General features: G+C 41.3%; 4 protein-coding genes, 4 long non-coding RNA genes and 3 pseudogenes across 33 annotated transcripts; 6 read left to right on the plus strand and 5 right to left on the minus strand.

The window, feature by feature from the left end:
• Nucleotides 1–19,255: 19,255 nt before the first annotated feature.
• ZNF326 (zinc finger protein 326) lies at nucleotides 19,256–53,617 on the minus strand. Of its 2 annotated transcripts, XM_036118601.2 has the most exons (13): nucleotides 53,443–53,617; nucleotides 51,039–51,083; nucleotides 42,783–42,818; nucleotides 42,576–42,687; nucleotides 40,029–40,434; nucleotides 37,437–37,635; nucleotides 35,402–35,513; nucleotides 30,767–30,914; nucleotides 28,993–29,092; nucleotides 26,897–27,027; nucleotides 25,166–25,261; nucleotides 23,614–23,721; nucleotides 19,256–20,158 (listed from the first exon to the last, which is right to left on the minus strand). In XM_036118601.2, exons 1-13 carry the CDS (start codon nucleotides 53,456–53,458, stop codon nucleotides 19,787–19,789), a joined length of 1,881 nt encoding a protein of 626 aa, XP_035974494.1. In that variant the 5' UTR covers nucleotides 53,459–53,617; the 3' UTR covers nucleotides 19,256–19,786. The 2 variants fall into 2 exon arrangements, with proteins under 2 accessions (XP_035974494.1, XP_035974496.1); XM_036118603.2 differs by lacking the exon at nucleotides 23,614–23,721 and having other exon boundaries at nucleotides 53,443–53,616.
• Nucleotides 53,457–89,120, plus strand: LOC118552282 (small ribosomal subunit protein uS5-like; annotated as a pseudogene).
• On the plus strand, nucleotides 88,308–88,535 carry LOC118552288 (small nucleolar RNA U3; annotated as a pseudogene).
• An 18,210-nt stretch (nucleotides 89,121–107,330) lies between the features above and the next one.
• Nucleotides 107,331–220,946, minus strand: LRRC8D (leucine rich repeat containing 8 VRAC subunit D). Of its 13 annotated transcripts, none has more exons than XR_013448061.1 (4): nucleotides 220,650–220,702; nucleotides 215,326–215,477; nucleotides 214,323–214,429; nucleotides 212,723–213,034 (listed from the first exon to the last, which is right to left on the minus strand). XR_013448061.1 is itself a non-coding variant. In XM_036118584.2 (3 exons), exon 3 carries the CDS (start codon nucleotides 110,268–110,270, stop codon nucleotides 107,694–107,696), a length of 2,577 nt encoding a protein of 858 aa, XP_035974477.2. In that variant the 5' UTR covers nucleotides 110,271–110,272; nucleotides 199,573–199,720; nucleotides 220,650–220,906; the 3' UTR covers nucleotides 107,331–107,693. The 13 variants fall into 13 exon arrangements, 4 of the variants coding, with proteins under 4 accessions (XP_035974477.2, XP_035974478.2, XP_077928905.1 ...); XR_013448062.1 differs by lacking the exon at nucleotides 220,650–220,702 and adding an exon at nucleotides 219,749–220,071; XM_036118584.2 differs by lacking the exons at nucleotides 212,723–213,034; nucleotides 214,323–214,429; nucleotides 215,326–215,477 and adding exons at nucleotides 107,331–110,272; nucleotides 199,573–199,720 and having other exon boundaries at nucleotides 220,650–220,906.
• A 59-nt stretch (nucleotides 220,947–221,005) lies between these two features.
• LOC144381901 (uncharacterized) lies at nucleotides 221,006–269,819 on the plus strand. The gene is made up of 4 exons (XR_013448069.1): nucleotides 221,006–221,269; nucleotides 262,746–262,941; nucleotides 267,526–267,700; nucleotides 269,653–269,819. It is a non-coding gene; the product is annotated as an uncharacterized LOC144381901 (long non-coding RNA).
• Nucleotides 265,448–292,341, minus strand: LOC118552260 (uncharacterized). 3 transcript variants are annotated; one of them, XR_004925442.2, is made up of 6 exons: nucleotides 291,190–292,341; nucleotides 286,842–287,973; nucleotides 282,130–282,369; nucleotides 278,760–278,891; nucleotides 266,758–266,817; nucleotides 265,448–266,577 (listed from the first exon to the last, which is right to left on the minus strand). It is a non-coding gene; the product is annotated as an uncharacterized LOC118552260 (long non-coding RNA). The 3 variants fall into 3 exon arrangements; XR_013448068.1 differs by lacking the exon at nucleotides 291,190–292,341 and having other exon boundaries at nucleotides 286,842–287,069; nucleotides 287,669–291,181; XR_013448067.1 differs by lacking the exon at nucleotides 291,190–292,341 and having other exon boundaries at nucleotides 286,842–291,181.
• LOC144381902 (uncharacterized) lies at nucleotides 274,126–280,699 on the plus strand. The gene is made up of 3 exons (XR_013448070.1): nucleotides 274,126–274,344; nucleotides 274,627–274,732; nucleotides 280,567–280,699. It is a non-coding gene; the product is annotated as an uncharacterized LOC144381902 (long non-coding RNA).
• A 17,332-nt stretch (nucleotides 292,342–309,673) lies between the features above and the next one.
• On the minus strand, nucleotides 309,674–390,128 carry LRRC8C (leucine rich repeat containing 8 VRAC subunit C). 4 transcript variants are annotated; one of them, XR_004925436.2, is made up of 4 exons: nucleotides 389,895–390,128; nucleotides 345,251–345,392; nucleotides 313,878–316,211; nucleotides 309,674–313,527 (listed from the first exon to the last, which is right to left on the minus strand). XR_004925436.2 is itself a non-coding variant. In XM_036118587.2 (3 exons), exons 2-3 carry the CDS (start codon nucleotides 345,386–345,388, stop codon nucleotides 313,938–313,940), a joined length of 2,412 nt encoding a protein of 803 aa, XP_035974480.1. In that variant the 5' UTR covers nucleotides 345,389–345,392; nucleotides 389,895–390,128; the 3' UTR covers nucleotides 309,674–313,937. The 4 variants fall into 4 exon arrangements, 1 of the variants encoding a protein (XP_035974480.1); XR_004925435.2 differs by having other exon boundaries at nucleotides 309,674–312,123; nucleotides 313,404–316,211; XR_004925438.2 differs by having other exon boundaries at nucleotides 309,674–310,971; nucleotides 311,973–316,211.
• Nucleotides 390,129–401,311: 11,183 nt separating this feature from the next.
• Nucleotides 401,312–497,623, minus strand: LRRC8B (leucine rich repeat containing 8 VRAC subunit B). 8 transcript variants are annotated; one of them, XM_036118598.2, is made up of 7 exons: nucleotides 497,477–497,623; nucleotides 455,896–455,950; nucleotides 446,408–446,508; nucleotides 442,959–445,126; nucleotides 417,421–417,517; nucleotides 404,283–404,336; nucleotides 401,312–403,820 (listed from the first exon to the last, which is right to left on the minus strand). In XM_036118598.2, the coding sequence occupies exons 4-6, from the start codon at nucleotides 445,098–445,100 to the stop codon at nucleotides 404,314–404,316; spliced, it is 2,262 nt and encodes a 753-aa protein (XP_035974491.1). In that variant the 5' UTR covers nucleotides 445,101–445,126; nucleotides 446,408–446,508; nucleotides 455,896–455,950; nucleotides 497,477–497,623; the 3' UTR covers nucleotides 401,312–403,820; nucleotides 404,283–404,313. The 8 variants fall into 8 exon arrangements, 7 of the variants coding, with proteins under 7 accessions (XP_035974491.1, XP_035974487.1, XP_035974486.1 ...); XR_013448071.1 differs by lacking the exon at nucleotides 401,312–403,820 and adding an exon at nucleotides 434,254–434,383 and having other exon boundaries at nucleotides 404,319–404,336; nucleotides 497,477–497,622; XM_036118593.2 differs by lacking the exons at nucleotides 401,312–403,820; nucleotides 404,283–404,336 and adding an exon at nucleotides 434,254–434,383 and having other exon boundaries at nucleotides 416,882–417,517; nucleotides 497,477–497,622.
• Nucleotides 402,478–403,864, plus strand: LOC118552259 (palmitoyltransferase ZDHHC6-like; annotated as a pseudogene).
• Nucleotides 497,624–514,237: 16,614 nt separating the features above from the next.
• Nucleotides 514,238–521,019, plus strand: LOC118552249 (uncharacterized). Its single transcript, XR_004925430.2, has 3 exons — nucleotides 514,238–515,043; nucleotides 517,737–517,916; nucleotides 520,338–521,019. It is a non-coding gene; the product is annotated as an uncharacterized LOC118552249 (long non-coding RNA).
• The last annotated feature ends 36,604 nt before the right edge of the window (nucleotides 521,020–557,623 follow it).

The following is a 557,623-nucleotide window of genomic DNA, read 5'->3' on the forward strand; positions in this document are numbered from 1 at the left end:
CACGGTGCCCGCAGGACCGGCACACCGAAGGCCCGCAGTGGGACCCACTGCTCAGGGATCAGCGGGTCCACCTGCTGGAAGACAGCCCAGCCCAGCACTAGAAACAGAAATGAGAGGCTTCTGTGCCCCTGCTTCACGGGGGAGACCGTAGGTGGAGGCTGAGAGGTACGGTGACAGGTTGGAAAGTGCTCGGCGGTACAGCAGTCCTGCGATAGGTCAGAAGCCAAAGACGGCTGAGTTACGTTTGTGAATGTGGGTTCGTTTCCCACCCTTATCCCTCTCCTGAGTGAGGAAGCCTGCCAACAGCAGCAACAAGGACTGGGGACTATACTTAGCATGACTCTAACAGTAACAGTAAATGGATCTTAAAAGAATGCTGTGGCAATGGGCCTAATTTCCTTAAATTTCCTGTTGCAAGTCCAGCACCAAGCCTTCCACTGAGATCGCATCAGACCATCACCAGTAAAGAAGTTCTTAACTCCTTTCTTTAGAAGAAGTTGATATAATCAGGAGGCCTGGGTGGCTCAGTCGTTAGGCGTCTGCCTTCGGCTCAGGTCATGATCCCAGCGTCCTGGGATCGAGCACTTCATCGGGCTCCCTGCTCCGCGGGAAGCTTCTCTCTCTCCCACTCCCCCTGCTTCTGTTTCCTCTCTCGCTGTGTCTTTCTCCGTGAAAAAAAAAAAAAAAAAAAAAAAAAGTTGATATAATCAGCTTGGAGGCACACTCCCCCGAAGCCAGGCTTTAGATCCATACGCTGCACCCAAAGACAGCAATTTTGGAATCAAATTACGTTCTCCAACTTTTTTTTTTAAAGATTTTATTTATTTATTTGAGAGAGAGAGAGAGAATGAGAGAGAGGGAGCACATGAGAGGGGGGAGGGTCAGAGGGAGCAGACTCCCTGCCGAGCAGGGAGCTCGATGAGGGACTCGATGCGGGGCTCCAGGATCACGACCTGAGCCGAAGGCAGTCGCCCAACCAACTGAGCCATCCAGGCGCCCACGTTCTCCAACTTTTAAAAAGGGGATATGGTTTCATTAACAAAAAGGGTACAAGTCGGGGACGTGAAAACTATCTTTCTTCTTATGGCCAGACTCTCCTTTGAAAAGTGGGACTCTGCTGCCCCCTGCCTTCCACTGTAAAAATTGCTTAGGATAAAATTGGAAATCACTAAATCATTGAAGGACATATCTTTGTGTCACACACACACACACACACACAAGCGCGCACGCGCACACGCACATGAACGCACACATGCACACACACCCCAAAACTTAAGGGTTCCAAAAACATCCTCTGTCATCTCAGCCCTACTATTATCTAAACACTGGTCCCCTAGACACAGTGACAAACACAGTTAGGCCCTGCATGAATCTGCCCTTCTGTGCTCGTCCTGGAATAATCTGACTCCAGCCATCACGTCCACGCTAAAGAAGAATCACCAACTCATACCACCCAAGCTTTACTCATACCTGGATATCCCACAATGCCTCTCAACTCAAAAATGACCGAAACCAAACAGCATTTTCCCTCGTAAACCAGCCAATACGAGGGTTTCCTTCAGTGAGCTTGATTTCTTTTAATGGCACTACTAATCTCCAGTCACCCAAGTCAAAAAATCTTATTCCATTGCTGATTCCCCCCTCACAGGACTCCCCACATCAAATGAACTGCAGGTACTGTCCTTCCCTATTAACACCTTTCAAACCCACATCCTCCTCTTCGTTGTCACCCTGGGTTAGGCACTCATTGGGCCGCGGCTATTTCTACCTGGAATGTTCCACTAACCTAACTGCAGGCTCCAACTCATACCAGCTTTTCTTCACTCCAATACAACTTCAAATTGCTGGCAGATTTATCTTCCTGAAGTCCAGCTCTGCTCATGTCACTCTACCATCTCCTGCTTGCCTCAGAATAAAATCCAAACCCTTTAGTCTGGCATGGTCTGTGCCATCTGCCACCAACGGCTTCTGCTGCCATGTTCACTGTGCCACGCAGACGCACAGCCCTGGAGACGGCTGTGGTTTCCTTCTGCCTTGCTCCTGATACTGCCTCCTTGACCGCTTTTCCTCCACCACCTCCACTATCCCTAGTTCTTTCCATCCAAGTCATTAGCACCTCTCAAGTCCTAGGTCAAATGCCACTTTTCCCACAAAACTTTCCCTAATTCCTTCAACTGGAGCAAATCTTTGTCTGAAGTCCAATCATCTTCCATCTGTTCCTATCTTCAGTTCATACGAGCAAACATTTATAGAGTTCCTCTTATGTACAGGAATATACTAGGTCTTGGCACATTGGGGCAAACAAAAACAGACATGACACACCCCCTGTGTATCTTACAGTCTAATATTTACCACTTTCCAACTTGTGTTCTTTCTGTGCATCTTACTTTTCCTCCTAGACTGAAAATTTTGTAAGTACAGCATCCATGTTTCCATGTTCCATTTGTTTTTTTTTTTTTAAAGATCTTATTTATTCATTTGAGTGAGAAAGAGAGCACAAAAAGGGGGTCAGAGGGAGGAGCAGATGCCCCACTGAGCAGGGAGCCCAATGTGGGACTCAGTCCCAGGACTCCAGGATCACGACCTGAGCCGAAGGCAGACGCTCAACCAACTAGCCACCCAGGTGCCCATTCCATTCACTTCTTATGCCTCTTTCACACATAGTATCTAACAGAGTGTCTGTATGTGTTTATTATTCAATAAGTATTTGAATAAGTTAATAAAAGTATTAAATGTTCCTAGATGGCTGAATTTCAGGGTCATTACTCACTTCCCAAGTTCAAGAAATGGATTAACTCAAACTGAGAGTCTAACAACTTCTATGGATTCCCTGATTTAAAAATTATTCATTTATACTGTACTCAGAACAGATTTAAGTTACAAGCTTTGGAATCAGAGAAAACTAGACATGAATTACAAGTCTGCTCTTTACCTGTTTAGCTGTGTGAACTGGGATGTGATGGGTCCAGGGGCATTACTTAACTGCTCTGGGCCTCAGCATCCTTATCTGAGGTTGGGTGAAGATTAAGTAATATAATAAAGGCAAGGCAACTAGCACAATCTCTGATATGTCAATATTGTCAATATGTCAACAAATTGAGGTTATTACTGCTATTTATCATGACTGCTTTCCTCTAAATCATAGCATATCAAAACTATTCCCCAGAGTTTGTTGGAAAACTGACTCAACAGTCTCTGCCAACATTCTTCTTCCTTGCCATCTTCCACTACAGACAACTGGGGATGGCCAAGTGACCCAGTTCTGACCAGAGAGAGATAAGCAGAAGCCTGCTAGAGAATTTCCAGGAAAATACTTTCTTTCCCAATAACAGAGACAGATATGCCTGGGGACTGCCTGCCCCTCCATCCCTCTTGCTGCCTTAAATGTGGATACATTACTTGGAGCTGCAACAGCATCTTGAGATGACAAGGGAAAGACCAAAAGAACCAAGATGCTAACTCAGATGACATTGAGCAGCTGAGCCAATATCAGCAGTTATCTGACTCCAGAATCCTTGTTATATGAGAAAAGTAAACCTATTTTTAAGCCAACATAAATTGACTTTTGTTACTTGCAGCCAAACACATCTAAAACCTAGTCAGCCTCCTAAAGCAGTTTAGGGTATATGTAAGAGAATATTATAAAAGGTAAATTAATAATAGTTATGTTCTCCAAAGAATCTTCAATGCATAAAAGTCAAATAATTTATCAAACTTTGTATAGGAGGGGTTCTACCTAGAAGTCTAAAAGGGATTCAAATTAAACTAAGCATCATCCTGAAACAATCCTGAGGGAAGAAGATACAAGAACCCATTAAGAAAATCTTGCCAAGGAAGATTTCTGTATGTTTATCACTCAGCTATGTCTCCTGCTCTAGTCTCTATTGGCTCTATCTAAATCGAGAACTGTGAGTGAAAATGGAAAGATCTGTATAATCATTTGGATTACCAGTCAGCAAATATTGAACCCCCTTCACCTCCGCCGTAGGTGGTAGATTTCCCTGCCTTTTGACTTTGGTCTTGGTCACGTGTCTTGCCTCAGTATGTTTGAGAACATAACAAAGCAGAAGTTTGAAATATGCTAGCATGATTGGGCTGGCCTTTTTGCACATCTGCTTTTCATGGTGAACATGATTCAGGCAGCCACTGATCCAGAGAGAATGAGAATTTGAAACAGACCTGATCATATCTGCAGCTTGACATCAAACCTAGCCAAGCCCAACCAAGATCAGCCCAATCCCAGCCAAACTGCAGGCACATGAGAAGAAACAAATGAATATATGTATATAGCTATATGTCACTGAGTTTCAGAGTATGCAGCATTAGGATAAAAATAACCAAAAAAAAAAAAAAATGTATCTCTAATAAAACTCTGTAAGAAACAGGTGCACAAGTCTCCCTGCTTTGGATCTCTCTAAAAAGTAGTTTTCAACTGGAAGTGATTTTGCCCTTAAGCAAACATTTGGCAACATCTAGAGACATTTTGGGTCATCTTAAATTGGGGAGGGGTGTTACTGGCATCTGGTGGGCAGAGGCCAGGGATGCTGCTAAACATTCTACAATTCACAGGACAGCCCCCACAACAATGAGTTATCCCATCTAAAATGCCAATGGTGTCAAAGTTAAGGAACCTTGTCCTAATACAATATGATACAAATAAGGATGAGATATCTTCTCCCATTTTGCCACATACCTCTGCTCAGCCATTTATGGCATGATTGATTGATTAACTAACTAGGTTAATAAGTATTTACTGAGTGCCCACCACCATTCTATGTGCCAAGGATCCAGTGCTCAATTAAAAGAAAATATTCCTGTTCTCATGGGGTTTACATTCTAATAAAGGAATGATGAACAGATAAATACAATGATTTTCAGTAGGGGTGGGTAGTCAAAGGGTAATGTATGTAAGAGAATGACTGCATGGAAAGTCATGTCTGAGAAAGCTGCAGTTTAACATAGCTGAATGATGGAAGACACCCAGTCATGCAGTGGTTTGGGAAAAGAACATTCTGGGCAGAGAAAGCAACAAACACCATGGCCATGAGACAGAAGCAAGTGTGCTGTATCAGCAAAGGCCAGTGTACCTGTGGCATCATGAGTAAGGCAGGAGATGAGGTCCAAAGACATTTGCAGGGTCACATATGGTATTGCTGGCGTGGTACCAACTGTAGATTCCAATGAAGGTTTTAGAGATGTCGTGCAGAGGGGAACCTTGGTGTCTGGCAGGGACCGTATGCAGTGTGAGCAAGTATTCATGAACATATGTGGGACACTTCTTGGTGCATGTGGAAAGTTGGAGTGGGGAGGGTGGGAACTTTACAGGGAATCAAAAAGAGCAAGTTAGCGAACAGATAGGGATGAGAGTAGGAGAATCCGAACTATTTTTGTTACTATATCCCATCAGCATCCACAGAAAGCTGATGGACCCTAATCAAACTCAGGGATACATCTGTAACTAGAGGAGAAAGCAAGCTATTCAACACTTTTTTTCCCATGCAAAATCTTGTGCTTTCTTGGAATGCTGCCTCTCTAGGTTCCTGCAGGCCCTTTGTTGTGAAGAGACCCTTAAAAGCAGCACTGCCTCCTCATTACTTCCTAATGATAATCCCACTACTGTTGACCCCAAATTTCCTCCTCTGGTGTTCTGGAGCATGGCAAAAGCTGTAAGAAAGAATTTAGGCTCTCTGAAGCAGAAGGCAGAGCCTGGACATCTACAGGCCATGATTCTACTGCGCCATGTATCTATAGGAGGTTTCTAGACCCTTCATAATTTTTATTTACTTGGAAACCAGTGATGTCAGACATGAATGCACAGATCATAACTGTCTGATCATAACTGATCCATAACTGGATCATAACTGTCTTTTAATCATCTGTAAAATTCCTAAGGACAAGGATTATGTCTGTTTTGTTTGTAACTGTGTCCTCAGCTCCCAGCATTAATGTCTGGCACGTAGTAAGCACCCAATAAATATTAGGTGAATGAATAATGATTTATGAATAAAGTCTCACAGGCTTGTAACAATTAAAGAGATAACACAAAGCAAAATAAAAGAGCTGCACACATCTATTTTTTAAAAGGTCATTTTATAGATATAAACTTCCAAGAGAAAAGTAACTGTAATATCCATTCATACATCCAGTTCAAAAGAGCCATCCACTGTGCCAGACGCCGGACATAGAAAAAAAGAGGAAGATACAGACCTTTCTGGGAAGCAGAGGCCTACCGCACAGAGTGGAGAAAGAAACATCTACAGCATGGCTTACTGGTGAAGAGAGGGGGAAAAGGTCGAGAAAGCCCAGGAATACTTCCTAGAAGAGCTGAATCTAAGGTGGCTTTTTTTTTAATCCTAATATTATCAAGTAGATCATTTAGAGTTCAATTTCACACCCAATTGCCTTTAATATATCTAGACCAGTGGTTCTCAACTGGGGGAGATTTTGCCTCCCAGGGACACTTGCTAATGTCTAGAAACATTCTGAGAGAATTAGGAAGTGCCCTGCAAATAAAAACATGAGTACAGCTGACCCATGTACAACACAGGCGTTAGGACTGCCAATCCCTCATGCAGTCAAAAATCTATGTATAACTTTTGATTCCCCCAAAAGTTAACTATGATAGCCTATGGCTGACCAGAAACCTTACTGGTAACATAGTCAATTAACACATATTTTGTATGCTATATTATATACCATATTCTTACAATAAAGTAAGGCGGAGAAAAGAAAATGTTAACAAAGTCATAGGGAACAAATACATTTACAATATTGTACTGTACTGTATTTATTTTAAAAATCTGCGTGTAGGGGCGCCTGGGTGGCTCAGTCATTAAGCGTCTGCCTTCGGCTCAGGTCGTGATCCCGGGGTCTTGGAATCGAGCCCCGCATTGGGCTCCCTGCTCAGCAGGAAGCCTGCTTCTCCCTCTCCCACTCCCCCTGCTTGTGTTCCCTCTCTCGCTGTGTCTCTGTCAAATAAATAAATCTTTAAAAAATAAATAAATAAAAATAAAAATCTGCATGTAAGTGGACCTGCCAATATTGCTAAAGGGTCAATTGTGTATCACTTATTCAAGGTTTTTCTAATGCAATTAATATGATAATAGGAATCATTTAATAGCTTGACTCAACTGTAAGTCAATATAGTACGAATAGTAAAACAGTCAATTAGGGGTGCCTGGGTGGCTCAGTCAGTTGAGTGTCCAACTCTTGATTTTGGCTCAGGTCATGATCTCAGGGTCCTGGGACTGAGCCCCGTGTCAGCTCCTCGATCAGCGTGGAGTCTCCTTGAGGATTCTCCCCTCCCCATCTCCCGTCCCCTTGCTTGCTCTAATAAAAATCTTTAATAATAAAAAAAAATTCAATTTTTTTTTTAATCGTTATATTTTTTTTTAAAAGATTTTATTTATTTATTTGAGAGAGAGAGAATGAGAGAGAGCACATGAGAGGGGGGAGGGTCAGAGGGAGAAGCAGACTCCCTGCCGAGCAGGGAGCCCGATGCGGGACTCGATCCAGGGACTCCAGGATCATAACCTGAGCCGAAGGCAGTCGCTTAACCAACTGAGCCACCCAGGCGCCCAAAAAAAATTCAATTTTTGTGATGACCATCAATAAAACACTTAAGTCTCATGTACAATTCAAATATTTATATTAATCAGTCATATTCTTAGCATTACACATCAAATGCAGGGTCTCAGGAACACACTGCCTCATTAGAATTCCAAATTGAAGAATGTCATACTTACAAAGAAATTTGGATTTTTTTATAGGTTTTAGCTCTAGGATGGAAAAGGCTTAGCCCATTCCTTTTGAGTTTAAAATTACAGTCATATGATCGGCATCCTTTAGCTGGATACGTTTGTTCCCTGTAGGAAGTTTATAACTAGTAAAAGGAGTTTTATGCAGAATACAAATTGGGAGTATTACATGACAACCTCTTGAGGACACTGAGTTGTGCAAACAACATCACTTTATCTGACGTAGTAGCTTTGGATTGGTCTGTGTTCACCCTAGGGTTATCTAGAATTATAGATCAGGGACATCACTGTCATACCACAGCTGCTGCAGAAAGCTACTGGAAGAAAAGGAGATTTATGAGTATTTTGGTTGTACTGAACCAAGGATACACGAGCTATACAACTGGGAGCCTGGTGGCTCTAAATTGTAGGCATTATGCAAAAAGAAAATGCAGAGTTGGGTGTCAAGGGAGTCCTCCAGGAGCAATAGGACATCTTTGTAAAATCTCTAAAGAATAAATTTAACAGTTATTAAAGAACACCACCCTGTTGTTGCAGGCACTGAACTTTATATTACAAGAAGAGATACAAGGGATTTTCAGGAAAACATCTGTCATTTAACAGTGATAGTGACCTCAGCACTTACAAGCAATCCAAATCCCAGTTGAGGAGAGTTATCTACCTCTTTGCAGTGGCTGAGTTTGGAGTTCTAACATTAGCAGGTTATTTAATATCCTGGTGAGGTGAGAACGTCTGATGCTGAAGGAAAAAGTTGTTTGGAATAACTATGATTAATTAGTTCTGTTATATGAGACATTCATGAATTATTTCCCTTTCATTATATTAAATTACCAGTTTGTGATTTTGTTAATTTTGACCAAAGGCCTGTGCAAACCTTATGGAGAAGAGTAAATGTAATGTAATCTTTAAAACACATCATGAAAGATCAAGACATGTTAAAATGAATGTGAAAAAAAAAAACTAAATTTCTGTATTAATTTTACCAAGGACTTACCAAGTCAGTACTCCCACTTCTCTTTTATCTCTACTTAAAAAGAAACAAATACATGTGCATTGATATATTTAGGTAACAGTAAAAAAACTAAAATTTAAGTGTTGAGAGTTAAGCACTCCAGACAGTGCTACATATTTAATTTTGGCAACAATAGCGCAAGGCAGGTAACATTACCTTCATTTTGTAGATAAGAAAATTGAGGCTTTTTCTCATTTAAATGTTTTTCCCAAGATGGACAGATGGACGGGACTAGAAAATGATACAGCGAGGGTAGGGGGTGGGGAACAGCAGGGAAGGCAGAGTTGTTGAATTCCAGGGCTAATATGTCATGTTACACTATGCTGCCACAAGAAATGACATTTTTATTTGTGTCAGACACATGAATATTAAAATCCATCACTTGAAAGGGAAAGCATTAATACTGTAAGTTGATCATGAGCTCCCCCTATGCTCCACGCCCATATATCCAACTGCATATGTGACATCACCATTTCAGTGCCCCACAGGCAGTGCCAACTTAACACGCCCCCAAAATGACTTCTCATCTTCCTCACCTACACCTGCTATTCCTGTTTCTCTTACCTCAAAGAACAGTGTCAACATCTACCCAGTTGCAAAGAAAAATGGATTAGAAAGAAATACACGAAAACTGTTAATGGTGCTATTATCTGGGTGATTGTACTCTAGGTGTTTATTTTATTCTTTATATTTCTCTGTATTTTCCAGATTCTTTTTAAACATTTACATTATAAACATGACACATGACTATGTCCTTATTATTTAAAAAAGAAAAAAACAGAAATAAGCAGTTAAGAAAAAAAACATTTTCACAATGCAACTTTCCTCCTCACAAGTAAACACTATGTATCGTTTCCAACTTCTCTTCTATGTAAATATATTACTTTTATTTTTGTGCATTTCTATACAAATACATAGTTTGGTGTTTATACATATATATCTCTTCCAAGTAAAACTCTAATACATATAACTCCTTTTTTCTTCTGAACAATATGTCTTGGAGATTTTTCCACGTCAAAATATTTAGGTTCCCAGTTTCTCATTATTACAAATAATGCTGCAAAGACCATTCTTTTATACTCTTGTTTCAGCATTTCTTAGACACACTCCCCCCCCCATTTTATTATCCATCAGGCTGGAATGCATCTTAAAATTGATGGCATCTTACCATTGCTCTCAGCCAGGTGGTATTTGTTGTGTTAAAAACCTTTTTTGACACCTTCTGGTAAAAGTAAAGAAGTATTAGCCTCAAAACATTTTAGATGAGGTGAAATAAGTAATCTTTGTATTCATGCACATTTCAGGCATTTGTGATCTCAAGCAAATGAATAACTATTTATAGGCGGGATGGCTGGATCAAATAGTCTGTACATTTAAAATTTTGCTAGTTACTTCCAAATTGCCCTCCAAATAAGGTGAAACAATTTATTCACCCATCAACCATGCAGAAGAGGGACTTTTTCACCCAAAGTGGCTATTATAAGTCTTTTTTTTTTTTTTTTTTTTTTTGAAGACTTTTATTTATTTGTCAGAGAGAGAGAGAGAGAGCACAAGCAGGGGGAGCAACAGAGGGAGAGGGAGAAGCAGGCTCCTCACTGAGCAAGGAGCCCAATGTGGGACTCGATCCCAGGACCCTGGGATCATGACCTGAGCCGAAGGCAGACGCTTAACGACTGAGCCACCCAGGCGTCCCTATTATAAGTCTTTGAATGTTTATTAACATAATGGTTGAAAAATGGAAGCTCTTTATTGACTTAGTCTTTGGTCTCTTGTACTGCAAATATTCTTCCCTTTTACTACTCTTTCAACTTTGTTTAGAATGTCTTTCACCCTGCAGTCATTTCTTTTATGTACCATATTTGTCAGTATTTTTCCCTATGTCTGCTGGATCTTACATCTTACTGAGAAAAACCCAAAATTATAAATAAGCTTCTTACATTTTAATACTTGTGTAGGGGTTTTTACCTTTATCTCTTTAGTCCACCTGAAATTCACTTTTGTGCAAAGTATGACATAGGTAGGTCTTTTCCCAGTGTGACTCCTCTGTCTCCAAACCATTTTTAGGGTACTTTATATTTTATCCATGATTCAAAATTATACCTTCATCATATACTATATATTTAAATAATATTGACTCTTTCTTTAATGTTTCACTTATCTATTTACCTACTTATATTTGATATATTGTTTTACATTTCTAGTAAATGTAAACTAAATTTTCATTGTTTTTTTTTAATTTGTTTTTATTTGCATATGAACTTCTGAATCAGTTTAAATGGCATACACTGCTATGTATATCCATTTTTCCCTTTCCTAAAATAGAACCCCTGCTTTTTAGCTGGAAAGATGTCCTATCGAATAAATACAATTCCCGCCTTCTTGGCAGGTGCATTCATGTGGCTGTTGTAAGCAATGGAAATAATGTACAAACACAGGTGCAATTTCTGGGACCTGTTCCTTCTGTGAAGGTGTGTGACTTTCTTCTCTTCTTCCTCTCCACTGACAGAAACAGAGACAGGATGACTAGAGATTAGGGTTTTGAAGATGGCAGACCAATATAGAGTGAGCCTCAGTTTACAACACCTGGAAAGGCACCACCACCCTGGCATTGCCTACCTGAACTTTCATATGAAAGACTGCAATCTTAAGCCACTATTCTTTTTAACCTTCTCTTACAGACAACACTAATTCTAAGTAACAAAATCGTATTGTAACTAATTTATGAATTCATTTGAGGATAATTAACATCTGGACAATATTAAGTTTTTACAAACAGGAACAGAATGTTTACTATTCATTCAGGCATTTTATACCCTTTATTAAAATGTGTAGTTTTGGGGGCGCCTGGGTGGCTCAGCCAGTTAAGCGTCTGCCTTTGGCTCAGGTCATGATCTCTGGGTCCTGGGATCAAGCCTTGCATCGGGCTTCCTGCTCAGCAGGGAGTCTGCTTCTCTCTCTCTCGCTCTCTGCCCCTCCGCACCTCTTGTTCTCTCTCTCTCTCAAATAAATAAAATCTTCTAAAAAAATGTGTAGTTTTCCTCATATGGATCTTGCACTTTTCCCATAAAGTTTATACCTAAATAATAGTTTAGATTTTTATTGCAAGTAAGATTTAATTTCTAATTGGCCATACTAGTCTATAGAAAGCTACAGATTTTCGTATGTTGAACTATTAAACAAAAGTACCTTTTATTATTTCTAATAGTTTTTCTTTTTTCTTGAGAAAGAGTGCACACAAGTGCGTGCATGCCCCATGGAGGGTGAGGGGGATGGCAGGCAGAGGAAGAGGGAGAGAATCTTAAGCAGGTTCCACGTGCAGTGCAGACCCCCCTGAAGCAGGGTTCCATCTCACAACCCTGAGATCATGACCTGAGCCAAAATCGAGAGTCAGGTGCTTAACCCACTGAGCCACCCAGGTGCCTCTAACTCCAATAGTTTTTCAATTAATTCTCTTAGAGTAACTATCTCCACATCACACTGCCTGAAATAACGGCTGTTCTCTCTCCTAATATTTCTATTTCTTGTCATTAAGTGATTCTATAGACAAGAGGCTTGTTTCTATCTCAAATGTGGATGTTTGCTGAAGGTTTCCGTTAGACATCCTCAGCCAAGTTAAACAGCTTTCTATTCCTAGCCTGACAAGATTTAAATCTGGATTGAGTGTTAAATTTTAGGAAATGTTTTTCCAGCATCTGTTGAGATTATCATGTGATTTTTTTTTAATTCATCTGCCTTTTTTTAATTACAGTAAAAGATTTCCTAATGTATTGAGTTACAATAAGATTATGCTCTATGCTCAGGATAAACCCCATTTTGTCATGACACATACTCTCTTGGATTTAATTTGCTAATGTTTTTTCAATAATTACATTTGTTCCTAAATGAGATGGGCCTATAGTTATCTTTGATGGGCAACATTATGGAATAAGGGTTCTGCTAGCCTCAGAGACCAAACTGAGAGGTATTTCAGATTTCTGTATAATCTGGAAGAGCTTAAATAAAATAGGAATTCTTCCTTAAATTTTCGTAAGTTGTTGTTTCATTTTAAATGTAAGCATTACAGGGACCATGTTTTCTTTTATATCTGACTAGATTTTATTAACCGATTGCTATCCACTTGTTAATTTCTAACTTATTGCATTGTGACAACAGGGAGGAGCCTGTATGTAATTTCTTTGTGGCCTGCTTTTGGTCATTTTTCATGGTATTTCAAAAGAAATACTCTATAATTCTTAAAGTTTTTGCATTACATGGTTCAAAACCAGTGTCCTCAATTGTGAACTCTTCAGCAAATAATTTCTGATAAAGAGCTGTGTTCAAATACTTAGCTCGGATTGCAAATATGCCAGTTTCTCGTCAAGTTTTTCATTATAATTTGATAACATGTTGTTGTGCAGTTTTGTGACAGTTAATTTCTGAATCCATGGTCTTGATTTTCTAAAAGGTCTCTATTGTGCCCTCTTTCCTAAAACGACAGTTTAGGGGCACCTGCGTGGCTCAGACGGTTAAGAATCTGCCTTCGGCTCAGGTCATGATCGCAGGGTCCTGGGATCGAGCCCCACATCGGGAGCCTGCTTCTCCCTCTCCTGCTCCCCATTTGTACTCCTGCTCTCGCTATCTCTCTGTCAAAAATAAAATAAAATCTTTTAAAAAAAATAAAATAAAACGACAGTTTAACTCAAGATAGAATTCTAAATTCAAAATAATTTTCCCACACTTTAAAAATAACAGTACCTTCTAGCATCCCAACGTACAGATGACAAATCTGAGACCAATGTGATTCTTTCCCCTTATAGGTAAATTGTTTTTCTTTAGAAATTTTGAGATTGTTTTCATTATCCTGGGATTACAGAAATTTTGTCAGGATATATTTTTTCTCCTTTTTCATTATTTTTACTCAGTACTTCAGACTTTTAGTATGTGGTCAGTCTTTCATCAGAAAAAAATTTTTTTCCTATTGTCTATTTCTTTTCTTCACTTTTTCTGCTCTCAACTTCTGCACCACCTATGCATACATACATATATTCACTGATTCAAAAATATTTACTGAGCATTTACAATGCACCCAGCACTGTGATAGATGTAGGACTTTCAAAGCTAAATTCTCTATACATATGGCTCCTAACCTCATGAAGTTTCATTTTAAATGGATGGTATTTACCTGGATCTTCTGTCTCAACTTTTCTCATAATTTCCATCTTCTGACCTTTCCTTACATGATTCTGGAAGTACCCCTCAGCTTAAAATTCTAGCTCAATAATTTGATTTTCAGCCATGTTTATTCAACTACTTGGCCTAAAATAATTTTTATTTTAGCAACTATTTTTTATTTCCGAGATATTTTTCTTACTACAGTTCGTGTTTTTTTAAAATTAGTGCAAAAACCTCTAAAATTCTTCGGAGATTATAATATAATGATATATAATACTATATCTAAGGATTACATATAAAAATACTTAGTATAATTACTGCTAATTATTATTACATAAAACACTGAATTTACATTAGTATTTACTAAAATATTTTAAAGTTTAAAGGTTTTTGTTTTTGTTTAACCTGCATTATATCCCCAGGATTATTTCTGCTTGTTAAGTTTACTGTTTATCTTTCATGTTGCTCTCTTCCTTAAATGTTTGTTGCTACTGCATTGACTATTATGAGTAAATAAGAACTGAACCTAGGGGGTCAGCAAACTTTTTCTGTAAAGGGCCAGTTAATAAATATTTTAGGCTTTGGAAGACACATTAGGTATCTGTCACATTTTCTTTATTTTTGTTTTCTACAACCTTTAAAAATTTTAAATCCATATGAAAACAGGCAGTAGGAGGCTTGCAGTTGGTGATTTGCAAAACTACTAGATTTTTTGGTGTTGTTACCTGGGGTTTATTTTCTCAATTTGAGTGAAATTCCCTGGCAGATTTTGATTACAAAGAACCTGGCATTTCAATTGTGTGAGGGAGGAGGGGGCTGGAATCAGTTGGAAAAATGGAAAATGGACAGTCACCAGGTTTTGCTGATTGCCTTTTTTCTAAATATGAGGAATCAAAGCCCCTTGTGGTATCCACAAAACACCTAAGGCATTACCATACTTTGATGGCTGCTATATATATGCTCTGGGAGTCTACTACATCAGAAGTTTCACTCTAATTGGCAAACAGTAAGCTGTGTTATGGCTTTAAATTGGAGGAATATCACGGACCAAGATTCCCAAGCCAGGGACTAGCATAACTATTCAGTCCTTCAATAACATGGCTTACCATACTAGAGCCACCCACTCTGACAGCTGCCTCTAAAAATGGAGGTGTGGGCATCTGGGTGGCTCAGTCGGTTAAGCATCCAAGTCTTGATTTTGGCTCAGGTCACGATCTCGGCTCAGGTCATGATCTCAGGGTTGTGAGATCCAGCCCCACGTCAGGCTCCATGCCCAAGTTCCCTCTCTCCCTTTGCCCCTCCCCACCTCTACTCTCTCTCTCTCTCTTAAATAAACAAACAAACAAACAAACAAATAAATAAGGAGGTGCTTCCTTAACTTTCATCTCTATGTGGACTGTGGCTCTCTGTTTCACCAAGATCTGATTCCTTGTTTTGTATCTTCTAGAAATGCTTCACAGCAACCATGGTATCTTTCTAGTGTAGTTATGAATTTATTTTTATTACTGTAATTATCATTGTACAGTTTCTGTAATTTTAATAGAACTTCAGAAGATAATGACTTGAACCCAGTATGCCATTTTGATCTGGATCTCTCCCCAAATTCATAATTTCTATTCATCTAATAACTAAGCTGCTTATAAGTTGTTCCCTTCTACACTCTCGGTCACCAAGAAGGCCATCTCTTATAACCAGCAACTCTGCCTCACCCTTACCTCAAACATAGTCTTTAAAAATTTTTAAACACAAACTAGGAAAATCAGAAGGGGAAGGGAAATGCGGGAAGAGACCAGCATAACTGCTTCCGAGGAGGCCCAAATTGGTGGCAACAGGGACTGAATTTCCCACACCCAACAGTCTACCCCCAGGCTTGCAGGTTCCCTGATTTTGTCTGCATAACAAATAGAGAACCAGCCATCTGGGTAGGAACTACCAAATAAAATTACACTGTTAATTTAAATATGAACTGTAACTGTCACATGGACTAAAACACTTCTGCCTGCATGACTACTCCATTTTCTGTCCATCAGCAGAACTACCACGGATTCCAAATTGTAATCAAAAGTTTGTCATTAATGCCTCTGAAATGTATGCTCAAAAATGGTGAAAGTGGTAAGTTTTATGTTATGTGTATTAAAGTTTGTATTCACAGCAAGGACAACTTGGTAGGCGAAGTAAATGTCAAATAATGTAAGTCTGATAATAAGATAATCTGATACCAACTACTTCTAAATAAGAACAATCTTGCCAATAAAAAGAGAACTCTCAAACACATTTTAACATGCATTACCAACATCTGCCCTTGTAGTTCTTTTTTTCTATATGTCCATGACTTCTGGTATACAAATTGCTAAGAATTTTCACCCCATTCTTAGGATCAATGGTTTTTTAGATGTGTTACATAATACTATACCATTATAAAATATTACATTATAAAATATAAGTATATTTTATAATATGCTATAGTATAGTTGTATAAAATATAATAGCTAGATTTTTAACACAGATCATAATTAAATCTTGGCAACTCTAGGAACCATTCTGCCTCCTGAAGCGTATCATAAATTCAAATGTTTACAGGCACCGGCAGTTAATATAAATATGTTAAAGACTGAGATACAAGGCTGGAGAAGCAGGCAAGGAACAGAACATACAGAACCACAGAGGCCATATCAAAAGAATCTGGATGTTACACTGACATGTATAAGAAGCCAATAAAGGATTTCAAGTAGGGGAATGATATGAAAGAGCTTGTTATATGGGAAAACTGTTAGTTCTATTATTAGAACTTCAACTTGTAAGAATTACATAACCTAATGGGAGTAAAAGAACAAAAACAAGAACAAGGTCCAGTTTTCTGACTCCCAGAAATTTGTAACAGGTCATTCCAATGCTTTTGTAAAACATTATGAGAATTCCCCAAACCTGTGCCTGTCGACTGAAGGGCAGAAGCCCCTGCTTTGATACCGGAGTTGTATGCACTAGAAAGTAGAGGCCACTGTAAGTGTTCTTGAAATGCAATCACTGACCACTACCATCAGAATCACCTGGGTATCTATGAAAATACATCATCTCCCAAGAATATGGTCTAGTAAATCTGGGGTACAGGGGCCCCAAATCCTTACTTTTACAAAAATTTAAGAACTACTGCTCTTATGTTTCCTTAGAAACGCCTCGTCTTAACATTTAAGGTGACCTAAAGGATAAAGAGTCCAAAAAAAGCTGACAGGTATAGATTACAGAAAGTGCAAAGGTCTGGACATAGGGAAGAGCTCCATTTAAAAACTAACAGAAGGCCACCATGGCCGGTGAGAAGAACAGCATGATATAAAGCAGGAATGTTAGGCCAGGCCTGATTACCATGAGTAAACGTACAGATACAAAAAGAAGCAGGAGACTAGTATTATCTTTATTATATTTTTAGAAGACTAGACTTCTGTGTGGAAAACTGAATCTAGCAGGGCAAAACTAGAAACAAGATTAGTTTATAAAGTATTTTAATAGTCCAGGAAAGAGATGATGGGGACTTGAACTGGGATTGGTAGCAGAAGACGTGGAAGAGGGGGAAGATAAATTTTGGAAGTAGAAAACACAGACTTTCTGATAGACTGGAGGTGGGAGGTGAGAAAAAGGGAAGAATATAGGATGGTCCCTAGGCATCTGGCTTAAACAACTGTGTAAGTTGTAAATAAATTTCTTTGGTTATTAAAACTACATGTTTAGATTTTTAATAAACAAGTAATACTTGGATAACAGAAGCTGAAAGGTTATTAAGGATATCATATAAATTCTTAGCACAAAAGTATTGAAAATATAAACTCAAAGGATCACAAAAATTAATCTGCCTGCAAATTAAACTGCCTATCTACAAATTATCTAATAGGATATACATAAATTTGAATTTCTGAAGTAAGTACAATAACAAAATACCTTTATTAATAATAATACCTTGCAAATAAGCTAGTCTGAATAAAGGTTTTTACATGTTTCCCACCAAAATTACTACTTAGATGTTATCTCTTATTCTAAAACATTTATGGGGCACCTGGCTGGCTCACTCAGTGAAGTGTCAGACTCTTGATCTTGGGGTTTTGAGTTCGAGCCCCATGCTGGGTATAGAGATTACTTAAAATCTTTTTAAAAATCAAATAAATAAATAAAATGCTTACTTAGAAGTTGTTCTACAGATTCTTGTTACAGGATTCTTTCCAAAAGTTTCAAATCTCAAATTACTAGGGACATTCTTTTTAAAAAAAAACACCCTACTTAGTACCAAAAGAACCCACTAATTATAATCCAAAGGGATCTGTTCTCCTTTTACCTTACCCCTACATAAATATTTTCAAATAAAGGAGAAACTAAATAAATAAGTGAGAATCAAGACCGCTGATCAAGTCCTATTATCCTTAAAATTTTAACTCCTGAGCACAAAGGCTTTCTGAAGCCTATTTAAGTAAATACAGACTCTTAGCTAGGATCCAAATTTCTCCCGTCTTCAACTAACCTCTTATTTGGCTCTAAATTCCTATAAGTGGATACAAAGGACTTAAAACTTAAAGATAAGCAAATTAGCCCAAAACAATGAACCCATATTGGCCCCCAAAAATGTATTTTTAAAAGCTCTGTTGTATGCAAAAAGAGAAATTACCCGTGAAATGCTACAAATGCCTATACATTCATGTACTTAATGCTTTAAAGTTACTTAATATCCCCATACGTATACTCATTCATTCAATGCCTCAAAATTTTGGGAAGCTAGTTTATTTCACTGAGAGTCCCTCTCTCAAAAGAGGCCAGAGTGAAGATTCAAAGAAATAAGAGCCCTACTTTTCAGTGACACAGATGGTCATTTGAAAATAGACTGTCAATCTCATCTTCTCTTTTTCAGTATGTAAGTCTATAAACTACAAAAAGTTAAAAAAAAAAAAAATTCAAGACAGAAATACTTTTTTAGAAAAGTGATAGTTTGTTTCTTGGTTCTTCAGCTAAAAACAGACATGACAAAAGAACTAACACAACTATAAAAAATTATTTGTATCCAAATGTATTTTCAAGAAGATTTCAAGAACTGACATAGGCATAAAGAAAAGGAAGGAACTGAAACAAGTATAAACAAGTCAGTTATAGACTGACCTCAACTTGAAATATGTTAAAAAATATTTTAGTAGTACTTTTAAAAAATGATTGAAGTAAATTTTTTCTTTAATTCAACTCTTCTCAATCATCTTGATATATCTGTGAGCTAAATTCCTACATTAAGGCAAAAACCTCATTTTAAATACTCATTTAATTAATGAATTCTGTTTCATTTAAAATTGCTAATCCAGGGAAAGAGTTTTTGTAAAAATCATTTTATTGCTACAAAGGGAAACATGGTCACAAAAAGCCTTTAAGCGTATCTTAACGCAAATTACTATTCAATGTCCAATGCCGTAAAAAAATACACAGAGCACAAAATACTTGCCCAATTTATCTCTTCCAGGGTAAGTATTCAAAACATTAACGCACACTTGAATATATACTCCCAACAGCAGCATTTAAGTTCAAATGATTAGAGTAAATATACTAACAATACACATCTGTTATCCTTAACACCAATAAAGTAATAAAAATTAAGCTTAAAAATTATACAAACAATTTATCTAATCTAAGTTTGGTAGCTATAAAAACTAAACTAAAATAGTCTTACCTTCATTTTATTAAACAAATGCCAAACATTTAGAAATTATATAAAACAAATCTGAATGTGTGGAATGCATGCAACATGGGTGTTAATTCTCATATTTTAAACTATTAAAATTCTTACCCTTTTCCATATTAGGAGAGAAATTTAAAGCTTCTTTTAAATCTGACTAATACCTTATATTTAATTTTCTTCAGGTTGGTCAACAGGGAAGTCAACAGGCTCTTCCTTTGCTTCTTCCTCTACTGCCTCTCCTTCTCCCGCTGCCTCTCCTTCCCCCGCTGCCTCTCCTTCCCCCGCTGCCTCTCCTTCCCCCACTGCCTCTATGTCCCCTGCTTCCTCTGTGTCTCCTACTCCCTCTACTCCTCCTCCTTCTCCCACTTCCTCTGCTTCCTCCACTTCTTCTACTTCCTCTACTTCCCCCACTTCCTCCTCTTCTTCCTCTTCCTCCTCCTCCTCTTCTTCAATAGGTTCATCAATCTTTTCTTCCTCTTCCTCATCTCCTTCTATTTGTTGATCTTGAGAATGATCTTGAATTTCAAAAGGATTCTCACCCTAAAAAGCATGAGGAAAAATAGCTTTTAAAATCAGTACATTCATTTTTGTTATCAGTGAAATTTTTATTTGCTGTAACATTAAAAATAAATGTAATTTGAAGCTTTTTAACTCATGACAAATTCACTAAATAATTGTTCAGTACCTATTTCATACCAATGTGGGTATATAAATTACTAAAGTCACTACTTTATATCCCATAAACTGGAATGCTTAAAGGCTGCATTTTCCTAACTGAATTTCTAAAATCATATGTATATGACAAAAGCAAATATGGGTTTTGGTAGAAATAAAGTAAATAAAGCAAAGATTTATGTTCTACTAAAGTACACCAGGATTCAATGTACTACTGTGGTAGGATCTCTTTAAAACACTCAAATGAAAATCAAGTCTTTTTTAAAATTCAAATGAATGAAAATCAGGTACCTATTAGATATGCCTTACTTTTACTTTAAAAAAGTAGATAAATCTTTAATTCACTATGGGTGCCTGGGTGACTCAGTCAGTTAAGCGTCTGCCTTTGGCTCAGGTCATAATCTTGGGGTGCTGGGATCGAGCCCTGCATCAGGCTCCCTGATCAGCAGGGAGTCTGCTTCTCCCTCTCCCGCTGCCTCTGCCCCTGCTCATGCTGTCTCTCTCTCAAATAAATAAATAAAATCTTAAAAAAAAAAAAATCTGTAATTCACTAACATTCACAGATACAACTTTATTATTTTAATTTATATAAATACTTGAATTATGTGTCTGGATTAAGTCTCATAAACTAGACCATATCAGAAGGCTGTATTAATATAGTAAGAAATGAAGAGGCAATGAAGGTTATTAAACAGCAAAGTTAAGCCTGGTGCTATACTTCAAGACCCATCAGGTAGGAATGAACAGGATGAACTGAAGTCATAAGAGAAGAAATACTAGTGAGGCGGTTACTCTACTAATCCAGGAAAGGAGTGTAAAAGATGTAGCGGCACCATTAACAGAATATGTAAATTAGGACGGCAAAAGTGGAAGAAGCAGATGTATGCTATATATAATTAGAATTTAAGACGTCTAAATGTCTAAGAGGCAGCTTTAAATTCACAACTCAGAAGAGAGTTCAAAGTAAAGACATTGAGATTTGTGAATTGTTTGCACAGAGTGAATAGTGAGGCCAAGGAAATAAGTAGAATAAAAGGGCCTGGGAAGTAAGCAGAATAAAAGGGCTGATGATAAAAACCCACTGAAAATGCCTATACATAGGGATAGAAGTTAGGAAAAAAAGAAAAAAATACTCAGTGCAGGAGGAAACCCAGGATAGTAAACTATTATCTGGCAAAACAAAGTTTCAAGAATAAGTGACATATTAACAGTATCAAATGATGCAAAGAGGTAATACTAGGAAAGAACTGAAAAAGGTCACTAGAGTTGATAATTATTAAAGTTGAGTGAGGGTACTTGGGGGATTTATTACACTCTCCCCTTAACTTTCATATGTTTAAAATAGTAAATAAAAAATGTTAAAAAAATTTATTTGAAAATTAAGTCACCAGTTATCTTAGAGCAGTTCCAAAGGTATGATGTAAGTGTAAGCTGGACAGCAATGACTGCCCAAGAATGAATCTTCATAATTTCCTCTAAGCTCTCAAAACCCACAGGCCCAAGTCCCACACTCTGAGACTTTAATTTAGTCAAGTACTAGAGCTCTTGCTAAAAACAAAAGTTCCTGAATCAATTTCAGACCTCCTGAATGAAAATTTTCCAGGGAAAAGATCTGGTAACCTGCATACTTAAGAAGCATTTCATGAGATATTAATGAGAAGTTTGGGAAACTCTAATTCAGAAGGTCTTAAAGAGGGCCTAGGCAGCTTTTTGTTTGATTTCAGCTTCACAAGGAATTCTAATTACATGTCTCCAATTGAGAACTACCAAGTTAAAGAGCTGAAGTACAGAGCACAATGCAAGGTAAACTACCTTTCTAAGTATGGTGATAAGAGAAAAGATAAGATTGGAAGGGGCAGAGTAGGAAAAGTCAAGTCATTTTTAAAAGTTTAGGGAACTTATAAGCATGTCTGTTTGTAGAAGAATAAAATAATAAACAGGGAACAAATAAGATACAAGCAAGGAGAGAGAAAACTGATGAAAACAAGAATACAGGTGAAGGGCAAAAAGGGGGTATCTTTCTTCACAGATAACAATAAAGGTGAGAGTAAGGTACATAAATCTAATGCAGGAAGGAGAAAACTTACAGTTCACATCTAATGGTCTCAATCTCCCTAAAGCAAGAGAAGTGATAAGAACATGGGAAGTAAAGAGAGTAAGGATGAAATCTAGATACGGTAAGAGTGGAAAAGCTTTGAAACAGTCACTGTAGGAAGCATATTACATTGAATGGTAACAGGCAAAATTACTGTGAACTGCAGTGAAAATCTAGCAAACACAGTATTGGTACAATTCCATGACATCTATAGCAAGATAGTTAATAAAGCTAACCAGACAGGCACCTGGGTGGCACCTTCGCCACCCTTAACTTTGTTAAGTGTCTGCCTTCGGCTCAGGTCATGATCTCCAGGTCCTGGGATCAAGCCCCAGCATCGGGCTCCCTGCTCAGTGGGGAGTCTGCTTCTCCTTCTGCCTCTCCCCCACTGCTTGTGCTCTCAATCTCTCTCTCTCTCTTGCTCTCAAATAAATAAAATCTTTAAAAAAAAAAAAAAAGCTAATCATGGCATAGTGCTGGGAACTGCTAAGTGGCAGAACAAGTAAGTGAGGAATTTTAGAATGGCAGCACTGCATTGTTATAAGGACTGACCATGAGTATCCAGGCCAGAGCGTGAAGGTAGAACAAGGTGATACAGTTGGAGAATTAGGGGAAATTGATGAATTGATTATTTTCACGGGACAAAGGTTAAAAAAGATATTTTGTCAGACTGAGAGCACTTAAAGGTTAAAGAGTTTTAAGTGATGAACAGAGCTGACCATGGGCAGAGGATGTTCTGGGGAATAACAGCAGGGAACAGAGCAGATAGGAAAGCTGAACAAAGGGACATCACTGAGTAATGTGACACCAGTGCTTCTTGAATTTTAACATGTCTCAGTGCTTCTTGAATTTTAACATGTCTATGAATCAGCTGGGATCTTGTTCAAATGAAACTGCATTTCTAATTAACTCCCAGGAGATGCCAATATTGCTGGTCCATGGATCACATTCATAGTAAAAAAATTCTAGAAGAGTTCTCCTCAGTTCAGGTACTTTCTCCACAATATGCACGTGAGAAAGACACTCCCACCAGTGATGTCTCTCATTCCATGAAGTGACTCTCAAGTGTAGCTTGAAAAGTCTACATAGAAACTCACATTTGTATTCTTCTCTCATTAACTATTACTTTCATACATCAATAGAAACCATTATTAACTTCTCAAAAGTTTGTGATATAGCAAGGATAAAAATCTAATTTTTCCTCATTTAGCAATGGTGCTCTTACCTTTTTGATGCCATATCTCCCAAAAAATTGAATTTCAATTAGGGCTGCAGTCACTATTTTTTTGTTGTTGTTGTTGGACTGCATTACTGTTACAATTTCTGCATTCACCTTTTAAAAATGGTGCCAAGAATGTAGTAAAAGTGACAAATATGACAAATCAGAAAATAGGACCCTCAGGAACAAGATGAAAGAATTGAGATTTATTCAGCTTGTAAGTCACTTGGTTGAGGTATAAGTTAATGGTCAATCAGGCTTCTTCACAAAGTACCTGTTAATCACTACAATAGCCAAAATAAACAAACTTCTCTAATCCATAAAATCAAGATTTAGTTACAAATGTAAATAATAGACTTACAAATTTTCAACATAACAGCTATCTTCAGTGTAGGATGATTTTAAATGAGGTATTATTTTACAAAGACTCAAAAGCTAACCTCTAAAATGTATTTCTGTTAATTTCCTGAATAATAGTAAATTCTTATTTGTACAATAAGTATACATAATATGTAAAGAATTTTATGTAAAGAAGGATTACCACAAGAACATATGGCTAAAAATCCTAAGAAGCAGTGTGCCAGGGGTACCTAATTATTCACATCTGCGTTTACTAACATTCAGCGCAAACCTCCTCCTGGCCTCCTGATTCCATGAGGGAGCTTTTTCTGAAGCAGCATATCTGACTTCCCACTTTCCCTCCAACTTTTATCCAAGGAAGAACAACTTAACCAATTAATATGCTTCGAAGAAGAAACTGGGCATGTAAAACTTAGTCCTTTCTTGGTCCCCTCTTTTGGGTCTTCCTAGCAACAGACAGGGTGCATTCTAGTCTATTGTAGGCCAGGCCATGTGGTAAACTAGGGGAAGCCTACTGCTGTCTAGCTGAACCAGTAACAGAGGCTGGGGAGAGGTAAGTTTATCTAACTTAGAAGTGAAATACAAAAGGTCCACAGTAACTACACACGTAAGACATATCCCCAAGCTGCCCTTTCTTTAAAAATCAATAGGGGTACCTGGGTGGCTCAGTCCGTTAAGCATCTGCCTTCCGCTCAGGTCATAACCCTGGGGTCCTGAGATGGGGGCCCGTGTTGGGCTCCCTGCTCAGCATGGAGTCTGCTTCTCCCTCTCCATCTGCCCCCTGCTCATGCTCTCTCTCTCGCTATCTCAAATAAATAAATAAAATCTTTAAAAAAATAAAATAAAATAAAATAAAATAAAATAAAATAAAAAATAAATAAAAATCAAGAATAAAGCTGACATTTTGATCTTCTTTTTTTTTTTTTTTTTTTTTTTTTGACATTTTGATCTTCTATCAGACTCCTGCATATCTCTCAAATGATCCAGAGTGAGAAAGGGATAAGAGAGGAATGGCTTATTGCTCCCTCACCCAAAAAATCCCAACAATTAGGAAAAAGGATGTTTTACCTATATGCAAGATATTAAGTAAAATTCTTCCTAATGTTGCACTGTATTTAGACATCGTAGTTACTATGTCACCATTCAATTATAAAGATACTACGATATAACCTAAAAAGGTTTTGCCGTAAAATCTTACCTTAACAAAACGTTCATATCGTGCCTTCACTATTGGATTATTTAAAATGCTTGTTGCAGTCAAGACACTTTCTCTTTTTATTTGCTCCTTATAAGCCTATGAAAAACAGAACACACTGAGATACTTGAAAACCATACCATGAAAATATTTCTATAATTAAAACAACATCGTATGCTCAAATTCTTAGATTTAAATAATTTACTTTCTGGCATATTAAGCTATAAAGCAACAACAGCTATTGTGATACAATCTAAATCATCCATGGATTAAAACAATGAAGATTCAGTAAGCCAATCAGACTTATTAAAAAACACTCAGTCACCAAATATGATACGCCTAGATCTACTAGATAGCTGCTTTCTCTCCTTCCTATTCCACATGCACATCCCCCTGCCCCAACTCTTCCAACTACTAATTTTCATGCTATCAAAAAAGAAAGAATAATTTTTCATACTGCTAGAGTAATTAGTCTTCCTCTGGACTGTAGTTAGCGTAAGACTATATTATATAAAGGAGGAAAGGTAATAATATGGAATGTCTAGTTGCCAAAAAGGTGTCAAGGGGATATCAAAAGAGAAGAGAAAGTACAAAGATTTTTAAAAGATTATATGTGCTCAAAGTGGCTAACAAAGTCTGAGTTAATTGAGGATCACATCAATACAAAATATGAATTTAAGACTCAGGTATGTTCTATTTAAAACTTAAGTCTTTGGGGGCACCTGGGTGGCTCAGTCTGTTAAGTGGCCAACTCTTGATTTCAGCTGAGGTCATGATCTTGGGGTCCTGGGATTGAGCCCAGGGTTGGGCTCCACACTCGGTGGAGAGTCTGCTTCAGGATCCTCTTCCCCCCTGGCCCTCGCCCGCCCCGCTCGCTTGTGCGCATGCACGCACATGTGCATGCATTCTCTCGCTCTCTAAATAAATCTTAAAAAAATAAATAAAACTTAAGTCTTTATTATTTGAATTTTTAAATTTGCTCCTCAAATGAGCTAGTTTCCCACAATATAAACACTTCTTATTTTAAATAAACTGGACTAAATAAAATCAACCAATACAAATGCAGAAATATGCCAATCAAAAAGAAAACAGTACATTTTTCCTAGAATTTCTGAGTAAATTCTACTCAGAAATGTAACAATAGATAATAACTGATAATACTAGTTTATTTTTCCCAGCCATCAGAAAAACTTATGTTATAATCAAATCTGTTTTGATCTAAAACACACATACACACACTCTCTCTCCTCATAAAACTATTTTGTACAAACTTAAAAAAGTGTTCATGAAAAGAACAATTCAACAGCTATGATTTCCTGAAGGCTTACACTATGTAAGCTTACACTACGTAAGGCTTATACTAGTCAGGCACCATTTTAAGTGTTGTTTATACTTTAACTAGCTTTATCTTTAAACAGTTATGCAAGAGTAGAATGAGTATCCATCTCCATTTTACAGATAAGGAAACTTAAACAAAGAAAAGTTAATTTCCTTGCTTACCACATGTTATATACTGAACCAGAATTCAAACCCAGGAATTCTTGCTCCAGAGCCCAATCTTAACCACCATGCTTAACTACTATGCTACACTGCCCCTCTAGGTAATCTTTATAGTTTTTTACACAGATTAATAGGCTGTATGGAAGCAGGTTAGGTGTGAAACAATGGCCTTTAAAGGACAATAAAGGACTGATGAATAATTCAGTGACTTAATTAAGACAGATCAAAACGTACCTGCTTCCCTTTGATATGATCAGGAGATTTTAGGTGTTGCTGCACAGAGCTATGTAAAGCAGGGATATACACACTGCACGCACTGCAGTGAACAGTCTCTACTTTCATCATGTGATCATCTGCAGTAACACCTACAAAAGAAAGCCAGTTATTAATAAGAAAAGTAATGATTTACATATTCTTATTTCTGACAAAACAAGTTTTTATTATTTTGTTTCCATGGTTATTTATAACCCCTTCTCCCCAAAAAAGGATCGAAGTATGTAGGTTATGTTAAGTTTTCTACCACATCTCATAAATCTACACATATAGATTAAAATATGGATAACAGATAAAATTAGAAAGTATAATTACATTATATTTCCTAATCATGTTATACAATCATGTTCTGAGGCCTAGAAGTCCATCCCCTAAAAATATAACATAAAAGAAGACAAATGTTGATTTTTTAGTAAGAAAAGAATTTCCATAATAAATGTGGGTGGGCAGGGATAGGAAAAAAGATGTCAAGATTGGATTGACAAGAAACAAAATACATGTTGGATCCTGAAAACTGTGATCAAGATTTATTATAGATAAAGATATAAATATATGCAAGGGAAAGGTGTGAGAGAAAATGGCACTTTATGGGAATTGCAAGTAATTCAGTATGGCTGGGGCACTAAGAATAAAGAAAGGACAAAAGAGAAAAAAGACCAGGGCCTATACCATGGAAATCTTTGCATGCCAGGCATAGGAATTTGAAATTTATCCTGTAGGGGATGGAGAACCAGCTAAAATTCTTAAAGTATTAATAAAAGTCATGCAGAATTAGAGATAAGACAGACTGGAAGTATGGAAACTAGTTAAGAAAATAATAATTGCCAAGAGAACAGATAGAGATTTGAACAAATGTAATATTTAAGGAGGTAAAGAAGCAGACCTGAAAGATATTTAAAAGACAGAAGTGATAAGATACAATGTTACAGATATAGTAAAATAAAATTACTTAGGGCTAACTTCATACTTCTAGAAGGCTTTGATCATGGGACCACCTTCCAAGGTAGATAAAAGACAGATCAACAGGGTTTTTGTTATTTTTCTGTATGGGGTGGAGGATGCTCAAAGAGTATACAAATTTTTTTGATACACGGATTTTGTGAGACTGCTAAAGAGAGAAGGCAGTGGGCAGTTGGATGTTCGAGACTAGGGTTCAGAGGAGAGATCTGTGCTAGGGATATAAATGTACAAGTAATCAACATATAGGTGTTAGTTTACTATCTCTGCAAATCGAATCATGAGGAAGAAATAAAAAAGAGAAGATGATGGAACTAAGGAAGAGCAGCAGGAAATACCAACTTGTAAAACCCTCATGGAGAAAGAAAAGCACAAATAAACAACAGCAAGGTAATAAAGATCATCAGGACAGTGATATACCACAGAAACCAGGGGAGGAAGCAGATTCACAAAGAAGAGTAAAAAATGCTGCCGAAGTAAGATAATGATTCAGAAGAACCTGCTGAAGCTGCTGTCTCCATCAGAGCAGTTTCAGGAGACCACTGGTAGCAGAAAGTGTTCTACTGTGGAAAAGTAGTAATGGGCAGTGAATAAACAGATCAGTGTGGACTATGCTTAAAGAAGCATGGTTGTTCAAGGAGAAAAGCAAGTTAATTAGTTAGGGAAACTAGTGTCTGTTTTTCTTTTCTTTTCCTTTGTTTCTTTGGAGAGTTTTTTTCTTTTTTAAAGATGAAAGCATAGGCTTCAGAAACAGAATCAAAAAAGAAAGAAAGACTAAAAAACAGAAGAGTTCACTATTTGAGCAGAAGTCCTTAAAGAGATGAGAAGGAATAAGACAGAAGAAAGATGGAAGAATTCACTTCCATCTGGAGGAAAAGCTGGTTTTTCTTGTAACTGAAGTGAGAGATATAACGGTAGATAGTGATAACTTATAAGCATGAGAAGAGAAAGTCAAAGGAGTTCATTTCTAATAACCTACTCACGGCTACCACATTTGACTATGAACTCAATCACTCTAGAAGGCATCATTTACACTGAAATAGGGTATGGTATGTAAAGAAAAAATGTAAATTTCCAAAATAATTTGTTTAAATACTTACCTTCCATAACATCTTTTTCAATTATTTTAACTACTTCTGTTTGATTATTTGTCTGTTGCTTACGAATAGATGTTTTCTTGAATTTATTCACCATACATTCCTATAAAACAAATAGGAAGAAAGCCAAAAAGTTCTCAGTGAGCACTTAGAATACGCTTAGCAGCAAACTCAGCCTATGGAAGATAACCTCTATTATAGAAGAACTAGTATCTGTTCTCAAGGAGCTTACAATTCAGTTGAAAAAGACTATCATAAAATACAAAGAAATTACTAAGACACTTATAAAAAGTATTTGCTTTCAAAATGTATTTTATATCAACAATAGCCAACCTATGGAAAGTGACCAAATGTCCACTGCCTGATGAATGGATAAAGATGTGGTGTATACACACAGTGGAATATTACTCAGCCATCAAAAAGAATGAAATTGTGCCATTTGCCATGACATGGATGGAGCTAGAGTGTATTATGCTAAGCGAAATAAGCCAGTCAGAAAAGACAAATACCATGGGATTTCTTTCACTCATATGTGGAATTAAATTAAATTTGGAAACAAAACAGATGAACATAGAAAAAGGGGGGTGGGGGGAGAGAGAGAGGGAAACAAACCAAAAGAGACTCAACAATAGAGAACAACCTGAGGGTTGATGGAAGGAGGTGGGTGGGGGATGGGCTAGATGGGGGAATGGGCATTAAGGAGGGCACTTGTCATGATGAGCACTGGGTGTTGTATATAAGTGATGAATCATTGAATTCTACTCCTGAAACCAATATTGCACTATATGTTAACTAACTAGAATTTAAATAAAAATTTAAAAAGAAAAAAATGTACTTTAGGCATAAAGAACAAGAGAAATCAAGGAGAGTTAAGAGGTCTTCTCAAGGCAGTTGAGTACTTAAGTCCTAAATGACAACTAGGAACCAGTTAAAGAATGAAATTACAGAAAGAAATGTTTGTAAAGGTACACAATTCTGCAAGGATATGGAGGAATGAATGATCATTGTATTTCTAATCCCATAACAATTGCATGCTTTTGTCCAAATTAACTGTATGTACAATTAGCAGTCTAGCTCTAGTCCCCTCCTTAAGCATCCCTGGCCCCAACTATCCTCCCCTTCTTCAAACGCCCCTGCCTACATTCTCACTCCTGGCCCTTCAACTTAACTGTGCCATCTGTGGATATACGAGAGTGTTCTCTTTCCAATTACTGTTAGTTCACAGAGGGTGGTATCTGAGTCTTTGGTCTCTGCACAGCACCTTTTGTTAAGTGTTCAAGAAAAACTGTTGAACTGGTGACCACACACTGATAATATAAAGGACACCAAACAGACACCCACTCTCTGGCTCTGAATCAGACTGCCACTTAACTGAGTCACTACACTGCTCTGAGCATGATCTTTCATGATAAAACGGAGTTGTGCTGAGACTCAAATGAAACAATGAATGAAAGTACCCAGCACAGCACAAGGTACAGAGTAGACTCTCAGTGAATGATACCTGATTCTGCATCAATAAACAGCTGTTAAAGGAATCCTTTTCCTGACACCTCTGCTAGAAAGTAATGTGAAAAACATAAAATCATCTCTCAAATTACAAATCTAAAATCTATTACAGAGGAATTCACATCTAATTCGGAGCTAATTTTTTTTAAGAACTCTTTAAGTAAACAGTAAACTAAATTTTTAGAAACTTAAAATGGGAGATGGGAAACTGAAAAAGTAAAAAATTAAGATATCAGATAAAGTGCTTCTCATTTTAAAAACAGCTACTTACATGCAAAAACTCCATAACTACTTTATCAAATTTGGTTTGTTTCTGAATATGATCTAGTGTTTCCTGGTGTGAAGAACTTTCCAGATGTAGTTCAATATCTTTTTCTTCAAATGTTCGGAATTTACAAAATGAACATGTGAATGCCATTCTATAAAGAAAAAAAAAGTTTTTCTTTAAATATTACCTTATTTACTTAGAGTTCATAAGACCACACCAATAAAACTAATTTTACCAGCATAAATGATTTCCTTTATTCCATTTTATGGTTGATCTAAATTTAGCTGAAGTCAGAAAAACCAGTATTTCTTTAAATACCTATTTGGACAAAACTGTTATTATACCACTTTGCATTTCTGGCCCACCCTGGAGCTTCTGGGTACAAACGATGGAATCGGTGGATCTACTTAATCTAGTCCTAAACTATCCACTTCAAGCCTAGACTAGTTAGAAAGCCAAAGCAAACTTCAAAAAATATCAAGTTCCAAAGTTCCACTACTTATTTTATTTTCTGTTCCACTCTTAGCTTGCAGTCCACCAAGGCAGTATCAACAAAGCCAGGTGGAACGCCAGACAACCATAATTCACTCCCCTGGAGCTCTGGGGTGAGCAAAAGCCTGCCCTCTAGGGACCACTTCAGAATGACTGACCAGCCTGGATTAGGAGCCACTCGAATATGAATTTCCCTTTTTCCCCCCATAAAGTATTCCTGCCTTATGTATTCTTGTTATTTCCTTTTCCTTGAATTATGACAACAGTTTCTTAACTGGTTTGTCTCCAGTCTCCATTTTCCAATTAATTCTTTATACCACTATTCTATTTATTTTCCTGGTTAAGATTATAGGATAGGATTTAGAGCCTACTCCTGGGTTTATATCCTAGTCCTCTTGTGTGATGTTGGGCAAATTACTTAACTTCTCTGGACCTCAGTTTTCTGATCTTTATGAGATGAAAACCCTTACAGAAGCACTGTGAGGATTAAAAAAAATTAACATATAGAAAGCCCTTAGGACAGTTCCTGGCACATAGTAATAATTCAATTAATAATTGTCATTTCCTCAAGGAGGCAACAGCACTTCATTGCTCAAAATACCAGCTTCACGGACTTAAGCCTCAAAAAACAAAGTCAAAACACTTTTAGTTGCCATTTAAGAAAGTTTTTAATCTCTCCTGTATCTTTTTGGCTTTAACCACTAAATACCTTTAACAGTATCTGGCACACGGTATGTCTTCATTATTTAAATTAGATTACACTTTTCAACCCCCACTAGATTCATTTTCAATCCACACAGCTTTCCATTTCCTGAATGTCAATGAAACATCCCTGTTTCTTTGCTTTGACCTCGAGCCATGGCCTCTACCTGGGCTGCCTAACAGCTCCTACTGCAATCCTACCCTCCCTGAGTCAGTTGAAATACCACCTTCAACCATTTCCCTGATTTTCCTGCACTCCTACTGAGAAGTCATCTCCTGTAAGACACTTTGTACTTCTCTTTTGGCACTCTTCCCCGTGTACTGCTGTTTGTCTATACCTCTCACACCCCTGTCCTCTTCCCCTCAGGTTCCCTTCTTTATTATATTGAAAGCATTCAAATATCCAAAAAGAACGTATTATAAGAATAGTTATTTACTGTCAATCTCTTATCTTCCTAACTCAAAATAAAACTGCTCTGATAAATTAAAATAAGTTTAGACTATTTTAAATGGTTCTTATCCTAAAATGACAATTTAATTGAACTGACATTCTTTGGCTTATATCCTCAGATTTATATTTAGAGTTATGGAGAAAACAGCTAAATAAAAGTTCAGTTTTTTCATTTTCTCCAAGTCACATATTTATTACATAACATGGATATATCCTAACCCCCATGCTGTTTATGGGCCAAGTGTAATACCGAGCTCACTAAAATCAAAGACAGTCTAAGCAAACAAAAAAATCTGGGAATTCAGATGCCAGTGAATTTTCTTTTACTACATTTTACATGAATAAAATCAATGTATATATTAAAACCGAGTAGTAACAAAAAATATCCTGTTTAATATGGAAGAAACCACAATTTAAAAAATATCTCCACGGAAAGGTCTGCAGATGCTTATCTTAAAAATGTTATATTCTGAACTAACAAAGTTTTAGACTTCTAGAAAATTCACTAATGTGTGATATTTCATTCCCCTCATGCTACACAAAACAAATTAACTTTTAAAGAGCAAAACTAGGGGCGCCTGGGTGGCTGTTCAGTTAAGCATCTGCCTTCGGCTCAGGTCATGATCCCAGGGTCCTGGAATCGAGTCCTGTATCAGGCTCCCTGCTCAAAGGAGAGCCTTCTTCTCCCTCTGCCCCTCCCTCCTTCTTGCACACACACACACACACACACACACACACACACTCTCTCTCTCTCTCTAACTCGATCTCTATCTCAAATAAATAAAAATCTTAAAAAAAAAAAGAGCAAAACTATATTCTGAATAGAAAACACACTTAATTTACTTTTTAAATTTTATAATCTTTATTTTCCTAGGATAAGCAGTAATTTAAGAGAAAGATGATGGAAAAAATATTAATTACTGTCCTTAAAAAAATTTTTCTTTTTGACTTTTTCATGCGTATTTTACATGTTGTATATATCACTTGTTCTACTCCGCCTGCATTTTCTCCATGTTACTACAGGCTTTATAACCTTCATTTTCAACAATGGCCTAAGAGCCCATAAAGGGAAGTATCAAAACTTACATACACTTGACCACTTGCTATCACTGGTATTTATTTCATGTTTGGAGCTATTACAAACAATGCTGTAATGGCCATCTTTTTAGATTAAACTCTTTTATACTTTTATATTATTTTCTTCGAGAGATCACCAACTATAAAAAAAATTCAAGACATTTTTAAAAACTGCTAAATTGGGGCCACCTGTGTGGCTCAGTCAGTTAAGCTTCCGACTCTTGTCTTGGCTCATGTCATGATCTCAGGGTTGTGAGATGGAACCCCGCATTGGCAGTGCTGGGCGTGGAGCCTGCTATTCTCTCTCCTTCTCCCTTTGCCCTTCCCCTCTCTCCCTCTCAAAATAAATAAATAAATAACCTGCTTAATTGCTTCCCAGTAATTATAACCATATTATATTATTTGGTTACCAACAAATTATAATAGTGTGCTTTGACTGTTTCATTGTTAGTAAATCAATGTTTCTTTTCTCCTCACTAATAAAATGCCATGCTATTATTTAAATTTCCAGTTTATCTTACAGTGAGTTTCAACATTTTCCTGAAAATTATTAACTAGCTGGTGTTCCTTCAGCCAATCATGTATTGAGCATCATGTTTTCTTCCTTTTTAAAAAACACTGGTCGGGGGTGCCTGGGTGGTTCAGTCAGTTAAGTATCCAACTCTGATTTCAGCTCAGGTCATGATATCGAGCCCCACATCGGGCTCCTTGCTGAGCATGGAATCTGCTTAAGATTCTGTCTGCCTCTGCCCCGCCCCCCAACTCTCTCTCTCTCAAAAAAAAAAAAAAATACTGGTTGGGTGATATTTATCTTAGACATTAATCATTTCTTCTGTTTATAGTATTTTCCAAGTCTGTTTGCTTTCAAGTTTTAAATTTTTATTTAAAATAATGTGGTCGGGCGCCTGGGTGGCTCAGTTGGTTAAGCGACTGCCTTCGGCTCAGGTCATGATCCTGGAGTCCCTGGATCGAGTCCCGCATCGGGCTCCCTGCTCGGCAGGGAGTCTGCTTCTCCCTCTGACCCTCCCCCTCTCATGTGCTTTCTCTCTCATTCTCTCTCTGTCAAATAAATAAATAAAATCTTAAAAAAAAAAAAAAAAAATAAAAAAAAAAAAATAAAATAAAATAATGTGGTCATTATTTCCTTTGTAATTTATTCTATAACTTTTAAGCCTGGGGGGGAAAAAAACTTCTGCAGCAATTATTTATAAATATTCTATTTTAGTTTTCTGTTATTTTCCATTTTGTAGGTTCTTTAATCCACCTGGATTTCATCTTCACTGTATAAGAGGATCTAAACTATTTCTCTTATTATTCAGTTGTCCAAGCAATCCCTTTCCCCCCTATTTTTAAGCAAGTCCCCTTTTGTTTGCAACCTCTTCTTTATATTATATTCTTACATATAACACAATTTTTTATAAGTTAATAATTCTATTATACTAATAACCTTTTTCTGGTACCACATATTTTTGACTATTATAGCTTTGTAATGTTTCAATTATCTAGAAAAGCTAGTACCTACTCATTTACTCTTCTTTTACAGAATCTTCTTTGGAATCAAGATTCACAACACCTGTTACATTTCTAAATATTTAGTTTTCCTATCCAAGAATATCACTATGTCTCCATGTACTCAAATCTCAAGAAGACTTTGTGGTTTTCTTCATGTTATGACATGTATTTCTTTTTAAGAATACTGTATTTCCAGGTATTTTTTATTTTTGGATTACCATTATGAATGTAACTCCTTTTTCTTATATTTTCTAAGTACTGACTGCACATAAATACCAAAAAATCTTTGATCAAACCTTTTCATTTGACGCTTATGAATTTTTTCACATTCCAATTAATGTATTTGCATTTTCTAGGAAACCGTTTTTAATAAGACCAATTTTCAGACTCTACTAAGCACAAACCTGTATCCATCTCCGTATTTCTCACTGTTTTTTTCTCTTCTGCGCCTTTGTTTCTCTCGCCGAGCCTCAATTCGTCGCTTTTCTTCTTCCTCATTTTTAGGGTCAGTTTTTGCTAGGATATCAGCAAAAGTCAAAACTAAAAATCATTTTTCCATTCTCCCTTTTCAGTCTCCACTTCAAAAATTATAGACATGCAAGGTTTACTTGCTGACCACAATCTAAGTTGAGCTCACCAGAAAAATCAGAGTTTGAGATTAACCAGTATTTCTGAAACTCCATTCATTTGAATACCATCATCATGAATTCAGTGCTTTTAGATAATTTTTTCATGTTCATATGACAAACTACACAGTAATTATAATTGTAGAAGTTAAACCGGTGAATCACCTAGTATAGTACTAATCAGTCATGAACATCAAAATTACCCAGATACTTTTTAAAAATGCACATGCCCTGGGGTGCCTGGGTGGCTCAGTTGGTTAAGCCTCCAATTCTTGGTTTCGGCTTGGTCAGTATCTCAGGGTTTTGACATGGAGCCTGCATCAGGCTCCATGCTAAGCGAGGAGTCTGCCTGAGATTCTCCCCTGCCCCCGCTCTACTCCTCCCCCCCGTTTGCACTCTCTCTCTCAAATAAACAAACAGATCTTTAAAAATGCATATGCCCTGGTCTACCTCTCCTTATTTAGGATGGAATCAGAACATCTATATGTTTTAAAAGGCTTCTCACATGATTCTGAGTCAGAGTTTTGTCTTGGGTGTTATATTTATTGTTGGGAGCTATTGTTGAGGATATAGTATTCTCCCAATACACAGAATCCCCTTTAGAGGACAAAGGGAAGACATTTTTCATGGTTCCTGATACCAGGAAAAGATGTATTTCTTCCTGATACCAGGAAAAGGTGTGTTTCTTCTGGAAAATTAATTTGCTTTTAATCTGTGGACATGACAACTCTTAGAGACAGTCACATTTCCAATTTTACATTGTTAAAAAAATTTTTTAAAACCCAGCTGACCATAGTTTTATGAATTTTTTTCTGGACTCTCAGTTCTGTTCTGCTGATCTATATGTCTGTCCTTGTGCCAGTACCACAAGGTCTTGATTACTGTGGCTTTGTAGCAAATTTTGAAATCATGAGTGTGAGTCTTTCTATTTTGTTTTTCTTTTTAGGATTGTTTCCACTATTTTAGATGCCTTGCAATTCCCTACAAACTTTAAAATCAACTTGTCAATTTTTGCAAAGAAGTCAGGTGGAATTCTGACAGGGATTGTACTAAATCTATAGATCAGTTTGGGAGTATAACCACCTTAACAATGTTAAGTCTTCAGATCTATGAACCACTTACTTAGTTTTTCCATTTATTTAGATCTTCTTTAACTTCTTTCAACAACGTTTTGCAGTTTTTGAGGTATAAGTTCTACACTTCTTTTGTTAAATTTATTCCTGAATATCTAGTCTTGCTGATGCCAGCATGAATGAAATGGTTTTCTTAATTTCATTTTCAGATTGGTTCTTGATTTTTTTAACAATGTAAAGCTGGAAATGTGACTATCTCTAAGAGTTGTCATGTCCACAAGATTAAAAACAAATTAATTTTTCATAAGAAACACACATTTTCCTGGTATCAGGAACCATGAAAAATGTCTTCCTTTTGTCCTCTAAAGGGGATTCTGTGTATTGGGACAATACTATACCCTCAACAATAGCTCCCAACAATAAATATAACACCCAAGACAAAACTGACTCAAAATCATGTGAGAAGCCTTTTAAAACATATAGATGTTCTGAGTCCATCCTAAATAAGGATTTAGGGAAGAGAGGTGGACCAGGGCATGTGCATTTTTAAGAAGTATCTCTGGGTAATTTTGATGTTCATGACCAATTAATAACTACACTAGGTGATTCACAAATCTAATTTCTACGATTGTAATTACTATGCAGTCTGTCATATGAACATGAAAAAATTATCTAAAAGCACTAAATTTTTAAAAAATTGGAAGTACCTTAAGCCTTAGCAATTATGTTTTCTTACTTACTAGGTGATTTGCTGAGGCTCATCTTCTCCACAGGTTTTGCTAGCTTGGGTTTCTTGATAAAGGTTCCACCAGGCTTATTAAATGGTTGCATCATTTTTCTCTTTATTCCTCTTGCAGCAGCAACTGTCACATTGGTGGGTTTGTTTTGATAGTCAACAACAATTCCAGGTCTATGAATGCTTCCAAAATCACTCATATGCTGCAAATTTGTGAAATCAAGAAATATTAGCATAGTATCCAAAGATAAAGTAGGAATTCACACAAATTCTACATGTTATCTATCTAATAATTTCACCTGAAAATTCCCCAGAATGTAACTAAATTTTACATGTCACTCTGAATAAACACATTGAAAAGCTTTGAATTATTACATGAACTCAAATCCAGTGAATTAGTATTTTTATTTCCAGTAGAACAAATATGGATATTTCCTACTTATTTTTTTATTTGTACCATTCAAAATTACTTGAGGTCATAAACAACATATGTGCCTGTCAGAATATTACCACTTGTACAACTCTCTGACAACTCCTCTTCAGAGTTCCTAATTGATGTTTTCCCATGAAAAGACCTTAAAAGACATCTTTATTTCACTAAAACCTGGCTTAAAAACTAAGATGCATAAAGAAGACCATATTTGAAGTCTGAAGTAAAAAAGATCCAGAAATCATTTAGGATTTCTCCCTGTTGAAAAAGGGAATGAGAAGGCGAGATGGAACATTAGTATGAAATAGGAGAGTTAAAGCATAACCATGCATCAACTTCCAGGACACACTTCAGATAAAGAATTACATCTGACGTTCCATTCACATTCTTACCTAGAGAAACATATTCTGACCCAGAAGCCCAAGAAGCGAAAGTTTACAGACGAAGAGTCATGCAACCAAACGACTCTTGTGTCCCTTCCTCTTCTCTTGTCATTAACAAAATCCACTACACCAAGAGGCCACATGTCCACAGAAATTTATTCTGCTAATCTTACTTTTAGAAGATAAAGATTGAGGAGTAATCTGAAGAGAAGGATCCAATGGGAATTGTACAAGTGAAGATTAAAAAAGAAAGTCCTGTTGGTTCATCTACTTCATTAACAGGAGGAAAGAAAGAAAAGTCCATTCAGACTAGAATGGTGAACACACAGTACAGGAATGCCTGTTTTTCTATTGTGAAAACAAAATTAATATTTGAAGTCTCATTAAGAAAAAAATCATTTGCCTAAAGTAATATACAGCATGGAAAATGTTAAGTGTTTTTCAAATTTTCAAACTGGAATTGATTTTCAACTTCAAAAACCAAAGCCTACTACCCCAACAATTTTCAATTAACCTATAGTCACTAATTATGGTGGAATAGCAACATATCAGTTGCTTACATTTATGTATTATGCTTAGGAATCCCTAGCTAACCTAGTAGACTTGAATAGATTAGTGTTACCAGGTAATTTGTAGAGTCACATTAGAAATATCTTCATTAATTATCCATTAAAGGTGCAATGCATTTTACATTAAGTAAAGGGTAACTGTTATAAATGCAAAATTTCTACACAAAAGTGACAAACTACACTCATGTACCAAAGGCTAATGAACAGTTAAAAACGTGTGCCCTACTACATTTTTTTTTTTATCAGAAGTACTTTCCTCTGCAAAGAGAATATTAAGAGTAACTGACTTAAAAAAAAGAAAAAAAAAAAAAAACATTTCTTACATTAAATCAAAAATACAGTATCCTTCATATGACCAAACTACAAAACTCCACAATCTACATACACTTACTAGGTAAAATTTCATGTCAGTCAAGTTACCTAAGAACATAAGTCATTATCTTTATACTATGTCCTGAAATAAAACACTTGAAGACTAGTATATTTACTCATGTAAGCAATGATTTACAAAATATTACTTCCTAGGAAGGAGCGAGAGACATGTTTGTACAGGTAGGAACTTACTTCTCAATAGTATAAACTAGTGACACAAGGGAAAACAGAACACCCAGCAATGGGACATATTGCAAGAGAGTGAGTTAGTAATTATACTGACCACAAATCATTCTTCAACCTATTAAACATATCAACTTCTTCACCATGTAAACATGGCTAAGCTACCCTCATCTATCACCAACTTTTAGTCCCTTGTGTTTAATGTGAAATATGGAGCTCTGAAGAAATTCTATGTGCTAGAGTTAGCAGCAAAGTATAAACATTTTATCATACATTGCACCTTTAACCTACTCAAAAACTCCAAAGGGTTCAGTTACCTTTTACAATAATCCAAGAACTGTCCCACCAGCAAAACTGCTAGTGTTTACAAGGAAAAATGCAACTCCTTTTAACCCCTTTTAGACCAAAACCTAATATCCTCACCTTTTTAATAAAGGGAGATTTGGCAAAACTTATGAACAATCATCTCACACTGCCACTTATTTTCTGAAGTGCTGGAAAAACTTTTATAGGCAACCTAAAAATTATGCTTATGATTGAACTTTTGCTTCAAAATACACTGGGATGAACAGTGTTTATTCTAGATGAAAACCATGGTCTTGAAAGGGTTTAAAAGAGTGACTAGTGAAAAGAATCTGAAAAGATTCTGTTGTACTTACTCCTCGGCCTCGGCCTCTGCCTGTTGATGGTCCTCCAAAAGCATCATAGTTTCTGCTTCCAAACGTACTTTCAGGATAAGCAGGCGTTCCTCTCCCCCGAGAGCCTACAGGTGCAGGCTTCATATGGGGTGAAGAAAAACTGCTGTAGGAAGAGTAATTCTCTCTTCCTCTGTCCTCCATAAACCCAGGCCTCAATTTTGAACGGGAGTAAGGTGCTTCCCAGCTAGACCCGCCCTGGTTTCTACCTCCGAAAGAGTCAAGGCTATTCCGGTAGGAGCTCTCAAATCGACCACCATAACTACCTCCGAAGCGGCTTTGTTCGGGTTCATTAAAACCATAGCCAGATCTGTACAGATCTCGCCCACCCAGAGAAGACCTGGAGTCGTAAGACTCATAAGGTCCAAACCTGGAAAAGTTGCACAGTGAGGGAAAAAACAAAAGTAAGCTTACTAATGTTAGACAATTCAAAAGACAAATTATCAGATGACATTTATCAACTAAAATTCATTTATACCATACTGGTTTGCACAGTTCTACTTTTATTCACACCTGATTAGGGCTGGGCAGTTCAACATGAGACCAGATAGAAAGCTATCTGAGTCAGTTTTTAAATATGAATTGAGTTAAGTAAACCTTAGCTTAAAAATCTGCTTTGTAGCAGCTTTTCTATTTTATTAAAAAGATTTGTCTGTTGGTATTTAAGCCCAGCCCTAGTCTTGGAAAAAGTCATTTACTAAAGTTCACAAACTACTCAAACTTTCTTTGAATCCATCCCTAGTATTGGAAAATACCAAATATTTACAATATTTTGGCTTTCAATAGGGACAAAAATTGAAGACTACACTGATATAAGCTATTTGTGACACAAAAGAGATCCTTTTGCACCCCCAATAATCTATATCACAAAACTGCTTCATTGTGTCTATAGCAGTCAAAATTTGGAGAATTATCTCTGGTTATGAAATTTGATATCCTGCCCAACTTTGGGTAAGGTCAATAATCAATCCTCAGTCACTTTCCACTTGTAGACTAGCAAATCTAACAAATCTAAAAGGATAAGCACATAAAATAGAACATAAAAGTAAAAGACCACCAACATATACCCTCTGCACATAAATTATCAAGGCAGATGAGAAAGAATACATTTTAAGTCTTCAATTATTTAAAAAATTCTTTCCTGGCAGGAAATTATCACATAAAACTACTCTAAAAAAGGGGAGCACACAGTCTCCTCAAGGTTTTAATAGAGTCAACAGAAGAAACAAATCATCTTAACTTCTCACAAATCCAAAGCATGGATTACAAAAGTTGCTTGATATCTTACAACATAGTTTTATAAAGGCCCACAATTACACATGAGATAAACAATAACATCTACATAGTTTATGCACAACACATTTACAATGCAATAGGGCAATAACGGATATATTAAAACATTTAAATGTGTTACATTATTTCAATTATTTACAGATCACTAAATAGAATGTACTATTTACTTCTGAATCCTGGTAACCATATAAAAATTATTCCTCTTTCCAACTCTTTTTAAAACATCTATCACATAAGCAAAATTGTTGTATCTGTTCATTTTTTTTATTTTCCTCTACTATAAACCATAGTGGCACACTTGAAGCAGAAAGAAGGAAAGTAAGCATCATTCAGTCCATCCTTAAGGAATCCAGATCCTTCAACTTATGAAGAAGGAGGATAGTTTCAAATGTTACCTAACTAGTTATATTTAGTAGAAATATCTGTGCCTCAAAAGGTATACCGCCTTTGCCTGAAATGTGGTCAACCCTAAAGCCTATACTAGTTCAACTAGTGTTAAGCTTTACAAGGTATCAACAGTGAAATATAAAAACAATCTAAACTCTAGTGCATTAAAATAAACGAAGGTATAGTATTCATGGCTTTGATACAATGCTCCTAGCTTAGAGCACAGTGTTTTTGGTATAAGTAGTACCTGCCAATAAATAACCTAGACATGAACTTAAAGAACGTTTTATTATTACAATATGTTCTTACAACTTACTCTAAAATTGAAATTGAAAGAATAACTATCTTAAATGTTTCTCAGAAACTGAATGTTGCTAGACTGGTTCAGTTAAACCCATTCCAGTCAAAGACTGCTTTGCTGCTTTACAGAACACCCCATATTAGAAAAGATACTTTTAAAACTCATAAAGAAAAAAACTTCACAAATAATATTTCCAATAACATTTTTATATCATTTGTTCAGAACATTCTGAATGATAAGGAGTTAAAAGTAAAAGAAGTAAAAAAAAAAAATCACTACTGAAGACAGAAAATCCTACTCTACTGTATTGAAATGAAAATAGCTACTTGAAGTTTTCCTAAAATAATGTCTGTCAGTGACCCTGAGATAATTTTTAGAACCATTAATTAACACCTTTAAACATTTAAGGTGATTATTCAATACCAAATAGTGAAGTTCAAGTATCATAACATGCGTAAGGAATACTTAAATTAAAATATCCAGAATCTTATAGTCATCTAATTATTTGGCCAAGTGATTAAGCAATTTACCTGCTACCCCCACCACCACCACTGTGATTGTCCATGCCATATGACTGGTTTAGGTAGGAGTCCATGGATCTTTGACCCCCATAGGATCCATGGCCATAGTCACGGTCCATCCCTATAAAGAGTTTAAAAAGAAAAAAATTAAATGATGCTCACCTTTACTGGCACCCAAAAGAAGAATTTTTAGATAAATATCCTTGAATGTCAGACCTCCATAAGATCCGGGGCCATAATCACGATCCATTCCTAAAATAGAGTCAATAACAAAAGGTCAGTAAGATAGACCATTCTCTTTGGGAATCTTTGCATAAAACATGAGATACTCATATCAGTTATCTGAGATAATAATTCATCAATAACATTTAAGCTAAACTCACACTAGACATGGACGGAAAAAACTCACAGCATAATCTACTGAAAAATCAGATTTGCTAAGAAAACTTAATTTTTCAAAAAAAAATTATCAACTAAAAAGTTCTATGTTAGAATTATTTTCAATTTAGCCAACATTTATTTGACTAGGGTACTCCTTTAAGGTTCTGTATTAGGAATGATACAGTATGTAATCAGTAACAAATAATTCCTACTCTCAAGAAAAGTCAGCATTTAATAATGTCAAAAAGAAAAATTTTTGTTTTAAGTATAGTTTTTGCAAATAACTGTCCTCAAAATGTCTAAAAACCCAGAAGCAGCCACATTTTCAACTAGCCTAATTTCAATTTGTTCATATATTAACTGAAATAGACATTTTTAAAAAGTAAAATCATGGAGTAGGGGGCTAATCTGTGGTACTACGCCTGTAAATAATAACAACTCAACAAACATTTAAATCCTCAAATACTCGAATGAATGTGAACTCTAGCAATTCAAAACACTAAAAAAAATTCTAATACATTAAGGGTACTGAGTATATTTTATTACACTGCAATCCCACCTATATCCCAACCTCTTACATTAAAAATACAACAAGAGGTAATAAAATGAATTTACTACGATTTTAAAAATGAAAAAATTTTAGAACCATTTAGAATGTGTCCTATAAAGTCCTTTAAAATCCTTTATTACCACCCTCCCCAAATTTTATGCACTAATAAATACAATAGTATACATAGAGCAAATACCTTAATTTGTATTTTTTTAAACACTAAATTTTAATTACAATCACTTCAATATTGCTGGTCCTAACAACAACAATAATGACAACAGCAACAACTTCACAAAAATACCACGCAGAATCTTGCAACTTTAAAGCTGGAAGCAATCTTATTTTATAGATTTAAGGATAAAATTCAATCTTATTTTATAGATTAGGGAGCTAAAATCGAAACAGATGAAATGATTTTCCCAAAGTTCAGTAAGTATCCACCCCTCCAGCTTTATGCTGTTGCTTTTACGTGAAACACTCTCCTCTAAAACCCCAAATATCTGCTTCTTGAAATCTCATCTTTTAAAGTCCATTTCAAATACTAACCCTTTTCAAGAACACTTTTAGTGATACTGTCTCAGTTGATTATCATCTCTTTCTTCTAACTATCTACAAGTCTGTAGCTCTTATATGGTGCTTATGATACTCTGCCTTACATTCTGAGACTTGTGGCCTCATCTTAAATGTACACTAGTCTTGTGGTCAGGGTCTGATTTTTATTAATTCTCTTATACCCCCGAGCCACAGTTCTCAAGGAATAGCCTGTTCACCACTGGGAGTTGCCAGGACCCTTTCAGGGATCCACAAGATCAAACAATTTTCATAAATAATACTACAACATTATGTGCCTTTTTCACAGGGTGACATTTGCACTGAAGATGCAAAAGCATGGTAGGTAAAACTGCGAGCGCCGCAGCACAAATCAAGGCAGTGGCACCGAGCCGTACTAGCAGCCAATGCAGTCCTCCACACGGCACACACGTGGTAAAAAATAATAAAAGAGCACTGCCATCTCCACTTACAAAAGTCCTTGATGAAGCAGTCAGGATTATCAGTTTTATTAAATCGTCACCTTTGAGTACACTTTCTTTCTGATATTCTCTAGTAAAACAGAAAGTACACAGAAAGAAAGCAATTTTGCTGCATACCAAAGTAGCACAGTTTTGTCCAGGAAAAGCCATTGTGCAAGTGCTTGGTTAACTGAATTAGCCTCTTTTACAAGGAAGACTATTTTTCCTAGAAAGACAGACCAACATTCAAAAACTAAGGTTGTCAGACTTGAGCATTTGGCAGACATTTTCTCAAAAATGAACAAAGTAAAACTGTCAGTTCAAGGAAAACAAGTAACAGTACGTGCTGCCAATAATAAAATTTGATCTTTCAAGTGAAATTTAGAATTTTATAAAACTTGTACGTACCAATATGCATAACAGAGCACAAAAAGTTTATCAATATGCAAAAAGTACTAATGAGCTCTTCTACTTTTTTTTTTCATACTAAGACTTTCTATGAGGTATGTAATTTACATTTACGACATATCTCAATTTCAACTGTCTACATTGCAAGTGCTCGATGCGGATAATGGACCATATTAGACAACACAGTTCTAGACTAATAGAAGAGCCAATTATTTGTCTTTAAAGTTGGTAACTTATGCTCATACCATCACAGATAGAGGGCAATTTTGAAATTAAAATAAAAATTTCAAACTTAAAAGCCTTCTTCTAAGCCTCATATTAAAAATAATCTTAAGGGGCAGCTCAGGTGGCTCAGTAGGTTAAGCATCCAACTCTTGGTTTCACCGCCGGTCATGATCTCAAGATCATGAGACTGAGCCCCACCTTGTGCTCTGCACTCAGCACAGAGTCTGCTTGGGATTCTCTCTCCCTACCCTTTGCCCCTCCCACTGTTCACGTGCTCTTTCTCTAAACAAATAAATAAATAAAATCTTTTTAAAATATAAATAATAATAATCTTAAGAGTTAGGTTCAGTTAGGTACACAAAGTAAAAAGTCTTGCATTTTGTTATTTCTGCCGATTTCAATTTTGAGCTCACAGAGGCTGTATTTGGATACTAAATCCTTTTGTTTTTTATTCTGTGTGTTTTTATTTCACTACGGAGTCATAAATTACTAATATTTCTTGAACACCCACCTTTTGCCAGGCATTGCGGAGTACACAAAAATTAAGAGAGCCACCTTTACATGGCAATGACTTTGGCTTATTATTCATAGTACCGCTATTATTCAGTTAATTAAAAAGGAAAGAAGGAAAAGTCTTTATACTGTATGTAATCAGTGTGATTATAGGGATATAGATTCTACAAGATGACTACTTATATATGAACAATATTCTTCCAGGTTACCAAATGAACTTAAAAATCACTTTAAAAATAAAACTGTAAGAATATAACATTATACCTTTACTATTAATATTAAATGAAACTAATTCACTCAAAAATAAAACTGACCTAATGTTTTAAATCAAATCTATTGTTTCAATCACTCTATCATACAAATAAGCTCAACAAATATTAAAACTAGTTACAATTAAATCACAAGGAAGGAGCTGAGGAGTATAATAGGAAAAAACAACTGACTTAGGATCAAAATAATTAATGAGTTGTGTGACACTAAGTCTTGAACAGGACCACTTTTCACCATATCCATACTTCCAGCATCCTGCTACAGGCCACCAGCATCTCTCACTTACATTACTTCAACAGCCTCCTAACTGGTTTTCCTGCTTCCACTTTTGCTCCCTTTGTTTATTCTGAAGAAAATAGCCAAAGTAATTCTGTTAAAGTTTAAGTTTAAATCATGTTCAATGCTTAGTAACTTCCAATGGCTTCCCATCTTACTCAAAGTAAAAGCCAAAGCCTTAAATAATTTGTAAGGCCCTATACAGTGGCTCTGAACCAAGGACAATTTTGCCCTCCAGGGGACATTTGACAATGTCTGAAAGCACTTTTGGTTGTCAAAACTGAAGGGCAGGTGCTACTCACATCTAGTGCAAAAGCGAAGGATGCAGCTAACCAGTCTAAAATGCACAAGACATCCCCCACAACAGAGAATTATCTAGTCCAAAATGTCAATACTGCTGAAGTTGAGAAATCCTGCCCTATATAATTCACCCCATCACTTCTTAACTTCATCATCTACTATTCCCCCTTATCACTCCAGGTATACCAGGCCCCTTGCTGTCCCTAGAATACAATAAGTATATACCCATTTTGCATCTGCTGCTGCCTCTGCCTGGAACGCTCTTCCTCTGTATCTGTACCTCTCAATCCCTCCACTCTTTCAGGTCTTTATTTCCTATTCTCTCTCTTAGATATAAATAAATTATCTTTGATTTTCAATGCCTCTGGCTACAACTCTTACCATGCTAACCTTGTCTTAAGACTGTTCGGGGGCGCCTGGGTGGCTTAGTCGTTGGGCATCTGCCTTCGGCTCAGGTCATGATCCCTGGGGTCCTGGGATGGAGCCCTGCCCGCATCAGGCTCCCTGCTCGGCGGGGGATCTGCTTCTCCCTCTCCCACTCCCCCTGCTTGTGTTCCTGCTCTCGCTATCTCTCTCGGTCAAGTAAGTAAATAAAATATTTAAAAAGAAAAAAAAAAAAAGACTGTTCAGCAAAAATCATCTGCTCTAGTCAAAACATTCTTCTTAAGTCTAGGAGAACCTGAGTGGCTCAGTTAGTTAAGCGTCCAGGTCTTGATCTCAGGATCATGAGTTCAAGCCCCGTGTTGGGCTCCATGCTGGGCATGGAGCCTATTTACAAAGAAAAAAAAAACCCAAAACAAAACAAAAAACAAAAAACCATTCTTCATGAGTCTCTCTGAACCCCAATGCACTCAACCCTATCTTTATTCCTGCTTTCCCTCTATCTGGAATGCTCTCCCTCTTTTGTCTGCTATTTATATAAGAAGTTATTATGAAGCAGGAAGGAAACATGGAAACAATGCAAATACAACTTCCTTCCAAGAAATGGTATGAAGGGAATTTGGAACTTGACAGGTTTTCCAGTACCTTTTAGTTCATCTCAGTCACTGAAAAATACAACGCTGACAATGAATTGTATTGATGGCTTCATTTGGTAACTACACATCTTTTATATTCTAAAGCCTACAGCATTCTTCCTCTAGATAGCCCCATAGCTTGCATCCTCACCTCCTCAAATCTGTGCTCAAATGTCACCTCCTTAATAAGTCCTTCCCCAACAAACACACACATACTACCAACACCACCACTACTACCACCACCACCCCTTCCCTCTGTCGTTTTTCTCCTAAGCAATTATTACCATCTAACATACAATATATGTTACTTCTTTATCTTGTTTACTTTCCATTTCATCCCACTAGATTGTACGCTCCCCCCAAGGGCAAGAATATGGGCTGCTATATTGCCAGCTCCTAGAATAGTATCTGATATACAGCATTCACTCAAGAAATATTTGTTAAATGAAGTCAAATTGTATCTCTGAAATTAAGCTCCTCATTTATAAAATGTAGATAACCTAGACCTCAAAATAATGTCAAATAATGATCTTTAACCAGCAGTGCATTCCAAAATCATTCAGAGTACTTTTTCATAACATGCACAACTAGGGACCACTTGTCTAAAATTAAGATTCAAGAGGACTAGAGTATGACCTGAACAGATATACTTTGAAAAAGCTCTCCAGGGGAATCTAACAATCACAATGTTGGAACTTACATTAAGAGAAAAAAATGAAAGTCATAACATTAGTAAAACATTAATCCAAAAAAATATATGCATCCCCACGTTCACTACAGCTTTATTTACAATAATTAAGATATGGAAACAACCTAAGTGCCCACTGAAGAATGAATAGATAAAGAAGATGGGGTATAGATATACAATGGAATAGGACTCAGCCATAAAAAGGAATGGAATCTTACCATTTGCAACAACACTGATGGACCCTGAGGGCACTATGCTAAGTGAAATAAGTTACAAAGAAAAACAAATACTGTATGGTTTCACATGTATATGGAATCTAAACAAACCAAAAAAAAAAAAAAAAACAACAACACACAGCTTATTGATACAGAGAACAGATTGGTGGTTACTAGAGGAGAGGGTAGAGGTGGGCAAAGGGAATCAAGAGGTACAAATATTCAGTTATAAAAAAATAAGTCATGGGGATATAATGTATAGCATGATGACTGTACATTAAGAAAACAAACTTCTGGCCTGGTATGATTCTGCATTTCAAAGTCCTACATTTAGACATTAAGTCCAACTCTCTGATAAACACTACTAGAAACTGAAGCCTTCTATCATTCCAAATCTCTCTCTTTGGTGAAAGTTTTAGTCCTACTCATTCCAGTTTAAAATCTTGGACCCATTTTTATTCATCCTTCTCAATTTTCTACTCACTACTAGTCAGCTTGCAAGTTCTGCTAATTTTCTCTAGAAACTTCTTAATATTTTAAAAATTATTATTGTCAGGTGCCTGGGTGGCTCAGTCGGTTAAGCATCTGCCTTTGGCTCAGGTCACTGTCCTGGGGTCCTGGGATCTAGCCCCAAGTCAGGCTCCCTGGTCAGTGGGGAGTCTACTCCTCCCTCTCCTTCTGCCCCTCTCCCCCACTCGTGGTCTCTCTCTTACTTGCTCTCTCTCTCAAGTAAATGAATAAAATCTTTAAAAAAAAATTAATTTTGTCATCTCCCAAGTTCAGGGTCTTTAAGTCCTAACACCTAAATTTATGAAATGGTTTTTTAGCTAATTTTCCAGTTTTCTTTTTTTTTTAAAGATTTTATTTTTTTTTGAAAAAAATTTTTTTACTTTTTTTATCATTATGTTAATCACCATACATACATCATTAGTTTTTAATGTAGTGTTCCATGATTCATTGTTTGTGCATAACACCCAGTGCTCCATGTAGAACGTGCCCTCTTTAATACCCATCACCAGGCTAACCCATCCTCCCACCCCCCTTCCCTCTAGAACCCTCAGTTTGTTTTTCAGAGTCCATCTTCTCTCATGGTTCGTCTCCCCCTCCGATTTCCCCCCCTTCATTCTTCCCCTCCTACTTAAAGATTTTATTTTTAAGTAATCTCTACACCAAACATGGGGCTTGAACCTACAACCCCAAGAGCAAGAGTCGCATGCTCTACCAATTGACTGAGCCAGCCAGGCACTCCTAACTTTCCAGTTTTCAATCTACCTAAGTGTGGATACAAATCAAACTTCCTTTGCTAATTTTATTATGTCACTCAGTATTCTTGGCACCTGGGTGGCTCAGTGGGTTAAGCATCTGCCTTCGACTTGGGTCCTGATCTCCAGGTCCTGGGATAGAGCCCGGCACCCACTGGGTTCCCAGCTCAGAGGGCAGTGTGCTTTTCTCTCTCCTTTTAACTCTCACCCTCAACTTGTGCTCTCTCTCTTTCTCTCAAATGAATAAATAAATTCTTAAAAAAAAAAACCAAAAACAAAAAAAAACTGCATTCTTCAGGGGGGCCTGGACAGCTCAGTTGGTAGAGCGTGCAACTCTTGATCTCAGGGTTGTAGGTTCCAGCCGCAGGGTGGGTGTAGAGATTACTTAAAAATAAAAGCTTAAAAAACAACAACAACAACAATAACAACAACAAACAACTATATTCTTCAGCATTCAATATATACTGACCACTTCCTATATCTTGAGCCTTTTTAGCCCATATGAAGTACAAAGTTTCTCTAAACTCTTAGAGATGATACAAAGAAATTAACTGGATAGTAATTATTCTCATAAAATGGCACAGCTTTACTTAGTAGTACATTTGCTTCAGTTTTATTTTATGAATGTATTATATTCTGTTCCATTTCTCGGGCAATCAGGATATTTACTTCCACTCTGGGGTCCTTTTTTTAACCACACTGAATTGTTCCACGTTCTTTTTTATGTTATCATCCTGCCTGGCAGAGTCTTAACTTTAATAACTATCAAAACAACATCCAATTGTATTCTGCATACCTCCTATGATTTTATCTAGCTCTGTAGTCACAACTCTAACGTCACACTTAAGTCAATAAATAATCAGGCTTTTTCATGTGCTCCTCTAGACAGCTCTTTATATACTAACACATTTCGACACATTAAAGCAAATGACCTCAAAAACAAGGTCAAAATGCATTACATTAGAAGGAATATAAAATCAAGCCAATAATCCACTTAATCTACATTATTCAATACCAAAGCTTCTCATTCAGCAAAAATAACTCAGCTAGTTTCTTGTAACTCATCACTCAGAATGTAGTCAAGGCCTTTTGGAATAAATTAAAGGAATCATAATTCAAATAAAACAAAGAGTCAAACTAATCTGAATAGCCCTAACTTTTCTGATCACAAATTCCCTAATTCAAATACTATACACAGTATGACAACATTAACACAGAGCAGTGATATATCAAGAGACAACACAATGACTGAAACAAGGTAGAACTGGCTTTTTACATTGTTACTTTATGTGCATGTGGAGAAAAACTGAAATGCTTTCCCTTAACATATTTAAGAACAAACGAAAGAGGATACTCACCATTAAAGCCCTGATAAGTATTTCTGCAAGCAGAGTGTGTGTAATCTATGAAGACACATTTAACAGAAAGAAATTAGTACAATATTAGCAAAAATCTGAAATTACATACTCATCTATTCAAATGAAACACAATTTTTAAAAATGCCATTAACTCACTTATCTGCAAAATTGGGGTATAAATAATTACAAATATTTCATATGGGAAAACACAGATCTCTTCCTCTTCACTATCTCCCCAAGAGGCAGGTTTATCATCCAAATTATGATAATGTAAAAATTAGCTTATAACACCTGATATATAATTGCCAAACGAGGAATCCAGTACTGATTTATACAGGGTAACAAAGGGAAAGCAGACAGATTAAATTATGTATCAAATATTGCAAAAAGGGCCATCTGAGAATTGATTCTATGTAACATATAATTTTTTCAAAGTTAATATAGTTCTTTTACCTATTTGCTCTCTAAGGTTTTCAAGATTTTATTGGAGAATGCATATGCACATATGCATGTGTATGCCTGTGCTATATCTATCCAGGAAATGGCATCACCAAAAACCATACTGGCAATTTCCGTCAAAACTGACTTGGCAATCGTTAGATCCTTTAATTAATTTTACTAATAAATAGTAAAAGAAAGGAAGTTAATATAGTGGTCACTCGGATACAAGAGAATCCAGCTACACTACATAGGATTAGATTCAGACATATTGTCAGTCAAATTCCACTCCCAAATACAGCAGTATAGGCTAAGAGGAAGCAAGAGAGGGGGGGAGTATTTTCTCACTGACACTGTTTATAATTTTATTACTGACACTGTTTGGAATTGTAGGCACATGGTGACAATAAAAGCAAACATACTAGGTTTTATTATTGTTTCTCAAGTCTCTACAGAAAATGGATTCTCCTGCGGGGGCGGGGGGCGGGGGCAGAGACACCACTCCCATTGTTCCCTCCCCCCACCCAGGGAGCTCCCGCTGTACCATGGGTGTTGATACTGTCATCAAACTTGGGCATGAAAATACAATATATTTTTTTTAAGTTTCATTCCTAGCTTTGGCACTTCAAATATTCATAGTTTAAAAGGTATCTATATCAAAATGAGTCAAAGTCCAACCAAAACAAACAAAAACATCAGTGTGCTAGTCTTAAGAGCTGAACTCCCTATTTCAAAATAATTTAAAAGGATCCACAAAAGGGTTATTCTAGTACCCTTTCACATACTTAGATTTGGCAGCTTTAATTCTTTGTGGCATGAAATCAAATCAAAGATCAAAAGATCATCCAGTCAGACTCACACGCTGGGCTCACACTACATGCAATGTTAAAGAAAACCAGGTTTTGGTTGGGTTTCGGACTTACAACTAGTTAGTGAATCTGTTTTATTAGAAACGTCTGGCTACTCAGGATTAAGTCCAGTTTAATCACTCAAACCCTTCTTCACCTCTCCCTAATGCTGTCATTACCGACGCATTTTATCTTGACACCAATTCCTATAAAAGTTAGGCAAGATTTGAAGACAAGGTGAAGATGAAATTAATTTTATTTTGTGAGCCCGTGAAAATGGTTTAAAGAACTAGTGTGAGAGTCGACTGAAAGGTATTGCTGAAATAGTTTATTTAAACGGTAAGTCCAACTCAAGCGGCTGTGCACAGACCTGAATTTGAAGGGCATGTGATGCTGTGCCAGAATTCTGACTAACTTAAGTCCCATCCATACACAATCCAGAGGAAAAATGCTTTGGTTCACAGAAGTATTTCAAATTAGGGATTAACGACCAGGTCATTTTGGTGGATAAACATCCCAGTTTGCTAGCCGGTAATATCTTAGTTTCCATTCTGTACAGATATCTACCTATACTTGTCACTTACAGACGCCCTTTAAACTCAGCTTAAACTAAGACAAGAAACATCCACTGTGAACGAGCCTCTGAAAATTGGTCTGGTAAGAAGCAACCTGGTGGAGGATTTACTAAACGGACGAGCTGGGTCGCCGCCCTGTGGGGCGAATGCGAGACGAGGCAGGGGAGGCCCCACTCGCCCCTCTGCCCGACCCCGGGGAGTTGGAGGCGTCGGGGCAATTTCCACGCACGGCGGCCGGGGCGAGTCTGGAGCGCGAGTCCGGGGCCCGAGTCCGGAGGCCGTGGTGCTCTGGGCGCGCCCTTCCCCGCACCGAGGCCGGCACGGAACTCCCAGGTCCCCGGCGGCAGCGGGCGCCGGACGGGCGCGACAGGGCGCCGCGGGTCCCCACACAGGCCGATTCCGGGCACTGGGCCCGCGGCGGGCGGGCGGCCTCCGGGCCCGCAGAACAAAGCCCACACGGCCATCTTGAGACCGTAAACAGACCCCCGGGGCGGCCACCCTGCCTCCCGCCCGCCGCGGCGACCAGCCAAAGGCTCTGCTTACCGTCCTCGAAGTCCATGGCGGAGGTTCGGGGCTCACAGGCTCGGCGGCGCTGGGATGAGCTGTGGCCGGCGGCGAACACCCGGGACCCGCGGTTCCACACCACCAGTCCGCGCGACCGAAAGCGGCGCTACCGGCCCGGCAGCCGCAGGCCACAGTGAGGCTGAGGGGCGGGGCCGGCCGGCGCTGCCAGCCGGCGCAGCGCGGCCTGCGATTGGTTGACGCCGGCTGGTGGGCGGGCCCTCGGGTGGGGGCGGGAAGCAGGTCCGCTGTCACGCTCCGGGGTGCTGACCCTCTTGGAGCCGCAGAGGAGGAAGGAAGGTGGAAAAAGGAGCGCCAAAGACTGACTAGGGTCACGGGAAAGCGAACTGGGTGTTCGGGAAATTCTGGCTGAGGCCCGCCATGTTTGATCCTGGCAAAAGCGAAAGGATCGGGTTGGAATACCTTCCTCCTGCCCAAACTAATAAACCACGTGCCGACCTTTTGCTTTTTATTGGCTGGTGACGACTGTACAGAAAATGTTAAAAGTACTTGTGGACTGTTTTGCTGTGGAGACGCAGAAGTCCCGGACGATTTTTACAACTGTGTGAGCCGCGGAGAACAGATTGCTGAATAGGAAATAATTATGGGAATGATCCAAGACAAGCTATTACCAATTTCTGAATTTTAAGGTGCAAAATAAAGGGGCTGTAAAAGTTCAAAGACGGAGAAGATTTGTGGCAGAAGTCGTCCAGAACTTGAAGAACGACCATACGCAAACCCCCACACATATTGGTATTGTCGTCTTGCCACTTGGGAAGTAGTGTTGGGGAAGTGGGCAAAATTATTCACCCCACAAGGCAATATGGAAAAAGACAATTGTTCGTTCTGACCCTGCAGCAGCTTAACTCCAGGTTATTATTATTATTATTATTTTAGTAGAGCAAATAGTGTCAACAATGAGTTCATCACAGGATAGGAAACCATGAATCAAAACCATTTTCTCTTCTCTGGGGTCTGCTCAGTTGCTGGAACCAAGTTCCAAGACGGCAGCCTGTGGAGATAGGACTAGAGGAAAAATTCACGGATACACCATATGTATTATTGTAGCCCCAAACCTTGACAGGGCATTGTTTCTTCCTCATCGCTTTCCTTCTCCACCCCTATTGATTCACCCAGTTCTCCACTCTTGTTTTCTTCTTTTTTTCCCCCCCTCCTATACATGTTTTCTATTCACCTGAGCTGAACATGTTGAAAACTGAACTCATAATTTCCTTCCTCAAACCTGCTCATCCTTATTCTTTCATCTCTTTTAGTGGTGTCATGAGCAACCACCCACTAATCCTAGCCGGAAGCCTGCACGATTCATCTAGTCAAGACACAGGCTTCTCCTCCCTCCCCCGTCCACACTGAAGTCTTTCATCGGCTTATTACCTCTTAAAACGTCTTAAACTTGTTCCCTTTTCTCCATTCCCACTGCATTACTCTCATTCTCTTTCTCCCACACTATTGCTGTAGCTTCCTAAATAATTTCTCTGCCCTTTGACCTTGACCTTCTCAGGCTTCTCAGGGCTGCAGTGTTCTAAACACGAATCTGAACATGTCATCATGGGTCTCTATTATGGATTAGGTCAGGGCAAAGCTCCGTAACCTAGAGCATGTGCAGCAGGATCTGGCCACTGCCTAACCTGCCATCTTCCTCCGTTTCTCCCTCCTCTCCCGTGCTCTCTCCCTTTTGGTGAGCAATTTTAAGTCCCCAAACATCCCTACGCTTCTTCATGCCACTAAACTTTTACTTACGCTGTTCTGTCTGCTTCTTAAACCACCCGGTGAATCCTACTCATTCTCAAAACATAGCTCAGGATTTAATTCCTTAAGAAACACTCCCACATGCCATCCCCGCAGCCTAGGCCAGTACTTCTCAAATATTAATGTGCATATGATTCACCTAGCAATCTCATTAAAGCCCAGATTCACATTCAGTCAGTCTGGGTTGGAGGCAGAGAGTCTGCGTTTCTCACAGGTTTTCCGGGAGAAGCTGCGGCAGCTGGTCAAAGCATACTTGCAGCAGCAAGGCCCTGAGCTAACCTCTGTTAGAGCACTGTCTCCCTTGCATTAAATACTCTGTTTGGCTTTATGTCTACCCATATTGAAAGCCCTTTGAGATTAGAACCAAGTCTTCTTTGTATCCTAAGTGCTGAGCACATTAAGTTTACCAAATCAAACTGAGCTCTCTTGACGTTTTTAACTTTTTTCTTGGCATCTTGGCAAAGGAATGGTTTGTAGCCTGTGGTAGTCAGGTCTTGTCATGAGTGTAAGGAAATAAATAATTGGGTCACTATTTGTATTTCTGTATTATGTGCATGTGTGCGCACATGCATGCGTACACACACACACACTTCTTTCTCTCCTGAAAGAGAAAACTACCAGTCAAGGAACTCCTAACTCCAGAAGAAATCTGGCCTCAGCACAAATGCATGGAGAGCCAGAATACACAGATATCTTCTCCCCTTCCTTCCTCTTTCCCAAATATGAAGTTTCTGACGGAGGGGGCAATACCTGAGTTACCCCACAAGACCTGAGACACCTTGCAATACCTGACAGTCCATCAAGTCATCCCTTAATTCCTGTATCAAACGAATATTGATTGAGCACAGCTATGTGCCAAACATCATTTTCTTCCTTCATTGTCATCTCTTTCCTATTCCCCAGAAACTAGCCATGCTCCTGGGCCTGTTCCCACTTGCTTAGGCTTAGATTTTTATCCCGAGGGGCCAGTGTTTTGTACAAAGTCTTAGGCCATTCCATCCTCCATTCATTTCGCAATAGGCAGCAGGTTAGTCAACACCACACCAGCAAAGCCTATTGGAAAAGAGAGAAGAATATGGCTTTCTAAGTGCAGAGGTTAAAGGGATATATGGGCTGAGGCCAAGAGAAGCCTGCAGGGAGAAGGAGGAAATGGGGGGGCTACACCTAAGACCCGATCCTGAGGGAGCTGTCAGAGAAGCCCCATCATCCCCTTCCCCAGAACCTGAGAAGAGCTGGGTGAGTGGACCCCCTGAAGAACCAGGGGCCCCTGTTCCTCGTCTCCTAAGCCCCCACCTACATACCTCCTACTCCAACAACATGGGACCATCTGCTGCTCCCCAGACAAGCCATGCGTTTTTACAAGCCCCTGCTCACCTTGTTCTCTCTGCTTCTATTGCATTCCTTCTCCTTCTTGCCATTCTTCAAGGTTCAATAATCTTGTGGCCTCTTTTTAAACCTCTCCCTAAGCTCTTAGTTAGAAGACCCTTCCCTCTATGTCACCTTAATAGCGGTTAGCACAGTTGGATTCTTGGTTGTAGTGAGTTAGTTAGTTATAGCCTTGTCTACCTCTTTGTTCAGACTCTTTGGAGACCCTTCTTTGTACCCTATTTATGTGGCCTGTAGGTAGCACATCACCACTGAAGAAAAGACCTAATGAGACTGAAACTAAATGTCCAGAGCATCATCTGCAAAAAACCACAGCAGCCTATGATTATTTTGGAGAGTAAGTGACAGGAGGTTTACAAAGGGGAGTCCTAATTTCACAATGCTTTCCTAATTTGCTCCAAATAACTCTTTCTTCCTCCCCATGTTCTTTAGGGAATTCATAAATACTTAGGGAGGTCAAGAACTAAAAAGGACTGTCATAAAGCAAAGCAGCCAAACTTAACATAAACAAAGTAATTCTTACTGTGGGCTCTGAGGACTTACCAAAGGAGAGCTGGTTACAGAACCATAACAATAGAAAGCTGCTGAAAACAGTTGGTGTTGATAGCACCGAATGGATGTGTTTTATGCATAGGAGAAGATGTCTGTCTCTGACTTTAATATGCAACTTCAAAAAGATGCAGGTGTCTCTCAAAGCTAAAAGGAATAGCAATTAAAATAATAATTAACTTTTAGGGGCACCTGGGTGGCTCAGTCGTTAAGCGTCTACCTTCGGCCTGGGTCATGGTCCCAGGGTCCTGGGATCGAGCCCCGCATCCGGGGTCCCTGCTCCGCAGGAAGCCTGCTTCTCCCTCTCCCACTCCCTCTGCTTGTGTTCCCTCTCTCGCTGTGTCTCTTTCTGTCAAATAAATAAATAAAATCTTTAAAATAAAATAAAATAATAATTAAATTCTAGTAAGCCCTATATATTAATAAATGGTCCAAAGCCCTTTATATGTATTAACTCATTTTATCTGCCTAAGATGACTATGATATTAGGTAGTACTGTTGCCCCCACTTTACCGATAAGTAAACTGAGGCCCAGAAAGGCAAAGTTACTTGCCCAAGGTCACACCACTGAAAAAGAGAGTAGAGCCAAGATTCAAACCCAAGCAGCCTGGCTCCAGAGCCCACAATGCATCTCAATCACACTCTGCTGAGCAGCTATTGTGTGCCAAGTATTTTGATGGATGTTTTTACATGCCTTAGTTCTCCTCCTTACAATGAGCTAGGTTATATCCTTTCCAAATGAGGGAAATTAAAGAGAAAAATTAAGTTACTTGTCTAAGACTGCACAACGAACAATTGCTGGTTCCATATTCGTGACAAATATTATATAGTCATGCTTAGGTCTAGTGCCATATGGAGCCAACCTTGTAGACCCAATGTCATCATCAAGGTGCTCAGGTTAAAAAAAGAGAGATTTTGCCAATCTACAGATCATCTTGCATAATTGTACATAATGTAAAGAGAGTATGTAGTAAGGAAGTGATCATGAATGCTTTAGAGATTCCCCCACTTTGTCCTGTGCTTTAGGCCTTCCTCAGATTAGAAGAACTCAGTTTCACATGCATTTCCTTCCCCCAAAAAGCAAAGTAAAATTCCAAATGCAAAAGTGCTTTCAAAATGTATGGGGTGACTGGGTGGCTCAGTCAGTTAAGTGACCCACTCTTGATTTTGGCTCAGGTCATGATCTCAGGGTCATGAGATCCAGCCCCATGTTGGGCTCCACTCTGGGTGTGGAGCCTGCTTAAGATTCTCTCTCTCCCTCTTCCTCTGCTCCTTCCCCCACCTCTCTCTTTCCCTCCCTCTATTTAAAAAAACCCTGCAAAATGTAAGAGTTACCTTCCTTCCTTAGGTATGTATTATATAAAGTATACATTCTAGAAAATGATGTTTATTCCCTTCTAGGAGCTCAATTAAACCTCTGAATTATTGTCACTCATTTTATCTTCTTAATGTGTTTAGTCCACCATAAATTTTAATTTTCTAAATAAATTGAGAACAAGCTATGACATCTGTCAACCCCACTGATTGCCAGAATTGATTTGGTAGATCTGCCCTGCTAGGAAGGTGTCCCCTTTCTTCCTGGCTCTGCTACACGTGTCTCTGCATGGTTAATTGAAGAGGATGATTTTCCTAGAGAGAGGAGAACAAGCGTCTACATGGAATCAAGTTCTCCCGTTGTACTGTCCAGGACTTAGTGAGTAGGTTATCCCACCTGGCTGTGACACTCCCACTAGCTAATGAGCCACTTGAAGGTGAAGATCTCATCTTTGTGTCCCCAGCCTGGTAGCACCGTACCTGGCACATGGTAGACTCTAAAATGTTGCTGGATGAATAAGAAAGAAACAGACCCACAGTCAGCTCCTGTATTTAAATAGCTTCAATTCTATATTAGGGAAACAGATGTAAATAAAAATACAAACAACAAATACAAACAAAATTCAGACATGTACACATGCGATCTAACCCCCTTCTTTGGGGTCCTTGCCAACACATATAGTTTACAAACAGAAAGAGGGCACAGTCCTAGGACACCCAGTAGAGGGCACCACACACCAAATATAGTCAAGGTTTGACTACAGAAATGGAGCATGTGTCTTTCAATCTAGTTCCTGCTGGTCTGAAGTGTTCTAAATGCACATGGGGTAGAGAATATTCCTGGGGACCTCTTCTCTGAAAGTACCTGAATTTCTATTTTGGGTCAATTGTGGATATAAATTTCCCTGTTTGCCTCATTTCAGTAGATTTGTTTTTAGAGATGATCTTTTAAAACACAGAACAGTGGGAAATGTTTACTATAATGGTAAACTTGAAAAACAAGATACAAAATTGTTTATGGAATCTGATAACAGCAATGCCAGTAATTTTTTAAAAGACAAAGCATAGAGATAAAATGGAAAGAAAAATTGTGAAACATGAACAGTGATTCTTTTTGTGATAACTGTTTACATACTCAGAGGCATACATACTTACTCTTCTATATTCTCCAAATTTCTTTAGCACTTTTTTTTTAAAGATTTGTTTATTTATTTGGGTGAGGAGGGGCAGAGGGAGAGGGAGAAAGAGAGACTTCTAAGCAGACTGCACTGAGCACAGAGCCCAATGCAGGGCTTGATCTCACGACCCTGAGATCACAACCTGAGCCAAAACCAAGAGTTGGACACTTACCAACTGAGTCACCCGGGCACCCCTTTAGCATTTTTATAATGTAAAATATATATCTGATACAAAACAAGATGTAACATCTATTAACCATAGTTCTCCTTAGCCAAATGTTGTATTTCATTTTCTTTGTAGATATAATTATTGTTGGGGATAAGGGAAGGCGCTTTGATTGGCCATTTAAGTCAGTGGTTCTCAAGCCTGGCTCTACTCTAGAATCATCCAGGGCACTATTAATAAGTGCCAGTATTTAGGCTTCACTTTGGAGATTCTTATTTAAAGATAGACTTAAAACCACTACCACTGTTGATTTTCAAGACACTTACAAGAGATGCTATTGGGATAAGTTCACTTCTGGTTCAGTAACTTGTACTTATTGAGAAGATGTCAAGTTTAGAAAAGGAACTTTAGAGATTGAGTAACCACACATTAACCAATTGATCCATGTGTGGGAAATGGTGTAACAACTACATCTGAAATGGGGCTGGTAGAGACACTTGTACATCTTACAGCTCTAAAACCTGGCTTGGTTCCAGTATTCCCTGTAACTACCCTGCAGCCCTTGGGAGGTAATTAACTAATGACAGTAAAGGGCTTTTAAACTGAAACATGTTGTATAAATGCTAAACACAGGAAACACACAGAGGATTTCCTCTGATTGCCAATACTTTTCAACAAGAAAGAGTTGATGCATCTTTCAGGCAATTTCCCTTTTGCAACTGAAATCTTCCTAATCCTTATTTCAAGGGAAACAAAAGGAGGGTTTTTGTTTTTTGTTTTTTTTTTTGTAATGCCTTTCCTACAAATCAAAGACCTAAGATTACCCTTTTACTTTCTCAGAAGTAACGTTCCTGCCTCAACAAAACACCACGTGGTAGCGTGGTTTGTGTGAATGGCTGGTTGGTTTGGATCACCGAAGGTGGGTTAGCAAAAGGGGTCATATTAGGTGGTCTAGTACGAGTCCTGGCACCACCCTACACATCATCTCTGGTTTTAAAGCAAACAATTTGTGCACATGGTAGCAAATGCAATAGTATAAAAGAACTTCCAGTGCAAAGCAACAGCCTTTCCTCTTCTCCTTGCTTAGCTCCGGTCCCCTCTACAGGTGAAAACTCTGGTTTCATCCAGGGTGAGATCATTTGGCGTTTCCTTCCACTGCACTCTATTATCTCTCTTCTTAGATTACCAACTTTAGTGAATATCAATTGATTCCACAGTTTGAAAATAAGCATGTATCTCATACTATCCTTGTCTTCCAAATTTCAATAGCAATGGTAGCTTTTTATTTCTTCTATTAGAACTAAACTTTTATGTTTTCAAATAAGGACTCTAATTTCTATTTCTTTTAATAAAGTATCTGTGCGTTTCCTCTTCTATAAAATGAAGGTATTGCCCCCCTCTTCCCATTGCTCCACTTTTCCTCTGCCTTTCATTGTTGTCAGCACCACTTTACCACCAACAAAGTTATCAATATTTACATTCTGTACTGCAACCACAAAATATTCTTTTCTACTTTGTCTGCAGGTTGACTTTAGAAGTTAAAAGCCTGGGGGCGCCTGGGTGGCTCAGTCGGTTAAGCGTCTGACTTCAGCTCAGGTCATGATCCCAGAGTCCTGGGATCAAGCCCCACGTCGGGCTCCCTGCTCAGCGGGGAGCCTGCTTCTCCCTCTGCCTGCCATTCCCCCTGCTTGTGCTCTCTCTCTCTCTCTGACAAATAAATAAATAAAATCTTTAAAAAAAAGAAAAAGAAGTTAAAAGCCTATCTACTTTCTTCCAAAGAGTACAGTGTGATGGGGGAGCGGGTAACTTTACATTGGAGATACCTGGCAAACACTACCTCAACCAGGTTATCAAGGTCAGTAAGAGTGATAAGTCGATAAGTCATGTTGATAGTATGTACCCTTGGTTTGATGTGACAAAAATGGCCGATCTTTGTGGTGTTCCCTGCAAAACCCATAACCCTAATCTAATCATAAGGAAAACATTAGACAAATCCCCAATGAGGGACATTCTACAAAATACGTGACCAGTACTCCTCAAGCCTATCAAGGTCATCAGAAACAAGGAGAGCCTGAAAAACTATTATAGTCAAGTGGAGCCTAGGGAGACAGGATGACTAAATGTAATTGGAATAGAAGACTTTAGGAAAAAAGTAAGGAAATCTGATAAAACATGAACTTTAGTTAATGATAATGTATCAACATTCATTCATTATAACAAATGGATAATACTTACATAAGATGCTAATAATAGGGGAACTCTCTATTATCTTTACATTTTTCTGTGAGTCTAAAACTGTTTAAAAATACATTTATTAAAATATAAAATAATGGAAACAAGCCAATATGCTGCATGTATTTTATGATCGATATGAACATTGTTTAATATTAATATGCTAGGATGACATTTTCCATGAACCCAGTGTTATAACCCCTGGGTCTCTCAAATTAGGCTATTTCTAGCATCAAGGTCAAATGGATTGCCTTTTCTTCCACTCTGTTAACTGCTTGTATTCATGCCTGGATGTAGTTTGCTTCATGTGTGGCCTATGACTTCATTGTTCAGAATTTGCTTTTTCTCAAGTTTCTAATTGCCATTTTATCTTGTATATTCTAGCCTGTGGTACTTTCTGCCTAATCCAACCATAATCTTCCCCTTTTACCTTTCTATCTTTCAGACATTTTTTTTTTTAATCTCCACTCCATTGGCTTCTACCCTTTCCCCTCACACACTTTTTTTCCTACTTGTTTATTTTTAATCCAGGGGAATCTTAGCAGGGAGGCAAGTGCACATAGCCTCACTCTCCTGTCTTGAAAGAGAAGCTTACTTCACCTTTAGTATAGTTTCATCCGCAGTCCTGATGAAGAGTGAACTAGCTGGGATCAGGCTTAAAGAAAGGAAAGTAGCTTCTTCTCCGAGAAAACACCAAATGTATGACACTGGTGCTGGGGGAGGGCCCTGGAGGGACTTGGGAACCTGGAATGGGTGGCAGCAGCATCCCGGCTGAGGTCTCCACCATAGTGGGGGCCCCTGGCAGGGCCGAGGCCAGGACTGCAGAGCTGGCGGAGGCAAGACTGAGGACAAGGAGTGGATCCCTGTCACCTAGCGGGGCCACCTGCTCAAGGACATGAAGATCAAGTGCCTGGAGGAGATCCGTCTCCTCTTCTTCCCCATCAAGGAATCTGAGGTCACTGACTTTTTTCCTGGGGGCATCCCTTGAGGATGAGGTTTTGAAGAGGATGCCTGTGCAAAAGCAGCCCTGTGCTGGTCAGTAGACCGGGTTCAAGACATTTGTTGCCACTGGAGATCACAATGGATACCTCAGGGTGTTAGTGCTCCAGGCAGGTGGCCACTGCCATCCGTGGGGTCATCCTCCTGGCCAAGCTTTCCATCATCCCTGTGCAGCGAGGCTACTGGGGGAATACGGTTGGCAAGCACCACACTGTCCCACCCAAAGTGACCCGCTGCTGTGGCTCTGTGCTGGTGCGCCTCATCCCTGCCCCTGGGGGGTTGTCTCAGGCCCTGTGACCAAGGGGCTTCTGATGATGGCCAGTAGTGACCAGTGCTACACCTCGGCCAGGGGCTGAACTGCCACCCTGGGCAACTTTGCCAAGGCCACTTTTGATGCCATTTCCAAGACCTACAGCTATCTCATCCCGACCTCTGGAAAGAGACAGTTCACTAAGTCTCCCTATCAGGAATTCACTGCCCATCTTGGGCAGAGGACCCTGGCTCCAGCTGTGGCCGCCACCGTTTTATACAAGAGAAATAAGTCGGGCGCCTGGGTGGCTCAGTCAGTTAAGCATCTGCCTTTGGCTCAGGTCACGATCCCAGGACCCCGGGATGGAGTCCTGCACCAGGCTCCCAGCTCAGCGGGGAATCTGTTTCTCCCTCTACCCCTCCCCCATGCTTGTGATCTCTCACTCTCTCTCTCTCTCAAATAAATAAAATCTTAAAAAAAAAGAAAGAAAAAGAATGTGTATTAAAGCCTGTTAAAAAAAAAAAAACAAAGGAGGCAAGGAAAGAAGGAAAGCATATGGAGTCATACTCTGGCCAATATGTAGTCCTTAAGGAGAAAGAAGTAGTGCATTTGATCAATCGGTGGCCTTCCTGCCACCAGATATTTCTAGAAGCACATTATTCTGACCAACCAGTCCTCATACCTGTTTTTAAAGAACGCTATGAGTGTAGGAATGGGAGTTGTTTTAAAAGGAAGGTGCCTGGATATTTTTCAACAGACCCCTACAAAAAGCACACACTGCTTTGCATTGTCTTGGATGAAGCAAGTGCAAGCTGTACCAAAGAATTACAAAAGAGAGTCCCAGTTGTCGGGTCTTAAAAGGCATTCAAAGATCATCTAGCTCTAATCCCAACCTTTGACTTTTCAGATGAGGACAAGGGGGGTACTTCTCCAAGGTCACTTAACTAACAAGTGGAAGCAATAAGACTAGAAAATGGGTAAGGTTAACCCAAGGAGCTTTCTGACCCACACCTCATGCTGAGTGTTGAATCGCTGTTTTCCACTCACTTCTCTACAATTTCCTCCCCTCCAACCACATCCTTTCGGGAACTCTAAAAAGAGGTATGGAGACAAGGGCAGGATGGAGTAGGAGGATAAGAGGACTATAGCTGGGAAGAGGTCTGTACCATTTTTTTCCAGGGATTAACTTGCCCTGGCTGGGATCAGTGGGCAAAATTACTGACTCTGGAGGCACCCCCCCCTTCTTCCTCCACTCCCTCTCCTACTCCAAACCTGCCTGGGAGAGGTAGGTTAGGCTCTAGTTATTTTGACAAAATATGTGCCCTGGCCCTAGGAATGAATGATGCGCTTACAGAAGGTAGTAGATGTCCTGTTTACATAGTACACCATTCTCCCCAAAGTTGTTTTACGACCTAAGTATTCCCACCGATACAAATTATTAAGGGAAGAAAGGTCATAATTTTGTGATTTCAGTTCAGTAATTAATGTAAAACAAAGGAATTTTTTTTTCCAAACCGCTTAATTTCTTTGTTGTTTTTTGCTTCAGGAAACTGAAGAGGAGAAAGAAAGATGTTTACTTGACTTTATTTAATTTTTAAAGCACAAAGTAACAAAGAAGAGGTCCTACTGCATGTCCTTTAATTGTCTTCTGCAACTCTACTCAGACGTTTTCCTGCAGGACAACCATTAGAATACCTGTGGAGGATGTAACTGCAGAGCCTAAGAACAAAGCCATATTCAGTCGTCAGTGCTCATGGTGCTAATGTGCCATAACACCCCTCCGAACCCCATGTTGAAAATGCACCACCCCTTCCTAGAAGTCAGCTCTGTGAGGTACAGAGATCTCGCGTCCGCATGGCTCCACTAATTCTCATTCTTTTTTCTGAAAATGCAGAAGGACAGCTGTGACTCAGCAAAATTTCTTATTTATGAGGGACAGCCTTTGTCTCCCTTAGCAACTTCTCTCCAGCCTTCCAGATTCTTGTCCTTTGAGCTCTACCTTGCCAGAGAGTTAGAAGGTTCAATACCAGAATCTTCTAGTTTTTTACTTAAGAATTTTGGCAAGTGTGAGTTTAAAAATGAAGTCTCTACATTAGAAAAATTCATTTTGAGGTTGAAATGAAATAGTCAAAGCTCTCAAAAAGTTCACCCTCCAAACCAACAAATGCCTAAATAAGGTTGATGAGACAGCACTATAAAAGCTATTTAAAAATTAAAATATGTGGTTGCCATGTAATAGCTGGTTATTATAGGCCTACTAATAGCATCAAACGTGCTATTAATAGGGATTAAATATTGGTGTTAAAATATATTGGGGGACATGTTGGGAAATCAGAATACAGATTGGGTAGTAAATAATCTTAGAGTACAACAATTTAGTTACATTGCTACGTTATGACTGACACATAATACATCTCTTTTAATGCCCCAAAGAAAACTCGCAGAATGAGTAAAGGGTGGGTGGTAGTTAAAGCAATAGGCACGGGGCACCTGGGTGGTGCAGTCCATTAAGCATTTGACTCTTGGTTTCAGCTCAGCTCCTGATCTCAGGGTTGTGGGATCGAGCCCCGAGTCAGGCTCCATGCTCAGTGTGGAGTCTGCTTAAGACTCTCTCTCCCACTGCCCTTCTTGCCATCTCTAAAATAAATAAATAAGTCTTTAAAAAAAAATAAAGCATATAGGCACATATATAGCTAGAGTTTAGATCCTAGCTCTCCATTCAGTTCAGTGAACTTGAAAAGTTTCTTTATCCATAAAGTGGAAACAACAATGGTGACCAATTCATAGGGTCATTGTTGTAAGAACTAAATGAAAGAATCCATTTAGCACATGGTGCCTGATAGTAGTAAGCACTCCATATATGCTTTCATTATAACTCTTGACAGACTTTTATAGATTACTCATTTAGGGAAAAGGTTTTCTGGTATAAATGGTCAGCAGAAATCTGATGTATTCTTTTTTCTCTACATTTCTCAATTAAGTTTCTTTAAAAGGGGAAAAGGGTTTAAGATGACTTTCAGAGTCACTGCATGAGGACACATAAATATAGCAAATTCTGTTATCCAAGGCAATAAGAAAAAGGGGTGCTTTGTTTAATCCAATACTCTAATTAACACACAGTTGACAATTTCCAAGGAATTGAAATATTGTATGCACTCGGTATAAAAACTGCACTAATCACTGTTTAATCTCATTCTTTTTTGTGGTTTTTTTTTTTTTTTTGACATTTCAAAAAATAATTCATGGACTTTATTAAAATTTAAATATTTTGCTCTGTGGAAAATACCATTAAGAAAAGAGAAAGGCAAGCCACAGATTGGGAGAAAATATTTGCAATGCACACATCTGACAAAGGAGTTGTATCTAGAATATCAAGAACTCTTACAATGCAGTAATAAGAAGACAACCTGATTTTTAAAAAAGGGGGAACATATTTCAACAGGTGCCTCCTAAAATAAGATATACAAATAGCCAAAAGCTTATGAAAAGATGTTCCACACCATGTATCACCAGGAAAATAGAAATTAAAATGATAATGATGTACTATTGTGCATCCAATACAATGGCTCTACTTAGAAAGACCAATGCGTCAAATATTGAGAAAATTGTAGAGTAGCTGGAACTTGGCCACACTGCTGGTACGAATGGAAAATGGTACAAACAACTTTGGAAAACAGTTTGGTGGTTGCTTATAAAGTTCATACCAAACAGAAATAAAAATATATGTCTACGTGTAGACTTCTACTCAAATGTTCATGGCAACTCTATTCATAATAGCCCCCAATTGGCAAAAATCCACATTTTCATCAGCAGTGGAATAGCTAAACAAATTGCGGTATACCTTACAATGGAATAGGGCTCAGCAACACGCAGAAGGGAACTACTGATGCAGGCAACTCTGTGGATGAATTTCAAAAACATTATGTGACATGGAAGAAGCCAGACTCAAAAAAGTACGTACTACCTAATTCCACTTGCATGGAATTATAGAGAATGTAAACTACTCTACAGTAGCAGAGAGCAGAACAACAGTTGCCCGGGCCAGTAGGTTGGTGAACTGTAAAGTGACATGAGGAAACTGTGGAGGTGATGGAAACACTGTGTACCTTAGCAGTGGTATCAGTTACAGGGGGGGATACTTTTGTCAAAACTCACGGAACTGTACGCTTTCAATGAGTTCAGGTTTTTGTATTAAACCATATTTCAATTAAGTTAATTTTAAACAGAAGTACTAATATAGTTTATCTTTAAAAAATAGTCAGGGGGCACCGGGGTGGTGCAGTTGGCTAAGCCTCTGACTCCTGGTTTCAGCTCAGGTCGTGATCTCAGAGCCGTGAAATCGGGCCGGCATCAGGCTCTATGCTCAGCATGGAGTCTGCTTGAGATTCTCTCTCCCTCTCCCTCTGCCCATCCTGCTTGTTCTCTCTCTCTCTCTCTCTAAAATAAACAAATAAATCTTAAAAAAAATAATCAGAGCACTGCTAAAATGTCATTGCAGAATTAGTTATAATAGCAAAGAATAGGAAGCAACCTAAGTATTCATTAACAGATATATAGTAAAATCAATTATGATGATGGGGCGCCTGGGTGGCTCAGTTGGGTAAGCATCTACCTTGGGCTCAGGTCATGATCCTGGGGTCCTGGGATCGAGCCCCACATTGGGCTCCCTGCTCAGTGGGGGTCTGTTTCTCTCTCTTCCTCTGTGCACTCTCTTTCTCTCTCTCTCAAGTAAATAAATAAAATCTTTTTAAAAATCAATTATGATGAATCTGTACTACTTAATGCTGTGCAGCCATTAAAAAGATTGAACAGGTGCCTGGGTGGCTCAGTCAGTTTAGCATCCGACTCTTGATTTCAGTTAAGGGTTGTGAGATCAAGCCCCACATCAGGCCCCACACTGGGCACGGAGACTGCTTGATTCCCCTTCCTCCCCCCTCTAAAAAAAATTGAAGTAGTTCTATATGTTTAATATAGTTGTTTATGACATATAAACTAAGAAGGTAGGTTACTCAACAGTATGCATAATATGATCTTACTTGCATAAATATATTCTATATACATGTATATATTTATATGCATGAAAATTTCCAAGGGACCTATACTAGTCTATTGAGTGTTTACCTGGGGGATTAACCATGGGGTGAGACATTTACAAAGGGGATTTCCACTTTCCATTTTTCAATGTTGAATCTTTACAATAAGCCAGTTTTACATGCATAATCAGCAGAAATAGTAATGATATTTCCATCCGGAAAAATAAAAGACAGCTGGAGATGGCCAGGAACCTTCCAGGCATCATTAGAAGACCAATCATTTTGTCCTATCCAAGTGAGGAAACGCTGAGTAATGGGGATTTCTAACTAGATACCAATAAGCATGGATTTACTGTATGTTGGGAAGGAAAACATTCCGTTGCATTCTTCCACCAACCAGCTGAAGAAAGTGTGCCATTGAATTTGTGGAAGGGAAAATATGATTATCGAATGTGGCAAGGTAGGAAGTTTCCATCCTAATTACTTGACCTATCTTTCCAAGAGAATCAGTCAACATCTGCTAGTCTGGGCAACAAACTGAGAGCGTCTGCCTCGCGACCCCTTATGACGATACTCTCTGAGGGTAAAACTGATAAAGATTAGAGCACTACAGCACAGCTTTCTTTGCAGATCCTTGGAATCTTCTTGAGGAAATGAAAATTTTGACAACCCTAAATGCTCAGACGAAACATCCAAGATTCCCTTTACATAACAGGCAACGTCAGGGCAATCCCAAGAAATACGTCTCAGTGCAGCTTTGTTCTCAGAAGCGACTTTCAAAATACTGTCGTCTACATATGTCTTCTCAACTCTGCAATTAAATATTCACTTACTGCTTCCCATAGTTCCCCAAGTCTAGACACTGTAATTATCATGACAATTTCTCCAATGTCCTAATTAACAGAGAACAGAAAGCCCTGGGAGAAGAAAACAAGGACCCCAGGACTTCGATTCAGCAGTCAGATCTGCCAATGCCAATGAGGGAATTAGCCAAATATAGAGGAGAATGATTCATCTCTTTCCTCACTTCCCTATCTCCCTTGTTTGCCCTTCCTGTATGCTTCTCAAAGGAACATCTCCAAACTTTGCTTCTACTTTTCCTGCTCCCCTATTTAATCGTAATAGGGCCCATCTCGGCGGGCAGAATTAAGTAGATAGCCTGCCGTACCAAGACATTCCAGCTTGCAGTGTGTTTTGGAAAGCTTTGTTTTTATAAATAAATTTGAATTTTTCCTGTATACTTCAGTACGTTTTTATGTGACAACCTGAAAGTGAGCAACCTGAGCCCACTCGAACAGGGCCTAAATTTCCAATCCAGGACAGGAGGTCTGCTAAAGAAGGATCTTGGCAGGCGGTTCTCCCTACCTTCCCTCCTGTGCTTTAAGGAGGGATCCAGTGAGCTCAGCAAGTAAAGCCACTGGATTTGGCAGGACCATGCCCTCGTTCAGCTACCTCTGCAGTGAGTCAGGGAGTTCCAGGGGTGCCCAGATGCAGCTCTGGCCAAGGTTAGGGCCACTTTTCATACAAAGGGCTTGATACTTACTGGCATCTACAGGATGTTTGCTTATGAGCCAAAATTTCCCAGTTCTGTGGGCTGAACCTCCCAGCCCTTCTGGGGAACTCACACCCTATATCATATGACTTCTGTCTATTCACTGTCACCTCTCTCTTTTCAGCTTTGATATTTTAATTTCCTGTTTACTTTATTCCTGGTATTTAAAGAAATTTGGAGAGGTTAGTGGCAAAAAAGGGACCATCAGGGGGTGCCTGGCCAGCTCAATCGGTGGAATGTGCGACTCTTGTGGGTTGGAACCCCACGTTGGGTGTAGAAATGACTTAAAAATAAAATATTTCTTAAAAAGGGAGGGGGACCTTCAGCAAAGGGGAAGAGAGGCTCTGAAGAGATAGAAGAGGGTTCTTTAGGGGTACATGAGTGGCTCAGTTGGTTAAGTGTCTGCTTTCAGCTCAGGTCATGATCCAGGAGTCCTGGGATCGAGCCCCACATTGGGCTCCGTGCTCAGTGGGGAGCCCACTTCTCCCTCTCCCCCTGCTCCCCCTGCTTGTGCTCTCTTTTCTCAAGCAAATAAATTTTTAAAAAATCTTTAAAAAAAGAGGGTTCTCTATTCTCTGTCAATCGTTTTACACACACACACACACACACACACACACAGTGTGTGCGTGTGTGCTTACAAACACACATATACCAAGCATCCAGAGCCTTGTGAGACCCTGAGGACCAGGACTGTGGCTAGCTAGCCCTGGACACCCCTTAACTAAGGGTAGCGGGGCATTCCTGCCCACTCCCACCCCGCACTCCCCACTCCTTACACGCTTCCTGTCACTGTTCTCTTTATAGATGAACTGTTAGCCTTTCTGAGAAGCCAAAATGGGTCATAACGGCTTGAGGTTGTCTCTTTCTGATAATAATGCCATGAGTATAATATTTAACAATTTACCCAGCCATTTCACCTATATGCTATATGCTATCTCACTCAAGCTTCACCACAATCCTGTGAAATAGGTTTCATTTTTATCCCCTATTTACAGAAAAGGAAATCTGAGTGCAAATCTGGTCCAGCAAAGTGGGCATGATACGGCACTGGGACTTGGTCTAAATGCAAGTCCCAGAGACTGTGTTATCTGACACTTGCTTCTAGCATATACTGCCCTGCCCACAGCCCCCTGGATCAGGGAAGTCAGATTAGGCTGATGTCTGTGCATCAGTGATCACTGAGGGGAATAGAGGTGGGCACCTGACCTGGGGCAGCCTGTCCATCAGCTGGCTAATGGCTCATGAAGATGCCTTGGGCCAAGAGCGCTACCCAAAGGGACAATGTGATTAAGCAAAGTCATTTGGACTAGCTCTTTCTGGCATTTGGACTGAAGAATTGGCCCATTAATACATAAAGAAAAAGAGAGCAGACATATCTTAGAAGAAAGGCAGAGAGATCACAAGAGGGAGAAAACCCATAGCATGGGAGCGACAAACGGAACAACCAGTCCCTCACACTGCCTGGACCCCCTCATCAGCTTTCCGGTTCCAGTTTTCTATCTGTGATAAATTCTCTTTCCTAGATAGGCTCAGTATTTCTCTGCTCCTTAAAACCAAGGGAGACTTTTCACTTTCCACCTTGTAGTGTTCCTTGCCTACTCTCCCAAAGCAGTGGCCCCTGTTAGGTCCCCAAAAGGAGGAGGAGGGGTGGGACAAATGGGTCTCTCAAATCCCGCTGTGAGAGGTGGATGGTCTTATTTCCAGATCCTCTGCTGCTCTCCTTTCCCTCTGCCCACAAGGCAATGATCTGGCCAAGTCAATAAACACAGTTCACTGCAATCTCTCCAGTTCAACTGGTGAGGCAGACAACACACAGAACACACCACTGAATCCAGGTGGCTAGTCTGGTTCTTTGAAGATCAACTTCACAAAGATCAAAACTTCTGAATCAGAGAAAGTAATCTATGATAAGGTAAACATGTAGTTTTGATTTACGACTCTGAGGCTGTGTTCCAAGGGGAAAGATTCTTATAAACAAAAGGGCAAATTTTTTTCAGTAAGAAAATACTTTTGAAATTACACTGCAGAGCAATGGGATTGCCTTAGAAAATCTGTCTTGTAAATACCTCCCTGTAACTAAAAGATGTAATATTTGGAGAAGGGAGATGTCTGGAGGAATTTTCTACCTCAAGGAAAGACTTCCCTCAGGAGAATATATTTCCACTCATCTAGATCTTACAAAAGGGAAGATAATCTGATACACTACTCGAAACTAGTCTTTGTACTCTTGCTTTTTTTCTCTCTCTTCAATTTTTCCTTCAGCGAAAACTTTTTTTAAAGTTAATGGGCATCATTTCTATTGTGTTTAGACTTTAGGGAGGAGCCACTCCCTGACTACTTTGTACCTGTTTTAACACGAAGCGCTAGAATATAAGCACCCCAGGGGTTTAAATCAGGGCACTTCAAAAGGCAGCTGGCTCTGCAGTCCGGAGTACAATTGTCTAAACAAATACGATTCAGCTTGCATTTGTGGTAAGACCTAGAACTTCCCAACCAGGTATATCCTGACATGAACCAGATAGTAGAAAACATCTACAATCTTCCGAAACTAAGGTAGAAATGTTCAAGCCCCTATTTTTGGTTACCAGAGATAGGGCAATGGATAAATCAGGGATGTGTTTAGTAGCAAATAAGAACAATGGCGGGGGGTGGGGGTGCACCTAAAACACTGAAGAATGAAAGATTCAGTAGCCTCTCAAACAGTTAAGTCAGGGCATAAGCAAGGCCGACATAAGCCATGAGAGAACCAGGCCCTTTCTTTACATTCAACATCCTTAGCAAGTGGCCTTCCTCTCTGTGATCACAAGATGGCTACTGCACTTCCAGTTCACACGTTTAGATTCAAGGCAAGAAGAAGAAAACAGGCATGAATGAGGACAAAGGAAAAAACAAGTGCCAGGTGAATCTGTCCTTTTAAAAAAGTTCTTCCCCTAGGGCGCCTGGGTGGCTCAGTCGGTGAAGCATCTGACTCTTGATCTTAGCTTAGGTTTTGATCTCAGGATCGGGAGTTCAAGTCCCACATTGGGCTCCACACTGGGTGAGGAGCCAACTTAGAAAAAAAAAAAATTCTTCCCTTGGGGTGCCTGGCTGGTTCAGCCAGTGGAGCGTGCATGCGACTCTTGATCTTCGGGTTGTGAGTTCAAGGCCCATGTTGGGGAGATTACTTAAAAATAAAATCTTTTAAAAAAGAAAAAATAATTAAAAATAATTAAAAAGTTCTTCCCGAAACTTACCCAGTAATTTCTGTTTATTGGCCAGAACTGGGCCACATGACCGAACATTCCAGCAAGAGAATCTGGGTAAATAAATATGTTGTTTTCTGGCTTGTATAGCAGAGGGCACTAGGAAAAAGGCTTTCTGTAAGCCAGGCCCCAGTGTCTGCCACAGAAGGAATAGTAGAGGAAAGGAAGGGCCCTAAAGTCACCCACTGAGATGGGAATTTCCTAGGCTTACCCCCTAAGGTCAATGTCCCTTTCAAGACAAGACTTTGAAAATAGTTCTCCGGTTAGTGCCCAGTGTTCTATCTGAACAACTTGTGTATGACCAGGCAGAGAAAAGATGCCTACTCAGAAAGTCTATGGGGAGAAAGGTACTATCTGAGCTGGAGATCGTCTGACTGAAGAAAGTTTTGCACACCTCTGCTTGGCTAACTGCTACCTGATTCTTCAATTTCCAGTAAGTTTAGCAATTCCTCCGGAAGGCCTACCTTGATTTCTTAGACCAAATGATACACTTTGCTAAATGACCCCAGATAACCTTGAAGTCATCTTTCCTAACACCTCTCTCTCTCCTTTGTAAGCCTCGTTTGATGTCTTCTTTCCCCACTAGCTATGGAAATTCTAAGAGGATAGAATCCATATCTGTCATGTTCATTGATACTTCCCAAGCACTTAGCACATCTAGCATATAATAGATACTCGGTAAATTTTTACTGCATGGAATTAAACTGATCTGGCTCTCCTACTAATATGTTGTGCTCCTCTGTAAGTTATCACATTTATAATGATATAGTTATTTGTGTGATTATTTAAGTAAACTCTACCCCTAACATGGGACTCGAACTCACAACCCTGAGATCAAGAGTCACATTCTCTACCAACTGAGCCAGGCAGCTACCCCATGTGATTATTTGTTTAAAATCTGTTTGCCCACTAATCTATTAGCCCTACGAGAACAAGGAGTAAGTCAGTTTGATTCACTGATGTATCTCCAGCATCTTTCATATTGCCTGGCATACGGGTACAGGTATATTTGTTCCATAAATACTTGTTGAATGAATGAATGAATGATTACTTTAGTTAAGATATGCAACCTCCCTGATCCTCAGTTTCCTAATCTGTAATAATAACTACTCATAAGTTACCATGATGATTAAGTATCTGGCATGTATTATTAATTCCTTTCCTCCCCGTTGTGAACCCATAGCCTGAATCTCCAGCGTTTGCTATAAGGATGAAAAAAGAACAGGGAATTCAAGGAACTTATCTGGGATTTGGCCCCAGGAACTTTAATCTGCAAAAGGTCTGTGACAGGAGGAAGAGAGTGTGAAAGTCTGCTAGGGCTGCCTACCACAGATTGTGTGTCTTAAAGAGAGAAATTTGTTTCCTTATAGTTCTATAGGCTAGAAGTCCCAGATCAAGGTGTCAGCAGCACTGCTTTCTTCTAAGGTCTCTCTCCTTGGCTTGTAGCTGGCTGTCTTCTCTCTGTGTCTTCACGTGGTCTTCCTCTGTGCATGTCTGTGTCTTAACCTCTTCTTCTTATAAGGACACCTGTCCCATTGGATTAAGGTCCATCCCAACAACGTCATCCTACCTTAATTACCACTTCAAGGACCCTCTCTACAAATACAGTCACCTTCTGAGGTGCTGGGGGTTAAGGCTTCAACATATGAACTCAGGGAGGACACAATTCAGCCCACGACAGGGAGCAATGGAAAATCTGCTACTACTCTTCTCTCAGTTCTAAAAATATCTCATACACAATCCTCCGGTGGAGGTAAGTAAGTTTTAAAATGCAGGAAATCTTAACCTTAACATAGATTGCTTCACGAAGCAGAATGCTTTCTGTGTTCCATCAGTGACACAGATGGGAGGCGAGGTGCAAGAATGAGAAATAAGTAATTTCGCTCACAAGTCGCTACTGGGAAGGGCAGAGGTACATAGGTCAAAGGATAAGGATAAATACAATTTATGAGACATGTACTATGTGTCATGCTAAGAATGAGTGACATTAGTCCATTTCTTCTATTTATTCCTAACATTAACTCAATGCAGCAGATATATTATCATTATCCTCATTTTACAGTGAAGGAAGTGTAAACACAGAATCATTAGGTCAGAGCAGGGGTCCGAATCAAAGTTGGTCACACTGCTACCATCTGGGGACAGTTTTCAACATGAGGACATAGAGAGCACAAGAATAGGCATGTCAAAAAGAAGTAGGAGGGCAGCAAAAACAAACTTGTCCTGCTCTATGATTTTGCAAGAATAAAAATTATAATTGTGTGCATTCATCTGGACATGTGGGCTGGAGCCTGCCATACTAGGAATATAGGTGTCAAATGTCCTAGGATTTACCCTCCCACCCCCAACACACCAGCCCAGTTTTGGAGGTGCGACTCTTATCTATGCAGGAAGGGCTGGACTCAGCCCTGGGTGTTCCCCATTCTGGACAGCCTGTGGAAACAGATCCTGTACTTAAACTCCTCCATGACTCAGGGCTTTCTCTAGGGCATGGTTCTCCACCCCACCAGACCTAATACTCCTTTCTTACAACAAATCTTTTGTAACCCTTCCTTTGCCGTCACAGAAATTCTTAGATAATATAACCTACCCACACATAATTTCAGGAAAAAAATAATAATAACACTATCTAGGGTGACCAACAGTTCTGGTTTACTTGGGACTGGAGAACTTTCTGGGACACTGGATTTTTGGCACTAACTCTTGATTATAATATAGAAGAGATATAAAGTAATTAAAAATAAATTAACATGCATTAGAAGCCTTTGCTTGGGGCATGTTTGGTGGGCCGTTAGAATACCCATGGAATAGTCAGTTGCTTACACTTACTTACAATGAATGAGTTAAGAAATAAGAGAATGCTTTTTATGCATCTCTGCTAACAGAGAAGTTGGATTTTCATTCTTAGAAAGGTTTAATTTTAATTTAATTGCAAAGTATCAGATCTCCTATGTTACCTATTTGCACGTGACAGTTACAAATGCAGCCTGATACAGTTGTGTCATTCTGTCATTCTGTGTCATTCTGACTCAAATCCCATGAGTAGCATTGCAGTGGGTATTGCGATTTTGTGAAATGGTGAGCATTTCTTGGTAAAGCTCAAAATAAATTAAGTAGGATCTTCCCTTCGTTTAGTTGGTGATTGAATTCCCAAATGCTTCTCCCACACCAACCAATTCTTCAACACCACCTGGTTATCCTGCACTTCCATTCCATTCCGACACTAACTGAAGTTAGCACAGACCTCAGAGGTGAAGGGCTCAGTCCCACAACATCCCTCCCCTCCTGGAGATGCTAATCACAGGTAGTAGGTCCCCAGGTTATCCATTCTTCTGTCTGAGTTGGCTCCAAATCAGAGGTTCACCAGGAACCCCTCCTTGGATTAGATAATTTTCCAGAACAGCTCACAGAACTCAGAGAAACACTTCCTTATGTTTACTAGTTTATTACATAATTAAGGGCATGATAAAGGGTATTGATGAACAGCCAGATGAAGAAATGGGAAGGGGTGTGGAGCTTCCATGTGCTCTCAGGACACACCACTCTACACAGCACCTCCATGTGTTCACCAGCCTGGAAGCTCTCTGAACCCTGTACTTGGGGGGATATTTACGTACCCTTCAGCACGTAAGCATGATCAATCATTAACTCGTTCTCTAGGCCCTCTCCCCTTCCCAGAAGACAGAGAATGTAGCTGAAAGTCCCAAGCTTCTAATCACGTGTGATCAGCCCCCATCCTAAAGCTATCCAGGAACCCACCGAGAGTCATCTCATTAGAACACAAGGCACTCTTGTCACCTAAGAAATCCCAAGGATTTTGGGAGTTCTGTGTGAGAAACCAAGGTCAAAGACCAAATATTAGAACAAAAGATGTTCCTAGGGCTTTCACCACTTAGGAAATTACAAGGGTTTTACGAGCTGTGTGCAAGGAATAGGGGACTGAGACATATATATATTATATATATATATATATATATTTCTATTATTTTACATTTCATTTGTGTGTGTAAAATGGAATTAGAACCTAGGTTTGAAGTTTATAAACAGGTTTTTCACATACGTCAACCTTGATCTGGTGTTACATTTGAGAATCCTGTGTGATGAGGGACAATTCTTTGTTGCGTGGGACATCCTACTTATTGAAACATGTCTCTCCTCCCTGGTCCCCACCTACTAAATTCTAGTAGAGCTCATTCATAAAGTTCCAAATCACCACAATTGAGACTCACTTCTCTAGGATGCCATCATAGAGATGAGGGAACCCCAAGTGCTAACAGAACGAATGATCTACCTGGAGATCATAGCTACCTTGTGGGGATTGTAATTAATTAAAATGAGATACTATATGGAAGTGCATAGCACAACGCCTGGTCCATAGTAACCACTCAGTGAGTGGTAATTATCCCAACTTTATCTTACTTCTTTTTCTTTTTCTTTTTTTTGTGCATTAGTTTTCTTGTTTTTGTTTTTGTTTTTTTTAAGATTTTATTTATTTGACAGAGAGAGACACAGCGAGAGAGGGAACACAAGCAGGGGGAGTGGGAGAGGGAGAAGCAGGCTCCCCACTGAGCAGGGAGCCCGATGCAGGGCTCGATCCCAGGACCCTGGGATCATGACCTGAGCTGAAGGCAGATGCTCAACGACTGAGCCACCCAGGCACCCCAACTTTATCTTATTTCTTAAACAACCCAAACCTACTCCAGTCTGAGAGCCTTAGAATTTCTACTCCCTCTGCCTGGAATGTTCTTTCCCAGTCTGACTCCTAATCATTTACATCTTAACTCAGAAGGTCCCTTATCAGAGAACCTTTCATAGCTACCTACCTAAAGTAATAAACTTCATCCCTTCTCATAGCCTATCACATGACCTTGTTTATTTCACTCACAGCAATGGTCATGGTCTGGAATTACCAGGTTCACTTGTCCACTTGTTTATTGACTCTTTCTTCCCAGAGGCCTTGTCTGTCTCACTCACTGGTCTGTCACCAGCCTCTAGAGGAGGGCCAGGCACAGAGTAAGGCCCCCAGTAAACACTGACGGAGTGACTAGTTTGATTCTTAAACCAACATAGATGTGGCTTCAACTTAAAACTGGTCTAGTTGACTAGATCTGAGAACTAGAAGGCCGCTTGTGAGCTCTTCCAGTCTAGCCTCTGGCATTTCCCCTCGCTACAGGGAAGGCAGGGGAAGGAGAGCCCTTCACAGCATGGACAGGCTAAGACCTGACCACAACAAATCAATCACCAGGCAGCTGAGGATAAGAGGTGGGGTAAATTAACTGCTCACATACTTAGCCTCAAATACCCAGGAACATTATGTCTTTTGATTCCCCAGAGGTATCTGAGCCACTAATTTACAAAGAAGTGAAATAGGAGTAGAGCTGGAGCCAAGGGATAAGAAGGTGGTTACCTTCTTAGTCCATGGCGGTGCAAAGAAGTGTTAAAAAGACTGCCAGGAAAATGCAGAGGCCAAAAATGCCCATCTGGAGGACCAGTCAAGTACACAAGCCTGCCTTAAAGCCAGAAACTATGGAGACCTTGTTTGTCTACCATAGACTTTGAGAAGCCCCTAAAGAACTCAAATTTATGAACAAATACATACGGGGCACTTTCTATATGCAAATCAAAGGATGGAAATTAAATGACCATTTCCAGCTGATCTTGTTCCTGGATTTTTCTCTGAGGAGATTGGAGGGACCTGTTTTTTCATGATGATTGGATCCCTGGATCTTTGCAGACTCTGGGTTACCAAAGGGCTACTGCTTGAGAGAAAAGTCCAATCAAACAGGCTTCGGAGTGTCCTAATCCTCTCCAACTTTGTTTTCTAGCCCCCATAAGGATTTAGATGAAGAGAATATTGTGGGAATAGGCACTGGAAAGAGCAAGAAGTTTGGTGTCAGGTGGACACAGGTTTGAAATCCACCCACCAATGATTATTAACAAAGACCTTAGGGGCACCTGGATGGCTCAGTCCATTAAGCGTCTGCCTTCGGCTCAGGTCATGATCCCAGGGTCCTGGGATCGAGCCCTACCTTGGGCTCTCTGCTCAGCGGGGACCCAGCTTCCCCCTCTGCCTGCTGCTCCCCCTGCTTGTGCTCTCTCTCTCTCTATGTCAAATAAATAAATAAAATCTTAAAAAAAAAACGCACACAACAAAACAAAGACCTTAGGTAATTTACATAACCTGCCTGCACTTCAGTTCCCCCCCTTTTAAAATGAAGTTAATAATACTTCTGTTACAGGGCTCATATATGGACTAAGTAAAATTGCAATGTATATAAAATATTTAGCACACCTTTCAGGGGCTGTATGCCAAGTATTTATTTCCTCACCCTTAAGAGGGAGGGTGACAATTACTTCAAAGTGGGGGAACATTATGTGGGTTCATGTAGAAAATAGCAAAGCAGAGACAGGAAGGAGGATACAAAAGTGACTAACGTAGGAAGAGGTCACAGCTGAGTTACCAAGCAGGCTAAAGTTACCTTGGTTCATAATCGGTAATGGGGGGCCCTGGTACAGCTCAGTGACTCGGCTTGGGTTTTATATTCAGAAAACGTGGCTTGTCCCAGCTCTGATGCTTGCCAGTGAGCTGGGGCAAGGCACTTCACTTCTCAGCCTCCTTACAGGTAAAATGGCGTTAATAGTATCTGGCTTATTGTGAAAATATACTGAGATATAGGATGGAAGACACCTGGCTCCCAGCAAGACTCTTATACTCTTAGTAGCTCCCCTTAACCAGCGGAGAGCTGCTGAGCCAGTGTCTGAACAGGCAGGAACAATGAACATGAACTTCACTTATTTATTAGCATTTCAGCCAGGATAGGCTAGATTATGCTGTTAGAAGTAATCCTAAAATTTCAGTGACTTAAATATGAAGATTTCTTTCTTTCTTAAGTAGGCTCCACACTCAACATGGGGCTCAAACTCACGACTAAGATCAAGAGTCACACGCTCGGGTGCCTGGGTGGCTCAGTTGGTTAAGCGACTGCCTTTGGCTCAGGTCATGATCCTGGAGTCCCGGGATCGAGTTCCGCATCAGGCTCCCTGCTCCGCGGGGAGTCTGCTTCTCCCTCTGACCCTCTCCCCTCTCATGTGCTCTCTCTCTCTCTCTCTCTCTCAAATAAATAAATAAAATCTTAAAAAAAAAAAAAGTCACACGCTCTACAGACTAAGCCAGCCAGGCACCCTGAAGATTGATTTCTTTTTTCTTTTTTTTAAAAATTTTATTTATTTATTAGTCAGAGAGAGAGCAAGAGCTAGAGAGAACACAAGCTGGGGGACTGGCAGGCAGAGGGAGAAGCAGGCTCCCTGCTGAGCAAGGAGCCCGATGTAAGACTCCATACCAGGACCCTGGGATCATGAGCTGAGCTGAAGGCAGAGGCTCAATCGACTGAGCCATCCAGGTGCCCCTGAAGATTTATTTCTTATTCACCCTACTTTCTAGTGTGGTCAGGTGGGGGTCCTATTCCACACCATTGTCATCTTCACTCCAGGCCCCAGGCTGACAAAGCAGTCACTAGTAGAAACATTGCTGGTTGCCATGACAAGAAAAAGATAAGACGGGGAAGCATCCTGACTTTCAAAGTTTCCACTCACATTTCACTGGCCAAAGCAAGGCACACAGTGATACCTTCGAGTGGGTGGGAAAGTACAACCCACCATATGTCAGGAAGGAAGGAGAACAAGAATATTTGTGAACAGCCTTAATGACTCTGTAGTTAGGGAGCAAAGACTTCAGAACGATTTAATTATCTCTTTCCCCAGAGAAAGACTTACCATGAATTAGCTTGTTGAGAACTGGCACATTACCAAGGATATGTTTTTCTTTTCTTGAGGAAAATAAATTATTAGCAAATAATCTTGCTGAGTTGTACTTTTTGCAGTATTTTTGGTTGCTATGCCCACTGCTGGGGTTAACTACACTAAGTTAATTTCTGGAGCCTTCTTTACTGTAATCAAGAAGATGGCCTTTTCGTCACCCATGGATCTCTTCCTCTCTCCCATGTAATAAAGGTGTAGCTCCTTTATATTCTTCCTAACCATATTTTGAAACCCCAAATTTCTGACAGCATCAAAAACATTGAACACTCTGTCAGAAACCATGAATTTGAAATGGCCTGTGTGTATGTGTATTTCCCGCTAAGAGTTGGTTCTCTTGCAACCCAGAAGCATGGGAAAATAATGCTTCCTTCCCAATTTATAATACGCAGGTGTTTCTCAGATCCTCCTTCTCTAAGAAGTCTTCCTAAAACACAGGAGGTGTCTTGGTTCTCTACTGCTGCATAATAAGTGACCCTGATACTTAGTGGTGTAAAAGAACAATAAACATTCATATTTCCCACAGTTTTTGTGAGTCATAAATTCTGAAGCAGCAGAGCTGGAAGTTTTGAATTGAGGTCTGCTGGGAAGTTGGAGTTAAGATGTCAGCCAGGGCTACGGTCATCTGAAGACTTGTCAGAGGCTAGAGGTCTGCTTCTAAGACACATCCAAAGATCCACTTCCAAGTGATTTCCAAGACTCACTCAGATGGCTGGAAAGTTGGTGTTGCCTATCGACAGGAGGTCTCAATTCTTCCCTGTACATGGCCTCTCCACAAAGCTGTTTGGGGTCCTTTCCCCTGAGTGAGCCAAGAAAGGCAAAGATCAAAGCTGCAATATTTTTTATGACTGAAACTCAAACTCACACACTGTCACTTCCACAGTGTTCTGGCCCACATACAGGGTAACATGGGAGGGCATTATACATGAATATGTGAATACCAGGAGGCAAGGATTATCAGAGGCTGTCTTCTTGGAGGCTGGCCGTTACAGGAAGTAATGCAAGAATTCTTTCAATTCCCTTGAAGTCTACTCCAAATATAAAAATAAAAATTACAAGATAAGTTATATGAAGGCAAAGACTTTTTTTTCCTGTTTGTTGTGCTTACCTCTTTGGACATGACTTAACACAACAGATTCTCAATAAATGTTGGTGTAATGCATAGAGAAGATGAAAAATCAGGAAAACTTTTTTTAAAAGTCTCTCAGTAAAACATTGTAAGTACTATATGCTTTTTAGTTTCAAGTAAGGCATACAAATGCCTGGGATATGTGATACACAATGCCTTATCACAATGTAGATACCAAATAAACACTGAGAAAATAAGATCCACCAAGTCCACTCCAAGTTGGTCCAAACTCATCAACTTTTAGAAGCATGAGTTCATCAGGAAGGCAATGTAGCACGTGTAATAGACTTGGAATTAAAATCAGAGAAGTCAGATGAGAACCAGTCCTTTTACCTCCCTGGGCCTCAGTCTCCCTACTTACAACAGCAGAGGTTTGGACTAAATGATATCAAAGGCACTTCTAGCATGAACATTCTGACATTACTTGACCTCAATTTAAATTTCACTATACATTTAAAGTGAGGCCTGTAAGGAATTATTTCTGATCAACTTTATTGATTAGATAGTTCTTCCATATGTGCTTGGTTTGAGGCTAAAATGTGTACATAGGTCTGGATTTGTTTAAGGTTTGCTTAAGGTTTATTATTAAATCTATTTGTATAAAAATTCCAGAAGCTTCCTGGGAAAGAATTTACTCTAATGGAAGTGAGAGTTTGGTTCAAAAAACAATTTCTTAAAAACTGGAGGAAAGGTGATTTTAGAAGCAGCCCCCTGTCTACCTAGCAAATTATCTAATTTTGTAGCGTGTTTCATTCCGTCCATGTACCCGACAGGCTGAAGTTAAAACAGATGCATTAAAATCTGCAGCAGATTTTTCATGTATCACCTAAAGCTGAACACAGTACTCTAAGAGTGGTTGGACCACAAAGGAAGAGAATGCAAACATTCCCTTACCTGGGGCTTTAGAAAGCTAGAATTTTATTTGGGAGGTGTACATTTTGTCACCTCTTGATTCACAGTGAGTCAACAATAATCAAAACTTCACATATTGTTGTAGTCACCACATCTTCACCTGGACTTTGTATTAAACATCTTCTTGTTAGAATCATCCCATCGTTCTTAGTCCAGGTGTCCTTGCATCCTGCTTTCTGCCTCTTAGGCATGGTGGGGTTTCAGTTAACGTCCCTAAATTCCTTCTCCTCCCTCCTGTTTGATCTCTTGCTGGATTGACCATAAGGCACAGGAGCCCACTGGCATAGTTCGCACAAGTCAGCCTCCACAGAGAGCAGGGTGGATGGTGGAGAATGGATCTGGAGGAACAAGGGCAAGATATTCAGCACAAGTGGTCTTTTCTGGGTCATTAATAGAAATGTGGGAACATCCAGGACCATGAATGGAAATCTTTTGCACAGCCACTAGAAATGTTTCATTTGATATTGATCTATTAATCTGAAACACACAGTCCATATGGTGTAATATCACAAGGAATATTCTTTTTTTTTGGTGTGTTTTTTTATTTTAATTTTTATTTTAAGTAGGCTCCACACCCAACATGGGGCTTGAACTCATGAGCCCAAGATCAAGAGTCGCATCCTCCACCCATTGAGCCAGCCGGGAATCCCTAACAAGGAATATTCTTAACATACTAATACCTCCTTCTCCTAGTACTGTTTTTTTTAAGTTTTATTAAGATATAATTCACCAATTCAGTGTATAAATCAATGGATTTTGGTCTATTCACAGTGATGCAACCATCACAACAATCAATTTTAGAACATTTTCATCTCCCCAAAAGAAACTGCATATTCATTACCATTCACCCTTCATTCCTCCTCAAACACCCCCAGCCCTGGCAACCACTAATCTCCTTTCTGTCTCTACAGATTTGCCTATTCTGGATATTTCACATAAATAGAATTATACAAAATGTGGTCTTTTTATGTTTGGCTTCTTTCACTAAGCATACTGTTTTCAAGGCTCATCCATGTTGCAGCATATATCAGGGATTCATTTCTTTTTATTGCCAAATGATAGCTATGAATGTCCATGTGCCAGTTTTTGTGTGGTCATACATTTTCATTCCTTTGGGTATATGCCTAGAAGTAGAATTGCTCTACTCATATGGGTCATGTGGTAACTCTGTGTTTAACCTTTTCAGGAACTGCCAGACTGCTTTCAAAAATGGCCGCCCCATTTTACATTTCTACAAGCAGTGTATAGTGTTTCCATTTCTCCATATCCTTGCCAACACCTATTATTTGTCATTTTCATGATAGCCATCCTAACGTATGTGTAGTCTCTCCTTGTAGTTTGCATCTCTCTGATTGCTAAAGATGTCAAGCATCTTCATGTGCTTACTTTTGTTGGCATATCTTCTTTAAAGAAATGTCCATTTGGGGCACATGGCTGGCTCAGTTGGAGGAGCATGAGACTCTTGATTTTGGGGTCATGAGTTCAAGCCCCATGTTGGTGTAGAGATTGCTTAAATAAATAAAGCTTAAAAAAAAAAAAAAAGAAATGTCCATTGAGGTCTGCTGTCCATTTTTTAAAATTAGGTTATGTGATTTTTATTATTGAATTGTAAGGGTTCTTTACATATTTTAGATATATGTCTCTTATTATATATATGGTCTGCAAAACGTTTCTCCCACAGTGTAGGTTCTCATTTCACTTTGTTGATGGTGTCCTTTGAAGCACAAAGTTTTTAATTTTGATGACGTCCAATCTATCTATTTTTTTTTCTTTTTTGCGTGTGCTTTTGGAGTTATATTCTAGTGCTGTTTTGAAAGCTACTTTTTCTTAGCTTCCTGTTCAGGTTTAGAAAAATAGTTCTGATTTCCCTTTCCTGCTCTGAGTTACTTAGAATAGTAGAAGCTAATATTTACTAAGCACTTACCATGTGCCAGGTTTTTGCTAAGAGTTTAGACAGCTTGGGTAACCAGCCAATCTGATTCTGGAGCTTATAATTCACTGTCCTACAGAACGTATCTTCCTCATCTTGACATTTGTTTCATTTTTGCAGGAGGAAAACAGTGTATCTGCTGTTGGTGTTGGAGAGATTACTCTGTCCATGTTCTTTGTTCCCTTCCCTTTCCTGAGGTGAGTCCTCTGCCCCACCTTCCGAGGACTGCCAGAATCTACAAAGTCTCCAACACACACACATACTTGTCCAAAAAGGCAAAACAACACCCTCGTTCATGACACAGAATAGCAAGGCCCTGATGCCACAGCGTAGCTGCCCCTACCCTTTCCTTTGGTTGTGATAGTGTCTAGGGCCTGACATCCAGGAGCAACTCTGACACTCCTGGAAAGTGAATTCCACTCGGGGTTGCCTTGCAACTCACACTGAAAGCCCCCAAGTTTAAAACAGGTCAACTTTCAATGCAATCACATTTCATCACGTGGGGCAATAAATGACAGAAGCAAGTCAGAGGATCCTCTCAGTTCTTCCTTTCACTTAGACAATATTGATGTTTTGACTTCCACTTTAGGTTTTCTAAATAAATGAGGTCAGAAGTATGTAACAGGAGGCCACAGGCTTCTTCCCCCACACCTGCCCCCTGTCCCACTGTATCCAATTGCCTATGGAAGCCATTTGAAACTTCAGAATGTCTCTCAGACTCAGCCTCACTCTCCTACTTCAGCCTTCTTGCCACTGCACCTGTTCAGGCCATTCCGGTCTCTTAGGTGAACTAACTGGAATTCTTTCAAAGTCCCTTCTTCAATCTAATTGAGTTGAAATAAATGATCTCTTCATGGTTGTCTTCCTCAGTAGATTATGAGATCTTTAAGGTCAGAGACCAAAAGAATTAATTTCCTCAGAAATAAGCTTAGGGTCTACCATCTAAAGGTATTTATTTAGGGGCGCCTGGGTGGCTCAGTTGGTTAAGAGTCTGCCTTCGGCTCAGATCATGATCCCAGGGTCCTGGGATCAAGTCCCACGTAGGGCTCCCTGCTCAGCGGGAAGCCTGCTTCTCCCTCTCCCTCTGCTTCTACCCTGCTTGTGCTGTGTGTGTGTGTTTGAAATAAATAAATACATACATACATAAAATCTTTTTTAAAAAGTCATTTAATTAGCATTTATAGAAGGAATACTCAGTGCCATAATGTGCCCAGCACCTATAGTCACGATTAAATGTCACGTGAACCAGGTGTTTCAGGAACCCCTTCCTGCCCTGCTATGAAGTACATGGGCTTTGCTCACATTTGAGAGGGGGAGACCAAGCCAAAGTAGGCATCTTGTCTCAGATAATTTGGGGGGTGTCATCTACTGGCTTGTGAACTCCCCTTTATCTTAGTTATGGGGAGAGTCTGGACTGTGTCCCTGTTAGACCCATCTCTACCCAGGCCCACCAAGTGCTCAGGAAGTTTGTTGTTTCCTAAACACACCACACCCAATTTCCTGAGCCTAAACACCCTTGAACACCGACGAAGGAGTAACCAAAAAAGTTAGGTAAGCACTTCAAAATCATTCCTAGTAGGAGAACCAATAGTGATATCCTGTCTTAGTAACCTGCTTGCCATGACCTTGTGGGGACAGGTGGAGATGAGCAGATAAGACAAGGGCTCACACTGAGCCTTTAGGACCTATACCACATGGATGCTGCGTCTCTCCAAGCCTCTGTCATCCTCCTCACATCCTCTAAGTTGCCTAGGTAACACTCCCATCCCTTTGCCACAGAACACTGCCCCATTCCTTACAAGAGGAAGAGGTCCCAAGTTGCTGCTATCTCTTCTTAAGTGTAAAATTAATGCCTTGGGCTTCAGCTGGATGTTTAACGAAAGACTTCCTCTACCCAGCCTACTGCTAGCTCTTAAGTAGGACGAACGTGGGCTGGTCTTGTAGTGAAACACACTGGGGGGACCTTTGATGCCTCTCACTCTTAGGCAGCAAAGGCTGCAGGCAGAGGCAAGTTTCATCTTGAATTACCTAAGGACAGATATCTCTCCATGGTCAGTATTACTCATCTTCCAAAGATAATTCAGGCCAGTAACACTGGAGAAAAATATTTTCAGCCACTAACATGTTTTTCACCTGGCCCTATGATGAAAACTTTGGCATTATTGTGGTAAAGTAGGCTTTGTTTCCTTCTTGGATTTATTTCATCACAAAGGTCCCTTGTTAATTGAGGATGTTTGTTTACTTCCTATGATAGAATTTGTTGATCCCCAAATCTCTCCCCAGATGGAACGGGGGCGGGGAGGATCACTCCTTATTCTGCCACAGCAATAAATAAAAACTTAAAAGTTTGCCTGTAGAAGTAGCAAGATAATTGCAAAGGGAATGTTTATGGATTCAGGGCCTTGAACTATAAAGCATCCTTAAGAAACTGACATCTTCAATTTCAAAGGAAATTGTGAGATTCCTAACCAACATGTGTCTTTTTGCCTAGGGGCTAGACTCTCAACTTGTCCCCCTCCATTTCCAGCTCACTATCTGCAAGATGAAAGGAACCAATCTAAGATTTCTAGAAGATTCTTGGAATTCCAAGTAATTCAATTAACATTAACGTCTACTGAGTATCTGCTATGTGCAGTATTGGGTGGTAAAAATTCAATTTTGTACATTCAGGTAGAAATTCCCATGGTTTCAATAACCTGCTTTGAGAAATTGTGCTAGAACAAAGGTTGACATAAACAGTATTATTTCTTTTGCCTTGTCAACCTAGCAGCAAAGGAAGAAAACATTTTCCCAAAATGATTTATCCTAAAAACCCTGAGCCCTACAGGGGATTGTCATGGGATAGGTCACTGGGGTTTATGGAAGAGCATTCCAAAGTCCTTCTATGCTTTCCTTCAATAGTGACTTCACTTAACCTTGACAGTGACAAAGAAACTTCTTCAAGGAAAAATAACTTTAAAAGGAAAAAAAAAAAAAAGGATTTGAACAATAATTCAATCTTAACATTCTTCCAGCAGGAAATATGAGTATATTAATGGTACCAGAAAAAATGTGTTAAAAGAGGCTCAACTGGAAAAAGAAAACATAACTTTTTCTTAAACTCTTTCAAATGACAGAAATTATTCACGGGAATCCAAAAGGGAGCAATCTCTGAGGGTAAAACACTGCTATTTTACTGGTGGGTCTTTAGAAATACCCTAACTTTCCATCCATCCCTGTTCTAAGAAATCAACTTCCATTGGAAAATTCCAGGCTTAGGCAAAAGAGTCTATTTAACTTACATTATAATGCAAAACATTGCTTGCCAGAGAACCTCCATCACCTATCAGGGTAGCTGCTGCTTCTCTCTCTTTAAAATGATACATTACCAAATGATTCTAAATTCTCAGATGCAAGACTGTACTTCCAGGCATCATTTCTATAGTTTGTTACTAGAGAAGTTTCTCTGAACATGGAGAGCACTGGAAACCATGGGGAAGAGAGGCAGTGTTCTCTCCTGAGGGTGAAATTGGCTCTTAGTGTTGCCTCTGCCACTGCCATGTGTCACTGATGATCTTTCTTCTCTTCCTTTGTGATAGGGAGGAGGAGAGTGGCTTTGTGAGAGAGAGCCCTCTGAGTGGCTAAGAAAGAAAGGAAGAAAGAAGAAAGAAAGAAAGAAAAAAGAAAGAAAGAAAGAAAGAAAGAAAAAGAAAGAAAAGGAAGGAAGGAAGGAAGAGGGAGAGAGAGAGAAGGAAAGAACGAAGGGAGGGAGGGAGAGAGGGCGGGAGGGAAGGAATTCTCAGTTGCATCTGCCCTTCCACCTTGATTCTAATGTCAGATTCTAAATGAAATTTGTACCAGTACACATACAAACAGAGACTTTAGAAGTAAGAATCATTCTAGATGATTTTCCCTTTTCCACTTACCGAAAATACAAGTTTTGATTTTTTTTTTGTTATTGCTTTGGTTTTACATCTCAGGACATGGTGTCACCTGCTTGATTGATCAGAACATAAATCCAGTTGACATCCTTAATTCCCTTTCCCATCTCCCCATATCCAATTCATGCACTTGTCCTGTAGGCTCCGCCGCTATATCACCATCATCACCATCTGCTGCTCCCGATGTCCACTGCTGCTGTCCCGGTCCAAGCCACCAATATCTCACACAAAGGAGTACCACTCTGGTTTCCTGAAACCTCTTCTCCTTCCACTCTTGCTCCCCTAAAATTCATTATTCCCGTAGTCATCAGGTTAATCTTCAAGAGCTTAAATCTGATCACGTTACTTGATGTGGGAAACGAAGGCAGAAGAAAAATGATTAAGCTTCCTTACTACGTACAGCCCACTGACAAGTCCTTGAGACAGGCAGAGGGACCTTCCTCTAGGGACTCAGCTGCCTCGATGTGGATAGTTTGCTAAGGGCAAAAGGCAATCTTAGTCCAGCCCCCAGGATCCTGTAAGTCTATTTTAACATACAAAAATTCCTTCAGAAACTTCCTTTATCTCTACCCCCCCACCACACACGCCAAGATACGTGTTGGCAATCATCCCCCAAGCATATGACCCACCAATATACACCTGAAGGGTCTCATGACTCAGGTTTTATTAGACAGGAATAAATGACCTTTTCCCATCAATAGTTAGCCCCCTCAAGGTCCTGGAAACCTTACTTCCAAAATTGCTTAGAGACTTATGCTCTCCCCAACCCCCCTCCCAAACTGAAAGTATGGAATGGGCCACTCCTCATGACCCTGGTGCAGCTCTTTCTGCCCACGGGTCCTGTCCCCAAGCTTTCATGAAACCAAAAGACGTCTTGCACCAAAGACATCTCAACAATTCTTTCTTGGCCATCGGCTTCGGCTTCGAACCTTAACGTCTTTCCTACACCATTACTTTTCACCCCCTTGACATCTTCTTGTCTTCCATCACACTAAAATAAAATGAAACTTTCTGGCCCAGAAGGCCCTGCATGATTTGGCCCACTTCTTTGACCTTCTTGCATATTCCTCATCCCTTACTCACTGTTCCTAGCCTCTATCAAACAGTATTTCTCTAACCCAAACATCAAATTTTTTCTCACCTCAGCACCTACCCCACAAGTGCTTCATGGACTAGCACCATAGGGATCACTTGGGACCTTATAAGAAATGCAGAATCCCAGGCACAACCCCTCACCTACTAAATTATAATCTGCACTTATACCAGATCACCACTTGATTCATATGCAAATTATAGTTTGAAAAGTTCTAGTTTAGGTCTCAATGCAATTATTACCTCCTCTGAAAGGCTTAGCGGACCCTCAACCCAAATTAGCTTCCCAAATCACTCTCTATTACGCCATTTGGTTTTTTCTGATGGCAGTTAACTTTATTTTTTTAAAGATTTATTTATTTATTTTGGAGGGGGAAGGGGCGGAGGGAGAGAAAGAGAGAATCCCAAGCAGACTCCTGGCTGAGCACAGAGCACAATGTGGGGCTCGATCCCATGACCCTGAGACCATGACCTGAGCTGAAACCAAGAGTCAGATGCTTAGCTGACTGAGTCACCCAGGCACTCCAGCAGTTACCTTTAGAAGAAAATATTTATTAACTAATATCTTTACTGGTTTTTCCCCACCAGAGTGTAAGCTCTGGGAAAGCAGGGGCCATGTTTATGTTGTCCCCTACTGTCTTCCCACCTAGCCTATCTCATCAATACATATTTGATAGATAAATGAATATTCAAATACAACTTTAATCTTAATGATCAAAGAGATGGTGAACTAGAACAAGTTTTTGATTTGCGTTTAGCTGGCTTTTTCTGACATAATTACCAGCTAGAAAAAATTTTGAACTGAATCAATTGTTTTGGCACAAATCACTTGCAGTACCCTAATGGAATTTAGGGAAGGAAGGAGGGAGAGAAGGAGGGAAGGAGAGAAAGATGATTGGCCTTGGAAGATGACAGGGTAATAAATGAAATGGATTGCAAAGGACTGCAGAGGATAGGACCACAGAGGTAACTAAGAGAAGATCACGGTCGGCTCCCCAGTGTGGTGCAAATTATGCTATTATTATTATTTCTCACCTTCTAGAGTTTGTAGAACAGTGAAGACGGAAGCTTTATATTTCCTATTGTACTGCCAGGAATATATCACCAATTAGGAGTCATTAAGAAGGCAAAAGTATGTTAACAACATGTGTGTAGTGAAAAACCTCAGTCCCGTGTTTCTCCCTTATTCTTGCACGACTACAATGCTCATGACACGTCTGATACCAGATGTCTGCGTTGTTTTTTTTCCGCATCAAGCAATTCTGTGACACCAGCTGGGTGTCCCACAAATTAACTCAATTCTGACATCTACCTGGAGATGGCATCAGGTCAGGTGAAGGGCTCAGTCCCATGAGACTGCCCCCCATTTCAAATGCCAATTTTAAGTAGTAGGTCCCCAGGTTACCCACAACTTCTGTTTGACATGGCTAAAATCAGAGGTCCCCATGACCTCCACCCCTTGGATTGGATTATTTGCTAGAACAGCTTACAGAACTCAAGGAAATACATACATTTACGAGATTATTAGAAGATGTGATAAAGGATACACATGGACAGCCAGATGAAGATACACATAGGATAAGGTCGGGGAGGGTTCCAAGTGCTTCATCCTCCCAATAGGTGAAGGTGTTCACCAGCATGGAAGCTTCCCAAAGCCCATACTTTATGGAGACTTCCTCATGATCAGTTGTTAACTTCATTTCTACTGAGAGTCAAATTGGGTAATTAAACATCAGAAGTTTGTGCCTTGCAAAGAGTAGGCAATCAATACCTATGTACTGAATGAATTAAGAAAAGAATGGTTTCCTTTCCTCATCTCTTTCAGGATGGGTAACTCTATAAGCAAATCTTAACACTCTTCTGGCCAAAGATGGAGACTGTGTGGTGAGAACAATGGGGAGCACAGCTGGAAGGGAGTGTGTTACAGCTCCTCAAGCAAACCATCCTTTCCCTTGGTGTGCAGAGCAAGGAGCAAGGAAGGCCTGCTTTAAGAGTGCAAGAGCTGGGGCTGCCTTGTTGGTTCAGTCAGTAGAGCATGTGCCTCTTCATCTTGGGGTTCTAAGTTCGGGCCCCATGTTGAGTGTAGAGGTTACTTAAAACCAAAGTCTTTAAAAAAGTGGGGGGGCTGCCTAGGTGGCTCAGTCGTTAAGTGTCTGCCTTTGGCTCAGGTCCTGATCCCAGGATCCTGGGATCAAGCCGCGCATCGGGCTCCCTGCTCGGCGGGAAGCCTGCTTCTCCCTCTCCCACTGCCCCTGCTTGTATTCCCTCTCTTGCTGTCTCTCTCTCTCTCTCTGTCAAAATAAACAAATAAAGTCTTAAAAAAAAAAAAAAGGAATGCAAGAGCTATATAGTCACACCATGCCTGTTTTAATGCTCTGCTATTGCCTTCTGAGGTTTTTAATGATTTTATCTTTGAGCTTGGATTTTACACATTGATGGGACCAGGAGCATGTGTGTGAGCAGAGGAGATAGGTATAGATATGGGTGTCTACTCTTCCTTGCTGATCCATTTGCATGTCACATTCTTGATGTCCCATGAGCACAGAATGGTGCCTGGGAGTTCAGTTCTCCTCAAAGCAAGGACAAGGTGAGTGAGTTCAGTCTATAAGAGACGGGGGTGGGCATTCAGAGTCCTGAGAGCACTTGCTCTCCAGTTGAACCAGAACTTGATTTGAATGCAGAAAGAAAGTAATAGTGCTCTTAATGTAAATAATGTTAGTTATTTAACAAACGACTAAAGAACCCTATCATATCCTTCCTTATTCGTGTTACTTCCCTGAATTAGCCAACCACATAGGCAAAATTATGATAACATCGAAAGAAAGGGAAAGATGAAAACACAAAGTTCCCCCTCTTTTCAAATCTTTTCTTACTCATCAGTAACCAAAGGCAGTGTTGATAGAATGTGTGTGTGTCATCTGGTGAAATCAAAAGTTGAGTTAGTTTTGTCTGGTACTTCCACTCTTCTGGTAAGAACCAAATCTGCATGTGTGTCTGAGCCACGACATACAAATTGTGTAATTTCACTATTCGGCCTAGAAGTTTAATAATATTCTTATATCGGTGTTTAAAGTGTACATTGAAGGGGGTGGGCACAGTGGGTGAAGGGAAGTGGGAGATACAGGCTTCCAGTTGGGGAATGAAGAGGTCACAGGGATGAAAGGGACAGCATAGGGAAGAGAGTCAGTGGTATCGTAATAGTGTTGTCTGGGGACAGACGGGAGCTACCCTTGCGGTGAGCACAGCATAAAGTACAGACTTGTCGCATCACTATGTTGGACACCCGAAACTAATGTAATATGTGTGTCAACTGTACTTCAATTGAAAAAGAAAGAGGGGCGCCTGGGTGGCTCAGTCGTTAAGCATCTGCCTTCGGCTCAGGTCATGATCCCAGGGTCCTGGGATCGAGCTCCGCATCGGGCTCCCTGCTCCGCGGGAAGCCTGCTTCTCTCTCTCCCTCTCCCCCTGCTTGTGTTCCCTCTTGCTCTGTGTCTCTCTCTGTCAAATAAATAAATAAAATCTTTAAAAAAAAAGTTACATGCTTAAAAAAAAGAAAAAAAGGACACTGCATAATATAAAGATGAACGGTACACTGTATGATAATAATCCAAAATTTTAATTTTCATTAGAATGACATTAAGTAGCAAATAAAAAACACCATCACAGGTCAAGAGAAAGAATGAGGCAAAAAGGAGAAAACTTCCTATTTCAAAAATGACTGCTTTTACTCTAACCTCTAACTTGCTTCTAGGTATGGTCGCAAGTTCTCTCTCAAGGGGCTTTTCTTAAAGGCATGAGCCTTCCTCTCTACCCCCTAAAGCACCACCAACTATTTTGAATATACAGAGTTGAGTACTTTCTCCATCTGCTGTGATTTCCCTTTGATGTGAAGATGTACTCATTAACCAAACCTTCTCTAAATGGAACAGCAGCTCACAGCTTGGAAGGTGATTGTTTTCTCTTCCCTACAGGCTAAACCAAGGCTTGTCCAGACCAGAACCACCCGGCAACCACTGGTTAGACACGCAGATTTAAAGTTTAACTTTACACAAACAGTGCAGTGCCGTCCGGGCAAGGTCCACAGAGACAGATCCTGACATCCTTAACTTTTAGTGTCTCGATGGCTCTGGGTCATTGAGACCTTTCGGTTTTGGCCTCCATAGGGAGATTTCAAAGAGATAATGCTTCTTCTCTCTGGTAGACCTCATGGTCTGTAGCCAGTTGGGTAACCAAAACTATTCACCCTACGGGGCTCCTCAAGCACAAAGCCCGGGGGAGGGAAATATGCGAGGCAGAGGGTGCCGTTTCTCAGCTGCACCTGAAAGGTTGCATGATGGCTGCTGGGAAGCCTGGAACGGGAAGTTGGGAAGTCGGAAGCTCTCTTACCAGCCATGTGACCTGGGCCAAGCCACCTGCGTTTGTCTAGGCCTCTCTCCCCTCATCTAGAAAGTGGGAGCAATGATATTTACACTGCCTGTTTCATGAGGTTATTGTGAAAAGTAAAATGGGATACTTTTATTGGAAGGTGCTTCCTTTTTTTTTTTTTCATGGTAGAAGCATGTCCACAGTCCCAAAGCTGTTAAAGATGAAGGGCATGGAAAACATTTTCAAATGAATGTTTTCAGTGACTTAACTAATTATCAGTCCCCCACCATTGGTCAGGTTCCACTCTAGGTGATAGAGATACAATGGTGATCAAAAACAGGCAAATATCTCTCTTTGTGTCACATTTGTCATTTGTTCAGCAGGGAGAATAACTGTGAAAAAAACAGTTAAGAGTGGAGTGGCAACTTATCATAGGAGCGTGAGGCAGACTGTTCCGGTCATGAACCTGACCAATCCTACTGTTACGCGTCCCCATCCTCCTGCCATGGGCCGTGCTGTTCATCAGGAACCCAGGCCTGGAGAGGCCTCGAAGCTTCCATTCTGGACCTTAGTCCAACATTCGTGCTGGACCAGATGGTAAAAGAACGAGATTTCCCTGAAGGGAGAGGCCCTGTACCAGCAGGACTGGGGCCCGGGCAGGAGGGGAAGGCAACGGCGCACGCCTTGGGCTCAGCTAGATGATGGCAGCTCTTCGATGACCCCAGCGAACCCAGCCGACCCACAGAATTGTGAGAAATAATACAGGGGGCCAGAGGAGGCCTCTCTGAGAAGGTGATGCATAAACAAGAGTAGAAGCAGGAGGTTGTCACAGATGGCAGTTTGTGTCTTCCCCAGACTCCTGTGGTGAAGCCCTATCCTCCACTGTGGCTGTGTTTGCAGAGGGTGCCTCTAAGGAAGTCACTGAGGCTCACTGGTGTGGTGAGCACGTACCAAGGGAAGGCCATGCGAGGACACGGCAAGAAGGCGGCTGTCTGCAGGCCAGGAAGAGAGTTCTCACTGGAAACCAATTGGCTAGAACTTTGATCTTGCACTGAGATCCTCCGGAGCTGTGAGAAAATGCATTTCTGCTGTTTAAGTCACCCAGGCTATGGTATTTTGTATGGCAGCCCAAGCTGACTAAGACAGAAGGCACGCAGATATCTGGGGGAGAACATTCCAAACAGGCAACAGCTAGCATAAAGGTGCTGAAATGCAGGCAAGCTGAATGCTGTCACGCTGGAGCATAGGAAATAGGGCCCGAACTGGAGACCCGCTGGGGCCAGAGAGGGAAGGTTGTGCAAATCAGTAGGCCCTTGACAGGCTTTGTCTTTTACTTGAAGTTAAGAGGAAAGTCTGCAGAGTTTGGAGGGATGGAGTGATATATTTTCAAAGGACATGCATTTCTGTAATATTTGACTTTTATGTAACAATGAACATGTGTTACTTTTGTAATCAGAAAAAAAAAAAGACACCAGACCATTTAGAAGGCTCCATGAGAACGAGCAACAAGTACAAGCTGTGTCCTTTAATGCCAACATGTGAGTACAGAGGAAAGCAAGGAGAGGCAGAGTGGAATAGAAGGGTGGTGGTGGGGTGGGGTAGATTGCAGCTGATGTCTCGTCAGGCCACTGGCTTTGGATTCTTTGAGGACTTGTCCTCTTCTCTGACTATTCTCCCACTGGGAACTGCACCTCTCTGGAATGGTGCAGGGTAAAAGATGGGGGGCAGGGAGCAGAGGGTGGGGCAAGAACAGAGACTAAAGCATGGACTGAATTCTTTCTTGATAGGAATCAAGTTCATCTGATTTACCCCAGCACTTAGCACATTGCCCCACTTCTATAGGGTAAGAGCTAGATGATTTCTTGAAGAAATGAATGAACTGACCTGAGCAGTTATTCTGCACCCCACTCTCCCATTCTTACCCCCTCTTCTTTGTTAGTACAACTGAATTCTAAAGGGGATCTTTAAATCAGAGTGGGCATAGTGGAGGGTGGATCATTGACATAATAAAATGAAGGCATAAGCCCTGTGTCTAGTTTGAAAAATCTAACAAATTGAGCTGAACCTTCGAGTAAGGTTGAGATCTCACAGGTTCTCAGAAAACACTTTACATCGCACCATCGTTTGTATCTAAGTGTGGACTGGGACTGGCAGAGTTAAAAGTGCAATGGAAAGACTGTATGAGTTGTGTTATCTTGCAAGACCTCCATTCACTTTTTTTTTCTTCTTTGGCTGGCAGAGAGTAGATGAATAGATAAAGATGCTTAATGCAAGCCTGGACAGAGAGTACTTTTTAAATGAGCATTCTGTTTAAAGTGCAAATGTGCTTTGCTATAAGCAACAGATGCATTTCCTAAACATTACAAATAACCCACTTCTTTTTCTGAGTTCCAGAGGAGCTAACTCTGCTGAACAGAAGGAAAGATTCTTTGTGTTTTGTGAATGATCACTCCCTTAGTCATCTGTTCTGTAAATTTGGCATTTCATGGATCAGGTATTTTATAAAAATTCTTTGAAGGAAGCAATGACCAATTATTTCTGATCATAGAGATAATTTTTTATCTTCTTGAATAGATTAGAAAAATTTGAACATGTTCAGCCCCAATGACCAGTCTTACTGCAAGTTTCAAGTTAATGAAAAAGAAATACAAAATACTGATCAGACCAGCGAAGGGTGGGGACCAGAATATGCCATCCCAAAATATGCCACTTTGGCATAAGGATTATTTTGAGCTGAAGGCAATTGAGAAGAAGCAGATTAAAAAAAAGCTTTCTGCCCATGCCTATTTGCCTAAAAGTAGGATGTAAATTTGGAAAGGTACCCTGTCTCTTCTCTCTACCAGGAAGGGTAGAAGTTAATCACTGGAGACAACTCTAGACTCTTATCAGCTCAGAGATAGCATCAGAGAAATCTACAAAACAATCTTCGCTAAAACTACCCCTTATCTACCATTAATTTCCCCATATATTTGCCTTTCCACAATTTGCCACCCTGAGAAGGTCAAAGTCCTTTTGTTTCTTTGACACTTCACTAAAAATGTATTGTTCTGTTGTTAAAATGCTATACAATAAGCAAAACAAAAAGACAGCATACTGTATGGGAGAGGACATTTGCAAATGACATATCTGATAAAAGGGTTAATACCCAAAATATATAAAGAACTTATATAACTCACACCAAAGAAACCCAAATAATATAATTAAAAAATGGGCAGAAGACACGAGCAGACATCTCTCCAAAGACACACAGATGGCCAATAGACACATGAAAAGACGCTCTATATCACTCATCAGCAGGGAAATGCAAATCAAAACCACTATGAGATAACACCTCACACCTGTCAGAATGGCTAAAATCAAACACTCAAGAAATGATAAGTATTGGAGAGGATATGGGAGAAAAAGGAACGCTTGTGCACTGTTGGTGGGAATGCAAACTGGTGCAGCCACTATGAAAAACAGTATGGAGGTTTCTCAAAGAATTAAAAATAGAGTTACCATATGATCAGTAATTCCACTACTGGGTATTTACCCAAAGAATATGAGAACACTAATTTGAAAAGATATATGCACCCCTATTTTTATGGCAGCATTATTTACAACAGCCAAATTATGGAAGCAACTCAAGTGTCCATCAATAGATGAATTGATAAAGAAGATATGGTATACATATACAATGGAATATTACTCAGCCATAAAAAAGAGTGAAATCTTGCCATTTGCAACAACATGGATGGACCTAGAGGGTATAATGCTAAGTGAAATAAGTCAGTCAGAGAAAGATAAATACCATGTGATTTTAGCCATATGTGGAATTTAGGAAACAAAACAAATGAACAAAAGAGAAACAAGGGGGTGGCTGGCTGGCTCAGTCTATAGAGCATGCGACTCTTGATCTTGGGATCATGAGTTCAAGCCCCACACTTGGTGTATAGCTTACTTTAAAAAAAAGAGAGCGAGATGGGGCGCCTGGGTGGCTCAGTCGGTTGAGCATCTGACTCCTGGTTTCGGCTCAGGTCATGATCTCGAGGTCATGGGATTGAGCCCTGAGTTGGGCTCCCTGCTCAGCAGGGAGTGTGCTTGAGATTCTCTCCTTCTCCCTCTGTCCCCCACCCCGCTCACATGCTCTCTCTCTCTCAAATAAACAAATAAATCTTTAAAAAAAGAGAGAGACAAATCAACAACAACAACAACAAAACCAGACTAAAATATAGAGAACAAACTGGTGGTTACCAGACGGGAGGTAGGGTGTATGGTTGAAATACATGAAGGGGATTAAAAGTACACATATCATGATGAGTACTGAGTAATGTATGGAATTGTTGAATCACTATGGTATACCTGAAACTAATCTGACACTGTATGTTAATTACACAGGAATTTTTAAACAATGCAATACCAACCCAATTCTATCTACCCAATTCCCTTTGAGTTACTCATCTCTGGGTGCTCCTGTGTATATGCATGATGCACTTGTTAATAAACATCTGTTTGACTTCCTCTTGTTAATAATGACTTTTATCAGTCTAACTTTCAGGGCCAGCTCAATGAACCTAAGATGGGTAGACAGAAAACAATTTTTTGTCCTCCCCTATATCAGCAACCAATTCCTTATCCTTTACGCAATTAAAATAGTCAACATTCCTTATTGAGGACCCAATAAATTAGCCCAAGACACAGTTCCTTGCAGCTATTCTTCAGAAATCTGTCTTCAGGCCTTTGGCCAGATGGGTCATTGGGTCTGACCCAAGTTTAGAGAACTACTTGGAAACATTCATAACCAACCAAAGAGGGTTCCTAATAATACATAGTCTGGTTACTCTGATTTGCTGAGCAAAATAAACAAGTTAATGAATGTGTGAAAGGCTGCTTGTGAGACATTAAGTCCCCAATGACTTGCCTTTGCTGACTTTTGAAAGGAGAGAAAAGCACAATCCGTTCCTACTTGGGCAGTGTCCATTTCCTTAGCTCTAGCATAATACTACATTTGAATAGCTTTATTTTCCAGATTTTTTTTTTTTTTTTTTTGCTTATGGACATATCCTCCAAATATTTTAGAAACTTCATTAATGAAAACCATTAAAATGTATTAAGCACTCAACATGCGAGATACCGTCCTAAGTCCGTCGTAAGTGCTTCATATGTGTTAACTCACTGAATCCACACAATGCCATGAGACGAACACTATCATTTACCCCATTTCACAGATGAGGAAGCAAAAGCACACCCATGTGAAGTAACTTGCCTCCAAGGCAGTTCCAGTAGCTGGAGCTCTCACCACCACACTCTGCAGCTTCTTAGTCTTCAGTGTCAAAGAGCAAGTGGTTGAACTATTGGCAGAAGCCTCTATTTATAAACAGGGAATTAAGCCCGAGGCCAAAAATTAATTTAATTTCATACAGTTAGGAAAGTAAGTTCTAGCACCTAAGGACTCAGTATGAGTAGTTAACAGACTACCTCTTGCAATCTTCCCCAAAGCAAATGCACGGGGCCTGATTCACTGTCACTGAGCACACGTGTTATTTCCCATGTCTTTAGCTCTGGCTGCTGGAGGAACTGAGGCCATACTTAGAATGTGTCATCGGGCTAATTTTATTCTGTAAATAATAGAATAACTGTTTACAATATTTTAAAACATCCCCACCTTTTTCCAGGCCTCCTCTGAGCTCCTTCTGATTGCTCCATCTGCATACTTTCTTGGTCACCGCTGACTCTAATTTTAGTCCTGGTGAACGAGAAGATTCTTCTTGCTTATATTGTCTGCATATTAGCTGTTTCATCCTGTAAGAGCTCTACTCACTTTTACAAGGCGTCAAAGATACAGAACACACATGTGTTTTTCAAATGACAATTCATGTTTTGGTTAAAATGTACTCCTGGCAAACTGAGCTCACGTTAGGTAAGATATTATAATAAATTACAATGGATTAGGGACAATTACAAAGGATAAGAAAGGCCAAGGGAAAACAACAGTCTGGAGGCTTTGAAATGTAAATCTAAGGGGAGGGGGACGGGTTACAGGGGTACCAGCAGGGGTGGGAATGTTAGTTTCCTCAACTTGATACATTCTTTCTTTCTTCTAAGCCATTTCTTCCAGTAAAACTGGTTCTTTCTCCCCAGGGACCACAAATATCTGATTCTTGTCCTAGCCCAGATGGTGGAGTACAGTGACCATCAACAGAAGAAGAAAGAGATCCAGTAAAAAATAAAGGTCAGGAGATGCAGGCGGCAAGTGCCGCCTGGGTTGGTAACAGCTTGAGAATCTGTCTGAAATGCCATGCTGGAAAGAAAAGTCACATCTGCCCGGAGGGCCCAGCAAATGTTACAGTGTTTTCCTGCACCCACCTTTCTGGACCTGTTGAATGTCACTCTTCACCACATTTACTCTGCATCAAATAGTTAGGACAGTTTTCTCATTTCTGAGTAAATGACCATGAGTAAAGACGGTCATGCCTTGAACATTTAGTGAGGGGAAATAGTTACATTACCTTGGGTGGATTGCCCTTTCATGACTGTCAGACGGCCCAATAGAGGAAACAAGTCGTAACGCTAAGCACAGATGCTGAGACACATCAAAAACCTCTATTACTAAAGAATGAAGGAAAACCTTAGCTTGGGGCAGATTTACATAACCAGATGTCAACGGAGCTTTCACAACCTGTTTCTGAGTTGCTGACAGAGCACCAGACATGTGCTCTGGTGGGAGAGCATAGCTCTGGTTGTGGGCACGCCTGAGTTTGAGGCTGGTGTCTGCTGCTTACAATGTGGAACCAGAGACGGGTTAGACTGTCCGAGTCTGTTTGTTCGTCTCTTCAATGGGGATAATGCCTTTCTCTTAGTCGTCTGGTGAGGATCGAATGAGATAAAGGTATGCACATTACCTGATTTAACAGTACCCGGGTCTCCGGCTGGCTAAGTGACCCGGGGCAGGTTGTCTAAGCTCACAGTTTCCTCATCTGTCAAATGGGGATAATCCACACCTCCCAGGTTTGCTGTGACAAGTAAGTCAAAGTCAAGTGCCCATCTAGTATACAGTCCGAGCTATTATTGCTACTTATATTGTCCAATCCACGTCCAAAGGTCTTCTTCCACCTTCAGAAATAGAAACCTGAGACACATAATCCCCTAAATAACAACGGTTACTTAGAACTGCTAAGTGGAAGGTGTAATCTTGAATATGCATCGGCTACTTCTCAGGCAGGAATGAAAATGCTGACTTGGGCTGAATTTTCTGCCTAGCGTGATGATAAATTAATAGCAAACTGTGTTTGCTCACCGTTTATCTCCAGGGAGCTCTGGGCACCGTGCTGACATAATCCTCACAACATCCTGGCGAAGAGGAGATGATGAGTGATTTAATCACCATCTTCAAGATGATGAAGGATGCAGGATTGTCGTCTGGCTGGTGACCAGCTGTTTCCACCACAACCCAAGTCAGATAAAGAGCCGGCAGGCCTAAGTCGTAGGAAAGATTTGGGTTAAACCCCTGGAGATACATCTTGAAGAGGTTTCCATCCAGGCAGTACTTCGTTTCAAAGTACTGAATTATGTGGCTACTACTGAATTAGAGTTTCCCAGTGGCAAATTGAAAACATAGATTTCTTTACAGTATATACACAGCTTGGCTTAACACCTGGGTGAGTCCTTTGGGCGGGTCTTCCCCTGAAACGACTCCAGCCAATTTCCATGCCAGGCTATTTGGCAGTTTCCCAGGGACATTCTGGAAAGGCTCAAATGAGCAGGTTATCCCATGGTTGAGTGAGCTTTAAGCAGCTAACCCAGACCCAGCCTGAAGGTGAAACAACGCAATGGGGTAGTTTAGCTACCTGGGCTTATGGAAGGATGTCTATGGCCTGAGCACAGGTACATATGTCATTAGAACAGTTATAGGACCTCCAGAAACTTCCGACTCCTGAGAGAATGATATATATTCCCACCACCTCTTCAAGCAGTCAACAAAAGCAGTATGACTATCAGGCCGCCTTCCTACGGTTGCCATGGTGATCTGAATGCTATAGTTGCCGCAGGAGCAAAAGGGAGGCACGGAAGTTGGTATAAGCCACAAGCACCAGCAAAACCCCAGCTCCTCCCCATGGAGAGCCCAGTGGGAGAGGCAGAACCCAGTGGTGGTAGAAACACCAGTCACCAACACCATCCTCCTCCCGCTCCTGATGGTGACCAGCTGACTGGTTCTTGCTAGGTGTGCTATTTAGGACAATGCTTCTCAGGTTTTACCATGCCTATAAATCACCTGGGTATCATTTTGTTAAAATAGAGACTTTGATTCCATCGGTCTGGGTAAGGATCTGAGATTCTGCGTTTCTGGGAAGCTCCCTGCACTGCAGTTTGAGCAGCGAAGTCTTTAGGACTTGCATGTGTGAGAACCCCCTAATGAATAGGGGCTTCAACAAGACAAGAGTTTACTCCTCCTTTATGTAACCCTGCTCTTCGAAATTGCCAGGGGCCCAGTCTTCTGTCCTAGTGCTGGGCCATCCCTGCTTTGTTGCCCTGTGTCTGCAGTCTACACTGGACTCACTTCTAAAACCTGCAATTTAACCAGCAGCAATGGAGAAGGGGATGGCATGCTCTTCCCTTTAAGGGTCCAACCCAGAAATTGCACATTCCCCTTCCATTCCCATTCCTTTGGCTAGAATTTAGTCACATGGCCAAATCTAGCCCCAAGTAAGGTTGGGACATATTTTATTTTATGCATATTTTATGCTGTGTTCCCAGGTGTGCATTGAAAAGTCCCTACCAAGGAAGGCGAGAAGGCACAGTAGGGGACGCTAGCAGTCTCTGTCACAGTTGGGGATAAAAATAATCGCGACACTGGAATGTTATTGAGTCCTTACTCTCTGGCAGGCAACAGCGCCTTAGATGAATCACCTCATTCAATCTTCACAAAAAAACACCATTGGTAGGTACTATTATTGTACCCATTCACAGATAAAGAAACAGGCTTAGGGAGGTTACGTGGCTTGCTAAGGTCAGGATTCAAATCCAGACACTGTCACTCCAGAGCCTGGAATCTTAGGAGTAGGGAAAGGACTGATGATAGAAACAGCAGGTGGGGCCAGGTGGTTTCAACCCTCAGAGGGCCCCCAGCAGTGGGAGGGCGGTGGGTCGTGAGTCTATAAGGTGAAACCCCGCGGGATTGACTACACCAAAAATCTTGCGCATTCCACTGAGAAAGAGAAAGACGATGCTTACCTGGGGCAATTTTTACATCGTGTATTTCCAAGGGCAGAAGGACGGAGACGTTCTCCTTTGGAGTTTTTAAGATTTGTGAACCAAGGAGCTTATTATGCCCCAGGTGTTGGCGGCACGGTTGTCTCCTCAGGCTATCCCAGGCTTGAGAGGCGGGGTCTGTGGCCGGCTGTGGTCGCCCCGCCTCCGCAGCAGACACTACCCTGAATCCCTGGTGCGTTTGTCCCAGGAGAGCCACCGCCAGCCAGGACCAGATGGGACCACTTCTGGTGTCAGTCACAAGTTAGAAGACATTAGAAAACTGTTTTCCAAAGTTCTCCCCACTCCTCCTTCTATTCATGAAAAGGGCTTTTTGTTAGTACAGCCTTTGGGGATTCAGTGGATAAAGGGACCATTTTATTGGAATGAATTACTGACGCAAGTGCTGCCAGAAATCCTAGCGAGAGGCCAGCACTCTGGCTTTTATTCAGCAAGGTGAATGGAAACAGCTACGGGGCGTCGCTATCAAGGGCACTTTGGAGTTCACTGCCATCAGCAACTTTGAGTTTATGGTTGACTTTGAGTTTAGCAATAAAATAGAAGAATTTCTCCTTTATATATAAAACATGACAAATGGGCAGGAACTGTTGGCCAGGGCTTATATACAATGAACTCTTTCTACCTATTATGAAATTGCTAAATCTCCACTACAAAGACTGGGGTCCCTGTAACAATTCCAGTTTATTCTTCTGAATCCCTGGAAAAGTCACTTTTCTCTGTTGAGCCAAATGAAAGCTGGGGGAAAGAGTCAAACAGCCAAAAGTAAACCTCAGACTTTGTGGGACTCACACAGACCTGGAACATTTAAAGGTTCTTTAAATTAATTCTCTTCAGATGGTGCTCAGAGGAATTTGGAAGAAGGTATGAAAATACTAGTGAGCCAAAACGCGTACATTCTAACTTGTTTCTCCCCCATGTCTGGTGCATGCGGTGCCAACCGTAAATTTAAAGACACATGGACTAACAGTATATTTCTCCATATTCTCATCTGCTGTTTTGTTGAGACTCCAAGACCCAGTATATTTAAGTCTGCTAGATGAGTCAGCATTTCTTGGGCAACCTCTTTTAAAATATTGCTATTTGCAAACAGTGGCAAGGAATGAGGCACTTAAATCAATTGACCGTGAACTCTTCAGAGTTCAAGGAAATCATTAAGGGCTGATAAAGTCAGTAGAAGTCTGGGTAAGAGAAAAGGTTCCCCTTGATGTTGTCTGAAGGCATGTAACACCAATCAGTTCTAAGTGATTGAACCCCAAGTATTGATTAGGAAACAGGTGCCCACGGGCAGCTGTCAAGCTTGGGAGTGTCACACAGATTGACTCCTACAGACCTCTCTGAAAAGCAAGATGAGCAGTGGGGGTCCTGCCATTTATGCCCTTCCAAAACGACATGCACTTGTTTTAAGAAAGGAGGACAAGTTTCCTAGTCTGTAGAGCAAGGATCATAAGATCTGGCCTGTTTATCTCACAAGCAAGATAATGAAGCCTCCTTCTAAAAATGCTGTACCCATGTCTGATGGTGGCATTACTATGCAGGAAGAAGAGTGCCCTATGTGGCTGGTGGGAAGGAAAAGTCCAGGAGTGTTTATAGGCAGAGTTTATAGGTGCAAAACTTCCCTGAAGCTCCTCTTTAAGTGTGCCCCCTCCCAGCCATAGTTCATTCACCCAAGTTCTCTACGCCTTCTAGATTGCAGTTATAACCATTTGTATAACTTGCATTACTAATATTCTCTCCTCCACTTTGCCAACAGTTCCTGCCCATTTGACATTTTTTATATATAAAGGAAAAAGTCTTACGTTTTATTGCTAGCACTTCCTCTGCCTGCCTCCCCTAAACTCAAAGTCAACCAGCAACTAAGCTCGAAATTGCTGATGGCAGTGAACTCTGATGGCAGTAAAGCTCCAGGAAGTAGCCAAGGATTTTGACTCATTCCAACAGTGAATTCCCAGTTCTCTGGAGTGGCTAGGCACACAGTAGGTGCATAATAAATTCTACTGAATACATCAGTGAATGCTGAAGAGAAATGGAAGGTACGTACATAATAATCAATTTGCTTCTATATCCCGAATTTGCCCTTGCCCTCATTTTCTGAACTCGAGATTTTATAAACTAGTCTTCTAGGAGGAGAGAGAGTGGCTGGGATGCTGGAGCTGGGGTCAGTTTCTATTTCAGCCAGAGAGGCCAAGGCTTTCTCTATTAGTGATACCACTTCTCAGAGTATTCTCAGAGTATTTATAAACTCCACAGCCAGCAAAGATGCACCACCACTTACAACAGGCCAGTACCCCGAGACCAGTTTTGGGAGGAAAAGCAAGGATGTGAATCCATCTTTTCACATTCTCTGCAAAATCCTTCAAGTCATGCTGAGGTGTGACAAGAGAATGTCCAGTGTCTTTTATTTTTTTGAAGTTTATTTATTTTTAGTAATCTCTATTCAACCCAATGTGGGGCTCAAGCTCCGAACTCAAGATCAAGAGTCATATGCTCTTCTGAGTCAGCCAGGCACCCCTCCGGTGTCTTATTAGAGGAGTCCAGTCTCGTGTAGAGACGACATTACTTTGTCATCTGGAGCCAGTCTTCTTCTCTTGAAAAAAACACATCTATAGAAAGGCTGAGAAACACTTGCTGACCAATACCTAAACAGGTGGCAGGGAATTTTTTTGCTTTCTGAGATGGGTTTGGACACTTTGTAGGGTAAAAAAGGAAAATCATCATCTAAAAAGTAAATGCTGCCAACACTTCCCTGGGCATGAGCCCTCCTAGCCACAGGCAAGCATAAGAAATACAGCCTGTCGCTAAATAAATACACAAAGTCAGGTTTCCAACTCAGTGAGCTACAAGTCCTATTTTTTCCCCAGCACTGAAAAGGGCAAGAAATTAATAATTGCTTTGATTTTGTGTTATCTTCCAAATGTTGATATATGGGAAAGCATTAATCACTAAGCCATTAAAATTTTTGTCTTAGGGGGCGCCTGGGTGGCTCAGTCGTTAAGCGTCTGCCTTCGGCTCAGGTCATGGTCCCAGGGTCCTGGGATCGATCCCCGCATCGGGCTCTCTGCTCCGCGGGAGGCCTGCTTCTCTCTCCCACTCCCCCTGCTTGTGTTCCCTCTCTCGCTGTGTCTCTCTCTCAAATAAATGAATAAAATCTTTAAAAAAAAAATTTCGTCTTGGGGGGGCGCATGGATGGCACAGTCAGTTAAGCATCTAACTCTTGGTTTCAGCTCAGGTCATGATCTTTGAGTTTAGGGGAGGCAGTCAGAGAAAGTGCTAGCAATTAAATATAAGACTTTTTCCTTTATAAGTATCAGGCTCCCCACTCAATGGGGAGTCTGCTTGACATTCTCTCTCTCCCTCTGCCCCTCCCTACTGTGCTTGTGTGTGCTCTCACTCTCAAGTAAATAATTTTAAAAAATTTGTCCTGATTATAATTAATTTTTAAAAAACATCTTCTATTTATTGGCAACCTTATAGTATTGATAGAAAAATGTGTCTCATAATAACTCCAGACTACGGAAAAACAGCTATTAGTAAGGGGGGTGTCATTTTTTTATTTTTTTCTTGTTATTTAAAAAAAAAAATCAACTTCCCCTCTCCTCCCCCCACAATCTACACACCTTTACTGTGTTTCAGGCCTTCAAGAGTGTAAAATCTCTAAAATGGGATTCTCAGAAGTAGAAGCCCTAGCCCAAATCCAGATTTCCAAGCTGGGACCTGACGTGTCTTTAAGTGGTCTGAATTAAAGCAATACTGCACTGATGAGGCAAAGTAAATCAAGACACCTCCAAAAAGGTGGTATAGTAAGAAAAATGTCAATTTAATCATTTACTTTAGCAGGCAAGCAATTTGTAAACATTCAGTAGCGGCAGCATCCAAGTTACAAACGATTTAAAAAGAAACCAAGATTAGTGATTATAATTGTTCCTTCCCTTTCCCCAAAAGAAAAAAAGAAAAAAAGATTTGGAAATGAATGACTGAAAACACTACAAACAGGGAACATTCAGTTACGTCTTCTATCAGCCTTCTATGCATCCTCTCTGTGTTTTATTTTTAAAGATGTATCTACTCCTAAAATGCATTATCTTGCAATAACTTGTACGTGAGTGTTTGCAATCTAGGAAGTTGTTCCTGCACACGGATGTGCACGGATCATCTCAGTTTAAATCCCATTCGCAAAGGGAATATTTATGTCTTGATTCAATGCTTCTTTGACTTCGAGTGGCAGGGTGTCAAAAAGGTGATCTTCCACGACAAGCCCGCTTTTCTTGAGCAGGCGACACTGGCCCAGCTGGGCTGGCAGGCGGTCCAAGCAGTTCCCCTTCAGCTCCAGCTGAGTGAGCTGGGAGAGCTGACCAATCTTCTCGGGGAGGAAGGTGATGCAGTTTTGCCCCAGATTCAAAGTCCTCAACTTCACGCATTTGAACAACTGTTTTGGCAGAATGTCCACTTTGTTCCCAGTGATATGCAAATGCTGCAGGTTCTGAAGCAATCCTATTTCTATCGGAATCACTGAAATGTTGTTGTAGCTTACATCTAAGCATCTGAGTTTCTGTAAACTGAACACTGCCACGGGTAAGGATTCGAGCTTGTTGTTAGAGAAATAAAGTGACTCCAAGTTTTTGACATGGGTGATGGAGGGAGGAATGGTAGCGATTTTATTATGCCATAATTTTAAGCACGTCAGTCGTTTTAAATGCTGGAAACTGATGATCTCCTCAATTGTGCGGATGTTATTTGATTTTAAGTCCAGTTCCTGCAGATTTGAGAGGCTGAAAATAGCATGGGGGATTCTCTCCAGCTCACAGTTCTGAAGTTCGAGCTCGGCGACATTCATCATTTTCTTAAGGCTGTTCAGTACCAAGAGTTTAGTGCCGTCATTATGAATGACTAACTTTGTAAGATGTGGAGCCACATCTGTAATGTTGGAGGGAACTTTGGTCAAATTACTCTTCACGTGGAGAATCTTAAGGTGCCGCAACTCTCGGAGAGATTCGAGTCCAATCATCTTATTGTTCTCAGAGTTCAAATTGCCTATCAAGTACAACTCTCGAAGGTTTTTGAGCAGGTACACCCAGGCAGGGATTTCAGCCACGTCGGTGAACTTCACGTGAAGGCATCTCAAGTGATCTCGGAGGAAGCTAAAAGCAGTCTGTTCCACTTTTGCAGGGCAGTGGCAGAGGTGAAGCTCTTGGAGGTTAGTCATCTGAGAAATCTTAGCGGGAATTTTAGCTTCCGGAATCAGTTCAAGTTTTAGCACATCCAGGTCTGTGAGGTCAAAGACGGCGTCGGGCACACCGGACAGCATGAACAGATGGAGTTCCTGCTTGTCCTGGGCGTTGCGGGACACGTGCTGCCGAAGTTTTTCAAATGTCCACTCGTGGTTCAAACTAATTTCCCTAAGTTTATTTTCACTGACTTCTGATAGGAACACACCAAAGCGCTTTGAATACAGCTGGTCATACTGGTCTACCATGTGCAGGAGGAACGCAAAATCGTTTTTGACATCTGGAATGTCACTGAAACTGCTCTCTTCTCTGACTTTTTCGAAAGAATATTCCTTCAAAGGTATCCTGAACAACCAGAAGAGAGTGTAGAGGCAGATAAAACCATAAACACAAATAATGGATATATAACTGATGAGAAGCTTTTTCAGCATGTAAGCCATGTTGTGGGTGCACTCGAATACCTCATAACCAGTCAGGTGCTCCACTTTGGGCTTGCAGACGTGTTCAAAGCTGATGGCGTTGACGAAGTTTGCAGTATAGCAGAGGATGAAAATGAATTTGGCTGTTTTGATAAATGTTTGGACCACGTAGAGCTTGTAGATCAAGTCACTGTCTTCCACATGAGCACGGAACTTCCTTACTTTCTCAAACAGGGCTTTGGCCTGTTCCCCATCTTTTTTATCCAGGATGGTCATGCTGGGGACTTCAATCACAGGCTTCTCGGCTGAGAATTTGAAGCCTGTTTTGTTGATCATCGGGGTACTGGCACTAGGGCTCCCTTCATCACTGCTGGTAGACACATGCTTTGGTAGAGTCTGGGCACCTGTTATTCTCTGCTTGTTTTCCTCCGAGTCTTCACACGCTGTCTCAGACAACGCTTTAGTAGTCCAAGGAGATTCAAAGCACTTTCCTAATATTGAAACAAAATGTTCTACTTTTGAGCATGTTTTGGGATATTTGAACCAAAAGTTGCTACTGACCATGAGAATAATAGTATGTATGAGAGCAAGGTAGGGAAAGTACTTAGAATACCACGGAAGGGCCAGATGGTAACACATCTGATTAATAAATACATATTGCTGAAAATCCAGGTTTGTCTTTCGGCCTGTTGGATCTTTCTTCTCTTTCTTTGTCTCCTGATTTGGAACTGTCGAATCGGTGTGAGGATATGTGGCTCTGAGAGGTATGTCAGGTGTCACAGCAGATGCGCCAAAGGAAATGTCACTTGCCGCCCGCCCGTCTTGGTCTTGGTCAGTGGCTGCTTCCATCTTGGGGATATTGGTGGTGACAGCGCCATTTCCTGGGGGCGTGTGTGCCTTTGAATTTACAGGAGATGGCAATACTGGCAAGCAGACCACCTGATCTTTGGTAAGTTGCATGGTTCCTGCAAAGATGGCTACCATCAACATAACGACAGCCAGGTAATCCATAAACACGTCCCACCATGGTTTCAGGATTCGGTAAGTTGGTTGAATGTCATTAAGTGAAGCAACTTCTGCAAGGGTAAACATTCCTGGAAAACAAGAAAACAAAAGACATCATTACAAAGATGCAAGCGAAAACATTAAATGAAAAAAAAACTCTTTACTTGCTCCAAATTAAAGTGTTCTCCTCCACGTCCTAGCTTTTTATGCAAGATAGGTGTAGTAGAAAATAAACTAAAAGGAACACCTATGAGAAAAGTGGTGGTTTGTCGTAGGAGCTTTTCTCTCCAAACCCAAGAGAAGAGAAGAGGAAAAAAAAAAAAAAAATGGGTGGGGAATAAAGAATGCCTTCTAGGTGAGAAATAAAGGCAGCCTGCCAAAGAGTTGGAGTAGAAAGGGGGGGGAATAGTTTGAGAGCCAGAACGGAAAGACTTGTAACTTCCTGGACCTTGAAGAAGGATATGAGAACAAGACAGTATTTGCTGTGGACTGGACTGATTCAAGGTTAAGACTGGAGTTTTAGGGAGAGAGGTGAGATGACTTCTTTTTTGTACAAGCCAAAATGGAAGGCTCCGTGTATATTATTAAACTCTACATAAGCCTTGTGTACCAGACTCAGGCTTACCACTTACTAATGGTGTGATTCTCTAAGCCTTGTGTTTCCCGTCTGTATGATGGGGACGATTACTTCTGAGGGGTATTGGAAAGCTTAAATTAAGTCCTGATTATAAAGCTCTTAGCACACCCTCTGGCCACAAGTATTTGTTTGCTCGTTACGTTAGCTCTTATCACTCTGGTGGAAATGTACCATGGACAGCTGAAATTAGGGTCTAGAGTTTAAGAGGAGTCTTAGTATATACATACTTGGGATTTATCAGTATAAAAATAGCATCGCCTTGGATATAGCCCCTGTGGAAGCATGTGGCATGAGAAGAAGGTCAAAATCACAGGGAAATGATCAGTGACAAGACATCATAGAGGTCAGGGCCAGTAAGACCTTGGATCTCTACCAAAGCAGGTGACCCCAGCCGCAATGAAGGGAACTCCAGTACCAGGACACCTGAAAATGTGGCCACCAGTTACTGATGGCTGGCAGCATTACAGTCCTGAAACTGTTCCTACAAGAATAAAAGTACCTGGACAATCACCCTGGGAGAAACCAAGAAAAACACAATGTTTATAGGGCAAGTGATGGGAATGGGCTTCTGTAATCATGTATGTGAAATAAATGCTTATCTTCTTGAATTTGGAAGTTTCAACTTCTTGAAAAGTAACACCATCTCATTCTACTTTCTTGGGATGCTCCCAGGTTCCAATATTCATATATAAAATGACTTATTTCTTTGAAAAGCTAGTAAAAACACCAGAAAGATGAAAGGCCAGGCAAATACCTAAAGTTCTTGGAATACATTATTTCTTTCTTTTTTTTTTTTAAGATTTTATTCATTTATTTGACAGAGAGAGACACAGTGAGAGAGGGAACACAAGCAAGGGGAGTGGGAGAGGGAGAAGCAGGCCTCCCGCGGAGCAGGGAGCCGGATGCAGGGCTCGATCCCAGGACCCTGGGATCATGACCTGAGCCGAAGGCAGATGCTTAATGACTGAGCCACCCAGGAGCCCCAGAATACATTATTTCTTAAAATAAAGGAAAGAAGATAGATGTTTATCTAATTATGCAAAAGTTGCCTGGACTGCTGTGTTGAGAAGGATTCTGAGGCTGATTCTGGTTTCAGCAGGAAAGTGTTACATGACTGGTTACTAGTGTCTCCCTTGGATGACAAAACAGAGAGTGATGGTATCAGTACTTTGACCCTGCTTGCTCTGTTTTAGAGTAAGTCTCTGAAGGTCGGGACCATGTCTTATTTCTTCTGAAACTCTCTACATACACCTAGTACTGTACAAGGCAGGAACATAATATTTCCTAATAAAATACAATGAATATCTATTCAATTATAATAGCAATTCTCATATCTGTAGTTTTTTTTTTTTTTTAACTGAAACGTCTTTTATGTAACTAGGTAAACGTAAGCCCAAGAACTCCAAATACATCTAAACTATTCCGTTGTACTTATACTTTGTGAAAATTGCTAGAAATCACATTTCTAGACTTCAGGGCTGAAGTATGAAATGCCTGGCACCCAGTGTTTATTTAAAAATGACCAAGGAAGTGGGAAACAACATCCCCACCAGAATCCCTTTATTCTGAGCTCTTATATCTTGTGCGTGTGTGTTTGGTTTTGTGAGTGGTTGGGAATTTAAGCAGGAAGCCAGGCTACTGGAATGCGCGGTGGGCCAAGCTACATGAGAAACAGTTCAACCACATGTCATGTGAGCTCTTTGGTCCCTATATAGAATGCACAAACTGCAGCCCGAGCCACAGGTTACAGAGGGACTCTTACTTCAGTGTATAGAGACTGCAGAACACACCTCACAGATTTCTTCCTGGCAAAGAACTTCATACGGTCACACCCGGGGGACCATGGTTTTAAAGGGCCATCCGTATAAATAATAGAAAAAAACAGGTTTTCTTTTTCTTTTTCTTTTTTTTCTTTTGCACATAATACCTCTTTCTAATAAGATTTTTCTTTACTCTTCAAATAGTTGCATTGGGCTCTCAAGAAGTCAGGATGTTTGGGTTGCAGAACTGAGAGGAGAAAGGAATTTTGAAAGTCATCCTGCTGAGAATATTAGTTACTTCTCTGTTAAGCCCTATTAGAACTGGTTTCTTTGCTTCATCTTTCTTTTTATTTATTTAATTATGGTTATTAAAGTACAGTTGACGTGAAATGCTCTATTAGCTTTGGGTGTGTAAGACAGCAATTCAACAATTACGTACATTACGAAATGCTCACCGTGGTAACTGTGTTCACCATCTGTCACCAAAGGGGTTACAATGTTATTGACTGTATTTCCTATGTTGTACATTTCACCCTTCTTTATTTTATAACTGGATGTCTCTACTCCCCAATCCCCTTCGCCTATTTCATTCATCCCTGCGCTGCCACCTTCCTCTGGCAACCACTGGTTTGTTCTCTGCATTTGTGAGTCAGTTTCTGTTTTTGTTTGTTTGCTTTGTCTTTTATGGTTTCCCCATATAAATGAAATCATATGATGTTTGTCTTCTGCTGTCTGTCTGCCTCCATTCTTGACCTCCTTCAATCCATCTCCCACCTGCTGTGGGTCCTCTGGTTAAAACTCCTCTTCTCCCAAGATTCTCTATGCCCTAGGTTGATAACGTCTTCTAGCTTCTCCAACCAGCCATTCATTCCCCCCTGTATTCTGGTCCTCCTATGCATTGTTTCCTCTACTTCCTTCTCAATCACCTTCATTAGGCTATCAGGTTTCCTCTACTTCCTTCTCAATCACCTTCATCAGGCTATCATCTTTCCCAGGAAGCCCTCCCTGACCCCTAGTCTGGGTGGGGTTCTTCTCCAATGTGCTCTCACAGGACTCTGTACCTCTACCCCTGAGAGCCCTTGTCACACTGTGGTGGAACCAATTGATTATTCGTCTGATCCCGTACTTGATTTTAAATTCAGTGGGGCCAGGAGCCAGGAACCATGTCCATCCTCCTCATTCCCATATAGCCAATTGCCTGATGCATAGCAGGAGCTTAATCAAGGAAAGACTGTATGGCTCTTGATCGTCATCTTCAGCATGCTGCACCTCCTCAAAAGTCCTCAAGAACAACTATCAACTATATATGGCATTGGGCAGAAGAGCATTTTATTAAACTTAACTGCCACCACAGTGCAACTTAGGCCCTTACGAGAATAAAAACTCTAAGCCAGGCCTCCACATAAAAATAAATAGCTAAAGGATCACAGAGCAAAGAAACTGTGGGATTCTTGTAACCAGTATTTTGTAGCTGTTAAAGCTTCATCTATGGTTTTAAAGCACCTTGGACTCGGGACGGGCTTTGATTCCAGGAGAGAGAAGAGGAGGTTGATCACTTTCCCAGAGGAGGGAGAAAGAGCTAAAAGGGGGGGCAGAGAACAGAGCATTAGGGTACTGTAACTTCACAATGACCCTGAATGATCGCTAGCTCAGCCCCCACATCCCAGCAAGGGTGACAACATCTGAACAACAGGGACCAGCATGCAAGGGTTGGCTCTTCTCCTCCACCATGCTGTCTACTCTGCCACTGCCCACCAAGGGTTCTGTGCCCCTGCCATTTCCTCCAGCCCATTTCCCTTTTTCCTTTCTGTTCAACTCCTACTTATTCGTCAAGCACCAGCTCAAGTATTACCTCTTTTCCCAAACTCCTATTGTCTGGTCTAATAATATCTGTTTCTAGTATTTGTCTCTTCATGTAGATCTTGAGCTCCTTATGGGCAGAGACTATGCCTTATTATTCACCTTTGATCCACTGTGACCTACTCTCTCCCCTCTAAAGAACAGACAAGGCATTTAGTGATGATGATAATGATGATGGCAGCTATTATGTGTCGCCTTCCTTACACATGCCAAGCACTGTAACAGGAGCTTTACATCTGGTATAATCTCCTGCTTTTGTACAGGATGCATTCCTGAAAATGAATGTAAAAAGTTTAGAGTTTCAGGTTTTAGGGGCTGAGGGAACAGTTCTACTTCCAAAATGCTACACAGTATCATAAAAGCCACCAGAATTCCTAAAATGAAAAAGACAGGGGCACCTGAGTGGCTCAGTTGTTAAGCGTCCACCTTCGGCTCAGGTCATGGTCCCAGGGTCCTGGGATCGAGCCCCGCATCAGGTTCCCTGCTCCGCGGGAAGCCTGCTTCTCCCTCTCCCACTCCCCCTGCTTGTGTTCCCTCTCTCACTGTCTCTATCAGATAAATAAATAAAAAATCTTTAAAAAAAATAAAATGAAATGAAAAAGACAGATAAAAACAAGTTCTGGTGAGGATGTGGAGCAATGAGAACCCTTAAACATTGCTGGTAGGAATAAATTGGTAAAACCATATTGGGAAACTTTTGGGTTAGTATCTACTAAAACTGAACATGTGCCCACTCCATGACCCAGCAATATACCCATAAGAAATACATATCCTTATCAAAAGCCACGTACAAAGACATTCACAGTGGCACTATTTGCAATCGCCCTACGCTGGCAGCTAGCTAAATGTCCATCACTAGCAGAATGAAAAAATGAAATGTGGTATATTCACAAAGTGGAATATCCGGCATCCATGGGAATGAACGGCCTAGTTATATGGGTCTGCTCGGTTTATAAAATGTGATCTGTATGCTTAGGCTATGTGCCTTTTTGGGTAGTCATTATGTTTTAACCTTCAATAAAAAGTTTCAAAAAGAAATGATAAAAGCACAGACACCTGCCCTACGAATGTGCAGTGTCAGCAGACTGAGGCTTTGCCTTCCCCCATCCCAAGGCTCGCACAGGCTGGCTGGGATCAGAGGCCAGGGACCTACTCTCCCTGGAGTACAAAGGACCAAATCTGCCACAGAAAAGCAGGTGCAGAGGTGTGAATCTACCAGCTCTGGCTGGGACCGGCTGAATGCGCACAGATAGAACACCAATGGATCCCTGCCTGAATTCCATCTAACCCTCACCATGTTACTCTCATCTGCCACTTTCCCATGACAGAAACAGGCTTGCAGGAGTTACGGTGCGGAAGTCAAATAATTAGTGGTGGGATCTGGATTGAAAAATCTCAGCTAAGGCCAAACCACATGTTCCTTCTAGCGGGCTACACTGCCTCTCTTCTTTACTTCTCGTGTTTGCAGTTTGCAAACTACTTTTCTATGAAAGTAGTTTCATAGTTTTCATAGCTGGTTTTCACAGCAACCCAGGGAATGAGGCCCTGCTACTGTCCACCAGGAATGCAGAAACCCAAAGCACAAGAAGTTTAAATGACCTCCCTGGGCTAATTAAGTGACACAGCTAACAGACTCTTTCATCACTGTAGCTCCTTCTCTATCACGTGGTCTTCCAATGCCTGTTCTGTTGGCTAAGGTTGGCTGCTGAAGGAGGAACTTCTGACCATTGCCCTTGGCTTTGAGGAGACAGAGGAATGAAATTATGTAATCATCACCTTCCTTCCCTAAGGTGACCTTTTACGACATCCGCTCAGAATTCAAGAAAACCATGAGCCAGGTGCCATGGAGGGGAATGTGGAAATGATGTAACTTAGTCCTTGCCCTCCAGGAGTTCCCGGTCTAATGGGCATCCCCATTAGCAGTAAGTGTGCTATTACAACACAGTAAGAAAACTGCCCTGACCAGGTTAATACAAAATACAAGAGGTGCAGGACAGGACAAACCCATGTCTGCATCTGATAACGGGGGGGAGGGGGGGGGGGGCGCAAGTGGTTCCACAGAGAGGTGGTTTCTAAGCCGAGATCAGGAGGGGGACAGTCATGGGGTGCCTGGGAGGGTAGGAAATACGATTTTGACAGAAGAAGTAGCAAGCACAAAGGCACAGAGATATGGGAGAAATTAGGTATTACAGAAACTACAAATAATTCTGCTGTTAACCCATTCACAGTCTAGTATCACCCTGCATAGACAGCACACTTTACAGGTAAGTCACGAGGTAGAAACAAACTGAGGCATGGATGGTGTAAATGTAGTCTTAAGGAAGTGCCTGGGCCGTAAGGCAGGAAACCAGTATTTTCCAGCAACGTCAGCCACTGACTAGCTCTTATCTCAAACACAGGACTTCAGTAAATGTGCCTGTTATCCTATTTTACCCATCAAAAACTGAGTAAAAACTTCCCACCTCCCAGAGAGTGTTTCAACCATTAACTGCCTGAAAATGCAGTAGCGCTTTGAAAACAAAAGTTGCTTTTCATACATGCAAGTGCATACCAAGTATTATTAAACACATATTCATATAATATAGTATGTTAAGTACATGATGATCCTCAAGTGACTTTCTAATGTGAAAGTCAAGTCAAGGAGAGAGATCAGTACCTAACTTCCTATCTTAAGGTTTGATCTCTTTAGCGAACTGGGACTCAGAATGGATATACACGGTTATCAGTGGATTTTTTTTTTTTTTTTACACAAGAAAGGCACATTTAGTCAGTATTAATTGCATACATTCTTTGGGTTCTCCTTTATAGTATGTCTGTTGCAAAGGACTTAAAATAATTACATTACAAGCATGATGATTTCACATTCCAAGGCTTCTCTGTTTATGGTACATATGAAAACCAGCTTAACATTCCTGTAAGCACACATTTCTCATGGAAATTGAGAAAGTTTTTTGTACTAGAACTGAAAGAGGGAAATTAATGGACTTTGGTGGAACAATGATGGATCAGAAAAGATTGAATCTAAAGAATCTAAATTCTTTTACAATATATGATTCTATTTTCTTATCTGAAAGTATGACCAGTAATAATGGACTAAACCAATAACCGATAGCCAGGTTCAAAAATTAGAAGCTATGATGGTTGGACAACCCTGTGAATATACTAAAAAATGCTGAAAAGTACACTTAACTGGGTGAATTGTATGGTATATGAATTGTACCTCAATAAAGTCATGAAAATTTAGAAGCCAGACTTCAATCTTTATTTTACTGCCTAAACCATCTTTCAACAGAAACAGGATAGTGAAAGTAGGTAGTCAAATTGTAGATAGTCATGCTACACTGTATTCTAGGTTCAAATATGCTCTAAAATGATTGCTATGTTATTATGATTACATTGAACTGGTTCTGGAGAAAAATCTTTAGCACTTATCCTCTCTGAGCATCCATGCCTCATCTATTAAATCTTGGTAACAAAATTGGCATGTATTGGAAACAATTCAGTTTAGGGTCTGACACCAAGTAAGCCCCAAAGATGTTTGCTGAATCTGAATGCAGAAAAAGAATCACTGAGGAGTAAAGCAAGCAACTGAAGAGGGTTAGGCCGATTTCTTATGTACACAGAAGTAATCCTGAAATAAATGACAGTAAAACATCGGTTTCAATTTCATTTCTTTCAAAAACATTTCAATTAAAATTACTAATTTTTTTAAGATTTTATTTTTAAGTAATTTCTACACCCAACATGGGGCTCAAAGGTACAACCCCGAGATTAAGAGTCACACGCTCTGCCAACAGAGCCAGCCAGGTGCCCCACAATGAAAATTACTTATATGAGGAGGTGGCAAAGTTTGATGCCAAAGAGACCTGGATTCAAATCTTGTTTTTTGCCCATGTTCTTTAGCAGTGTAAACGTGGGGAACTTAGTGTCCGTTGGAAAACTTACATTAATGAGATTATTATTAGCATACAGCAAAATCCCAGCATCAAAACAGAAAAATATGGCCTCCTAATTTAAACTTTAAAAATTAATCCCATCTGCACAAGGAGGCCTTCAATACCCCTATTAAAAGGAAGACAAATGGCTCTGAAGTATTATTTAATGAAAAGAATTTAGAGTACGAAATAGCAAACAGCTTGATTAATCAATCTAATACGTATATTTTTCACATAGGTATGAGTTCCCTACCCAATCAAATACCAATTCTCACTTTCTTTCTACTGTGTTCTGTGAAAAACCAGTCAGTTTTCCTGGCCAAACTGGGCAAATGGGAGAACACCTGAGACTAGTGAGGATCAAATTCCCAAATCCTTCAGTGAAATAAATCAAAGCAGAACAAGTTAAAGTTCATGAAGAGGTAATAAGCTATATCATCACTACCAGTAACCCTTCCTCAACATTCAATGTACATGTAAACATATGTATACATGTGTGCAGGAACGGACACGCATGCCACACCCAATTTAGACATGAAAAACTCCTAATAGAATATACTAAAATATATATTTGTGTAAAGTTGTTTTTGTAGCTCACAAGTTCTGAGTTTTTTCAATAATTATTTTATTTACTATTTTTTTAAAGATTTTATTTATTTATTTGACAGTGAGAGAGGGAACACAAGCAGGCGGAGTGGGAGAGGGAGAAGCAGGCTCCCCGCGGAGCAGGGAGCCTGATGTGGGGCTCGATCCCAGGACCCTGGGATCATGACCTGAGCCTAAGGCAGACATTTAACGACTGAGCCACCCAGGTGCCCCTTTTTCATTAATTATTAATTGGGACGCCTGGGTGGCTCAGTCGGTTAAGCATCTGCCTTTGGCTCAGGTCATGATCCCAGGGTCCTGGGATCGAGTCCTGCATCAGGATCCCTGCTCAGCGGGAAGCCTGCTTCTCCCTCTGCCACTCTCCCTGCTTGTGCTCTCTCTCTCTGACAAATAAATAAATAAGATCTTTAAAAAAAATAATTATTAATAAATAAGTATTATGGATATTATAATTATGCAAGATACTCTAGCTGATGTAATTCTATATATAAATATAACAACTCACTTAGTGTTACTCCTTAAAAGATTATAAGAAATTTTATTTATTTTTTTAAGAAGAGGGGAGGGGCAGAGGGAGAGAGAGAATCTTAAGCAGGCTCCACGCCCAGTGCAGAGCCCAAAGTGGGGCTCAATCTCATGACCCTGAGATCACGACCTGAGCCAAAATCAGGAGTTGGATACTCAACCAACTGAGCCGCCCAGATGCCCTAAAATTTTCTTTTTAAACTCGTTTTTCTATTTTTAGTAAATAGAATTTTATTTCTATTTTCTTAGTTGGTAGAGCGTGGGACTCTTGATCTTGGGGTTGTAAGTTCGAGCCCCACGTTGGGTGTAAATATTAAAAAGAAAATCTTAAAAAAAATAAAAATAAAAAATAATTTTCTTCTAACACTACTCTGGTCTAGATACCTCAAAAATAACTGAAAAAATGTTTAGGGACTCATCCCTTGATTTTACAAACCACTCAGCTATCTAAAACCTACTAAAACCAGATTTCACATCGGGCAAAATCCACCCATTTTTCTAACTCCAAAAGCTTTTTTTTAGAGGGGAATGGGCAGAGAGAATCTTAAGCAGGCTCCACACCCAACACAGGGCTTGATTTCATGACCCTGCCAAAATCAAGAGCCAGACTTTTAACTGACTGAGCCATCCAGGTACCCCTCCAAAAGCTTTTTATAAATCCATTTAACACCTGAAAGAAGAGGACTTGAGAAAATTCAGAACTTGTGAGCTACAAAAACATCTTTACACAAAGTATATTTTAGTGCCTATTTGGAGTTTCTCTCTAGAGTATTGCTATTCACAGAGAAAATCCATTTCAAAGCTAAGGAAGAGAACTCTCAATACATTTTAGAAGACCTAAGGCAAAATAACTCAGGAATTAACAAAAAATGTTGTAATACACCATTGTGTATTTTCTTGCCTTTTCTTCTAGCTGTTAATTCTAAAAGTCAAGCCCCATGTTTGAAAGCTAGAAAATGAGATCTTATTCATGGAACAAAAGAGCCTCTAAATCAATGGCTTCCACATTTCATTTCATGCAAACATCAGCGTTTCTTTTACAAATGATCACCAGCATCGCCTTGACCAGGAACTCAGGCCAACAGAATTTCACAAATCCTTCAGGACCTACAGGCATTGCTTAGTGCACCTTCTACTAGAAACTACATTTCATGCAACAAATATTTACAGAGTATCTATGTACTAGATACAGGTGCTGGGGATAAAAATGGAAATAATAATAAGAAAAATTAGTAGCTGTCCTCACTGAAAAAGCAGCCTAGAGGAAACATAGAGAAAGAGGTATGGCGACAGTCTGATCAGCCCTGAAAAAGAGAGCTGACAGTTAATGGGCTTTAATAAAGGCTCCAGAGAAAGCCATCCCACGCTCAGAGAGGTGTTTGGTCAAACCCTTCTAATCCTAACTGCATCCAGTTTGTGAGGAAGCCAGTGGGATTGCTAAAGGGAGTTCTGTTTGCATTTCTAAATTCTTCCTGCCTGGAAGATAGATATCTTAGACCAAAACTGACCATTTTCTTTTTAAGTTTACTCACCTTTAATATTGCTTCTCCAGAGTATGACTGGACATGCCTGAGACTGGACTAAGGAAAGTGAACCAGAATGGAGCTCCCCGACCCCCTTAGGACCTTTCCATGGTCCCGGGAAGTCTTGCCACATTCTGTTCCAGTTGCCTTTGGGACAGATAGCCCTTCTCATCACAAACCCATGGGTATCTGCTCTGGATATAGAGAGCTGGGAGGCTACCAGTCCTTGTTCCTGATTTAGTCCAGACTGCTAGAAAGCACCTGAGTACCCTGCCTGGTGCTATTCTTACTAACCCAAGAAAACTTCTCAGAGTTAGTAAAAGATACTCAGATATGGATATACCACACCTTGGACATGTAGTTCATGTTAAAAGGGCTACTTGGTGGTTCATTAGGACAGCCCAGCCATCAGGACTAGAAATGAACGCAGAGTTGGACAATGGTTGCTCATGACCCTTGCTGAACCGGGAGTTCCATCTGTCTGTCTCCTCCTCTCCCTCCACCTGGGTTTGAATTCCTAACCCAAAGGAGGAGTTTCTTTTATCGGCCTGTACCCAGAGCAGGACACAGGAAAAAAAAAAAAACTTAATAAAGGTCTCAACCAGACCAGAACGAATCCCGGTGACCTATAACATCATTCTAGGAGTGGGTGTAGAAGGCACTGAACCCGTGAGCCAAATTCTGTTGCTGTTCATTACAGGGACATATGAGGTCACTATTAATTGTGCCAAAGTTAAAATGATCGGCTTTGACAGGAATTCTTCAATGTCCAGACGGACAGTACCATACAGCTCTTCTTAACAGGTTATTCTGAAGGTGACTCATATTGATAGACCATCTGCATGCAGTTTGGCTTATAAGTAAACATTCCACAGAAAAACAAAAAGACAAAGGTAAGCTTGGGCACACCCTCACCAGGAGATAAGACCGAGGTCTGATCCTTGACGGCGGGCAGGTGATAAGCCAGTGTGAACTCTGGGACAGAGGCAAAAGAGCACCATTTTAGCACACAGCCGGGTGATATAAAAAGACCAAGCAGGAAGGAACTCCAGAGAGGCAGACTCCCGGAGACAAGGAAGCTGCCAGAACCTCAGACTTTCCTTCTCCTTGTCCTCATGGCGTTTTCTGCCCTTGCGCACACGTACTGGATGCAGATGTTCTGACCGCATCTAACTGTGTGTGCACGGTTTGCTGGAGTCAATAAACACTTAAATCAGAATACCGTATCAAAGTGTCGAGTAAGTACCCAAAGCACATGGTAAGTGCTCAGTGAAAGCTGCTGTCATTATTCCCTGTGTTGTACAAGGCATTTTATATAAAGAACTCTATAAAAATTCTTTGCTACTACATACGAAGAGAAGAGCTTGCCTTTCATGATGTGCTGATATAAGAGCAATGGAATCTGGGTGTTCACCACTTAGCTGTAGCTTCCAAGAAAGTCAGCTGAATTTTATAATGGCATTATAAGCATTAACCCTTAGCCTAAATCTTTGTTTACTTATTCACTCCCTCATCCCTCCATCCATGAAATATACCTATGTACTCAAGTGTTAACATGATGCAAATTCCTGGAGAAACTCTGGTGAGCAAATTCAGACATATTTCCTTTCTCACAGAGTGCATGCACAGTCTAGGAGAGAGAACTTTCATGACTGAAGATATAAAATGGTCAACTGAGAAGAGCTACCAAGAAGAGGGCCACTCAGAGGCAGATTTACTTTGCAGGGAGAGAAATGTAAGCTTCAGCACCCCTCGCTGTCACGGACCCCTTTCAAGACCCTGCACCTACTTTTTATATCTCGAACTTTCTGTTCTTTTTCTAAAAGAGATCTCCCCTGTGTCAGGATTCCTTGACCTTCCCCTGCTTGCACGCATCATGAAGGCAGATAACAGGGACTTTTCCTCCAGGCGGCAAGATCAGGAAAGAAGTCACGACTGGGGCAGGGTGTGGAGAAAGAGTGCAGAGGGGCTGGGCCAGAAGGTCCAAAGGCCCCACGCCGTAGAGAGATGAGGAAAGAGCATCTGAGGAACGGAAGGGTCTGCAGCCTGGAGCTCAGGGAGGGTGTGCGGTGTGAGGGATGCAGTCCCGTGAGCCATGTGGAAGTTTCTGATGTCATCGAACTAAGGGCAGCAGGGAGCCACCGATGTGTTTGGAGCTTGAGATGGGAGGCAGGTGACAATCGGGGTGGTGTCTCTTCCAAGATCGATGTGGACTGGGTGGACAGGCTAGTGAGGGAAGATGGGAGATTAGGAGAAAGAGCTACTGGTTACTCTGGGCAAGGGATGAAGGTGAAGACTGGGTTCTGATTGGAGAAGGGAGGGAGCGGGTAACACGGAGGATTTAGGAGCTAACAGGCCCAAGAACTAACAACCAGACTTAATGGACTGATGAGGAAGGTGAAGGGGAGAAGGTATGACCCCCAGATTTCCTTTAATTTTGTCATCGTTCCATACCCTTGTTCTTTTACATCCATTTACAGGATTTTACTGTAACTGAATCTTTTTTCCTAAGCCCTTCAAGTCCTTTCCTTTCCCCCACACACATCTTCCAGAATCCTTTATTCTTTTTTTTTTCCCAGATACTTTTAAAAAGTAAGCAGATTATATATAATAAGTGAAAAAAAATATAAGTCCTCACATGTTAGGACATGAAATCTATAAGCTTAAGATAGTCTGAAAAACATTACTTTAGTGTTATCAACATATAGATGATGGATAACTATCTTTTTACAGTACTTCTGGGGTGAAGCACAATTTTAAAATGAAAAACAGCTCTGCTTTCATCTATATTTAGAGAACGCATACATATAATGCATCGTACTGTACAACATTATATGCAATATAATCAAAAGAAAGCCAGCATTTAACACTGTAAGAATCCTACATATAGTCAAAGCTTGTAATTTTTTGTGCTAATAAAACCTGGTTTCTGGAATAAACTAAAATGGAAACTAGTAAAAAACCAAACACACTCCTTCTTTAGATCTTTCAGTGGAGACAGGGAAAGGCAGCCTAGTTTTGTTCTTTCCCATGTTTTCTTTAGGTCAATATTAAAATGAGCCCATATTTTATAAGTATACAATAGCCAAGCAGTGGGGTGGCAGTGAAGATGGGGCAAAGATATAAGGGGCAACAGTATGAGAACGCAACGAAATACTTTAAACTTATACAAAAATAATTTAAAAATGGCATAATCTATGCACAAATAATCGAGAGTCTCCTTTTACTGAACTGATAATTTAAAACAGAATTTCAATTCTTACACATTGGTAGCATAATGGATAAGAATGTGGCTTAAGGAGTTAGCCTGCCTGAGTTTTCATCCCATCTCCACCTCTGACCACTTCATCTGTAAAATGGACACACAATTAATGTCTCCCATCACCAGCTGTGTAAACTCGGGCCTTAATTTTCCTCATCCATGAAGCTGGGATAAAATATCGCTGTGACAAGATACACAAGATATCCAGTATAATGCTGAACACACAGTAGGCATGCTCACTGAATGTTCCCACACCAACCACTCTCCAAAATTGGCTCTAGATGTCCAGAAAAAATTAAGGAAGGTGGGAGCCCCTAAAGAAAACCCTGAAGAATGTGGTGGCAATAGAGAGAAAAAAGGACCATCAAGGATTTGAGAGGGGAAAAAAAAAAAAACAAAGAAGAAGAAAGAGAACAGGAAAAAGACCCAAAACAACAAGATAAGAAGGAGGGGACTTCAAGATAATAAAGGTATAAATCAAATACCACGAAGATGAAAAACAATCAAAACTCTTAAAAATCACTAATGACATTTGCCAAAATAATCTCTATTAGAGTGGAATTCATTATTGACATTACAAACCATCTGAGGTTTAACAAAAAATTCTGCTGAAGGGTCAGCCTTCTAAAGTAATACGAAGACTCATTTTAGAATTAGTGTTAAAATGGTAAACTTGGCTGAATACCACTTTTGTCCTATTTCAAAGGATTTGATAAAAGAAAGGAATGTTTTATTCACAATTTACTTTATCTTGTTTCTCAGTGCTTAACATCTATTTGTGTAGCCCTTGTGAAAACTCCGTATCATCTCTAGAAAAGCGGGTCTGATAGGATATTTAACTGGAAGCCCTTCACTAACTAACGTGTGCATGGAGTTAATGGTATTTTCCCTCTTCCCAAATTAGGATGAATTAGCAGAGTTTTAATAGAGAGCCACAATCATCACGAGATAATTTATAACATTTCCCTTAGTTATAACGTAATAGTGGAGATGTAAAACTAAGGCACAATTGAATAGCCCATGGTTTGTAAAAACTCCTGAGCCTTTTTGTATTGGGAAGGTACGATGACCTTACCTATATGCACATGGTTACCTTACACATAAATTAGCGTAACTGCTAATTCAGTATGCTGCTACTGATTTTAGATGAGTTGCTTCTTTGAAGATTACATGAAGATCCTTGACTTTAAAAGATTGGGGGGATTCACTTTCTTTTTTTAAAAAAAGATTTTATTTATTTATTTGAGAGAGAGAGAGAGTGAGAGAGAGCATGAGAGGGGAGAGGGGCAGAGGGAGAAGCAGACTCCCCACTGAGCGGGGAGCCCGATGGGGGACTCGATCCTGGGACTCCAGGATCATGAGCTGAGCTGAAGGCAGTCGCTTAACCAACTGAGCCACCCAGGCACCCGGGGGTATTCACTTTCTGACAAAGCATGACATCCATTCAACTCTGAAAAAATGACTCAAGATAACATTTTTGGAAAAAAAAAAAAAAGGTGCTACATATGCAAGTGCCAACGTATTTATTTAAGCATCTGCTATTTTAACTGTAGAGATCATTAACAGTGTTCCTCAGCCCATTTCATGTCACAGTCCACAGAAAAAAGGGCATTTTTACAAGCCCTTGCGTAAACTGAAGAGGGTGAACACAATCAGGCCCTGGGCTTTAGGTTCCACCCAAATGAACTGATATTTCAGCCATCTGGTATCCATTCCTGGCACAGACTGGGAATTCCAAACTAAAGTATAAGATATTGGATGTAAATAAAGATCTAAAATCTTCTAAGTGATACAATTTATCCATCTGAGATGTGATAATTTTTGGAGTGATGAGATGTTATTTTCCTTTCTTCCTCATGAGCCAAAACCCCAGAAAAAACAGATCCTTATAACCAAGAATCAGTTTGCTCATTTGTGTCATTTTACACGCAACACATTAGAACTATAATAATAATGATATGTACCGTTTTGATGGACTGATATCATTAGGTAGATGCTGCTAAGGCTAAAATGGAGGGTGGCTGTTCAATCACCCATTGATTCCTTGTCAAGCACTGCATTCTGTGTTAAGGTATTAAGGATTTGTAGTTGAAGATAACTTATCTGGCCCATCATAGACTTTAGGAAACCTTTATTGTCATGAAGCCATCAGGCTCATATCATTACACATTATCAACATATATTTGGCTTAGGTAGCGATAGGTGCTGAGAATATGTATATAATAGAGCAAGATAGATATATAGTCCTTACCCTCCCACAGCTTAAAGATCTGCCCACGCTTACTTTATGTACTCTGGAAAAGATGAAATATGAACCATTACCACCATTCTGCCCAGAATTACTTAGAGTAAACAGTCCTAACACATCCTAATCTAAAATGACAACAAAGTAAGTATATGACTGTTAGGAAATCTGTGAGAGCTGAGACCAGTGATATGCAATAAAAGTGAAAATATAGTTCACCTTCTGAACTGGAAAACTTTTGAGAGTGACAAATGCAAAACAAAAGGGGAAGCCAGGATAAGGTATAACTGGGACTCTCCCATGAAAACCAGGAGCTGTTGTCACCCTTATAGGCCACATGAGCTAGAAATATTTGAGGCCATTATGTAAGGCTGATGTATAAACACAAGTCTAGATTTTTTTAAGGCAAATAATCTGTAGACACAGTCTTTTTTTTTTTTTTAAGATTTTATTTTATTTATTTGCCAGAGAGAGACACAGCGAGAGAGGGAACACAAGCAGGGAGAATAGGAGAGGGAGAAGCAGGCTTCCCGCTGAGCAAGGAGCCCGAATTGGGACTCAATCCCAGGACTCTGGGACCATGACCTGAGCCAAAGGCAGACGCTTAACTGACTGAGCCACCCTGGCGTCCCTAGACACATCCTATCTTAAATATTTGACTCTTTAGCTGTTGATTCAAAGTAGTTGATGTCTCAAGATAGTCTTTACTACTTTATGAATGGGGACTGACCTTTTATCATGGTAGTATGATACATACTACAATTATTTTCTAGTAAGAAATCTAAAATTTTTAAAAAGATGAAATAGACATAAACCATCTAACCAGCATTTCCTACCCACCAAGATATGTGCAGAAAATGATAATATTTGTACTGTACAAAGTAGAAGACCACTGACGCTGCTCATAACTGGAGTGCCCTGCAATGTGGGCTGAGAGCATCTGTATTTTGGCAAACATGTATGTAATTCTGTTATTAGTGTGCCATACCACACCTCCTGAGAAACTGACCCAAATGATGTAACACACTGACGGATGTTGTCTGTTTACACAACTGAGAGTGAAGAATACAAGAGGGCAGGATGAATGATAATTTCCCTTAGAAAGAGAATATGTCAACATTACCTTTCAGAAAATGCTCTGAAGATGGAGATGAAATGTTACCAACAGTTGTACTAAATGTAACAAACGTTAAGTACTGACAACAAAAGTCTGGAGGGAGATTCCATGCTATACATGCTCATGCGTCTAGTGTCACCAACTTTTACCACAAAGCATTAGCTGAGAATGAGAGCTACAAACTGCCCTTTCCATGTATATACCCTTAACCCTGGATGACACACTTTTTTGGAAGGGGAAAGAAATAAGAGGTGCTGAATCCTATTACCAACATATGGTAACTGCTAAATCTTCCAGGGTAGGTCCAGATGGGTTAAAAAAAAAAAATCACTAATTTTCTCCCAGTTTGAGTTTTTTTTTAAAGGTTTTATTTATTTATTTGAGAGAGAGAGAAAGAGAGAGCACAAGCAAGGGGAATAGCAGGGAGAGGGAGAAGCAGGCTCCCTGCTGAGCAAGGAGCCCGATGTGGGGCTCGATCCCAGGACCCTGGGACCACGATCTGAACAGAAGGCAAGATGCTTAACCGACTGAGCCACCCAGACGCCCCTCCCCGGTTTCACTTTTAATCAACATAGTTTTTTGCTGCTATGATAAAGGCAAGTTAAGTATCCTCCAGAAACCATTCTCCCTTTCTCCTTTTGGTTATAGACACCTGCTACCTTCACTGTTTAGTTGAGCTGGGTGGAGACTGTTGCCCAGCTAGAAGCAACATTTCCTAGCCTTATTTGCAACCAGGTATGGCCCTGTAACTGAGCCGGGCAAATAGGATGTGAGAAGTGATTGCTCACTTCCTGGTAAGCTCTGTAAAGATAAGCCCACCTGCTTTGGCCTTCCTTTTTCCTTTCTCCTGCGGGCTAGAAAATGGGGAAGCAGGCGCAAGCTCAGAAGCCACGTGCAAGGCACAGCAGAGCCGTCCGGCCAGCCGAGGCTGCTCGCATCTGGACTGCTGCATGAGAAGGAAACGCCTTGTAAGCCATTCTATTTTGGAGTCTGTTACAGCAGTTTATCTGGTACCAAAATTAAGAAAATTTTGAACACCTCAAAAATGCCTCTTAAATACAAGGATCCAGAAATAGCAAGATTTGGATAGACTCATTTGTGAGTACTTCTTTGTGGTTTCCCGGAACACAAAAGAGTGGAGGCTTTTCCAAGAGGAGGGCTCAGGGACGGCACGACATCGTCAGATCCAAGTTAGGAAAAAGGGCAATAAGGAACCCCTGAAGGGTTTGAACAGGGAGGCGGGCAATGAGATCAGCGCTCCGCTTTAGAAAGAATCTTATCCAGAGTATGGAAGTGGGACTGGAGGTAGGAAAGGCTGGAGGAGGGGAAGTGAGTGTGAAAGTTATACTAGTCAAGGTGACTTCCAGGTAAATTCAGTTTTTCAGCGTGAATAGCCAGGACCTGTGTGTAATATATTTAAGTAGAGATTACTAGGAGTCACTTGACCTACATCTCAGGGGAAGGATCCAAGATGGAATTACTCATCTGTGACTAATCAGTATATGGAAGATGAGAGTACCCAAGGGGAGTACATACGGAGAAAAAGGTCAAGGAATCCTGGGGCTCTCTACCATTTAGGGAACAAGTGGGAGAAAAGGATTCAGTGAAGGAGTGTGGGGGGCTGGTTAAGAGAAAGAAACCAAAGGTGACAAGTCAAGGAGGTTAAGGAGTAAAGAGTGACTGCTGGGTCTGCCAGTTGAGGGTCACTCAAGACCTCAGCCTAAGCACTGTCCACGAAGAAGTCTGGCTTACTGAGGGTGAGGAGTAAGTGGGAAAGGGAATGTCTGCTTCTTGAACAATGGCTGGGGAGAAAAACAAAAGGCTGGAACAACAGCAAGAAGGGGAAGCAGGTTAAGATGGAGGGGTTTACTTTTTAGGATGGGAAAGGACCAGGGAGTTAGAAGTTAAAAAGAACAGGGTGAGAGGTACAGAGATGTTTTTTATATGGCTGTCTGTTATTTGGAACATCAAGTTAAAACAGATGCACTAAACACATTTCTACAAGGAGCTCTAGCTCAAGTATGTAGCATGCTGTTATGACCAAATAAAGGTATCAAGATTAAGGAATTCATAATTCCACAGAATTTTCTTTTTTTAAAAGATTTTATTTATTTATTTGACAGAGAAGGAGAGGGCACAAGTAGGCAGAGCGGCAGGCAGAGGGAGAGGGAGAGGCAGGCTCTCTGCTGAGCAGGGAGCCAGACGTGGGGCTCGATCCCAGGACCCCAGGATCATGACCTGAGCCGAAGGCAGCCGCTTAACCAACTGAGCCACCCAGGCGCCCCCCACAGAAATTCTTAAACAGAGTTTGGACATATATTGTTTGCTTTTTTCCTCCAGTTAAGTCATTAAACATTAGGCTTGCTATCCACCATATTACTTACCCAGTTGTAAAACTTTAAAGATTCCTTTCTGGGGAAAGTCGAAAGAGAGAGAAAAAAAAAGGTGACTTGCAAAAAATAAAAAAAATTAAAAATAAATAAAAGAATTCCACGACTCCTATAACTTTGGAAAGAAAACACAGCACACGGACATATGAGTGAGTAGCTCTGTGTATGTTCAAGTTGTCTAAACAGTATCAGGCACTCTCACCCGCTGAAACTCCCTGCTAAGGTCAAGCGATTAAAAGAACTCAAGTCAGATTACACTGAAAGGAAGAAGGTGGTTAAAGAAATATTTATTATTCCTAAGGAGAGTGTTAGTGACCTAAATCAGCTCGATTTACTTCCCATTTCCTTGGCCGCAGTATGGAGGGAAAGATGGGGTGAGAAGGTGGTGGTGTGTGCTGCTGGCATCTGTGAGCGACCGGCTTGGCTGGGAGACACCATCACAGAACACGGAGACCGCCGCGCACACACGGGAGACAGAAGAAAACTGCCCCTGATAAGGAAGCAACACACACTCGAGTTCATGAAATTGTCACACCCCCCCCCCCCAACGCCAAGCAGTGGCATTCCTATTCTAATTTTATGGAGAAAAAAACCTGAGGTTTAGCAAGTTTGCAATGACCAAGGTCACGCAGCTAAAATCCAGTAGACCTGGATTCAAACCCAGATCTGACTGACCCCTACCAAGCCCATACCTGCCCCTCCCCCAGCTTGTTTTAAATTAGAGATTAGCTCTAAGTCAATTAAAAATCTCCCCCCAGGGGCACCTGGGTGGCTCAGTCGGTTAAGTGTCCACCTTTGGCTCAGGTCATGATCCCAGGGTCCTGGGATTAAGCCCCACATCGGGCTCCCTGCTCCGCGGGAAGCCTGCTTCTCCCTCTCCCACTCCCCCTGCTTGTGTTCCCTCTGTCGCTGTGTCTCTCTCTGTCAAATAAATAAATAAAATCTTTAAAAAAAATTTCCCCCCAAACTTATGAATTATTAGAAGGAATGCTTAAGTAAAGGAGACACAGCCCTGGTGTTCAAAGGCTGCTTCAGGACACAAGGAGCAAAGTCTGAAAAGTGAAATGACAATTTACAACCCGACTGCCATTTAATAATAGGATTACCTCACGTCTTTATCATCATCTCAGCTTTTAAAACCACTGGCATGGATTCCGACTAATCTGATCCTTACAAACTGCTAGGAGACAAAGAAATAGTGTCAGCTTCATTTTTTAGCCAACGAACGGCTGCAATAAGGCAGTGGCCAAGTGAAATTTTAAGTGGAGAGCTCTGGAAGCCTCAAGTGGCGTACCCCTACTTACTAGAACAGGCTCCGGCACGCGTGATGGTCTCACAGTTTTACATATCTTCAGAAGGAGTGGTTAACGACGTCAGACCAAATAGTCTCTGTAAACCCTTCTTGAAAGGTAGCTTATGAAGCTTTCCTTTTTATTCTGAATTCATTTACTATAAACTGCAACTGTACTTCATAAAGAGTTAGGTAACTCACTTGGGCCAGCCCGTTCTTGGTGCAAAATACGTACCGATGACCCAATGTGAACCCGAGCCCTGCTCTAGCTGTGACTACAGGAATACCACGGGAGGGTAAGGGACTCCAATCAGAGCTCACATTCTTCCTCGGTAGGGGGAACTGCCTGCATTCACTGTATTCTTACAATTCTACTCCGCCAAATAAAAATTTCCTTTAGCGCTCCTGGAAAGATGCACCATTGGCGCCCTTATGACGTTCTCAGTCTCTTAGACTGGGCAATGAAAAAAACTGGTATTAGAGAAAATATTTCTACCTATTACTTTTAATTCAATGATAACACAATCAAACCCAGCAAGTGACATCCTAATAATCCATACCTAGTGGCTACTTTCCATAAACCACGGCTCGTGAGCACGTAGTGTGTTTCTTAAATAACTTGGGTCTTTATTCACTATTAACATAATCACAAGGAGAAGAATAACCAGACCTGAACTGCACAAGCATAACTGAGAGATGGTCATACCACTGATAGAAATTACAGGCCTCCTCTGAATCAGACACTGTCCTCAATCTCACAGAGGGCTTCCTGCCCAGTAAAATCTGCCTTAATTGGTTTTCTTTCTGTTGTTGCTGTTGAAAAACAGAGAGAATGAGCCAGCCCAGGCAGCATCATGGGAATTTCAGACACACACACACACACACACACATACAAACACACACACCAGGCAGCATCATGGGAATTTCAAACACACACACACACACACACACACACCCACCCACCCTTTAAAGCCCAAGTGAGTACATCTAGTTTTTAAGGAAATACTAATAACAAGGAACAGGTTGAGGGTATTTTCCACTGGTTTAAAAATAAAGCATTCTATCCTTAAAAAAAAAAAAAAGAAATCTTAGAATTATAGAAACAGGAAGCAGCAGCTGGATTTATCGTCCTTCATTTCCTCTGAGAGTCGTAGTAAGGAACTCCCCATCGAGACAAAAGCCATGGAGGGGCAACCTCCTCCCGCCTGGACCCACAGCCACATGCTGCTGATGCCTGTCACAACTCTGGCTGGACACTTCAAAATCAAACTGCTCACTTGATCTTTGAAAGCCTTCCATGCCCAGGCCCTACAATTTGACAAAACGAAAAATCTGACCGGAATTGAAACACACATACGTAATGTCCCCGGTGCTAGCAGAGCCCAGCTCCCCCCACCCGCCCCGCAGGTCTCTCTCAGGGCCCACTCCCCTAAGGACTCCGCAGCCTAGTTCTGGTGGCTGGTGTTGGAAAGAGCAGGAGAGCCGGGCTCAGCTTCCCTCAGCCACTTGCGACTATGGCTGATATTCTTTATTTCTCTCAGGTTCAGTTCTCCCATCTGTGAAATGGCAACAAGGCTGCCCAATTTCACATGGTTGTAATGGGCGGTCGAAGGGATGACGAATGCCAAAATACCTTGCAAATCACACGTAAATCGCAACACCCAGAGTAACGGGGATATATATCCTCGGAGAAGGGGTTTTATCACAAATGTTATCTTTTCGTTTGATCCTCAAGACGATGCAGTGGCTTAGCTGGTGGTGGTGGCATTAACACCAACACCGTTATTAGCACCGTTTTATAAATGAGCTAGTCTAGAAGAGCACACTAGGAGAACCGCGTCTTAACTCCTTAGCAGCATCCAAATCATTGGAAAACATTTCTGGCAGTACATGAGACGTAAGTACTAGGCTGGGAGTTACGAAAGCTGTTCACATTTCAGGTCTGCTGCTCTGGGCGAGTCCCTTAACCTCTCCAGGCAACATGATTCATCCATCTGTCACCAGGCTGGTGGGAGACAAAAATAAAATGAGACCTGACTCCAGCTCTTGAAGAACTCACTTGGAGGCAAGGGTGGCGGAGGGAAAGAAGTGACATATAAACAGATTAATTATAAAATGGTATTTACTTAAAATACGGAGTTGAACAAAGTGCCCTGGGATCGAAAAGCAGGAAATGACTAACTTTGGGGGACTCATGGAAGAATTCCTCTCATTTGTAAACTGGGAAAAGAAGGAAATCAGACTATGCATTTATCAATGTCTCTTTTGGGGCTAACGCTCTCAGAAAACTAGGCTGAGAGCGAGCATTGGCAGTAAAAATACGCAGCACGGGGCCTCTTAGACACCTGTGCATAGGCGACCCATCATTTAAAAAATAACGTAGGTATCTTAAGTGCAAGGGAAGTGTACTTCAGAAATCTCTGAGCAATAAGATTTTTCAGAATATTACTCAAATACAAATAAATCATACTTGGAAGTCTGTGTAAGTGTATGGGAGCTGGGTCTATAGTTAGCCCTATTTGCACTACTGATGGGACTTAGATCTTAGAGCCAGATTATCTAGGTTAAACTCTTGACTTTACTAGTTAGTAGCTGTGTAACCAGCTAAGTTACTGGATCTATTTGTGCTTCAGATTCCTCGTATATGAAATGGCGGTGGCGGGGGTCGGCGTAGAGGTGGGGGTCATAGTAACACCACCACCTACCTCATAGGGTTGTTAGGAGGATTAAAAGTACTATATACGTGTACTTAGAGCAGTTCTTGGCACATGATAAAGGCTGAGTTAGCTACTGTTGTGATTTGCAAAAGTATAATAATTGGCATTTTTGGACTATTCTTCTACATTACGCCTAGAAGTTTCCAATTTAGTCTCAATCCACCATTTTCATTTTTCAGAAATTTATGGAAAGTTCCATTAATCAATAAAGAAATGTTGTTTAGCTGCTTCAGAAATACATTCCCCCCAATTCTGCTTAAGTGAAACATACTAAGTATGATTTAAAAACCCACTTCCGGTGGCGGATATGAAACTAACACAGGCAATACAGGTTTACGGTGATAGAGATGTTTGCACTTCAGAAAACCGTTTGCCTTTAAAGTGACTACACAGGAGTTTTGGATGACATTTTGGAATTAGAGAAAATGAAAGAGGAAGGATGCCTATATTCCCACAGTTTTTTTTTTTTTCTATTTAGTTTTATATTTAAAACATCACTTGTAGTACTTTAAAATTATAAACATCCAGGGCGCCTAGGTGGCTCAGTCGGTTAAGCATCTGCCTTCGGCTCAGGTCATGATCCCAGGGTCCTGGGATCGAGCCCTGCATCAGGCTCCCTGCTCAGTGGGGAGTCTGCTTCTTCCTCTCCCTCTGCCTGCTACATCCCTTGCTTGTGTTCTCTCTCACTCATTCTCTCTCAAATAAATAAATAAAATCTTTAAAAAATAATTATAAACATTCAAAGTCATATTAAAAAATGCTAATTTAACCACCCACTGAAAAATATAAGCATTTAAATAACAAAGTTTTTTTCACTTTTCTCACTGAATTCACACAAAATTTCAGGAAATTACTTGGGCTGGTAACAGTATTTTATCATTATTATATGATAACCATCAGCTGAAATGGATTGTATGCAGATAAAATTAAACTTCTATAAATCAAACTGCCATGTTTTAATTGGCAGCATTAGCAACACTCACCAAACCAGAAGATTCTGCATTTAATATTTAATATATTAAACATCATTATTTCATTGGCTCTCAACCAACATCAATACTTACTGACTGACTCTTGGGGCCTGTGATTTTCATCTTAGTCAATAATGCTTAGGCTCAGGCCTCAAAATTAATCATTAAAACTTGCTGCTACAAAAAGTGTTCACTAGAACCCCAAAAGAATAAAGAGAGAGGCATGGTATTTATCATACTCTTATGTTCTATAAAGAATGGGTTACTTTTTCTCAATACAAAACATTGTATTTTGTAATGTTTTGTGACTCTACTTAATGCTTTATAATATATCCATAGGAAATGAAGCAAAATACTTCAAGCTATAATTTACTCTGGTTCAAATATATGTTAGGCACATTTGGGGAAGGGTTTTATGAAGAGTAAGGTACAACTTCTTAAGGCAAACTGAGGAAAATTATTTCCCTAATTTTATAGGTGGAAAAAAAAAAAGCTTAGAAATGTTAGGTAACATCCTCATAAAGTCACAGAGCTAAAAACTGATGGACCGCGGATGGCTCAGCTGGTTGAGCATCTGACTCTTGATTTCAGCTCAGGTCATGATCTCAGGGTCATGAGATGGAGCCTCGCACTGGGCTCAGAGCTCAGCATGGAGTCTGCTTGAGATTCTCTCTCTCCCTTCTTCTGCCCCTCCCCCGACTCACTTGCTCTCAGTCTCAAATAAACAAACAAACAAATAAAATCTTAACCTCCCCACCAAAAACCCACAAAAACCCCAAAACCAAATTGATAGACCAGGAAGCAAAACTAAAACACACAAACACACACACTTTTTCGTAGGTTGTCCAGGTAATCATTTTAGAAACATATAAGGAAGGCATTCAAATGTTTCTTACTGAGGGTACTAGATGAATCTACTTAATTCTACTAAACAATGACATAAAATCAACTTAACAGTGCTTTGTGGACATATGGTCAAAAAGTTAGGAATAATTTAGGTCCCCTGTGAGGTTAAAAGGCCACTTTCTCAACTAACCAATCCTTATAATCAGAATTAACTAAAAACTAAAAACAAAAACTACAGTGATATTTTAATAATTTTATAGAAAAGGTTTAAGATAGTGTTCAACAGGGGCGCCTGGGTGGCTCAGTCTGACTGTTAGGCATCTCCTTTGGCTCCGGTCATGATCCCAAGGTCCTGGGATTAAGCCCTGAGTTGGGCTCCCTGCTCAGTGGGGAGTCTGCTTCTCCCTCTCCCTCTGCCCCTCCCCCCTGCTTGTGCTCTCTCTTGCAAACAAATAAATAAAAATCTTTAAGAAAAAAGATAGCATTCAACATTCAAATAATTCAGTGCCATTTATTAAGTTTCACTTAGAAGATTCTTTCATCCTTTCTTTTATCTGCCTAATTATACCGTGTGACGTTCTAGTATATTTGGTGCAATGATTTAGAACTCCTAGATTACCTGAGGGCCACAAACTATTCCAATTAGCAAGTTTCCAGACCGCCCTGCCTTTTCCTGTTTTGTAATAAAAAAATAATGCAACTAGTTTATGTACCAGGACAGCTATTACTGTAGGCTCATACAAAAGAGAATTTAACAGTTAATCCTTCTAAGACAGCTTTATGATAAAGGTGACTCTAAAAATATCAGGTTGTTCTAGGAGAAACTATATTGAGTGTTGATCCCATTTTCCCAAAACAGTGAATTCTTTGGGTACCCCAAGTTCTATTTCTAGAAGCGACAGGAAAGTTCTGGTAGGACTCCAGTTCTGGCACTGACTAGCTATTGGATCCTACAAATCTCTAGGTCTTAGGTTCTCCATCTGTAAAACAGTAATAAGACTGTATTAGATTGTCCCTTCCTGACATAAAAATTTAAGATTCAGTCCACACTTAAAATCCAAACTCAAATATATCCTTCCACAGAAGCCATCTGCCTCCCATTCTCACCCCGAGGCATAGTCAGCTGCTCAGGGTAGCTGAGTCCCCACACTACTTTATTCACTGTTCATTAGGGTAATCATTAGTATAGAATTATTTGTTTGGCCAAGAGAGTGTAAGTTATTCCAGAGAAGAAACTATGTCTTATTGATCTTTGTATATCTGTCATGTAACAGGTTCTAACTGCTTGGTATACAAAAGATATGCAACAAATATTTTAAAAATAAATTCTTTGAACCACACTATCAAGCAAGCATTCATGTGGTACCTCCTTTGTTTGGGCTCTAGATCACATTCTGGAGATGGACTAAAGTTCCCAACCACAAAGTATTTGCAATTTAGAAATAGGACAATCATGGGTGATGATGATTAATAACACAAGTTTAGTGCATTTTAAGTCATAAGTTTAAGTGAGTTCTGTAGAAAAAAACACACTCTCAGAATTTAAGATATCTAAGACCCTTTGATGCTTTAACATTTTATGACCCACCTTGCAGAGCCTTACCATTTTTCCCTCCTCCATTCCTCTTCTATATGATGGGCATGAATCTATGTCATGCTCATTTTTTAAAAAAAGATTTTATTTATTTATAAATAAAATAAATTTTATTTTATTTTATTTTATTTTATTTTATTGGGAGAGAGAGAGTGTGAGAGAGAGAAAGAGAGAGAGCAGTTGCGGGGGGGGGGGGATTAGAGGGAGAAGCAGACTCCCCGCTGAGCAGGGAGCCCGACGTGGGACTCGATCCCAGGACCCTGGGATCATGACCTGAGCCAAAGGCAGATGCTTAACCGACTGAGCCACCCAGGCGCCCTGTTGTGCTCATTTTTAATGATTCAATTGTTCAGAAGAAAAAATGATCTCAAAAGAGTAGCGACTGATTCAGGGCTGGAAAAGACTTAGACACCTGAAGATAAGCAGAAGAAAAAAAAGTTTAGGAAAGATTAATAAACATTTTTAATGGGGTGCTGTAAGTTAAAGCGTGAGGTTACCGCAGGCAAGGGCACAGAAAAAAAAAAAGGAAGCAAAAATATATGTTTTTTGGCCTGGAAGGGTTTAGCTTTCAAGTTCCCAAACAAAATTTCATGTAGTACTTGTCGGTTCTCTGGTATTTATTTTTCTTGTTCATGCACATCCCTGGCGGTTAGCAACAAAAGGGAGTGAAGGTTGCTGGTACTGGTGCATAAAGGCTCGGGAGAAGACAGGAAGCCAGCACCTGAAGGATGGCCAAGAAGCCCTTCGGGACCCTTTGCTGGCAGCTCACAATAGCCTCTCTGCAGGAACAAATGCTGACAGGTTTGCATGGAGGAGACTGAGTGACCCACTCTTTCGCGTGTTTTTCTAAAGTAACACCCAAATCAAGATGAGCTGGGGTACGTATTACGAACCCAGATTCCTGGGCTCTGCCAAGACCTATCCCTTTCTACATGAGCATCCCCTCCCCCGCCCCCATCTGTGAAAGAGCCTCTGAGAGGCTGAAATACAATGAGGAGTAAAGCAAACTCAATGCAGCTTGGGACTCTTACCAACAAGGCTGAGCTGAGATGACTCAGCAGGTTAGAGCGTGACCCTTTACTTCTGGACTCATTATTCTGGTTCTCATCCAGTGGCTACTACAAATGCACAGGCACGGATCAGTCTTACTCCAGAGCCCATCTGAGAACAACACGGAACGGCTAACACAGCTCCGCACGACACATGGGCAGCTCTTCCTGAAGAAAGCCAGCCCCGGGTCCTGGTGGACAACCAGCTCCCAAAAGTCTGGCTGAGAACACTAACAAAAAGGTCATGGTCCACCTTAAGTTCTGCAAAATTCTATACTTTAGAATGGCACAGAAGTTGGGGAAAGTAGAAAAGAGAAGTTGGGTGGGAGGCGGGATTGTGGGGTTCTGTCAGCGATGTACTACAAATCAATGCCCAAAGCTATGAAATTAATCATGGTAACAATAATAATAATAATAAAAATAGTAAAACTCCTTCCAATGATTATTTTTTTCTATTCTTCAGCAGCTGCAATGCACTTGCTTCTGTTAGAGCTGAGCGCTGCGACACAAGGTACTTTGTCTCCTGCTTGCTCACCTCTGGGCTAAGTTATATACACCACCAGATGTATGTAAGGCAATATGGTTTGGAGGAATTAGTCCTCTCACTATTGTTTTTGTCAAATGAGAATTATTTTTTTAAAGCCTGAAAGTGGTGCTTGAAAGAAGCTTCAGGTGTAGGAAGGGATCAGAAGTAAAAAGGGATGGGGGCCACATAAAATGTGCCCCGACTCCACATTTAAAGCTCTAGCTGAAGGGTGAAGAAGCGCAAAGAAGGGCAATCTCAGGTTCAATCACACTGACAGATGCCTTATCTCCCTTCCTCACCAAGTGTCCCTGGGGAGCAGGGACAGGTCTAATCTACCCTTGGAGACACCAAGGCAGGTGTCGCAAGAGGACTTTTATTTACTCTTCTCAAAATTCCCCACAATAACAAATCAGGCCTCTCCACCTTCTCCTTCCCCCCCTCTTCCCTTTGGGATCTGCCTGCCTGCAGAGACGATGCATTCTGGACTCCTCTCCTGCTGGCTTCCACTGTCCTGTTCTGCCCAGGAAAGAGTCGGTGGTCTAACTCAAGGATGAAATTTCAAAAGGCCCACTTGGCTGCAGACCCAAAGCTACATTCTCCAAAAAGTATTTTCATTAATAAAGCTGGCATCTTGCTGTCCATCAGCCTGACTCCTTTATCTTTCTCAGTGGTTTTTTAATTTGGGCAATGGAGGAGGGGTTATTTCTGGGTCCCCTCAAACCTCAAGAGTGGGTAGGTCACCTTGCTTTGTCTATGGTATAGTTTTTAGCAACTATTTATTGAAGATGTATGTACAAAATCGCAGTGAGAAGGAAATGAAAATAATCTATCTGGTCTTATTTGTTCGTGGGTGGTTCTATGGCCATATCCCATCCCACCAGTTTCTTGGGAAAGTAGTCCAAAACATGGTATCCAAATTTGTGTGAAATCTTGGAGGGAAGCCATTCACCTAAAATATATTCAAAAGAGAAACAGCTCAAACATATTATTGATGACTTAGCACATGGGAATAGGTTTCTGACCTATGAGGAGCAGTTGAACCACCTGGAAACTTTCTTCCAAGTATTTTACAAGCCAAATGACAAAGGTGAAAACTTAACCCTTAGTATGATTTCTAGAACCATGACAAGCAAAGATACCAGACAGCTAACAAAGTGATTTTATTTTACATTTTTAAAAAAGATTTTATTTATTTGTCAGAGAGAGAGAGAGACTGAGAGCACAAGCAGGAGAAATGGCAGGCAGAGGGAGAAGCAGACTCCCTGCTGAGCAAGGAGCCTGATGTGGGACTCGATCCCAGGACCCTGAGATCGTGACCTGAGCCGAAGGCAGACGCTTAACCGACTGAGCCACCCAGGTGTCCCAACAAAGTGATTTTTAACATGTGTCATGATTGCAATGCATCTCTACAACCACCCTGTGAAATAAGTATTATTCTCAACCTCAAGTTGGGGGAGAAAACTATGTTCACAAGTGGTTCACCTCGATGCCCACGATTACTCAGCTAATTAATGTTGGCAGCACTGAGACCCAAACCCAGGTCTTCTGATGGTAAAACCTAAATGCTTTCTACAACGTCATGATGCTGGAACCGGGATGCTAGGGTGTCTACACCCTCCCGTGCAGTTTTCCGGAGACCTGGGCAGCAAAAACCAAAAGTAACCTGGAGCAGACAGAAGAACAAGCTAGCTCACTGAGGTTAGATTCCCCTGACCTTCTGTATTCCTTCTTAGTCCTTTTAAGGAAGAAAAGTAAGTGAACTCATTTCATTTTATTTCCTTCCTTCCCTTCCCTAGGCCTGACCCATAGAGACACAGCCCAGGAACCAGACCAGTGGGAAGCTGATATCTCTAAAAACAGTTTCACATCTGTTAAATTATAGGATGCTCCATTAATTCCAAAGAGAAGCCGAGGGTCCAACTTTCTCAAATTCCCCAGTGGTCAGATGGTCATTACCATCTGTGATGAAAACCGCAGCTGAGCCTGGGGACTCTTGAAAGAGCCAAGCTAAGGGTGAAATGCTCTTGGCTTTGAAGGAAGCATGGGGGGAGGAGGATAAGAGAGCTCCTCCAGAGTGCACCAAAAGACATCTCTCTCTGTTTACATCCTGTCCCCTCACTTGAATTCTCGAGACCCCACCTTCTTTAGTTTGTCCTTAGAAAAACAGTAACAAGCTTGAGTCCTGAGAAGGGGGAAGTTGGGTGGTCTCAGGCTAAACTGGGAATTCCAGGATGATAATTACTCTTAGGGACAAAAACAATGAGTAACTGGAGCCTCCCAAGCCACTAAATAAATAAATGACTAGTGGATGTCAGATACCAGAGTTATTAGGATGATCTTAAAAGTATACTTATGTTTGGAAGAAATCAATTAAGAGGCAACTATAAAATTTCTGGGCTCAATCCGAGGCATCAAATTAGTCTTCAGGGGCGCCTGGGTGGCTCAGTCGGTTGAGCGTCTGCCTTTGGCTCAGGTCATGATCTCAGGGTCCTGGGATTGAGCGTCAGGCTCCCTGCTTAGCAGGGAGCCTGCTTCTCCCTCTCCCTCTGCCCCTCACCCCTGCTCGTTCTCTCTCAAATAAATACATAAACTCTTTAAAAAAAATTAGTCCTCAGAACTCCATTCAAGGGAAGTAGCAGATTGAAATGTTCATAAAGTAAGAAACTCCTTTTTAGGAGTCATGGTTATCACCACTATTACAAATGTCAGCAAACACCCCCAAAAGTCAGTAGTGGTAAAGAAGCAGAGGAAACAATATTTAGCTTTTGGAAGGAAACCCTCTTTTTTAAAACAAATCAATAAACAACACCAGAATGCTGAAAAGACACATTTCAATGTGTGTAATTGTGCTTGCGTGGAGAGTGAGAGGTAAGATACCTAATACCAGCCTTTCTGGCTAATCCTGCCATTTCCCTCAGTGGTGAGAACAATGTCACCTGAGTGGAAATTACACTTGGCAATGTGAGACTGTGTACGTCATTGAAAAGGCATCCCTATCAGACTTTTGTTTTGATCAGATATAGGGTAAAAAAAACAAAAACAAAACAAAACAAAAGAAAAAACAAAACCACGAAGAGGGGAATGAAAAAAACATGGCATTACAGAGAAAAGATACTATCTAATATATTTAAGAGGAAGCTCTTTCTTGTCAACAGTTCAAACCACCTTCATCTTGACGGAAAGAAACTCAGTATCAGTTCTTCTTCTCCTCAAACACAAAGCACTACCACTTTCCCCATGCTGTTCCCAGCCCACCAGACCTCCCCAGCTCCTCTTCCTTTGAATACATAGTACAGTGTCATGGTTAAGAGCAGGGCTCAGAAAAATCCCACCGCGAGAGTAAAAATTCTGGCTCTGCCATTTATTAGCTGTGTGACCTTCAGGTTGGTTACTTAACATCTCTGTCCCTCCCTTTCCCTCATCAGTAAGATGGAAAAAACAGCACTCATCTGAGGCTGTGGTGAGGAGTTAATGAATCCGGACCGGTACACTGCAGCACGGTGCCTGGCACATTGTAAGCACTCTATACATCTAGTGATGGCAACAATGACAATAAGGACATATGCTTAACCAGACTGTGGAGAAAACAAGGACCTGGGGCACCCCACAGGTCCCCCAGGCAACCACATGGAGAGTCCACTAGAAAAAAAGCCCTCTTATTCTGTGGTCCCAGGGGACTCAACTTGACTCTTCTTCTCAGTGGTTCCAGTGGCTTATCAGAAGGAGCAGGCTCAAAGGACCAAAGCCAGGGCAGGAGAGATATGGAGGAACAGAGACAGAGTGCTTGAGTCTGGAAGAAACTAGTTTGGGGCAGCTCTGAGAAGACGTAGCAGCCAACAGTTGACAATCATGGGATTTAGAACTTAGAAAGAAAGTAACAGGCCAGTCAGATAGGCACATTTTGTTAATATGGCAAAACTCTCCACCACCTTTCCTTCAAGGTCCCTTCGGTGGGGAGCATCTTCCAGAAACTGCTCTGTCTCTAAGTTCCTATAGCACTCCTTCACATTTTTATGGCTACTTTTTCCATGTAATCGTTCTGGAGCATAACTCATGTCTCAATTTGACTGTAATTTCTGGAAGGAGGTATGTGTGTGGCTTATACTCTTGCATCTCTCTTCCTGGCCTATGTCTGTCCCAAGGCCGAACTCCCACCGTGGACATTTTCACCTGGAAAGTACACAGTGCAGTGGAAGGCTCTGAGTGAGCAGGTGCTATGGAGATACCTGTTGTAATACTAAAATAAGCGCACACGTGGCTAGTCCCGAGAAAAGGGCAAGGAGCAAAGCAGCGTGCTTTTGCCTTTACCTCTCTGAGGCTTTCGTGCAAAGGCTGAGTCCCAGAAGTTTAGTGGTAGATTAAGCCTTCAGTGATCCTAAATACTGAAAAGATTACAGTTCCCCCAAGTAGAATTTAAATTAAAATGACAAACCATAAAATACTAAGGAAGTCCAGCAAAAGTCTGCTTTTCCTCCATGATGGTCACTTTGATACATACATTTTTTTAAAGCAGTGAATATCAAATTCTTTTGAAAACATTTCCTAGTGCTGTCTTTGCTTTGCAGGTGCCCTAAACACATGTTTCACCTGCCTACCTGGTAATCTAGCCCCACCTGGGCACCAAAGGATTCCCTCCAGACACTGAGAGGCAGGCCTGAAAGAAGGGAGTCGGGCAAGGGCAGGTGGGTAGAGAAGGAAGAGTGAAGAAGACAGTGGGAACCGAAGAGATGGCAGCTGGAAATGGGGCAACGACGCAGCTCGAGGGAGGTTTGCCACTTCGATTCCTGCCAGCTTCGATCTAGAGAGAACTGCAGCGAACCTTCTCCTTTTGTGGGAGAGAAGTTACAACCCACTGGTGACAACCTACTCAAGGCCAAAGCTGCCAGTGTGGGGGCAGATCAGGAACCGGAATGCGGGTCTCCCGCTGCCTCCCGGGAGCCCTTCCCACTTAGTAGAGCCCCTCCTCTGGACGCTCACAGGCGCGGGGGATCGGGGCTCAGACAGGCAGCTCAGAACTCAAGCCGCCATGAAAAAGCGCTGCGGTCTCCCCCCCGCCGCCTCAACGCCATGTGTTGTTGACAGTCAACGGAAGAGGCAAGAGAGAGTAGGCCCCCGGTTATCACATTCTTCTGATGAAGCCATTTGCCCTTCTGACAGGATTCCCTGGACTAGAAATGCATGGGCACAATCTGTTCCCCGGCCAGGAGGAAATCTGGCTGGATGGGGCCCAGGCTTGACAACGGAGGGCATGAGAGCACACAGCACAAGAACTGGGCACTATTTACATTCCTGGTGCCCCTACTGCCTCCATTGGCCATCGCCGAAGAAATGAAATCACCGCTGGATGCACGGCTTTGTGGGTTTCCCGATTTCCGAGGGAGTACAACTGTGAAGGACGCAGGGTGAGGATAGGACATGTAAACCAGATGAGGGGGCTGCTTTAAGAACAGTCTTGAAAGGGATAGTGTTGTGGTTTTGCTGGCTATAAAATTGGGGCAGACACAGAAAATTACTGTGAGGCTCAAAAGATGCTCTTGCTAAGTGCTCTGCATGGCTTGTAGACCATCTCTCAGTTTAATTACATTTCAGACCTCCTGAGCTATAAAAGCTTTCTTTATGAAAACCAGCCTGCTTCCTCTGAGAGAGACTTTCTGTAAGTACCACTACGCTGCAATACCCACCTCAAGTGTTAAACATATACGTGGTACCTGACCTGGACAAAGCGTTCTTTTTAATCTTGGGGTTTTGCTGATGTGCATAAATCACTCAGCCTTGTTCCTGTTCCATATCCCAGACACCTACACAAAATCAGGCAAATGAGGAAGAAAACAGATGACTACATCTCTTGCCTTCTTTCTTCCTTTGAACCCTCTCAAAGCACTCTATGTAATAAAAAGGTCATTTCTCCCTAGGGAAAGCAAACGAGAACTGAATAAAACACATATAAGCATTAGCATCACGACATCCCCCTCCTCAGTCCCCATCTACACACCTCTGCCACTCTGTTCCCTCTGCCGGGAATATCGAGCTTTCTCGGACTCACCTTGACTTCCCCTTTGTCGCCCATCAGCACCTGTGGGAAGCCTTCCCAAAATCTCTATGCCAGTAACCTACTCCTTCTAATCCTTCTTTGAGGCTCTCAGAGCATCCTGTGCATTTTGGAGCCTGCGCACCCTTTTACAATTACCTGGCTTTGAATCTATCTTCTTGACGGAGCTGTAAGATTCTCCAGGGCAGGGATCGTTACTTATTCCTGCCTGTTTCCCCAAGGACGAGTAACAGCACCTGGTACACAGCAAGAGTGCAATACATGACGCTGTTGTGAGGCATTGTCACACAGTCTTTAACTGGATTCTTAAAGTGACACTTAGGCAGGAATTGCTAGTCTCATTTTACAAAGAAGCTGAGGTGCAGAAGGGTTTTATAGGCTCCGCAAGGCCACCAGTTCTGGTACCTTCTGGCTCCTGGCTAGATTTGCGCTGGACCACACTATAATCAGTTAACGATACAAGCTCTATATAGAAGATAAAAGAGAAAGCACTGATCCTCTGATGTAGGCATACATGTAGTGACCTGTACACTTGAAGAAGAGATACAGAACGTTCAAATATGGATAAAATCATTGTTCTGAAAGCAGGAACACTGATCAGATCCGGAGATGGAACTCACACTTACTCTTTTCTCGAGGACCTTTCTATCCTCCAGCTCTGCAGAAATGTCTGGTGGATGTGAATTAGAGACAGACGAAAGTGCATCTGATTAAAAGGTCATGAGACAAACCGTCGCTGGTTAAACTGCCAAGGGGGCCTCCGACATCTTGAAAGAGCTGGACGTAGGTCGGCAGCAGCAGACAGAAGGCAGCTGGATGTGGCTGAGTCACCATTAGGGCTCAGAGGAGCAACTATAGGTAGAACTGTGGCTGCTGGTGGGACGGGGCTGGTTTGGGTCTTTGACCCTTCATAAATAACCCTTTTAAGTGCACTTGAAACCCTCCTCAGCTGAGGAAAGCAGTTTCAGCACAGCTGTACCCTAGAAAAATGTGAGGGAGCCTCTAAAGTGTGCTCAAGGCCGGGCCCCAAGCACAGAAGTGCTGACTTGTCAGGCTGGCCCCGGCGGGTGGGCCTCATATCTGCATCAGAAGTGTTGAAAAGCTCCTCTGCAGGGGCGCCTGGGTGGCTCAGTCGGTTAAGCATCTGACTCTCGGTTTTGGCTCAGGTCCTGATCTCAGGGTCGTGAGATGTGATCTCAGGGTTGTGAGATTGAGCCCCGTGCTGGGCTCTGCGCTTGGTGCAGAGTCGGCCTAAAACTCTCTCTTCCTCTCCTTCTGCCCCTCCCTGCCACACTCTCTCTTTCTTAAAAATAAATAAATACATCTTAAAAAAACAAAACAAAACAAAAAACTCCTCTGCAATTCTAGTGCACAAAGTGAAGATGACAAGCTCAACTAAAACGTCTTCTGGGCCCTTCCTTTTTCATGCATCCATCAAAGTTTAAAACACTGAAGTGAACAGCTAGCTGTTCAGCACTCTGGGGATACTGAAACCATTTGTGCATTACTTAAAATCAACAGAACATTCCTCTACTATATCCCTGACTGAAAAATTTTCCAGCCTCTTCTACTCAAACATTTTCAATGACAGGAAACTTGCTACCTTAAAAGGCACTTTGGAATTACATGCTTAGAACAGGTGAATGTTACAGTACGTAAAGTACAGATCTTCCTCAATTTAGGATGGGGTTGTAGCCCAATAAGCCCATTGTGAGTTGAAAATATTATAAGTCGAAAATGCATTTAACAGGGGCGCCTGGGTGGCTCAGTTGGTTAAGTGTCTGATTCTTGATTTCAGCTCAAGTCATGATGTCAGGGTCATGAGACTGAGCCCCACATCGGGCTCAGTGCTGGGTGTGGTGCCTGCTTGGGATTCTCTCTCTCCCTCTGCCCCTCCCCACCTCTAAAAAATAAATAAGTGAATGAAATGTTTTAAAAAGTGCATTTAATATACCTAACCTAGTAAACACCACAGCTTAGCCCAGTCTACCTTAATCGTGCTCACATTAGCCTATGTCTGGGCAAAATCAACGAACACCGAGCCTATCTTATTATAATAAAGTGCTGAAGATCTCATGTAATTTATTCAATACTGCACTGAAAGTGCACGGCTGTATGGGTACAGCATGGTTGTCAGTATATTGTGTACCCCCGTGATCCTGTGGCTGCCTGGGAGCTCAGCCCACTGCCCAGCGTCATAAGACAGTATTGTACCAAGTATTGCTAGCCTGGGAAAGATCTAAATTCACAATCTGAAGCACGTTTTCTACTGAACATGTATCACTTTTGCACCACTGTAAAGTCAAAAAAATCGTTAAGTTGAACCATAATAAGTCGGGGGTCGTCTATGTATCTCAGTGAAACTGTTGTGTGTGTGTTAAGTGGCCCACAGCAAATGATCTCTAAACTTCAATTGCCTGGGGCCTGGGTGGCTCAGATGGTTAAGCCTCTGCCTTCAGCTCAGGTCATGATCCCAGGGTCCTGGGATCGAGTCCCGCATCAGGCTTCTTGCTCAGCGGGGAGCCTGCTTCTCCCTCTGCCTGCCGCCCCCCTTGCTTGTGCGCATGCTCTCTCTGACAGATAAATAAATAAAATCTTTAAAAAAATAAAATAAAATAAACTTCAATTTCCTGATCCAAAGCAAGTGAGAGTATTTCCTTTGTAGGATTTGTGAGGATTGGAAAGCACCTAATATCTGGAACACTGTAAGATGCTCAATGACTAATGCTTCCCTTTCTCTCCCTGTAAAAGTGGAGTGGAAGTCTTCACCCAAAGCCCTTTTTTGGGCTAAACTTCGATGATGTTTAGAATCCACGGATACTTATGACTCCCCATCAGGCTGTAGTTTTTCCATTCCTCACCATCTCAGTTCTCCTGCTCTGAAATCCTTAGATTTGGTTTTGATTTTCATTTTTTTAAGCAAGCTCTACGCCCGAGGTGGGGTTTGAACTCATGACCCTGAGATCAATAGCTGAAGGCTCTACTGACTGAGCCAGCCAGGCGCCCCTGAAATCCTAAGAGCTGACAAACGTCTGTGGTGGCATCACTTCCAGAGCATCAGTGGATTCTGGTACCCAGGCATCAGCTGCTTACTCGTGTTAAATATTCTACAAGTTTTAGGAGCCCAAGAATCCCCCCCCACACACACACATACCCGGTATCAGTTGCCTACGGGCACGACACCATATATGCAGGCTCCGCAACATTTTGGAGAGATAACGAGTCATCTTTATTTAGCTCCTCAGGAATAAGTACAGGGATGAGGTGGGAATTCCTTCTGTTAACTGCTGCACCAGGTGAGGTGGCCTCCGATTATACCCCATGTTGTTCCCTCACTGTAAGCCTCCAGGACCAGACACACACCATGCTGCACCTTACCCCATGTCCCCATCTCTGACACTGTCACATCTGCCCAGTCCCTTCTGATCTATGATTCTGGCGTGGCAGCATAACACTGCGGAAATAAAAAAGATGTGGTGAAGACAGGTTCAAATCATGGCACTCTCTCTCACAGCAAGCCATGTGACTTTGGGCAAGCCGTGTAACTCTGAATATCAGCACCCTCCTCTGAAAATGGAAACAAAGCACCTTTCTACCGGGGTTACTATGAAAATTAAAGGATATGTTACAACAGAACATACAGCCCAATGCCTAGTACTTAATAGGTATCCAACAAGTAGAAGAGTAATTATTATCATCAGCGCTGTGCTATGGCAATTTCTCATTGTTACACTGGACTCTGTCCTGAATGCTAATCTATTTGGCTAGGGCCCTGACCTCTCTGCTTAGTTCTTGCCATCTCTGTCCTCCAGGGGAGGTAAAACCTGGTCCCTACACAGAAGCTTTCCCCACCCTCTACCCTTCTTCACAGCCCCTCTCCCCACAAAGCCCCAGAGTGTGGACTTGTGGATTTTTCAGCTCCTATCAGCACCTGCTGGTGTATAAATTGAGCTGGGAATCAGGAGACCTGGACCCTAGGTCCTTCTCAGCCACTAGCTATGTGACCTTGGGCCAGCAACACAGATTTCTTGGATCTCTGTTTCCCCTACTGTAAGATGATGACATTAGACAATGTGATCTCCAAAGCCTCTTCCTGATCCCCCCCCACTCCTCCCTCTGGGCCTCTCCCCAGCTATCCTTTATCACTCCCAATTCACCCCTTTGCCTTCCCACCTACCAAAGGGGAGTCCTTGAGTAATGACCCTCTCCCCACACTCTGACTTCTGCCCAAGCACTGGAAACATACTATTAGTGGCAAAGAATTGATAACAAGCCATTTAAGGCACAGATTTCTGGAGGCTAATCAGGAAACTAAAACTCATGTTATCACATTATGTTTATTAGAGAACGTATTCGTAAACTACACTGAGATTGCCTGTTAAAAGAAAATGTAATATATATACTATATAAAATGTTTCATAAACATTTTCTGGAACACTTTTCTTTTCCTGGTATTTCCCATGGAAACACTGCCACCCCCTTCCCCGCCGGGCTGGAGATGATACTCTGCACTGTCAAACTCAGAGACATTCTAGCCTGGTCTCACAAATTACACACAGATGTCAACTGTTTTAAGAAACCATGATAAAGAGATCACTAAGATCACAGAAAAATTTAGAAGTGATTATTCCTTTCTTTTTAAAGAACTCTTTTAGGGGTGTTTGGGTGGCTCAGTCAGCCAAGCATCTGACTTTTTAAAAATTTTATTTTATGATTTTATTTATTTATCTGAAAGAGAGAGAGAGAGAGAGCATGAGCGGGGGGGGGGGGGAGGGTAGGCAGAGGGAGAAGCAGACTCCCTGCTGAGCAGAAACCTGACACAGAGCTCAATCCCAGGACCCCGGGATCACTACCAGAGCCAAGTCAGATGCTTAACCGACTGAGCCATCCAGGTGCCCCAAATGTCTGACTCTTGGTTTCAGCTCAGGTCATGATCTCAGGGTCTTGAGATAGAGCCCCAAGACAGGCTCCGAGCTCAGGATTTGCTTAAGACACTCTCTCCCTCTGCTCCTCTTCCCGTGCACTCTCTCTCTCTCGCAAATAAATGAATGAATGAATGAAGGAATGAATGAATAAATGTTTACCAAAAAAAATAAAAAATTAAAAAATAAAGAGCTCTTTTAGGACATCTAAAAATAATTTCACTTTTAAAAGTTCAAGGCCTCAACAACTTTTCAGAAGCTCAATCGCTCTATAAAATGGAATTGATCATATATGAATAGAAACTTGTAGATACAAAGATGTTTTAAATAATTTTTAAAGTTACATAAGTCAAACCTGTTCACATATAAAATTAGAAACTAAAGATACACCAGGAAAATGAACAGCTACATCTTTATATATATAAGTTTTTCAAACCAACATGTTACCTAGAAGATACATGTACTACATAGAAAAATTTCACTACACACATATTTATATACAGTTTCTTTTTTTTTTTTTAAAGATTTTATCTATTTATTTATTAGAGAGCGAGCGAGAAACAGCATGAGAGGGGAGAGGGTCAGAGGGAGAAGCAGGCTCCCCGCTGAGCCGGGAGCTCGATGTGGGATTCGATCCCAGGACTCCGGGATCATGACCTGAGCCGAAGGCAGTCGCTCAACCAACTGAGCCACCCGGGCGCCCTATATACAGTTTCTGAGCTTGCTAAGGGCTAACTCAAGTTGCCTTTGAGATTTAAGCAGACGGTTGGGATAAAATCACCTACCTGTGAATTTTTCTAAGCTGTTTGTTTGCTTACAACAATAGCTTGAAAAAATATCCCATGTCTGCCAAGTTTGTAAATACACAGAGATTTAAAACTTTTGTCAAATAAGAGAAACAAAGAAATTTAAATGCCATCTAACCAGATGTTTACAATGTATTCTATGAATATAGAAGGCTTATCTTTTTGGGGGAAAGTAATGTAAAAGTCCTCATATGCTCCTAGTATGCTGAGTTATCTATTTAGGAATATGTAATAATTTTGCTTCTCAAAAATTTTCACTGTGTTAGCATACACGTTGTTACTAATGTCTCAGCATACCTATCCGTCCTCAGACGAGCAAGTACAGGAGTTAGTCAACACTGCTCCCTGTAACCACTGAAACACCAGCCTGTCTGCTGAGTGATGGGTGGGCGCGCTGGAGGACATACCTGGCTGCTAGGGATAACAATGAAAGAACATGAGCATGTTGCAGGGAATACAGCTTTTTCCTCTTTTAAATGCATGGTTCTTTCTGAACTTAACAGAACTTCCCATAACCTGTAAGCCAAGAGCTTCCTCACTATACGGGATAGCTTGTATCCTGAGGGAAGGAAGGAGACAACTCTTTAAATGGTTATCTATCTTGCCTTTAGGAAAATATACTTATGTCATTCACATCCAAATAAGGATAAGTATCAATTATTTTTCTACACCTCAGCTTACTTAATATTGTGCTGCTACTGCCCCCGAACTTTATTAGCATTATAAACAAAACAAGAATAAACAGATGGTGAACAAGAGCCTGAGAGGTTCTTCCATGCCAACCGATGAGAAAGCCTTAAATGCTAGTGCACAGGGCTCTCTGTCCTGTTCCTCTCCAGGCCCACATTTAAATCAGTGTTCTGCTGCAGAAAAAGTCATAACTGCACAAAGCTTAAGAAGAGAGCAAAAGAGAATTAGCAATAAAAACACCTCAACAGGCTGAAAGAGGGGCCAAAACAAAACAGGTTTTATTTAGTAGGAATCAAGTCAAATAATTTAATTCAAAAAAATTTCAAGAGCACAGATCAGAGTAAAAGAACTGTCTTAACAGTTACCACATTTATGAGAAAAAGACTTTGATGTTCTCATAGATTGCGAGCTTAACAGGAGACAAAGATGAGACTGGCCACCAATCAAACATTACCAGACAGACAATGACTGGGACAGGGGAGGAGGTAGTCCCACTAATCTTTGCACTTGTCAGATCGTGCCTGCCATTCTGTGCTTAGTTTAGTTCTGGGCATCAAAGTCCAAATGTGACACAGCTATTAGGTGAACCAGAGCTGTGAAGGGTCTAGAAAGATTAACTCGAAAGCATTTAGTGAGTACTACAATTTGTACAAGGTATTATAAAGTGTGCTAGTACCCAGGGGTGATAATGAATGAAAATGATAACAACGAAGAAAATAGCTAGCTTATCTTACCCCAAGCGTTGCTCAAAGCACTTTCTAGGTGTTAATTCATTTAACCAGACAACTGACTTGCTTCTTGGTGATCTTCCAGATAGCTGAGGTTTCCCCATTTCTGCCCAAGTGAACAACCCCTATATTCAACACATTGTATTTAATCACTTATTCTTCCATATTTTATACCATGTTCCCCCCATTTTCTTTTGTTAAAAATAACATTTAAATAAGCACCAAACTGATACACACCCATCACCACCTGATTTTTTAAAAGTGACGTTTTGATTATAGTTAGTAACACTGAGCAAAGAAAAGTCGGAGAACAAAGACACAGAGAGAGAAGTAAAAGAAAAACAAATCAGATGATTTTCCGACCTTTGTTACCACTTGTGGAGTTCCCCTCCACTTTCTGCTGTGAATACACTTGTGGTTTTCATTTTACATTGAAGTTATCATACTGCATATGCATATTTGTATTTGACCTGGTTAACCTGACAAGCATTCTTCCCTTTTACTAAACAGGCTGTTATTGTCAATTTATGGGCTGTGAATATGCCATATGTTTGGAGATAAAAACTAAGAAAAATGTTTCCTCATTCGTGCCACTTTAAATTGCTCATTACTAAGAGCTTTAAGGTTTCTGAAAAAATGTCCTTGTCCTTGGAAATGAATGCTAATAGAAAAAAAGAAGTAGTCTCTTAATTGCCTACATTTAATGAGCACTTACTGGATAAGGAGAAATTTTACTGAGTGAGCTAGACTACAAGAGTTACTAGATCCTTTTTCCACTACTTAAACCTCTAAGAAAAATCCTGGGTAAAAAAGAAAATCCTAAATGTAACTGCTATCTCTTAGGCAGTGACAAATCACAACCCCTCTTGAGGCTCTTGAGAAGAGAGCCTCCCAGTCCTAAGGCAGTCTCTCCTCCTCTTAAATGAATTGGCAAAAACAGAAACCTTAGGCTACTGAAGTTCCTACTACCTGCCACAGATGAGGTGCTATATACCTTAGAAAATGGGAGAGAGAAATTCATCATGGATGAGGTATGACAGGGAACAGATTGTCTCCCACTCTGCTTTCCAATACCTCTTCTTATGGAGATAAAGGGACAGTAGGAAAAATGCAAGTCAGTCTATATGTCCAAAAAAATACCTGGTTACACCTGAAGAAAAATAATGGAAAGGAGTCTGGGGAGTGAACTTAAATGGCTTTTTTTTTTTTTTTTTTTTAAAGATTTTATTTATTTATTTGAGAGAGAGAGAATGAGAGACAGAGAGCATGAGAGGGAGGAGGGTCAGAGGGAGAAGCAGACTCCCTGCCGAGCAGGGAGCCCGATGCGGGACTCGATCCCGGGACTCCAGGATCATGACCTGAGCCGAAGGCAGTCGCTTAACCAACTGAGCCACCCAGGCGCCCTTAAATGGCTTTTTGACTATTCTGCTTCCACAGCTTGAGAGCTGAAGCCACAGTTCGCGGTGCTGAGGTTCCTGGCACTCTTCCCATGAAGGGCTCCGCACACAAAGTCTTCGCTAATGCCTGAGCATGATCTGCTTACTCCATCTAAGTAAAAGGTTAAGGAATGGCAGTAAACCTAGCAATAGTAAAATAAGGATTCTCTGAGAGGTTTAGGAAAACGTTTCTTAGTGCTATAAACAGGAAACTTATTATTGCCTTCTTGCTCTTTCCAAATCCCCTAATTCAAAAACATCTTCCTCAGGGCAGTTGAATACTCTGGTACTAACCTTACTAGGATGTACTGATGCCACTATGAAGGTAATATATCCCAACCCTGTCAGAAAATTAATTATCAAGGCAGAAATGAAATGGAGAGCAGAGGGCTATGTGTCGAGGTATTAAGCTCCTCACCATTTTTTATAAGAAAGATGTATTTCTGGGTCCTCACGTTTCTTTTATGACCGATGATGCATGCATATTTTGAAATATAAACAATGCTGTGTGTGCATTTTAGGCCGAAGGAACAGCATAAGCAAAGGCACAGAGGCAGGACCGAGTTCATCATATGCCTAAGGTTAAGATGCCTGTGTGACTGGAGCACAAAACTGTACTGAGTCATACGAAATGAAGTCAAAGCGTTAAGGTTTAGCTAGATTTCAGAGGACACTGAAATCCAAGAGAGTTTGGTTTTATTTAGTACGGCAACAGAGAGACCGTGCAAACTCATAATAACATGGAACAGAGCTTTGGAAAGCAGAGTCACACCATGATACATGATACAAGGTAGCGGCGACGCAGGGGATGTTAGAGATGCTGGAGCCTGGCTGTTGGGTTGTTGTCAGTGTGCAGTTGTAGATGAGGTCAAATCTGGTATCAGTGGGACTGAGAAAGAAAGAGCAGGGGCACCTGGGTGGCTCCGTCGGTTAAGCGTCTGCCTTCGGCTCAGGTCATGATCCCGGGGCCCTGGGATCGAGCCCCGCGTTGGGCTCCCTGCTCAGCAGGGAGCCTGCTTCTCCCTCTCCTCCCTGCTCGTGCTCTATGTTTCTCTCTCTCTCAAATAAAATCTCTCAAATAAAATATAAATAAAATCTTAAAAAAAAAAAAAAAGAGCGAGCAGATGTGCTGTCTCAACAGAAGAAACACAGGTGGGACATGCGACAGTGTGGAGGAACAGAGGTGAGGACAGCTCAGTGATGCCAGGATCTGCCAGCACACCACCAAGTCAGCCGCCGTGCCCTTCTCTGCTTCAGGCCGTGCCTGACAAGTGGTGCGAACCCCATTTCTTTCTACTGTCACACCAACTCTGAGGGGAATCATCACTCCACTTTACAAAGAGGAGGCCTGGACTTAAAGACACTGAGTGCCCGCTGAAGGCCACCAGCTGGAAGAGCTGGGATTTGAACCCGTCTGCCTACTCTGTGGCTCTTATTCACTCCATTGCTTCCCTGCCCCCGTCAAAGCTTCGAGAAACAGAAGCCGCCCGCCCTTCACCACAAACCCTTACCTAACTGAGCACAGCCTCCTATACACTCAATAGCTATAATTGTTTTCCTTTCGCTAGTTTACAGTATAACATCACATATACGATTTCTGATACTTGGTTGTGAATATATATGGCACTTGGGAGCTCTAAAGTGCCGAACAGATGTTAGGTATTATTTTTATTATTATGTGGGCGTCTTCCTTCAGTGACTAATGTCAGGAAATAGAAAGGGCTCCATTACACACACAGTCTATCTGGTCTACAGCCCACCCTAAAGATGAACTTATTAAGGCATACTGTGAGGTCATTTTCCTTTATACCAAGATATACAGAACAAATGAAGAATCTGTGTTCACGTGCTCGGGATTCTTACAGAAAGACCCACCTGCAATTTTAGGTGCAGGCTGCAGCACGAGCAGATGCCGTTCAAACAACATGCCCTACTTTTTTCGGCGATGACAAAGAGAAAAAAGGTTAACATGAAACACTCGGAACTAACTGGTTTGTTTTCCTATAAACTTTACCTACAAAGTATTAGTAACGAGTAAGCAAAAAAATGCATCGAAGTAGCCACACTGTGCCAGGCTTAGATGTCCCCCTCCCCCAGCTGGGTGCTGGCACAGGGTGGCTGGCTGGGCTTTCAGAAAGCGCCCCGCTTTTCTCCGGTCCCTCACAGGCTGCTAGTGCTGAGCAGGATCTGAAGAGTCCTGACAAAGAAGGTCATTAAGGCCCCGAGAGATGAATGTACAACATTCTGCATTTTATGCCCAATTGTCAATATTCCAATTACACCACCTGAACAACGTGTTAGAGGCCACAGAACATAGAAGGGGTGTAGAATCAGCCTCTTCTGGTTTCCTTTCTTGTCCCCCTGCCCAGCTGAAACCCCATGGTTAGCCATCTTATGTGTGGCCTCAGAGGCTCAGAATCTGCAGCCTAGGCCAGCTCCTCTAAGAGCATCTCTCTCGGGGGGTGGGAGGGGTTGGGGGGTCGGGGGGGCTTTGCTGAGGGTATCGGGCACCTGAGCTGACAGGGCCTCCAAAGGCATGCTGCTCATCTCACCCTCCCTTAGCATCTCACAGTGACCCTGTACCTTAGAAAACCCTCCTTCTCCCACTAGGCCCTTCTCAGCCTCCAGTCATGCCTGCTCCCCACACCCCCTAAAAAATGCAACCCTATTTTGATCCTGCAGCCCCTCCAATTAACCCATCAAACTGCCACCAATGGTAGTTTCTGAGAGTTCCCTCTGGAGCAACGCTTTAAAAACTTCTGTGGCCTACTAAATAAAGTCTAAACTCACTTGACTGGCTGTCCATGTCCCATCGTGACCTGCCCCAGACCTTTCTCATCTCTCCACATTTCCCCATATGCCCTGTGCTCATCACCAGACAGAACCCCTGTTGTTTCCTGGGCTTAATGAGTGGCTCCTGCCATTTCTGATGTTTGGAATATGCCTTGGGGCCCCTCCTTTCTTCTCATGTGGGAACTGCCACCTATTTTCCCAGCCCTGGCTCAAAAGTCACTCCTTCTGAGAGAATGGCTCTCTATTATAGCAACAAGTTAATTTCTGTCTTGCAAAGCATACTTACTGATTCATTAATTCAACCAACACTTATTAAGCACTTGGGCACCAGGTACATTGCTGGGAATATAAAGACACTTAGAATCAGAAATACAAGTTATCAAATAGCCGTATGTGCTTCTGGGGGGGGGGTAGTGGGGGGGACTGTGGCTTCCCTTCTTCACACTAGTCCATACACTCCCTGATGATGGGGAATGATCCCTCTCCTTCAGTATCTCCCATAGCACTTAATACCATCTGTGGACTCACAAAACTCTCAAGCTCTCTCAATTACAGAATGTAAATGTACTGTAACTTACCTGCCTATCCCTGAGCAGACTGACAGTAATTTTTATACATTCCCAACAGCCACTCCAATGTATGCCATGTAGTAGTCTCTCAGTAATTCTGAGGAATGAATGAAGAGAGGGAAGGAGGCAAGAAGCAAGCCACCATGACAAGAGGGATGTCTGCCTTGTCATGTTTGTGTCCCTGGGGCCCAGTACAGGGCCTGGCACATGTGGGAAATAACAAACATTTAGCAAATAACCATAGCCACTGTCCATGAAGAACTTCACCAACTGTCAGGTCTCTAGTCTCCTCTCCCAGCACTCAGCCAGAGGAAGCTCTTAGGCAAGTTTCTAACAAGAGACAGAAGTCCTCGGTCTAATTCCCATGGGAGTGAGGTCTTAGCTTCATGATACCTTCCCTGGAAGCTGCTCTGTTGGGCCGGGCTTTAGCCCCTGACCCTTCCGAGACATCACCTAGGCAGAGGTGTGGATGAACTGTCTCCAGACGGAGGCCCATGAGCAGCTTGCAGAAAGGCGTAAAGTGACCAGGGCCAACTCCATCTCTTAGATCATGGCCAGGGAGTACCCCCTCAGCATGGCCTTGCCACTCTGGGCCAATGCTTCCTCATTTGGTTATCAATCTGGAAATGAAAAGCAGAAGCTAAAAATAAAGTTCAGTGAAACTGTTCAAGGTTAATGGGATGGAAACCACAAAGAATTCATGCCTGAGGGCAAGGCCCGTGGTTCTGGGAGATAGCACATAATCAGCACCACCAAGAGCTTTGTAACCTCTCCCGGGCCCCTTCTCAGAATTGCTCTCGATGTGTGGCCTGGACCACACAACTCAGCACCCGGTTCTTGCCTCTACCTCATGTGGCTTCAAATTCTTTCTTAAGATGAACTACAGATGCAGCTTCATGTATATAGATCTTATTTACTGGACAGAATGTCCTTAAGGGAAAAAATGGTCTGGGGTCTAAATACAACTCACCACTGTTTGGCTAAGGGAAAAAAAAAAAAAAAAAAAAAAAAAGGTAGTCAGCATTTATAAATTGAGAGATCGTACATTAAAAACCTGACTCTATTTTTAAAACTGGAGGATCCAGCAGCCTGGGATCCACACACTCCACGGTAACAACAGCGATAGCCGAGCTATCCTCTTTCGGATGGACCACGTGTCTGCCAGTTTACAACAGCCCCTAACCGCTCCTTGTTTTCTGACATGCTTAGCTGCCAGGCCTGGTGAATACCTGAGCTTGGAAACCATATTTACCCAGTCAACTCAAGAGAAAGCCTGAATACCATCCCTGACTTCACTCTTTTCCTCACCCTTATATTTAATCAATAGAAAGTTCTACTGATCCTTTAAACGATTCTGAAACTCTTAATTTTCCAATTCACTCCCTCTGGTAGTCACTCTAATAATCTGTTAATCCCAGTGGGACTAAATTCCATGGATCCTCTACTTTCTCAATGTCACTCAGCTCTTTCCACAGGATTATAAACCCTGCCTTCCACCTCAGTTCCCCCGCCTCTCTTTCCTTCTTCATTCTAGAGATCTGACAAACCACAGTTCTTGTTCCAAATACAAGTCTCTGCTTGCTTGGCACCTGCACCCAGGTTGCTGAACGTGGCTGGAGAGAAACAGGTAATCCTGCTGACTGACGAGATCTATTTTAAATTCATGACCACTGGATCTCTGGAGGGTTCTTAGTGTAGTCTCAGCAACCCGACCGTCTTTCCCTATTCCATGACTCTTCCTCTCCCCTAGGTGACTATTTCACACATTCTCCTCTCTTTAGACTAATCTCCTTACCCACAGCTGCAATACCCTGTGCTCTGTGTCTCACTGAGAAAACAGAAGCAATGGAAGGAGAACTTCCACACACTCCCATTTCCACCTTTACCAACCTTCCTGCATTTGGACCCACACTCCATCTTCTTCCTTTCTGTTTCCATGGGTAAATGGTCTGCCCTATCTAAAGCAACTCCTGCCCTTGTATTCTAGACCCCAACTTCTCCGACTTCCACACCACCATTCCTCCAGCAACTGTCTCTCTCTCAGGTCACCGATCTTCTACTCACCACTGGGTCAGACCCATCAGCAAAGTGCACGTTGCAATTTTCCCCATTTTAAAAACTGCCCCTTTCACCTCACCTCCTCCTCCAGGTTCTCTTTTACTCCTCTGCTCCCCTTTAAAAGGAAATTCCTCCAGAGATGTCTACATTCATTCCCATCCTCTTTATTTTTTGTTATTCTTTTAAGATTTTATTTTCAAGTAATCTTTATACCCAGCATGGGTTTTGAACTTACAACCCTGAGATCAAGAGTCACATGCTCCACCGACTGAGCCGGCGAGGTGCCCCTTTTCCCATTCTCTTGAAAAGCCATGGAACCAGGCTTTCATCCCTTCCACTCCACCAGAACACTCCACACCAGCTACCCAAGCTCCTCGCTGATCCTTGCATGCGCCAAGCGTTCTTCTGTCTTGGAGCCTTTGCCCAGGCTGGCCCTTCTGCTTGACACACTCTCCCCTGAGCTATCTCCAGATGGCTCCTGCCATCACCTCCTCCAGGCTTCCCTGATCACCACCTTCTCACACATACAGCTTGACAGTGCCTAGCCTCCACCCTGTGTTTTATTTTTCTCCATTGCCCTTATTGACGTGCGACCTATTGTAAATTTATTATTTATTCTTCTCCATCTCTCCCCCTCTCATTGGCTTTCTCATTACTAAGTTTTGAATATGATAATGTGTGTGGGTTTTTTGTTCTATATGACTATGGATGTTCTAAGATCACAGAATACTCCTTGGATTATCATTTGAAGTATATAATTTGCACTCTCTAAGCAGTTTCCTTTCTGTGGGGAGACATGTCTGCAACTCTCGATGGGTGGCTGGGAAGGCTGCTAGGAAGCACTTCAGGTGTGTCATTCGGATAAGGTCAACACTCGTGACTCAGTGCAAGTCTTCAGGCATCCCGATGTGATGGATTACACATAAATTTGCCACTTACTAAGTCACATGAAAGTATGTACTGAGCATAAAACTCTATTCAATCAGATGCTTGTCAACAATATCTTTAACTTCATTTCTTTTTATCCCCCCAAGGTTATTTCTTAATCATTCAAATGCTAAAGTCATTTGGTGGACATAGACATCAAATTTCTTTTTAGCAAGTCACTCAAAGCTGTGGTCAATGTAATATATTCAAACCACTGTTTGGTCAAAATAGTGCCAACATTTCTTCATCTATCATGCAGGGAGGTGGTAAGTAAAACAAGTCTTGTGTTTTGAAAAAAATGATTCCATCTGATGGTTCCGCTGTTATTTTTAATATTAGAAAGAGGAGAATAGCCACTTTGGAAACGTCACCTAAGGAAATATGTCAAAACCCAGGAAAAACTATAAGCACGTGCTGATCAGCATTACAGGTTATAGCATTTTGCATGACAGTGAAGCACTTGATCTTCCCACCATAGTAACACAACGGTATGCCACTAAATGGAAGATTATCTAGTCATATAACAATGATGGTTAAATATTAATAGGAAAAAATGTAGTATCTCAAATGTTCTGCATACAACAACTTTCCATTTTTAGAGACACTGAATGGAAAGAGGTCAAGATGTTTATTATAATAACTATGTGTAGGTACTTTTTTTCTTTTCTCTATTTGCCAAAATTTATGATATTGCTTTTATAATTTATTTTTTTTTTTGCTTTTATAATTTAAATGTGTAACTAGATTTTAAAATTAAGGAAACAGACAACTTTGACACATACGTATTAACATGAAAAGGCTCAACTGCACATGTTATTTTGTGAAGCCGGGTCTTGAGACTTGAGTCCACATCCCGTTCCAAGTCTCCACTCATTCCTAACTTCCTCTTTCAATAGTTTCAGACAATCGTCTCTACATGGTACGTGGTTTTAATTCCCAACTAGTTTAGATTTCTATAAAAACTTTAAAATATAAACAGAAAAAAATATATACCAAAGGTACACACACCTTAAAATGTTCCCTCTTTCAAGAGACTGAATTATATACAAATACCTATCAATATCACTTTGTGTGTGAAGAGTCCAAAGAAGAGCTATTTCTTTTACAGCCCATGTTTTTATTTATTTTTTTAAAGATGTTATTTATTTACTTGACAGAGAGAAAGTGAGAGAGCACAAGCAGGGGGAGGGGCAGAGGCAGAGGGAGAAGCAGGCTCCCTGCCGAGCAGAGAGCCCGATGCGGGACTGGATCCTGGGACTCCAGATTCATGACCTGAGCCGAAGGCAGTCGCTTAACCGACTGGGCCACCCAGGTGCCCCCCAGCCCATGTTTTTAATCATAAAGGATTGATGTACTCATTTTGTAGGTGCAAAGACTGAGAGACAGAGTAAGTGTTCATTGTCTCACTAAAATTCCCACAGTGTATCCAGAATTTTAGACAAGAAATTGGAATAATTTGGAATTTGGAATAAACTAACTTAAATTCAACCATTTATTCAACAAAATTCACGTGTTGCTAATGTAAGATGCCTAGAGCTATACAGAAATGTATAAATACATAGCTTTAATCCTAGGGAGCTTGTGGTCTGGAAGCAGTGGCAAGATATGTTCACCTGCGAATATCACCAGGTGACTCAAATGGTGATGTGACTCATATTATTCACCTGTGTGTCTTCACCACCGGGCAGAGTTTGTGACACGTATCAGATACTCAATAAATGTTGAACAGATAATTGAATTAAAAATGTTACAAGATATAAAAAGCAATAAAGAAAGGAGAAATTAGTTTGGACTAGGGGGATGAGAAATAGAAATGGAGCTAGAAATGAGAAGAAGCCAAAGACAAGCAGGAGGGAGAGATTCATGTTGGAATAGTTGGAACCAGTAGGTAAGAACCTGTTCTTCATTCTGCAGAAGATGAAATGCCACTGCAGATCTCTGAACCAGGCAATGAAGTGACATATGTTATACTTGAAAAAATTACTCTGACACTCTACATTTAGGAGAGCAAGTATAGATATTGGTTCAGAGACTCTTGTAATAGTCCACGTAAGAAGAAATAGGTGTAAGCCCAAGAGGTTGAAAGGGGATAGAAAGGAAATATATTTAGGGGTCTGACTGGCTGGTCAAGAGCTGCTGCTTTAAATCCCATTTTCTGATTTAGATTCTACTGATATTTTATTGAGTCCTTCATAGATATGTATATATGACACCAAGCCTGGACCTGCCACATACTTGTGGAACAGTATTATTGCCCCTCACATTATGGATGGAGAGACAAATTCTCTGCAGCACACTCAGCAAGAAAGAGGTGGGGGACAAAGAAAAACCAACAAGCCCAGGTCTTCTGGGTATTCCTTCTGGTCATGACAAACGTTCAACCTAATGAGATCTCTCTGTATTACAGTCTAGAACTGAAATCTAAAGCTCATCATTTCAACGCCAATATATTTTGCAGGAAACACTTTGCTTGTGACAGTCCTAGAAGTGACTCTAGAAAGTCAACTTTTTCATTTGGATTAGATAATCTGCCTCCAGTATACCTTTCCCCTGTCTTATCCAGTTCTCTGTCTCCACAAACCCTGTATTCAGCCACATCAGACTCCCAACATTCCTTTCCTCACATATCCTGACCACATTCTCTTTTACACAACCAATTTTCTGATCTGTACAATGAAGATGACAGAGCCAAACCTCACAGAGACACACAAAGCACACATAAAAAGGTCCCACACATAGCAGATACCAAAATGTATGTGAATTATTATACCTGCCCCTCCAACCTTGTCTTTTAAAGTTCAGTCCCCATCGACTCCTTGCGTTGAAATTTTCTCCTTGGAAGAATTATATGGCTCCCTCTTTGCTCTTTTTGCAATTTGATTTTAATATTTTTTATAGTCTCCTTTATGTTCTGGCTAAAAAGCACATGTCTATTTCTCCAATTAGAACACTAAGGCACTATCTTATTTATAATTTTATCCTCCATGAGGCTGGCATAGTGTGAAGGGTACAGTAGGTCCCAAATAAATAATTGCTGAATTTATCCATGTATACACTAATTAGTAAGTTGCTAATTAATCTTAAAATGAATTTGTAGGGAAGATGATTATACAACACACATCATTAGAACAAATGTATCTACTAGAGCGTCACATTTAGTAAGTCAGTCTCACAATTTAGCAAGAAATAATTCCTTTTATACAACACTTTAAGGTAACATCACAGATTTAATTGGAAAATATTTACTTGTATTATAGTATCTTTGGCGGGTACAATATCACAGCAAACAACATCATCTCGTCCAGCTTGCTGTCCATTCCCACATCCCTCACAGAATGGTCTGATTGAGCACATCCAAGGGCTGTTAACAGCAGTTTGCTGGCCAGTTCCCGTGCTTAACAAATGTTTCCTTATACTGAGCTTAAGTCAGCCTGCTCAGAACTTCTACTTATTAATTCTAGCTCTGCAATTTACATTAATAAGGTTTCTACCCCAAGGAAATTTATAACTGAAGGCACAGTCCTCCAAACTGCAAATTGCCTCCCCTCTCTACAGTTCAAATAAAAAGAGAGGAAAAATATTGAATTTATAGCAGGAGAAAAGTTTTTATTGCTTACTCTCTTTCAACCTGAACTGATACAAATGGGTGTCAAAGGGCTATAGAGAAATGTGCTAGAAGAGCTGTAGGTAAAGTTCAGCAGGCAAAAGGGGTGGGGTGATATGGGGCAGGGAGGGGCACAGAAGTGCCCGCAAAAACAGAGCCTGCAAGTCAACCAGCCCTGCTTACTGGGCAGCCTCATCCCTCAGGGGCCACATCACATCAGAGACCTCAATACTTCCATATCCTCCCTCCCTAAGATGGCTAAAGTGTCAGGCTGCCCATGATTTTGAGCTGGAGGATACAAATAGTTGACTATTTTTTCACTCTTTCTGCTCTGTGCAAAATGAGCCCATGAAAACTTTCAGCAGGTTCAATGTATCTCTGATACACTCAAGCACAATCTAGAATTTGAAAGCAGAAAACCAACAGGACACCACGACCTAAAGGATGGGATCACTACTTGCACAATGAAACAGTGCCTGCCATCTGGGCAAGGGTTTCTCCTTATATTATTTGCTTATCGAGGAGTGTTGCAACATGGTCTTACAGATCAAAAAGGCAGCCTTGGAGAGCAACTGCTGAGCACATAATATCTGCTGAACACTGTTGTTCCAGCCTTGGAGAACAGATCTAAGGACTGAAAAGTACTGTTATATCATTGCTATCTCAGAAAGCTTAAAAGTAGATTTCCAAGAGGCCGCCTTCACTGGCTTCTGGGAAGTCTTTAAAAGTGGTATTGTTTAGCCATGGCAAGTATATACACTGGATTATTAGTAGGTAATACTGAAGATGAGAAAGTTATGAAACTGTCAATTTAAAAAACCCCACAGTGATTTTATTCTGAAATTTTTTTCACTTTTCTACTACTATTATCATTTACACAAACAATTGCCAACTACCCCCCTCCCCATGATGTTCCTGCCGGGCCCGCTCACACTTCTGTAACAGGGAAGACATTAAACTTACTCATGTTAGGAGATTCTGACATGTTTCCAGATAAAATAGAAACATACTTCCTTATTTCTTCAGCTTAGGAATAAGCACTGACACTAAGAAATATTCTGCTTCTAATTAAATATACCTAATTTATTTGTGAAGAGTCTCTGCAAAATAATCTGGCCACCTATCAATGTTTACAGTGACCCATCAGTAAAACTCAGACAATAACCTTGCCACAAATGTCACCTGCTGGACCCACCCGGGTTAACCTTAATGAACCTACATGGAAGGATATGAAGCATAGCTGGTCTCCAAATTAGAAACAGATTACATTAGCCAGATTAGTGTACAAATTACCCTGAAATTCAGAATCCACTTTCCTTAAAAAAAAAAAAAAAAAAAAAAGGAGGGGGAAATAATAAGGATTACTTTCCTAAACTAGGCCACAAAAAACTTATGAAATAACGATAAAGGGCAACAAATACTTATAAAGTGTTTACCATGTGCAAGACACCGCTTACGCAGTCAAAGTTCATAGCAATCTTACAAGGTAGGTACTATTAGTATCTCTTTTACAGATGAAAAAATTGATGCAGAGAGAAGCTAAGTAACTTGACCAAGGCCAGAAAGCTGGTAAGAGACAGAGGGGGATCCAGACACAAGTAGCTCTATGCATTTATTTGTTTTATTTAAAGATTCTATTTATTTGAGAAAAAAAGAGAGCATGAGAGGGAGCATGAGCGGGGCTGGAGGCGGGGGGGCGGGGGGAGTGTGAGGGAGAAGCAGGCTTCCCGCTGGGCAAGGAGCCCGATGTGGGGCTCGATCCCAGGACCCTGGGAGCACGACCTGAGCCGAAGGCAGACGCTTAACCGAATGAGCTACCCAGGCACTTCTAAATTTAAATTAATTTTTAAAATTGAATTGAAACTAGATAAAATAAAAATTTCAGTTACTCAGGCACATTCCTCACTCTTCAAGTGTTCAATACCCAAACTGCAAGTGTCACTGGCTAGCAGACTAAGGAGAGCAGACAGAAATATTTCCACCCTTACAGAAAGTTCTACTGGATAGCTCAACTGCCCGACAAAGTTTTTCTGGAAAGGGCCAAATAGTAAATATTTTAGGCTTTGTGGGCTGCACGGTCTTTGAGGCAATTACTCACCTCTGCCACTGTAGTGTAGAGCAGACAGAAACAAGACAGAAAGGATGAATGTGGCTATGTTCCAAAAACACAGGCCACAGCTTCCTATCCCTTATTCTAGAGGACTGTTGAGCTTTCCCGTAGATTTGCCCTTAAGGTTTGGTCTCCCACCATCCTGCAACTTCTCTTAACAGAGAGAAAAATTACAGTTGGATTACAGGATCCCCTGCACTCTGTGGAGAGGAACCTGGGTCATAGAACTCTTTATTTCATCTCTTTTCCCTCACAAGGGCAAGGACACATCTTCTGACCTGGTAGCTTTTTTTTTTTTTTTTTTTAAGATTTTATTTATTTATGAGAGACAGAGAGCATGAACGGGGTAGGGGGGCAGACAGAGAGACAAGCAGACTCTCTGCTGAGCAGAGAGCCCGATGCGGGGCTCGATCCCAGGACCCCGGGATCATGACCTGTGCCGAAGGCAGACGCTTAACCAACTGAGCCACCCAGTTGCCCCTGACCCAGTAGCTCTTAAGCAGCCTAAAATACAGATCTGGGGGCCCCATGTGCCCAGACGGACTTAGTGGGTCTGAGGTGGAGCTGAGGAAGCTGTATGTTAAATGAGCCGCACGGTGGTGTTACTCCTGGTGCTCTGTCCACCACAGCATGAAAACCGCTGCCAGCCTTTTAAACACTGGGTGGGAGAAGAGATGGAGAGTTAGGTGGTAAGTTCCCCTCTAGAACTAGGTGTAATCCCCAAACCGGGGAGAGAAGCTAGGAGGACTTATCCCCGGCAGGCCCAGGAAAGTCCAAGTGTCAACTGAGGAGAGGAGGCAACAAACCAGGCTCCCAGTGGGCCAGCAGGCAAGAGCTCTGGGTGGAAGGAAGCCTGGGCAGAGTGGAGTTGGCCTGGCAGGGGTGGCAGGGGACAAAGACTCTTTCCCGTAGGACCTCAGGAGTGGACATGCGTCCTAGCATGCGGACTCCCACCCTGTCTGCTGTTCCTGGAGCCCAGGAGCAGCCCAAAGAATCTCCGAGAAGTCCTTCTGTCTTTATCTTTTTTCTTTATAAATGGATTCGTTCATTATTAGCTGTGACCTGTGCAAGTCCCTCAATATCTTGGTGCCTCAGTTTCCTCCTAAAATGAAACAAAGTATATAGAGGGTTTGTGAAAATCACAATCAATGAGTAGGTGCAATGGGCTTAGAAAAGTGGCTCAGGGTAAGTGCTCCAGAGACGTCTGTTAAATAAAAAATGCCACTTACCATTTAATAATCACCTCCTACCAGTCAGGTACAGTGTTAGATGCAAAGATACAGAAATAAAGAGAGCCTCGGGGGGGGGGGGGACAGAAATTGAAACACTGTTGGAAATGCTAGGTGTATAAATAAGGGAGTGCGGTGAGAACACAAAGGATACAATTCTAGAGAAGTGTTGCCCTGCAATGTGCATATGTACACCGAAAAATGGTTAAAATGGTAAGTTTTATGTTATGTGCTTTTTACCACAATAAAAAAAAATCACAAATGAAAACAAGAGGGAGGGCGTGAGGAGAAAGGGGAAGAAAAGCTGATCGGGGTAATTTGGGACTGGACAGAAGACAGAAGCAGGAGGTTTGCACAGGGATGTAAGGGAAGACCCAGTTCCTAAACAGCAGACTAGATTCCCACATAGGCTGTGGACGGAGCTCAGAGGTGCCACGTGGGAAGGACAGGAGTTAGGCTAGTTGTCTGAGACAGTGGTTAGTCTGTTCATTATTAAATCTCCAGTAATTACAAAAAAACAAAATATAAAAACCCCCAATAAACCCTGAATATCATTTACTGGGACTCAATATTATCAATCAGAAAACAGGGGCTTGGGCGCCTGGGTGGCTCAGTTGGTTGAGCGACTGCCTTCGGCTCAGGTCATGATCCTGGAGTCCCTGGATCGAGTCCCACATCGGGTTCCCTGCTCAGCAGGGAGTCTGCTTCTCCCTCTGACCCTCCCCCCTCTCATGTGCTCTCTCTCTCATTCTCTCTCTCTCAAATAAATAAATAAAATCTTTAAAAAAAAAAAAAAAAAGAAAACAGGGGCTTTTTATTTTTTTTAAAGGAAATTCACTATTTGACTCTCATGTTATAAACTAGTCTTCTTGATTCCATGATATGATGTTCCAGGAAGACTCTTTAGTAATGACTTCCATTGTGGATTTATGTGGTTGGTGTTTTGTGATATGTGGTATTATCTTCCTAGATAAGGATTTGTCATCTTATTGAAAACTAAAAATTGTATCGCTATTCTAAAAAACAAGTACACAAGGGGCACTTGGGTGGCTCAGTCGGTTAAGCATCTGCCTTTGGCTCAGGTCGGGGTCCTGGGATCGAGCCCCACATTGGTCTCCCTGCTAGATGGGCAGCCTGCTTCTTCTTCTCCCTCTGACCCCCCCAACTCGTGCTCACGCTCTCTCTCTAATAAGTAAAAAAACCTTTAAAAAAAAAAGAATCAAAAAACAAATACACAAAAAACAACAAAAACCCAAATGGAGAGTGTTTTTGTAGCCCAGAAGCCCCTGGGTGAGGGATCCGCTCACCACCCTGCATCCTCCTCCTGTCTCCTCTGCTCCACCCGCACTGCTCACCCTCAGCCACACAGCTGCCAGAAGGCTATTGTACTTATGTTTTCTCTGCCTGGAATGTCTGTCCTCCTGATACCCTATCTGGCAAGGTACCTTCACTTCCTTCAGGTCTCTGCTCCTGTCTACTAACACCTCCTTCTCCCACTGCTCTCTCTCCTATCCTGCTTGATTTTTTTATTAACACTTACTACAGGACAGATAATGCTTATCAGCCCCACCCACTTCATGGTCTCCTTGAAGATAAGGACTCTGTTAAGTTCACTACTGCATCTCTAGCTTCTCAAACAGTGCCTGGTGTATTGTAAATGATCAAAACCTATTTCTGACATGAAATAAAGTGTAGATGAAGAACATTTCACAAATCCTTATTATATTATGGGGTTTTGTAAAGGCTTGGTAGTCAAATATTTTGGAGCCCCTCACTTTTAATCACATGCATATTTTAAAACTTATAATCTAGTAAACCCTCCCATGTTAAAAAACAAAACAAAACAAAACCCAAACAGCAAGAACTGACCATAAAAAGGACATTTGTATTTTGAGCAAGTCTGAAGATTGTACTTGGTCATTTAACATATAAAACAACATTAGTTATAGCTTCACTCAGATCTCTTATTTATCCCTATAATGTTCTTAAGGGGTAAGGATGGGATAGGTTATTTCCCCCACTTAATAATGAGAAAATAGGCCAGAGAGGTTTCCTTGTCCACACACACCCAGATCAGCAACAAAGCTGGAAACATGGACACACTTCCTCTCTCACAAGTTTACTGAATCATTAGGGCCACATGATTCCAATTCCACTTACAAGATAGTCCTATTATAGAAACTGCTGAAATGACAGTCATGACAGTCTTAGAACTGAGAATTAAATGGCTATATGAATAAACATTCTCCTCACCAATTCAGCCAGCTTCCTCCTCTACAAGTCAAATTAAGCATACTTTGCATACTTGGCCATTGCTAGATTCTCCTGGCATTCCCATGTCAATACACACTGAGTAGAGAGGAAGGCAGGACCCACCGACAAATGGCAACATGTGACCCCAATCCTTAGTGAATTTTTTTTAGGTGATAAAGTCATTGCAGTATAACAACGATCCTCATTACTCCTGAAATAATGAGAAACATCCAAGTATAATATCTCTCATTAAAAAAACAGCTTCACAGCTGAAGGAACAATGAAGGAAAACAGATTCATCACTTAGGGGTCATAGAATCCAACTCTATCTTGTTACAGCTGAGAAAATGGCGACCCAAATAAGCTAAAAGATTTGTGGAAAGCCACACAACTAGTTTTTGCAAGAGCCAGAGCTAAAACCCTGGCCTCCTGCCTCCTAATTCAGAGTTTTACACTTACAAACTTGATAATCCACATGAACTGGGATCTTTTCCTCCTACTTTTTCCCCTTTGTTTTTGGTTTTGTATAGAGGAAAATTAGTCATTAAACAAAGTACCCACAGACCTTTTGATCGTTAAATGCTCCATAAATATTTGAATGAACTGAACCGAATCTGGACATGACTTATCCCCATAAGCAGAATGCTTAATACTTAAGACTATCCCATTTGTGATTTTTGGTTTCCATAGTGATACATAACATTTACTGCTACATGTGGTCTGGCTCACATCTATGAACAAGCACTTCCTGATGAATGGCAACTCCCACAAGATATAATTTCCCAAATATTTTAGACAGCTGATGAAGAAAAAGCATTCTCCATAGAAAACATTAATAACCTATTAGGTCATTCAGCATTGAAGGGCACTCTAAGTTTGCCATGATAGAGCTGATATTCTGCCCCTATAAATCTGTTTGAGGCACATAAGGGTAGACATTGGGGCTGCATTAACCAACTTAACGGAGAGGATTATAAAATTTAGGATTGTAAGAACCATGCCACATATAAATTTGATTCAATAGTCTAAATCAAGATCATTTCCAATCCTACACAATGACAAGGATGTATTTCGCATTTTAATTCTTCAATGATTAGTGTTAGCTTTATAGAGGGTCCTATTTTATAGGATAGTGAGTGCCCTCCTCTACTGTATCCAGCAAATCTGCAACATAACGATGCTGTCACTTCATTCTGGCCATAAACATGGAGCACTGTACAAAGGAGAAGCCGCGGAAAAGAGCCATGAGCTTCAATAGCTGCCTGGTCCTTCGCTGCCTCCAGCTGCTTGCTGGGAGTGGGGGAGTGGGGAGGGTCATTCAGTGTTTCTGTAAGAAAGAAACTTATCAAAAATGTTCAAGGTTAGGTCACTGAAAATACAAGAGGAACCTAAGGAGGGTATATACGAAATGATATATTTATTTATTTTTAAGATTTTATTTACTTGACAGAGAGAGAGAGAACACAAGTAGGCAAAGCAGCAGGCAGAGGGAGAGGGAGAAGCAGGCTCCCCGTGGAGCAGGGAGCCCGACGTGGGGCTCGATCCCAGGACCCTGGGATCATGACCCGAGCCAAAGGCAGATACTTCACCGACTGAGCCACCCAGTCGCCCCTGAAATGATATATTTAGAAATACATACTATTTTTTCTCCTAGCATCCTCTTCCCAGAAAGCTGTCACACAGAAACTGGTTTTGATCTCTTTCCTATTTTGCAACTTTGTGTTGACAGCGTTGAAGGGTTGTTCAGTGAGAGGGAAGGGGTCAAATATTTTTCAAAAAGGACAGGTTGAGTTAGTATCTTGATGTTCCCTGGATCTCTATCTCTCCCCTGTATGATTACAGAAGCCTGTACACATTGTTTCTAAGAACATTTCAACAAAATTGCCTTTAGTGAGAACAAGACAACTGTTCACAGTCTGGACAGAATAAGTAAGTCGTTTGTACTAGAAGCCTGGCTGTAATATGGCTTTAAAACTCCATCTTAAGATGGAGTCATAAACTTTTCCCACCTAAAATTTCCAAGATTCTATCCCAATTTTGACTCCAAGTAATCCTCTCCCAAACTTGTGGAAATTAAACAAAATATTGTTAATTAAGAGTTAAATCTCTTAAAAACAGTCATTCATGCAAGCTTTGAACAAACATCACAACCACTTATCATATACCGGGCACCGCACGGAGGGCAAGTGGGCAGGCCATAGGGGTAGCACTTGCACCTCAGAGGGGTGGGGTGAAGCTGGGGAACGGAACAAACACACCCCAACGTTGACTTCAGGGAAATGCAGTTGTATTAAGTCAGCAGACAGAACCCACAGCAAAGTGGCAATGGTGAAATACAGATACTGCTTGGTTTCTCCAAAGGACAGCATAGAGGCTGCCCTTCAACATCAACAGGCTAGATTTTTCACAACTGCTATCCTTATGGTAATTCTCTTGGAGATGTGGAATGAAGAAAACAGAAGTTGGGGGAAGCAGAACAGACTGCTAATATCTTCGTACAGAGTATGATTGGGCTGGTTCTTGTCTGGCTTGCTCCGTAACAAACAGCCAAACCAAGTCCTGATCACTATAGTGGAAGAACCCCCATAGAGAGTAAGGAAAGCATGGCTGCCTCCGCTCCCCGCACCCACCCCTCAACGGGGCGGTTTCAGACTTCGGGTCTCAGCAGTGAGTGGTGTGGCATCTCTGGAAGCTGCTAGGAGAACACTGTCTACGTTCCACTTCCAGATAATAAGGCTGTCTATCACACACCCGTAGGCAGCTCATTTAGATGAGCACTTACCCTGAAAGCACCATGTAGTTAGCTCCACGCTAGTTTCTGTCAGTGGATAATTACATGTAAACTATAGTACTTGCCTCAATAAACAAACAAACTATAGTACTTGTCCCAAAAGAACTTGCATTTAAGTTGGAGACAGAATATATTCTCAGGAAAGCCATATTCCAAATTCTAAATTTGAAAGTCTGCAAGATACTGCTAGCTAGTGAGGAAGAAATCATTAAGGGACTGAGCTCCATATACCAGGTTAAGAGAAATAGGCCACATGGTGGTAAAAGCCATAGGTGCCCAAAGGAAAAATCGGAGAAATATAAGGTAGCGCTTGAAAGCAAACCATCAAAAATAAAGACAACAAAATAAAAGTACACACATACGAAACCACCTCACAATATTTTCAATGGAGTTTTACTGCGGAAAAGAGTCACTGAAGGTACTGAAATAAATCGGTCTACCATCTGTACCAAACCAAACTAGATACTATAGGTCACCAACATTTTCCAACTGCAAATCACCAGGACGTTTTATAATGAAGTTGACTGACATAAATCATTAACTCCTGAGATGATACTTAAGGCATCTTTGTTAGTATTCCTGTAAGCAACAGAAACAAGCGTTAATGAAAAAAGCAGAACTCTGCGGCTATCGGAGACCTAAGAGTAATTATGCCCTATGTATATTAATGTAAATGCAAACAGTCTAAGAAAGAACTCTTAAGCTTTCGATTCTGTTCAAATATATTTTAAGTCTATGAGTAAACATACTTCTTAGGAGGGGTAAGAGGATATCTCTTGAATATTTGAACCCTGAGACCGTTATGTACAGGTACTCAGAAAAAAAAGCACTTCTGTACGTTTTTAATTAATCATTAATGAGGCTCCAAATACCAATTCAACCTCAGGCAATCATCTACTCACTTTCTTTAACAAAGTACAAACCAGAAACTATGTTACACTGTATTACCCATGAGACTAGGACATTTAACCCTAGATATGCATAAGATAACTTGATCCTGTAAACATAAGACAGCAGCAAGAAAAGGCCAAAGATATTCATCATGCTGCCAGGGGTCTGTACCTTCTAGCAGTGGCAAATGAACTTATCTTCACTAGCATTTTATCTGTAAACAACTTACATAACTTTGCAACCGTGAGGCCTGAATGAAACAACAGAGGAAGTAACTTCATCATCCACCACTCAATGCTGTATTACTAAGTATCTCCTCTCGGAAACAGATCTGAAGTAGAATTAGTAAAAGCTCAACTGTGTGCCCAAATGGAAGGTATGGAGGGTCCTACAGACATGATCTAAATGTAATACACTTCCCAGAAGAACAAAATGTTGACACCACTACTCGCTTACTTCGAAATTACCAAACTGGACCCGTTGTCACCGAGCTGAATCGGGCGGGGGGCGCAGTCCCACGTGGGCACCGCGGCCTGCAGTGTCTGCCGCCCAACTAGAGCTCAGTCGTGAGGAATCTTACAGGCAAGGATGGGTCGGCTGCTGGAAGCTGGAACCGTGAAAGCACCTGCACCACAGACTGGATTCCCTTGGGGAGCGGCAGAATGAAAAATGTCTCTCATCTCCTGACAAAATGAGTTTCCTCTCTAAATGCTCCCCCTTAAAAGAAAATTTTGAAAAATCGTAGGAAAACTGTGGTCAAAGTACTAAGAGTTTAAACCCTTTTCTTGCCTTATACAACCACCTGAGGCCAAGAGAAACTTTAGTGTTCCATCAATTTTCTAGAAAAACCAAAAAGGCAAGGAAACACAATTTAACTTCTTTTATCTTCTAATTAAGTTGACCAAAGCACCCAAGCTCAAGAGAGCCACTAAGGTTCTCAGTCCATCAGAGCAGAGCCTTGAACCTAGGTCCACCACTGGCTTTGGTAGCCCTCACCCCACCTCTTCCCCAATCCTACAACTCTGCAGCCATATAGCACCTTCCCCACGTCCCCCAGCTAGAATTGTTGAAGCCATCTTCAAGTCAACTCTCTGTCAACTCTTGTATCTAGAAGGTTGCTAAGCCCTAATGGTTTCAGCTTAGAAATCGTTCACCCTGTGAACCCCTCCCCACTGCCTAAATCTAGGCTTTAACCCCAGGTGGACTCCCTGCCACCCATCTCTACCTACAGCAGCTTATTTTCCTTAGAAAAGAAAAAGGAAATCTAACTGTAACTTTCCCCTGCTGGTTCTGGGATCAAGTCCAACCTTTGCAGGTGTGCACAAGCTGCAATGACCACTTCAGGTGCCCCATGGACACACACCCTGTGAGGTTCCTGCCGCACTCACCTGTACCTGCAGTGAGCAGACCAAGAGAGCAATGACAGAATCGCCATCAAAATAATACTCTGGTGATATTTATAGAAAGTTCCTGCCCTACACCTTTCCCCAATTTCTGTTGCAAAGACTCAGAGAGGTAAGGAAGACTTTTTTGTACTGAGTACAGTGGCTGAGAGTGTGGGCTGGAAGCCTGAAATCCTCCTGGCCTGCCTCTTTAGAGCTGGTGTGATCCTGGGCAAGTTACTTAATCTTGCTGAGCCTAACTCTCCTTTTCTGTAATATGGGACTAAGAGGAGGACTGACCTCACCTCAAGCGCTGCGGCAATGAAATGACACAGGCAGTGTATGCTGCTGAGCACAGTGCCTGGTACACAGCTGCAGCTCCGCACCTAGCCCCACAACCACGGGGGTTGCTCTGCTTTCTATGGGGAGGAATGAAGTGAGGTATACTTACCTAAATAAACCTCACCGGCATCACCGAATTCACAAATACCCTTCAAGCGCATGCAGTGGTGTGTGCAGTAGTCGTGGGCGAGATGAGGCAAATATTTTTGAAGAAATCTGTGTGATCTGAGGGGGCCTGTCAGCTTTTAAGAACTTAATCTAGGGATGTTTTATTTTGCAACCCCAACCCCATTTTATTTATTTTTTTTAAAGATTTTATTTACTTGACAGAGAGAGACACAGCAAGAGAGGGAACACAAGCAGGGAGAGTGGGAGAGGGAGAAGCAGGCTTCCCGCAGAGCAGGGAGCCTGATGCGGGGCTTGATCCCAGGACCCTGGGATCATGACCTGAGCCGAAGGCAGATGCTTGACAACTGAGCCACCCAGGCCTCCCCCACCCCAACCCCTTTTTAAATGATGTAAAGTTCCCTGCAGGGGATCAACAGTTTCTAATTCTTACATTTTTATGATTCTACACTCTTTTGATTTGTCTGCTCCATTATGTCTTCTTCAAAACCAAGAATAAATACTTTGTGCCAGACACCAAAGAAGGTACTGGGAAATATAAAGATGGCTTTTGTATTTTCCCACCATTTGAAGGCCATTCTGTGGCTTGGTTGGGCTGGTAATTTAGCACCCTGAAAAGAAAACTCTTAGATCTGGGCCCATCTTCCACCTTCTCCGGCTTCCTTTGCTTATCACAGGCAAGCTTTTCATTTGATAGGTTCCTGAAGATGACAGACTGTTCAACTGCTTCCAGTTAAATTCTAACCTGCCAATTGTCAGTCCTTACAGTGAGGACAGTTATTTTCTCTCAATGTTCCAATCCCTGAAAATCACAGGGTCATAATTTGGGTCATAATTTGTTTCTTCTGAGAATTCCCAAAGGGTATATTTCTTATGTGTATTAGAATTCCTGAGAGCCTAGGAAATCTTCATTTTTTTAAAACAAGATTTTATTTATTATTTGACAGAGAGAGAGCACAAGCAGGAGGAGCGGGAGAGGGAGAAGCAGGCTCCCTGCTAATGCGGGGCTTGATCCCCAGGATTTGGGATCATGACCTGAGCCAAAGGCAGACACTTAACGTACTGAGCCACCCTGGTGCCCCGGAAATCTTCATTTTAAGGGAAAAAAATTTTAATTAAATATCTTTACGTGAAAAGATGCTCTACATCATTAGTCACTAGAGAAATGTAAATCACAATGATCCACCATTTCAGCCCTACTAAGATGGCTACAATCAGAAAGACAGATAATGACAAGTGTTGGCCAGAATGTGGTGAAACTAAAACCTTCATACATTGCTGGTGGGAATGCAAAATGATACAGCCGCTTCTTAAAGTCTGGCAGTTCCCTCATATGTTAAAATACAGAATTACTGTATAATCTATCAATATACCACTCGTAGGTATATACCAAGAAAAATTAAAATATAACACCCCCACAAAAATGTGTACATAAATGTTCACAGCAACATTATACACAACAGCCCAGAAGTGGGAAACAACCCAAATGTCTGTCAACCAATAAGAATGGATAAATGGATAAATAAATGGATAAATAAAACTCGGTATATCTAGTTTCAGTTTTGCAAGATGCGAAAGTTCTGAAAATCTGTTTTACCACAATGTGAACCTAATAAGACTGAATGGACTCTTAGCAATTTTTTTTTTTTTGGCATACCTATACAATGGAATATTATTTGACAATTAAAAAATGAAATACTGACACTACAACACGGATGAACCTTGAAAACATTATACTCAGGGAAAGAAGCTAGTCACAAAGGTCACGTATTTTATGATTCTCTTTATAGTAAATGTTCAGAACTGGCAAATCTACAGAAAGTAGATTAGTGGTTGCCAGGGGGTAGGGGGCCTGGGGACAATGGAGAAGGGCTTGTAATGGGTACAGAGTTGGGTTTTTTTTTTAAATGTTTTATCTTTTTAAGTAATCTCTATACCTAACGTGGGCCTTGAACTCACGACCCTTAAATCAAGAGTCACATGCTTAGCCAACCAGGAACCCCAGAGTTTCTTTTTAGGTGATGAAATATAAAATTGATTGTGGGGATTATTGCACCAATTCTGTGAAAGTACTAAGCTCCAGTGAATTGTACACTTTAAATGGGCCAATTGTATGGTATGTGAACTTTATCTCAATAAATCTGTCAAAAATATATAAGCAAAATAAAAAAATAAGTGACTTGCTAGGTCCTTAGGCCAAAGCCATGACATTTTGTTTAGCTTAAAAGGCCTTCACCTTTGACGTCTGTAACGGTAACATTTGTACCAATTTTTCCTTTTAATGTTAAGTATACAGATCTGATACACTTGAAGTTCTTCTGGCCTTCCCTAGCTGCTCTGCTGTGTTCTTACTATACTCCCCCCTTGACAGGTGCTCCTGAGTGACAGGGCTACAGGGTTACTTGGGGAAATCTTGTTATTTTATTTCATGTTACCCGGGGACACCAAGAGACAACAACAGAGAGCTTATAGCCCTTAGCAAGAAAGAAAACAAGGCTTTGTAAGATGCAGACATGGTTTAGGAGGCTGGCGAGGTGGAGGACCAAGGGGATGACCCACATGAGCCAGAACACCTTTGGAGACACAATGATATGGCACAATGGTATGCTTGTGTGTGGTCTGCAGTCGGCTATGAATGCTATAATCAAGTGTTCTCAAATGGGGCTCTAAGGAGCTCTAGAGGACCAGAGACACATTTAAGAGTTTGTGACCTCTCTAAAATAATCTTTCAGTTTTGTTTTCACTTCACTGTTAATCTAAAAGAAACTGACATAAATACACACTGGACCATCTGAATGATCCCCTTACCAATACAGTGCCAGGTTTGCATTTATGATTGCAGTGGCTTCTAGTGACCCTCATCACTAACAGCACTTATAACATGCTGGCAAGCACACGTGGCAATGATAAAGGTCAATGTAAGACACTTCCTGAATAAGACTTTGATTTCACGACACCATGAAATAACAAACAGGAGAGTATTGTACTATATTGCTATAGGCTAATAAGGAAAGGACAGAGGTAGACTTGATACATAACTGATGCAGTCACACTAAGTGAAGGCCAAATGATATTAATGCATTCATAATAATACCTTCATAATGGCATGCAAGTATTATAGAACAAAGGTTTTGTTTTAGTGGTTCAAAAATTACAAAGAAGAGGCAATTATCAGAAAAAGTCATGTTCAAGTTGTTTTCAAAATAGTGTGAATGAGTCATTTCTATTATCTATTGACTTCCTTCAGCAGTCTGACGCTTGGCCACATGCTAAAACTTCAAAAATTTTCCACATCTATGAGAACTAAAATTGACAAACATATCCCTGTTCCTGGTTTTAGTTATAGCTAAATTAGGTAAATGTTTGATGTTGATTTCAGTAATTCTAGAATGCTAACCTTATCTTTAAATGTACAAGAAATTTATAGCACTAGGAAGAAAATGAGAAATCATTAAAATCATCAACATTGTAATTCAAGGACTGCTCGCTGACAGATGTGGCCTGATGACATCTCATAGTTCTGAGATAGTCAGCAAGGCCTTCGAGTCCGTAATGTGCTTCTGAATAACATATTTACTACAAACAAGTATTCTCTGCATTACTATTATCAAAATCAAAAGACTTATATGCATTAAGTAAATATTAGGACCCAAGGCAACAACTTTGTTATTTTAAAAAAAACATCAATATGGGGTGCCTGGGTGGCTCAATCAGTTAAGCATCTGACTCTTGTTTTCGACTCAGGTCACTGATCTCAGGGTTGTGAGACTGAGCCCCACACTGGGCTGCACACTCAGCTCAGAGTGTGCTTAAGATTCTCTCCCTCTGCCCCACTTCTCCCTCCCTCTCCCCCACTCACACACTCTCTCTCTTTCTAAAAAAAATTAAAAATAAAAAAAAACAATATAGGTGATTTAGTTTCAGCAGAAGAGCACTCATCATACAAATATTTTTCACTTAAAGTTTAATGGTTTCAAAATATTGTTTGCATTTTTTTTGTGATTTTTCAAATGTTTCCATAGTTGCCCAGGAGCTATTAGCATAAGGAGTACATATTTTATTTCATGTTTGTAAATATTTAGCGTAAGTAAGCAAAGCTAATTTAAGTCAATAAAAGGAGTTTACTAAAAACTCCTTTAAAGAAAAGAAATTCATGCATGGGCTGTTGGATAAGCAATATTAAGTAGTAACATGGGAGTGATTTGGAACATGTTCATTTCATTCAAAGAACATTTGAGATCCTACTGTATGCAAGGCACTAGGATACAGAGGGAAACAAGATAGACATATCTATGCCCACATGGAGCTTGGAATCAATTAGAAAAGATAAGTAAATGTATAAGTGAAATGTTGGGAAGATACGAGTTACTACAGAAACAAACATCAGGGGGACCTAATTTAGTTTAGGGGTTAAAGAAGACTTCTTGAAGGATATGACATTTAAGGTAAGACAAAAGGAAGAAACAGGAGTTAGCTAGACAAAAGTGAAGCAGCGGAGGGGGAAAGAGCGTTCCAGGCATCAGACACTCCCTGAAGGCTCGTTTTCAATGAAAGCGTAGCAGATCTGAAGAACAGATAGAAGTTCTCTGAGGCTGTAAATGGAGTGTGCCTGGAGTACAGTCGGGGATGAGGCAAGGCAATAGCTGTAGACTGCAGACTACCTCATGCAAGGTTTTAAAGTCTTCTTAAGGAGTCTGGTTTTTAACTTCTTATGAAGGAGTTCTGAAGGCACAGAGAAATCACTGGAAGGTTTTATGCAAGTCACTGACATACTATGTTTGGTTCTGTAAAAGCCTCTAAGACTTCAAGGAGAAGAGAGCACTGGAGGTCAGAGGCAGGGAGGAGGAGTTGGAGGTAGCTTCACTAGTCCTGGCAAGACTTGACGGTGGGCACACTGGAGCTGTGGACTGGAGCAGTATACTGGAGTCTCAAGGGATATCAGATAAACTTTAAGTATTTAAGTTTAAGAAAGAATTGAGACTTCTTGGCAACTCATTGCAAGTGGAAGTTAAATGAGAAGGGTATACTAAGAAAAATGGCCCAATGGAAACCAGTGGACAGTGGTGTCTTTCCCAAGATGGAGGAAGAATTGCCAAGTCCTTACGAGGTGAGGACCACCTGCATTCAAAGACTGCTTTGTACATGCTGTTTGAAAAAAGTATTTTGTTTTTCTTGCAATTTCATACCTCTAAATCTATTATGAATAGTTTTTCTTTTTTTAAACAAAAATACTACTGACTTGCATAATCACTCACACCCAGGGGCGGCAATATTCAAAACAACTCTGTGTTCTTTTTGGAAAGTCTTGGTTCAAAGACAAAAATCAGAGAACACACAAATCTTTTGATCCTTACTACTGACATGGTGCTTCAATGCAAACCCAAGCACTACTAAAAACCTTTCTTTGATGGGACAAAGGGCAACAGCTCAACATAGGCACTCAGGTTTAAGAGGCTCACTCTACACTGACAGAAAGAAGGATTTAAGTATCAAAAGAACTGGGAACTCAAGTTCAAGTGTCCAATGCACCTGGCAGAATTTAACCCAGCATTAAGCTTCTCCATGCAAATTCACAATTTTCTAGGAACAAACAACTCTGGGAAAATCTTCCCATGACCCACCTCCTCATGAACACTTTTAATATTTCAAAAATGCTTAAAAACTGGAACAAAGCAAGTTTGAAATCTCAAAGGGTCAGAGCAACTGGAATTAGTTTAAGAATGCATTATACATGAAAGACACCAAGGCTCTATAAACAGGGCATCTTCTTCACACCAAAGCACAAGAAAACAAAAGAAGAACTAAACTAACACAGACGCAGAAAATAATCACATGAAAGGAAACCATGTCTGGCCTAGCCTGCAACAGAAAAATCTCAAATAAACAGGCTTGGTTTTTGTGGGCTTCCTAAAAGCAATGCGTAGAGAAAGGAGAATCACAACCATTTTGAACATCTTGAAAGTGAGAGACAGAATTTTAGTAATATTCCAAGTTATTAGGATTACTAAGGAGACAAACAGAAGCAGAGGATCCAGGGCCACCCACCCTGTCTGGTTGTGCACAGCTTAGCCCATTACCCACTCACTGCACTGCACGATCTACCTTCTGGGTCTGTCTCCATCTCTTCCTCCAGCAGCCAGAGCTGGGAAGACTACAGCTGACCCTTGAACAACACGGGTTTGAACTTTGCAGAGTCCCCTTGTACCCACACTGTTCTCAATAAACGCAGTAGAGTATTAGAAATGTACTTTCTCTTCCTTATGATATTAATAACATTTTCTTTTCTCTTGCTTCCTTTATTCTAAGAACCCAGTACATAATACATATAACACACAGAATATGTATTAATCGACTTTATGTTATTGGTAAGGCTTCCGGTTAAGAGTAGGTTATCAGTAATTAAGTTATAGGGGAGTCAACAGTGCCCCTAACCTCCATGTTATTCAAAGGTCAACAGTATTTACATGGGTGATTATTTATTTATTATTTTATTATGCTTTTTTTAAGAAGTAGGCTCCACACCCAGTGTGGATCCCAATGCGTGGCTTGAACTCACAACCCTGAGATCAAGACCTGAGCTGAAATCAAGAGCCAGACGTTTCACCAACTTAACCCCCCAGGGGGATCGCCCCCATGGGAGATCATTTATTTTATTTAATCAACACTTGTGTTGTACTTACTATGTGCCAGACACTGTCCTAAATGCTTCACAAATAAGAGCCCCTAATTAATCCTCCTAACAACTGTATGAGAGAGGCACTATGATTATTCCTGTTTTACATGCAGAGAACCGAGGCATGCAAAGACGATAAAGTTTGCCAAGAGTCAAACTGCTAGTGAGTGATACCTCTGAGATTTGAACCCACTCTTAATCATCTGACTGTGAGGCGCCTGGGTGGCCCGGTTGGTTAAGCGTCTGCCTTAGGCTCAGGTCATGATCCCAGGGTCCTGGGATTGAGCCCCACATCGGGCTCCCTGCTCAGCGGGGAACTTGCTTCTCCCTCTCCCTCTGCCTGCCACTCCCCCTGCCTGTGCTCTCTCTCTCTCTCTCTGACAAATAAATAAATAAAATCTTTAAATAAATAAATAATCTGCGGAGCTACAAAGGTTAATTTTCTCCTATATTTTTATATTTTCTTTAAATGAGGATTTATTACTTTCACAATAAGGAAAAGCTAAAAGATCATTTCTACTTTGAAACAGAAAACCAAAGAAAAGAAATAAAAACAAGACCTCAAATACCTCTTCTATGAAATCATAGGAACAAACACCTTATCTGTTGGAAGCCAAGGCCAGATGATATTCTTTGGGTTACTTGCCGTAGATCTTTAATTCCGTGCCCTGTTCCCCCCATTACACAAGCAACAAGGGGAGCAGAAAATCTGCAGAAGAGTAGCAATGAAGAATGTGTTGTCTGGAAAGGTGACCTGGGCTCTAGCTCCAGCTTATAAGCTGTATAAACCTAGAACAAGCAGCTTAAGCCCTGTAAGCCCCGGTTTTCTGATCTGCCAAATGGCCACAGCTACACCTGTCTGCTAGAATTCACTCACATAAACCACGTAAGAATACAAAAGCACCTAGTAGAGAGTAAGAGGTCAAAACACTATTAAGCATAGGAGAACCAAACTGTCCAAATATTTGTCTATTTAGATGATTCCCAGGCCAGAGCAATCGAACCCTCCAAAGATCTCATAAAATAACCAAACATGGACAAAAGAAAGAAGCTGAGTAAGAACACAGAAAGGTTTTCATCCATGCCTTAGTTAGCAATTAGCAACAGGGCTAACAGCCTGGAGATCATCTCTGAGCCACAGGGAAATGACTCCTAGGTCTAAAGGCTAGCGTCATGGTGCTGCATTGGAGTCTAAGAAAATAACTACGTTAGGAGCCACGTCTCCCTGATTTGCCTTTTTTTAATGTGAAGAGCTATATTTCAAGGAACGAGTTACTTTACCTGATTCTCCATTTCATTATTTATACAAGAAAATCATTGAATTGAGTAGTCCCAAAGATTCCTTCTAGCTCTAACAATCTGTATTTCTCTAATGGTATAAACCTGCTCTCTTTTAGTCATCTCATCAGAGGCTGATGAGATTCTATCACGTTTCTAAGTGATACCACTCTGTCAAGCAAGTAGGTCTTCAAATAGCTTGTAATGAATCAATTTTTTATGTTGCCCATTTAGTATCTACAGAGAGTCCCCCAAAAGTTATGTCGAATGTTCTCTCTTAAAATAACGCTTCTGGCCCTTCTGGACCCGATATTCTTCTTCTCTCTCAAATACAACATCTGCAATCAGGAGCCTGGCTCCAAAAAAGAAACTTAAATAGAGGAAAAATTAAATGTTACCAATACAGAGTTCTACATCCATAAGCCTTAGTATAGTAAGATTGTTCTCTATCCATATCCAACTGCCCTTTAGTGCTTTCGTGACCATTAACGATGAAGCAGAAAGTGCTACAGTAAAAGCTCATAGGAAAGCTAAAGCAGCAATGGATCTTGGCTTTATCAAGGGTTTTAGGGCTATCCCTTGTGCCACATCCAAAGGACACGGAGGATGGGTCACTGTTCACTGACTTGCCCAGGTATCAGACACTGACAGGGATGCTACCCCAGGAGCTCAGGGCATCCCTGGACACCACTGGTAGACCCTAAGGCGTAGGTATAGAAAGGAGGATGAGAAAAGAAGAGAAAATCATTAAAAGCTCTAAAAGAATAAATGGGAGGACAGAAAAGGAAGAACAGAGAGAAATGAAAAGGGGCACAAAATAAAAAGCTACAGAATTGTGTTCAGTTGGAAGGAGTAACTATACCAAGTGCTTTACATACATTAAATTCACATGATAAGCCTCACGTCATTTTATCCTCATTTTAAAGAGGAGCAAACTGAGGCTCAGAGAAATTAACTTAAGATTGAATGGTATGTGTGCACTTTGTGACCTCAGAGAGCTTACTCTGTGACCAGGGGAGGTGTTGGGCTCTCTGCACCCCTGACTGAGGACAGCCTCTCCGAGGCGCCCTCAGCGCTGGGACCCTGGACAGCACAGGGCAGTTCGGTCCAGCTCTGCAGAGCTTTGAAGGAGATTTCTTCCTCATAGGAAGCCTAAGTCTGTCTATCTGCAACTTCCACTTGTCTTTATCTCAAGATATCAACACACTTGCAGCAACAAGGTTTCCTGTCAAATCCTCCACTAATAACTAAAAGGGGGGAATGGAAAATGTAAGAAAATTTTCAAGGAAAATCTCAAAAAATCCTATAATTTTTTTTAAAAAAAGACTTGGAAGATAAGAGTTAAGAGCCTTGGGATTTGTAAACTAACTACAGAGAAGATTGCAATTAGGTCTGTCTTTGATTAGGTATTTCATAGAGGATGATGTACATCTATTTCTATTAAGAAAGGAATCAGAGTTGCCTTAAGTTTGAGCATAAAAGATTTAGTTTAAAATATTACTGACTTAAGATCAGAGAGTGCAGAGATTTTTATTTCTTCCAGAAAAGCTTAAATTGTACATTTCCTTTATCCTGGAATGGTTCAGATAAAAGCCTGCCTTAAGCAAGAGATTTGGAAGCTTTCTTTCCCAGTACTGATGAAAGCTTACTTAAAAATGAAAAGCTCATCTAATGTGTGACCTTCAACCTAAACTACTTGGCTTTTAAGTTCCTCCATAAAGTGGGAATACTACTTGGTAAATCGTATTTTAAGCTTGCTTTAAAAATGTTGCCTTTTGGTCTTACTGCCCTCCAAAATATATGAATTACTCGTCTAGAATGAAACACTAAAAAAAAAAAGCAAGGAAACTTACTTTAACAAATATATAAAATACTTCATATATTTGATGTGTTTATACAACATATATTAAATTTGGCAATTATATAAATATTATTTTAATGTTCAGTATTTTTACAGGGTACTGCCAAAGTCATTTTTTCAATTTTTGAATTTTCCCTTCACTGTTTGTAACCACCTCCTGAAGGCACACAATGGGAGTTAGCCTCTTTGTTGAAGCACTGCTCTAATATCTAGATCTCGAACTGGGCATCTGTGCCAGTGCTGATCACAAGCTCACACTTCTTTCAAAGAGCAAATGATGAGGAAACACATGGAGGAATCATCACGGAATAAATGGGTGATAAGGCAGACCAAAATTAGGGCCTACTGATTTTTTCCTAAGAGTACTTATTAAAGCGTTATGGTTTACATTTAGAAAAGCAAAGATAACCTATTATACTATTAGTTCTTTTAGGGTGAAAGCTAAGGGTTGCAGATAATCCTCTCCACCCCTGCCCCCATATTTAAAATAATGAGAGGATTATTTCTTTCTTTCATTCACAGTTCTTACCCCCAAACCATTTCTCACTTAAGTAATTTTCACAGCTGTACCTGAGGAACAAAAAGGCAGACAAAATGTTACAACGTAGATGTTGACAAGTTAGAAACTGAAGGGACCAATGACAGCACAGGTCAAAGGCTCCAAAGCCAACACAGGTAATGCTTGGATAAAGGGGTAACATAGTAACAACCCCTAGAATTCTCCTCATTGTTTCTCCACTAACATTTCCATGTATCAAGTCCCATTCAGAAGTGAGTTTAAAAAAGAATCAAATTACTTACCCTTACTTCCAGACTTACTGAAGAGTTTACTAATATGGTTTATACTGCAAATATAAAAATTCAATTCATTTCAAGCTTGTCTTAATAAGCATCAGAAATCAGAAACTTGATTTCTGACCTCTCTACTTATAAAATATATCAAAATAATATAAAGAAAATGTATTAAATTCTACCCATAATCATTAAATAGCAATATTTATATTTCTGTATTCCTTTCAAAACTTGTATATATCTCAACATAGTTGCAATAACCAATGAATTCTTTTTTTATGAATTCTTTTTATGCTTATTTCATAATTTGAATAAATTCTTTTTTATGCTTATTTCATAATTTATCCAATTGTTTTGTATATACCAAAATGTGTAATTCTATTAGCTTTAAACAGAATATGAAGACTAATTTATTTCTTACCTTAAATGAAATTTCCTAGCTCTAATAATAAGGTATATTAAAATGGAGACCTATAATTTTCACCTGGAAATAGAGACATAACTGGTTTGCTTTTTAAAGATTCTCTTCTGATCAGAAGACACAAAAAGCTTTGCTGGTCTTTTGCTTACTTGAATGCAGCAAAAGATAATGATCCCAATTTTACAGGCTAACAAACTATGGTATTTATAAAATTTATGATTTTTTTGAAAACACCTGGCAGGTTAGTTGGTACTAAAACCATTTTTTAAAAGAAAAATCTACATTTCACCTCTTTGCCCTGAGCTATGAAACTTTTCTAAACCTTAACCTGGGTTTGGTTTACATACAAACCCAAATAAAGTCAGAGGATATAATCAACATCGCAAGAACAATAACGGTAATCTTCTCTAAAACTGCATGAAGGGGAGTTTTCTGAAATAGACAGCAATGACCTCACATTACTTACAAGCTCTTCACCTACTACCCCAGGTACCAGCTCTAACACCATTGCCCCGCCCTGCCCAAGACGACAGCAGGTTTTATACCAGCAAACCAAAGAACTATTACAAGTTTTACAAGGAAAGCTATACTTTAAAACTACTTTTCAAGTGTTCTTACTCCTCTGCTCATTATTTTTTTAAAGACAGTGAAGACCCATAAGGACGTTGCATGCACAGGAAAACTTAATTATACAGAAAGAGAGGGTTCTGGTTAACTCTGTATTAGGTGAAAACCGTTTTTATGTCAAACCACATAGTGGATGGGTCCTAAGTCCTTTGGAGGGTTCATTCTCACTGTGTAGGCAGAGAGGGTACAGAAAAGGAGCTGACAACCTTCCCAGGGCAAGGTGAGAAGCGGCCAATCCCTTTTCCTTTGTCCTCCCAGTGCAGTGATGGGGGTTGTAGGGGAAGTGTGGTTATCTCAAGCTGGAAGACAAGAGATGGTGTAAATTGTAGAACCATAGGAGATTTTCAGCTTGTTTTGCTGTGATTTGCCCTCTCCTTTCCCTTCAAAATGAAAAGAGCCTTATTGTTTCTGATTATAAAAGCAATACCTGCTTGCCATTAAAAGAATCAGATAATACAGAAAACTAGAGAAATGAAAGTAAAGATTATCTATAATCTTTCCACCCAGAGATTAACTACTCATAATGTCTTAGTACATATCCTTCCAAATTTTTTCCTCTACGTATGCACATAAACATGTTTTTGCCTTTTTTTTTTCTTTTTTTAAGAAAGTAAAATCAATTGTAAACTCTAGGGTAACCACTAAAAAATTTTTTTAAAAAGTAGAACTGATTCTACTTAAAGAGAAGATAAAATAGAATCATATAAAATGTTCACTTAAAAACAACAGTAGGAGGGGCGCCTGGGTGGCTCAGTCAGGCTAACTCTTGATTTCAGTTCAGGTCATGATCTCAGGGTCCTGAGATTGAGCCCTGCATCAGGCTCCGTGCTCAGCAGGGAGTCTGAGGATTCTCTCCCTCTCCCTCTCTCTCTGCCCCTCCCCGCCCTGAGTGTACAAGCACACATGCACTCTCTCTCTCCCAAAAACAAATAAATATATCTTTAAAACACACACAGACACACACCACAGAAGGAAGAAAGGGAAAAAAGAAACAAATAGCAAGTGCAACAAATAAAAAACAGTTACAAACATGTTGGATATTAAACCGACTATATCAATAATCACTTTAAATGTGACTCATGTAAATACACCAATTAAAAGACACAGCTTATCAGATTAGAGTTTTTTTAAAAATAGACCCAAATATACATGGTCTATGAGAGACCCAATGTAAACATAAACTTAGGTTAAAAATAAAGTAAGAAAGAAACTGAGATTAAAGCTGTAAAGTGCTCTGAGCTCTGTTCTTCTACCTTTTCTTGAAAGGTAAGTACAGAAAAAAAAAACTTATCTTAGAAATTCTATACCATTCTCAATATATATATATAATTTCACCAATACATATAAACAATGTCCAATATTTTAAAATATTGACTTATTTATACTATTTGAGAAATAAATAACTGCACATTATTTGAACTCTCAAATTAATGATAGCTGAATACTTAATGCACATATTTCTCCCTAATCTTGCTTATAGCTCACAAACAAAAATCTGCTGACCATAACACAATTGATTTCCTTTCTTTAAGATGAGCTCTCACTCCTTGTTTCTGGAAGTCGAGAAATATTAATAAATGTTCTTACTCGTACCTGAGAACATGTGTGTGTGTATTTTATACATATATATATATATAATTACTGTAGCAGATTCCTTTTTCCATGTAGTTCAATGACCAATATGAGCTGTTAAACATTTCTTACTAGCAAAGCTATGAAATAATTCACTGATCTAGCATGCTTAAGTTTAGATGCTATAAGTTTACAGAAACTCAGTTGGCCTTTCTCTAATCGTCCTGAATTGAATACCCAAAAAAGACATTTTCATCGCTGCATGTCTAGCATGCCCACATTGATCAAATACATCTTGGAAGAGGACTCTCCTAGACGGATTAGCCAGTGGTTAGGCTATGACAATTTCACATATGCCAAAGGTATGTTTTTGAATTTCACATACATATCCTTGCTCCTCATGTTAAAAGTGAAAAAAGGAGCATTTGATTTGATTTTCTGAGGTTGGAAAAAAATGACTGAGACTTTCCCATTGTGTGATGATGCTGGAATCTTTGATCTCTACTACTCTAAGTTCACAGTCAGGCTACTTAGTTTATTTTGAGAAAGCAAATCCTTCCTGTTGTTTCTCAGGAAATGGAAGAACACATTTATAGACTATGTTTTAACTTCACATTTAAATGGCTTTAATTTTTTTAACTATGTTTCACTTTGAAGAATATTTAATTATATGGAGAAATTTAGACTTTCAGAAAGAAACTAGAGCCTTGGGGTAAAGAGAATAGTATTCTCAGACTTAAGCTAAAAGGGTGAATTTTTTAAAAAATGGTCTCACGCAAACTGTTACACCCTGTTTCTTCCTGTGAAGAATTTTCCAAGCATTAAGTTGTATAATAGCTTAATGAGGAAAAAAGGAAATGCCCAAGTTTCTCTCAAATATTTAACAGCACAGAGAAAGATTAGAGACTTAATTTTTGAAGAGTGTCCTATTACCTGTTTAGGCTTGTTAAATTATTATAATCGTCTCTGGAGCCACTCAACTGATCTGGATTCATTTTTTAATGCCAGCCACACCTCTGGGGTTTTAAGATGTCATCCCTTTTCTTAACAGGAGGCAAAGACAGTTTAAATGGCTTTGAAAAGTAAACCTTCCAGGGGAAGAACATACCCAACTGAGCCAACAACCCAAGTGATGAAATGCTTCAAACTGTTTCTGGTTTTTCTACCAGCAAAGAAATCAAAGTGTATGGAAGGAGATGGAAAGGAGAAAAGAAGGCCTTTTGAGGTAAGATGCTAGAAATAATGCTTAACCTTCTTCAACTGTTGACTTCTCTTCTCTTCTACAATGCTACATTTTTAATGAGGAGGGAGAAATAAACCCAGCTAAAATTAAATGCAATCATACAAGGGAAAGAACCAGCACAGATGATGAACACAAAGAGCACCACCACCTTGATGAAATAACGTGTGATGTCTGGGGAGCCAGCACACACACCCAGCAAACCCACCCTGCCAACCCCTCGCCCGACTCCAGTCACAGCCCCGTTGCCTCCCTTTCCTGACGGGCTACCCGGTGTGGCCTGGCAGCGGGCACTGGGCATGCTCACCTGACAGCTGGTCTGGCCTCGAGTCGTCGACTCCCCAGCAGCACTGGGGAGAGCTGCTATCAGAGGAACTCATGAATGATAAATGACAGGAATCTAGCGACTCTCACTTTCTGTCCACTCATTTTTGTCTACTAATGGACAAGTCTCACAGACGTTCTGGGACTTATAGGAGACTCAGGGGGACACTAATTATAACTTCCTCCCCCGAAAGAGGAGGACAGCGAGGCTCAGTGAGACGAGCTGACTTCCCCAAGGCCGCCCCCTGTGAATGGAGAACTCAGACCAGAACTCACATTCCCTAACATTCAATCTCTTCACTCCTTCTGTGCTCCTTTCCTCCCTTCCCCTGCACCTTAAGTGCCCTTAAATCACCATCAAAACCTAACATTGCAGGCAAGACCTTTGCGTTTTATTTTAAAAGACCAGTCATGATATTCATCATACTCTATCAACCAGAAAAAAAACCCACCATCACCATCTAATGCCGGCTAACAAAGCCCCAACTGGGCCCTCAACGATTACACATCCTACCTCCATCAGTGAGCTCCTTTCTCCAAGTTTACTATTAATAACTTTAAACTGTCTTCTCAAGGCCCCTTCACTCCCAGAAGATTTTATCGGCTCCTACTTTACTGAGAAAACCCAAACCTTCAGAAACAAACTTTCTCAACTTCCTTCTCCACCTGCACACTCATTTTCAGGCACACATAACTTCTCTTCCTCTCCTGCCCCAAAGGAACGAATGTCCCTGTTCCTTCTCAGACGCCTTTTTTTTTTTTTAAGATTTTATTTATTTATTTGAACAGAGAGAGACACAGCGAGAGAGGGAACACAAGCAGGGGGAGGGGGAGTGGGAGAGGGAGAAGCAGGCTTCCCGCTGATCAGGGAGCCCAATTCGGGGCTTGATCCCAGGACCCCAGGATCATGACCTGAGCCACCCGGCGCCCCTCAAAACACTTCCTTTGACCATACTTGCAGTCCGGATCTTGGCTAGGCCTGTTTTTTCTGGAGCCTTCCTCCATCAGTCATTCTCTCTTCTACCTTTAGTCACTCCCTCGCCATACTTCTCAAACAAAATGCAAGCTCTAGACACGACTGCACACACAAAAATATTCCTTCATGGACAAATGTGTACACACACACACTCCCAACTGGTGCTTCCCCTCTCTAGGCCTACTCTTTCCTCACCCGTGACAATGCCGACTTAGACTTTAGAACTCTTCTGACTACTTAACACCAACTGAATATCTCATTGCCAAACCCAGGCTCCCACTTTCAATCTTCGCTCTACCTGACCTTCCTGTGGCCTCTGACAGACCTGAGAGCTTTTCCCTTTTTACCACACCTGGATGCTTTGGCAAGGTGCTTATCTGAGCTTCGGAGAGCTTATCTGTAAAAGCCAACAACAACAATTATTTCAGGAGATACTACTGAAAGGACTGTATGACAATGTATATAAACAAAACAAAAACCCTGGTGCATGATATTTCCATCCAGTTTTGTTTCTGTCTTTTCCTGATCTTCTTTCTTTCTCCTCTTCTGTCTGCTTGGCCTTTTGGTCGTCGGGCCATCCATGAATGGTCTCAGCTACTACATTCATGGCAATAATCATCAGTTCCCATCACTCCCCAAAACACATCTCCGGCCCTGACTTCTCTCTGGGGATGAGGCCTCTCAAGAACAACTCAGTGTCCCAGGGGTACCTCAACTTAAGTTCAAACTGAACGCATTGCTCTCTCTCCAAAATTGCTCCTCTCATATTTTCCATTCTGACTAATGACACCTTCAGACAGTGAATCTTCCCAGCCAGAAACATCAAGTCACCTTTCTTCTTTCTTCTTCCTCCCCTCCCACCTTCCATTCAGTCAGTAACCAATTCTCTCTCCTAAATGAGTCTCAAATCCATCCTTGTCCTTTCCTTTCCCACCATTGTCACCATACTTCCAGTCCTCACTTTCTACCTGGATTGTTTTAATAGCCACTGGACTTCCCCCTGCTTCCTTTGCATATACCTTAAGACCATGATTTAAGCATTTGTTTCATCTCTGGTGATTCCACAATGCTGTTGGGAAAAAGCCCACACTTCTAGAAATAGCAGGTGTGGCTCTAGACATGGCTGGATCAAGAATCTAGACCAAGATGCACCCCTAACCCTCTCTCCCCTCTGCACCAAGACCTCTCTGCGCCAGTCACTCACACTCTGTTCCTCACACACTGAGCTCTTCCTGGCTCCGAACCTGGGCTATTTCTTCTGGGTTTTTTTTTTGTTTTTTGTTTTTTTTTCCCCCTCCTGCTCAGCCTGGTAAATAATCCTATCCCTCTAATAATAAGCACCAAAATCACCTCCTTCATGAATTCTTTCCTCACGAACAAGAAAGAACAAATCACCGCCTTCTTTGTGCCCCACTCTCTATTATTATTTATCACAACGTGTTGCTGTAAAGCACCTCACATTCTAAGTTCCAGTTAATGATTTATGGGTCTATCTTCTGAGGTCAGGCACTGTGTCATATTCACATTGTTATCTTCAGAACTTAGCACAATGACTGGTACACAGCAGGTAGGAGGAAGAGAGATAAGGGAACTAAGATTCAGTAGTTTAGAGCTCAGCAAATGTCTGTTGAATGGATGAAGTAGCTTTGCTGTCAATTATATTAGAATAATTGACTAAGAGAGGAGGCTGGTAAGACAGGTGGATCTGACAGCTGGTGAGGTGAGCCTAAAGGAACCTGAACGAGAAATGGAAAATGTCAGCACTGATGAAGACCTCTCCTGAGTATGTAAGTTCAATCAGGTCAGTAGCTAGGGTTGTTATAATCAAACTTAGATGAATACCTAATAAATCCTGTTTAAAGCACACTGGGAGAACAACTCCAACAGCCCAAGAACATGGTCTTACCTGTCTAAGCAGGTTTTAAACTCTAGAACATTCTACATTATAATTTTACTGGACTTTGTGCAAGCTTACTAAATTTCAGTAGTTAGACTGCAACCCTCTCCTATATCCATAAAGCACCTTAAGAACTCCAGATGAAAGAAAAATAAAATATAGCCTGTCACCCATATAGTGGTAGAACTGATGGCCAAGGGGAACATCTTTGGTCCAGACAACCATGTCCTGCAATATCTATTTTGAGACCACAATTTGTCCCCCACAGTAATTGCAAATTAATTTACAATAATAAGCCATGTTATGTACAACATGGTTCCATGCCATTTCATCAACTAAGCAAAAAGGACACTCTATTCTGCATAGGCATGCAAATGACCGTTTACCAAATCAAGTGATCCAGCATTCAGGGTGACATATATTAGAGCCTGGAAGAGAAATGAGACCAAGTGAACTGAGAAGGGAGTGGTGAAAAGTAAACTTGGAGAAAACCAAGCCAAAACTGGCAATGTTTTCCCAATAATAAAGACACATCTATAATTAACAGGCTTTCAAGAGTATTCAGCCATGTATTACTGCATCACACCTCATAAAACATTCATTCAAAAGCCATACCAGGGAAGCACATCCTCGCTCTATAAGCACATGCAGAGCACTGAAGAAGAGAAGCCTTTGAAGTGAGACATCCCCTGCCCTACATAGGTGACCAAGTATGGAAGGGAGCCATATTGCTAACAATGAATAAATAAATAAAACTGAGAAGGAAATGGAATGTGAGGGATGTTAAAATTAAAATATGTTATTAAATAAATACAGAATGTTCCCAGTGAAGTAAACAAATTTCTAGAAAATGTATGCAGATGTAAAGAGTTAACAAACATGCAGATAATGGCAAGAAATCTACCTAAAATCATCTATTTTTGAACTTTTAAATTTATTTCAACCTTGGTAATAAGATCAAGTTATAAAAATGTACATGTAACAAGATAAAACATATTTCAAAGCCACAGTATTTTTTTAAAGATTTTATTTATTTACTTGAGAGAGAGAGAGAGAGAGAGTGCACATGAGCAGGGGGGAGGGGCAGAGGGAGAGGGAGAAGCAGACTCCTCACTGAGCAGGAGGCCCAAAGCGGGGCTTGATCCCAGGACCCTGAGATCATGACCTGAGCCGAAGAAGGCAGACGCTTAACCGACTGAGCCACTCAGGTGCCCCTAAAGCCATAGTAATTTAAAAAGTATATCAATGACCCAGAAGCACACAAATAAGCCACCTAAACAAATGAGGGTTCTCAGAAAGAGATCTGTATAAATGTACACTTATATGCCAGAGGTAGAGAAAGAGTGGATTATTTCATAAATAGTGCTGGTGAAACTGGCTCACAATATGACCAGTTTTTTAAAAGTAGAAATGGGTTTCTACCTCGTATCTTCAATTCCAAATAGTTTAAAAACTCAAGAGCAAACCTGTAAAGTTAATAAAGGGAGGAGAGACTAAACTGTAAGCCCAGAATAGGGAAACATTCCTGAAATGACTCAATGCAGAGACCACAATAATATTAAAAACTGGTGGGTTCATCTACATTAAAATTAAAGATTTTTGTTGCTGTTAATGAGAGTCACCAACGACAGTTATCAGGCAAGTGACGTACCGGGAGAAAGTGTTCACAATACCTAAAGCTAAGAAGGAATTTGTTTCTAGAATATACAGGAACTCCACAAGAATGCTTTCAAGGAACTTCTTGCCAGAAAAGGGCAAGAGACCCGATTCACAGAAAAGGGAAATTAAATTAAGTAAATGAAGAGATGCTCAACCTCACTTATAATCGTAAAAAGGCAAAATTAAACTATGAAGTACAAATAACATCCATCAGATTGGCAAAAATCAGGAAATTTGTTAAGAAAAAAAGAAATCATTGTGCAGTATTGGTGGGGACACAAACCTAATAACAAGTTGCAGATTTCCTAGTAAAATCAGTACGCTTACATCCTACGATCCAGGCAATGCTGCTTGTGGACAATATTGCCTCAAGAAACTATCACCAACAGATTCAATATATCTAGGCTCCTTAGGGGGAAAAATGAATACATACTGCATGAAAGCCAAAAATATTTATAAAATTTTTTTTAATAAAATTTATAAAAATTTTGACTCTTCCATGTCCCTATTTCCAAACACATATTCTCTATGGTTGTAACTTAACCCTTGCTGAAACGATAAAACGAAAGGTAAGACTAAACAAAGTGTGATCATTTCTTTTCACTGGTGAGGTTAAGGACAGACAAAGCAGCAGATGTAAAGAAGGGACTGTTTTAGCATGGGGAATCAGAAATCTGAATCCCAGTCCAGGCTTTAGCATGTTTCTGTGAATTGGATAACTTACCATCTCTGCCTGCCTCAGTTTCTTCATCTATAACACAGGGATATTACCTATCTTGCACAACACCAGGAGGATTAGAGATAATCCATGTAAAGTGTCTGACACACATGAAGTGTTCAATAAATTGGAAGTGACTTTTTTTCTTTTAAAACCAGAAAAAAAGAGTATCATGCACTAACCCTAAAAGGTTTGGGTGCTCAGCCTAACCTGTCTTAAACAGAATACCAAAGTCACAGCAAGAGGCATGGAAACCAAAGAGACTGATTCAATGGGAACTCATATGTCTGTTTTTTCCACTAAAGAATAGGGATAAATAATATCTCTTTCCACATTCTTATCAAAAACTGTAAAGGTTAAGGTTGGGAGGAAGCTTCTTTTAGCTTCTGGGAAATGAATATAAGGCTGCCGCTGGTGGTACTTAAGACAGTGGTGATTATGCAACTGGTGTCAGAGTCCTGACTCAACAAATGTAAGGAAGGGGTATTCACAGACGTAATGTAGGGAAAATGCTCTTGGGAGAATTCCAGTTATCCGTGACTGAGTAATCCTAAGACCTCAAAGCAGACCATGAAAAACAACCTCAAAACAAAATTAGATCCAAAGTCAGGACTTTACACATCATCTATTTAATGGACACCAAAGAGGAAAATCTACACCTGGGAATCTTGATAATCTGGCGGCTAACGTACTGTACATTTAAATTACCATCTCAGCATTTCCAGCCTGGAGCAGTTGTTTTACTTTGGCCCTGATTTCCCACCCTATGGACTTCGAGGTGCTGGCAGAGGTCAGTACACTGAACCGGTCTCACATATAGATGTAATACTACTTCATAAAAACAGGAAGATGCTGTGGTCATTATTTACAATATATACTCAGTTGAGTGATATTACTAGTACCTGTGTCACTAAATATAAGCAACCAGAAACAAGTAAAACTCTAAGCAAGTCAAAATCTTTGAAATCTTTAAGTATTAATAAAAGCTTCCTGATTTTTGTACGGGTTGAGAACCACTGCTTTAAAGGTTACAAATTCCAAAGAAGACAATTTTTATTTTATAATAGACATGAAAAAATGAGAGGGTTTTGAGAAGATGAAAATCCTAACACATTTATCTCCACCCCTAGTCCTCTCTTGGTCATAAACTTTTCCTTGGCATTTAACATCAAAGCTTGTTATGCTTTCATTCCTATTCATAAGCCATTGCAACTGTCCCACACAGAAATGGCAGAGCCCTATGTATTAAAAAAATATATATATTTCATTCCTCACTTATAAAACAAAAATCACTCACTTTATCTCTTTCCTCCCCCAATTTCTCCCCTTCTCCTGATACTTTGACATAATTCTAAGGAGGAAAAGTTATAGATCACTGTAGATATTCCAATTGTTGAAGAGAAAATAAATCTTTTATCCAGCATTTCCCAGTGAAAATGTACTCCCCATTTTAATTTATATTCTTCTCAATGCGACATAAAATATTAGCTAAAGAGAGCCTTAACTTTAAGCATTGCAAAGATAAGAAAAATAAACTTATTTCCATCTGAGGAGTACTACAAAAATACTTAATATATAATTTAAAGTATATACGGGTTTACCAGCGTCTTTCCATAACATGACCTTTCCTTTCTTTCCTTCTTTCTTTCAAGTAATCTCTATGTCCAACATGGGGCTCGAACTCACAACCCCGAGACCATGCTCTACCCACTGAGCCAGCCAGATGCCCCTGTCATATGACCTTGTTAGTGGGTATCCTCAACTGGGGGAGTGGGGAAGTTGGAAGGGCTATGTATGGTGGTAGTATGGTAAGTATGGCAGTGGGCTATAGAGAGTCACACACATCATTTTTTAATTTATTATTTCTTTTCTGGGACATAAAGTGTTCTAGGGGTAAACCAGAAGTACTGCTTTTTTATTCTAAAAAGATATAATATGTTAATCTGACCCTTTAAAAAGATACTGGCTACTAAGACCTGATATACGATTTCTATAAATTAAAATATACTGTTAGAATTTTGGCAGCAGAAAACAAATCACATTGATGCAAACACAGCTAAATCTAGTTACTAAAACAGAGGAAGTGTAAATTTCAAATCAGGAGGGGGGGGGGAGGAAACACCACAAAGAAACCCCCGAGCTCTGGAGGGAGAGAGTGGAAAAAGATCTGAAGATGTAGGTAAGGCTAGTCTCAAGTCGGTTTTACCAGCTCCCTTGGAATGGCGAAAGACCCCTGAATCAGCATTGCCATCTCTTCCTTAGGCAGCAACTTTCCAGATTACAGAAGGGCCAGGACTACAAATCGAAAGACTTGTTGAAGTCCCAGCATCTCCATTTACTAATATGACCATGGACAAGTCACATTTTATCAGCCTCAGTTTCCTCTTTCCATAAAATGTCCTATTTCACCAGACTATTAAAGGGGATAACAAATTATAAATGAGATCTAGAAAATGTGCTCTGTAAACAGAAAATAAGGATCTTAAGATCTTATCATTATTCCTAGGTTATTATTTAATTATTAGTAAATTCTGCTAGGGTAGGAGTAAATCCTGTTTCTAAATAGGGTACAAGTTCAGAAAGTCACAAAGGCTGTTCTATTTTATCTTGAAGTACAGCTACCGATGTTCAACAAAGTCCTCAAATAAATTAATGAACCGGAGGGCCAGGAGCATACTCAGGTATAAAAGTACTATGGTTGTACAGGCCATTCAAGAGTCTCTCTCACTGACCTGTTTTCACTTTTAGTCTTGCCATGTATTTGGCAAGAGAAGACACGTAGGGCACCTGGGTGGCTCAGTCGGTTAAGCAACTGCCTTCGGCTCAGGTCATGATCCCAGGGTCCTGGGATCGAGTCCCACATCGGGCTCCCTGCTCAGCAGGGAGCCTGCTTCTCCCTCTCCCACTCCCCCTGCTTGTGTTCCCTCTCTCACTGTGTCTCTCTGTCAAATAAATAATAAAAATAAAATCTTTAAAAAAAAAAAAGAAGAGGCGTAAACACAGACATATCACAATGAAATTCACATTTAAGAAGCCCACGTCCATCTATCTAGAGAAAAGATAAAATTAATTGCTCAGCTCTTATAATGTATCTTGACTATTTACTGCTAACACAATCATGCCAATTATTGATATTATCGCAATGCTTAGAGCAGCTGCATTTTAAAAGTGATTAAAGTTCTGAAGGACTACTGGAATAATGGGATCACAGAATTCAAATCACTGCTGGGGGCGGGGGAAGGGAAGGAGAGGACAGTACAAATTTACTAGGCTACCTGACTACAAAAGATTTTCCTTTCTAAGCAAAATGAATTACACAGGAAACATATTTTATTAGAAAAAGTACAAATTAGAACGGCACAGCCAGCATGTGACATCATGAATTTAAATCTACAACTAACCCTGTTTCCTGCGGAGGCCTGGCTGCCCAATAAGGTGAAGGAGCTAAATGCATGTAGTAGTGGTATTATGCATATTCCCCCGGTGCTGCAGAAAAAGACCCTTCCTTGCAGAATCTCACTTTCCTCCCCTCGAGTCATTTGTTCACATCCCTTCCTCCAAAACAGAAGAGTAAGAGGATACTACTGGCTTTCACATTGTTCAAACATTGCATTTGAGGCCAATCTGCCCATCAAACTGATTCTTCTCAACCATCCAACCTCCCTTAGTGACCCTCCACCAGACTGGAGTTTCACCAGGTGGATAAATATAGGCAGAGAAACAAGGCCAGGCTTTCATTAGGGGAAAAGTCAATCTGACTTAGTCTGCAGAGACAGGAGCTGCCAGGGAAACGAAGAAGCAAAGTCTGTGCCTAACACCAACCTCTTCTCTAGCGGTTTGCTCTCCACCTATGAACATCTGAGAACGAGCAAGATATGGATGGATGTGAAACTATCATCTACTTGGTGAATTTGAGGAAAGTCATTCTCAGTTTTATCTGATGGAAAATGGAATATAATGAATAAAGATATCTGGCTCATACCTTTAATAGGACCTTCTGTCTGAGCGAGGGAGCCTGGCTAAGAAACCACAACTGCAGTTAATAAGCCAGACACCAGACTAAACACCTCAGAACTAGCTGTCCCTCATTCCTGGTCGCTACCTTTCCAGCGTGTCTGCATCACTAATTCCTCAGTTCCTGAAAGCCTGGCTCCCTCCTCACTGCTCCCCCCAAACCAACCCCCCCCAAACAAAACAAAACAAAAAATAACAACAAAGTGGGGCTCTGCTGAAGAGGTGGGATTTCGGAGCCTGGGCACCAAGACTCTCGTTCTCCTTTCCACCTCACACTTCGCCCGCCACTCACCCTCTCCCCCGCCCCAGGTCCCCACTTCTCCCACACTACTCTTCTAACACCCAAGCCTCCCAGGGCCTTCCAGCAGAAAACCCCCGTCAGCAAAGGAGCAACAAAGCGCCCCGCTTCGGGCAGCGGCAGGAGGAGGCGGAGAGGGCGGAGAGAGCAGCTGGGGACTCCGGGAAGCCTCCTGGGCACAGGCAGCCCAGGCTGGAAAGCGCCCGCCAAGGCTAAGAGAGTGAGCTCGGGCAGGTCCCGCAGGCGGCCGCCCAAAGCCGTCCCGCCCTCCCGTGTGGGTCCCACACACCCGGGGGCGGCACGGCCACCGCCAACAGAGACCCCTGGGGGCGAAGGCGGGGAGGGGGGGCGCGACCGGGCACACGCACACAAGTGCGGCTGCGGCGCGGAGCTGGAGAGCTGCCTCGGCGGCACCCAGGGGCGGCGGCCAGTGACAGCCCAGCGCCCGGCCCGCGGGCTCCCGACCTGACCACACGCACCTGGACCAGGCAGCCACCCTGCTCCCTCAGGGCGCTCTCCGGGGACTCGGCTTCAGGGCGGGGCTCCGCAGGCTGGAACCGGCGGCGACGGAGACTTCACTCCTCCATCCTGGGACCCGGCGGCACGTTACAGACAGCCGTGCACTTCCTGTTTGAAAACACGGGAGGGAAAGAGCGAGAGATCCGAGTGTTGGCAGAGTGGAGGGAGGGGCGCAGACCGGCTGGAGGGAGCACCGGGGGGCTGCGGGTTGCATAACTACCGCCGTCCCCGCCCGCCTCGCCATGGTCGCTCCAGGAGCTGTCCCCCGCGCCGGGCAGGCAGCGACCCGCCACACCGGCTCCCAGCGTGGTGGCTCCCCGCGGGCCCGGGCCTCCCCCTGCCGGAGGCCTCGCAGGCAGCGCGCAACCGGCACGCTTGTAGTCCTTCCGTTTCCAGCCCCTGCCCGGGTTCTCCCCTCCCCATTTGTACCGAGTCAATGGACTGCACGCTTCCTCCCGAGCGCAGAGCGCAGTGCCGCGTGTAGTCGGCCTCCGTTTTCCTCCTTTCCTCTCCTCCCCGCCCCCGCCCCTGCAACAAAATCGCCGTGGGGAAGGTGTAAAGACAGGACCGAGCCTTTCCAGGGGAGTGGAGGCTGGATTTATGCAAAAATTTTAAGCGAATAGCCACATCCCAGTACATCCACTCCAACTCAGCAACTGAAAGAGCCTCAGGATGGGAAATGACTTGTCTTGCGCCTGGCTGACTCAAAAGAAAGCGTGCACACAGCTGCCACAAACTGGGGGTGGTGGTGGAGGGGAGTTCCAGGGTCCTAGGGTCTCTACGCGGACAACCTCATCCTCACAGTCCCCTAACATTCCATGTACCAATTCCACTCAGAAGATAATGGTATAGTGTATTGTTTCAGAAAACAAGTTAAGTATTTCTTTGTGCTTTTGAAATCACAGAGCAGTTCCAAAATTCTGAGTTTGGGTTCACTGCTTTACCCTCTGACTTAGGTGAACCTCAGGATAGTGTTTAAAAAACAGTAAACAGATGGTTTAAGAATCTGCCATATGCAGAGCGTGCCAGCTCTAGGAGTTCATATGTGTGCTCAGTGCCGGGTTTCTGGGCTTCCAGGTGTGGACGGCTTCATCTGTACCCTGCCTGCCCTTCCACACAAATCTCTGGGGTCACAAGGCATTTACAGGACTGTCTCGGATAAATAGCTCCTTTTATCATCAAGCTGATGGCTTAAATAAAAGTTATTCATCTTTCAAAACTCAGCATGGAGAGTAGGATAATTATTCTACATAAAGAGCCAAATTTTGACTAAAGCAGAAATTGGTGGTAAGCTCCTACTCTGTGCTAGACAGCATCTCATTCTAATCTGCTCTTAGTTTTAACATTTCCCAACAGATCTACAAATGTCCTATTCTCATATTCCCAACTGAGGAAACACGGTCAGAGAAGTTAAGTAACTGTCCTGATGTCTCAGCTAGAAAATGGTCAAATGGAGAGTTGAATAACAGGTCTTTCCTAAGTATAAAATCTGGGCCATTTCCTCTACACTCTGCTAATTCTCAAAACAATAGTGAATCCCGGGAGAAAAATCAAGCCCAGCGACCATCTGTAATCCATTTCTTCATCTCCAAATGATCCTGCAGTTTACAAGCTGTAACCCCGTTGAACTAGCCAGGGTCCTTACCCACCTCAGTAATATATACCTTGATTACCCAAGCAGAGGACACTGTGCTCTTTCCTACTACCTACTACTGGCTCTTTCAGCCTTTTCAGAATTACTCAGTGGCAAAAGTTCAAAAGGTTCTAGGATAGCCTCTCTTATGCCAAGGTACAAAGTCTGAGCAAGTTCAGAACCTAATCGGCTGACTAATATTTGTTCCCTGAATTATTTTTCTCTAACTGTGATTTTTTAAGAGGGCAAACAACACAACACACAGATGGCCTCAACTTTTTGTGAAACTGTTGAAATTCTGTTTTCTATTTCCTTCTGCTTCAGCACTTAGCTCACACTCACCTGTCAGTAGCATGCTATCAGCCTCCAGACAAGCCAAGAAACAGAGCACATGTAAAAAGGTGATTAAGAACCTTGGCAATGGCGAGACCCCGGACACTTGCGGAGACTGAGGGAGGAGGTGAGTGCTTTTATCCTATGTCCAGATGAACTGCATCTCACTTGCCCTTGCCCACTCCCTCACTAAGGAGCACATTCTGGAGTTGTAGACTGTGCAGGTGATCTGCCAAGGGCAGTCCAAGTGTAGCAGCAGGGTGGTGGCGGCGGGGAGGGGGCAAGGGTGGGGGGAGGGGCAGAGATACAGTCTAATGAGGCCTTATTACTGAGGGGGCTTATTCCTGAGGGGTCTCAGCATCCTTTTAGGGTCCAGCTCTGCTTTGGCTGCCACCTTTTACTTTCTCACAGTCCATTGCTTCCCTGGACTTATCAACTCTTCACCTCTTTTCCCAGACTTAATGCTTTTTCCCAAAGCACTACCATTTTTACCCCACAAAGTACATGGTGGGAGGGAAGCACGTAGCTCAAAACTTCTCTCACTTCTCTCTCATCTAAAAAAACCCTGTCAATAATTACCATGTTTTTGAGGATACAATTCTATTTTAAAATACATTTTGGTATCCCTGCCTCCATTTTTGTTACTCATTATGACTCCAAGAGCCTAGAAGGAAAACCTCTGAAGAGAAAGGAAATTCTTCAGAAAAATCAAAGGAAACATGCTGAAATTAACTTGCATGGATCCCACAGTGTACAGTTTGGGTAATACAACACTCCTACGACTGCATCAGTCCCAGACCTGTTTCCTAACAGCCACAAGGTCTAAGTATCTTTCTTTCCCATTGTTCAGTTATTCTCCCGCACCTTCTGTGTTTCATAGAGAAGTGCTTCTACCTTACACCTGTTGAGTAGAAAAAAAAATTAAATCACAACCTCATAGGAAGAGAAAAAATATGCTCCCCAGTAGGTACAAATCATGCCACAAGAGATAAAACTGATTTTGGAAGAATACTGGAAGTTCATTTTGAAAGTCTCCACTCCCTAAGTACAACAGCCCATGGATTAAGACGGCAACATTGTGAAAGCCATTTTGGAGGTTCCAAATTAAGTGACAAGCGAAAGCTTCTCTGAGGACTAACAAGTGTAGAGGAGGAGATGATAAACTCGTATCTTAAATGATACTGCTTATCCTTCTTCATCTTAAAAAGAAAGACAAAGACCTTACCTTGGTGGTTAAAAATGTTTGCCACAGATTTCATTGTATGAGGATTCCTGGTCATTATTACAGATGGATTTTGCAAACAAGAAAAAGAAAATTGACAAGAGTGCCTCTCCGTCCTAGCAGCCTTCACATCAGTGTCCCTGTCTGTCTGCACTTCCAGGGTGGCAATGCAACAGGCTTTTCTGAGAAGGAGGTCTCTGGCACTCACACTCACCTCCCAGCCTCTGCAAACCTGGGCCATGGCTTTCAAGGAAGATGTCCTCAGAGCCAACTGGCTGGCTTGATTGGCATTTACCCACAGAGGGTTATTAGCCATTTTTGAGGAGCCAGAGTGTCATTTCCCATGGCAAAAATGCAGTAGATGGGTGCAAGTCATTTTTTTAAAACTCTGCCTGCAAGACAGTTTACGGTCCCTTCTGGGCACAGAGTTTCCTGGCTCTGAACAAGCTGAGAAGGAAAGCACTGCTTAGAGCACCCCACAGCATGACTTAGAAGACCCCGCTACAAAGCAGAAAGATAGGGCCAGGGTGATTACAGGCCTCGGCTGCTATATCTTGCGACTCAGTGCCTCAGTTTCCCCAGCTTCCAATCACACGTACAAATTCACCCATGCTGCACGGAATTAGTAACTTTACCTGGGACCCTCACATGCCCTGCCCCCCTGAATTTGCAGATCTGCTTTTTCAGGGAAGAGTCATTAACACTGTGAGAAGCAGCAGTGGAGTTCACAGATGTTAAGTCATTTTCTCAAAGCAGCAGGTAATGGAGCTAAAACTCACCCTGGGTCTGTTCTTCCTCCTTTTAACTGAAGAGAAACGAGTGGGTGCATCTTGGCTGTGGATTTATTATTCTGTGCTATACAACTTTTACTCAGAAGACTCTTACTTTTCAAACACAACTTGTAATGTTCTCTCAGCTGCATCATGTTACTTCATCACCTTGCCAAATTTCTGTAAAGTGTAAAGTATAAACATGTATTTTCCAACAGGCCCACTGATTTTTAAACCCTAGCAATGGAAGTCCATACAAATGAGGTTAAATATGCTCTGGGGCTGCAGCTGAACATTATTTTATAAAATAATAAATAAGATCCACTAGTCAAACTGTGATGATGAAAAATCTCAATGTATTTTTTCCAAGTTTCCCCTCTCATTCTTCAGTTAGTATGCAAATATATAAGTAAAAGTGGGCCACAGTGGCTGATGTGCAGCGATTTAAAGAGCATAAATATGAAAGAATAGCAAGAAACCACAAAAGTTTGACTAAATGCAAATACCTGTACACAAGTTAAGAGTATTCAAAATGTTCCTGGCACAAACTGTTAGCAATGGACAGCCTTGGATTATTTACTGACTGTTGATCGTGCTGTGTATTGTGTAGACTAAACACTGTCCTGTAAGATATTTTTCTTTGGAAAGCATGTTTTGTCTATTTATCTTCTGTAGTGGGTATTTCTGCTTCCTTATTAAAAAAAAAATACTTCGGGGCGCCTGGCTGGCTAGTCAGAAGAGCATGCGACTCTTGATCTTGGGGTTGTAAGTTTGAACCCCATGTTGGGTATAGAGATTACTTAAAAATAAAATCTTCAAAAAAATTTAATTCTCTTTGGGCACCCGTTTAAAAAATAATCTATTAAAAATCCAACAAGTTAAAAGGGTTGGCCCCAACAAGTCAAATAAATATAATGTTCACTACCAAGAAAATAATGTTCTTAAAAAGGATTTTAAAAATATATACACATCTGATGGTAGAAAAATATATGCGTTGATAGGGAATACGTCACACACGTCACTGTCTATCGAATATATCAATTCTCAGTGATCTATTATAATGGAATCTTGAAGAAAAAAAGCAATTTGTGAAAAATTTAAGGTGACAAAATCGGATAGTTGATTTTCATTTCCTTTCCTTTGCCTGTAACAGAATGGCTAAGGCAAACAGCATAAAAGAGTAACAAAATGCCTAGAAAATCCAGAAACATTATTATAAACTTTTGCAAGATTATTCATCAATGTTTAAACTAAACCAAATTCTAACCACTTGACATGTCTTGACTCAATTATTCCTGACAACAACCTTCTGAGGTAGAAATTAGCACTACCTCTGTATCACAGATCAGGAAACAGACGCAGAGATACTAACTTGTCCAAAGTAACAGTTAGCAAATACCAGAACTTGGGCAGTCTGGCTGGCCATGGAGTCTACTTTTAACCAACACATTTTACTACCAATAAGGCACAACTGGATTGGGCTTGCTTCTTCCAGCATGAAAGGTCATGGTGGAATAGTCCCATGGGGATGGCACAATGGATATGGCAGATGAAAGGCTTAGAGTTTTTCCTTTTTGCAGCAAAAATGGTTGTAAGTGGTAAGGGATATACAGCCTGCTACATGTTGCTGAAAAAAAAAAAAGGAATATGGGAAAGAAAGGAAAAGATATTTGTGGAATGGAAAAGCCAGGAAGAAGAGCTGCTTCCTCGCCTTGAGTGGAATCCTGGATTGCAAGGCTCCAGGATCGCCTGGCTCCAGCACAACGGAGTTAGCAAGGGAAGGGAATGCAATGAACTCCGTGTACTTTGATCTTCCTGAAGCACTTGATACAGTGTCCCATGAAATCAGGATCACTAAATCAACTGAAACTTATGTGGCAACAAGAACCACACAGGAGTTAAGCAGGCTAGAAAGAAAAACACTGGATATATCTACTAATATGATGAAGAAAAGAACCACAAGAAACAGTGTTCAAAAGTAACTTGGAAATTACTCACACTGTTATAATCAAATGTACATATAGCATCAATTTGGGCGGTGTAAAAGGGCAAATGAGGGCAAGCCAATTGAATCCGTTAAATTAACAGAGAGGTGAAGAAAAGCAAATTCACTTTCATTTTTGTGCTTCTGTTAATTTTCAGGGAGGGGCTAGGATGTCCAATGGGTACTAACCACCTCTAGACCTGAAATGCCGAGGTTGAGGTAAGTAAAGTAAGCAACGGCAAACTGGATAGGTTTAAAATTTTTGGACCTTAGGTTTGAACTTCAAAAAGCATGATCCTATTATTCCACAAACCATGTAAAGTTCCATGAGAAATAATATTCCTTTCAACAAGAAGACTCTGTTAGCAAAATTCAAAGAAACAAAGGGGCTCAAAGGCTGAATTTGGAGGTCAGATGAAAAAGTCAGTGGTGTATGTATAATCTGGCCCCACTACAAATATGCCACACAAGCAGAAGGTCATGAGAATGGTTTGCAAACACACGGCAGGATAAAGAACAGCGGAGAAGGAAGAGAGAAGAGAGCTAAAACTTGAACTAACATTATTTTTTTAAGCATAAATTATAATTTCTAATTTCTTTAATGTTGAGAAATTGCTTCTCCCTTGGTAGAGCTGCTTGCCTTCCCAGCAGAAATTATACTTTAAACGTCAATAGTTGATTTAGAACTCAAGAAATGGGAGTAAGAGAGGTCTGTAACATTTGGGGGAAAAAATGGCTTAAGTTCAGGCTGGCCCCCAGGAAATGTATAAGTGAGCAGCACTTCATTCAACTCCTAAGAGACTGGACTGAACTGGGAGCCCTGTAGCCTCCAGAACTCACACTCTGAGAGACTGTTGATGAACAGTCACCAAGGAAATCCTACATATTCCCTTTCCTTCCAAACAAAGGAAAAAAGGCAAATTTAACACAAAGCCATAAAGATTAGAGCCGTACTACATTCTAGATATGAATGGGAAAATGACCAAGTTCTGAAATTATCTTCCCCAAGCATTGATTAGTGGCCCCCTCCCATGGTTTAAAAAATTATCCACACAATGACAAACCCATTAGGCTCAGCCCAGACACCCGCCCCTCCACTCAGAAGCACCTCCAGGACCCTTTAAACACAATCATCCAGGCCAGGCCCCACCCCGAATCTACACCATCAGAATCACTGCTGGGGGTTAGTGTGTGAATCTGTCCATTTAAGGAACTCCCAGGGGACTCTAAGGTGCAGCCTGGTTGGGGAACCTCTGCTGCAGACATTCTACTCCTTTCTTCACTCAACCACCAGAACTGCTGAAGTCAGAGACTGGAGCAAATAATGTCTCTTCCCATGAACCTTTAGTGGAATAACCTTCCAACGCAATGGAATGAAGTCCAAATTCCTTAGCAGGACACTCCAGGGCCTCTGTAATCTGTCCTAAACTGCTTTTCTGCTATCCTTTCTTCCCACATCCCTCCATCACAGCACCATCTCCAAACACATTACATGCTTCTTTCACGTCTCCAAACCTCGCCACCCCTCAGTCTTCCACCCTTTCTCTACCATCCTTTAAGGCCCTGCTCAAGTTAATTTTCTGAAATGGTTTTTTGTGTGTAAAATCTTCTCTGATATTTCCTTTTTTTTTTTTTTAAAGATTTTATTTATTTGAAAGAGAGAGCAAGAGAGAGAGCACGAGCCGGTGAGGGTCAGAGGGAGAAGCAGACCCACCGCCAAGCAGGGAGCCCAATGTGGGGGGGTGGGGGGTGCTTGATCCCAGGACTCCGGGATCATGACTTGAGCCAAAGGCAGATGCTTAACTGACTGAGCCACCCGGGCGCCCCTTCTCTGATCTTTCCAGTCAAAAATCAGTTCTCTCCTTCCTCTAAGCAAATGTCCAAAAAACAGGAGCTACATACACTGCACACTGTGCTGAATTACACTAAACTGTTCCCATGCTGAGAGCAGGGGCATACGTAACTCATGTTTTATATATACTGTGGATGAGGGACAGATCCAGGTTCAAAGTGTAGTTCCTCCAGGTACTTACTAGCACTGCAATCCTTGGTAGGTTATTTAAACACATTGTGCCTCAATTTTGTTATCTTTGAAATGGGACAATGACAAATGATACCTTCATGACTGAAGTGAAGATGAAGCATAAAAAAATGTTTGGCTCAATATGGACCACCTAAAAATTCACCAAGAGGACAGCTTTTCCTTATTGTTTATTATTAATTTGTGTTTCCTATGCTACAGGAATGTACTCCAAGACCCAGTGCTCAAAAAGCATTTGCTGTCCAAGTAATAAGCAATGATTTCTCAATGCCCTTTCTCCTTACCCAATTTTGTTCTGTCATGAAGGGTATTTCATAGTATTTCTAATGACAAGTCATCCCTTCCTCCCCCTTTGTTTCCTTCAAAAATAACTGTACAAAATTCTAACGAACAAGCCCTGTCAGTGTCCCTCCTACTCCAGCCTGACTTTGTGCTCTGAACTAGTCACTGCCTACAGCCACAGTGTCGCTGCCCAGAGAATCGCCTGCTTCACCCTTACAACAAACGGCACTTTGTAGGCAAACTGGAGGCGCGCCCAAAGTAGGAGGGGGAAAAGCCAAGGAAAAGGAAAGTTTGGGCCAGAAACTGAGTTGACACCCGCACGATCGTCCACACTGTAACACAGGTAAGGAGAGAACAGGAAAGGAAAGACGTTCAAATCAACACAAACCTTCCCGAGTACTCCCAAAGCATCCCCCCCGCCGATCACCGATGGACAATGACTTCCAGGGCTCACGAAGGCCACGCTGGTCCCCTCACTGCCTAACACACATGGCTACTGTTGTTGACAAACAACTGTCCTGTATAATTGGACCTGCTCTTTCTCAAAGCAGGCATACTGCCGTTACTATCCCCTCCATCGTTCCTGTGGAGATGAAACCCAATGAAACCCAACGTGAAATAAACCCAAGGCCCCACAGGCAGCAGAAGCCGGGGCCACCACCAGATCTCAAGTCCTCAAGCCCCAGATCCATGGTCCTCCCTCCCACTACCTTACATTAAGTGTGAAAAGCAATTTTCAAAATGTTCTCAGAAACACTCCAAATCCACTAGTTGCAAAGGTAAAGGTAAAACCGTTTTGTGCTCTTAAAAACAATTCTGGTGAGGGCTGTCAGCAGCAGCGAGGCCCCAGCAGCAGCCCTGAGGAGGGTCTGTGCGGTATGCCAGCATGCCGTTCCAGGAAGATCTGCAGCTTTCTCTTCCTGGATGGAAACTGTCTCCTGACAACTCTGTTCATTCGGTTTGGGGAGGAGCGACTGGGGAAGGAGCAAAATTGTCATTCTTTTTTCGAATCCAATCTCAATCTTGAGTTTAAAGCCGAGGTGATGTGGGAAGCAAATCTGTGATCCTTGCTGTGCAAGAGCGTGAGAGGCAATAATGCAGTCCTCAAAAGCACGGATCCTGAAGCCACTGAGGGCCCGGGTTCCCATCACTGCTCTGCCACTGCCAGTACATGGCCCTGAGTCCCTTAGCTGCTCAAGGTCATGGGGAAGTGCAGCCAGACTGCAGAACTGGGCCTCAGTGTCCCAGGCTACACAGCACGGAGGTGGAGCAAATGAGCTACTCCATGCGAAGTGCTCCAAACGGTGCCCAGCACGTGGGATACTACATAAATGTTTCCTATTTCCAGAATGGAACTGGTCTCTAAGATCGTGTTTGTCAAGTGTATTTTATAAGAAGGTTCAAGAAGCCTTCTCGTATAAATTTGTTTATCCATAATGCCCCAAACCAGGACAAAGATTATTTACAAGTTTCACTTCCTGGTAGGATCTTCCAGGATTTCCATCTGTGGACTAGAGTCCCTGGAAGAACAAACAGTGGAATGTGAAGAATTCTTCTTCTTCCCGGCAATAGAGCAAGGAAATCTGCACCCATTCTCTCAATACTGCAAACCGGCTTCCATAATGAAAAAAAAAAAACAAAAACCAAAGACCTTCATTGCATTAAACTAACTAATGCGGCGGGGCGGGGGTGGGGGGGGGCACATTTTTAAAAATGCAGTTTTTATTCTGAAAGCAACCAAAGCATTAAAAATTTTAAAGTTACACCAGCTGAGAGGGACATGGTTCAGCTCACACAGGGATGACAGTCTCAGGGACTGGAATAAAACCTGCTGATGAATCAAAAGATTTCTTTCCCAGAAAATGCTGAAATTCCAGGAACAATGTGCTATACTTGGGATGATTAAGAGAACAATGCTCTTAAAAATCCCCTCTCAGGCTAGGAGTCTAGCCTCAGCTCCTAACAGAGATCTGCTCAAGGATCACCTCTCCTCCTCTCAGAGGGGGCATCTGTACGACACATTCTTCGGAAGCGATGGCAGGCTCTTCCCCAGAAGAGCAGATACAACTGACGACAGCAGCACTAGTCGGGTCACAGCACAGGTCTGAGGTCGTGCCCTGCACAGGGGCGCCCCGCCAGGGAGCAGGGGCAGAAACCCAGCCCCCGCTGTTCCCCGACTGGGCAGCTGCCGGCGTGCTGCCGCTGACTTCACACTAAGGGACTGTGGGGGCTGCTCCAAGTCGTGCTGAGCACACAAGCCCTCCACGAGCGAAACAAGCTGGAGTCCAGAGCCCTGTGGGAGCTGGGGGCTGCCGGGCGTACCCCCTAGGACGCCGCTGTGGTTTGTCCTCCAACAATAGCCAACTTTCTGCAGGGCGGACATTGGCCAGCTCCCCTGGTTTCCTTTTGGTTATCAGCTGCTCTGTGGTCTCTTCTTTTCCTGCCTCTGTATTCTCCTTTCTGACGGGAACTCTTTCCCTTCCTTTCCACTCCAATTCTCCTTTTGCAGAAGCCACAACACAAATTAATGCGCACCCACGAGGAATGGCAAAATAATGGCACTCTGCCCACCCACATAGATTCTACACTACTTCCAAATATTTATCAGGTCACAATTTTCCCTTTCTCATGTAAGGACTCTTCTGGTCTCTCCTCTCTATTACCCCCCAAATCAATTTTGAGATGTAAATAAATGCTCCTCTTCCCTTATCTTCAAAGGGTAGATGATCTTTCTTCACCTCCAAGTGGTGCTTACCCCTCATTCTCTACTCCTGGGCCCACCTGCCCCCTTTGCCCCATACCCACATCATCTTGGCCTCACTGCTTCATTCCCAAACTACATGTTTCTCCCTGAATCTCTTACTCCTCAAGCAAGACAACCCTTCAAATGCATTCACTCCAGATATAACAAATTTAAAGGGCAGAAATTGTTACAAGTATGGGGCTTTTGTTGTTGTTGTTTTTCTGCTTTGTGTGTGTATGGGGGGGGGGCATGGTGCACGGAACAATGAAATCAAGTTTTGATCTGTTTCCATTTAAACTGATTGTCAAAGTGTATTGTGCTTTTATTCACATCCCATGCTTCTGTTTACCTGGCCACTAGGGCTATCTATCTCTAAGGGCCTAAGCTTGCAGGCTGTATCCAGCCCACAAAGCCATTTTGTTTGGTCTGCAGGAAGTTCTTATTTAAAATGTTGAGCTAGCCAATCTTTTAAAATCAGGAGATTTTAAAGTAATAATCCAGATTTCTGGCTTACAGTGAAAAATCAGAAGATCTGGCAAGACTTGCCCACATTCCCATATGGCAACAATTGGCTGCTGAACAGATCAGCTAAACAGAGCCCCTTTAGACAGACCTGCACTTTCTAGTTCAGCCCAGGTCCACCCCACTCCCTCCTGATCACCCTACCCTGAGGCTGAGGACAAGCTGCCACAAATCATCTTCGGAGAGGCGTACTTCAGGCAGGGCCTGGTATGTGCTTGAGATCCCAGGGCAAGGCTGGCCTCCAACTCTAAGGCTCCCTCTGGTTAGTGCAGAAACTACAGATACAATTACAAAGTTTGGGCTTCGTACAGAATTTGCCACATACAAATAATGTGTAAGGAAAAGAACTAAGAGGGAAGGAAAACGTACCATAATAGAAAGACATCTGAAAAGAACTAGGTTAAAGAAAGAGAAAAGCATCCCTCCCTCTCTGGGGGGGTGTGTGCATGGGATGGGAGTGCGTTCGTGCAAGCTGTGTTAACACTGCAGACCATCTCCTGATCTGTACTTTATTATTGGCTGAATGTTAGTGTGAAAAATAAAACCGCTGAAGTAGAAATTCTAACAGAATGAATTCAATCCCCTGAAATGATTATACTTGAGTAGAATACATCTGCAAATGGAGTATATATATGTGATACAGATATATGGATATTGATTTGACTCGTTGTTTAGTGGACATAGATAGGATTATTTATTGTTTCACTGCAGATGTTTGCTATGGCATTAATTTAGCAAGCACTTGGACGTAACACCTTACAAACAGGAGCTACGTCTGTATCTATTTATGGACAGCAACCACTGTAAGGTCACATCTGAGGAGGAGTTTACTCCTACCACTACCTGTGGCACTCCATCACCAACACTGAGGACAAGAGACCAGGGCTAGAGAAGTCACCACAACAAGTGATTTTAAAATACCCTCTCAGTTCTAGGATAAACTTACCCTCAAGTGGTTTTACTCTGATTGGTACTTTTGAAAATGCTGTGCGCTGGCGAGAACACAGGCCTGGAAGCCAGGAGACCCAGGTACCACTACAATCCCCTCTTCACAGCTTGTGTTCACAGGTTCAGATCTGATCCCTGAATGAGGAACACGAGCCAGACAGGTTGTAAGGTCCCTCTACACCTCAAAATCCCATTCTCTTATTTGTTTTTTTTGGCAAGAATATGAATAGGGATCATAAAATGAATACAAAGAAATACGAGAGAAATGAGAACAGTAGGTAAGAGAACAGGCTTTGAAATGACAAGTGTAGTTTCAAATTCTACCTCCACCACCTCTGGTATTTTTGCAAACCACATAACCTCTCAAGCCTCAGTTACCTCATCTGTAAGATGGGAGTAGTCCACTTTCCACTCAGGATTGCTTTGAGGATTGAATGAAAATGCATGTAAATTCCAGGGCATAGGCTTGGACAATCAGGAAATGCCTAATAAATAGTTATTAGCATTAATTTGGGGTATTCCACAAATCGTCCAATTGCTTCTTGAGCAGTTAAGTTAAAAAAAAAATTAGCTATATCTGATAATAAATTGATTTTTAAAGCTTATTCGGTAGGGTAGCATCATGGAGACCATTTTCCAAAGAATTTTAATTTTCAAATACTTCTTAGAACTAAGCTTGGAACAATCAGTGACGAGAATTTTGACTGACGGTACTTCATACCCGATGTGATGGGCATGAATCTGTCCTGTCTCCATTGCATGAGATCTGGAGAGGCAGCTCTTGGGTGATCAACATCCTTCAGAGGGAATGGCTGTCTTGCACTTCCTTTCTTCTCCTGCTATGTAGAATTCATTGCAGTGTTGGTGATCTGTTGACGCGGAGATTTAGCAAAGGAATTTATGGGTTGCTGGGGAAGTGAAGCCTTCTCTGGCAATGTTCCTAACTGTTACCAGCAAGCAGAAGAGGAAAGTAAAAAGGGTTTTAAGAAATGTTCATAATGGAATCTAACGTTGACATGCATGAGCCCTGCCCAGCAGCAGGTGTCCACAAGAGGATATGGACATCTTGAAAACCTCAGAGCAGTGGTCATTCCAGACTTGATTTCAGACTAGTAAAATCTGAAAGGAAGACTGTCATAAAATTGCCAGGGCTTAGGTGACCAAGAAATGACCTGAAAAACTAAACCATCACCATCCTTCACAAGAGGAAAAACAGTAATACCTCAAAGTAGGAAGAACCCAAGATTTTTTTTAAAAAGACCTTTTAAACAGAATAAACTCACCATTAAAATCAAAACTGAAAAGCTTGCCACATTGTCTCCCTTCTTTTCTTTCGCCCTAGGCTGGGGAACTGTCACCACGGACCCCCTCTGGAATGGCCTTCCAGTTGGCCCCATTATGCCACCCGGTTGGGGATGCCGCACCTCATGGAAGCACGAAGGGCCACACTGTGAACCATCCAGTGTCTTGGTCATCACCTTCCAAGGATACAGATGTATCCTTAGAGCTCCATGTTTGTCTTAGTAACTAATTGTGAGCCTGTCAGCCACAAATGTTTCGAAACCTTTTTGAGAGTGTCTTCAGTCAGTACCCAGCCTTTGTGTAGGCTCTGTAAGACAGTGGTTCTCAGTCTCAGCTCTACATATGGAATCACTTGGGGGCAGAGAGAGCTCTTTTCTTTTTCCTTTTTTTTTTTTTTTTAAGATTTTATTTATTTATTTGACAGAGAGAGAGACAGCGAGAGAGGGAACACAAGCAGAGGAAGTGGGAGAGGGAGAAGCAGGCTTCCCGCTGAGCAGGGAGCCTGATGCGGGGCTCGATCCCAGGACCCTGGGATCATGACCTGAGCCGAAGGCAGGCGCTCAACAACTGAGCCACCCAGGCGCCCCCAGAGACAGCTCTTTTCAAAATGAAACTCCACTCCCAGAGATTTTGATTCAATACCTAGGGCTCAAGTAACTTTAAAATATTCCCCAGGCTGACTTGGATGAGAGCCAGGCAGGGCTGAGGAAAACTGGTGCCGTATTTTTTTTGCCTTCACCCTGAATTTAGGTATTACAAAGCTGTCAGGTACACCTCTTTGGGCATTCCTTCAGGGGACAAACATGAACGGGGGGCCTGCCATGTGCCAGGAACTAGGAAATCAGTGGAGAACAAGACAGATACACCCCTGCCCTCACCAGGCGGACAGGGTACCGGAGCAACAGACAAGGAGGCGGGCAACCGAAATACCACTTTCAGGCTTCCTGGGATGAGGTGAACATTCCAGGTTCCTCCATCCTTATCCTCGTGGTTTCATGGGTTTCAATAACATCTCCCGACGATCTTCTTTCCAGATACTAAAAATCCCAATATTTTTATCAGAAAAGCAGACGGGCAAGGCCCTGTCCTTGTGGAGCCTCCATTCTAGCAGGAATGCCTACATTTTCTAGGTACCATTACATTGGTTGCCCCAACTCCAGGGTCTTTCCTAAAGTCAGGTGCCCCAGCTTTGAACAAAGCACAGTGGAAACTCAAATAAGATTGTTTTCTGTTTGGTTTCCACAATCTTTTTTTTTTTTTTCCCAAAATCTTTTTGATGGAGCTTAGCGTTTCCTGTCTTTTTTAATCTGCAAGAGCAAGTTGGGACAACACTGTGAAAGTGTTTTTGAAGTCGTTTCCTGGGTCTTGCCACCAAAACACCACCCTCTGACAGTTCCATAATTTCTCTCTTAGTACCTGACCTCCTATTGCCCAGAGAAACTCACCTGCAAATCTTCTGATGACTCACATAACCTAATACGGTTGCCCTGGAGTAAATCCCCATTGGTTAGTTATTTCCTAATTCAGAAGAGCTTGCTGTCATCTGTAAACCTAGAAATTCCACTGTGTGCTCCTTCTTTTGGATCAATTATGTAAATAAGGCCTGAGGGACCAACTGTTTACACATCTCCAAGCAGAGGAGAAATCTTTATCCTTAGCCTTTATTTGTGGTCTTTAAGGCCGATGAATTCTAATGCCTGCTCTGTCACTTCATGTGTAAGCTACAGCTAGTCACATCACCTCCCTGGGCCTCGATTTTCTCATCTACGAAATTCGAGTGTTGATACCTTCTATAAAATTCTACCTTTCTGTTCAAATAGTACATCACATCCTTAATTCAAAGGTGACTTCAAGTTTGATACAGCCCTTAAAAGTGTAAAAGGACAATACCTGGGGGTTTTCCAATATTTTCCCCCCTCAAGAAATCTCATACCTTCACAAAACATCCCTTCTCTCAGGAAAATCCCTCATCTCCAGAGGACATGGACAGGTGTCCCATGTGGACGAGAACGGAAGGGAGAGCAAACAGACTGACCATCTGGACAGACAACACACCAGCAGGGTATTAGGGCACAATGGACATTCCTAACAAAGAAGGTGCACACGTTAGCTGTGAGATCTGTAATTTTGTTCTAGTGCTCTCAACGATGTTAGATGGCTACCACCCCAAACAAATAATTTATTTAAATCTAGTTTGTTGAATAGATCTAGAACATTTAGGGAACTTGACACTAAGTTCTTTCTGAACTGCCTGCTTCAAAAAACATCTAAGCATGGTGATTTCCTAATGTCATTTCAGAGATGACATGTGAAATCTGGTAAGTATGAAATTATACCAATGACAAGCTAAACCCCAATTCTGGGGAAAAAGGCTTGTTTCTAAGCCCCAATTCTCTCTCCTTCCCCAAATGTAAAGCTGTCACTAATGAAGTATTTTGGGCATACTAACAAAAAGAAAACGAAAAAAAAGCTTGGGCCAAGTGGGAATCAAGTTCGTACGTGTTTTTTTCAGTACCACTTATCCTATTTACCTCTTCACAAATTTCAAAAGCAACTCTGATCTGGCAAGTTTCAGATTTACACAGAACATTAGAAATTCTCTTCCAGATGTCTAAACAGTATTACAAAGACCCCAGAGGATGGAGTACTAATTTCAGAAGCTTGCAACAGACTCAAATAATTTCAAAAGGGCATCACAGGTGCAAACATTTGCAAAAGCTAAATGCAATGTAGTTTGACCACAAACACAGATTTCTCAGAAGCCCCTAAACTAAAGGCCAGTCAACCCTTGGAATTCACCTCCATCACTCAGCACCCCAGGTCCGGAATGGGACTAACAGTGCCAAACTACTGGATTGCGTGCACTATTAATACAGGCGGCTACAAAAATGACTTTTGGCTAAGTCATCCTCTACTCCTCTCTCATAGGATTAGAAGGCAGAAGCAAGATTTTAAGATCTCAAAAGACCTTAAGACTGGACCAAAATAAATAGGATAGCACTGAACATGGACAAAAACAAACCAAAAAACTTCCATTCGATTTCACACACATACAAAAATCTGCCCAATGAATACACGGATGTAGCAGCTCGTACAAGAAATATCTGGATGTTCTGACTGTTTGGACAGAACCTATACATGGATCTGTGCTAGCTACATGCTACTTTTTTTTTAAAGGCAGTTTTTTAAGTTTAAATTGCAGTAAATAGATGCTTATGCCTTGGTTTCAGGAAACAGCTGCCCTACTGTACTCTTTGTTGACCAGAACACATTTCAATTACCGTATTCAACTCCAGACACTGTTACTCTCCATGTGAGATGCTGACAAAGAAGTTATCTACAAACCATGTCCCACACAGGATTAGGAAAAGAAGTGGACTATTTTGCACTGAGAATAGGGGAAGGATACATCACACTTTCTTTGTGAAAGATGTCAAAGGGCTGTCCTATTGATGTGGGAAGTTCCCAGGAGGCAGTCTTCAGCGCAAATAATAATCATACATAGTTCAAAGATACAGCGACATGTCTTCATAAGTACAGAGTTCCCTGTTCCTGGGGGTGTCTAAATAGAGGCTGCCTAGCCAAGTGCAAGAATTTACTAAAGAAGTTAGACCAGGACCTCTCTACAATTCCAATTCTGATTCCATGATTTCCCACCTGCCCAATATTATACTGCTCTGCTGGCTCATCTGCCACAATCTCTTGAAAACGCCCTTTTCTTCTGATTAGGTTTTGCCCAGATCCTAATCACTTCAGGCCTGAGCACAGCAGAAGTCTCCTAGATTGGCTTCCCAACCTTGACGTCCCTCCTCATGTGTCAAGAACCACCTCCTTCAAGGCCTATTCTGAGATGTAACTTCACTTCACAGTGACCTTTCTGGTTACTGTCTAGAGCAGGATTTCTCAACCCTGGCACTACCGACATTTTTGCCAGGATAATTCTTTGTTGTGGGGGCTGTCCCAGGCATGGCAGGAGGAATGCTGAGCAGGATCCCTGGCTTCTATCCACTAGATGTCAGTAGCACCTGCCTCCCAGCTATGGCCAAAAAAATGTCTCCAGACATTGCCAAATGTTTGCTGGGAGGCAAAATCACCCCTTGTTGAGAACCACTCTTCTTGAGGCAAATGATTAACACCACTGACCTGTGGTTCAAGTTCTCCACTAACTAGATTCCCCCTACCTTCATCAGTCATGGTCTCTACTCCAGCCAGGCAAACCTATTTACTATCTCTGACTTGTGACAAAGCTCACTGCTTCCCCTAACACATGCTCCTTCCCTTTTTCCCAAAGCCCACAACACTTTCATCTGGCTCCAAAAACACTTTCCATTTCAGTATTCCTTGACCTTTGAGAAAAATGTAATCCTTTGCAGCTTGTGGTGTCCTCACCCATACCTGTCTTACCGGCCCTCTATCTGTACACGAATCCTCTCCTTCCTCGTTAAGGAACCACAGCATCCACTCTGGTTCTCTGCTTGCTGCTAGCACTCAGTAAATCCTGATTGGTATTTCTTAGAATGTCAAACATCAGCTCCAATTACATGTGGAAAATATGTGAAATCCCTTACCAACTACCATTTCAAGAATGTATGAGATCATGAGTACACAGTTTGAACAAAAGTTTGACTTCTTCATACGTAGTGCCAATCCACCTACATGACTGGGATTGAACCAAGTCTAACTTCCATCATATAGCTACCAAAACAATTTAGCTACTGGGACAAGACAAACACATCAAAATTTTGTAAAATTAATCAAAAAAGCTCAGCACAATGTAAAAGTTAAGGGGGAAAGGCCAAGTTCTGACCAAGTTTTTTTTTTTTTTTAAAGATTTTATTTATTTGACAGAGAGAGACACAGCCAGAGAGGGAACACAGCAGGGGGAGTGGGAGAAGCAGGCTCCCCACAGAGCAGGGAAGCCCGACATAACCTGAGCTGAAGGCAGACGCTTAATGACTGAGCCACCCAGGCGCCCCTCTGACCAAGTTTTTAAAAATTCTGTAAACCTTGGCAAGGAGGAAAAGATGTGACTATGGCTCCATACTCCCCCCCCCCCCCCCCCCCGGTTCATTGCATCACCAACTACTCAACATGGTAACGGGAGACTGGGGGACTGGGTCATCTAAGGACAGTCTCCTCTTCCACCTGCTAATGTGTTAAGTTTTAATCAACAAAGTACATACACACCCTCAATAAAAATGGGACAAATCTAAGATAAAATGTTCAAATATATAAATAAACCATGCCAATTCAATATTTGGAATTTTTTTTTTCCAGCTCCATGTTTCAACTAATCGTTTTATGGGAGGCTCCCTACCTAACCTATAGAGATCAAACACTCCAAATCAACTTTGCTGGATCCTTACTTTAACTCATCTCAGGATCTTTCCTCTCTCTTGCTTTGGCATCTTAACAGGGTTTTAGTCAACTGATGTGGAAGGCAGGAGAAGCGACAACTCTACTCCTCTCCTAGCTGATGGTAGGTGTTTGGTTAGTATTTTGTGGACAGTAAAAAGAAACGTTGTCTAAAGACCTCATTTACTGGTTATGGTGCAGGATTCTTCCCATAGGTCAGTAAAAAGCAGAGGTCCCAGAAACTTTGGTGGGGAAGGTCTGAATCACTGTCATCCTTGGCACTCGGAAGTGCCCTTTGGTTGTTCATGAGGTAAACAGCCCTCACCATTACTGCAGACAAGAATTCCTTGCCTGTGCAGACTCTTTCAAAGTCCAGCACAGAACACAAAATACGTGCTCAATAAACGCTGCCTGGCTGGAATTTTATCATCAAAGCTAAGGAGGGACGCCTGGGTGGCTCAATCCGTTAAGCCTCTGCCTCAGGTCGTGATCCCAGGGTCCTGGGATAGAGTCCTGCATCCGGCTCCCTACTCGGTGGGGAGTCTGCTTCTCCCTCTGCCTGCAACTCCCCCTGCTTGTGCTCTCTCTCTGACAAATAAATAAATAAATAAAATTTAAAAAAAAAAAAAAAAAAGCTAAGGAAAGCTTCCAGAAGTTAGCTCTCTTTACTCCTGTATCTCCTTCAAAATAGGTCCTCATAGCTTTCTCTGCTCAACAAGAAATATTTTTCAAATTCAAGGAAGAGGAACGGAGGAAATCTGCAAAGCAGAGGGAACCATGTAGGAGTCCAAGTAGCTCAAGTTGGGCTCCACGGTTGGCTAGGGCCCCCCAGTACCTATTCTCCATCTTTCTGCCTACCTCTTCAGTACTTGCTCCCACTCACCTTTGCGTTTCTTTCTTTTCCTGAAGCCCTACCTCCCCACCTTCTGCCACACAACCCCCCAAGTGCGTGCCCGTTGGGACCGCAAATCCCCACCTCTTCCGCTACAGCAGGGACCTACCTCTCCTCCCTCGAACCTGCAGCAGCTCTTCTTCACTGCGGCTGGCTTTTTAAAAAACACAAAACACAAAACAAAAGCCCGCCTAAAGCCAAAACCCTAATTTCTTTATCCCTAAAGGATACCCCAAATTAGGGGGGACATTAAGAGGAAGGCCTCTATCAACCCTCCAGGAAGCAACTTCCCCCAATCCTCCTTCCCAAGCCCCTGGCCAGGATAGGAGCAGAAGTCCCTTTCCCAAGTGCCCACGCCTTCAAACAAGCTAGAAGCGGATTATACCGGTACCCAACCCGGAGATGGCCCGCGGCGGGCAGGGTGCACCTGCGGGCCCCCAGCTCCCTCCCTCCCGCTCGGGGGGCGGGGCGCGGCCCTCATTCCCCGCCCAACCCACCCGGCGCGGGAAGCGGGCGAGGGGGAGGCGTTTCTGGAGAAGTTAAAGGTCTCACCTTCTGGGCTCCCGGCCAGCAAGGCCAGACACCAAACACCCACCTCCGAGAGGAATCAGCGGAGCCGAAACCGGGTCTCCCCGCCCTCCCGACTGCGTGGACGGGGGCGAGAGGAGGGAGCGCGCGCGAGGGGGAGCCGGAGGGAGGCAGTCCGCACTCTCCCCTCCCAGGGCCCACCGCCGCCGGCGCAGGCGTCCGCGGCGCCCGCCGCTCCAGCTGCTCCGAGCGGCACAATCTTCCGGGCCCGGGCGGTCGCAGACGGGAGACCAGCGCAGCCCCGCGCGTCGCCCGCATCACCCCCGGCCCCCGCCCCTCGCGGCGAGTTCCCGGCCGCAGCCTCCGCTCCCAGCGCGGGGCCGGACGCCTGCGCCGGGAAAGGGGCGCGCTTCGCCTCCGGGGCGGCTCCCACCTGCGCGGCCCCGGCCCACTGCCCCGGCCCCGGAGAGGCGCGCACCAACCTTGGGGGGCAGCCCGGGCAGCTTGGCCGCCGAGCCACGGCTTATGCTGAGGCGGGAGGTGGCGGCATCACCTGCGGCGGGCGGCGGCTGCACCGGGACGCGCCGGGGCGGCGAAGGCGCGTGGCGCCCTGGACCCTGCTCCCGAGGCCCCGCCCGCGGCTGCCACCTCGAAGCGCGGCGGAGGAGCCGGGGCACCACGGGCGGCGGCAGCGGCGGCGACGGGAGCAGCAGCACATGACTCTGTAACGGGGGGAATTAGACAAAGCGTAACATGGACTCCGGGCCCGTGCAGGCGCTGCAGCTCCGGGACCAACCGCAGCCAGCGAACGCCGCGACTGGCTCGGCCGCAGCCAATGGGGCGGGCCCGGGCCTCCATGTGACGGCGAGCACTTTCCCCCGGCCGCACGGCCGCGCCCGCAGCGGGCCGGGCTCACCGGAGGCGGCTGCCTGCCCAGTTAGGTGGCCGAGGGTCGGGGACTGGCGGCGAGAGGCTGCCAGAGGCCGGGCAGGTGCATGGGGCGGGGAAGATCGCCGGCCACCGAAAGACTTACCTGTCAAACGTCTACCTGAACAGGGCGCCGTGCCAGGCAGCCGCTGTCGCCTGGCGGGAGCGGGGCAAGGTCAGCAACCTTCGCCCTTCTGGGTCTTTCCTTTTGACTAAAACTCTGATATTAAGACGTAGGGAGAAATGCCATGAAGTAGTAGGGGGACATTTGCGTAAAAGTCATTTAAGCAGTTTCCAACCCAAGGAGAAAGTCCTTGCCTCGGATTTGGGGCACTCACAACTTTATCTTGGCACGAATAGCTACCCAGCCTCATGTGGTCCGTCTCTGCTATGAAAGATCTATTGGAGAGTCAGTTCTTGTTTTAATCCGAGTCTACTCTTTTTTCCCCATTCTTTTTTGCCAAAATTGTCTTGTGTCTGAAGCAGGCAGATGAAAGGTTGTCCTCTCCTGAGAGGTGTTTTCCAACCTCATAGTTTTTCTTCTTGCTTTTGTTGTACGATGGAAATGTATTTCCCGTCTTTCTCGTGGGTGGGGAGAAGCAGGGATAAAGAAATAAGGCCAGGAGGGATGTTCGGAATTGTTGGTTTATAACAAGACAAATGGTTCCAGCCCAATACTTCAGTATCTCCTTTTATCGGAATCCACCCTTTTCTGTGAACAATGGGAAGTCTCATCTCTATCAGGATCTCTCCTTGTCAGTGAATGTTCAATCAACATTTACTCAGTGTCAATGTTCTTTGTAAACATGCGGCACAAAATGGGAGGGGCGCTCAGGAAGGTGTGTGTTCAGATACAGCAAGGCCTTACAAAGAGTGGTTTTCTAAGGTTTCAGGAAGGGCTTCGGAGAGAAGAGGGGGATAGAATGGACCCTGGCGTAGTGAGCCCTTGTGGATCAGGCACTGAAAGTGAAGAAGGGCAGCCCTGGCAGGGAGGAGTACGAACAGAGGTCCAGAGCATGCTCAAGGGACTGTTCTAGACTAGTTACAACATGACACTAGATTTTGAGTCCTTCTGACCTCTTGCATTCTCACTTTCCTTGCCCTGTCCCTCACGAGCCAGCAGTCTCTCCTATTCCACACACCCAGCCAAGAAGGAGGTGTGTGGGCAGGGGCTGTGTGGTAAGTGATCTAATCACAGTACCAGATTTGCTCATCTGGGAGGTTAGAGCAGTTTTAGAACTGTTAACATCTAGTGGTGTAATATTTTGATTGAAAACACCCCACTATTATAACTAATTTGGAACGGTTTGCTGTTCGTAAAAACACTTTGTCCCACGTTTTGATCTTCCCTGGGCTTTAAACTATGATTCTAGATCTGAGAGAAATATGATTTCAAGATTGGTATAAATTGAGAGAAAAAAAGTAATAATCAGAAAACAGTCAAATGTGGAGAAACAGATATTCACACATACTATACGCTTGAGTACAAATTGGGCAAATCCCTTTGGAGGACAGTTTGGCAATTTTGGAAAAAATAAGTGTGTGTTCTCTTTGACCAGGTCATTCCACATCTAGGAATTTATACTTCAGGCTTATATATGCAAAAATGATGTATTTCAGAAATATTTACACATGTGTATAAAAACATATGTACAGGCATGTTTGTAATAGCAAAAACATGTAATAGTGTACAAGTCTAATAACCGAATCCCAGTAGGAAACTATTTAAGCAAGCTCTGCTAGATCTGTAAAAGGAAACTGTACGTAGCCACTCATAAAAATAAGATAAATCTACTTGTACATGGAAGAGTGTCCAAAATCTATAAGTGAAAAAAGCAAACCGCAGAACAATATAGATAGCATGATCCCATTTGTATTTGCATTTTTTTGTCTCAAAACATACATGTTATCAGACACACACTTAGAAGAAATCTGGAAGTACATGTAAGAAGCAGTTAACAGTGGTTATCTCTGAATGTGATATCACTATGGCCATCCACTTTCTGTTACAAAGTTCTGTGTGTTTGTATTGCTTTCATGTTGAGCACATATTACTTTGATGACAAGAAAAATAATAAAAACATTTTTTTTAAAGATTTTATTTATTTGACAGAGAGAGACACAGCGAGAGAGGGAACACAAGCAGGGGGAGTGGGAGAAGGAGAAGCAGGCTTCCCACGGAGCAGGGAGCCTGATGCGGGACGCGATCCCAGGACCCTGGGACCATGACCTGAGCCGAAGGCAGACGCTTAATGACTGAGCCACCCAGGCGCCCCAATAAAAACATTTTTTTTAAAGATTTTATTTATTTATTTGACAGAGAGAGACACAGCGAGAGAGGGAACACAAGCAGGGGGAGTGGGAGAGGGAGAAGCAGGCTTCCCGCGGAGTGGGGAGCCCGATATGGGGCTCAATCCCAGGACCCTGGGATCATGACCTGAGCCGAAGGCAGATGCTTAACGACTGAGCCACCCAGGCGCCCCGCAATAAAAACATTTTTAAAGGTAAAATTGGTAAGAGCTCTACCAACGACAAGTAATGAAAGATCACTCTGATGGTCCAGGATGTAAAAAGTTGTCTGCTTTCCTTATACCCCAAGGAAAACAAATAGGAAGAGGACAGCAGAGGACAATAACAGATATGACATTGGATTCAAAATTAAGGAATGTGACAGAAAAGGAATCTGAGGCTACTCCAGATACGTCTACAGGGTTGGGGGGACACAGTAAGGTTTCAAGGAAGTTGTGTCTAACAGAAACTTACAGAGGGCACTTACCATCCTTTGCTGAGTTGTGATGGTCAGGAATCAGCAACCGTTCTAGCACCTGGTAATCACACTAATAATAACAACCAGTGCCAGGCACCGCTCTAAGTACTTTACATATGTTCCCTTTTAGTCCTCACAGCAACCCTAGGAGATAGATACTATTCCTATCCTTGTTTTTTAGGACTGGAGCCAAAGGCTTGAAGAGGTTATGTAATTAGCTCAAGTTCACACAGCCTATAAGTGGCTCTAGAGGTAAGCATTTAAAATACTGTCTAAAAGGACCATTTGAGATAAAGGCCATTATATGTGCATCTCTTTCTAGTAAGTATTGTAATTCTAGGTTGATTTGTGCTTACCTAAACCATAGCACTTGGCATGCCCTGAGGCACTCAGTAATACTGAATGAATGAATGAATGAATAATCGACTTTCCTATAGAGAAGAATCTGAGCTCCTTGGAGGAGCGATTTTGCATTGTTCCTTTTTTTATCACCTGGTGGAGTGCCCAACAGGTGGTAAGCAATAGGAATTTCAATAATCTGTAAACATGTTTTTGAAATATTGTGCAGAAATCAAGCTTTATAAATTGATCCCAAATACACTGGGGTAGCTTATGAATAATATCATGATGAATTCCTTGTAGAATGAAGAATAGCCCTGGGGCACAGGGCTAAATCTGGATACACCTGCATAACCATACATAAATAAATACAGACTATATTTGCTTGGAAAGTGGCGGTCATGCTGAAGAGCTGAAGGGATACAAAATTTCAAGTTACTTGAGCCTCTTTTTCTCTCACCTCCTGGTTTCTGAAATGGGGAGAACGATACACATCTTAAGTTATTGTGAGGCCAAGGACTAACTGACATATGGAAAGGGCTTAGCTAAGTGCCTAGAACATAGGCATTGCTCAGTAAATGTTACCTATTATAAGTGTGTCCATATAGTATAAATGTGACCCAATTTCCTTTTCTTTTAAGATTTATTTATTTTAGACAGAATGAGAGCAGGGGAAGGGGCAGAGGGAGAGGAAGAAGCAGACTCAGCGCTGAGTGTGGAGCCAGACGAGGGCCGATCCCAGGACCCTGAGCTGAAATCAAGAGTTGGACACTTAACCGAATGAGCCACCCAATTTCTTAAACTATTGTGACACTCTAAACTTTACAGCCACCATAACAGGCAACATCTGGAGCTCACATCCATATCATGATTTGAAATTGTAGAGTAGGGGCTCAGTCAAAGCAAATGGAAACCCAGTGGTCTCCTCTCTCCTCTCCTGTCTGACCTTCCCACTTTCCTCTTCTTTCTATTACTTTAGATGGGCTAAAACCATTTCACTTCTTAGACTTATTTAAACTCTCAACCTTGGAGGTAGAAAGCAAATTGTCGTTTTTCTTCACAGCGGAGGAAATTGAAATGCTGGAGACTAGATCAGAAAGGAGCAAGCAGGTGGAGGGAGGAGAACAGTGTGGGGGAAATGGAACTGGGCGGGCTAACTCTCCGTGACTGTTGATGTAACATGAGGTCCAAAGAGGAAGGGAAATTGCCAGACTGTTATAATTAGAAATGGTGTGGTGAAATTGAAACTAGAAAAACTAAGGGTACATGTCTTAACCACAAAGAGGAGAAGTGGACCTCTCCCTTCTAAAATGGATTCATAGAGTGAAAAAATTAAGGTTGTGTATCTAGGCAAGCCAGGGTTCCTTACTTGGTAGCCCTGGACTGTGTTTTCTTCACTGGGGAGAAGTAAAAAAAAAAAGTATTAAAAAACACCAAATTTAACCACGTGAGGATCTGTACCTATATCCTCTGCCTTCCTGCCTGCCACCACTAGGAGTGGACTATCCATGTTCTTATTGAAAACCAGTTTCTTCACTTTTGCACCCAATTTCATCCAGTCTCAAATGATCATGGCAGCAAGTGTCCCTTGTCTCCTATGTCACTAATTTCCCCCTCTCTGCTGGATGGCTGCCATCAACCTTTTTAAGAATGTGATTTTTTCCTCCATCTTAAGGAATAAAATGTCTCCTGACCCTGCCTTCCCCATTCCATTTCTGTTCTCTCCTTTGCATCTAAACATCTCACAAGAATTGTTTATACTCCTTGTTTCCAATTCCTTTCTTCCCATTTTCTCTTCAACTCAATCTAATAGGGGTTTCACTCCCAATGCATCACTGAAACTGATCTTGGAAAGGTAACTGACAACTTCCACTTGGCTAAATACAGCACTGAATCCTTAACTGACCTCTCAGCAGTATGACACCATCCACTGCTCCCTCCTCTTTGGTAAACTACCTTGTTTCGTCTTCTGAGACACCACGCTCACTCCCTTCACGGAGCTCATCCACTCTTACGGCTTTGAATTCCCTTTCTATACCAACAATCCCATATTTATATTCTCAGCATATTTCCCTCTCCTGAGCTCCGATTTGCATTTCTAACTACTTTTTTGGTTTTCCCACCTAGACTTCTAACAGATATCTCAAAAAGTTCCAAACCAAACTCCTGATTTCCCCCCAAAACCTATGCAACCCACATAGCTTTTGCCCTCTCAGTAAATGGCAACTCTGTCCCTCCAGTTGCTTGGGCTAAAAGCCTTTGGAGTCAGGGCGCCTGGGTGGCTCAGTTGGTTGAGCATCTGACTCTTGGTTTCAGCTCAGGTCCTGATCTAAGGTTGTGGGATGGAGCCCCGCATCAGGCTCCACACTCAGCATGGAGTCTGCTTGCCCCTTCCCCGACTCATGCTCATTTGCTCTCTCTCTCTAAAAGAAATAGATAAAATCTTTTTTTTAAAACAAAAAAAAACCCTGGAGTCAGTCATCCTTGACTCTTCTGTCTTTCTCTCATAACTTATGTTGAAACCATCAGGAAATGCTGTCAGGCTTACCTTCTAAACATACACCTCATTATCACACCTTGGTTCCATTCACCATCATCTCCCTCCTGGATTAACTCCTTAGCCACTTAACTAGTCTATGTGCTTCCACTCGTGCCCCATCCCTCCCCACGGGCTATTCTCAACAGCAGTGAAAGTGAGCTTTTTAACATGTAAGACAAATCAGCTCATGCCTTTGCCCAAAACCTGTGATAGCTCCCTTTTTTACTCAGAGTAAAGGCAATGTCCTTACAGTGACTTGCAAGGTTCTTGCATGATCTGCATCCCTCCCTCCCAATGTCATATCCTGACAACCTTAACTAAAACGGCAACTCCATGCCTACCCATTCCTCTTACCTTGCTTTATGATTTTCCTCTCAGCACTTATTATTTACTTATTATATATACTTTTTGTTTAGTATCTATCTCCCTTTCCTAGAATATAAGCCCTTTAAAGACAGGACGTTTTATCTGTCTTGATTACTGATGTATTACATGCATTTAGAATAGTGTCTGGCACATAGTAGGCAGTCAATAATGATGTTTTAATGAATGAATGCATTTAGTCCAGATTTCTAATCAATATAAAGTCAGGAAAATTTTTCCTAGGGGGAGATTTTTTTCACGCTGTTCTCTAAGTATTTGTTAATGAGAAAAGGCATTCATATTCAGTGTCCAAATCTAGACCTTTTACTAAAATAATACCCAGCACCTAGGAGTTTCTGTAGCAAAAGAAGAAACTTGGTGGAACATATTACCTTTGTTCTAGTTCCCCAGCAAAAAGAAAAAGGAAAACAATCTAACCTGAGTTGACAAACAGAATTGCAAAATAATAATTCCAAAGTTTTAAATTGTACTCTTATTAAGGAAAATAAGCAACATAACGTAACAGTGAAAAGAATTAAGTTAGAGCAGATTAAACGTTCATTGTAACATATCACTTACTTTAAAAATGTCTTACTGTGTAGTAAAGTTGCTATGTACTCTAACCTGGCTCAGAGAAAAAGTTCAAATGGAACGGAAGAACATAGATGGGACATAAAATAGCAAGTGGGACTCTTAATTACAGCTTTGCCAATTGAAAGTTGAAATGACACAAAATGAGAAAAAGCACCATAAAAAGGAATTGGGCAATACTTTAAAACAAAACAAAATAAAACCAGCTCCCAAAGCAAACTGATTTGTGTAGCCATTTGAAAGGAGGAAGGAAGAGTAATTGCTGTTTCCAAATGGTGAGTTGAATGTTTAAAAATCCACACGGAACTCACTCTGTCAGGATGTCTCCTGAAAGCTCTCTTCTGTGGGAAGAGAAGATGAGCACAGCCAGAAACCCTAAACGTCAAGCTGAGATTGAGCAGGGCTTGAGCTGGAGAGAGGAATGCAGAGGACAGGGAGACAAGCCAGACTGTGGGGTTTTCTTACTCACGGGTGAAATCCTAGCATTCTGGGATTCAAAGAGTAATATTGTCTGGGCACTGTCTGAAACTTCATCTTTCAGATGAAGCTCTTCAAAACAGTGTGGCCCACAGATGACTTGAAAATAAAGTTTAGACTGAGCGGCTGTCATCATGGAACTAAAAGTCAGCATTGCCCTAATGCGAGCTGCTCCACGGGCCATGTAGACGTAAGGAGGAGACAGCAGACCTGTCTCCTGTTCCCGATCATCTCGAAGTCAGGGGCCTTTGCCCGGCCCGGACATGGTGCCTGAGCCAAAGGGGAGCTCAGGCCATGAGTCTAGATTTAGATCTAAATCTAAATGCATGAGACGAGGTGACCTTCCATGTCTCAGATTCTGTGATATCCCCTGGAAATTTATCTCTGGCACACTAATTCCTCTTGCCACTTTCCTCACTAATGTTTGCCTCATCTCCCCAAACCTCTACTCTTTTCTCACCTTCTAAATGAGTTTTGTGAGTTAACTGTGTGAGTCTCTCTTCCCTTTCTGTGTGATACACTCAAAGCCTACAGATGTGTTGTTACTGCATAGGGTTTTCTTAAAAAATTTTTTTTAATTCATTGCCAATATTTAATAACCAGGAAATGTCACAAAAACACCCAGATTCCCAGCATTTTGAACCGGAACAGCAGTCAAACCTGGAGTAATTCCCGTGGACCAAATCCTGCCAGGGCTGAGAAGCTGCAGAGGCCTTTCAGCTGGCTGTCATTCTGCAGGGCCCGAGAGCCTCAGCGGCTCCAAGGGGTCCCTGGTCTGGAGGCAGAGAGGGGCGATCGCCCTTTGTCATTTTGTGTACACTATTCTTTTTTCTATAACAGACAGATGCTTTTTTTCTACCATGTCTTAATGCTTCCTACAAATGTGCTTCACATTTCCCATACCCGGCCAGTATTTTATCTACCTATTTGGTGACTCCAGGCATTTGGGATTGTGATCCATGGTTTCTATTATCAGGCAGTCCTCTCTGGTTTTCAAGCCAAAAACCATCTAAATAGAGTTCAAAATGAAGTGGTAGAATGCCTTAAGCCCTGAAGAACCCAAGACTTTATATAATTAATATAATTATTGGATGGTTAGGACTGAGGACGTACTTCTAACCAGGACTTTGATAGTCATACTCTATAAATCATTATAAATAATTTTCATAGAAATGTAGTCCTCAAGCAATACTTCTAGGTAGGCAGCATTACCTCCATTTGTACAAGTGCAAGAACTGAGGCACAGAGGAGTGAAAGAATTTGCCCATGGCCACCCAGCTAATAAATGCCTGACCCAGGAACCGAGCCCAAATTTTTGAGGCCGAGTTCAGTGCTCTTGATGGCACATCCTAGCTGTTGCATATCATCCTTGAAAGTCAATGTGCTGTGATCCTGAGAAATCTTTAGAATGTTCTCTGCCATCAACTCAATAACATGTTTCAATGCCTTATAGCCCAGCTAGTTAGGAGAAATCTTGGAATCATCTTTGACTCATACCCCTGCAGCCCCCACCTCTAACTGGGTGAATGGTCCTGTCTTTTTTTCCTTTAAAACAACTATTCTGCCCAAATGTTTGTCTCCGTTCCCCATAAACAATCTTCATCCCAAATCCGTTGACTCACTCTTGGATTAGTGTCATGGGCTCCAGTTGAGGCCCTTACACAGCACTCTCTGTCCACTCCAATCTGTATTTACAGGTGAAGTAAATGGCCTTGTAATAGAGCTCCCTGATGCCATTGCTTGTCTCAGAAACTTGCAGTGGTTTCCTAAGTAATTAGCTATAAACTACCTACCGGGTCTCATGTTCAAGGTCCATCCTTCTCTTAGCTACAATATTGTTCCCAGTATCTGCTGTCCTTCTCTGTAGGAGAATTATACTTTCCCACCCAGTCAGGCCTGGCCATAAGACTTGTTTTGACTAATGAAATGTGAGTGAAAGTGACATGTGTCACTTCTGAGAAAGAATTTGAAGAGTCACTGTGGGTTCTCATCATTTCTCTTTCCCCTCTTCCTTGAAAATGGCAAGGTGCCAGTTGGAGCTGTTCTTTCAGCTTGAATGTTGGGATGAAGAAAGCATGGAACGGAGTTACAGCCAGCATGGGGGCTGATCCTAGGGCAATGTGAACTTAGAGGAGGAAACAGTCAAATCTCCTGTTCATATGAAGTGACATACAACATGAGCAAGAAATCAACCTTTACTGAGAGTTTGATGCTATTTGTCCTGGGGTAACCCAGAGAAAGCTGACTGGTGCAGCCTCCACAAGCAGTCTGTTTCTTTGACCCAACACACTAGGCTCCTTTTTCAGGGCTCTGTACTGGGGTGTATGCTGTCCACAGCTTTTCTAGGCCTTCTGAATTAGAGCCACTTAACTTGGACCCATCATTTTGCTTGGTATCAACTTAATCCCCAAAGATGGGTTCAGTCAGAGATCACTGGCTCTGCCTATGTTCTCTAGGGTACGGCAACAGGAAACCTAGAACCTTGTAGATTGTCTATTTGTTCACACAATAGAATGATCATACAACCTGGCCCTTAATACCAAGTGGTTGGTGCACTAATCAAACAGCAGTTCCCTTGAACATCCAGCCATTCAGGATTACATGTGGGGTTGCAAGCTTCAATATCTACAACTTCTTTCTTAGAGAGGTATAAATAAAGTAAGCAATGATTTGCCCAAAGTTAGGTGATTTCTGTGACTTAAACTCTAGCTGCTGTGCTGGTGGCTTTCAGCACTGTGGTGTCCTTCATTTAGATGGCAGCTCTGGCAGTGGCCCTGGTTCGGCCCCAGGATGAGACCATCAGAAGACTGATCCAAAGGTCCCCATCTCATGAAGATCCTGTTTTCTTCAGTCCCATTTCTTGCTATTCTCATCACCTGCCAATGTTCCCTATTCACCTTTCTGCATCCGACCCAGTCTTTAAGACCTGCCTTTCTCATGAAGCCTCCCACTTTTCAGGATATCAGGAGGGATGGTGGGAAACTGCCCAACAGAGGTGGAATGTAGCAAATGCAGGGGCCCGGCTAAACCCCAAGGCAGCTGTCTCATGAGTTCCTTGGTCTAGTCTGCACCAGGGAGGAAAGGGGATGCTCAGAAGTTTCCAGAGGCAAATTAGGATCAGAAGCCAGGGGAGATGGAATTGGACACCAAGAAGACAACGTTGCATGAAGCTGTAGACAGCAAGTAGAATCATTGGCCAGAAAAGGAGACAAGAATGGTGAGAGCCAGTGTGCATGGGTGAGGTTTAGCAGTTGGGACACCAAGTCTGCAAACACTGGGCTTGGAGCAGAACATTTCTTTATGTGGAGCCTAGAGGGGGTGGTGGGGTGAAGCAGCTCTTCCTCCAGGATCTTTCATAACTGTTTTGGTCCTCAGAGACCTTTCCTCTAGTCCCAAGTTCCTTTGGATCTCAGAGACATTTCCTCTAGTGCCAAGCAAAGGGGGAACACCAGGCCACTGGGCCAAACCCTCCAGGTCTGCCCTGGCTCAGGAGCAAGGGTTCTGAGGTCACATCAGGGAAGGTGCCTGCTGGGTGTCAGTCTGAGCAAGGGCAACCAAGGAGGAGGAGGGGAGTCACAGTCTAGGAGTCGGCTGGCCACAGGCTCTGGGGTGGAGGAACAGAGAATTCAAGGGCAAAGCAGGAAGGTGTGTGAGGGATTGGGGGAGATGAGAAAGGGGCTGTGCTGTTCAGAGAATAGGCACAGCAGAACAAGGTGCAAAGTGGGGTCAGGAACACCCCAGAAAAGAGATCTGATAGCTACTTGATTTTTAAACATTGGTTTGGGGGTAATTTTTTGTGCATGTGTTGGTGGGGGTGGTAAGAACTCATAGGGCCAAGCTCTGGTACCCACCTCCTTCTACTCTGAACCACTAACTGTATCACACACTGTTTTATGTTCTCCTGCTATTTTATGTGTGTTCTTTCAACTCTCCTGACCAGGACCTAAACTCTGTCCTATGTTTCTTCCCTCTCTCCCACTGCCTTGCACAGTGATGAGCTGATTGATGGTTATGAATTTATATATTAATACCTATCATCAACCCTTTTTATTATTTGTTCTGCCTGCCATTGCCATGCATGCATTCAACAAGAATTTATTTCTATACATTACACGTAATAACAACACGCACTGAGTACTTATGAACTGTGAGCCGAGCACTGTACTGGGTGCTGAAGCACACGTTTCAGTAAAGCCTAATCCCAGTCCTTGAAGAGCTCACAGTCTGGTGGGGAGGGACAGAGATGCACATACAAAGATGATCCTCTGCCAGATGTATCAGGGGAGGCTTCATGGAAGAGGTGATCATTTTGCTGGGTCCCAAAGGATGAATAAGGGTTCACCTAGTAGGGCAGGGAAAGTCCCACAGAAAGAGGGAAGAGTACGAGCACAGACACAGAGCTTGATTCTCCATCTCCATCCTATCCTTGTCATCCTATCCTATCATAGAAGAAGGGACAAGGCCTCTTCTACCCGAAATTCAATGAGGGCTTGAGTGAGGATAAATACACAATTTCTGTTTATACTGTCTATAAAGCAAAAGCGTTGGCTTTCTTCTTTTGCCTTGCTAGCAAACATGCAAGTAAAGACCTCACAGCCAATTGCTTTTTAGATGGGGCTTTGCTGAGCTTTAAATTTCTCATCGAGAGTCTAAACATGAGAATCTTTGCCTTCTTCATTATGAGCACTAGACTTGAGTGTCAATTCAAAAGACCTCCTCTTCTCATCTTGTCTGCTTTTGATTAATTAATTGAAGTTGTATACATCATCAATACATACTTCACATTCATCTTGACTGCAAATAACTTTTTTTTTACAATAATAAACTTTAAAAAGATTCTTGGTATTTACAAATTTACCCTTTACTTCCCAGCATCCCCCAGATCTTTTCATTTAGCCAAGATGGTCCAACAGCCCTCTCTCCGGCTCTGAGGGAGCATTTTTATCTCCTGAGTTACCATGGAATGCTTGAAATAACATGGATTCTAAAGAATGGTGCATTATAACACTAACACAGCTCAGAGAGTGGGCTATTTACCCAGGAGGAAGTTCTTCCCCTGATGAAGTCTACGTCTCTCCCTCTCCCATCCGTAGACCTTAGACACACCAGCAGCAGTTACAGAGACTGTATTTATGTGCCTCCAACTGTATACAGAAACATCTGGCCACAGAGAGCATTTGTGCTGTGTCCCTGAAGCAAAGGCATGGCCACACCCGAATGAAGAATGCACGTGCTGTGCCCGGGAAGGTCAGCAGCAGACTTTGGACCAACCCAACGGCTGGGTGTGGGCATCAAAGGGATTGAGGCTGGACTTTCCCCCCTGGAAAGGCCTCCGGGTTGCTTTACCTTAAAAGTCCAGAAGGCCAATGGCCGCGTCCTGCCCGCTTTGACCCTGCTGGGGGCAGTCCTGTCATTTGTGACTTGGACTTCTTACCATGCAGAATAGCTGAGAACATTTCCCTGGAATCAACTTTGACCTGGGAGGACTCGGGTTTGGGTGGATGGACGGCAGGGATGTGTATGGCCAGAATTTTTTATGCCCTGCAAGAATACTTGAGCTCTTTTCTGTTGGTCTTGTTGTTGTTGTTAAGGGCGGGGGCCCTAGCCGCGGGTGTGTGTGTGTGTGTGTGTGTGTGTGTGTTAGTTTTACATGACTGTGAACCCAAATGTGAAATGTCACTCTTTCTCCCACTTGCTTCACATCCGTGACACTGCCGGGTAGATGCAGGGAAGGGTGTAGGTGAGAGGTGCAGAGAGCAGCTAGAGTGAGCCTCCTGGACTTCCCAGCGCAAGGACCTCTCCCCTCCTTCCACCACTCCGCCCTCAGCAACCCTGAGGTCTTCTGAACCTCTCACCTAAATCTCTACCTTCTGCTAAGTTCACGATGAACCCCTGGTTTGGCAAGTTTGTGATGCGGTGCGGAGGCCGCTGTCCAAAAATAAGCTATTGTAACGAGAAGGGAAAGGCTGATTTTCAGAGGCGTCCTGGGCAGCCAAGGCGTTCAGCGGCACTTACTGGTTAATGTCTGCAAAGTTTCCTTCTCTACAAAAAGCTAAATGGGGCTCATTAAGCTCCTCTGGTGTAATTTCTTTCTTTCTCTTTTTTTTTTTAAAAAAAGAAAGGACAAGTTAAAAATAGCCTAAGCACAAGTCTTGGAGACAATGAAAGCTTTAGTTGTTAGGAAGAGCTGGGGATGAGGTCCAGGGAGGGTTTTTGCAACTGAAATTTAAAGCCCTTGCAGGAGGGGAGAGCTGGGGGTCTCCGGGAGCAAGGTGGTGTGGGGCAGAGCCCCTGCTCCAGAATGGACTCGTACTCAGAGTCAACGCGATTGTGCTTTTTTTTTTTCTTTTTCCTGATTTTGCTTTTATCAAGCACCTATTAACATATAACCTATAAGCTACCAAATGGTCATAACATACATTTCTTACTCAGTCTGCTTGGGATGTCAGGGTCCTGGCACAATTTCACGAGACAGCTGGGACTGAAGAACCCGAAGGACAGCTCGCTCCCCTTGGAGGCAGCGGCTCTTTGAAGAAGACAACTGTCCTGACTCCTCCGGGGATGATAAGGCTTTGCCTGCGGTGTGCCGAGAGGAAAGACAAGACAAGACAAACAGGTCCGCCCGTGTGAGTCCTGCAGGTAGTGGGGTTTTATCCACCGGTCCCTCACTAACCAGCCCTTGTGCTGAGAGCTAAACCAGGAGGGTTCTGGAGGCAGCAAATTATGCTCTGACACCTCCCTCCCCAGGTTCTCAAGTTGGCGAAAGGAAAAGCGAGGGGAGCCTTGGAGATGGAAATTAGTCATCAATGAGCAGTCTGTAGCCCGGGAGCTTTCACGAGGGCCTGTGCCAGCTGGGGAGGTGTTGTTTCTGGACTCGGTGTACGCAGGTCTGCGTGTCCCGGGCCTTCTGGACTCCAGAGCGCTGAGCCAGCTCTGCTCCGGCAACGCCTCCCAGCTCCCAGCTGTGGCGCCGACCACACCAGTTCCCCAGGACTTAGGGCCTTGCTGCCCATACCAATGTTCATTTGGATTCATAAACATGGGAACCTTTCTTGCTCTCCCTGCCTCCTGGAGGGAGGAGTGAAGTGGGAGTGGGAAAGAATGACTCATTCTGTAGAAGAGTGGGAAGATCTCCAGCCTCTCCCAAGGTCACGTCCCTGCTAATCCCCACTCCAGGAGGACCACACGCATAACACATGGGGTCGACTTAGGAGATCTTGAAAGTGTGGTCCAGCGGTGACTTCTGGGGCTTGGGCTCAATCCTCAGCCCTCCCTGCAGGAGAGTAATGAAGAGGTGGCATGTGGATGGTGGGTAGAGTTGAGACAGATTCAAGCAGAGGCCACTTGGCATGTGGTCCGGGGACACGTGCATCGGATTGGGACCCCAACTGGGTGGCCTGCGAGGCCTTTGTAACCTTGAGGTGTTCTAGTTCCCCAGGTATGGGGTCTGGGAAGCACAGTGCCAGAGGAATTGCAGAAGCACTCATAGCTGAGTGGACTCTTCTCCTGCCTCTGGCTTGAGTCACAAACCCAGGAACCCAGCCCTCCTCCCTATCCACTGACTAGCGACTCACCTCAACAGCAATAATTCTGTGGGCCCCACTTCTCGAGTACAATAAGAATATGAGAAACCATTCACTGAAAGCTTATTATCTGCCAGGCACCATGCATTATCTCATGTATTCATCAGCCAGGCCCAGGTTCAAATCCTGACTGTGCCATTTGGTATCAGGTGTGACACTGGGCAAATTACCCAACCTCTCTGAGCCAGTTTCCTCAAGTAGTAAAATGTGAATAATAAAAACACTTACACTGGATAGCTGAGAGGATCAAATAAATTAATCCATGGAAATGGCTAAGCAGAGTGCCTGGCACAGTGCTCCGTCATGTTAACCGTTGCTATCACGGGCCAGGAGTGGTCATGTTATCATCAGAACTATTTCACACATGTCGCTGAGGCTCCCTGCAACTCTGTCTTCATGTCCTCATAGGACTTTGAAGCCTGGCTTTTCCCCATTATGCTGCATTGCTCTTTCAGACTTCCCTTATATTATGTGCAATTATAAGACTCAGTCATTTGAACTCTCCTGAGAGTGGAATAATGTCATCTCTTGTTTCCTATTAATAGTTAAACACACTGGCATAGAGATCACAAAATGGTTTCACTCTAAATATCACATCCACAAGTTCAGGGGCTGTGGTGTACACATTTTTCTTCCCCAGTGTCTAGCAGAGTGCCTGTCGCATCAAAGGCACCATTACGTACGCATTGAGTTGAACCGACTGTATCCACAGGGAAAATGAAGCTGGCCAAGTAACTAGGGCTTCATGGCTCCCCTTGGCCATCTCCTAGGTGCCCCACTTGGCCCCAAACGTCATTGTCTCCATACATCCCAGCCCATTGTGAGTTAGGATGCTTTTTAAAATTTCTTCTCTCTTCTTAGTCATTCTTCTCAGTTTGTTCATTCATGTATCCTACAAATGATTATAAATGCTTATTCTATAAATAAGCATTAGCTTACTAGGCATCAGGCTCTGTGCTAGATGCTGAAATACGATAATGAACCAGAAAACCAAAGTTCCTGCTCTCACAAGGGGATACAGCAAGTATTCAGTAGGTAAGGCCAGACTAAAGTCACTAAGGAAATACGAAATGACCCGCACGTGAGACAGAAAGGTGTGTGTACCCCGTGCCCTGCTCTGGTGGGAGAAGCGCGGGGTGCCATGGGAACACAAAGCAGGAGCACCTCTGGGACTCGGGCAACAAGATCACTTAGAGCAGCCTAAACTGAGGCCTGAAGGGGGAGTACGAACTACACAGGTAAGGGATACAGGGAGGGAGTTATGCTTTAGGCAGAGAGAAGTGCTGGGAAACTGCTAACCCAATAGGAATCTAATGGGTCTGAAGCGGGGGAATGGAGCTTCTGCTCTTAAAAAACAAAATGTACAGAAATGAGGTAACTTGAGAAAATGTCTAAAGGAACAGCAACAAATGGCAAATCGCATCAGATGTGATATATGAGTGTGAATACCTCCAGAGGAATGCACTGAGTAGTTTGTCAAAATGAAGTTCACGAACTACCCACATCAGAGTCAGCCAGGACGCTTGTTAAATATGCAAGGACACTATCTCAAAGTTTTAGCTGAAAAAATTCTAAGAAGGTCTGCAAAAGAAAGGCATTTATTTAGACAATAGGACATTACATGGTCTTCAGCAGAAAAAGCCCCAGCGCAGTGGAAATACCATAGGAAGAATGGTTAATAATAATAAGATACTTTGGTATTGCAGATCTTCCATTGCACTGTCCGTGACTGCATCACTCAATTTCACTGAACCTTAATTTCTTCATCAATAAAGTGGAGCTAATAATATCTACCTTTCAGGGTTGTAAGGATTAAATGGTATATATGTGAATAATCAATTTTTTTCAGGACCATGTCTATATTAAAATAATAACAAAAGCTAAAACAAACACGCAGACACAGACACAAAGACACACACAACTTTTCATAACCCGTCATGTGGCTTGTGATGTCTGGCCCCATGATAGCTGCTCAACCTGTTTACTGCTTATTTCCCTTCCTTTTCCTCTCTGCCTGTCTGGAGCTGCCCAGGTGGCTTCCTGGGAGTCTGTGCAGCCAGCCTTCTCATAGGGCGCCCTCTAGTGCTGGATGCTATAATGACTCCTTCAGTCTTCGAACTGAGGATAAAGTTTCCGGATCTTAAAAGAAACTGTCCTTAAAAGCTAATAGAGCCTACATAAAAATAACATTTTTAGTAGGAAGTTACCCATTGTCACCAAGGGAAAATTACTTTGTAATTTATAGCCATCATATCAATGACCAATTAGTGATTTTCTTCTCTAAACAAAATCTTTTAGGAAATACTTTGGGGTTGAGGATAGAACCAAAGACACAAAGGTTCGCCATCCTGAGGCTTCCCCTTCTGTGCTTCCAAAGCAACTTAAGAAATATTTCCTTCAAATGTTTTTTTTATTGATTGCTTCAACCTACAAGTTTCTTTTGAAAGCGTAGAAATATCATTAAATTGGGAATATCAGCGGTCTGATTCTTGGTGCCAGTTCTGTTGATGGCTAACTGGATGACCTTGGCTAAGTAACACTCCCTCCCTGGATCTTAGTTTCTGCAAATGTAAAATGAGAGCCAGAGTTTCTATGGTCACTCAGGTCTCTTCTAGCATGGGCTCTTTGCCTAATTAGAGGGGCTGTGAAAGGGGGTCAGAAGACCTACATCCTCTTTCCTGTTCCAGTATTTACCACTTCTGGGACCTTGGCCAAGCATTTAACCTGTCTGGACCTCAGTTTCCTCACCTGAAAAAAATGGGAGAAAGACCTGCTCTGTCTTATTTACAGTTCTTATAAGACCCCCCAGAAAAGAGCTGTTCACAAAATACATTGAATACTATAAAATGCAAAAGAAAACACAAGGTTCTAAAATAAGAACCCCTTTCTAGTCATCTCCTTGTAAACAACATATGGCAGCTAAGGACTTTAAGGACAAACACATCTGAGTTTTAAACCCACCAGTTAGTAGCTCCAGTAACTTTAGGTAAATCTCAGCCTCATATTTATAAACTACAAAGGAAGAGAGATCAATATTGTTGTGGTAATTAAATAAGAAATATAAGAAATATAGGAAAGGGCTGAGTCTTTGCTCTGCTCTGCTTCCCCTCACCTCTGAAGAGAACAGCACCACACTCAGGGCAGGCATTTTGCACTCAATAGTTCAGAGGCCCCTAGGCCGACTGCAAACTGTGACAAACCGCGTGGAGCCTCTCATTTGTACAGGCTGGATTCGTCACACATTTACCAAGTCAAGAATTCCAGATAAAGTGTTTCAGCCTTTACCTGCAGATCATGAAAAATATGGTGGGGATCCACAGCTGCATATAATTACCAGAATAAAAAGTACAAAAAGGGGGCACCTGGGTGGCTCAGTCGGTTAAGCATCTGCTTTTGGCTCAGGTCATTCTCAGGGTCCTGGGATCGAGCACCGTGTCACTGTCTGCGGGGGCCTGCTTCTCCCTCTGCTTCCCCCTCCCTCTCTCTCTGTCTCTCATGAATAAATAAAATCTTTTTTAAAAAGTACAAAAAGATGTCCATATTGGGAAAAAGATATCGTAAAGATGCTTGGATGAGAAAGAGCACATATTCCTCAAGTTCTCAAGAACATCCCTTCAGTGAATGCAGAATGGCAAGTGGTTAAACACTTGGTAACCAGAATCAGGCTCCCAAAGTTGCCACAAGGACTTCCAGCAGAGGAAGGAGCCTCAGGAGCCCTGGGGACTCAGGAGTCCTGTGGCACCGAAACCCCGTCCATTAGGAAGGAGTGAAGTCCGAAGGCCAGAGCATGTTCATATTAAAAAATGTAAGTCATTTTTATTTAAAAGTAGTAAGAAAGTGTTCTCATTAAAATGGACTTTAAATCCTAGTCATCTTTTAAAAAAGATTTTATTTATTTATTTGACAGAGAGAGAGAGTGTGCAAGAGCAGAGGGGAGGAGCAGAGGGAGAGGGAGAAGCAGGCTTCCCGTTGAGCAGGGAGCCTGATGTGGGGCTCGATCCCAGGACCCTGGGATCCTGACCTGAGCTGAAGGCAGACGCTTAATGACTGAGCCACCCAGGTGCCCCAAATCCTAGTCATTTTTACTGAAAAAAAGAAAAGAAAAAATACAGGAAAGGGCTGAGTGTAGTGCCTGGCACAAAACATGAGTTCACTAAGTGTGTGCTCTTCTTTTTCTCTGATCAATTTCATCATAGCATTTAAAGGGTAAAGAAGCTAAGAAAGAAAAGTTAAATGAGTTTTCGTAAGTAATCAAAGACTTTATTCTCAGACCCTTGAAGGGAATTCTTTTTGACCCGCTACGAAGTGTACATCTTTAATTCTAGGAACCCGTTAATAGGAAAATCATCAGAAGGCCTCGAATTGTGTTGGAATGACAGGATGAGGTCCATGCCCGGGTTAGAAACAATTCTGGCGATCTCCTTGAATGACCGACTCAGAAATTCAGTACCCCGATTGATCTTAGGAGGCCAGGGATACAGAAACAGGATGATTAAACAAAATGCCCTCAATCTCTGGATTCTCTGGACTTTAAATTCTCTACCCTGCTGGACCCTGCGGCTCCCTGAGCCGGCACCAGCTCACCCAGAATAGGCTTCCACATCCTGCTTCCTTACAGGCAAAACATCAGGACTAGTGGCAGGACAGACATTCCTTATCACTGGGTCCTTGACCCAGATTCTGGTCACCATACTGTATTCTTCAAAAAAAGAAAACAAAGACAAACCTGGAGGCCCAATTAAAGACCACAAGCCCACGGTCAGAGCAAAAAGCGGTGGGCTCTGGCAGGCACTTCTGGGGCCCGGTTATGATGCTGTAAGTAGGCTTGCCGTCTTTGATTTCCCCAACCATCCCTCCCATCATGGGTAAAGAATGTCTGCCTCACCAACAGAGGAAAATCCCCATGAGAGCTCACTGGCCTCATTTGCTGACAGTACTTGGTGGACTGAAGGGAGCGGTAGCTACTATATCAATGAGGCAACTTCCTGCCAGCATTATTTCCCCTGGATATTCAAAAACAATTTCTGTTTTCAGGCCATGGGACTGAAAGGGGGGAGCCCAGGCTGCACGACGAAACTGATGAAAGAGGCTCTGTGCCTCCCTGAGGACAGGGGCGTCCCATGGGGGGGGCAGGGTGGGGCACGTGGGCAGACAGGTGCGAGCGTCTGGGAGCGGTGCAGTGAGCTGGCTCATCCCTCCCACATTTCTCTTGTTTTGAACATTAAGACTGCTGCCAGGGATATATTTAGCATGATGTGCATTCATCTTCGAATCAGAAGGCCCAGATGGTGGTGTGTTTACAGCCACCCAGCTATACAGTCGACATCTGGGGGCTGAGTAAGCGGCAAAGCAATGGCTAAGTTTTCCTGAGGGCTCTCCCTCTGCAAAGGAAATCAGGGCTTCTTTGCACGTTGCCCCAGATAGGTCCATCGAAGCGGGTGTGTCTGCTTTCTTGCTTTGTTTACGGTATCCCATGAGAGATGTTGGCGAGGATGGGGAAAGGAGATTGTCCAGGACAAGGCCCTCCTTCTGCATTTCAAACTCCCTTGTGCATATAATTAGGAAATCAAACACTTTACAGCAATTCGAGGCCCATTGAACTCTTACATCTATGAAATAAGAAAGATGCCCCTTCATGAAACAGCCCATCTTTTCTGCGGAGGCCGACTGAAGTCAGAAAATCTAGATGAAAATCCCAACTCATGCACTTATTAGCTCTGTGATTAGGGGCAAATCCTCAAGGCCTGTGAATAGCGAAAGTATATCCTACATTCCTTATTGACCTGAAAGGGGGGGTTATGAGAATAAAAATGAAAACATGATAAGGTTTATGCAAAGGCTCTGGAAACGAGAAGGGATATTTAGGAGTGCCTGCCTGGCCCCTGGTTCGTAGCCAGCAAATATTTGTGGAATTGGCTGCTGGAGGGAGATATGTGGGATGTCAGGCATGAAGCAAGCAAAACTGATGAAGAGATATTTTGGGCTTTATCTTTGCTTGCTCTCTTCAATTATTTACTCTGTCCAGACATGAAACTGACTTCAAGTCCCTTCAGCCACACTATCCGCACCAAACAGGCAGCCACAAAGGGCACACAGAGCAGACAGATTCTCCAATACCGTCATGGCGGTCTGGGCCCATCCACCTGTGAGGGACCATGTGCCCCAAAGCCCACTTCTAATGCCTCCTGACATTTATTTTTCACACACTAAGAGGCCAATGTAATGGCCCTGTGCAAACCTAAAAGAAAAAGAATATCCAGATAACATGTAATAACCTCATGGTCCCCGTTCTAAGCCATAGTTGGATTAAGTTTGTCATGATCTAGAATGGAACTTTAACATGCACAGAAGCACCGAGGGAGCTTGTCAAATGTGCATCGGATGCAGCTCTCAGGTGGGGCTGCTGCTGGTGCGGGTTCTTGGAGCACATTTGGCATGGCGAGGTGCTCTGAACCGCATCACCGCGGCCTCACTTCCCTATTGTCGCCCCATGATTTCACTCCCAACAAAATCGGTGCTCCCTCTCCTGCAGCTGTTTCCCACTCACTCCCTCTTCCCCAAGCTCTTCTGTAGATCCATCTGGACCATCCATCTTCTCAACTCTGCTCACATCCATGGAACCCTGTTTCTCTGAGGCTCCAGCAGATTCCTATCCTTTCTTCCTCACTCACTGACAACCACCTCTCTCGGTCTCAAGTCCGGCCATCATCCTGGGTGGTGTTCACAACTCCTGGATGGCCCTAGCCCCCAGCTTCCTTGGTTCTCCAGCTCTAATTTACCTTCCTCTTCGCTTAGTCCAGATACCGCTTCCTATGACCAGGTTCCTGACCTGGAAGTCACCCCAAACTATTCTATCTCTCATAAGAGTACTTCAGAAAGGCCACATTGATCTCAATTCCTATGCTACCTCCCCCTTGTTCGCTCTTCACCTCTCCTTTCGCTGAGGCTGTGAACTTTCCAGAGTCCCAATAGCCTGAGCCCTTTCTCTGCTCTCCCTCACTTCCTCCCTTTTTTTTTTTTTTTTTAAGATTTTATGTATTTATTTCAGAGAGAGGGAGAGCACAAACAGGGGTGGGGGGCAGAGGGAGGAGCAGACTCCCCACTGAGTGGGAGCCCGACATGGGGCTCGATCCCAGGACCCTGGGATCATGACCTGAGCTGAAGGCAGACACCCAACTGACTGAGCCAACCAGGCCCCCAGGTCCCCCACCTCCTCTCTTCTTAGGTCTGACCTCTTCTGAATGCACCCCTGCACCACATCTCTCTCTTTCAGAATGTAATTGAAAGGGTAGGAATTAAAGAGTCAATTGTAAAGCACACTTATTTTCTTCCCCTGATTGCCCTTACAAATCACTCTGAGGGGAGAGTTTCCCTCAGATGAGACCCCCCCGGCGGGCCCCACAGCTTCGTGCTCCCTCGAAGATCATGAAAAGTACCTGGTTACCTTAGATCTCAGGACAGTCTCAGTTTAGTAACTAATCATGCCCAGTCCCGAGGAATAATAAAACTGAATCATTCAAAGTTGGTTCATTTTGGGCAGGAATGAACCTGTAGCAGAGGGGAACATGGGCAGTTTCTTCTCTCTTTATGATGCCAGGGCCCCCCTCCCTCCACCAGGTGCAATCTCTGACCCCTCCAGGATTGGAGGAGAAGTAGAGAGAAGGGGGCCAGAAGGGTTCTACTGACTAGTTGATGAGGAGCAGTGGTCGGTGCCCTCTGGGATGGGCAAGTGTTCAAAGTGGGTTCTTTGTCACAGGGGCTGCTCTGAGACTCCCCGGAGATCCAGTACCTGGGGATCTTTCAGCTGGACTTCTCTAATTCCATGGATCTACTCACTCACTGGCCACTTGAGACTCCCCCTATAGCCTCTGTCCTTGGGGTTGAACTCTGTCTGTGGGAGCACCTTCAGGAATGGCTCTTGGGGGCAAAGTCCCTTTACCGAGGTGCCAGGTCAATTCCCAGCAAACCCTCCAGTGTCTGCGCTTCTGTTTCACGGTAAACACGTTCCTTTGACCCACTGTCAGTGGAGTGAACTTACCTCCTGAATTGCACCGTCTACGCTGTCGCCACGGGCAGCTTTAGTCAGACTCTTGCCCTTTAGGTTTCTTAGGCAAGAGGTGGACATTGGTCCAAGCCCCACCTCCAGGCACACATGTCGATTGCTCCAGAAAGTCTCCCTGAAGGCTTGCCACCTCTGTGCATCGTGGGCTCTTGGGGTGAACCACACATCCTCCACCCACCAAATCCTCTTCTTGCAGGTCCCCGGCCTCGAGCTCAGACTCACCAGCCTCTTTCACAGACTGGGGCTGGGAAGTCAGCTATGATCTCAAAACTGGTTCTTAGCCTCCTCCTTTGCACGTCCTGCACGGCTGAGCTCGCAAGCCCTTCTGGAATCTGGGAGCCCTTGCCACCTATTGTCTTGTCAGTAGCACGTACGTAATACACTGTGTCAAAAAAACCTTGTGTTAATACACTGTGACAACAGCTCTTCTCGTGGTAGCAATGCCACATTTATCCTGTAATTCGTATTTCCTGCCCTTCTCAAAGGTAATCTCCACAAAGTCTGAGTCCATGTCTGTGGCATACAATACCTCCCCCCTCCTAACCCCCCACAGCATCCAGAGGTTCTGGGAGTGGAGTATATAAAAGGACTTTGCTGCAACCCCATCTTCCTGAGCCTCAGCCTGCCTACCTCTCCACAACCAAAGGTCTGCCTGTGTTCACTCTCAGTAGCGCCTTTCCTAACCTTTTGCCAAGAAGGAAGTACTAAGCATGGGCTTCCCCAGGAGCGCAGGGAGGGCATGCTTGGCAGCTAAGCAGAGGCTCATCGTGGCTCAGTCTACACCTGCCAGAGCCCGGGTCCTGCCTCAGCTGCCTGCTCCCAAGACTCATGACCACTGCTCCCTCCTCTTTGTGCCAGTTCTTGGGTCTTGGATCAGCTTTACACAATCGAGGCAAGCTTCTTACAAGAAGGACCTCACCCCAGCCTGACACACCCACTGACTCCTGGGCCTCAGGCAAGGGGGCCCATCTCCTAGGACAACAAAGTCTCACAAACTGGGGGGGCAGGACTCAATCTCTCAGTTCTGGAATCTAGAAGGCAAACACCAAAGTGTCAGCAGGCACATGCTCCCCCTGAAGGTCCAGGAAAGAATCCCTCCTTGTCTCCTCCTAGCCTTTGGTGGCTGCTGGTGGCCTTGGGCATTCCTTGGCTTCACTCCAATCTCTGCCTCAGCCACCATATGACCTTCTTCTCTGTATACACCCCTGTGTCTTCACATGGCCTTCTTTTCAGGATACTAGTCATTGGATTTAGAGCTCTGGTAGGGCATCATCATAACTAATGAAATCCACAAAGACTCTATTTCCAAAGAAGGTCATATTCTCCGGTCCTGGTAGACATGGATTTTGTGGGATGCTATTCCAAGCACAGGGGTTATTGGAAGAGTAGGGACAAACTGATGAGGTAGGGAATGTTACCCTCAGATGAAACAATGGGAAAAAGTCTTTCCCCCCTCAACAGTCTCGCCTCTTTCCCAAGATGGATCTAAGTAATATTTATCTTCATTTTGGTTTTTGCGTTATCTTAGCAGACAAATACTCTATGAGGAAAAGAGGGTGTATTTGTAACCAGTAGGAGACCCAGGGTCTTCCTCTGCATTGAAGACTACATTGTCATCTGAGCAGGTCCCAGCCACACACCGCATGGCACACAGGCCTCCAAAGGCCAGCCTGGGCCTCTCCGTAACTGTGGCCTTACATACTGCTGCAGTCAGCGAAGGAGTGTTTGGACAGCAAAACATTGTTCTTGAAAATGTAGCTCCTGCTCTCTTAGCTCCTTTGGTGTTTGAAAAAAATATTCGCCTAGTTCAAGTTCTTTTGCTATGTGACATAGTAGAGGGTGACAGCCCTGTCATCCAGCTTCCCAACGAGCCTACCATTCTGACCTCCTCCTGCCCACACTGTCCATAAAGGCCCCACTCTAGGAAATGAAGGAAAAGCACAGGCTGGGTCCCTGCCTCCACTTTCCAGCTTGGGGTGGGGGTGAGGGAGAAGCTGAGGGAGCCCTGGGGGTCATGGGCAGTAGCCCTGAAAGTTAGACTTTAAGAGCCTCGAGGGCAGGGACTGGGCCTGTCCTCTGCATGCGGTCTAGTGCCCTGTCTGGCATGTAGTGGACACTCCTGGCATATCTGGGGCACGAATGGTCAGTCACTGGGATGCTGGTGTGCATTTCAGCCTGTCTCTCTGTAATGATGGTCCTCCCTCGGTGCTGGATTTTGTGAAACAGTTCTTAATTTAAATATGTCGTGATTTGGGATTTGGAAATTATGGCGACCATTTCAGGAAGGAGCACGAAAAGCTCAGATGCTCTTTGAGCCCCTGTAAGGAGGTACCACCCTCCCCCAAGAAAGCCATGTGGTAGCACCTCCCCCTGAGACCTCGCCAGGAAAGCCTAAGCCTTAGCCAGCAGGAGGGACTCTGGGGACATTCCGAATTAGTCACACAGTGACCGGCTTGGTGTGGAATAAGGGAGTGGGAGGAATCCAGGATTATTATAGTTATTGCCACAAATTGTCCCAGGTATTAGCCCCAATGCATTGGGTAGCTGTTTACAGGATTAATGAAAGAATTGGCTTCTACATTTATAAATTCAATTTATGAAAACATCAGGAAGAATCTAAACGTAAATCAATTGTATAACTTGACACCAACTTGCCCCTTTTATCTGGGGTCTAAGGTAGTATGTGGTGAGATTACCTATCCCCACCCTCACCCCCAGGAATCACATTTTCAAAATTCATTAAGAAGAGATGTGTTTATAGCTATTGTCACCTCTAATCCTATAGAAAACTAGGGAGGATTAGCTAAACCTTCCATGTAATTAGCCTATTCACCAGGGGAGGCAGGCCAACATTTTTAGCATGCGATAGCGCCTCCCAAACCCCGAAGAAGGTAACGTAGCAAACATATCCAATGAGCATAGTTATTCTCTCACAGTTTCCATAGGTAAGCAATTGCAAGGGACGTAACTAGCTGGTTCTTTTGCAGACTCCCTTATAAGGCAAACATGATGTCTTCTGGGGCTGCCATTATCTGGAGATCTATCTGAGGCTGGAGGATCTACTTCTGTGCTCACCTCAGTGGCTCGTTCGTTGACCACTGACTGAAAGCCTCAGTTTCTCACCACATGGGCCTCTCTACAGGGCTGCCTGAGTCTCCTGATGATATGGCACCTGGCTTCCCCCAGAGCTGGTGATGAGAGAGAGAGAGAGAGAGAGAGAGAGGAAGAAAACAAGGCCTCGGGGCTCCTGGGTGGTTCAATGAGTTAAGCTTCCAACTCTTGGTTTTGGCTCAGGTCTTGGTCTCAGGGTTGTGAGATCGAGCCCCGAGTCAGGCTCCACACTAGGCAGAGTCTGCTTGAGTTTCTCTCTCCCTGTGCCCCTCCGATGCCACCCACTGAGCCCCTCGAGCTCTCTCTCAAATAAATTAATAAATCTTAAAAAAAAAAAAATAGACCTACCCTCAGACGTCACCCACCATTGCTTTTATTGGGTTCTGTTGGGAGGGAACTACACATAGGTGTAAACACTAGGGAGCTAGCCACCCCAGAGATTAGATTTCTGTCATGATCTGTTGGTGTCATTATTTAGAAATACAAATGAAATACCATTCTCTCTTATTTTCAAGAGCATAATTTTTATTTCCCATACCCTCCCACCCTGCAGCCTTTTATCTGTGTACAGTATTTTATTTTTGTTAGGTTTCGACAAAATTTCTGCAACAAAAGACCTCAAATTGTAGTAGCTTAGACAAGAGAGAACTCTCCACCCAGAAGGGAGCAGGGCAATGCAGGGTATTGCTCTTGCTCTTCCCGGGAATCCAGGGACTCAGGGCTCCTTCTATTTATGCATTTGTCCTTAGGGTGCTGACTTTATCTGCAGGGTTAAAGCTGGCTCACAAGTACAAATGAGGGTGGGGATTGGGTGTGGAGAGGTGAAAGAATCCCATACAAGAATGTGACCCGGACTGCATACGTCAATTCTTATCCCAGTGCTTACGTCCAGTTGGCCAAAGTCACATGGCCATGCCTACCTGCAAGAGAGGCTGCGAGATGTCGTCTTCATGCGGCTGCCCATGTGCTCAGCTCAAACTGTTAGGACAGAAGAAGGAGAGAATGAATCATGGGAGATAGTGTTCTCTGTCACTTACGTTATAAACAGTGAATAAGCAGAAGCTGCATGATGTAGCTCTACCACTAACTAGGTGAGACCAGATAGAAGGTCCTTATAACTTCTCTCAACCTCAGTTTTTATTGTCTATAACATGAGCGCATGGGACTAAATCAGTGATTTCCACTTACAGGCTTTATACTGAGAGGGAGCTGTGGTGTGATTCCAAGGAATCGTAGAAAATGTTTGTGAATCAAGCACTTTCTGTCAATGGGAGAAAAATAATACGACTCATCTTTACGTATACTACTAATTTTCAAATGTAGGTGCTGTGGTAATAATGATTAAAATGTAATATTTAAAATTTAACCCTGTTTGAAGTTAATGTTACCTCATTAGGTCCTTTTCTTCCTTAAATATCTGGAATCACAATCACTATCATTGGGAAGAAGGGGACCTTTTTTTTTCTTTTAATTTTTATTTATTTGACAGAGAGAGACAGAGAGAGAAGGAACACAAGCAGGGGGAATGGGAGAGGGAGAAGCAGGCTTCCCACAGAGCAGAGAGCCCGATGCGGGGCTCGATCCCAGGACCCTGGGATCATGACCCGAGCTGAAGGCAGACGCTTAACGACTGAGCCACCCAGGCACCCCAAGGGGGGACCTTTTTTAAAATTAAAAAAGAATTTTTGTATTTGAGTTCCTGGTACATAATAGATGTCCAGGAAATATTTGTTGACTGGATTACATAGAGTACAGGGCACCACTGAATGAGATGAGCCCTTTCGTCTCTGCCGACTCTAGAATCTTAAGAATTCTTTTCTTTAACTCTGGGGCAATTATCCAGTTTGAGTTTTACTGTAACCAATCACTTCTACATAATTAAAACCAGCTCTGGTCCACTGCATCAGCTCCCAAATACTGGGAGACTTTTCCATTTCACATCCACATAATAGCACTGCTTACTTAGTATTCACATCTTCAAAATCCCTTCCTGGAAATATCCTGCCCCTGTTGGAGAAATGAAGTAGGTGGAATTTACACGCCACCCTTTGAAGGTTTTGCATTACAAATTCATTCAGAAAAGTGGATCGTGTTGGCTTGTAAGGGCGACAGTAGGAGACACACGTGGTGCCATCCCAGGAGGTGGGGGGGAGTCCCAAGGTTCTCCACAAAACCCCCAACATTTATTATTTTGTGCTCTCTAACGTTATTAAATTCTAAAACTTTTACATCAAGAATATAAAATGTTGGCTCGTAGGCTAAGGAAGCTCTCTGGGTTCCCTCAGCTACCTCGAGGTCCATCCCAGGAGTGATGTTTGTATGGCTTTGTCCTGTGCCAGTCCAACATGTGGGGAGATATTCCCGGGCCATGCTTTCTCCAGTGTGGGCACTGCAGGTGGAGCTTAAGTAAGACTTCTGTCTTCGGGGATGGTTTTCTTCTGGAGGGAGAAGGGAGAGTCCTGGCTACTTCATTCTCTCCTTTTTTCTCATCTGTCTGGGTGAGTCAGAAGGGCAGAGCTGGGTTCAGCTGAGGGCTGGGGCTGATCGTCCGCAGTGGCTCTTCCCTGGGCGGCAGTGCGCACACGGGCTCGTGTGTTCTCCACTTCTTGACCCTCATTCCTCATTTTCATTGGATTGGCCTTGCCTTACCATCAAGTGCAGGAATGGGGGGCTGTGTTCAAAGGGTGCCGAGATAGGAGGGTCAAGTAGGCTGTATGACTGATGGTGTGACCTGGCTCAGGCTTGTCTGCTGGGGGACTGCAGTGGCATTTGAGGCCAAAGCCCAGGTTTCAAAGTTTTCCTTGGCTCAACACAGCCTTCCATATTTATGGGGCTTTGGAAGGGTTAGGGGTAAGCAGAGGGTTAGGGTTAGGGAAGATGACCTGATGTTCTCTGCAGGTTACCTATCTTTCTGCTTGCAACCACACATCATAAATTAAGAGAAGGATTTTCTGTAGAGAATATGGAAATGCACATTAACTCACACTGTCCTGTGTTCCATTTTATAATACAAGAAATTGTTTTGAAATGTAACAAACTACGAATTTAAAATTAGAAGCCTGGGGGGCGCCTGGCTGGCTCAGTTGGTGGAACTTGCAACTCTTGACCTTGGGGTTGTGGGTCTGAGCCCCATGTTGGGCATAGAGATTACTTAATAAATAAGTTAGAAGGCTGGGGTTTAAATCCCACTATGTGATATTGGTTAAGACATGTAGCCTCTGGTTTCTTGGAAGTGTGTGTGTTATAGCATACATTGTAACAAGGAGTTAGGAGTAAACGAGCTACGGTATATACCTTATACAAATAGTAGGTGCTTGGGGAAAACTTACTGAATTTCTATGATAGTTCAAACACGTTTTACTGAATTTAAGCTTTTGAGATGATTTCTTTTGAGAATTTTCAAAGACTTACTTGCTAAATTCATAGCATTCTTTTATTTTCAAAGTGAGGGAATTAAAAACTTATGTTCCTCAATATGCAGTCTATTTTAGGAACCAACAATTACTTCTTATATATTCAAAGACTTGTATGGTTATGACATACAACTACTTTAAACTGTAGCTTTTGTCATTTAATTAGTCTCATTTAGTTTATTAGAATATGTTGATGCTAATTATGTGTATTTTATCTAAAAGGATAAAATACCTCACAAAAAGTATCTTACATATTTTGTTCTTTCATTCTACAAATGTATATTAGTTATTTTGACCCAGGTTTTCTCTATTATTCTAATCGAGGGAGATTTTGTTACACAGGATCAGCTTAGTATGTACTCAATTTTTTTTCAACAATTTGGAATTTTATTTTGTTCTTGCAATAATGCAATGACAATATTATAGGCAAAATTAGCCATTTTATCATGGCTCTTGGATGGTAAATGTGAGCTTTTAAAAAGTGTTATATATGCACAAAGAAAGGTCTAGTAATCATGAACTGTGATGTCACAAGCTTCTGGTGTCCTGCTTTGTTTTTAGTAGCAGTCAACTTACTCCCTGCTTCAAACTGAGAAACAGAGAAGGACAGGCATGCACGCTTGAGCTTGGAGAAGGGTGATGGTGGCCATTTGCATCGCCCTACCTTCCTCAAACAAGGCTGCACCAGATTCGAGACCCACGAGTTCTTCTTGGTGCAGGGCTGCCTCAATAAGCCTATATTTGTGTTAGGTAGGGACGTCCAGAGTCAAGCAAATGTCTGCTGAATGCTGGTTCTAAGAACAAATAAAGTAGGTATTTCTTGGGAGATGTTCATTTGCTGCATTTTTTTTAAAGGGTCCATTGTCAGGACTCAAAGAAGAGGACACTGGCCCCCGACTGTGCCTCCTAGTGCCACAGGGAGACCACAGGACTTTGCAGCTTGGACACCTTTTCCTAGGGGATTTCGAATGTGAGGATCAACATTCATGGCAAAGCCTCATTCTATACTCCTGCACCCCCTTCAGCCAGGGTGAAATGGTCCGGTTTGCCTCTTGACCATTGCTCCTGATTCTTAATAAAACTAATAGTTATTCAGACAAACCATGAGCCGTGCTAAACACCCTATACAACTGATCTCATTTAATCATCAAAACACACCCAAGGGGTAGGCTCTGCTTTTTTTTTTTTTAACCCCAATTCTACGTATAAGAAAATGGAGGCTTAGGCTGATCTGGTGATTTGCCCAGGGGGACACAGTTAATAAGTGGGAAAAAGCAAGTCACCAAATCTGGGCAGCTGACCTTAGAGCCTGAACTCTGACCAGCATGCCACCTGGTCTCAGACATGGTGATCACCATGCATCCAAACTGTCTTCAGTAGTCCTGCCTTCAGCTATTCAGTGCCTTCGGTCCACAAAGATGCTCTAACTTGTCCAACTGTGTATCCCATTTTCTGTGCTTACTAGTCTCCATGCTCTAGTAAAACTGATTTAATCCTTGTCACAACTGTATAAAGTATGTATGACTATATTGTCTCCATGGTCTACAATGGGAAGTTGAAGAACAGAGAGGTTAAGTAACTTGACTGAGGTTGCAGAGCTAAGTCAATGGTAAATGGCAGAGTTGGGATTCAAACCCAGGCCACCTTGCTAGTAACCATTATGCCACATCGTGATATTAGTGATATCACATTCTACATTCGTGATATTAGTCCTTGGAACATTTACCACATGCTCAGTACTCAGTTGAGGGGGATAGAGACATGGACTCCGTCCTTCAGTTGCACACAAATTGCAATAATAAATCGCTGCTCAGAGAAGGGTTAAGTTCAAACAGCCTGGAGTAGGCTCTGAAGCTATGGCAGGCACTGCTGATTGTCCATCTCACCTTTAGTTTCTTCCTCTTGCTTTCTAACAGAATGCTAGTTTTGTTTAGGACAGGAGCATGCCCATTAAGAGGTGGCCATGCAATCAAGTTCTGGCCAATGGGATGGCAGAGGAAGTCTGCTGGGTGGGGTTCCCTGGAAAGCTATTATTTTTCTGAAACAAAGGCACAGATGCAGTTGATATGCACCTTTGACCCTTTGCCCTTGCCCTTTCTTTCTTCCTGGGACCCCAACACAACACCTAGGGTGGAGCAGCCATCTTACAACCATGAGGACTATAGCCAGATGCTAAGGATGGCAGGCAAGGAAGTTAGAAGCAACCTGGTCCTTGATGGTTTCTTTATGCAGCCATAGCAGTCCTGGACTGCCTACCTCTAGACTTCCTGGTGTGTTAGAAAAATAAAGCCCTATTGGGTTAAAGCAACGTAGTCAAGTTTCTGTCACAGGCAATTGAACAAAATCCTAACTTGTGCAGAAGCCTTCATGGAGAAGAGTCACCCCCTCAGCTTTGAAAGTCAGGAATATTCAGCTACATTGAGGGAAAAGAGAAATGTCCCAGTTATGGAGTGTGTCCTATCCAATGAGAGGGAAGAAAAACCAGCATGGTGGCTTCTGAGGAAGGTGGGAAAGCAGTGGGTCTGGGTAGAGCATGGTTAACACATGTCTATAGTGCCTAAAAAAGAGCAAGAAAAAGGGGTGCCTGGGTGGCTCAGTTGGTTGAGGGACTGACTTGATTTTGGCTCAGGTCATGATCTCGGGATCATGGGATTAGGCCCTGCGTTGGGCTAGGCGGAGAGTCTGCCTGAGATTCTCTCTCTCCCTCTGCCCCTCCCCCTTCTGGTTTTTTCTCTCTCTCTCTCTCTCTCTCTCTTAAATAAATCTTAAAAAAAAAAAGAAAGAAAGAAAAGTAAGAGTTGATGTATGAAAGAGCACGGAAGGGGCCGGGATGAGCCTTGAGCCACAGCATGGATTCTGAACTAAGATTTGGACTTTATGAATGTCGAGGCGGAATGCACTGAAGAGTTTTGGGCAAGAACATAACATTAAACAGCCACTACATCCAGGCATTCTGTATCTGCAGCTGGACCTCCACATAGTCCACACACAGTTTTGAACATTCTAGTATGTACCAGTCACTGTTCTAAACTGGGTGAGAAGTCAAGGTTCTAGAAGTTCAGTTTCTGGGCCCCTTAACAAATATTTCAGAGAAGGGATCCCATTGTCTTTTTTTTTTTTTAAGGTTTTATTTATTTATTTATTTGAGAGAGAGAGATCGAGGAGCAGAGGGAGAGTGACAAGCAGACTCCATGCTGCATGTGGAATCCGACGTGGGGCTTGATCCCATGACCCTGAGATCATGACCTGAGCCAAAACCAAGAGTCAGATACTTAACCAACCGAGCTACCCAGGCGCCCCCCATTATCTTTTTTCGCGTGATAAAAACAGTGTTTTGAGTGGGACTAGTGGGATTCAAATTCTGGCTTTGTCATTTGACATTTCTGTGCTGCTGTTTCCTCAGCTGCATTATGTAGCTAATAAAAGTACTTGCCACATAATTTAATCATGTGGATTAAATGAGATAGCACTGACTCAGTGTTCCCTGTCTAATTAATAGTGGTCTTAGCTTTCCCTTGTTCAGTCTCCAAATTATGGACTATTCTTGACTCCTCTCAGTAGCAAATCCTGCTGGATCTAATTTCAAAATATATCCAGGATCTAATTGCTTTGTATCACGTTCACTGCTATCATTTGGTTTTGGCGACTTTGTCTCTACAGTGGTTTCCTTGGTGCCCATTCCTCCCAGATGTCCTCTTTGAGACCAGTGTGCTCCTCCCCAACCTGCTGGGACTATTGGTTGTTGAAGGTAACCCTCATGGGGTATGTCCCTCAGGGAGGCTGCCTTGGTTGAAGAGAACTACCTCATTCAAAATGTCCATGCTTTCCCAAGGGGCAGCCTCACCAAAGACTGGCTGATGCAAGGATACAAAGACCTGGACACCTTGTCCGAATGGTCTCCATGTTTACCCTTAACTCTCTGCAGTCCTTCTCAACAAAGCAGACACAACAACTCTGTTAAAACATAAATTAGGGGCGCCTGGGTGGCTCAGTTGGTTAAGCGTCTGCCTTTGGCTCAGGTCATGATCCCAAGGTCCTGGGATCGAACCCCGAGTCAGGCTCCCTGCTCAGTGGAGAGTCGGCTTCTCCCTCTGCCTCTGCCCCTCCCCTCCCGCACTCTCTCTCTCTCAAATAAATAAAATCTTAAAAGAAAGAACCCATAAATTAGATCAAGCTTTTTTAGATCCATAACTTCTTTTTCCCCCCACTGAATAAAGGTCAACTTCCCAAGAGTGACTGAAAGTCCCCTTCGTCATCTGCTTAACCACCTTGTCCATACCTCCTCTGCCTCATCTTCTAGGTCTCTACCCCTTGTTCACTCTACTCCTACCACACTGGCATCCTTGCTGTTCTTGAACATGCCAGACAAACTCCTGCCCCAGGACTTTTGAATTGACTCTTTCCTCTGCCCATAGGCCACCTTTTTGGTGGGGTCCCTGCTCACTTTATTTAAAATAGCAATTGCCACTCATCCTACTCCGGTACTTCTTATCCCTCTTACTTGAATTATTTTCTCTCTGGGTCTGTAACTTTCTAATATACCATATAATTTAATTATTTATTTTGTGATTGTTTTTCTCTTCCTATTAGACTATACCATCTAAAAAGGGAAGTGTTTGGTTTGCCAGGACTGTGCCTGGTAGGAGTGGTCACTCAATAAATACTTGCTGAATGAGTAAGTGAATAAATGTCTTTATAAATAAATGTATTTAGAATAGTGTCTGGCACATCATAAATGCTAAGTGTTAGCTATTGTTTTTGCCAGTAGAGAATGGGTCATGAGATTCCCGGAGTTTCAGAAGCTAGTTACACAGCGTTTGATCGTGTGATCCTGCAGGAAGAGGAAGATAAATACAATCACACACTGATTAGGACCTTAGTTCCCTGGCTTTTATAGGTGTGCACTAACCCCTGGGATGAGTTGGACTCCCTTTAGGATAAACTTAACAGCCAAAGTCTGAATTTCTCACCCGGATCCAGGAAGTGATTAAGGACAGGAGAGGAGGGTGTGGGCTGGACCTCTGTTTGGAACCATAATTCGGATGCAAGGAACAGAGGTCAGAAGTCTGATATGGCTCCAGGTGAGGCCTGATCCATCCCAGGGCCTCTCAGGGAAATGGTGAAAGTCCAGCGGTTATACTGAGACCTGGTGGTGGCGGTGGTTTATAATGATTTTACACTTTCCATTTATTGGAAGGACTGCCCAGTTTAGGTGGGATCCCTATTAAGAGAGAGCCCAGAGCTCTACCTCATATCCGCATTCATGAGCCTTATCCTTTTCTGAACTGAGTGTGCTGTCGGCCCTGAGTCCTAGCCAAAGGGGAGATTCTTTCAGTAGGTTTTGGGTAAAGAGGCTCAGAAATGCACTTCGAAATGAGAAAGAGAAGTGTATATGCATGTGAATGTGTAAGATATTCTGATTCCTGGGGAAATACACAGTCATCTTAAAAAACTATCTAGTTTACTCAGTATCAATATAGATTGGTATTTGACCACAGAAGAATAGCCAATTCTGTCATCTGTTGGTTGGGTGAGCACTTGAAGAAACAACTCTTGTGGGTGTGAGGTCCTTGAAATCATGCGTTCCTTGACTCCAAAAAATATATAATGCCTAAGCCATCAGGAACAGGAGGGAGCCGGTCTTATTTTAAAGATCTTTTGAGATAGGTGCTGTCACATTTACTGCTGTGCAATCCAAAAGCAGACAATACACTGGAATGTCGTAGTAGCATTTAAGCTCAGTTCTGTTTTGATCCCTATTAATGACGTCAGCACCTAATCAGATCTCTTTATTATAACCCTAGAAATTACATACTTGAAGATCATGAAGTAACTCCTATGATTTTCCCCCCAAATAAGGTTAATCTCTAATTATTTAACAGTTCTTTTTAAGGAGATGGTTTAGAGGAACTTTTCTGAAATTGGTGTAGTACCTAAATCATATCAAAGTACCCCAGGACTGCCATGCTTATCGCCATAGTACTTGCTTAATACAAGTTGAATTCCTAGTTACTTTATAATTTAACCCATAAGAAAAAAAAAAAAAACTATTCCAAATAATCAGCGAACAAAATATGGTATGGCCAATAATCTGCACATGGAGGATCCCTTTTAGCACTTGAGTACCATACATCTTTGTCAGACTTCTGTTAATGCATTCTAGTATCTTGAAAACTTTTGAAATAACATGCATTGATAAAGCATTTTTTTCAGTATTGTCTCAGAACCCAAGATGGATTGAATCAAATATACAACCTCATATCCCTATCCTTACTGTATGACTTTCATCTTGGTTTTGGTGTGCCATTTTATAAATCTAATTTTGAATAATAGCCTCATTTTCTCAGGATAATCCTGCCCAGCATTACCTGCTCATCCCACCTGCCCTACAAACTTTACATTCAAGGACTCAACATATTTCTGTTCCATTGACGTGGATTGATGACTGATATTTCTCTCTTCCCAGGCCCCCATATAAAGGATTTTGAAATTTTAATTTCTTCAAACATCAGGTATTATAGGGTTTCCACATCTCCACATACTTTGCTGAGAGAAAAAGGCAATGAACAAATTGCAGCCATGTGCTATCACTTCATGCTTTCTCAATTTCACATCTGCGTCTGTGTTAACAGGACATGCTTGAACTTACACTTGGGTTTAAAACAAAATCTGCTTTATTGCTCATTACCCTTTTGAATCGTGTTTCTTGGTATCTAAAGTATCTTAGCAACATCTTTGAGCAGCAACCAAGGGCATAGTTTCCAAATATTCCAGCATTCAAAGCGTCCTACTTGGTTGCTGGCTGACTTTTTTCCAGGGAACCTATTTTTATATTTTAGGAATAGAACAGGAATCTAGGAATAATGACTTACTGCCCTTCTATCAAGTCGTCAGGGAAAGTCTTCCTGCCACAAGCACATTTCCAAGACTCCAAGACAGTCATAAGGAACTTCTATTCGCCGCTGCTCTATCAACTGTTCTTTTTAAGCTTTCCAAAGAAGGCAGAGCATTTTGGAGAGACAGTTCAGACCATGTCCGGACAGGAAACACCACCGAGATCACTTATGAACATGAACACTGGGATTCTCACTATTAGCCAGAGATTTAATTTTTTTTTAATCAAGGGATAACATTTAACAGTGAGGTGCACAAATCTTGCATAAATTTGATGGATTATACATACATATGCACCCATGGAGGGACTGCCTAGATCAAGATATAAATTATTTCCGATATCTCAGAAGATTTTCTTGTCTCCTTTGGACCTCTTCCCAGTTAATACTTTACTCCAGGTAACCATGAAACTGACTTCTATTATCATAGATTGGTTTTTTGTTTGTCTTTTTTTTTTTTTTAAGGTTTTATTTATTTATTTGAGAGAGAGAGAGAGAGCATGAATGGGAGGAGGGGAGAAAGCAAAGGGAGAGGGAGAGGGAGAAGCAGACTCTCCAATGAGCAGAGCCCAACATGGGGCTTGATCCCAGGACCCTGAGATCCTAACCTGAGCCGAAGGCAGACACTTAACTGAGCCAGCCCGGTGCCCCTTTTGTTTGTTTTCTCAGTAAAGACTTTGCTTTTAAGTAATCTCCATACCCAACATGGGGCTTGAACCTACAACCCTGAGATCAAGAGTTGCATGCTTTACCGACTGAGCCGGCCAGATGTCCCATCATAGATTGGTTCTGTCTGTTCTCTAACTTCATGATAAATGGAACCACTCAGCATGTGCACTTTTGTGTCTGACGTCTTTCTCTTTACTGTGTCATTGAGATCCATCCATGTTTGTATCTGTAGTAAGACTGTATTCTTTTTTATCTCTATGTCTTCTTCCACTGATCAATATTCCACACTATATTTATTCATTCTACTACTGATGGAAATTTGGGTTACTTACAATTTTAAACTATTGTGAGTGAAGCTACTTAGAGATTTTCACATGTAAAAGAACACCTTGCTACACACAAATTCTGCTATTTGGACAATCCTTTATATGATGACAGACACAGAATGGAAAACCAAATCAAGAAGCCTATGATGCTTTTTGTGAGACATTCCAATAGAATCTGTGTGTCATCCAGGTTGAGATAAAGGGTAAGAGCGTAGGCAACAACAACAACAAAATAGATAATTTGAACTTTACCAACTTTAATGAACATTAGTGGATCAAAGGGTACTATCAAGAAGGCAAAAATACAACATAGTGAATGGGGCAAAATATTTGCAAATTATTTATCTGATAAGGGATTAATAACCAGAATATATAAGAACACCTAAAACTCAACAACAAAAACTTGAGGGCAAAAATAAATAGTTCAAAAAATAAGTAAAGAACGTTTAATATATATTTCTCCACAGAAGATATGCAAAAGTCCAGAAGCCCATTAAAAGATGTGCAACATTGTTAGTAATTAGGGAGATGAAAATCAAAACCACACTAAGACACCACTTCACAACTACCAGGATGGCTATAATTTTGTTTTTAAAAAAAAGTGTTGATGAGGATATGGAGAAACGAGCCCTCAGGCAGTGCTGGTGGGAATATAAAAAGGTGCAGCTGCTGTGGCAGACATTTTGGCAGTTTTTCAAAGGGTTGAGCACAGAACTATCAATATGATCCAGCAATTTCAGTCCTGGATATATACCAAAGAACTGAAAGCAGGGAAGACTTGCACAGATATTTGTACACCAATGTTCATAGTGGCATTATTGACAATAGCCAAAGATGGAAACAAACCAAGTGTCCATCAACGGATGAATGGCTAAAAAAATGTGGTATATGCATGCAATGGAATATTATTCAGCCATAAAAAGGAATCAGATTTTGGCATATACTATCAAATGGATGAACCTTGAAAACATTATGCTTAGTGAAAGAAGCCAGACATAGGACATCTAGTGTGTGTGACCCTACTTATGAATTACAGAGAATAGACAAATTCATAGAGGCAGAAAGTATAATAGAGGTTACCAGGGACTGGGAGCGGGGGGTGGGGGGGTGCAGAAAGGGGAAGTTATTGTTTAATGAGTAGAGAATTTTTGGGGGGAGAGGATTAAAAACTTTTGGGTATAGATAGTGCTGATGGTTCTACAACACTGTGAATAACTTTAGTAACACCAAACTGTATGTTTACAAATGGTAAAAATAATATATTATGTACATTTTATCACAATAAAAAAATCAACCATAGGTATAAAACAGTAGGTCTTTGGTATTTACGCATTCAACACATGCAGAAAGCAAGGGCACTTACAGAAAAAAAGATGAATCAAACATTGTATTGGTATTTTATTGCTGTGGTAACAAATTACCACAAACTCAGTGGCTTAAAGCAACACAAATGTATTACCTTATAGTTCTGCAGATCAGAAGTTCAAAAAAGAAGGAAAGGCTGCATTCCTTTTTTTTCAGCTTTTGGGGGCTGCCCACATTCCTTGGCTTGTGGCTATATTCCATCTTGAAAGACAAGCTGTTAGAACCCTCCAGACTTGTTCCCCTTGTAACATTTCCTCCTCCAACTCTGACCGCCCCACCTCTTTCTTTCACTTATAAGGACCCATGTGATTACATTTGGCTCACCTGCACGACCCAGGATCATCTTCTTATCTCCTCAGCTGATTGGCAACCTTAGTTCCATCTGCAGCTTTAGCGCCCCTGGTCTGTGTGGCCTAATCACATTCACACATTCCAGGGATTAGGGCATTTTCATCTTTGGGGAGTCATTGTTCTACTTACCATACATATCTTCCTAACTTCAAAGATAGGCACGGGAGAAACAACAAAAAAATAAATCATGGATGGTACCGCTCAAGTATTCTGAGCTCAGGGTAAGATTATTCCAGCTGAGAGAACCAAGAAGCTCAGAGACTAAAGAAACCAGTCAAAAAACATATACAAGGTACCCTCTCCATCGAGAACTTGGGGATTCTTAATGCTTCATAGTATAAGTGAGTTAGTTATATTCCACATCTGATGGTCAGGCAGGATCACAAAAAAAGCCGCTGATCAGTCAATGGTGGAGAGGGATCCCCCGGCGCTGCCCGGTGACATGATTCTGGTGGGTCAGCTGGGGACAGGACAGCTATGTTGTTGCCGTTTGACAAGCAAGGCTGCCCGTACTAGTAAGTCCCTGTGGGATGTGCAGGTGAACCTGGTACACGGTATCTGCTAGCGAACGGGAAACCCAGAGAAAGGTGAATTCTGGCATTAGCATCAAAAGCGAATGTGAAAGACTGAGAAATGGCAGCCTGGCCCTGAAATTCTCTTACACACAGTGTGGCTACAATTTGGGCTGCTTATCAGTGTTTGCATTTGCACTGCATTATCCAAGAAGTGACCTCTCCAGCATTTTTATATAAATGGTGGCTAATAAAAAGCAGCAAGACCCACTATATCTTCTGGCGTAATCATTTTTGAGTGACATCTCTGTACCCTTAGTAGCATCAAAAAGCACTTTAACCCCACAGGGCATGGGCTGGGAAACACTGCTCTCCAGGTGTGGGAGTGATGTGTTCTGTGCATCCCACACAGCACAGCATGGAACACTCAATACTAAGTATCCAGGATATCCAGCAGTGGCCACTGCCCTATCTCTTCCAGAAAGTGCGATTTGGTTTTTCACCAAGTTTATCACTGAATAATGAATCCACTGGAGACATAATATGTGTTCAATAAATGTTTAATAAATGCAGGAAATAGGAATAAACAAATGACTTCAGGCACCTAAAATTCTTTTTTTTATAAATTTTTTTAAAGATTTTTTTTATTTTTAAGTAATCGCTACACCCAACATGGGGCTTGAACTCAGAACCCCAGAGACCAAGAGTCACATGCTCCACCAATTGAGCCGACCAGGTGCCCCAGGTACCTAAAATTCTTAACTCGGGACTAGGTTGTGGTTCTAAGGGATCATACCTTGCTGATCACATGCCTTTCCCAGCAATGAACTCTTTGTCTACACATATCCTTGCTTAGCCAATTTAACAGGCTTGCTTTCAGTCTATGTGAACTCTAACTAGAAAAATATATTTAGGGATATTAGAAAAAATGTATTTAAGATAATCTAATAAAACAAGAAATATTTTTTCTTTTTTAAGAAGATTTTATTTATTTATTTATTTGAGAGCAAGCACGCGAGCATACGTGTGCATGAGTGGGTGAGGGTGTGGGGGTTGGGCAGCAGAGTGAGAGGGAGAGAATCTCTCAAGCAGGCTCTACGCCGAGCTTGGAGCTCAACGCAGGGGTTGATCTCACGACCCTGAGATCGTGACCCGAGCTGAAATCAAGAGTCTGTTGCTCAACTGATTGAGCTACCCAGGCACCCCAAGAAATAGAATTTTTGCCTTGGTCAAAGGAAAACAAACAAGGCAAACCTTGCTTGTGTTCTGTCTCCAAGGACACATCCAAACCATCAGACACAATTGCCCGCCGAGACCCCAGGATTTTGTGCTCCTGTCTCTCTACTTGGTGACATCAAGAAATAATAACCTCTTTTAGCTGTGTGGCTCAAGGTCTGCAAGGCCCAAAGTATTTCACGTTTACCCTGAGAGAATGTCCGGGAGAGCTGATTGTGAGTCTTCAGACTAGTGGAAGATGCCACCCCACACCCATAATCCCCTTATAAATGGAGCGTATTCAAGGATATGTGAAGTCCTTAAGACACCAGGTGACCTTATCTTTAAGCCTTGCATAAGCTTTTCTGACTCTCTTTTTTTTTCTTCTATCTCCTTCCCTTCCTTCTTCCTCCCTTTTCTCCCTCCCTTCTTATTCCTTATTTCTTCTTCCCCCCATACCTTCCCTCCTTCCTTCTTCCCCTCTCCTTCCTTCCTCCTCCCTTCTTCCTTCCACGTATTTATTAATTCAACAAATATTGAGCACCTACAACGTGCAAGGGGCTGATTAGGCACTGAGGATTCAGCTGGGACTAAGACCAAGCAGTCCTTGCTTTCATGGAATTTCCATACTAATGAGAGGGTGAGGTAATGAACAAAGGAACAAATTGATTAATGAAATATCTTTAGATTATAAGTCTCATGAAAGCGGTAAATAGGGTTCTGTGAAAGAGAGTATCATGGGGGAAAGTATGTTATTTCGTAAGCGCTGAAATCTGTGTGACAGGCAGCTGTCTGCAGGTGTATGGACTAGTCTTTGGGGGGCAGCTCCTAGAGGAGGAAGCCTGGATGGGTCTTTCTGCTAAAGGATGGAAGAGAAAACCTAACATGCCGGGGTAACTTGTCTGGCGAGGAGCTCAGGGAGTGAGGGACATCCATCTCGTTTATCATAGCACGGCCGACGCACAGTGCTGGCATGCCGAAAATTCTCCTGGAGTAATATTGACAGAAAGGTCAACTGACCCTGCAAAGCATACATTTATCGAACCAGTTCTTTTTTTTTTTTTCTTTGTCCTAGGTAGAAGAAAATCCAGCAGTCTTGAGCGATATACAGATACTTTTCCATGCATGACCGACCGATGGCTCAGGGCAGGACCTGCCAGGAAGGCACTTAGTAAGGCATAGCCATGGGTTCAGCGATGCAGGAAAACTGTCTTCATGGCCTAATAAGGAAGATCAAACCGCAGGAGGACACTCCTTGGAAGGATCAAGACGTGGGTGCTGACCGGGTGTTTGGGAGAGGATTATCTCTTGGGGCCAGATTGCTGTTTACGAGAAGAAAATGAGCACTCTTGGCCCACCATGGAAAGGGTTCATTAGGAAAACACAATAAGGGGCGCCTGGGTGGCTCAGTCGTTAAGCGTCTGCCTTCAGCTCAGGTCATGATCCCAGGATCCTGGGATCGAGTCCCGCATCGGGCTCCCTGCTCGGTAGGAAGCCTGCTTCTCCCTCTTCCACTCCCCCTGCTTGTGTTCCTGCTCTCGCTGTGTCTCTCTCTGTCAAATAAATAAAATCTTTAAAAAAAAAAAAAGGAAAACACAATAATACCCCATTATAGCATTTACCCTCTAGTAATTTATTTAACTGTGTACACATCCATTTCTGACTCCAATAGACCATAAGCTTCTCTTGTGGCAGCTTTACAAATCTGATGGGAAGAGGGGGCTAAATCTTGTCTTGAAGCTGCATTTTCATTTGCTTATGTTTTGAGAATACAGGCTTAGATCCATGAGGATGGCATTTGTACTCTTTTCATAAGATTTCACACTTTTCATTTACCATCATCATCATCATCATCCTGATATTAACTGTGTGGTTTTGGGGTGGCTGCTGGAGATTATGATTAGGCCAAACCCCCCCCACTTGCTCCTCCCAAAGACCCTCCCCCCCAGCCTCTTTCTTGTTGATTTTTAAAAAAATTTTATTCATTTGAGAAAGAGAGAGTGTGCGCGCGTGCGCGCATGTATGTGGGAGGAGGGGCAGAGGGATAGGGAGCTGAGCCCGGAGCCCAGCAAAGGGCTGGATCCCATGACCCTGAGATCATGACCTGAGCCGAAATCAAGAGTCGACGCTTAACCAACTGAGCCACCCAGGTGCCCCATCTTTCTTGTTGATTTAATTGTTAATGTCCAGCACACAGTAAGTAATTGTGGTATCGAATATAAAAATACAATAAAAATGAACGAAGTAAAAGAAAAAGAAAACATATAATACAAATGTCAATCTTCTCTCTTAACACCTGTATGTGAACATGTTTTCCATCACTATTTTTAGCCTTTCCAATGGGATATAGAACAAGCCACAACAGGATAGTCATACTTGATTCAAAAAATTCATTTTAATACCTTCCCAAACAAGGTGTACTGGAGACCACAGAGGAGAGAGTGCGGAGGCTTACTGTCTTAGAGTAATTCATGTAAATGTGTGAACGGCAAAGATATTCTACAAGCCGGGTGCAGGTCAGACCTTTGTAACTGCCGCCGCATCCTCCCTCTCCCAACCAAACTGCTTTGACCTCAAAAGCCTCCAAACCTTCTGTCGGGCCAGGTGCAAGAGGCAGAGGCTAAAGAGCCCCTAGAGATAGAAGGCTGTCATGAAAGCGCCATAAGCTTTTCTTCCCCAGGATATGGCATTAGAGAGGTCATCTGAGCTAAAACGATTATCGCTGGGCTGTGGTCAACAGACAATATCCTATTCCCAGCTTAATAAAAAAAAAAAAGAAAAGAAAATGTAAGTTGAATCCAAATGAAATATAATTCTATTTCCTTTTTATCCAAGTGATTTCAGTGGACAAAGGATAGGAGCTCTGATGAAAGCAAATTAAATGAGTCCTCTGATGCATCTGGCTTTTAGGGCAGTGAGGCCAGTGGGCTGGAGAGGGAGGTAAAGATGCCCCCCACTTCCCCAAAGGCATGTCTCAGAATGAAAAGAGAGGGAGGTGAGGGTGATTTAAGCTCCACCCTACTGATATCCCCTCTCCCCACCCGAGGAGTGTTCATCCCCTGGACAATCATGGCTGTAAGCAGTGGGGAGTCAAAGAAGGTTCTTGAGTAGGGGAGTGGCACGACAGAAAGTAGCATTTAGGAAGCTGAACTTGTCAAGTCTCATTAAATATTTGTTGAATGAGTGATTCAGATTAAAAACAAGGCAGAGACATGGATTTGGCCACTTCTGTATATGGATTTCAATAGAGTTCTCTGAAGAAAGGATTAGAAAATGGTCAGTCAATGCCGTAACTACAGCTTTAGGTTACTTTTAGCTCTCTATTTCCTTTATTCTTAAGTTAATGTAGCAAAATAGATTTGATTTGTAGAATGTGATAAAATGGCTTTACTTTTGTTCATACTGATCCTATGAAGTTTTTTTCTGTGGTAATCCTTCCCTGCCTTGGATAAATACGATTCGCCCATAGGCCATATACAGTCAGCCCTGTTGTCATTTTAAGTCACAAGCACAGTCTGAGGTACCCATCAGAATGCCCAGCTCTGGTGCGGAGCCCGTGTACCTCGGCTGGTTGAGCACCAGACTCTTGATTTCAGCTCAGGTGGTGAGGTTGAGCCCCGCATCGGCTCCCCACTCAGCGTGGAGTCTGCTTGAGATCCTCCCTCTCTCTTCCTCTGCCCCTCCCCCATGTGCACGTGCATGCTCTCTCTTTCTCTCTCACTCTCAAATAAATAAATAAAAAATAAATCTTAAAAAAAAAATAACCAGCTCCGGAAATAATTAAAACTCTGAATTTTATTTAATGTCAAATCTCCATTTGTCAGACCACACCACTGGTGGCTTGGTGGCCCACATTTTTCCTTTATTTCTCTTTTCTTGCTCCTCTTCCTTCATTGGGCTCACCCCTAGGGCTGGAACACAGAGAGAGAAAGGAAAGGACAGGAGCAGGAAACAGTCTTACTTCTGTTGTATCTGCCATTGCTTGGCTTTGTGCTGAGTTAGGCTTGTGTTTAAAGTTGATATTCTCTTAAGCACCCTTGTGGTGGTCCCCCTGCTGGGTTCTCTGGAGATGTGTTGATGCTCCCCACTTTCTCTGAGGACCCACTCACACACTCTTGGAACCCCACTGCCTCCTGCACGTGGTCTTCTAGGGAGACCCTAAAACAGCCTCGGGAGGGCAGGTCCTGGATCCTGTGCACCTTTGTGTCCTGTTACAGGAGGAGACGAGGTAATTTTCCAGATGAAGCAGTTACTTGCCTTGACTCCACCAGCCCTAACCCAGCTTTACCAGCTTTTCTCCCACCCTGCGTATTTTCTGGGGCAGCTCGTCATTCCTCAAACTCCACGCCACACATATTTGACTCTCAAAGCGGTCATACTGAAAGTTCCCCAAGGCTGGGGTCGGGGGGAGGTTCAGGCACACCCACCCTCTTATTTCCTCACGGGAGGATAGGACTTGAAGTTCTCAGCACAAATTTCCCCCAAGAAATCCTTCCCACCAGAATCTTTCCTCCTCCTTCCCACTCTCCAAAAACTTTTTATATTCTTGAAGTGCAAAAGAAGTCCTGGAATTTTTGAAGCTAAACATCAGATTTTTTTTTTTCTTTTTAAGATTCCTCTTATGGCACTCTGTCTCATATATTTGGTGAGAGCTATAATATCAGTCCCTCTGGAGAAATTGAAGAGAGAGGGTTCTATTTAACATCAGGTTACATTCACTTAACAAATTCTATGTAGGGCATTCCATAAAGTAAGTTTATTTTTCTCATTTAATATTCTTGTCCTTTCAAAGCTTGAAAAGCCCCCACACTGGTAAATGATGTTTGCAGTCCTCACTGATCGCACTTGGTACGTGGCCTGCAGCTCCAGCTCGGGGGTGTGTACATTTCACACCTCAAGAGGACACTCTTGAAGGAAATAAATGCAAAATTAGGAAAACAAAATTGGGTATAAAAACAAATATTTACTTAGAATGAGAAAAAAATTATAACAAATCACAAATTTTAAGATGCTGGCTGTACCACAAACATAAAAAATCCAGAAAAATTACATAATGTGTTTATGAATGAATGGTCTTAAACACATACCTCTATAGTTTCTTTTGAATTTTGATATGATCAACAATTCTGAATGAATATAAAAGATATCTGAAATTAAGACGTACAAAAGAGTAATTAAAATACATTTAAAAACCCCCACATTGCATTAAGCTACTTGGTTGTATATCACCTTCTTTTTTTTTTTTTTTAAAGATTTTATTTATTTATTTGACAGAGAGAGCGCACAAGCTGGGGAGTGGCAGAGGGAGAGGGAGAAGCAGGCTCCCTGCTGAGCAGGGAGCCCAATGTGGGGCTCAATCCCAGGACCGTGGGATCATGACCTGAGCCAAAGGCAGACACTTAACTGACTGAGCCACCCAGGCACCCTACTCTTTTTTTTTTTTTTTTTTAATGATTTATCTATCCATTTCAGAGATAGAGAGAGAATGCTGGGGAAGGGGCAAAGGGAGAAAGGGAGAGAGAATCTCAAGCGGACTCTGGGCTCAGCATGGAGCCCGATGCAGGCCTCGATCCTACCACCCCAAGATCATAACCTGAGCCGAAACCAAGAGTCGGATGACAACTGACTGTGCCACCCAGGTGCCCCATGTAATCACATTATTCTTAATACTATATACATTGCTTTGTTTATAAATATGTATAGTAATTTTGGGTTTTTTTTGTTGTGCTCCATTGATGGATAATTTTTTTTTATCTCATTTTGTTTAAAATGCTGTCCTATTCAGGATGTGATCCAATATATTGGGTTTTTAAAATTTTTTAATCTTTAACTTTAATTTTTATTTTTTTAAGTAGGTTCCACACCCAACATGGGGCTTGAACTCCTGACCCTGAGATCAAGAGTTGGATGTTCTACCGACTAAGCCAGCCAGGCACCCCTAATATATTGGATTTTTAAAATACGTGATTAAACAAACATAGTCACCATAGAACTGGTGTTGCTTTGTGCCCCACAAGCACAGGAATTCTGGTAAGTTCTATTTTGTGTGATTTACATAAAAGAATATTGTGGGCTTATAACTGTATACAGAGCTTATTGAGTAGATTCCTGGCAGGACAGAACTGTTGTTTTGACTGGGCATGTGTGAGAATCAAATCCTTATAATTGTACATATCTGAAGACTGGCAGAATTTTTCACAGACTAGCTTCTTGCTTTATTATTTTGGAAACTTGTTTCTTCTTCAATCCCCATATACTTTCAATGCCCAGTGCAATAGGTCATGTTCATATTGCAGTGTGACCCCTGCCATTGCCAAAGAGGGCAGCGGGAATAATGCCAGAAGCCATTCCTGCACCAGAATAGCTAGCAATAACTTAACTAGATGTGAAAGTAAACCACATAAATACAACCTTCGTAACCCAAACTCTGTGGATCTTCAACTCAACTTCCCTTTAGCTGAATCCCAAACAGCCCATGGTCTCTCTAACACCACCCTACAGCAGGGCAAGTGCAAGAGAGGGTGAGTTGGAGAGGACAGAGACAGAGGTCTTATCTGATTGTGGGTAACATACTTCCAAGTTTTACAAAGGCGTATTACCACGTGAACACATTGCTTGGGCCCCAAACAGGGCCTGGAAAGAGGTGTGGGCACACGAGGGCCATGGAATGTCATTAACTTCAAGATACATCTGCCCTGCCACACAGGAATGAGTCCTGAATGAGCCACCTATTCACGGTACATTTATATTTACAGCATTGGTGCACTGGGGTGCTTGTGGGCAAATGCAGGTTAGTATGTGTTCCCACCAGCATTTAGCAGTTGGCTACCCTCCAACAAATTCAGCAATTGAATAGAATTTTCCTGTTTTAAGTTTCATTCCTTAGCCTCAATGCCTAAGGAAAGTTACTGACCTCATTAGTGTGTTCACATGCCACTGAAAGGTGTTTGCCTTAGAAAGTGAAGGCATTTTAGTAAAGTGGCAAGGAAGAGACTCGTGGAAGGACCATGAAAGGAGTGGGCTGTGCTCTGACATTGGGCAAATTAAAGAGAGCATGGTAAGGTGTCCTAATCATTGGCATAAGCATTCTCTTTTGCACACTTGTTTTTCTATAAGGGAATAGTCCCAGGAATGATTTCAGCTGGAAGTAACAGAATACACAACTAACAATGGCTTAAATAATAGAGCTTAAATAATAAAGATAATTAATTCTTAGAACAAAAACTTTGAAGGTAGGTGATTTGCTAATTCTGATAAGTTGGGACTATTTGTCATTTTCTCTCTGATTTTCATGATCAAAAGGCAGTTGCCATAGCTCCGTACATTATCCATCCAAAAGGAGAAAACGGGGGGAGAGGGGCAGTGAGAGAATGTGTACCTTTCCTTTTAGCAAGGAGGACAAATCTTTTCTAAAGAGTTTCCCATCAGAATTCCTCTTTAGGTCTCATTGGCCCAAACTGAGCACATGGGCATCACTAGGTGTAAGGGGGGATTGGGAAAGTGGGTCTGGCAAAGGAGCATGGGAGTTCCATGGTCGGCTTAGTCATGCTTCATTGTTCTGGGCTGGGTATATGGCTTCTCTGAACAAAAATATAGATTCTACTAATAAGAAGAAAAAGGGAATGGCTATTGGGAGGCAACTAAGGGTATATATATACAACTGAAACTTTTGTGTTAGGTAACCTAAACCGATCTTTTACTTGCCAATTACTAAACTATTGCAAATGGAGAACATACATGAATACAAACTATCATTCAGTTAGCCCATACTCTGTGCCAGGATCTGGTGCTAGATGTTAGAGATACATTTCCTGCAGTTAGCCTGCAAGATGGATATTATCATTATTTTCAGAGAGATTAGATTACCTCCCCATTAGGGAAATAAGTAGCTCTATTTTGATTTTATCATTAAAGTTTTTGCCTTTCTTGAACATCAAATAAATCATATAAAATATTCTCTTTTGTCTCTTGCTCGATATTAGGCCTGGGATTCATTCATGCTGTTAAGAGTATCATCATTCATTTTTTATTGCTGTGTATTACTCTATTGCTTGAAAATATCACAACTTATTTACCCACTCTACTGTGGATATTTGGGTTGTTTCCAGTTCAGAGATATTATGAATAAAACTGCTTTTATCATTCTTAATACGTGTCTTTTGGCATTCCTTTCCGTTGGATTTACATGCAGAAGCAGCACAGGATATTTTTAGCTTTAGTAGATATTCTTTACATTTAAAGATTTTTAAATCTTTAAATTTTCAATACTTAAATATTTTGAAATCTTTTAAAAGATTTCCTAAGTGGTTGTATCAAGTCATACTCCCACCAGCAATTTATGAGAGAACCATCTGCCAATGTTTGGTTTTGTTATAGAGAAGGTGATAAGACATATGGAAAAGGAAAAGTTGGGCAAGACAAGGGGGATTGCTAGGGCTGGGGGAAAGCGGAGCAGGCTGAACTTTTAAATACAGCAATTAGGATAGGCTTTTTTTTCCTTTTTTTTTTTTTAAAGATTTCATTTATTTATATGAGAGAGAGAGCATGAGAGGGGGGAGGGCCAGAGTGAGAAGCAGCCTCCCTGCTGAGCAGGGAGCCCGATGCGGGACTCGATCCCGGGACTCCAGGACCATGACCTGAGCCGAAGGCAGTTGCCCAACCAACTGAGCCACCCAGGCGCCCCTTTTTTTTCCTTTTTGAGAGGGTGACATTGGAGCCAATCACAAAGGAGGCAAGGGAGTGAGCGGTGCAAACACGTGGCAACTGTCCGAGGCAGAGGAAAGAGCCAGTACCACGGCTGCTAACAGAGGCCGTGTCAGGGTAACAGGTCAGTGTGGAAGAAGAAGAATGGGGGCGCTTGGGTGTCTCAGTCTGCTGAGTCTCCGACTCTTGGTCTCGGTTCATGTTATCACGGAGGTGTGGGATCGAGCCCCGGGTCTGGCTCTGCCCGTTCTGCGGGGAGTCTGCTCGAGATTCTCTCTCCCTCTCCCTCTGTCCCTACCCCTGCTTGCTTTCTCTCCCTCCCTCCCTCTCTCTCTCAAATAAATAAATCTTTTCAAAAAAGAAGAAGAGCGGGGGAGGGGGGAAGCAATAGAAGATAATATAAGAGAGGCAAATGGTGTGAGAGCATGCAGGGTCTTCAAAAACACGGGGACGACTTCTCCCTTTACTCTAAGTGACACGGGGAGTCACAACAGTGTTTTGAGCAGATGAGTGACATAATCGGACTTACATTTTATTTATTTATTTTTTTTTAAAAGATTTTATTTATTTATTTGACAGAGAGAGACATAGCGAGAGAGGGAACACAAGCAGGGGGAGTAGGAGAGGGAGAAGCAGGCTTCCCCGCTGCGCAGGGAGCCCGATGTGGGGCTCGATCCCAGGACCCTGGGATCACGACCTGAGCCGAAGGCAGACGCTTAACGACTGAGCCACCCAGGCGCCCCTGGACTTACATTTTAAAGAGATCATTGTGGTGGCTGGGTTAAGTACAGGCTGCAGGATGGGGGCAGGGAGAACAGTTAGTAAGCTATCGCAGGAGGGGATGGTGGCTTTTGGATCAGGGCGGTGGCAGTGGCAGTGCTGAGACTGGTTAGATTCTGGGTATCATTTTTTAAAAAGATTGACTGATTGATTGATTTGAGAGAGAGAGCACGCATGCGCACACACAAGCAGGCGGAGGGGCAGAGGGAGAGGGAGAGGGAGGGAAGCACGCTCCCCGCTGAGCCTGGAGCCCACCGCAGGACGCGCTTCACCTCACAAGCCTGAGATCATGACCTGAGCCAAAACCAAGAGTTGAACCTTAACTGACTGAGCCACCAGGCGCCTCAGAGACATCATTTTTACTGACATCACCAGCTTTAGCATTAGCAATTCTATGGTAGTAGTAATAGTTCGCATTTCTCAACCTCTTACTGTGTCTGTACTCTGTGTTTTATTATCTTCATAAACTAAAGCTCAAAGACGTTAGGCAACCTTCCTAAGAACCCACATTTTGTAAGAGACCAGGGGTTCAATCTTAGCTGTAACCGATTTCAAAGCTAATGCTCCTAAAACTGCTTTATCGCTAGGCTCTGGTTTCCCTTTCTCCTACCCCAGTCAGTGCCTTATACATAATAGGTGATCGATATCTTTATATTGAATTCATTGACAGCATTCACTTTTTCCTGAACTTTGCTTCTGAGTTTTCTTAGAAATATGGTTTTACTGTTATATTTATGTACAGCGAACTTTACTTTTTTGGGTGTATAGTTCTATGACCTTTTAACATGTGTAGATTTGTGTAACCACTACCACAATCAGGATGTAGACAATTTTCATCCCTTCCCCCCACCTCAAATTCTCTTATGCTGCACCTGTGTAGCCAGCTCTCTCCCACCCATAATTCCTGGAAACTACTAATCCGTTCTTTATCTTTACCGACTATAAATAAGCATTAGCGTATAGGTTTCTGTGTGAGCACAAGTGTGCAATTTTCTAGGGTAAAAACGTAGGCATGTGTTTGCTGGTTCATATGGGTCATGTTTCTTTAACTCTCTAAGAAACTACCAAATTGTTTTCTAAAGCAGATATAGCATTGTGCAAGTCAACCAGCACAGTTGCTCTGCATCTTTGTCAATTTTGTCTTTTACATATATCTTCGCCATTCTAATAGGTGTGCAGTGGTGTCTCATCATGGGATACCAATTATTTTTGCAATTTACACTGAAAGCGTTTTTAGACTCCAGAATATAATTTATAGGCTACATTCCAAATGATTTGTAAATAAACATGGTACAGGCATACTTTAAAAAAATTTACCCACCCTGCCCTTTTTGACCCAGATACCTTTCCATTTGGAGATTGTGTTATTGTGATGTAACACATATAACTAACACAACTTGCTTGCAAGACTTACAATAAGAAATTCCCTGTGAAATAGGCCTAGGATTTGCTTTTCTTTCAGGGATGTTGTAGAAGTTAGATAATCAAAGCTCATAAGATAATGAATGGAAAATTGCTTTAAGGGACAAGGACGCATGTTACTACTATTATAAAAAATGCAGTCACTTCTTAATTAAATGATCACTAAGTACCTAATATAGTGAAAGTATCATGTAAGATATGTTCTATGGAGAATATAAGTATAAAACAGAGCTTTTATCCTCATGGCATTTATAATCTAGTTATGCAGAAAAGTAAGATATTAAAACAATTTGAATAACTATTCTAGTAACACATGAAAACACATTATAAGGCTTTATCTAATTTTTTAGAATGATGGCACAAACAGTTAAATATCCCACATATTTGTCTATTACACACTTGCATAAGTTTATACGGTGCACTACCACAAAGTATTTGTTCCCTCTCACAAGAGATAATGTATGAGGTCCGTAAGTCCAGGATTAGCTCAGTTCCCTAAGCAGGTGAAGAAATTTGAGCTGGGCACAGCAGAACAGGTGAGGTCTTGACATTAGAGAGGAGGGAGGGGACATTCCAGGCACATAAAGCGTCAAGAGCCGAAGTGCAGAGATGGAAAGTGCAAGGACATGTCTGACCTGTGAGCAAACCAGTCGGCTTACAGACAGAGGAGTACTAATTACAGCTGTCCTTAAGTGAGCACTGACTGTGGGGCAAGCACTGGGCTAAGTCTCATACACAGGCTACCTCATTAACATCTCAAGAACCCTGTAAAGAAACTAAGGATCTAGAACCTTCCATACCATTACAGAGCTAACAAGTTGTACACCCGGGGTTCTAAGCCAGACTGATTCTAGTCCTTAACCTCGATGTTACACTGTAACACTAAACCTAGAAAAGAAATTCAAGGCCAGGCTGTGGGGGGCTGAGATGTTTGAACTTTTGCCCCAAGGACTTGTGGTTCTCCATCTTTTCCTCAGCCCTCTACATTTGAGTAATAGGGCACCGTGAGGAACGACACCTCGATAGAAGTGGTCCAACATGAGCATGGTGTGGGGAGAAACATCAACATCTCTAGACTGTGTGTGGAAATGCTGCTCAACCTGTCCCGAGACAGTGTGTCTCCCTTTTGAGGATCACCACTAGAGACTATGGGGGAAGTCTGGAAGTCTTAAATAGAGAACATAGAAGACCAACAGTGAGGGTCTGGGAGGTGAATTTGGCAGCGAGGTCCGTAATGGATCAGTCACAGAGGTCCAGGCAACGGTCCACTGCAGCCCTACGACGCATGGGTGATAAGGCAGAGCTAGGGTGGGCAACGGGGACAGCTGTTTGGGAGGGAAATTGATAGGACCTGATGACTAGAAGGATCTGGGGGTGATGGAGAGGGAGGATTTAGGCTGTAAAGATTTTAGGGACTGTGGTTTCAGGAAGAGTGGACTGGTTCCTGCGGCATCCCGGAGCCCTCCACGCCTATTGTCACTTCAGCCTTGGCCACTAGAGGGCTTCCCCACCTCGTCTGGAGCCCAGCCTGATTCACAGGCAGGACGGCCAGCAGGACTGTTTAAAATCCAAGTCAGGCTAGTCCCTGGAACTTCACGGGAGCTTGGGTTGACAACAGTTGACTTTCATTGAGACAGAAGGTTGGAAGGTCTCCCACTCGACTGACAATGGCTGGAAACAGGGCGTAAGATGTAGTGATGGATTACAGATGGCAAGCGTCGGTGTCCAGGCGGCCAGGGGAACAGGAGGGCGAGAGGAGGAACTCTCAGGTTTGAAGTTCTCCTAGACGCCCCAGTCATGGAAGGCAGAGACCTTGCACAGCTGACCGCAGCTGGAGCAGCTGTGTGTGCCCGTGTGCAGGAGTGCGTGTAGGCAAGTAGGGGGTGTCTGCATGGGTGAGCGCCTGTGTGCGAGTGTGTCCGGGTGAGGATGCGCGCTCGTGTAAACACGTGTGCATGCCTGGGAGAGTGCGGCACGTGTGAGCGTGCCTCCAAGTGTCTGTGTGCGCCTGCTCTGCGGGGGGAATGTTCATGTTTGTCGCTTGGCTTCAGCCCAGAATTCAAACAAATAATGAGGTGAACGGAAATGAACTGGAGTCTGCTTCAGCACCAATCAGCTCCCATCAACTGTGACCGAGAGGAGATACAACAGACACAAGTGAGCAAAGACTGGAAAACTCAGGGACCTGGGTTGTACTGGGGTCTGAAAAGCCACGCAGCAGTGTCCTTGGAGGGCAAAGGCCGTCTTAGGATCAGGCTGATGGGTCATTCCTGCCCTCAGATCCGTGCGTTCTTGGCCAGCAGCTCTGTGGGCCGGCCTTGGTCCTCCTAAAGGCCACTTCATTTTTCATGGGTTGACAGCTACCTGGCTCACCTTCCCCTGGCAGCTTTCTCGTTCCTTTTGTCAGGCTGGCCTCCGGCATGTTTCCCAGAGATGCGACTGCCCTCTTACTCCCCAGCTGCTCTGAGGAGCCTGGCTGTGACCTGGGTCTGCACTCAGTCATGTTGTCTCATCCTTAGGCTCTCCTTTGCCACCTGTGATGCGTTGGAGGCAAAACAGTGAAGGCAGAAACAGGGACTATTTGGTGGGTTGGTGAGAAGGAGCTGCTCCTTAATCTCTAGACCTGTGTATATATGTATGTGTGAGTGAGTGGGAAAGGGTGATAGAAGGTGATGTTAGAGAACCCCGAGGCGGGCCTTCACCCCTCATAGCTGGGGTCCCTGGCTGTGGGTTCCCCACAGGCCCACAGACACTGGTTCGGCTGGAGCATGATTGTCCCCCAACTTGCTAAAGTGCATGCTTTATCCTCAGAGAACAGGGTCTTTCCTGGGCTCTCACAAGCCCTTTGTGAACACCAGGCCCCTCGAGCAGCATGACTATGAGAATTTTTTTAAAATCTCTCCATATGTGGCAAGTTCTCCTTATAGTTGTATACTTGAGTTGGGGAGGGGAGGGCATTTCATCATTTCATTTACATCCTAATAAATCTAGAGAGTGGCTGCTCCTTAGAAATTATTCATAACACTTCTGGTTTGTTGTTGTTCTTTAAATAGTCCCTGTTAGTCTTTAAATAGTACCCTTCAGGGCACAAGTGGCCCCATCCCGATTTCCTCTCTAATGTGGCTCTTCCTTCACGGTTCACTAGATTGAATAGTTGTGGAAGCTCTCAAACTTTAATTATAATAATAATAATAATAAATCTCCCGAGGAGCTTGTTTAATTTTTTCATTGTTAATTTTTAATAGATTTCTTTCTTTCTTTTTTTTTAAAGTAAACTCTACCCCCAACATGGGGCTCAAACTCATGACCCTGAGATCAAGACTCACATGCTCTACCGGCTGAGCTAGCCAGACACCCTGAGTAGCTTGTTTTAAAAGCAAATTGCTAAAATAAATAAATAACAAACAAAGAAATAAAGGCAGATTTCCCATGCCCCACTCAGATCTATGGAATCAGAATTTCTGGAGACACAGGAATTTGCATTTTACCAACCCCTCCCCCACCCCCAAGATCCTAAGTCAGGTGGTCCAGTTTAGTTGGTTGACTGTCTGACTCTTGATTTCAGCTCAGGTCATGATCTCAGGGTTGTGAGATTGAGCCCTTCATTGGGGGGAGTCTGCTTGGGATTCTCTCCCTCTTCCTCTGCCCTCCCCCCGCCCCCCTCTCAAAATAAGTAAATCAATCTTTTAAAAAATTAAAAAAAAAAGAATACATGCTGTGAAATGTGGTGCTGAAAGATGCCTTGGATACATTTTTTTTTTTTTAAATGTTGAGTTTCTAGAATTTTTATATATATTCTAGACACAAGGCCTTTGTTGGTTGTGTGATTTGTAAATCTTTCCTCCTGGCCTGTTGTCTTTTCATCCTTTTACAGAGTCTTTCATAGAGCAAAAGTGTTTAGTCCAATTTATAAATTTTTCCTATTATGGATCATGCTTTTAGGGTCAAGTCCAAGAACTCTGCCTAGCCCTAGGGTCCCAAAAATATTCTCCTGTGTTCTTTTTTACAAGTTTTAGAGTTCTATGCTCACATGTGAGTCCATGATCCATTGTGAGTTAATTTTCGTATTAGGTCTTTTCTTCGTATTAATTTTCATTAGGTCTTTTAAAACCTCACACTCTGAGGGTCCAATTTTTCCAGCACCATTTATTGAAAAGGCTATTTCTCCTCCATTGGATTGCTTTTATTCCGTTATCAAAATTAGTCGGGGGCATATTTGTGTGGCTCTAGATCTGGGTTCTTTATTCAGTTCCACTGATCTATGTGCCTCTTCCCTCTACCAGTACCATGCTGTCTTAATACTGTAGTTACACACGAGGCCCTACTGTTGGGAAGAGTGGTTTCTCCCACTTCCTCTCCCACTTTGTTTTTCAACATTGTTTTGGCTATGCTAGAGCCTTTTCTTTTCCATATAAATTTTGGAATAAACTTGTCAAGGCCAGCAAAGAAACTTGTTCAGATTTCGATGGGAATTACATGAATACTGATCAGTTTTAGGAAAGGACTGTACTTTTTTTCTTGCAGCAGAATTTTTGGAGAGCAAGGTTTAACCAAAGCAGTTCTAAAATCTTACCTTGTTAAACGTTTCTTGCCTGAGATATACTTTTACTTATACTTTCTAGCTACAGAGAAGAAACTATGTGGAAAAATTGAGCAGCTACAGTTGCTGCAAGGTTCACTAATAAACTTTGTTCCAACCTAGACTCCTGGAAACTAAGTAGACTCAATGCTTTCAATTGGCTCCTTTAGGGCACACTGTAGCTTCTTGGGATTCCCCTGCTGTCTTGAGAAAACAGAACAGAGATGCCTGAAGAGAAGGAGGTTGTACTTCTTGAGTCTGTGAGAACCAAATGTTTACTTCATTCCCTCGATCCTCACCTTGACTTTGTCAGAGACAGAGAACTGAATGAACTTGAGGGAATTGTTCCAGGGCAGGGAGATGTGGTGGTGCAAAGAAGATGGTTTTGTCAAAGGTCTTTTAAAACTTCACACACCGAGGGGGGCCTGGGGGGTGCAGTCAGCTAAGCGTCCAACTCTTGATTTCAGTTCAGGTCATGATCTCAGGGTCACGAGATTGAGCCCCTCGTTGAGCCCCTCGTCAGGCTCCATGCTCAGTAGGGAGTCTGCTTCTCTCTCTCTCTCTCTCTCTCTGCTCCTCCCCCTGCTCATGCTCTCTCTCTCACACTCAAATAGATAAATAAATCTTTAAAAAACCAAAAAACCAAAACAAAAAACCCTCACACTCTGCAGTGTCTGTTCTTCATACTCCTTGTCCATTAGGGAAGCAGCTGTCAACATGAGGAACTCCTTTTCTTCAGCATCACTCTTCCTCCCAGTCACACCGCTTAGTTCTCCAATCTGTTCTTATTTTTAGTCAGTGACTCAGATATTTGGCATGTTAACGTTCATGTTAACACCAGATGAAGTGAACCCAGTTGCATTTCTGTCCTCATCTCAAAGTTGGCCCCAAACTAGTTCAAAGAATCTCTGATTTTTTCCTTGGCCAGTGTAAGCTCTGTGTGTCCCTTTAGTGATCTGCAGCATCCCGGCCTTTGTGACATCCAGAGAACGGCAAGGACACATTTGATGAAAGGGACTACATACCTGGAATCTGCCCTCAGAACAACATAATCTTGGGGCGCCTGGTGGCTCAGTCGTTAAGCGTCTGCTCTCAGCCCAGGTCATGATCTCAGGGTCCTGGGTTCGAGCCCCGCATCGGGCTCCCTGCTCCGCTGGGAGCCTGCTTCTCCCTCTCCCACTCCCCCTGCTTGTGTTCCCTCTCTCGCTGTGTCTCTCTCTGTCAAATAAATAAATAAAATCTTTAAAAAAAAACACACCTTAATTTTGACAGTGACAGTTTTCTTAAAGCACCCCCAGTGCTTTAAGATGCTCTTTAATTCTGAACTGTATAGAGGTAATCGAAAGATGTGTGGAGAATGACTAACTCCCCATGTGGAATGAGAACTGTATCCAGTTATCTAAACAGTTAATTGTATGAGGAACATCCAAATGTGGTAGCCACACAAGAAGCTTCAAGAAGTATCCAGTGTGTTGTCAGTTCAAATGTCTGATCTTAGGGAATTAGTGACACCCTTAGTCGGATCTGGCTAAAGAAATGACTTTACCAAAGCTCAATAACCTCTTTCTCAACTCCTCCCCCCAGTTTTCTTTCTGTATTACTTACCCATCCTCTTACGTCTTCTGCCATGTGACACTGGAATGGTTCCTTCTAAACGTAAACTGTAACTGATGTGGTCATCTGGTCCCATGTCCCCCAGGCATTCCTTCCTGTGAGAGCATCTCCAGGGCCTGTGGGCTGGAACCCCAAGAAAATGAGGGTGCTGAGCTAACCCAGAAGCTATATATTCTGTCTGTATTCTCCCCTTGGACAATGAGAGCATACAGCCGCCTCGCTTAGGGCTTAGAGAAGCTTGTAGGGAGGGCTCAGGGCTATGGAAACAGTAATACTCATGTGACTAAGGCATCCACTGTCTGTCCTTTGCTAAACTCACTTCCATCACTAATGCAAAAATTACAGCCATCCTCCTTCTCCCCCACCATTTCTGCCCCAATTACCTCCTCCCAGGCTGGCCCGACTCTCTCCCGAGATTTGCCAGAGGAAGAGGGGATCTTTTTTGGTATGCACAGGAGAGCCCTAGTTTCCTAGTTACACTACTCGATCCTTCCTTGTGGCAAGCTCCTTCTACTAATTGCAGAGCTCTGAGTTCACAGGGGCTCGCTTCTTTCAGTGCTTGCTGTCTGCAGAAACAGGCCCAGCTGCTCTTTGGGGGATGGTATCTCTCATTGACATCTGCGTGGACTCCGTCTCTGTAGACTGCAGGGATGTGAGTGGTTTTTATGAGAGTGGCTTTTATGGTAGGAAGTGAGAAGCTTCCAGATTGCACATAATCTAAAACAGGTTTTCCTCACTGAACAGAAGTCATTGATACTTCCTGTGTTGCAATAACAAACATCCGTCTTTCGGGCTCATTAGGGATGTGGGGCTGGGGGGATTGGAGTGGGAGGTGGGGGGCTACACTTTCACGCCGGCTCCATCTACAGAACACTTCCTACAGGTCCCTTCCTGCTTCTATAATCTTGGCGGTACAGAGCTGCCACTGCTCCTCTTTGCCGAGCCCTGTCTGTGCTCAGCACCTCCCGTGCGCTCTCTAATTTCCCTCTTCCTTACGCAATCCAGCTGCCTGTTGAGCCTTCTCTCCCTGTATTTACAGCCATCTAATCAGCTGGTAATTTACTTTCAATCAGTGCCAGATTGGGCTCCTCAGATTCAGATCTCTTCTTTCGTTTAGTGAGGAAATGCTTGCCTTTCCTTTTTACCGTTCGCTTTCCATATTAGGGGCCATGTTGTGCTGATCAATAGTCCTTTAAATAGGAAGGTATAACCCGCAGCTCAAGAGAGCATCTGTCCCAAGCTGTCCCAGTTAAGACTTATATCACAGGCAAGTTCAAATACCTGGGACTGGGGGAGGGTCTTTCATGACCAGTCTTATGTCCAGTGTCTCAAGTTCTTGAGTGGTGAGTGTCAAATCTAGATTGCTAGAAACTTCTTGTTATTTAATTCCAAGCAGGAATTCATTTCCTTGCAGGCTTCCTGTAAGGACCATCCTGAATGGCTAGGGATGGGGAAAAGGTGGTGCAGGGTTGTGGCCAAGGTGGCTATCCCTAAGATTTTAGCTACATCAGGTTGAAGAGGCTGCCTGCTAAAGTCTGAAAGAAACTGCAGCCTATAACAATAACAGATTATTTTTGTGGCTTTTGAGGCTGGTTGAGTCGCGTGGAAGAGAAATTAAATCGAGAAGATGAAGAGAGCTGACAAGAGGAGAGTCAGAGACTGAATGAGGGCTGAGGGTCAGTTCAAGTGCATCCACCCACTTTCCCCTCATGCAGGTGTTGGGATGCTTTGCTGGACAGGGGACGTGTTCTCAAATATGACTGACGTGAGTGATCCGTCGGTTTTACCTCTCTTCCAGAAAAGATCTCCTACGGGACACCATGGGGCTGGGAAACCCTTGCCTCCTGCCCACGCCTCCAGCTACTTGCTTTTACCAGAAACCATCATGCTCTCTCTGGCTCTTGAGCCTGAAGATCTCTCTCTTCCCAAACCCATTAAGAATTACTAATTATAATAAATAATATATTGAAAATATATTATATTCTTAACATTACATTAATATATGTTAATAATATGTTTTTGTACATTTATATATTAGCATTGTGTGTTATTATATAATAATATCAATATTATACATAACATAAAATTAATAATATATAGGTATATTATATAAAATTTTATTTATTTATTTGGTCTTGGTTTTATTTTTTTTTAATTTTTTTAAAAGACTTTATTTATTTATTTGACACAGAGAGAGAGAGCGCACAAGCTCTCAGCAGGCAGAGGGAGAGGGAGAAGCAGGCTCCCCAATGAGCAGAGAGCCCGACGCAGGGCTCAATCCTAGGACCCTGGGATCATGACCTGAGCCAAAGGCAGATGCTTAACTGACTGAGCCACCCAGGCATCCCTGGTCTTGGTTTTAAATGGGAACTTCTTCAAGCTGCTTTCCCTACCTCCAACCCCTCCAGACCCTGGTCAGGTGCTCCAGCTCTTTGCCCTTAGAGCCCTGTATTCATAGATAATGTGTATCCATGTACCTTTTTGTAACCCTCATTCGATTGTAAGCCTAACATGAAAACCAGAAGGGATGTGTATAGTACAAGATCTAGCACACTGAGCCATCCAAAGAGTTGCTGAGCTTGGTTATGGAGATGTAGCCAGGTTGGTACATCCAGTGTCTAGAGGGTAGGGAAGGGCCCTTCATAAGTCATGCAGCAGTTACTGAGAGTATTTCCCATGTTGGGTACATGATTCCTCCAAAATGACCAGAGCATGGTTGGAAACTGAGGGTAGGAGGTGCTCAAGAAGCAGGAGAGTGAGCAGTCAGTCATTTGGGAGATCTGTCCTCAGAGTTTAGTGGCCTAGCCACCAGTCTGGGGTTTAGGGTCAGGGCTCTTCTCAGGGGGAGGGCTAATAAGGGAATGAGGGAATAGCAGGCCCCCAGCTTAGGCCTGGTCCTGAGCCTGGGCACCTGAGGAGGAATACAAGGAGCACAGGATCCCACTGGTTGCCACTGGGACCATTGGATCCTGGCTGAGCTCAGCAGCAGAAGTGGATCCATCCGTTTTCAGATATGCTAAGGCCGTGGGGCCAGGAAGGAGACTCAACTACACAAAGTTTGTTAAGTCCTTCCTACTCTTATACCTCAGAATTGCCTCTAGGGCTTAATAAAAATTAGATTCCTAGGCTCCACCTTACAGTTACCAAAACAAAACATCTGGAGATGAGGTCTCAAGTCTGAGAATCTTTAGTGGGGTAACAATGGGCTCTGATAGGATGAACTAGAGCAGGCAGAACCAGGAAAATGAGGCAGAGTTCACGTTGGAATCAGCGGGCAAACTCTCCCATCTGTGGACTAATTCTGCCTATATTCATTTGCTAGGGCAGCTGTAACAAAGTATCACAAAATTGGGTGACTTACACAACAGAAACATGTTGTCTCACAGTTCCAGAGGCTAGAAGTCCAAGATCAAGGTGTCAGCAAGATTGCGTCCTTCTGAAGCCTGGGAGGAAGAATCTGTTCTATGCTCTCTCTAGCTTCTGGGGGTTTGCTTCCAATCTTTGCTGTTCATTGGCTCACAGAGGCTCACCCCATCTCTGCTCTCATGTTCATATGGCATTCTTCCTATGGTGTGTCTGTCTCTGTGTCCAAATTTCTCCTCTTCGTTGGAGATAAAAGTGTCATTATTATTGGATTATGATCTTCTTTTAACTTGATTACCTCTATAAACACCCCATTTCCAAAAAAGGTTACGTTCCGAGGTACCGGGGATTAGGGCTCCAACATATCTCTTTGGGGGGACATATTTCAACCCATAACACTGACCAAGTGGTAGAATTGGTTGGGGAACTGTAGAAAGGTAGTAGATTCTTATAAGAGTCCAAAATTTGAGAGCTGCTTCTGACATGCTCTCAAAACTCTTAAGTTTGAGAGGGACACCTGGGTGGCTCAGTTGGTTAGGCCTCTGACTCTTGATTTTGGCTCAGGTCATGATCATGGGGACCTGGGATCGAGCCCTGCATCTGGCTCCATGCTCAGTGGGGAATCTGCTTGAATTCTCTCTCTTCGGCTTCCTCTGCCCCTCCCCCCACCCACACACACACACGTGCACACATGTTTTCTCTCTAAAATAAATAAACAGATCTTTTTAAAAAAATATAACATTTGGAAATCTCTGGAAAAGAAAAAGAAAAATTCACAGGTATAATCGAAAGATCCACCATGAGACATATGTAACTCTCAAAAATAAAATTCTGATAACACAAGTGAAAATGATCCTGAAGGAATTATTGTGCCTGCAAAGAGTTCTTTGGTGAGTTCTTACTGTGAAGAGTCCCTGGTGATGGAAGAACTGTTGGTGGAAGGAGTACAGAAAAGCACAATAACCTGTACAAGGAAGCTAAGAGTGAAACGCATCTTATAAAAATTCTGAGGGCAATAAAATGAGCTTTGTTATACACGTGTAGAGCAAGGAGAACAAATGTGGAAGAGGTGATGGACGTTAACTAAGCTTACTGAAGTGATCATTTTGCAGTATACACATAGATGAAATTGTTGTGTTATATACCTTAAACTTATTATACAAGGTTATATGTCAAATATACCTCAATAAGGGGCACCTGGGGGGGCTCAGTCGAGCGTCTGACTCTTGGTTTCGGCTCAGGTCGTGATCTTGGGGTCATGAGATCGAGCCCCGTGTTGGGCTCAGCGCGGAGTCTGCTTGAGATTCTTTCCCCCTCCCATTGCCCCTCTCCCCGTTCGTGCACATTCTCTCTCTCTCTAAAAATAAATAAATATTTACTAGAGAGAGCACGTAAGTGGGGGAGAGGAGCAGAGGGAGAGGGACAAGTAGATTCTGCACTGAGCACAGAGCCCAATGTGTGGGTGGATCTCACAACCCTGACATCATGACCTGAGCTGAGATCAACAGTCAGACACTTAACCAACTCAGCCACCCAGGTGCCACAGTAAATAAAATCTTAAAAAAACCCACAAATAGGGGTGCCTGGGTGACTCAGTTATTGAGTGTCTGCCTTCGGCTCAGGTTATGATCCCAGGGTCCTGGGATAGAGCCCCGCATCAGGCTCCCTGCTCAGCGGGAAGCCTGCTTCTCCCTTTCCCACTCCCCCTGCTTGTGTTCCTGCCCTCACTATCTCTCTCTCTGTCAAATAAGTAAATAAAATCTTTAAAAATAAATAAATAAATAAATAAAATCTTAAAAAAAACACAAAAAAACAACGCCCCCCCACAAATACACCTCAATAAAACTGGAAAAGAAAAGAAAATGTGAATTGAATAACTAAAGAAAGAAAAATATTGATTTTTGTTTTTAATAAATGATTTTTATTATAAAAAGACAAATGTGGAAGAGACACTATATGGAGCAGAAAGTATATCAGCAGATGACAGTAGGCATCTGTCTATTTTGTTATGGATTCTTTAATAGAAAGAATAAATTTCAAATTGTAAAGGCAGATCAAAGCTAGGGAAAAAAGGAAAAGAAGCCAAATATAGATGAGATGACAGAAAAAAAATCACCTAACTGTCTTCAATGAGTTAAAATATTTTTACTAGACTAGCAGTTGGTAAATTTTTTCTGTAAAGGTGATATTTTAGACTTTGTGGGCCACATGGTTTTGGTTGCAACTACTCGACTCTGCTTTTGTAGTGTGAAAGTAGTCATTGGTGATTTAGAAACAAACAGGTGTACCTCTGTTCTAATGAAACTTTATTTATGAAACAGGCAGCCAGCCAGATTTGGGCATTTAATTTGTGTTCATAGATCTCTGCACCAAAGCAATGCCAACCCCAGAAACCTGAAAGAATCACTCTTGGTCATTCCTGAGGAGTCCTGTAGCAAATACCTCGAATCTGGAGAAGGACAGAGGATAAGAAGAGGAGATTTTAAAATTTACAATCCATTTAGTTTAGCATTGGTTTCTGGCACATTTCCAGAACAAATGATTAGATAATCCCATTCAACAAATATTATTTGAATACCTACTGAGCACTGTCTAAATTCTCAGTGGTAACAGATAGCCTTTGCCCTCAAAGAACCTTTAGTCTCAAGGAGAGAGCAGGTGATCTTATAAGAAGTGATTTCAGGGGTACTGAATGTTCTGAAAAGGGAAGTGTATGGGGCAAATGGTCTAAACAAAGAGATCTAACTTAGTTTAGCGGGGGTCAGAAGCCTCCCTGAAAAACTTGAAATTTGAAGTTTGAGGAATTAGGGTGGACAGGGGGACAGGGTAAGAAAGCATTCTAAACAGAAGAAAGGACTCATGCAAAAGCCCAGCATCAGAGGGAATGCTCAAGGCATCGAAGTAAATGGAAAAGTGTACAAATGGCTGGAAGTGAGAAGGAGAATGGAGCAGGACCAGCTGAGCGGCAGGCCAGAGCCAGGCTCAGGACTGTGGACTTGGTTATTTCTCTGCTATGCCAGCTTAGCAACACTGGCAAGAGTGGAAATGAAGTAACTGACAAAACTTTGTTCTTAGTAAGATCGTATGGGCCCCAGTCATCACATTCCCCTTCTAGACATTCAAAAGTCAACCTCTTAGCTGCCTCTCCTTCTAGTCCTAGCTCCTTCCAATCACGCCCCACTCCCATGCATCTCTAAAATTCAAATCTGAGTATATCACACCCATGCTTAAAATCCTACAATGGATTACCATGCTCCTTGGGACTTCATATATTTGAATTTTAACAAGGCATTTAATTCAGTCTTTTATGATATCTTTGGGCAATAAATTGAATTGGTAGCTGGAGGTAGAGTCTTTAATGGAATACTGTTAAAGGTCTTTAATGGATTGCCATGGGCTCATGTAAACTCCTCTGAAGTCATGGCATCCAGACCACGTGGCCTGCAAGATCTCTATATCAGGCGAATAGAAGAAGAGAAGAATCACACTGGCTCTTTAATGACTTGGCCCAGAAGTGACGTCACCTTCATTCACAATCTATTGGCCAGAGGTAGTCACATGGCTCCAGCCCAATTACAACAGAGTCTGGGAAAAGTAAGGGAGGACATGGCATATTTGGCAAGAACTGTCTTTGCTACAGTGTGCTTGTTGAGTCTATGTATGTCATAAAATGTGGGTGGTTAGTTAATATGCCTGATAGGACAATTAGCATTCAAAAATACTTCAACCAGGTAAAAGAATATATCTAAACTAACAAAGAGATATTTAGGAGGATTCAATATATAATCCTATACATAAGTTAAATTAAAAATGAACCATTCTAGTACGAGGTGAAAAGTTTCTTGCTTGACGCATTTCAAGTTAAAGAGAAATGTACAAATGGTTTTAATTAACTACATATGCAATATGAATCATCAAGGTCTGCCAAAGAAACCTAAAGTAATCATAACAGCCTTAATGGATGTATAGAGTTTACTATAAAGTAGATAACAATTGCCTTATTCTCTTGGCTGTTTGGAACACACTTGCAAGTGGGTTTGACATCAGGGGCTACATTTGAAGAAGAAATCTAAGAATCTGGAATGAATCCAGAGGAAGGTAAGTGGGATAGGAAGGGTTGTTGAAAGATGTGGGGAAAACACTGGACTGGGAATTAAGAGGTTTAAGTTTTGGATCTGCCACTTCCAGGTGACGCCGGGCAGAACACACTCCCTACCCAGCTACACTTGAACCCCCTAAATCTCATCTTCCTCCTGGGTAAAGAAGGAGATCTGGACTTGAGTTTCTGAAGTCCTTGTCAATTTGAAAGTTTGGCAGCTATGAAATTATGCTATCTGAGAAGGGTCAAAGGAATCTAGGGATGTGGAGCCTACAGCAGGAAATACTGAAAGGGGACATGAAAACTGTTTTTAATTATTTGAAGGATTGTCATGAGGAAAAGGAATTAGATTTGCTCCGTATGTCATGCAAGAACAGACCTATGGCCAGAAGGAAGAGGATACAGAGAATATTGTGAACACTGGTACTTCCTAATGATGCAATGGACTTCCATGTGAGGCAGTGACCATTTAGGGGAAGCAGGATATAAATTCCCTTCCAGCCCCTCCAAAAGTACTTGGTACAATCATACATATTGGTGTGAGAATTGTATTAAAAATTCCATCATGAGAACATGTACACACCCGTAAGAATTTCCTCAGACTTACTTACCTCCAATCCACCTACTCTATATTCCTCATCCATCAGCATCCTGGGTATCTTCTTGTATGGCTCAGTATCCTTTATTCTCCTTCTTGCTTCTGCGATTGACAAACTTATTTGGTCCTCTTTTTCCGGGTCTTAATGTTGGCCCCTCTTTAAGATGTGACTTTATCTGTCCTTTGATCCTTCAGACCACAACTTTGGGCAATAGGTACCACAGTTGGTGATCTTTCCTAGCTAACAGAACAATTTGCAATTAAATTGCTATTCATTTGGCCCCCATCTGACATAGGAGGTGTATAGAACACAAAAGACTCCTTATCAGCACTGCATAGAAGAATCTTACATTAGGTGGGAGGTTGGACTTCATGACCACTAATGTCCCCCTTTATTTTCAGATTCCTTTTTTTAAAAAAGACTCATTTACTTAGAGAGAGAGAGAGAGAGAGAGAGTGGGGCATAGAGGGAGAGGGAGAGAAGCAGACTCCCCCTGAGCTCAGAGCCTGACACAGGGCTTGATCTCATGACCCTGAGACCATGATTTGAGCCCAAATGAAGAGTTGGATGCTTAACCGACTGCACCACTCAGGTGCCCCTTATTTTCAGATTCTGCGACTTTCTTATTTATTATTGTCACTGTTCACAGGAAGGGCAATACATAGAAAGTTTTCAGTGACTCTTTGTCAGTAGTAACGCTCTTCCAAGAACACCACCATTCAGTTAAGTCACATATATGTAGAGATACTTTTGCTCCTTGATTTTGCCACTGAACCACCTTTAGCAGATCATAGGCAGCTCTTGGAGCAGTGGAGATGAGATAATTCTTCCTCATTTACCTTCTTGTCTGGTGTCCTATATGACCAACGGGAGCCTATGAAGTACAGCCAGCTAGAAAAGAAGAGGGGTAGGATTTGTCATGGAACAGTGCAATACTGATGGCCACATGATCAAACCATGGCTTTGGCCTCCTTGACCCTTTGAGCTAACCAAGAGTCAATGCTGTTTGAAGGATTGTTGGGAGGAAATTATGGCCACAGTTTTGTTGATCCTGGAATGATTCAATTCCAGTGGAAAGTAGCAGAAGGCTAGGACTCTGGCCCATACATATTCTGTATAGTGGATTCTCCTCTTCATGGTGATCCTATAAAAAAACCCCAAAGCTGATCATATCCTTCCACCAATACTCTCCAACTGCACCTATAATAATATCCAAACTCTGTATCATGACTTAAATAGTCTGATTCCTGCCCCTCTCTCCAATAGTTACTTTTTGAGGGCAAAAACCTTCTTTGTGTCCTGCTACATCTGCAGTGTTGAGAACAGCACTTGGCGTATACTTTAATAACTATTCATTGAATAAACGAATCTAGATTTGACTTCCAAAGAACTTTACTAAATTTATATAATGGAATCTCTCATCACTAAATTCTAAGAAATTCTATCCTCATATCTCCATTATGCTTTGGGGATGAAAAGCATTTGGATTAATAATGGGATAGCTGAAGAAGTGAAGAATAATGTCATGTCCAGTTCAAACTCTTTGGGAGAATTTGGTTGGGAGAATGGAATTACCCAAGTTGGACTCTGCCCAGCACACGAAGCTTAAGTTATTGGGTAAGAGTACATTAGAAAAATGAATTTGGCAGCTGACGAAATAGTCTCTTTATGTGGAAATAAGTGACCTTGGATTTAGTTTCTTTTAAAGGCTGGCTTTCTCTGGCAGGGGCAAGAGATGATACTTTGAAAGAGCCAGCATTTTGCAATGATAGCAGCAGTACCAGGAAATTTGTGGGTGGTTATAGAGCATCTATTTCTCAGCATCCATTAGGGTAGGAATGCAGTGGACCAAATCTGCTTTTTGTTTTGCCAATGTTTAGCCTCTTCACTTGGGGAATCCCCCATGATTGTGGCTGACTGTAGTCCAAGATTCTTGAGCTGCCCTGAATCAGATACGTATGGGCAAAAAGGAAGACATTTATTGCTTCCTTCCTTTTTCTCTTTTTTTTTTCTTTCCCCATTTAATTTCCCACATTGTCAGTGAATGAGTCAAAGGTTCAATATTTTTTCCCCCGAGACTGACTTTGGAAAAGCCAATGCAGTGCATCATACTGTTTCTAAACTAGTTCATCGTGACATTCTGGGATTTTGATAGGACATCTTTTCTGTGTCAAGCCGTCCTAGGGTAGCTCATATGCTTTGTTCACTTTTGACAAGATAGATGGAAGGCAGGGTGATAACACAGCAGGATGAAAGGGAGAAAGTGACCTTAGGAAGGGTGTATTCATGGCCGTTGGGTGCAGACAGTGCAGACAGAGCTGAGGGAGCGGTAAAAGGCCTCCTTGTCTCAATACCCCATATTCCAGCAAGTCCCTAAGGCTGGAGAAGAATTTAAACAGTGGAGGCCTTCTTTGAGGTATTTATATTCTCTGCTAGTAAGGTCATAAGTAATCACATTGATTGTGAATCCAAATAGAGCATATGGGGTCAGTCACGTCGCGATTTGAAGGCAAATACCCCAAAATACCTCCTCCACCAGCTGGTCTGGTGTCTACAAACTCTACTCACATCCTTTCTTTGTGTAAAAGCCCCATCTCTCAAAAACCCTGAAAAAATGCTGTTATTTCACCTGGGAGGGGATGGAGGTCAGTTGACAGGATCGGGCTTGGCTTATTTCGCTGTCAGAGAAAAATGCAAGTGTAATTTTAACTAGGAAGTTTGGAATGGGGTGGGTGAAGTAGGTCAGCACGCAATTGCTCTTGCAATGGAGTGCTCTGGGAAGGCAGGACCAGCAATAAAAGACACTTCTTTGGGGGAACCAGTGAGGTGAGTCACAGATTAGTGACAACATGTGCAACCTATGAAATGGTTATTGCTTCACTGCTCCCCTTCAAATCTCACCCAAGAACATCTCTTGTGGCCACTCTAATGGGAAACATGCAGGGAAGGGAATTCTGGGAAATGTAGTTCAGCCTCACCAAGTTAACCCTTATCAAGCCACCATTCCAGGTCAGCTGATTCCATGTCCTGTGGCCTTTCCATAACACCACATTGTCCCTTTCCAAATGAACTTTTAAGTTACTTGTTCAACCTTTAAACCCACAAAAGACATTCTTCCTAGTTCCACCTAGTTTGAGTAATGATACCATTACAGGCCTCGAGAGGAGCTGGCTAGTGGCTTGGGGGCAGCATGCATGAGAAAGAATAGGAGTTCAACATCTTCTAGAGTAGATCCAAGAACAGGCTAAACTCTGGCTGCAAAGGAAAAAGGTCTCATCTGCGGGGTGTATACAGTAGGGGTCAGGTATTTTGTTCCTCATGTATGTCTAGCCCTGCAACACCCCCTCTCACATAGCCAGTCACCAAGTACAATTAGGCAGTTTCCGTCCCACACAGAGAGGTCCAAACAAGGGGAGGGGATGGGAGTGGCTAAAATATAGCCCTGCTTCTCTCACCAGGCTCAGGGATGCTTCAGCCTTGAGGAATGAAAACTTTTCCAATCCACGGGCCTAGAGGAGGCAACTTTTTACAGTTCACACAAAGGTGCTGGATGTGTAACTGTGTCCCTTGAATCACTTGCCTATAGCTGTCTCACAAGACTTCTCTTCTTCTCCCTTGAGAAAGCCCCTGGACTTCACAGACTGCCCACAACTAGCTCAGCTCCTGGAATCCCTGTGTGGAGCTTGAGTGTACCTCCATGTGAGGAAAGTAAGAGCTGAGATGAAGAAACCAGACAAATAATTTCACACTAGTCCTTTCAAAGCATCAAGACAATGACACCTTCATCAAGACTTTGAAGAATTCCTCCTTTCTCTTTTGAGGGTCCGCAGAGCATTTCAATAAGAAAACTGAGCTTGAAATACAAGGGTGTGTGTGTGTGTGTGTGTGCTGTAGGAAGTGAGGTAATGCAAGTACCTTTTGAAAGAACCGACTTCCTATCAAGATAGAAGGCAGACTGTTGATTGATTTGGGCTATATATGGCCTGTGAGCTCATATAGCGGGAACACGCCTTGTCAGGATGCCCTGATAGCTTACTATCTACTTGGGATGACTTTTTTCCTTGCTGCCTGTAACAGCTCAGTTCTTCCTGCTGTAGCACTTCCAGCCTTTTGCTCTGATGCTCCTCGGAGCTTCCGCTTTGGTTCTTATAGCCCGGCACCCTCCTGGTGGTGCTATTGTGGGACGGCTAACCAGAGCTGGTTTGGAGCAATTCTTCATATTTCCTTTTAAGCATCAAATGAAATACTGAAAGTTTTTAATGCTTGTGATTAGAATGACTATGGAAAGTACAATTGGCCCACACCAGATTCTGCTCTAAGAATCAGAAAGAGGTGTACCAGTTGGCTAACGTGCACATACCATTGTTTGAAGGGCTCTCTGATGGAGACATGATGAACCATCCTTATATGGTGGTACTGCAAGTTATTTAGGGGGCCTGGCATGGAGTGACTAACACACCCACATCCGTAGGCCCAACCCACAGCAGCAACATGATGCCACACGCGTTGTTGTGTTTCTGGGTCCTCACTAATTCTCTCTTGTCTGCATCCCTTTCTTTCCTCTCAGGAACTTCTTCATTCTTTACTCTTAGAACCTTGCAGCATGGAATAATGCAAATAATCATAACCAACATGTATTACACACTTGGCATGTATAACCATTTTGCTGAGCACTTTACAGAAGTCATTCATCCAATAAATATTTCCTGAGGATTATAATATGTTAGAAAATGCTCCCGGTGCTGGGGATACAGAATAAAACAGACAAAAATCCCTACCCTCATGGAATTTACATTCTCGAGGGAGATAAAGAGAATTTTAAAAGTAAAATATTGGATAGGGAGAAGATGGTAAATGCTTTGTAGAAAAATCAAGGGAGGAAGGGTGCTAGGTAGTATTGGTGAGGGTCCAGGAGGGGAGTGTGGCTCTTAAATAGGGTGAGTGGTGAAGATTTCCTGAAGAGTGATCCGTAGGACATCTCTGTAGGACATGTAATATTGTTATCTTCATTTTACAGGTGAAGAAACTGAGGCTTAGCATATAAAAACTTTTTTGCAAAAATAGATCTCTTAGTTATTCATAGGTTAGAGTCTATCTCTCCCAGAAGTATTTGTTATCGCTTTCTTCCTAGCTGCAGAATGCAAAGCAATTGTACACAGTTGAGGAATTGTAACATGAGGGTTAGGGATACGCCAAAGGTGTGAGATAGAGGAAAAGTTACATTTCCTATGGTTCCTATAGTCAGAATGGCTTAGTCGGCCTGCTGACCCGGTCTCCCTCTTGAGCGAGGATCAACCTCTGCATGAAGCTAGGCAGGGTTCTGTGGCCATAGAATAGACTTAAAAAAGAAATCACAGCCAATTTTTAAAAGTGGATTTTAGGGGCACCTGGGTGGCTCAGTCGGTTAAGTGTCTGCCTTTCGCTTGGGTCATGGTCCCGGGGTCCTGGGATGGGGCCTCACATCGGGCTCCCTACTCGGCGGGGAGCCTGCTTCTCCCTCTCCTCCTGGCTCATGCTGTCTGTCTCAATCTCTCAAATAAATAAATAAAAATCTTTTTTAAAAAGTGGATTTTACTTTTTAGAGCAGTTTTAGATTCACAGCAAAACCGAGCAGAAAGTGCAGAGAGTTCCCATACACCCCCTGTCCGCCACCCCCCCCCCACACACAGCCTCCCTGACTATTCACATCCTGCTAGACTTTTTATTTACTCCTTCCCTGTCTTGCTTCTTTCTTAGGAATGAAATCTGGGCTACAGATGCAAATAATATTACTCACTAGATGCTGAGTCCCCCCATGCACACCTGGGCTGCCCTGTCTGTCGGGGGCCTGCCACTGTCCCTCGTAAATGGGGGGCCCGGTGCCTGTACAGGGGGTCAGAAGGACACACAGGGATCGCAGACAGATGGCCGGGTTCCTGAGTGCTGGCATGCCCATGAGCTGCAGCTGAGGCCATCCCCGCTTAGTAGCCCTGTCAATTCAAGCAACTTTCTCCTCCAGGCCAAGGTTATGATTTCTTTTCTAGGAATTTCCCAGCCCTGGATTTCCCCTTTTGCTTTTGAGTTTCTCATCCTAAGTTGGCTCTGCTTGCCCTCCAGACTTGCCTAAAAGCTCCTTATTTAATGTTGAACCTTGAGTAAAATTCTCATCTGCCACAGCACGCTGAGTCATGGTGATGTGACTCCTCACTGACTGGAAGCTGCCTTTCAGACGGGTGGGCTTGCCCTGTGGCTGGCAGGAAGCAGCGTCCAGCCAGACGTCCACACCTCTGGACAGAGCCACTTCTAAGAAGCCGTCGGGGTGGAAATGTGTCAGCCACCAGGAGGGTGGAAGAGAGGCATGGGGGTGGGAGTGACATCATGCCTGGTCCTGCTGGATTTGAGGGGAGGTCATGCATGCTTGAGCTTGACATTTTAGGGAAAAGGAGTTGAACTCATTGATGAGCTTTCTTTACTTGAGAGTCACGGGATGAGGTCACACTTGGGTTTACCTTATTCCGGAGAAGAAAGAATGAGATCATGCTGCGTGTCCTTTATTTGGGGTCCAGGAGTGAGGGGAGAGGGTACACCATACTAGAATGCACCTCATTTAAGAGGCTGGGGAGGTGGTGAAGCTCCTTAGCCTCCACGTGGAGGTTTGCCTTCCTCCTTGCAGAGCTTGCTTTTCCTCACTTTCAGAAAGGAATCTGGGGCCGAAGCACCCCCAGCTCCCTTGCCCTCACTTTGCCTGACTGAGATGCTCCGCCTGGGACTGGGCTCAGAGAACCTCACAGAACTGCACCTGCCTTCCCTACAGACAGAGGGCGCTGCGCAGAAGCAGGAGGCTCCATCAGGCAGCCGGCTTGCTTAACAGGACTACCTTCAGGTGAAGTGCTCTAAGGCTACATTATTCATCCAAGAGGACATACTAGTCATTTTCTCAGACAAAGGCAGAGATCAATGGCATGATTTGGAAACAATGTCATAGGTGAGCAACTATGGAAACAATAAAAGGTAGGAGTGATCACATAAATTATTCACATTCACTCATTCATCCCATTCAACAAATAATTATTGAACATCAACTGTGTGCTAAGCACTAGGCCTTGGGGATACAGTCAAGTTTGGCTTTTGTGGAGCTTAAATTAATATTATACACTGTACATTTGAATTCTCCAAGGAATCTAATTATAGCCGCAGGACAAGGGGGAGGGGGCAACAGATGAGTCCTGCTGCCCCCTTGCGGCAGGATTAGACTTACTAAGTTGAGCTCTCAAAATCGCGAAATCGCTCATTCATTTACACTGCCTCTGTCTCAGCATCTGTTTAAAATACACGTAAAAATAATATAAGTAGATCTGTTTATTTACAGGCCTCTCATACTGTCCTTCTTTTCCCTTTCATACTGAGACCTACAAAACACCCAGTCCTGCCCCACACTGGTGTGGTCACATAATAGTAACGGTCAGAATAGTCTTCTGGGACCTCTAGTTGCTGTTGCCTGTCATCGACTAACCTCCACCTCTTCTTCTAGGCCCAAACCCCATTACCCACCCAAGGTAACCTTAAAAATAAAAGATGGCTTTCTCTTCCTCTAAGGATCTGCCAGAACCAGAGGAGATGAAGAAGTCATTGCTAATTAATGAAGTTTCCAAATGTCAAAACAGAAATCAGTCCTGTCACTAAACACAACTGGAGGTGAAATGTGTGAGTAGAGTTGCCTAGACAGTTCATCTGCGAATCCCAGGAGAGCATCGAGGGAGATTCAGGAGCAGAGAAAGGCTCCTGCTGTGACAGTAAGTATGAGGCTTGACTCATAGGAGAGGAGGAATGGGAAAGACATGAAATGCCTTTTTTTTTTTTTAAGAAAAATTACCCAAATCAATTTATTTTTTAAAGAATGGCATGTCATCAGCCTTATCAGCCTTTTTTTTTTTTAGAGAGAGAGAGAGCACACGTGGCAGGGGGAGAGGGGCAGAGGGAGAAGGAAAGAGAGAATCTTAAGCAGGCTCCATGCCCAGCGCAGAGCCCAATTCAGGGCTCAATCTCACGACCCTGGGATCATGACCTGAGCTGAAATCAAGAGTCAGACGCTTAACCGACTGAGCCACCCAGGTGCCCCCCAAATCAATTTAATTAACATTGAAAAAATATAAATAAACCCTGGCATGGGAAAATATCATAAACAAGATAATTAATATATACACAGACAATAAGGAGAAGTGTGGTGCCTATGATACAGTATAAATACGCAAATAGCAAAACCCAATCCCCTTCCCAAGGACAGAACCACCAGGTCCCCCTGCCATTTCTGGACCTCCCCCACCTCCCACTTGGCCCTCAGTGATGAAGTTCATCTCTGATGCACAGCCATCACCCTTATCCATGGAGAAATCTATGAGCCTCCAAGATGAGCTAGAGGAGAAGGGAGGTGGCAGGACACTTACACCTCCAGGGAATTACCAGGCAGAGTAGGATACTAGACATTTGTCCAGACTACACAGAGATGTGCCAGGCCCTTGGAAGCCAGATCTCGGATGCTGACCTGCGAGCCTTGGATGGGGTCCAGTATTCCCAGTCTATATACGTAGTCAGCCTCCCTTTTTCCCTTCCTCCCTCCCTTCCTTTCTTCCTTCCCTCTTTCCCTTCTTTCCTTCCTTCCTTCTGTGTAGTAAGTAGAGTATAAAGAACATAATTTAATCTGTTTCAGTTGATAATAAAAATCCTTCTGGAATTTCAAATTCACCATTAGGAATTATTTTCATCAGATATAATGACAGACACTGATGTAGAAAGTCTGGAGACTAGTCTGAATTGTCAAAACCTTGAGAAATATCCTGAAAGTTGGTTGTCAGAAATTCTTAATTCACAGTCACTTTCTAGAGATTTTTCATTCTCTCCTAAATGTCAAAGGCAGAAGAATTTCTGATTAGCTGGTTTCTGGTTGTTTAGTCTCTGGTAGAAGCTTTCCTTGCCGCTGTCTTCTTCTTTTCCAGATACATCAGGGTTAAAATATTGGGAAGAACTTAACAGGGGGAAAATGTCTTCTATTTACATAAACCATCCACATATCTGGCTGCAAAATCATCTTCATATACATAATTATCTCTGGTTGAAACATTTTATCTTGATTAATTAAAGCACTTCTGCTGCTCCCAACAGCAGGGAAGAGTTTCTGGAAAGGACTCCAAAGTCATTTTGCCTCCTTAAAAGCTCTGTGGTCCACACGTCTAGACTGGTAAATGCCTACCACCGCTTTAATGATTCCATCTAGTATAACAGAAGTGTGGCAATTACATACTTTAAGTTACTTCTGTTATAATTGAACACTACCTACATAATTAACAACCTCAATTAAAAAAAAAGTTTTTCTATTTTAAAAGCCACAGAATTTCATTGTAGAAAAGTATAAAATACAGAGAAACAAAGAAGAAGATAAAAATCAACTAAGTTATAAATACCATTAATATTTTGGTGAATATCCTTCAGTACTTTTTTCTATTCATACAATTTTTTACTATTCAACTGAAAGCTTACATTCTCATAGGGATTTGATTTTTTTTTCCACTAAAAAATAGATCCCAAACATTTTGCCCATGTAGTTAAGTATTCATATGCAACAGGACATTTAATGTCTATGTGGTTCTCAGTTGTTAGTTGTAATTCATTTAATAAATCTACTGAGAACCTCAATTAGATTGTTGTCATTTTTTTCACTGTTGTATGTAACCCAGACTTGGATAGCATTGTGCATAAATCTTTTCAAGAATCCCTAATCACTTCTTTTTTTTTTTTAAAGATTTTAGTTATTTATTTGAGAGAGAAAGAGAATGAGCAAGGAGAGGGGCAGAGGGAGAGGGACAAGCAGACTCCTTGCTGAGCCGGATGTGGAACTTGATCCCAGGACCCTGGGATCATGACCTGAACCGAAGGCAAACGCTTAACCGACTGAGCCACCCAGGTGCCCCCTAATCACTTCTTTATGGCAAAGTCCCAGAAACAGAATAGCCGGCTGACAGGGATGAAACATTTTCAAGTCTTTTGCTAAAAATACTGCCAAACTGGCCTCCAGAATGTATGGATGTATATACTTTCATTCTCTTAAATGAAGGGGGGGAATCGGAGGGGTAGACGAACCATGAGAGACGATGGACTCTGAAACAAACTGAGGGTTCTAGAGGGGAGGGGGGGTGGGAGGATGGGTTAGCCTGGTGATGGGTATTAAAGAGGGCACATTCTGCATGGAGCACTGGGTGTTATGCACAAACAATGAATCATGGAACACTACATCTAAAACTAATGATGTAATGTATGGGGATTAACATAACAATAAAAAAATTTAAAAAAAAAAGAGTGACTCCCATCTTCAACAACATATGGTCTTTTACTAATTTGGTTGTTGAAAATGGGAATCTCATTTTCACTGAAAGGACTTTGAATACTAGTGAGGTGAACCCTGTTTTATGCATTTAATTGGCTATTTGTATGCGGGCTCTGGGGAATGGTCCATTCATGCCATCTACTCAATTTTCTTCTGTGAGGGTTATCTTTTACTGATTGGTTTGTAGGTAGCTAATTGGTCTTTTCCACAGTCAGACAACTTCCAAAGTTGAATTTTATGGCAATGTTTGTTTTACATGCTTCCTTTTTGTCACCTTCTCTGGGAAGTTCATGGAAATGAACCCATGCTAAAAACTGGCCAAATTAGTTTGCTTCTTAATTTACAAGTAATCTTTTTTTTTCTAAGCGAACTCATGTAATTACTCTGTTTTGAAATTTTGCAGCGACTCTTTTCCACCTTTATCTATTTATTTTTTAAATATTTTATTTCTTTATTTGAGACACACACACACACACACACACACAGCACAAGCAGGGGGAGAAACAGGCAGAGGGAGAGAGAAGCAGGCCCCCCACGGAGCAGGGAACCGGAAACGGGACTCGATCCCAGGACCCTAGGATCATGACCTGAGCTGAAAGCAGATGCTTAACAGACTGAGCCACCCAGGCGCCCTCCTTTCCACCTTTAGAATGAAAATGAAACTTACCAGAAAAAACGAGGATCTAGCAGCAGACCTCACCTGCTGCTGTGCTGTTTAATACAGTAGCCAGAGTGGCTCTTTTGTTAACTGCTTTTATCACACACACACACAGAATAATAATAAATAAAGAGGGCAGGAGCAAAGCTTTGGAGGTGATGATTTCCCAGGTGTATACTTATCTCCAAACTCATCAAGTTGAATACATCGATTCTTCACGGTTTTTTGTATGTCAATCATGATGTGGAGAACAAAGGCAAAAGGAGATATAGACAAAATTAAATTTCCTTACAACTTGCAGCCCATTGACAGATACTTGGGACAGGCAGAGTATGACGTTCCTCCAGGAACTCCCAACTGTCTTAGTGTTAATGCTTTGCTAAAGGCAAAAAGCAACCTTGGCTTGATAATAGCCAGGCCTCCAGCATCCTGTAAATCTTCTTTAACATATGGAAATCAGTTTTTGGAAACTTCTTTGTCTCTACCCCCCCCAACTTAAAAGTATAAAACCAATAGCTCCTTAAAACCCCGGTCAGTGTAGGTCTTTCTGCCCATGGGTTCTATCCCTATGCTTTAATAAAACCACGTTTTTTGCACTGAAGATGCCTCATGAATTCTTTCTTGACCATTCACTACCAGACCCCACATCAAATCACATCAAATCATACTTCAATAAAGGGGTATTAAAGAGGGCACGTATTGAATGGAGCACTGGGTGTTATATGCAAACAATGAATCATGGAACACTACATCAAAAACTAATGATGTACTGTATGGTGATTAATATAACATAATAAAATAAAATTAAAAAAAGATACAGTAGCCACTAGTCACATGTGGCTATTTAAATTTAAATTTAAAAAAAGAAATAAAATTAAAATTTCGTTCTTCACTTGCTTGATAACCACATGTAGCTTGTGGCTACCATTTTGGACAGCACAGATATAGAACTTTTCCATCACTGCAGATAGTTCTGGACAGCACTGATCAACAGATTTCATTTTCCAGTCTCTGGGTCTGCGCCCTTCTACTTCTCTTGGCTTATGCTTGGAATGCCTTTCTCCTTTTCTTTGGCTCATTTCCACACATTCTTCAACATACAGCTCAGATGCCACCTACTCTGGGAAAGCGTCTCCTGACCACGCATGTCCCTAGTCTGGATGGCAGGCTCTTCTGTGGCCCATAGAGCTCTGGCCACAGCCTGCCTGCTATGGCCAACCACGGACGTCACTTCACTTGTCTTTGCCCCCTACCAATTCAGTGAGGGAGGAGTACATGCCTTTAACTTCGGATTCCCCAGAACCCAGCATAGTTTCTGAAAGATGGACAAAGCTTGGTGTACTATATGGACTGCCCACAATTTGCCCCACCCCGTGCAAATGCAATGGCTTTTTCTTAAAAATTCTCAGGAACTAGGGGTGCCTGGGTGGCACAGGGGTTAAGCCTCCAACTCTTGGTTTTGGCTTGGGGCGTGATCTCAGGATCCTGGGATCAAGCCCCATGTTGGGCTCCCTCAGCGCGGAGTCTGCTTGAGTTTCTCTCTGCTCCTCCCCTGTGTGTGCATGCTCTCTCACTCTCAAATAAATAAATAAATCTTTAGAAAAAATTCTCAAGATCTAAAATGCATACAAAAAGAAGTATTCAAGGAACAACACATGTTTTAAAGAATAATACAACGATTATAATAAAGTAATGAAATACATGGGTGTACTTTATGAGCTGCCTCAGGGAAGATAGTTACAAGGGCAGTATCATACCTTTTCTCCTGTTAGAGATATAGACATAGTATCTTTATGCTTCAACACATGTGTATCATTGGAAAAATTACAAACCATATCCTCTTAATAATTTTCACCAAAAATAAAAGACTATGAAAACTTATCTGTTATCATTAGTCTTCTGGAGTCTCTCCGGGTCTTCATCTCATTTTCTTTCTAAAGTTACAGCATATTTTACTGGCAGAATATGCATTTTTGAGCAACAGGCTTTTTTGAGCAATTGGCCCAAGATATAGTTTTCCTTTTAAATTAAAAAAAAAATCACAATTAATACATATTTCTTAGAGGAAAAAAATTAAAAATACTGTTACATATAAAGAATAATGGATAACTCAATCTTACCACCAAATGACAATTTCTGTTTGCATTTGGCACATAACCCCCCAATTTTTTAAAATCACAGATATATATATTTTTGTTTCTTGCAAAAGTGAGATCATGCTGTACTTGGATTTTTTTTCAATTGACACATCATGAATAAGTTTTTATGTCAATAAATATGCCTATAACATAATTTTCAATGTCTATCTAGTGTTTCATTGTAAAAACGTACCATTTAAAAAAATCACTCTCTGTTTTTTGCAAGTTCAGATGATTTCTAACTTCCTCTCGCCCCCACTCTTGATAACAGTGCTATGCTGGATGGCTCTCCTTCTGACTAAATGTTTTCCAGAGATATGTAGATCTGAACTTCTCCAAGGAAGAAACAAGCAATGCCCTTCTTTTGGGGTTTTAGAGTGTGTTGGACAGAGGTGGATATAAACCTGCCCAGGCCAACCCAGGAACAAAGCAACCAAATTAATGGGTCCAGAGCATTATTCTGAGGTCAGTGGGCTGCTGGTAGTAGGTTCCCTAGAAAACAGTCTGGGGCAAAACTTACCTGCTAATGCCTCTTTGGGAGGTGTAATGGCAGGGTTATAAAAATGAGGGAAAAAAACAATTGAGGTAGAGAAGGAGGAAAGTGAATACTGGTTAATGAGTTGGTCACAGCTTCACGGTAGAATACAGCCAGTTTCTTGCTGATGTGGGACATCTCTAGCAGGGCGCACCCAACAGTTGAGTTTGGAGATGATCGGTAGGAGGCAGGAAGAGTATATTTGCCAGCTCCCTGTGGTCTCCTTTCTGTTTTTGGTTCAGGTAAATCCCACTAGGCATGACTCCCCCCACTTCCGGGTTCTGTCACCTGGTCCCTCTGGACAGCCATGGCCGAAGCAGTTTGACACTGGGGTGCTGTGCTTCCTTTGTGTCTGAAAGTGGTTGGAAGAGGGAGGGGCTCCCTGGGTCTGATCAGGGAGAACGCAGGTGACCGAGATGCTCCCACTGTGGCAGGCTCCCAGGGGTCCTGCCAGGATCTGAGGCTCACCCTGGGGGAAGCAAGGGAGTGAGAAATACACTGAGAAATGGTACCAGCAGAGGAGGGGGACTACCTCTAGCTTTTCAACTTGTACTTTTCCTTGGAGGCCCATCAAAGCCCTTGGTTTTGAGAAAAAAGGGATTCTGTGGAAGGCTATCCACATGAAACACCAAGACCCAGTCTCCCCAGGAGGTAGGACAGGAATGCAGCGTTGTAAAGGACGGGAAAAGGAAATTAAGTTCTGTGGGCAGGAAAGCTCCACCTTTCCTTTGGGGACAGAAAAAGAGCAAGAGGTCAGATGGGGACGCTTGGCTGAGCCGAGCCATGCCCTCCTCCACATCTCTTGGTCTGGACCATCCAGCCTGCAGGGCAAGCAGGCAGCCTGGGCTCACCCAGGAGCGGGCTTCAGAAGGGGTGGGCAGATACAAAGTGTGTACATCCTCGTGTGCCCTGAGATCAACAGTACCTCCAAATGATGACCCCAATACCCCAAAGGGCAGGGGCAGAAGAAGGAGGAGAGTTAGGTCCTGAGACTTACAAGTAGAGTTCAGTTTAATTGAGTGGTTTCCTTTATGACTTTCCAGACTCGAAACAGGGCAAATTTCCTGCAATTAGCTGGGATATTTAAAAAAAAAAAAAAAAAAAATGGCGGCAAAGCAAAGGAAGAAACTAGGGTATGAAAGAAGAGGAAGAAGCAGGGACAGAGGAGAATGAGTCTGCTGGGTGGTTTCCCTGAGGTGTCCTAATGCCAAGGACAAGTTCAAGCAACACTTTGTTTGTGAGTCTCATTATGTGTGGCCAAGTTTGCTCTGGGCATTGTCAGTCTGCCGACGATGCTTGGCTTCCCCTTGCAGCTTTTGGTTTTCTGCAGGACCAGATGGTAGTTTTTTTTCTTTTTACATGGATTTGAAAACAGAGAGGAAGCTCTCAGACAGACTTTGTAAGATTATCCAGGCTTTGGATGTAACTGAGGATGGGCTTAAATTCTTTCCCATTTCCCATTGCCTGAAGGATGAGCTCAAGAGCTCTCTGGTACGGGTGGCTCACACAGGACACCCGCAAGCTGATCTACCATGTCTTCCCATCTGCACCTTCCATCTCTTCAGTGGCTCATGATCCTTCTCTGACACCATGTGGTCTTGCAGGCTTCTGTACCCACCCAGAAAGCTCTTCCCCCACAGTCCTCTCATTTCTGCCCAGGGTGTCACATGCATCAAGAGTCAGCTCAGGTTTGCCTCCAGAAAGCTTTCCTATCTCCAGGTGAATCTGACCACACCCTTCCTTGCACTCGTGTAGTGTGAGCTCTTGTAACACATTCTAGCTATCAAATACTTGTCTGTCATTTTCTGTCAGATTAGGAACTGCTTGAAAACAAGGATCATATTCATTTTTGATCCTTTAGCACCTAGAACAGTGTCTGGAACCTGGAGTGAGCTTAGAAAACACAGTTGGTGGAGAAAGAGCCTGTGTTTCCAGAATACCAGGTTTACATACTTGCTACCCCACTCATCATGCTGCCCATGGGTACTGTTTCCCTGTGACTCTCCCGGCATGCCCCAGCTCCTTGAGGTCAAAGCTACAAGCTTACTACCTTTAAGAAAATGTCTAGCACATCTAGGTGTTAAATACATGTTGGCTTTAGGAAAACGTACAATACCGTAGGCTACTTCTTACATTACCCAGAGTTCAGTTCCCAGTCATTGTGATGCTAGCAAATCTCCTGAGTGCAAGCACTGAGCTAGGCACATCGCGTGCATGACACTACTAACCATCACAACAGCCCTTAAGGTGGGTATCCCCTCCCTGCTGTCCGTTTTACAAATGAGGAGACCATGATTTGAGGAGCGAAGGGCTTTGCTCCAATACACACATCCAGACAGTGACAGAGATGAGAGGTCAACTCTGGTTTGAATTCAGATGCTATGAGGTGGCCAGACTTTTGGCTTAGCCTTCACCCCTGGAATTTCCAACTACCTGTCACCATTTGAACTTCTGGAGAAAAGGGAACAAGTCATCCTTCCCTAACTCCACCCATGTCTCCTCACAGCCCCGTAACTGCCGCACGATAGAGCTAACCATCCACTTGGTGGACTATATATATGATTACATTGTCACTTCATGTTACTCTCTTGCTATCAAACCATGGGGCATACCATAGAGACCCTGAAAACAGCTATGACTTATGGCTGAGGATACAAGTAGAATTTCCAGAGCACAGATTGTCTTTACCTTGATTGGAACCAGTACTAGTGATAAACTATGAAAATAGATTTGTAATTTAACAAGGACAGAATTGGAGGTAATACCAGCATGGGGATACCTAACATTTTAGCGCTTCCTGGGAGGGGCAGAATATGGATGCCTTTAATATAAACAGAGACCAGAGAGTTTACATTAACTGTCTCAAGGTTATACATCAGGTAAATGGATAGTGAGGATTTGAATTCACTTTGGATTCCAGGGCCTGTGTTGGAAATGCGGGTCAGACCTAAATTCTGGTGGGCCTTGAAATACAGACTAAGGTCTACAGACTCTATTAAGAAGACAGCGAGAAGGTTTTGCGCAGAGGAGCTGTAAGATCAGAATTACACTTTGGAAAACCAGTCTAGCAATAGAGAAGAGGAGAAAGTGAGGCTGGAGGGATGAGCAGCTTGTGGGGAGACCATTCAGGGAGCTGCTGTCAATAGCTGTGCTTCGATGAAGTTTGCTCTCAGACACATCAAGCCTGAGATGACAGGACAGGAGGAAATGCCCAGAAGGCAGCTGGAGGTGAGAGGCGGAGGGCAGTGATAACCAGGGGTGCAGCTCTGCGAGTTGCTATGGAAAGGCAGCAGACATCACCCTGAAAGTCATGAGGTCACTAAAGGCTCCTGTGAGGACCAAAGGGGACAAAGGGCTGAGGATGAAACTTGGAGATTTGGCATATTCAGAGGGAAGAAGAAAGGCAGGGAATTCGAAGAAGACGGGAGGAACATCAGAGAGGTGCAGCCCAGAGCAAGGACTTGCAGCAAACAGGCTGACAAAATAATTTAACAGCAGAAGCCAGCATCCCCCTTAGGGAATTGTGCTGAGAGAATCTTTGATAAGCTGCCAGGGTGGAAGAGGTGAGTGAGGAGGTCCATAGCGGAAGGCCACGGAAGAATGGGGAAAGTTAGACTGCCCTGCACTGGACTGAGGAATTTGAGCTGGGGGTGGGGTGTGGAGCAGACAAGAGAGAGGGGCTGGGGAAAGGGAAAGGGGGGTGGAGGAAAGGTGGGAAAGGGGGGGGAGGTGGAGGAATAGTTCGTGATCAAACACGTGGAACCGTGAAGTGATGCCTGGAAGACATTCCATAGAAGCAGAGGGTCAGAGCCAGTGGCCTGAAACAATACACACACCGAAAATGTGTGGAGGTCTGGGGAGGGCGCGGGACCCCTGGGATGGGGGTATAGCCAATGTCCTCTAAATCTTAAGAGACATCCAGACTCCAGCTAACCTCTGCGGTATGACCTTATGAGGGAAGACGTGCCATGAAATAGTTATATTTTCCGAATGAACTCAGTATGCTGGTGGATTTTACAAAAGTGAACAGAGCGAGGGGAGCCCTCAGTGAATGGTTTGAAGATGAGTAGCCTGGAGGGAGGACACCGATCTTGAGGCGGCCTGACACAGACTCGGTTCACACAGGCCCCCATGGGGCAGGCTGCCCAGCTGCGAGTCATTAGTTTAAACTGTCTGCTGGAGAACATCTCTGGGACTTTTCTGGTCCCTTAGCTTGTGAGTAATTGTTTCCTAGAAAACTTTTCCTAACCCCAAATATTCCTTCTGAGCTGAAAGGACGAGATCTAACAGAGAAGGCTGCAGAGAAGCAGGGGGTGGGTGACTGCCGAGCCCTGCTCCTGCGGGGAGGCCAGGGAGGCCGGGGAGGCTGCCAGGGAGGCCGCCGGGGGGCCCAGGGAGGGCAGGGAGCTGGGCACCGGGCCACCTCCGGGGCCTGGATAAGAGTGGCTGACGGGCCGCTCCAGCTCTCCCCACCTTTCAGCACAGACACTGATGAGACTTTTCCTCCGATTCCTGTAAGTCATAGACCAGGGCTGTGCATGCCCTATGTACACATGCATCTCTGAGCACTGCAGGAAATTCTGGCTGTCATTGGGAGAAACATACGACAGTTGAATAAAATTTGTGAAAACACCTCTCACTGAAACCATGTCAATAGGTTGAAGATTTAAAAAAATTTTTTTTTAAGCTGTACATTTATTTTAGGAAACTCTACCCCCAAGTAGCGCTCAAACTCAGGACCCCCAGATCAAGAGTCGCATGCTCTGCCGACTGAGCCAGCCAGGTGCCCCCAAAGTTGATGATTTTTACGATGCAATTCAATACAATGAAATGATGACTCTCTTGCAGTTATTTCGTAACAAATTCTGCCAGGCTCTCCCATCTTGCCCAAAGAAATTAGAAACAAAGGAAAAGGGTGAAGGGAATATTAGCCAGCTCAATTTTCTGGTTTTCTACAGTAATCACTGGATTTGCGAAGGAGTATGTGAAATGCCTCAGCGGCATTTGGCCTCTGTGGGTCCTGTATTTACTAGCTACAGTTGCTAGTGAACGTTAGTCAGCGAGGGGTGCTGCCTCTGGTTGAAGAGACTGGTGTGGATAATGGAACATTGTCATTTTTGCAGAGGCCACGCCTGGGTGTCTTGTTCCATTTATTCTTCCAAGGTGACATTGACACTCCTCCCATTGAAAGGTGGGGTCTGTATCCCCTCTCCCTTGCCCCTAACCCGGGCAAGATTTACAACTGTTTCAACCAATAGAATATGGCGGAAGTGATGTCACAAAAGTGATGTCATACAAGGTGATACAGCATCCTTTCTGCCTTTTAATTTTTTATTGTTATGTTAATCCCCATACATTTTTAAATTTTTTAAATTTTTTAAATTGTTATGTTAATCCCCATAGATTTTTTAAAAATTAAAAAAAAATTTTTTTATTGTTATGTTAATCCTTTCTGCCTTTTAGAATAGTCTCTTGGGAGCCATAAGGTATTACAAAAGAACTCTGATTACCCCGAAGCTGACATGCTGTGTGGAAGCTCAGGCTGTATGGAGAGGCTCAGCTGAGGTTCAAGGCGACAGCCAGAATCAAATGCCAGATGTAGGAGTGAAGATGACTCCAGACGATTCTAGCTCCCAGCCATTGAGTCTTCCCAAATGAGGTCTGAGATGCTGTGGAGCAGAGAGAAGCTGTTTTTGCTATGCCCTCCAAATTCCAGATCCACAGAATCTGGGAGTGTAAGAAAGTAGTTGTTTTAACCTACTAAGTTTTGGGGTGGTTTGTTACATGACAATAGTAATTGGAACAGATATGAAACCAGGAGCCCTATCTAGTCTCCGAGTCTTCCTGAGATACTTCATTAGAGCTTCTTGGAACACTGTCTGAAAACTCTGAATTAACCAGTCTTTAAGGGCTCCAAATTCTATGTTTCTAATAAACCCGGAATGTAATAGTTTTATTAAGAAAGAGAAGATTCTTGCCTAGTGTTATGGATTGAATTGTGTCTCCCGTAGTGACAAGGACAGGCTGCCCCAAGATGGGCCACTTTGGCATGAAGATTGTTTTGAGCTGAAGGCAATTGAGATCCTGCAGGCTCAAGAGAAAATTTTGCCTCTCCCTTAATTACATAGAAGAATCTAAATTGGGGTCTTTCCCAGAATAAGGGTTATTAGCAGAGAGGAATTTTATCTGACCTATGTATATGGATGGGCAAATATCTAATTACCAAATGTCTGCTCTTCTTATTACCTTGTGAGTTGCATTCCTTCCCTTCGAAGTCCCAGACCTCTACCCCCTTCTCCTTAGTTCAGGATGACATGTAGATCTCATTTTTCCTGTTTTTAGAACTTCCAGTCTGTGTGGATTCCCCATAGGTATGCTATTAAAATTGAATTTCTCCTGTTAATCTCTCTCATATCAATTTGATTCTTAGTCCAGCTAGAGGGACCTTGAAGAGGACACGAATTTTTGCTCTCCAACACCCTCAAAATGATGAAGTTCTAACCCCCAGTACCTGTGAATGTGGTCTTATTTGAAAATAGGGTCTCTGCAGATTATCAAATTAAGATGAAATTATTAGGGTGGGCCCTAATCTAATATGACGGAGTTCTTTTAAAAAGGGGACGTTTCAGGGCACCTGGGTGGCTCGGTCGGTTAAGTGACTGCCTTTGGCTCAAGTCATGATTTCGGGGTCCTGAGCTTGAGCCCTGTGTGAGGCTCCCTGCTCAGCGGGGAGTCTGCTTGCCCATCTCCCTCTGCCCCTCCCCCCTCTCATGCTCTCTCTCTCTCAAATAAAGAAATAAATAAATAAATAAAATCTTTAAAAGCGGGGGAGAGTTTGAACACAGAGGTAGACACACAGGGAGGATGCCAAATGAAAATGAAAGCAGAGATTGAGTGATGATGCATCTGTAAGTCAAGGATTCCCAGAGATGGCCGACAAACCACCGAAAGACAGGAGAGAGGCGGGGAGCAGATCTTCTCTTATAGCCCTTGGATACCACCAACTCTACTGACACCTTGAGCTAGCACTGAGACAATAAATTTGTTTGTGGAAGCCACCCTGCATGTGGTAGTTTGTGATGGCAGCTGTAGGAAAATAATCAATCCCAGAACCAGTTTGGATAGGGATGATGGCCCTCAGAGCCCCAAGGCTATCAGTTAATAGAGTTAGGCTGTCCAAATGTTAGAGTATGATTTTAACAAAATTACTCCACAAAGACTATATGAAATCATAAAGGAATCCCCAGAACCATTGCAATTAAGACTGAAGAACTATTATAATTTTTATATTAAAATCACTGTTGGAAGTCTATTATTTTTTTCTTAGACTCTAAAGGAGATATAAAACACAAGAGTTACATGCTGCCTCTTTTGTGTCACGATTCCCAAGAGCTATATTACCTGAAACTATTACTAAGAATTGAATAAACACTTTTTTAAATGGTGATGTCTAGATGTAACTTGAGTTGAAATAAATTCCCTGAAAGATTAAAAAAATAAAGCCCATTTTCTACTTGTTTGCAAACTTTCTAACAAGATTCCCTGAATCAAGATAATCACAATGGCCAGTTTGGTTTATGTTTGGTAATAACACCTTGCCTAATGCTGTGTCTTTTATGTAAAATATTTAAACTCGGAAAACACTCATCTATGGTATGCCTGATCATAAAAATGTTTGTACCTTGCTTTGTTCAAACATGAAATCTACTGTATTCAAAGATTTACACACAAAAATAGTACAGCCTCTCACTTTTTTCCTACTTGGATACTGAGGATAACACTCAAACTTAGGCAGGCCTGGGGCCATGTGAGTACCCCCACTGAGTCTAAAATTGTCTTTAGTGACTTCCCTCTTATGTACTTCTTCTTTTTTTTTTTTTTATTTTAAAGATTTTATTTATTTATTTGACAGAGAGAGACACAGTGAGAGAGGGAACACAAGCAGGGGGAGTGGGGGAGGGAGAAGCAGGCTTCCCGCGGAGCAGGGAGCCCGATGCGGGGCTCGATCCCAGGACCCTGGGATCATGACCTGAGCCGAAGGCAGACGCTTAACGACTGAGCCACCCAGGCACCCTCCTCTTATGTACTTCTGCACCCAAACAGAGATGCTTGTATCTTGCTAGCCTGAACAATTGACTCAATTTATTCAACATCAGTGTTCATCTCAATATTGTGTATAAATGAAAGGACTGGACAATGGGACACTGGAAGGTACCAGTGGACAGTCTTCTCTGTATGGCACTTGCACTGAATCACCAGCTGTCTCCATTCTATTGCATTTCTCAGCTCATGACTCCAAAATTTCTCAAGCTGCCCCACAATCCTGTGAGTTTTTTATTATTTTTTAAAAAGATTTTATTTGTCAGAGAGAGCATAAGGAGGGGGAGCGGCAGGCAGAGGGAGAGGGAGATGCAGGCTTCCTGCTGAGCAGGGAGCCCGACGTGGGGCTCAATCCCAGGACCCTGGGATCATGACCTGAGCCAAAGGCAGCCGCTTAACCGACTGAGCCACCCAGGCGTCCCCCTGTGAGAACGCACACATTCATGGGGCCTCTTGCCACTCTCAGAACCCTTCCTTGTCTCAATAGACTTTCTCCCAAGGGCTATCAGTTGATTATCAGTAAAATGATGGAGTCACAAATGACTACAGAAAAATACGGTGACAATTTAGCTTCAAAAGTTACCAATCACAATTTTCTTATGCCTAAGTGGTATAGAAGATTTTCTGTAAAAGGGCTTCCATAAGCTCGGAGTGTGTGTGGTTAAGGAGGGGAGGCTTCCTAGCTGAGCAGAACCATTCTGATTCCTTTAAGTAACCACAGCCATTACCGTAACAGTGTTGGGTGAAAAGCTGCGCTGGACAGCAATCGCACAATCTGATCTGGCAAAGGCTCAGCCATTGCAAGCCAGACTCCATATCCAGGTGCTAATTACTCAGATGGAACTCCAGGGGCACCTGAGGTAGATGCAGCAGCACAGTGAATTAAGGAAGGAAATAATTAGTCACAATTGCAGAAACTAGCTAAACACGAAGTGAAAGAAGGCACACGGCCCATTTCCTGCGGAGCACAGAGTCTTTGCAACGGCAGATGCAAAAACCAGGAGAAATGCAAAAGATAAACATGACTTCTATAATCCAATAAGGGACGAATCTCAATTTTAAATTACAAAAAATGACTTTATTTAAGTTATTTTCTGTTCCTATGTACTACATAGCCAAATAACATGAAGACATTTCATCGGGAATTTGCACTATGACAAATCAACTTTCAAGCATTTTCTTGACAGTCTTAGAGGTTTTACCAGCATTTGACACAATCTGAACACAGTGAGAGAAAACAAGTGGCAGGAAAAACAACTGAGGGAGCACATAAGGCATTGGGTTTCAACCCCAGTAAAAATATTCATTCAAGAGGCAGAATCAGGTGGGAGAGGGACTAGTATTCAGCAGAGAGCAAATTTATAACTACATTAAAAACCATGCATAGGGACTGTTACTTAACATGGTCAACAAGTTAAGTTGTTCAAAGTACCCCTTTTCAAGGTCTTCTGATTAAAAAAAAATTCCTTGGTGGGGAGGACACTCTTCCCTCTCTCCAGAGTGAACTTCAGGATGTTACCTTTGTCAGTGCATGGCTCTGGGAAGATGCAGTAACAGGGGACACCTCGTTTGAAAGGCTGGGATGAAACTGTATTAGAAGCATGTCACTGAGGCCTAAATCTAAAAAATGAGTGGCAGGTCTGTTTGAGACTGCCTAAGTTTTCTTACAATGTGTCTGAATTGACAAGAAAAGATGAGAATCTCGTACAGACTCTTGAGGCATTCCCCTCACTCATAACTGTGCTGTTTTGTTCACTTGTTTTACTAACTTAAGGTTACTGTGGGACCCTACTGTGAGTTATTGAGATCCTACCAAAAATGTAACTGCTTGACTAGCATCACATCAGAATTAATGGGGGGACACACATTGAAATTACATGAAAATTTATCTTATCTATTCACTACTAAGTACTGCTGACCATTTTCATAGTGATGGATCACGAATGTTCACTGTTTATGTAAATACAGCATTACCATTGATCAGCTATTTGGTAGGAAATTGGAGAGTAGAATAAACTACTTAAAAATGGACTTTTTTTAAAACGATAGAATTAGAAAAATAAACAACAGCAAAACTCCTCTTGGGGGAAGTAGTAAGAAGAGATATAAAGAATCTGCCTTCTTTTTTCTTAATATCAGAAATCATAAGACAGCATACTGCAAGAACTTGGACCGTCCTCATCCCAAGTAGCCTGAGAAAGATACCAGGTTGTTTAAAACCCTCTCTAAGAAGATGGCTTGAGAGGCAGATAAAGAGGCACCTCTGGATGAACAAAATACTCCTACCAAGCATACCTTCCGAGCCTTCCTGCCGAACAGGATGCCATGTAAATTGCTGGAACTCTTTACAGCAGCTACGTGGGAAATGCGGGAAAAGGCGGGTGAACAAGAAAAATCTACAATTGTTTCACTGTATCGAGAACATTTATGTTAAAAGTGCTGTGTTAAGAACAAAACAAAACAAAACAAAAACCTAACACATAACTAGTTTTCTGAGGTGTGGTCTTCTTAGAGGAGTTCCCCTGGGATATACTTCTATGCTTTGCTTCAACCAGATCATCACCAGACAATTATCTGTTTTACGCTTAACCGTGAAAACCGACCAGCAAGCATACCCATCATGGGCTTCAAGCGGCCACAGGAGTTACGAGTACGTACGGTGCTTTTAGATTTACAGAAGCAGTTTCTCATGAATCTTACAGAGGTTGCAGAAATAGAGCTAGTTGTTCCTTTTGAGCAAGAGCACTTGTAAAATACAGAAAGGGATTAGGTAAATACCCCTTTTACACTGAGTTGATCCATTAAAGGACTTTAGAAAAGTCAGCAGTTCATTTACCTGAGTTTCCCATTTAAAGGCTAAATGTAATTAAATACTTTTTGCTTATACATGTGAACAAAAACTTAACAATATTAAAAAGGGCCAGAGAGTCAGAAAATTGAGACTCAAGATGAAGTTTGAGACTTTGGAATTTTTATAAAATCTAATAGAAACATCCATGAATTTTCCTTCGTATTTCCTTCATAGTTAAAGCATAAAGTCATAGAACAATACTGATTTACTGGATGTTATTTAGAATTTGGTTTAGGGGCCAGCCTGTGAAATCATTAAGCAAGCAAATCAGAGTCATCTGGAATTGGGAGCAAATTATTACAAGTGATAAAACTACTTACTAGTCACTTACTTCAGTTATGAACCCCATGTGAGATTATGAATTAACACCAGATAAAGACTTCAGCATAAATACGATTTTTAACCTGAATAGATCCCTTTTGAAGGGTGATATAGAAAATAACTATAAATTTTATCCAGAAAAATAGTGCACCCAGTGCTTCACCAGTAGTTATTTAAGCTTACCTTTCAACAGGGTATTTTTGTCATGCTCAGTCATGGAGAATCTTCCAAGTCTTTTGTTTGTTTGCTTAAAACAAAGAGGGCTCTGTTTCTAAATACAACACATTGTTCATAATCAGGATCCTAACTATATTCTGGAATCGAATATTCTCTCCTACAAGAAATATAGCCATGTTACTATTTTAAACATATCATTTCAATTCTAGGTGGGAAATAAGTTACACAAAATCACCATTCTAACACTTGGACATAGAGCAGAAACAATAAAGCATCCCAGACTGCATGATTTCATTATTAAACAAATGAAAAGCATCTCTTTCCCAAATCCTTCACTCCATGACATCTCATAGCATCTCAAACACGACTGAGGTACGTGTGTCTGCTGAGTAGTTCCTATAGCTGTGTTCTGTACATGACTCAAAGCAGCACTGCACAAAATCCCCAGGATCAAGGCGCAAAATTTAAAAGCAATTATTTTGAAACCCCAAATCATCTTCCTATTTTCTTTCATTGTTGAGTCACAAAACTCTCTTAGATCAGACTAGAGCTCTGAAAACAGTCAGTGTGAATTTACTACATAAAACAAAATTCCCACGATCAGCAATACTGGTCCTGGATTGAGGGCACAGTGTTTTCATTTTCCTGTCCTACACAGCTGAAGAATCAGTAACAAATTTTGCCCAAGATGCTATACTATGTTGGTTTAAATACAAAGATAAATAAAAGCTCTGCTAACCATCAAGTACAAATTATTTCTAAGTGACATCCACTTAGCAATTTATTCACCCCTTAAAAAAAAAAAAAAAGTAACAACCATTTTAGATGAGATGCTTATTTTAAGCCAAAAAGCAGAAAGAGTTCCTGTGCTCGCATCCCTTGCATCCGCAGCAAGGGCAGGATTACGGGAGCTCCACTTATGGAGATGAGGGTTATTCTGTGTACCAGGCTGAATGTGAGGAGATGCCCCCTCCCCACCCCCCGCCCGAAGCAACCAGTGCACCTGACTACAGTGCACCAGCCCTTTCATAGACTGCTTCAGCCGGGAATATTTTTTCCATCTGATGTACACACATATCAAGATATCAAAGGTTATTACATTACTTAAAAACCAGGCTTCTGATTCTGATTTTTAAATTTAATTACCTATTTTAATTAAAATAAATCTAGCTTCTCTAAGGTTGTTCAGCAGTACTACATAGCAATATTAAGATGAAGGGCAGGGGGAGGAGAGCCTCTGTATTTTGTTTTTAAATGATATTTTTGAAATGTTGGTGAGAACGCAAATCAGTTAGACGATAAATGACCAATTCAGTACAAAATCCTAGCCTAACGATCACGTTGACTGTGAGTCAGGTATATGAAATAACACAAGTTAGGGTTCTGTTGGAGATGAGGAGAAATTTTGAAAACAATGGCCTGTGGCAATGCACTTACGTGAATTTACACTCCAGAGAAGAGTTTTCTATAGGATGAAGGACTTGGCCAAAGCAGAAGGCAGCTGGTATTACAATGACTAGCACGGACTCCTTGGTACATACACAATGAAAACAAAAGGACCCTGGACAGGTGTAAACAAGCAAAAAATGACCTTGGCAAAATATCTATTTAAAAAATACCAAAAAGCATGCAACTTAAAATTCCCTCCCTTTCACAAGAATGAAATGAAAAAAAAAAACAAAAAACAAAAAACAAAAAAACCCCAGACGGAACCACCTGTTTCTGTCAGTAGAAAACAATAATAGATACATTAGGTTCCAGGACAAATAAAACTTTAAAATATTAATATTGAAAAAATACAATTAAATTTTTATTAAAAAATACATACTCCTTACTCAATCTTTGTGTACATTTTGTTTTGTGTGAAAAAGAAAAAAAATAAAAATAAAATAGGAAAGGCATTAAGACTACCTAATTATTTATACTGTATTTGGTAGAAGCACGTTTCAGTCAAGCTTTAAAGAAAATAAGTTATTCTGCTTTCATCTGTTCCCGGACATCAGAAGGCAGAGTTTCAAACAGAGCATCTTCCACAACCAACCCGGCTCGCTTCAGGGCCCGACAGTCACCCAGTTCGGGAGGGAGGATTTCAAAGTGATTGCCTTTAACGTCTAAGTAGGAAAGAAATAATAAATTTCCAATTTTCGGTGAAAGTACGGAGAGGCTGTTTTTCCCAATCTTCAGAGTTTTAAGTTTCTTGCAGAAGTAGAGTTCATCTGGAAGGCTCTCCACTTTGTTACAAGTGATGGAAAAATACTGTAAACTCTGTAGAACTCCGATTTCGGGTGGGATGAACCGAATGTCATTGTAGGACAGGTCCAAGTATCGGATCTTGTTGCATAGGAAGAGGTGGGAAGGCAGCACCTCTATTTTGTTGTGACTGAAGGCCAGGCGCTCCAGGCTGGTGAGTTTCTTGATATGCTCTGGGATGTAGGTGATGCTGTTGTGCCACAATTTCAGCACTGTCAGCTTTCTCAAGTGCTGGAAGCTAACGATTTCTTCTATAGATTTCAGATTATTCTCTTTGAGGTCCAATTCCTGGAGGCTGAGCAGACTAAACACGGCATGGGGAATGCGCTCCAGGTCGCAGTGGACCAGCTCCAGCTCTGTCAGATTGGTCATCTTCTTTAAGTTGTTGAGCATCACCAGCTTGGTGCCGTCGTTATGGATGCACATCTTCTGGAGATGGCTGGAAACGTCCACCACTGCCTGAGGGATTTTGGAAACGTTGCTTTTGATAGAGAGAATTTTAAGGCTTTTGAGATCCCGCAGAGACTCAAGGGTGACATTTTTGGAAATATCATGACTTAGAGAGCCCACCAGGTAGAGCTCTTCCAGATTCCGGAGCCCATACATCCAGGGGGGCAGCTCCCTCATATCATCAAACTTGACGCTCAAGACCTTGAGGTTTTCCTTCAGGAAAGAGAGTGCCGGACTATGGATTTTGACTGAGCACTGGTGTAGCGAGAGCTCTTGGAGATTGTCTAGCTGCGCGATGGTGGCTGGGATCATTACGTTCTTGATGATTTCAAGTTTTAGAGACTGCAACTCTGTGATCTCAAAGACTGTGTCTGGAAGGCCAGAGAGCATAATAAGCGGCAATTCCAACCGGTTATGGGCATTTGTCTGTAGCTTCTGCCTCAGTTTATCGGGAGTCCATTCGTTATTTAAGTTCAGCTGCTTTAATTTGTTCTCACTCACTTCAGATAGGAACACCGCAAATCTCTTGGAATACAGTGGGTCATACTGATCTATCATATGAAGCATAAATGCAAAGTCATTTTTCACATCTGGAATATCGTCAATTCCAGTCTCCTGCCGGACATACTCAAAAGAATATTCCCGTAGAGAACGGTAGAACAGCCAGTATAAGGTGTAAAGGCACGTCAACCCGTAGATACTTACAAAACACAGGTAGCAAAAGGACAGTTTTGAGAACAAGTGTGCCATGGTGTGATTACAAGAAAAGTTTTTATATCCAGTCATGTCCTGAATGTCAACATTACAGTCCACGGTAAACTGAACTTTGGAAACCAGGGCGCTATTATACCCAATGATGATTAGGAATTTTATAACTTTAAGCACAGTCTGGCGAACATACATAGCATAGAGTATATCACCTTCTTCGACGTGCAGCCTGAACTTCTTCACCTTCTCAAATAAGGCCTTTGCTTGCTCACCTTCCTTCTTATCCAAAGCTCCTGCAGTGGATTTGTCAACCACGAACTTCTCAGGAATGGACTTTAATGACTGAGAGTTGACCAGGCTGCCTTCTGGACCGGACTGGATGGTGTTGGACCTACTCATGTTGTTCTTCCTGTTGTCCTTTTCCTCTGAATCCTCCCCAGACACTTCCGATAAAGCCCGTGTAGTCCAAGGAGAGTCAAAACACTTCCCCAGGATCGAGATGAAATGTTCTATTTTGGAGCTGGAACCGGGGAACTTGAACCAAAAGTTGCTGCATAGCATGAAGACCAGGGTATGGATGAGGACCAGGTAAGGGAAATACTTGGCATACCAGTGGAGGGCTCGCTCGTAACACATCTGGTTTATAAAACTGTACTGCTGGAGGTCCAAATCTGTCTTTAGCCCTTTCATTTCCACGGTGGCAGGGTTGGTAGGAGACGGTTTAGGGGGAGGCAGCGGGGTGGTGCTGGCAACTGCTTGAGAGACATTGGACACGGAAGAATGATTCTGAGAAGGCTGGACCCTTTTTGGAAGGCAGATGATCTTGTCTTGCATGACCTGAAACACAGAAGTAATGTTTTCAAATTGTATTATTCAAAGAGCTCTGATAATGTCATTAGCGTGAAGCAAGCAGCAATAACATCCAATAAATGTCCATTTCCTTTGCCTGGAGAATACAATGCTCGATTCCAGCACCAGGATTTCATTCCCGGCCCACGTGCCAGGAAAATGAAATATTTGCCTTTGCTCATCATGTGTGAGTTATGACATAAAACACAGCAGTTTTCTTTCTTTCTTTCTTTCTTTTTTTTTTTTTAAGATTTCCTATTATTTATTTGAGAGAGAGAATGAGAGAGAGAGCATGAGAGGGGGGAGGGTCAGAGGGAGAGGCAGACTCCCTGCCAAGCAGGGAGCCCGATGTGGGACTCGATCCTGGGACTCCAGGATCATGACCTGAGCCGAAGGCAGTTGCTTAACCAACTGAGCCACCCAGGCGCCCAACACAGTGGTTTTCTTAGGCCACAGAAGAACTCACAACAAAATAAGTATTTAAAGAACATTCAAGTGTTTTAAAATTTTGCGTTTCTTCTCTCCCTGAAGCCCGGGAGAATCAGTCATTGGTCTGGGAAGTACATCCCTTTATCAGACTCAATCCTGAACTGGATGGCTCCCCAGATTAGATGGGCTTGTGTATGAGAATTAACAGGATTGGCAGGAGGAAATGTGGAAGAAATTCCTGTCTTTATCATTTACCCCTTCCTTTCTACCCATATCCTGGACTGCATGCCTAGATGAATGCAAATGACCTTCATAAAATGTGAATTCACTACGCTTTTAGAAAAACCATTTCATCTCTCCACAGAGAGATATGAAAGAATACAGAAGTGCTCCATAGTAAAATAATTAGGTTTCAACTTGCTGGCTTTTCACAAAAAACATTACATTGAAAACTTTTATCCCTCTACCAATACGGCAATTTGTCAGAAAAAAAAATAGTAAGACCTAAGAATGTCCAGTAGTCTCCTAACATTGCAATTTGGGTAAGAAAGAGGGCATCCTTTTTGCAGATGATGGAGTACGAGGCCAAATACTCTTTGAATCAACCTGGAGGAACTGTCCACAGGAACGATAAGCAAACAGTTCAGAGGGAGAATAACCACCAAGGAATTGACAGCGATAACATGTGGAATTAATAATGCAGGGAAAATCTATTTAAAAATGTCAAATGGCTGGAAATCCATAGCTTTCAGTGATTCTGCAACAGTAAAACATTTAGTGATTTCGGTAACAAACAGTAAAGCCCTTTATAGCAGTTATTGAAGCAGAAACTGAATCCACTGTGAAGTGGGCTGCTATGGCATGGCAATGTGACCACAGGTCGGTGACATGGGGGACACCGCCCACCAGACAGACGTACAAGGTCTGACAATGGAGTGGAGCGCCCAACACTTAGCAGAGTGCCCAATACAAAGGAGACCACCCGCATGTATCTGCTGAGAAAGTGGATGAATCCTGAACTGACATGAGTATTTCCGGTTCAGAGTTGCGTACGTCTGCGTGTGGCCCCTAGCTCTTCTAGGGAAGAAGGTAAGGATGGTGATTATAGTGCTGATGGCAGAAAACTTCTGCTGTGTTTAATATGCAACTGAGCCTATTCTAAAAATGTCACGGGTATTCATTAATTGTCACCGGAATCCAATGAGGCAGGTACTCTTATTATTCCCATTTCACAGATGAGGAGACCAAGGCACAGAAAGGTTAAGTTACTTGCTACTGTCATCCTGCTCAGGCCACCTGGACCCAGAGCCCACATTCTTACTTTATTTTACTGAATTTCTAGAATTAAACCAAAAAGATCCCAATCTGACTTTATCATAACAAATTACCTTATGCAAATTATGTTCCAGGAAAAGAGCTTACCTCTTCAATACCCTATGCAGATAACAATGAAAGAATGAGGTTAAGGGGAAGAGAAGAAGTCTCACTACAAGAGTTATAAAAGCTCTGTCCTGGAAGATAAAGCGGGGAGCAATTATTTACTGTGTCAATCAGGAGAAGCAAGGAAGAAATCACACACGTGACCGCATTTCTAGAACTCGGTGGCTACAAAGGTGTGAGAACTGAGCAGTGGCCTTCAAGCGTTTTTACCACTTACCTATGTCAGAGAAAAAATGTTGAGCGTGCCCACTCAGTATATGTATGTCTATTCACAATTACATCCATAAAGTCCTGTCGATCCATATATGAAATATTAGGAAAGCTTAATTCCTTTCCCTTGAAGCTTAAAACAAATGCAGGCATACCTTGAAGATAGCGCAGGTTCGGTTCTGGACTACCACAATAAAGCAAATATTGCAACACAGCGAGTCAAATGAATTTTTTGGTTTTCCAGCGCATAGAAAAGTTACGTTTACACTATACTATGGTCTATCAAGAGGGCAAAAGTGTCATGTCAAAAAAATGTCCACCATCATCTGAGCTTTCAGCAAGTCATAATCACTGGTCACAGATTACCAGAGCAACTATAATAATAATGAAGAAATTTGAAACATTGCAAGAATTACCAAAATGTGACACTGAGACAGGAAGCAAGTGAATGCTGTTGGAAAAATGGCGTCAATAGACCTGCTTGACCCAGGGTTGCCACAAATCTTCCATTTGTGAAAAACACAGTATCTGCAAAGTGCAATAAAATGAGGTGTGCCTGTCTAAATAAAAGTTTTCATTTTTATCTCACATCTCAATGCAGCACCCTTTGCATTTCTGGGGAGTCAAGCACTCTACCTTGAAACCCCTGGAATAGAAAATAGCAGGAGGAAGTCTAGACAAATGCCAGACTACCCTTAAGGAATACAGAAGAGAGACAAATAAGCACTTTAGTGTTTGGAGTCATGTTCTGGATGTGCTCCCACTCGTGGTCTCATTTAATGCTCCAACAGTCTGTGTAGTAAGCAGAAGGTAGAGGCGAGAGATGAGCAGGGAAAGGGAGTGCTTCCCTGAGCACCTTCCCCAAGAGTGACACCTTTGAGCTTGAGTGTTAATATGGCATTGTTAGTGTTGTGATGAAAACATGAAGACTTGGTTTGTGAAAGCAAGATCAGTTAGAAGGTAAAAAGGCAGGCACCTTCTTAAAGTGCTAACTCCCTGCCAAGCGACCAGGCAGACCCCATTCCTGGCCCCCTGCCTAGTACTTCCCCAGGCTTGTTCCTAATGGTGGAAGATGATAGACCTATGGAACTTGCTTGCATAAGGTTTCAGTATATCCATTGCACAAGGGTGCCAAGTAAATGGGGCAAACAAGGGTGGGCTGAAATCCTGCTGTGCTCTCCTTGGTGGGATGGAAGCCCCATCCTCTTGGGGCTATCTATGGTCACAAGGTGGGGATACTTTTTATATTCTGTACAAAGGTACCTAATTGGCTAGCATCTGCCATGCTAGGGAAGCAGGTCATATTCTCCCCATTCTACAGAAGAAAAAACCAACTAAGGTTCAGAGAACGTCAGTAACTTGTCCAAGTTCACACAGCAGGAACTTAAACCTGTGTCCTGTTTACAGCCTAGTGTTCTTCTACCCCTCCACATGTCTTCTCACCTCACCAAGCTTCTGCTAGGAGGGCTTCCCAGAGAACAGCCCAGCGTAGGGGAGGGAGACAGAGCTCATCTCCCCAAGTTCCTTTTAGTCTTCTGATGCCGGCTATTTCTCTTTCAATCTTCATGAAGACAGAATTTTTAAAAATGTGCCTACTTAAATCCCAGGAGGGGAAGGACGGTGAGCAACTTTCCAGCAGCTGTTAACTATTCAGAAGTGAGCACAGAGGAGAAAAAATACTGAAATTCAGTTGCTAAGGATGATAGCTGCCCCAGCGGCTGAGAGAACATTTCCTAAGAAGACTCCAGCAGAGACGCAGCTCAGAGTAGAATTCCCCCAAAACGTGATGGCTGGTTGCCTAATCCAGGACTGTGAGAAGGAACAGGACAGCTTCAGGAGTCCAGCAGCAGGAGAGTGAGCATTTAAACAGTAAAATGGCCACAGGACAGAGGAAGGAAGTTGCCCCTGCCATGTTAAAGAGACACAGTATTTCTGAACATGGCAGCACTGAGAAGAACTAGGAGAAGGACGTGCATTTTTGAAGGTATGGTTGACAAAAGTAAGGTGGCCAGGCTTTCCTAAAACAGCAGTGGCAACCATGACAACAAACGGCACAGGGTGCTTTGTGGTATCTTTGTAAAAAAACAGCAGCAGCTTGTAAGAACTTGAAATTCTTTGTTTCCTCTTTCCCGCTTTTTGGAGAAATTTGTTAATTAAACCGATATACCTCACTTCTCTTTACTTTTATTCATTTAAAGGTTAGAGCCCCAAACAAGCCTTACAGAAAGGCTGCAACACCAATTTCAAAGGAGCCTCAGGGTTGCAGGCTGCTGGAGCAGAGTGGCTGGGGGGTGAGCAGGGACAACCCGCCCCCCCCACCTTGCTCACCCCCAGCTCATACACATGCATCACAGTGCAGCGGAATTCCACCATTTTCATCCAGAGGCAACCCTCAGAATGCCTTTGGAGGAAAAGGGCTTGAGACCAGGAGCTACAACGTGTGTTTGTGAAGGGAGACTGGAGGGGGAGGGAGATGGGGTAAGGGGGGAGAAAAAAAATGGAAAAAAAGCAGGATAAACCAGAGAATCCAATCCAAAATACAGCAAGGTGAGGAAGTTACTATCCTAAAGGCAGATATGACAATAATTCTTGAATAAAAATCAACTGTGTTAAGGAAAATATCTGAACTGGTTTGGGAAGCAGGAGGGGAAGGATACAGAATAAGGTGAGTCACTGAGAGCAAAGGTCGGATGAAGCCATGGCAACAAAGATGGCCAACCCTACTCTATACTGGGATGCACAGGCTCGGGGGTGGGAGGAGGTGAGTCGGCAGAGCAGAGAGGGGCTCAAATCAAAGAAAATAGGTCAGGCAACATGGTGGGAGGCTGGAGGATACATTCATTATTTCTATTTTGAGATATCAATACCTTGTAGTCTTGCCTGAAGCTTTGGTAAAAATCTGCTATACAGACACAGACACAGGCACAGACATACTGACAGACAGACAGACACACACACACACACACAGCTTTTGTGAGTCAATTTTATAAAAATCACAACAAAAAGGAACAAACTTTCATGCTTCAATCAAATCTGTACAGACAGGGAGAATTTGCCTGAGATGGTAAAAATCTATAATCTAAACTGTTTCCATGGAAGCACGAATGAGGACCATGGGAAGCAAATCGTTCCAGGAGTCTGCAGAACTTGGAGAGGGCCATGGGGCCGTGGACTGGAATTTGATCCATCATGCTCTAGATCCTAAGGAGCAGCTGACGTCTAGGTGATCAACATGTCTAAAATGCTCCTCAAGGCCTTATAGTGAAAGGCCCGGAGGGATAAAAATATACATGTAAAATTGTTCCATCACTGTGATAATATCTAGGTAATGTTTCTGGAAAAGAAACCCAAGGGTTTCAGGGATTACAGAAATGGGCTCAGTAAAGTTTGGACTCATAAATTCTCATTTATAAATTATTTTGAGGTAACATAGCAGCTGCTTTTAGGGGGGAAAATGAGACTCATTGTGTTTTGTGTGTGTGTGTGTGTGTGTGTGAGAGAGAGAGAGAGAGAGAGAGCACCGAATCGACTCATTGTGTTTTTGAGACAAAGTGAAAATTCAAGCTGCCTTAAAAAAGGAAAGGGCACCTGGGTGGTTCAGTCGCTTAAGCATTGGTTCAGGCTCAGGTCACAATCCCAGGGTCCTGGGATTGAGTCCTTCCTGCATTGGGCTCCCTGCTCATAGGGGAACCTGCTTCTGCCTCTCCCTCAGCTCATGCTCTCTCTCTCTCAAATAAATAAATAAAATCTTAAAAAAAAAAAAAAAAAGGAAACAACCCATCTAAACCATGCCTGAAATGCTGCTCAGATCTAAGAAAAGAAATCAAATATTTAAGATTATAACTGTCAAATTTATACCAGCAAAGAGATGCATTTTTTTTTTTAAGATTTTTTTTTTATTTATCTGAGAGAGAGAATGGGAGACAGAGAGCATGAGAGGGGGAGGATCAGAGGGAGAAGCAGACTCCCCACTGAGCAGGGAGTCCGATGCGGGACTCGATCCCGGGACTCCAGGATCATGACCTGAGCCGAAGGCAGTTGCTTAACCAACTGAGCCACCCAGGCGCCCCAAAGAGATGCATTTTTAAGCGGAATATGTGCATACTTTATCACCTACTGAAATGCCTTGCACTGTCAGAGCAAAATTAGGGCCTTTGGATCATACTTGTCACTATTTTAAATCATTAGTGGTCATGCCTACATTTAGACTGTCTGATATAGCTTTGATGATAGTTATTTGAGTCTCAGCACTTTGTTAGAATTATAACATCCACTATGATAATGTAAAAATAAGATCTATTTAATTTAGACAATTTCCAGAAACCCAATGCTGTGAAAAGCAGAACCCACCTGTGGTAACAAGTTGAAACAGTATCCCATTTGCATGAATGAGACACCAAAGAGCTGAGGTTAAAACAAAACAGAATAAAACCAAACCACTTCACTTCAGAGAAGCTGCTTGAAATAACAAAGCTGGAGATAGAAATGACATTGATGGGAGGGGCAGACCAGGACTGCGGAGTGGTTCTGTGTGTGCCCTCAGGAGAAGTCAAGCATTTGGCCCATCTGCTGTATGTCAGATACTGTGTTAGGGATACCCAGAGCAAGAAGCCCTTCAAGGTCAAGCACGGGAGAAAGACAACTGATCAGTCATCAGTGTGATTAACAGCTCAAACCCCTGCTCATCTTTCACAATGAACTTTATAATCAACCTGCCTAGATCCAGAAGGGAAAAAAAAAACCACCTTGGTGGCATTTTTATTGCAATTAAATTACATTTATAAATTAGTTTAAGAAGAACTAACATCTTTATGGCATTGATTCTTCCTCTCCATGGTGTGTTTCCATTTGTTTCCATCCAATTTTATGCCTATCAAGAGTGTTTTATAGCTTTCCTCACATAGATTTTGGACACTTAACGTTATGCCTAAATACTTTTATTATTTGCTATCATAAACCTTTTTTTTTTTTTAACACAGGTGGTCGAGTCCTTCTTTCCTGCTTCCCTGCCTTTGTGCCATTCCTCAGTAAGCCTGCTAAGTCTGGTGTACACTCTTCCAGATCTTGATCTGTGCATTTGCATATATATGACATTTAAACATATGGGATCTCACTATATGGACCGTTCCTGCACCTTGAGCTTTTCCCTTTCATCGTATGTCCTGAAGACCCTAACACATTGGCACATAGGGCTCTACTTCATTTTGAGGACCAGACAATTCATAGTGTGGATATGCTATCATTAACTAAAAACATTCCAGTGATGACATGCATTTAGGTAATTTTTCCACTGAAACCAATGTCAATATCAAAAAATGACACGCCGTCTGATTTTATATGGCATTCTACAAAACAGGACAGAGAACAGATGGGCAGTCGCCAGAGGTTCACGGCAAAGGTTCACCACCAGGGAATGTCTTGGGCTATTGAGATTCTTCTGTATCCTGTTTGTGGTGGTGGTTACAAGATTTAGGCATGTTTTAAAACTCAAATATAGATCTTGTTTTGATAAAGAGTGCATTCTTGAAGATGGCAGGGCTAAATGCTGTCTAATATTGACAGTACCCCACCAGCTTTTTAAAAAAAATATTGTTCTTTCATCTACTTTGCACCCATCTGTGATTTTGTTTTATTTTTTAGGTGTCTCTTTTATGGATCTTAAAAAAGTTCAAACTAATCACCTCTTTCTTTTTACAGTGAATTTAACCCATTACATTATTTTGCTCACTCATATTTGGATATTTACTGGTATTTGGATTTATTTCTGTATTTTTTTATTTTTATATATCCCTTTCCTTCCTTCTTCCTGCCTTCTGCTGCACTGATCACATTTTCCACACCTCCTATTTCCCATCCTGCTTCACCTGGTTAGTAAGGTGTAGACTGTATTTCTCGAAAGAGGCTACCTATAATTTCTAAAAACATACACATTTATTTATTTTTTTTAAAGATTTTATTTATTTGACAGAGAGAGACACAGGGAAAGAGGGAACACAAGCAGGGGGAGTGGGAGAGGGAGAAGCAGGCTTCCTGCTGAGGAGGGAGCCCGAAGTGGGGCTGGATCCCAGGACCCTGGGATCATGACCTGAGCTGAAGGCAGCCGCTTAACCGACTGAGCCACCCAGGCGCCCCTAAAAACATACACATTTAAAGTCTTCAGTATTGCAACCCCGCTCCAAGCATGTTTGAACTACCCACTGAACTACCCCACTGTGTTGTTCTTGGGCTTAGTTTCAGTTTTCTCCTGAAACACACATTTTTTAAAAAAATTACCTATAGTTAGTTGAGCTTATTTATAGGTTTATGAAATCATACACTCACCAGTTCTCTTAGTTCCTGTATCTTCTCTAAGTAGATCCGTTAATAATTCTTTTAATAAGGGTCTGTGGACTGAAAGCTCATATACCTTGTGTATCTGAACGTGTCTCTATTGCTTTCATTCTTGAATAATAGTTTAGAAAGTTATAAAATTCTCTGTTGACAGTAATTTCCCGTCAGCACTTTAGAATACTATTCCATCATCTTCTGGCCTATATTTTCACTGCTGGGAAGCCTGCTGTCATCTCGAGTTTGTTCTCTAGTGGGCAATCTATCTTCCTCTACGGTAGCTTTTAAGATCTTGCCTTTAATCCCAGATCTTCCACAATTTCACTTTAATTTTGAATATATGTGGATTAATCCTGCTCAGTATCTGTAGCTCAGGACTCAACTTTCTTCAATTTTGGAAGACTTCAGCAAAATTTCCTTAAATATTGCTTCCACACTTTGCTCCATCATTTCTTCCATTTTTTTCCTGTCATTCCTACTAGACGTATGTTAGAGCCTCTCAGTGATCCCCCCACGGGTGTGTGCGCTTTTAAATCACTGCCTCTCTGTGCTGGGTTCTGAGAAACTCAGGACTCTTACCTAATTCATGGTCTTACTTTTCATATTTTTAAATTCAGTGACTTTTTTATTTCCAAACTTTCTAAATGTTTTATATCCATTTGCTCTTCTGTCACAACTCCCCATTTTTTAATGTTATATCTTTATCTTTTTGACCACTGCAAGTGTATTTATTTGAACTTCATTATTTGGTTCAAAATGGAGTTTGGTTTCAAGTGAATCAATGGTCCAATGGCTAATTTTGCTGAGAGCCTTCTCTGAGCATAGTTTTCTTCCTGTGCCCTCAGTGGGAGGCTGTTTCTGAGATGGAGATTGTCTCTGACCATCTCTTGTGTGCTCTTCTGTGGTTTCCTGCACCCAGCCCCCAGCCCCCCAACCCACCATCCGCTCTTATCATGGCATTCTGATGTTCCACTCCGATGTCAGGGTCTCGGATCCGGTCGGGAAACAGCAAGCAGGCTGGCTCCGCTCCTGGTTGGGAGGCTCGGTTTCCTCAGAAGCACCAGTCCACCACCCAGTTACTTGTCATTCTTCTCTGCTTCCTTTCGGGAGCGGGGGCCTTTGGCTTCAAACAGTGACCAGGCTCCAGTCTCTTATCTTGTTGCATGCATTTTTAGCTCCCCTTGCCGGGGGGAGAGGGGGGAGAGCGGAGCCCCTGGCTGCTGCCTCCTGCTGTTGGCTCACAGCCCGGCAGCTGCCTCAGCCCCACTCAGTAGTCCATTCCTGCTCCACAGAAATGCTATCTTGTTTTTGAGTCCGTGTATGAAATTTTTTAAATCTCTTTTTATACGTTATCATGGCTATCTACATTGAGCAGAGGGAGTGTTTTGAAGTGCAACGTTTGCTTTAGTATCTTTTCCAGAAGAAAAAGTGTGTGTGTATGTTTTAATATGAAAATTTAGTCTCAAGACTAACATGATGAAGAATCAGCGTTGCTTGGGTAGGACCAGACAATGCGCACCTGTCGTGCCAAATTCCTCTCCCCACCAAACAAAGGTTGAACTTCTTTACACATCTCCCAATAACAGCAAATGAGAGCACGCACTGTCCTACAACCTCAACAATTAAGTCCATTACTCTTTTTCTATATATTAGAACCCCAAAATTATTTCTCTTGTCTAGACTTTAAGTCATAGTTATGACTGTATTATCACTGAAAGTGAGAAAATGTGCTGCGTACGATAAAACAGCAGGTGTCATTCCCACATGCTAACTTGTGATCCAAGCATATTCTTTAGATTGGGGTTGACTCTTTAAAGAGGTAGTGCCTTTTTTTTTAAGATTTTATTTATTTGTCAGAGAGAGAGAGAGAGCGAGAGAGAGCGAGAGAGCGGCAGACAGAGGCAGAGGGAGAAGCAGGCCCCCCACTGAGCAGGGAGCCTGACGCGGGACCCGATCCCAGGACTCTGGGATCATGACCTGAGCCAAAGGCAGTCGCTTAACCGACTGAGCCACCCAGGCATCCCAAAGAGATAGTGCTTTAACTTGGTTATGGCTTAGTTACAAACAGGTAGATGGCAGCCACAAAGAGGCAGATGGGCCAATATAAAGGTGATTAACCGTATCCTCTTCCCACCCCATAGATTCAAATACAGCTGATTCCAAAGGGTTCTACCCTGCAGCTAATCATCCAGATTTGCCCCCAATCTGACATCAAAAAAAATCTCTCCTAACCCAAGAATGACCTAGCAAGAAACAGATCCTAAAGACCTATTTCCCAGGGCTTGTTCAGAGATACTAAGGGTAGAGTAGTTTTAGTTTTATCAACTAAAACTTCTTGAATATCCACTCTATGCTAAGCAGCATAGGAAAATCAAGGAGGCATAACCAGGGTTTGCTGTTCTAAAAGCACTTACAATTCTACTGGAGAGACATAAAGAGTCATATGAAAATCAAACAGGGGTCCAAACAAGGCAGTACATACACCAAGTAAACAGCGTGGGAAGTACAATGAACACTCAGGCTTGCAGCGAGCAGCGTGGGCTTCATGGGGTTGGAGCACCTTCATTTGGACCTTGAAGCTACTGGACTTGGATAGGTTATGGGAGGGTTAAGGTCAGAACCTCGTGGGTCCAGAGGAAGGAACATAGGGTTGCACTTGGGAAGAGCAAGAGAAAAGATGCCAAAGATCGAGGGTGGCTCTTCCTCTCTGAGGTAGACTCATTTCTCCTGGGAGAAGGCAGAGAAATACAAGGGAAGGAAGTTAATTTTCATGTCTCTAAGTTATCAGTTAACATACAAACTTACTCTCCCAGAAAGATGGTGCTAGAAAATAAAGAAAGCACCTATTCTCAAGAGACAATATTTGCCTCCATCAGTGACAAGATTTGCTCTGAAAATGCAGATTTTGTTTCAGGGCTAACTGCTGGACATATTTTAGGTACAAACAAATCTTGGTGAGAAAGAAAAGGAACTGAAACGGTAGGAAAGATGGTTCTAAAGGGGTGAACATCTAAATGCATTTATTCTCAGCAAATGTCCGATTCACACGTCTTGCTACTCTCCAAGGCCAGTGTGTGTATGTTTGGGAGCAGTGACCACGGGAGCACAAACAGACATCCCCAAGCACTGCACATGGCATCCCTCTCACCAGCACAAGCCAGCGCCTGTCTCCAGGGGAAATGGGAACGCGTATGTGCAAGGGTGTGGGGTTCCCTGTGCGCCATGGGCGCAACGTCTGCCTTCTCTTTAAGGGTGGTGTCGAAAACTTATATGATGGACAGGTAATAACACAGTGTGTATGGAGGAAGTGTACATATAGCCAGATAGTAACAAGAAAGAGAGAGAAAAAACACCAGTCTTAAGCAAACTGCCCAATTTTAAGGTGTTTATTAACAAACACAAGGGCTGAGTAAAATGTCTGTTTTTATTGGTTGCTCATTTCCCCGATGGCAATGGGGAAAGGAGAAGGAGAAACAAGTCAGACCCTGGCACCTCTGACGCACGAGTCGATGTCCTTGAAGCAAAATTCAAGGGATTGGAGGGATGAACTGATTAAAATTTGAATTTTTGAGTTTATGAATTCTCTTGGTGGTAAGGTATAGCAATAGTACACTTGGAATAGGGTTCATCTGTACGTGACTAAAACCCAGGCGTCAAGCACATCTGCTCAAGTTCAGCATTATCAGAAATTTCTGTGCTTGAGGGAATTGAATGTCATTAGTCTGGGAGCAGAATTAAACACTGAAAAAGTTAAGGCATAGTTTCCTGAGTCATTATTTACAGAATCCTTATTCCAGTTAAACAGAACTGGAACAGGGCGCCTGGGTGGCTCAGTCGGTTAATTGGTTGAGCATCTGCCTTTGGCTCAGGTCATTATCCCAGGGTCCTGGGATTGAGCTCCTTGCTCGGTGGGGAGTCTGCTTCTCCCTCTCCCTCTGTCCCTCCCACTGCTAGTGTGCTTGGGCACTCTCTCTCTCAAATAAATAAATAAAATCTTAAAAATAAAAGAACTGGAACAGTCTTTTAAGCCCTGGTTTGCCCCCTATCATAGCCCCTAAGGAAACATAGCGTAATTGCTCATCATTTTACTTCCTAGACCAGGAAGCTCTTTAAAGGGGGCTCCATCCTTACTAACATGGCCTGGCACAAATTAGGTATGCAGTAAATATGAGGTGAATAAACAAACACATTTTCCCACCAAAGGGAAACAAACCACAACAACGGCAAGCACGCACACTTATAAAATTGGATGCCAGTGAACATCTGGAAATATCTGGCTTCTAGCTACCTTTCTCTGGGATGAAACATTTCATTTCACACATCTTCCAAATTGCCAAATGATGTCTGCCTAATGATTCCTAAAGCCGGAGCTAAGTGCTTACTCATTTAAGATACACGAAGAGGGGGCCAGATTTGGGAGGCACTATCCATTTATTCCTCAGTAAAAAAGAAACCATCACATCTGCCTTAGGATCATGTCTACATTTGATACTTCCCTTAATAAAGGTGATTCTCCTACCACTGTAAAACAGACACATTGACTTTTTGAGGGTAAGAATAACTATACATACTATAAATGTTATTTTATTTTAATTAATTATTTTTAGAGAGAGCGTGAGTGTGTGCGATTTTGTGAATGCAGTGGAGGAGGGGGAGAAGGAGAGAGAGAAAATCCTAAGCAGACTCCATGCCCAGCATGGAGCCCCAATGCAGGGCTTGATCTCAAGACCCTGAGATCATGACCTGAGCCAAAATCCATAGCTGGTCACTTAACTGACTGAGCCACCCAGGCACCCCAAATGTTAATTTTTTTTAAACCTTTGTTTAGCCTGAGACTTTCCAGCCATCAAGGATGCTCTCATTTCCTGTATCTTAGTGGTATCCACATTGTGTTTTCTTCTCCTTTTGAGGTCGGCTGCTCTGGGATGCAAAAGGAATTAGGAAAAAAAAATTAAAAAAGAGGGAGTGGATCGAATTCAAAACTGTTTTTGCTTCATGGCATTTTCCCATAAGCCAAGTGGACTAGTGAATTATTTGATTCATGGCAATTTAGGATTTAAGTGGAAAGCATTTCAAAGTCAAAACCACATGAGAAAATTTAGTGGATATAAAAAACTATGGATAAACATTAGGAACCTACAGTTAATGATTCCTAATAGAGAGAGTTTGTTTCAGTTGCCTGAGGAATTTGAAATACTTATAATTATGCTCTTGAAATAATGAAGGGAAAGCTCTATTTGAAGCAATCCCCAGGAACTGAAATCCTAGTTCTGTACTCAACTGACTTATCCCTGGACACCCTGCAGTTCACTGATAAATCTGTGAACAGGAGTAAGATGAAAGAAATTGGAGGAGTCCAAAGAGAAAACATAAATGCTCTGGGCTATCTAGACAATAGTGCCGTACAACCAGCACAAATATGCATAATTCTAAACAACGGAAGCATACAAACAAAAAACTGTACTGAAAGGTTTTTTTTAAAAATGGTCATTTATTTTCGAAATTTACTCTAGTAATCAAAGAATAAATTGCTACAGTACTCAGCAAGTGAATGATGTCAAGGCTGTGGTCAATCCTCTGTGAAGGAACAGATGGTATCGTTTATGAGAGAATACCAATACCTTGTTAGGACATCACAGAAGGCTCGCAGGTAAGGCAAGAGTCATGGCAATTCTTAGTCATTTAGGTTTGTTGGATGGTAGGAAATCATCATGCTTTTTGGAAGCTAACCTCTCTGGACTCCAGAAATATCATTAATTTGGATAAGAAAGTTTCCACACATTCCAGGCAAACAGATCTTTTACCACGTAGGGTGAATTTCAGTTATGGATCTTTTTCTGACTTATCTAGATGGTTGACCTCCGGGCAGAATGCAAGACTCTTCTTTGTTCCTCCTTCCTTCTTTCTAGGAGAAATGGGGCTAGTAGAGATAGTAGCATTAAAGGAAAAGTAGTGAACCTTGGTGCTCAAAAGAGTACAAGTGGCGGGAGCTCTCAAGTTTTGTTCGTCTGGACTCTCTCTTTAGAGCTTCCCTTGGGAGTCACCACTTTGAGTCTCTCTCTTCTTCCTTGAAGCTGGTGAGATATGATAGGTCTGGAGCTGCCTCTCTCTTGGAAGTGGGCTATACCTGAGGAAGGCCTGGGGAGGATAGCTCAGACAAGCTCTCCCCTTGGCTTTAGGGTGAATCAGCAATCTCCTCCTCCCCGCTTCCCCTCTCCCAAACCCCCTTCCCCCTCCGTCTCTTCCTTGCCCGAGTGTCCCCTTTCTCCCTCTGGGCAGGCAGAGCTTAAAGTGCAGGGAAAGAGGATAAGGAAGCTTCTTGAGCTGCCTCCCAGCCCCTCTTCATCCAGATCACATAGCTTTCGGTGCTTAGGGAAAGGAAGGCCTTGTGACTTATCTGAGGTCTGGCTTAGCTCACCAGGAGATGGGTATAGTGACTTTGGGGCCAGAGTTGAACTTTCATCAAATGTTCTTTTGACTGGTCTTGTCCCCTGTCTACCAAGCTCCTGTACAGTCCTCTGGGAGAGGGAAGAATTGAGCATTTGGCTCTTTATCTTAGACCTTTCTCAATCTGTTTACCAGAGAACCCAACTAATCACACTTAGGCTATAAGGAAATGCACCAGATGTAGGCATTTGAAGTCTATAGTAAAAGAGACTAAAAATAATACATTTCTATTTTACCACCAATTTTTCACAATAAATTGTGAAATGGAAATGATGCCTATCCTGCTCATTTAATAAAACTGAGGCTCAGAAAAGCCATGTGTTTTACCTAAAAACCTGTCTATGGGGGAGTTCATGTTTTCTGTTTGCATTTTGGGGGAAAGACTTTAACTTTTCTCTTTAAATTTACTTGATGTAGCTGAAATTATAAAAATCAACCCAGGTTTTGCATTTCCAGTGAGCACATGAGGTTTCTTACAAGGTAAAATGATGATGTAATTGATGGCCTGTTTATTAGACAAAAGACTTGTGGTTGATGGTGCGGAATTTCTAAAAATATAAAATCAAGTGACTAACCAATACAGTCATACACAAAAGTGATCCAGAAGGAGATATCTCTACATTTTCTCATCATGCATTATTTCTGAGTCCAATATCTAGCACCTACATTTTATTTTCTTCTTTTTTTAAATTAAGTTTTTATTTTATTTTATTTTATTTTATTTTTTGAAGACTTATTTATTTGAGAAAGCACATGCCGAGGGAGAGAAAGAATCCCAAGCCGACTCCACGCTGAGCGTGGAGGCCAATGCAGGGCTTGATCCCATGACCCTGAGATCATGACCTGAGCTGAAACCAAGAGCCGTTGCTCACCCAACTAGCCACCCAGGTGCCCCTTAAATTAAGTTTTTATTTTAATTCCAGTTAGCATACAGTGTTGTATTAATTTCAGGTGTACAATATAGTAATTCAACAATTCCATATATCACCATAGCACCTACATTTTAAAAGTTAACATCAGCATCCCAAAACATAAGCTAACATATTTGAACTTAAAGCTACAGAGCCTTAGCTTTAGGTATTAGTGCAAAGAATCTCACCAGCTCTTAAGGACTAATATGCTTTGAGACATCAGCTCAATTTTAAAATAGCTGACCCTAATATTGCCAGTTAGCATAGTTTACTTCTTAGGAAAGCTAATGTTTAGAACTTGCTATTATATGATGAAAAGTCACTATGCATATTTAAAAGACTTTATTCCTTTATTCTTTAGGAAGAAGAAATGCTGTTACATCAAAAAAACCTGAGTCCTCATTTGCTAGAATCTTCCAAGTGAACATATATTAACTTTTACTTTGTCTCACAAATCTTATTCTTTGTAACACACCATAACACTTTCTTCTCCCAGGAATATAATTTAAATCATCCTATACAGAATACTGACAAACTTGATTTCCCCAGGTGGACTTAAAACTGTTCTTCCTCCTTTGTAGTCATTGCAAACAATGGTCACTGAAATATGACCATGAGTGTGCATGCGCGCACACACACTGCAACAATTATCTTGCATTTTAGAGGGATGTATATGAATGTTTATCTTTGCAACAGTGTAAACATCTTCAGAGCCAAGACCAAGTTTTGTGTTGTCAGAACTTAGCATGTCACATAGCATATAAAATAAAATGGTATAATGAATGAATGAATATGTTATTTTGCCTCTCCAACTATTCCTTAAGCTCCTTTGGGGCAGAGATGGAGCCTTAATAATTTTGTTTTCCCCATAATACTGAACACAGTCCTGGGCACCTAGTCACCATCCAAATACATACTGATATATTTGTAGTTTCCTGGCAAAAATTTCATTGAACAGAGTACTTCTCCCGATTACCACATATACTTAAATAAAAACTAGATATTAATCTGTTAAGGATGTTATAGAAGAGATTTCTATATTGGATGGGAACCTATAGTAAATCACCTCTAAATTCTCTGGCAATTCTGAAATTCTGCTATTTTTATTTTTACAAGAAATTTAATTAGTACAGGACTACAAACTTCAGAGAATAGAATAAACCAGTATCATGAAATTATCACCATTACTCAAGAACCCCTAAATTTTAAGTTAATTTTTAAAAATCCTTGAAAGCCTAAAGTATACTAAAGAGTCAATGAACATTAAAAAAGCCCTCAAAAGTCCATTTGAAAACTGGTTATTTAGAATGAAGGAACCATTTTCCCACAAAACAACATGGAGGTTTTTAGACTTTTAGAGAAGCTCATAAAATCCCATCCCTGCGTACAAGGTCAAGTATTAATACTGTTATAGAACTTAATCACTGCCCATAATATAGTTTACTTTGGGATGCTGGCAGTATACTTCTCTGCACATCATCTGAATAAATGGGCAACTGTCTGGATAAGAAAAAACTGGTTTTCACCATGGCAGTCAACTACAATTTTATTGTAAAACAACCATATATGGTCAAAACATAACAAATTCTCAGTTCTGTAAAATATATTTCACTGGTCTCACCGAACTGACTCTATAACTTGTTCTGCTGAGGTACCTCAATATCTGGAAATTTCTTTGCTATAAGAGCATGATATTTTTTTCTACACAAATTTTGCCTGTAGTTTTCTAGCACACGAGGGCATATAACCATATACAAGTCAGGATGAGTTGATCTCTCTCTAGCACATTATTGCAATACAGCTTCAAAGGACTTTTTTTTCCTAAATCTGTTGCTCAAACATAGGGCCTATCTCACTTCTTTGTCACTGGGCTTATGCTAATTATTCAATTATTCTAAGAATGATGCCCCCCCCCCCCCCCCCCCCGGTTTTCCCAGTTCTAGAAGGCTGCGTTTAATCTCTGATATACTAAAGGAAGATTACTTGTTACTGGCTGCTTTTTCTACTTTTGGGGGAAGATCTGATTTTTATTACCTCTTCATTAATTACCCCACACAAAGCTTTTCTCTGGCAGTTTATGATTCAGTTTTAAGCAGCATGTTCATATAATTGTTTTTATTAAGACAGTCACTGAATTCTTAGAGCTGCTGAAGCATATTAATGCATCCACTCAACACATTTCTTGAGTGTGTGTCAAGTCTAAGACATGCAGGTGGGCACAAAGATGAATCAGACATGCATCCTGCCTTTTAGTAACTTCAAGTCTTGTAGGGACAATGAGATATGCTCTTGATATTTTCCACCACACACTCTGGCTAAAGTGTCAACAAAGGGTCATGCTAATTGCTTTAGCAGTTCATAAGGTCCTAGGTCCCAAACGCTGTAGGATTAAATTCTTTGTCCTAAATCTCATGAGTCAGACTTAAATCTGAAAGCTTATATCTAAGACCTCTGATATTTGTGGGAGCACAGTGCTCCAAGGCACTAGTAAGTTTAGGTCAGTTTAGGTTAATACTGATGTCAAACCTGATAAAGAGGATGCAAACAAGAAAAGTTTCAAGGGGCCACCCTCCCTGTGCTCCTTCTGGACCTGGCACACTGGCCTCTTCTGTTTCCTTTGCTGGCATTCTCTTCCTCTAGATACCCACATCCCTCCTCTCTCAGTTCCTTTAATTCTGCTCAAATGTCACCTTGTCAGAGAGGACTTCCTTGATCACTCTATTTAGAGTAGGATACTTGTCACTCTCTCTCCTTATATGGCTTTACTTTTCACAATGCACTTATATCTGGTGTATTTTAAATTGTTTATTTTTTTTTTTACCAGGGACTTGTCATTTTTATCACTGCCTGACCTCACTGCTTAGCACTATTTATTATATATAGAGAACAAAGGAACACTGTTTGCATGACACATGGATTCTTGGGCCATTCACTTTTTGGAAGGGCATTTCCAAGAAGAGAAAACTCACTACTTCACATGACATTTTCAGAAAGTTCTTGACTTTTTGAAGGTCTGGGTTTGTACTGAGCCAAAATCTCCCCTCCTAAAACTTCTGTTATTGGTTCTATTTGCTGTTCTAGGACACATGGAATAATTTTAAGCCATTTCAATTTTCCACATGGCACCTCTTCAAGTATCTGCTCTCTATTCTCATGTTCCATCAATCTTCTCAACTTTTGGCTAAGCATACCTTCTACCAGGCCTCAGACAGAGGGTGTGGGTTTCTCTCTTGTACTGGTCACAGTCTCTTAAGTTATAGTGTGAGATACCCACAAATGGATATACTATCTCTGTGATTCAAAGGTCTCAGCCCCTTTCCACAGCTGTTAGATGCTCACTGTACTTTAGCACTTGGCAAAAACTGTCTCATCTACTCTTCCTTGCTCACTCACCCCTTCATTCCATAGAACGAATTCCAGTGAGTGCTTACACCAGCCTGCTACTATTCTTTGTCCTGGGGATAGAGGATAAACCTGACATGAGGCATGGCCTTATGGAGTTTATATCACTTAGAGGTAATTCTTCCAGCTAGATTTTTGCTTTTGAAACAAAAGGGTGATGAATCTTACAGCTAATGATTCTTCTACTTGTGGAATTTGGAGTTAAGAAATTCCCAGCTTGGAAAAAAAAAAAAAAAAAAAGGAGACATTTCCAGCTTGTGAAATACAATAGAAATATTTGCACAGAAACTTAGAAGTTTACAACTGAAAAAAAGGATGAGATTTAAATGGAGCACCTGACTCATATTCTACAAAGAATATTTAAATAAATTAGTTCATATAGTTGGGGTGGTGTGTGTGTGTGTGTGTGTGTGTGTGTGTGTGTGTTAGGGAGAGGGGAACCTCAAGGGCAGAGGGTTGAATTATCCATATTCCTCAGTGCATAGTAATTATCATTCCTGCCATGCCTCTTCCTTCCTCCCTCCCTCTCTCTCTTCCTCCTCCCCCTCTGTCTCTTTCTTTCTTTCCTTTTATTCCTTTATGCCATTCTATCCCCCATCACTGCCATAAGTGAACACTTGTCATATAAATTTTGGTATAAGTTTATCAAGTTTCTAAAAAAATCAAATTGGAATTTTATTAATATTGCTTTTAATTCATAAAATAATTTGTGGGGACTGGATCTCTTTGCAGTATCAATTCTGTGCTATCTAAGGACATATAATATCTCTCCATTAATTTGAATTGTCTTATATGTCATTTACTAGACATTTTAAAGTTTTCTGTGAAGTTCCTGTGTATTCTTGATTAGCTTAATTCCTATATATGATAGTTGTTATTTTGAATGGTATCTTATTTTTTTGTGAAATCTTCTAGTTGGTATGTATCTTCTAGTTGGGAGTGTTTTATTACATATTTTAAAAAGTGAGCACAAAACAATACTGGGTTAATTTTTTTAACTATACAAAGGCTAGATTCCAAAACAATAGAAATCATAAAATAAACATAACAAAAATGTAGGAGTTTATAAAGGAAAACAGAACTGTAGAGGAAGAAAGAACAGCATTCTTTATATTAAACAGAAGACTACAGATATAACCTAGAAACTTACTAGCCTTACAATTAAAATGTAGTCCCAGTATTAGCCGAATCTTTATCTCAGGGCCCCTGTGTGGATAAGAGGACCCATATGTTGTCAGTAACCTCAGTGAAATGGGAAGGAGGGGATTTCAAGAGGAAGCAAGTGAGCAGAGGAGGACTAGTGGGTCTGTTCGGCTTTTAGGATTAGAGGACTGGAGAGGGTCTCCAAGTGCAGGCCCTGATAAGAAGCACAAGATTATGCCCTCTGTATCAGAGCAAACCTACTCAACAGAGACCTTTAAACACAGGTCTTGGTGACTTATAACCCAGGATCAACAACAGAGACTAAATATATGGTAAATCTCATTTGCTTCTTATAGGAAAACACACACACACACACATACACCCCTAAAGTCTTTCAGTGCTGTGTTATTTGAGGGAAAAGATGCATTATTAAACAATCAATAGGTAACATGATCATAACAATCCATAACAGTGAGATAAAAAGAAATGTTCCTCATTCACTAACTGGCATTGGATGGCACTAGATGATCTAAGAAAAGCATTTAGATTTATGCCCATGTTAAACCCAAGAGAATGAGGTGAAAGGCACTCATATATTATATTCGTGGCCAGGAATTCACTGCACATTAAATTGTCAGGGTGATAGATGACAAGAGTAAAGTTCTAGGGAAGATCAAAAGTATCAGTTTGAATAAACCACCATAACAAGGAAGTCCTAACTAAGGCATATTTTAGTTACTTAGATGCAACAGGGACTTTGAAATGGTGTTTCCCTTACAGCATCCACCACCATCCTACAGAGATGGGAAAGGTTGCTCTTCAAAATTATTTTCGCCATCAAATGATTTGTTTTACATTCCTCAAAGACCCAAAGTAGAATGGTGACATGAGGTACACAGAAACTTTATAAAACAGATCTTAGATGAGGGCTTCATTTTCAGTCTACCCATTAGGGCCATCTGCTCTTTCATCAGAATTCTGAGTTTCACCTAAAACAATAGGCTAATCTAAGTAAGAATTTCTGAGTCTCCATCTCTAAATTCAAATTTGACAAAAGACAAAGATCTACTAGAAATCCAGATAGGATGGGACCGAGGGTGGGGGAAGGAGACAGAAGCCGGAATTCAGGACACGTTATCAAAATGAACTCGTCTGGAATCGTTCTGGAGTCCATCATTTTTATCACCTCTACCTTCCAGTGAACCGCCTGTGAGTCTTTTCACCTGCAGGCCCTTTGCTGTGGAGTTGACACTGAGGGCTCTAACTCAGAGAAGCAGAATTTACCTTAGTGTGCACCAAAATCAAGGTGGGGGTTGACTCTGACCAACAAGCTCAGGTGTCCCAAACTCCTCTCCAGGGTGACCCTGCTGGCCAGACTGCACCTGGGGATTGGGTTAAGTCCCCAGGGATTTTTTGGTAGGTGCTTTCAAGTCATTGAAATCATTCTCTTGGCTTTCTTTGCTTTCCTAACTCAGAAAGCAGGAAATGTCTTCTTGTGTAACAGTCACAAAGCAGTCCCCTTGGACTTCCAGGGGGCTTGTTTCTTCCAGTTCCTGTTTCTGGTTTCTAACTACTAACTCTATATTTGGTAACTGCCTGCCTGTGGGCTGTTTTGGATTTGGTCATAATAAGATAACCTGGAGGCACGGAGCAGAGATCTAAAGCAATCTTATTTTTCCAGGAAGCAATGTGTTGACCTTTCGGGATTTGTTCCCTTTTATTGAGTGTGTTGAGTTTTAAATAGTGTTGTTTATGGCACAAAGTTGGGTGTTTACACGACTGGTCCTGAAGGGTGTATGACTGTACAGGAATGGGATAAGTACAGTCTCCTGGTTTACAATGAGTTCACATTTGCTTCTAATGTGCACTGATATCATCTAAGGAATGCTTTTTATACATGCTCTTATTGCACGGCAGCCTCAAAAATAGCTGCTTGCTTGGAAATGGACAAATATTTGTCCAAAGAGTAAGACCCGAGTGTTGACTGTAAGCCTTTTACATCAGGGCAAAAAAGAATGGGCACCGATAACAATGGATTCATAGGTAACAACTTCCTCCTTTCTCCAGCATTTTCAAAATGCATAGTGTCAAACCTCTATGAACACAAGATATTTTTAAAATATTTAATTTATTTATTTATTTTGAAGAGAGAGAAAGCACACGAGCATTCGTGCACAGGGGAGAGGCGGGGAGGGAAAGGAAGAAAGAGAAACCCAAGCAGTTTCCGTGCTGAGCTCAGAGCTGAGTGGGGCTCGATCTCATGACCAACACTGAGATCAAGATCCGAGCTAGGGGCGCCTGGGTGGCTCAGTCCTTAAGCGTCTGCCTTCGGCTCAGGTCAGGATCCCAGGGTCCTGGGATCAAGTCCTACATCGGGCTCCCTGCTTGGCGGGAAGCCTGCTTCTCCCTCTCTCACTCCCCATGCTTGTGTTCCCGCTCTCGTTTTGTCTCTGTCAAATAAATAAATAAAATCTTAAAAAAAAAAAAAAAAAGATCTGAGCTAAAACCAAGAGCCGGACGCTCAACCGACTGAGCCACCCATGCGCCGCGGAACACAATATTTTAGGAATAAACAATCAACTTTTACTTGCCATTGGAAGAAGCCATTTCGAAAAGAGTTGAAAAGCTATCAGACTACTGTTTTATCACCACTGAGTGCTCTTGAAACCCTACCTTAGATTTTGCTTTGTCATGTGTTTGAACCATAGGAATAACTTGTTTTGTAAATAAGATCAGAAAGAATGATCACACTTCCATTTTACAAAGGGAAACCCAAGGCATAAAAACCTATTTTATGATATGATTTTAATGATTATTTAAGTATTTAAACTATTGCCTTGGAATTGGGAAAGGAATTTCAGTTTCACAGAGAACCTTTTGTTTATGATATTATCAGTCATTAAGCCAATTTCAGAGGATTATATGAGAACTAAAATAAGAGCTCAAATTCTTCCCCTAAGGAACATTACTTTCATTTGTAATATGGACATATAGGATGTTTTTACTTTCTTAAGTAATTTATACCATATTTTATTTTTTGTTTCTTTAATGTTTACTACAGGTTGAAAGTTACTCTTTTTTATGGCAGGTATATAGTGAATAATCTTTTAGAAAATCTAAGATGTAATTCAGGATATTCATTCTTTCTCTTTCTATTTTCCCTTTTAGTCATTTTGCACTTGTTTTTATACTTACGATCCTGTTTCACAAGCCAATATTTGGCCCTATGATCTGTGCAACTGTAATGATTCCATATTATTCCATAGCAGTGTGCACAGGGGTGAAAGGTACAGGCTGGAGAATCAACAGCAGATCTGAACATATTTTGCATCCCTTTTGGCTTTGGGACAAATTACCTAACCTTTCAGATGAAAATTCTCATCTGAAAAACGGGACTAATCTACCTCTACAGTTTTCTTCTAAAGAGCTAAAGTACACAGAGATTCTAGGACAGGTTCCCTTATCAGGGTTACTCAACGGAAATGCTATCAGCATTCTGGATAAGACAATTCTTCTGCTGTGTGGGAATGTTCCACCACACTGCAGGATGCCCCCTAAAAGGCCATTAGCACCCATCAGTGAGGGCTTTTAAAATGATCATGTCTTCTGTTTGTGCGTATTTTCCTTCCATTCCTTTAATATATATATACAAAATATACAAATATACTAAACCATATATATATACACATACTAAATCATATATATATCACACACACACATATATATAAATCATATATATATATATAAAATCATGCATTGAGACTTAGCTCAATTTTCATCTCAAGTCCCTCACTTCCAGCAGCTGAAATGACATCATATTTAATGCTCTTGAACTCTACTGCCATTGAGGGGCACTGAATGGCACCACTTAGGGATTTCTATGATCTTTAGACTATTAGCGATCGGAAGGCTGGGCTGTACTGTATTTCTCTTTCAGCGTCTAGCACCCCACACAATGCCTGACATATTGTGGGTACTTAGGGATGTTTGTTGAATCAAATGGTCTACTCCCTATGAATTCTGAGCCTGGAAGCCTTCACACTCTGATGCAATCTTCCTTTGAGGCATTTCACACTGTTTAGAGCCTTGACATCTCAGACTACACTCCATGAATCTAGTTAACTGAGGTCTGTTTTCTTTTAAAGGCTGTAAGGATGAAACCTGTGTGAAGGGCCCAGGGTAGGTCACTCTCCGACGAGCCGCGGTGGCGCTGGGCAGGGTGCTACGTGGGGAGCACCAAGGGCCACTGCACGGCAGAGAGACATGACAGGGCTGCGCTCCAGGAGGATGACTCTGACCACGGCACAGGAAGAGATGATCAAGTCATACTTGAACTGACTTGAGCTCATTCACTTGTCCCTTCTGAGCTCACTGGGCACACTTCTCAAATGTTCATTATAGACATTTTCATAGGTTCATGCTCTCGTTTTCATTTTGTTCCAAGTGAACTACTAGTTCTTTTTTTTTAAGATTTTATTTATTTATTTGAGAGAGAGCACAAGAGAGCACAAGCAGGGGGAGGGGCAGAGGGAGAAGCAGACTCCCCGCTGAGCAGGGAGCCTGACTCGGGGCTCGATCCCAGGACCTTGAGATCATGATCTGAGCTGAAGGCAGATGCTTAACCAACCGAACCACCCAGGCGCCCCAAACTACTAGTTCTTATAAGACACTCTGTGCGGTTTCTCTCTTCTGCGTTTCATCCTGCCATGGGATACACGAATGAGAGAAATGGCTCCCACACTCTGTAAGCAGGTCCTGTGGCAGGGCCGGGTGCCATGACATGGTAATAAAGTAAAACAGACAGAGTCCTCCTGTCCACGTCACCCCCTCTCTAGTTCCCAAACCAGCCATTCTAAATATTTCCCTTCTCCTTGAGGACCTTACTCCATGCCTTCCTTGTTGCCACATCCTGCCACCTCCCTGACCCTCACCAGCTCCCCACAGATGTGTCGCTTTCTACCTCACAGAAGCCATAAGGCATAAACTCTCATCTTTCTGTGCCTTCCTCCCCACCCCCGACAAAATGCATCTATAGCCATCATTCCTGATCTGGTGGAAGATGCCCCTTTCCCCCAAATCAAGGGTTATCCTGCCACCTGGGTCCTGAATCCATCACCTCCTTCTTTGTGAAGATGACCATCCTTCTTCACCTAGCCTGAACTCCTCGGTCTCATATCCAACTGCTGACTTAACAGGTCTACTTGGATATCTAGTTATGCTCAAAAACAAACTTTTCCCAGATGCTCAGGCCTAAAAACCTTACAGTCATGCTTTCTTTCTTTTTCTTCATATATCACATTCCATCTTTCAGCAAATCTTAGTGCTTATCCTTCAAAATATATCCAGAACCACAGCTTCAATCCTGGTGCAAGCCATCTGATTCATGTCTTGCCTGGATTACGGCACTGGCCTTCTAAGTAATCCCCCTGCTTCCGCCCTTGCCTCTTACGCTGTATTCTTAACAACTAGAGTGGTCCTGTTGAAACACAAATCTGATACTGACAACCTTCTGCTTGAACCTCCAAACATGTCCCATTTTGCTCAGAGCAAGGCCCAAACCTCTACAGGGGCCAGCAAGGTCCTACGTGATCCACCACTGTGGCCTCTCAGGCCTTATTCTTCTACCTGCCCCTCCCTCACTCTGCTTCAGCCCCCCTGGCCTGGAGGCTCTTCCTCCAGCATGCCATGAACACCTCTGCTTCAGGCCTGGAACATCACCAGGGGTCTTTCTAGGTTCATCTCAACATTCAGACTCTAAGATTATCCTAACACTCATCTGACCCCGAAATCACTTAGAAAGATCCAGGATTAAAGTCACAGCTTGCCAGCAAAGCAGCATCAAGATTTCTACCTTTGGAGGAACCTTCATAACTGTGTATGGTCCACACCCTGCCCAGGACCTCGTCGCTCCGTGAGCCCCTCCTCCCCAGATCATCTCAGGCACAAGGAAAAGAAATCCACTGGAGGTGGGGTCTGCCTTTACCCTGGCTTAAAATCCTTATGCTCCAAAGGGACTGATACCAGTTGTAACTCAATAGATACCCTTTCTGTGCGCCAAGGGACATGCCCAGTTAGAGGTGTCCCCACAATCACAGAAGTCCCGTGGTGCGGCTTCCTCCCAGGCATCTGTCATTCTTCCAGTGCAGATGCAGTTGACCAAACAGCAGTCATTTCTACCATCAGCAATGTTGCCTAGTAACACAGCTAACATTCTACTTTTATCAGGTCTCCCGGGAAACAGAGCTAGAAAGTTGAGAAAGTCAAATGTCAAATTCTCCTGGAGAAGGGGAAGGGATCTGTGAACACTTTGTCCATGTGTCTCTTGCTTTTGCTCTTCTCTCTGCCAGGGAGGCTCCTCCCTGGGCATCTGCCTGGCCTGCTCCTGCACTTCCTTCAGTGCCTTCATCAGAAGTCACCTTCCCAATGAAGGCTTCCCGTTGGAGAATTGCAACTCCTAACATCACCTGCTGAGGCCATCCCCGTATGCTCTCTGTTCTTTTCCATTGTCCTTATTACCTTCTAATATATATAATTCACTAACTGGTTTTTTTCTTATTTGGCTTTCCCACAGAATTTAAACTCCATAAGGCGGTGATATTTGCCTTTTACTTTTTCCTCCTGCATTGATAATTCTTAGCACCTAGGACAGTACCTGGGACACCGTAGGTTCTTCAACAACCATTTGTTTTATTTACTAATGAACGTATGTCCTTTCTCTCTTTCAAGCTCTAGTTTTTCACTGGCATCCTTTTTGAGGGGTAGAGGAAGGGCAAAATGTTTTCAGGCTATAAATAAAAAGCAGCGTGGGGTTAGAGATTAAGAGGAGAGAATTTGGGGTCAAACTGCCTGGGTCTCAGCAAGCAACCTCACCTTGGAGGTTTCCCTAAGCTCTTTGAGCCTTTGTTATCTCACTGGAAATGGGGATAATAATAGTACCTACATCTTATGGTTGCCATGAGGATGAAATGAGTTAAAATATGTGTGAAGTATTCAGAAGAGTACCTGACACTTGGGAAGCACTATGTGTTAACTATTATTGAAATCAACTTTTTTTTTTTTTAAGGGAGGGAGAGAGGGGATTGGTGGGGAGGGGCAGAGGGAGAGAGAGAATCCTAAGCAGGCTCCACGCCCAGCACAGAGCCCTATGCAGGGCTCTATCTCATGACGCTGAGATCATGACTCTCTCAAGTAAATGAATAAAAATCTTTAAAAAAAAAGAACTGGAACAGTTCAAACCCTGGTTTGCCCCCTATCACAGCACCTAAGGAAATACAGCATAATTGCTCATCATTTTACCACCTAGACCAGGAAGCTCTTTATTTTTATTTTTTAAAAGATTTTATTTATTTATTTGAGAGAGAGAGAGAACATGAGCAGGGGACAGGAGCAGAGTGAGAAGCAGGCTCCCAGCTGAGCAGGGAACCCGACGCGGGGCTCCATCCCAGGGCCCTGGGATCATGACCTGAGCCGAAGGCAGATGCTTAACCAACTGAGCCACCCAGGTGCCCCTCCAAGTTTTTTTTTTTTTAAGATTTTATTCATTTACTTGAGAGAGGGCAAGAGTGAGAGAGAGCACAGAGGGAAAAGGAGAAGCAGATTCCCCACCGAGCAGGGAGCCCCATGCGGGGCTCAATCCCAGGACTCTGGGATCATGACCTGAGCTAAAGGCAGATGCTTAACCAACTGAGCCACCAAAGCTCCCCGGTTCTCCAAGTTTTAATACAGCCATCCCCTTTTCTCTCTTCCCCAAGCCCAGTGCCCCTCCTCTGTACTCCCTTAGTGCTTTATGGATGCCTCTATCATAGTATAACACTTATTGCTGGTTTATTTAGTTTTACCTGAGAAATGAACTGCTTTTATATATATATGTATCTTCAAACTACAGTGCCTGGCACAGAACAGGTATGCAAAAAGTATCTGGATTCAATATATGAATATATAGCATCTACATAGAATAAATTTTGATTGGGTTACATTTTAATTCAGAAATAAACTTGGGGAGGGGCGCCTGGATAGCTCAGTCAATTAAGCAGCTGACTTGATTTTGGCTCAGGTCATGATCTCAGGGTCATGAGATCGAGCCCTCTGTTGGGCTCTGCGCACAGCGCGGAGTCTGCTTAAGGTTCTCTCTCTCCCTTTGCCCCTACCCCCACTCACACACTCATGCATGCGCACATTCTCTCTAAAATAAATAAATAAATACAAATCTTTAAAAAAATGGGGTAAAATAACGTTGTCACCTCAAAATGTTGGTTCTTTCAGAAAATCCTATGAGGGGTTAGTATAAGAGGTAAAGAAAAGAAAAAGGTTCTACTTTGGCCATATAAATGACACTGTGGCTGTACATGCTATATTTTACTATATTTTACTATAAACCCAACTTTGAAAGATAAGGTGTTATCAGTTATTTCCTGGACTCTTCCTTCCCCTAAACAAAACACAAGATAACTTGATGTTAGTGGCATCAAGTATTACTTGACCATAGGCAACTGCTGTTTGGGCTCAGTGAAGTCTTACAAGTACCATATTTACCTTATTAGGAAAGTTCAGTAAATATGTGTTTTGGGCTCCCTGCCATGACTACAAACACCACACACAGGTAGAGAAGGGCAACTAGTACTTACGTAGTTAAAAATCACACTGCCAGCTCTTTTTAAAGGTCTCGATAGCTTAATGTCTTGTTCTGGCTTCCGTTCTGACCTGAGTCTAGGCACCTACCTGGAGAGTACACCCGAACACACCGATCATCAGCATAGCCACCGAAAGGTAGTCGGTAAACACATCCCACCACGGTTTCAGCACACGGAAGGCAGGCTGCTGCTCAGAGAACTGCCGGAATTCTGTCACCGGAATCATGTTGCTGAGAAAGGAAAGGCTGTGAGTTAATTTATCTTCATGCACAACACACCGCATTAACAGTATTCGAAATGCTGCTCCAACCCGTGAGAAACAGTCTGGATCAGTCCAGTTGTTGTCATGGCACCTGAGTTTCTTATGAAGCCAATGAATAAAACCACCAGTAGAGTGGTTTCTGCATGGAAAACACAAGTCCTTTACTGACTATTATCCCATAAGTGGGTTCCCTTTGGCTCCATGTGGACCAGAGAGACCATGGTCAGGGCAGAGCATTATTTCCTGGACTCTTCCTTCCCCTAAACAAAACACGAAGGTGCCAGAGAGAACAGAGCCCAACCTTTGAAATGTTTCTACTATTTACCTTACCACCCTGCATGGCTGCTTTAAACTCTTTTAAATGTAATCTCAGCATTGGTTTGTGTTATTTACTGATCTCTCTTTGTAAAATAATAGTGCTTGCTACCTAGGAAGGCAGATGACTTTGCCACATGGTCCTTGTCTTATAAGAGGGAAGATCTCATCAGTGGTGGTTACCATAGGGGGAGGGGATGCTCTGGAAAGGACTTCATTTTTTCTTGCCTCCCATTTTTTTGTCCCTGTGCTTTTGACTTGATTTCTTTTCTCTATTTTCTGTATTCCTCATATTTCACTGTGGACCTCAAATTCATCCTGATTTTCTCCTCTGAGAAATCAGTTGTCCCTGGAAATGTCTATCTCTATCGAAATAACAGAAGATAAATGAAAAGGATGCACCTGAGACTCTGGGGGGAAGGGGAAAGAGGACACATCCTCTTCTAGTCTGCATTGTACTTTCTCACGGCTCAGTCCCACTGCCTTTACTGTGATCCGGGACTTGAAGTTCATCATCCCGCTACTGTGAGAAGGAATGTTCTTTTCTTATCTCATGGCAACGAATAAGGGTAGCCAATGTGAGACAAAAAGAACATTTCTCTCCCTTTTGCCACCTTTGGATCCAATAATCTAGCTCTCTGCATCCATCCTTGTTACTCCGTCCTAATTAAAGAGCAAGGGCAACGCTACATTGGCTGCTTATTCTCCCAAGCCTTGTTTGTGTTATGGATCTTTCCTTCCTGAATACTGAATTAAGGGCTGTACAATAAACAGCCCAAAGCAAAGCAAAGCAAAGCAAAGCAAAGCAAAGCAAAGCAAAGCATCTTCTTTGAGTTAACAGGTGGTTTATCTTTGGAAACTACTAGCATGTTATCCATTTTGTCTTGTTTTAGCTGACTTCCTTAAGCAGTGATTTGTCTTCTTTTTGGATTTGTTCCTTAACATGATGTTGAAAATTTCAACTGCCTGGTGCTGCCATCACCTATGACCCACCTACTTGACATCTGTGTAGCATTTGATATGACGTCTTTTTTTTTACCATTTTCTCATTTTATCAAAACACCACTTTCCTAACTCCATTCTGTTACTTCCGCTGGGCTGCAAGCTTCTTGAAGGAAGAACCTATACGCTACGCCTATGTGTCCTCAAAACATAGGTTGCCAGCAAGCCACACAACCTAAATAAAGAACTTTTGCAGATTCCCAGCGTCCTTGACATTTCAGACTAGTTCAAAGTTTGATGTCCTGACACTTCATGACCTCTTTGCTTCTCCATGAATCATTACAACCTCACTGCCCCAAATGTTTCCTAGTCCCGAAGGTCCCACTGGCAGTCACAGAGGCTCTCAGTCCTCTTCACCTCCAAATTCTGCTTCAGAAGCTACTGTCCTATTCTATTTTGCATTCCCATCACTCACCACAGTCCCCGGCAAACAGGAGGAGACCCTGAACAACTGTTGTTGAATAGGTGAATGAGAGCATTCCGATGCTTATTCACGGAGCGGTGCTCCTCCGCGTCAGATCGGGGGTGAGCCCGACCAGCTGCCGGGACAGCGTTAACCAGGGCGGCACCTGTGCTCTGGTCTACATTCTTGGATGGATTTCTTGGTTGTTTCCTTCACGGTAAGTTCCTGTACCCCTTGGGGGGAACTGGGCTTGTTCTTTAAAGTGAGGAACAATTTCAGGAATAAAATGCACCCGTGTAGAGCAGTGGTTTTCAAGTTTTTTGATCTCAGGACCCCTTCATGCTCTAGTTGTAAGAAGGACCTCAAGGCACATCTTTTTAAAAAAGATTTTATTTATTTATTTGACAGAGAGAGAGTACAAGCAGGGGGAGCGGCAGGCAGAGGGAGAAGCAGACTCCCCGCTGAGCAGGGAGCCTGATGCGGGACTGGATCCTGGGACTCCAGGATCATGACCTGAGCCGAAGGCAGATGCTTAACCAACTGAGCCACCCAGGCGCCCCTCAAGGAGCATTTTTTTTTTTAAGATTTATTTATTTATTTATTAGAGAGAGAGCATGAGACGGGGGAAGGGCAGAGGGAGAAGCAGACTCCCCGCCGAGCAAGGAGCCCGATGTGGGACTCAATCCCGGGACTCCAGGATCATGACCTGAGCTGAAGGCAGTCACTTAACCAACTGAGCCACCCAGGCGCCCAAGGAGCATTTTTTTTTATGTGGATTGCACCACTCAATATTTACCATATTAGAAAACACACGAGTATACTTTACTTCAGCCACTGTAATTAAAACCAAGAAAGTTTAAAATCTATATATTAACTAACAAAAATAAACACATTACATGTTAAATTACATTATGAAAAATAACTCCAGTCTCCAAAACAAAAAAAATTAAATAAATGAGAATAATAGCATTGTTTTACACTTTTGCAAATCTCTTTAACATCTGGCTTAATGGAAGATAGCTGGATTCTCATATCTGCTTCTGCATTCAATCTGTTGCAATATGTTATTTTGATAGAAATTTATGAATCAAATAGATATGCAGTTGGAAAACAGAGGAGTATCTTAATAGCCCTTTCATATAATTGTCGATATTAATTTTTGATAATATATCAAACTGACGTGGTTAGCTGGATTATGGAATCTGAAAACTATATCAGCAAACTTTTCAAACTTCATGATATTAAAACTCATTCATCTATCTTGTACTTCGAATGGATCTTTTACCCACACATGGTTTGTAACATCATACATTGGTCATCAGGAAAATATTGGCTCATGGAGTTATGCAGATCTTCCCAATGTTGACAAATTATATAAAAAAAATAACATTTGTTCATATCATCACTGCTTCCATGAGAAAAGTTTGAAGGAATGGGAATTTTTCCAAAATTCTAATCACCACTTGAAAGTTTGAATTTCATTTCTGGCAGCAAATAGTATCAGTAGCTTTTCTTGAAGCATTAGGCTCACTTTATTCATTTTGAGAAAATATATTCCACATACTAAAGTCTGAAAAATCAGTTGTTTTTGTCAAATAAAAGTGGCGTAATAAGATAAAGTAGCTAATTTAACTTTCAACCCATATAAGTACTTTTCCTTAAGACAACCATTGTACTGTGCAATGCAGCAGAAATGCTTTATGTATTCTCCATCATACAGTGCATTAATACAATATGTAGTCATGGGCTGTGTTATTAAAATAATTTTTATTGGGTCAATAAGGACATGAAATGAAACTGGTATTATTTTTAAAGTTGTAAGTGTATGCCAGTGAAGAATATAATCACCACAGTACAGTCTAAAGCCTCTATCTTGTTTCATGCTAAGGTGCCCACCATCACTTTTGCATCATAAATGAAAAGGACAAAAAAAAAAAAAATCTTAGCATTAAAAAATAGTTTTGACCTTGTGGACTCCCTAAAAAGGTTTAGGCCACCAGGGTTCCATGAACCACACTTTGAGAAGGACTGAGGTAGAGGCTCACTGTTCTTTTCTTTATCTGCAGCTCTTGTTAAAAAGCAAACCCTGGGCACTCAGACTAAGCAAAGTTCTCTGAGTCCTCGGCCAAGTTGCCTTCACAGGCACTAGTCTCTTAATATGGAAAATAAAGACAAACTAAGAATCTAAGAAACTTAAGTATTATGCACTGCTTCCTAATACTGGCACAGCCTGATTAAGATGGGTTCTTAGAAAGAAGTGTATACATGACCAACAGCACATAAAAAAATGCTCAACATCACTCGGCATCAGGGAAATACAAATCAAAACCACAATGAGATACCACCTCACATTAGTCAGAATGGCTAAAATTAACAAGTCAGGAAATGACAGATGTTGGCAAGGATGCAGAGAAAGGGGAACCCTCCTACACTGTTGGTGGGAATGCAAACTGGTGCAGCCACTCTGGAAAACAGTATGGAGGTTCCTCAAAAAGTTAAAAATAGTGCTACCCTATGACCCAGTAATTGCACTACCAGGTACTTACCCCAAAGATACAAATGTAGTGATCCAAAGGGGCACCTGCACCCCAATGTTTATAGTAGCAACGTCCACAATAGCCAAACTATGGAAAGAGCCCAGATGTCCAACAACAGATGAATGGATAAAGAAGATGTGGTATATATATATACAAGGGAATATTACTCAGCCATTAAAAAAATGAAATCTTGCCATTTGCAATGATGTGGATGGAACTAGAGGGTATTATGCTGAGTGAAATAAGTCCATCAGAGAAAGACAATTATCATATGATTTCACTCAGGTGTGGAATTTAAGAAGCAAAACAGAGGAGCATAGGGGAAGGGAGGGAAAAATAAAACAAGGCAAAATCAGAGAGGGAGACAAACCATAAGAGACTCTTAATCAGAGGAAACAAACTGAGGGTTGCTGGAGGGGAGGGGGATGGAGGGTTGGGGTGACTGGGTGATGGGCATTAAGGAGGGCACTGGATGGAATGAGCACTGGGTGTTATATACAACTGATGTATCATGGACCTCTACCTCTGAAACTAATAATATATTATATGTTAATCAATTGAATTTAAATAAAATTAAAAAAAAAAAAAAGATGGGTTGTTAGAGAAACAGCTGGTCAAGATGACACAGCCTTTTAGTGTTTGAGCTCCGAACACACTTCATCTCTTCTGGGTCAGTGTATGTATATGGGCATGTTTATGCACCTGCCATGTATGTGTGCACATATATACTACATACGAATGTATGGAGACAGATGTATAATACATACCCACACACAGGCTTTATTATTTTAACATATCATAAGGCTCAAAGGTGATATCCAGCACAGCAATAATCCTTGGAATTATTTTTGATGCAAAAAAGGGTAGGGATAAAGAAGTTGATTAAAAACCTCTAATAACTAAAGAGAGGACAGATGGACCTTGTGCTCGCTGATTGAAAAAAATTTTTTTTGTATTCTTCTTTCACAAATTTCAGCACCTCTGATGAAAGACATGCATAACAGGGACTATACTTGATCTGTCTTTCATTATTATTGTAGCTTCTGATTGATTTGTTACCATTTCAAGAGTTAGTGTTTCAAGCTGAAGGAGTCACTTCTGAAAATTAACTGCTTGGGTTTAAACAGTTTTTTCCCCTAAAGATCAATCAGCATAATTTTATTTCTATTTTTTTTCTATTTTAGAAATGTAAATGATTATCTCTATATTTCTTCCAACTTGAATTTCCAACTTAATATGTAAGAGTTTAGTTTACCTAATTAAATAATGTCCTTGGAAATATGGTATGTCAATTCAATCATGAGATTCTGGTATCCTAATTAAAATTATATAATTTTTACATTATGTTATATATCTGCCTCTGTGTCCTTTTGCAGAAATCCATGTGCATTTCCTTATTAAAAATACTTATTTCCAAAAGTCATTTTAATGGCTCTACAAAATTTACTTCTCCAAAAGATCATATCATATAATTCTTTGGTAAAGAATATTGGTAAAGTTAGTTGCAAACCCAGAGTTTCTTATTTCTTTCATTTATTTGGCTCTCCCTGAACAATCCGTCTTCTTCCCTCTCAGGAGAATCTTAATATCGTCTTCTCCAGAATTAATTACACAGAGCAAATTCTGCTCTATTAACCCTTACCTTTAAGAACGTGAAACTTATTCTACTTCTATTCAAACCTGATTGCTAACACAGTTCTCCAATGCCTATTGGGCAGTTATGGCCAGCATTTGCTTTGTTCTACGTTTTTCTGGAAGCTGGAAAGTGGCATCACCTTTAGACAGTACATCCATACACCATTCAAGGGAACAAGAGCCAATTCCAAATGATAACAGGTATTGTAATTGTAATGTGGTGAGTGGCCCATTATAAAAATGAATTTAAGCACATGAAATATGAATTCTACAGAAAAGAAATCCACATACATTGTTCATCTTTGTTACTAAATCAAATGGCCAATTCTCAGCCCTCACCTATTTGCTCTATCAGCATATCAGCAGCATAGGCATAATTTGACCATTCTTTATTTCACTTTCAGGATGCCACAGCCTGATTGGAAAGATCCTCTTTCCCTGGCTGTTCCTTCTTTAACTCCTTTGCTGTTTCCTCCTCTTCGACCTGACCTCTGACTTTGGAGTGCTCAGTGCTCAGTCTTTAGTCCTCTTCTCTTCCCAAAGTCTTTCTTCGTCTGGTGATTGCATCTAGGCACAGTGCTTTAAAGAGCATCCATAATAAACACAAATTCATATCTGCATCCAGAGTCATGGACCCAACTGTCTACTTGACATCTCCACGTGGATATCCACCAGACACATTAAACGCAGTATGTTCCAAACCCACTCCAGTTCTATTCTCTTATTCCTACCTCCTCCTAACTCCAACAAAGCCCCATTTCTCTTGCAACTTTCCTATCTCAGTCAATGGAACTCCATCTTTCCAGTTGCTTAGGTTAAAAAACTGGGAGTCATCCTTGACTGTTCTTTGTCTCTTACATCCCACATCCAATCTGCCAAAATATGTTGTGTTCCTTAATTTTTTGTCTGTCTCCTACAAGAATGTAAATTTCATGAAGGCAGGTACTTTTCAGTTCTATTTTGTACATTGATGTATCCCAACTATCCAGAAAATAATGCTTGACATATAGTAGGCACTCAATGTTTGCTGAATAAATTAGTTGAAAATGCATAATTTTAATGAAGGATGGGGTGGGGGGTGCAATTGCCTTTAGCTTTAGAAATAATCATTATAAAGGCAAAGTGTGTCTCTGAGTAATGTCGTGGGAGGAAGATCCCATGGTGCAGGGCCAGGACATCAGCTGGTGTCCTGAGGCTAGTGTGGAGAAGGGGTGCAAGTGAGGAAGAACACAGAAATACCATGATTTATTTAGGGGTTCTTCCCAGCTGTACCCAAAGGCCCCATAAATCCAAATAAAGTCATCAGGATATGCTCAAAACATCAATTATAAAAGTAAAACAAACTGCTTTTCTTCTGGCAGTACAATGATAGAAATAAAAAACAGGAGAAAATGCCAAATTTTCCAGTTCCTAAAATGATACCTTTCTCTCTTGGGAGAACATGACTCTACATTGTGTTTTACTCTGTAGTTGTGGTACACGTGACAAAATATCTCTAGAAAAATCCACCAAAGAAGATCAACTCCATGGTTCTACAGAAATATATTTGATTAAAAGAAAATCATAAACAAGTCATAAAATTTTAGAACCTGAATGGCACTTTAGAGATGATCTTGTCAATAACTCTCCTTTTACGAGTGATAAACTTGAGCCGAGAGCTTAGGTGACTTGGCCCAAGGAACACAGCCAATGGTAAGCCATAACCTCTAACCCAATCTTACCCCTTATAGCTCTTAGTTAATACTGTATCATGCTGATTCGAATGTAAAGAATTTTAAATATCCTAAGAAACAAATTGTTTAAGTAGAATTTCTCCTGTATTTAATTTCTCTTTTCATATTCCTATTTGATGGTATGAAATTTTAAAAAGCTATTATTAATACATTTATTTAAATGATTCTTGAGTGCTGCTGGCCTTACAGTCCCATAAAGCAAGAATTTGACTCCGACAGAATGGGAAGAGGCCAGTGAAACTTGCAACCCAATAACACTTCTGTGTTATTATCTCCGTGCATATTTCCATGATGTCATGTCAAATTAATGGCCCAATCACATTATTTGGAAAATATTCAAATTGAGCTTAACCTGTTTTTCTAAGAGTGGTAGTGGAGGTGGGAAGCAAAAATTACCCCTACCTAGCAAATCACGTTCTTAAAAAAAAGATATACCTCTTCCTCATTATACCTTTCACATACTTAAAGAAAAATCCCTTTAATCATTCTACTTCAGGTCCTACATCTCAAGGACTTTGCTTTGCATGATGGTTTCCACAGTTACCTTTATCGTAGTCAGAAGCTTTTGAATCCACTAAAAATTTGTTACATATGATGATCACCAGCTGAATTTTTTTTCTCACAAGCATGGATTACCTTTATTTACTCATGCACTTGCTATAGAATAATGGGAGTGTAAGATATGTCAGGTACTGTGCTAGGTGCTAGGGGAATGGAAGTGAACAGAACAGAAGACAAGGTACCTGTCCTCACCCCTGTATTAAAGAAATTCCTATGAAAACATCAGTTATAATTGGTCTGCTTTGTAAATGTGACTGATTAGTGTTTCCTGTGCCAATGATGCCTTTAAAGAGGTTATTTTTACTCTACTGAAGACAGGGTTTATATCTTGTTTATCTCTGTGTCTTCTAGAAAACAACACAATGCCTTAGAATGGACCTCAATTCCCATTTGTTAAATCAAACTAGGCCTCCATATACACACATACTCACACATAGATACACACACCCATTTGCGCATTTTGTAGTAAGGACCAAGCTCTTTCTTCTATTATTATCCTCTGTTAAAAGTATGACACTGCTATAAATAAAAGAGTAACTACTACCATATAGCTTCACATTGTAAATAATGATTATTCAAAGAACATGCACTACTGAAGAGTGTTTGAGAAGAAGAAAAGAGTCAGGAATAATTTATAATTTCAAAGTTAAGGATCATTGAAATTTTAATGCACAATGTTCTGTAACTGGTGCTAAAGAGGATGTGTCGATCAATAATGACTTCTTAGGTCCAGCGTGTACCCAATGGCCAAATTTTGTGACTCCCTTATCAGAACATTGCTCTATTAAGAAACAAGAGACAGAAAACAGATCCATACATATGATAATAATGGTTTGGAATACTGCACTTCTAAATCTCGGTGAGATCTTAGAAAAAGGCTTTGCTTTCTTTGGAATTTTCATCAAAGAGCTTCAGCTTCATCCATATGACACTAATAACTATTTAATGCTTATGGTGTACATTTCAAGTAAATGTGAATTCAGAAATCTTTTCTAAAATGAGGCTGCATTGTGATCTAAAAAGCGATCATAAAGGATTATCATCAAATGTTACCCACTAGCTTCCTCATCTCTGTCATTGTGAATTTACAGACAGTCTCTCCGAGAAATATGGCTTCGGCTCTCGGCATCCCACTGGTCTTCCTGGTCACTCTTTGTTTCAGGTTGTTTCTCTCTCCTTTAAAGCAGGAACAGTCTTGCAGGAGACACAGTGTACACATAAACCTCCACCCCCTCCCTAACAGGATTCTAAACCCTTGAAAAGATTGTGTGTTTCCCTTCCAACTCTTGATATCATTTAAATGTGATTGAGACAAGATTTCAGTTCATCTTATCAGTCTTGACTTCCAGAAACTAAGTCTAGGATTCAGTTGAGTAAATCTGTAATGACTGCTTTGAAGACTCTCTCTTCCTTTAATGGAAAAAAAGAAACATTTACCTCCAGTCCCATTTTACCCGCCTGAGCAAGGAAAGCACAACAGTCCTAAGCAGCAGATGCACCGTGAACATACGGAGCAGGCCAGAAAATGCAGACAAAACAGGTGCTGGCCAGGCGGTCAGTCTCCCTGGAAGGCTGCTTCCTTTCTGACCGAAGGAGAGCCAGCAGAGGATGGTGGGGAAGATAGGAAGACCCTGTCCTTCAGAACATCAACACTGAAGGCGCTTAGTTTTTTACTTTTTGGAGTTTAAAGTGGCCTTCAAGCCAGAGGTCACCTTTCCTTTCATATTGTTAGCTCCAGGGCGTAACATGCTCCATAGTTTAAGTTGAATTCCTAATGATTCTACAGGGGAAAATTGCCTCGTCTGTTCCAATAGGCAGTTTGGCATGTTTTACAAATACTTTTCACAAACATAGATAGACTGATACTTAGAAAAACAGAGTCAACCAAAAGTGTGACAGGCAGCTAAAACAACTTATTATTAAGAACTTTCCCACTAAGCTTTTTTTTTTTAATGTGGTAAAATTTAAAAATTTCTAGCTATGTTAAATATAACACCTTGGAAACAAAGTAACACTGTTCTGGAAACAAGAGATTGGTGTTTAAAGTGAGAGATTGGAAGACTAACGGATTTATAGTATAACCTTTTGATTGCCCTTTTTATTAAACTCTTTACAGGGATCTACCAATTACAATTTCTCTTTTAAGAGGTTTGAGAAAGCAAACAACAACAACAACAACAAAAAACAAAAGAAACATTAACTGCTAAGTTATCCTCTTTGGGGCTTTTCAAAAAGGTTGTTTTCAGGAAGTCAGCTCTTGGTTTGTCTTTCTTGTTGGATGTGCTCAATAAAATCCCTGATGAAGGAAGTCCAGATCCTCCAGCCCCCAGGAAGACACGACTCTATGTAAGAAAATTAACAACGACCATACTTTTATTGGCAGAATATTTAAATGGATGTGGATGCACCTAAAAATTAGAATATTAGGTTTTTGTTCATCCAACATGAATATTTAATTCAAGACTCTTTGCCTACAGGAAAAATATTTGTTGAGTTTGGCTCTAAATTTAACATATTGATTTAACGGGCCATCTTTTCCACGTTAGATACTATGTGAGTTCCCTCTTCCAACCCTTATTTTCTCACAGCAAAGCTAAATGAAATCTAACACGATGATACTCGATACCTCCTAGAGGCTTGCATTCTAGAAGCTGAGGGAGGGAATAAAAGTTTCTTTATATGAAGGTTCTAGGAGAATATGGTCAAAGGCTACTTGCCTCTCAGACCTCGAATATGCCAAAAATCTAAATGAAATAAAAGCTTGGAAGGTATGAATCAAATAATTAAAGTACAGTTGTTTCTGAAGATAATAGATTCTTTAGTTAAAAAACACAAAAAACAAATCAACTACCCCCAAAAGAAATAGTGAAAGGAGGTGACCTACATTACATGATTGCAAAGGTCAGGTGATCTGTGTGGCTCTTAAAGTCACTATGAGGGTGATTCAAGCAATAGTAGCAGGGCCTTGTGGTGTTAATCCTACAACTGAAATAAATGTTTTCAATTCCCCTTTGCTTTGCAGATTCCTATGCATCCTGCAGACCTCGGCTCTAGCGCCGCGTGTTCAGGCAAGCCACCCCTGACCCCCCGACTGCGTCAAACCCAGCACGTGGGCTCTGCAGCACCCTGGACTCCCTAGGTGGCCTCTGTCACAGACCCCATTTTCCACTCATTTGTGTGGTTCTTAGATGAATGTTGCTCTCCATTCTCTTCCTGTCACCTAGCAGTCTTTGGCATGTAACAGGTGCTCAACATATATTCACTGAATAAATGAATAATTAAAAACAAAGCTACAAGACCAGTCTAAGTGTGAGATCTCAGGCTTATTCATTTGAATACTTTGTCAGCAAAAAGAAAATAGAGGGGAAAAAAATAGAACTCATCAGCTAACGTGGAATAAGACCCAAAGCAGTGCTACCTTCATAGACTGTATAGTATTTTGAAATTGTTTACTTAAAGTTGCTATTATTAGTATGAAAGATGGCTTGGGGCCAATGGAGTCCCTTCCTGAGAAAACTGTCTCAAAGACATTGAGGGCCCTGCTGAATATATTTTTAAAAATGGTTGAAAGACCTAGAAAACAAGATACTGAAGCCCCGCAATCTGTCGACTTGCATGGTGCCATCTGGTTCTCTAAAGTTGTTTTGGTCAGCAATTTCATCAGTAGGATGAAAAGGTGGACTAGGGAAGCTTCAAAGGAGCACAACTAGTTCAGTAGTTGTTAAATTGGGATTTTTTTTAAAGATTTTATTTATTTGTGAGAGAGAGAGAGCATAAGCAGGGGGAGTGGCAGGCACAGGGAGAGAGAGAAGAGGCTTACCACGGAGCAGGGAGCCCGATGCGGAGCTGGATCCCAGAACCCTGGCATTATGACCTGAGCTTTATAAAGGCAGATGCTTAACTGACCCAGCCACCCAGGCATCCCAAATTGGGAGGTTTTATGTATTAATCACAAATACTGAAAAATGAAAAATTGTGTAGAAAGGTCACAGGAATTTATCTAAAACCTTAGATTTAGTTGGAAAAAGTAAGGAAGAAACAAGAAAAAAAACCTAACTTTTAAAGTCAAACATTTCAAAACTGAGAGACTCTGGAAGTTCTGAAATAAAATGGGATTTAGGAATGCGTGGATGATCTTTTGGGTGGCTCGGGTCCAAGGGAAAATCAAGGTTTATGGAACAACAACTGTGGGGATTTGTTTGTTTTTATTTGTTCTGTAATGTTTGATCCTATTTTCAGATGACCCATGTTAAAAGCTTAATAGACTAATGTTTTAGGGACCAAAAAAATGTCTCTATAGACATAAATTTAAATTGTTTTGGTAAAACCAAAATAAATATCCACTCAACAAAGAAATAGAAATTGGTGGAAAGATAGGGTGGTTCATTTCTACTCCATGTCCTTGGATACAAACAGAGTCCATGTTGGGATTCTTGTGGGAAAGAAGTAGGATTTGGGAAAATGAGGTGGAGAAAGCCATGCCATCGTGATTCACCCTTGGTCTTTCCCCTCTGGAAGCTGAGAGAAGGATAAATTATCCTTGGAGATACCTACTTCAGGAGCACAGTTTCTCAAGGATAGAGGCAGTGTCTTTAAGAGCTTTGTATCCCTAGCACTTACCACAGTGCCTGGCACCTTTATTCATTCGTTCTTTTTTTTTTTTTTTTTAAGAATTATTTATTCTGGGGGGGGGGCAGAGGAAGAGAGAGAAAATCTCAAGCAGACTCCCTGCTAAGCGTGGAGTCCAAAGCAGGGCTGGATCCCAGGACCCCAAGATCATGACCTGAGCCAAAATCAAGAGTTGGACACTTAACCAACTGACCCATGTAGGCACCCCTTATTCATTCTTTCTACAAATCCTAGAGTAGCTTTAAACTGCAAGGTATTGAGCTCACCAATGTGGATATACTAGTGAGTAAGCCAGACATAACCCTTGTCCGTACGAACCTTACATTATGGTGGAGAGATAGATAGTAAATAATGACAATTTAATCACAGTTGTGATAGGTATGATGAAGTGGAAGTTTAGGACACCGATATATACTGAGATACCTGAGACACTGTGGGTTTAAGAAGTGATGTCTGCATGGAAATATGAAGTATAGATAGGAATAGTTATCTAGGTAAAGTTGGAAGCCAGGACCAGGAGAACATTCCAGGCATAATGAAAGGTCTGTAATATGATGGCTCTTTGTTCCCCCTTTAAGATGTATCCGTTTAGCCCTCCCCCACTCGTCATAACTGTTTTGTTTCTGTGTACATTGAATAAGGTTAGATCTGATATTTTCTATCTCTGGAGACACAGGGTAGCCCGAGCTGGTCCAGACTGCGAGACAAAGAGGGCAACAAGTTACACATTCTTAGAATGAAATGCCAAAGGCACCAAGACTCACCAAGGGTCTAATTTTCTAAAAATTTACACAAAGCAACCTTTTTGTAGAAGCATGTAGACCTTATCAGCTTCACCTTGTACTTTGCTGCTGAAAATGCCTTCTAAAACATATGAGCCAACTTCTACTGGATTTCCTGAATCATCCTCCACACAATGCCTTCACTCTCTTGTTAATTGTCTAAAGATGCCCCAAAGTTCTGGGTGGGTAGGCCATGTTTGGTACTGAATTCACAAAATGCTCACCACAAATGGTGAACATTGTTCTCAAATCTCAGTAGACGAGTCATGACCAGTGAGGGGGCTGCTCAGTAATTTCCTGGGACTGAGCACACGTGGCAACTATGAGGGCCAAGGGCTGCTCTTCTCCCCTGCATCTGTCCAAACATGTGCCAACCCGCAGTGTAGCCACCTAGCTCAAAATTCATCTAGAATTCCTCCTTTGGAGCTGACTTCTGAGTTACACATAGGAAATTAAGTCTTTGGCCAGAGGACAGTCTCCTTTGGTTTATTTTTTTAAATTTTCTCCTTTTCCTCTTTCTCTTCTTTCTTTTCTTCTTTCTCTTAAATATAACCCCCTTCTTTCCTTTTCTTTCTTCCCCCTTCCCTCCATCTTTCCTCCTTTCCTCCCTCTTTCAACATTTGTTATCCAACTACTACGTGTCAAGAACTGGGGATAAAAGATAAATAAGCTATTGTCAAATATGTGGGTAACAGATCTGTTAAACAAGGAAACTCAAAAATGTGTCATCTTTTCTCTTTGCTCCTTAGTTTTTTGTGTGAATTCGAACTCAAAAATTTGTGAGCCAGACCAGCATTGGGAAAGATGCATGCCAACTAGCCATTTAACTCCTGCAGGAAGTTTGCCAAGAGACTTGCCAGAGAAGGACAGGGATATAAAACCAAACAGGAGATTGCCCTGGGATGAAGTAAAAATGAAAACAGAACTGAACAGGTGTCTTAACTTTCACAATCTGAACTTAGAATAGAGTGGGACAGATTTTTTGGTGAATCCTTTGCTATACAAACTCTAGCAACTTGCTATTCAAAACCCAAGACCCAAATAAATTTGGATAATAAGAAACAATATTTGTTCCATATTTTTGTCTTTTTTTTAAGATTTATTATTTTAGAGAGAGCGTGCGTGTGTGTGAGCAGGGAGAGAGGCAGAGGGAGAGGGAGACAAGCAGATTCCCTGCTGAGTGGGGAGCCTTGATGCAGGGCTCAATCCCAGGACCCTGAGATCATGACCTGAACCGAAATCAAGAGTCAGACACTCAACTGACTGAGCCACCCAGGCACTTCATCACGTCTTTTTTTAATCAAGATATAATTGACATATAACACTGTATTAGTTTTAGGTATATAATATGATTTGATATATGTGTATATATTGTGAAATGATTACCCAAATCAGTTTAGTTAATATCCACCAACCACACATAGTTACAACTTTTTTCTTGTGATGAGGACTTTTAAGATGGACTCTTGTAGCCAGTTTCAAGTATACAATACGGTATTGTTAACTATAGTTGCCACACTGTACATTACATCCCAACACTTAATTATTTTGTAACTGAAAGTTCATTCTTTTTGACCCCTTTCACCCATTTTGCCTCCGGTAACCAGCCATCTCTTCTCTGTATCTACAAATTTTGTTTTATTTTTTTTTTTTAGATTCCACATTTAAGTGAGATCACACAGTATTTGTCCTTCTCTGTCTTACTTATTTCACGTAGCATAATGCCCTCAAGGTCCATGCACTTTCACAAATGGCAGAATTTCCTTCTTTTTATGGCTGAATAATATTCCATTGTATGTCTATACACACCACATTTGCTTTATCCACTGATCCATCGATAGACGCTTAGGTTGTTTCCATGTTTTGGCTATTGCAAATAATGCTGCAATGCACATGGGGGTGTAGGTACCTTTCTGAGTTAGTGTTTTTGTTTCCTTCAGATAAATACCCAGAAGGTGGAACTGCTGGATTGTATGGTAGTTCTATTTTTAATTTTTTCAGGAACCTCATACTGTTTTCCATAGTGCCTACACCAATTTACATTTCTACCAATAGTGCACAAGTGTTCCCTTTTCTCTACCTCCTCCGAACACTTGTTATTTCTTGTTGTTTCGATAATAACTATTCTAACAAGTAAGTGGTTGATAACAAGAGCTGATATCTCATTGTGGTTTTGGTTTGCATTTCCCTGATGATTAGTGATGTTGAGCACCTTTTCATGTACTTGTTGCCCATCTGTATGTTTTCTTTGGAAAAATGTCTATTCAGATCCTCTGCCCATTTTTAAATCAGATTATTTGGACTTTTTTGGTGTTGAGTTGTATTAAGTTCCTTGTATATTTTGGATATTAACCCCTTATCATATATAAGGTTTGCAAGTATTTTCCCCTATTCCATAGGTTGCCTTTTCATTTTCCTTTCCTATATAGAAGCTTTTTAGTCTGATGTGGTCTCCACTTGTTTATTTTTGCTTTTGTTGCCTTTGCTTCTGGTGTCAAATCCAAAAAATCATTGTCAAGACTGATGTCAAGGAGCTTATCCCCTATGTTTCTTCTAGGAGTTTTATGGTTTTAGGTCTTACGTTCAAGTCTTTAATTCATTTTGAGTTTACTTTTGTGTGTGGTATAAGGTAGTGGTCCAGTTTCATTCTTTTGCAGGTAGCTGTCCAGTTTTCTCAACACCATTTATTGAAGAGACTGTCTTGTCCCCATTGTACATTCATCCATTATTTCTTAAACTGGCATTTATTTTTTCCTCTGGTGAGAAGGTCCATGGCTCTTTTCTAATCCTCAGTAGGATTTTAATTCCCCCACATACTTAACTACTATACCAACAGTACCTCAGCCATTGTGGCTACAGAAAAGCAGAAAACATCTGTGTAAAGAAAGTAGCTGTGGGAATTAAACTAGAAAAGAAGTAAGAACATGAATGAGTCAGCATGAGGGTAAAACAGCTTTAAATGCATCAACTTCAAAGAGAAAATGAAATTATTTGGGTTGCCCTAGTAACACCAAGATAAAATGTGGAAGTAAAAATGCAAGATTTAACATTAAGAAAACCTCCTTCAGCACTGAGGTCTCTCACTCGTGGAATGAGCTTTACCATGGCAACAGGCAAAAAAACATGTAAACAGATTAAAGAAAGAGAATATCCAAGGGAGTAGAACCATAGTAATAAGGACTAAGCTAATCTAATAAACATTCTGTACCTTTCTTTTCTTTAACTCCCAGAATTAAACAGGGGGAAGGCAAAGGGTCTACAGGGATCAAATGAGAATTTTTTCAGTAATGTGTGATCTTAAATGACTTTAGAAGTTCAGCTTTATGTATTATTTCCAACCCACTCATTTTCCCCCAAACGGCATGGCACCTCCACACATTCTAGAGCTCTGGTTTTATTATAGGAAAAGACAAAGAAACAAATATAAGGAATAGGTTACATTTTCCATGCCCAATCTCTACTTCTTGGGAGGTGATATGTCCCTAGTAATGAAGGCAAGAATACACAGTCATATTAATGTAGTACCAGAGTTTTAAAGTATTACTCTAGAATTACAGTGACAGGGGGCACAGCACTCAAGTCAAAGTGCCTGAGTGTGGATCTTGGTTCTGCCTCTTGTGACCTGGGTGACAAGGAGCAGGTTTTACTTAATCTGTTTCTTCTTCTTTAAAATGGAGAAAAGGATAGAATCTTCCTTCACTGGACTACTGGGAAAAGTGTGTAAGAGAGAATTGTAGCAAACAGTAATGGCAGTACTATAGCACTCAGGATATGACAGCTACTAATACTATTGATAAAGCTAACGATCAAATTTGGTAAGTGTGATGGGGGAGTTTACTATTAGGAATAAGAATTCCTTGGCGTTTGGAGCCTTTGGTTCTAACTTGGGATATCGCACTAAAACATAATTCTTTATAAAATCAGAAGAAGCAAACTTTGAATCATTTTTGTTAGAGGGAAAAGGAAAAGCATAATAATAATGAACATTTAATATTATTGTGTCTACTACTTGCCAGGCATGAAACATGTCATCTGTGGGGCTTCCACGTTAAACCCATGAGGTAGTATTATCTTTGCCCTACAGAAGAGGAAGTGTGCAAAGAGAGATTAAATAATTTCTCCAAAGTTTCAAAGGCTGTGACTAGCATAGAAAAACTTCCCACTCGGGTCTGTCACATTCCAATGCCCAAGCTCATTCCCCTTGATTAGAGAAATTATTTCAGTCTCTAACAACTTCCTTTACGGGGAATTCAGCCTTGTCATCCATGGGCAACAACACCTATTTGAGGAGTTAGCTATCTGAGGACTGAATTCAGGGCAATCATATTTGCAATTTGCTCACTCTAGTCTAAAATCTCGCACTGAGAGAGAAAGCCAGTCCGGGGTAAGATCTTCTTCAAGGTTATAAAGGGCTCAGTTACTCTCTGTAAAGGAGTAACTGGTATGAGACTTACTATTCTATCACAAATAGCTAGAAAAAACAGAATTTTACCAGAGACCCAGAGAGTCCTTAATGTGATACTTTTGGTTATTTGGTTATACCTATTTTTCATTTGACACTAAACCCTTGGTTGGAGAATGCCATACTCAAACTTTATACTGTTCCAATCTCTTTTTGCGGGAATCTCCATGTGATTTCCAGGAACTCAGAGCAGCAAAACAGCAAGAACCTTCTGTACTGAAAACTTGAATACTGGGAAATGTATACCAAATTAAAACAGAAGGACAGCGACTACTTACTTCCTTTTCATTGTTCTTTTTCAAATTAATCTGGCCAACACACTTAACTATTAACCATCTCTTGCCTCTAGAAAATTATCAGAATTTCCCTTCCCTGATGCTCTAGCAAAGTTTTTGCTTTATTACAGAGATGCCCACAAAGAGGGTTGGTTTTTCTAGAAAATGGTTCCAATGTTCACTATCTTTTTAAAATTATGACTCTGCATTTCTGGCTTCCCCATCCAGGTCCACAAAGTTTCCAGAGGCAGGGAATAGAAAATGCTTCAGGTGGGGGTGCCTGGGTGGCGCAGTGGGTTAAAAGTCCAACTCTTCGTTTGTGCTCAGGGTCGTGATCTCAGGGTCATGAGATCGAGCCCAGTGTTGGGCTCCATGCTCAGTGTGGAGTCTGCTTAAGACTCTCCCTCCCTCTCCCCTTCCCCATTCCCCCTCCCTGGCTCTCTCTCAAATAAATAAATAAATAAACTTTAAAAAAATACTTCAGGGGAACTTCATGTGAATATTCTCATGGGTACCTAAGGTTTCTTTCCAATCCCTGGAGCTACAGCCTTAGTTGTGTCAGCTAATTTTCGATGTTAAGACGTATCCAAATACAGTGGACCACTCTGAAGTTGTAGCTCTTATAGGGACTCATCTGGCTTATGATGTGGTTTCACATCAACTGAGTTCCAGAGCTCACATTCCCTTAGCTTCGATTTTCTTCATACCATCAAATAGTACCCTGCAGATACTTCTATTACTGCTCTGCTTTCTGCTTTATTCATTTGCTTTGTCCCAACTCCCCAAGTTTCCACCTTTTCCAGTTTTCCCCAATATAAGTAATCCTGATCAACCTGATGGATGAGATGTGGGGTTTCAGAGAGGGAGATGACACCAAGATTTTTGACTTGCAGAAGAGAAAGGATAGGATTGCCATTTGCTAAGGGAAGAGAGAAGCTGCAGCAAGAACTGGTTTGGGGAGGGGGCAATAAGCTTGGTTAGAGACTTGTTAAATCTGAGCCACCTATCAGGGGCTCCATTCACAGTTGTTTACACTAGGCTGGAGCTAGGAAGATCTGGGCAGGAGATACAAATGTGGGAGTCATCACCCTACAGGAAGTGGGTAAAGCCATGGGGCAGGATGAAGTCACTTAGGAAGTGCATAGCAAGAAGAAAACTACCTAAGGACTTCCTGTAGCAAGGAGCATTTTCCTACCAGATGTGGGACTGAGTCACTCTCACTTCCTTAGGTTTCTGTGCAAATGTCATATTATCAGATGCCTTCTCTGGTCACCCTATTTGTTTTTTTTAAGATTTATTTATTTGAGAGAGAGAGAGCGCAAGTGAGCGCAAGTGGGGGGACAGGCAGACAGAGAGGGAATCTCAAGCAGACTCCTGCTGAGCACAGAGCCCCATGCGAGACTTGATGCCACAACCCTGAGATCACGACCTGAGCTGAAATCAAGAGTCGGCTGCTTAACCGACTGAGCCACCCAGGCGCCCTTCTGGTCACCCTACTCAAAATATTAATACTAACTTGCTATGGCCAGTAGCACACCAGCCCAGCATTCCCTTTTTCATTCTAAGTGACTTTTCTCAACAGCATTATCTTTGTCAGATGTACTACATATGTATTCACTTGTTTACTTGTGTTTTTGTCTGTCTCTTGAGTTTTAAGCTCAGTTCCATAAGAAACAGGAACTTTGCTTGTTTACTCCTATCTCCCACTGTGCAGAACAGTGCCTGGCACATAAAAAAGTACTCAATAAATAGTTGCTGAATGAAAGACAAGGGTATACTTACTCTGAAATTCTCCCAGTGGTTAAAAATGTGTAACAGAAATGTTTCTGTGAATACCAGGATTTACAGTTAAGTGCACTTAGTTTGGGGGAAGAGAACCACCAGATGTCTTTTGCAATACTCTGCATTTTCTCATGCTTGCACTCTGCTTAGGGGCAAAAGGGATGCAAAGAAGGCAATCCAAGGCCACCTGAGAGATTTATGAGTAGGTTGAAAGGAAAATCTTTTTTTTTTTTGCCTTGTTCAAGGAGTTGGGAGAAGGAAGATGGGAATGGGAAAAGAGGTGTTCTCAGCCTGATTTATTTTGAACCTAGGGTTCCTTTATAAAAATATTAGTAGGATTATGTTCTTTCCTCTACTCCCATTGCCTGCCTAAGCCACCTTCCAGGGACCTATCACAGAATCAGGTAAAGGCCACAAGAAAGGAAGAACAGGTGTTACTAAGTAACAGCAGTGCAACAGTGGTCATTGATAGTTCGGGTCAAAATTGTCAGTGGCAACTGACCAGCAATGCACAAGTGCAGGAAAATGTGGGAAGTTACGCTGGATCAGAAGTAGAACAAATCAGCAATACTGTCGTTCTTGAAAAAAACAACAGGATACTGAATTTGGGGTATTCAAGGGCCAGAAAGTTAATCTTTTTCTACAACTAGAATGATTCGGGTCCGTTACTGGAGTTTGAGGAATGTGGGAAAAACATCACACACTTATTTAAGAGCAACAAATTCTACCTTCAAAAATATATCCAGATTCAACTGTTTCTGACTCATCTCTATTGCTATTACCCTGGTCTAAGCCATCATTATCTCTCAACTAGATTATTGCAATCAGAACCCATCTCCCTGCTTCTACCACTGACCTATACAGATTAAGTCTCAACGGAGCAGCCAAATGATCCTATTAAAATATTGGGACAGACACTCTCCTAGACATCTCTGCTCATCTCACTCAGAGAAAAAAGCCATAATCTTTACCAAAATTCTACAAGGCCCCATGAAATCTGCACCCCTCCCACCTCCAATAGCAGTATTCTAGTCCTCTCCTTCACTCTCACTTTGCTCCAGCAGCACTGGTCCTTCTTGCAGGTTCTTGAACATTCCAGGTTCACTCCTGCCTCAGGGCATTTGCATTTGTGGTACCCTCTGCCTGGAATTCTCCTCTTCATGATATCTGTCTGGCTCAATGCTTTGTTTTCTTCAGGCCTTGCTGAAACTTATCCAGATTCTAACCAATTTTCACCATCTCTGTCACCACCCCTCTGGTCCAAGCCTTCACCAGCTCTTGCTTGGATAACATAGCAAAGCTGATTTCATATCACAAACCACCCCCAGCCCTGGCACTCCGTGTCTCCTGCCCTGCCTTATTTTTCTTTATAGCATTTAGCACCTTGAACATACCACATATTTTACTTATATATTTCTCTTCTGTTTCCTCCCACTTGAATGTAAGTCCCACGAGGCCAGGAATTTTTGCCTGCTTTGGACACTATTTTGTCTGTAACATCTAGGAGAGTGTCTGGCCCATATTTGCTGAATGAAAAAGTTGTAGAAACAGAATCCATAGAGAAATGTTACATACGCTGAGATAAGCAAAGGAATATAGAAGTCTAACAGATGAGTCAAGAACCTGTAAATATATGGACAGACTAAGGTACCAAATACAAAATGCTTCAACTTTGTGTATAAAAACAGACTTCAAACCGCTACGTGAGTTTGCGGTAGACAGGAAGAACCTGTTATTAAGTGATTGAATAAAAGGCTCTAGAACAAAACCTGTCAGTTGGTCATGCCTTGGAAATGTGAAAAATAGGCAAGACTCTCTCAGGAGGCAGAATGCCAGCTGAGAAAGCCCCCTGCCGCTCCACTCAGAGCCTAAAATAAGTCTTTCCCTGGGAGCCAACGTCACTTATGAAAGAGCAGAAAGGGGTATGTGTTTCCAAAGGGAAAACACGTGGACTGATATGAAATTAGGAACTGTCAATTGGAAAACCTGTTGACAGAATCTGGGCTGAGCCGGTCTTCTGAAGCTTATTAGAACATCTTGGGGTAGGTAGAGTAGTGGCTCTCAATGTTGGCTGCACACTGGGGTCAGCTAGAAAGCTTTAAAGATACTGATGCTTGGGTCCAATTAAGTCAGTATATCTGGGGTGGGACCTGGGCATGAGGTTTCTCAGGTGATTCTAACACACAGCTGAGGTTGAGACCTATTTCCCTACAAACATCTTAATCCCTCTTCTTGTGATAAAACATAAACTCAAGCATCAGATGAAATCTGAAGGAAAAACCAGAGCCTTATCTGGGCCTATCAAAGCAGAATTCACTTACTTAAAGGGACTGTGGTACTCTATAAATTTATACTCTATAGCTATAAGGAATAGGTTAATCACATCTTTAGTTACTAGGTACCTCCGACCCTCTCTTTCCCCAGACCAGTACATCAAGACAGGCTCTCCCTGCAGCCCCCTTCCCATGGGAAATACTCGCCGCGGGATGACATCTGCAAGGGTCTTAGACCATAACTGCAGTGTCCTATTTTGGAAGCCTGTGGCTGAGTATTTTTGTACGCAGTCCAGGACCAACACTTTCCCTACCTGCTCTGTTCACTCCTTCACTCCCCTCCCTGGGTTATTTATACACCCATCTATCTCCCCTCCCATACTGTAAATCCTGCAAGGGCAGAGTGTTGCTCAGTTTGGCGCTCCTAGACTCTGCCCTAGTTGTCTGAGCAGTCATGGTTGAACATGGACACGAAGCTCCACACGGACAGCAATGATTTACCCCTCCAGAACATTCTCTGAATGTAGATGATGCTTTTAAACGTTAGAACTGCAATCCATTTTTATTTTACAGGCATTTTATTTTAGAATGACAGTGAGTATTGATCTTCCCTAGCAAAGATCTCTTTACATATAAAGGAAAACACACCTCCAGCACAACGTGAGCTAAGGTTGACTGTGCACCTAGTCAGTGTCTGGCCCTTTGCATGTAACATATTACTTCATCCGCAAACAGCCCGAGGCTCCAGGTACCATCAGCCCACTCTTACAGAAGAGACCAAGTCTGTGGAAGGTTAGATGTCCCGCCCGGCGTTACACAACATTAAGCAGAGAATCCTGAATACAAGGCAGGGAATCTGTTTTTAGAGCCAGCTATTTTAAGTCACTAAACCTAACATTCCACAGACAATAGAAACAACAGAATTGAAGACTGAATTCCTTCAAGATATAATTAAGGAAATAGTTAAAAAGAAAGGGTGTTTTCCTCTACAGAAAAATTTCTTTAAAAATGGGAGTGATGCTACTTAAAATTTCCTATTAGCTTACATTATAATACCAGAGATGCTTTCTTTCAAATTTATATTCTACTCAGGGTATAATATCTACTCTGTGTGTGTGTATTATATTAGCGTGTGTTTTCTTTTAAATTTGTTTGCTTTTCCATTGGCAGTGGCTCCCAATGCTCTGGCTTTAAATCTCTTAGCTCTTCAGTCTCTTGGTCAAACACTTAATAACTTTAAAGAATTTAAAGGGTAGAATCTACTTCATCCAATAGCTAAATGAGAGTATGAATAGTCCATTTTCCTGTTAGAAAAGTGTCCATTTTCAGCATACTGAACATCCATATCATTAATAAGCATAGTTTACAGCTTGATAATATCCAGGTTCAATTTTTATACCAACTGCTTAGTTTTAGAAAGACAATGAAGGGGAGTGGCTCAGGCAGTTAAGCATCTGACTCTTGATTTCAGCTCAGGTCATGATCTCAGAGTCATGAGATCGAGTCCTGCTTCAGGCTCCATGCTGAGTGTGGAGTCTACTTGAGATTCTCTCTCTCCCTCTGTCTCTGCCCCTCACCCCCACTCATGTTCTAAATAAATAAATAAATAAGTAAATCTTAAAAAAAAAGAAAGGCAAGGAAGATTTCTTTAATCCTTTTCATAGGTGATTCTAATATAAAACAGTGATGGTGCTTAGGTAAAATCTTTTTTGAAGTGAGGACATGGTTGTCTATTTTTAAAATATTGTGTTTCTCTACCTTCCTGACTTCCACTAAATAAATGTCTTAGTTGGAGTTCAAGATGTTGAGAGATGGAGAACGACTATTTTTTTTTAATTTTTTAAAAATATTTTATTTATTTATTTGAGATAGAGAGAGAGCACAAGCAGGGGAGAGGGTCAGAGGCAGAGGGAGAAGAAGGCTCCCCACTGAACAGGGAGCCCGATGTGGTGCTTGATCCCAGGACCCTGGGATCATGACCTGAGCTGAAGGCAGCCGCTTAACCGACTGAGCCACCCAGGCACCTAGGAATGACTATTTTAAAATGTTATGGAGGTTATAAATTTTCTCTTTTTCGATTATATTCTAAAAACAAATATATTTTATAATAGTCTTCACTCCAGGTTCCAAGCAAACACACCCAAATAGATTAATTAATCTATCAGAGCCTTAGACTGTTTTCAGATGCTATACTTACACGGCTTATGATGTCATGCAAATAATTTTGATTCAGTTTGTATGTGTCAACAGGAAGAGGCCTGGCAGAAACATAAAAATTCTAAGCAAACTAATTCTGAGACTTAAGCAATTCCATTACCAGAAATGTTAGTTAAGCCAAACAGTAGTGTGGCCAAAGCACATCAAGGAACACCACTGTTTTCAAGATTTGTGGTTTCCTCATATAAGGGACCTATTCTGCTCATATTTGGATGTGGCACAAGGGGGCTTTTGGAAAGCATGGTGTATTTCGATTACAAAAAAGTCTCTACACAGCTGAGTAAATGTAAAGATGCTCACAGTCATACACTCTTGTTCCTGAGATTCTCTATAAATATGTTTGCTGCTTAACACTGAGAACACACCTTGCCTCCCCTACGCCATTTTTCGTTTTGTGTATAAAATATTCTAATGTGGGGCGCCTGGGTGGCTCAGTCGTTAAGCGGCTGCCTTCAGCTCAGGTCATGATCCCACGGTCCTGGGATCGAGCCCGCATCAGGCTCCCTGCTCCGTGGGAAGCCTGCTTCTCCCTCTCCCACTCCCTTGCTTGTGTTCCCTCTCTCGCTGTGTCTCTCTCTGTCAAATAAATAAAATCTTTAAAAAAAAAAAAATTCTAATGTGATATGGTCCTTTGTGTGTGGCTCCGGTTTGGGTCTAACATTTTTTCTCTTCTATGGCAGAACAGATCCCCCGAAAATTTCTGCAGAGGCACACTGTCATCAGATTAAGCATCCTCCTTCTAAACCACAGCAGCCGCTGCTTACTGAGCCTACGGCCATCCTTAGGTGACTTCTAAGGAAAGGATATGCTCCTACTTAGAACACTGGCATGATTTTCAGAGCATTTTAATATAAAATTTAAAGGTAGTTTGTGCAAATTTCCTTCTCTATGAAGTGATTACAGTTGTTGTGTACATCTAGGGTGATATAAAGTCCTTAGTCCAAAACAAGTATATGTCCACAATAAAACTAATAAAAAATATTCCTGTTATTACCTTGTATATATATATTACCTCACTGAACATCGACATTCCCAGAACATGAGGTTTAGTCATAAGCAGCCACATTCATCCAAAAAATAAAAAGTCACCCCTACTTGCCAATTTTTTTTCAACCTAATGTAGTGGTTACAATGCAAATTTTACAGCTAGAAAGACCTGGGTCTAAAATCTATCTGTGCCAACCTTTTTAAATTATGCAGTTTGAAAAGTGCCTGGCAGTAAATATGACAATTATCAACCTCATTATTTAATTAAGAAAATATGAGCTAGGCTTCTCTCTTGGGAAGATTCTGGATCCTCAAAAATCCTATTTACTGTATGTTTCTCTATATTTACTGTTCATGGAAAGTGTCTAAAAAGTACCCCAAAATTGTGGTGTCCCCTTTAAATGTTTGCTAATTTTTTTCAAGAAAGGCCAGTTTCCTCAAATCAACATCTCTAATTCCATGTGTTACCTGTCCTTGTTGCATTGATATATTGAAACAAAACCCCATGAAAATGCCACCCTGCCCCAATTCTTGAACCAGATATCTACAAATCCAGAGGTCTCGGATGTGCAAATCTGCCAGATGCCCCACAGCCTATGTGGCTCCTGGAGCTTACTCAGCACCTAGCAACTCTGGAGTATGACCTGGAGTTTTAGGAAACTCCTGAGTTGAAGGAAATCTTAATGATAATGATAATGATAAAGTAATGGTAAGGTTAACTGAGCAGTTGACCTTAAGAACAAGCCCTTCCCTACCGCACACTGTCAGATGGGTAGACCTGCTAGTGTGAAGAACACACAACTTTGGAAAGGCTGTTCCTCGCTGCCATCTACAAACACAGCTGCCTTTCTGTGGTCCATGGGATGGTCAGCAACGTGCGCGCCTCTGCTTCTGTGTGCCTTCAGCTATAAGACAGCAAGGCCACGGTGTGAGAGAAGATCACTTATTGTCTCCCAACATCCAGTCTCTCCTTTTTACATAATAATAGGTAAGTACATGTTCCAGTCCCCTTGGAGGCAGGGGTGACCACGTGACTTAGTCCTAGCCAGTGAAATAGAAAGAGAAAAAAATATAGTCAACTCTGAATTGTGCCCTTCAAGGCAAGGAATTTGTCCTCAACATATCCTCTTCCCCACTTGTGAGTTGGGATGAAGGTTTAGTATTCATCACCTTCAATCAGACCAGTGAGGGATACATGAAAGCAATGGTGGAACGTCAAGACATGAGAAGGCTGAACCCTTGACATCACAGACTCACGTGATTATGTTCCTACTAGTATGAGACAGAAAGAAAGAGTGTTCTTTCTTGTTTCAGTCACCGTTAGGGATGGAGAAAGCAAAGACTCTGATAGTATTTGCACTCCTGACTTAACTCTTTAGTCGCATGGGGCAGCGCTCACCCCAGAGGAGGTAAGTGCACGCCAGATGGGGAGTATGAGAAGCCACAGGATACACATGGCATAATTTACAGGCACGCTGACTTTACTAAAAGATTTTGGATTAAAAGAAAGTGTTATATTGAAACCAACAAGGGCGTAGTTTAATGTGCTTTTTAAAGTTAAAATACAAAATATTAAATGAAATCTGGTACTTCAACAATGCTTCTAGTTCTACTCCAGATTTCTGAAATAAGCTGAAATTCTGAAAGTCTGATTTCTGAAAATCTCTTCTATCCTGCAGGAGGCTTGATGGAAAGTATGAAGAGCATTAGTTGTAGAAAGAACACTAGACTGGAAGTTCAAGGTTCTAGAGTAAACTCCATCTCTGACTACACTATATTAGACAAGTCCTACTGCCCTGGTGCTTTTACATGAATAAAACAGAGTCTCACACCTATGTGTCCAGTCAATACACACTATTATATATAGACACACACTACTGGGTTGTGTGCAGGATAAAGATGATGTAGACATGACCTTGAAAGGCAATGAGATGCTAGGTGTTGTAATCCTGGAACAATGATGTAAGTGGAAACCTTCCCCGAAAGGCTGTTTACCATCATAAACATCCTACTGGGAAGCTCTTCAGTGGATAAATTCTACAATTCACACAGTACTCCTAAACAGCTTTCTATGTTTTGTTATGAAATGTGAAAACACTATTATAGATTACCAGCCATTGGGGGAATGCCTCCAACCTGAAAGACAGATATAAACACATAATCAAGAGTGAATGAACTCACAGAAAAACCAAAAGCAGGAGAAACACACAAAACAGACTGCAACAGATCCCATTTAAATTAATAATTAATATCCTCAGAGTGCTAGAAGATACTGTATCCATAAAATAAACGTATCAGAAAAAACTTGGAAATTAAAAATAAGATAATAAAAAAGTCACTGTAAGGGTTAGATTATAATGCTGAGGAAATTCATCTTAAAGTCAAACAAAAAGGCAAAGGGGAAGAACAAATAGATATATAGATTTCAGATCTGACAGCTAAAAAAACAGAAATCTCATAGAATAAAAAGATAAAATGAATGAAGAAACTACCAGGGAAATACTGTAAAATTTTCCCGAACTGCAGAATATGAGACTCAATATTAAAAAAGGCTGACCAATGTGTCTAGCACAATGAACGAATATAAATACCTGTACCATCATGAGGTTTCAGAACTCAGGGATAAAGAAGCGATCCTAAAAGCTTCTGTGGGAGACGAAGTGAAAGGATACATACAAAGAAACAAAACTCAGACCAGCATGAGACTTTTCAGTGACAATACAGTGACATACCAGAATATAATGGTTAAAAAGAAAACCTTTAGAATTCATAGTGAAAGTAATTGTTAATATACAGTTCAATATCCAGCCAAACTAACTTTCAAGTCTGAGAGTAGAATAAATAATAGATTTTAGACACTGAAAGGCTCAGAAAACTTACTTTTATGCATTCTTTCTTTAAAAAGTACTGAGGGATGTAAAGGCAATTAAAAAATCCTTCTCCTAAATCCCAGCCTTAAATATCCAGCTGCAGACTTGACATTTATAATTGGATGTTGAACAGGCATTTCAAAATCAGTAAGTCCAAATCAGAATTCTTCATTTTACCCCCAAATCTGCTCTTTCCACAATCTTCCACATTTCAGTTCTTCTGGTTCGAAACCTGGAATTTTGACTTTATTCTCTCACATCCAGGTCTATCCCGTCCACAAAGCCTACTGGGGTCAACCCTTACAATATCTCCAGAATAGGACCACTTCTCATCACATCGACTGCTACGACCTGACCCACGAGCAGATCTCCTGTGGTTCACTGCAACAGCTTCCTAACTCGTCTCCCTGCTTCCATGCTTGCCTCCTACAGCCTAGTCCCTTCTGTGCCTCTGTTTCTCAAAGGGTGCCTTTTCGGGGGATCAGTGAGGTCAATACTACACATTATTTGCCTTTTTATTCTCATTTTCTTGTGAGTGTACGGTGTTTTCTAGAAGCTACATGACATGTGATAGTGAACAGGCTCAACAGACCCTGAGGAGACTGTAAAAATGTAAACAATGTCATTTTCTCTTTTTTGGAGACAAATATAGTTATTTTCATTAAAATATGTTATCTGTGTTAGCATGTAGTAGCTTTATTATTGTCATTTTAAAATAAATACTTAGTTTTAAATTCCTAATATGGTAAATATCTACAGATAAAAGACACACAAAGCCCTTTTGGGGTCTTCAATAATTTTTTAAGAGTGAAAGGCCCCGAGGCCAAAAAAAAAAAAAAAATTGGCTAAGGGCTTCTGTACACTGCAGCCAGAGTGATCCTTTTAAAAGTCAAGTCAGATTTTGACCTTTGTTTGTCCACAATCCTCTAACAGCTCCTCACTTCACTCAGAGTAGAAGTGGACAAAAATAAAATCTTTTAAAAAGGGTCGGCGGGGGGGGGGTGCCTGGCTGGCTCAGTCGGTAGAGCATATGACTCTTGATCTGGGTTGTGAGGTTGAGCCCCACGTTGAATGTAGAGACTACCTAAAAATAAAATCTTAAAAAAAATGGAAGCAGACAAGATACTCCATGAGTCTACAACATCCTCTCTTAATAACTGCTATTCTCCCCCTTGCTCAGTGCCCTTCCCTCACCCTGGCCTTTTTGCTGTTCCTCCATCATGCCAAGGATGTGCCTTTATATTTGCTATTCCCTCTGCCTGGATTGCTTTTTCCTCAGATAGGGATGGCTCCCTCCCTGAGTTCAGGTCTTTGCCTTCTAAGTCATATTTTTCATTGGTTCCCTTTCCAGATACTTAAAATACTTGCAAATATCTCTTTGTCCCCCTGTGGTAGTGCTACCCCTTACCTTTGCCACTTACATATTTGTTTACTTTACCCCCTCTGTCAAAGAGTAAGTCCTCAGGGACAATAGCTGGTTTTAATCTCCTCAAAGGATAGCAGACCTGATGACTTGTACCCTGTATGGTCTTAAATGAAAAATACATGATCTCAAGGGGTTATCTGGCTAAGCCTTCAGACAAGACCATATTTGACCCATGGCAGAGAGCCCCAACTCTACTCTATTTTTAAAGTGTCTTAAAGACCCAGGCTCTATGAAAATTTGTGTAAAGGCTGATGTCTTGATGTCATCCTCATGCTGCAGGTTTTTACCTTTTAGTCTTTTTTTAAGATTTATTTGTTTTAGAGAGAGAGAGAGAGCATGAGTTGGAAGGGCAGAGGGAAAGGAAGAGAGAATCTCAAGTAGACTCCATGCTGAGAGTGGAGCCCAATGTGGGGCTCAATCTCATAACCCTGAGATCATAACCTAAGCTAAAACCTAGAGTCAGATGCTTAATTGACTGTGCCACCCAGGTGCCCCAAATTTTTACCTCTTTTGAGAAGAGATGTACAATCGCTGTTCATGTTCAGTTGGAGACCTCTTTATACCCTTGGAAGTAATTGTTAAATTTCTCCTTGTCCTCCTCATCTTAGCTGAAACATCCAATTCCTTTCATTTTTTCCACATAGATTCAGTTTTTCAATGCTTTAATCCTTTTGTGATGGTCTTATGACTCCCTTCCAAATTTTTCATCTTCCTATTTATTTGTGTAGTCCTAAATTAAGCTGTAAGAGTTAGTGTGGCGTCAAAGTTCCTAGAGTCTACTTTTCTTTTACTGCATCCCAGTGTATGCTTTTAAAATATACAATACATTGCCTTGTAAAAGAAAAATTGTTCTTAATCTGTTTGTATGATATAATTTGCAACTTGTTCCCAGAAAGAAATGTGCTCGCAATACAACACTCAAGTAATGATTCTCATGAACTTTAATGACATTAAGACTCGTTCTGGGAAGTTAGTTACCACCCACACAGTTGACCAGCTGTCAACCAAGTTTAGTGCCCTTTAACAAATATTATTTTCTTTTGATGTCCAATCTAATGCTTTTCTAACCATTCTCTTTTCCCCCAAAATGTCCCTACCAAGCGAAAATCTTTAAATTAGCCTACTAGAGAGCTTTTCTCTTACAGGAAGTTTGTTATAAAACTTTGACACCTACTAACAATGAAGTTGTCATTTTTTTTTTTAAATGCAGGGATAAGTAATCTTGTTCTAAAAAGGGAGCGATAGTAAATATTTAGGATTTACAGGTCACATATAGTCTGTGTTGCATATTCTTTCAAAAAAATTTAAACAACCCTTCAAAAATGTAAAAACCAATTTCAGCAAGTGGGCCAGATAAAAAACAGGTTGCAGACCCAAACTACGTGGGCCACAGTTTGCCAATGCCTAGTGTAATAGTTCTTGAAGGTTCAAGGGAGACTCACTCATCTCAAAAGAAGCAGAGCTGTGAGTATCCTCTGGATTAAGGAACTTCATGGCATGTATATTATTGAGATCCTTTGTGTTTTTCTTCCTGAGCCTTGGAGTTTTTGCTGGGATATGGCAGTTTGAGCACTTGAATGCCCAAGTCTAATGGCTGAATGGGTTCTCATTCTACTGGGCTTAGATGACTTGCCATCCAAGTTGAGAGCTTGGAGAGCAATTTGGGCTCTAAGAAGTGGTTGAACTGGGGTTTGAAGTTAAAATAGAACTCCTCCCCAGAATGAGATTAGAGAGGTATATTGATATCTGAGAGACATAAACGACTTCCAAGGAGCCAAGTGTAGAACCCAAAGTTTCTGTCCCATGTTTTGAGGATTTCCATGGCCAGCGTTCTGTATTTGACACATTCCATGGCTAAATGTCTGTTATTTTACTAAGAAACAATCAAAGCCCTTAAAAAGAAAATTTAGGATGAGCAAAAGTATGCATTGTTAAGGAAAAAAGTACCCCAAACTTGGAAACGAGACAAAGGGAAGGCAGTACACCTTTTCGATGTAATACTAAAGACCTGTTTAACAGGCTCACCCAAAGATTTAGAGAAATATACCTTTCTTGGACTTGCTAAGTATTGCTAATTAAATTCCAGACTTGTAGATTTTTGTCCAGTATAACAGAAAAGCCCAAATATTGCTTGTTTGTTTTTTATAGCCCTGAAGGACATTACCTAGTTTTTTGTATCTAACCTAGCAATGTTATTCTAACATTCTTTTTTCAGATAGTTCCTTGAATGCTCTTTGAACCAGCTGGCTTCTTTATTAAGAGCTTGAATAAATCCTTGACGTGTTCATTCTATATTAAGAGTCATGTTCAACTTTTTGAAAATTATCCTTTGACAACATTCACAGAAGTCTTAAGTTTTCTGTGTTTTGCTTGCGGTCAGATTGTGTATATATTTGCATCTATATTTGCATTTGTCTAACAGTTAAAATTATATGTAGGAATTTTTTCAGAGGTTTTCTGTTCATTTGCTTATGTTTGGAAGCGGTTATTTATAGTATTCTGTTTTTATGGTGAGTGAGTCCCTTGGGCCCCTACTAGACGTTTAGCTTCCCACTTGCTTAGAACACCTCTAAGAATGAAGGTTAAGTGGTTGCAGGAGTTTGTCTTTTGTGTGTTAGAATACTTCCTTAAACAAATAGATTCACTTTGAAAAGAAGGGAAAAGGGAAATCTGGGTGATTTTACAAGGGTGTGAAGGGAAAGCGTTAAGGGAAATTTCTGCCAGGTCTTGATCTGACAGTGAATTAAAAGAATAGTAGGAAATAGATTGAAACAGATCCAATTTATCAAGACAGCCTCTCTATCACCATCCCAGGCAAAAGAGCAGTACCTGAAAAAAATTTAACCAATAAGAGATATTTTACTTTTATAGGTGACTTTACCTCTTTCCAGAGGGAAACTAACAAGACTGTAGACTTTCAAATGAATGGAGTTCACATTTTCTAGGCAGAAGCTAATAAACACTTATATACTTCTAGAGTAAGGGAATATGAAAAATATCCCTCCTCCACCCTACAATAAAAAGAAGAAAAATGCACAGAAGAAAAGTTTGGCATTAACTGGTGGTGTTCAGTTTACTAAGGATAGGGAACCCAAAAATATACAAATAGCTACAGAGTTAGCCTTCAGTAGTCCTTTCTACATATATATATATTTTTAAGATTTTATTTATTTTAGAGAGAGATGGAGAACGCGAGCAGGGGGAGGGACAGAGGGAGAGGGAGAGAGAGAGAGAGAGAATCCCAAGCAGACTCTTTGCTGAGCACAGAGCCCAATGCGGGGCTTGATCCCAGGACCCCGAGATTGTGACCTGAGCCAAAATCAAGAGTTGGATGCTCAACCAACTGAGCCATGCAGGTGCCCCCTTTTCTATATTTCTTAACCAGAATTTTTAATCCAAAATTTAAAGAGATTTAGTGGTGCATTAATAGTACTTTGCAAACTGTGGTTGAAGTATGTTAAAATTCAAAGTTCAGTGGATATTCCTAATGATGAATACTTGGACAAATTAAACTGTTTTGTTTTCATTAAAAAGACAGTTAAATGTTTTAGCCCTGATTTTATTCTAGTTTGGGATATGATGCAAAAATTATACCTCATTTACATCAAACTCACATCAAAATTTTAAACAAAGTTATACATGACCCAGCAATTCTATTTCTACATAAACCTATCCAATAGAGAAATGAAAACCTATGTCCACACAAAAACTTGTATACGAACATTCATAGGAGCATTATTCCTTATAACAACCTAAAAGTCCATCAACTGATAAATGGATAAAGAAAATATGATATATCTATACGATAAAATATTATTTGGCAATAAAAAGGCATGGAGTACTGATACATTCTCCAACATGGATAAACCTCAAATGTATGCTAAGTGAAAGAAGCCAGTCACAAAAGACCATATATCGTAGGATACCATTTACATGAAATGTCTGGAATAGGCAAATCTATAGATACAGAAGATAGATTGGTGGCTGCCTAGAGCTCGAGAGGAGGAGATGTTGGGGGGCAAGGTGGGGAGTAATTGCTAATGGGTACAGGTTTCTTTTTGGGTGGAAAAATATGTAAAATTAGATTATGGTGAGGAATTCTGTAATGATACTAAAAACCACTGAATTGTATCCTTTAAACAGATAAGTGTTATAGTATGGAAATTATATATCAATAAAGCTGTTAAAATATTTTAGCTTATGCATGACTGACCTGTTCTCTGATAGGATGCATATTTAATTGGAAGTTACTAAATTCCTTGTATTTATATCATAGGTCAGATCATTATTTACACTAAAAATTTAAGTGTTTGTAGGTATGTTCAACAAAATTGAATTATAACTAGTGTCTATTTTTTTAATGATGGTTATACATTTTAGGCAATGCTGCAGTAAAGTGAAAGCATGGAATGTCATATTTCTTTGATAGATCTTTAATATGAATAGGGATCATACTATTTTTAAAGACTTTATCTCTTTATTTAGAGAGAGAGAGAGAGAGTGTGTGCACATGGGGTGTGGGAAAAAGGGAGAGGGAGAGAGAGAATCTCAAGCAGACTCTTGTGCTGAGCACGGAGCCCTACTTGGGGCTCGATCTCACGACCCCGAGATCATGACCTGAGCTGAAATCAAGAGTCAGACACTTAACTGACTGAGCCACCCAGACACACCTATACTATTTTTAAATGGCAATGTAAATTGTAATTCAAGATAATTAATTTTAAGGCTTGGGACTAATATTAAAATTGGATAATGGATGAATAATCTTTGACAAAATACTATCATGTGATAGTTTAAATTTACATATCATATATACAAACATAATTTGTTCTTCATAACATTCGAAGATCATAATCATTATTTTATAACATGCTCTATAAAATTAATTTTATCTTAAAAAGTAAAGTCTAACATTTTAAATACTGTCATCCACCATTGCTTAGCTTGTGATTTATATGAGAAATAACACATACTGAGATAAAATAATTTTTTAAAGTAGCTTAATAGAATAAATGACAACTGAGAAAGAAAAATTATTTTTGAGATGGCTTTTTATCAACATGAGGCTGTAAAATTATTTACTTATATATCCTACCCAGGTAGCAAAGTTATTTTTGTCTTTACCCAACTCAATGTGTTCTTTCAAAAGAGGCAATTAGCTTTTTTGCTTTTTTTAAAAACTTTATTTATTTATTTATTTAAGGGAGAGAGCGAGAGAGCACAAGCAGGGGGAGCAACAGAGGGAGAAGGAGAAGCAGACTCCCTGCTAAGCAGGGAGCCCCACGTGGGGCTCGATCCCAGGATCCTGGGATCGTGACCTGAGCCAAAGGCAGACAGACACCTAACTGACTGAGCCACCCAGGTGCCCCAGCTTTTTTGCTTTTATACTGTTTTTTGGAATTGAAATGATAAATAACTGAAAGTAAACAAGCAGAATAATAAGAGATTCCTGGCCTCTAGAGAAATTAAAATTCTGACATTTTTTTATAGACTTCCTGATTTGTTAGTAGTTAATACAACAACCAACAATATGGCCTTCTCTTATCATTGGGCATCTATATTCTTCTCTGACAACATTTTATAATGTTGTCTTAGGATTATGTTCCAAATTTGAAGCAATAAAGACAGGAGATTTTTTATACTCAGAATATATCTGATACACACTAGACAGTATCTAGGTAGCATCAGAAGTTTGCTCCCTCTCCTACAATCCAGATATGGCATTCATAAGTAAGAGAAGCTGGAAATCATTAGTTTTAATTGATTTGCTCCCTAATTCCTTAATTAGGTCAACAGTAGGCTGCTCTGTTTATTGCAATCACATTATGGGAAAAGCTGTCATGTGGGGGGGGGGAAGCTAATAGACAAAATGTTATTAATGTGATTACATTTTTAGGATACACTCTCAGGGCAAGTAAAATCTTCTACATGTTTATGTACAAGGGTTGACTGAAATAATTACTGTCAACGTATTTACTTCTAAGCTTTTTTGGGGTAAATTTTAAATACCTGAAGGTCAATTAGATTAGTGAGACCCTTATTGTTAATTGCCGCTTTATAGATTCCTTAGGATATGGAATCCTAATTTCTAATAACAAAGTTTACAAGGAGACATATTTTTACTTCACCCTTTCTCATCTTTATGTCTTTAATTTTTTTCATCCTTATTGTCCTGGCTAGCCTCCCGTACAATGTGGAATGGGGATAAGACCTGTCCTTGGAAACCAGCTACGAGAGACCCAGTTAACTGTCAACTGTTACTCGAAAGTCTAATAACCTTCAACCCACATTTTTTATCTAGTCTCATAATGATGTATAACCATCCATTACTTTTATAAGATGTCCCTAGTAAGAATGAATTTTCAAACTGACTTACCAGAAACCTTTTCTCTTATATGTCAGCCTGAAATAAAACTTTAATGTATGCTCATAAATAAATGATTTGTCTAGAAAGCTTTTCTAACAATCTATTCAGTCTTCTAGTTATCCAGCACCATTTCCTTAGGAATAAATTTGCTTTTGCCCTCATGGCATATGGTTAGTCTTTCTCCATCTTGCATTCCAGTCATTTATTCATTCAACAAATATTTATTGATTCTTTGCTACATGTCAGGCACTATTGTAAATACTGGTGCTACAGAAATGAACGTACCCAAACAAAACTCTGCTATATTTATATGGTTGGCTTGTTGATTTTTCTTCAAGATATAACCCTTTACTTTCCTTAAGTAAATTTTATTGCTTTGTTTTGACTACTTCCTTTCATTTTATTTTATTTTATTTTTACGAAGATCATTTCCAATCCTTGCTTCAACACCAAGCCACTCCATCCACCATGGGGCCATTTAACAAAATATCAGATACATGTTTCCCATTATTCCACGTAGATTTGTAGATAAAATACCGAAGCCCTCAACTCAGATCCAAACTCTAGACGCGTGTGCAGCTACTAACTCCTCAGCTTTAACCACGCTCTGGGAGCCACACAGCTTTGCATTAACTAGAAAGTTGTGTGTGCTGGACAGTATTTCCTAACTTTACTGATAAGAACATTATCCTGGAGTTAATGTCAAGGGAGATAATACAAATTAGCCTGGCAGTGTTTTTTCTAATGAAGTTTTCTCATAGTTATTTTGAAAAATCAAGGTGTTATTAGCTTAATAATCCTCTATAATACTTTTCTAGAAGTTGGATTTATTGGTTATATTTTATTTGATATTTTGGTTATATTTTATTTGATAAGATATTTGAAACCTTTTTTTAAAGATTTTATTTATTTATTTGAGAGAGAGAGAACATGAGCAGGGGGGTGGGGCAGAGGGAGAAGGAGAAGCAGACTCCCTACTGAGCAGGGAGCAAGATGCGATGTGGGGCTCGATCCCAGGACCCTGAGATCATAACCTGAGCTGAAGGCAGATAGGTGCTTAACCGACTGAGCCACCCAGGCACCCCCTGAACCTGTTTCTAATTTTCATAAACTTCAACAATATTTGAGAAAGAGTACTTAATAATTTTTATTGGTTTGACAAGGTCTTCAAATACACAGAATGAAATCACAGGACTCATGAGTTTTCATATATTTAGCTTATTTAGTGACTTTTGCCTTGGATTTATTTTGGTGTCCGGACTTCATATTTTATATAATGCTTGCCCCTAATTTCCAATCACATATAGAAATACTTCCCTGTACATATTTCATGACCCTATGAAGAAGGATAACTTCTAGTTACACTATCAAATTTCATAATCAGAATTTAAAATGATAGAAAGGGAGAAGGATACACTCCAAACTGGTAGCTTAGAAATGTTACTGTAGCATCTACCATTAAATATGCATCCCACAATGCTGTCTTGAGCAGCTGTGTCCCAGACACTGTGCAGGTGCTGTGGAAACAGAAGTGAGCAAGACAGACACAGTCTCTGCCCTCAGGGAGGTTTCAGTGCAGCTCCAAAAATGAAAGAGAAAAGATGTTGAAAAAAATTGCTGGAGGTTTGACAGTGAAGGAAAGGAAAAGTAACAATACAGTTAAAACAAAAGCTGGAGGAGATGAGGATGAACGATTTGGGGGGAGGGGAGAGTGCAAGGGCTGATGGGCTCCAAATGCTGAAAGAAGTCAATATGCAAAGAAGCCAAGCTCTTCTAATGCTTGCAGCTCCCGAGACTGGACACCAGAAGCCCAGGCTTATGCTCCCTAGGGAACTGGAGTAAGGAACAGAACACGAAAAAGCTAAGAATGACTTCAGAGCCCCACTGCCCCCGCCCAAATATCTACTTGTTATGACCTGAAATCTCTTTGGTAGGGAACGTAGTGTTTCATAAGTATAAATAAATGGCTTAAAATACAAATGCTCTATTAAAGACAAACTAATTCATACTCATGTATAATTGACTGGTCACAAGAATGAATAGTTAATAGCAGAACCTTCCCAGCATAACATAAGTAAAGGGTGTTGAGCATTTAAAGTTTGGGGAGGGCTTCCTATCCCCATTCCCCAAAAGAATGCAGGTAGAGGGGGCTTTGGAAGATAATTTTATAAATTTAATAATTTTGCCAAGGTAGAACTGGGACAACTAGAAGCCTTATATTTTTTTTTTACATGTATATTTCAGCTTAAGAGCCAATAAAGTATGCTTTTCTTTATAAAGGCAAAAAAGAGAAAAGAAAAATCTAATGCCAGAGAATTTGTCAAGTAAGGTATCATACACATTCATACAAATAAATATGTTGACTTTTCTTTAGGTCTTTTAGTTCCATATGGCTCTTTTACAATTTTTGGACATAATATAGAATTGTGCCACACCATGTGTTCTCAACTGGGGGGCAATCTCGTCCCTGTCAAAAATCAGTTCTGGAGGGCAGGGTAAAAAAAGAAATCTTAAATAATGGTTTGTAGCCTGCCAAAAGGCCACAGTTCATGAACAGATATACAGTGTATCTGTATTATAATTTATCTATAAAAAAAAACTCGTGGAGGGAGAGTAATAATGAAATAAAAGGTTGGGAAACACTTTTTTATGATCTCCATTATGTTCTCCCTAGTGTTTCAAGTCTTCGGGCAGTTTTTTGGCTTAGCCAAAATAACTCCTCTTTGCTCTACCTTCCCACCCTTCTCCAGTAGAATAGCTCTGGTTCTTCCCAGTTCTTAGAAGTGTTTTTCAAACAACATATATTTCTGGATTCCTTTGACTCAAAATACTTCAGTCTTCTGAGACATCTTCAGTTACTTCCCTAAGCTTTAAGGCATCTTTCTTAAAATTGATTTCTGAATTTTGCCAATTCCCCCTTTTCTAAATCCTATTCATTTTCTGAACCCATACTGCCATTTCTCTACCAGCTGCCATTCACAATTAGATACACCACAGACTATATAACCATATTTTATTTTATTTTATTCTTTTTAAAGATTTTTTATTTTTATTCATTTGAGAGAGCAAGCACAAGTGGGAGCACGAGAGCAGAGGGAGAGGGAGAAGCAGATTTCCCACTAAGCAGAGAGCCTGATGCGGTGCTCGATCCTAGGCCCCTGGGATCATGACCTGAGCAGAAGGCAGATGCTTAACAGACCGAGCCACCCAGGTGCCCCTATAGAACCATATTTTAGAAGAACACCCATCCAACATCAGAAAATGATCCTAAATTCACTACCAGAACTTGTGAGTGTTTTACACTTCTAAGCAGATAGCCCAGATTCTTTATTTCATGTCTGATACTAGAGAAGAGTTCAGTCATTCTTTACTCTTAATAATTAGGAAACTTTCAATATCTTCCTGCCAAACTATCTACTTTAAGCAAACCTCTGAGATTATCCTCTTGTCTTTCTGTGCCAGCCTGGGGTACAAATGAGAGTGTATTAAGGTACTAGACTTTTGAGGCCACACTAGTTCCTCTCCTTTCTTGCCAATCTTGCCTCACCATCTCTTTCCTATTTCTACACTCCAGGAATACCATATATCTAGCAGGCCTCAGTCATATACTATTATAGTCATGCTTCCTTTCTGTTACTTCTTCCATTTTTTCCACCTCTCATATTTGTGTGAAACTGTCTACGTCTTTTTCCTGTGCTAATTCTCTCACGAAATCACTTCTGGTTGCAGCCTCCACCCTGTGCCATAATTAGTCCTATTTCCAACCAAAGTGGTTTGAAATCCTCCTTGCTCATTACCTCAACCTTCTCTCAAGGTAGGTATTCCTTTCCCTCAGGTAAATTCTACTCCTTATTAAAGAAATCCATCTGGACCATTAAAAATACCAAACCACTCAAATACTGTTGGTGTGCTCAATACTTGCAAACTTAATGAGTTTTTTATCCCACCACAGGAGCCATTTATTAATGAACCATAGCTATCTTACCTGGTACTGAATGGCCAAAGCTTTAAGAAGTATGGCCTTCCAGGGATGTCTGAGTGGCTCAGTCAGTTAAGCAACAGACTCTTGATTTCAGCTCAGGTCATCATCTCAGGGTTGTGAGATCGAGCCCGGGGTCAGGCTCTGTGCTGGGCGTGGAGCCTGCTTGGGAGTCTCTCTTCCTCTCCCTCCGTGCCCCACCCTCCCTCTCTTAAAAAAAAAGAAGAAAAAGAAAAAAAGGCCTTCCAGTAAATGTTATATATCAGTTAAATTGGTGGAGAAGGCTGGGACAAACAAGTCTCGAAGAGGAAGATGTCACTAATAATCATGTAACAGAGACAAATAATTTAGGCATCTTTCCTAATTACTGTAAGGCTCTCCCTCAGAATATCTGACTCATCTTTCATTCAGAAATTAGAAACCATTTGTATTTTATACTAAGCAAGAAATATAAAGAAACAGAAAAATTCCCTTGCCTCAAAGAGTGTACAGACTTTCATAGGATATTATCTGGGCAAATAACTAAAAAAGTAAAAAAAAAAAAAAAAAAAAAAATTTTTTTTAAATTATTAGGGTATATGGTGTCTGATTTATAAGCAAACTGAGAAAGGATTTAAAATGGAAGGTACGCTACCTCCGGAAGGAGGTAGCATTTAGGCTGGGCCTTGAAGGACATGCAGAATTTTAGCTAGTGGAGATCTGGCCAAGGGTGAGGTATGTGGTGGGAAGAAAGTGGGACTGTCATGGTGCCTTGAGTGATAAGCAAGGCTGAGAAATCAGGAGAAGCAGAAAACAGGAAAGTGTGTTTGCCAAAAATTACAAATTCCAACTCACTGAAGTATGGCTAGTAAAGTTTTAAAAAATATGCAGAGTGGAGCAAATGACAAACTATGTAAGGTGAGTAAATGTAAGTCAGGACTACAAAAAAAGGATGTGATTCAAAAGTTAAAGATGCTAGAAACCAGATTAGACCTTTGTCTAGCCATATGAAGAATGAATCACTGATAGCAATGACTAATCACTATATGCATGTAAAATATAGATGGAGCAAACTCCAGCAGAAATTTCCATCAACACCGGGATACAGGGGTGCTAATCCCTACCATTTACTGAACACCTAGTAGGTGACAGGAGCTGTCCTTTATACAGATTGTTACAATTAGTCCGCACAATACTCCAACTAATAGGTTTTATTAACTCCATTATACATTAGGAAATGGGCTCAGGAAAGTTCCACAGCATGAATTAGTTTACACTCCTACTGGACAGTAAAACCAAAATCTGATACCAGCTTTTCCCATCTTGAGACCATGCTCTTTCCCCCATGCCAATCTAGCCTGATTTATAAGTTAAGAGAAATGAAGTGGATTCAAGGATACCTCCATAGTAATGTCACCCTCATTGGTTGCAAATATGCTTTCATCAGTGATCTAGGGCTGGAGATACAGCCAGCACTCCAGGGACTGAGTATAAAATCTTGAGAGTGTATTGCAGCCTATGAGACCATCACTGTCATGTTGATGAGAACAGCTGATGAAAAAAAGTAAAATGTCGGGGCGCCTGGGTGGCTCACTCGTTAAGCATCTGCCTTCGGCTCAGGTCACGGTCCCAGGGTCCTGGAATCGAGCCCCGCATCGGGCTCCCTGCTCAGAGGGAAGCCTGCTTCCCCCTCTCCCGCTCCCCCTGCTTGTGTTCCCTCTCTCTCTGTCAAATAAATAAATAAAATCTTAAAAAAAAAAAAAAAGTAAAATGTCCATTAGGTTAAGTTCTTAATCTGTCATTTAATAGAGATCAGTGGCAAGAACACGGGTTTAGGAAATAGATGGCCTCAATTCCAAATGTGAATTCTGCTATATACTGTTTACATGGAAAACCCTGGATAGTGATTTTACTTCTTCAATCTCAGCTTCTTCATAGAGTCATTACAGCAAGTTAACGATAAATCTTTGTAGAAAAAAGATAGGCAGCTCTGGATAACAGAAAAGTACATCATTAAGGCTAAAGAGATTTGGCCTCATTCAGGCATTAAGTTAGCTGTCTTGTCTTGGGCAAGTCACAGACTGACCATCTTTCTTCTGTAAAAAGTAGATGGCACCATCTACTTTAAACATTTGTTGTACATATCTGAGTATAATGTATGTTAGGTACCTACAGTACTAGACTATATTATAGCAATGTACCCACCATATTAAATCATTAACACAATGCTTGGCAAAATATGTGTAATTTTCCACTGTTTTTACACTTGGGCTCTATTATAATGTTATTGGTGACTATAACTTAAAAATACTACAGACTATTGGAAAATCGTAACAGCAATTTGGTAAAAATTAGACACCTTAGGCGTTTTAAAAATTGCTAACTTTGTATTGTACTTAAAAGTTAAAATTTACATAAATGGAAAATTATTCATTCTTTTATACTCCCTCATACATTTTTTTCACTAAAAGCATTCTCTTCTAAAAGCATTCCATTAAACAAAGTGCTTAGTCAATCTGAGAAATAAAAGATTAGTACCATTAACAGAGACTTTGATAATTGTATTACTAAGAAAATTGTTAAACATGCTTGCTATCTCTGATAGCATTGTTGAAGTGGTAGGACCCATCTGTGGTCAATCCATTATGTGAACCATGAAAAATATCCATCCTTGCAAAGCTGGTCCCCAACTGCCCCTCAAAAGCAAACAAACTGACCTCAAGACAGTATTTAAATTAATCACTCCAAAGTAAAGTAAATCAGGGTTACACCCCTGGTATTCCCTAATTAAGCAAGTCAGAAGAAATACAAATATCGAAGATTAGAGTAGTATACATCTAATGGGTCATCTATATCCACACATCCAACACATGGTTTATGACTCGGAGCAAATTTGGGGAAGTTCAATGTACCTTTTGGGTTTACACAAATCATTAAAAAATAAAGAAAAAAAATGTATACACGTATAAAGCTCCTTGTGCCAAGCAAGAGGGATACCATCAGTTTGCCTCCTTTCCCACCTAGACGACATCTTACTGATTTATCCATGAATAAGCCTCATGGATGCCTTAGGAAACCACTCCATACCTGTCCGGAAATGTGCCCGTTGGTTGAAGCTCCATTTCTTACATTATAAGAAGTATGTGAATAAAATAGGACTGCCATTTCTTTTATCTATTCCTCCCCCGTAAAGCTGCGATAAATAGGGTCAACTCAAGCCTCCCTTTGCCCAACGCTAGCACTCCCACAAAATTGGTTCTTATTTTTTACTTTAAGGAGGATGGGGACTTGCAAGTGTTTTCCTAACGGGTTTGCTGAGTTTCAGATGTTTAAAAAGAATTTGAAACCAGGTGAAGTTTGGTCTTCACACTCTGAAATACCGTCCTGGGATGTGGGCTAGGTGTCTGTGGTTATTCAGAGCTAGGTACCCTGCGAGCTTCTGAAGGAACTGTAATCTGATGTACACCCGCAGGCGTGGGGTGGGGGAGGGAAGAACTGGCCGGGGAGAAAAGAATGGAATTAGCGTCTACAGAGCACATCCTAAGGTTCCGGAGTTGCTGACTCCATCCCTGACCGCCCCGCTGCTGGCAACCAGCTGGAAAGGGAAAGACCGGCGACCCTGGGTTTGGGTTGAAGGCGGCGGTCCTGGTCTCAACAGCCGGCCTAGACACCTGGCTTCTGGGGCCCGCCCGATCTGGCTAAACCCTCTCTCCCCGCCGGTCCTGCAAAGCGGCAGGCACCGCGCTCTCGTTCCCGTCGGAGACCATCAGATTCCTCTCTCACCGAAAGTGCTAACTTCAGGGGCTCGGGGGTACAAAGGGAGAGCAGACCAGAAGGGACAGGCCGTGGGGTCTCGGGGGCGGGGGGTTCAGGTAGGGAAGAAGGACGATCGCCCCGGCGGTGGCCGCCTTTTCTCCTCGTCCTCCACCCCCGATGCCCCCACCCCCACCAAGTCCGCAGAACCTGCGGCGGCCGCGCGGTGCTCGGCGCCAGGCTGGGGTCCCTGGCCCCGACGCTGGGGCTGGCTCGGAATGGGTGGGGTAGGGGCTGGCGGGTCCCAGAGCCCCAGCAGCGGGTGGCTGCAAGGAGCAAACCCCGGGCAGGCGACCACCTTCCGCCCGCCCGAGAGCGCGAGCAGCAGACAGAGACGCGAGCGAGGCGCAGGGCGAGCAGTGGCTCCCGCGCACCTAGCGGACCGAGCCGGGCGGTCCTCGGCGGGCCGCCCCTCTCCATCCCTCGGCGGTCCCCGCCCTTACCTCCGGGCGCGAGGGTGCCGGCGGGGAGGGTGCTGGGGAGCGGCGAGCGGTCTCCCGGTCCGGCTCAGCGGCGGTCAGCGACAGCGGGGTCGTCGGCGGGGCCGCTGCTCATGGCGTGTGGCGCCCGGAGCACTGCGGCCGCGGCCACGGCGGCGCCTTCCTCCTCGTCCTCTTCGCGGGCTCCCAGCCGGGACGCAGCTACCGCCCCAGCCCCGCAGCCCTCCTCCCCTCCGCCTCCCCGGCCGCGGACGGAGCCGCCTCCAGCGCCGCCCCGCGCGCAGCCGGGCCAGCGGCAGCCAGCGCCGCCCAGCGCCCGGCCCCGGGGTCGCCGCCGCCGCCGCCGCCGCCCGCCCGGCGGTCCCAGCCCCGCTGTGACGCAGGCCGCCGTGCCCGGGAACTTCCTCCCCTGCGGAGACCACCGCGCGCCGGGACTGGCCGGCGAGGCTGCCGCTGGCCGCCGGAGGCTTTCCCCTGGCCGTGGAAAACGGACCCTCCCGCGCTTCCCCGCGGGGCCGCTCCCGCCTCTGAGGCGGCCACCTGGCGGCCTCTGCCTGGGGAACGGGCTGCGTCCAATACCTCCCCCACCCCAACAGGGCGCGGAAAACCGAGGCTTCTCCGCGCTCTGCGGCCACTCCACTGACGCAGCTCCTCCCCTGGGTGTTAGAGGGGAGCAGCTACCACTAAAAATAGCCCTTCTGGCAACTCCCCTGCGGGACTGGGGTCAGGATGGAGATCATCCCTCCTCCTCATCTCCCGCCCCGCAGGAGAACAGAAGGACCCCATAAGAACACAAGAATGAGGTGGGGCGGGATGGGGGGCAGGCATTGAGGGAGACGGAGGAGAATGGTTAAAACCAATCTCCCTGGACACCTGAGTCTTCTCTCCAGCAGGAACCCCCATGCTCCCGGACACTGAGAGCTGGGCTCCGTCGTCTCTTCAGCAGCAGGTTCCAGAGACGCGGAAATTGAACGCTCCGCCTACAATTGTGAACTGCGCTGTCCTCCTCAAAACCACTTGTTGTTAAGAGTATGGGGGGAGGGGTTCTCCCTATTGATTGATCTGAAGCATGTTTTTCTTCTCCACATTCTCCTACCCAATTTCAGGATGAAAAAGCCAACTGTCTTCTTGAAAGCTGACAGCTATTCGTATGGAAAATCTTCTGCCCAGTGAAATGTACAGACAAGATTACTAGGTTATATAAAATCTCCTAGGATGCCTTCTCAATGTTAGTTATTCTAAGAGTACTGAAAATGAACCTACTACTCTGTCCTGGCAGTCAGGAAAAGGCCGATGTACCTGTCTTTCACTAGTTGATTGTTCTTACAAGCAAGCCTTAAGAAAGCAGGCACCTCCTTTAACCCCATTTGTAGTTCCAAGTCAAATTGAAAAGAAAATTTGTCCGGAAGTTGTTCTCTTTAGCTTTTTAAAAAATTTTTATTTTATTATGTTAGTCACCATACAGTACATCATTAGTTTTGATGTAGTGTTCCATGATTCATTGTTTGCAAATAACACCCAGTGCTCCATGCTTCTCTTAAGCTTTTAACTGCTTTTCCTGGGCTCGCAGGGCCAAATCCAGTATGCTGTGGAAGTCAACCTTAAACCCTCTTAGGCTGTAGGAGATGACTCTAACACCAGCCTTAATTAACTAGATCAGCACAAAAATCTAGGGTGGGGCCTTTCTCCTAGATAGCAGGTGAAAAACTTCCTGGAGAGTTCCTGGAGAAAGGGAGAGGTTGGCTTTAGCAATTTGCTAAAATTGTGAGCACCTTGCAAGCCACCAGATCCTATCTGAGTTAGCTCCAGCTCTTAAATACCTTACCTGGATTTAAACACTCAATGAGGCAAATACTGAGGGCACAAACCTCCTGTCGGGGGCTTTGTTCTGCAAGTGCTTTCTGAGCATCTCTATCCTTTGTACAATTGTCACCCTGACCTCAAGCTTATGCATCCCTGAAATGCTCCATTACCCAGTGACAAGGTTTGGACTCAGGTGAACCAGGAATAAATCCCTACTCTTCCTGCGTAAATGTAAGGGAGTTACTGCTAATTTTATTTTATTTTTCCATCATCAGCAATATAAGGATAGTACTCTAGGGTGCTGTGCAAATTAGATAACATGCTTAAAGCAGCAAGAACAGTGCCAAGCGCTTTATAAGTACACAATAAACAGTAGCTGTTATGTACTTAATATACTCTTCATAGACCTGAAAGCAAAAGGACCAGGAATGGCAACAAGGTTTGGAAATGGGATATGAACCCTGAAAATTGAGTCTCCTGCCGCCCCCAGATGTTTAATTGCAATGCTTTTGTCTGCACTTGACCTGTTTTTTCAATAGGGTGTATTGGGTAGGGCTACATGTAGTCACCTGATTCACATGCACTCTAAAGTCTGAGAGGCACGAGTCTGAAAACCACTACATTATACAGCTTAGTATATTTTTTCTTATTTTAGAGCATGTAAACCCTAAGTCTAGTCACCTCAGTCAACCTAACTTAAATCAACATCCACACTTATCAAGCCCTCAGAAAACCATAAGGTGAATCCACAATCCATCAGGCAATTTCTGTGAGTGCTGGACTCTGAGGGCCTCAAAGAAGCATAGTAGACCCTCTGATCTGTGGGGAATGTGCTCCAATACACCCAGTGGATGGCTGAATTTGCAGATAGTACCAAACCCTATAGAGGCTGTTTTTTCCTGTACATACATACCTGTAATATTTATAAATTAGACACAGTAAGAAATCAACAATAATAAAATAGAATAATGATAACAAAATACTGTAATAAAGTTATGTAAATATGGTCTCTCTCTCTCTCAAAATATCATATTGTATTGTACTCCCCCTTCTTCCTTTTGTGATGATGTGAAGCGATAAAATACCTATGGGGCAGGATAAAGTGAGGTGAGTGACGTAGGCATTATGATGTAATGTTAGGCTATTATTAGTCTTCTGACAATTTGTCAGAAGGAGGATCATCTCCTTCTGGACCAGACTTGACTGTGGGTATCTGAAACCATGGAAAGCAAAACCTCAGATAAGGGCAGGGGTGGGGGGGGGGTGCTGCTGTATAAGGCTTATTCCCTGCCCTCAAGGTGTTCACAGAGCTTGAGAGAGGGAATCTGGCAGCCCATGAATCAGAATAAACCATTTTGAACTAAATGTGATTGCATTTCGGAACAAGGAGAGGGCACTATACCCGAGCTGAACCATGTATACAGAGCCACCATCTTCACCTTTCAATCACCCAATTTTTGAGACCAAAATTTGACATTCTCAATGGGCTTCCAGAGTGAGTTCCCACACCAAGACTCCACATAGTTACAAGTTAACCATGTACTGGTTGGCAATAGGGAGCTGAAGTGGATCTTTCTGGGCAGTGCAGGGCCACGGTAAGGGATTTGGAATGATACAGATCTGGGCTCAAGTCCTCGGTCCACTCCTTACTATCTATGTGACCCTGACTTTCTTAATTTTTGAACCCCAGTTTCTCCATCTGTCTATTAGAACATCAATACCTACTTTTTTTAAGGTTCTAATGAGACTTAGAGTATCTGCAACCCCTCTAGTGGGTTGTATAGAAGTGGCAATTACATTGTTCCGTTGTTAGTTATAATAAAATGCAGGCTGGGCTATAGCAGTCCTTGAAGGCGTATTTCAAAAGTTGCTTTCTCTGTGAAGCTTCCAGAGGCTCCCGGCGAGTGTAATTCTCCCTTTCTTGTGCTCCCACAGCACTTACCATAATGTGCTGCCATTTATCTCTTTACATTTTTGTTTCACTACTGTGTCTTTTTTCATCTCTATGTCAACACCTAGCACAGGGCCTGGTATTAAACGTTGAAAGAATGAGTTTTTTAAAGTGTCAAGTTTTTGTACTGTTCTGACTTCCAGTATACAGTAATTTGTATTAAACATCAGGCTCTAGAATGTGAAATCCTTTAGCTCATAGAGTTTATGCTGACATTATGTATTATGTACATGTATCTGCTTAAACCTTGATTTTTCAATGTTGGGCCTGTTCTTGAAGACGAACCTGCTATGCTTGTTTTGTTTTATATTTGATGTCAGTTGATCCTGCCTAGTAATAGTGAAAGTAAAATCTAAATTCTAAACCAAAACCACCAGCAGGGTTTAACCCAGCATTCTCTACCCACCCTATGCACATCTGCTCCCCCGATCCTTTCTGAGCTTTTGTGGGAAGGTCCCGAGCTAACAGAAAGCATTGTTGTTTTAAGTTTCAACTCTTATAACACTGTTGCAACAATTAGCACTTTCTGAATTAATAGCTGCCAGTTAAAATCCACCTTTAGCAACAGTTTTGAAATCCTTGGTTCTATGCCATTAAAAATGCTAAGACCAGGAGAATAAAACCTCCTCTAGAAAATGTCGTATGAGCAGGAAGTTGCCCAAGAGGTAATGTGGTCAAATGTGGTCTTGACCCTAAAATGGCAGTTGAATTTGTGCCAGAGGAGAGGGTGGTGGTGCTGAGGATTTAAAAATAGGATACTACAAAACTATGGGCCAAATTCTTATAAAATCAGTCTTGTTTATTGACCACCACCACCCCCCAGCCCTCATACACCGCCAACACACACACACATAAGACTGAAGTGGTTGGTCCCACTAATCTGTGATAGACTTTGGAAATGATAATAAGAAACACTTACTAGGGGCGCCTGGGTGGCTCAGTCGTTAAGCGGCTGCCTTCAGCTCAGGTCATGATCCCAGGATCCTGGGATCGAGTCCCGCGTCGGGCTCCCTGCTCCGCGGGAAGCCTGCTTCTCCCTCTCCCACTCCCCCTGCTTGTGTTCCTGCTCTCGTTACCTCTCTCTCTCTCTGTCAAATAGATAAATAAAATCTTAAAAAAAAAAATAAAGAAACACTTACTAGGTACACACTGTGTGCTAGGTACAAGCTTTATATGCATTGTCTGATTTATTTACCCTCGCTATCCAGGCAGTGTTATTTCCTCCTATTGACAGAGGAGAAAACTGAGGCACATTATAAACAAGTCACTAATCAAAGGTCATATGACCACTGAGTACAAGATTTAGGATTTGGGCCTGGGCAAGTCTAATTTCAGAGTTCTCCTGCTTAACCACTACTCAGTCATATGGAAAATGAATATTTTTAAATTGAATCCATCAAGTACATTCAGTAAGGTACTTTTTCAGGAGGTTTTGAAATGGCATTAGTTTGTGCTTTGCCCAATAGCCTACTCATGTCCCAAATGTGTCTTCATGAGGCGATTTTACAGCTTACTCTTTAACTGAAAAGCATTTTATGACTGAAAACAAACTTCTTAATGAAAGATCATAAAGTGTCTGTGGCTTGGACGTTAGGCAATATGAAATATACCAGGCAGAGAAACCCATTCTTAGAATTATTGTTCATATGGGCCAGTGATATATAAGTAACTTTCACATAATACATATATAATATAAGCTTAAAGTAAAAAATGAGTTTGACATTCCCAAGAGTGGCTTTTATTTTTTTGCACCTGAATCTCAGTTATAATTATATTACTAAATAATATCTTCGTGCTACTATTTATTAAGCACATGCAGCCACTGCTCGAAGAACTTCACATCATCTGTAAATGACTAGCTGTAGCCATGCAGTGAATTATTCTAAAGGTAATGAAACATCCTCAAGGGGTTTGGAACGTCCTTATTTATTAAAACAAAACAAAACACTAAGATATACCTCCTAAGAAAGGTAACTCAATTTTCCCAGGACTTGACATTTCCAGTCTTTTAATGCCATACCTTATTATGTGTATAGAATGTGCCATAGAACATCTCAGATCACAGTTTAACATTGACTTGCTTCAAATTTCAGTGACATCAGCCCTGACAAAGCACTTAATTTCAAGCCAAAGGAATTGCTTCTTCCCTTTGACTAAGAAGCTGCTTGCTCTCTGAGGCATGGCTATCAATGGCTCAAGAAACCTTACCAGGGTAGTGAAATTGAAGATGCTCTTGTTACTCACATAAACATGACTCTCTTTGGAAAACTATCATGGGACACCTGGGTGACTCAGTTAATCGCCCCACTCTTGATTTTGGCTCAGGTCGTGATCTCAGGGTCATGAGCTCAAGCTCTGCATCGGGCTCTGTGCTCGCCTTGGAGTCCGCTTGAGATTCTCTCTCTCCTTCTCCCTCTGCTCCTCCCCCCCCATTTGTGCACTCTCTCTCCCCCTTCTCTCTAAAATAAATAAATAAATAAATAAATAAATAAATAAATAAAATCTTTAAAAAAAATGAAAACTGTCATGAAAGGTGCTTTGTATACTTAGAAAATGCTTTAACCATGCCCCGGTGATCTCTTCTTAAAACCACCACCCATACTAATACAAGATGATTTTCTTGAATTCATTTATTAATTTTCTGAATTTACTTATGTTGTTTACCTCTTAGGAAAAAGAAAAACAAGAAAGCTTGGTTTTCCTTCTCAGTATCAATGGTAGTGGTCATTAATGGTCACTTTTATTGCTGTTAGTGAAAAGAGCACAAATTGGGATTAATGAGACCTAGATTTCGGGCGTGGCTCTGCCATTAACTAACTTTGTGACTTGGGACAAGTCTCTTAATATCTTTGCATCCTCAGTCTCCTTATTTGCAACAAAGGGGTTGAAATAGGTGATTTCTTAGGACTTATTCAGTGCTAAAACTTTTCAGATTGATCTTAAAACGATACATATTTATCCTCCCTAAATTTCAGTCAGTAATGGATATAATCACCAACATTTGATCAAGGAAGGGTGAAGGCACCCATTGCTGCTATCCATAGGAAATCTGCCCGGAGCATGGCAGACCCATCAGGCAACATCTTCCCAAAGCGCCTTTGTCGTTCGCCATCCATGGTCAGTGAGCTAGGGCCATTCCTCCGCTGAGGCATTTCCAAGCAGCTTTCCTTAGAACTCTCCCCTTCAAGCCCCCAGAGAAATAGGGGTCTGTGGTCAAATTCCCTTGGAGGATACTATATCCCTTTCAGAGATTCACAGTGCATGTTAACATGCTTAGGACTCTGAGAAGTCCTGAGTTAAAAATACTTGTTTAACTTTGCTGACCCTAGCATTTCTCTAACTTTATTTGATAATGGAACTGTTTCCTTTGTCACAACTACCAACATTCCAGGAAGAACAAAATATCTCAGAATAGAACATTTGAACTGTTATTCTAGAGTTAAAGATGCCGAACCTTCGTAGGACCTTTTTTCCTTGGGAAGCACAGGAAATTATCAGCCCTATTAATTCATTTAATGAATGCCTACCAAGATAAGCCCTCTGGGTAGATGTTTTCCGTAGCTCCTTTCCTTACAAACATCAGCCGTAAATAGAGTGCCTCTCATCTTTAATAGGACAAAGAGCACCAATTCTCACCAGTAATAGTGTGGCCTTACTCCTTTACACTGAGGAATATTTCCTTGCCTTTACATATTCTTATTAGCCCCTGGGTTCTTTGACATCCTTTTAGAAATTTGAAACTGGTATAAGACAAACACATTCTGAGTACTTAAAGGGCTGGCATGGAATAGTTTATTTATTAATGACTTGGAAGACAGTTCTCCATGGGTTTCTAGTATTTCCACACATCTTATGAGCAAGGCACTGCACGTTTTGTAAGTAAGACCCTTTCTTCCAGTCTAAAATTCAAGGGTACTTGTAGAGTGAACAGCCTTTGAAGAGAGAGAAAATGGCTTCCCCCGGAGCAAAAGGCAAGCAAACCTACTGTCCAGTATAATAAAGATAATGTTTCTCTTCAGAGCAAGAGGCAGACATACTTACACTCATTATAAAACATTCACATTCCTTAATCTCATGGTTCCTCTCCTATAACACAACCTACTATTACTGTGTTGGGACTCCAGGAACTGACACAAAAATGCTAATACTCTGGCTTCTACTTTTGCTGAGTAATAAACTTTCATCTGATCCAGGAATTTCCTGCCTTCTACCACCATCCAAGAAACTGTGGCAGGCTCATTTTTTTTAGCTTGCAAGGGATAAAGTCTCAGATCCTTCACAGTTCTGACAATAACTGGCTTTTCCCCCCCTATGAATTGGACATTGGTAGAATAACTTTATATCCTTAGGTGTTCTCCCTCCCGGAATCATCCCCGGTCTTGTGACTATTCTCTCCTTTGACTGCTTTTCTAGGCCTGTTGTAACATTTATAGCTGTCTCTCCTTGTTTCTGAGGTACATTCGGTAGAGGGTTATTAGGAATGATACGTTCTGATTATGGAATTTCAAAGAAAGGCACCATGAATTCTGTCTAGCATGATAACGTTTCATCAAAATGATTAGAAAATATTTTACATTCTATCTTGTTTTTAAAAATAAGTTGAAAAATTAATCCTCAATGAAAAGGAAGTACCACCTTCTAGTAAAGAATGGACATCTGTGTGTGTGTGTGGCGGGGGGGTTCAGGGAAACTTCCGAGTTAATTGCACTGATTGCTTCCAAAAGCAGTGTAGAAAGAGAAAAAGACTTGAGTTCAGATAAGAAAAATTGCTTCATGTGACCAAAGGAAGGATCATTTTACCACAACATGAAAACAACTGTGGCCTTATTTAGGAGACTGAAAACATCCAGATTTCTTGAACGTCGTCAATATTCTTCAGCTTATAAAATGCTCCTGACAACAGTTTGATCTGATGTCATTTCACGTTAACTGTTGAGTTCATTGGCTAAAGCAGAACTCAAAATTATGCTTTCTGTAACAATGCTTCTGATCAACTGCTTTGAAACAATCAGAAAATGTTTTCAGGGACTTTAGAAATTGGTTTGGGAACCCAGTCTGGAAATCCTAAGTGGTATGATTTGCTACAGTGATTTGAATGCCACAGATAGGGTAGTAGAGTAAGTTTTGTTGAGTACTCCATGCCAGGCACGGTTTAGGCATTTCACATGTATTATTTCACTTAATCCATATAACAACACCATAAAATAGGTACTGTCACTGTCCCCACCTCACAGATGAGAAGGCTGAGACACAGATAGGTAATGTCACTTGCCTAAGGTCATGCTGTTGGAAGGTGGCAGATCCAAGAACAGAATCCAGGCAACCTGACTCCAAAGCCTATACTCTAACAACTCCCTTTTTACTTTATAACATCACAATTTTTTAAACTGCTGGAAATGTGATTTTTTCCCCTAGAACATTTAAAAGAAATCAACATCAGTTTTCTTCTTTTGATTTTTATCTCTAGATTATTATCTTCCCAGATATAATGCTGTTCTTCATTTTTCTATGAGGAATATACCTCAGGACTATTAAGGGTGAATTATGTCCATCATCAGCCTATGTGGACAGAGAAAGGAGATACTGTGTAGTGCGTTTTGAGTAGGGAGACACTCCAGTTAAGCCACCTTGAAATCTTCTGTGTAAGATTTTGTCTTGAACTCCTACATGAAAAATCTTTAAATAATCTAAAACAATTACACAATAGGTGTTGAGTGTTTCTCTTTAAGTCTGTATCCAGAGAAGAAGGAAAAAGCAACAATATATGAAGGTTATCAGTTCTTTACTTGGGCAAGCTTTAATCTTTCATGATCAGGAGTGGTAGGTAATACCAAATCAGCCACAATTGCCACAGTCCCCAGATGGCCACATTGTGACTCTGTCTAGACCAACAATCACATCATAATGCTTTTCCTCAAATCAGACTGGCCCCTTATCCCCTCCAATCTCCCAAGGAACATGGAGGTGGGAAGACTAGGGGACCTCTGCATGCTTCAAGGAAAAAGGAATTTTTAAAATCTTGGAGGACTATTTCTTAGAATGGTGAGGAAAGCATTTACTATATAGCATTTATAGATTGCTGCCCAGCCTCTGAAATTCCAGAATATTTCTGAAAACTAGTGATAACAAAGCTTATGTAGAATTCTCTGCAAGGTTAGATCTGTTTAGTGTTCTGAAGACAAATGGCGTAGTACAAATTTCAGATGCAAGAGCGAGAAGCACTTCTGCGCGCCCTGCCACCATTTTCACAGGAAAATGAGGGAGTCAGCACGGTCTTCGCTGAACAATTTTTGTGGAGATTGGTGGATATTTTTCTCTCTTCCCATTAAGGCCTTGAAAAGCCAAGAGTTGAGTGGAGATTCCTGCCTGTCTTCTTCTCAAATCGAGAGTAAACCTAGAGGTTCAAGAGAAGCACAGATGAATCTGTCTTCTGATCTTTCTGGGACCCCAAGCAGCTGCACAGAAGTATTGTAATTCCTTAACTAAAAGGATTTGGATTTATCTTGATTTTACCCAGCACTGTTTTAAAAACAAAAAACAAACCAAAAAAACCTTATATAATTGAATTCTTACAAACCTAACTTTTTTTTTTTTTAGCAAAATCAACTTCCCAAATGTTACAGTTTACTCTGAGGGGACCTGCCATCAAATCTGCATGTGCCTTCAGCGGCTTCACAGCTCTTTACACCTCCTTGATTTTGTATGTATCTTGACTCCCCTTTCTAATTTTTCTCCCTTCCGTTCTCTCCTCCAAATTGCATCGGTCTTTAAATACCCTATCCAAATCCTAGCTCCATGAAGTGTTTCTAACACTTTCTTTTCTGAAAGCTCTTATAGTAATTAACCATTTTTTTTTTTTATCTTCCATAGCTGTGAAAACTTAAATAAGTTGCTTGGCTTCTCTAAGCCTCAGTTTCTCCGTAGATAAATGGGGATAATTATAGTACTTTATAGTGTGTTGTGAGGATGAGGTGATTTAATACATGTGTCTTAGAACTGCCCGATACACATAAATATGCACTGTGTCAATTTTTATTAATATTCAACAGTTAATTTTATCTTCTCTTTTTTGACACTTTACATTTTTTTTTGTTTGTTTCCCACATAGTTGAGGTTCAAAAATTATTTGTTGACTTAATTATTTTGGTATTATGTCAAGGGGGAGTACTTCCTTCATGTTTTTTAAAAGAATTAATTGATGGGTACCTGGATGGCTCAGTCGGTTGAGCAGCGTCTGACACTTGATCTCAGCTCAGGTCTCGATCTTAGGATCATGAGTTCAAGCCCCGTGTTGGGCTCTATGCTGGGTGTGGAGTTCACTTAAAAAAAAATTAATAAACAGACATGAAGAACTGCCAGTTGACAGTTTCTTAAAAGCCAAGCTCTTGAGGCTTGATATATAATTTTTTTTTAAAGTAAACATAAGTGCTTATTGCAGGAATACAGCATATATTTTTTATACTTTCATTTCTATTTCAATTTAACATATCACCCATGATACATAAAATAATCATTATTTCTCTTCCTCCCTCCAACTGAAACCCATGAAATTATTTTTTTGAGAAATTCTTATGTAAAATATCTATTATGTTGTAGAACTTCTGCAAATATGAGTGATTCAGTCAGTATCTTAGTTAATGTTATGGAAAAAAGAGTACACACTGAGAATTTTGAAATATTGTTTTTATTGTTTACCAAAATCTGCATGCAGGAAGAAATAGCCAGTTTTAACATACCAATGTTACAGGTTCTTTTTTGTACCCGGTTTCCAGAGGGATACATCCCAACATTCCCCCACTGGTTCGTGAATTTGTGATCTGCAGGGGAAGGGAGCACCTTGCCCTCCAAAGAGAACACATTTCAAAAGTCTGTTTGAAAAGTAAAAACTGACAATGTTCATTTTAAAACAGAAATAGTTTAGCCATTGGAAGACAAGAGGAGTCAACATTTTTGTTCAGAAGAATAATGGAAATATGGCATTTAAAAATCAGGACAGAGGTGCTGAAGGTTGCTCAAGAGCTGAAATATTAAGATCTTTTCTGCTAGTTGAGTTTTCAATGTTTAGAACACAAACCTCTGTTAATCACAAAGGAGCCAGTTCATCAATATTACTTGGATTTCTTTAGAAAGTAGCTAAACTCTTCAACTAGTCTTCTCTAGTCATCATGTAGTAGTTTGTAACAGAGACAAAACTTTGAATGGGGGAGAGAACTGGTAGAGAGACCAGATTGGCCGGGACAGTTCCTGCATTCTGCCTTCTTGTAACCAGGGTTTGCTTTCTGCTTGTGCTGGACTGAGGTACCCAGACGGAGTTATCTGATGAGGAGAAAAACCTGTTCCAGGTGGAACAGGAAATGCAATGGCTGAGGGGCAGGCACCAGGGACCAGATGAGATTGAGTTTCAAGCCAAGATACTGGAGTCTTCTGGTCAAGATAAAGAGCTATGCATGTGTTAACAGTGAAAATGGCATAATCTGTGTTAACATCCCATAACTTGAAGGCATGACAATGAAGGAACACACATGGATTTGTGGCACATGGAAATGTGTGTATAGAAAAAGGGGATCTATGATTTCCTAAACGTAGGAAGGCATTCATTCTTTCTCACCAAAATGGCTACGTTCTGCTTGGTTATCAAGTCTGAAAATCTCTAAGAATGAGACTGTGTCCCTGGGGTCCCATCAGACCCTTGGGGATACAGCAACATGTTCTACCATGGCCATGATTGACCCCGTGTTGTGGTCCCGGCCTTTACATACCACTGGAGGAAGTGTGACTTTATTTCATCATGTTGATAAGTTATAAATTATAAAATTCTTTATAATTACTTCAATGCTATGTTTATTGGTCCTGGCCTTGTCCCTTTGGGGTAGAACCCAGAAAATTCTCAGGATAGTGAAGTCTGCCAAGCATACAAAGCACCACCGTTGCATCACTGGAAAAGGTCTAACAGATGTGTGATGAAGATGGACCATCACTGTCCTTGGATCAACAACTCTTGTGGTTCCCCAAATCATGCTTCCTTCACACTGTTTCTCCTTTGAGCACCACCAGTGTGTATTCATGCTGCCTTCATTTTTGTTATGACTATGTTTACACAGCTTTATAGTTGGCTCTCCTTTGGGTGAAATATGGTAAAGATTGATATGAATGCAGCTTGGAGAGATCCTCTTCCAATTATTCCCTTTGAGTTAGCAGCATTTGGGGCCACCTTGTCTGCCTGGGGATTAGCTTTAGGAACAACCATAGCTGTTGGGATGTTATTTTGTAACCAGATGAAAATAATTCTCACAAACAAAACTTCTTTTGAATCATGGATTGAAGAAAAGGTTAAGGATTGAATTCAGTATTACCAACTAGATGAGGTCTTTGTTTTACCTTATGATTATGGGAAGTAGATGGAGGAATTTTAAACAGGTATTTACATGGTCAGGGTCCCTGAAGGAGATGGGCTAGAGTGGCCAATTAGAGAAGGCTGTCACCAGTAGAACTTAACAGTAGAACAATTGAGACAAAAAACAGATAAAAGAGTCAAAAGTGGGGGCGCCTGGGTGGCTCAGTCAGTTAAGCAGCCCACTCTTGATTTCCACTCAGGTCATGATCTCAGGGTTGTGAAATTGAGCCCCAGATCAACTCCACACTGGACGTGCAGCCTGCTTAAGATTTCCTCTCTCCCCTTCCCTCCGTCCCTCCCTGCCTCTAAAAAAAGTCGGGGAGGGGGCATCTGGGTGGCTCAGTCAGTTAAGCATCAGACTCTTAATTTCCATTCAGGTCATGATCTCAGGGTCATGAGATTGAACCCCAGGTCAGGCTCTGCATAAGGTGTGGAGACTGATTAAGATTCTTTCTCCTCCCCTCCTCCCCACCATGGACACTCTCTCACTCTCTCTCTAAGGAAAAAAAAAAAAAGCATTCAGTATAAAGCAATAGAAGATTATAGTGGTACCTGCTGTCTTTTGAATAAAGGAATCAAAAGGAATGAAAACCTTCTTCACAAGCCCCTGCACTGAAGAGCTTCGAATAAAGCTATAGAAAAGGGAGTTCATTTCAGCCATGAGACGGTTATGATACTGATTGTATAGAGGTAAAATTCTTGATGATTCCTTTGATAGAAGGTGTTTCAAGAATAAGAGTCTGGTTTTCTAGAAACTGTGTGAAGATGTATCCATGTAATTCTGAAATAGATCAAGCCCCAGAGGGCAAGAAGAAAAATAGATAGCCACAGTTAAAGTAAAATTATTCCTTAAGTCCTCTCCATTACTTGAAAATTGTACATATTACTAAAAAATTATGCAATGAGCCTACTCTGATCAAGGTGTGTTTTTTTCCTCAAAGGTGCCCTAGTGCCATGATCTAAATATTTTTATTACCATTTTGAAATGGGAGAAGCCATTCTGCTTATGCCTTTGAATTCCCGCCCCTCTTTGCCACCCTTTCTCTCCCCAAAAGGAAAACACTTTACCAAAGTAAGTCAGTTGCATTGTCTCTAGGATTATTTTTATGCGTTGCACACTATGGACCACACCTGCAGATATAGTGATGCTTTTACCCTGTTTCCCCAGCTGACATTTCTTATGTAATATTCTAAATACTACAGAACTTAGTATGTTAGATTCAATATAAACTTAAATTATTACCTGTCTTTTAATAATGCGGATTTTTATCAAATCAAATAAAGATCAATGGATGTTCTGTAAAAACAAAAACAAAAAAAGTTGGTAAGTTGAAATCTTCCTTCAAAACCTCTCTCAAATGCCTCCAAAATTTTCTATTTCCACTTGTGCTCCCCTAGGTTAGCTCTCATTGCTTTATGGCTACACTGGGCTACCGCCTCCTTCCTAGTCTCCTGTCTTCACTTCACGCAGACCACCCTCCATGCAATCATCTAAATTATCTTCCAAAAGTATAGCTCTCAGCATGTGTATTTTGAATGGCCCATAGTAGCTGCTCAATAAATCACTTGCTTTAAGTGATTCCCCACTGCCCAAAGGAAAAAGCTTAAGCTCAAAGCCCTTACGTTTTGTAAATAATAATAAGAGACTATGATATAATAAAGAATATATTTGGTCTTTGCCGCCCCTCTTCCTGATACAGAGCTCCTAAAACCCTTGGAATTTCCCGAATGATAGAAGTATCTTTGTTAAGCTAATGAGATGACTCATGTGGGCCTTTAGATAGCTTCAGGATGGAGGCTGGACATCAGAAAGGCCAGCCACGTGATTAGAGTGTTGGAATTTTGGCCCAGCCTGACCCGGGGTGAGGGAAAGTTGCAGGGACTGGGAGTTGGGGAGGGGAGAGATTGAGATCAATCATGTCTTCATAATGAAACCCCAATAAAAACTCTGACCTCAAGGCTCATTGGAGCTTCCCAGTTGGTGAACTCATAGAAGTGCCTGGAGGGTGACACATTCTCTCTCACTTTGTGGGGAGAGGGCACAGAAGCTGAGCTCTGTCCTAGGCTCTCCTCATTTGGCTCTTCTTGAGTTGTATCCTTTCAAATACAATTGTAGTCATAAGTATAGCATTTTCTTGAGTTCTATGAGTCATTCTAGTGAATTATCAAACCTGAAGAAGTTATGGAACTGCCATATTTGTAGCCAGCTGGGCAGAAGTTTGGGTGGCCTGGGGACTCCCTGAAACTTGTAACTAGCATCTGAAGGGAGGGCAGTCGTGTGGAGGGCTTTGCCCTGGACTTGTGGAGTCTGCGCCAACTCTAGATAGTCGGTGTCAGAACTGGGTTGGGTAGAAACAAAATCCAGTATTAAGCTGCTATTACATGAATCTACAGAAATAGAGCATGTCACCAGAGCATGACTTTGGATATCATAGCTGTAAGGGAAAGATTGATTTACTAAAAGCCTCCCCAGGACCACAAAATGATAACACTGCTTCCTGTACTCTGGCTTTCGCAGAACCTGTTAGGTTGGCCCCATGCTAAGGAACCATGCCTGTGAGTCATTTGAAGAAAGAAGAGTCAAAAGATTTTGACTAGCCTAGGGCAAGGCATTTGAAATGCATTATGATCTATGGTCTTAATTCCATGGGGTCCTACCAGTGGCTTATTTTGCTGAAGGCAACGTAAGTGTCCCTCCCCACTTAGCTTCTCTGAGAAACATTCCACTAGGCAAGACAGCCCAGCCTGGCTGATGAGTTATAAGTCAATGGGTATGTTCTTTGTGAAGATTTGGAGTCCTCTGTGCTGTCTACATCCTAGTAGCACTTCTGAGAAGAATCAAGCTGCTGATGCTGGTGACAGTGGTTATGACAAGAGAGAGGCCACTATCTATTTGTTGCTCACCAAGGTATCTGTTTCCAATTTTGGCAGTAAAACACGGCAACAGAGGGAAAGAAAAGAGAAGGCCCAAGGCACTGCATACCTCTTGCCTACCAGACCTCGTATGAGTGCTTTGACTTGAGTTAGTTGATTTCATCCTCATAACCTCCCTGGGGCGGAGGGGGAGGTATGATCATCCCACCTCACAGAGACTCAAACTGTGCCTGTGAGTTCCTGGAGGGCTCCCAGCTTGTAAGTTAGAGAAGAAGCAGGAGAACTCAGGGCTGTCTGAATCCAAATTTAAACTCTCCGTTCTCTGTTACAGCCGACACGCCAGCTTTGGGCTTCACCCTGGCATGCCCGACTTACACTCTGGGTGAGGAAAGCAGAGAAAGGTTATCTTTTCCCTCTCAACTTAGTCTAGAGTATGCTCCTGAACCAATTTCCCCCAGACAAGCTAGAGATTACCACTGGCAAGACAACATTGAAATCTTTTGCAGCCTTTTCTCTCAGCATTCTTTCATTTAGGCAAATTGGTGCTAATTCTGGGGCAGGTGGGAACAAGTCATCCTCACAGCCTCCGGAGACATCGTTGGCACAGCCTCCCAGGGCATACTTGGCTATGTTTCCAGAATGCTCCCCCCACGCCCCTGAATTAGCTCCATCTACTTACAAGTAGCAAACAGTGACTCTTCCAGAAGAATCCTTGATGGTGCATCCCTCTGACTGCCAGAAGACTCGCTAGAGGGCTCAAAACATGCTGAAACCGCCCTGGGAGGTTGAGGCTTGGGGACCTGCATTATCAAGTGTCCGTGTGTCATTAGTAGGTGCCTTCTGTAGCCTGGTTGGCCAGGCCCTGACACTCGAGGGCCTGGAGTATAGCGCCAGACCCTGGTGGCGGACGCTCAAAGGACACTCAGACAAGACATGCTGACCTTGGTTTCACTCGACCACCAGCACAGCGGGAGCCTAGGACAGTGTCTGGCCTGTCCAAAATTTTTAACAGCCCGGGGGCTGGAGCCTGGGCTGCAGGCAGAGGGTAGCCACACACCAGGGAATGAACACCTCGAAATGAACCACACTCTCCCTCCCATTTCCTAAGGTTTCGCAGAGGTTGATTTCCCATGGAAACAAGCAGAAGTCTGTTTTAATCATCTGGCATTTTTTAGTTCCCTAATTTGTATGAGAACCTGGAGATACCAACATATGGTACATTCATTACCCCAGAAAGCTACAGCTGAAAGAAAAGTAGTTAAAGCCAGTCTTAAAACTGGAAAGCTTCAGCATATGCCTTCAAATGACTTTCCTTAATCTCAGAGATTGTCAAAAATGCTGCCCAAATAGTTGTTTCTGTTGCAGCTCAGTGCTTCCAGCAAGATTCACATTTGAACCTTGGTGTGTGCGTCTCCCACAGGGCAGCCACCGCCTTACCTCCTGACCCAGACAGAGAGAATGGAAGGAGCCCTGGCTGAGTCCCGGGCCTGACCCTTGCACGCACTAGTCCTGTGACCTTGGGCTAAAACAGAGCTTCTCTGGGCCTCGTTTTCCTCATCATGAAAATGCCATTCAATCATCTAACAGATATTTATTGAACATCTATTTTGTGGCAGGCTCTGTTCTAAGCACTGGGAAGATAGTAATGAATAAAATACCATCCCCACATTTGTGGAGTTTAAATTCTTTGTGGGGGAGATACACAATGCGTAGAAGGCGTAATATATTAGCTGGCAATAGGGGTCATGAAGTAACACAGAACAGGGCAAGGGAGTATTTGTGCAGGACGATTGCAAGTGGGAAATACACTGGGCCAGGAAGCCCTCCCTAGAGAGGAGGCAGCTGAGGAGAGGGCGGAAGCGGGTGTGAGGTGCACCAGGTGGATGGCAGAGGAAGAGCATTTTGTGGGGAGGTCCTGGAGTCGGGGACTACCTCTGCTTTTGAGAAATAGCAAGAAGTCCAAAAATGGCTAGAATCTGTGAGCGTGGGGCTTTAGAGGCCACTGAAGAGGATTTGCCCATGGTTGCTCTCAGATGGTTTTGTGTAGAGGAGGACATGATCTAAGTTGTGTTAAGGTAACTCTGGCTCCTACATGGAGAATACACTGAAGGGTGACAAAGTGGGGCTGCCTTCGCCATAATTGAAGGGAGGCCCCATGATGGATGGGACCAAGGGAATTGGCATTTGGTGGTGAGAAGTGCTTGGATTGTAGCCTATATGTTATTTCGAAGGTAGAGCTGCCAGGGCTGCCAGAGTAGAGGTGGGTGTGAAAGAAATAGGGGGTGAAGGCTAACTCCATGGTTTTTAGCCTGGTTACCAGGAAGAATGGAGTGTTCATTTTCTGCGACTGACAGTAGTTTCAGGGGACAGGTGGGGAGGCATGGCGTATCTGGAATTCAGTTTGGGGCACGTGAAGTGTGAGCTGCCATTTGGAAATCAAATGGATACAATGGAAACATGTTACTCAACAAACAATAAAACTTATCAAATGAATTAGATCTAAAAGAACAACTGCTTTTGTCTTCAAGAAAAATAAGAGTAACCTCTGGTGATGCCATGTGGTGAGAAGCCAAGATGCCTGAGAAGTAAATCATTTTGAGAAATGAAGTTTCTTTGCTTTTCTAGGATGGTCACTATTATCATTATTACCTTCTTGCAGTTAATTATCTAATGGGATTCCAAAGGTTCACAAATTTAAAGGTAAAGAAAGGTCTTGTCCCTGGAACATACAATATAGAAAGCACACATCCAGGGCCCCTAGGTGGCTCAGTGGGTTAAGCGTCTGACTCTTGATTTCAGCTCAGGTCATGATCTCAGGGTCATCAGATGGAGCCCAGCGTCAGGCTCTGTGCTGGGCATGGAGCCTGCTTAAGATTCTCTCTCTCCCTCTCCCTCTGTCCTTCCCGATCTCTAATAAAAAAAGAGAGAGAGAGAGAGAGAGAGAGAGAGAGAGAGAGAGAAAGCACACATTCACCCACCCATTTATTTGGTCTCTTTAGGAAAGTTACACAGTGCTATATAGTCTGAATGTTTGTATATCCCCCTCCCCCCCCACACACACTGGCCAAACTGATATGTTGAAATCCTAACCCCCAATGTGATGGTATTAGGAGGTGGGGCCTTTGGAAGGTGATTAAGCCATGAGCTGGGAGCCCTCATACATAGGAATAGTGCCCTTATAAAAGAGATCCCACAGAGCTTCCTGCCCCTTCCACCATGTGCGGACGCAGCAAGAAGTCAGCAGTCTGCAACCCAGAAGGGGACCCTCACTAGAACCCAACCATGCTGGCACCAGGTCTTAAGTTTTCCAGCCTCCAGAACTATGAGAAATAAACGTTGTGTAGAAGCTACTCAGTCTATGGGATTTTGTTATAGTAGCCCAAATGGACTAAGACATACAGGCTAGAGTTGGAAGAAGGGTATTTATGACCAAGGGTGTAGAGAAGACCATGGTACCTATGCTCATCTCAGTTTGAAGAAACTTTCTGGCCCCCAGATAGCGAAGGCTGTGAAGCTGGAGTCAAGCTGTGTAGTGGAAATTATAATTATAATATCTTATTTGCAAGGTTGCCCAGGGCCTGGCTCATAGCAGGACTCAATGAATCTTAGTTCACTTGTTCTTAAGGACAAGAACCCTGTGTTATTAATCTTTGTACTCTTAGTAGGTACATAATAAATGTACTTATTTCCAGATATGAATGTGGTCACTTTATATATTAATACATCTATATTTTTATATTATATACTAATTTTATATTGTAAACTAATATATATGTATGTTTCTAAGGTCCTGGAGACTTAAGGATCAGGTAAAGACAAAGTTGAGACTTTAATTTAGAGCAGTGGTACCAAGTAGAAATATAATGCAAGCTACACAGGTAATTTCATGTTTTCTAGTATACACATTTTTAAAAAATAAAAAGAAAGTAATAAAATTGATTTTGATGATATTATTTAACCCAAAGTCCTATCCTTTTACCATGTAATCCATATAAAAATATTGATATATTTTATTGTTTTTAACTAATTCTTTGAAATCCAGTGTGTATTTTATACCTACAGAACATCTCAATTAAAACTAGCCACATTTCAAGAACTTAGTAGCCACATGTGGCTAGTGACTATCATACAGGACAGCATGTTTCTGGTGGCAATAGGCAGGTATTTTTTTTCCTCTTGCTTTATATTTTTATGAGCCTGACATTCAACTACAGAAACATGGTGTATTTTCAGTCAGTCAGGCTCAGATATTACTTGTTCCTTTGTTTTATATAGCAAGCAGTTATGTGGTCACTATTTTTATACATGTTGGAAACAGAGGATCTCAGATTATCTTTATGCACTAACCACTAGAAATGGAAAATTGCTCTGCAGGTCTCCTGTTCCACCTGTTCTTATCTCTCACAGGTAGAAACAAAACCGAATAAAAACCACGAAGGAAAGATCCAATAGCAAAACTTCTGCTTGTGTGGGTGGTCATCCTGATGTTGCACTTTAAAATGTTATTTTCCAGGGCACCTGGATGGCTCAGTTGGTAAAGTGTCTGCCTTCAGTTCAGGTCATGATCCCAGGGTCCTGGAATCAAGCCCTGCGTAGGGCTCCCTGCTCAGCAGGAGAGTCTGCTTCTCCCTTTCCCTCTGTTCCTACCCCCGCTCATGCTCTCTCTTGCTCACTCTCTCTCTCCAAACAAGCTCTCAAATAACTAAATAAAATCTTTAAAAAAATTAAAGTGTTACCTTCCTCTGATTTTATGTTAAAAATCTCTATGATGAAAAAGCATAAAAATGGTGGTAGGGGAGGGGGGGCACAAATTACTTGGAATTGGTGGCAGAAGGTCTTCTGAGAAATGGCACTCACAGGAAATAAAAACAAGGGGACAACTATCTTGAAAAACGTAGAGCTCTTAGTCGCAGAATAAATGGGACTTTAACTTACATTTCAGTTTATCAAAATAACTTCATGTACTTTTGCAGACTCAATCATATCTCTTACAAAATTCCTCCCTGACTCCAGATTCTTAGTGTTGGTACTTAACGGAGAGAGTTACTGCAAGCAATACTGTTCTAACCACTTTATTATTTATTTATTTATTTATTTATTTAAAGATTTTATTTATTTGACAGAGAGACACAGTGAAGTGAGAGAGGGAACACAAGCAGAGGGAGTGGGAAAGGGAGAAGCAGGCTTCCCACTGAGCAGGGAGCCCGATGTGGGGCCAGATCCCAGGACCCTGGGATCATGACCTGAGCCGAAGGCAGACGCCCAACGACTGAGCCATCCAGGCGCCCCTGTTCTAAGCACTTTAAATGAATTAATGTGCTTAATCTTTGTAACTGTCCTATGCTCCTTATAATAAACCTGTAACAGGTTTGAATCTCAGTCCTGTCACCTCTAGTTAGGAAACTTTCTGAGATCCAATTTTCTAATATGTAACCACTTACCTCATAAGGTTGTTGTGAAAATTAACTTGAAATGTGTGAAATGTACATAGAACAGTACTCCACACATAGTAAGATTTCCATAAAATTACTGCTATTATTAGTAACAAATGGTTACTTCGCAAATCTTGAGGAAAGAGGTTACAAATATTCTGTGGCAAGGAGGCCACAGGATTAGAATCTCTTTTTCTGGCTATTAATAGGCTATTAATAGACAGTGGTTTTCAGCTTCAAGAGCCAAAATTTCCCTTGTCCATATTATTAGAAAGCTTTAGAAGGTGTACTCCAAGACATGCGAGAATTGTTTCTAGATTATGTAAATCAAGAAATTATTTCAACATTATTGATATTTTTTTAAAGATTTTATTTTTACTTTTAAAAAGATTTTATGTATGTATGTATTTATTTGAGAGAGTGAGTACAAGCAGGTGGAGAGGGAAGGAGAGAGAGAATCTCTCAAGCAGACCCTGTACCGAGCAGCCTGATGTAGGACCAGGGCTCTATCTCACAACCTTCAGATCGTGACCTGAGCTGAAATCAAGAGTTGGACACTTAACTGACTGAGCAACCCAGGTGCCCCTAAAGATTTTATCTTTAAGTAATTTCTACACCTAATGTGGGGTTTAAACTCACAACCCCAAGATCAAGAATCGCATGTGCCACCGACTGAGCCAACTAGGTGCTCCCCAACACCACTAACATTTTTAAAGGAATTTGTGAATAGGCAAAACATGCACAGGATACAAAAAGAAAAGAGAATATAAAAAGATACACAGAGAAAAGGGTATACAAGATGTCAACTGAGAAAAGAGGTTGAGCTACAAAAAACAAAAGCATTTATCTGGGGTCTCAGAATTGCAATTTGGGGAACACAGATTCGGGCAGGAATCCAAAGTGTACCCCCACCTCCAGCCGAGGGCACAAAAGTCAAGGGTTTTTAAAGACAAAAGGGAATGCCTGCATATGTTGTTTACAAAAATTGTGATTGGTGTTGGTGGCAGAAAACCAGTCTTGGCTGAATATAATTGGTTACTAAGGCTATCACCTAGCAAAGTCTCTCACTATAGGAAGTTACAGGTGTTGAGGCTAGGTCCTTGGAATATTTGCTGTTTGGCCCAGTTCAAAAGTTCATGGTTCCACCAGGACGTGCATAAGGCTCGTCTCTATAATGGCCTCTTAGCTCCACTTAAATACCTCTTGACATAAGTAACCCTAATTCATTTCACCTTTCACATGGCCCCTTTTGATCAGGATCTTTCCCAGAAAGCATTGCTGATCAACCATAGATGACTTAGTCCCTCGTTGCTGGAATAGGCCTATCCCAGGAAGTCATGTATGGCATTGGGGAGCATTTTTAATCATTGAAGGTTGTTTTAAGGCATCCCTGTCGTTAGGGTCAGGCCACATGTGAGCAATAAGGGGGCTGTCAGGAAATGGTTCTTAGGCAGTTTACTCATCTGGGGCGTTACGAGGTCACATGGAGTTTCAGATGAATCAATTCATGGAGTGACCATAATCAAATGCTTATGGAGGTTTTAGCAAGGTGACAAGCATTAAAAGAGCAATTAGCAAAAAATAAATTATAAACCTCATGGACATTTGGCATTAATCTAAGAAATTGTTAAGAATGTTGGATTATTAAGTATCTAAGGGTTCAGTAAACTTCAGTGTGATAGAGCAGTTCTAAGGAAGTAAAACCTTACGTTAATTTTCGCAAATCAGCAGGGACAGCACAGTTTCATTTTTTAACAAGATTGATTACAAAGTACAAAAATGGAGTCCTTGTTGGCAACTCTATTTATAAGGTGGTCAGTTGAGCTAGTACAGACATGACTGGGAAAAGGTTGAAGGAGGTAGGGGAATACCTGGTTGTAATAACGTAACCTGAGAGGTAACATTTATAGGTTTGTGGGTATAATCAACAGTAGCATTTGGGACTAAAGAGAAATTAGGTATAGGGAAGACCAAGGGATCTCTGACATTGTGTTTTTTGGTGATAGATCTAACAGTCAGAGAGGTTTCTTCCTTTTGCAGTAGACTGAGAAATGTGGGTAAGAGCATTGTCTCTCTAAGAGAAAGAGGGGAAAACAAAAACAAAAAACCAAGGTAAGAAGCAACAGTGAGAAAATGGTATATAGGCCTGGTGGGGTCATCCTGGGAAAGTTGTCTCTTTCAGCTTTCATCTGCTTCAATTCCTGGAAATTTTTATTTTTAGGTCACCAGTTGGTGTGTAGGTCTGGTCAGGATTTGGTGTTTTGTTTTGTTTTTTTTTGATATATAACTGGTGAATCCAAGGGTCTTTTTCTTGGCATTTGCTGGCACAAGGATTGGCTCATTGTACCTCATGGGAGTCTTGCCAATGGGGTTGAAGGGAGTCTTTTTGGAGATGTCTTCTCTAAGAGATGAAATCTCCGGGTTTGTAAGGTGTGATGTTTAAGATTTCACTCCCCAAGAACACACTGTGAAAAGATTGCTCTACCACAAGCAATTAGGCCCTTACAACATTGACGTATGTTGTCTTTTGTCAACTGTGGATCAAAGAAGCAGAGGTTATGAGTGTTGGGCATCCTTTTATAAGAACAGATTTCTATTAAACTTATGCAAATACATACATTTGTCATGAAAAATAAGAATATTTAACAAGAGTTTTAGAACTCTGGATGTAGGGAGAAAAAGATAAATGTTTTGACCTTTGTTGTAAAGACAATGTACCAACTTGTGGTAAGTTACAGATAACTGAAAGTGGAGGGGCAAGGGGGGGGGTCTTTTTTTTTTTTGAAGATTTTATTTATTTATTTGACAGAGAGAGACACAGCGAGAGAGGGAACAGAAGCAGGGGGAGTGGGAGAGGGAGAAGCAGGCTTCCTGCTGAGCAGGGAGCCCGATGCGGGGCTTGATCCCAGGACCCTGGGATCACGACCTGAGCCGAAGGCAGACGCTTAACGACTGAGCCACCCAGGCGCCCCTCAATTTTAATTTCAAAAACTTATCTAGAAAAGAAATGATGTATGACAGTTGTTAAAGAATAATTACAGATTTACTCTTAAAGGATAGTATAATTGCTTATGCATTGCATTAAATGAATATAAATTCCTTCTATATAGTATAGTTAAAATAAACCATACACTTCTAGGAAAATTATAGTGTGAGATTTATTTGTCTACACACTCATCCTGACATTGCTCTGCTAGGCTGGAAATGGTAGGACAGGCAAGGGCAATAGGATCCCCATATTATTGCTGAGGAGGGTTGTTCTAAGTTGAGTGAGGCAGAATAAGAATTTGAAAGAAGCAACAGCTCCTAAACTGATGGCAGAGCTACATCTCCCAGAGGAACCACCACCAGAATCCCCAGCCTTGCCAGGAGTTATATGGAATGGGGGAAGTTCTTTTAAACAAAGATTGTTGCCTGGCTGTAAGTTGGAAAAGACAAGGCAACAAAGTATGAAGCCATCAAAGAGTGATTACAGCTTGGCCTTGAGGAGTTACCACTGTGTCTACAGGACAGAAAGGGTGGTTTTTGGGTATTGGCCTTTTCAGTTGGCCACATAGAATTTCTGTTGCTCAGTTTACTGTGGTATGAAGAGCAGTGGCTTTTAAATATATTGGATCATTCCACAGCAGGAAATACAGTGTGTGCTACATCCCAGCACATACACGTATAAAACCGTGTGACTGAAATACGAGTCTAATAAACTAACACAATATTTCTATTTTCAGTCTACCCCCATGAGTGCATTTTATTTTTCATTTTATGAAATTATTCTTTTTCATAATATTTTTTAATTTAAATTAAAAAGCCAAAAGTAGGGACGCCTGGGTGGCTCAGTCGTTAAGCGTCTGCCTTCGGCTCAGGTCATGATCCCAGTGTCCTGGGATCGAGTCCTGCACCGGGCTCCTTGTTGGGTGGGGAGCCTGCTTCTCCCTCTGCCTGCCACTCTCCCTGCTTGTGTTCTCTTTCTCTCTCTCTCTGACAAATAAATAGAATCATAAGTAAATAAATAAAATAAAAAGCCAAAAGTAGATAAACTTATGTTTAGCATTTGATGTTTGTCTTATTTGGAAAGATGATTTAGATATTAAATGAATATCCATTATTTAGTTTAACTTAGTATAAACTTTGATCTTATTTATATTTACTTAAATTACTCGTTTTTAGTAATTATACCTGGATTAGCCATTATATAGCTGATTATCATTTTAAATTATTTTTTGCTGTTGTTGACAAATTTTGTATCATAGAGATTATATGAGCTTATCTGATTAGTAAACCCAGGTAAAAAAAGTGGTTGATCTCATCATATTTAATGCTGATAATTCTGAAGACAGGATTAAACCAACAAACTTGAGTTAGTTTTCATTTATCAAAGATTATTTTAGATTATATGAACTTGGAAAAATTTTGGGTTAGTTTTCATTATACTTCTGAGAACTTTAAGAACATTTAATTTATAAGCATTTGACTTTCCTTAAGCCAATTAAATAGAGTGCTTTTACGAACTAATACCATCCAGAGGTAGAACAAGATCACATATCTATGACATAATCATATAAGCATACAGATGAAGAGAACTTATAATTTTTATTTTTGTTTTGTTTTGTTTTGAATTTTAGCAATGCCTCAGGTATGAAACTCAAAAAGAATAGTTGGATTCTTTTGGTTTTATGGTTTTAGCAGATGGACAAATTTAGGGTTACTGGCTCAGATGGCCAAAGTCTTTTACAAAAGACTTTTATACTATTTGTATGTTATAAGGATCCTTTTAGAACTTTTTCTGAAGTCATTTTGTCTTTTAGAAGCTTCTGTACATCAATCAGGGGCATATTCTATTGTCTCCCAGAAGTTTGGATTCCTCTCTTTTAAGGGTGCTGCTTTAAGGTGGATTGATCTAAGTTAAAGGGTCCCTAGCATGGCTTTCACTTATAAGCATATGAATAAGTTGGTAGAGACAGAATAACCAAACTTCGTAAGTTTGAATGACCAAATTAATTTTTTTTTAGCAGACTCTAGAGGGTCTTGAGGGGTATGAGGAAATTCTTCAGTAATAGCTCACAATTTAACTTTAGTTTAAGGGTGCTAAGAAACAGAGGGAGTTCCTGAACCACCTTCATTAGGGTTTATCTCAAAGGGTGCTTGACTGCCTGGAGGATTCAGGGGGCCTTCAAGGTTGTTGCTATGGATGAAAAGCTCAGCTACATTGGGGTAGATAGGTAGAGGATGGGGGAAAGAAGGCAGAGGAGAAGTACTAGTGACCATGGTCCATTCAGGAGCTCCAGAAAGCTTTTCTACTTTGGATAGCCTCTGGAGAAGGTCAGAGCTGTCTTTAGAGAGCCAGGATTAGTTTCTTGTAAAGAAGAGAGTTTTGAATCATTTGATCACTTGGAGGCCTCTGAATACCAACTGAAATATGCTTCTCATTGATCTTGCTTGGTTATATACCCCATCTCCAGTTGTGCATGAAAATAAATTCATTTTCAAATTTCAAAGGATCTCCAAAGTGACCATTGCAATTTTATTTAATTATTTATTTTTAAAGATTTTATTTATTTATTTGACAGATAGAGAGAGAGAGAGCACAAGTAGGCAGAGCGGCAGGCAGAGGGAGAGGGAGAAGCAGGCTTCCTGCTGAGCAAGGAGCTGGATGCAGAACTCGATCCCAGGACCCTGAGATCATGACCTGAGCTGCAGGCAGATGCTTAACTGACTGAGCCACCCAGGCGCCCCTGTGACCATTGCAATTTTAAATGGAGATTACTCCCCAGATAACTCTGGATAGGAGAGTGTTAATACTGTGCAGAAGCCTTACCAAAGAGAATACCATTAGGAAAGTGTTAATCCCCTGTGAGTACTGGATAGAGTTAGGTGGGATGTGTGAATCCCCTGTGAGAAATTCTACCTAACAGAATTGGGTCAGAGAAGTTTTACTCCTCTGTACAAGCCAGCACCAAACAGACATCCAAATGAGAGGCTAGAACTTCAAGCAAGGAGGGAGGTTCAGAGCCAGGAGGACTCAGCACAGGAACTTGGGCTGTGAGGAGACAACAGAGCACAGAGGGTTCAAGCAGGTACCTTGCTGGTCCAACAGCAGCACCAAGTTGAGGTGGTGTGTCACTTCAGATCCCTTTTCTTCAGACACCAGAAATGTCAACCGAGAAAAGAGGCTGAGCTACAATTAAACAAACAAACAAAAGCATTTATTTGGGGTCTCAAAACTGCAATTCAGGAAACACACATTTGGGCAGCAACCCAAGCAGTGCCCCCGCCAAAAGATTTAAAAGACAAAAGGGAATGCCTATATATGTTGTATACAAAAATTTTTGATTGAAAAAAAATAAAAGAGGTTTTTTTTGTGATTGGTGTTGGTGGCAGTAAACCAATCTTGGCTGAATATGATTGGTTACTAAGGCTATCACCAAGCAAAGTCTCTCTCTATAGGAAGTTACAAGTGTTGAGGTTAGGTCCTTGGAATATTTGCTGCTTGGCCCAGTTCAAAAGTTCATGGTTCCACCAGGTGAGGACGTGCATAAGGCCCATCTCCTTAATGGCCTCCTCGCTCCATTTAAAAATCCCTTGACTCTGAGAAACAAACAGGGTTTTAGAGGGAAGGGGGGAGGGGGGATGGGTTAGCCCGGTGATGGGTATTAAGGAGGGCACGTACTGCATGGAACACTGGGTGTTATACGAAAACAATGGATCGTGGATCACTACATCAAAAACCAATGATGTATTGTATGGTGACTAACATAACATAATAAAATTAAAAAAAAAAAAAGCCCTTGACATAAGTGACCCCATTTCATTTCATCTTTCACAAGGGTTACCAGTTTTTTGTGCATCCACCTGATGTTCTGTGAATATCCAAGCTTACACACACACTTTCAAATACTCAATTAGCAAATGTATTCCACAGGAGTCTATTGTCTTAACTGAGATATTCCAAAGCCATAGTGTTTATAAAGACTTGGGGCGGGAGTTTTAGTGTAGGAGTATTGATGAATGTTTCCCCAGGGTCACTGTCTTGCAGGCTCACCATACCTATTGACACTGTTAGCCATTGTCTCACCAAGGGTCCCAGAGAGGTATCAATAATCAGGTATAAGGAACGAGAAGTGGGTAAGAAGAGAGCTCAGAGAAAGGAAGGGAAAACTGATGAGTACCTATCTGCTGTCAGATATGACTCCAAAAATTTTAAAGGTACTGTCTTACTTCATTTTCCCAACCCCCTTAGGAGATGCTTATTATTCTCTCCCATTGTACAGATGAGAAAACTGAGGTGTAGAAAGGTTAAGTGACTTGACCAATGTAACACAGCTAGAAAGTTTTGGAGGCAAGATTCACACTTAAATCTGGCTGATATCAAAGTCCCAGGCCCATTGACTTCCACTCTCTGGGAAGGACGAAGGGGAGCAGGTAACCAGGAGGGTGGAGATGGATGAACTGCTCTAGGAAAGGGTGGGGGAGGTGAGATCTGGAAAACGAGCACTTGTAACATTGCAACCACACCCGATAGGCAGAAACCACAGACAACATCCCTTCTCTGTCTCAGCACCTCTTCAGACATGTGGACTCTTCAGGCCACAGTCCAGGCTAAGACAAACAAACATAGGTAAAGTTTTGTCAGGAAAGTGAACATTCTACTTCTACGTGTGCTGCCTTCGTCCATTCCCAGAATCCCTACTTTGGTGGCTAAGTGGAAATCAGTTATAATCACTTAAGAACATAACTAAGATTTACTTATTTTAGAGAGAGTGTGTGAGCAGGGGCAGGAGCAGAGGGAGAGGGAGAGAGATTCTCAAGCAGACTCCGAGCTGAGTGTGGAGCTGGACGCTGGGTTCGATCCCAGGACCCTGAGATCAGGACCTGAGCCGAAACGAAGAGTCGAATGCTTAACCGACTGAGCCACCCAGGTGCCCTGCTAAGATTTTTATAAATCAAAATGCTCGAAGAAACAAAACAAAACTAGGTGTGCTCTTCAGTTCTGGTGGTGTTATTGTCACAGTCCATTTGGGCCACTTTGACAGAATAGCACAGACTGAGTGGCTTAAACAATAAACATTTCTCACAGTTCCAGAGGCTGGCAACACCTTGATCTTCCAAGATCAAGGTGTTGCCAATTCGGTTCTTGGTGAGGGCTCTCTTCTTGGCTTTTAGACAGCTGACTTCTTGCCATCACAAGACACAGAAAGAGAGAGCTCTGGGTTTTTCCTCTTTTTCTTTTTTTTTTAAGTTTTTATTTATTTAAGTAATCTCTACACCCAACATGTGGCTGGAACTTACCATCCTGAGATCAAGAGCCAGCTAGATGCCCCTCTTTCTCTTCTTATAAGGACACTGATTGTATCATGGAGGCTCCACCCCCGGGACCTCACCTGATTACCTTGCAAGGCCCCAAATCCTAATACCATCAAGTTGGACGTTATGGTTTCAACATTTGCATTTTGGGGTGACACAAACATTCAGTCCACAATACTAACAATAACAAACCCATACACACAGAGCTTAGCAACTGGCAAAGTAAATTCACATAAATCACCTCATTTGCACCTTATGATTGTTACCAGTGAGTTAGCTATTTTTATTTTCCTTGTTTTACAGATGAGGGAGTTGAGTTGAGAAGGATTCAGTAATTTCCCCAAGGTCATATCCCTGGTAAGTGGCCGAGGTGAAGTGCAAATTCAGGTCCTCTCATTCCAAACCCTGTGTTCTTTTAGCTGCAGCAGGAATTGGGCCGTTCTGCCCCTGGTATGAGCAACGGCAGTCTCAAAGCCGAAACGAGAACTGATGTTTACTTAGTGCTCTGCTACAGGCCAGTCTCTTTGAAAACATTATCTCTAGGGCAGGTATTATTACTCTATTTTACGTCCCTGAAAAAACTTAAAACTATCAGGTTTAAGTCACTTTTTCAGATCTTGCAGCTGGTCTGTGACAGAACAAGTATTTGAACCAGGTCTGGCTGAACCTAGAGATTATGTTCTTAAACCCTCTTCTCTTTGAAATGCTCTTTGGAAAACAGTATGTAAGATGAAAATATTCTGTTAGACATACTTACTGAGATTTTAGTAGAAATGGATCTCTTGCCCTTTTAAAAGCATTAGCGTCATACAATGTACTCCATTGAAAGCCCTATTTTCTAAGCACTGCAGATGGAGGACAGATGTTTCTTTATGCTCTGAAAGGTCCACTCTATGTAGCTGACCATAATGAGATTGTATCTTGTTCTGAATGTTTCAGAAAAATGGCATCGGACAGATCATTCCAAATGAAAGCCAAATCAAAGGAGTTACTGCATAGATTTGATGAAAACAACAGGATGTTATTCAGTGGTTTGGGTGGGAACTTTTCATTTCAGAGTTCATTCTGAACCACACATTTTCAGATGTGTTTGACCCTAAAATTCAGCCTGAAGTCAGAGAATTGCATGCATTGTCTGATTGAGATTTCTGTGATGCGGTGGGGTGTCACAGGTTTGGGGCTTGCAATGCTGGACTTTATTTCACTATGATACAGAGTTACAGGTATAATGAAGTCCCTAAGGCCATGGAGAGGGAGTGGAAACTTGGACTTACGTAGACTATTCAGATGAAGATACTTTCTGTGAGTTCAACAGTTATACTTTAATGCCTGAGTATATTTTAAACACCTATTTGGGAAGAATAATTAGGCCTCTAAGATAATATTTCATAGGCTTTGTTGTGTTTTGGGGTCATGATTGCAAGCCATGAAAAGGTTTTCAGGGCCAATACACCAGTGCACTTAAGTTTTGACTGAGCTGATTGCCAAGTTAGGAAGTCTGCTGGTATCCTACAGAGAATCCTAGTATGTCAGAGCCTGAATTTGGCCTCACAGACACCTAGCTCAGTGTTTCTCATTTTATTGAAGAGGAAACCAAAGTGGGCCCCAGTAAGGGTTAGTGACATTCTGGAGTCAAACTTAATACAACTGAGAGAGCATTCCCCGAAGACCTAAAGGACCCAAGTTCGAGGTAGTGTTTGAAGATTTGGTTGAGGTTTTGCAGAGCATCTAAGAACACAAACTCTGAAAACAGATCTGCTAAAGCAGATTTCTTTGCTTACTAGCTCTGTGTGTTTTGGTAAAACATTTAACTTCCTCCAGCCTTAGTTTTCTCATCTGTAGAATGGGCATAAGATTTTCATCCTTTAAATTCACTACACCCATTACACCTTCAAATAATGTACCCAAAGTTCTACTTCCTTATGCTGTTTCTTTACCCACAAACCTTCAATGACTTTTCATCATTTTCATAGTCTGTCCACAAAAGTACCCACTAGTAGTTTCTGGCACATACACTTGCAGTTAGGCATTCTGGGCGACCCACTGGCCCCGTGACACAGTTTACCAATGCCTAGCTTTCTGCTATTTATTGTTCTGCACCTGCAATGTGCTAGGCACTGCACTGGTTGCAGTAGATAAAAAAGTGAACAAGATTTGGTTTCTGTCATCAATTTAGTGAGGAGGAAATCTAGAAATAACCTCACTACATTGTCATTCCAAATAAAAGCACCTAACTCCAATTTCGGAGAAGGAAGGTGGTCAGAGAAGGTGTTGGAGACAAAATCGTATTTCATCTTAGTCTTGGAAAAATGAATGGAGGGTTGACCAATACACAGATAGATGATGACGGGTAGATAGATGATAGATACTATTCCATATCTCCATGGAAGGAAGGAACTTCTGATGGAGAGAACAACATGGGCAAAGACACATGGAGGTTTAGAAAGGCCTGGCAAAGAGGACTGCCATGCAGTTCCATATGGTGGGCTTGCAGGAATGCATGTGCGCGAAGTCCAGTACCGCCCAGAGCATTTGGATTTTGGCCAAAAGAAAACCACTGGGGTCAGGTCACATTGCTGCTTTGTTACATCCCACAGGGCCCCAAAGGGCAAGAACATTAAACTTTGCAGTGAGTCGCATGTAAATGACTGTGTTTGCCGAAGTCTCTTTCTCAATGTACTGAGCCTGGGGGCATCTTTCATACTGCGTGACAGAGTGAAAAGTCAACATGGTTACATTTCTGCCGCTGACATCATTCTGGCCATGTGGCATTGGATTTCATTTTTTCAAGCTTCTTCTATCTAGTTACAAGAGACAAGACCTTTTCTCTTAAATCACGCTGCCTGGCTATGGGAGGGCAGATGAGGGTGTGATGGTGGTACATGATCCCAAAGGAGACTCCTACTGCCCTGTTCTCAGCAGCGCCCTGAGTAGTGATGGATAAATCTTGTTACCAATGGGCAACTCAACAAGCCATCCTTTGCACAGTGACTTGGCTACCTGATTGCCTCCAGAGAGATGTAGGTGCTGCCCACGGCATGGCCTGTTTTTTCAGCCATCTCTTGGCTGTCCCTCCTCTTCATATTAGGCCAGAGAAAAGAGGAAGGAAAGAAAGGGCCCATGTGCTCCTGATGGGCCAGATTCTCCTTTTTCTGGTCCAGTATACTTCTCTCATTTGGAAGAGAACATCCCATTCACCTGTCAGCCAGTCGGATGGTCGGATACTTATGGAGCATCTCAAAGCCGGGAGCCCAGCCTTCCGGGAGACATGGATGCTGTCCATACCAGCTTTATAGTCTAGTCAGGAACACAGACACTGAACAAGTAGTAGTTACCAAAGTGATGAATACCTCAAAGTAGAGCACCAGTTGCCATGAGAACACACAACAGGGGAACGTGGACATGGACCTGGTTGAGGAGGTGACCACTGACCCCAAGCACTGGATGAATGGGAGTTAGCTAGGCAAAGGGAGCAAGGAAGAGCCTTCTAGGCAAAGAGAAATACATGTGCAAGAGGTGGGAAAGCACACGTTTTAAAAGATTTTCTACCATATTTGGAGGAAAAGTCATGAGAGCTAACCAGCAGTGAGCACTTACTGGGTCAGACAAGATGCTAAGCATTTTACATAATCTCATGGAATCCTCCTAAAGCCCTATTTCCATGAAGGTGCGGCCCTGTTTGTCTTGTCCCCATTGATCCCACTGTATCCTCAGTACCTGGGGCGGCAGTGGGGTAGGAGCAGACGCTTAGTGTTTGTAGACTGGAGTTTACGTTTTATAGAAGAGGAAACAGAGGCTCAGAGAGATAAGGTTACTCAAGTGTTACTGGTGGAGATAGGCCTCCAAGCCAGGGTGGAGCCGAGTGCCTTCCCGGTAGCCTGCTGATCGTCTGGCTCTGTCTAGGACAATGATCTTGCTTTCCCTTCCAGACACAAGGGAGCCCAAGCCTAGGCCTGGAACAGTCCTGAGCTGGGCACCAGGACACAGAGGAGGTGCACAGCACATAGCTCCAGGAGAGCCTGCCGCGTGTCCGGTGAGCCCAGTGGGCACACAGTCTGCCGTGGGAGCTGGTACCCCGTTGGAGCCATACCCTGAATGCAGGGAGAAGCCGACACGTCTCAGTCCACCTAAGACCGGAGGTGTGTCTCTCCAACTGAACCTGTCTGCTGCTTGGACACTTCGGCGCAGAGCCCCATGGAACAGAAACCTGAGAACTGAAAACTTGGAGGCATCCGTGGGCCCCGAGTCAGACTCTGGGCTCAGTGTCAGTGCTGATGGATCGGCCTCAGATTTCCAGCTTTGGTGTTAAAGCCCAAGAGGGTCAAGCACCTCACGGGTCACCGTTTTATCTGTGCAACCTTAGGACATTTGTCGTTCCTGGGAATTGTCACCTGAGCATGAGGAAGGCCCTCCTGAGAATGTCCTATGTGCCCCGGCCTCGATAGCGCCTCTTCACTGTTGTGCGATCTTCACTGATGCGGAGGCATGGCAGAACAGCTCTTTCAAACAATTCCATCCTCCTTCACTTGCTATTATGCTTTAGGTTCTCCAGTGAATAAAAGTCTTATTCATATGTCATAAAAATGAGTCATTTCAGAAACTCAAAAATAAGTGTATGATGTGCTCAAACTCTTAAGAAAGTTAATATTAACCCCAATCAACACTTCCTACTCACTGAGCATTCTATGTAGATCAGAATATTAGAGTTGCAGGCACCCTAGGGAACACCTAAGTTCACCCCCTCATTAGGCTCAGTTAGGCCAGGTCCCTGAAGCATGCTGACATATGGCCCTGAGAGAGAAATGTGTTATTTTCGTACAGGCCCTCCAGTCACGGGCTCAGCCGGGGTCTCTGCTGATTATGCCGAGGCAGCACCCAAGCCATCTGGCTCATTTCCACCCTTGCAAAAAAATTCTTTGTGGGTACTCTTTTCTAAGCAGGAGGAATTAGACTCACCACCAGAAGAAAAAGGGCCAATTTTGTTCATCTTCCAGAAGAAGATAAAAACAACCAATGTGATTGCACAAAGTTGCTTGGTAAATAATCTTCCCTTCCTCAGCAGAGCTCAGTGGCGGGCGGGGGACAGGCAACATCCAAGAGCTGCCGTCCCACTGGGTGCATGGACCCTGGAGACAGCTGACCTGACATGCCACTAGCCTTGAAAGGCATGGGTTTTGAAGACGCCAAAGGCAAATGCCAAGGGAATCAGTGCTTCAAGGAGTGGGTTCTTCACTTGACTTAAGGCTTTTTCCATGCTTAGCAGTGTATTCAGCCAAAAGGCAAAACCAGGGAGGGACGCACCATCAGCTTGGGGTGAGAAACACAGCTTCTTAGCTGGAGCATGGCATGAATTCAATAAGGACAGCATAACCCGCTCCTCCAAATGTCTAAATCAGCAGAACGCATTTAGAACGAATTTAGCCTGAACTGGGATTGGTAGTCATTTTGCAAGTCCTACAATGTCTGCCAGTATTTCTCTATAATAAATCAGGACTCTCAGGGTGTTAAACTGCAATTCTGTAGTGAAACCCAAACTGACGGCAAGCCTCATCCTCACCTTGAAACAAAAACCAAAATGTTAACCACTCCTTTTAATGGGATGAGGGTCTTTATCGAACATCTCCCACAGGACTCAAAATTCAGAATGGCATTCCATTCTTCTCATGATAGCAAACATGCTCAGAGTTTAGGTTAGGACATTTAAATAAAAACTGCATTTTTCAAAAATAACCACATTTAAAAATACATTAGCCCTTTGGATGAAATTTTATATTTACACTAAAGGGTGTTTAAAACTGTTTGTGCATATGTGTGTGTGTGTGTGTGTGTGTGTATCAATCTTTTTCCAGAATATTCAGAGCCTGTACATCATAAAGGACAGTATTAGATGCCGAAAACCTCAGCTGTACTCATCACTCCATCCCTTGCTTGCCACATGACCTTGACAGTGTGCACTATACAAAAAGTGGAGATTTGGTGCTAGAGTCCCCAGTTCAAAACCTGCCTGTGCCACATACTATGCAATCTCTTATATGACCTAACATGTCATTTAACTTGCCTGGACCTATTTCTTTTTCTATAAGATGGAGATAATGCCTACCTTAATATGTTTTAAGCATTAACGATGTTACATCTATGGCAGATGCTCAATACGGTAACCATCGAAGATGTCTCTTTCAAAGCCTAGTTTTCTTCTGGGTGAATTGGGGACAGGAACTGCTTTGTGCCCAGTAATGCACTGTGCAAAGGAGGGGTTGTTATCAAGATGCAGGACGCAGCTCAAATGAATGCAGCTTGTTAGGGAATGCACAGGACTGGAGTTAGGGAGGAGGCCTGGGTGCTGATCTCGGCTCTTCCACTCTTTGGTTAAATATAGATTTTCTGGGCTTCTGAGAACCAGCCTAGGAGAGCACAAAGAGTATTCACCGGGGGGACAAGCAGATAGGTGGCAGCTCCCTCAGATAGTGGGTCTGTGATCTCAAACAAGCCAGTTAGGTCTTCCTCTTCAGAAAAGTCTACATGGTTCCTTCCAGCTGGAAAGTTCTAGAATTCTAGAATTACATTTGGGAAAGAGGGAGCAAATAAAATGGACAGGAAGTGATTCATTGGCTCAGAGAAGACAAACTAGGACAGATATGGAGGAGGAAGCATGGGGCTTAAAGGGAAGGGAAGAGGGCAGTGAGCCCTGAAAACCAGAGAACCACCTGTGAGTCTTCAAACCCCAGGGTGGGGGGAGAGAGGAGGTAGTGCTGAGTTGTGTTCTTTACCTACACCTCTGTAGAAACAGGCTTTGCAGGCCTGTAGGTTGAATAGGATTCCTCTTCTGAACAGTCATGAGACCTTGGAAAATGTTACAATTTCCAAGTTTGTTTTCTCATCTGTAAAATAGGAATAACACACCAAATAAGGCTGTTGGATGGATTGAGCTAGCACACATAAACAACCTGCCACCTGGCACATAGCATGTGCTAAATAACATTATTGTTCTATTCCATTATGCTATTTCCCCTTTGGGGTTGACACCAAGCTGAAGGAGCATAGACAAAATGATTCGATTTTTAGCTTTTCTCAATTTGAAATCATTAATGTGGTTCATGATGTATTGTTCTGCCCAGGGATCACAAGCCCGGTAAAATTTCCCCAAATCTAAAGCAGATGGAATCAATTCTCCTTCACTTGGCTACTTCTTCAGGCTTTCCCTTTTCACAGAACAATTGCTGGAGACTGGCTCTGTCTATTATGAAAAGGGCGACAGACTGTTCTCTTCTCCCCACAACGATCTAAGTAATTTCTCTGGGAAGCACTATAGAGACCCTAAGACAAGGATGTGAATTCAAACCCAGTTCAGGCAAAGACTAGAAGGAAACTCCCCTCACACAGGTGGCATTTGGTCCTCCTGGGGTTTAAACATTTGCCTTGGGTACTAATTTACACAGAACACAGTATCAATGAAATAATTGGAATTAGGAGACCAGTTAACTCATTTGAAATTGTTTCCATATGCAGTTCTTGAGGTTGCCAGCCTAAGGAATGCAAATTGGTCCTACTCCCATTTAGTACATTGAAGAAGTCTCTTATTTGGAATTCGAAATTCTGACGAGAAACCACCTTCTAGGAAGGGAGAATCTTGATAAGAGAAAGACATTTATTTTGGTGAGTACAAGCTAAAACATCATTCTTACTATGAGTTAATACTATCAAAGATGGCATTTAGTAATGGGTGAGGATATATAAGCTTAGAGTGTGTAATTAGGAAAAACTAAATAGCACAACCAGAGGAGGGGTTGAGGGAAAGCGAAGGAGAGTGATCTGGAAAGGCAGACGGTGGGGGCCAGGAGAGTAAGGTACTTCAGTCCTTCCAAGGGAAAAAAGAGAGGTGAGCCCCAGCAGCTGACAGGCCTGCTCATGAGGCCTGGGAGATTCTCTACTGGGGGTGACTGACAGAAATTCTATGAGCTGTGAGAACTCTCACTGGCCCTACAACCCCTGCCCGCAGCTGTCTCTACTCTTCAGAGTTTTGTCTTGGAAGAAGGGACTAATTAGACAGGTGACACAAAAGTTCATGATATTTTTTTATTTTTAAAGATATTATTTATTTACTTATTTGAGAGAGAGAGAGAATGAGGGGAGGAGCAGAGGGAGAGGGACAAGCAGACTCTGTGCTGAGCTTGGAGCTTGACATGGGGCTCGATCTCACGACCCTGAGATCATGACCTGAGCCGAAATCAAGAGTTGAGTGTTCAACCAATTGAGCCATCCAGGTGCCCCGAAAGTTCATGATTTTTACAAATAGAAGACCAATTCCCTTATCTCTGCCAAATGCATATTGAATAGTCAAAGCAGGTTTTTTAAAGGGGTGCCAAATTCTTACCTGCCTTGGGTACCCACATGTCTGGTCTGGTCCTGGTGCCAGGCACTGCATGAGGCTTTCTGAGTGCATCTCATTTGAGATGGAGTCACTGAGATTAAGGAGGGGCCACTGAATTGTCAAGATCTTACCTCAGGGGCTGCATTTGATAAAGGCAAGGCAAGGAGAAACAGAATAAAGGGGGAGAAGTCGAAGCTGGTCACCTTCTATTTTTATTCTCATCTCAGCGGCAGAGGGAGGCAGAGAGTAAAAAATGGTGTGTGACAAGCCCTCCCCGAACAAACAATAGGCACGTGTTAAAAGGCATACACAATTTAAGGTATTTATAAGAAATAATTTGAAAAGCTTCCGAGTAGCACACAGGCAGTTCTATAGAATCATTGGTATTTGGGAGGCAGGACTTATAATTCTAGTCCAGAGGATGAGGAGCCAACATAGGATGAGGAGAGACTTGTAATTTAAAAAAGACCATGCATTTTATAAAATGACTTTTTTTTTTTTTCTGATCCTTCTTTGGTATACAGATCTTTCTTCTTCTGTAAATATGGGGCTTGAGTTCAAGGTGTGACTCTTTGCTTTTGATCAACCACTTTTCTGTAGAGCTCAGAGAGGAGGGGGACGGATTCTGCAGCTAGGCACGGGATTTTAGAGAATCCCCAGGAGTAGGGGAGCATGCCCTCAACAGCGCAGGCGCACCCCTCCCCTGCTGGCAGGCCCTCACCGCAGTCACAGTCCACAGTCGGGAAAAGCCATGTTGCAGCGTGGAAGGGAATGCAGAAGAATGAAGCCACGCTTCTGCATGTGCTCGGGGCTCTCGGTCACTGCTCCGGAGGCTGTGTCCCCAGCGTCCCGAGGTCCCTGCCAGTCCCTGAATGGCTGCTGACATCTTAGGTCAGACACGGGTTTCCTTTCCTCAGTGCCTCCCATTGCTCAGGTGCTTCGAGGTGGGTGCATGCCTTTCCTGAAGTACCGCATTTCCGGGGTAAAACACGGCCAGCCGGTGTCAGCAGATCACTTTCCTTTATAATCTGGTTCAGTATATGTCGAGTTGTGTCTTCCAGTAGAGAAAAGTCTTTGATCAGCTTTCTAATGTGCTCCTGAAAGTGTGGGGGTGGGGGGTGGGGGGGGGAATGAGCTTGAGAGGGAGACAGAGAGGAAAGTCTTCTATCCAGAAGGCCAAACTATCATGTGCTTACTTTGCCCAATAATTCCATTTTTCCCTTTTACTCAACCTTCTCAAAATTTTGTCTTGCAGTTCTTTACTTTTTATTTATCTAGTCCATATTTAGCATTAGTGCTAAACTAACAGTAAATGGAGAAACAAGAGCCAACAGGAGAGGGAGAGAGCTGGGTCGATTTGTGAACATCAGTCCCCAAGGATGAGCACCATTGGAAAGGTGGACCTACTTAGAGTTGGGACAGATCTCACCCCTCCCCGCCCCCTGCCCCAGCATATTCTAGGATCAGTCCAGCTCTTTTCGAGGGGCTTGTTATTTTGTGATCATTGTAGCATATTTTGAAAACTCCTACTCTTGTTACGAGATCCACACATAAATCTAAAATCGATCATCTGGTGAATGATAGTACAACTGCACAGGGACAAATCGGTACAGTCAACTTCTTCCAACATTTAGACTGTTTTTATTTGCCATTTGTTATAAAAATTGAATCTGTATTTTACACAAAAGGTACTTTAAAACAGTGAAGTTTACCAAAAACCACCAAATCTCAGGCAAAGGGGTTCACCACCAAAATGCAGATTTACATGGTAAACCTGAGGGTCAAAAACATTCAACTTACAAAAAAATCTTATATTTTCGAACAATTCATTACCAGAAGCAAAACCTGATTACATACATGTTTCAAAATAGGTGACAAAATAACAAATTCCAGCTTTCACTGTGAAGCTAACCAAAGAAAATGCCTCTACCCAAGATTGGCCCATTATTTCACTCCGAGTGAAACATTCTGAGGAGCTTTAAAAATATTTAAACATAAATACTTAGGTTTACACACAACACACATATGCACAGACATATCCATTCTAATTCTATGCCCTTTTGTATTTTTTAAATTGCACCATCTCTGTTAGAGATAATATAGAACATGCAGGAGGCATTCGTAATTGTTTTTCTCAGCAGTGGTGGATTATACAAGTCAAATGCAAAATTTAAACATGAATTAGGTACAACTGGAAACAATCTCAACTCAGTACTGTAGCTCATATATTCTGTGTTAATGCTTTAGTGTTGATGAAATTGTCCATATTAAAAAAAGAAAAAAGTTGAAGAGAATGTAGTCCATTACCAAAGGTACTGAGCAGATAGTTCCCAGCGGATGTAAAAAGTGATGGACCAGAAACAGGAAGAAACCAATTAAATAGGACTGCAGGTTTTCACTGCTTTCACATTCAACTAAAGATAAGAAATAATTATATCCAGGATATTTTCCAACAGCCATGAGTTTATACCATATCATGTATATAATGTCTTCATAATTCAAACGAGGATACTAAAGAGCTCTTCCCCCTCCCATCAGCCTCCCTCTTATTTCCAGAAAGAAAGGAACACAGATTTTGATGCAATATACAGTTCCTGGAAACAAAGTGGACTTACGGTTATATTCTCGTGCTTTTGGTAGGGATGAGAGATCATGGATTGAATCAGCTCTAAATACTGCAGGGATGGGTAAAGTGGAATAACTCAATTAGGCCTCATTAGAGGCCCTGGCTTCCCCCCAAATAAATACATGCTCAAGTTTCACTGCGAGTCCTTTAGCACAAATATACTCTGTTATACACAAGTGCTGACCAAATGTAAGGAGGTGAGTGATGGAGTTACCTATGCAGTTAGGACGATGCTAAGAGAATGTAAAGATGGAAGGAGCGTTTTATACAAAATACCGGGGAAGAAAGCTGTCAACCCACAGGATAACTGTTTGATTATTTTAATGGTTTCTGAACCCATTGTTACGCAATATTTTAATTAAACATACAAAATTTGAATCATGAAACGCATGGGGAACAGAAACAAATATTGTCGCTCTCAAACAGTAATATTATGCAAAGAACTCACTGCCGCTTACCACGGCGCAATAGTTAGCTTACCACACGAATGAGCTACGCCAAAGCGCTGAGCACCCATGGGTCTCTACTTACCCTGTTTAACGCAAACATTTGTTAAGTGACAGTGAAATATGGTGATATCCAGGGAGAAAAATGAAGACCGAGGATGAAGAATGAAAACACAGTATCTATGTGCCACAGAGATGTATCCTAACATAGGTTAGGGAAAGAACACTATACCTTACCAGGAGTGCTCAAAACTGCCCAGGGTGTGTGTGTCTCTGTGTGTGTCCAAGCCCACCTGTGTGTGTCTGTGTGCATATGTAAGTGAAACAAACCTAGGCCATGGCTAGCATAAGCCATCAACTTTGTTCCGAGTCACATCCACGGGTATTTTTTGGAAAATGCATTATACATTCTTGGAAATCCTATGCCATCTAACGTGTCCTAATTGAATACATCGCATTTTCCTCATTGAAAATCCTCTTAAATGAATATGAACACTCGCAAAATGAAGATCTGCTCCAACAATGCAGTAAAGGTGGCATCCAACACCACATTTCCAGTATGTCAGGTCGCGGTCTCAGAGTTCATTGCATCAGTACTATGTTATTTCAAAAGCTACCTAAACACTGGTGTGTAAGCTTGGAATAAGACAGAAATCTAAAAACTATGGCATCAAAGAACAAGGTTTGTACCAGTAACCATACCCTAGTGTTTGGAAAGCAGTTTACAATATTCAGTATCGATCCTGATAAGTAATAATGTGCTTCCAGAAATTGAGAGAAGCAATAAGGAAGATTTAGTCAATGACTTTTGCAGGGGAACACAACCAGTGTGACTAGTCGTGCAGAAGTTCTAGTTTGTGAGAATGGTAGCAAATCTGAAGTTTGTTTTGAAAACTCTTCTTTCTGGAGGGGGGTGGGATTTTTCATAGAAATTATGGCTAATTATATGGCCACAAACATTTCAATACCTCTCCATGCATCATATTCCATATTCCAAAAACTTAAGATTAATCCAATCCAACATTGAAATCCGTACATATGACAATTTTATTGTGAAACATTAAAATGGCCATTAACTTACATTAAAAAAACGAAAAGAACAAAAACCTAAGATAGAGCCAGAATCTGTTTTCTAAAGTCCTGGAAGAAAGTTTCATCAGTTATGCCTGGGTCCCTGAGAACTTGAATGTTCTGACTAAAGGCAAGTTTTGGTAAGAATTAACATTTTTACACTGTTCCTTCTCATTCAGAATAAAAATAAATGTTTTAGGCAGCTGTTGGTGTTTATAGTTTTATAGCTCGTACTATTCAAATTACATTTGACACAAACAATTCCTTTTTCTGAGCTTCAGTTCAGGGGTGTGTGGCAAGTGAGGGGAGCTACATTTTGCTGTAATTTAAAGACTCACTTTTACCTTTCTGGAAGGGTCAAAGCAAGAAACAATATACCACACATCACAATTCCATGTTCACAGTACTTTACCCATAGTGTTTTCCAGTTTTGTCTATGTGCAGTTAATAGGTTACTTCATAGTTAACATTCAAAATGAGACCGGCATCATAATGCCTAGACCCATCAGAGAAAAACATGGTAAAAATGTACATTTCCCAAAAACTAGTCGGTTGACTTTATTCATTTTACAATATGCATGATAATAAAAGGCTAAACACAAAGCTCTTTACAAAAAAAAGAGCAAAATGTATTCCAGGAAAGTTAGACAAAGGCATGAGATGAATTTCAGTTAAATGGATCTACTGCTTTGTGAGCTTTGAGAATTCTTAAATACTGAACAGAGGTGGAGTGTTCTACATTATAATCATATCTAGAGATCATGCAGATGGAGAAATATTTTGCTTTAAGTCTTAATTTCTCCAAGTGTTTTGAAGTCAATTTTAAGGATTCAAATCTGTACCTCTCCCCTCCATCACAGTTTTTGAAGTAATTAAGAATTGTTACCCGTACAATAGCACAGCGACTAGGGAAGAGAGAGGTAGATGATGCGGCCATCCTCTTATAAGGAAACCCCCCAAATATTTTAGGGCAAGAAACACAAGGCTTGTGTTATCCAAAAGTAATTAGTTGCAGAATACAAAAACATTCTGGGGCAGGATGCACACAAATATGAGACTCGTAAGCAGCCAAAACCAAGTATATTAATAGTAAATTCTTAAAGAAATGCATGTGTTCTCTGTACCTTACAAAAATTATTCTCACATATTTTGAATCTAAGATTATACCATAGAAAATAGTTATATGTTTTACATTTAATATAAAAATGATTAGCAAATAAAAAAGGCTTTGATGATACATAAGAAGACATTTTAGGAAATAGATCAATTTTCAAGGTGCCCCGAGGGTGACATGTCCTAAGTACCCTGTCCTTTTCTATGCAAGGGCCAAACACAGGCACGTTTTCAGGGTTCACCCTTGTTTTGGGGCTTTTTTTGGGGGTTCATCATTGTTAAGAGAAAACAAGATGAAGGAAGACTCAAGCGAGCTGGGACAGGAAATAAAATCAAGCCAAGAAGGAATTCGGCCAAGCACAATGTACACCCTGCCTAAAAATATTTAAGAACATAAATCAAAGACAGTGTTGAGTATACATCAAGGACATTTATACTTATGAATTTATGGTCTAGGTGATAAATACCAAAACAGGAAGTCAGTGAAAACAAGTGTGCAAATAAGTAAGTAATGGGGACTGGGGGGAGGGAATGAAAGAATATCTAATCTTCAAGGTAAAAACTGCAAGGTAGAGATTCAATAATTCTGTGTCCCCCATGCCACCCTCGAAGTGTACTTCTCACATCTTAATAAGTTAAAGATCAGTTATTCACAAAACTTAAGTTCAGTGTTAACACTTTTGACCTGTTTAACTTAGGGCTAGACACTGAGTTGCTTTAAAGACATTTGGTTATAGTTAGTCATAATTAATTATTACCCATTTTTCATCCTTATAACTTAGAAAATTTTAGTTCTCATTTAAAGCCCTGGGGCAAACTTTTAAAAATTATTTTCTCTTTAGGTCAACATTTCTCTAAGCACGTCTACAAACGTTCTGTTACAGGGAGAGGAAGAGTGTTGAGCAAATTCTCCTCTACAATCAGACAGCTCCGTTTTAGGGACTGACATCCTTCCAGTTCAGGAGGAAGTGTTTCCAGGTAATTACCAATGAGCTCCAGATGAGTAAGGTTCGACAGCTCACCCACGTGAGGGGACAAACTCATCAGGCTATTTTTCCCCAAAAGTAAACACTGCAGCTTTTTGCACTGAAACAGCCCATCTGGTAGCGTCTCAATCTGGAAAGGGAAAAAAAGAAGCCAGTAAAACTGGTTTTCTATGGCCTATGATAATGCATTTGCTTATTTATACCCCTACCGTTTTCCAAAAACATTTCTGGACATTTATAGGAATCCATAGAACAATGATGATAAATTTGAAGGAGATGGAAAAGATAAAGGAAAAATAAGAACGTCCTGACTTGAAGTCAGCGCTGAGGCTACCATGAACTTCTAAACCCTTGCTGTATATGTGGGTGGGCAAAAGATTTGATTCTAAGCATTCTAACAAGCAATTCTCAAACAAAACCTAATTAGTCACCTACTCATGGTCCCTAAGATAAACAACAACAACAACAACAGTATTTTAGGAAAATCATAATTATTCTTGAGGCCGAGGATCACAAATAACTTTTCTCAAGAATCCTCATAAAGAGTTACTGTGTGATGTAATGAGCAATATCCTCAAAAACATTGTGAGTACAGACACAAGGCTATTTCTAAGGGTTTCAAACTAGAGACTGAAAACTTCATTCTGTTAAAAGAAAAAAGTCGACTGAAGCACAGACAAGAAGACATGATCATCTATATGTGCACATTTCATTTCCCTCTACATATACACTCCTGAGTATTTACCCTTCTTCCTGCCCTCTGGCAGTTTCAATTAAATCATGTAACACGGAGAAATAATTTAAAATATGATAAATAGCCTGAAATTAGGTCAACTCCTAGGACTGCTCAAATGAGCTGCTCTCCCACGTGGTGGGTCGATTGCATGTGAATTTCTAAGGGAGCCACAGTCCACATGTGAAAGTTGGTTGGAAAAGACATCCACAGAAGAGCTGAGAGCAAGCATCCTCCACTCTCACCATGCCACTGCGAGGTGAGTCTGCACCAGGCAGTGCTGGACAGCACACACCCCAATCTCTAATACTCCGCATATTTATGTACCTGTGGACGGGGCATCTTTGCAACTATGAAATAGTGCAGGCTCCTTCCTTGGTTCAGGACGTGGCTTTGTTAGATACGGGAATGAAAGGGGCACTCAAGAGCTCAGGCTGCTCCTCTGATGGGCTAACACAGTCCCACTGAGCCAGCTCTCCCCTGGAATTTCCAGGGCCATCCAGAACTATCTCCTCAAAAGGATAAACATTCTCTCTACAGACCAGAAAATGGTCAAACTGCATTCAGAAATGCTCATTATATTGGAAATTCCCCTCTCCTCCATCACCGCCACATACACTCAGTACCGGATATCCTTGGAAATAAATCGAATGATCACCATTGCTAAGTACGGCATTCAATAAAGCTCATCATTGTACACCAAAATACTAGGGATAAGCAAAGGAAAAATATCTACCCTTCCATTTCATTCTCTTCTCAAGAATACAGATGCAAAACCATACATATGTAGATTTCAACGTAGAGATGTGGCAGAGAGATGAGAGATGGGAGAAATGTAACCTCTGGGGCGCCTGGGTGGCTCAGTCGTTAAGCATCTGCCTTGGGCACAGGTCATGATCCTGGGCTCCTGGGATCAAGCCCCGCATTGCATTGGGCTCCCTCCTTGGCGGGAGGCCTGCTTCTCCCTCTCCCACTCCCCCTGCTTGTGTTCCTGCTCTCGCTATCTCTCTCTCTGTCAAATAAATAATAAAATCTTTTTTTTTTTAAAGAAAAGAAATGTAACCCCTTTCTAATGCAACCTCTTCTGGTCATACACCTGCAGCTCAGAAGTAGGGTCAGTGACGTACAAGTAGAGTAAACAATCTGTCCTGTGCAACCCAAGCTCAACCCTGAGAGTGCCTATTAGTGTCTAAGCAATGACTTAGGCAAGGCAGCTGAAAAAAGAGGGTAGGCTTGGCTCATCTGTATTCAGTAAATGCGTGCAGAGAGCCTCCTTTTGTGCCAGGCTCCCAGTTAGGTGTTGAGGATAAAGTGCCGAGCAAGACAGATGGGTCTTTGAGAACCACGGTCTAATGCAGGGTTTCTCAACCTTGGCACCGTTGACATTTTGGGTGAGAAAATTCCTTTTGTGGGGGTGCCCTGTGTACTGCAGACTATTTAGCAGCCACCCTGGCCTCTGCCTACTGGAAGTCAGTGCTACACCCCTCCTCAGTTGTGATCATCAGAAACGTCTTCAGATAAATGTCTCTATGGGGCAAAAGTGCCCCCATTTGAGAAGTACTGGTCTCCTGGGTGAGAAATACTAAACAGTTAGGTGAATAATTAGTCGTAGTGGGTGCTGGGAAGGAGGGACTGTATCAGAGGCTGTGTCGGGACTCCTCCATCTCCCTGGTTCAGTTAGTTTCCAGATGCCCAGCAAGTACCTTGCTTAATTGGACTCCTTTCCACTAGGTGAATACCCTGAAGCCATTGCCATCACTCTCCTTCTGTCTGGCTATCAGTGCTACCATGTTCTCCCCCATCTTCTTTCAAATTCCCAAATTTGTGATTTTAGCGACTTCTCAGCCCCCTAAGACAGGAGAGGGATTTCATAAGGCAGTGGGAGTGAGCCACTGGGGTCCCTCAGCTGTGCTGCTGTCATGAAAGTGGGGCAAGGGCTGCAGTGAGCGGTTCTCCTTCCCCAGTGCCAAGTGTCCGTCTCGGGGAATTTCGCTCGGTGTCAGCAACCAGCTGAGGCACAAGACCTTTTGTCACCTACCTGAATTCAATTATGTTAAAGGAGGCTGGGGAGCTGTGTTAGAGACACAAGACTTTCCTTCAATTCAGCAATTTTATCCTGAAAAGTCTACTAACACCTTTAAAAATAGTTTACCCTGGGGACGCCTGGGTGGCTCAGTCAGTTAAGCGTCTGCCTTCGGCTCAGGTCATGATCCCAGGGTCCTGGGATCGAGCCCCACATCGGTCTCCCTGCTCAGTGGGGAGTCTGTTTCTCCCTCTCCCTGCTGCTCCCCCTGTTTGTACTCTCTCTCTCTGGCAAATGAATAAATAAAATCTTAAAAAAAAATAGTTTACCCTGAAGCTTACGAGAACATCAAAAACATTTTGCCTTGGCCAATACATTTTATAAAAAAATTTTAGATAGCATTTATTTATTCTCAATTCATTTAACATGCTCTTTCCTAGACAATATAATATACGACCCAAAAAGGAAGAACTCACCCTCATGGACTACCGATTTCTTTTAAAAAAAAAAAAATCTAAAGAAATGTTTGCAGACTATCAGGAAGATGATAGACTTCATATGCAGAATGGTTTTTTAACAGAATAAACTATAAACAAAACATGCAATAAGCTATCAAATAAACTGAAAAAAAAGAGAGAAACTAATGCTACATCCTAGAATTCTCTGGCAACAAAGTTTCTTGAACAAAATGTAGTAGAGCCCCCGGACATCCAAGGAAGGATGGTCCCCTTCCTGTATCTACTGCTGACATTTGATAATTAAATACTCCCCTGTTTCCAGAGGCTGAGACCTTACTTCAGAATCTGTCTCAGTGGCAGATTTCCCTTTTGTTTTTTTCTGGCCATTGAACACATCATCTCAGAACACGCTAACCAAATCCATAAAATTCAATCATTTCAGGAAACAAAAATGAATATTTCCGTTTCTAAGCAGCGATGTCAACACAAGCTCTGCCACATAAATGATCTTCAGAAGGAATTTCTACTTCCAGCTACAAGTCTTTGAGTTAATAAAAGAAATGCATTAAATGCACAAATGTAGAAGTTGGAAGACCTAGGTGTAAATTGGAGTGGTTTTTAAGATTTGAGTGAGACTATTAAGTCTTCCCCCCTTTCCTATGCTTCTCCATCACATTCAATACCATCATAATCCAATTACACTTTGGCACTGGTATAGAGATGCTGCCTCCTCCTCTCCCATCTCCCACGCCCAGCCACACACACCATTGCTTCCCGCATCAGAGCATTTGGTTTGACGCATCTGAGATGCAGTAGAGGGAGGGTCAGAGTGGGAGCTGGAGCTCTTGGGTTCCATCCCAGATCCATCGCTAGGAAGCTTCAGACTTCAGGCAAATCGCTCTGAGCATCAGTTTCCGTATCAGTAAAATGAGGGCAGTAACTAGAGCAGAGTTGGAAAGTTTTTCTCTAAATGCGTAGGATAGTAAATATTTTAGGTTTTGTGGGTGAAGAAGCAAAACTGAAAATATTATGTAGGTGCTTATACAACAGGAGAGAAAAAATTTCATACATTTTTAAATGAGGAAATTAAAAATAGAATAACAATTGAGGATAATTTTTTTTGTAATATAGGCCCACGAATGAGAACAATGGAATTTATTCATGGCTACTGAGATTTGAATTTCATATAGTTTTCATGTGAGACAAATGTTATGTAAAAAAAAAAAAAAAAATTCCCTGACCATTAAAAATTTTTAAAAACTGTTCTTCGGTTGGGGCTGTATACAAATTTAAAAAAGCATTCTCAGCTCAGGCTGTGGGTGGGTTTTGGTCCCATGGCACATGGTATTCCTTTCAGATATAAATCTTCATTTTTTGTTTTTAATTTATATTCCTACTTCTAAATCATAACTGATTAAACTTTTTCAAGGGGTTTTATTTCTTGATTGTATTCTCCCAACCCTTCCAAGAAATGGGTTACAATTAGAGCCTCCTTTGAAGGTGTCAGTTCATGCTAAATATCACTTTCAAGCTCAAGTCTGACCCCACCTACTGTCCAAAGAACTTAAACCTGAACTTGACTGGCAGACTTCAAGGCATTCTCCATTCTGACCCACCTTCTAAATGCTCTCATCTCTGATTACATCTGGGCATGCCTCTGCACATGACCTCTATCCTTTTACATTTCCCCAACCCCCAGTGTTCTTAGGAACACTCCTCTCAAGAGTTACTATTTAAAAAAAAAAAAAAAAAAAAGCATCTTGGGCTCCTGGCTGGCTCAGTCAGTAGAGCATGTGACTCCCGATCTTGAGATGTAAGTTCGAGCCCCACATTGGGTATAAAGATTACTTTAAAATAAAATAAAATAAAAAGAGCATCTTGCTCAAATATATTTGGCAAACATTGCATATCATACCTCCCTCTTGGAGAAGCACAGTGCATATTCAACTACTAAAGGCTCTGAGGAATCCTGCAGCAAAAAATATGATAAAAAGAAATGTTTAGTGTTTTGTGTGATAACACCTATTACTATCTTGTGGAAGAAACTCTAGAGTGCCCTCTCTGTGAATGTCTGTCATTTGGGGGATGCCCAGTATCTTCAACGTTTGGAGAATTCCCTACCTCATCTTGGTGGGACTCTTGGTGGGAAGCAGAGTCCACTTCCCACTGGAGGAACTGATACCATATTCTAGTGTTCCCAGATCCTTTATAGCTTGAGTGTGGGGTGGGAGTTCAAAAGCTCTGCCAATCAGGTGCTCAAACTTGGACTTTAAATCGGGGCTAGTGTCACAAAGCAGCAGAAACCACGAAGAACTTATTTTGTGGGAGGGTGAGGGCTGCAGTAGCAGCAGCATCCAGTTTTCAGGGTGGGATGGTCAGCGGCAGGGTATCCTCACCATTTTGCTTTTGTGCTATGCTTTTGACATTTTGGTTATCTGACTAATTTTATGCTTAATTGTTTTCCAAGCTTGATTCTGCAGCCTTTCAGTGATAATATGAGAGACACAACAGCCTTTCAATAAATGTCTTTTCTACTTAACCACAGAGAGCATTTGTTGACTCCATCCATGAACCTGGTATACTGCCCAACTCTAGAAGAGTATTTTAAAACCTCTCCTTTCAGGAACCTTTACCAACTTTTATTCCAAATGGACTATTCAACTCACATTTCTGAGTATGTGCACATATCTAAATACTTATGCATCCAATTTGAGGTTTTATTTTCTAATTTTAAAAAAATATTTTGGCCTACGTCATAGAATCTTAGGAATCTCAAAGTTAGAAGGAACCTTGAAACTGAAACATGAATCCCTGATTCCCTTTAACAACACTCCTACCAAGTGGTTGACAATCTATATCTGGACAGTTTAATAAGAAATCACTTCCCCCTTCTCAAAGGTTCAATTTTTGGACAGCTTTTTGGGAAATATGAGAAATCTTTCCCCTGCTTGTCCTGGTTCTAACACTCATGGTTACTTGCAAGAAGATTTCTATTTAAGTTTTCCAAATATTTAAAGACCAATATTATGAACTATTCTTTCTCCCTTCCCTCCCCAATACTTCCTATGTTTAGGCTAACTGGTCCGTTGGAGTACTTTTCATCTCTCTGGCTTCTATCTCCTGAGTGAGTTCCACTTTCTCCATATCCTGATTAAATAAGTCTCTTCACAGTTCTGATGAGAGTGTTCCTCACCCATTCAAAGGTGTCATGGTCATTGTTATGGCTCTGGGATGCTCGGCAACTGCTGGTTATTAGACTTCTGAGACAACTCAGCCTAAGATATCATTCTATTTTGGCCATAACTGCCTTCAGCATAGGACTTCTCTTTTCTTTTTTTTTTTTTTTTAAGATTATTTATTTATTTATTTGAGAGAGACAGAGCACGAGCAGGGGGGAGGAGCAGAAGGAGAGGGTGAAGCAGACTCCCCACGGAGCAGGGAGCCCAATGCGGGACTCGATCCCAAGACCTCGAGATCATGACCTGAGCGGAAGGCAGACGCCTAATGACTGAGCCACCCAGGCACACAGTATAGGACTTTTTATGTGCACCAAGTATCTTCCCTTACTCAAGATAAAATGTGTCTGATACACGTACCTAGTTTCTCTTTTAGATGTGGTCAAGTCAATAAACTTGGTATCAAAAGTACCAGTGGTCTTTTTTTTTTTTTTTTTTAAGATTTTATTTATTTATTTCACAGAGAGATAGCGAGAGCAGGAACACAAGCAGGGGGAGTGGGAGAGGGAGAAGCAGGCTTCCTGCCGAGCAGGGAGCCTGATGTGGGGTTCGATCCCAGGACCCTGGGATCATGACCTGAGCCGAAGGCAGACTCTTAACAACTGAGCCACCCAGGCGCCCCCAAAAGTACCAATGGTCTTAAGGTTTTATTATATTAAACTAGAAAAACACATTAACCTGCTTACACACTTAAATAATTCATGGCCAGCTAACAATTTAATCAGCTGCAACTTTCAAAAATTCATGTAGTGATATAACCACATAACAACTTGGTGGACCCAAAGCCTTTCAAAATAATTATTTGTATTTTTTATTGTTGATTTAACAAAGGGAAAAGTATAACCAAAATATTAATATTAATGAACGACATGATTAAACAACACTAATGAAAGATCTCTAGACATATAGTTTTCCAAGTATGGTCCCCACACCAGCAGAATCAGCTTCACCTGGGATTTTTTAGAACTGTCAACTCTTGGATCCTACACCAGACCTACTGAATCAGAAACTCTGGGATTGGGGTCCGGCAGTCGGTGTTTTAACAAGCCCTTCAGGTAATTCTGATGAACACTGCTAATCTAGATCAACCCTCAAGGAGTTTTACAGCTTCATAATCTTTTAAGACTCTTAAGATTTCTCATTTATCTTAGAATGGGTTCTAGCCTTTTAACATATGAATTAAGTCTTAGGGTTCTAAAAATCAGCAGGAATTTTGCTCTCATTCCCCAACTTTCTGGTGTTTTCCCAACAATCCATGGTTTTGAAAATAATGTCTGGTGATTAATATGTTTATTAGCTAACACCATGCTCATAGTGATATTTAGCATGAAATATGAATTACAAAAAGTCTAGGAGCTATTACATTTATGGGGGTGGAGTAAAAGAAAATAGCTCCCATTTTCTACAACAGGAAGATCAATTTTCATTTTTTGGCAGACCTGATTTCTGAAAGATTTTTTTCCTTCTTCTCATATGGACATTACCATCGCTCTCTTGCCCTTTTGGCTAGCACGATTTTTTTTTCTTTTCCCTCCTGCTTCACATTTTAACCTAGGAAACTACTCATTTATTTTTTTTTTTCTTGTTTCAGTGAAGTCAAGTTTTCCTTAACTTGGCTTTACTGTTGCAAATTATGGTTCATTTTTAAAGTATGGATGCTGGAAAAAGCTTCTAAGAAGCCCTAGTGTTGCATTATAGAACCAGGCCTTTCATTTTGAATTGTCTTTCTAGACATGCATGTAGATTTCAAGTCTTTTTTACTGCATCACAAAAAAGATTTATGAATAATTCATGATCCCAGTATTTTTAACAGAAATTTCTTCTCCTAGGACAGATCTGGAAAGCTAAAAACTTTTATGAAGCTTTCTAACTACTTAAGATCTTTCCAAAATAAAAAGTAAGCTCTGTTATAACTAATTAGTTTAAAATACTTCAACTGTGATGTTTATGTAAAAAATGGGGAAAGAGAATAAAGAGAACATTCGTTGAGCAATTACTATGTGCTGGGAACTGTGCCCAGTGCTTATATATATTTTTCTCATAAAATCTCCATGACGACTTGTAAGTTAGATCAAAAACTGATGCTCAGTGTTTTGCTAATTTACTCACAGGCACGTATCTAGTAAGTGGTAGTCAGGCCAGGCTCAGAGGATACTTCGTAGGACTGAAAGTCCATTTTCTTTAACCACATTATACACTACAACAGCAGATGCTCAAAAGACTGGCTAAATAGAGGGAAGAATGGATTTACTTACATTGTTGTTGGTCACAGCAAAGTACTGCAAATTACTCAGATACTGGATTTCTTCTGGAATGAAGGTCAGGTGGTTATAGCTTAGATCCAAATAATGTAGTTTGGTGCATAGGAAAAGCTGCAGGGGCAGATTCTCAATATTATTATGGTTCAAAGAGAGCTGCTCTAGATTAGATAGTGCCCCGATCTGGGCAGGAATATAAGCAATGTTATTGTGCCACAACTTTAAGCAGGAAAGATTCTGGAGATGCTGAAAGCTAATGATCTCTTCCACAGTTTTAAGGTTATTTTCTTTAAGATCTAACTCATGCAAATTGTTCAGGCTGAAAATGGAGTGTGGGATGCGTTCCAGGTCACAGCTGATCAGCTCCAGGCTTTTCAGGTTGACCATCTTTTTCAAGTTGTTCAACACAACCAGTTTGCTTCCCTCATTATCGAGGGACAACTTCTGCAGTGAAGGCAGGAGGTCTGTAATGACTTGTGGGATCCGGGAGAGGCTGCTCTTCAAGTAGAGGGTCCTCAGGTTTTTTAAGTCCTGAAAGCCCTCCAACTGCATGGTACTCAACTGCTCAGGGAGAACACAGCCGGACAGATAAAGTTCCTTGAGATTCTTCAGGTGAAATACCCAGCGTGGGATTTTCCCCATTTCGGTGAATTTCAGGCGGAGGATTTTTAAATTCTCCTCCAGAAAGCCCAGCGCCGGATGGTCCACCACCAGGGATGAATGGTACACATGAAGCTCCTTGAGGTTGACCAGCTGTGAGACCGCAGAGGGCAGCTTGACCTCAGGGATGAGCTCCAGGCTGAGCACTTCGATTTCTGTCAGCTCAAAGACATTGTCTGGAAGACCATTTAGCATAAAAAGATGCAGTGCTACCTTGTCCTGGGAATTTTTCACAAGCTTACTTTTCAGTTTCTCAACCGTCCATTCGTTATTGAGGTTGATCTGTTTCAGTTTGTTCTCACTGACCTCCGACAGGAATATGGAGAAGCGTTTGGAATAGAGAGGATCATACTGATCGGCCAGATGCAGGATGAAGGCAAAGTCATTCTTGACGTCAGGGATATCGCTGTAGTTGCTTTTCTCTCTCAACGCCTCGAAGGAATATTGCTTCAGAGAACTCCTCAGCATCCACCACAAGCTGTAGGAGGAGGTGAGACCATAAAGTATAACCAAAATCACATAAAACGAAGCCAGAACCTTAAATATTTCTGCCAAGGAGTAGACACACTGGTAGCGCTTGTAGCCGGTAAAAGCTTGCACATCGACCGAACAGTCAATTTCAAGAGTGATGTAGGTTAGAAAATATGGAACGTAAGTTATGATGAGGACAAACAAAATGACCTTCACGATGATCTGCTTCAGATACACTCTATAAATGATGTCCTTCTGCTCCACATGCAGGCGGAACCTTTTCACTTTTTCAAAGATGGCTTTGGCCTGTTCGCCCTCCTTCTTGTCCAGGACACTAGAAGTGGGGCTTTCGATGCCAGCTGACTCCAAGCCAGGCTGTGGGTAGGGCAATGACTGCTTGCTGGAATCAACATCGGCTGAACACCCTGAGGATGAAAGCAGAACCTTGGACTTAGAGAGTGTCAGGGGCCTCACTGATTGCTCGGCCACCGTTTCGGACAGGGCACGGGTGGTCCACGGAGAATCGAAGCACTTGTGAAGGATGGCCACAAAATGCTCGAGCCTGGAACTGGTACTGGGGTAGTGAAGCCAAAAGTTGCTGCAGGCTGCAAAGATGAGTGTGTGCAGGAGCACCAGGTAGGGGAAGAACTTGGCGAACCAATGAAGCTGCTTCTCGTAACAGACGGCGTCGATGTAGGAGTACTGCTGTCGGTGGAGGTCATTCTGGATTCTGAGGGGGAGCGGAAGTGGGGTCCCGGGATCAGAGGAGGATGTGTTGGCGCTGGCTTTCAGGAGGTCCCAAGGCACGGCACAGTGATTGTCAAATTCCACCTTACATGGAAGACAGCACAGAACCCTGCTCTGTGTGAGCTGGAGAGCTCCAGCCAGCACGGCCACCAGCAGCATGATCAGGGTGATGTAATACCAGAAGACGTCCCACCATGGTTTTAGGATGTGATAAGATGACTGGGCGTCTGCTAGACATTTCAGCTCTGTTAGTGTAATCATGATTTTCCCTTGTAGGAGTACAGGAACTGGAAGAGGAAAAGAAAAGAAAAGCCACTGAAGCAAGTATCCAAAACTCTAATGGCTTGTCCTACCCAGGTAGGATTTAGCTTGGGGACAGAACCTGGAAGGCAGGGCTGATCAGAGGATACAAAGGTCTTCTGGTTTCATTTGAAAACTTTGGCCATCCCAGCTGTGCACTCTAAAGTCCTTCAGATGAGGGATCATTTGGTGGTCGCCAGACTGGAACTGTAAAGGTATTTGGGGCAGATTGTGAAGCAACTATCTAGTTTCCTCCTGGATCTTGACTCTCTGCCAAGCTATTAAAAACAAGAAGCCATGTTTTCTTCACTCAACTTTAGGAAAACTTACTCTTATGCTACTTATTTCTTATAGCCACATTTCATACCTTCCAAACGGTCTGAATAAACTCTTTTCCACATCCTACCCGCTGTCTGGAGCATTAGTTGCAGCTTAGGATTTGTGTTTCAACCACTATGGGGAACCTCTTCTGAGCAAGCACTGCTTTATATAATTATCCCTTAGGATTAGAGGGATCTACCAGTTCTATGTTCGAAACAAACTTTGAGTTAATGCATTATCTCCTCTCCCCTCAAGCTCCTGATTTATAACTTAAGTTCACGTCCAACTTAGAGTATTTAAAAGTTGACAAAACAACAGTAGTGGCTTAAAAGGGGATAGGGAAGAAAAACCCAGTTAGAACACGCTACTTCGGGGACTCTCTCTCATGATTACTGTTTTGATGGCAAAGTACTAATAGGATAAACGATTAAGGGTATACTCTATTATTAAATTATTTTTGCCTTCAGAAAAAACAGAGATAGATTTTGCATTTTTTCATATTAAAAAGTATTCAGACAGTGCTCCTTACAGCAATGATTTATGTAATGTTCAACCTTAGATACATCAATTGTTTAAAAAATAGCTAATTAGTAAAATCCAGACCACCTATAAGGTAGCACAGAGTAAGACAAATAAAAGGAAATATTTGGATCTAATAACATATCTGGTAAGAAAAAAAATCACAGTAGCATCGTCTTTTAATGGATAAAGAGAATGAGCCAGATCATCTCTAAGGGCTCTGCCCACTCACAGTTTATGGCTGTATTTGTCCTCTCAAAGGTCCTGAGAGTTAAATTCATTTAAGACATACAACTGAAATTGCAGAAGAATGTAAACACAATGGCCCCAACCATGATAAGGGTATTTGACAAAGAGCGAATATTTATTCAACAAAGAACACAAGTCAACGTTGACCAAAATAATGTACTTTAAATATTTATACTTACTGGATGAAAAAAATGAATCCAATAAGTTGACTGTCCTTCAATCAGGAGGCCGACACCTTTTGAAATTTCTTAGACACACCATCTCTGTGTTTGTCTTCATTCTATGAGAAAGCATAGATATAATAGCTGCAGTATTTCAAACAAAAAAGGAGATACTGTCTTTAGAGACCCTCTCCATCATAAGACACGATACAGCAAATAGATTTTCATAGATCAGTTTCCCTTTCACACTGGAGGACATTTTGGCAAAGCTATAAATACAGGACCCCACCCACGTATGAGATCATACTCAGCCCCTGAACTCCCTTAAATTACAGAGAAGTTTCTATAGAAACTTAGATGCTAATATATTTAAAAATGCCATATTTACAACACTTAGATGAACACTTAGCTTTTCCAAGCAGCCTACATATGTTAATTTCTCTCATTCAGTCCTCATATACAGTTGGTCTTATTCGCATTTATCAGATGGCCTGTCAAATCATGTAATTTCTGCATCCTAATTTAAAGCCACACATCTCTCCAAATAAGAAGACTCAGTGCTCCTCAAATTTAGCCTACTGATTTCAATAGAAATAGTCACAAGTTAATAACTTTTGAAGACACAGCTCAGAAATATGGCTGAAATTCTCTGAAATTATGATATTATTAAATGTAGCTACCCTTTCTATTAGCTTTTTTTTTTTTTTTACCTTGGAGGTTAATAAGTGCTATTCTTAGCATCTACTTCAAACAATCACTTGTAATAATTTAAACTGCATATATATCGATCAGTTTGAAATATGGGACCATTCTAAAATATACAAAAATTTTAAGTTGGTATGGAAATTGTATTTTTTTAGTGCCTATGGTGCCTCTGAAAAGTTGCTGGGAATGTTTATATATTTGCCCTGAAGATACAATCCTTTTTTGGTTTATTAAGTACTTGAAATCCAGCTCAGCATACCAACCCCAAATTGTATTTAAGATATTTTTAGTAATATTCTTGTGACCTTGTCATTTTCAAAGATCAAAAAGTTGGGCATGTCTGAAATTTACTTTGGATTTACCAATCCATGTGCAATAAAGCCTGCTTGATAACTACTATCCAGTATCAAATTATTTTAGCCTGCTTGATAACTACTATCCAGTATCAAATTATTTTGTAGGCCAGAAAACACAGTCAATGTGTATGACAATCCAGCTGTGTACTAATTCATACTTAGATAGCACCACTGGAATATAAGTTTCTCATTCACAATTCATTTTTAAAAGTCTTCCAACATATGATACACAACTGCATTTATGTGCAGCAAGTATGATAAAGATATTTGAGGTGTGAAACATTTTACATATTCTTCCATTGCATTGCATCTATAATGTACCAGGAAAGAATTTATTGCATAACTCCAGAATGCTACTCAGCCATCCTGATACCTCTTGTACAATACATTTTCTTTTAAATATTGCAAACACATTTTCTACTTTAAACACAGTATTTCTATGAAAGAAGAGAGTCACAAACCACCAACTATAGTAGTATTTTAAAATATATATTTTTAAATAATAATATGAGAAACTATTATAACTAATCTGTTAAGAGAACCACAGCTAACTATAGGTTTACCATATTTATACTAACTGAAAATGATTTGTAAAGAACTTTTCCTGTTTACCTTTTTAAGAATTATAAACTTTCCCTCCAATCACCTAATTTAATTTTCCATTGAGGAATTCCTTGTCAGTAAGAGAGCAAATAAAAATGTACTATTTATAAGCTGACATCTGTTTTCCTACTTTCAAAGCACTTTCATTTATATTAATTTGTTTCATATAATAAACCGTTAGATAAATATTATTCTTCTTCACATTTTAAAACATGGAAAATAAAGCAGGCCCAAAGGAGTTAGCTTGTCCAAGGTGACAAAACTGTCAAGAAATAGTTCCAATTAGAACCTACGTTCTCTGACTCAAATTTCAAACCTTGTCCACGGCAGACCATGCTGTCTCATTTAAATCCAATTAACTATGCCACTCAGTTCTTTCAAAGGCTAAAAAAAAAAGCTGAATATTTCTCTCTTTTCCCCAACTGCAACAGACTAAATATTTTGTCTCCCTAAAACAGATATGTTGAAATCCTAACTCCCAATGCAATACTACTAGGAGGCGGAGCCTCAGATCATGAAGGTGGAGCCCTCATGAATGGTATTAGTATCCTTATAAAAGGGATTCCAGAGGGCTCTCTTGCCTCTTCCACCAGGTGAGGATACAGCAAGAAGGTGGCTGCCTATAAACTAGGAAGTGAGCTCTCATTAGAATCTGCCCATGCCTTGATCTTGAACTTCCCAGCCTCCAGGCACTGTGAGAAATAAATGTCTGCTATTTAAGTCACCCAGTCTGTGGTAGCTTGTTAAAGCAGCCTGAACAGACTAAGACATCAACTATTCCCAACAACGGCATTGTAACTGGGTTCTATTTTAATCTTTTGAAAAACAAGGATGCAAATATACAGTTTTCTACCATGTCCCCTGTAACATACTATATAATCTACTTTCCCAGCTAAACTTTTTCTACCAAACATTTGCCACTGAATTAAGACTTCACATATAAATACATAGCATCCGGGTTTAATGATGTATGAAAAATCTCAAACACTCCTATATATTAAATGATGTTAATTTTTCTAATCAAAGTGTTTAATTCAAAAGCCAGAGCATAGCTGTCCTTTGTCATTACAAAATTTTATACTGTTTGTGTGTCTAGGAAATTTTTTCCAGACTATATTTTTGCAAACAATGAGGATTCAATCTAAATCAGATCTCTATTTCTAATATACAAATGCATTACTAAATCAGTTCAAAGAAACCATGTTAAGAGTAAAGGATTTTATGATCCTAATCCCATTCCTTTAGCTTTTAAACCTCATTAAAAAATCATGAAAGCTTTTCAAAGCACATGAATTCATTTGACAATCTCACCCCAAAGCCTCTCGGATTGAAACAAGAACACTCAAGTTAGGCATCTTTACTTCCCACTAGTCCCTATTTTACTTTGAAAGCATTTCCAAAATAACCAGTGAAAAAATAAACAAATGATGATCAGATGGTATTTAGAGTCAGTCTATGCAGAGAACTGGACACTACTTCAAAGATCTCTGTCTCTGACCCCAGGCAGGGATATAACCAAACAATTCAAAACGGGGTTTCTCTATGCTCTCACTGCAAATTGATTTAGAAATTGCCTTATAGCCCTTCAAAATGTTTAGTACCACTTCTCATCAAAAGATGTTTCTTGGGCCTAACATATACCCAACTGAGGTTTAAATTCACCTCTTTGAGTTCTCTCTCTGGGAAACAGTGCATCAGTATCCTTGATTAATTTGCTCCTTTTCTTCAGACTAAATAACCCCTTGAGCCATTCTTCAGAGATGTGATGATAATCATTCAGCATTTCTCAAGAACTTAAATGAACACTAGCAAGACACGTGGTATGCCAGTTTATGTCCTTTACCAATTGTTTCAGATCTTGTCAATAGAGCGACTTCCAAATAATAAACACCCTTCCCAAATTTAGTTGTAGTTTTGAGACTTCCTAGAAGGGAACTAAGATTTATACAGTAAAGTGTTTCTGTAACATTAATGTTCATAAAAATCACTGGAGAGCTTATTAAAACACAAAGTGCTAGGTCCCACCCTCAGAGTTTCTGATTCATTAGGTCTGAAGTAGGCCCCAGGAATGTGCACTTCTAACAAACTTCTAGTTAATGTTGATGCTGCTGGTGTAGAGACCATTTTTTGAGAATCTAAGACAGTGGTTCTCAATTTTGGTTTCCCATTAGAACAACCTGGAGTGCTTTTAAAAAAAAACCCTCAAATCCAGGCCCTACTCCTACAATTGATCAAGCAATTTAACTGGTCTAGCTGAGACCAGTACTTTTTTTTTTCCCCCTCCAAAACTCCCCCGGAGGAGAAAGCTCACAAGACAGATTGGCAATAAAATATCTGGGGAAAGTGCCAACCTTTTAAATCTTCCTGAAAGTTTCACTAGATGTCTAGAGTGCTGTCCCTCTCCACAGACTACCAGTAACAGCGACCAGCCACTCCGTGAGCCCTTCAGAGACCCGAGACCCAGGTGTGTGAGGCAGCAGAACAGGGAGTCCTCGAGCTGTAGAGGTTTGTAGGGTGGACTTGAGGAGGAATCAGAGACAACAGAGCCCAGCTGAATCAATCGTGTGGGCTGAAGTAATGAGGGAAAATTTTGCAACACGTTGAAAAGAAAGCAATGAATGAAATAGTCACTGTAAATGAAAATTCAACACCACCTAGCAACAGCATCTAGGGGGTCCATGGAGAAGCAGGAGTCAAATGGATTCAGATATTGAGTTTATGGTGTTATATAGTATCTTCCACAGTTCCTAGCACATGGTGTACAACAAATATTTGTACAGTAAATAACTGAGCATATCAGAGAGCAGAAAGAAGTATAGTCAGATGTTAGGCAGGGTGTAGCTAAGGTCATAGGGCCTTTCCTGGGAGAGGCCAGCACTCAGCTGCATGTAGATGGGAAGGATTTGGGCTCTTCTGCATATTCTCAATATTAAAGGCTTAAAAAAACAATAGCGTTCTATTTCTCATGATTTACTTCACGGGATCGACCGGCGCAAGAGTGGCTGGAAGGTACAGAATGCCCTCATTCTTCAGGCTGGTGGTTGGAGCTGGCTGCTGGCTAGCTCTTCCAGTGTGACTTCTCATGGCTCTTCGAGGGTCCTCACATAGCGTAGTTGGGTTCTAAGACGGTGCCTTCCAAGCACAAAGGTGAAAACTGCAGTTCTTGTATGGCCCAGCCCTCAAAGTTACACAGTGTCACGTCCACCACATTTTATCAGTCAAAGGAGTCACACAGCCAGCCTGGATGCCAGACGACAGAGGAGGGGAAACGTGACTTCTCAATGGGAGGACTGGTAACAGATATACAGCCCGGCTTCATTTACCCTGCTCTCCCTGCCCCCAAATGATTTCTAGTCCTTCCTCCTACATGCAAAGCAACACTCACCTTCTTCCAAGCCCCTAAAAATTTCATCTGACTATGGCATCAAGTTCAGGCTTGAAGTCCAGGATCTTGTCATCTTAATTAGGTCTAGGAGGCTGTGGGACAGCATTCTTAAGGTCCTTAGAAGTCCTATTATCTAGCAGAGAAGGTCCAGGAGGCATGGCCTTACATCTTTCTGAAGTCATAATACAGGGTCTTACAGCAAGGCCCTGGGTTTGTTTGCACCGTGAGATTAACTTTTACTGGCAGTAGTGCTCTGGATCTGATCTTTCGACCTGAGGCCATTTCTTACTTTGACTACCTTTTGCTGGGTGGAAAAGCTGGGAATGAAGAACAGTTTTATTTACAACCCTAGACAATTCTGGGTGGGAAATATATCCTCTAAAGTCTGTTTAAAATCTAAACAGTCTCTTCTTTAATTTATCTCTCTCTTGCAGTACTTCGGTCGTGGTTAAAAAAAGTCAATTAGCACTTCCAGTATTTTTTTTTTTTTTTAAGTAGGCTCCATGCCCAGCATGGAGCCCAAGGCAGGGCTTGAACTCATGACCCTGAGATCAAGACCTGAGCTGAGATCAAGAGTTGGACGCTTAACCAACTGAACCACCCAGGCGCTCCGGCACTTCTGATATTCTGCTGGAAAATCTCCTAAGCTAGATACACAAATCCATTAGGTTCATTTCCCATCTTCCATGTTGCTGGGGGTGTCAGTCTGGCCAGTTTTTCTGTCAGTATGCAACAAGGGTACTGTTTTATATCCCCCAATAGCAATTTCCTCACTGCCTTTCCAGCCACCATTAAAGTTGTCTTACTTCCCTTGAGACCTTCATTGTCCCCTGGTCTCAAAGCCAATGCCAGATGTTTCCTTATGGCAGCACCTCACTTCTGGGTACCAATTTTTGTTTTAGTTCTTTATTGCCATGCAAAAAAAACATTCCAAAGCTTAGTGGCTAAAACAATCATTTGTCATTTCTCATGAATCTGTGGGATGATGAGGCAGATCTTCTGTTTCACGTGCTGTTGGCTGGAATGTTGGGATGGCTGGAAGGTCTAGAATGCCTCAGTCACAGGACTGGCATTCGGGCTGTCTGCTGGTCTTGCAGCTCAGTTTAGGCTAATGAGCAGGGGCCCTGCCACTCCTCCATATTCATGGCTGGTTAGGCTTTCCCCCAGCAAGGAACTCTAAGCTCTAAGGAACACTGCAAGCACAGAATAGCGGAAGCTACAAATCTCTTTAATGTCCAGCCTTAGAAAGTACTCTACACCACTTCTGCCAGACTCGAGGGTTCAAAAAAGGTAACCGGGGCCGGTCCAGATTTTGAAAGGGAAGGGAAACAGACTCCAACTAGAAAAATCACAAAGTATTTACAGCCATCTTTAATTCACCATAGGAACTCAAGAACATTGAAGTAGTAGATACTACCATAGAAATGAATTTGTTCTTTGAGAGAAAGAATCGAGTGATTGAAGAACAGAATCTCTCCCCTGGATAATATATCACATGAAGAAGAACTGTTAGACCAGAAGGAGCAAAGGGGGGGCGAGAAGCAGGGTCAGTGAGATAAAGGAGAAGCACAGTGTTTCTGGAACGGAAATCAGTTGCAAGGGAAGAGTATGACATCATGGTCAATAACACAGAGAAACCAAAGGACAGAAGTGGTGTGTAACTACCATTTGGCAGTTTCTTAGCCAGAGCCGTACAGCGGTAATGGGTTTCCAAAACAATTATAAATAATATTCTAAATATTAGGAAAATTAATCATCTGAAGCCCCAGAAGACAGTTACTGAATATGACAATTAACACCATGGGAATAACTCTAGAAATCCTAATTAAATCTGAGTTGTTCTGAACTTTAAAAAAAACAAACAAACATTGCTTTACTTTTCCTTGTTTCTGACAGTTATGGAACACATGATTTATTTAATGCAGATGGTAACTGTCTTTCTAGGAAAAGGTTTCTCAGTTCTTTGAGGCGTTTAGTAAGCTACTGAATTGTCTAGAATACATTTAAAATGAAGGAAGTTGCAGTCACATTATAATATTAACACTGGCACATAAACTACCAGTGGCTACATGATTATTAGAATATGTAAGCAGAAGGCAACCTTGGACCCTTCTCCACCATCTTCATTGTTTAAAAAAATGTTTTCTTGACTTGCCCTCCCACCATCCACAGTAAGCAAGCCATCAAGTAGATCCAAACTCAGTTCCTGTGTTTGTGAATCTACATGTTCTCCTTTCAAATGTCTGGCTGATAGCAGAGATCATCATTCCATTTGCTTCTCCTACTTCTCCCATAGGTGACCTACCTTTTACAAGAGCAGAATCATATGGGCTATCTAATCTAGGAAGAAACCATGGCGATTAGACTCTAACTCTACAAGTAAGAAAACTAAAGTGTAGAGATGTTTAAGTTACTTCTCTAGGGCATGGAATTATGGGCAAATTTCCTAATTTGAAAAGAACTGGGAAATTGATAGCATTGATTCTGGCCACCTAGCCTAATTAATAATAGGCCTTCTTAATGAAATAAACAGTTTTGAAACATGAATTTGCAAATGTAGTCCAGAATATTACTATGTTACAATTTTAAAACTATAAATATAAATCAAAATGAGATTTTTTTTTTAGCTTTGGGACAAACCAGTGTACTCTAGAAATACTAAAAATATGGTTAAGCCACTCATCTTAACCTTTCTCTAAAGTTAACATTTAAATGCACTCAGTTAGGGAGGCTAGGACTACAAAGGCATACTAAGGCAATATAGGACCTTGTTTCTACTTTCATGGGATTTACAATCCTATTGTAGAGAGAAGACATGCATAGTTGAAAAGATCAGTATGCCATGCTGTCACAAGGGCCAAATGGGTGGCATGATGGCTAAACCTAATAAGTATCACATTTGATTCTATACAAAGAAAATATCCCAAGAGAATGCATGGAGCCCATCCCTGAACAGTAGCACTTCTCAAAGAGAGGTCAGGATTTTAGTCTGTAGGATAACTACCACACACCTGGTGGAGGTCAAAGTGTTCAGGAAATATAGATGTGCAAGACAGAAAGATGCTTGCTCTCAGGGACCTTACTGAGGAAGAAGGAAAGAGAGAAAACCAAATATATAAACACGATAAAATCAGAAATGCCATGAAGAACATAGAGCTCCTTTAGATTGGGCAGTCAGGGAAAGCCTCTTTAGATCTGAACAGAGTCAGCCATGCAATGATATTGGGGAAGCTCATTCCAAGTAGAAGGAGCAAGAAGCTTAGAATAGGTGCAGATCAGAAGGGAGGCCACTCAGTTGGGATGTTAGGAGCCTGGGGAAAGCAGAAGAATGAGAGGGCCTGCAGCCAATATACAGAGTTTGGATAATAAATAGTTCGGGAGGAATGGAAAAGCCACTGAAGAGCCAAAAGTAGAGAAGCAGCTGATGTGATATTAGTTTTTTTTTTTAATTTATTTTTTAGAGAGAGGAGGGGAGGGGCAGAGGGAGATAGAGAGACAAACTTAAGCAGACTCCGCACAGAGTGCGGAGGTCAATACGGGGTGCATAGGTCCATGCAGGGCTCGATCTCATAACCGTGAGATCAAAACCTGAGCCAAAACCAAGAGCTGGACGTTTAACCGACTGCACCACCCAAGCACCCCTGATACTAGCTTTTACAAATTCATAGTTAGCTCAATGAATCAGCAGGGATATGTGCATATACTCAAGAAGTCAAGGATCTATACTTTCATCTGTAAAAGAAGGGTGTTCACAATACACAGAGGACAGACCCAATGTCCTCACCATGTCTTCACCTGGATTATATATGTTCAGAGCTGGGCAACACACTCTTCAAGACATTTGTCGTATTCACAATACTAGAGAGTCATGCTACTTAATACAGTGTACAAATTAATTGCTCATTATGTCAAAGTCAGAAGCTCTGCCACAGAACTAATTTAAGATTAATCTTCCACAACTATAAAAGATAAATGATGTTTGTAGAAAGCAACAGATACGGGGCTTGTTTATTTCTGACTTATGTAATCTCGGAAAGCATGGCCATTGTTTATTTACGGAAACATGGCAAACCAATTCCCTGCATAAAAAACACTACCTTCAACAGAAGTCAGAAAAATATAGACATGGAGTCATGGAGTCTAAGTCTGTCATAGACATTATATTCCTCAGATCTTTAAGGTTTAGAAAAATGACAAATATCAAACGCACACAGACATATACTCTGCAACATACAAGACCAACAAAGGACAGGAAGAGGACATTTTACCAAAATGTATTCAGATTTAATTTTCTTTTTAACTGGTTTAGATATATCAAAAGGATTTTATGCAAAAGGTCTGTAGGAATAATAATCTCTTTTTACATCCTAAGGATTCAGTATTTGCCCCAAGCTACCAACGTAATAGTAATTATCTTTACCACGTGTTCACATCACAATTCAGAATGTTAATCTTACCCTATGAATGCTGGTCAACCGGGAACTCTGCAATTAGTTTCTATTTGAAAAATTCCTAAAGAGAAATCATAAACATATTGTTACACTTTACTCATCACAGGACTGCAAGACAGGTTATCCACTTACGTGGTTCTAAGATTTCCAAAATCTGTAACAACTTTATGAAACATACAACTTAAAAAATGAGTGTTATTACAGAGATCACCTTCTGATCTCCTGCAAAGGCTATCAACTAATACCCAGGGAGAGACACAAATCACTGTCACATTTAATGTCATCACCACAGCAATTTATAAGGCATAAAATATGAACATTCAATTTTTATTTATTTTATTTATTTATTTTTTTAAATGTTTTATTTATTTATTCATGAGAGTGAGAGAGGCAGAGGGAGAAGCAGGCTCCCCGCCTAGCAGGGAGCCCGATGCAGGACTCGATTCCAGGACCCTGGGATCATGACCTGAGCGGAAGGCAGATGCTTAACCATCTGAGCCACCCAGGCGCCCTGAGCATTCAATTTTTAATTAAGAATGAGATAAGCATTATATCTCAGGTACCACTCATTTTATAAATAATTGAAAATCCCATTGAAAATATTTGTGTTTCTTATATAAAAAAGGGGGGGGAACATGGGGGGAACATTTGGGATAGTTTCTCTTTCCAGTTTTTATTGTTGCTGTTTTGGGGGTTTTTTTGTTGTTATTTGCTGTCCTGCTATTTGACACAATTATGCTGCTGTAAACTTCAGTGACACAATATTTTTTGCCTCTTATTATTTATCATACGCTTTCTTAATGTTGTTACAGATTCTCTAAACAACATTTTTTTTTAAAGGATTGTATTTTTAAGTAATCTCCACACCCACCTCACAACCCCAGGATCAAGAGTCGCATGCCCCACTGACTGAGCCAGCCAAGCACCCCTCTAAACACCATTTTTGATGGAAGCATAATAGTTCATACATAGATATGTCATAGTTTACAAAATTATTTCCCTATTGAATCTTAGATTTTCCTTTTTTATTACTAATAATAGTGTAAACATCCCTGTACTCTTGTTCATATGATTTCTTTTGCAAAGATCTCTAAAAGCGAGAGTAATGGGCCAGAGGACATAAACATTTTAAGGTCTCTGATATATAACAACAAATTATTTCTTAAAAAGGTTATACTAATTTTCTTTTCAATAAACAGTATATGAGTAGTACCCTTACCAGATATGGGAATCATCATTAAATAATAAAAACAAAAAAAACCTTGGCTAATTCCATCCCAAATTATCTTATTGTTTATTTTGCATTTCTTTGATGGGGTTGAGTTGAATGCTTTTCAACATGCTTTACTAACAAGCTTCGTTCTTCTTTTTTTTAAAAAAATATTTTATTTATTTATCTGACAGAGAGAGAGTGAGCACAAGCCGGGGGAGCGGCGGAGGGAGACAGAGGGAGAAGCAGGCTCCCCGCGGAGCAGGGAGCCCAACGCGGGACTCGATCCCAGGACCTGGGGATCATGACCTGAGCCGAAGGCAGACGCTTAACCGACTGAGCCACCCAGGCGCCCCTCATTCTTCTTTTCTACTTAATATTTACCTATACCAGAGGAATATTTTGCTGAGAAGATGTAAGTGTAATGCAAGCTCCCTCCTAATGACAACTTGTCATCTCAGAGTGAAGCCGTTGCTGCCAAGTAAAAAAACAACAAAATGTAGCTCATTTTCTTTATCCAGGCTAAAACCAAATGGCTCAAAACTAATTTTAGAAACGATAGCACAAGTTATCACCTTTCTTTCTCCTCAGCTGCAAACAAAAGTACAAGTTAGAAAAATGAAAGGTGAAAATACTAAATGACAAGGCTTGTTAGGATAGAATAAACAGTCCACGCGAGGCAGGCAAACCCAGGACTCAACCGCCAGGGTAACGCGGCTGGACCCAGCGGCTGACGGGCTGGGGCGTCCGTGGCTTCTCCAGCTTGCGAGGCTAATGAGTGTTACGAAACTGGCATTACCTACCCCCTCAAAAACATTTTCTCTCCCACTGGCAGGACACAGGGCATGTTCATTTTCACTTAAAAAGTCAATTCCAAGAGAATCTTTAAAATTCTATTCTGGAAGATTTGGAGATGACAAACATAACACTAAGAATTCCCTTTCTCAAAGAAGAGCCCCCTTCAAAAGGTTCCCAGCGAAGGACATACAAGGGAATACTTTCAAGTGACTGTGGATTAAAGAACAATAGGGGACAATCAACTATGATAGAAAAACAAGAGGCCCCCCCTCCTTTTGCTTTGAAAATTGAGAAGTCTGGATGCTCTTATTTCCTTCTGGTCAGTAGAGATAGGGGAGATTGACAAAACAAACTCCTTTGTAGTTAAGCAAAGAACTGCTCTAAAGCTCTGGAATCTGAGAATGGCTCTCCATTGGCGTGAATTTGTGTCTTAGTGATGGTTAAATAAAATCCTTCCCTTTAAGGGTTAGCCAGAAATCAAGAATCTTTGCCTAGTAACTTGATCTCATTCTGTAAGTCAGATACGGCAAGAATCACTGCAATATCACACTTACTCATCCTGCCTTGAGCAATTCCCTAAGTTTAAGGCTTTAGGTTATATAAAGTTAAAGTAGCCTATTTCATCAGTTTGAAAAGTTCAAACTAGGAATACCAGATGTACTTAAAGGAGGGACATTTCATTTCACCATCGGTCCCACCATGGCATCACCCCCATGAGCCACCTTGACCTCCCCAGCCTGAATTCACTGCTCCTCCATCTGTGTTCCTACCACATTAACAGTTCTCTCACACTGTTTTATAGTATATAATAAGCTATTGCCCCAAGTTCCTTGAGCGCTGAGGCAGCACCTTATTTATCTACATTTCTGGGATCTATCCCAGTGTCTCTTTCCAGGGCTAGATTAAAAGCCTGGATGTTACGACAGTTTCCACGTACAGACATCCATGGGGTGCTGAAAACATCTCTGGAAACTTAACTAAATGAAACAAAAATAGTATCCACCAGAACTATTCTCAGGGATTGTAGAGAATATGGTTGGAAGGAAAAAGAAGGGGTCTGCTATTTTTCTTCTGGTCAGTTGAGATCCTAGAAACTGGCAGGAGGGGGATTTGAGGGATTTGGCTACCCCCTTCCCTCTCATCTAGGGCTTGGTTTTTCCTCTTAAAAATGTTGTGAACAAATATTTAAAGGACAACAGTCTGAAGTGGCATCAAATCATCAGCCTGCCCAGGGTAACAAATTATTAGCCTATCTCTTGGACCCCCATATCTCAATCCTGCCCCTATCCCTACCATAAATATTTAGTAAATAATTACTGAGTGAACCAGTAATACTAGATCAGGTTTTACCACCCAGTTAGGAACCAAGGGTACGGAGGAAGAAGGCCTGGCTCTCTGAATGATCTATAAACACAACTGGTGCACACACACAATGGGTCCGGGAAGGCGGGAAAGCAGAGCAGGGGGGACAGAACCTCTGGCATTTCCATCACCCCATGAGAGGTGCAGAGATTCAGAAGCAGAGGCAAAGCCTTCACCCTTCAGGAAGAAAGGAGAAAAAGTCATACTTCTCAACGTAGCCACCAAACATGACATCTCAGAAATCTGAACGGAGAACTGCTGTCAAATTTAGCATGACTGGCTGCATTCTAATGACGGTGAGTCATTTTGAATCAGTGATGGATCGCTGGATAAATGCCACAGCATTCCTAAATGACCTTAATATCTTATCAAATTATGATTTCACAATTCTTTTGTACAAGCTAAAAGTACATTGCAACAGGAATCATGCCAAGACAAGGGGAAGTATCAAGTTTTCACCCCAACAAGGATGGTGTGTATCATGCTGTTCTGTGAGCCCTTTCCCTCTCCACGTGGCTTCCCCCAAGACCATGGGCTCGGGGAAGGCAAGGACATTTCTTGTCTCCTCAGGGTCCCGCCAGATATTAGGTGCTCCATAAGTTTTGTAATTCTACAACTACTGTGAGCTATGAGCAAGCTGAAAATATTATGTGCCTCTGGATGGTTTCAGTCTCCTATAATCAGTAACTTCTGATAGCGATCACTATAAAGAACGCTATATCCAGTAGAACATTTTCTTAACCCAATGACAAATACCAAATTGCCATGCACTGAAAATCAGCCTAGTGTTTAGGTCGAGTTAACTTCTGACCCGAAAATATAAAGGTTTAATGTTCACCAAGTATTAAATGACCGTTAAACACAAAAGATGTTTAAAATGAACGCTGCTACCCACTCTACCCCCAAAACCAGTAGTTGCTCCATACTTCATGCTTCTTCAGCATTTACGGAGTGCTGATAGTTCTATTATACTGATATTAATCTGCATCACAAAGAGCTGGTTAGATGCCTTCCTGCCTCTCGCTTCGAGCTCTTAGAAGAATACAGAGTACGGGACAGCTGGACAGGACCTAACACACAATACATTCTTAGTAATAACTATGTGCTGAATTAAAAAGGTAGAAGGAGATGGAAAAGGGAAGGCTAACATTTACTGTGTATTTAGTGAGGTAGGTATTATGATCTCAGCTCTAAAGGTGAGAAAGTTGAGGACTGGAAAAATTAAACTTGCTCAAGCTCACAAAGCGAACCCTGAATTCACACCAACCAGGAGTATGAGCCATCTGCTACACCGCCTCTCCAGTGAACTATATAAAAAGGAGTTTTATATAGAACGTGGCATCTCTCTTTAAAAAAAAAAAAATCTACAATCTATCTTTTAGAGGAACCAAAAGACATAATCTAAAAATCAGATCTATATAGGTTTCCTAGCTCATTACTCAGTATTCCGTCTCGTGAAACAGAATCAACAAATGCTCCCTCCATCCTGCCTGCCTCTATTATATAATTAAGATAGACATGCGAGATAGCCAGAGCAAGGGAGCATCCTGCAGGCACGGCCTCTTACAGAGAAACATGCCGCAGTAACATAATGACAAGAGGAATAACTGAGGCTTAATCTGTATTTAAATGATATTTTACAAGGCTTTTCTTCTTGGCTTTCCTATTAAAATGTGGTTAAAATAAATTAATACCATATCCCCTACATACAACATTCTTTCTGAATGACTTAATAAAGAAGTATCACATGCCTTCAGTATGTTAGATACTTTTAATATGTTAGTTACATTGTTAGGCCTAGTTCTTGTTATAAAACTTATGAATGTTTGAGAAATCTGGAAGGGAACGCAGCAAAATGGTTAAGGTCTGATCGAACTCTAACTTTGTCATTTACCACCTGCTCGATGTTAGATAAGCTAAGTATCAATTGTTTCATCTGTAAAACAGGGACAATGCAGTTATTTTAAGAATTAAATGAGGTGGAGGGCGCCTGGGTGGCTCAGATGGTTAAGCCTCTGCCTTCGGCTCAGGTCATGATCCCAGGGTCCTGGGATCGAGACCCACATCCGGCTCCCTGCTCAGCGGAGAGCCTGCTTCTCCCTCTGCCTCTGCACCTCCCCCTGCTCATGCTCTCTATCTCTCTGTCTCAAATGAATAAATAAATTAAAAAAAAAAGAATTAAATGAGGTGGAGGCACCTGGGTGGCTCAGTCGGTTAAGCGGCTGCCTTCAGGTCAGGTCATGATCCCAGGGTCCTGGGATCGAGCCCTACATCAGGCTCCCTGCTCAGTGGGGAGCCTGCTTCCGGCCCTCCCCGCTGCTCATGCTCTCTCTCTCTCTTCAATAAATAAACAAAATCTTTAAAAAAAAAAAAAAGAATTAAATGAGATAACCATAAATCAAATGCTTAGCACAGCAGTAGGTACAAAGTAAGCACTCAATAATAGTAATTTATTAACAGAGTAGCAGCTTTATCTAAAATTAATCCTTTAAAGGTTGGCTTTAAAGTATTAGCCTGTAAAGAGAAACCAGATTGGTTGTCAGGGGGTTTCCTTCTCCACCTAAATGAGTGATTTCCATGCCAGGTTTTGCAATATATCACATGACTCTAGACACTAGAGAGTGTTGTGAAATATAAACGTAACTTACCTCAATTATTTAATATATGGCCCAGAGGGAAGACAGTGTTGTGAGGCCAAAACAATACAAGCTGATGCAAAACTAAGTTAGCCCACTTTCTGATGCAGTGCGTGTCTTCCCAGTCAAGCTGCATGCTGCAGGCAAGTCAGATATCGCCAATGTCACCCAAGCAAAGGCCATGTTTTTAAAATCCATAGTTGCAGAACAGTGTGCATGAACTTAATGTCACAGAACTGTACATTTAAAAATGGTTAAGATGATACATTTTATGATATGTATATTTTATCACAAAAAACCCTATAATCATGTAAAACAAAAGCTGTTCTGACTGCTTTAAAATGAACATAAATGGATTACACAAATCTAATATACAGTGGGCCCCGATGTACTGGAAGGCATACGGACACATAAAAAATATGTTTACTATGTCAAATTTGCTTTACCCATAATTCCTAAATTATAATAAATACTATTTAATTATCAATTTTGTTTGTTACCTTGAATTAGAAGGATCTGGCTGCGTGAGAGAATATGATCCTACTAATTTGTCCAGAAAAGGCATAGATCTTCTTTTCTACTAGAGGACTAGCCACATATGAAGCTAACACATTCAAAAATCTTCTATTGACTATCTAGGTAAGTACACATATGAGATCATTTTTTTCTCCCTAAAATAACCATTGAAGCACCCACATGTTTACAAAACTCACCAATAACTTTATATGGGTTTGAAAAGTACTTGAGCCTCTTATTAATCTTTTATTAAGAGGCCAATCTAGCAGAAGGCATCAAGGATAGCCTAATGTGAAGGAGGGCTGGGGGGAGGCGCTGATGGCAGGCGGGGGGTAGAGGGCGATGGCGTGTGTGTTAGGAAGTAATTAAAGAAGAGCAATCATAACCCTTTCCATTAGTGATAGCAGACATACTTACTGGGCACTTAACACTCATCAATCAATCAATCAGTCAATCAATTCTTGAGACTCTCATAATTATGAACTCATTTTTGTAGGATTGCCTTGTTACTTCCCTGGGCTCTGGATATGTGGGGTGGAAATGACCATCCAAGGCACAAGAGGGTAGAGGTAATGATCCATATCAAATGAGAGCTAATTTAGTAAGAGAAATCACTGCTCTGCCTCTGTGTAGGGCGAGACTGGAGGAGGATGAGGGAATGCAGGAATGAGACTGGATGTTCAAACGAAGGAAAGTCACCTCACAGTGACAGAGGGAAGAATCAAAACCACAAGGCAGCATGGCTTAACGGAAAGAACCCCTGACTAGGTCTCAGGAGACTCAATTTTTACTCCGTACTTTCTACCGATCCGACAGTGTAACGTTGAATGAGTCACCCTGCCTCATCTGACCTGAGTTTCCTTACTTGTCACATTGGAGGGAAAGCCAAATGATCGATAGACCTTCCACTTCCAACACCCCACTGTCTTCTGAATTGATTAATTGCAGCTGGAGCTGGGGGACGCTTAATCTGAAAACACTCCGCTGGAGTGGCAAGAATTGAACAGGGATTTAAAAGAAAATGGTGACAGCACCAGGGAAAACATGAATTCAAAGACAAACAGTATAGGTTTTCTTAGAAAGAGAGTAATGAATGGTCTATGATTGGCTACTCATAAATCAACCTTGCTAAAAAGAGCGTAAAAGTGGGTCATAGAAAGAAAAGAAGGTCATTGGGTCAAACATAGTAACAAAAGCACTGATTTTAATTGAAGGTAAAAAGGTAACTGGGAACCATGCAAGGGTCCTAATACAAACCCATCCCTTAAGAACTGGGGTTCACCAGGATTCAGTCCTTGGCCAGTAGCTTCTCTGGTCACGCACAGGCATTCCTCAAGTGACATCCTCTACTCTAAAGGGTCATCCACCACCTCTATGTAGGTGATCCCCAAAGCTACAGGGTGAGCCCTGCTTTCTAGCTCTGAGCCTCAAAATCATCTCCTGAACACCTTCCTGGCTATCCACTGAGATGTGTGGAAGCAACTCACACTCAGCACATCCCAAACTAAATCCACCATTTCTGCTCACACCTACACCAAACTCGCATTTCTTGGATCTCTGAATGTTGGTAGCCACATCAAGACTAGATAGCTGAATGATGCTGAAGGTGGTAGCCACATCAAGAGCTCAGGCACCTGCCCCCAAACCTTCTTTCTTTCTATTCCCTCAAATTTACCCATTCTTGTCTTAAACTAGCCCCTTCTGCATCCCTGTCTTGGGTGAAGCCTGCTGAATCTTTGGGGAAGACAACCGAAATGTCTTCCTCACTTGCCCTCCTTGGTCCCATTTCCAAACGGCAGTCAGAAAGCCCTTTTTAAAACATATCAAACCCTCCTGATTTTTTTTGTTATTGTTGTTATTATAAAGTCAAAATAATATCACAGGGAGGGTTCGGGAGGCCTGGCCATAGAATGTGATGGGAGCAAATGCTATCCGGCTTCTCTTGCTGTCTTACTGGCTCTTGCTATGTCCTTCCCAGGAATGCGAGGGCTTGACTCCAAAAGGCTGGGCAGATTGGGTCACATAGTCTGATCATCTCTCACTTGAGAGATGGACTAGGAAGAAAGGATGCTTCACCCTGTGGCTCACTGTGGGCACTCATTCAACCTGACAAGTCAGGTATGGGCCCCCCCATCAACTCCAGCTCACGCTGCCTGTGTCATGGATTCAGATCCAGTTGGGACTAGTGCTGTGAGAAGCGATTTTTAAAGCCTTTAGCTCTATTTCTACCTACATGTTACTGGTGTCTATGCTCCCAGATATTGGGCATTTTTACAGAAGTTTTCTCCTCCTCAGTCAGCAGCAGTCATTGCTACAATAGTCAATTCTGGGATAGAGAGTGATTGGTCGTCCTGCTGATGTGTTGCCCTGTAAATGTTCTGGAGTCGAGTTAGGTGAGTGCAAACCATCCAATTTTTATTTATTTTTATATCTCCTATTCCCTCAACCCTGGGGCCCTGTTGCTCATCAAGTGAAGCCTCACTTCTCCATTCCTCCCCCACAAGCACGAATTAGAGGCAGGGTCTGGTTTTCCATGGAGGCAGTGTGGAAAATGTGCACTTTGAGTCCCCGGCCTGCCTCCACCACCATGTGTATGGCCTTAAGCAAATCAACTCATCCAACCCAGGCCTCTAGTCCTCGCCTTTATAATATGGACAATCAAAGAGGCCCCGAGGGTTGATAGTGGTGGTAAAATAAATATTGTGGAAGTACTTTGGAATCATTAAAGTGGCATATAAATGTAAGGGTGAACTCTTATAAAGAAAACCACTTTTTTTTTTTTTTTTTTTACCGGTAATTTTAAAAGAGGATGCCTTTGGCCTTGGAATATTATCTTAAATCGAAACAAAACAACCCATGAAGTGAGCTTTATTTATACCACTTTGGTTCCAAGGAAACAAAACAGCGAGTGTTACAAGGTCACTGACATCTCCTAACATTTAAGTCCCACTATAAAAGTCAAAAGGAATTTTTCCAAAAGGCCCAGGGGTCCAGGTAGAAATATGTAGCCCAAACGCGGAATTGCACAGTGAGAAGACAACAACGAATGGAAACAAATTCTTTTCCAAATCAACCTTGCAATATTGGGCTGATAATGGACCATTTATATTCTGTCCATCGGAGAAAGAAAAGAAGAAAAGACGACACAACACCCACAGCCTCTGGCTCCCAATGCCAATGAAGGGCCACCATGCCTATCTGCCCAGCCCAGAGAAGGCCTTTTGAAACATTCCAGTCAGCTGACGTTGCTTATCTCTTCCCTGGAAGAAGGTGTGGGAGGAGTGAAGCATCCAGCAAGAGCATGAGCAGAGAAACAGGTCAGTTTTGAAAGCTCTTCTGGCATCTACGTTTCCCGTAAAAAGTCCACGTTCACCTTGGTGTTAAATCAGTGCTTCATGTTTGCAACTTGGATATGGCCCTGGTCAAAATCACTGATTTCTATTTGCTCCTCTGCTGGAGCAGAAAAATGTCTGGTTTACATTCAGAGTAAACATGGTGAGATGTCTTTTTTCTGACACCATGTGGGTGCCCTACCATGCAGTCCTATTTTGACACTAACTACCTCGAGTCAGTGTGAGACTCCAACAGGTTTAAGGGCTCAGTCCCACAAGGCTGCCCCCACTTCAGACACCAGTTATAAGTCCTAGGACCCCGACAACCCACTCTTCTGTCTGACTTGGTTATCAATCCAAGGGTTTCCCTAACCCCCTCCTTAAGTTTGATAATTCACTTGGATGACTCACAGAACTCAGGAAAACACAAACCAGCAGGTTTGTTGCAAAGGATACAACTCAGGAACAGCCAAATGGAACAGATACCTAGGGCATGGTACTTGGTGGTAGTCTTGGTGGTAGACGGGGAGGTGGGTATGGAGCTTCCATGCCCAATCTGAAAATGCCAACCTCCCAAGCACCGATTGGGAAGCTCCCCAAGCCCTATCATTGAGGAGTGTTTATGGAAGTTTCATTACACAGGCATGGTTGATTAAGTCACTGGCCACTGGCAAGGAAAAATCTCCAGCTCTTCCCCCCTCCTCAGAGGTCAGGGGTAGATTGAAAGTTCCAACCCTCTCATCACATGGTTGGTTCTTCTGGTGACTAGCCCCCAACCTGAAGCTCTCTATGGGCTCACCCAGAGTCACCTCATTAGCAAAAACTCAGGTATGGCTGAGAGGTGCTCATTATGAGTAACAAAAGATGCTCCTATCAGGAAATTTCAAGGATTTTTGCGCTGTGCCAGGAACCGAGGGCAAGGACCGGATACATATTGGACCACCTGCAGCACAGAACTGCATAGGAAGAGTCACACTTGAGGGCTAATTCTCATTCAAAATAGTTGCAATTTGAAAGAGTGCAAAGCAGTTCACTTAGAAGGTCAAACTCACCTTCAAGGGCCCAACCAGGACAGTCATTAAGCCTCTGATTTCCAGAGTCAATGACTTACAGACGTTCTTCCTAAGGAAAGCCTTCCCTGACCATTCTGACCAAGCCCATCACAATGAGCTCTTTTAGTCTTCCATCCCTCGCTCTCACAGTGCTCACCACACACCTTCATGCAGTTGTTCAATTAAAAGTTTATTTCTCTTCCACTAATCTACAAGCTCTGAGGTCTGGTCTACATGAGTCATGCTGTATCCCCCTGTGTTCTTACAGGCAGAAGCTGCTATTAAACATTCAATGAATGGATAAAAGAATTAAGATTAGACCCCCTTGTTGGAGCAAAGACCACAGCAACTTCCTACAATCACCACATCATCTTGTCTTCAATTCTCTAAATTCCATTTGACATGCAAGGGCCCCTGAGTCATTTAGCAGATTCAAGCCCTATCAGCAAAGAAGAAAGATTTAGCTCAGCCATGGCATTAAGAATAATTTCAGGTCATTCAGGGCATACTGAAGTGAGAGAGTAAGGTCAGGCTCTAAAAGAACCCACAAATAACAAATAGGAATCAGGTAGAATGCCCACATTGCAAAGGTGACAGTGTTTCTGCACACTGGGTTGGCTTTGGGCTTCAGACTCTTCATTTGGTGTTAGCAAAGCAGGGAAACCATGTTCCCTCTGGGAATTTTAGAGTTTTGATGGCTTCTCAGGAGACAAAAGTCACATTCCCCATCTCGAAGTTTAACACATGACTTCTAAATCAGGGTGGGGCTTTGTCTGGCTCAGTGACAAATTCAGCTGCCTAAGAAGCATAATCTCTGGGTTAGTGACTGAAGTTTCTCCTTTGTACACAGCAAATGAATCTAGTTATTTCTTAGCAACCAAACTTGAAAGGTGGAAAGATTGTGCCAAGAAAGCTAATGTTGTGTTTTTTTTTTTCCCTCTGTCCTTTTCTCTTCCCCTTACCACACACAAGAAATAATATTTTTCCATTCATATTTGACAACACCATCTGTTTTTATTGTAGAAAGTCTTACCCATTTAAGGAAGGCCACAACTTAGCTGCTGCTAGTTGAATGGATGTAGAAATAAAGAGGACCCTATGTACCACCAACTGTGTCATGGCCAGAGATGGGACCCCAACAGAAAGTGTGATAGGATGTCATATCTTGCATCCACTCTGACACTGGGTGCATTTGACAATCATGACCTCGCCTCTGCAAAGGTGCAAAGCATGATCCCTAATGTTGAAAGGAATAGAAGGGTGTGTGTCAGCCTCAGACCAGACCCTCAAAAGGATCTTATGCTTTAGTGAAATAAAGCATGAATACAAGAAAGCTCAAATGGATTACAGTTGCATCTTAGGGCAATATACACCAAAGGAATAATAGTTACTGCCTAAGAGTTATGAGTGGGCCAAGAAAGATGCATAAGATTTATCTAGGTGTGAGGCAAAGGGATGAGGCTGAGGGGACGAGAATTAATAATAAGGCACATAGTATTTTACGTGGAGGAATGGAGGAACAAATAAAGAAGGTAGGAGGATGCCAAGGTGAATTTTAGGAGTTAGTGAAGAGACATATACTGATGAAGTGGAATTTTTGAGATGGAAATAATGGAGAGAAGTAGATTAGGGTTAAATAGTAAAGAAAGTCTCCAATGTCAGGCTAAGAACTTTTCAAGACATAGCTCAGGCCTTATTAGTGCATGACTGACAGGCACCTGTGAAATGATTGTTTTAGAGTCACTTTATGTCAGTTTAATTTCACTTTTAGAATCAATAGCCAAATATTTTTATGACAACAGAAAGTAATTTAGATTTGATCATATAACCAGTAGGGAACCATTGATGGCATCTGAGCAGGGGAATGATGGAAAAAATACATTTAAAGGCATATTAGTGTGTATTAGGGAAATTAATTTGAAAGCATCAGGAAGAATTCATTGCAGGGGGTTTGACAACAAGAGCAGGAGGCCTACTTCTATATTAGACTACATATTAGATCACCTCATAAAATAAAACATAAATGGACTGCAAAACTAAAATCTCAAGTAGAAAAATAGTTATACTTAAAACAATTAAACTTTCAGGGGGACCTGGGTGGTTCAGTCGGTTAAGCATCGGACTCTTGATCTCAGCCAGGTCTTGATCTCAGGGTTGGGGGTTCAAGCCCCACGTCTGGCTCCACGCTAGGTGTAGAGCCTACCTAACAAAAAATTTAAACTTTCAGTTAGCCAGTCAAATGATGCACATGGACAAAACAATTAGATTTCCAGTGAGCAGACTTTTCCTGTTTCACCGGTGTTTTCAAAAGAGAAATGGATTTGATCAGTTGTGTTTTTTTTGGTTTGTTTGTTTGTTTGTTTGTTTATTTTTAACACTAGATGGTACCTGAATACTTTGGTGAAATTAGATGCTTTGGGGTAAAAATATCACTTTTAGAATTAATAGCCAAATACTTCACGCAATGCTATAACACATAAGAACAGTCATTTTAAAAACACACACAAAATTGTGCCAGACAGACTAGTGGCCATGTGAAACACAGCATAAGTAAGCCATCAGCTTAAGAATATACTGACTGGGGGGCACCTGGGTGGCTCAGTCGTTAAGCGTCTGCCTTCAGCTCGGGTCATGATCCCAGGGTCCTGGGATCGAGCCCCACATCGGGCTCCCCGCTCTGCGGGAAGCCTGCTTCTCCCTCTCCTACTCCCCCTGCTTGTGTTCCCTCTCTCGCTGTGTCTCTCTCTGTCAAATAAATAAAATCTTAAAAAAAAAAAAAAAAAGAGGGGCACCTGGGTGGCTCAGTCGTTAAGCGTCTGCCTTCGGCTCAGGTCATGATCCCAGGATCCTGGGATCGAGCCCTGCATCGGGCTCCCTGCTCAGCAGGGATCCTGCTTCTCCGTCTCGCTCTGCCTCTCCCATACGCTTGTTCTCTCTCTCAATAAAATCTTTAAAAAAAAAAAAAAAAAAAAGAATATACTGACTAGGCCCTTCTTTTGGAAAAATCCTTAGGCATTATGTCACTCACCATGCAATCAAGCGTCTGCTTAAAATCAAGTTACAATTACTCTAATTATGGGCCAAAATTTCATTTGTTTCACAACTGCTGCCTAATCAAACAGTTCTGTAGACGACTTCACCACAAGGTAACTTAATTAACTTCAGTGCCAAAGGTTTTTTTGGGTTTTTTTGTTGTTGTTTTTTAAGTTTTCTTTGGGCAACCGATTTGCCAGTTCAGGCGTCAGAAATCTTACTACTATAAAAATTACTACACGAACTAAATCAAAATCAAACCCAAATGCTTTCATCCATTACAAAACAATATTCTTCTTTCATAAACGCTTTATTTAAATATTTCCCAGCAACAACAGGCTTGTGTGAACAAACCAGGAAGTGAAACCAAGTATGATCACATTGTGAAAGCCGAGTAAAATGAAAGAATGCACTGGAATTAGCTGAGGCACTATTAACATTTCATTTGAAAGTCCATTCCTTTGGAAACTTCAATTTAATTAAAGCAGCAGTAAGAGGAATTTCAAAAGCATACATCTTCATTTTGTTGTTTGACAATTTCCCCAATATTCTATGCAAATGTCTTGTCCTCCAGCCAGGCTGGATCATCTGAAATGTGAGCACTCGCCCAGCCCGCCTAGTGAGTGGAGCACTTGGTTTTAAGCTAGCATTTTCCATTGCACTAAATCTACTCTGAAACAAAACAATCACAAATCCTTAATGACTGGCTTTGGAGAAATGCACCCCTGGATTGTAAGGTAATGAGCAAATCGCACTTCTCCTGTTTTGCTGGGGTTCCTATCATTCCCTTATCCTCCACAAATGAATGAATTCCCTGAAAACAGGAACTGTATTTTAGTGTTTGATTCATTTGTTTTTTAACTGAGTACTGAGACTCGGTGGCGCAGGCACAGTAAGAGTTATGAGTACCTGATGGTTATTCTTATTGTCCAAGGACAGTGTTATCCAGCAAGAGTTGCCAGTTGATATTTTGCTTCGAAGGCAGACACTAGATAGAATCAGAAACTCCTGCACTCTACTGCCCTATCTCTTGTTCCCAGGAAATTGCCTGTGGGAGAGAGGCTAGAAGACACCCTTGCAAAAATGAGTTCTTATGTACTGATTATTATTTGTATTAATTTAAAGTATGATTTGAGTAAGTTTAATATTATAATGTTATATTTTTGGACATTTCTTAGCAATTTTAATAAATAGCTCCTGGAAGTACCTATGACCTTATCAAGTGATCAGGCACCCCCGTCATTGCACAAACACATTGCAAATGTGAATATCAGCACCACTCTGCAGATGAAGCAGACATACTCCTGCTACATGTGACAAGGAAACCGAAAAGGAAAGAGAAAGGTGAATAATTACAAGCAGGGATAGACAAATCCACTGGCATGTACACATGTGCATAGAAACATACTGTGTGCGTATGGATGAGTCACAGTAGGAAAATTATGTGGGTAGTGAAGTCAACAAACATTTGAGAGCCTACTCTGTGCGAGAACTGTTACTCTTAAGGTGGGGCAACTCTACTGCTGGGGTATAAAAAGTTTGCAGAGATAGCCTAGGACTCGAATCCTGAGCTTGTCCATGGACCCATGAAAGCAGTCAGTACTGAGGCAGGCCAATTCCCTAGATGGGCTCTTTTTCTCTGGTCACCTTGTTTTCTTCCTGCTACTCTCTCACTCCCTGTATCAAATACTATTCTCTCCTATTGTGCCTGAAACTTTACACTTTTATTCATTGGATTCTCTTGATGGGAAAATTTATTTAATGTTTGCTATGGTGTGGGATGGATAAGATAAGAAGGAATAATAGTAAATGAGAATTCATTGTATTTTTGTATTTCGTCTTATATCTACCCTTAAAACACGCATAAAAGGAAGATGGGAAATATACATTAAGTGATTAGGCAACGGGAAAATATATTATCAAGATCAAATATCAATATCAAAATATATTACAAACAGTATATAGTTGAAACAAAAATGAGATACATCTGCATGATGCTTTAAAGTTTATAGAGCATTTTTTCCCCATTAAGTCATTTAAATCATTTGCTCCACTTTATGATAGGGATACCAGTTCAGAGAGGAAAAAACAAGCTGCCTAAGACACGTTTTGTGAACAACAGCTTGATCCCATAACTGACACCAACCATCGTGTTCTTCCTACCATCCAAAGCTGCCTTGTACAAAGGTCAACAAAGTTATAGTTGAGGGACTAAAGAAAGCAGCCTGGGTGATGTGCATCTGAGCCTGTAGGGCTAGGCAGGAGCTGGATCAGAAAGAAGAGCTCCAGCTGTAGAAGAACAAGAACAGAGAGGTCTGGAGTTAAGAAGAGCAATAGGCAACAGGTCCCACTGAGGAGAGAATGTTCATAGTCAGAGTGAGAAGACTTCACAAGTAAGTGACGTAGTGAGGACATTTAGGATTAAGATTCCAGAATGAAGAGTATGGCTTGACTTGACTCACAAAAGAGAACCATGAGAGATTCTAAAACAGAATGCAAGCCATGTTTCAGGAAGACTAACCTGGGGGTGGGGGAGGGGCACAGAAGATACAAGGGGCAGGAGAAGAAAGCGAGACAGAATGAAGGCAAGAGAACCAGGTAAGGATCCTACTGTAGTAATTCAATAACTAAGTCGTGAAGACCTGAATGGGGGAGTATCAGTGAAAATGACCAGGGATGAAGGAATTTAAGTAGTATTATGAGGGAAAACCTGACAAATATTGGCTGGTGGGAGAGATGGGGACAGGAAAGAGGATTCAAGCTGGGCTGGTAAAAGGTTTTATCATAAAGTACTAGTTAATAATCCAATATTCACTGGAAGACCAATGAGCAAGCCCCTGAATTTTGCTCTTTCACTCTACCAAGGATAATTTATTAGCCTAATTAAGGTTTCGGACCTTTATAAGGGGTCTGGCATAGCTAAGTTTTGACTGAGTATTGCTCTCAAGAGTGAAGCCAGTAGGAAAGCTGCGCAAGGTGAGGCGCAAGGACATTTAGGGTCAGGTCTTAAAGAGACATGGGCACAATGTCATGGAGTCAATGAGGGGTTTTATGCAAGGGAGTGACATGATCTGGTCAGTGTCAAATTTTAAGTTTAGAAATTTAGAATTTGCAGCTTTGGTGGTAGCATGGAGGATTCATTAGAAGGGGAAATATACAATGTGGGTAGAGAACCAGATCAACAGTCCAAGGGGTAAAACAAGAAAGAAGGTTTGAACTAAGATGTGCCTAGATGGGAGGAGACGAGGGGATAAAAGCAAACAGCTTTAAGCACCTTCAGGCAGGTACTCTACTAAACAGTTTATGGACACGGATTCTAGGTTTACTCAGGTATTGTCAGAAGGACTTGGTGGCAGACTAGATGTTCAGGACCCCCAGGGCTCAAGGACAAGTGAGCACCCTAGTCTTGGCCAAGGGTCAATGGTGAAAATTTGTGGAGGATATGATGAATGTGGTTTTTAAAACACTGAGTTTGCAGTACACTCTAGGGAGAGGAGGACATAGAAATGAATTTGTGAGACTGCACATTTTTGGCACTGACTCTGGCTAATACTGGGTTTAAAAGCTTGGTAACTTGGAAAAAATTATTTAAAATAAAAAACTCGGGGCGCCTGGGTGGCTCAGATGGTTAAGCGTCTGCCTTCAGCTCAGGTCATGATCCCAGGGTCCTGGAATCAAGCCCCACATTGGGCTCCCTGCTCGGCGGGAAGCCTGCTTCTCCCTCTCCCACTCCCCCTGCTTGTGTTCCCTCTCTTGCTGTCTCTCTCTGTTAAATAAATAAATAAAATCTTTAAATAATAAAAATAAAAATAAAATAAAAAACTTAAGGTAGTCTGGGTCTATCTCCTATAAAAAATTCATTTGTACCTTCCTTTCTAAATATTTCCATTTAAAGACAAAATTTTTATGAAGGCAATCAACTTGGACTAATTATATAAAGTTTGTATTTTGTAATACACACATACACACACACACACACACACACACACACACACACAACCTCTTTGCTTTGAATGGCTTCTACTTGTCTATCCAACTGGAGGTAAACAGGTTTGGAAGTAATCAAAGACACACGACAGTAATCAAAGCCTCCTTGTTGTAGGGGCTCCAATGCCTTCCTGATCATGAACTGCCAACTCTCTCACAAAATATGTAAGGGCATATGTTTCATTTTACTTCAGTGTTAAAAAAAAAAAACCCTGCTACCTCTCCCACAGTACTACAACTTTCATTTGTGCTCTAAACTTACTGGTGGTAAAAACAGTGAATGTATTTGGTTTATCAACAGAGTTAATAGAAACACGAAGGAATTCCAGATGTGGTGTGTTTTGTATCTTTATAATTATCAATCTTTGCTAGCTTTGATAGAGTTGGAAAATGTATCCTTGGGGAATCTAATTCTAGAGAATATTTCCTCTTTTGCTTTTCTCTAATTTATCTCTGTTTAATGTACTACAGAATTATTTAGTCTATTGTCTAGATCTACCCACTGGGCAGTAAGCTCCGAGAACACAGGGCTTTTACCTGTAGGGTGCACTGAGTGAGGTATGCCCAGCACTTAGCCAGATAGTAGAAACTCAATAAATTATCCTGGAGTCATCAATCATAGTCCTGCAATTCCTATACTTCAAGAATTTAACATGTGTTTTTTCCTTAGCATTCATATCTCAATCTGCATGCTTCAACTTAATCTTGAACCATGATTTCTATTTATAGACTCTGAAGAAATTCTTTCAGGACTTATGCTGTGGTGGGACCCCACAGGGCACTGAAGGTTATGAGTGCAAAGGAGTTAACATGAGGAAAAAAAGCAGCCAGGTCTCAAAACGTCCCAGGTTCTCCTGGTGACCCCTCTGTCTAGCTCTGTCTTAGGAGGATGAGTCATGGTTCTTGCCCTACCTGTGCTACTCTCACTTCTGGTTTCCTGATCTCGATTCCTGTTTCAGTCTAGGCTTCCTTTTGGTATTCTGACCCAGGTTACTTGAGTTTGACATCTGTTGTTTTCATTGCTTGACACTTTGATTTTTTTTTTCCCCCTGTGGTTAAACCTACATAACAGTCTAGGTCTGTCTTTCTACATGGACCAGAGACTCACACAACTTAAAATTACAAAACAGATATTCTAGACTACTTTCTCCTCAAGGTTCTTACTGTCCTTCCCTATCCCCATTATAAAACCTAGTAATTTCCTCACCACGTCATTTGATGGGACAATCACAGTGACCACTTGCATTCCCTCACTCAACATAATTTTTTTTCTGGTCAACTGGATTGAGTTAGTATGAATTATTACACAATCAAAGACAAGAAGAAGCTATTACCATAATCTAACTTCCTATTAAGAATGAAATGAAAAGGACTGTAAACTTAGAGAAAAAGAGATATATTCTATATAATCTATACTACACATTTTCCATTTGATGTCTAGATACGTGTGAGGAAATATACTGTGTTTGTGCACTCTTCGTGAAATGCAGTCAGTATGTAACCTATGCTATGCTTCTGAAGTCACTGGATTGGGTCTAATTGAATTCATAGGCCAACGATTCTAAACACATCACTCATATCAGCGAGGCAATGTTTAGAAAGGCTCTCGTCATCTGCACAGAAGACAATTCACTTGACAGCACTCCTTTCTTGAGCAATGACTCAAATCAGCTAGACTGAAAATAAATCTAAAGGGTACACAGCTGTCATGTAATCTGAAGTAGCCCTCTGAGCAAAAACTTGATTCATTTTCTCCTATTTGTACAACTGGTTCTGCAAACAGGATTGCAATCCAACAAATGCATTTGAACCCCACTGTGATGAGGAAGCTTTTCAGTGTCCTAGGGAGGGTTCTCCTGGACTCCTCTGTCCCCATGCGTATGGCAAACTGCACATCATTTCTTGATTTTATTTCATGAGAAACAGCCGTTTAAACTCAGTGATCTATGTGAACCAGCTAGGAATTGGGCTCTACAATTAGAGAATAATATTTTATCAAAGGAATGTTGGCAGTTTGAGGGGCTGACAGGTACCAGACTATCTACTGGGTATAGGCAACTTATTTATTTTCATTGTAGCATTCCTTGTTTTTAACTTTTTATTTTTTTTAACTTTTAACTTTTTAACTTTTATTACAGAAAATTTTAAACATACATAAATGTAAAGAGAAGGGTATAATCAAAATACCCACCCTCACTGGATTACTTGAAATAAATTCTAGATATCATATTTTATCCTATTTCAGAATGTATCTCTAAAAGGTAAAGAGTCTTTAAAACATACAACCAGAATACCATAATCATACCCAGTGTGCTGGTAGATATTCAACAATCAGTTCTCCAAGGGGGAAGAAAAGGCCTGAGTCAGTCTTTGCTGGTTTGTATGGCATAACTACTCCCACCACAGCCAATTTCAAGCTACTGACATGATGGCACTGAATGTGGGGTTGAGAAGAAATGTGCAGACACCATGCTATGGGACTTGTGCTATGCAGATACGTGAGACATAAGTAATCTTAGGAGCATGGATAATAGCAAATTATAGTAAAATCATCAGGAAGGGATGAGTTTTGAGTATCAATTTTATTTTCATATCTCAAGTTTATATAATTTGTTTCATGGCATGTTTAACAGCTGGCTTGCAAAATTTCCTGAGAATACAACAATCGGCTCTTGTCTGCTCTAGCATGCCACTGAATCACATCCAAATAATGAATAACGCCTTAATATTACCAACTCTCCAAATTTCTGACATGTCTTTCCCCTTCTGTCCTCAGCAGTAGAGAAACATTTTCAACAGGAAGGAAGAAGGAACGTTGCTTCAGAAAGTACCACGTTTTCCAAATGGTTCAGAGCCACTGTGTATAACTCAGTCTGCTGGTAAAATCTGTTTTCAGGAGATTAGATTCCACCAAACACACGTACCTCCATGTTACCGGGGAATCATAGTAATGATTTTATTTCCTTTTAACTGCCCACTCTTATGCCCACAAGAGAGGGAGAGAGAGAGAGAGAGAGAGGAAAGGGGTAGGAGAGGGACTTGGCAGAAGGGAAAATAAGTCCCTTCCAGGTAGACAAGCTTAAGTTAATGAAGTGTTCTGCTAGGAAGATTCTCAACAAGATGCGAGATACTCTTCTGTGCCTGAGATGTCCCACCAGGGAAACTTGGGTTTGTAAAAAGCCCTTTATAAACGTGCCTTCCAGAACTGAATATACCCGATGAGATGTAGTGGGGTCTACACAGATTTAAGTGGGTTGCAGCCATCCCTCCATCCTTGATGAGGATGCCAGGCTACACTACAACTCCACCTTGACCTCATGTTAAGACTCAAGTCCAGTCAATAAAGTCTAGTGTCTATCAGTACTTACCCAGACTCCACAGGGTATAGTCATGAACGCCCTCTCCTACCAAATCTGATACCCAACTGCCTTCCCAACATCATTCCCCACTATGCCTTTGAACAAACCCTTTATTCCAGGTAGGCCAGCCTACCCACTTTCTGTACCATTTCTGTACGTTACACTTTTTATAGGAACATAATTCCTAACACATACAAAAGTATCAATAATAGTATAAGGAAGCCCCAATGTCTCCTTCACCCAGCTTCAACAATTATCAACTTCTATCACACCCATGCCCAGGATTATTTTGAGTCCCCCTGGATATAAAATTCATCCACAATTATTTCAGTATTGCATCCATTCTTTCCCGCACACCTCTGCTTAGACATTTCCTCCCTCCACCCCCATCTTTCCTAATTCTATGTCGTCCTGCAAGGCTCAGCTCAGGTCTCACCTCCAAAGTTGTTTCCACTGAACTTGTCACTTAGTCATGTCACGTTGGGACGTCTTTCTTATTGCTATTCTGTTGTTCCTTACCTCTTAAATCATTCACTTACAATAATATCCTTAGCCTAGAAAGCAGGAAACCTCTCTCACCACACATATACAGCAATAAAAAAAATGCTTAGAAGGGAAAGGGCTAAAGAATAATACTTTGGTTTCATAAAGTGCATTAAATTTGGTCCAACAATTCTATACAGTATATTGAGCAAATTCCTTATATGAGAAATGTCTCATGGCACAGAACAGGGTATGTGAGCACAGTATGACAAGGCAGAAATAACACTGGACATGGAATTAAAAGGCCCTGTTCTTGTCCCCCACCCCCCTTCTGTTTTGTGTGTTATTTTGGGTCTGAGTGACTTCTCAGAGCCCACCATAAAATAGGATTTAACTGCAGCCATCCTTCCTCTTTCCCTCACTGGATTGTCAGAATCAAATGCAATTACACATGTAAAAATAGCTTTGTAACTGATAGAGCATGTTGTTAATACACATCATTACCTGTAAATGCAGAGATGTTTGGCCATATGACTTGACAATAAGGCAACTACTGCTTTAGATCCTGAATGTAGGCAGGAAATTTAAGCTCTCAACAGGGAAAATGGGAATGTGATAGTTTGGAGATCAGGTGGGATTCAGAACCAACAAAATTAACCCTGGGAGGAACAAAAGAGCATAGCTTTCTTTCTCAGACTTCAAAAACCATGGCTTTGCAATTAAAACAGACAAATCGAAGGAGCCCTAAAAAGAAACTGCGAAGGAAGCAACATACATTGTCAGCTATTTAAAAAGAATCCTGTTACATGAAATAATTAAATGGAAAGGCAAAATTCATCATCTGATTTCCTCCAAACAAAACTGCAGAATTATCCAACAAACTTGTTGTCATTCTAAGTTTATGCTCTTCTAGGACATTGTCAAAGCCTTTGGCCTCTCAATTTTGCAGTCTGCTTTGCCAAAAAGAATAACCATTAATATCAAACTTCAACCATTTATCATATCACATCAAACACTACTTAAAGTACAATGGGATGGAGGTCTCTCCTTCTTCCAGTAGAAAAGAGGATAGATGGCTTTATCAGGAAAACACTGTTCTACATACCATGCTACAAGTGTCCTGGGAGAGATGTTCAGCCTAGCTATGCCATCCATTGGAATATTAATATTATAAGTTTCCTTGCAAGAAAATGAAAATTACGAGGGTTGGAGAAAAGGCTTACATTTTATAAAACTCTAAATAATCTTGGGGTGCTTGAGTGGCTTAGTCAGTTAAGTGTCTGCCTTCGGCTCAGGTCATGATCCTGGGATCCTGGGATCGAGCCCAGAGTCATGGGCTCCCTGCTCAGCGGGGAGTTTGCTTCTCCCTCTCCCCCTCTCGCTCCCCCTGCTTGTGTGCTCTATCTCTGTCAAATAAATAAATAAAATCTTAAAAAAAAAAAAAAAAAAAACACCTACATAATCTTGGCCAAAGTAGAAAAAACAGTTTTTCAACTTTGGACATTAATTCAATTTAGCAATAGTGGGTGAAAACAACAGTTGCTAAACCTGGTAAATCCAAATGAGATTATTAGGTTAAAACAGAAATACGGAGAGGGTATTTCAAAATTCCCAGCACGCTGACAACAAAGCACCAAAGCAGAGTCTCATTAGGAAAGGAAACATTTTGTTTAAAAAGGAAGTTTTTTATAAGACTTCACTATGTGTAACTTCTCTGAGGACCTCCCTGGAGAGGAAAAACAGAAGAATCATAAGGGTAAACTAGAGAACAAGAATTTCCTCCCTCTCCTCCCTCTCCCCCCGCACACACCAGGTAACCTCTGCATGTCCTCACGTCTTGCTCTCCATAAACACATACACTCAGAGATTTTTCAAACCATGCTTAGTTTCCCAAAAATGAGATGGTTAGAATAAACCTTCTTTCACATAGACCCATTTTAAATAAGGAAACTACCAGTCACTGATTCCGTTACCTTCATGAACAACAAGGAAAAAAAAAAAACCCCACAAAGGAATTCTAGGGCTTCTTTTTTTTTTTTTTTTTTTTTTTAAAGATTTTATTTATTTATTTGAGAGAGAGAGAATGAGAGAGAGCGAGTACATGAGAAGGGGGAGGGTCAGAGGGAGAAGCAGACTCCCTGCCGAGCAGGGAGGCTGATGCGGGACTCGATCCAGGGACTCCAGGATCATGACCTGAGCCGAAGGCAGTCGCCCAACCAACTGAGCCACCCAGGCGCCCGGGCTTCTTTTTTTTTTAAAAGATTTTATTTATCTGACAGAAAGAGAGACAGTGAGAGAGAGAAAACACAAGCAGGGGGAGTGGGAGAGGGAGAAGCAGGCTTCCCGCGGAGCAGGGAGCCCGATGCAGGGCTGATCTCAGGACCCCAGGATCATGACCTGAGCCGAAGGCAGACACTTAACGACTGAGCCACCCAGGCACCCCGGAATTCTAGGACTTCTAACAAATACAAAGAATTTTGTAGCGTCTCGACTTGTGTGACTTTGAGTACTGTACCCTCGATGGTCAATTTGCATGAAAGATTTTTCAAGGTTAAAGTCTACCTATCTCCAAATATCCATTAAAAATGTGAAACCATAATTTTTTGGGGTATGGTTTTCTTTTTTACTTGTCTGTCTGCTGAATAATTCAAAATTGAATTTTGGAGAATGGGAAGATGGAAAAAGTTTCAGGCTATAACAACTCAGATGCTTTTCTGATCTGGTGCTGAGGCAGGTCTAATTTCTCCTAATTTGTCTATAGTGTGACTATTCAATCAATAATTATACAAGCCTAATTTGTCAGCATTAAGCAATTGACTGTACTTTAAAAATGACCAGGAAAAAGTCCATTTAAGCCTAATTAACTGAAATGACAAATTATAAATTATCCAAAGAATCAGGTAGAACTTGTCCTACGAGTTCCTCCTAGGTAAATAAGACAAAAACAAGCCCAGTGTGGGAATACTTCGGCCCCAAGTAGCTGATGTGAGGCCGAAGTAGTTGAATACGTGCAGTTTATGATAAGAATCATGGAAGATGGTGCTCCTCACAAGGTAACCATACATTAAATATTCTTCTAAACCCTTTACGTCAATTAACTGATTTAACGCTTCCAACAACTCTATGAGGGTTATCTTTGCAGATGAAGCAACTGAAGCAGAGTTGTGTGATTTACCTAAGCCTGCATAACTAGTAAACTTGTAATAGTAACACCAGCGTGAATTGGAATAATCTTCCAAGAGATCTTTGAGAACAAGGAAAAGTAGCTTACTAGTGGAACAAAAGACAAAATATGCATTTTGTTGCATTTGTTCATGCCCTCCTTCATTCATTAATAAGCACAGCAGAAGTCTGACTGAGCAGAGTGAACTTGAATCCTGCCTACCATATGCCTTAACTTTAGCCAAGCTACACAGTCTGTCTTTCTTAATTGCAAAAATAGAAATAATTCTACCTGGCCTACTTTCTACCTTCATATTGATGATACCATCAAAAGCAATGGAAACTCCCTCTGCGTAGGAGGGATCAGAGAACAGTCACCCACAAAGGAGTAAACTCCTCACAAATACAAGCTCTGTTCTCCTCTGGCTACAGAATATACCCAATATGCCCACAGTTTTCAGGCCTTCTGGAAGACAAGGAGCTATCCTGCATGGAGTGATTACCTGGTATCAGCAGATTCTTGCCACAGACCAAATATTACTTCTCCCGAGTCTCTTTTCATTTCCAGTCACAAGATATCCATGCTTAGAAGCTGTCTTAGTCCATTCGGGCTGCTATAACAAACTACCATAGATTGGGGGGGGCATGGCTTCATCAACAAACATTAAGTTCTCATACTTCTAGAGGCTGAGAAGTCCAATATTAAGATGCCGGAAGATTCAGTGTCTGGTGAGAACTTGCTTCTTGGTTCGCAGACAAATCTCTTCTCCACCATGTCCTCACGTGGTAGGGGGGGCAGGCAGCTCTCTGGATTCTCTTTTATAAGGGCTCCCCCCCCATGACCTCATCACCTCTCAAAGGCCCCACTTCCTAATACCTTCACCTTGGGGGTTAGGTTTCAACATATCAATTAGGGGAGAACAAGCAATCTACAGCAGAAACTATGATTTTTAAAGTTCTGCTAATATAACGTATATTTACCAGTACTCTGAAATTTGAGGCTTTTGGGGGGACCCAATAAGTAATCAGGAGAGAACTTAATCCATTCCTTCTATGAAAAACAATTGAAAAGTTAGGAGTAACAGTCAAACCAGTAAAACTTAGGTGAGCATAGTTTGTATTAATTGCCACAGGATCCTTGTGATGAAAGGAAATGGGACTGTTTAATCTTACGACATCTTTCTCAAGTTTCTTTCATATTAGTCTCCTCTCTTCCAACCCCACTGCTCTACTTGGTCTCCCAAGATGACCTCTCTTATCTCCAACACATCCTCCATACAGCTGATGGCATTTACTTCCCAAAACAAATCTGAGGTCACCTTTGGCTTCAAAATCTTCCTTGTGGCTCCTCCTGATGAAGCTGTGTGCTTGTTTGTAGGATTAAAAATGCATCTTCAAGCCCATCCCAGGTGGCGGCTGGGCCAGAGTCAGCACTGAGTGTTCCAACCCTCACTCCAGGCTTGTCTTCATTCATTCCACAAAGAGGGAAAGCTGCCTTTGGTGGCGAGGGGTACACTGTGTGGGTATTTAAGAAAGTCAGAGGGTGGGGTTGACTCTAAGTATATTTTCACACCAGTGTGAAAGCCATTACAGCAGATGACAAAACAGGCAAAATGCAGGTTCATCAGGTAAAAAGAAGGGAGCCACATAGCCAAAGAAATAAGACGTTAGAGCTAGAAGGAACTTCAGGCTCTCATGACACAGGGCAATAGGTACATGGAACCTTCAGCTTCCTTTAGCTCCAAAAATGTGTCGTGCTCAGGGACTTTACATCTAAAACACTGTGCTAAATTATTTTACCCTGTACATGCCCCTTACATATAAAAATATAAGCAAAACCTAAAAAATAACAATAAATTAGAAAATAATTCTCCAGGGGCGCCTGGGTGGCTCAGTCCGTTAAGCGTCCGACTCCTGATTTTGGCTCAGGTCATGATGTCAGGGTCGTGAGACTGAGCCCCATGTCGGGCTCTGCGCTAGGCATCTCAGGGTCCTGGTATCAAACCCAGACTCCCTGCTTGTCCCTCTCCCTCTGCTCTCTGCTCCTCTCCCTGCCTGTGTTCCCGGTTTCTCTCAAATAAAATCGAAAAAAAAAAAAAAAAAGATTCTCTCTCTCTTGCTCTCTGCCCCTCCTCCACCCTGGTTTGTGCATGCTCTCTCTCTAAAAAAAAATAAATAATAAAAAATGAAAATAATTGTTCAGAAGGTGGGGGAGTAACGAATATTTTATTTAATCTTTGGGTAATTCATTAGGCGCACTCAAGAATATGATACATGAAGATGTAATATATGAAAGTATAAACATGCATGTGGAAGGATAAAAAAATACCTATGGGGGGCACTTGGCTGGCTCAATCAGTAAAGCATGTGAGTCTTGATCTCAGGGGTGTAAGTTTGAGCCCCACATTAGGCGTAAAGATTACTTTAAAAAATGTAAAAGAAATACCTATGGGCATCTTCTCCCAGATCTTATGGAAAACACCAATTTCTACAATATCTGGAAAATATTTCATTGTAATTCTAAAGCAAGCACACAATAAGCACACATTAGTAGTATAACCACTTAAACAAATTCAATGGATGGGAGCAAACACTACAAGCTGTTGATAGTAATCAAGATAGGTATTTTATTTTGAAAAAAATCTAAGTACCTTGAAGGAAAGAAAGCCTAAACTGGCAAGTCTCTATTGAAAGATTTGGTTGAACAATGCAAAATCAAGCAATAGGATTAATAACTGGTAAACCTTAAAACCAGTCCAAGATTCCCTCTCATGTAATATGCTTTGGCAGAAATACTTGTCTTTTGCAGTGGGTTGACTCTGTAGCCCTAACTTCTATACTACATCCTCCCTGCAGGCTCCCAATTCTCTTCCTTCACCCTCATGACTCATGGGTAGAGAAGGGTCTGGTGAAGTGCAGAACAATGGGAATAGTGAAGCCTAAATCAGCTTGTAACCCCAGGTATCCCCCACAAGTTAGGCTGGTCCAGTTCTGCCACCAATAAAGATCAAGCCATGCCTGAAAATCCTAGATTTTTTTTTTTTTTTAAGATTTTATTTATTTGACAGAGAGAGAAACAGCAAGAGAGGGAACACAAGCAGGGGGAGTGAGAGGGAGAAGCAGGCTTCCCACTGAGCAGGGAGCCCGATGCGGGGCTCGATCCCAGGACCCCGGGACCATGACCCGAGCCGAAGGCAGACGCTTAATGACTGAGCCACCCAGGCGCCCCCCTAGATTCTTTTTTAGCATTGTAAACCATGTAAGAGATGTGCATTACATCTGCTTTGTTCTCTATTTCTATGGTGCCCATCACCATAGTAACAAGGCACACAGATGGAAGAGTAGGCTAGAAATACCCAAAAATGGGGGTGGGAATGGAGAATATGGGGGAAAGGGCCTTTCACTGATTAAGAGAGAAAAGGCTAAAGTTTCTTCTATCAGAGCTGTCAGTACATTAATAGGCAAGCTAACTGAAAAAAGTAGGTTTTGTCTTTAAGTGGGCCACAGCAGAGAGCAGCCTAAAAATTCAATAAATATCAATATTTAGAGGAGGTGGACTTGCTAGGTTTCTGAGGTTTTAAAGCCAGAAATATTTTATTAGAAAATCTTGTATGCAAATCAAAATTTTTACAATAGCCTGCAATTTTGGAAGTCAGGTACTCATCTCAGAGTGTGGATGATTACTATTAAAATTTTTTGGTTACTTTGTAGTACTCAAAGTTGAGACACCTGTTAAGGAAGTGTGGCTGAGAAGATAAGTTGATACAATGACTATTTTTCTGAAAGTGACAAGTTTATCTTCCAAGTTTTTGTGTAAAATGTCCCAAAAGGAAATCACTGGGTGGTGAGTGGGGGTGACTGTTGTTTCATCTTAGGGAGTAACTGCCCCAGTTGAAACTGGGACAAGGCCATTTCCATCTGCAGCCCCTCTGCTCTCAATAGGTTCAGAGATCTTCACGGGCACTGTCAGTCCCTCTATGCTCTTTATTTTTTTTTTATTTTTTAAAGATTTATTTATTTATTTATTTATTTATTTGAGAGAGAGAGAACAAGAGACAGAGAGCATGAGAGGGAGGAGGGTCAGAGGGAGAAGCAGACTCCCCGCCAAGCAGGGAGCCTGATGTGGTACTCGATCCCGGGACTCCAGGACCATGACCTGAGCCGAAGGCAGTCGCTTAACCAACTGAGCCACCCAGGCGCCCCCCTCTATGCTCTTTAAAGTCATGATGGGCCAAAGTTTCATCTGTAAGAAATCTTCCCATTCCAGGATCTTTTTTTTTTTTTTTTTCCTTTTTCCTTTCCTGCTGCCAGCCTGAGTTCTCCTTTCTAGGGTATTTGGAATACCTGGGATGTTATTTACATAGTTACTGGTCAGGAAATAGGAAAAGGAGCCACACTAGCCACATAAACTACTTGTTTTACTACAAGGCTTTTTACTACATAGGTTTTACTCTGTGTAAATAAAAATGGTGCAAAAAATAATAATAATAATAAGCAGGAAATGCTTTATAGACTACAATTGTTTTAGAGAATTTAACACTCTAGCAACTAGGGTGCCTGGGTGGCTCAAGTCGGTTAAGCGTCCGACTCTTGATTTTGGCTCAGGTCATGATCTCAGGGTTGTGAGATCGAGCCCCATGTTGGGCTCCTCACTGGGCATGGAGCCTGCTTACGATTCTCTCTCTCCCTCAGCATCTCCCTCCCCTCCCCTCAAAACAACAATAACAACAAAAACTCCCAAAGACAAACAAATGCCACTCTAGCAACTTACAGATTTTAGGGGAAAAAAGCAACAGACAACTTTGTGGGAATCTTGACTCAGCCACTAACAAGTTGTGACTCTGTGGACAATTTTTACTTTGTCTTTCTCAACCTTAATCTTATTAGTAAAAAGAAAGGACTGAAGTAGATCTGGGATATGAACTTGAGGGGATCTAAGGATGATCTCAAGGCATGTTAAAATGTTATGCATATTAGTGTATGCATACTTTCTGGGAAAGACCCTCAAGCATACCTATAACATAAAGTTAAAAATCAATAGACATTGTGTAAGGTTTCTTCCACATGACTCTAGAATACCATGACTTGAATCAACTTACCCAAATAAAGCCAAGGCTTTGAACTTAGACTCAGGTGAGCATAATATTCAGGTCTTTTCAAGTCCCCACCCCAGGGATGCTGTCCCTGACCACCCTATCTAAACCTCACCCCAACCACCCTTTAGCCCTTTACACTGCTTTATTTTTCTTCATAGCATTTAGCACATGACATTTTATCTTGCATTTGCTTATTATCTATATTCCCTCTAGGATGTATGCTCAATGCAAAAAGGGTTTTTTCTCTTTTCACTGTTGGATTTATTCCCAGTGCCTGGCACAATGCCTAGCACACATTAAGTGCTCAAAAAAACCCAAATGAATTAATTTTTTAAAAGCCATAAAATAAAGCATGGCAGAACAAAAACTCAAATACATTCTTTTCCTTTTTTTTTTTTTTTTTAAGTCAGGGGGCCTGCTAACAGCCATGAATTTTACTAAGCATGTTGCAAGCATATCTATTTTACTTAATCTTTAAGGCAAGTTTTCCAATCCTTAGGGCCTTTTATAAAGTAACACATCTGGGAAAAGGCGCCAGGCAATATACTGTAGAAAAAGCTGCTTCATCAGGGATCATATCTGCCACTAACTTGTTGGGTTTGCTTAGACAAGCCACATGTCCCCTTACAAACCCCGTTTCCATGTTTATATAATATTTGCCCCACCTACTGCAGGTCATCAGAAGAATAAATGCTTTAAGTATGTTAAGTGATAGAAACATAAGTAATATGGTGGGAGTTCCTGTAAAGTGCTTCAGGAGAGATTTGCTCTAAGATTTGGGGGAAGGTAAGAGAGCAGGGGACACCTGTACAGAGTTCTTTCATACAGGGCCAGAGCATCTAGGAACTGGGAGGACCCCCATAAAGCCTCCTTATTTAGCAGGATGACAGCCAGGCTCAACTCCTCTCCCTTCAGGATGCATTATTCCATAAAGAAAAAAATGTCCCAAATCTAGCCGAGGACCAATCCTTTATGCATGCTGTAAATTACAACCTCCTCCTGGGAAGAAATTAGCATTCTTGATAAAACTCGAAAAACACTTTTTTTTTTTTTTCCCCAATAGGATTGAGACTTATTCTTAGAAACCAGTCACCTACTAACCCAGCTCACCTTCAGTCAAGTGTCTGGTGATCTTTACCCATGTTCTTTTTGCAATGTTCTATTTTCTAGTCTAACAATGGATATAAAAAATTATGTACAATTTCTGTGTGTTCTTAAAATGGATGATGGTGATTAAATCACTTTGGCATCAAATTAGCTTCTATCAGATATATAAAAAGAAGTGATGTGCTCTAACCACTCTCTTTCCCTATTGAATGTTCTTTCCCCTAAAGAGGAAATCTTTAAATTGGCCTATTAGGGACCCTTTCCCTTAGAGTTGACAGCTAATTTGACTGAGGAGTTTTCTGTAGCAGCCAAACCACTTGATCTTCAAACAGGGTATGAGGTTTGGGTTTTTTTTTTTTTTTTGGAGAGAGGGGTACTCTGGTAGAATCTATTTGTAGATCATCAATTAATCCTTGTCTAACAGTATCTGCTTCAAAACACCAGATGTCATCTTGATTCTTTCTGGCCATCTTCTTTTTCCCTTTTCACATTTATCTTTTCCCACATTCTGAAAGAAAGGCAAATATCTCACTTTTTAGGAGTCTGCTTATAGTGCACTGCCTTGCGATGTAAAAATTTCCAAGCCCCAAGCAGAGGGCCATTTTGAAACACCTGTAAAGGTTACAGATGTAATGAAAGTGAATGACTTTCATGACTGAGAAACAAATCTTTTTGGAGTCAGGGGAAAGTTTCCATTTTTTTGCTTCGAATGCAAGGTGAACAAGACCTCATCAACAGACAATAGAAAACTGAATAGAATAGAATAGAATAGAATAGAATAGAATAGAATAGAAAAACTGAAAGTCATTTTTGGAATCAATCACTAGCTAACTTTTGACATGTAACTCAAAAGTTTAAAAATGGAGTCGGGGCGTCTGGGTGTCTCAGTCAGTTAAACATCCGACTCTTGATTTCGGCTCAGGTCATGATCTCAGGGTCGTGAGATCAAGCCCTGAGTCCATCTCTACATTGAGTGTGGAGCTTCCTTAAGTTCTCCCTCTTCTTCTGCCCCTCCCCCCTCTAAAAAAAAAGTAGAATTACACTGCCTTCATCCGCCTATACTTATTTATGTAGCAAGATTTCTTAAATGCTACATTAAAAAAGGAAACACTTGATTTGATAATAAAGGCTATCTTACTCTAGCAATAAGTAATATTTATGTATAAATAAACTATTTTTAAGCCCCAGGAGTCTCGAGAGATGATTTTCCCGTAAAAGTTTACTTTTAACTAATCATCTAAAAATGATTCATCAAAATTCTAATATACTTGTTCTGATCAATTGTGTACTAGTAAAAATCATGACAACTTAATCCAAAAGAGATTTTACTGTCACAAGAACTTAAAAAAAAGATATATAGTATGTGTAAATGTGTGTCTCACAAGAGTTTGAAAAGGTAATCAATGGAAGATTTTCAAACATAAGAATGTTACATTGGATTAAGTTTTATAGGAAAAGAGAAATAAAATGAGTTCCGTAAGGGAAACAACTATGAAAAATTCCTGACTTCTGGAAGAGCTTGTTCATATTTTTTTTAAATATATACATATATTTTATTTATTTGAGGGAGAAAGAACAAGCAGGGGAAGTGGGAGAGGGAGAAGCTGAGCAGGGAGCCCCATGCGAGCTCGATCCCAGGCCCTGGGATCATGACCTGAGCCAAAGGCAGATGCTTAACCCACTGAGCCACCCAGGCGCACCCATATGTTTTTTTGAATGATGTTATAATAGACATGAAATTACTTTGGTATTTAATTTAGCTTCTATTGGGTACATCACAAAGAGTGCTTTCCAAAGAAATCAATATTTATAATATCAGAAATGTCATCTTTCAGAACTATTTAAAATTATGATAAAAAACTTTAGATTTTAACTTTTATTTTTTTATTATTTATTTATTTATTTTTATTTTTATTTTTAAAGATTTTATTTATTTATTTGAGAGAGGAAGAGCACAAGCAGGGGGAGGGGCAGGAGGAGAGAGACAAGCAGACTCCCCGCTGAGTGGGGAGCCAGACACAGGGCTGATCAGTCAGATCATGACCTGAGCTGAAGCCAGACGCTTAATGACTGAGCCACCCAGGTGCCCCTAGATATTAACTTTTAAAGTGTATTGGGAGAGCACATAGTTTTTCAAAATCCTTTAAGGGGTACTGGAAGAAAAAAAAATCAGAGATACTACTCTAAACTACCTCTAAGCCAAAAGCTTGTGTTGACTATCTGAAGTTTTGACTTCTAATAGAGAGACAAAACCAGGACTATTTCAGAAAAGTGTAAAATCTGTCTGAAGCATCCCCGGCAAGTTACCAAATCCATAACTCTGAACACAGTAAATATTCAATAAACACTAGTTCATCGACAAAATATTTTGGCTATCCAACTGGTATCTATTAACAGCATATATCCAATATCCCTTCCTACTTCCAACCTTCAAGGAGAGCTTTCAAATTTTGGTCAAATACCAGTCAAAAGTATGTTACCAAAACAAATCCCAGGACTAGTTAATAAGTACGTAGAATTTTATTCCTAATTCTTTCCCAGATACTCATGTCCACGCCAAGTATGATGCCTGGCCCAGAAAGCCCAGGAAATAAACAAAATAATCCTTACAAGAGCATCTAGGAGGTAACAGAGTGTTTCCTGCATAGGTATTACAACAGGTGTACAAAACTCAGAGCCAGTACAGAGTAGGGAATACGGAGCTCTCGTGGGTGGTAGGCAGAGGGAGCGTGTCTGCAATGACCTTTCAGTATATGTATGCTTGAACTGATCCTTGCAAGATGGGCAGGTGATTAACAAGAGTATACCAGCATCCCAGGTAGAGGGAAGGAACAAAGCCATGAGTACAGCCATCTGACTACCTCATGCCTTCCTCCCCATAATGCTAAGAGTTTAGGATGGCTGGTGGGGGAGTGTGACCGTGCACACTGTCCATGGTGCATACATTGGTGATTTGGAAATGACAGGGTGGCAAGAGGTGAAGCTGGAAAGTTGTGGAAGCAGACAAAGGAAGACTTGATTATATGGTTCACCAAGGCATTTGGACTCGATCCTGTGGCAAAGCAAGTCATTAAAGGGTTACTGAACTGGGCAGTCATGGTATGAGATTTGCCTTCCAGAATGATTACTTCCCTGCAGTGTGGACAACAAATTTGGGGGCGGAGGATACAGAAGACTACAAACTGAACTACCAGCTGGAAGACCATTAGCAGTTGTCCTGGAAAAGACTCAGGGCAGTAAAAGGGCCGTGGAGGAAGGGTGCAGATGGAAAAACCTGAAGGACATGGCCCCTGGACAAATTGGTTACAAACTGTACAAGGAGCGGTTGGGGGGAGTGAGGCAAGGAAAAGCCCAGAATGACTTCTACATTTCTATGGGTTATGTAATTGGGTGTACTGCTATTTACAAAAATATGGACTCTAAAGTGACAAGTTTTGGGGAAACAAAATATCTTCAGTACACTGACTCCAGTCCCTCATTTGTTCTATGAGGCAGGCAGCAGAGGTATTATCCCCAATCTCTGCTCAAAGGGGTAAATATTTTTGCCCAATATCACATGCAACAGTTTGGAAAGCCTTACTATATACCCGACTCAAGAGCGGGTAAACAAGGAAGACAAGACCCATACGTTCTTGGGTGTGGGTACTTTATCTGAGGAGGTCAGGGAAAGCATCTCTGAAGTCCCATTTGAGCTGACCTTTCATTCAGGAGAAAGAAGCATTCATGTAAATTCATAAGGGAAGAGCATTTCCAGACAGAGAACAGCAACTGAGAAGTCCCTGAGGTGGAAACAAGGTTGGTGTGCCACTGAGGGAGGAATTTCAAATACCGGGGCAAGTGGGGAACAAGAGAGGAAGTCCCAGTTCCATGGGTATTCCTGGGAGGGTGAAGGTGGAAGACTTGGGGCCCCTCAGGGCAGCACTGGCGTAGCATAAACTCTCTCGGGAAGCCTGCAAACCACCATGCACAACACTGGCATCTGAGAAACTGCATCATGACTCACAAACGCTTTTGGAAGACAAGCCATTGCTCAGTGAGGACTGCCTATTTTGGCATTGAAATAGGGCCAGGAACAAACTCATTTAGTTTTGCCTAGAGAGATAAGCTTTAAAATCTTTAGATGAACAAAATTCATTTTATATTTAACCACTCAGAGCAAGAAACAATCTGCAGTATAATGGCAGGCGGCTCTGCCCACCCCCCAGCCCCCGCCCCAGGCTCGGCAGAGCCCTAGCACACTACATGGAAGCAGAGCCGCCTTGCCCACTCTCCAAGGTTCTCAATGGGATTAGAAAGGCGACATTTCCTCCAAAGGATCCCCCAGTAGCTCAGCTGGAGGGCAAGGAAAAACTGTACCCCTCCGCCCCCCGCCAATGTGCCAAACAGGGTTCTTGTCTATGTACACCTGAAAGCCTTGGAGGGACTGGATGTTGGGGTTGCCTACTGGCCCTGACACAGGCCACCCAGGGAGCAACAGTCCAGCCAGCTCTCTGGAACACACTGCCCATGCCTCCCATCCTGTGGTCATTTTCCACTGCTGCTTTATGGGCTACCTAGTCTTCTGCCAACCGTCTTTCAGATGGCCCTCATTCAGCCAAATGGCTTTAAATTCCACTTGCTAAAGGTGATGCAGATCAACCCTATGACCCTCTCTGAAAAGATCCTACTTCATAGCCAACTTGCTCAGATGCATCTGCTTGGTATATCAAAAAAAGTATCTGTATTTAAAGTTTGCCAATGTAGCATGAATAAATTATAGAAGAATTATTTCTGAATTACGTAGCTCCGTTCAGAGTATCACAGTGAGAAGTTATAGATTATATGCACTTACTTTAAAGATGGCTCCAAGCATTATGAAATGCCTTCTTTGGAACGGTGTTAGAAACCTGTGACACGTTACAACCCATGCCTAGGGGCAGGCTCATTTCATGTCTGAGCTCATTTCAAACTACACTCCCATACCATCTCTTTACTTCAGTTCACTGGCCAATTTTTTCTTCCTAAAGTCACCATTCAACCTGTGACCATAGGACATTCACATGTGCTTCCATACCACCTGTATTTCTCTTTTTTTTAAAAAAAGATTTTATTTATTTGAGAGAGAGAGCACAAGCAGGGAGAAGGGGAGAAGGAGAGGACGCAGGGGGAGGGGAAGAGAGAGAAGCAGACTTCCCGCTGAGCAGGGAGTCCAATGTGGGGCTTGATCCCAGGATCCTGGGATCATGACCTGAGCTGAAAGCAGACCCTTAACCAACTGAGTCACCCAGGCACCCCTCTCCTTCTTAACAAATTTTGAAGTGGCAATTTTTCATTTAATTGCAGCAGTCGATTCGCCTGTCTCCCCCAGTAACCTGCAACCTCCGTGGGGGCAGGGACCATGTACATTTTTGCTTACCTTCTGTCCCCAGAGCCTGGCATAGTGTCGGGCACACAATAGCTGTTTACTAAACAGATGCTAAAAAAATACTATGAAATACACTCATTGGTGGAAATGTTTCAGTTTCTGAGAGCAGATCAGCCAAAAATCATTCAAATCAAAGTTGAAGAATGTTAAGGCTGAGCTGTTCTGTCTTTGATCAAAAGATACAGGAAAGATTTTGCTGCTAGTTGGGTTTAAACTGATTTTGGAGACAACTCTCAAAAAGCCTAACAATTTAACAATGCTTATTTGGATATATATGAAGATGAAAAATTTTAAAACTTTTTTTTAATGGAGTAAGAGTTAATTCTCAGAAAGATTCACCCAGGTTAGGCCAAATTTTAAACAAAGTTACCATTTAGTTCATCGGGCAGTTTATTAGGCACTCTACTTTAATCCTCCTATCTGATTCTTGCCCCCAGTTTGCAGATGAGGAAACTGAGGGTACAAGAGGCTAGGGCTACATACTGAGTAAGCGGCAGAGCCAGGATTCACATGCAGGTCTATTTGATCACAAGAGCTAGGTTTTTAATCTAAGCCATGCATTAAGCGAAGAAGTAAATGTTGACATTTAGAAATAATGTATTGCACCCTCCTGTAGAAAGGTACAAGACTACATAGAGTCTGATACTACCAACTGGGGCAAATATTTAAGTATTTAAAAAAAATAGGATCTGGATGCCAATGATGTGGTAGCAGGGAAACTAGACAATTTATGACAAAGGAATAAGGAGAAACATGAACTATCATCTACTGAAAGCTTGTTTTATGCCAGATACTGTATTAGATGCTTTACTGTTAATATTTCCTTTAATCCTAAGAATCCTGTAAAATGGGTAATAAGAGTCAAGAAAACACAGATGTAGAATAACTGATGTTTGGCTACCACAATGTTCCTTCCCTTCTTCCTAAGGATGTGACCTCCCACATTTTAGTGGGGCACAAGGTTTTCAGGAATAAGGACGATATTCTCCAGTCTCTATTCCAGCTAGGTGAGGTCACATTACTAAGTTCTGGCCAATGAGATGGAACAAGGATAGTATGATGGCCCCTGGGAAATTTCTGTAAGAGACCATGGTCTCTTGCCTTTCCCCTTTTTTCCTACCTTCCTTCTTTCCTCCTTTCTACTACTTGGAACCCACATGTGATGGCTGAGGCTCCATCTAGGACCATGAGGTTGAGGGCCTCTTCTGATGTGTGGTAGATCTATAAGGTGGAACCAGCCTAGGTCTCAGAAGACTGTAATACCATTATACCAGCCCTGGATTGTCTCTTTATAAACTTTTTTTTTTAGTGTGAAAGAGAAACAAACATCACTTTGTTTAAACCACTGTTTTTGCCATCTCTGTGACTGGCAGCTAATCTTAACTAATCCAGCAACTGGTTCATCAGGCCCTTCTGCAAAGTCCACACTCAGGTAGAAGCTGAAAAACTCCTGTTTATAATTTGCAAAAGACTGGGGTAGGAGGGCAGTGAAAAAGGCTGAAAAGGAATTTGACAGAAGAAAAGAAGGTTTAAATTATGCTCTCAAATCTGCACACCTGAGAAAAGATTAAAAGGAATATGCTACTCAACAATAAAGAATTTAGTCTCCATCAGAGATGGGCGGGGGGAGAGCTCAGTCACCTGCACAGAGCTGGAAATAGAAGAGAAATAGAAGCAGCACAGCTGGTAGTTTCTGAGAAAGATGCTGTTGGCTAAGGAGTAAGCACTGGAGAATGGAGCCCTGGAAATGGCCATAGGATGAGACAGACAAGAACAAAGAATTACAAGGAACTCTGAAATTGAAGAAGCAGGAGATGAAGCTCAAAGATACATGGTCTGGAAAGGGACAAGCAGACTCATGTGACCCATATCAAGGACAGCATAAAGGTCAAAAAGGCAAAAGGAAAGGTCAAGAACGAAGCTCTAACAACTCATTTTTAATTCATTTCCTTTACACAGGTTCACAACAGCATTGAAGAAGTGAATTTAAATTGTGTTGCAATGGAGTAGAATCCTAAATGAGAGGAAGTCACAGAACAGGGAGTTTATTATTACCCTTTGCTCAATTTCTAAATGAACAGCAGTGATAAGAACTTAGCAGAGAGATTCAGTGACTGCAGTTAGGCCTCATTTTATTTAAGATCAATCTTCATGATTCAGAAAAGGAAAAATAATTTATGTCTGCCAAAGATGCTATTTTAAACATCAGAAAAAAAACTAACAATAAAGGTATGTGGGAAGTGTAGAAAATATAGATGGGAAATAAAATGAAAGTAAGTGATAGCAATAAAAGAAAAGACAGGAATATCAAAACACACACGACAGAGATGAGAATGCATTTTACAACTGGTTAAAAAAAAATTCTGCACTATAACTGGACCTCCCAGATTCCTTTTGAGTGGTCACAGGTCTGAATTGTTTGTGGAACATCCAGTATTCTCTTAGTCGGGGAAACAGGGAAGGACATGCTACGTGGAAGGCAAAGCAAACCATTCCACCAAGTCTGGAGTAACACGACAGCTTTAGCATACATTCATTTCTGATATTATCAGTGTACGCTAGAAGGGGGATGGAAAGGAAAAACAAAAATAAAATTTGGAAATTCAACTTGAGAGACACCAAGTGTAAATCGAGGATTAAATACGCTATTTTTTGTATGGGCAGTAAAAAAATTAGGAAAGCCCATAAAAATACCCAGATACCATTAAAAATGATTTGAAAAAAAATTTTCAGTTGTTTACAAATAAAAACATTGGCTAAAGCAAGAATCTTTTAAATATTAAAGTATTTGCCTGTTTCAACTTCAAGAAAACAACAAAAACATCACAAACTTCAGGCCACTGAAGGAAAATACCCACACAGTCTTAAAAATAATTGGAGTGATAATGGAATGTTATTCAGCGCTAAAAAGAAGTGAGATATTAAGCCATGAAAAGACCTGGAGGAAACATAAATGCCTAATACTAAGTGTAAGAAGCCAATCTGAAAAGGCTATAGAGTGTATGATTCCAACTATGATCGTCTGGAAAAGTCAAAACTATGGAGACCATAAAAGGATCAGTTGTTGTTAGTAGGGGAGGGAGGGATAAAAAGGTGGAGCACAGAGGATTTTTAGGGCACTGATACTGTGATATAGTATCACAGTCTGTTATTACAGTGGTAGATACATGTTACTATATATTTGTACACCACCAAGAGTGAACCCTAATGTAAACTATGGACTTTGGGTGATAATGATGTGTTAGCGTAGGCTCACTGATTATAATGAATGTTCTACTCTGGAGGGGGATGTTGATAATGGGGCAGGCTATACATGGGTGCGGAGCGGGATGGGAGCTTTAAGGGAAACCTCTGCACTTTACTTTCAATTTTGCTATGAACCTAAAATTGCTCTAAAAAAATGAAGTCTATTAAAAAAAAAAAAAAACAAACTTGGTGGGTCTGGTATCTTCTTCAAGTTGTATTGATTAGGGCCCTTTTCATTTTAATTAATGTTGGTGCTTCCATTCTGAGGATTCTGAAGAATGAAACAGCAATGGGTAATGATCTTAGAAAAGCAAATCTTAACAAGCAGTCAAATGAAGTCACTCCAAATGTGAAAATATACATGTTAGGCTGGACATGTTGGAACACCTTTCCAGTCGAAGAAAAACAGAACAAGTTTTGAAGAATAGTAAATTTAATTCTAACATGTAGGTTTTTTATTTTTTGCTATAATAATAACATTTTAGGGGGATAGTAGGTATAAGAAAAAGTACCATGACTCAACGGTACAATCAGTGACAACTTTGCCTCCTTCATTACCTGAACTAAAAGTAGTATCAGACATGTTAAGGCTTATATTCTTAAATCACACAGGCCCAATTACTCTGGGGATTAGCTGTCATTTTACATTCTCTTCAAGAGTGGAGCTCGGACTAGGAAAGCCAGGGACGAAAGAAAGTCACCTTGGCACCCACAACTCAAAGGAGCATTTTGGGTTCTCAGGAGGTGCAACCTGAACACACTGAGGGCATTGGAATTGTTAAATAATTATACTGCATTTTGACCACTTCTGTGCGCTTCAACCCTACACTTAGGTTTAAGAGACAGAACAGTCTGACAAAGACACATGCCATTTAATTTTCTCCTAGAAAGCAGGGAACAAATGGACTATTTCAAATTGGCTACATATTTGCAATTTAAAATTTTCAGACTGCTATCTTTTTCAGAGTTTTAAAACCTGTTTTGAGGCAAATGTATTCAAGAAACTTCAGGCATAGGTTTGTTTTTAAATTTAGGTTTATCCTTTTCTTGGGAAGGGAAAGGGGGTTGCAGAGTCTGACTACAAAAGAAAGTCTTCCACAAATGTCATCGGACTAAAGGCAACCTATGGACTTTGGGAAGTCAGTTGGGACACAGAGTAATGCATTAGCCAACAACCGAGCCTCCTGCCTTCTGACCTCTCAGCACCTGCTCGACTGTAGCCTAGAAGAAGGGAAACTCTTGGCTTCTCTACGTGGGTATAGGTTGCCCCCCACCCCACCCCCTTCAAGCAAACGAACACCAACACCATTAAACAGCAGGCGAACAATGAGTACCCAAGGAGTTTGTCAAAGAACAGCGCAAGGGCAGGGGGCAAAGGAGAGCGAGCAAAGGCGGACGCCCTCGGGAGAGGTCTGCTCACTCTAGCCTGGGAAACCAGAACCCAGTGCCCGCACCGCGCCGAGGGCTCACACTCAGGTGCAGCGCCGAGACTCCTGCGGCGGAGAGGGGACCGCCTCGTCGTGGCCGCCCACTCCTCTTGCCCCGAATGACCCCAGCACCCAAGAGAGGTCCCCTCAGGGGTTTCGCTCCCTCTCTCCCGCAGACAAGGGAGCAGCAAAGCTGCCACTCATCTGCGGCCGCGCCACCTGCCTGCAGGCCCGGCTCGCAGGTGAGGCGCGGGCAGGTAACCGCACCTGCTCGGCCAGCCCCACCTGCTGCGTCCCCTCACCCCGTCCTCCGCCTCCACCGGCGGGGTCGGCTCGGCTCCTCCTCCGGGAGCGGGGGGCGCCCCGCTCCGACCTACCTGCGCGACCCCAGCCCCGGGCGCCCGCGCTCCCCGCCGCGTGCGCCCCGCGCCGCTCCGGGCGCGCCGGCGGCCGCCCCGCGCCGGCACTTTCTCGGCTGACGGCTGCTGCGGGCTCAGCGGGAAGCCCCAGCGCTGCCGGGCTCGCCGCCTCCGACCGGCTCCATTGTGACGCGGCGCGTTCCGCCGGCCAATCGCAGCGCGGCGGCGCGAACCGCTGACTAAGTTCGCGTGTGGAGGAGGAGGGGACTGGGCGGAGGCGGTGGCCGCGGGGTGGCGGCGGCAGAGGCGGAGGAGGAAGAGGAGGAAGAGGCTGCGGCTGCTTCGGTAGCTGCCCCTGCTGTGAAATTTGCAGCCGCCACGGCCCGAGTGTGTGCCCAGCTTTGGGCGCGCGGGGGCCGGTGACTCACCCTCGCCGGTGGAAACAAAGCGCAGCTGCCGTCACCCGGAGCGCGCCATGTGGCCGCCCCGGGCCGCTCGCCACAGCCTGGGGTCGGCGGGCAGCGGTGCTCAGCTACGCGACTCGCGGGCGGCTGGAGAGCGCGGGGGCTGTTTTCAAGAGAAGGGAGGGACGGGGCTTAGGGCCGTCCGCCAGGCGCACCGGGCAGGAGACTTTGGAAGTACTGTATTTTTTGCCCCCCCCCCCCCGCCTTTTCACGTGGGCACCCCTGAGTAACTTATTTTCATAATGTGTGCTGGGCCCTGAGGGAAGGCTCAGGTGGAGTACGTGGGAACCTACCTCTTAACACAAAAGTCTCTTTACCTTTCTTTATTCGGCGGGCTTAGGAAGGCCCCAGGGCCGAGTCCCTGTGCGGGAGAGTTACAGTTGTGCCAAACCAAGCGGCTTAAGTTAGGATTCGGGGCCTCCAATATCATCCGTCTCTCTCAGAGGTCCTTATCCTCGGCAGAGGGAACATGTGGAGGGGCCATGCTTAACGCCAGCACCAGCGTTTCACTGCTAATACACTGCAGGTCCACCTCATCTACTGCCCCACTTGGTTCCCTCTACAGTTAGGGCCCTGCCTTTGAAAAGTAACAATGCGCCTTATAGAACAAACAAAAAATTCAAACCCAGGAATTCGGGGACTTAATATTGTCATCCTCATTCAGTCCCCATTTCATCCCCACCCCAGATTTATCTTGGGCTTTTTGCACAGACTATCTTCTTCAACACAATGATTCAATTAGGCAACATTTATATCTCTGAGTTGCTATGGCAATCACATGCCCATTAAAAAAAAATTGTAGAGGGACCTCCCAAAGGAATAAAATGAAGACTATAAAAGACACAGCTTTGGGGGGTATATCTGATGGGTTTGTGTAAATGGGAGAAAGGAAACCGGCACAACTGGGTTATATGAGACCAAATTGTGTCCTACAAAGACTGTTCAGATTAGGACTACAATTTGAATTTCTCTGAAAGGGAATAAGAAGAAGGCTGTCTTTCTGACACTGCTCTATTCTTTCCTTGTCCATTCCATTCTAGGTTGGCAGCTGTCTTCTTCCTGAGTCTTGGAGGAAAGGTTGAAAGAGCATTTCTGCATAAGGTCATTCAGAGAGTTTTTATTGAATTTATGTGTGAAACACTGTGTATGTACAGATCTATTAAGCCAATTTAGGTTTAGGTTTGCTCCTCAAAGAGCTTACCACCTGGAGAGGAATATAAAAAATATATACAGAATTAAATATGAAACAAGGAAAAAAGTGAGTGTTATAAGCAATACTGATTATAAAGTCATGAGATTAAAAATTGAAAATGTCCAATTTTCCATATGTATCTTGGAATGTTTGGAAAGGAATTTTCTCTTCCCTTCCAAATCCACAGACAGATAATCCATCTTCTATCGTATCGCTACCTGTGTGACTGGGTGTAGTTACTTCACCTCCTTGGGAATCAGTCTCTTCCTCTATAAAGTAAAATATTATAAACCAGATGATCTGTTAAGATTCCAATTCCAATGATGGTATGAATTAAAAGCTGACTTCCATGCTTGGTAACTCAAGGTACCATTCGCAAGGAGTTGAAGTCATTGAGTTCATTAAGACTGCATTAGCTCCGGGTTAATCTCAGATATGTCGCTTATAAATATGTTTATTTTATTCCAATTCTCATGAACAGTGTCACCCTCCATGATGACAACATTTATTATTGTCACTAGAGGATGTGGGCTTTTGAATTTGTGATATTGCTTCTGGGAATCCTCCTCTGAACATACAATGGATGTTTCTCTTGTTTCTTCTTCCCCCTGTGATGCTTCATATAAGCTCCTACTTGCATTACAGTGAGGAGAAAGATGAATAACCTCTAATCCTACTCTTGGAGAACTTTAATACTATGCATGTGGTATGGGACCATAACGAAGAGAAAGTATTTACTAACTGGAAACTACTGGCATCCCAGAGTAGACCTTATGAGAAACATAAATACGGTTTGTCTTTTTATGTCTGTACCCAGTTTTAACACTACATTGTAACCTCTTTGAAAACAGGACCTGTGGAGTCTTAGAATATGACTTAGAATATGGCAGTCCTTACAGGATTACAGGAGTATCTGAAATTCTCTAAGGGACTCTCTGATTAAGCTATTTTGGTTAAAAAAAAAATTCTACAAGACTCAATCACTATTTCCACAGCCAAATTAATTGAAGTCTAAAATGTTAGCAGGCTACCTCTGAGCTAATTCTCTGAAAGGCAAAAAAAAAACAACAACAACAAAAAACCACACATCTCTGAGTGTCATCAGCATAAGCTATGCTCCATGTGGCTGTCTTGATAAGAGTTTCATTTTTTCTGAGTCTTGAGAAAATTTTTATGATTAATGGAAGACAGAATATTATCCAATGTTAACAGTTCTTTTCCAATTCTGTATTCTAAAAATTATTTATGATACGAAAAATCCTCTTTCTTTAAATTAATTAAACATTTGAATGTCTACACAGTATAAAAGAAAGACTAGGGATCTGACAGAGGTGAGGGAAATACCCAGATAAATATAGTAAATCATTTTCTTAAAGATATGTATTCTAGGGGCGCCTGGGTGGCTCAGTCGTTAAGCATCTGCCTTCAGCTCAGGTCATGATCCCAGGGTCCTGGAATCGAGCCCCCCATCGGGCTCCCTGCTCTGTGGGAGGCCTGCTTCTCCCTCTCCCACTCCCCCTGCTTGTGTTCCCTCTCTCGCTATCTCTCTCTCTGTCAAATAAATAAATAAAATCTTAAAAAAAAAAAAAAGATATGTATTCTAGTGTGGAAGGTATATCCAGGTAGCATACAGCATCTCAAAGAGGAGGGTTGGTGGGCCATGTAGGTTGAAGGAGAATCATACTGAACATGGGTCTGAGAAAGTTTGGCTAGCTTTAAGATTCTAAACTGGAATAATACTTTTAAATATTGCCTCAGCAAAATAAATAAATAAATAAATAAATAAATAAATAAATAAATAAATATTGTCTCAGCATCATGGTTCAAGTTTGTTAGTTTTATTGAGATGTCAGGTCAAAAGAACAAAAATTAGAAGTTATTCACAGTTTTGCATTCTCAGAAAATTTGCCTGAGTCCCCCTGGTTCAGCTGTATATGGCTGAACACATTGTTATTGATAAAGAATTTTTATTTTTGGCCAATACTTCACCCTGTTTTCCTGCCCTTTTCAATCTTCAGAGGTTTAACATGAGTTTTCTTGGGCCTGGGGGAAATTCTGAGAATAACTCCTGAGGATGAGCTCAGTGGTGGGAATTCTGAGGACAGGATGAGTAGGACATTGCACATGTGTTTGGAATAAAGTAGCTTGACCTAGAAATCCAGACTGCAATTGTGCAAGGGTGCTGTGCACTTCAGTGTGAGTTGATCCCTTATCATGGTCCCATTCTGAAATATTCATGACTAGTTACTCTGTGTTCTCACCACCCACCATGCTGATTGCCCCCTCTGCCTTAATTGTACATTGCTCCTTACTTATGAGAAAAGTGCTACAGAGGTGACCTCCCAGCCTCTTCTCTGAAGGAAAAACACCAATTCCTGCAGCAGGATGCCCGACATCCCCAGCTGATGTGTCTTCTGGGAAGTTGTCCAAATATTTCTTTGAAAGTTTCCCATGCATCCCATTTAGAGAATACATACTGTCATCTGGGTCACATATTGGAATCCACCACACAGCAGCCAGCCAGTTACTGACTTTTGTCCCTTTCCTATCCACAAAAAGGAGATGGCTTCTAAGAAAATATTTGCAAGTGAAGCCAGGCTGAAAGCCTAGAGATTAAAGCAGAGTTGGTGCTCCTCAGTGTCTGCAAAGTGGTTGAAAATGACCCTGATGAGTTCTGCTAGTGACTGGACAGTGCTTGTTGGGATCCCTGCAAGGATTCACTCTGTGTTCCATGAACCATGTTGCAATCTGTGCAACAGGTTTCCTGGTGTTGTTACAGTGACTGGTTTCTGAGGTTCCACATAGTAAACCCTTCCATTTATTTGGTTGGGGGTAACCCAAGTCTCAGACCAGCCAGACCTTGATTTCTCCCCTTTTTTTTACCCTTCAGCAGCTGTGTGTGTCTGTGCACATGCCTGAGCATTTCTTGGCCTGATGTTAGGTCATCTGTTAATTATAATATACATTGAATATTGGACTTCAATTCTCATCTAAACTGATTCCTTTTTTTTTTTTTTTAGAGAAAGGGAGAGGGAGAGACAGAGGTGGGGGGAGGGGCAGAGGGAGAGAGAGAATCTTAAGCAGACTCCACACCCAGCGTGGAGACCAACGCGGGGCTTGATCTCACAATCCTGAGAGCATGACCTGAGCCAAAATCGAGTCAGAAGTTTAACTGACTGAGCCACCCAGGTGCCCCTAAACTGATTGTTAACGGTAGGAGCTAATATAGCTCTGTGGTTTATTAAGAATAAAAAAAAAAATCGTCAAAGAACAGGATTCAGGACATTTTAGGGCTGGAGAAGAAAGAGATATATGCAAGAAAGAGCACTGGACTTGGAGTCTTGGGTTCTACTGGTGGCTCTTCTGGCCATGAAAGCCATTAACAGTCTAGGGAGGAGTTTCTATTTTACAAGGTGTTTAATATATCTATCGTGAACTATATAAGAAAAGAAGATGGATATAGTTCACTCATGTTTTAGAAGTTTCAGAGTTCATTTCACTCATTTATCATCCAACAAGATTTATCCTATGCAAAATACTGCACTGGTTTCTGGGGATACACCAGTCCATATGATGGATGTGGCCTTTGCTTCCTCAGGTCCACAGTCTCTCAGCATTCCTCCAGAGAACGTAAGGCTAGATGTGATAAATCAATGAGGACTAACTAACCAAACTCCAATCTGTCCCCACAACTCCATCCTCTTTGGCTTGGTCTCCTGAATTCTCCATATCTAAATGCAGACACACTTTCCAATTACCTACTTCTACTGACTTATCTCTGCAAACTTCTTTGCATCCAATTTACTATCTCCACCAAACTATTGTTTTTGGAACATATAAAAACAAAAGGACATTTTCCCTCAAGAAGTGTAAAGGTTTTAAAACTTGAAAAAATAGAGGCAAATATGTGGCCAGATAAGTGAGCAAATATGGGGCCTGGTAGAATCTCCTAACACAGGATACTAACATGGCTCAGAGACTATAACTCAAATATGCTTGATAATAGCTTAATATAATCTAGTTACCTTATGAAAAAGAGCAGTAAAATAACAAAGCAGATGTTCTTTTTCATTACAAAACTGGTGGGCAAAAGTAGTAAGGCTTACACAGGTAGAGGAGAGGGTGGGTTAAAGTAAGAAAAACTTCTCAGAGAAATTGAGACCTGATGAGTAAATTAAAGAACTCAGGGCTTCAAAGAAACCTGTTGTTTTAGTGAGTAGAACAGCTTCTGGTGGCTGACAAAGGCCTTGTGTAGGTGGGGGACTTATGGACAGCTTTATTACAAGTAAAGATGAAGGGGAAGCATCCTGAAGGATGAAAACAGGTATATAGGTGGGTGGAAACTTTACACTTTTATCTTTATCTTTGAGTGAGCTTAAATGTCAAACAAAATTCCTGGATTTACTTAATTTACTTATCAGTTCAATAAGCAGATATAATATTTTGCTCTTCAGGATCCAGGACAAAAAGGATCTGTGCATTCTGAGTAAATAACAATCAAAATGCAAATAATTTCTATTTATAAACTAAAGTTCACACAAATTACTCAGTGTATTATAGTCATTTCTGAGCAATATTCTCTTACCTCTATATTCTGTATACCTAAGAGTGCTGTCATCTATTAGCAGTCCCTAGCCTTGCTGAGTCACTCTGTGAAACCTCCTGCAACCCAGCCATCATTCAGAAGCCCAGTAGGTTGAAAGATGACAATTACTTAATTGCAGATCCCCAACATCCTCTGGAGGATAAAGGCTATATCCATCACATGGACTATGCATCCCCAGAAACTGGTACAGTGATTTGCACATACTAGCCACAGAATAAATAGTTATCAAATGATGAATGAATAAATGAAGCAAAATGTAGTCTGTGATTTCTGAAATGCACATATTCTCTATTCTGTATATTCCAGGGTTGTCTCAGGATTTAACCCCTAGCTCTGTCCACTTCAGCTCCTATAGTTTAACATGATGTCACTTGATTGAAGAATCAACAAATTTAAAAGACTGGGATTTGGAAGTGCAAAGGAGTACATAGGGATGATTTGAGAAAACAAGGGGATGATACAGAAGTGGCAACATTTTTCAAAATTAGCTAAAAAAAATTTACTTATTATAAGATCACTTATTATATTTCTCATGGCTATGAATGTCTTTATCTCCTCTTTCTTGGTAACATATACATCCACACTGGCATTGGGCCATTTTTTCCAACTTGAGTGTCTTGTGGCTTTGAAGTGTCATAATATCTTGAGGTTTCTTTGATAATACTTGACCAGAGGACTGGCTTTGGAGATGCCAGAAACCATGATGATTAGCATACAAGACAGCATACAAGACAGTGCAAAACCATGAGTCAACAAATTATGACTACCTTTAGAAATAGCTACCTATATATAGCATAAGTGGCTAAAAGCATGGATTCTGGAGCAAGGCGACTTGGGTTCAAATGTTGGCTTTGCCCTTATGAGCTGTTTGAGTTTTGTTATTACTTAATTTCTCTTAGCCTTAGTTTTCTACTTGAAAAATGGGTTGTGGTAAGGATTAAATGAATAATATGGTTAGAATAGCTCCAGAAACATATTAATTTAGCCCTTATCATGATTTTTGGTAAGTGAACCACTCTGAACTAAGAGTTTCCATGCACAGAATGAGAGGTTTTGAGTAGATTATCTCTAAGGCCCTTCTCAATCTACTGTTTTCAAGCAAGAACAGTTCGTCTATGCATTTTCCTACATATATGTGTGTGGTTAGAGATAGGGAAGTGGGTGATTAGTTAGTAAATGCTTTCCTTGATTGATGGAAGAAGGGGTTATTGGGAGATTAGACCAAGCTTCTTTCCTAGATTCTAAATTCCTTGGGAGTGAAAAGTATATGGTTCTTCTTCCATATCCCAAGGCCTAACATGGTACCTGGGGATAGTGGGTGCTCAATAAACTGTTAATGAATGTGGAATAAAGGCCCTTGTGTCTTAAGTTCTCAGGTGTGTGGGAATCAGAAAGGGTAGAAACTGCTTCCTAAGCCTTTTCTTGTTTTAACACTACTTACACAAAATATTCAAAAAACATTAGTGCTCTCTACTGGAGATATTCATAGTGCAGGAGTTCAGTTAATTGGTTATTGATGGCAGATTCTGATTGGAGTTCAGAAGTCCTGGATATGGCAGATAGACATATTTTACTGTTTCAAGTACATATTTGGTGTATGTCATTGAAGATGACATGATTTGCACTAAAATTTCTTTGCCTTCTATTTCTGACCCTCCTTCAGAGCATTTGTTTGTTTGTTTGTTTTAAGATTTTATTTACTTATTTGACAGAGAGAGAGATAGCGAGAGCAGGAACACAAGCAGGGGGGGTGGGAGAAGGAGAAGCAGGCTTCCCACTGAGCAGGGAGCCCGATGCGGGAATTGATCCCAGGAACCTGGGATCATGACCTGAGCCGAAGGCAGATGCTTAACGACTGAGCCTCCCAGGCACCTCCCTTCAGAGCATTTGTATCAATACATTTGTACAAATTGTGTATTCTTTCTCATTCATTGTGAATAAAAAGAGGACAGCATTAATTAAAATATCAATGTTGAGAAAATAAAAAGACAACCCACAGAATGGTAGAAAATATTTATAAATCATATATTAGATAAGGGACTTGTATCCAGAATGTACAAAAACAAAACTCAACAATAAAAAAAGACAAAAACACAATTTTAAAATGGGTAAAATATTTGTTGACATTTCTCAAAAAAGAGATATACAAATGGACAATAAGCATATGAAAAGATACTCAACATCATTAGTCATTAGAAAAATGCACATCAAAACCACAAGGAGATAATACTTAGAACTCATTAGGATGATTAAAATAAAAAAGACAATGACAAGTCTCAGTGAGGATGTGGAGATACTGGTATCCTCATAACAATTGCTGATAGGATTGTAAAATGGTGTATCCACCTTGAAAGACAGCCTGGCAGCTTCTCAAAATATTTACCATAGAATAACTCTATGACCCAGAAATTCTACTGCTAGGAATATACTCAAGATAAATGAAATATCACCATACAAAAACCTATACATGAATGTTCACAGCAGCATTATTCATAATAATGCTTGAGAAAACAAGGGGATTTCATTATTATTCATTATTCATAATAACCAAAAGGTAGAAACAGCCTAAATATCCATCAACTGATGAATGGATAAAGGAATTGTGGCATATCAATATAATGAAATATTTTTTGGCCATAAAAAGTAATGAAGTATAGATAAGTGCTACAACATAGACGAACCTTAGAAACATGCTATGTGAAAGAAACCAGTCACAAAAGACCACATATCATATAATTCCATTTACATGAAATATCCAGAATAGGCAAATCCACACACACACAAATAGTGCATTAAGGGTTGGGGGAGAAGGGGCAGACAGTGACTGCTAATGGGTACAGTGTTTATTTTTGGGGTGACAAAATGTTCTAACATTAGACAGTGATGATGATTACACAACTGTGTGCATAATACTAAAAGACAATGAATTGTATACCTCAAAAAGGTGAATTTTGTGGTGAATTACATCTCAATACAACTGCTATTAAACAAAATCAATGTTCTCTAAATATACCCAGTTGCAATAACCATAGGACAAAATGTCATGCTTTGGTGGATTTTTAAAACCTGTATTTTGCCATATAAAGATCTCCTGGAGAGCTAAGCCAGTCAAGTGATTTCTGTTTTGTTTTGTTTTCAACTAAAGAAATCATCTGAGGTTGTATTAGTATGATGCCAGAATTGTTACGGAACCTGGACTGGATTGCCCGACGGAAGAACCAAGTGGCACTCGCAGATCTTGGAGGATAGGAGGTTTATTTAACGCTGGTGGGCTCGGAGGAGAGTGATTTCCAAAGGTCTGAGCCCCGAGCACAAACAAAGGGGGCAATTTCTGCACTTCTACTTCGGCATACTTGGCACTTTTGGCGCGTGTGCGAAACAGGGCAGGGAGAAGAACACGGAAGAGCCCCAGGGCAAGGACTGGGACTCTCTCACTGGATCTGTCAGCCATCTTAGGACACAGATTTTCCTTATCAAAATAACTGATTAAGAAGTAAAAAAAAGCAATTTGGTTATTTTAGTTTTATTGAATTTAAACTTTTTACTTTCTATTAGGCAAACTCTCAGGTATGTTTTTTTTTTTTTTAAAGATTTTATTTATTTATTTGAGAGAGAGAATGAGATACAGAGAGCATGAGAGGGGGGAGGGTCAGAGGGAGAAGCAGACTCCCTGCTGAGCAGGGAGCCCGATGTGGGACTTGATCTCGGGACTCCAGGATCATGACCTGAGCCGAAGGCAGTCGCTTAACCAACTGAGCCACCCAGGCGCCCGGTATGTTAATTTTTTTAAATAAAAAGTATAAAAGAATGAATTCTGTATCAAGTACTCCCAAGCTGTGCATTTGGACTTATAATAAATGCTGGCCAGGGCTTTAAAATGATATGGAATGTTATATATATGTATATATTTCTCTTTTCATTTTTTTCAATTTTTGTTTGATATCTTTGGTGTTTTGTTGTTAGGTGCATGTGTTTATAATTATTATATCTTCCTGATGGATTGATAGTTTCATCATTATAAAATGTCCCTCCAAGCTCTATTGTTGTTTACATAATGTATCTTTTTCTATCCTTTTACTTTCAATCTATGTGTAATTTGGCAACAAACTGTATCTCTTTTAGACAGCATTTAGTTGGATCCTGTTTTATTTTTAAACCCAGTTTGAAAATGTCTGCCTTTTGATTGAATTATTTAGTCCATTCACATTTGTTATGAGTACAATTGGACTTACACTTGCCATATTGTTTTCTATATGCCTCAAGTCTTTTTTGTTCATCTATTTCTCCTTTACTACTTACTTTTTCATTACTTGAATATTTTCTAATGTTGCATTTTAACTTCCTTAATGATGTTATCACTATACATTTTTAGTTATTTCCTTAGTGATTGGTTTAGGGCTTACCATATACATCTTAACTTGTCAAAAACAGCTCAGAATTATATTAACAATTCCAGTGAGATGTAGAGACATCATTCCCATATAGCTCTATTCTCTTTCCTCTGTTACTGTGGTATTATTATGTATTACCTCTATACATGTTATAAACCCAATAATATGTTGTAATTATTGTTACTTGTATGTCTTTTAAAGAAGCTGAGAGAAGAGGAAAGAACAAGTACATAATTTGAGGCTTCTGTTGTATTAGCCATCTTATTTATCATTTTAGGTTTTCTGCATTTGTTCCTGTGGATTCAAATTAACATCTAGAGTTTATTCTTGGCCCAGTATAGCTTTGTCCCCACACATCTCCTTGTGCTGTTATGAGCAAATACATTACATTTCTGTATGTTATATAAGGCCCAGTAATACAATTACATATATATTGCTTTATGCTCTTCAAATCAGTTAAGAGAAGAATGGATAAGAAATATGTATTTATATTCTTATAATTATATAATTACCTTTACCAGTGCTCTTTGTTGTGTGTGTGTGTATTTAGATTACTTTCTGGGGTTACTTGCTTTCATTTCAGTCTGTTGAACTTGCTTTAGTATTTCTTCTAAGGCGGATCTGCTAGCAACAGAAAATATATTGCTAGCAATATTTTCTCTGTTTCATTCTCTCTCTGTTCTTCTGGTATTGCCATTATATGTATTTTGGTGTACTTAATAGTGTCTCAAATTTCTCAGAAGCTCTATTTATTTTTCTTCATTCTTTTTTCTGTCTGTCCTATGGATTATGTAATTTCTATTGATTATTTTTGAGTTCTCTACTTCTTTCTTCTGCCAGTTCAAATTTTCTATTTAGCCTGTCTAGTGAATCTTCAAATTTCAGTTATTGCATTTTTTAACTCCAGAATTTCCATTTGGTTCTTTTCATAACCTGCTATCTCTTCATTAATCTCTTCATTAATTACATTAATTGATGTAACATTGTCATCATACTTTACTTCTAAAATCCTGGTTTCCTTTAGTTCTTTAAACATATTTATAATGGCTTCGTTGAAGTCTTTCTGACAAGTCTGACATGTAGTCACTCTTCCAGGCAGTTCTGTTGCCTTTCTTCTGGTATATAGGTCACATTTTCCTGTTTATTTTGTATGTCTCATATTTTTTGGAAACAGAATATTTTAGACCACATATTATAGCAACTTTGGGTACTGGCTTCATCTCTCCCCTCCTCTGGGGCTTGTTGTTATTAGCTTGTTTACTTGTTTAGGGACTGGTTAGATTACTTTAGTGAAGCCTCTTCTCCAACTCTCCCCTCCACCCTGCTAAACACACACACGATGAAGCCTCTGATGTTGTTCCTCAGGGGTCCATCCTTGGATATGGTCATAGTCACTCTGGGAGGACAGTGGTTTTGGTGTGGTTCTCTGTCTGAGTATGTGCCCACATCCATCTGTGTAGCTCTACTAATTGGTAGTTGCTTGCTCTATTGTTTGTAATAATGCTCTGGGGAATAAATTGCTTCACACATTAATACAATCAAATTTAGGCTCCCTTGGAGGGACAGTTCCTGACCTCAGTGTTTGAGGTTTATTCAGACTCTAGGAAAGCTCTTCCACCTGTTTCTTTGCTTATTTTTCTCCAGCAACTCTTTGGTTCACTGTTTAGCCTATATCTTTCATGAATCTATCAATCTCCTCCCAATTGTCTTTCACCAAAGCCTCTACTCTTTTTGAAAGCAGCCTTAGGCTTGAACTTCATATTCTATTGCAAATGAAGTTGGTTCCTTTGGGGAAAGATCTTGAGCATTCTGTTCTATGGCCAGCTTTTTCTCCCTGCCAAAATTTCTGAGCCACAGCTCTGGTGCTGAGGGAAGGAGAAATAGCTCACTTCTCCCTAAGTGAAACACTAGCTTAAAGAACTGAGAACTCAGTGGATGTAGGGGCAATAGCCCCAGGTGTCCTTGGCTTGTCTCCCTTGGCATGGTATCCCTGCCCTATGAGCTGAGGCAAGAGCAATTGGGACCTCAGTGTTCTACTATGCCCAAGGTAGAGACTTTTCCCCTGAGTGGGAGTTAGTGGAAGAATGGAGTCCCTCCTCTTGGCTGCACTTGCCCAGAAGTTTGCCTCAGCAACTAGTAGTTAGGGGCAGCATGAGAAATGCTAATGTCTTATCCCTCCCAGGAAAATAGCCCTCCAATGAGAAGCTGGGGGCATTCAGAACCTTGTAATCTTGACTGTACTAGTCTGGAGTGAAGTTCCCATTTCACTGACCTGGAAGTAAGGAGGGAGGGTATGGGTGTTGGTTCAAATACCACAGGCTCTTGCAGTTTTATGGAGTTTTAGTAAATATTCTTGAGTAAATGTTTCCTCTTTTGCTGTATCCCCATAGGGCCACTTCCATTTTTTTGTATGCCCCTAGGGTTAAGCATTTTTAAATGGTTGTTTTAGAAATGATTTCATTAGTTTCGCTGAGGAGTGACTGTGAGTTGCACACTGTCATGCCAGCAGTAGAACCAGGAAAGGGATACTTTGATCCAGTGTAGATTAGCATTGTCTTTAGTGGAGTGCTTTAGGTGTCTGTGGTTGCTAGTGGAAGGCCTAAGATCTATTTGTAGTAATAATGTTAATAATAATAATAATGATAATTTCTTAGGCTAGTATTCCAGAAGCAAGGCTAAGATGGAAATTCCTGTAGGTGGTTTGTTGAGGGAGTCCTTTAGAGAAGTGGTGACATGGGGATACATAAGTCCCCAGGCATCTCCTGAGGGAGGTGGTATGAGCCTACAGCAGCCAATACCCATCGCATCTAGGGATGGATGCTCTGTCCTAGTAAAGAGATCGGGACTGGAGTTCAACAGAGGTAAAGAAGAGTTCAAGAACTAAAGAAGAGAGAAATGAAAGGAGAAAAAAAGAAAGAAAATAGAGAAAAGAATAAAAAAAGCAAAAAGCCGGGGTGTGCATGGGAGTGCCACGGCAGGACTAACAATGTTCCCAGTGGTCATTCAGGAATACAAAGGCCCTTGGCTTTGGCCTAAGCCTTCTGAGGTCAGGCTTATCAGAGCCCAACAATGTTGTAATCTCTTGGTTAATGTCATCCAAAGAGTGAGAATTTTGGGAACATTGCCCATGGACCCATTTCCTACTCAATATGCTTAAATTATTTGGTTTAGCAAGGAGTAGAGTTATTTCCCTAAAGCAAGAGCCCCGCATGGCAAATATTTTCCTTCAGGTAAATTGGCAACAGAGAGACTTCAAGTGGTATTACCTGCCCCCAAAGCCCCATTGTGGTTCAAGTGCTAAACAGGTACTATATGAACATCCACTTAAATAGCATGCTGCGGTAACCTCTTCAGAAGGAGCTATATTTTTGTAAATAGAGTATGCATGCACCTGGTCTCTCTTTGATAAGTGACAGTGTGATATCTCTTAATAAGAACAAAGTGAAGGAGGATTTGCAGACTGAACCTACTCATTGTTAGGTGTGATAAATGCTTTCTTCTTTCACTGAAGATGCTTAATGAAGTAGATTATAGAGACCATTTCAAAACCTTTGCTTTTAAGGTTAAAGAGAAATTGCCATCCAGTAAGAATAAAATCCCACTGAAATGTTAAGTTAGGTACCTAACTACACCGCATATATGCCAAGGAATATGTACTGGGGAGCTAGAAATCACTTTCTCTGTCTTGTTAATTTAAAATACATTAGCAGGTAAGTAACCCTCTCAATAGCACACCTGACTCCAAATGGTGTGCCATTCCAATACCACAGACATATTTAGAAGTGATGATTTTATCACAAAACAATACCTCTCCTATTCTCCTAAAGCAGAAGCTATAACTTCAGACCCAAAAAAACCAGTGCAATCCAACAAGTTAACAACTTCAACAAAATCACAAAGACCTCATTGACATATGAATATCGGGGGGAGTTGTAACAAAGACATTTGGGAGAAATTTAGATATATTATATTCCAACAGAATACTTTCTAAAGTTTCCTCTAACATCTGCTTTTTCAATGCCAGCCAAGATAGGTAGTATCTGAATCATATTTTTGATTCATATTTGATTTCAATCAAATTCAATCAAAATCAAATATGATTTGAATCATATTATGATTCAATCATTTCAGTATATGAATCATATTTTTAATCTCTTGGGTTTCACATTGTTTAAATTTGTCATGCCAGAATATTTGTTTAGCAGATGGCATTTCAATGTTTTTTTTTTAAGTTTCTTACAGTTTCTAGGAGAATTTAAAACTAAATTGTCCTTAGGAAATGATTCCTTATCTCTTCTCGTTGGAAATAAATTCAGAACTCACAGCTGGATTAAGCAGAACATGTGAAGCAATGGTACTAATGATTGGTATCTGTTGTTAGATGACCACTACTGATGTTTCATTCCTTACGAAATCAGACTGATCTGTAATTCACTATTATTTTTGTTATCATTTTGATTTTATGATGCAACAATGGAACAGCACTTTAAGACAATGACAGTATATTAAAACAATAATCTATGCACCAGTTTTTAGTATTTCTATGTTTTCTCTCAGATGTATTCCATTTGCACTGGATTTTTGTCTTCAATGGCCCTATGTTCCCCTTCAGTGCCCACAACTCCAAAGTCAACTGCAAATGGAGGGGATAAGACCCTCTCCATGCTTTCAATCTTATTACTCCTCTTGCTAACCCTTGGGATTCTGCCCCGTTAAGTCAATTCTAGAAGTGTCAGTGGTTGATAATAGCTTAATATTTGCTAAAATCAACAAAAAGTCATTAAACATCTACTATGTCCTAGATGGAGTATATGCTTATGTTTTATGTTATCACACACACACACACACACACACACACACACACACACACACACCCACCCCAGGAAGTCCCTTTCCATGGAAGACTGAAATGTAACAATGACCCCATGATTTTGAATAAATCAAATATTATTATCTTTCTGATGACAGTATGTTTTTAGATAGGAAACATCATAAACATTATACAATACTTTTTTTCAAAGTCTACTGACATTGATGAATAAATATGCAATTATTGCCTTACCAAGAACTAAAAAGAGATAGATCCCATTTTAGGCAAAGTATTCATAGAGGAGACAGAAACCCAGGATTATAAAACATTGATTAGGGGTGGTTATTTATGCTAAGCAAGGATACTTCACAGGATTCTTTTGAAGTATAAACTCTGATTTAAACATTATATTTAATAAGATTTTTAAAAATTCAATTTGGGCACTAGCTTTAGGGGTATACCTGTTACCATTACAGCTACATAGATTTTAAATTTAAAAACATTGTATTTGATTCTCTTGGAACATTGGGTATAGAGAAGAAGAAAGCAGAGGTAGCTAATATTTATTTAATATTCAATTTTTTCATACTTTTTGCTAAGTGCTCTCTCTTTGTCCCATTCAGCATCAGAACAGTTTTTGAGGTGAATGTTCCTATCCTTATTTTGTAGATCAGGAACAGAGTCCCACAAATTACTGTGATTATGCAGCTAGCAAGGACTGGAAAGAAGTTTACAATCCAGTTCCATTGGACTCCAAAGTGCATGCTTTTTTTTTTTTTAAACCATTTTATAAACCATAAATAAAGCAACCAAAAAACCTCCTTGATTTTGAAAGGAAGTAATAAGTATTTTTTGAGTACAAAGAGCCAGATTGTTACACTCCAACTACACGTAAAATAACTTCTCTAGTTAGCTAGCTTTAAGCCCTTGCAAATTGTGGGTTTAGCCTCTTGAAAAACACTGAAAATTCACTATGCATGAAGAAAACAATTCCCTGGACCCATTATAGCCTCCTGGCATATTATACGCTCCGTTCTTATGAGTAAGCCATGCCAAATATAGGATCATGTTAGCTGTTGAAATCTGTCTTTATGTAGATAGATATATGCTCTCATCGGTGCCGTCCCCAGCAATACAGATGGGTTATTTGTTGTCTGGTGCCAGCCTGTAGAAAGATCCCAGAGTACCACAGATTGGGCTGCTGTTTGAGTTGGAACTGAACCAACCAGCACATGATGACTCCAGTCATCTCTTATGATAGTCAGTTCTCTTCATTAGCATTCATTTTTGCTCTTGGGATTCAGCCCTCACACAAGGGGTGGGTTCCTGACAGCATCTGGTTTCCCCTTTTCCATGTCACCAGCTTTGGGTATTTTATTAATTGCAGCGCAAGCTGGTATCATTTACTAGTTTTAACTACTCTCCAATGCCATTGGTTATGTATACATAACTCTTTGTTCCTTCTTTATCAAAAGATCCCAGGATTAAAAATCTTTAGCTCATTATGATGTTGTAGTTTATTTCATTCTTGGTATGGAGTGAGCACAGCCAGACTCTCAGAATGTGGTAAACACTTTGCTGTGTGACGAAGCATTTTTCTTGTATGACTTTATTCTGCAGTGACTTTCCTTCAATCCACCCTGCCCTCTCCTGGAACTCCTTCTATTGCTTCTCTCCAACTTGCAATTCTTTCTCAAAGTAATAGATGTCACATCTGTGCCACTTCAGAATTTTCATGTGTCCATATTCAAGTAATGCCCTTTGCCCCTCTTTTACCACAATGTGAATATGGACCACGAGGTTGGTCAGGCAACTAAGAAACCTAGTCTCTGAAATGACCAGTTTATCCTTTTCTCCACCCACCCCACCTCCAGGGAAAAGCCTGGAAAAATTCTCATGAGACGTATGAAAGTTCTGAAATGGAACAGGCATGACATGTATTACGGCGAATGAATCCTATACGCTAAAGAAAAGCAGGAGAGCATCCGAGGACATCCTGGTGTGGCAGCAGGACAGAGCCCTGCCTCAGAGCCTTCGGAATCTAGAAGCCCTGGGAGACACAGAGGATGACAGAACTTTGGAGGGCACCTCAGATGCCAGCACATTTGCTGCCCTCCCTTATGTAAGCAACTATATTCTGGGTCATGAGGTGGAGTCACTAGGATGTCTCTGTTCCTTGTGTTACTCTTTTGTTCACTCAACAAATATTTATTGCTTGCCTGCCGTGTGCCGGGAGCTAGGCGTACAGCTTAGAATATTTTTCTTGGCACCATGGTGGTCTTTCCTCCTTCTCTCCCTACCCATCAGCAAAGTATCATTAAATATTTGCCAAGCATCTGTGCTGTGCTCGGCACTGTGGTGGTAATTGACGTACGGATCTCTCATCAACATCTTAATCTTGAATGGTAGATGCTAATATTCCCATTTTGTAACTGAGGAAACTGAGACTCGGCAAAAACTAGTTGATCTTCTCAAAGTCCAAGGTGGAGCCTGGATGCTGTGGACCCTCATTCTGCTGGGCTCCAAACTCAGCTATGTTACATGTTCTTTCCCCTTGGGTGGTAGAAAACCCTCCTGAAGAGTGAATGAAAGTGCTCGACATGCCAGACCGACAGCTTCCTGCAGCACTTTGGAGCAATTCCAGCTCTTGTCCAAGCAGGGCTAAGGTCGGGGGCTTCCTTCCCTCGCCAGGTTTTGGCGACAGAAGGTTCTTCTTTTTTTTTCTTGTGTCTCTTGACAAATGTGGTCCAGTTGTCTAATAGCAGACTCAACTTTTTTTTTTCTTTTTGTAGTTTTTCTCACCTGCGTGAGAAAATTTGTTCTCACTTTCTTTCCTTTTTCTAAAATGCACTTAGCCTTCTTTTATACAAGGCTTAAGTTTTTCTGTGTCATTGCCTGGATCAATGGGATGCCTTTTTTCCCTGTTGAATGTGCATGCATCAAATTATCAGTTTTCCTAGAAACTTCCACATGGTTGAGTCAAGTCTGGTCTTTTCACTTAAGAGCAATTAATATTGGGCAATACCTAATTGAGTATGTGCCTCAATTTCCTCATTTGTAAAAGGCAATAGTACCTACCTCATAGGGTTGTTATAAGACCGTGGGACACCTGGGTGGCTCAGTCGGTTAAGCGTCTGCCTTCGGCTCAGGTCATAGTCTCAGGGTCCTGGGATCGAGTCCCGCATCGGGCTCCCTGCTCAGCGGGGAGCCTGCTTCTCCCTCTGCCCACTGCTCCCCCTGCTTGTGCGTGCTCTCTCTCTGACAAATAAATAAATAAAATCTTTTTTAAAAAAGACCAAATAAAAAATACGATACTTCCCACAGCGACTAGAACTTAATAAGATATTAGCAGACGTTAACTCATTATTATTGAGATTTGGTAGAGCATGTCAATTACTTCCACTGGAATATGTTCCTAGGAGGGGATAGGACCTGGCAATAAACCCACCCACAGGGGAGCTGGACCCTGATGCATATGCTCAGCTGGAAGTTCAGGTCGTCAGGTTAAGTACACTTTCCAAAGACTACAGTCAGGTTCAACTAGGCTAATAGTTGGCAACAGAATTGACATTGAAGTAGCAGGGAGTCCTGGCCCTGGAGCAAGAGACTGCAATAAAAACTTGAGGAAGATCTGTCAAGGGATATGAAGGCTCAGCTGCCTGGGCTGATTGCTAGGACAGGCCTCCAAGCCTTCAGACATGACCTTCAGAAGAAGTCCTGGAAAGGAAAAGGAATGTAGGCAAGTAATGAAGATGGGCAGAAGCCAGCTGCATGTGAAGGAGGTAGATGCCCCAACTGGGAATTCAGTGAAGGCCCAGATCTCAGACGGAGGGCCCAGCGCCAGAGTCAGATTCAGAACAATGGGAGCAACGTGCAGCTCTGGGATGCAGGGATGGAGCGGTCCTGGGCCAGGCCTAGGGATCCAGGCAGTCAGGGGGCACCTGGATCCAGATCCAGTGATTCTGGGTGGGGAGAAATATAGAGGTGAGGAACCAAGCTGAGCTGGATCCTTTATACATTTATTTTATTAGTCATTATTAGGTTTATAAACTCTGAGAGTTTAGATAGCTCTGGGTAGGTAGGTAGGTCTCTGGATGTGGCGTTTAATTGACATCTTATCCTGCTACCACTGTGAAGGGTTGTAGAGATAATGAAAAATAGACGTGAAGGTGATTTTTAAGTTTTTTTTTTAAAGCTTTTAAAATGTAAGGCATTATGGCCATTATTTATAATCATACTTTTTCATGATAGCAATGCAATTTTCCATTAAATTTTTTTCATGATTTAGCCTGAATAATATTTCCATTAAAGTAAGTACAACTGGTATATTGAATAAGCATGCTTTGAGGAATGTAATAAGAAAAGCAATTTTATTTTTGCCTCCTACTGTCACTTTAAAGTGTATTCAGGAAGAGAAATCTTTTTCCTGCTGCTGGTTAAAAGCTCAAGGGGGCTTAATGACAGAAAGTCCCATGGTTGCTTTAACTTTCAAAACAGAGCTAGATTCAGAAATTAGCGTGTCTAGTCCAAATTCTAGTTTTCATTTAAAGGTAAGACTTCCTTCCCCTCTCCTTCCCCCTCCTGTCCCGAGCTGCTTCCTAGCAACCTCGGCAGGGAGGCACTAGGTGGCTTCTTCCACCAAAGCAGGAAGCAGCCGCAGGTCTGTCTCCCCTGAACATTACACTATAAAGCAGAGCTCAGGGAGGGACAAGGGGAAAGGCACCAGAAAGTTCCTACTTGATAGGTACTTCCATTCTATCTTTTTCCCTTCTGGGTGGCTGATGTTTAAAGCTGACTTTTTCTCTCTGAGACCAGCCTGAACTCTTTGACAGCTCACCTGAAGGGCCCATCTGACCTCAACTCCCACAGGGTGCAACGCTCCTCACCCTGCTGGCGAAAGGCACTCCTTCTTGGCTTCCAGATTTCCAGCAGTCCAGCCCGAGCCCAGACTCTGTGGGGACCTCTTGCTCTCTGGCCAAAGCCGTGATTGAACAGGTAAGATCCCCTTAAAAAGGCTTCCAAGACGAGCTCTCATTCTCTGTTGATGAGTCCACAGCTGCAAATCCCTTAGATATTTCTGTCCTGATCCTCAGACCAGTCGCCACAGCATCCCACCATAGTGCTCAGACTTGGGTTACACCCCAGCCCAGGGGACATGGGTTAGGTCTCCCAGGGGCTCCATAAAGATTTCCTCACCTCATTTGAAGAAGGACAACACTCTTTTCAGTAGGTGAAATTTCTTTATGACTCTACCCTCCCAGCCTACTCTCAATGTTTTATATCATCCAGTTAGGTGAGGGGTTTTATTTATTTTATTTTATTTTTTTAAATATTTATTTATTTATTTGAGAGAGAGAGAGAGCAAGCAGGGGGAAGGGCAGAGGGAGAGGGAGAATTCTTAGGCAGACTCCCTGCTGAGTAGGGAGCTGGACACAAAGCTTGATCCTAGGACCCTGAGATCATGACCTGAGCTACCCAGGCACCCCTGCGTGAGGGGTTTTAAAAGTACTGGGTTCTCAGGGCGCCTGGGTGGCTCAGTCGTTAAGTGTCTGCCTTCGGCTCAGGTCATTATCTCAGGGTCCTGGGATCGAGCCCCGCATCGGGCTCCCTGCTCAGCGGGAAGCCTGCTTCTCCCTCTCCCACTCCCCCTGCTTGTGTTCCCTCTCTCGCTGTGTCTCTCTCTCTGTCAAATAAATAAATAAAAAAAAAAAAAAAAAAAAAAAAGTACTGGGTTCTCATAATTTTATTTGCAAATGTATATATGGTCTGACATCTCATTTTGGAATTAAATATCTATTGAAACAGACATTTAAGTAACAATTACTTCACCTTCCTGCCTGCCCTCACCCACTGCCTTATTAAAGACTCTGCGGCATCCATTAATAGCTACTTCAAGGCACTTGGGGCTTTCATCAATGTTCTCCTCAGTGCCCACTGCCCAGTTCCTAAGCCACTCCCACATTTCTGATATTCACTGTGGTAGCACCCCACTTCCAGATACCAAGATCTATAGAAGTTGTCTCCTTTGGAATAAATTACTCCCAAACACAACAGCTTTAAACAACAGATACTTATTATCTCACAGTTTCTGAGGGTCAGGAAGCTTGGAGCGGCTGAGCCGGTAGTTGTGTTTCAAGCTGTCTCACGTGGTTGCAGGTGGACTGTCAGCTGGGCTGCAGGCTATAGAGGCTTAGCTGGGGTTGGGGTTCCATTTCCAAGCTCATTCCCCTGGCTCTTCCCCCTCCCATGGGCCTCTTTCCACAGGGCTGTTAGGACATGGTTTCTCTCTGAGTCAGTGATCCAGCACAGAAGAAGCACATTCCCAATGAGGAAGCTGTAGACTTTTTACACTCTCATCTCAGAACTGAATACCATCGCATCTGCTCTATCCAAATCATCAGCAATTAGTCATTAAAACTAACCTACACTTAAGGGGAAGGGAATTAAGCTTTACCTCTTGAAGGGAGGAGATTTGATGAACCTGTGGGCAAACCTTCAAAACCACGGCAGGCAACATGCTGACTGAGGAAGATCATTTTAGATAGTTTAAACCTCTTTGTTTCCCAGTTGTCTGAGTTTAAGATATAAAATATCTTAACCCCACCCTCTAAAAAAGGCTTAAGTAATATTAGTTATATGAAGGCATTAAAGGAATTGGTCATTAAATTTCACAATCTAGCTTAGGCAAAGAGTAAAGGAAAATGAAATCTTGCATGCCTGGCTAATTTATAAAGCACTGACATCAATGAATTGAGCATATTCTTGCATCAGCCGTGAAAATGAACAACTCCTACGTCTGGCTTTATCTTGTGGCTTCTTTCTTTCAGATTTGTGGTTAAATAATATGTGGTCAAAGGGTTTTCATCACCTACCTTGTCATTACAAATACTTCCTCTTAGTTGACTTCTAGTTAACTTTGAACAATCAATGTATTACAACCTGAATAAGACTTATATAGAGAAAATCCATGAATTTGAAGAAGATACATAAAAATCATTTAAAAGCTACAATTAAATATTACAGACATGGTGTAGACATGGCATATTTGTTCATTCCTTAGAGAGGTGTAGAACCTTGCCAACTGTAATTTTCATTCGCATTTTTTATTTTTCTACATAGATGCCGAACAAGGTAGTGTTAATTCAATAAGTAGGTAATATTTAATGGTCATAAAAGGTTGGAATAGTTCTGGAGCAGTTCCGTTGTCCTCCATTGTTCTGGTAGGAACTGGAGTTCACTAGACTTGAGGATGGGAGAAAGGAACTTTCTCCAGTCTTCCCTGATATATCCACATGGTCTGTTTAAATTGAGCATTCAACATCAGGTCCTAAAAAAGGAAGAGGGCTATTTATTAAGTAGGGTCGACAGATAGGAAAAGGAGTCACTGATAACCTATTTTTCTTAATTTACCCTCAGGGCTAAAAACCGTACAGGCTTTGGAATGGTTGCAGCTAGCGATGAAGGTGATGTTAATGTTTTCTCTTACGGCAGTTTGATGGCCATAGAGCTCAATGCCTTGGAATCAGCTATTCTGCTCCTCACAGCGCCCTCTTGTGGCCAGTGTTCAATCTTCTTAGAGAATTTCTCCCCTGCTTCTCACAGATCACTCTTCCAGTTACATCAGAAATAAAAGATTATTTCTCACGGATTACTTGCTTCTACAACAAACTCATTAGAAGTGGGAACTTAATTATTATGAATTCACATGCTTTATATGTTCAATACTTATAGGAATTAAGAGATTGTTGTCATCACTGACTGATTGGATTGTTACTTTTGTTCTCTTGTACAAGGAGTCCATAAAAGAATTTAAGGTTTGTTCTCCTTTCTTTTTTTTCCCCAATGCATGATAATTATAAGCAGAAATTTAAGAAATCACTATATTTGTATGTTGACAAAATCATAATCTTATAGGAAATAATAACATTAACAAAAATCTCAATAATTTTCATGAATCATTCCAGTATCATGATATTTGGGGGCATATGGAACAACCTACAGCTATCAGGAGTAAATAATGTCATTAGAAAAGTAAAGCTCTCTGATGGTGATTTGTAACAGTAATAAAAGAGGAATTTCCTAAGCATCAAACTTAAAAGTCTGTAATGTGCTCATTTATTGTTTCTATGATTATTGTAGCAGATGCTACATATCATCATTAATATTTTGTCAAATAAAAAAAATTTTCTCAGCTCATAATTTCCACTGAAGAACTATATAATAAATAAAAATACAGGAATACTTTTTTCCATATTTTCCCCATATTTTTCCATATTTCCAGTTTTTAATTAAAAAAACTAGAATTAAGTATGACTTAACTCAGAAAAATGAACAAATTATAAATGTTCAGCTCAATAAACTATCACAAAGTCAACTCAGCTGTGTAATTACCATCCAGGCCAAAAGACAGGGTGTTATCCTCATTCATCTGCCAATCAATGCCTCCTTCCTTCTTTCCCAGGAGTATACATTATCCTGACTTCTAGCATCATTTTGGTGGTTTTACAACTTTATATGAAAGGAATCACAAAGCATGTACTCTTTTTTTTTTTAAAGATTTTATTTGTTTGTCAGAGAGAGAGAGCACAAGCAGGGGGAGGGGCAGAGGGAGAAGCAGGCTCCCTGCTGAGCAGGGAGCCCGATGCAGAACTTGATCACAGGACCCTGGGATCATGACCTGGGCTGAAGGCAGACGCTTAACCGACTGAGCCACCCAGGCGCCCCTCACAGCATGTCTTCTTTAGTGTTTGGCTTCTTTTGCTCAACATTGTATTCGTGGGAGTCATCTATATTGGGATAAGCTACAGTTCTTCCATTTTATTTATTTATTATTTATTTATTTTAAAAAAGATTTTATTTAATGGTCATAAAGAAAGAAAAGAGAGAGAATGAGTGAGTGAGAGAGAGAACACAAGCCAGGGAGAAGAGGCAGAGGGAGAGAGAGAAGCAGACTCCCTCCTGAGCAGGGAGCCAACTTGGGACTTGATCCCAGGACCCTGGGATCATGACCTGAGCCAAAGGCAGATGTTTAACCAACTGAGCCACCCAGGCCCCCCTAGTTCTTCTATTTTAATTTTATATAGTATCTCATTTTATGAGTATATATATATACTATACAATTATTCATTTCATGTTAGTAGACAATTGAATTATTTCCAGTTTAGGTTAGTAGAAACAAGGCTAATATGAATGTTCTTGAGCATGTCTTTCGGAGCACATATGCATGCATTTCCATTGGCTATAAATCTGGGGGCAGATCGCTGCACAGGGCTGGCTTCATGGGCATGCAACTTGTCCAGTCCCAGAGGGCCCCGTGCTCACAAGGACCCTGCACTTGGTATAAGGCTCTGCTGTTACTGTCCTGAAATTCTTAATCATTTGATCTTGAAACTTGGGTTTTGTAATTGAAGTCTGTTGAGATAACGAACATGTGCATAAGCAGAGGAGAAAGGCACGATATGCATGTTCCCAGTGGGTGGTGGCTCCATTTGCATGTGACCAAAATTCCACAAACCCAGAATTCTGGGGAGTGACTGTTCATGGGGTTCAACAAGACTCAAAACAAGTTTAAGGTAAGTCTGTTGCAGCTGCAGACTGAGTAAGCGGGGCACTGCCAGACTTGAGAGGCCGTGCTTTCTTTCAGTGAGAACTTGCATCAGATATAGCAAGGAGGCAGCTTCTTCTAAGAAACACACCTTCCACTTATTAGCCAACCCCTTCACTCTGAAAATGCAGACAGGGTGGGAAAAGGAAAGATGGGGCAAACTAGTTGCTTTTCCTGTTAGTCTTTCCTTAGTCGTCAGTAGGCCAAAGGTAGAGAATGAGCATATGGAGAAGTGAATAGAAACAGCAGTTAGTTTTGTGCAGTTTCCACTGTTTTGGCAGAATAAAATACGTGCGCTTCAACAGGCTGTAAAATACAAGTTGTGAAATTTTGGTGATTACACATACGAGTTAAATGCCCTTATATTTGTGCCTAAAACCGTCATTGCACAGGGGCACCTGGGTGACTGAGTTGGTGAAGCATCCGACTCTTTATTTCAGCTCAGGTCATGATCTCAGGGTCATGGATCAAGCCCAGCCTTGGGCTTCACACTGAGCATGGAACCTGCTTGGGATTCTCTCTCTCCCTCTCACCCTCCTCCCTCCATCTCTCTAATAAACAAAACAAAACAAATTGCCATTGCACAATATAGAGATCAATGATATCATTCATGCTAAATAATTTAAAATCTAATTTTTCTTCATTTAGAATGTCATTAAAGAGAGAATAAACAACATCATGACAAAGTTGCCAAAGAGAATGTGGAAGAAAGGAAACATTTTTATGTTTTATTAACTTTAACAGAACTTTTGTCCCTGCGACTTGAACAACTGCTTGTATTTTTGTTTTTCATCAGACCTACAAATTACGTAGCTGGCCCTGCTACATAGGGTCGTAGGGTATACGTGACTGTTTTAGTAAATGGTATTTCAAAAATGTTTGTACTAATTTACAGCACACTTGAAGGGGACAAAATTCCTGTTGTGTTAGCTTGTCCGTACTTGATATTATCAGTCTTTAATTTTAGATATTCTGATGGGTGTGTTGCATTTCCTAGATGATCAGTGAGATTGAGAACCTTTTCATATGTTCATTGGCCAAAGGATATTTCCGTTTGTGAAGAGTCTATTTAAGAGAACTGATTTGTCTTTTCTTTTCTTTTTTTTTTTAAGATTTTATTTATTTGACAGAGAGAGAGACAGCCAGGGAGGGAACACAAGCAGGGGGAGCGGGAGAGGGAGAAGCAGGCTTCCCGCGGAGCAGGGAGCCCGATGTGGGGCTCGATCCCAGGACCCTGGAATCATGACCTGAGCCGAAGGCAGACGCTTAAGGACTGAGCCACCCAGGCACCCCTGATATGTCTTTTCTTACCAGTTAGTAGGATTCCTCATATATTTTAGATGTGGATTCATATCTTCTGGGTTGAAAATATCTCCTCCCACTTTTTTATTACCTTAATAGAGTCTTTTTATGAACTTAAATTCATAATTTAAATCTAGTCCAATTCATAAATCTTTTCCTTTATGGTTTTTGCTTTTTGGGGCATCTTTAAGATATTTTTCCCTATCCCGAAATCCTGATATTCTCTCTTGATTTCTTTTTGTTTTTCCTTTCACATGCAAGTCTACAATCCACCTAGAATTGGTAGAGGTAATGTTTCATTTTTTTTCCCACATCACTATCTAATTAATCCTGCACCAGCTTTTCCCAGATACTATCTTTAAAATTTTTTTTTTCCTGAAGAATAATTGACATGTAATATTGTATTAGCTTCAGGTATACAACATAGTATATTGGTATTTATATACATTACAAAATGATGGCCACAAGAAGTATAGTTACCATTTGTCACCATACCAAGTTGTTACAATATTATTAACTATACTCCCTATGTTGTATATAGCATCCCCAAGTCTTAATTCATTTTGTAAGTGAAGGTTTGCCTTTTAATCCCCTTCACTTATTTTGTCCAAATGAGCAGTGCTACCTTTTTAACAAAACAAGGGTCCATGTATATGTGTCTGCTTTCTGTGCTCTCTGATTTGGTCCATTGGTCTATTTGTTTATTCTTGTTTCAATACCATCTTACTAAGATGTCTTAGTTACTCTAGCTTTATAATAATAAATCTTGATATCTGATAAAGCAGGTCCTCCTGGCTGTTCTTCCAAAGGGTCTTGGCTACTCTTGGCCCTTTGTATTCTTTTTCTTTTTTTAAATTAATTAATTAATTTATTTATTTATTATTTACTTATTTATAAATAAGTAAGTCTATTTTTTATTTATTTATTTGACCGAGAGAGAGAGAGAGACAGCGAGCACAGGCAGAGGGAGAAGTAGGCTCCCCGCTGAGCAGGGAGCCCGATGCGGGGCTTGACTTCAGGACCCTGGGTTCATGACCTGAGCCAAAGGCAGACGCTTAACTGATTGAGCCACCCAGATGCCCCTATTTATTTATTTTTAGTAATCTCTACATCCAACGTGAGACTCAAACTCATGATCCTGAGATCAAGAGTTGCATGCTCATCTGAGTGAACCAGCCAGGCACCCTGGCCCTTTGTGTTCTGATGTAAATCTTTGAATCTGTTTGAAAATTAACATACATATACAGATCTGCTGTGATTTTTATTGAGATTGCAATTATTTCATAGATCACTTTGAGACTTTGATCTTTACAATTTTGAGGCTTTCTATTCCTGATATAGTATATATGATTTTCTTTGGCTTCTGTTTTATGATTTTCCATGTAGATATCTTGAACATCAAAACAAATTAAATTTATTCCTAGATATTTGATGTTTATTTACGTCAATATAAGTAACGTCTTTTTAAATTTTAGTTTTCACAGACATATATACCTATGATATATTATAAGTAGAAATATAATTGAGCTTTGTAATACTGACTTGGTATATGTGATTTATAATTTTTTATTTTATGTATATTTTATGCCATTTGCAAATAATGATAGATTTCTAATTATTTTGTTTCTTTTTCTTAATTTATTTTACTGGCTAGAATCTCCAAGTGTGTGGAATAGAAATGGTTATATTGGAGGATCCCCTATTGGCACTGTATTATTTGTATTCTTACAAGATCCACTAATGGCATTGAATCATTAGGTATGGTGTTTTCTAAAGTTGTTTTATATGTACTTTTTGGAAAATAAGAAGATCCTCTTCTTACAGTTTGCTATATTAATTATGAATGAGTATTGAAATTTCTGCATTTTTGAGATAATCATATGGCTTTTTTATTTTGTTAATGTGAGGATTATATCAATTGATTTAAAAATACTAACCAATTTTTCATTCTTTGAATAATCTCAAATTAGTTGTGAATCATTATTCCTTTTATATGTTGCTGTATTCATTTTGCTCTTATTTTGTTTGGGATATTTGCATCAATGATCATCAATAAGAAAGACTTACACTTTTATTTTCCTATAGTGTATTTGGTAGAATTTTTTTTGCAATCCTTTAGGCCTGGAGATTTTTTTGTGGTAAGAATTTTAATTATTCAATTCCTTTAATTGTTACGGAACCATTTAGATTTTCTATTTTTTGTAAGTTCTAGAAAGTTATGGTTTTCTGAAGAAATGAAGTGATTTACATCTAAATTTTCAAATTTATTTGAATACTATTTTTCATAATATTCTCTTCTGATATTTCTTTTTTTTTTTTTTTTTTTTAAAGATTTTATTTATTTATTTGACAGAGACAGACACAGTGAGAGAGGGAACACAAGCAGTGGGAGTGAGAGAGGGAGAAGCAGGCTTCCTGCTGAGCATGGAGCCCGATGTGGGGCTCGATCCCAGGACCCTGGGATCATGACCTGAGCCGAAGGCAGACGCTTAACGACTGAGCCACCCAGGCGCCCCTCTCTTCTGATATTTCTAATGTCTTTCTGAGCCATACTGATTTTACCTTGTAAATGACCAATATTATTTATTTTATACTTTCTCTCTTTTTCTTAATCAGGTTTGCCAGGGATTAATCAGTACTTTTATACATTTTAAATAACAAGTTTTAGGCATTATCTTCTTTGCTACTTGTTTATTTTTCTGTTTTCTTAGCTGCTCTTATATTTATTTCCCCTGTAATTTCTTTGGATTTAATTTGCTATTCTCTTTCTAAGTTTTGTAATTGAGCTTAACTCACTGATTTTTTTTACCTTTTTCTCCTTCTAACATACACATTTTAAGGCCAAAAATGTTTGGCTTTAGTTATATCCTAAAAGTTCTGGTGTTGACTGTTTTCATTATTATTCTGTTCAAAATATTTTGTAATTTTCATTTCAGTTTCCTTATTGGCTTACAGGTTATTTATAAGGTATATTTTTAAATTTCCAAATTTTCACTTTATCTTTGCACTATTGATTTCTAGCTTAATTCCACTGTGGTGAGATAATATGCTCTGTGTTTTATGGCCCAGCAAGTGTTCAAAAAAAAGAATAACTATAGTTATTTGGTGCAGGGTTTCATATATCAATTAAGTCATTATTATTGTGTTGTTCAAAACTTCTCTAGACTTACTAATATTTTTCTCTGATTGTTCTAGTAATGAGAGAGGCAAGCTAAAATTTCCCACTTTATGTATTTCTCTTTGAAGTTTGATTTGTTTTTGTTTTATATTGTTTGAAGCTGTGTTATTAGATGCGTACAGATTTAGAATTATTATAATTTCTCTACCATTAAATGGTTCTCTATCTATAGAAATATTTTTTACTCTTAAAGCCTAATTTCTGATATTAATATAGCTATACTAGCTTTATTTTGGTTAGAGTTTCTATGGTATATCATTTTTCCATCATTTTAATTTCAACTCTTTATTCTTATATTTTTGAATGTATCAGAAGAACAGAACATTTGAACTCCATTTATATTCTCTCCCTATTTAAATGTTATTTTGTAGTGATTTTAATTTTTTATATAATTTAAACTCAGAGATACTATTTCAAATTTTTACATTTTTAATTGCAGTAAAATATACATAACATAAAATTTACCATCTCACTTTTTAAAAGATTTTTTATTTTATTTTATTTTTAAATATTTTATTTATTCATTTGAGAGAGAGAGGGAGAGAGTGCACAAGCAGGGGGAGAATCAGAGGGAGAGGGAGAAGCAGGCTCCCCACTGAGCAGGGAGCCTGACGTGGGGCTCGATCCCAGGACCTGGAGATCATGACCCCAGCCAAAGGCAGACGCTTAACCATCTGAGTCATCCAGGAGCCCTATTTTTTTTATTTTAAAGATTTTATTTATTTGAGAGAGAGAGAGAGAGAATGTGTGTGGGGGCGGGGAGGGAGAAAGAATCTCAAGCAGATGAGGTTGGGCTCGATCTCATGACCCTGAAATCATGACCTGAGCTGACGCCAAGAGACAGTCGCTCAACCAAGTCATCCAGGTACCCCTCATCTCACTCACTTTTAAGTGTATAGTTTACTGGTATCAAGTGGGAATTTTTTATTCATTATCTCTGCAGATATTACGTCTGCCTCATTCTCTCATGTTTTTTTCCCCCTGAAACTCAAGTATACATTAAATGTCATTGTATCCCCTCTATCTCTTATATAATTTACTAATTTACTGTATTTTTCATCTTTTGTCTCTCTGTGATTTATTCTGGCTTTTTTTCTTATGATCTATTGTCATTCCCACAAATCCCTCGTCAGCAGTAATATAAGGTATTCTAATCTGCCCCTAATTTATCCACTGAGTTCTGAATTCCAGTGATTTTATTTTTTTTAATTCTACAATTTCCATGTGATTCTTTTTTCCCCTGATAATAGTTTTTTATTGTGGCAAAATGTACATAACATCCAATTTACCATTTTAGTAATTATTTATGCGTACAATTCAGTGGCATGAAGTACATTCACACTGTTGTGTTAACCATCACCACCACCCATTTCTAGAACTTTTTCATGTTCCCAAACTGAAACTCATACCCATTAAACAATGACTCCTTATTTCGCCTTCCCCTGGCCCTGGGCAACCACCATTCCACTTCCCGTCTCCGGTTTTGACTCCTGTAGTTACCTCACGTAAGTGGAATCACACAATATTTGTCTTTTTGTGACTGGTTTATTTCATTTAGCATGATGTCTTCAGGTTTCACCCACGTGGTATTTTTTTTTTTAAGATTTTATTTATTTATTTGACAGAGAGACACAGCGAGAGAGGGAACACAAAGAGGGGGAGTGGGAGAGGGAGAAGTAGGCTTCCCGCGGAGCAGGGAGCCCGACACGGGGCTCGATCCCAGGACCCTGGGATCATGACCTGAGCTGAAGGCAGACGCTTAACGACCGAGTACACCCAGGCACCCCAGGGCTCACCCACGTTGTATTATCTGGCAGAATTTCCTTCTTCTTTCGAGATCCTTAAAAAAAAAAAAAAGGTTTCTAGTTCTTGGAAAACTCAATCTTTTAAAAAATTTCTTTAACCATGTTAACCATAACTTTTAAAAAGTACATATTTGGTCATTCATTATTTGTATCGCCTGTGGACTTATTTTTCTTATTTGGTGTTTCTTTGACTTGCCTCATCACATGGCTTGTTACTTTTGATTGAGTATTGGACATTGAAAATTGTGTTAGAAAATTACAGAAATTGTTAGATGTTTAAGATGATGTCATATTCTTCCAGAGAGGATTTATGTGTGCAAACCCAGATATCTAATTGGTAATTGGTGTATTCAAAGCTGAACATCAGTCCCTGAAAGGCCTACCCCTTCCAGATAATACCTTATTTGTATTGTAGGGTCCAATAAAAAGCTAATGGGCTATCAGGATCTTCAATCCTTGGCAGGTCCTGAACCCTAATTTTGTCCTGCTAACCATGTGAATTTGTTTACATCCTGGCTCAGCTTCTCAGCCTCTCACTTGTCACTGCTGGAGCTGGCAGATATCCCTAGGAGAAAAGCAGCCCCAACTGCCTGGTGTAACCCTCTGGCCACCTAATTTTTCTTTACCTTTTTAGTGCTTTGATGTCCTGAGACATATGTTTGCATATTTTTTCCACTTCTTTTAGTTGTTCTATGTGGGAGGATTGATCTGATTCCTTTGTCATTGCAAGAAGTGCAAGATAAGACTAGTGTGCTTTACTTTTTTACTCAATGTCCAAAATATGCTATACTCTGCATAAAGTAACACATCTTTATATCTAAACATGCGATTCTGATTTTGAATAAAAGAAGACTGTGTTCACATAGAGGACTCTGTGAACAAATTAATGAATTTTGGGAGGCTTCACATTTTGTTCCCATGGGAAATTCTTTATTTACTTAACTAAATGCCTCTGCCATGCTTAGAACACTTGGTAAATACATGCATTTTATTTGTACAGATATTTCTGCATTATTTCTATTCTACTTGTAGTTCAAGGCTAGACACAGATGCCATTTCTACTATGAAACCTTTTTTGATATCTCAAAGCAAAATAGTTGCTTCCTCTTTAGGACTTTCATATTAATTTGTACAGCTGTAAAACTACACTGTAACAGTCTTTTATTTTCACTGTACAATTTAAGCTCTTAGGAAGAAGAAATAGTCTCACCAAAATATATACACTCCAAAACATCTAACATAATATTTTGCATATAATGGGAACTTAATATATATTTGCTAAATGGGGCGCCTGGCTGGCTCAGTCAGTAGGGCTTGTGACTCTTGATCTCAGGGTCATGAGTTCAAGCCCCATGTTGGGTATGGAGCCTACTTAAAAAAAAAAAATGTGTGTATATATATATATACACACACACACACACACACTAAATAAACGGAGGGATGAATGAATTAATAAGGATGTTGGAGTGCAGTGAAGGGAACATTGACTGGAATCAGAAGAGCTAGGTTCTGTGCCATCTCTGCCTTGGGTAAGTGTTTTAATGTTTTCTCAGTATCTTTACTTGTATAGAATGAATGCCTACCTCAGGGAGTTTTGAGGCTTAAAAACATAATTTATCTTCATGTGCATTGCAAAACAATATACAAATATAAAGTGGCCATTTATAGTTTTAAAACATGTGAGAAGGGAAAACATATGCCTATAAAGGCATAAAATGTCTTTAGAAGACGATACAAGAAATTCAAGGCCAGGGAGCAGGGGGTTGGGTAGACAGGATAGGAATTTGACTTTTAACACTATACCCATTTGAATTTTGAATCATTTGGATATTTTAACTACTAGAAATAAAATAGAATTTAAGAAAAATATAATGTACTATTGCTCTGTTTTGTATCAGAGTAGTTGGCTCAGCAAAAACACTGCTTGCACTGATTGCAGTGATTGAGAGTCTTATCTAAACAATTAGTTTTATAGATGGAAGTTTAAATAATCTGTGAATTAGTTACTTTGATTTATTTATTTATTAGAGAGTTCTTACTCTTAATATGTGTACTGTAGCTCAGAGCTTGGAGCATATACTAATTATTTCTTACATTCATGATGTAGTTTAGGTTTGTTAGATTACTGTGTAACTAGATTTGGAAGGGTCAAAAAGCTAGAGATTTCTGGCATGTAAACTTCCTTGTCACTTAATATAACTTAGAAAGGTTTCCTGAATAGCTTGTTACCAATAGAGAGATCTCTTTGGGGACATTCAACAGAGAAGGGCAGCTACTCATGTGTTCTTGGTTAGGAATCCTGCCCTCCTGGGTTGGGCTTGCAGCATTGATGGGGATGCATGTGACTTACTGAGAGAGGACTGGGCCCTCAAGCACCTCAGTCAACCATCCAGTTTGGTGATAAACATAGTGACACATGAGCCAGACAGATTGCGTTTACCTACAGAATGTCCATAGAAGTTATCTGAGTCCACTTTTTAGTCATTTACAGTATTTCCTAATATCCAGAAACCTTCTAGCCTTTGGTTTTGTCTGTGTTCTGGCCATTTCCAATTTCATGAGATGACCAATGAAGACAGACTGGGATCTGAAATCCAACCTAAGAAAATATTGCTCCTTTTAAGTAGTTCTTGTTGAACTTCAATGGAGGAGGGACTGAAACTAGTGCCTAGTTTTTGTGCTTTTTTTTTTTCCTTTTAAAGATTTTATTTATTTATTTGACAGAGAGAGAGACACAGCGAGAGAAGGAACACAAGCAGGGGGAGTGGGAGAGGGAGAAGCAGGCTTCTTGCTGAGCAGGGAGCCTGAAGTGGGGCTGGATCCCAGGACCCTGGGACCATGACCCAAGACGAAGGCAGACGCTTAACGGCCTGAGCCACTCAGGCACCTCACTAGTGCCTAGTTTGAGGATGGAGGTTGGCTCTGGAGCTCATTCATCTATGTCTTTCCCAGCGTTGGCAGGAATTAAGAAAAAAAAAAAAATTCACTTGACTTTCTCTCCAGCTATTGTAAAATGATTTCTGACATTTTTTAAACTTCTTTTATTCTCCTTTTCAAACTCTGCAGCTTCACTGAATTTAATTTATGCTGTTTTAAACTAAATAAACTGAAAAAGACTTTGGGAGGAATATTTTCTATTTATAATTTATTTGGATATCCCAGTTTCTTAATCACATCTCTCAAAAGACTCAGGTTTTTTGTCTTAACCTTTCAAAATCTGTTATATTTCCCTTGAGAGGTAAATGGGATATTTGCCCAGAGCCCTGCTATTTCCAAATTTGAACATCAAAAATAAGTCATGTCAGGCATTATATTAACAAAAGATTCACAGTCTCCACTAAGCTGCAAGTAATAAGAACTTGTTATTTAGTTTCAGCTTGATTAAAAAACTGAGCAAGCCATTTTACATTCATAACTTTTGGTTCTGTTGCTCAATGTGAAATATAATATGGACCAATTTTCTAGGTGTTTCAGTTACATATTGCTTATAATTTGGGGTGGTTTGTTACACAGCAATAGGTAACTAAAACAACAGGCAGTAACAACTATTCATTTTCTCATGATTCTGCGTTTGGGGTAGGGCTCAGTGGGGATGGCTTGTCTTTGTTCATATGGTGTTGGTTGGGGTGGTTCAGTTAAAGATGGAACATTTACAAGCTTCACTTGCAAGTCTGGCGCCTCACCTGGCGGGGCTGGATCAGCTGGAGACTGGCTGGGCTTCTGTCTTTTCCTTCAAAATCTCTAATTACTCAGGGCTTCTCTCTATATACATGGTGTCTATATATCTACTTATTGGTCTATCAGTCTATCATCTGTCTATCTATCTATTCATCTACCCATTCTTCCATGCACCCACCTATCCATCCAAATGGCTCTCTAACATGGTGGTTGAGCTATTTTATATGGCTGCTACCTTCCAAGAGAGTAAAAACAGGAACTACCATGTTTTTTAAGGCCTAGGCCTTGAACTGTCAAAGAGTCACTTCTGCCATGTAATTTTTAACAAAACAAGTCACAAGGACAGTCCCGATTCAAAGAGAAGAGAAATAGACTCCATCTCTCCAGGATGGAGTAGCCTGGGTATCCAGAGACAAGAGGAAGTTGGCCATCTTTAGAAACAATTTACCATATCAAGACAGCAACACGGTCCACTAAAATATCTTGATGAGTTCTTTTATTTTCATTTATGCATGTATATATGTATGCATATATGTATGTCTGTATTTTTAGAGAGAGAGCATGTGAGTAGGGGTGGAGGGGCAGAGGGAGAGGGAGAGAGAGAATCCCAAGCAGGCTCCATGCCCAGCACAGAGCCCAATGTGGGGCTTGATCTCACGACCCCGAGATCATGACCTGAGCTGAAATGAATAGTTGGACACTTAACTGACTGAGCCACCCAGGCACCTCTGAGTTCTCAAAAAGGAATCATCACATTCCCTAAAATATGTCCTTTTATGACTCTGATTATTATCAATGTGCACGAAAGGTTTTTTATACTTTTTACATTACAGATTAAATGTTTAAGTTTGCTTTTCTTATTACATTTTTTGTAATAATTACCCATACTTTCATGAACATACACACACACACACACACACACACACAGAGAAAATGGTTTCTACAATAAGACAGATCTAGGTTTTAATTCCAGGTTTTATCACACATTACCTGTATGGCCTTGGGCAAGCTATTAAAACCATGACTCTCAGTTTCCTAATCTGCAAACTGGATCAACAGAAATATCTATTGATAGCATAGTTCTGGTATTTCAAGTTCATTTATAAAAGAATGTTTATTTTCACTCTTATTTTTCAAGGCTCCCTATAGCTTGAACAACCAGGTGAATGGTGGTGCCATTTACTGAGGTGGGAAAGACTGAGGTAAGAACTTGTTTTGGGATAAGTAATTTTGTGAGTAAGAAATGATCCCAGAGGCTATTAAGATGATATATGAACATATACTCAATGGTGCATATATATTCATATACACATGCATATATTTAAGTGTATACAACTACATGGCAAGGCATGCAGACCCAGGGAGGGAGGGAGAGAGAAAGAGATGCGGGGGGGGGCAGAATAATTTTGTAAAACATTATCCCAACTGATGATGGATGACTAAGGACTATTCATTACTCTTTGCTCTCAAAGACAGAGATTTTGCCTTATCTTTCTAGTCCCCATAACACACACCACTCTCACCTCCATGTGATAGAATATTCATATACTTTTTTACTAAATGCTGTTAGCATATTCCGTGTAGAGTGAGCTTGAGAAATAATCTGGAGACAATTTTTAGAGCTCCTCAGTATTCCACAGATTCAGTTATACCCAGGTCAACTCATGCCTTGCATTTGCCGAATGTTTTCAATACCTTTCTTTGCTTTTTCAGTATTGTAATAGAACAGGGAAGAACTTAAAATGTGAGTATGTTCTTTGTCTCTAAGGCTCATAACTGATAGAATTTGAACAAACAGGTATGTTTTGTTACTTATTAACATTTAATACTAATAACATGTATAATTTGTAAAACATTTTCATAGTCATTACAGATTTGATAAAGATAAACCCTTGAGGTATCATCGTTACGCCCATATGACAGAGGGGGAGACACGCTCAGAGAACGTAAGCACACAGGTGCCATGCAGCAGAGCTAAGATTCAAGCACATGTCTTCCACCTCTGGAATCTATACAATAATAAAAGGACTGATAGAAGCAGCAGCTCTGGGGATGTATATGAATTGAAGTTATTCCTGATTCCTATTAGCAGGACTAATTTGAAATAACTCCACATATTTCAAAATTTCTAATTAAAATATTTTGGTAATGTCCTTTTAAAATGCGCCATCTGTGATTCTCCAGCAACTTGTCATGGTGGATCTGTGGTTTATTTTCAATATATAAGTTATTAATTCATAATCAAAGTGAACTACAATGCTAGTCAAAGAAACTCATCAACAGGTAAATCTTCCATTAAAGAAAGGATTTTTAAAAGTGTTCTTTTGGCTAGTTCATTATAAGATTTTTTAAATTAAAATTATTCCCATTATAGCAAGCTGATCCTTATTATATCAGGTTGAGAAATTATTTTGACTAGCATATTTTCTTTAGTCATAAACTCATGTCATTAGGCATACAGAAAATCACATTAAAGAGACCTTCTTCCCCTTCAGGGATTGACACACATGATATAAAACTAGAATACAGTGATTGGATCTAATTTTCTTCCACTGTTATTTAAAAATATAAACCTAGGGCGCCTGGGTGGCTCAGTCAGTTAAGTGACCGACTCTTGACTTTGGCTCAGGTCATGATCTCAGGTTGTGAGATCGAAGCACCCCAACCCCAGCAAGAAGTCTGCTTGAGATTCTTTGCTGCTCCCTCTCCCTCTGCTCCTCCCCCCGCATGCGCTTTCTCCCTCTCTCTCAAAAAAAAAAAAAAAAAAAATCATATATATATAACATATAAACACCTGGCTTCTAGCCAACAAGAACTAACCTGAGACATCATTATGGGATGTTATTAACATTAAGCAAATGAAGATTCAATCCTGATTCTCAGAATGTGTTTTCACAAAGCAAGGAATTATATTTGATGTGAAAGTACCATGCTGTATTTTTCCAACTGAACAGAAATATGCCCTGCATTTTAGATAACAAAAAATAACCCAGAGACTGTCACTCAAATTAAGAATGTATACATCATTTGTCATTACAAAGAAGTGTTCAAAATAATTTCTCATTCTCACTGTTACTTCTTTTTGACCTACAGGTTATTTAAAATACATGAATTTTTTTCTAGTTACCTTTTATTTTTTACTACTAGCTTAATTTTTTTTTGGTCATATATGTAGTCTGTGATTTCAACAATTTGACATTTGTTTGAGGATTGATTTTGAGGCTCTATTATTAATAAAATTGTGGAAATAGTATAACTTTTTCATGAAATAAACATTTATCATTGTGAAGAACCCTCTTTATCTCCTTTCTTTTCTCTGGCCCACCTTCTTCTCCTTTCACAGACTACACATTCATTGCTTAAGACCAAGCAAAAGAAGGTGCCTCTTTACTTACAAAAAAATTAATACAATTACTCTGAAAGAAAATGTAATGGTTAACAAGAACCAAGTCAATCTCATGAAAAGATCCAGCTATATCTCAAGTGAGTCTACATGATGGGTACATTCATATGGTAGGAACTTGTGGATAGGACTGGTTTACCATGACAACACAGCTCCTTCTTTGTGGTCAATGATGTGTCTGCTAACCACATAGTATCTTCATTTACCAAGATGGCAGGAAAAACCACTTTGTGTGATCTGTTAATTTGGTTTTGGTTTTCACATCCCACAGCAGGTTCAGTGTTATACTGGACTTCATTCTTGGCGAATGGATTCTTCCGTGGCACTGAAAATGCAGTGACATGAAATTGTGTTTTTCAATACCAGTTAATGGACTATTACCCTAGATGCTGTTATTGATGATCTGAGCATTTGCTAGGATTGTCTTTCTGGACAGCTACTGATTAATGGCTCTTCTCTTAGCAAACACATGTTTGGTGAGCCTGCAGCCTGTCCTAGGCATTATAGAATTATATTTCATAGAGGTATTTAGTTCCTGATGTGTCATGATTGTTCTGTCTAAACTTTCAAGAAAGAAGCTAAAACAGATGACAGAAATGAACACTGCTCAGGGGAAGCTGAAACATTCCTGTCGTTTGTATATTCTTCAAGCTTGTAAAATACTTTCTCAGACTTCTGTAATCCTCAGGATGGCTTTTGGGGCAGGTATTATAATTGAGATCTTACTGTAGTAGGAATTGAAGTTCAGAGATGTTAAATGACTTACTCAAGGTCCCTTTAGTGGTGGCAGAGAAGGGTGCTGGGGCATCGTGAAGGAGCAAAGTATAAGAGAGGCTCAAATCCAAGGTCCACCATCTCTGCCATTTCCCAGCTCTGTGACCTTGGACAGGTTTCTTAAAATTATCTGAGCTGGTTTCCTCGTTTGCCTTGGCTCTGTCACAGGGTTGCAGATAGGAGTGAATGAACAAATGGGTATGGAAATGTCTACATCCTGAAAAATGTGTGAGTGTTAGTTTCATTATTTACCTTTGGGGAGGAGATGGGAGATGGCATGGTATGGTAGACCACCACATTTCAAGTCAAACAGAATTGGTTCTAACTAACATTGGTGCATGAATTTGAGTATGTTACTTGAACTTTCTGGGTCTCTATCTCCTCTGTTGTGAAATGTGTATCATAACATGATGCTGTGGAGCTGTGAGTATGGACCAGCAGGACAGAGGTGAAGCACAGAGCACAGCACCAGGTGAACATTAGGGCTCCTCTCTCTGGCCCCAGCCTGGTTCAGTTTTCTGAGAGAGCACTGAATATTCTAGCATGAAAGAGCTGTAATGGACTATGTGGGTCCTTGCATGGATAAGGAATCTGAGACCCAGAGAGGTGAACTGATTTACCCAGGTCATAGAACTAATGGCAGAGTTGGAAGTTGAACCTAATTCTGATTTCAACTCCAACAGTCTTTTTCTTTTCTTTTTACAGTATTACAGTAATCTCCATAATAGCATTATTTGTACCTGTCCTCACCTTGTGAAAGTGATTTTTATTAAGAACCCAAAAATATGCGCTGATAGCATTGCTAGAGCTGTTGAATCCAACCTGAATTGCACTACTTCACATATAGCCAAGTTTGGACTTTAAGCATAGAAACATTTCTTTTTGTATCTTGGGCTATTCTCTGTAACAAAACCACAGGGATTATTTTGTCTCTGCGCCTGATGTTTAAACTTGTGCTCTCTTGGAAACAAGTCACACACTTTTAATGTCTGTATTTAATTTGACTCCCACTTCCATGTTGCTATTACTCCAGACACTTAGGTGTGTCAGCTGAAGGATGTAGTGGAACTAGCCTAGCACTGAGGCATCAAGAGACCCAGGCGCCCCTGCTCAATCACTTGTATTTTAATACGTTCTTTTGATGAAAGAAACTCAATAATTTTCCTCCTTATAGCATATGATTTTGGGGTCTTATTAAAAATTTCCTCCCCACCCCAAGATAACAAAGATGCTCCCCTATGTTTTCTTCTATTATCTTTACACATTCCTTTCTACTCTTAGTTCCTTAAAGCTTCCAAGCCTACCTTTGTGTATGACATGAGGTAGAGATCCAATTTATTTATTTCCCATCCAATGGCTAGTTTTCTTAATGCCATCTCACAAGCCACACATCCTTTCTCACTTATTTGTGGGACCATATCCATCACAAGGCAAGTTTCCATATGCACATGGACCTATTTCTAAATTCAATATTCAGGTCCATTGGTCTATTTGTCTGTCCCAGTCCCTATATGAGTACCATATGTTTTAAAAATATATCATACATCTTAATTTCTAACAGGCAGAGTCCTCTCTTCTATATATAAAGAAATAATTTTTGGCACTCACAAACTTTTACTCTTCCATATGCTAAATTTGTCGAGGTCCCCTAAACTTTCTATTATAATTTTTATTGGAATTTAGTGAAAATGACAAGTAGTAATCTTTGATTCTTGGCACTGGATGAGACATGAAGACTAATGTTTATAGGTACTAGAGAACTATTTCTAGCATTTACTACAAATTATTGAGGGACAAATAGTGCCTTTGTGCATAGGGACTGGGAATTACCTTTGGAATATAAATAGGCTTTTTGCCTAACTTACAATTATAGCAAAAGGTGCAGTGTTATGAGAATGTTTCTATCATCATAAAATTATAGCATTTGAATACCACTGTATGAAGTCCTTTCATGTACAGACATGATTGCAAACAGGAACTCCCAACTTTGGAGACTCTGGGGCCACTGATCATTTCTACATACTGGACCCTATGGACTATCAAGTTCTTTCCGATATGTCCAAAGCCTTAATTCTGGAGCAAGATATTAAATGTACACTTTCTGGGTTGTGTATCTACAGTTATATAAACATTTATTTTACTCTGGAGGCACAGTTATTTAAAGATGACCGTGTATAACAAGCTCTCTATCTCGCAAAGCCAGGTTTCTATCTCTAGGAATAAATATTCTGAGAAAATGTGACCATGGAGAGGTATCAGACAGAAGATACTTTGCTCTAACTAGAGTTGGCCTGGCATAAAATTTTGCAGCAGTCACGTATCCCTTGAGTACTTCTGTATAGATCTGTGTCCATTTCCCATTCAGGTGCTCATTCTCACACTCCTCATATTCTTGATCTCACCTGCCCTGGTCAGTTGTGTCTCAGGAAGTAATCCGAAATTCATCCAGATCAAGGTGTAAAGGACCCATAAGGTGTAATGGCTGTCTCTCCCAGTGATATTTGCATTAAAACAGAAATCCCTGTCTCAGACTAAAGACGTGGCTCAGCAAGGTGGGCAGTGATGTCTTCTGAAACCCCTAAAATTGTAATTCACATTCCATTTATGCACAATCTCAGTTTTAGAACTAAGGAAAGGATGCCAGCAAAAATAAAACACTCAGCTGGCTAGACTTGCCATTAATTTAAAAAAGTGTACTGTTACCAGGTTGCCCATAGTGACTATAAACTCAGTATAATCACTCTGCCTTTCTGCCAACAGGCGAGGTCTGCTGTGAGATTATGAGTCTGTCAGCGAATGGTGTGGAAGCTGTCACTCCTCTCCCCTCCCCCCTCCTCCGGGCCTCCTGTAGGAGAGTGAGGAGGGGTCTGAACACAGAGTTTCAGGAAGGCTGTGTGATCTGCGCCCCCCTCCCCCCAACACATCCTGGCCTTCCTGGCTCAAAGCCATCTAAGACATGGGAACTCCAGGAGTCATACCCTTGGATCTGTCCTAGGTAATTACAGCTGTCTATAAAAATACTTCATCTGGAAGGTATCTGGCATTCTCAAAGGAAAATTTGGTTTTAGTCAGCCTTTCTAAAAAGTAACCAGTCACAGGAGACGCTCCTTCTAGTCAAATTAGTTAATTTGGGAGAAATATCGCTTCACTACTATAGTAGTTCAACTGTAAGGAATATGATGGTTGTTTTGGTTGAATTTCACTCAATATGATTCAACTTAAGCTTTGAAAAAAAGCTTAGGTCAACAATTAGTCAGCACCTTAGTTTCTGCCAAGTGTGGACTGAACTTTCCAAAGCCAAGTTGGGGTTGGAAAGAGCCAATGGGAAAAAGGAAGCAAGGGGTCATTCTGAGTTCAGCCCAGGATTTGGGGCATGCTTTCCAAAACTCTGCCATTCCATGCTGCCCACGGATTAAGCAGGGCAAAATGATTAACAAAAGTGTACGTATGTGTGTGTACTGGAGACACGGTCAACCATTTCAAAAATGCCCTGACCGACAAGAATGCATTTCTCAGCCATGGATCAAGAGGAAAATGATCACACCTCGTAGCAGATTTTGGACATGCACTGCTTGCTTTTGGTGAAAGTCTCAGAAAATTAACTATGGAGCTGACTTTGACTCTGTCCCTTTCTAGTTACCTACAAACCCTTAAAGAAAAAGACAATGGCTTATTTGTTTTGATTCCCTCACATGCAGCACAGTGTCCAGCACATAGTAAATGCTTAATGAATAGTTGTCAAATGATGGGATAATGTCAACAGACTAATGCAGGGGGAGCCACTTCATAATCTGGCTATGCTATGAGGCTCCCCAAGGTAGAAGGATGTACAGATCCAAGTTCACTGGAAGAAAAAGCCTTTGAACTTACAGCCAATCACTTCTGTGCTGAGAAACCAGAATGCAAACCACAGAGAGCCACATATTAGTTTATCAGACAAGACAGCTATCAGGTAGCATTGGATCCAAAGGAATGCCGTTATTTAGGAGAGAGAGGAGAGCAGAGATCTGCCGAGGGAAAGTGCCTGGAGCCTAAGGGCAGATAAAAGAGAAGAAGGCACTTTAAAGGAAAAAGGGACTAGAATGCTTTAGAGGTCAGAAGAGATGGTTCTACCCCAGTGGATATTCAGACTTCTGGGCCTGCTAGACTATGAGAACAGGTAGGCTTTGAAGATTTACAATAGTTCAGAAAGCAGTAAGCAAATGGTCTTGTTTTTATTATTCAAACATTTAATACAAAGGAGGCAGATCTTCAGTACTTTACTGGCATTAAGCAAGAGGAACTGTATGGAAAAAAAAAATGAAACCCAGACAACACATCAAGTTTACTTTCACCATGATAATACTTCACCCTTTTTCCCACTAGATGTTGACAAGGAAGCTCTTCTTGAGTGTTCCTGCCCTACTTTTTTTTACCACCTCTGTGATCAGGGAAATGGATGAAAGGGTTTTAAGTGGAAAACCAAGGGTCTAGGAGCCTCATACCTAGATAATAAACCTTTGGGGAAAAAATCAGAATCACACATGATTGGGGAAAGATGGGATTCTCTATCCCCTTCTGCATTTGTTCTTCCTATCCTCCAGTTGGTGAGGGTTTGTAAGACCATTCTGTAGTTATGTGATGAGGACTGGTCATGACCAGGTGGATGAACCCCACCTGAGCACAGTGAGGACTCAACTTGGCCTTTGCACATCTCAGCCATGAATGGCAGTCCTGGGCCTCACATGGACCTACGTGGTCTTTCTGGGCTCTACCACAAGGCCCTTTGCAATTCTGTGCTTGATCTCCTTTGTCTAAAATGGCACAGTCAGGGGCGCCTGGGTAGCTCAGTCAGTTAAGTGGCTGCCTTCGGCTCAGGTCATGATCTCAGGGTCCTGGGATGGAGCTCCCGCATCGGGCTCCCTGCTCAGTGGGGAATCTGCTTCTCTCTCTGCCCCTCTCCCCCACTTATGCTCTTGCACACACACTCTCTCTCAAATAAATAAATAAAATCTTTAAAGAAAATAAAATGGCATAGTCATTGCTTTCCAGGGTCTTGGCTCTCCCCTGACCCCCAGGGCCCCATATCTTTTCTTGTACTTCCTCCGCTACTCCCAGGAAAATCCTATTCTGGGCTGGGAAAAGCCCCTCTATCTTGCTTACTTCATCCAAGATACCGCCTGTAAATTCTCTTTTCTATTTTCTCTCTTCCACACATCTAAATTTTCCCATGGGTTTAGGTTTTGTTAAATAGAACCTGGAGATTGTTGCTTTGGGCTCTGCTACAGACCTCTTCAAAAGCAATGAAACAGAGCCAGCTACGTGTTTGAAAGACATCTCTGTCTGGAAAGGAAAACATACAGAGAGAGAAGAAGAAAAAAAAAACCACTCCAGAAATTAAAGGCTTAAAATATATATTTTTTCAAGTACATATGTATTTGTAAGTGCTCTAATCCCAAATAACCATAAAAACATAAAGGCATAAAACTTTGGGTACTTGAAGGGGAAATGTTTATAGATAGATAGGACTTATAGGACCCCTCGATGCTACTATACATGAATGTAAAACTAGCCCTGAGTACAATAACCTGGAGTTTGGTTTGCTGACTGATATTCCCTGCCATCTCAGAAACGTTGATCTTTCTTTATTCCTGATTTCCTTCCATCCCTTCTATGTTTTACTAATAGCAGGTTCTGGTGAATCAAATTTCCTTACCACTTTCTTCTACCATCTTTGGCTTGTTTGCCCTGAATCTCTTCTTACAAACTTTTACAAACCTTACAAAGTTGTAAATTTCTTACACACTTGCTTGTTTATAAAATTTATTTAAAAATCTCTCCCTCTCCCCTCTGTCTTCCTCTCTCAAGTGCTATAGAGGACTCCAGCTCTTAAAAAACAAAACAAAAACCAAAACCCAAATAACCCTCTGCTGCCCTCTGGTGGATATCAGGTGATAAGCAGGCCTGCTCCTCAAAACTAATGAGACTGGTTGGCAAAATGGTTAAGGAAATTGTGGGGGTTATCACTTGGCTCCCACCAATGGGAGTTGCTTCCCTCTCTGGCAGCAGTCAGGACGCTGACGGGCAGTCACAGCTACACTAGTTCTTCGATTTAATTTCATAGACTCAGCCAGTTTCCCGTTGCTGGTGGCATATTAGTAGCTTCTCCTATTTTCTTCATTACAAATGTATGAAGCCACTCGTGGAGAGCAGCCGCCTCACTCTGGAACAGGGCAGGCTGCCACCTGGTGGACTATCACCAGGTGGTATCAGAATGGTGGTTCTCAGGTGTCCAGACTGACCTTCGTTCTGAGCACCCAGGAGTTGCTGTGGGCTATCTCTGCTGCTTTTTTGTTTTTACCCCCTAGGGTGGGACATACATCTTCCTTTTAATTATTATAAAATAACACGTTTGTTTGTATATGCTTTAGGAAAAGCAGACAGTGACAGAGAGACAATGAAAGTCACCTCTGAATGTCAACAGACTGCTCTGCTGTTGATAGTTTGCACTGCATCATCCTATATGCATACATATCTCCATATCTCCCCCAAAATGTATCCTATTAAAGAAGTGGTTTTCTATCACTCTTTTCACACAACATTTCACAAACCCCTTTCTACGCTATGATCCATAATTTCCACCATCCTTTCCAAGTTGTGGAGACTGTCGTGCTCACATTAGTGTCTGGGCACTGGGCTTTCCTTTGTGAGGACAGGAAGATTAAGAAGGTGTCCCCCTGGTCAGCTCCTTGTTGTCATTCAAGCCTCAGCTCCAATTCGGCCACAGCCATGTGGCCTTCCCAAACCCCTCAATCTGGGGGCCTCCTTTGATGTCTGGCATTTCCTTCATGCCTGTGTCCTTCCTATCTGAAATGATCTTGCTCACTTGTTGGTTTTTTCAGGGCCTCCCCTAGTAGAATGTAGGCTCGCTGGGAGCTGAGACTTTATCTTCTTTATCACTCTGTCCTCAGGGCTTTGGGTAGTAGATGATGCAAAGAATTTGCTGAGAGAATATTTATTGACTAACTGAGCTCGTTCTATGGCTGGACAGACTGTAGGTACCAAATGCATTTAAGCAATTTCTTATTGTAGAACATTTAGACTGTACCCAGTGTTTACATATTTTTAACAGCACAATAGGAACATCTTTGTTCACTTGGACAGTTCTTTTCTCCCTCCCAACATTAAACTGAAACATTTTAAACATACAGAAAAGTAGAAAGAATAGTGTAATGAACACCCATATACCTTTCATCAAGATTACATTTTTGTTAATATTTTTCCATTTGCTCTCTTTGCACTTTTTTTGGATGAACCATGTAAAACTAAGTTGCAGACTTCAATGTACTTCACCCTTGAACGTTTCAGCATGCATCTCCTGAGAGTAAGTACATTCTCCTAAATGAACACAATGTTATTAGCACATCTCATAAAGATAATAATTAGTAATTCTCTAATATAATCTGATAGCCTATGTACAAATTTCCCCAATTGCCTTCCAAAATACTTTTATAGTATATATTTATATACTATATTATATTATATATTTTTGAACCATGATCAAACCAAGTTTATATTTATATACATTTATACTTGATCTAGAACAGTCATTCTGTGTTTTTATTATTCATTTTTTAGACACCATTGGCTTTCTGAGGAAACTATATTAGTTTTCTTATAGAATATCCCATAGAATCTGCCTGCTCATTTCCTCATGGTGTCATTTACCTTGTTTTCTTTCCCCCACCATTCCTGTCACTAGAAGTTAGATCTAGATATTTGCTTAGATTATATGATTATAATCACTTATAGTCATGATTCTTTTTGATGTTGAAATTGTCCCAATTTTGTCCACAGGATGCTCATTAAGCTAGCCTCTCTATCCTTTTTGATATGATCTTGTTAATCTTTAAGTGCACTTTGGCTCTCTGGCATAGAAACATGTCCTAGCCACAACTTGTATTTTCCCCATGCACCTCGAATCTGCAATTTCACCAAACGAGCACTGTTTGCTTGTTGTTTTTTTTTTTTTAAGTGAACAGAAATTATTTGAAAACAAAAATCTGGGTGCTGGATTTGCTCATTATTATAAGAGTGCTATTGTGCTATTGCTACAAGGAGATTTTAGTGGGCTAAACTATTATATATATATAATGTATTTTAAAATTTTTCAATTCCAGGGGTGCCAGGGCGGCTCAGTGAGTTAAGTGTCTGACTTAATTTCAGCTCAGGTCATGATCTTGGGGTTGTGGGATTGAGCCCCACGTCGTGCTCCTTGCTGTGGAGCCTGCTTGGGATTCTCCCTCTGCCTCTCTCTCTCTCTCTCCCTTCCTCTCTCTAAAACTAAATAAATAATTAATTAATTTTTTTCAATTACAATTTATATTATAAAATTTTTTCCTAACTGATTTTATATTTTTATTTTAAACACTCACCAACCAAAATCCACCAAGGGAAAGGTTAGATTTATTTAGCTTATTGCAGCAAGGGAAAATGCACACCATAGAACACCATGCGGGCCATCTCCAAAGTAGGGCATTAGGGAGGGTGGGAGGCATTTGGAAGTAAACCCGATAGAGTTGGCAGGAATTACTTAGAATTCATGAAGTAGGTGAGTTGCTGATATAATTGTAGTTTTATCTTCAGAACACATGGGTTCCTGATGAGTTATTGTTAGACCAGCAGGATTATGGTCCCTTCCCAAAACTATGGGCTGAAATGAGCCAGTGTTAAAAGAATTTGAGCTTTGATAATTTGTCTTGCTTAGATAATTTATCTATTTGATAAATCATAGTACAGTTATGTCAATTGTGGTTTCTGTTTCAGTGATCGTTTCAATGATCAATAACCCCCTCTTGACCTAGCTGCCATCAGGATTATTTTTTTAAAAACAGTTTTGTTGAGGGGCACCTGGGTGGCTCAGTTGGTTTAGGTGATCGACTCTTGATAACAGCTCAGGTCTTGATCTCAGGGTTGTGAGTTCAAGCCCACATTGGGCTCCATGTGGAGCCTACTTAAAACAAATTTTTTTTCAAACAGCTTTATTGAGGTATAATTGATATACCAAAACCTGTATCTATTTAATGTATACAATTGATGAGTTTGGACATTTGCATACAACCATGAAACTATTACCACAATCAAGGTTATAAACATCTATCACCTGCAAGTTTCCTTGTGCTTTTTTAATTTTTTTTTTTATTTTGAGGTTTCTTTTTCTTCAGGAACATTTAACAAGAGATCCACCTTCTTTTAACAGAATTTCAAGTGCACAATACACTATTGTTAACTATTGGACCTATGTTGTACAGCTGTTTTCTAGAACTTATTCCTCTTTCATAACTGAAACTTTAAAGCCACTGAACACAACTCTTCATTTTCCCCCTCTTCCTAGCCCCTGGCAACCACCATTTTATTCACTGCTTCTATGAGTTTGACAATTTTAGATATCTCATACAAGTGGAACCAGGAAGTATTTGTTCTCCTGTGATTGCCTTATTTCATTTACATAACACCTTCCAGATTTATCCATGTTGATGCAAATGGTAGGATGTCCTTCTTTTTTTAAAAGGCTGAATAATATTCCATTGTATGAATACATCACATTTTCTTTATTTATCTGTCAATGGCCATGTGGGTTGCTTCCATATCTTGGTTATTGGGAATAATGCTGCAATGAACATGGGAGTGCAGATAACTCTTTGAGATCTTGACTTCAATTATTTTGGATATAAGAACCAGATGTGGGATTGGTGGATCATAAGGTAGTCTATTTTTTAATTTTTTGAGAAAATTCCCTACTGTTTTTCAGAGCAGCCACTCTATTTTGCATTCCCACCATCAGCGAATTCTAATTTCTCCACATCCTTGCCAAGACTTATCTTTTTTTTTGGTAATAGCCATCTAATAGGTGTGAGGTGATACCTCAGTGGATTTTGATTTGTGTTTCTCTGATTAGTATGTTAAACATTTTTTCCATGACTTGTTGCCATTTGTATGTCTTCATTGGAGAAATGACCATTTGAGTCCTTAGCCCATTTTTAAACTGGGTTATTTGTGTTTTTACTACTGAGTTGTAGGTTTTCCTTATATATTTTGGAGATTAACTCCTTATCAGATATGTGGTTTGCAAATATTTTCTCCCATTCTATAGGTTGCCTTTTCACCCTGTGGGTTTTTTTTTTTTTTCTGTGTAGAAGCTTTTTAGTTTGATATAGTTCCATGTTTGTTTTTGCTTTTGTTGCCTGTGTTTTGGTGTCCTATCTGAGAAATGAAATCATTGCTAAAACCAATGTCAAGAAGATATCCCCTGTGTTTCCTGCAAGGAGTTTTAGACTTTCAGGTTTTACATTTAAGTCTTTATTCCATTTTGAGTTGATTTTTTAATATGGTGTCAGAGATCCAGTTTAATTCTTTCGCATGTGAATATCCAGTTTTCCCAACACCATTTGTTGAAAAGATCATTTTTTCCATGTGTATTCTTCCCACCCTGTTGAAGATCATTTGACCATATATGTGTGGCTTGATTTCTGGACTGTCTATTCTGTTCCATTGGTCTATATGTCTGTCTTTATGCCAGTACCATACTGTTTTAATTACTGTAGTTTTGTAATATATTTTTAAATTAGGAAGTATGATACATCCAGCTTTGTTCTGTCTTCTCAAGATTGCTTTGGCTATTCTGGGTCTTTTGTGGTTTTATGTGAATTTTAGGATTATTTTTTTCTGTTTTTGTAAAAAATGCATTGGGATTTTGATGAGGATAGCACTGAATCTGTAGATTGCTTTGGGTAGTATGGACATGTTACAAATAATACATCTTTCAATCCATGGACACAGAATGTCTTTCCATTTATTTGTGTCTTTTAAAATTTCTTTCATGAATACTTTGTATGTTTCAGTGTACAGTCTTTCACCTCCTTGGTTAAGTATAATCCTAAGTATTTTATTCTTTTTGATGCTATTGTAAATAGGGTTATTTTCTTAATTTCCTTTCTGTATAGTTCATTGTTAGTGTATAGAAATGCAACTGAATTTTGTATGGTGATTTTCGTATGTTGTAGAAAACTTTAGTGAATTTATGTATTTGTTCTAATAATTTTTTTGTGGAGTATTTAGAGTTTTGTTTTGTTTTTACAAATAAGATAAGTTTTTCTCCAAATTGAGATAATTTTACATCTTCCTTTCTGATTTGGAAGTCTTTTATTTCTTTTTCTGCCCTAACTGCTCTGGCTAGGGTTTCCAGTACTATGTTAAATAGAAGTAGTGAGAGTGGGCATCCTTATTTCTGATTTTAGGGGTTTCATACCATTGTGGTTGAAGAAGATACTTGGTATGATTTCAATCTTCCTCAGTTTGTTAAGACTTGTTTTACGGCCTAATATGTGATTTAAATTTCCCTCTAACCTCTGCTTTTGCTGCATCATCCATTTTGGTATTTGGTATGTCATGTGTTTTTGCTTTTATTCATCTCACAGTATTTTCTATTTTCCCTTGTGACTTCTTCTTTGACATTCATTATTTAGGAGCATGTTGTTTAATTTCCACATATTTGTAGATCCCTAAATTTCGTTCTATTTTTTATTTGAATTTAATTCCACTGTGGTTGGGGAATATACTTCACATGATTTAAGTCCTTTTTACTGAGGATTGTTTTATGGCCTTGCATATGGCCTACATTGGAGAATGTTTCATGTGTGTTTCAGAAAAGAGTGTATTCACTCCCCTGCTGTTGGGAAGAGTGATCTGCAGAAGTCTGTTAGGTCTAGTGGGTTGATAGTGATGTCAAGTCCTCTATATCCTTGCTGCTTTATGTTAGTTGTTTTATCTTACCAACTAATTTTGAGATTTCCTTTTGTCCTTGTGGTTCTGCAGCTCCACTATGGTGTGTCTAGGTGGGGATTTTTGGAAAATATTCTGTTTGATTAATTGGTCTTGAATCTTTCAACATTTCTAGAAAATATCAGCCAATATTTCTTTCAGATTGTATTAGGCCCTCTTTTGTTCTGGAAACCTCATTCAACATAGTTCAGAACATAGTTTGGGTCTTCTTGCCTTATCCTCCCTGACTCCTCACTTCTCTTCCTTCTTCCTCTTCCTCCTCTTCCTCCTCCCCCTCCCCTCCCCTTCCCCTCCCCCTAACACTCCCCCTTCTGCGGCTGCTGCTGCACTCAGGATATTTTATTCTGAACTATCTTCCGGTACATCAATTCTTTCCTCAGATGTCTCTAATCTGCTTTTAATAATATATTTTGGTTATTCCATTTTCATTTAAAGAAATTTCCATTCCTTTTGGAATGCTATGTCACTTTATATAGTTTGCTATTACAAATATTTTATAGTTTGTCTTTTATTTGTTTAAGCAGTGAAAGCCCATGGTAACCACTGTAATCTGTATTTAATATTTCCCATATTTCAACTTTGTTAGTCTCCTTGTGTGTATGTATGTGTGTGTGTGTGTTTGCTCATTGCTTCCTTTAAGCTTGGTTACTTTTCTCTTCATTTCTATTTAATTTCTTAAAAAATTTCTTGTAGGGATTGTATGAGAAATCAAGTAAGACTATCTCCCACTGTGGAGAATTTACATTTAATTCTTCCAGGTGCCTGGATGTTACCCTAGAAAAACCTTAAACCAAGATCTTGGCTTGAGCTGCTGGACCATCCAAGAGACTGACTCCTAGAAAATGTAAAAACTACATTTTCTAACTTATGTGCTTAATGCTTTGGCATCGTGGGGCTTTTCTGACACTAGAGAGACTGACCATCCCCAGGCTAGCCAATTCTTAGAGATAGGAAGGGACTCCCTTGTAAGTGTGTCTTTCATATACAAACCAACCAATCTATAGTCCATACCCCAACCATCTCCTCTATCAGCTCTTACACTCTGGGCCACTATCTACGTGCCCTAATCACCGAGGGTCAGATATCAGACAACTATAGACATCTCATATATACAAAAGCCCACTGAAATTATTCAAACTAGCCCATCCTAAGACTTCTTACCATGCCTCACCTGTTCCTTCTTGCAAAAATCACAATAAAGTCTCTCACCCATGTTTTTTACCTTGCTTTTTCTGTCTCCTGACTGACCCTCATGCTTCCCTGTGTGGCTCTGCATTTGTGGCATGACCTGTCTGCTTGGGAACTGTGAGTAACAACTAACTTTTCAATGGCAATCATCTCTTGATCTGTTAGCTTCATCATATTTGAATAACAATAATAATAATGATAAAACCTATATTTAAAACAAACCCCAGGCTGCAAATATATGTGATAGCCAAATATATGTGATTGTCATTATAGTTCCCCAGGGACCTTTTTTTTTTCCTTTTATTTTTATCTTTTTCATATTGCACCAAATCAAACTTGGGCATAATCCATTAGGAATGAGATAGCAGATTTACTTCTAGTTCACACTTTCTTTGAAATTCTACTCCAGTTGTTTTCATTCTTGACTGCAATTAGAATCATATGGGGAGGCATCTTTAAAAAACATTCATGCTGGGGCACCTGGGCAGGTCATGATCTCAGGGTCGTGAGATTGAGCCACAGGTTGGGCTCTGTCCTCAGCAGGAGTCTGCTTGAGTTTCTCTTCCTCTGCTCCTCCCCCCACCACTTGCTCTCTCTTGTGTGCATGCTCTCTCTCAAATAAATAAATCTTAAAAAACAAACAAACAAAAAACCACTCATGCTCTGCTCCAAGTCCAGACCTATAAATCAGTCTCTGATGGTGGATCCAGGGTTCAAGTAAAAGTATCTTTTAAGAGAATCCCAGTTGACGTTCATGTGCAGCAAATGTAAAGAATTACTGAGTTAGTCTTTTAACATCTAAAGAAGGTCTCCTACTAGACTCTTTTTTTTTTTTCTGTCCTCCCAACATGCTCAGCTGACAAAGCTTAACCTTGTGCCATTTTGCAAAGGGAAAATATTTAAAGGGTTCCGCTCTATTTTGTCAGAACAGGGAATGGAAGGTAGATTTGGAGTTGGAGGCAATGAATTAATAAATAGCACAATCACACTGGCAATCACATGAAGTATGGTAGTGAACATCCTTAATATATTAACATTGAACATGTTTAGCTCAGTGCCTGCAACATGGTAGATTATTAATATATATTAATAAATATATTATTCTATTATTATATTTTCCATATATCCCATTCTAATTTTATTTTTAAATGAGGCTGCAGTTCTAATTAATGACTCTAACAGATGTGAAACAATGGGTAATGTTCAGAAGGATGAGACAGTATCTATTCTCTGTAAATCTAGAAAAAAAAAAAAAGACAATTATTTATTTACCTCATATAGGATAGAGAGCATCCTGATCTGTGATCATTTTTTGAAATAGAACTCTAAGTCCCTAAAATAGCAGCAAGACTACTTTGCTAGGGCTCTAGTATGGGAAATTCCCAACTTAGAATTTGTAATTTTCCAACAAAACATACTTCCTCAAAATAAAGACACTTTTCTATTGAAGCTTCATTGCCTTCCTTTTGTATCAAATGGAAATGTGTTGTCATCCCATTAATCCTCAGTGCTCTTGAGAGGCAAGAATATAGAATTATCCATTCCATTTTATATTGCCTTTATTTCTCATAATTGGTTTAGTATCATTTTATTAAAACCAAGTTCTCTACCTTTCACTTTTCTTATTGATAGCAACAGACTAGCAAGTTTTGATCCTGAATCATAATATTTTGTTAATTTGGTGCATGGCTTTTTATGCTACTTTTTAAAATTGAGATATCATTTATATATATATATATATATATATATATATATATATTTATATATCATATATTCACAAATGATATATAACATATGCATTTCAGGTGTACAATATAATGATTTGATATACATATATACTGTAAAATGATCATCACAATAAGTCTAGTTAACATCTATCACCACAGATAGTTACAGCTGTTTTTTTTCTTGTGATGAGAACCTTTAAGATCTATTATCCTAGCAACTTTCAAATACACAAAACAGTACTGTTGACTATAGTCATCACGTTTATATTATATCCCCATAGACTCTTTGCTTCAAGCAAGGGCTGGCTTTTGAACTCTGGCCCCTCATCTCATAATGCCTTCAAAACCGATGGTACATTTCCTCACTTGGAAAGTGCCACCAGGAAAAAGCAGCTTCAAAGCTCCACACAACTCTTTGGGTTCCCACTTTCCCTGGGAATTTGGCCTTGTAACGTCATTTGCTACAAGTTTGCAAATTTTTTATTACTTTTAAAAAGATGAAAATTTTTCTTAGTCTAGAATTTTAAATCGCTTTTAGCACAAGGCTTTGTTTGAAAAGATTATTCAAGTTAGGTCACCAATTTCCCAATTCCTGGGCTTCAGTTATTTCCAATATTTATTGTCTGTTCATTCTGTCTCTTGCCTCTACTCTCACACTCAAGTTAGCAGTGCAGTCAGGGTACCTGTCAGCATCCTGCTATGTCCTACCTCAAGCATCTTTCTTCTCTTCTCTCTCAGGCTTTTCTTCAAGCTGTGAAAGGCAGCCCATTTTGTGCAAGCATGGCCTGTAAGTTTAGGGGGCCTTAAGGACCCCTATGGCAGCGCCCAGTCAATGGGAAACATGGGTTGTTGGATAAATCGCAACAGTGCCCTTCAAAGGGACAATTCAGAAATGCATTCTATGTGGTTCTTCAGAATATTCACATTGGGACTGATGTCTAGTCTCCCACACTGGGAATCAGCTTGATAATTCACCTTTTTGACTTTCCCAATTTCCCATCTTACTCTCCCTCTTCTCCTTCTCCCATCCTCTGGCTTCTTGACATCACTTCCCAAATAAACTTCATGCATCCAAGCCTTTTTCCAGGAGGGAGAACCCAAGTAGAAACACATTCTTTCCATAGGCGCTTAGGACCTTAGCACTTGCCTCATTTCAATTAATCTTTCAAGAACCTACATTATAGCCAATGTTTACATTAGGAAACATATAGAGGCAATATTATCATTGCATACATATTTTGTACATGTGGATTTCTACTTTATTATAATAAAATTTCTATAAATTCTATATTGATATCAATAAAGCACATTTCACAGGAAAATTCACTCATTCATATATTACTGGATAAATTATGATTTTGAGTAACCACATGATGGCAGTGGCAGCACGCCTTTATATCTTAGGTATGACCTTGCGCTGCATCCATGGAACTCTGATTCTTAATCTGTGCTTGGAATGAGCAGACCATTTCTGACAAACGTGGGCAGAAAACCCCCTGAAATGTCTGTATAACCTTTACCAATGCCCAGGTCCCTCAGGCTAGCTGAAATCACTTCGATATATACCCAGATGTTAGGCTCTTAACTCACTCACAAAGGACTATAGACCTGGGCAGATCTCCCCACTTCCTCAGCCAAACCAGCCTCTTCCTTATTACCAGTGACTATATTGCATCACCACTTCTTTCTCTTTGGCCTATCTAGGAGCTACTAGAAGTGCTATTTCTTGGAGTAAGACAATTAGGTGTGTAGACATGTAGATGCATGGCCTACATACCCAGGCAGGCACTCACTTGGAGATGCTCAGACAGATGGAGTAAGTACACTCCTTTTTTGTATCTCTGTTCCAAAACAATAAAAATTTTTGTATACCATTTGACCCAAATGTCCATAGAAGGAGATACTCAGATTGAGATTCTGGAACTGGAACTTATTTATAAGACAAGGATACATGGGTGATCACTCCATGATAACCTCTAGTGTGTAGAAGCACCACATTTATCTAAACCAAGGGTGAGTAAGCCATGGCCCATAGGCCAAACATGTGTCATTGCCTACTTTTGTAAATAAAGTCTTTTTCTTTTTTTTAAGATCCATTCATTTGAGAGAGAGAGAGAGAGAGCGAGCTTGCAAGCAGGGGGAGGGGCAAAGGGAGAGTGAGAGAATCCCAAGTAGACTCCCCACTGAGTGGGGAGTCTGACATGGGGCTCAGTCCCATGACCCCAAGATCATGATCCAAGCTGAAATCAAGAGTCGGTCACTCAACAGACTGAGCCACGCAGTTGCCCGTAAAGTCTTTTTTTTTTTTTAAGATTTTATTTATTTATTTGAGCAAGAGAGAGAGAGCACAGAGGGAGAGTGAGAGGGAGAAGCACACTTCCCATTGAGTAGAGAGCCAGATCGGGGCTTGATACCAGGACCCTGAGATCATGACCTGAGCCAAAGGCAGACACTTAACTGACTGAGGCACCCAGGCACCCCGTGTGCCCCTAAAGTCTTAAGAGATTATAGCCACACCCATTTGTTTATCTACTCTCTATGGATGCTCTCACTGAATAGTTGTGACAAAGACCTAATGGCTGGCAAATTCTAAAGTATTTACCATCTGGCCCTTTATAAGGAAGTTTCCATAGACAAGGAGGATGGTGAGGCAAATGGAGGAGGAAGGCTAAGAGCTCCCCTGAACTCACACAGCCTGGCTTCCACAGGAATTTCCCCACTGTCTCTCATTTTCCTGTACACATTTGTTCCACTTCTTTCCTTATCTATTGATAAGGTAATTTTCAACTTTAATATTTGTGGGCCCTGTGCCTTAGCTCCCAGGGAAGGCGTACTTAACATTTACCAAGGTCAAAATGACTCGGCAAAACTTCAAAGCATGGGCTCTATTTCTGTCCCAAGCACACATTGTACATCTGCTTCATTAAAGAAAATAACCAAGAAGGAGCCTTCTAAACACAAAAGATAAGAAAGAGTAAAAAACTACCCCAGTTCCCATTAGATTTAAGTCACACAGCCCTGCATATACTAGAAACCTAAGATAAGGTCTGCAACTTCCTGAAATGTCTTTTGTCTAATAATTTGTAACTTTTTATGTAAAAAATGCATATAACCATGCACCAAAAATTCCTTGCCAGCACACTACTCTTTATGAAGATCGTGTATCCCAGGCAGCTGTCCTAATTGGGCTCGAATGAAACTTTCCTCCTTTTTAAAAGAAATTCTAGGGATTGCTGGGAATATAGCAGAGAAGACTCTAAGCTCACCTTGTCCCATGGATAAACGAGATAACAACCACATCAATGTAAACAACCCTGAAAACCACCTAAAGACTGGCAGAACAAACTCCACAATTAGATGTAGAGAAGAGGCCACATTGAAGAGGGTAGGAAAGATGGAGACTCTGCCAGGAGCTAAATGACTGCAGATCTGTCTATGGGAGGGAGGGACATCGCACGCAGCGGAAGGGGAGAGAAACAGACTATCACACTGGGAAGCCTGCACAAGGAATACAAATCCCCATAACACTTGGTTTTAAAAACCAGAGGGGCTGAATTTCTTAAGTTCTTATAACCAGCAGGACTTAAAAATCAGCAGGTTCAGCTCTGGGAGAGCCAGGAGGGCCAGAGGAAACTGAGTCCTAGCCTTTAAAGAGGTAGCACAACAAACAACCCAGCTCAGGTACAGCATAGAAACAGCAGTTTGAAAAATGCCTGGGGCATACAGGAGGAGGGATGTTTGCTAATCTCAGAGCCTGGGAGATTCCTGGGATCACTGGGAGACTCCTTCAGGAACAAAGGAACAGGCAGGCACCATTTCCCTCCCCCACCACCCAACATAAACACCCTGCATAAACACAGGGTCACCTGTGGGAACCAGAGCAGTCCTATATGCCTGTCTAACTTGATAACAGCACACCCAGGTCTCCACCCTCCTGCCCCACCTTGCATTTTCGCCTATCTGCCCCTTCCAGACAGGCCTGCCTCAGTCCCTTTGCTGCATGTCCCCTCCCCAAAAAGAAAGTCAATCTTGACAACACCTTATCAACCCACCCAAGTGCTTTGCTAGGCCTTGGTCCCAGTGCGGTGGTGGCGGGGGGGGGGCGGGGGTCGGCTCTCATGGAAGATAAGTGTGCAAATCTTGTTAAAACTGCATGCCCTGCCCTTGTGCACTTTGTGGATTTGCCCCTTCTAATGTTCTCTTGGCGAAAGCCCATCCAAACCAGGGCCATAAGCTTGGCAGTGTGCAAGCTGCCCCACAAGGGCCAGGACCACTCCAAGGTGACTCCTGCCCTGGGGGGGGAGGGAAAGATAACCACACACACCAGTCAGAGGACCCAGCAGTGGGGTGGGGGCAGACAGCTAGTCTGATTGCAGGCCCCACCCACCAGTGAAAATTTATCAGGGTATAACACAGGGAAATCACCTTACAGTTTGGTGCCACTGAATTTCTGGCAAATACCTGGTATGACTCAACTCAAGCCCAAGGTGTCCCCAGCCTAGCCCACTAACACAACAGGGACCAAACACTGCCCACAATAGGCAAAGAGACCCAATGCAGATGACTGGACTGAAAAAAAAGTGACTCAGCCACAATAGCAGGGCACACATAATACACATAAGAGACACCCCTTAAATGACAGGTTCTGATGAACAGGGGACATTGCATTGCCAGGCACTACAGGACCTTTTCTTCATAAGGCCACTACTTTCAAGTATAGGAGATGTAGCTGACTTTCCTAACACACAGAAACAGATACAGAGAGTTACACAAAATGAGGAGACAGAAAAATATGTCCCAAATGAAAGAATAGGACAGAATCACAGCAAGAGACCTAAGCAAAACAGAGATAAATAATATTCCTGAAAGAGAATTTAAAGTAGTGATCATAAAGATACTGACTTGAGAAAAGCATAGAAGACATCAGTAAGACCTTTATCAACGAGATAAAAAAGAACAAATCAGAGATGAAGAACACAATAAATGAAATTAAAAATATGCTAGATGGAATAAATAGTAGATGGGAGGAAGCAGAAGAACCAATCAGTGACCTGAAGGACAGAGTAATAGAAAGTAATCAAGCTGAGCAGGTGAGAGAAAAAAATATGCAAAATAAGAATAGAATTATGGAACTCAGTGACTCCATTAAGTGTAATAACCTTTGCATTATAGGAATCCCAGAAACAGAAGAGACAGAAAAGGGGGCAGAAACTTTATTTAAAGAAATAATAGCTAAAAACTTCCCTAATCTGGGAAGAAAACAGAAATCCAGATCAGGAGGCACAAAGATCCCCCAACAAAGTAAATTCAAGAAATTCTACACCAAGACACATTGTAATTAAAATGGCACTAAGTAGTGATAAAGAAAGAATTTTAAAAGCAGCAAGAAAAAGGAAAACAGTTACATCCAAAGGATCCCATAAGGCTATTAGCAGATTTTTCAGTAGAAATTCTGAAGGTCAGAAGAGGGTGGTTTGATATATATATAAAGTGCTGAAAGGAAAAATCTACAACCAAGAATACTCTATCTAGCAGGGTATTGTGCAGAATAGGAGAAATAAGGAATTTCTCAGGCAAAAGTTAAAGATTTCATGACCACTAAATCAGCCCTACATGATGTTAAAGGGGACTCTTTGAGTGGAAAGGAAAGATCATAAGTAAGAGTAAAAAAAGTAGGAAGCACAAAAGCAATAAAAATAAGTATATCTGTAAAAATCAGTCAAGGGACTCATAAAATAAAAGGATATGAAGTATGACACCATAAACCTAAGGCATAGGTGGGGAGGGGAGAGGAGTAGAGAATGGGTTCAAACTTAAGCAACCATCAACTTAGAGTCTATATGTCAAAGATGTTATATACAAACGCAATGGTAACCAAAAATGAAAACCCAGTAAAAGATATGCAAAATAAAGAGAAAGAAATCCAAGTATCTCAATAAAGAAAGCCAACTTATCATGAGAGAAGAGAGCAAGAGAAGAAAGGAACAGAGAAGAACTACAAAAACAACAATAAGTAACAAAATGGCAATAAATACATACATATCAATAATTACTTTGACTGTAAATGGACTAAACTCTCCAATCAAAAGAAGAGGGTGACAGAATGTATAAAAAAACAAGACCCATCTAAAGGCTGCCAACAAGAGACTCACTTCAGACCTAAAGACAAATACCGATTGAAAGTGAGGGGATGGAGATACATCTGTCATGCCAAAGGATATGA

Source organism: Halichoerus grypus, chromosome 5 (assembly GCF_964656455.1).
Source record: "Halichoerus grypus chromosome 5, mHalGry1.hap1.1, whole genome shotgun sequence".
Classification (NCBI taxonomy): domain Eukaryota; kingdom Metazoa; phylum Chordata; class Mammalia; order Carnivora; family Phocidae; genus Halichoerus; species Halichoerus grypus.

Bases quoted from the DNA above. Each gene is read 5' to 3' on its own strand.
- ZNF326 (XM_036118601.2), bottom strand. The intron at 27,028-28,992 runs GTAAGTATTTAA...TTTCTTTTGTAG, and splicing joins TGAAAAAGATGTTATGGAAG to GTGTTACTGCAGATGATCAC. The intron at 25,262-26,896 runs GTACGTTTTGAT...TGTTTTTCATAG, and splicing joins ATCATATCAAAGGGAAGCAG to GCTTATAAGGAGCAAATAAA.
- LRRC8D (XM_036118580.2), bottom strand. From the start codon at position 113,291: ATGATTTCATTTATATGGGGAAACCATAAAAGACAAAGCAAACAAACA. The intron at 110,273-113,035 runs GTGAGCATTTCG...CTTGTTTTCCAG, and splicing joins TGGTGAACACAGTTACCACG to GAATGTTTACCCTTGCAGAA.
- LRRC8C (XM_036118587.2), bottom strand. From the start codon at position 345,388: ATGATTCCGGTGACAGAATTCCGGCAGTTCTCTGAGCAGCAGCCTGCC. The intron at 316,212-345,250 runs GTAGGTGCCTAG...TCTGTGTTTCAG, and splicing joins TGTTCGGGTGTACTCTCCAG to GTCATGCAAGACAAGATCAT.
- LRRC8B (XM_036118589.2), bottom strand. From the start codon at position 445,100: ATGATTACACTAACAGAGCTGAAATGTCTAGCAGACGCCCAGTCATCT. The intron at 434,384-442,958 runs GTAAGTAAATCC...TTCCCTTTCCAG, and splicing joins TTGCTGTGACCAACAACAAT to ATTGAGACGCTACCAGATGG.